The 576,716-nt window shown below is 47.8% G+C and overlaps 3 protein-coding genes across 5 annotated transcripts; all 3 read left to right on the top strand.

The window, feature by feature from the left end:
* Positions 1-69,683: 69,683 nt before the first annotated feature.
* Positions 69,684-154,225, top strand: CERS3 (ceramide synthase 3). Its single transcript, XM_060260098.1, has 11 exons — positions 69,684-69,742; positions 95,355-95,537; positions 98,584-98,701; positions 106,569-106,687; positions 107,794-107,851; positions 110,826-110,876; positions 119,553-119,645; positions 120,241-120,369; positions 124,663-124,769; positions 125,927-126,083; positions 154,071-154,225. The coding sequence occupies exons 2-11, from the start codon at positions 95,356-95,358 to the stop codon at positions 154,200-154,202; spliced, it is 1,146 nt and encodes a 381-aa protein (XP_060116081.1). The 5' UTR covers positions 69,684-69,742; position 95,355; the 3' UTR covers positions 154,203-154,225.
* Positions 154,226-191,691: 37,466 nt separating this feature from the next.
* ADAMTS17 (ADAM metallopeptidase with thrombospondin type 1 motif 17) lies at positions 191,692-515,652 on the top strand. The gene is made up of 24 exons (XM_060260248.1): positions 191,692-191,940; positions 196,745-197,118; positions 217,858-218,011; positions 252,964-253,133; positions 272,183-272,266; positions 273,745-273,902; positions 282,997-283,040; positions 336,491-336,596; positions 370,628-370,768; positions 372,766-372,916; positions 387,320-387,421; positions 392,562-392,707; positions 396,523-396,689; positions 400,633-400,760; positions 417,705-417,825; positions 423,548-423,622; positions 435,235-435,315; positions 449,889-450,046; positions 467,332-467,491; positions 468,563-468,698; positions 483,805-484,009; positions 490,399-490,551; positions 512,194-512,371; positions 515,481-515,652. Exons 1-24 carry the CDS (start codon positions 191,859-191,861, stop codon positions 515,630-515,632), a joined length of 3,426 nt encoding a protein of 1,141 aa, XP_060116231.1. The 5' UTR covers positions 191,692-191,858; the 3' UTR covers positions 515,633-515,652.
* Positions 515,653-538,817: 23,165 nt separating this feature from the next.
* Positions 538,818-570,289, top strand: LYSMD4 (LysM domain containing 4). Of its 3 annotated transcripts, XM_060259883.1 has the most exons (4): positions 538,818-539,077; positions 549,535-549,576; positions 562,583-562,870; positions 569,281-570,289. In XM_060259883.1, the coding sequence occupies exons 3-4, from the start codon at positions 562,598-562,600 to the stop codon at positions 569,866-569,868; spliced, it is 861 nt and encodes a 286-aa protein (XP_060115866.1). In that variant the 5' UTR covers positions 538,818-539,077; positions 549,535-549,576; positions 562,583-562,597; the 3' UTR covers positions 569,869-570,289. The 3 variants fall into 3 exon arrangements, with proteins under 3 accessions (XP_060115866.1, XP_060115867.1, XP_060115865.1); XM_060259884.1 differs by lacking the exon at positions 538,818-539,077 and having other exon boundaries at positions 549,535-549,587; XM_060259882.1 differs by lacking the exons at positions 538,818-539,077; positions 549,535-549,576 and adding an exon at positions 554,238-554,340.
* Positions 570,290-576,716: the final 6,427 nt, after the last annotated feature.

Here is a 576,716-nt window from a genome sequence, read left to right as displayed (position 1 = left end):
GTGTGGAAAACCTCAGCTTGAGACCCTGGAGAGCCGCTGCCAGTCTGAGAAGACAATACTGACTTGATGGACCAAGGGTCTGATTCAGTATAAGGCAGCTTCATATATGTTCATATGTTCACTATGGAGTCAAAGGGACCTCTTACTTAGATTTCCACCTTTCCCCACATGTTCCCCAGAGAGCACTTGGGTCTGGAGCACAAAATCTACTTACAATCCCTGCCCCTAAGGAGGCCAGGTCTCTAGGGTTGCCAAGTTCAATTCAAGAAATATCTGGGGACTTTGGGGGTGGAGCCAGGAGACTTTGGGGGTGGAGCCAGGAGACATTAGGGCAGAGCCAAGAACAAGGGTGTGACAAGCATAATTGAACTTCAAGGGAGTTCTGGCCATCACATTTAAAGGGACTGCACATCTTTTTAAATTCCTTCCTTCTATAGGAAATAATGAAGGATGGGGGCACCTTCTTTTGGGACTCATAAAATTGGACCCCCTGGTCCAATCTTTTTGAAACTTGGGAGGTAATTTGGGGAGAGGCACTAGATGCTATACTGAAGATTTGGTGCCCTTATCTCAAAAAACAGCCCCCCCCCCAGAGCCCCTGATACCCGCAGATCAATTCCCCATCATTCCCTATGGGAATCGTTCATGGAGGTGCATGATGGCTATGGGGGTGGAGCTTCCCCCACCAGCCAGCTGGCTGGGGGAGGGGGGAAGCCTGTAAAACCAGGGGATCCCCCTCTGGGACCTGGGGATTGGGAAGCGTACAGGTCTCTCTTGTACAAACTGACTGCAGAGCCCAGAGGCTTCTCAGGGCCTTGGGTAGAGACATGTAGCAGCAGGTATCACACAGCAGATGACTAGTTTCAGTGAGCTGTTTCCAGAGAATAGGGAACAATCCAGTTAGGTAGCACCCAGAAAGACTCCCTGGGGGAGGTGAGTGTCCATTTAAAGTGTCTGAACTCAGCCGAGAGTCCTAATGCTGAAACAGCATGTCTACAGAGAGCCAGCTTGGTGTAGTGGTTAAGTGTGTGGAACTGTGTGTGGACTCTTATCTGGGAGAACCGGGTTTGATTCCCCATTCCTCCACTTGCAGCTGCTGGAATGGGCTGGGGTCAGCCATAGCTCTCACAGAGTTGTCCTTGAAGAGGCAGCTTCTGGGAGAGGTCTCTCAGCCCCACCTACCTCACCGGGCGGTCTGCTGTGGGCAGGCCTCGGATTCAGCAGGAGCTCACAGGAGCACAGCTCCTGAACCTTTCTGACAGTTCCACCTCCTCCTTTCCACCATGTCCATTGAATAGTAGGTGCAGCTGCATAACAATCCCTGGATGAGCTCCACCACCTATTTTTCTACAAAACAACTCCTGGTTGTGGGGAAAGGAGATAAAGAAGATTGTAAGCCTCCAGAACTGTCTACTCAGACTGGCAGCGGCTCTCCAGGGTCTCAAGCTGAGGATTTTCACGCCTACTTGCCTGGACCCTTTTTGGAGATGTCACTACACTTTTTGGAGATGTCACTACACAATGTCACTAAGTACCTCACTATAATCACAAGAAACTATCCTAAAGTCCATTCCAGATGCAAATTTTCAGAGAGTCCTAAAATAGAGTATGCAGCATATGTAAAGTCTCCCAATTATCTGTATTACAAAATTTCACTCTGTCTGGATTCTTCTTCAACAAAGCATGTAGTCCTATCCAGGGCTTTTGGGGTAGAAAATCCCAACAGGAACTAATTTGCATATTTGGCCACACCCCCTGACATCACCATTTTTCACACGGCTTTTTGGTAGCTTGCAAGGCTCTTTTTTGTAAGCTCTTGGAGGATTGGCTACATCAGGGGTGCGTAGCCTAATATGCAAAGGAGCTCCTTCTAGAATCCTGGTTAGGAGAAAAAAAGAAAAACCCACCAGTGTCCTCCATGTCGGTCCTTCACTCCCGTGGACAGCCATGCCATTTTACCACAGATAGATCCAGGTGGGCAGCTGTATTGGTCTGAAGCAGTAGAACAAAGCACCTTTAAGTAGCACCTTTAAGACCAACAAGTAGCACCTTTAAGACCAACAAACTGTAATTCAGAATGTAAGCTTTCATGCGCATGCACACGAATAATGAATAAAATGATGAAAATGAATAAAAGTTTGTTGGTCTTAAAGGGGCCATTCGACTCCTGCTTCATTTTGCCATAGAGTTTCTGACAGTTCGTATAGCTACTCTGTGTCATTTCCAGGTTGTACCCAGAAGTGATGTCAATGTCATCACATGCCCCCCTGTGTCCCCCCCCCCCATCTCTCCTGATGGTTCTCAGGTTTACCCCAAAATAGGCCGGCAACTCCTGCTTGTGAACCACTGTAAATTTCTCTCAACCACTGATCCAATATAGATTAGCAAACCCTTCCCTCTGCTGTGACCCTGCAAAAAAAGCGGTGCTTCTCACATGAGTTTTGAGCGGGGGTTATTTGGTAGAAAAATTATGCAACTCATTTGCACAACTCATTTGCATATGCCACCCACCCCTGGCAGCACTGGAAGGTGTACTAAATTACATCAGCTCAGCATCTACCTTGAAATGCTGCTTGAATTACACTCTTATTATTATGAACATAAAACTGGTTTCACGTTGGGAAATCCCAGTTCCTTCATTGGTTGGGACTGGGTGGGATCTTTGGCCTGTCAGATTATCAATCAAGAGTACTGGCATGCCTGTGGTTTAGCCTGCTCCTCTCTCCCACCCGAGTGGCTGTTGCTAGCCAGCAAAGCTGTTTCTCTCAGTGAAATGCAACCAACCTTAGTTCTGGCAGTGATTGGCTCTCCCTGCTCTCCCATTGGCTAAGCCGCCCGTTGTTCTGCATAAGAACGTAAGAGAAGTCATGCTGGATCAGGCCAATGGCCCATCCAGTCCAGTGGCCAAAAAACCCCCAAAACCCAAGTGCCATCAGGAGGTTCACAAGTGGGGCTAGAAGCTCTTCCACCTTCCCCCTCCCCCACCCCAAGCACCAAGAATACAGAGCATCACTGCCCCAGACAGAGAGTCCCAACAATACGCTGTGGCTAATAGCCACTGATGGATCTCTGCTCCATATGCTTATCCATTCCCCTCTGGAAGCTGGCTATGCTTGTAGCTGCCACCACCTCCTGTGGCAGTGAATTCCATGAGTTAATCACCCTTTGGGTGAAAAAAGACTTCCTTTTATCCGTTCTAACCCGACTGCTCAGCAATTTCATTGAATGCCCATGAGTTCTTGTATTGTGAGAAAGGGAGAAAAGTACTTCTTTCTCTACTTTCTCCATCCCATGCATAATCTTGTAAACCTCGATCATGTCACCTCGCAGTCGACATTTCTCCAAGCTAAAGAGCCCCAAGCATTCTGATTCACAGAGCAGAGAAAGAAACCCTAACCTAGAACGACTGAGGGAGGTAGAAGGAGGGAGACAAGCCAGAGAAAGGCTTCCTTTGATTGGCTGAGAACTCCTTTGGAAAGGGGGAAAAATGGCATCCTGGGCCAACGGACCAAATGCAGAGAGAGAGAGATTGAAGCCCTGTGCTTAAGGCCAATAACATTGTCAGAGAGAGACTGTTGGTCTGAAAGGTCTCACTACAGGCCTCTAAGGCAGAGCTCATTGGGGCTGGCCGGGCCTGACTATGGCTGCCAGTTCCAGGTTCTGTGGTGGAGTCTGAGGAGGGCAGAGGAGTCAGGGCTTCAGAGTAGGGCCTGCAAATGAATTCCTGCTGAGCTTTTTTGTAGGAAAAGCCCTGTGTGAAACAATGGTGACATCAGAGGGTGTGGTATAATATGCAAATGAGTTCCTCCTGGGCTTTTTCTATAAAAAAGCCCCTGTCTGAAACAATGTTGATGCTGGGGGTGTGGCCTAATATGCAAAGGAGTTCCTGATGGGCTTTTTCTACAAAAAAGCCCTGGTGTGGCCTAGTATGCAGATAAGTTCCTGCTAGGCTTTTTCTACCAGAAAGCCTGGGGGCCTGCCAGACCCAGGTTCTTGCTGTGGGAGCTGACTGGGTGATTTTGGACCAGTCACAGACTTCCAGTCTGACCTACCTCATGGGTTTGTGAGAGGAGAATGATGTAAGCTTCCTTGATCCCTCCCCCCGCCCTTTGGAGAAAGACAGCCTATGTAGAGGCTGCAGAGGGAGAAAGCTATGGAAAGCTGAAGTCAGAGGGGCAGATAAAGGGACGGCGATAAGGTTGCCAACTCCAGGTTAGGAAATTCCTGAATTTTAAGGGTTGCGGCCTGGAGAAGGTGGGACTTTAGACAGATACAATCTCATTTCTCCCGGGAGAATCACTGTTGCCAGTCTCCATGTGATGACTGGAGATCACTCAGAATTACAACTGCTCTCCAGTTGGCAGAGATCCCTTGAGTTGGTGGGGGGAGGGGAGCGAATGCCTTCAATTGGGTGGGTGGGAAGATGGCAAGGGTGGAGGGTGAGTGAATACCAAGAGTTGGGGTTGAGTGGGTAGACAGCAAGGGTGTGGGCGAGTGAATGTCATGGGTAAGGGGGTAGTGGCATGCTAAAAGTGCACGGAAAAGGAAGAAGTGGTTTGGGTGGGTGGTATTAGGGTAGGCTTGCCAACCCCAGGTCCCAGTGGAGGTTCTCCCGCTTTCCCAGCCTCCTTCCCGCTCCCAGTCAGCTGGCCGGCAGGGGGAATCCCCACCCCCACAGCCATCATGTGCCTTTCCACCTCCAGAGACTTGAAAAGGCTTCATCTTGGAATGGTGTGTCTGTGTCTTTAAGGCTGAATAGGGGCGGGGGGAGCAGGGGGAGAACAACATGGCTGCTCCCAGTGGGTGTGAAAACAGCCTCCCAAACCCTCCGTTTTCAGAGGTCGTTTGCATAGGAAAGGTAAACCTTAGGTTGCTCTGTGTTACTTTGAAGAAGTTGGAAGTTCAGCAACTCATGAATAGAGATGCCAGTCCCTTGCTTCAGAGTCATCAGAAACGGGGGGCCGGGGAGGAAGTGTCTGCTGGTCACTTCATTATTCCCTATGGAGACTGATTCTCACAGGGCAAGGGTGGGGAACCTTTTTTCTGACAAGGGCCATATGGATATTTATAACATCATTCGCAGGCCATAAAAAATTATCAACTTAAAAAACAGTGCTCCGCCAAGAGAGAACGATTCAGGCCAGCAAAATTAATGCAAATAATTGTTTTTGTATTTGAAGTCATGTGGGGAGAGCCTAATCTGGCACTCAACACACACACACACCCCTGGCCCTCTGCCCTAGGCAAGTGCATAGGTCCAGGGCTTTTTTGTAGAAAAAGCCCAGCAGGAACTCAGGAGCATATTAGACCACATCCCCTAATATTAGCATATTAGGTCACACACTCATTAGCGTATTAGGCCACACCATCTGGGATAATCAAATGCAAACTGAACTGTGGCAGTAACTTTTCCAAACCCTGCAGCAATTCTGGCCAGGCACCCAGGCCCCAGAGAGGCTGCTACATGGCTCGGTTCGGCCCAGCAATCCCCGAGGGCCACACCAAGTGACCCCGAGGGCTGCATACGTCCCTCGGGACAGAGGTTCCCCACCCCTGTCATAGGGTATAATGGAGAATTGATCTGGGGGGTATCTGGGGCTCTGGAGGGGCTGTTTTTTGAGGTAGAGGTACCAAATTTTCAGCATAGCAATCTCCAAATTTCAAAAAGATTGGACCAGGGAGTCCAATTCTATGAGCCCCAAAAGAAGGTGCCCCTATCCTTCAATATTTCTAATGTAGGGAAGGCATTTAAAAGGTGTGTGGGTCCTTTAAATGTGATGGCCAGAACTCTCTTTGGAGTTCAGTTGTGCTTGTCACAACTTTGCTTATGGCTCCACCCCCAAAGTCTCCTGGCTCCACCCCCAGAGTCTACAGATATTTTTTGAATTGGACTTGGCAACCCTATATTAGGATGCGGGGGGTGGGTGGGAAGACACCAAAGGTGAGGGTGGGGGGAAGTGAATGGGAAGATGGGTGGATGGGAAGACAGCAACATAAGAACATAAGAGAAGCCATGTTGGATCAGGCCAATGGCCCATCCAGTCCAACAATCTGTGTCACACAGTGGCCAATATATGTGTGTGTGTGTGTGTGTATACACATACATACATTTATACACACAAACACACACATATATATACTGTGGCTAATAGCCACTGATGGACCTCTGCTCCATATTTTTTATCCCATAATTCCCTCTTAAAGCTGGATTTGCTTGTAGCCACCACCACCTCCTGCGGCAGTGAATTCTGCATGTTAATCACCCTTTGGGTGAAGAAGTACTTCCTTTTATCTGTTTTAACCTGACTGCTCAGCAATTTCATTGAATGCCCACGAGTTCTTGTATTGTGAGAAAGGGAGAAAAGTACTTCTTTCTCTACTTTCTCCATCCCATGCATAATCTTGTAAACCTCGATCATGTCACCCCTCAGTAGATGTTTCTCCAAGCTAAAGAGCCCCAAGCGTTTTAACCTTTCTTCATAGGGAAAGTGTTCCAAACCTTTAATCATTCTAGTTGCCCTTTTCTGCACTTTTTCCAATGCTATAATATCCTCTTTGAGGTGCGGTGACCAGAATTGTACACAGTATTCCAAATGAGACCACACCATCGATTTATACAGGGGCATTATGATATATGGCGTTGGCCTTTTTTATTGCAATCGCACACTGACTTGACATTTTCATTGTTATCTACCACGACCTCAAGATCTCTCTCTTGGTCAGTCTCTGCCAGTTCACAACCCATCAACTCGTATTTGTAGCTGGGATTCTTGGCCCCAATGTGCATTACTTTGCACTTGGCCACATTGAACCTCATCTGCCACATTGACGTCCACTCACCCAGCCTCAACAGATCCCTTTGGAGTGCCTCACAATCCTTTCTGCTTCTCACCACCCTGAACAATTTAGTGTCATCTGCAAACTTGGCCACTTCACTGCTTACTCCCAACTCCAAATCATTTATGAACAAGTTAAAGAGCATGGGACCCAATACTGAGCCCTGCGGTACCCCACTGCTTACCGTCCTCCGCTGTGAAGACTGTCCATTTATACTCACTCTCTGCTTCCTATTAATTAGCCAGTTTTTGATCCATAAGAGGACCTGTCCTTTTACTCCATGACTCTCGAGCTTTCTAAGGAGCCTTTGATGAGGAACTTTATCAAAAGCTTTCTGGAAGTCAAGGTAAACAACATCTATCGGGTCTCCTTTGTCCACATGTTTGTTCACCCCCTCAAAGAACTGTAGCAGGTTAGTGAGGCAGGATCTTCCCTTACAGAACCCATGCTGAGTCTTCCTCAGTAACTTGTGTTCATCGATGTGCCTACCCATTCTGTCCTTGATAATGCTTTCTACCAACTTTCCTGGTATTGAAGTCAGACAAGGGGGGGGGCACTCTCCCAGAGCCTCTTTCGAGAGGAGGCCATATTTGCAAACCAAGCAGCACCAGTGCAATTTGCCCAGTAGATCCAGGGCCAATCTGGCAGTGCAAACCCAGCACTTCTGCTGCTCCCAGAGGCTATCATTCCACCCCTGGAACACTTCTGCTACTCCAGTAGACTGGCGTTCTCTACTTGAGAGGGCTGTCATTCCAGTCCCAGAGCACTAATTCTATAGCCGCCCTGAGCCCGCTTCGGTGGGGGTAGGGCGGGATGTAAATCGAATGCAATAAAAATAAAATATTTCTGGGGCCTTCTTTCCACTCTGGGGCTTGTTATTCCAGCCCTAGACCAGTTTGTCTGGATCCAGAAACATTAATTTACAGTTGACTTTGTGTTTTCATTTAAACTATTTTGTGCTGCGCTGTATTTAAATTGAGCCCATGCATGTCAGTTGGCACTCCTGGCTCCCCATTATCTCCAAAAGGCTTTCAGGCCTCTCCCATTGTTTCCAATGGGCAATCCTGTCATTCCTTTTAGTACATTCCCTCAGCAGAACCCATGGCAACAGGCTACAATATTTTGTCCCTTGTAGAAATGACTTCTAGTATATTGCCATATGCTAAAGTCACACAGAAACATCCAATTAGTGCGTTTCCAGCTCAACTGGAAGCAACAAACTCTTCCCCCACCACCACCACCGCCCACTTTTAAATGTATCTTTGAATTTGGAGAGAATGTCAGAGGCTGACTGGGCAGCAAAGTGGTATGTTGTCACGCATACAGAGTAATCCTTTCCACCACCGCCCCCCCCACAACTTGGGCAGAGTGGCGCCAGTCAGACAGCTGGTTCCCACAAGGGCTACCCGCAAAGAGGATGGGTGCCAATGTGGCAAGCGATCGGGTGTCTCCGATCGGAGCAGGTGTAGAAATTTGCCCTAGGTGGAGATGAATACCATGAGAGATTTCTTGATTTCTTATGCACCTGTGGTACAAATCTTGTCAGTCAGATTTAAACATACGAAGTTGCCTTATGCTGAATCAGACCCTCGTTCCATCAAAGTCAGTATTGACTACTCAGACTGGCGGTGGTTCTCCAGGGTCTCAAGCTAAGGTTTTTCATGCCTATTTGCTTGGACCCTTTTTAGTTGGAGATGCCAGGGATTGAACCTGGGGCCTTCTGCTTACCAAGCAGATGCTCTACCACTGAGCCACCAGCCCTCCCCAAAATAATACAAGTTTCTAAGAAAATAATACAAGTTTCTAAGAACTTGTATTATTTTCCTCACAGCAGTTTTTTTTCAAAACGCATCCTGTTCGGTATTTACCAGGATGCCTGTCTCAGTTTTGGCTGTGAGATAGGCATTTACTTTCCCTTGGCCTCTGACCTCAGGCTCAAATGGTTTCTGTTGAGGAGAAGGGACTCTCTCTCTCTTTAAAAGAAGCATCTTTTCCAAGAACGTGTTCAACAAGTGCAGTAATCTTTGCTTGTAGTTTTCTATATGGTAAAGTATGGCCCACATGGCTACATTTTTGCCTTGGGTGAACTCAGTTTGCATTTACATGACAACTGCCACTTTCCCAGTCAACAAAGGCCCTTTAGCAGAGCAAAGAAACCCGTTTGGGTTTTCCTCAGAAGGTTACTTTCACGGTTTGGGGGTAGGGTTAGGAAACTTCTAGAGATTTGGGGGTGGAGCCACAGTAGGACAGGGACCTCAGTGGGGCGCATACAATGCCACAGAGTCCAAACCATCCATTTCCCCCAGGGAAACTGATCCCTGTAGTCTGGAGATGAGCTGTAATTGCAGGGGACCACCCAGGTCCCCCACGGAGGCTGGCATCCCTATTTGGGAGTGAGGTGATAATGATGACCACCTTCAGACGGCTTTGGGGCATCTCAGTCAGCAGCTCGAGTTTTGTCTCCTCTGCAGTCCTTTGCTTCTCGCTTTCCCCATGTCGATTATTTAGAGCCAGGGCCGGCTGTGCCATTAGGCAAATTAGGCAATTGCCTAGGGTGCCAGCCTTCTGGAAGCACCAAATTGGGTGCCCCCCCCATGTGACTCGGTGATGTTACCAGTGCAGGGGGGCACCAGAAGTTAGCCTTGCCTAGGGTGCCAGACAGCCTAGAGCTCATTGGCCAGACAGTTTAGAGCAGAGCTCACTGGGTCAGGGCCACATCCAGTATCTCAACGAACGGTATGTAGTCTCCTCAAGAAGGTGGTGGAGTTATTGAAAGGGGGCATAAGGGATGGGGGGAATGGGGGGCAATAATTTGGAAAGCAATCTGGCTGGGCAGGGTTGTCTCAGAAGAGTCCAGAACTCATTCCCATGGGTTAGCTTTAAGACACAGGTTACCATTTTCTCACACGATGCTTTTGGCCTATCCATAAGTTCACCAACTCTGGCATGGGGAATTCTTGGAAATCTGGGCAAAGTAGAAGAGAAGAGTTGGTTTTTATACCCCACTTTTCTCTACCTCATGGAGTCTCAAAGCAGCTTACCATCCCCTTCCCTTCCCGCTCCCCACTGCAAGCACCTCGTGAGGGAGGTGGGGCTGAGAGAATTCTGAGAGAACCGGCCCAAGGTCACCCACCTGGCTTCATGTGGAGAAGCAAGGAATCAAACCTGGTTCTGCAGATTAGAGTCCACCACTCTTAACCACTACACCATGCTGGCAGGGCTGAATTAACAATTAGGCCAAGTAGGCACTGGCCTATGGGCCCCCACGCCTTTAGGGGCCTCGGGCCGACTCCCCCCCCCCTCAGTTTCCCCCCTGCTTGCAGCCCTTCCAGCCTGCATGTGCAGCCAGCAACCGAGCTGCTCTTTGCCCAACTTGCCTGGTGCGGCCGCTGCTGGCGTTGTCACCAAGTTTACCTCTCTCTGCTTCTCCCCTGCAGCTTTGTCAGAGGGGCTTTTGAGAAGGTGCCTGCAGGCTGCTGAGGGGGCCATGGGCTGTGGGACGGGTGCTCAGACTCTGAGATAATTTGCAAGGGGCCTCCTGAGATTCCAGCTGCCTCGGGGCCTCTACAGGGATTAATCCGGCACTGCATGCTGGCTATACTAGTTCCCAGAAGGGGAGGGCAGAGTTTGGAGAGGAGTTCAACAATGACGTGATATCACTCTAGGACTTCAGTTTCTCCCAGATCCTACGGTATACCACAGAGTCCACCCTCCAAAGCTGCAGTTTCCTTCAAGGGAACCGATTTCTGTGGTTTGGAGATTTGTTACAATCCTTGTCCATCTGTGAACAACTGGACTGGACCTCCGAGATCCTTTGTAATGGTGTAAATCTGATTACTATTATTTTGTTCAATTTATAACTTGCTCTACCTGAAACTAGCTCAGAGCTGGTGACAACAGTTTTTAAAAAAAAACAAACCATATACTTGAAAGTTAAGGTTACCAACCTACAGGTGGCACCCGGAGATCTCCCTTATTGCAGTTTATCTCCAGGCGGCCAAGATCAATTTCTCTGAAGAAAATGGCTGCTTTGGAGGGTAGACTCTGCGTATTGAAAAGGAGGATTCGGTGGGGGTGCTGCAGATTCTATAGGGGGCAGTTCCCCCAGTGCCCCCTGCTGTCAACAGCCCTAAGTGGCAGAACTGTGTGATGAAGACCCAAGCCTTCATTGAGGAAAGGTACACTCACCTGGAGCCAGGATCCCAGGACCCATCCAGGGTGCAAGTCCATTGCCACCATTCAGTCTATTTCTTTTATTTCAGAAATAAAATAATGTTTGCGGGTTATTGGGGAGGAGGGATATTAGAACGAGTGTCAGTTAGAGTGCCAGATTAGACTCTAGAAAGCCCTGTGTTCAGATTCCCATTCTGCCACGGAAGTGTGCCAGGTGACCTCGGACCAGTCACAGACTCTGAGCCCGACCTACCCCGCAGGGTTGTCGTGAGGATAAAACGGAGGAGAAGGTCACGATGTCAGCTGCTTTGGGTTCCCCCATTACGGAAAAGGGCAGGAGAGGAAGGAAGGGTGCGAAGAAAGGAAAGGCAAACAGAATTCATGCCGGCATAAATTGTGATGAGTCAGAACCTGCTGTGTCAGATACAGCAAGTGTTATAGTAAAAGCTGCTAATAACAGAAAGGTGTGTGTATCTGTGTGTGTGTGTGTGTGTGGCAGGGAGGGTAGATTTGTCAGGCTTCCCGCCCTGAGTACTCAACAAACAGTCCGTTCTATTTCGAAAAGGTTCCATTTATTAAGAAGTTCAGGTAAAGTGTGCCTCAGACCAGTGTCTGAGTCAGATCTGCCATCCATCAATAGGCCAAGCAATAATATAGGTACAGCAATAGGCACAGCTAGCAAGGATAAGCCCCCCCCCCCCCCCTTAACTTTTTCCAAGCGATTCATGGCACTCTGGTTTCCCTTCTCAGCAGGACCAAGGTTGCGGTTTTGATACATGCGTTTCTAAGCAGTGGCCTTCAGACACAATAGCCAGGCAAAGCAAACAGGTGCAAGGCATGAGAAGCAGTAGGTAGCAATTACAGAACTTACAGAGAAAAGACAAGTACAGACATTCAGTAACCCTCTCATGGAGAGCCCTTGACAAAAGCCCTTGGCCAAAAAAAGAGGCCAGTTTAAAACCAAATCTAAGCAAAAGTGTGACCCCCCCGAAGGCCTCTCCCAAGCTCAGCTCAGCAAAGAAAGGTTTAACAGTAAAGTAGATCTAATCTAGGAAGGTGTACGGTGAAACGTGGTAAGCAGATCCAATTAGAAAAGTACAGAGGTTTAATTGAACTAATTAATTAATTAACATCTGCAGGGGATGGGATAGGCTTCAATATTAACACCTGCAGTAAGGGAGAAATACAAAACCTTATTCAGATGGTGGTGATGGTGTATGTTTATGTCATTGAACTTCTCGATTAATCCTGATTCAGCAAGTTCACATTCCCTTTGAGTGTCAAGCTCGACTAATTCTGACCAAAGACTGATGGGTTCTTGGCCTGTCACATGCAGGCCTGGGTAAAATCATGATGAACCAAATGCTGCTAGTTTATTGCCCTTTGTTGGCCCCTTTCTCCTTTATGACTGGTAACTGTTGAGAACTATGTAATCGGCACCTTCCCAGAGAGCCTTATGAGGGAGGAAGAGTCTCTAGAGAATACAAGGCCAAAAGGCTTGATAAACACCCTGGGAATATCTTTGTAGTTATGTGTGAATGCTCCCCTGCTTCCCCTCCCCGTAGGAATCCTTTTGAAGTGTATCTTAAAACTCCCGTATCAATGTATTGGTTTCATTCTTCTCAAGCTAAGGGCTTGATCCAAAGTAACGGTCTATCAATAAACGTAGTCTTTGTAGCAACTCTGACTCGTCACTGAATCCGTCTACTTGACATTGAGGAGAGAAGTGACTTTAAAATCAGCAATAGGGACAAAAATCATTGGAAGCAAGAGCATGGCTTTTTGCCTTCAAACGGAGGTTAAAACAGCTCTTTGCAGAAGATGGTTTGTTAGCTGCTTTAAATTGGGATACTCAATCTGGATGAAAGCCCCAACGAGAAAATGATGGAAGTTAGAATGCCAGTTGATGATATTTTTGAGATGGGCAAAACGAAAGCATTTTAAGAACATCTTAAGAGAAGCCATGTTGGATCAGGCCAATAGGCCACCCAGTCCAACACTCTGTGTCACACAGCGGCCAAAAAAACCAAGTGCCATCAGGAGGTCCACCAGTGGGACCAGGACACTAGAAGCCCTCCCACTGTCCCGCCGCACCCCCCCAGCACTGATCAAAAAGTGAGCCCTGTAAATTGACCATGGTGGTTTGAACCTGAGAGGCCACAGAGTATGTTCATCCTTATTTTTTAGTCTTTCTTACCCAAAATCTCCCCCCCCCCCTGGGCATATGTACTATTTTACCATCCTGCATTATTGCAGAGCTTTCTTGTTTGCAAGGCTGAACATTATACCTACAGTGCTTTTGTAAGGGGGATTTTTGAAAAGGGCCTGACACTGATGGGATCTGCCCTTGTGGCCTTAACAGGATTGATACATCCTTTCATGCTCTGCTGCAATGCAGATTTTTTTTAGATAATGGGGGATTACTATATTAAGTTTTTATTCAACGAACCGTCCCCACCCCACGCCCCGTACTCTGGACACCCTGGCTCTTTTGCTCAGTGATAAGGATCCTAAGAACACTCTAGCAATTGCAAAATTTGTCTTAGTCCTTTTAGCCCTTGTATTAAAAAAATAAGAAATAAGTGTCTTCTGCAGCTCAAGGAAATCAGGGATAGAATGGTTTGCTTTCTGAGTACTGCAATTATCAGTCTCAAATTTTTGTCCCTGTATTCTTTTTTTGTGAATGGGCCAGTTGGTCTAATGCAGATAACGAAAGGCCCTTGTTGACGAAGAGAAGAGAAGAGAAGAGAAGAGAAGAGAAGAGAAGAGAAGAGAAGAGAAGAGAAGAGAAGAGAAGAGAAGAGAAGAGAAGAGAAGAGAATGGATTGGATTCATACCCTCCCCTTCACTTGGAGTCTCAGAGTGGTTTACAATCTCCTTCCTTTCCTTTCCCTACAACAGACATCCTGTGAGGTAGGTGGGGCTGAAAGAGCTCTTTTGAGCACTGCTTTTAAGAGAACAGCTCTGCTGAGAACTGTGACTGACCAAAGGTTGTACCAGTAGCTGCACGAGGAACACCATTCTGGCAACGTGTGTGATCTGGGCCTCAATTGTCAAGGAGGCTTCCTGAATCACACTCAAATTCTTGACAGCTGATGCTAGTATCAAGGGCACACTGCCAAGAGACCAAGCCCTCTGAGGAAAGGCTGAGGGACTTGGGAATGTTCAGTCTGGAGAAGAGGAGATGGAGGGGGGACAGGATTGCTCTCTTTAAGGGTTTAAAGGGCTGTCACTCAGAGGAGGGCAGGGAGCTGTTCCTCTTGGCAGCAGAGGACAGGTCTTGCAGTAATGGGTTTAAATTAAAGGCCAGAAGGTACCAACTGCATATTAGGGAAAACTTTATTACAGTAAGAGTTGTACAACAGTGGAATCAGCTCCTGAGCGGGGTGGTGAGCTCCCCCTCACTGGCAGTCTTTAAGCAGCAGCTGGACAAACACTTGTCAGGGATGCTCTAGGCCAGGGGTGTCAAACATGCAGCCCACGGGCCGAATCAGGCCCCCAGCAACTGGCTGTCATCTGCTTCCTCCCTCCCTCTCTCTTGCTTCCTTCTGCATCACATCTTGCTTTGCCAGGCTTGCTTAGTCACACAGGAGCTACAGAGCAAAGGCTCTATTTTCTCTATTGGCTGAGGCCCCTCCCTTGGGGAGGAAGGGGGGGAGGAATAACTTGCTTTGCCAGGCTCTCTCAATCACACAGCAGAGCTACTGACCCAAGGCTCTCTTCCTTCTATTGGCTGAGGCTCCTCCCACTCCTAGTCTCCTGGGGAACGAAGGAAAGAGCCAGAGCTTCCTTTGCCCAGTTCCCTGAATAGCATGGGAGATATATAAAGAAAGCAGCTTTAAGACCAATGAGTGCTAATGTTTTAAACATGTTTTACTGTAACCTTTAAAAAAACCCTTTGTTTTTGTCTGTGCCCTTTACAAAGTTTATATCTCTGCTACCTGGCATTACATTTTATGACACACATGGCCTGGCCCGACAAGGTCTCATCTATGTCAGATCCGGTCCTCATAACAAATGAGTTTGACACCCCTGTTTTGCAGGGTAATCCTAGACAGCTTTATTCACAAGTAAGTCTCATTGAACTCAATAATGCTAGGACTTCAGCCTTAATTTCTGACAAATGGAAGCACAGAAATGGCTGCCGTTTACTAGCTGATGCTTGCCTTGTAAATCAATGGATAATAGTTACTAAAGTTTTATAGAAAGTATTACATTGGTGCTATCTACCGAGCTTGCAACTCTCCCTGGTTTTTTTTTTTCCTTTTTAAACTTTTATTGAAAAATACTTCAAATCATACACTTTATACAACTACATCATGTACAAAATTAAAATTAGATTAAACAAGAATAAACAGGGTTTAGCAGCTTAGTCAGGTAAGTAATGACAGGGAACCAAGGCACAGCCACCTTTTTCTCATAAGTTTGAGGAGAAGACTGTTGAGAAGAGTGAGACAGTTTTGTTAAAATAAAATAAAATTTTTATTTACAACAACAAGCTTTTATTGGTATAAAAAAGATTTAGCAGTACAAATAACAATGTAAGTAATATAAAATCCTGGAAAACAGAGTACGCAGGGGAGCTAATGTACATAAAATGAGTAAAATATATGTCATTTCAAGTTTAACAAAATTAAATGAATAAAATAAATAAGATATGGTCATTCCAGAGCCAGTCTCTGTCGGATTTCCATGGCCTGTTGAAGAAATTTGGCAACTGTTAAAAGTTAACTCAGAGCAGGTGTCATTTAAAAGTCTGTAGACGTTGCCTGAATAAGCACAGCTCAACATATCTGCTAAAATATCTTCAAATATATACGATGGATATCATCATAAAGGGGACATGAGGCCATTTTCCCAGTACTAAGAGAGATCTCAAAACTCAGTGGGGAACAAGTTTTCTTAGCCAGACTGCATAGGTCTTGGCGTTCAATTTCTAGCAACCTGTTTTTAATTTGTTGGACTGCGGTGGTGAAGGACAGCATGGACAATAGTTCTAGGGATAAACCCATTGCTTTGATTTTTCTCTCAATTTGTGCTGACCAATTTGACAAATTAAATTCAGAGAGCATTTGAGAGATATAGCTCCCCGGTTCAGAGTTGTAGTGCAAGCGAAGCCAGAATTTGAAGGTCATGAGCCATGCACTAGTAACCATTCAAGACATGCCAGTTTCTAAGCAGATAACTGCATATGGGACACATTTTGGCACGCCCAGAATTTTACACAAGAATTTGGATTGGACACATTCGATAGAACCTTCATAAGATCCAATCCAGATTGGGATGCCATACAGAAGTTGTGAAATCACTTTGGCTTTGAATATTTTTATGGCAGCTGGCATAAATTGCTTACCTCTGCCATAAAAAAGCAAGCTATGGCAGATGCACTGATGTTAGCTACGATATCTTCACTGCATACTTGCGATGGGTAGACCAAGTCACGTTATATTGAAAATAAACACCTAAGTATTTAAAATACCTGCCTTGCTCTATCTCTTTACCATCAATAACCCATTTGTAAAGTCTCCACTTTTTTGAGAAAACTAAGATTTTGGACTTCTCATAATTGAGCTGGAGCTTATTACTAGTAAAACACAGAACACAACGGGACAACAGACGTCTTAAGCCCACTCTAGAGCAGGACAACAGCACCGTATCGTCAGCATAAAGTAACAAGGGTACATGTAATGCACCAAGTTTTGGACGATGGCAGTCAGGACCAGACAACAATAGCCAGGTCATTAAGGAAGAGATTGAATAAAAAGGGAGCCAAAATGCAACCCTGTTTGACACCCTTATTGGCAGCAATTTTCTATGTTAAGTTGCAAGCTAATGAGCATTTGATCTGGCAGGTGGTAGAAGTGTGTAATCTCTTAATAAGCATTAGGAGTCTTTTATCCATGTTTAGTTTATCTAGCTTAATCCAAAGGAGGTCCCTGTCAACTGAATCAAATGCGCCTTTTAAATCTAAAAAAGCAACAAATAATTTCTGGTTATTATGCACAGTGTACTTGTTGACTAGATGGGATAGGGTAATGCGGTGGTCTAAAATGGTCTCCCCTCTGCAGAAGCCCGACTGTTCAGGGCCTAGAATTTTTTCCTGCAACATCCAGAGATTGAGCTTGACTAATAGATGTTTGGAGTAAAGCTTGCCAATGATGGAGAGTAGACTAATCGGCCTGTAATTGGCAGGGTTAGTGTGATCACCTTTTTTGTATAGTGGGACTACTATTGCATTCAACCATGCCAAGGGAATTATGCCAGTTCGATCTACAATTGTAAACACAGATGCAAGGGGAGAAGCCCACCAGTCTGGGTCTAATTTTAAGATTTCGGAGGAAATGGCATCTGGGCCAGGAGCCTTTCTTAATTTCAGTTGTGTAATTAATTCTTTTATTTCCTCTGGAGGGACTGGAGGCCAGTCAGGTAAATCAGCTAGAGGAAAATCAGATGGTTCAGCACAAGTTAGATCTTGATGGAACAGAACTGAGAAGTGCTGAAACCAAACATAAGAGGAAATGGCAGACATAGATGGGTCATCGGCCCAGAACGTACCCGAGACTATGGCCCAGAACATATTAGAATTTTTTAAGGTAGTAGCATGGTATAGCTCTTCCCATTGAGTTTTAATATAATTGTGCCTCTTTTTTGTAATAAGGTGGTGCAACTGAGTCTTAAGCACAAAGTATTGTGATGGCAAGGTCAGGGCCTTTGAATTGCGGTATTGGTTGTAAACTTTACGCAGAAGAATGTTTGTTTCTTTATATTCTCTGTCAAACCATCGATGTGTAGAATTTACTAGAATAGTTGCACCTCTGCTTGGGCACCCTGAACTGACACTCAGTGATTCAGAGATATAAGATGTTAAAGAATTGTAAGTTGATGCAGATACATTAGGGTCAGATGCACCTATTAAAGAGGATCTGTATTCTACAGCGGGACCAGATCTGAAGAGCTGTTGGGTTTTCCAAACGGTGCGATCGTTCCATGGAATTCTGGGCAATAAGTCAGTCTTGTAAGGTTGCAAGGACAAGTTACAGAAGGGATAAATGTGAGGACCAATTTGAAGAGTCAAAATGAGGGGAAAATGGTCACTAATAATAAAATCCCCTAATGTAAAATCTTTGACATAAGGTTTCAATAAAGAAGAGATTAAAATGTAATCAATTACACTACAGCCCCTCGGGGAGACAAAAGTGAATTCTCCTGAATTTGGGTAGCCGTTCAAACTGTTTAACCAAATTCTGTTGTATTGCAAATTCAAAAAACTTCCTCAGGAGTATTCCTTCCTATTTCTTTCAGGGCTATCAGCCTCGTTGCAATTCAGTGTTAATGCTCTCTGCAACAGAATGGTTTTGCATCTGGTTAGAGAAGTTCAGGACTGGCTTAAGCTCCTAATATAAATATATACACTCAGGGCTTTTTTGGTAGAAAAAGCCCAACAGGAACTCATTTGCATATTATGCCACACACACACCCGGATGCCACCACTGGTTCACACAGCAGGGACTCATTTGCATATTAGGCCACACCCCTGATGCCACCACTGGTTCACACAGCAGGAACTCATTTGCATATTAGGCCTTACCCCTTGATGCCAAGCCAGCCAGAAATGTATTCCTGTGTGTTCCTGCTCAAAAAAAGCCTTGTATACATTTAAGTGGTACTGAGAGGTAAGATCTTAACAACAAATAACAATATATTAAAAATTAGTCATTTAAACATTTAAGAATTATCCACCTCCCTTCAGCTTTGTGTTGTATCTTGTTGTAATTACCATGGTTTATTCCAGGATGAGAAATCTTGAAGAAAATAAAGATGTTACAGAGAGCATTAACATTGAATTGTAACAAGAAGTTGATAGTCCTGAAGGAAATATAGGAAGGAATACTCCTGAGGAACTTTTTTTACTAAATGAGCCTATATCCAGATGCTCATTGAATAAACCTTTCTTGTAATATTGTAATGTAAAAAAAAAAAGATTATATGATTCTTAAAAAGGTTTTACTAAACATTGTTAGCCACTACATCTCAGTGCTTGTTTCTTGTATTGCCTAAACTGTGACCCCAGGTCGTTGGTTTTTCCTATTCTTTTCAGCTGTCCTGTTTGACACTCAATAGGTCGGATTTTTCTGTTGGGTAAATCCAATTCCCATAAGCGAATAGTTCCACTGCAGCCAAACAGCATATTTCAAAATCAGTTTCAACAAGATCAATGTCAAATAAATCTTTTCAATAGCACAGTATTTCATTTTGTTGTTGTTGTTGCTCCACACGGTGCCTTTTAATAACGGAAGAAAGGCATAATTGTTAGTTTGTTCCTTTCTTTTGTTACGATCATTGAAAGAAAGCTTTAATTATTAATAATAGGGATAAAAAGAACACAGCGTGGAGCAAATTTACAGTGCCCTGCCTTCTGTAGACCTTTGGATAAAAAGAACAATAATCTTAATCTTGAGTATCACAGACAACAAAAATGCTATCAAGGGATGACAAGGTCAGAAGTAACAGGATCACAAGTTGCTGACGAAACCCACAGAACGCAGGGCAATGGAGCAGTGAGCACAAAAACCCAGTGCTTCCCCTCTAAACACCTCCCTCAGCAGCTGTGTACGCTAGTCGCTATAGAAACTGTGGGCCTGAGCCAGCAACTCATGCTTAGGAACTGGAGAGGGAGTGGGCGTGCCTTGGCTCTGAGTGTTAGTCCATGGCAGGGCGCTTGGATTTTGTTTTGCAGGGAGAGGCAAACGCAGAGCGTTCCTGGGCTACAGCACAGAGGGAATTAGCTTTGATTTATTTATTGTATCAGATTTATATCCCGCCCTCCCCAAACAGGCTCAGGGCGGCTAACAACAGTTAAAAACCCATAGAATGCTAAAAAACAATATACAATAAAATCAATTCTACACATCTTAACCATAAAATCCAAGCTGCACTTTGGTGTTTCTCAATATCTATATTTGTCCAGCGGGTCTGTCAGTGCTGTGGGACGCTTGCTACCTCCCCTTAACTATTGAAGGCAAGCTTAAATAGTTCGGTCTTACAGGCCCGGCAAAACTGTGGCGGGTCCCGCAGGGCCCTGGTGTTTGATGTGGAAGGCTTGTCTACAATTGCTGGCGCAGGTGAGGTGATACGGGGCTTTAAAGAGCGGCGCGGCATCACAGCCCACAGAAGCGGCGTTTCATGTTTCACTGGAGGGAAGCTTGCTAAGTGACTGCTCTTCTCAAAAGCTGTAACTTAGGTTATCCAGAGAAAGCAAGTTTTCCCCTCTCTATAGCTGAAGGATTCCTGGGCATAAATGCAATGTGATGCTTAGTATTTATAATTTAAATTTATAGACCGCCCCGCCCTGGGTACACAACACGTAGGGCGGTGAACAACAATTATTTTTATTTAAAAAATTGATGATAGTAAAAAAAACAACAACCCATAATTAAAACATTCCCAGAAGGCATTAAAACTTCAAAATGCCAAATTGTGTCACTGCCAGGTGGGAGAGGTAGAGAAAAAGCACGAGGGGGAGGGGGAGGCATTGTGTCACTGTCCTCAGCCAAAAGCCTGGTGGAATATCTCTGCCTTGCAAGCCCTGTGGAATTGCATTAAATCCCTCAGAGTGTGGCTGTTATTTGGCAGAGAGTTCCATAGAGTTGCCAAGTCCAATTCAAGAAATATCTGGGGACCTTGGGGGTGGAGCCAGGAGATGTTGGGGGTGGAGCCAGGAGCAAGGGCGTGACAAGCATAATTGAACTCCAAGGGAGTTCTGGCTATCACATTTAAAGGGACAGCGCATCTTTTTTAATGTGTTCCTTCCACAGAAATAATGAAGGATAGGGGCACCTTCTTTTGGGGCTCATAGAATTTTTAAAACTTGGGGGTATTTTGGGGAGAGGCACTAGATGCAGGAGGAACCCACCCCCCACAACAGCCAGGATATGCCTTTAGATCTGGTACATAGAAGGAGCTTGCAAACACTTTGTTTTAGAATATGTGTGTGTGCCGTTAAATCTCAGCAGGGAGCAAAGCTGCATGGGGGGAGGAGGTTAGCAGGCACAATCACATGGCTCTTCTCAGGTGTGTGTGAGGGAAGAAATGACAGTCCTATTTTGCATTCATTTCAGAAGTTGTTTAGTAAAATGGATAGTAAAGAGTTATCTAGAATCTGATTATGGGAAAACTCCACCCTAGACCTCTCTCTTCCTTACTTTTGTTTTCCTGTGTTAGTCTGAAGAAGTTGGTTGAAATACAGCAGATTGTTACATTCAGCAACTCCTGTGTGTAAAGTAATTTACACTATTGCCCCAGTGAGATCACAAAAGTGTGGACTTGCAGACTGTTTATTTTGGCTGCTTTGTGTGTTCACTTCTATTTAGTGGATGTGCAGCTGCTAGGGAACCCTTTGAAGAAAAAAAGAGGATGAGGAAATGAAGAATATTCAGGGGAACTGTACTACTGTATTTTTATTTAGTTTATGGAATGGGAAAGTCTCCATGCTTCACCACCAATGTCTCCAGGCTCTACCTCCAAAGTCCCAGATATTTCCTGAGCTGGATTTGGCAACCCTATTTATGTTAACTAAAAGACAGGGTGGCCTGATTGACTGAATCTGCTTCAGATAGGGTTGCCAAGTCCAATTCAAGAAATATCTGGGGACTTTGGGGGTGGAGCCAGGAGACTTTGGGGGTGGAGCCAGGAGACATTGGGGGTGGAGCCAGGAACAAGGGTGTGACAAGCATAATTGAACTCCAAGGGAGTTCTGGCCATCACATTTAAAGGGACAGCACACCTTTTTAAATGCCTTTCTTCCATAGGAAATAATGAAGGATAGGGGCACCATCTTTTGGGGCTCATAGAATTAGACCCCCTGGTCCAATCGTTTTGAAACTTGGGGGTATTTTGGGGAGAGGCACTAGATGCTATACTAAAATTTTGGTGCCTCTCCCTCAAAACATAGCCCCCCCCAGAGCCCCCAATACCCGTGGATCAATTCCCCATTATTCCCTATGGGAATCATTCTCCATAGGGAATAATAGAGTGCCCAGAAGACATTTCCCTCCCCCCCACACTTTCTAAAGTGGGGGGAGGGCCTCCAAACCCCTCCCTCTCTCTCACACACAAATACTTACTGGGTCTTGTTCCTGCGGAACTTTACTTGATCTGAAAACGAAAGCAAAACAAAGGGAGGGGCCGTTCTCCGAAGCCCTTCCTGTTTCCTGCTTCCTGCTCAGCCTTAAAGGCACATATTTTAAAAACGGACCTGCAGGAGCTCTAAAACTACATGGTGATTGTGGGGGGCGGGGAGAAGCCTGACCTGGGAATCCTAGTTTCAGAAGACATGGATTATTGAGAGTCAGTCAAAAGGAAGGAGATGGGTTAGCTTGCTCTAATCCCTGTCACTTTACAGAATCCTGGCTAGGTAGGGAGATGTGTTTTTAAGCTCTCTTCTTTCCTGTTGAAATTGTATTTATGTTTATGGATTTCAATGGCTTCCCTGTGTAATCTGACATGGTTATTGGATGCGTTGTCCAGCATTACAGTGTCCTGTTTGAGTTACACTGTGTTCAGCCACTGCTGATTTTTCAGGTTGGCCAAGTCTGCAGTGTCTTCCCTGTTTTTTTATACTTGTCTGGATGCTATGTTGTGTGGTCCCAATGAAAAAGACATAAAAGACCCCCTCAGTTCTGCTGGAGTATACTGCATACCCTGCAGTTGTGGACAGATTTACATCGGTGTCAGGCTTCCCCCCTGAGTATTCAATAAGTAGCCCTTGTAGGTTCAATAGGTTCCATTTATTAAGAATTTCAGGTAACCTCAGACAGGGTCTGAGTCAGATCTGCTATACATGGATCAAACCAGCAGTAATTTAGGTTCAGCAAAAGGCATAGCAGCAATAAGTGTCCCCCCGCCCCTCCCTTTTACTTTCCCAAGCATGTCTTTGGAAGTTTGGTTTTGTTTCCCATCCGCCCAAGGTTGCAATCTTACTACAATGTGTTACTAAGTCATGGGTCCTTAGACATAACATCCTGGCCCGTTAGCACGTGTGCATAAGCAGAAACATGGGAAGGGGAAGATATATGCAGAATAGCACAAGATAACAGCTGTGAGGAACCCCGTCAGAGGCCCGTCGGGAGGGCGACCACTGTAAATTTCTCCCCAGTCGCCTTCCCTCAGTCCCTCAGTAAGACTCCCAGAAATCCTGTCAGAACTATTAATAATTGGCACCAGACGGTTTTAACGTTAACAACCACAAAATATTTATTAGGTAACAAAAGACAAGGAGGGGGATGAAATAATGTTGATTTTAACTGTTCAATGTTAAAAAGGTAAATCAGTTGTCAGCTGGTTGGCAGAATAATTCAATAACAGAGTAGAGATTTTTCAGGCTGAGGTAAAAAATATCCTTAAAATAAACAATAAACCAGGCAAGTTTATTCAGAGTCCTGGAAAGAGGACTGGACGATGAAGTCGAGGTGAGGACCCCCCCGTGGCACATCTTAGATGCACAGAGAGCCGCGGGGCGCGGGTCCCTTCTGCACATACAACAACTCCTGGTCACCCCCCATAAGTAGGAACCACGAACTTCGACCACCTTAATGGTAGAAACACCAGCCCGGAGGGACGCCATCCTGACAAGGCACTCCTGTAGGGTGAGAGTGATGATCGGAGACGAAGGTCCGGGAGGAGCGCGAGAGTATGCCCCAGCAGTGGAAGGTGAGGAACGGGAAGAACCCCGACCGGATGAAGAAGATGGAGGGGGGGAACCCGAACAACCTGGCCCAGACGAAGAGAAAAATAGAGCAGTTCTAGAGGGGCCTGAATGCAAGTGTGTTAGATCGGGCTTTGCAGCAAGCTCGCCCCACTACACTGGTGGGGTGGGTGCAACTAGCTGGCGAAGTAGAGACTAACGTGAAGAGAGTGGCCCTGCAGCGACAACAGCAGCAAGGGGGCAAGGGGGGACGTGAGTCTCGGTCAGGGGTGAAAACCGAGGGGAAAAAAGCCCCTCAGGCTGGAGGAGCCACCAAACCGCAGACCCCACGCAGATGTTTCCGATGTGGGGACCCAAATCATTTGGCGGCTAACTGCCCAGAAAGACCTCGAGGCCCCCCCCTTACTCCGAAGCCCAGCGCATCAGCACCCAAGAAGACTTCAACGCGTCCCAAAGAGTCGGCAAAAGGGAGCACCATGACCCCAACTATCACAGAGGAGGAAACCATCATCATCGATGAGCTGAGCGAACTGTCTTGGGAAGAGGAGCCGGTGGGAAGCTAGAACGACCTGCACTGAGAGGTGCCGAGCATCAAGTCGTGGATTTAACGGCACCATTGAGGGTGAGGATAACTGGATCTTTATTCTTTGTCCCATTGACTTTATTGAATTCGCGACTAAAGAGATTCATACATGTACAGGCTCTGATTGACTCCGGGTGCACTAGAGAAATAATCACCCCCAAGCTAGTAGACGCATTAGGTCTCTCTAGAGTCCCCTTGCCCCACCCCATACAGTTCGAGCAAATGGATGGGACAGTAATGAAAGGGGAGCCATGTGTGGAGCAAACTCAAGCCGTGCCAGTAGGCATAGAAAATCATTGGGATGTTGAACTTTTTGTGATTGTTCTCTCCGCTTCTTTCAATGTGGTTTTGGGAGTGGGCTGGCTAGCCAAGCACGAACCAGACATTAGGTGGGGGGACCAAAGCATAGGCTTTACAGACAGTAAATGCAAACGCCATCAATGGGACAAGGAGTGGGGAAGGGAACCCCCTCTAGAAATGAGAGACTATGCTTAACCGTAGAAGAAGTCCGCTCCATCCCTAAAGAATACAAAGACTTAAAAAAGGCGTTTAGCGAGGAAGAATCGAACGAGCTCCCTCCCCATCGGAGCACAGATTGTGCGATAGAACTCATTTCCAGGCAAGAGCTACCCAAAGCTAAATTATATTCCATGGGGTAGGCAGAGAAAGCTGAGCTAAGGAAATTCCTAGATAAGAATCTGAAAAGAGGATTTATCCGACCGGCAATGGCCCCACACGCTGCTTCAGTACTATTTAGAAAGAAGAAAGATGGAGGGCTTAGCCTCTGCATAGACTTTAGAGGGATCAATGGGATTTCAACGTCAAATGCTTACCCCATCCCTTTAATTAAGGACCTGCTAAGCACCGTATCAGAGGGGAAAATTTTCACGAAATTGGATTTAAGAGATGCTTATTTTAGAGTGTGAATAAGGGAAGGTGATGAGTGGAAAACCACCTTTAACACCCCCATGGGTCAATTCAAATACTTGGTCATGCCATTTGGATTTCAAGGGGCACCGGGAGTATTCATGAACTTTATTAATGAAGTGTTAAGGGAGTACCTATACAAGGGGATCGTGGTGTACCTGGATGATATAATTATTTATTCAAAAGACTTGGACTTCCATGTAAAATTAGTGGGAAGACTACTCACTACCTTATACAAACACAAACTGTATGCTAAACTTTCTAAATGTGAGTTCCACAAAACAGAGTTGGATTATTTGGGCTGTTGAGTATCTGGGAAGGGGCTGGCTATGGACCCAGCCAAAATACAAGCAGTACTAGACTGAGAACCCCCGAGGACATGTAGACAGCTTCAATCATTCCTCGGATTTGCAAATTTTTACCGTAATTTCATTTAGGGCTTTGCACACACCTTGTTGCCACTAACAGACCTGCTAAAAACAAAAGGGAAAGGTCCGGAAGTGAAAAGGCTGGGGACAAAATTAGCATGGACCCCCAAATGTCAAGAGGCGTTTAACAAATTGAAAAGGCTGTTCACTAGTGAACCCATTCTCAGCCACCCAGATGAACTGCGACCTTTCGTGGTCCAGTGCGATGCCTCCGATGTGGCCGTAGGAGCAATATTAATGCAGGCCGATGATGAAGGGAGATTGCGTCCCTGTGCCTACATCTCCAAAAAATTCTCTCAAGAACAGCGGAATTGGTCTGTGTGGGACAAAGAGGCATTTGCTGTAACTTTCGCCTTAAAGACCTGGAGGTCCTGGCTAGAGCCAGAGTTCCATTTGAGATTTGGACAGATCACAAAAACTTAGAGGCCCTTACAGGGCGTAGGAAGTTGACTGAAAAACAAATTTGGTGGGCGGGCTTTTTCGCTAAATTCGACTTCACCCTGAAGCATATCCCATGGTCAAACAATTTCTTGGCCAACGCCTTATCCAGACTCCCCCAGCACAATAGTCAGAAAGAAGAAGTGATAGACTCGATCATATCACCCGATCACTTAGTCGGGATGGTCAGGCAAGCTGCCACGTTTTGCTTTTTCTAAGGTAGGACAGGCAGCCAGTTATGCTATTTTTGGCAAGGTAATCGGAAAAAATCCCAAAGGAAAAAAACCCACGGACATAAATGCTCACAGGAAAAATGCCCCCATGGAAAAATACCCACATGGAAAGAAGCCCACACGAAAAAAGCCCATACTGAAAGAAGCCCACATAGAAAAAAGCTCACATGGAAAAAAGCCCCCAAGGGAAAAAAATATGTAAAGCACCATAGATGTTTATAATTGTGGATAACCATTAATAATATTGTGTTGTTATTTTAGGATTAAAATAAGTCATATTCACATGCAACAAAAAGTGACCATTTTGTTATTTTATATTGTTATTTTAGGATTAAAATGTGCCATATTAACATGCAACGAGAAATTACCATTGTGTTACCAATGAACTTTATTAAGAAGGAAAAACAATAACAGAAATTAAACTCTACATAGAAATATATTTAAATAAAATTAAATACTTTATTAATTTACAGTTTGTCAGACTTTTTAATGTTAATACATTGTGGTACACCCAGTGACCACAACAAAAGACTATCTAACCCTAGTAGTAAAAGCAAAAATTATTTAACAACAACAGTAACTCAGATATAATTCTTCATTGCAAATTAGCCAATCTCTTTAAGCAACTAAGTTTATCTTCCACCTGCTCATATTGGTGCACAGAAGCGGCAACCAAGTCATGCAGTGCCTCATATTTCCTCTTTCTCACTTTTAGGCAACCTGCCTGTGCATTAGCCAAGATCTGGAATCTAGCTTCATTATTTCAACCCTTCTATCATAGGTGTCCATGTTCTTTTTTTGAAGTAAAATGTAAATACATGGTGGATATGAATTACCCACCTTGGCAAGCCATGTGTACAGCTGGTAGAACGTATTTGGCACTTTATCAAAGGTGCCATCTCCATAGATGGTATCTTTGTTTAATTCAAGCATAAGATCTCTATCATCTAAATCCAGAATTCTGTCTGGATTTTTCCACACCAGAATCGTGAAGCATCAGTTGCCTATACTTTTCAGGAATGTCAAAATGTATGGTTTTTGGATTAGGCAAATCACTGGCTGCTCTGTGATAGCTTCTCTTTCTTAAATAGCAGAAGTGGTTAAGGCCTCATAGATCTAAGAAGCTAAGCAGGACTGACTCTGGCAAGTGTCTGGAAGGAAAAAAAAATCAATAAACAGTTGGAATTAATTAAAAAAATGGTATAATGGAAATTGATCCATAGGTATCTGGGGCTCTGGGGGGGGCTGTTTTTGAGGTAGATGCGCCAAATTTGCAGCATAGCATCCAGCGCCTCTCCCCAAAATACCCTCCAAGTTTCAAAAGGATTGGACCAGGGGGTCCAATTCTGTGAGTCCCACCCAAAAGGTGCCCCTATCCTTCATTATTTCCTATGGAGGGAAAGCATTTAAAAGGAGTGTGGTCCCTTTAGATGTGATGGCCAGAACTCTATTTGCAGTTCAATTATGCTTGTCACAACTTTGCTCCTGGCCCCACCTCCAAAGTCTCCTGGCTCCACCCCTAAAATTCTTAGATATTTCTTGAATTGGACAGCTCTATTCCATGTGGGCTTCTTTCAGTATGGGCTTTTTTCCGTGTGGGATTCTAAGGCTTATTAATGGATTGGTGTGTTAACCTAATGCCTGAAAGAACTGGGCAAGACTCCATTTCTCTGCTTCTGCTTTCATATATGTGAGACACGAACAATGAACTTTACCGTAGGTGATATGGTTTTGAAATGCAATGCAAATACCCAGAGCAGGATAGAAGGATTATCAGTTTTGTCCATATTTTGTTTATCAGAGTTGACAAATCGTATAAAAATAAGCAGCAGTAGCTAGCAGTAGCAGAAGATAGAGGAAAACTTGATTTGTATTTGATGTGGGGTGCTGTGTACTTGCTATCCCTTATTAAGAGGTTATTTTTCAATGCAGTCCTAAGAACAGTTACACCCTTCTAAGTTCACAAAAGTAAATATAGAATTGTAGTAAGAAAGAAGGCACGATAAAATTTAGAGGCTCTGGAGCTGTGCTCCTGTGAGCTCCTGCCCAAAATGAGGCCTTCATTTTACCCTAACAGGATGTCCACTAGACCAGTTGCTATGGTGCCCAGCAGAAATCATCTGCATATTAGGCCACGCCCCCTCACATCACCAGTGTTTCACACAGGGCTTTTTTTTTGTAGCAAAAGCTCAGCAGGAATCATCTGAATATTAGGCCATGCCCCCTGACATCACCATTGTTTCACACAGGGCTTTTTTGTAGCAAAAGCCCAGCAGGAATCATTTGCACATTAGGCCACGCCCCCTGACCTCACCATTGTTTCACACAGGGCATTTTTGGAAGCAAAAGCACAGCAGGAATCATTTGCATATTAGGCCACACCCCCTGATGCCTAGCCAGGTAGAACTGTGTTCCTGTGCATTCTTGCTAAAAAAAAAAACAACCCCCCCCCCCCGACTTTGAGGAAGTAAAATATTCACGAACCTGTTACCGCAGCAACTCCTTGACAACAACTCCTGAAGAACCACACAATACTGGGCAATGAATTGACGGATCTGCAATGTTAAAGTCCATATAGGGCCAGAGGCAGTTTGGTGGGATTAGTTCATGCTGATGTATGGCCTGGTTGGTTTGGAGTAAATCACTATGGGCTCTGTTTATAAGGATTTAATTGTATTTTATGGTTGTCAATGTAGACTTTTGTGTCAAATACACATGGGGATTGGCAACACTACACCATGCAGGAAATTCAAGCAGCTTCCCCTAGCTGAGCCACAAGCACAGATGTCTTTAAAAGGGGATTAGCTACATCTATGGAGGAGGAGAGGTCCATCAGTGGCGACTAGCCCTGGTGACATGTTCACAGGCAGGGAACCTCTGAATTCCGGTACTTGGATGCAGCATCAGGTGGAGGCCTCTATGCCTTGTGTGGTTGGACCTCCCACCTCACAAAAGATATTATAGCATTCGGAAAAGTCCAGAAAAGGGCAACTAGAATGATTAAAGGGCTGGAACACTTTCCCTATGAAGAAAAGTTAGGGCACTTGGGGTTCTTTAGCTTGGAGAAACGTCGACTGAGGGGTGACATGATAGAGGTTTACAAGATTATGCATGGAATAGAGAAGGTAGAGAAAGAAGTCATTTTCTCCCTTTCTCACAATATGAGAATTCGTGGGCATTGCTGAGCAGTCGGGTTAAAACGGATAGAAGGAAGTCCTTCTTCACCCAAAGGGTGATTAACACGTGGAATTCACTGCCACAGGAGGTGGTGGCAGCTGCAAGCATAGCCAGCTTCAAGAGGAGATTGGATAAGCATCTGGAGCGGAGGTCCACCAGTGGCTCTTAACCACAGCGTATTGTTGGAAGTCTGTGTGGGGCAGTGATGCTCTGTGTTCTTGGTGCTTGGGGGGGCAACAGGGTGAAGGCTTCTAGTGTCCTGGTCCCACTGGTGGACCTCCTGATGGCACCTGGGTTTTTGGCCACTGTGTGACATGGCTTCTCTTATGTTCTTATGAGTCTCTTCATAAGCACCAGATTCAAAAATTAGGAACACTTCACTTATATACTTTGAGCAGGGCTTTTTTTTTTGGTAGCAAAAGCCCAACAGGAGCTCATTTGCATATTAGGCCACACCCCTGATGCCAAGCCAGCTGGAACAGCATTCCTGTGCATTCTTGCTTTTTTTTTTTTTAAAAGCCCTGACTTTGAGGAATTAAAATATTTATGAACCAGTTACCACAGCAACTCCTTGATGACTACTGAAGAACCACACAAATTGTGAGAAGCCCTGCTGGATGGGGCCAGTGGCCCTTCCAGTCCAACAGTCTGTGTCACACAGTGTCCAGAAACCAGGTGCCATCAGGAGCTCCACCAGCAGGGTCAGAACTCCAGAAACCCTCCCACTGTTGCCCCCCAAGCACCAAGAAGACAGCTCCTTCAACCTTTCCTCATAGGACTTGGTCTCCAGACCCCTCACCATCTTTGTTGCCCTCCTCTGGACCTATTCCAGCTTGTCTATATCCTTCTTAAAATCCAGGGCCCCAAACTTAACACAATACTCCAGGTGAGGACTAAGCAGAGCAAAGTGCTACCGTCACTTCACATACTCTGGACACTATACTACTGTTGATTTAGCCCAAGTTTCATCGGTCTTTTTAGCCACTACATCACACTGCTGACACATGCTCGGAGTACGGTCCGCTAAGCCCCCTGGATCCTTTTCACACATTCTACTGCCAAGATAGGTCTCCTCCATCCTATAATGATGCATTCCATTTTTCCTATCTAAACGCGGAACTTTATATATATCCCTGTTAAAATGTATTTTATTTGTCATCCTGTATCCTGACTTTGTCTTCTACTGTATTTGCAACCCCTCCCAATTTAGTATCACCTGCAAATTTAATAAGCATTCCTTCTATTCCTTTACCCAAATCACTTATGAAGATGTTGAACAAGACAGGCCCTTGCTGTGTCCTCACTTCAAACCAACCCTCATAGAAATTAAGGGCTAAACTGTGTGTCACTCCTTTGTGTGACATGGGCCAAAAGAAACGAAAAGAGGAAAAGATGCCCACTCTGAAAATTGCTCTTAAAGTACCATGCACACAGATCTGCACTCTCACACTCATACGCACAACAGAGATTTTCTCTTGGGAGTTTCCCTGTGTCTGCCTTCTAAGACATGAATGTGCACCCGTCTCTCTCAGAAGTGCAGGGTGATGCCCATGGGACCCACCATGAACATATGAAGCTGCCTTATACTGAATCAGACCCCCCTCGGTCCATCAAAGTCAGTATTGTCTCCTCAGACTGGCAGCGGCTCTCCAGGGTCTCAAGCTGAGGTTTTTCACACCTATTTGCCTGGACCCTTTTTTGGAGATGCCGGGGATTGAACCTGGGACCTTCTGCTTCCCAAGCAGATGCTCTACCACTGAGCCACTGTCCCTCCCATTTATCTGTTAATCCATTAATCTGTTAAGCAAAATGGTCTAGACCAGGGGTGGTCAAACTGCAGCTCCGGAACCACATGTGGCTCTTTCACCCATATTGTGTGGCCCTTGAAGCCCCCATCGCCCTGTCAGCTGGCTTGGAAAAGGCTGGCAAGCCAGCTGGCAACTTGGAGAGTGCTTTTAAAGTTAAAGTTGCTTTCTTTCTACCTCTCTCTTTCCCATCTATTTATCTTCCTTCCTTCCTTCCTTCCTTCCTTCCTTCCTTCCTTCCTTCCTTCCTTCCTTCCTTCCTTCCTTCCTTCCTTCCTTCCTTCCTTCCTTCCTTCCTCCCTCCCTCCCTCTTGTGGCTCTCTGACATCTGCTGTTCATGTCTTGTGGCTCTCAAACATCTGATGTTTATTCTATGAGGCTCTTATATTAAGCAGCTTTGGCCACCCCTGGTCGAGACATTCATTCTTTGATTGGGGAGTTTAGCTAAGCAAGAGGGGATAATGTGAAACCTTTTTCACCAAATCAGGCTGATATACAAGTAATAGGCTTTTTTAAAAAAAATTGGAAAATACTAAAAAGGCAAATATGGACTCAGAAAGATCCCAGTGGGCAGCCCTGTTGGTCTGAAGCAGTAGAATAAAGTAGGAGTCCAGTAGCACCTTTAAGGCCAACAAAGTTTTATTCAGAATGTAAGCTTCGGTATGCATGCAGACTCCTACAGATGAAGGGATGGGGTACAGTGAGCTGAAATACATATAGCTGGTGCTTTAAGAGTGTAAACCAGGGGTCCTCAAACTTTTTAAATAGGGGGCCAGTTCACTGTCCCTCAGACTGTTGGAGGGCCGGACTGCTGTTACTGTACAAGGCCGCGGGCCGTCAGTTCTCCGTCTTCTGCATCTCTCTCCCTTCCCCACACCACACACCCCGGCCTGGGAACTCACCTCACCTCGGTATCCCCTCACACTCTGTCTCCGCCGCCTCAGCCCAGTGCCGGAAGTGTGCGTTGCTAACGCGAGTTTAGGTCGAACGTCACTTCCGGTCTGATTTTGCCATAACCCGGCAGGCCGCATAAAAGTCCTCAGCGGGCCGCATCTGGCCCGCGGGCCGTAGTTTGAGGACCCCTGGTGTAAACTGATACGAAGTTAGGGTCAAATGGCAAAGCAGTGTAATAAATTGGAAGCCTATATGTGAGTAGGGTTATTCAGTATAACAGAGAGAGAGAGAGAGAGAGAGAGAGAGAGAGAGATGGAAGGGCAAGCCAGACAAGGAGTAAGAAAGCAAAGCCAGTCAGTGCCCTCCCCCGTACAAGAAAACAAAACAGAGTTGCCAACCTCCAGGTGGGGCCTATTGATTGCCTGCTTTTACAACTGATCTCCAGCTAGCAGAGATCAGTTCCTCTGGAGAAAATGGCTGCTTGGAAGGGTCGACTCTGTGACATTCTCCCTTGCTAAGGCCCCTCCCCTCCCCTGCCCAAACCCCACCCTCTTCCAGATCCACCCCCAAAGTCTCCAGGTATTTCTCAACACCAACCTGGCATCCCTAAAGCAAAAGCACTAAAGATGTGAGCTTGCATTTGTAGGAAAAAATTAAGTCTAAGAACAAACAGCTTGGTTGTGTTCCCAGTAACTGATACAAGTGTTTCAAAGTATTCTGGAGAGAACCCATTGTTGTTCCTTTTAGAAGAAGAGAAGAAGAAGATAGATATTCTTTACCATTATTTTGTCTTATAGAATGGAGACACCTATCGCTGTCCTGAAGAGGACAACAATTATCTTCAGAGAGCAGATCATCCAAGTAAGTAGTCATGTTGGTCTGAAGCAAGAGAAGAAAGAGTCCAGTGTGCTTTAATGGCTAGACTGGGCCATGCTAGACTGGGCCAATTCCTATCTGGTAGCCATGTCTGCTTGGTTCCTTTCCCCATAAAGTTGGCATCTCTCTCCAGCCTGGCCTGGTCTGTCAGTACACCCTGCGCTAGAAAAATTGTTGGCATCTTGTAGTTTCAGTCGTGGAGTCATAATATCTATGGCTTGCCTTTGACACAGAGAGCACCACTAATAAGATGCAGATTGTTAACAGAAGAAGAAGAATTACAGATTTATACCCCGCTCTTTTTGATTCAGAGACTCAGAGCAGCTTACAATCTCCTATATCTTCTCCCCCCCACAACAGACACCTTGTGAGGTGGGTGGGGCCGAGAGGGCTCTCACAGCAGCTGCCCTTTCAAGGACAACCTCTGTCAGAGCTCTGGCTGACCCAAGGCCACGCCAGCAGCTGCAAGTGGAGGAGTGGGGAGTCAAATCCGGTTCTCTCAGATAAGAGTCCGCACACTTAACCACTACACCAAACTGGCTTTTTTTGAACTTGAAGAGTGTCACGTTTCCAGATTTCCTTCAATAAAGATGACTCTCCATGTTTTGGACTTCTAAGGCAGGCAACATTGACACTGACACACAGGTACTGGGTAGCAGAGGCTTGGGTTATATATTCCCTTGCAAGGGTTGTTAAAAGCGTTCCTTATTTTAGGGCGCAAAGACAGTTCAAATCTAGCAGCTACAAAACACACACATTACCATCAGAAGCTGGGTTCAGGTAACCGGTTCAAGGTTGACTCAGCCTTCCACCCTTCCGACGACAGTAAAATGAGCACCCAGCTTGCTGGGGGGAAAGTGTAGATGACTGGGGAAGGCAGTGGCAAACCACCTCTTTAAAAGTCTGCCATGAAAACATTATGATGCGACATCACCCCAGTGCTGGAAACGACTGGTGCTTGCACAGGGGACGACCTTGACCTTTGTACAACCGCATTTGCTCCAATACACATAGAGATTCTTTTCTTTTTTTGCCTTTTAATATTTTTATTAGTTTTGAAGTAAGTAAATAAAGAAGTATAAATATAAATATGAGTATACAGTTACTAATTCTTATGGAAACAAGTTAATACAGTCACAAATACTTACATACATATAATAAACATCCCAGAAGGACATGAAGTTATATAGATGCAACAAGACACAACGACTGATTTAAAGTAATGTATCTTTCCAAGATCTATGCAAAGTTAAACTGCATAGATCCAAGGTCAAGATCTATGCAAAGTTAAACTGAAAGCAATAATTCTTATATCAAGATGCAACCAATCAAGATAAACATATATTGCCCTAAAAGAAGAAAAGATTAATATAGATATCAATATAGATATTGATGTTTAACTAACTAACTATAGTCTACACAGATTATTGCAAAGTTACTATTAGGTGTAACACAGAGATTCTCACCTGAGAGTTCTACGGGAAGAGGACTCATTCTGGAAGTGGAAACTTTGGATTATTTTTAACATGTGTCATGGTTTTTCTTTTAAGATATCTGCATCTGCAGTGGCAGATCCACGAATCTCACTGGAGGAGCTGTGGCAGAAGGCGGCCATAGCCAATGAAATAAAGATATTTCCCAATGCACTTGCTGGGGGTTTTTTTAGGTCATAATCATTATGGGAAGTTCCTCTGCTCCGGAAATAGGGTTGCCAATCCCCAGGTAGGGGCAGGGGATCCCCTGGTTTGGAGGCCCTCCTCCCACTTCAGGGTCACCAGAAAGCGGCGGGGAGGGCGGGATATAAATAAAACGTTATTATAAGACAGAGGTCCAGATGGTAGAGGGTGAGCCCAGCCAACATTAAGAGGCCCGGGCCCCTCCACAACACGCTCAGGAGGCAATCAAAGGCCTTCAGAAGCCCTTTCTTCCTTCCTTCCTCCCTGAATTCTTCCCTCCTTCCTTCCTTCCTTCCTTCCTTCCTTCCTTCCTTCCTTCCTTCCTTCCTTCCTTCCTTCCTTCCTTCCTTCCTTCCTTCCTTCCTTCCCCCCTCCCTCCCTTCCTCCCTCCCTTCCTTCCTTCCTTCCCTCCCCCCCTCCCTCCCTCCCTCCCTCCCTCCCTTCCTTCCTTCCTTCCTTCCTTCCTTCCTTCCTCCCTCATTTTTCTTTCTCTCTCTCTCTCTCTCCCTTCCCTCCTCCCTCCCTTCCTTCCATGGGGGGACGTCCCCCTACTTCTTTTGACTGGCTGGCTGACTGGAAGAAGCAGGAGGACCTCCCCCCCCCCCATTGGCATACTACCTGGTTAGGCTGAGCCGGATGGGGGAGGGAGGCGGAGCTGACACGCCAGGTCTCCCATGCTCTGGTGTCAACTTTAGAGAGCCTGCTGTCCCTGTGTGGAGAGGTCTCCCCACCCGCTCAGCTGTGTTTCTGAGGGTGGGCAACCTGAAGTGCCTTTTTGGGATTGTCTCCCTAAGTTGCCCCCCAGCCCCGGGGCTCCTGGGGAAGGAAAGGCCTGGAGCAAAGGCAGTTCAAGCTGCTATCCCTTGACTGACCCAGTTTCCCCAGGGGTCCTACAGCTTCTGGGAAATCCCCAAGCTCTGTTGGGTCCACTTGGGAAGTAAGTAAGTGGAGGAGACACAACGCAGGGGAAGAGGTCGACTTCTGAAGGCCTTTGATTGCTTCCTGAGCTCCACTGTGGGGGACCTGCTGGACTCGAGCCCCTTCAGACCACCAATAACACCTGGTGGACAAGCCTCTGTTACCACCCAAGAGGCCATGCTGGATTCGAGCCCCTTCAGACCACTAATAACACCTGCTGAACTGGAGCCTTTGCTACCACCCAATGACACCTGAAGGAGTGGCACCTCTTCTGCCATCCAAGAACATCTGCTGGAGCCTCTTCTGCTCCCAGAACATCTGCTGGATGGAACCTCCTCTGCCCCCAATGACACCTGAAGGAGTGGCACCTCTTCTGCCATCCAAGAACATCTGCTGGAGCCTCTTCTGCTCCCAGAACATCTGCTGGATGGAACCTCCTCTGCCCCCCAAGAACACCTGAAGGAGTGGCACCTCTTCTCCCATCCAAGAACATCTGCTGGAGCCTCTTCTAAAGCAGTGGCACCTCTTCTTCTGCCGAGCAGCGAGTCCTGGATGTTAAAGCCAGGGAACTGAAAGGTAAGATGGAAGAAGGATGTTGTGACCTTTGCCTGGAGTCATCTGTAGGTACCCAGGCTATGCAGCAAATTTTGCAGCTGAGCAAGGTTTTGAATCCGGTCCCCACTGCCCAGCCCAGATGACCCCCTGTGTGGCTGAAGTTGGCAGCACAAGCCCTGTTGCACCACCCGGTCCTTTCCCCACTCCTTGGGGTGGAGTGAGAAGTGGCAGGCTGTGAGTAGCAGCTGGAAGAGGGCAAGCCCAGGGGTCGTTTTGTAGAAAAATAGGTGGTGGAGCTCATTAGCATAACTCATTAGCATATGCCCCCCCCTCAGTCAAAAGCAACTCAATGCATGAAGAGAGCCCCAGGTAAGCAGGCCTTGCTCTCCTGGGGCTCTCCTGGGCTGCCCTGTCAGTCAAACGGCCTGCAAACCACCTGCCACCCAAAATCACATAAGAAGTGGAGAAAGGATGATGTGGGCTTCTCCAGGGGCTAATGAGGGCTGCTGGGGGCGTGGCAGAGCTCCTGATGGCTGGCTGCCCACTCTCCTAATCCAGGGATTGTTATGCAGCTGCACCTACTATTCAGTGGACAAGGTAGGGGGGGGAGGAAGAGGGGGAACCCTCAGAAAGGTTCAGGAACAGCGCTCCTGTGAGCTCCTGCTGAATCTGAGGCCCAGGCAGGCCTATGGTGGAAAGAAGCCGTGGGATAGGCCGCTTCCATGTTGCCGAGGGCATCCAGCATGACTGCAGCTACTTTGGAGCTAATGGCTCCTGCGTAGCCAGTGTAAACAGGATCAGGGGCTTTGGAATTGTAGCCCAGTCCTTGGAAGGAGATTCTGCTTTTGCAGTATGTTGTTGCATAAAGGATCTCTGCTCTTGCTTTCTGAGGTGAGCATGGAGCCCCCTGATGAGCAAGCTGCAGTTGAGGCATTCCTTACTTAGACTTTGCCTCTGCTTGTTCATGCAGTGCCACAATTAAATATTTAAGAAGGCAGGTTCCCATCTTTGCCTGTCTTTTTTTCTTTTGAAGGGCTGCTATAACAATGTCAGAAGCCCAGTTTCTGTTACTGAAGCCTTGCAGGGTCAAGATGAATTAATTCCCTCTTTCCTTTCCCTTGTTCTCCTGGCCCCAATCCAAAGCCTCTTGTGGCTATAATTCATTTCTTAAAAGTCCCCGGGCAGAGACCCAGCTGCAGGTTTTTCTGTTTCTTTTTCTACCTCAGACTCTTAGCCCCTCCAGCTCTCCCTGGGAGGGTTTTTCCTTGGGGTTTCTTTTTTCTTCCCCCCCCCCCAACAGAATCACAGAGTTGGAAGGGACCTCCAGGGTCATCTAGTCCAACCCCCTGCACAATGCAGGAAACTCACAAATACCTCCCCCTAAGTTCACAGGATCTTCATTGCTGTCAGATGGCCATCTACCTCTGTTTACAAACCTCCAAGGAAGGAGAGCCTGGCTCAGTAAACAACTAATTGATAAAAACATTTAAATGTTTATGAAATATTTCAATTTACCTTGTTTTATAACTAGAAATTGAAACTGAAATCTTTATGTATAATATTTTATATTGTACCCAGCTTAATTGTATACCTTGTTTTTTTTTCTGTCACTTGTTATTTATTTTCTTCCTTTCTGGATGGGTCTCTGACCGTATTAAACTTGACTTGACTGTGGCATGGATGGCCTTGGCTAGATCAGGGCATGATAAGAAAAGGGCCAATTGCTGAGCCTGGCACAGATGAAGAAATGAGGCATCCAAGATAATGTCCGAACTCTTGACAGACTGTGCCGGTATCAACAGTGCTATGTCAAGAGCAGGAACTGTCCGTTCGAACCCTGAAGTCCCCCTTCCCAGCCACAGAACCTCTGATTCCATTTCAGCCTTCTCTTTTTCTAGCCACTCAACATGGCCTCTGTTGTTGTTGTTCCGTCGCACAGCCGATTCCAACTCTTTGCGACCCCGTGGACCAAGTCACACCAGGCCCCTCCTGTCTTCCACCATCCTCCATAGTCTGCTCAAATTTGTGTTAGTTACATCAGTAACGCTGTCCAGCCATCTCATCTTTTGCTGTACCCTTCTTCTTTTGCCTTCTGTCTTTCCCAGCATCAGGGTCTTCTCCAGTGAGTGCTCTCTTCAACATGGCCTCTACCTGCAGCTAAATTATGTAAGGCAGTAGTCAGGTGGCCTTCCAATAACAGATACGCCTGGGTGTTATCAGCGTACTGACACCCAGGGCTTTTTTTGAGCTGAGCACACTAGAGCGCCACTCCAGCTGGCTCGGCCAGGGCTCCAGCTCAAAAAAAAAAGGAAAGCAGAGCTGGGAAGGCAGCGGCCTGGATGACACCAAAGCCTGAAACTCCATGCCAGTGAAGGCATTAACTTCCCACCCACCCAAGTGTAGACATTAACTTCCCCCCACTTCAAGGGAAGCTTATCTCTGCTATCTAGAGAGCAGATGTAAATCTGAGTGATCTCCAGTGGTTCTCAAGGAGGAAATGGCATTGTACCTGTCTGAGGTTCAATCCCTCCTCAAACCCCACACACACACCTCAAGGGGAGCTGATCTCTGGCATCGGGAGAGCAGTTGTAGTTCTGAGTGATCTCCAGCCCTCACCTGGAAATTGGCAACAGTGGTTCCTATGAGGAAATTGTTGGTTTGGAGTCTATGGCATTGTACCTCTCTGAGGTCCCATACCTCCTCAAACCCTGCCCTCTCCAGGCCCAGCCCTTTAAATCTCCAGGAATTTCCTAACCTGGAGTTGGCAAGCCTATCTTCTTCCCTTTATCTGCCCCTCTGACTTCAGCTTTCCATCACCTGTGCCCTTCCTGCAGCCCCTATATAGGAAAATTAGTCTGTCTTCATGGGGACCGAAGCAGTTTACATCATTCTCTCCCCCTCTCTCCCCCTCTGAGGCAGGTTAGGCTGGAAGTCTGTGACTGGTCTGAAATCAGTCAGTTAGCTTCCACAGCAAGGACCTGGGTCTGGCAGACCCCACTCTGAAGCCCTAACTCCTATGCCCTCCTCAAAGACTACCACAGAATCTCCAGGAATTTCTCACCAACCTGGAACTGGCAGCCGTAGTCAGCACTGGGCCAAGTGAGTTCTGCCTCAGAGGCCTGTAGTGAGACCTTTCAGACCAACAGACTATCCCTGACAAACTGTATAATAGGGAGGAGTCGTCAGCCATTACATCAGCTGACAGCATTCCCCTCTCCTCTCCCCCCTTTTATCTGAACAACAACCCCGTGAGGCAGTTTAGGCTGGTTTGAAATCACCCAGTCAGCTTCTACAGCCCTCACCTGGAGATTGGCAACAGTGGTTCTCCAGGAAGGAAAGGCCTCTCCCTCAGAGTCCATTCTGTCGTATGAGCCCACTGCAGCCTAATTGGAATAGAAAGAGTGAAGAGTATTGGCAGTTGGAAGGGGCCCCTCCCTGCTGTGAATGAACATTCTTTTTGCCTCGGTTGAAGAGAAGGATCCCAACTGTTTCCTCGTGAACACAGGCCCGTAGCTAAGGGAGGGGGTGGGGCTGGGGGGCCAGGCACCACAAATATTTCCCGTTTTACACCCTCGCACCTCCTTGCCTGCTCTCAGACATATTGGACATATGGAGCTGCCTTATACTGAATCAGACCCTTGGTCCATCAAAGTCAGTATTGTCTACTCAGACTGGCAGCGGCTCTCCAGGGTCTCAAGCTGAGGTTTTTCACACCTGTTTGCCTGGACCCTTTTTTGGAGATGCCAGGGATTGAACCCGCGACCTTCTGCTTCCCAAGCAGATGCTCTACCACTGAACCACCGTCAGACTGTCCTGGACTTCCTATAACAGGCTTGAGGAGAAGCAGTCCTGCTCAGTAAGCTCCCTGTCAGGAGAGAACCGTCTCCATCGAAGGTCAGTGGCCTTCTGCTGGGGTTCTTGCCTGATGGGGCTGGCGGTGGGCGGGGGAGAGCAGACTCAGCCAATGGCACGGCAGAGACAGTGTGAGCTGATCCTGTGCAAGCCACATCCATCCAATAAAAATCCTGAGAATTGCCACCACGCTTGGGCTTTTATTATTTACCTCATAAAGGAAAGAACCAAACACAATTTCAGATTTTTTTTTTAAAAAACAACAACCTTAAAACATGCTTAAAACATTAGCACTTGTTGGCCTTAAAGGCGCTGTCTTTGTATTTCTCCCATGGGATCCAGGGAACTGGGCAAAGGAAGCTTTGGGTCTTTCCTCCCTTCCCCAGGGGCTGAGGAGGGGGAGGAGCCTCAGCCAATAGAAGGAAGAGAGTCTTGGCTCAGTAGCTCTGCTGTGCAATTGAGAGAGCCTGGCAAAGAAAGCTATCCCTCCCCGCCTTCCTCCCCAAGGGAGGTGCCTCAGACAATGGAGAAAATAGAGGCTTTGCTCTGTAGCTCCTGTGCAGTTGAGCAAGCCTTGCAAAGCAAGCTGTGATGCAGAAAGAAGCAAGAGAGAGGAAGAAGGAAGCAGATGACATCCAGTTGCTCGGGGGCCTGATTCAGCCCCCAGGCTGCAAGATTGACCCCCCCTGTGTTAAGGTGCTCCTAGAGGACACTCTCTCTCCTAGCACCACCCTGGTGAAACCACGCAGGGTGGAAGAATTAAAATCCTATCCACCCCTTTCATAGATCTAATATGGATCAGAGATCTTGTGGTTACAATGTACTTTTAAGAAACACCAGGGCTTTTTTTGAGCAGGGACACAGTTCTAGCTGGCTTGGTGTCAAGGAGTGAGTTCCTGCTGGACTTTTTCTTTAAAAAAAAGAATAAAGCCCTGAGAAACACTGGAAAATCCACACAAATTTCCCAGGGTCTTATCTGGTTTGGTCCAAAGCAGCAACATTTCAACAACTTGTCTGTGTCCTATCTGATGACATCGTTTGATACTGTTCCTCCTCATAATCTGTGGCAAATTATTTATCTTTTTTGCCTGCTTGGATTTTGCTTTCTGAAAAATGACTCTGTCTCAAGTGAAGAAGAAGAAGAAGATATTGGATTTATATCCCGCCCTCCACTCCGAGGAGTCTCAGAGCGGCTCACAATCTCCTTTACCTTCCTCCCCCACAACAGACACCCTGTGAGGTGGGTGGGGCTGGAGAGGGCTCTCACAGCAGCTGCCCTTTCAAGGACAACCTCTGCCAGAGCTATGGCTGACCCAAGGCCATGCTAGCAGGTGCAAGTGGAGGAGTGGGGAATCAAACCCGGTTCTCCCAGATAAGAGTCTGCACACTTAACCACTACACCAAACTGGCTCTAAGTGGGTTAACTGATGTTTGCAGTAATTATGGGGAAAGAGGCATTATCATATTACTTGCTCGGTAGTTGTAAAGAAGCGTCAGAAATAGTAGTGAACTGAGAAAGATACAGCTAAGGTGAGTCACTCTTCATTAGAGAGCGGCCAGCAAGAAAGATGTATGTGCAGGGCAAAGGACATGAGGAGTTGTACCAGCGTTCCTAGACCTTTCCCAAAATGTTCTTTGCTCTAATGTTCATTTTGCATTTGAGTGCACGTTAGGCAAAATAAGGACTGAAGGATAGAAGGCAGAGACCCTGGAGAAACTTTTTGTGGCTGTCTGTGGCCTGCTATTTACAGCAGAACAGCAACGATGGGAGAAAGCTTTGGAAATCTCACTGGCATTCTTCCCACTGTAACTGTCTTCCTTACTGAGCCTTTGGCACGTAGTACAAGGTTCGGCTAGATCTGCCAGTTGGAACAATGGAAGGGGCTGCCACTCATTCTGCTAGGGGCCTACCCACCCCTCTGCCCAGCCTGCTCGCTGGCTTTGCCCACAGAGGTGGAGTGAGAGCTTGAACGCATGAGCTACCATGTGCAAGGGCTGAGCAGATGCACTTAGCGACCAGCAGGACGACTCATCAAGAATCACAAACGGAGATGAAGAATGCAGTCCAGATGCTGCAACCAGCCAATTCTCACCAGTTACATTCAGCAGAGGAGGATTCAAGGTCACCTGTTTTTCTAGGACCTCTTCAGTCTGTAGATCATGCTGTCCCCAGATCTCGTAGCTGTGTGGTGCTGAATTGTGGCGGTTGGTGCATAGGGTTGCCAAGTCCAATTCAAGAAATATCTGGGGACTTTGGGGGTGGAGCCAGAAGACATTAGGGGCGGAGCCAAGATCAAGGCTGTGACAAGCATAATTGAACTCCAAAGGGAGTTCTGGCCATCACATTTAAAGGGATGGCACACCTTTTCAATGCCTTCCTTCCATAGGAAATAATGAAGGATAGGGGCACCTTCTTTTGGGGCTCACAGAATTGGACCCCCGGTCCAATCTTTTTTAAACTTGGGGAGTATTTTGGGGAGAGGCACTAGATGCTATACTGAAAAATTGGTGCCTCTATCTTAAAAAAATAGCCCCCCCCCCAGAGCCCCAGATAACCGTGGATCAATTCTCCATTATTTTCTATGGGAATAAATCTCCCTAGGGAATAATAGGGAATAATTCCCAGCAGACATTTCCCTCCCCTCCCCCCACTTTCTGACAACCTTGAAACAGGGGGAGGGCCTCCAAACCGGGGGATCCCCTGCCCCCACCTGGGGACTGGCAACCCTATTGGTGCAATATGTTTGGATTTAATTTATAACCAATTGATTTTTCCCCGTAATAAAAATCCAAACATATTGTGACCTATAACTAGGGTTGCCAGATCTGTGTTGGAAAATACCTGGAGACTTGGGGGGTGGATCTGGAAGAGGCTGGGGTTTGGGGAGGGGAGGGGCCAAACCGGGTGGGAGGGAGGGATGGTGAGAGGCGAGTCCATTTCAAGGTTTCCGTGCTGGGATTTTAAATTGCAAGGAGGTCTCCCCTGTGAAAGGATAACTGCACCAAGGAGCAGAGAACAGACTGGCACCTCTCACGCTCATTTGCTCCCTTTTGGAGAAGCTCATTCCAAAAAGAAAAGGGGGAGGGGGGGCTGGGGGGCTGGGGGATGACTGCCTCTGAAAACAGTCACACAAACGCCATGCTTCTGGCACTGTGGACTCTCTTTCACACGCTGTTGTGGACAAAGCAGCTTTCATTTTCGACAAACCAGCATTACCTACGGGACTGGTGCGCCCTCACACTGAGCTGCGTCTCTCTCCCCTCCCCCACTCTCTTTGGGGAGAGCCACAAATAGTCCCCAAAATTCTCAAAGAAGAATCTGGCACGGAATTATAATGAGCTCAGGGTCTTCACTCTTTTAAAACAAAGACTCACCTCTCGCTTTTCAGCAAAAGCTACTAAGGCAGCCTGCAGTCGAAAGTGTTTGAAAGCATCATTAAAGGAGAAAATAGAAAAGACAACAGTAAGAAGAAGAAAAGTTGGTTTTAAAGCCCGCTGTCCATTGCCTGAAGGAGTCTCAGAGCAGCTTGCAATCTCTTTCCCTTCTCCCCACAACAGGCATCCCACAAGATAAGTGTTTTTTACAATAGTTCAGCAGTGGAATCATCTGCCTGGGGAGGTGGTGAGACCCCCTCACTGGCTGTCTTTAAGCAGCGGCTGAACAAGCACTTGCCAGGGATGCTCTAGGCTGATCCTGCACTGAGCAGGGGGTTGGACTAGATGGCCTCTACAGCCCCTTCCAAAGAGGTAGCTGAATAAAGCCTGCCCCTGCCTCCCGACTGCTGGTATTCCAAGGAGGTCTCCCATTTGAGTATTTGCCAGGGTTGGCCCTGCCTAGTTTTTGAGATCTGACCAGATCAGGCTTGCCTGGATTACTCAGATTAGGGCCTGCCTCACAGGTACCTTGTGGGGATTAAATGGAGGAAAGGAGAATGCTGTAAACTGCTTTGGTATCTATTGGGGTACAAATGGATTCAATCGGGTGGAATTCTAGCAGGAGCTCCTTTGCATATTAGGCCACACCCCTCTGATGTAGCCAATCCTCCAAGAGCTTACCAAAAAGAGCCTTGCAAGCTCTTGGAGGATTGGCTAAATCAGAGGGGTGTGGCCTAATATGCAAAGGAGCTCCTGCTAGAATTCCACTTCTGGATTCAATAAATAAATAAGGGTGGCACTTGGCACCCAGAAAGAATGATATAAGGATGGGGGCAACTAGTGGCATTCCCAGGGCTAAGCGGGGTTGCAAAGACACTTAAGAACTCAATGCTGAGAGAGTTTGACTGAAAAGGGGGGGGGGGTTGCTGTTGAAACAATCGAGACAGACCAAGGGCACAAGAGACACCTTGGGCCAGGGACTATTTCTGAAAGCCCACAGGTTAACGCATTCCTTTTTACTGCTTAATCTGGCGGCAGCGTTGTTCATCTACTCTTTGTACTGCAGAAGGCCACCGCATTGTCACCAGTGCCCGTCTTTTTGTACCAAGTGTACAAACACTGTGGGCGAATGAGGAAGTACACAAACACATCTTGAGTTATCCACGTAGCTAAACCTGCTGGCAGGCAACCCCATTGTTCCATCCGCCAATCAGTATTCAGGCTGTTTCCACGGGAAGGCCTAAAAATGCATCCCTGCCGGAGAGCTGCATGCAAGTGGTGTGGGGGGTGCATGGAAAACTGTCCACATGTGCCATCCCTCCCCTTCTTGCTGCTGCTGTGGCCCATGCCCCCCTCCCTGTGAGTCTGCACAAAAGCACAGTTGCGGCCACGCCCGGTCACTCCAGGCTTTCTGTAGCCATCCCCAACCAGAGGCAACAGTTTAATGCCAGCCAGATGTGACCCAGCAGTGCAAGATCCAGCCAAGAGAGACTCTTCTTCTGTCTTCGTGACAGAGAGGAAGATGCTGCAAAGCTGAGAGTTCTTGCCTCCCCACAGGGGGAGATAAAACTTTCCCCCCCTCACAGGAGCAGAGGGGGCACTTGCCCTGGGCGCACCAGAGGAGGGTGCCAAATTGGGTATGGAGTCCATTCTACTCTATGGGCCCATAAGATAGAATGGCCCATAAGGGGGCGTCATTTTTTCATTTTGCCCCTCCTTGAAAAATCATGTAGATCTGGTCCTGCCCCCTCATTCCCTTCCCTCCCAAGAAGAGCCAGTTTGGTGCAGTGGTTAAGTGTGCAGACTCTTATCTGGGAGAACCGGGTTTGATTCCCCACTCATCCACTTGCACCTGCTGGAATGGCCTCAGGTCAGCCATAGCTCTGGCGGAGTTGTCCTCGAAAGGGCAGTTTCTGGGAGAGCTCTTTCATCCCCACCTACATCACAGGGCGTCTGTTGTTGGGGTGGGGAGGTAAAGGAGATTTTGACTGCTCTGGGACTCTGAGATTCAGAGTACAGGGCAGGATATAAATCCAATATCTTCTTCTCTTCTAATTCCACCCCAAGTATGAGGGGCCTGCTTTGCTCTCCCATTCTTCTGTATTCTGAAACAAAAGCATCAGTACCAGCCAGACTTGGGTAGACTTAAACTTAACATTTATTTTTTTTTTTAAGAGGGGAGGAAAAGTGGACTTTACAAGAGGTTCCTCCTGATGGTTGACTTACTGTTGACTTATGTTCAGCGTATGGTCCACTAAGACCCCTAGATCCTTTTCGCGCAGACTACTGCTAAGACAAGTCTCCTAAGCCACAAAGTCTGCTAAGACATGTTCCTGTGCTAGGCTAGTTCTCCAGCCATTTCAACGATTCTTTGTCAAGAATTGTACTCTGTAAGTGAGTAATTGCTAGCCGTGTGTTATGATCCACTATCCTCAGTTGAACCACTTCTTAGAATAATAAATATTCTGCTGATTTAGATTTGGTTCTTTGAATAATAAATATTCCAGCTGCATAATCTGCCGTCAGGCCTGAGTTACTTCTCTTACAGTCGGAACTTTCAAGTCCCGCTGGGCAATCACTGCTACGTTGTTTTAGGAATTCACAACCTTGCAGGTATACAACCGGAGTATTTATTATTCTAAGGGCTGATTCAACCAAGGATAGTGGATTGCAACACACAACTCAACAACTACATACTTATAGGCTGCAGTCACACTCACCATGATATCCATTCCTAACGTGTCGCTATTATACTCCGCAGCTTTTTTACAACGAATTTCCTGATCAGACATCCCTCCATCCTCAGTTCTAAGCCGTGTCGGTCCCATCGTTGGTTGATGAGCGGTCTCAACCGGACCTCGTTTTTTGAGATAGCATTCTGCACTCACTCACGCAAGCACAGTACCTTGGGATATCATGCTTGACTTAAAAAAAAAAAGTGCCAGCAAAGGTGGGTGATCTGCCCCCGTCCCCCATTTAAACACCTGGCCAGGGAGGGAAAGCCTGGGAGCTCTCTTTGCTGTCTCTCTGCCTGGCGGGGAGACAGCAAAGGCGGATGATCTTCCTCCCCCACCCCATTTAAACACCCCACCGTGCTGTTTAAATGGGGGGAGCATGGCAACTCTCTTTGCTGTCTCTCCGCCTGGTCGGGAGACGGCAAATGTGGGTCATCTCCCTCCCCCCCACCCTCACCCATTTAAATGGGACAGGGTAAAAGCTGGAAGAGGCCGGAATGGGCATCAAACAACGTAAACTGTCACAAAAAACACTGGGATGCATCACAGACACTCGAGAACTATATTCAAGAACAGAAAAAGCGGAACTCACACGTTTTTATTACCCCATTCCGGGCCAAAAGGCCTCCGGAACAGGCATCAAACAACGTAGACCCGTTCTGGAACATGTGAGTTTCACTTTTTCCATTCTAGAATATTGTTCTCGAGTGTCTGTGATGCATCCCAGTGTTTTTTGTGACAGTCTACGTTGTTTGATGCCCGTTCCGGCCTGTTCCGTGGTGTTTCAGAGGCCTTTTGGCCTGGAACGTGGTAATCAGGACGTGCGAGTTCCACTTTTTCTGTTCTAGAATATTGTTCTTGAGTGTCTGTGATGCATCCCAGTGTTTTTTTGTGGCAGCCCAGGTTGTTCGATGCCCGTTCCGGCCAGTTCTGGAGGCCTTTTGGCCCGGAATGGGGTAATCAGGATGTGTGAGGTCCACTTTTTCTGTTCTAGAATGTTGTTCTCAAGTGTCTGTGATGCATCCCAGTGTTTTTTGTAGCAGCCCAGGTTGGTTGATACCCGTTCCGGCCTGTTCCGGAGGCCTTTTGGCCCAGCACGGGGTGATCAGGATGTGTGAGTTCCGCTTTTTCTGTTCTAGAATATTGTACTTGTTGCCTGTAATGCATCCCAGTGTTTTTTTGTGACAGTTTACGTTGTTTGATACCCATTCTGGCCCATTCAAGCTTTTACCCTGTCCCCATTTAAACACCCTGCCAGGGTGTTTAAATGGGGGGGGGGGGGGAGCACAGGAACTCTCTTTGCCGTCTCTCCACCTGGCAGGGAGACCACCTCACTGGGGTGTTTAAATGGGGGGGGGGAGCTCTCTTTGCCGTCTCTCTGCCTGGCGGGGAGAAGGCAAAGGTGGGCAATCTGCCTTTTCCCCACATTTAAACACCCCACCTGACTGTTTAAATGGGGGGGGGTGGGTGAGAAGCCTGGGAACTGCCTTTGCCATCTCCCCGCCTGGCAGGGAGATGGCAAAGGCAGGTGATCTGCCTCCCCACCCCCATTTAGGAAAGGAAAAGTCCCCTGTGCAAGCACCAGTCGTTTTTGACTCTGGGGTGACACTGCTTTCACAACGTATTCACGGCAGACCTTTTATGGGCTGGTTTGCCATTGCCTTCCCCGGTCATTACAGTTTCCCCCCCAGCAAGCTGGGTGCTCATTTGACTGACCTCAGAAGGGTGGAATGCTGAGTCAACAATTGCTGGCGCAATGATATCATTTGGAGTGGTATCTTGCAGCGAAGTGGATGTGCACTTGCGACCAGTTGGCTATGATGGAGCGTTCAAACGTAGAAAGTACGTGCGGGAGTTGTCGGAAGCATTCTTGGTCCAGATTTAATGCACTATCAAAAAAGTCCGCATCCCAGTCGTGGCAGTGTGGGACACGAACGAGCCAATGACCATTGCCAGATGCTGATGTTTGGACAACCGCATAAAATCCGACATGCATCCAGCTTTCATCCATGCCCATCTCATCAGCTTATGTGCGTCTGACCTTGGCCATAGCGTATGATTCTTGTGGAACAGTCTGCCTGAAGAGGTCAGGAAAACATTCACTTCTCTGGCTTTCTGCAAACTGTGCAAGACTGAATTATTGCTTCTCTAAGCAAGCAATAGGCTAGCGCTGTTGCAAAAGGCTTCACAAAGTTACTTGGATAAAGTATTAGGGATTGAGGCCAGTACTACTATGTATAGTTTGCTGCGGGCTGGTTCCCCTTGTGTAAATTTGCATCATATAATTGTCTGTGGCCAAAGGCTGTTACAATCTGAACTCAGTGAGCGCTTCATATAGCATGCTGTGTATTTCTGCTTGGCTTCAGTTCTATTTACAAGACTTCTAGTTGGATCCATAACCCAAATCCCATTTCATTGTTTATTGAATGCCCCCTCCTTTTGATTGCATTGACTCACCCTCTGTAATCCAACTCAAGTCTCATCAAGGAATGTGGACTATAAATACATTGAAGTTACATAGTCCTTTTAGGGCTGCCAATCTCCAGGTGAGGGCAGGGGATCCCCCTGTTTGGAGGCCCTTCCCCTGCCTCAGGGTTATCAGAAAGCAGGGAGGGGGAGGGAAAGGTCTTCTGGGAACTCCATTATTCCCTATGGAGACAAATTCCCATAGGGTATAATGAAGAATTGATCCACGGGTATCTGGGGCTCTGAGGGGGGCTGTTTTTTGAAGTAGATGCACAAAATCTGCAGCATAGCATCTGATGCCTCACCTTAAAAGAGCCTCCATGTTTGAAAAAGATTGGACCAGGGGGTCCAATTCTATGAGCCCCCAAAGAAGGTGCCCCTATCCATTATTTCCAATGGAGAGAAGGCATTTAAAAGGTGTGTCGTCCCTTTAAATGTGATGGCCAGAACTCCCTTTGGAGTTCAACGTTGCTTGTAGCAACCTAGCTTCTGGCTCCACCCCAGGTGTTTCTTGAACTGGACTTGATAACCCTACGTTCTTTGCTAGTAGGACTAACTCCTAGTTTCTTCTGATTTTAAAAAAAAATTTCCTATTTGACGGCCGGTGAACTTGCTGCTGTTCTTCCCTTTGTGGGCATTCCTCTTTTTAATTTAACTCGTCTTTGTCTTTCACTTATCAGATGTCCCATCATCTCGACCGTACTGATTTATACCCCAATGGGGTACTCATGGGTGTCGTGGTGCCCCCTAGGATTGCCAGGTCTGTGCTGGAAAAAATGGAGACTTTGGGGGTGGAGCTGGGAGAGGGCGGGGTTTGGAGATGGGAGGGGCCTCTGCAGGGTACCAGGGCCAGCTCTGCCACTAGGCAAACTAGGCAATGGCCTAGGGCACCAGCCTTCCGGGGACACTGAATTGGGCCAGAATTCCAAAGCTGCTCACAGGCTCATGAAGGTAGGGGATCCCTGATTCACACTATGTAATTAACCTTTTTCCCTTTCCAGAATATCACCCAGTTTATTCTCACATTTCTAATCTCATTCTTCACTGAGGCTCTGAGTGAAGAGCAGGGTGTAAATCCAATTACCGGTACTCCTCCTCCTCCTTCCAGATTTCCCTCCCATTTCCTTAATTTCCCTCCCACATGTTCCCCAGAGAACACTTTGATTAAGTTCCCAAAATCTTCTGGTTGTCCCTTGGCTAAAAGAGGCTAGGCTAAATTCCACCAGAGCCAGAGCCTTCTCGGTGGCAGCCCCAATAATCTGGAACACCCTCCCAGAAGCCATCAGGGCCCTGCGAGACTTATTGCAGTTCTATAGGGCTTGTAAGACTGAATTGTTCTGGATGGCATATGACATCTGAATGGAAGAGGGCTGCCACCCCACCTGGACTTGTCCTGTGTATTAATATCTACTGCCTAGGATTCAACGGTTTTGGAGAGAGGAAAATGTTATATGAGCCTGCCTATAACTGATGTAATAGCGCTATTGTGATTTTATTTGATTGTTTTATTGTTTTAATAGCCTCTGTTTATTTTATGCTGTTAGCCGCCCTGAGTCTTTTGCAGAATGGGCAGGATATAAATGTAATGTAATAAATAAATAATTCTTTGGTTAGTTTTCCAAAGAAGGAAATCTTTGGTCAAGTAAAACTATAATATAGTGGGTTCTATACATTAATGCGGCAAGGTGGCAGTGAACATAGCTCTTTTATTGAATGCAGCATGGTATAGCGCTGCCTACGAAGACTGAAAACTAGTGCCGCAGGGCCCCCTATATATACACACCCAAAGTTCCCACACTGCCTGTGACTGGACCATTCAAACCAGTCGGGGGCTCTTGATTGGAGCCTGCTGCCTCTTGTTCCCGAGTCCCCAAGTTCTGTCCTTCAGGCCTCAGCGAGCCAGGCAAGAACTCCAGCTTATAGATACAATTCTAAGCACATATACAACATCCCTCCCCACTTAGTTCGCAAGCCTAGCTGACGTAGTCATTGAGGTAAGCTGGCTTGCGATGCTCTCTGGTGGACTGCCTGAGCCACCGAGGAGGTGGGGGAACAGATGCAGTTGCAGTTGTAGCGGCGGTGAGTGGAGGGGCTGCCGCTGTATCGCTCTCAGCTGGTTCCTGGGCCTTCGCGACCGCCGGCTCCGCCTGAAAGGCGGGGCTCTGGGCCCCTGCCTCCGCTGCGATGGTCGGGGAAGGAGTGGAGGTGGTGGTTTGGTTGTCAGGGCTGTAATCCTCAACTTCTACCTCAGGGCTCTCGCGGGACCTCAGCTGGTCGATGTGCCCCCTTATGGTAGACCCCCCTGTCAAGCACCTCGTTTCTTTCTTGGTATAGCTGTACTGTTAACTGTTATTCTAATGTATTGCGCATCAAAGCCATGTAACCTCTTCCTTAGTTCTCACTAGTAGCAAATGCAGGAATGCCCGCTTTGAAGATAAGGCCTCCTGGGATACTTTCCCAGGCTCAAACCTTGACCCAGGAATAGATAAAGTAGCTAGCATGTTAATTCCACACGCCTGTGTAAGAATTTCTAAGATACCTTTGATGTGCCCCTTAAAGATAGTATTCTGTAGTTACACTGTATCACTTCCAATCCGGTGCCTACCCGAGCACAATGGATTATCAATAAACCAAGACTTTGTTTCAAAATCATTGACTGGTTATTTTGAGATCTGATGCTTGACATTTTGGAAGTGATCCTTTAAATGTTCAACTGACCTGGTAACTTTCAAGCCGAATGGCTGAAGGAGCACCGGCTAACAGTGAACCGATCAACCCGCTGGAGAGGACAACCCGCTGGAGAGGACAGAGGTGCGGACCCCCCCATGGCACATCATCGATGCGAGACAAGCTGCGGGGCGCGGGTCCCCTCTACACGTGCAGCAGCTGTTCATCACCCCACAAAAGTGGGAACTGCGAACCTCCACTACCCTCATGGACGAAGCTCCCGCTCGCCAGGAGGCCATACTAATGAGGCCGTCCCGAGGAGGATAGGGTGGCGGAGCACCAGGGGGAGACCAGGAGGGTTGACCTCCAGAGGACGGAGATGGACGTAAAGAATCCCGACTCGATGACGGCGGCGGAGCACCGTCGGGTTCCGACTCCGAGAGGGAGGATGGAGGCAAGGGTCCGGGAGAACCAGACATCCTGGAAATGGTGAGAGGTGAGATGATAACCATGACGAGAGGGCTGAGGGACGAGATCCAAGCCAACGCCGCGTTCATGGCCCAAGAGATGCGGAGGCAGATCAATCGCCTACTGAGACCCGACCCGAGAGGGATACCGAGGATTCCAGGAGGAGCACCACTGGTGGCACCACCCACCCCACCAGTGGCACCGCTGGCTCCACCCGTGGGGCAGCCCCAAGCTCCAAGGGCTCCAGCACCCCTGGTCCTGGCACCCCAGCCAGTAATACCAGGTCCTTGCGAATATGTGAGGGGGAGGGACCTGGATGCTACCTTCGATGGCGACCCTGAAGAAGTGGAGTACTTCTCGATCTAAGCCAATAGCTATATGCACTATTGGGGGAACATGTTCCCAGACGAGTTCAGCCGTGTGGACTACTTAGGGTCCAAGCTGAAAGGGACGGCCAGAAGGTGATACATGAGCCTGTACGAGACCAGGGGCCCTGAGCTGGACACCGAGGCCAGGTTCCTCCAAGCATTACTCACCCAATATGAAGACCCCCTGCAAGAAACCAGGGCTCTCACTGCGCTGCGGGAAATGCACCAGGGGTCAAAGTCGGTGTGTGAGTATGTGGCCGACTTTAAAGCCAACTCAGCTATGGTGCAGAGTTGGAATGAGCTGATGAAGATAGAGCAGTTCCAGAGGCCTGAATGCAAGCGTGCTGGATTGAGCCCTGCAGCAGGCGCGCCCTACCACACTGGTAGGGTGGATACAGCTGGCAGGGGAAGTAGAAACCAATATGAAAAGAGTGGCCCTACAATGCCAACTGGAGCAAGGGAGCAAGGGGGGGGGTGAGTCTCAGTCAGGGGCGAAACCAGGGGGGAAGAAGGGGGGAGCCACCAAAACCCCACCTGTTCACAAGTGCTATCAATGTGGTAACCCAAACCACTTGGGGGCAGACTGCCCAGAGAAACCTCGAGGGCCCCCCCTTACTCCGAAGCCTCCAGCAGCGATGCCTAAAAGGACATCGACTCGCTCCAAGGAATCAGCGAGGGGAAGCACCGCCGCCTCTGCCATTCCTGAGGAGGAGACCATCATCCTGGATGAGCTGAGCGAGGTGTCTTGGGAAATAGAGTCGGTGGGAAACGAGGATGACCTGCACTGAAAGGTGCCAAACAGCAGGTTGTGGATCTAACGGCACCGCTGAGGGTGAGAATAACTGGGTCTTTATTTTTCGTCCCATTGACTTTACTAAATCCAAAGCTCAAGAGGTTCATACACGCGCGAGCCCTAATTGACTCGGGGTGTATGAGGGAAATAATTACCCCCAAATTGGTGGATGCCCTTGGACTCACACGAACCCCACTGCCCCACCCCATCCAATTTGAACAGATGGATGGAACCCCCAACGATTTTCAATCGTTCTTTGTCACAATCCATTGTTCCCACTTGTTTGAAGGCTTCCCTTATTGTCCCAATACCAAAGAGGACGCCAGCAAAGGTTTTAAATGACTATAGGCCAGTGGCCTTGACTTCTGTGATAATGAAGTGTTTTGAACAATTAGTTCGAAAATATATTATTTCCTGCCTTCCTGTTATTTTTGATGAATATCAGTTTGCTTACAGGAAAAATAGATCTACTGAGGATGCTGTTAATACTGTTCTTTATACTGCTTTATCGCATTTGGATAAAAAGGGGACGTATGTTAGAATGTTGTTTGCAGATTTTAGTTCTGCTTTTAATACAATATCACCCCATAGATTGTTGTCTAAGCTTAAAGATTTGAAGCTGTCGGACTCTATATGTGAGTGGATTTTGAATTTTTTGTCAGGTCGTTCACAAAGGGTTAAAATGGATGGATATATTTCCTCCGTGAAGATCTTAAATACTGGCACCCCTCAGGGATGTGTCTTGAGTCCACTTCTTTTCACTATTTACACGTCTGATTGTGTTTCCAGCAGTCTGAGTAACAAAATCATTAAGTATGCAGATGATACAACGTTGGTAGGGCTCATCTCTGAGGATGATGAGTCTGCGTACAGGAGGGAAGTTCAACAGCTGTCCCTTTGGTGTAAAGTAAATAATCTTATTTTAAATATAAATAAGACGAAGGAAATTATAGTGGATTACAGGAAGAGTAGTTTGGACACCCAGCCGTTGTTTATTGATGGTGTTATGGTAGAACAGGTGACAGAATGGAAGTTTCTGGGAATTACCATGAAACAGGATCTAACATGGGGGGCAAATACTTTAGCTCTAGAGAAAAAGGCCCAGCAACGACTATACTACTTAAGACTCTTAAGATCACTACAACTGTCAGGGAGTCTGCTGGTTGCCTTTTATCGTAGTTCCATTGAGAGCATTTTATCTTATTGCCTCTGCGCGTGGTTTGGGAGCTGCACGGAAGCAGAGAGAAGGGTGCTCCAAAGAGTGACGAGAAGAGCACAAAAGATTTGTGGATGTTCTCTCCCCTCATTGGTGGATCTGTATAATATGGCATGTAAAAGGAAGATACAAATGATCCTAAGGGACCATACACATCTGGGCCATTTGCTTTTTGAGATCTTACCGTCAGGTAGACGATATAGAGTGTTGAAGGCTAGGACAAACAGATTTAAGGACAGTTTCTATCCAAGTGCTGTGGTTAGGTTAAATGCAGGGTTATGAAGGATTATCTGTTTTAGATGTATTTAATGGTTTAAATGGTTTTAATGGTTTTATGAATGTTTAATGGTTTTATGAATGTTTAATGGTTTTATGAATGTTTATTTAATGGTTTTAATGGTTTTATGAATGTTTATCCGTTTTAGATGTATTTAAATGGTTTTAATGGTTTAAATGGTTTAATGGTTTCAGATGTATTTAAATGGTTTATGAATATGTGTGTTTGATGTGTTGGTATGTTTGTGGAAGAGCACCTCATTTCGTTGCTCTCTTTTTGTTGAGAACAATGACAATAAATTCATCTATCTATCATCTATCTATGATGAGGGGAGAACCGTGTGTGGAGCAAACCCAGATGGTACCTGTGGGTATAGAGGACCACTGGGATACGGAACTGTTTGTAATTGCCCCGTCTGCCTCATTCGATGTAGTCTTAGGCGTGGGATGGTTAGCCAATCACGAGCTGGACATTAAGTGGGGAGATCAGACTATAGACTTCACAGAGAGTAAGTGCAGGCACCACCAGTGGGCCAAAGTGTGGGGACCAACCCCCCCCCCCCCCGAAATGAGAAAATGTGTGTAGCTGTGGAGGAAGTCCAGGCCATACCCAGGGAATACAGAGACTTGAAAAAAGTATTCAGTGAGGAGGAAGCTAACGAACTCCCCCCTCACAGTAGCAAGGATTGTGCGATTGAACTCATCCCAGGGCAAGAGCTGCCCAAGGCAAAACTATACTCCATGGGGTGAGCGGAAAAGGCAGAGCTCAGAAAGTTTATAGAAAAAAACCTCAAAAGGGGCTTCATCCGCCCAGCAACAGCACCACACGCCGCGCCAGTACTTTTCCGGAAAAAGAAGGATGGAAGCCTTAGACTTTGCACAGATTTTCGAGGGATAAATGGGATTTCAACCTCCAATGCCTATCCCATCCCCCTCACCCGAGACTTATTAAGTACGGTCTCAGAAGGGAAAATATTTACCAAGCTTGATTTGAGAGACGCGTACTTTAGGGTACGCATTAAAGAGGGGGATGAGTGGAAAACAGCCTTTAACACACCAATGGGCCGATTTGAGTACTTGGTGATGTCATTTGGATTATGAGCACCTGGGGTGTTTATGAACTTCATCAATGAAGTCTTGAGAGAGTACTTATATCAAGGAGTAGTGGTGTACCTGGATGACATAATTATTTATTCAAATGATATGGAATCGCACGTGAACCTGGTGAGAAAAGTACTCTCCACTTTGTACAAACATAAACTGTATGCCAAGCTGTCCAAGTGTGAGTTCCACAAAACAGAGTTGGACTATTTGGGGTTCAGAGTGTCCGGGAAGGGGCTAGCCATGGACCCAGCTAAGATCCAGGCAGTACTGGATTGGGAACCCCCGAGGACACGTAGACAGTTACAATCATTTATTGGATTCACAATTTTTTGTCGGTCCTTCATTCAGGGGTTCGCCCAAGTCCTGCTACCCCTGACCAAGGGGAAGGGTCCAGAGGCGAAAAAACTGGGAGCCAAATTAAAATGGACGCCCGCGTGTCAGCAAGCGTTCGATAAGCTGAAAAGACTATTTACCAGTGAACCTGTGTTGAGTCACCCAATGAGCTCCGGCCCTTCATGGTGCAATGTGACATTTCTGACGTGGCCATAGGAGCAATACTTATGCAGGTGGACGAGGAGGGGAGACTGTGCCCCTGCGCCTACATTTCTAAAAGATTTTCCCAAGAACAGCGCAATTGGTCCGTGTGGGACAAAGAGGCATTTGCAGTGACTTTTGCTTTAAAAACATGGCGGTCATGGCTAGAGGGAGCGAGAGTGCCGTTTGAGATTTGGACTGATCACAAAAACTTGGAGGCGCTAACAGGGCGCCAAAAGCTAACCGATAAACAAATTTGGTGGGCAGGATTTTTTGCCAAATTCGACTTCACCCTCAAACACATTCCGGGTTCGAAAAACTTTTTAGCAGATGCTCTGTCCAGGTTGTCCCAACACGACAGCCAGAGAGAGGAGGTGATAGACTCTACAATACACCCCAGCCACATAACCAGAGTGGTCACCACACGTTCTGGAAAGAAAAAAGAATTGGTAGAGCCTTGTGGGGCGGGGCATCGACTAATAGAGGCGGTTGAATTAGAAGGGGCAGAAAGACCGGAGGGAATAAAAAAGGACAGGGTGGATTCTGGTACCATGAGGGGAAACTCTATGTGCCTAAAAGCCTCAGGAGAGAGGTGCTGCAATATTGCCATAATACCAAGCTTTCAGGCCACTTTGGATATGTGAAAACCCTGCACTTAGTTAATAGGCAGTTAGAACATAAGAACATAAGAGAAGCCATGTTGGATCAGGCCAACGGCCCATCCAGTCCAACCCTCTGTGTCACACAGTGACAAAATTTTTTATATATATACACACACACTGTGGCTAATAGCCACTGATGGACCTGTGCTCCATATTTTTATCTAAACCCCTCTTGAATGTGGCTATACTTGTGGCCGCCACCACCTCCTGTGGCAGTGAATTCCACATGTTAATCACCCTTTGGGTGAAGAAGTACTTCCTTTTATCCGTTTTAACCTGTCTGCTCAGCAATTTAATCGAATGCCCACAAGTTCTTGTATTGTGAGAAAGGGAGAAAAGTACTTCTTTCTCTACTTTCTCCATCCCATGCATTATCTTGTAAACCTCTATCATGTCACCCTGCAGTCGACGTTTCTCCAAGCTAAAGAGTCCCAAGCGTTTCAACCTTTCTTCATAGGGAAAGTGTTCCAGCCCTTTAATCATTCTAGTTGCCCTTTTCTGGACTTTCTCCAATGCTATAATATCCTTTTTGAGGTGCGGCGACCTGCTGGAGTGGCCTTGGGTCAGCCATAGCTATCGCAGGAGTTGTCCTTGAAAGGGCAGCTGCTGTGAGAGCCCTCTCAGCCCCACCCACCTCACAGGGCGTCTGTTGTGGGGGGAGAAGATATAGGAGATTGTAAGCCGCTCCGAGTCTCTGATTCAGAGAGAAAGGCAGGGTATAAATCTGCAATTCTTCTTCTTCTTTAAGTCTCTACTTCTGCTCTTACTAATAACCATTTCAGGGCTAGTGCTAGGGTTTTTGGTGCCCTAGGTAAGCTGCCTACTAGCCCCCCTAACCCCCCCCCGCAACACAGCTGGAGAGACAGAGCCATGTGCGGCAAAGCGGGCAGCGGCAGGCCCAGCTTCTCCCAGGAGGGGGCGCTGATGGGCAGTTCTAGGTCTCTCACTCACTTTGCAAACCCATTGGAAGCTGGAGGCAGCAGAGAAGACGGGGCACACAGCTGGGGAGCCTAGTGCCTTCCTTCTGCCAGAGACCTTTTTTTGAGCCGGAGCCCTGGCCAAGCCAACCAGAACTGCGTTCCTGTGCGTTCCTGCTCAAAAAAAAAGCCTTGCTGCAGAGGATTGTTCTGTAAGAAGCTATAAACCAGGGTTCCCCACACGGATGTCCATGGGGGCCATGACACTTGACGGTACTTCCTGAGCTTTTCAGAAAATGGGATGGCCTATTGTAAGGCAGGGCTTATTCTTGCTCAAATTGAAGGGTTTTCCATTGGAGGACAAAGAGGACCGGAACGCATCTGGGCTTTCTTGTTGGGGAAAAACATAAAGTTGCTGGGAAACCTGGAGCCCTTTAATCAGCATGTGGTACTATTTCTTCTTTTTTTATTGTTGTTCAGTCACACAGTCGAGTCCGACTCTTTGCGACCCCATGGACAAAGTCTGAAGTCTGCTCGAATTTGTGTTAGTTACATCAGTAACACTGTCCAGCCATCTCATCTTTTGCCTTCCCTTTCTTCTTTTGCCTTCTGTCATTCCCGGTATCAGGATCTTCTCCAGGGAGTGCTCCCTTCTCATTTGGTGGCCAAAGTATTTGAGCTTCAGCTTCAGCATCTGACCTTCCAGGGAACAGTCAGGGTTGATTTCCCTTAGGACTGACTGATTGGATCTTCCTTCTTTAAGATCTCCTTATTCCCACTTCTAAGGCAGTCAATTTAGATCTGGCTCCACTTCCTGTGACAGTCATTTTGGGGTGGTGCTCCTCACCCCTCTCACAATTCCAAAGGTGCCCACGTGCTCAAGAAGTTTGGCGACCCCGCTAGAAACTCCTCCTCCCATAAAATGCGTATGAATAACGACGTACGCAAGACTTATTGAAACTAAACTTGTGGGAAAAAGGCAGCACTTGACGAATTTTGCACTGCTTCAGGCTTACTGTATTTAAAAGAATTCCTTCCCTCGTATCACAGCCTCCAAAGCGTCGATCTGTTGCATCCTAAGATGCCTAGGAAGCTTTAATCCCCGCCTCCCCATTCATTTGAACTTGTCTGACAGACGAAAGCAGAAGCGAACAGGGCAATGAAGCAAGATAGCAGGAGTGGGTGTTCCCCTGTCGATCATGTTCTGCGTGATCGTGTCTCATCTAAAACATGACGAGACTTGCTTGAACTTTCTTGCAGTTGGGAAACAACACCAGGGTAGTTCAATAAACAACACTTAGTCACAGCTCCTGTGGGAAAGAGCTAGAGGTGTTCCGTGCAGGCAAAAGATAAAGAGGGGGGGGGAACACCTTATGATTGCCTTTTCTCTATTCTAAATTCTGCTTTTAGGCAAAATGTTGCTGCATTTGCAGGATGTTACCTTCCAACTGAATGCTAATCCAACTTTAATTAGCAAGGATTTCTGCCAAGGGAAGATTCCTGTACTGAAATGTAGGTATCTGTCCTACCAAAGATGCCCAATTCTGCTTCTTACTGCTGCTTTGTTATCTCCCGGTAAAATATTTGACCAAGAGGACACTTCAAATATCCGAGTTTGCCAAATTCAAAGCCATTGAACTGGAACTGGAACCCAGTTGCATAATTTTTCCTTGAAGATGAAATGACAGAAACAAGTTTTTTTATTGCAACTACGAATCTGCAACAAGGCCCTCTGACTCCCCTTTTGAAACGTTAACGTTGATTCAAGAGGTCTTGCAGGGTTCGGGTGGGCAGCAAAAGCAACCCATGCGTCTGCTACAAAACACTAAAATTGTGCCATCTGGCTCCAGTTTAAACTTTATCCCCCAAAGCCAGCTCAAGTAGACTGGCCTGGCAACGTTTCAAAAGAAGTTCAGTCTTTGACTTCTGCATATCTACGACGAGAGCTGTTTTGTAGAAAAAGCCCAGCAGGAACACATTTGCATATTAAGCTATACCCCCTGATGCTAACTGCATTCCTGTGAGCCAGTTTGGTGTAGAGAGCCAGTTTGGTGTAGTGGTTAAGTGTGCGGACTCTTATCTGGGAGAACCGGGTTTGATTCCCCACTCCTCTACTTGCACCTGCTGGCATGGCCTTGGGTCAGCCATAGCTCTGGCAGAGGTTGTCCTTGAAAGAACAGCTGCTGTGAGAGCCCTCAGCCCCACCCACCTCACAGGGTGTTTGTTGTGGGGGAGGAAGGTAAAGGAGATTGTGAGCCGCTCTGAGACTCTTTAGAGTGGAGGGCGGGATATAAATCCAATATCTTCTTCTTCTGTGTGCTCCTGCTCAAAAAAAGCCCTGTCTGTGACCGGTGAGGGGGTGGGGACTAACCAGGCCGGTAGCCAGAATTTTTCATTGAGGGGGGCACAGCCAGGATTTTCATTTAGGGTTGCACATTTTCATTTAAATATATTTTTGTTGTTGTTCAGTTGCACAGTCGAGTCCAACTCTGAGACTCCATGGACCAAGTCACGCCAGGCCCTCCTGTCTTCTACCATCCTCCAAAGGCTGCTCAAATTCGTGTTTGTTACATCAGTAACGCTGTCCAGCCATCTCATCTTTTGCCGTTCCCTTCTTCTTTTGCCTTCTGTCTTTCCTAGCATCAGGGTCTTCTCCAGTGAGTGCTCTCTTCTCATTTGGTGGCCAAGTATTTCAGCTTCAGCTTCAGCATCTGACCTTCCAGGGAACAGTCTGGGTTGATTTCCCTTAGGACTGACTGATTTGATCTTCTTGCAGTCCAAGGGACTCTCAAGAGTCTTCTCCAGCATCACATCTCAAAAGCGTCTATTCTTCTGCATTCAGCCTTCCTTATGGTCCAGCTCTCACAGCCATACATTACTCCTGGGAATAGCATCGCTTTGACTATACGGACTTTTGTTGGCAGGGTGATCTCTACTTTTTATTATACTGCCCAGGTTCACCATAGCTGTCCTCCCAAGGAGCAAATGTCTTTTAATTTCATGGCTACAGTCACCATATGCAGCAATCTTGGATCCCAGAAATGTGAAGTCTGTCATTACTTCTGTGTCTTCCCCTTCTATTTGCCAAGGTGTGATGGGGCCAGATGCCATGATCTTAGTTTTTTTGATGTTGAGTTTCAAGCCTACTTTTGTGCTCTCCTCTTTCACCCTCAACAAGAGGTTCTTTAGGTCCTCCTCACTTTCTGCCATTTCTGCCATTAGAGTAGTGTCATCTGCATATCTGAGGTTGTTGATGTTTTTCCCGGCAATCTTAATTCTGGCTTCTGCTTCATCCAGGCCAACATTCTGCACAATGTACTTTGCATATAAATTAAATAAGCAGGGTGACAATATACATCCTTGTCGAACTCTTTTTCCTATTCTAAACCAATCAGTTGTTCCATATCCCGTTCTGACAGTTGCTTCTTGACCCTTATACAGGTTTCTCAGGAGACATGTGAGGTGGTCTGGTACTCCTATCTCTTTAAGGACATGCCACAGTTTGTTGTGATCCACACAATCAAAGGCTTTAGTATAGTCAATGAAGCAGATATAGACATTTTTCTGATGCTTTCTCCATAATCCATCAAATGTTGGCAATTTAATCTCTAGTTCCTCTACCTCTCCGAAACCCAGCTTGAACTTCTGGTAGTTCCTGAGCTACATACTTCTGAAGCCTGGCTTGTGGGATCTTAACATGACCTTAAATATATTATACCTAAATTAATGAATCAACAATGCAGACAAGTCATTTATCACTCAAAAAATGTTTGAAGTTTATTTTAAAAATGCTAACTATCCTGAATACTACTATTAATGTTTCTGCTGTATCACTAAGACGCTAACTATTACATATATAATGAAGACAAGTAAATATGTTTGATCTGTATTATGTTCCTCCAGTTGGCTGGCGACTGACACTGTAGGTTTTTTGCAGGCAGTTGAAATGTTCTTGGTGAATTCATGGAATGCTTGCATCCCTCTTCTTTCCCAGCCTCCCTCTTATCTGATTCCCTCCTTTCTCTTCCTCCCTTTTTCACACTGATGGTGCGGGCACTGAAAGGCGGGGGGCGTAATAGTTTCAAAGAGATTTGATTGGTAGGGCCAGTAATCCTCAGGCCCATCCGTCACTACAGGCCTGGGACTAACCAGCTGCAAAAGGGGTCCTAGGCCTTGTTGCTGACAACAGAGCCATGTCACTTCTAGTGCATATCAGAAGTGATGTCATCATGTCGCTGGTGACACTGGGACACTTTGGTATTTAGGCAAAAACTCTATGGCAGAAGTCATTTTTATAGGGTTACCAAGTCCCCCACAGCCTCTGGCAGGGGCCTATTTTCGTGCATGCTTAGTGATGGCGTCACTCAGAAGGGATGTCATTGCGTTAGCAATGTCGCGCACTGGTCTCTCTAGGAGCATCCGAGAAAACTCTGTGGTTTTCCCGGACGCTCTCCGAAGCCGCCTTGAGTCTGTACAGAACGGGCGGGATATAAATATAACGTAAATAAAATAAAACAAAACATTGCTAAATGACATCACTTCCGAGTGACATCATTGTGCCAGCGATGTTGCGGGGGATCCCCCTGGCAGTCCAATGTGGGCCAGGGGGTCGGGAACCTCCAGGGCGGGAGAGACCCCCGCCTGGCCCAGGAAATTGGCAGCCCTACATTTTTAACACACTGCCTTGGTAAAATGCTGAGAGGTTTTACGAATGGAGCTTGGGGAGAGTGGAGTCTTTCTCTGTGTGCGATGTGACTTCCTGGTGACATTCTAGGAAGTTTGATTAATCTCCATGGTAGAAACCTTACATGCATAGTGTAATTCCCAGAACATTGCTGTGGAGACCATTTTCTGATCATTTTCTTCTGGGAGATCGGGGCTGAGGCCAAGCAAATGGCAAGCCTGTGTATATAGAATATTTTAAACAGGGCTTTTTTGTAGCAGGAGCTCCTTTACATATTAGGACACACACGCCTGATGCAGCCAATTCTCCAAGAGCTTATAGGGCTTTTAGTACAGGGCCTACTGTAAACTCTTGGAGGATTGGCTATATTAGAGGTATGTGGACTAATACGCAAAGGAGTCCCTGCTACACAAAAAGCCCTGACTTTAAAATATAAACCTACTCAAATCATGCTAGGGTTGCCAGCTGCAAGTTGGGAAATACCTGGCGATTGGGGGAAGGGGGACCCTGAGGAGGGTGGGGTTTGGGAAGGCGGTACATGGGGGCAGGGCAGTTTGTATAAAAAGCCCAGTAGGAACTCATTATCATATTAGGCCACACCCCCTGACATCACCATTGTTTCGCACAGGGCTTTTCTGTGGGAAAAGCCCAGCAGGAACTCATTTGCATATTAGGTCACACCTACTGTCACCAAAGAAGAGCCCCTTGGCGTAGAGTAGTAAAGCTGCAATACTGCCGTCCTAAACTCTGCTCACAACTTGAGTTCGATCTCGGCAGAAGCTGGGTTCAGGTAGCCGGCTTGAGGTTGACTCAGCCTTCCATCCTTCCGAGGTCAGTAAAATGAGGACCCAGCTTGCTGGGGAGGGAAGTGTAGATGACTGGGGAAGGCAGTGGCAAACCACCCTGTTAAAAGTCTGCTGGGAAAATGTTGTGAAAGCAACGTCACCCCAGAGTTGGAAACGACTGGTGCTTGTGCAGGGGACTACCTTGACCTTTTTTATTGACACTAAGCCATCCAAAACTGCGTTCCTGTGTGTTGCTGCTTAAAAAAAGCCCTGCGTGGGGGCACAATGCCATACTGTCCATCTCCCAAAGTGGCCATTTTTTCCAAATGAACTGATCTCTGTTGCCTGGAGACTGGTTGTAATCGGTGTTCCCTCTAAGCTGAATTAGCGTGAGCTAGCTCACAGGTTGTTCGCCTCCAGCTCACACATTTTTGTCTTAGCTCAGGACGGATGACCCCAGAGCACAATAATTGATGCAGTAGCTCACAACTTTAATGCCAGCAGCTCACAAAGTGGAATTTTTGCTCACAAGACTGCAGTTTAGAGGGAACATTGGTCGTAATCCCAGGAGATCTCCAGATACCTCCTGGTGGTTGGCAACCATAAGATTCATGTCTTAAAATTGTTCAGATTCAAACATGACAAATGCACTGGGCAGATTCAGCTAAAAATTTGCTGCTGTCGAAGAGTTGTGCTCCTGTTAAAGAAGACAGTCGTTGACTTGAGTCCATCTTGCCTCCGGGGCAATTATTCCATTGTGTTGGTGTGATTATAGAAAATACTCCCAGATGAGCCCAGCAACGATCCTATCTCTGCGTGAGATGAAGACATGTGAAAGAACTGTTGGGAGCAACATAATGGTCATACGGGTGTAGTCCAAGATTCTTGGCCCTCTAAAGAAACACGCCTAACGCTGAGAAGGGCCTCGCCGTTTTAAAACACCACCGTCAATTAAGACCCAGAAACATGCACAGAAATGGTCTAAGTCAGCGGCATTTTGCAAAGAATGAAATGTCCCCGTCAATAAGCACAAGTGCTGCGTCCTGAACAAACAGAATTTTTCTGGATCGTTTAGTGTGAACCCACAGAAAGCCCTTTGGAGTCTTCCAGCCTAGAAAGCATTGCTGTGGAGTGGATCAGTGTGGCCTGATTAGCTGATTGGCATCGGGGTGTGGACTTGAACAAGCTAAAGGGGTAATTAAACATAGAACTGAGGACATAGAGGGACAGTCTGATATCTCTAGTGCATCCAAACTTGAGGTGTTGTTAAATATCGAAAGCACTATTGAGCCGGCATCATTCATTGGAAGGAAGAAATTTTAGAAGGGCATTTGCTCTAGCTAGATGTTCTGCCCTTCCATCTGCAATTATGCAAGGCAGGTACAATAAAATCCCCTATTCTGAAAGGCTATGCTCATGCCCTCTAAGTGAGGATGAATCTGTAGAGAATATGTTTTTCAGTTGCCCATATTATAGGGAGGCTCGTTTTAGAATTATTACTCCATTAGTCGATAGGACACCAGTTTATATTAATGTAAACAAAGCAAGACTTAATTGGTTCCTCTCAGATAAGAATTCAGAGATTAAGCATTCAGTTGCTGAGTTTTGTGCATTAATTCTTAGACTGCGGGGATTGCATTTTAAAAGTTCTTAAATTTTTATCTCTTTTTTAGTATGCTTTGTTTTTATTTTATCATATTATGTTTTTACTGTATTCTGGTCTTGAGACCGTAATAAACTATGATGATGATGGCATTGGGGTGTGGCCTAATATGCAAATGAGTCCCTGCTGGGCCTTTTCTACAAAAAAAGCCCTGTGTGAAACAATGGTGATGGCAGGGGGTGTGGTCTAATATGCAAATGAGTCCCTGCTGGGCTTTTCCCACAAAAAAAGTCCTGTTCGAAACAATGGTGATGTCAAGGCCTAATGTGCAAATGAGTCCCTACTGGGCTTTTTCTACAAAAAAAGCCCTAGCTAACCCCCTAAGAGGAGATATCCTACAAGCTAGCTGTAGAGAGCAAAATGGGCTCTCGTCAATGTTGCTGTTGATCTAACAAGAAAGCCAGATCTAAGAGGACAATCCCAAATCCTTACTAAAAATTAAAGCCCCTCTCCCATCTAACATTGGGGACAAGACCCTTTCCAAGGCATTAGTTCATCCAAGCACCAACACCAATTCGGGCTGCCGGGTCCAACTAAGGATATATCTGGGGATGTTGGGGGTGGAGCAAGGAGACTCTGGAGGTGCAGCAGGAGCAAGGGTGTGACAAGCATGACTGAACTCTAAAGGGAGTTCTGGACATCACATTTAAAGGGATTGCGCTCCTTTTAAATGCTTTCCTTCAATTGGAAATTATGAAGAATGGGGGCATCTTCTTTTGGGGCTCATAGAATCGGACCCCGTGGTCCAATCTTTTTTAAAGTTGGCAGGTTTCTCGAGGAGAGGCACCAGATGCTATGCTGGAAAATTGGTGCCTCTACCTCAAAAAACAGCCCCCCACCCTGAGGTCCAGATACCCACAGATTAATTCTCCAGTTTCCATTGGGTATAATCGACTGCTCACCAGACATTCCCCCCCCCCCGCACTTTCTGATAATCCTGCAGTGGGGAGAGGGCCTTCAAACCAGGAGATCCCCTGCACCCAACCGGGGATTGGCAACCCTACCCAGTGCCAATAGGGTGGTTATCCTCCATACGGAGCCTGGCTAACTCCTGGAATGACAACTAATTTCCAGACTACAGAGAAGACCTCCTGGAGAAAATGCCTGTTTGGAAGGGTGGCATCTATGGTATTATGTCCCACTGAGGTCCTTTCCCAGGGTCCATCTCTAAAAACTCCAGGAATTTCCCAGCCTGGAGTTGCCAACCCTTTAAGGAGCGCAGCGGTCCAGAATACTATTTACATTATGGCTTTAGCATTTTGCAAGCCAGTGTTGTGCAGGCTTTTTTTGTTGAAAAAGCCAAGCAGGAATTTATTTGCATATTAGGCCACACCCCTGATGTCACCATTGTTTCACCATCAGAGCTTTTCCCCCGCAGAAAAAGCCCAGCAGGAACTCATTTGCATATTAGGTCACACCTACTGATACCAAAGAAGAGCCCCTTGGCGTAGAGTAGTAAAGCTGCAATACTGCCGTCCTAAGCTCTGCTCACAACTTGAGTTCGATCTCGGCAGAAGCTGGGTTCAGGTAGCCGGCTTGAGGTTGACTCAGCCTTCCATCCTTCCGAGGTCAGTAAAATGAGTACCCAGCTTGCTGGGGGGGGGGGGGGGAATGTAGATGACTGGGGAAGGCAGTGGCAAACCACCCTGTTAAAAGTCTGCTGGGAAAATGTTGTGAAAGCAACGTCACCCCAGAGTCGGAAACGACTGGTGCTTATGCAGGGGACTACCTTGACCTTTTTTATTGACACTAAGCCATCCGAAACTACGTTCCTGTGTGTTGCTGCTAAAAAAAAGCCCTGCGTGGGGGCAAAATGCCATACTGTCCACCTCCCAAAGTGGCCATCTTCTCCAAATGAACTGATCTCCATTGCCTGGAGACTGGTTGTGATCGGTGTTCCCTCTAAGCTGAATTAGCGTGAGCTAGCTCACAGGTTTTTCTCCTCCAGCTCACACATTTTTGTCTTAACTCAGGACGGATGACCCCAGAGCACAATAATTGATGCAGTAGCTCACAGCTTTAATGCCAGCAGCTCACAAAGTGGAATTTTTGCTCACAAGACTGCAGTTTAGAGGGAACATTGGTCGTAATCCCAGGAGATCTCCAGATACCTCCTGGTGGTTGGCAACCATAAGATTCATGTCTTAAAATTGTTCAGATTCAAACATGACAAATGCACTGGGCAGATTCAGCTAAAAATTTGCTGCTGTCGAAGAGTTGTGCTCCTGTTAAAGAAGACAGTCGTTGACTTGAGTCCATCTTGCCTCCGGGGCAATTATTCCATTGTGTTGGTGTGATTACAGAAAATACTCCCAGATGAGCCCAGCAACGATCCTATCTCTGCGTGAGATGAAGACATGTGAAAGAACTGTTGGGAGCAACATAATGGTCATACGGGTGCAGTCCAAGATTCTTGGCCCTCCAAAGAAACACGCTCAATGCTGAGAAGGGCCTCGCCGTTTTAAAACACCACCGTCAATTAAGCCCCAGAAACATGCACACAAATGGTCTAAGTCAGCGGCATTTTGCAAAGAATGAAATGTCCCCGTCAATAAGCACAAGTGCTGCGTCCTGAACAAACAGAATTTTTCTGGATCGTTTAGTGTGAACCCACAGAAAGCCCTTTGGAGTCTTCCAGCCTAGAAAGCATTGCTGTGGAGTGGATCAGTGTGGCCTAATTAGCTGATTGGCATCGGGGTGTGGACTTGAACAAGCTAAAGGGCTAATTAAACATAGAACTGAGGACATAGAGGGACAGTCTGATATCTCTAGTGCATCCAAACTTGAGGTGTTGTTAAATATCAAAAGCACTATTGAGCCGGCATCATTCATTGGAAGGAAGAAATTTTAGAAGGGCATTTGCTCTAGCTAGATGTTCTGCCCTTCCATCTGCAATTATGCAAGGCAGGTACAATAAAATCCCCTATTCTGAATCTGTAGAGAATATGTTTTTCAGTTGCCCACAGTTGTGCTCCTGTTAATGAAGGCAGCCGTTGACTTGAGTCCATCTTGCCTCCGGGGCAATTATTCCATTGTGTCGGTGTGATTACAGAAAATCCTTCCAGTTGAGCCCAGCAACGATTCTATCTCTGCGTGAGATGAAGACATGTGAAAGAACTGTCGGGAGCAACATAATGGTCATATGGGTGCAGTCCAAGATTCTTGGCCCTCCAAAGAAACACGCCCAACGCTGAGAAGGGCCTCGCCGTTTTAAAACACCACTGTCAATTAAGACCCAGAAACATGCACACAAATGGTCTAAGTCAGCGGCATTTTGCAAAGAATGAAATGTTCCCGTCAATAAGCACAAGAGCTGCGTCCTGAACAAACAGAATTTTTCAGGATCGTTTAGTGTGAACCCACAGAAAGCCCTTTGGAGTCCTCCAGCCTAGAAAGCATTGCTGTGGAGTGGATCAGTGTGGCCTGATTAGCTTAATCCAGGGCATTTTTTTTAGCCGGAACGCACAGGAACACAGTTCCGGCTGGCTTGGCATCGGGGTGTGGACTTGAACAAGCTAAAGGGCTAATTAAACATAGAATTGAGGACATAGAGGGACAGTCTGATATCTCTGGTGCATCCAAACTTGAGGTGTTGTTAAATATCAAAAGCACTATTGAGCCGGCATCATTCATTGGAAGGAAGAAATTTTAGAAGGGCATTTGCTCTAGCTAGATGTTCTGCCCTTCCATCTGCAATTATGCAAGGCAGGTACAATAAAATCCCCTATTCTGAAAGGCTATGCTCATGCCCTCTAAGTGAGGTTGAATCTGTAGAGCATATGTTTTTCAGCTGCCCATATTATAGGGAGGCTCGTTTTAGAATTATTACTCCGTTAGTCGACAGGACACCAGCTTATTTTCCATATGGAGCCTCGCTAACTCCTGGAATGACAACTGATTTCCAGCCTACAGAGAAGACCTCCTGGAGAAAATGCCTGTTTGGAAGGGTGGCATCTATGGTATTATGTCCCACTGAGGTCCTTCCCCAGGGTCCATCTCTAAAAACTCCAGGAATGTCCCAGCCTGGAGTTGCCAACCCTTTAAGGAGCGCAGCGGTCCAGAATACTATTTACATTATGGCTTTAGCATTTTGCAAGCCAGTGTTGTGCAGGCTTTTTTTGTTGAAAAAGCCAAGCAGGAATTTATTTGCATATTAGGCCACACCCCTGATGTCACCATTGTTTCACCATCAGAGCTTTTTTTGCAGAAAAAGCACAGCAGGAACTCATTTGCATATTAGGCCACACACCTGACGTCACCATTTCTCACACAGCTTTTTGTCAGAAATCCCAGCAGGAACTCATTTGCATATTAGGCCGCACCTCCTGATGTCACCATTGTTCAGAGTGGGGCTGTTTTGCAGGAGAAAGCCCAGCAGAAACTTATTTGCATATTAGGCCACACCCCATGACATCACCACTGTTTCACACAGGGCTTTTTTGTAGAAAAGGCCCAGCAGGAATTCATTTGCTTATTAGGCCACACCCTCTGGCACCAAAACAGCCGGAACTGCGTTGCTGTGCGTTCCTGCTCAGGAAAAGCTCTATGTATTTGCTAGAATGATACCTGCTCTCCTTTTCTTTTCCTCTTGCTTACATCAGAGATACGGCTCCTTGACACACCTGGACAGCCACTTTATCCCACTCCAAAGGATTTCCTCCCTGGGCTCCTGTGCTTTACCCTTCTGATGAAACATTCCACACAGCCCAGAACTCTTCCTCCCTTCCAGTGTTGAAACAAGTGGCAGAGAAGACTAGTCAGCGTTGCTCCACAAGTCTTGCATCCCATGGGCAATGCCTGTCAGTCAGAAATCCTGAATTGCAACTTTCCAGGGTGGATCCCTGAAGAATTTGGAAGCATGAACAGGTGAGGCGTCTACCTCTGAGAAAGTAGCCGGTGTGCACACTTTGCTTCTCTGGCAGTTGTCACCTTGTCTTCAGAGAGGAGCACCCAGGTAGGACTTTGATTTTCAGGTTCCTTTTTTTTTTTTTTTTGGTAGAGGTCATCGTTGAACATGAGCTTGGCGGGCTTTGAAAACCAAAACCTAACAGTTCTAGTGTGTGAATCAACACTCAGGAGACAGATTAATGAGTTGTTTTCTTTTCCATTCAGATGACAGGTGTACTCATCAAGCCAAAACGCTTGAATAACTTTAACTTCCTTTGTAGCCTTATTATTATATCCATTAGATGGCTGCTGAAATATTGTAATGCTGCTGAAATATTGTAATTGTTAAACAACTTTATAAAGGCAACGTTTTGTTTTTAATTGCAAACTGATTCATGTCCTTGGGAACTGTTTGAGGACGCATGATGAGAATGCCAGTAAATTGTTTACATGTGCCAAGCTATAAGGACATGCTGTGTCTGTCCTTAAGTTGCCGTTTTACATCTCGAACCCGCACAGACCTAGTTGTTCACTGAGGTTTTCCACTTGGGTCTGAACTTTATTTCTTCATCCCAGGGGAATCACATGCTCGGGCGCTCCTTCATTCATTTTGTTGAAGGCTCAGTTTTTAAATCCACTCCTCCAGAAGACTTAGGCTCCAAGGGAAGATTACACTTGAAACCTTCTCTCAGATATCCATCTGGTTTTCTGTGTGGGGAAGGAATATCCATCGTGGGGTGAAGCGTTCGCATGTATGAAAGTAGTGTGGTATGGTTTGGCAGCTACAGGGCTGGCCTAGGAGACACAAGTGTGAGTCCTGCTCTCTCTGGGAAGCAGCTGGGTGATCTTGGGCCAGTTGCAGGCTCTCAGCCTAACCTCCCTCACAAGACTGTTGCGTGGATGAAATTGAGGAAAGGAGAACCTCGTAAACCATTTTGGATCCTGCCTCACAGGGTTGTGGTGTGGATGAAATGGAGGAGAGGAGAACAAAGTAAAGTGCTTTGTATCTTCATGGGGGGATAAGATGTGTATAAAAGAAGTCCATAAGTGTTAGACTCCCAGTTTTGAAGCGGTGGAGCCCAGAGAGGTTTCCCATCTTAGTGCATACTGAACTGTGGAAGGAAGAGGATCCTGGTTGTAGACAGGGCCGGCTGTGCCAGTAAGCTAACTAGGCAATTGCCTAGGGCGCCTGCCTTCTGGGGGCACCGAATTGGGAGCCTCCCGTGTGACTCGGTGACATTATCAGTGCAGAAGGGGAGGCGCCAGAAGGTAGCCTCGGCTAGGGTGCTGGTTGTAGAACTGGCACAGAGAATGCTAAAGATCCGGATAATGCATTGCGTTTCCATTGAGGATGCGATCATCCCCCCTTCCCCATGCTGTAATGTTTCAAATGCCTTATCACGCGTAAAGTCAGGGGTCGTCCTGTAGAAAAATAAGTGGTGGAGTTCATTAGCATATGCCCCCCCGCCCCCCTCCCCAGGCCAGACAAAAGCAACCAGACGCAAGAAAGGAGAACCCCATGTAAGCAAGACCTGCTCGGGCTGGCTAGAGATCCAGCCAACCCAAGCAGGCCTCACTCGCGTGGGGCTCTCCTGCCCCCCGCAACAGTCAAAAGGCCAACAAGCCATCTGCAGCTGAAAATCACATAAGAAGTGGAGAAAGGGTGGCGTGGGCTTCTCCAGGGGTTGATGAGGGCTGCTGGGGGCGTGGCAAAGCCCCTGGTGGCTGGCTGGCTGCCTGCTCTCCCAATCCAGGGGTTGTTATGCAGCTGCACCTCCTATTCAATGGACAAGGTAGGTGAGGAGGAAGAGGGGGAACCCTCGGAAAAGTTCAGGAGCTGCGCTTCTGTGCGCTCCTGCTGAATCTGAGGCCTGCATGAAATGATCCTCTTTATATGGACACTCTCTGTCCCCATCAGTAGACTGCAGCTGTTGCGCAGAGCCGGGGGTCCCTGAGAGGGCAGGAAGCCCTTCTCTCATAACAGTCAAAGGTAGCATGGGCAGCTCATAGAGGAGATGCCACGTTCCAAGGCAACTCTGCAGAGCATGTAAGATTAACTGTACTGAGTGGGTGTGTAAGACAGAGAGAGAGAGACAGAGAGAGAGAGAGAGAGAGAGAGAGAGAGAGAGAGAGAGAGAGAACCAGGTGATGAAGACGCCGTTGCAGTCTGGCGTCTCGTTCCACTGGATCTACCCCCTGTCAAACAGCTTTTGTTTTTTAAAAATTTTTTTTTACAAATGAGAGAGATTGTTTTTAATTTTACAAATGAGAAAAATGTACATTACAGCCATTCGGCCAGAATAGGGCTACCGGCCACTCCTCCCTTCTCCATTTACAAAAGTGAATAATCTTTCCATATACTATACAGTTAAATTCCTCTGATGCAAATTTGGTTAATGAATAGTTTTACTCACTTTGTGCCAGCTCGCTCCTTATTACTATAGGAATAGTAAACTATTGTTAATTCTATATGTTACCGAAGGCTTTCATGGCCGGAGTTCATTAGTTGTAGATTTTCCCGGCTGTATGGCCATGGTCTTGGCATTGTAGAACTTGACGTTTCTTCAGCAGCTGTGACTGGCATCCTCAGAGGTATAACACAGAAGGCTAGAGTTCTCTCTGTGTCAAAGTGAGAAGAATATGGTAGGCACTAGGCAGGTAATTTATATTCTTTTTCTCGTTTCATCACAGAGAGAACTCTAGCCTTCTGTGTTGTACCTCTGAGAGCAGTCACAGCTGCTGGAGAAACGTCAGGTTCTACATTGCCAAGACCAGGTGCATACAGTCTAGAAAATCTACAACTATTGTTAATTCTGTTTCTTTTAGCTATATATATATTTTTATTTTTAATGCTTATCCTGTATCATAACCTTCTAATAGATATTTTAGGAATTTTACTTTATATCCTGATTGCTTTGCTCTCTTTGTTTTGTTTTGTTTTGTTTTCCCGTGATGTTTAACTATGGCTTTGAGCTTAGGCAATAAAACATATATGACTGTATAGTATCTCTGCATATGCTTCTTGGGGCTATGCGCTGGCTTCACACCCCACCTCGCTTCCGTTCCATTCATCTACTAACATTTTTTTTTTTTAAATTAGGTTTTGTCACTGACTAGCCAGGGACCTCTAACATTGTGGGTGCTGAAAGCTCTTGGTTAGAGGTAACTGGGCTTCCTCACAAAATTCTTTGAGGATAAGGAATATTCAGTGTGCGTTTTAAGTTATGGTTGCCAGGCTCCAGGTGGTGGGTGGCTAGAAATCTCCAGGGTAGGGTTGCCAATCCCCAGGTGGGGGCAGGGGGTCCCCTGGTTTGGAGGCCCTCCCCCCACTTCAGGGTCGTCAGAAAGCGGGGGGGGGGGGAGGGGAGGGAAATCTCTGCTGGGAACACTATTATCCCCTATGGAGATTTATTCCCATAGAAAATCATGGAGAATTGATCCACGGGTATCTGGAGCTCTGGGGAAGCTGTTTTTTGGGGTAGAGGCACCAAATTTTCAGTATAGCATCTCGTGCCTCTCCCCAAAATACCCCCCCAAGTTTCAAAAAGATTGGACCAGGGGGTCCAATTCTATGATCCCCCCAAAAAGGTGCCCCTATTCATTATTTCCTATGGGAGGAAGGCATTGAAAAGGTGTGCTGTCCCTTTAAATGTGATGGCCAGAACTCCCTTTGGAGTTCAATTATGCTTGTCACAGCCTTGATCTTGGCTCCACCCCTAATGTCTCCTGGCTCCACCCCCAAAGTCTCCTGCCTCCACCCCCAAAGTCCCCAGATATTTCTTGAATTGGACTTGGTAATAGGGTTGCCAAGTCCAATTAAAGAAAAATCTGGGGACTTTGGGGGCGGAGCCAGGAGACTTTGGGGGTGGAGCCAGGAGACACTGGGGGTGGAGCCAGGAACAAGGGTGTGACAAGCATAATTGAACTCCAAGGGAGTTCTGGCCATCACATTTAAAGGGACAGCTCACCTTTTTAAATGCTTTTCTTCCATAGGAAATAATTAAGGATAGGGGCACCATCTTTTGGGGCTCATAGAATTGGACCCTCTGGTCCAATCGTTTTGAAACTTGGGGGGTATTTTGGGGAGAGGCACTAGATGCTATACTAAAAATCTGGTGCCTCTACCTCAAAAAATAGCCCCCCCAGAGCCCCCAATACCCACGGATCAATTCCCTATTATTCCCTATGGGAATCATTCTCCATAGGGAATAATAGAGTGCCCAGTAGACATTTCCCTCCCCCCCCCACGCTTTCTAAAGGGGGGGAGGGCCTCCATACGAGGGAATCCCCCTCCCTGCCCCCTCCCTCTCTCTCACACACACACACACACAAATACTTACTTGGTCTTCTTCCGGAGAACTGTGCCTGCTGTGAAAACGAAAGCAAAGAAGGGAGGGGCCGTTCTCCGAAGCCCTTCCTGTTTCCTCCTTCCTGCCCAGCCTTAAAGGGACAGGGATTTTACAAACTGCTCAGGAGCTCTATAGGTATGTTCTCCCCCCCTCCACCCCCCACCCCCCCGGTTCTCAATTTTTGAAGACCGGGAGATTAAGCTGGGAACCCAGAAGTCTCCCGCTAAAGCGGGGGGATTGGGACCCCTACTTGGCAACCCTACTCCAGGGATTACAATGAGGCCTCATTTTGGGCAGGATCTCGCAGGAGCTCTGGAACCTCTAAATTTTATTGTGCTCTTTCTTTCTTAATGCCCCCCCCCCCAAAAGCCCTTGCTTCTGGGCTCCATTGTTCAAACACCCTGTGAGAATTTTGCCGAACTCTTAAGATTTGACAGACTTTCTAATATTCCCCCCCCCCAAAAAAAAATGGGAAAATAACCAAAACATATAAAGCAGACAGATGGAAATCTTCACCGTGCCACTGTGGCCGCACAGGAGAAAGTAATTTAAAAAGTATGATGGGAGTAAGGTTTTATTGTGACAATTACAATCCAAGAAGCATTTAAGGTAGATGCTGAGCTGGTATAATTTAGTAGTCAAGTCAATTTTAATTGTATTAGCCATTGGCCATAACAAGACTGCAAAACTTTCAAGTACTACAAAAATATTACAGTAAAATACCATAAATACCAAATTTTATCGCATCAATAAAATGATATATATGGACGTATGAAGCTGCCTTATACTGAATCGGACCCTTGGTCCATCAAAGTCAGTATTGTCTACTCAGACTGGCAGCGGCTCTCCAGGGTCTCAAGCTGAGGTTTTTCACACCTATTTGCCTGGACCCTTTTTTGGAGATGCCAGGGATTGAACCTGGGACCTTCTGCTTCCCAAGCAGATGCTCTACCACTGAGCCACCATCCCTCCCCAAAAAATTAAAATTAGACAATAAGATAGGAATAGGATAAACTGGTCTACAGGTTAACCCTTATGAGAATGCCCTGTTGCATGGTACTGCTCTTGATATATCTGGCGGAACATTTACCTATGTGGTGACATGTAGGACTAGTCATGTAATAGATTACATAGCCACAGGGCTTTTTTTGTAGCAGGAACTCCTTTGCATAGGGTTGCCAATCCCCAGGTGAGGGCAGGGGATCCCCTGGTTTGGAGACCCTCCCCCCGCTTCAGGTTCGTCAGAAAGCAAGGGGAGGGGAGGGAAATATCTGCTGGGTACTCTATTGTTCCCTATAGAGATTTATTCCCATAGAAAATAATGGAGAATTGATCTGCGGGTATCTGGGGCTCTGGGGGGGCTGTTTTTTGAGGTAGAGGCATCAAATTTTCAGTACAGCATCTAGTGCCTCTTCTCAAAATATCCCCCATGTTTCAAAAGGGGGTCCAATTCTATGAGCCCCAAAAGAAGGTGCCCCTATCCTTCATTATTTCCTATGGAAGGAAAGCATTGAAAAGGTGTGCCGTCCCTTGAAATGTGATGGCCAGAACTCCCTTTGGAGTTCAATTATGCTTGTCACAGCCTTGATCTTGGCTCCACCCCAATGTCTCCTGGCTCCACCCCCAAAGTCTCCTGGCTCCACCCCCAAAGTCCCCAGATATTTCTTAAATTGGACTTGGCAACCCTACCTTTGCATATTAGGCCACACACCCCTGATGTAGCCAATCCTCTAAGAGCTTACAGTAGGCCCTGTACTAAGAGTCCTGTAAGCTCCTGGAGGATTGGCTACATCAGGGGTGTGTGGCCGAATATGCAAAGGAGTTCCTGCTACAAAAAAAAGCCCTGCATAGCCATACCTCCCCTTCTTTTGAATTTTGTTACAAAGTTCGAAGTTTTGGATCATACGCTGAGCGATCATTGCCCTCAGCGATTGTTTTTGTCTATTAATGCAAACGCAATAACAAAACCAGTTTGGGAATTCACAGAAGAGATCTCTCCCAACTACAAGAGGCTTAAATGGTCTGGAAAACTTATTATTTCTTTATTTCTGTTAATTTGTAGTCCTCCCTTTCCCATGGTGGGCTCAGGGCGGATTCCAACATAGTAACCCATTAAAACTAACAATAAGCAAACTAAGAGATAAAAAGTAAAACAATCAAAGAGTTAAAACGGATTAAGAGATTAAAATAAAACAATTAAGCCGCAGCTCAGAGTTAGTCCAAGGCAGCAGGGATGGCAATTCAGCCATGGAAGGTGTGGACATCTCACGTCTTAAGGCATCCTTGTCCCAGCCTAGGTGTCCAAAAGTGTCCACTGTATCAGCCCGATTTGAGGCAATCAGTGCAAGGAGACTAGTTTAGGTGGAATAATAGGATTGCATAGCATTATTGCACATACTTTAACAAGTATGGGATTAGACTAGGGTTGCCAATCTCCAGGTGGGGTCAGGGGATCCCCCGGTTTGGAAGCCCTCCCCCCGCTTCAGGGTCATCAGAAAGCGGGTGGGGGGGGAGGGAAATGTCTGCTGGGCACTCATTATTCCCTATGGAGACTGATTCCCATAGGGAATAACAGAGAATTGATCCGCAGGTATCTGGGGCTCTAGGGGGCTGTTTTTTTAGGTAGAGGCACCAAATTTGCAGCATAGCATCCAATGCCTCTCCTCAAAATACCGTCCAAGTTTCAAAAAGATTGGACCATGGCGTCCAGTTCTATGAGCCTCTGTCCTCCGTTATTTCCAATGGAGGGAAGGCATATAAAAGGTGTGTAGTCCCTTTAAATGTGATGGCCAAAGCTCCCTTTGGAGTTCAACGATGCTTGTCACACCCTTGCTCCTGGCTCCACCCCCAAAGTCCCCAGATATTTCTTGGATTGGATTTGGCAACCCTAGATTAGACAGATTGAGAACATCCCTTTTGCAACATACCTCTGATCCTATAGAACACTTTATTGGGATTAAGAATTTACTCAAACCCATGCTCACGAGCAACAGGCCTATAAGGCAGACATTCCATGCTCATAATAGTTGGTACGATCATGAATGCAGAGAGTTGAAAGAAGCGCTTCGTTACACGATGAGACAGATCAGGCGAGGTAGGAAAGGGACACAAATGAGCACCTATTTAAAACTCAGATCCCAGTACGAAGCTATGATAAAACAAAAGGATTTGACAAACTTCCGTGGAAAGAGCTAGAGCAAGCGGTAATTAAAAAACCCCCCGATCCTCGCTTCTGGGAACTTGTCTCTAACAAAAGATGTAGACCTTTTCTCCAGGCAGATGCACAGATTCCAGGACATATAATTGAGTCCACCTTCCAGTGATGTCACAGGGGTGCGTGGCATATGCAAATGAGTTGTGCTAATGAGATCCGGCACCTCTTTTTCTACGGAATGCCCCCTGATTACAACTGAACTTCAGGCAACAGAGATCAGTTCAACCTGGAGGAAATTATGACTTTGGAGGGTGGACTCTGGAGTATTATGCCCCACTGAAACCTCCCCTCCCCTCCCCCCAGCCTCCTTAAGGGTCACACACAAAATTCCCAGGCATTTCCCAGAGTGGAGCTGGAAACCCTATTTGAAGTCTGTGTGCTGGGACTATCCGTCAGACTGCCCATTGCCTGTGGGAACTGCTCTTTCCTGGACCTGTTGTTTTAAGATTCCAGCTGAACGTTGTAGGCCTGTTATCTTCCAATTCTGGTCCTGAATTCTGGTTCTATTGAGGACATTTTGGCTCTGAATAATTGAACACGTCGTTTTCTTTCTGAATTGGGAGATACACAACAGTAACATCTTTTACTACCTGTCCATATGCACTGGATCAGGGGAGGAATTCTAGCAGGAGCTCCTTTGCATATTAGGCCACACACCCCTGACGTAGCCAATCCTCTAAGGCAGGGGTGGCCAACGGTAGCTCTCCAGATGTTTTTTTGCCTACAACTTCCATCAGCCCCAGCCAGCATGGTCAATGGCTGGGGCTGATGGGAGTTGTAGGCAAAAAAGCATCTGGAGAGCTACCGTTGCCCTCCCCCCCCGCTCTAAGAGCTTACAAGGCTGTTTTTTTGTAAGCTCCTGAAGGATTGGCTACATCAGGGAGGTGTGGCCTAATATGCAAAGGAGCTCCTGCTAGAATTCCACCCCTGCACTGGACACATTACTTATTCCTAAAAAGCCCCATAAACATTCCTGTCTTGTGTCTATTAATTTTGCTTTAGGACATTCCTTTTGTGGTCCAGTGCCTACGTGTTCATTGGGACCTTAAATGTTTTTTTAAAAAAATTCTCAAAATAGAAACATGTATTGTTACTTATAACCAGAGGTCATTTTGTAGAAAAAGAAGTGCCAGAGCTCAATAGCGGAGTTCTGGAACTTCTAAATTTTATTGTGCTCTTTCTTTCTCCCCTCCCCCAAATAATTGCTTCTGGGCTCCATTGTTCAACCCCCCTGTGAGAATTTTGCTGGACTCTTAAGATTTGACAAACTTTCTAATATTTCCCCCCACAAAAAATGGGAAAAATAACCCAAACATATAAAGCAGACTGATGGAAATCATCCTGCCACTGGGGCCACATAGGAGAAAATAATTTTAAAAGTATGATGGGAGTAAGGTCTTAATATGACATTTATAATGCAAGAAGCACTTTAAGGTAAATGCTGAGCTGATATAATTTAGTACACCTTCCGGCGATATCAGGGGCGTGTGGCATATGCAAATGAATTGTGCTAATGAGCTCTGGCACCTCTTTCTACAAAATGACCCCTGGTTTCATGTACAACTAAAGATGCTGCTTTTGACCTAGGAAGCCTTTAACACCACATATGCCATTGAAGTTGCTCCCTTTCTTGGTACCAGGGGTGGAATCCTAGCAGGAGCTCCTTTGACTATTAGGCCACACACCCCTGATGTAGCCAATCCTCTTGGAGCTTACAAGGCTCTTTTTTGTAAGCTCTTGGAGGATTGGCTACATCCGAGGTGTGTGGCCTAATATGCAAAGGAGCTCCTGCCAGAATTCCACCCCCGCTTGGTGCCATAAGCTGAGAGGCCCTTCTTGAGTTGTACCCTCCCTGTATCAAGTTCAAACAGCAAGAACACATAGAGAAGCATTTGAAGTGGTTGTCCCAGAATTCTAATGTCTGCAAATGGGAAACAGTCCTCTGGAAAACCAAGACACCCTCAAAAGGAAGGACCCAAATAAAAGCTGTGGCTAAGGGGTAGAGCATTGGCTTGGCAGGCAGAAGGTCCCTAGTTCAAACCCGGGCGGCATCTCCACTTAAAAGAGCCAGGCTGTAGGTGATGTGAAAGATCTCAGCCTGAGTCCTGGAGAGCTGCTTGCCAGTCTGGGTGGACAAGACTGACTTAGATGGACGAATCCAATCCAATACTATACAATACAATATTTTGTGGGCACTCAATGAAATTGCTGAGGAGTCGGGTTAGAACTGATAAAGGGAAGTCCTTCTTCACCCAAAGGGTGATTAATGCATGGAATTCACTGCCATAGGAGGTGATGGCGGCTACAAGCATAGACAGCTTCAAGGGATTGGATAAGCATATGTGGATCCTAGTGGATTGTGACTGTGCAATTCAAAGGCTCTAGGTAAGCAGGTGAAAGGGTGAACATCAAGGGTCTTTGGGAGAGATTGTTGTCTAGAGCTAGCTCTGGATAACTGGAATAGTTTTAGATGGATGATGGAGGCAACAGATAGTTTACTCTTGGAAGCCTATCCTGCCGAAGTCTGTCTTCAGGCCCCAGTCTGGTCTTGATCTTCTGTTGGTTTGTTTATTGCCCACTTCATTGAGTGGACATTGCTGTTTTAAAAATACCTGCTGTAAATTTTTTCTAGGGGAGCCTGTGCAAGAGAAACTGGTGAAAATGTAGCTTTATTTTAGTTTCAAAAGCTCTGTGCTGCCTTTCTTTGCTGTTCAATGTGGCTTATATACAAAGTGGTCTGTCTATCTATCTATCTATCTATCTATCTATCTATCTATCTATCTATCTATCTATCTATCTATCTATCTATCTATCTGTCTGTCTGTCTGTCTGTCTGTCTGTCTGTCTGTCTGTCTGTCTGTCTGTCTGTCTGTCTGTCTGTCTGTCTGTCTGTCTGTCTGTCTGTCTGTCTGTCTGTTCCCTCTTCTTTGCTATCAGTGAATCAAAGAGTCATGAATGCAGAAACAAGTAGAAGTAGATTTGCCAACCCCAGTAAATGCTTGAAGTAGATTTGCCAACCCTTGGCCAGTAAATTCTTGGAGATTTGGGGGTGGAGAGTGGAGGAGGACCTCAGTGCCATAGAGTCCAGTTTCCAAAGCAGCCATTTGTTCAAGGGGGATTGGTCTCTGTAGTCTGAAGATGAGGTGTAATTCTGAGGGCAATTCCAGACCCAGCTGGAGGTTGGCATTGTAGGGTTGCCAAGTCCCCCATGGCTGCTGGCAGGGGACTTTTTCGCACATGCGCAGCATGTGCGGTGTGATGACATCACCTGGATGTATCATACCTGGCATGCCATGCGGGAATGCTCTAGGAATTGATGGAAAACTCTATGGTTTTGTGTGGGGACACTAGCAATTTGGGGGGGAAACTCTATGAGTTTTCCCCAAAATTGCTAGAGTGTCCCCATATGAAACTATAGCATTTTCAGTGAATTCCTAGAGTATCTCTGTGCTACATGCCAGGTGTGATATGTTACTTCTGGGCGCTGCACGCTCTGTGTTTCGACAAGACTCTTGTGGGGGAGGGGCTACGACCCCCCTGGTGGCCTCCTCCCTGCCGGTGGGTTGGGGCCCTAGCTGACAGTCCTAGCTTGCAGCCCAAGCCAACACACCACTCCACTTCAGGCTCTGTGTCTGCAGCTTGAAGATAGAATTTGCTTTGTTTTCTTTGTATCTGGAGATCTCTGAACAAAGATCCTGCAAATCTTTCATCCCAGCTCAACCATCAAACATTTTCTCCCCTTTGGGATTTGTTCAGACTGTCATTTCTTTCCCTTTCTATCCTGAGACTCTGGAGCAGGCTAACCATTTTAGCACATATACACAACGGGTGCATTCACACTACACAAAATAATACATTTTGCAACTGGGTTTTTGCTGTTCTTACACAGTAAAAATCCAGTTGCAAAACTCATTATTTAGTGAAGTGTGAACACACCCAATGAGAAATCTTTTCTAAATCAGGCCTGTAGTTACAAGAGGGCTCCCACCAGGCAACATCCCCTTCCCAATTTATCGAGCATGGAGACTGAGGGGAAAAAAACCCTTTTGTAGGTAAAAGCTGTTTTCATTTCCCTGCTAGCTGATAACTTGCATCTGAAAGGGTTAAAAACTGACAATTGCCAGAGAAGTCATTTGCATTTGTAAAGTCTTGTTGGGCAGGGTGATAATTGACTAGCGGAAGGTGTGAACTGACCATGTCATGGTCTCTGGCCAGGAATCTCATTAGCATTTCTAAAGGGTTAGACTTGACCTGGAAAAGCGTTGGCTGCTCAGTCAAAACAAAACAAGAGCAGTTTCTCCATCCCATCCCACAGCCCGGTCTGCTTAGCAAGTTTCCTCGGATGTAAGCTCCACTGTGCTAATTCCTGACTACGATGGTGTTCCAAATGAAAGGGGGCAAAATAACCTGGCAATTCCACTGCCTTTAACAGCTTTGGCTCAGTGTGCCAAACCTTCATTTCCAAAAAAGATGCAGGTGCTTTGGGAGATCTCCCAGAGTCCTCATGGGCTGGGGGCCAGGCATTGCCCTTGCATGAACTTGTATGATTATTGCAGCCAAGCGATCTTGGAGTGCTAGAGGCTGATCCGCTGTTCTTTTTAAGGGTTTCATAGAATCATAGAGTTAGAAGGGACCTCCAGGGTCATCTAGTCCAACCCCCTGCACAATGCAGGAAACTCACAAATACCTCCCCCTAAATTCACAGGATTTTCATTGCAAGGAAGGAGAACCCACCACCTCCCGAGGAAGCCTGTTCCACTGAGGAACTGCTCTAACGGTCAGGAAGTTCTTCCTAATGTTGAACCAGAAAATCTTTTGATTTAATTTCAACCCATTGGTTCTGGTCCTACCTTCTGGGGCCCCATCCTCTATATGACAGCCCTTCAAGTACTTGAAGATGGTGATCATATCACTTCTCAGCTGCCTCCTCTCCAGGCTAAACATGCCCAGCTCCTACAACCTTTCTTCATAGGAGTTGGTCTCCAGACCCCTCACCATCCTCTGGATCCATTCCAGTTTGTCTATATCCTTCTTAAAATGTGGTGCCCAAAACTGGACACAATACTCCAGGTGAGGTCTTACCAGAGCAGAGTAAAGTGATACCCTCACTTCACATTTGCTTTACTGGGTTTGCTTCTGATTTGTTGTGTCTGTAGGGGAGGCGGGACAAATTCCACTCAAAAAGCCCAGCTGTCTGAGCAGGGGTCCCAGATTCAGCTGGTGCTTCAACTAGAGTTGCCAGGTCTGTGCTGGAAAATACCTGGAGACTTTGGGGATGGAGCTGGGAGGGGGTGGGGTTTGGGGAGGGGAGGGGCCTCAGCTTGGTCCACCATCAGTGGGGTCACATCACTCCCAACCCAGCCATGTTTACGTCCATGCCTCACATCCACAGACAGCTTCAAGAGGGGATTGGATAATCATATGGAGCAGAGGCTATTAGCTACAGCGTATTGTTGGAACTCTCTCTCTGGGGCAGTGATGCTCTGTATTCTTGGTGCTTGGGAGGGGGGGGGAACAGTGCGAGGGCTTCTAGTCCTGGCCCCACTGATGGACCTCCTGACGGCGCCTGGGTTTTTGGGCCACTGTGTGACACACAGTGGATGGGCCATTGGCCTGGTCCAACATGGCTTATTTTATGTTCTTAGCGTAAATAGGACTGGATGTCATTTCTCCACTGTTATCAGCACTAAATTACTTTCTTTCTTTCTTTCTTTCTTTCTTTCTTTCTTTCTTTCTTTCTTTCTTTCTTTCTTTCTTTCTTTCTTTCTTTCTTTCTTTCTTTCTTTCTTTCTTTCTTTCTTTCTTTCTTTCTTTCTTTCTTTCTTTCTTTCTTTCTTTCAATTTATATCCCGCCCTCTCCGCAAGCGGACTCAGGGCGGCTTACAACATCATAAAATACAATCAATCCAATAAAACATATAAAACCATAATTTACTTACTGTATATCATGAACATATATGAACATATGAAGCTGCCTTCTACTGAATCAGACCCTTGGTCCATCAAAGTCAGTATTGTCTGCTCAGACTGGCAGCGGCTCTCCAGGGTCTCAAGCTGAGGTTTTTCACACCTATTTGCCTGGACCCTTTTTTGGAGATGCCGGGGATTGAACTTGGGACCTTCTGCTTACCAAGCAGATGCTCTGCCACTGAGCCACCATCCCTCAATTTTAAAACCATTCTATAGCGCTGTTTCAGTACAGTATAGGCGGTATTGAATTCTCGACTGTGATGGCCAGCATTCTGTAAGATGTCCGGCGGCAGCCCCTTTTCAGTCAAACAGCAAAGGCCTGTGTAAACAGTTCGGTCTTACAGGCCCTGCTCATGTGGACAGCCATGTTGGTCTGGAGCAGTAGAACAAATTCCTTCAGTGGCACCTTTAAGTGACTGGTTTCCTACTCACCTTACGCCGCTCTCACGTTCCTCTTCTCAGCTTCCTTCTGATTTCACACTATCTGCCCTGGGTCTGTAACTGGCATCGGCTTTTTCGCGCAGCAAACAGAAACCGCTAAAAAACAGTTTCTGTTTGCTGCGTGGAAACGCCATCGCTAGCTGCAGCCCCTGGGCAGATCTTGTGAAATCGGAAGGAAGCCCCGCTGAGAAGAGGAACGTGAGTGGCGAGTGGGAAATCAGTCAATGTGTTTGCACACGAAATCTCACACCTTGAATAAAGCCATGTTGGTCTAAAACAGAGGTTCCCAAACTTATTTGGCCTAACGCCCCCTTTTCAGAAAAAAAAAATTACTCAGCGCCCCCCTGGAAATCTGCCTTCAAGAAGTGGACTAAAAGATGCAGTGACATATTTGCACACAGAGTAAACAAAGGTGTTGTAAAGAAGACACTTTAAAGCGTGAAATTCTAAAATTGTTTTATAAGATCAACTATAGTAACATTCGGGCTGCCAATCCCCAGGTGGGCGCAGGGGATCCCCTGGCATGGAGGCCCTCCCCCCGCTTCAGGGTCATCAGAAAGTAGGGGGAGGGGAGGGAAATGTTTGCTGGGAACTCTATTATTCCCTATGGAGATTGATTCCCATAAAATAATGGAGAATTGATCCGTGGGTATCTGGGGCTCTGGGGGGGCTGTGTTTTGAGGTAGAGGCACCAAATTTTCAGCATAGCATCCAGTGCCTCTCCCCAAAATACCACCACCCCCAAGTTTCTAAAATATTGGACCAGGAGGTCCCTGTCTTTAGGCTCCCCAAATGGCCCATTGCCACCAATGCTGGGGAAGCCCAATTAGCCACTTCCTCCACTATAATTGCTGTGGGGAAAGTGGCTCTGGCCAGAGGGGAGTTTGAGGGAGAGGCCCCAAAACTGCAGGGCAGCTTCAGGGGACTCCCCAGCATGAAACCCCCCTGGCCCAAAAAGACTGCACCCATCTGTGGGCACCCCAAAAGGAACCCTGTTCCCAATGGTGAGAAAAAAAACAATTAGAGCCACTTCCTCCACTGTAATTATCGTGGGAAAAGTGGCTCTGGGGAGCAGGGGGTTTTGAGGAGAGCCCCCCAAACTGCTGTGCAGCTTCAGGACACTGTCCCACACAAAACCCACAAGGCCAAAAAAAAAAAATTGGACCAGGGGGTCCAATTCCTGGGGCACCAAAGCCAAACCTAACTTCACACCAGAGAATCTCTATAGGACTCAAATGCACTACATCCATCTATCTACTCTATGAACCCTGCTGGCCTGGAACCAATATAAACCCAGTTGCCAATGTCAGTGCCACACAAAACACAATCTGCTCAAGATTGGCTGCAGCAAACCCAGATGCCAGCTCTCCAGCCCTGCCCCAAACAACGCAGGGAGAGCTGGCCAAGCACAACAAGTATGCTGGTTCTGGGTCTCTCACCCAGATGCCAGCTTCCCTGCCACAGAACGAGCAATCTACAGATGCCAGCTCTCCAGCCCTGCCCCAAACAACGCAGGGAGAGTGGGCCAAGCACAACAAGCATGCTGGTTCTGGGTCTCTCATCCAGATGCCAGCTTCCCTGCCACAGAACACGCAAACTACAGATGCCAGCTCTCCAGCCCTGCCCCAAACAACACAACTCTCAAACAAGAGAAGCGGTGGACCACACCTAGCTCCACATCATTCTGTATCTGACACAAAGCAAGAAGCATTTAGACTTACCTTGAGTGATGGATGGTTGGCTGGTCCAGGCTCTTTTGCATTACCCAGGGTGTACCACAAGGAGGCAAGCCAGAATTGCACCCCAAATGAGGAAGATCACTGGGAGGGCCTCAGATTGTGTGAGAGGAAGGGAACCATTCCTTCTCTCTCAGCTCAGCAGCAACACACCAGCTATCACTGTCCCATTAGAGAGACCTCAGCATTGGTATGGCTGCTGGCTGCCTGTCATCATCACTGGCACCTCCCTCTTTCTTCCTTCTGCCCCTGAAAAAAAACACTGGGTTATTCTGGCTGGGCCTGTGGGTGCTGTCGGTTACAGTTGGGGGCTGCAATGGCCCTTTCAGTATTATTAGGCATGTATGGATGGGGACTGGGGAAATTTGGATTGCTTTGGAGATTTTAAATCAGCATTCACTTTTGGTTTTGGAATGGATGAGGGGCTGGGGGATGCACTGCCAATCAATTTGTGAGTGAGTTTTTGGGCTGTCTTTGGACTCTAGTCTATGTTTAGTGGGAGAGCGTTTTACAACCACCTTCCAAGCGCGGACCAAGAGAGGATGCAGGCACAAGTAGGTGCTCACTTCATTCACTCTCAAAGTCTACATTCAGGAAACCGAACAGAGGCAAGTTGACCTTCAGGAAGACCAACTCTTCAACTGTCCAGGGTTGCAGGCAATTGCGATGTGGGCAGACAATGTCGCCCATATGCAAAAAGACACGCTCGCTCTGCACGCTCGTTGGTGGGCATGAGAGGAATGCCTTGGCCACGGAGGAGAGGGCCGGCCAGACCCCCTCCTTTGCGACCCAGTAGTCCAAAGGAGACGTTTCCTGTGAAGTTGGTACTCATGGGTCGCGGCAAGATACCGACGATCCTGGCTTTTCGTCTGGTTCAATGCGTCCTTAACCACAAGGTGGAGAAGGTGGGCCATGCAAGGAAGGCGTTTTAGGCCCTGACGCTGGACAGCCGCCTTGATGTCGGAGCCACGGTCAGTCACCACGAAGCCCGTGGCGATGTCCCTTCTGCCTACCCAGCCCTCTAACTGCCATGAGAGGATGGTTCCGTGAGTGTCCACCACGTGCGGCACGTCGACTGCTTCAGCGTGCAGCAAGGCCTAGCGATAGCCAGCCTGGTGGCCCTGACCCTGCCTGCCGCTATTGCCACCCCCACCCTGCAGCTCACTGGGTTGCCACCAATGCGCAGTCAGAGAGAGACACCCCTCGAACGCATGTTGGGAGCTCCAGATATCTGAGGTGAAATGAACAGTCCCCCCGACAGCATGGGACAAATGCTCCTTCACTACAGATCTGGTCGCCCTGAAAAAGATGGCACAATGGTCCTGCTAAGGGTGGTTCTAGAAGGAACTTTGTACCAGGGTGCCAGGTACTCCAGCAACCCTAGCACCCCAGGATTCTTGACCACTGAAAATGGAAGCCCATGGACAACCGACCTGGCAAGGTTCCAGGCGATCATCCTCCTGCCATACCTGATTCCCCCTCTTGGCACACAGGTGCCACCCCCAACAAACGTCTCAGGCAGAGATGGCTGGCGTCCCTGCCCTGTCACGGAACTCTCCTGGAGAGCTCTTAAGGTAGTTGCACTGGGACGGACCTCCTGGCTGGGTGGTGTTGGCCGCTTGGGCACCTCAGCACTAGCCTGCTTCTCCCTCTTAAGAAGCACCGCCTGGTGGTGCTTCCGCAGGTGGTTCCGCATCCCCCCTGGAGTTGGGTGGGCAGGGTCCAGCCCACGACTGATCCGGGCCCTGCACAGCTGGCACTGTGCATAGCGTGGATCCTCCATAAGCTGGAAATGCTTCCAGACTTCGGAGGTGTACGGATGCCCAAGCTGACCGGCAGCTTGGGTGTCCAGAGCCACTTCCTGTGAGGAGCTCGGGGCAGACACATCATGTCTCGGGGTGGTAGGAGGGGCTGGGGAAGTGGGCGGAGATAGAGGCATCTCGTGTGTCTCCATTTCTTCTTCCTCCACCCCATGCAGCCGCCCCTCCCCCATGTGGCCATCCCCTGAAGGACTGCTGGTGCCCGAAGGAACCGAAGAAGGGGGCTGGTCCTCCTCAACCAGCTTCTCCTCCAGCTCCTGCACGACACTCTGCACCCTCCTTGGGTGATTGTTTTGGACAGAAAACAGTCCCCATAGCTCATCTCCAAGCCCATCTTCGGCTCTGGCTCAAGCAGCAAACCCCTGCTCAGTGCCAGCACCTAATGGCACCTCAGCTGGGGGCACCCCAGCAGCAGCCTCGATGAAGGGCCCGAGGCGGGACTTCTTCATCACACTCCAGCCAGAGATCGGAGTGCTGGAAGGCGGCTGTGGAGTGGCCCTACACACAGGTGAGAGGAAAAACTAGATCCTCCTCCTCCCCTCCACCCCTCTAGTCTTCTCCTTGTCCTTGCCCCCAGAATCCCTCTTCTGCTGCCTGTCACTCATGTCACCCTTGGCCAGTCTCACACAACCTGAACTGAGAGTGGGTTTTTTTTATAAACCCAACTCACTACCCTGTACCCTGAACCAACAGATGCCCTGACTTCTTTTTAAAAACCCTCCCACCAAAGTTTGTTTGTTTTTTTGGTCCCTAACCTGTCCTTCTTTGGGTTGGGGTAGTAGTAGTCTGGTAAAGTTTAGGAGACTAAGTGATCCTGCCTCTACCTGGCTACAGTTTTTAAAAGGCTACCTTGAGATGAAGGCAATCCTTGTATATCCTCCTAGTTAAACTTCTCCTAACAAGATCCTGGGACAAACCGGATTTCCTTGCCAACTAGAAATCAGGTGTCCCCTATAACTAGAGAGAAGCTGTGGTTTACCCTATGGAAATCTAAGGATGCACCAGCTTTCAGTGGCTGAAAGCAAGATGCACTGCAACCCTAGTCTCTTTAAAAGGAAGCCTGATGTGGCCTAGTAGTCACGCTGCCTTTTATGAGAAACCTACAATCTTTTTAAATTGCCCCTATCTGGCCTAGTTGAATTTTGAAAGAAAATAAAGCCCTAAACTGGATTAATTTTTTTTTTAAATTTCAAAAAACACAACCCCGAAAAACACCCTTATTAGTGGGGCAGCGTATTTAGCGGCCCTAGCCAAACTGAACGCACCCTCAGACTCCAAAAATAACTATAAAAACATGAAAGTGACCCACCCCACACAGCCCACACACCAACCCCCTCACACCAACCAGAAGTAATTTGAAAAAACCAAAACATGACAGAAAGAAACTTAACTTTTAACGCACCCCCCCCCCAAAAAAAAAAACCAGAATCAGGAAAAAGGAAAACAGGACAGGATGCAATACCAACAACAACAGTTCCAAACAAATCACTGAGAAAAGGCCAAGAAACTCAACTGTTAAAAAACTGATGTTTTAACAATAAAAAACCTCAGGCCAAATCAGTCAACAACACCCCCCCCCCCCAAAAAAAAAACCAGAACCAGGAAAAGGGACAACAGGACAGGATGCAAAACCAACAACAGATCTAAACAAATCACTGAGAAAAGGCCAAGAAACTCAACTGTTAAAAAACTGATGTTTTAACAATGAAAATTAGGCCAAACAGAACCAGAAGAGAAAAGGAACAACAGCAGCACAACACAGCAGCAACAAATCAAACACAGAATCTTTTTAAAACAGTCAAAAAAAACTTGGCTTTTAACAATACAGGAACTTTACCAACCCCTCCTCTCCAAAAAACCTTCACCCTAACCCCAAGAAATCCAAGCCACCCAAATCAGGAAAAGTAAAAGGACACTGCACTTTTAAAAGTCCTATCACTAAAGTAAGATATAGGCAAATTGGCAACCCCCCCACCCCAGGCCCCCACCCCCAGCAAAACCCCCTAACCCCAAATAAGCTACCCAGTACCCACCCACCCAAATCTGGATAAGTAAAGGGACTCTGAGTCTTAAAAAGTCCTTTTACTTTTATCCTAACTAAAATAAAAACAAGAACCCCAAGGCTGTCTTACCTTAGATGTCTTCTCTTCTCTAGGCAGGTCAAGCAAGGCTGAGAGAGAGCAGCAGCAGCTGAGGCCAAGGGCCAGCGCAGCACAATCTCTCTCACACACCAACACCAACACAGCAGCAATGGGATGGAGTCCAGCCAGGCAGACTCCTTAAAAAGGTTCTCTGGCCCTACACAGAGCAGTTTCAAAAAACACCGCTGCTCTGTGATTGGCCAGAGAACACTGTTTACTTGGATACCCATGTAAACAAAAGAACAACAATGTTGCTGATGGCTGGGGGGATTAGCCCAGCCATCAGCTACACAACAGCCCTGCAAAGCATGCATTTGCAATGCATTTTGCAAATGCATGCTTTGGATTGGCTGCTGGGGTTCCTCTCCCTCTCACCCCCTGATCCCAGGGAGGCTATGGGTGAGGCGAGAAAAGGCTTCCAAAGACGGGAAAGGAGGCAAGCAGCTCCCTGAGGCTGCAGAAGCTCCTTTCCCGCCTTTTCTATGGACTTCCGTATACTTCTGAATATTGATTGAGCCGTATACAGCTCCCGTATTATGCCTTCCAATTGGATTCGGAAGTATACGACGCCGTATACTTCTGAATCAGGGGGTATTCAGAGGTTTATTCGGTTTGGCCGAACCAAATGCACACTGCTAGTGTGAGGTTCCTTTAAATGTGATGGCCAGAACTCCCTTTGGAGTTGAATTATGCTTGTTACACCTTTGCTCTGGCTCCACCCCCAATGTCTCCTGACTTCACCCCTAAAGTCTCCTAGCTCCACCCCCAAAGTCCCCAGATATTTCTTGATTTAGACTTGGCAGCCCTAAGTAACATTCGCATTCACAGAGAATTTTTGAAATTACAATTCCAACTGACAGGGACAGGAGGCCATCTAGTTTGACAGGTATTTGACAGGAGAAAATCTAGATGGGCCCAGCTAAATTGGTTGTTTTATACCAATGATTGGTTGCACAAGTCTAGCACTTTGACAGCCAATCAGGGATATAAGTGGATTAGTAAAATATCATAACTCAAGAAGAGGAACAGAAGACCAGAGCTGGCTCTAGGGGTTCTACCGCCCTAGGCAGAACTCCACGCACCCCCCATGTGCTCCTAAGGGGGATTTTCTTCACATGCTGGTGATGATGTCATCACGGCAGCCAGCAGGCAAGCCCAGAGCCCCGGGTGTTGCACACAACTGCTTCCGCAATGCCGCTTTTCTGCACAGGGCAAAGATTGTCTGTGCTTGTCAGAGCCTTCAAACGAAGCCTGCAAAGAGCGCCCCATTTTACTGCTGCCTGCTGCCTGCTGCTTTCAGATTGAAAGCAGCTGGGTGGGCGGCACCTTCCCATTGCGCTTGTCAGCTCCAACTAGTGCAATGGGAAGGTGCCGCCACCCAGCCACTTTTAACCCGAAAGCAGCAGGCAGCAGTAAAATGGGGTGCTCTTCGGAGGCTTCTTGGAAGCCTTTGACAAGCACAGGCAACATTTGCCCTGCAAAGAAAACCGCCCAGGGCTCTCAGCTTGCCTGCTGGTTGGCACGATCATGCCACATGGGAAGGGGGTGCCCAGCAGTGCCCCCTGGCAGGGTGGCATCCTAGGTGGTTGCCTACCCTGCGTACTCCCATGCACTGGCCCTGCAGAAGACACTGTGTCTGGAGCACTGCAGTTGGCTGAAATCAACAGAACAATCAACTGGTAACCAGAAGACTGTAAGAAGTTTGACGCTCTGCAGAAAACTTTGTGAGGAGAAAGTCACAGGTTGGAACTCTTCAGAGAGGTTTGTGCAATTGCCTCGGTGCTTCCACTGTCCTGATTTAAACTGTATCGCTGAGAGAGAAACTGCAAGCAACCTTGAGAAGCTGCTAGCTGTAACAAGTATTGGCTAGGATAGACTAGTAAGGTTTTTTGTTTCTGTGTTTCTTGTTTGTCTGTACACCTCTATTTTTTATTGTCTTGTAAATAAACTGCATCTTTCTTATATTTTTATTGGATGGAGTTCTGGTCCTCATTACTAGTCTAATTGGGTGAATTCGCAGTAAGTAGCAGACAAAAAGGAACCATCTATTTTTGTTAATTGGAATTTTTCTCTAAATTAGAAATTCTGGACCCAGAAACGTGATGTTTTGACACCTCGCACCCTCTTCTCTTCTCTTCTCTTCTCTTCTCTTCTCTTCTCTTCTCTTCTCTTCTCTTCTCTTCTCTTCTCTTCTCTTCTCTTCTCTTCTCTTCTCTTCTCTTCTCTTCTCTTCTCCCTTTATGCTTCTATTGCCTCCTTATTTTTATTCACTGCCCCCCAATTGCATGCAAGGCTACTATATTTGACCAGTATAAAACCGCCCTGAGCCTGCCTTGGCGGGGGAGGGTGGGATATAAAAATAAATTTATTATTATTATTACTACCGCCCCCCTGGATTGTTCCAGTGCCCCCCAGGGGGCAATATTGCCCACTTTGGGGAACACTGGTCTAAAAGATGCCATTGGACTCAGATTTTGTTTCAGTACTAAATAATGTTTTTACTGGTCAAATATTCACTGTGGACATCTCATACTATTATGAGGTCAACAGGGCTTGACTCTGCAACCTTGGTCATGACTCTGACATGTGTTTGTTTTTGGGGGCAGAGTTTCCTCTTGGTTTTGGGACCCCCTACCCACTGGCATGGAGCTAGCCAAAGGGCAGATCCCCATTCCCAAAGAGCTCTGTCAACACCTGACATGCCAGCATAGTGACATCATCTGGAAGTGACATCATTGCAACAGGCATATCACGTGGGGGATGCTCTAGCATTTTGGTAAAAACTTTATGGCACCAGAGAGCTTTTTTTACCCAAATGCTAGAGAGTTCTCCACACAACATGCCGACATGATGATATCACTTCCAGGTGATGTCATTGTGCCACACTTGCTTTTCTTCCCCCACCCAGCGTCAGGTAAGACCTGGCAACCCTAAGTCATCTTCCCAAGGCACCTGAGCAGTGCTTCTGTCCTCCTGGAGAACCCTGAAATCGATATCCTGCAGGATCGATTTCAGGGTTCTCCAGGAGGAGAGAAGCACTGCTCAGGTGCCTTGCAAGTGGGACCAATTGGTTCCTACACGAGGCTGTTCAGATTCCTAAGGACAACAGCTTCAAGGCATATTGACAGGTCTTTATTTACGTGCTTGGATTGCTAGGCAAGTAGGCATCTTTTTGCAAATCCAGGTAGATATCTGAGGAAGGGCCTGGAAGGCTCACATTTAACCTGGTCAACACCCTAGGCATCTCCTCAAATCTCTCTGGTGGAAACTGTAGATAATGGGGGTGGTTGTGCACGTTGACAAATGTTGTGTTGTGTGTGTTCCTGCCTGGCTCATTGGAGCCTTTAGGCCTGAGCTTGGGGACTCAGGAACAATGGGCAGGAGGATCCAAATCCCTGCTGCTCTGCTCCAATCACGGGCCCCCTGCTGGTTTGATTGATCCAATAAGGTGCTTGCACAGGAACTTTGAAGTGTATATAGTTGAACCTGTTGGCCCAGTTAACCAGTCTTGAGTTCAGCTGTTTGTGCATTGAACCCACTATATTATAGGGGTATTCCTAAAGCATAACCTGGAAATGATGTCACTTCAGGATCAGACACCCCCCTCCCTTTGACCCCTGGTCAAATCTAGTGAGGTCTTTTTTTTTTTTTTTGCCTATCCGCATGGTTCAGAGAGCCAATTTGGTGTAGTGGTTAAGTATGCGGACTCTTATCTGGGAGAACCGGGTTTGATTCCCCACTCCTCCACTTGCACCTGCTGGAATGGCCTTGGGTCAGCCAGAGCTCTGGCAGAGGTTGTCCTTGAAAGGGCAGCTGCTGGGAGAGCCCTCTCAGCCCCACCCACCTCACAGGGTGCCTGTTGTGGGGGAGGAAGGTAAAGGAGATTGTGAGCCGCTCTGAGACTCTTCGGAGTGGAGGGCAGGATATAAATCCAATATCTTCATCTACCTCACAGGGTGTCTGTTGTGGGGGAGGAAGGGAAAGGAGATTGTGAGCCACTCTGAGACTCTTCGGAGTGGAGGGCAGGATAAAAATCCAATATCTTCATCTACCTCACAGGGTGTCTGTTGTGGGGGAAGAAGGTAAAGGAGATTGTGAGCCGCTCTGAGACTCTTCGGAGTGGAGGGCGGGATATAAATCCAATATCTTCATCTACCTCACAGGGTGTCTGTTGTGGGGGAGGAAGGGAAAGGAGATTGTGAGCCGCTCTGAGACTCTTCGGAGTGGAGGGTGGGATATAAATCCAATATCTTCATCTACCTCACAGGGAGTCTGTTGTGGGGCAGGAAGGGAAAGGAGATTGTGAGCCGCTCTGAGACTCTGATTCAGAGAGAAGGGCGGGGTATAAATCTGCAGTCGTCTTCTTCTGCTGCTGCTCGTGATCCCAAAAGCTGCAGATCTTACAGTTAGGGTTGCCAGCTTCCAGGGGAGCTGCACATTATCTGCCCCATGGCTGCAACTAGTGTCGGCTTTTTTGCGCAGCAAACAGAAACTGGTTTTTAGAGCTTTCTGTTTGCTGTGAGAAAAAGCCAATGCTAGTTACAGCCCTAGGGCACATGTGTGAAATCGGAGGGAAGCTCTGCTGAGAAGAGGAGCGTCAGAGCAGCGTGAGGCAAGTGGGAAATCGGTCACAAGGTTTATAAAGGACACAGAGGTGCTTTCTTTTCTTCTTTTGAAAAAAAGGTGCTTTCTTTGTATCTCTCTTATGGGATCCAGGGAACTGGGCAAAGAAAGCTCTGGCCCTTTCTTCCTTCCCTATGGGACCAGGAGGGGGGGAGCCTCAGCCAATAGAAGGAAGAGAGGCTTGGCTCAGTAGCTCTGCTGTGCAATTGAGAGAGCCTGGCAAAGCAAGCTCTCCATCACTCCCTTCCCCCTCCCCAAGGGAGGAGTCTTGGCCAATGGAGAAAATAGAGGTTTTTCTCTGTAGCTCCTGTGCGCCTGAGTAAGCCTGGCAAAGCAAGCTGTAATGCAGAAGGAAGCGAGAGAGAGGGAGAAGGAAGCAGACTTGCTCAAGGGCCTGATAGGACGTCTCTGAGTGCCTAATTCGGCCCCTGGGCCACATGTTTGTCATCCCTGCTTTAGCATATGACATGAAGGATTTCTACCTAAATCCCTGGAGACCCACTTCTAGTCTAACAACGGAACAACAGTCTGATTCAGTAGGCGGAACAACAGTCTGATTCAGTATCAAGCGGCGTCACATCTCCTTGTGACGTACAGGTGAAAGTGATAGCCTCACAGAAGCAGGCCTCAGATTCAGCAGAAACTCACAGGAGCGCAGCTTCTGGACCTTTCTGAGGGTTCCCCCTCTTCCTCCCCACCTACCTTGTCCATTGAAGTAGGTGCAGCTGCATAACAAACCCTGGATTAGGAGAGCGGGCAGCCAGCCAGCCACCAAGGGCTTTGCCACGCCCCCAGCAGCCCTCATTAACCCCTGGAGAAGCCTGCACCACCCTTTCTCCACTTCTTATGTGATTTTGGGCAGCGAGTGGCTTGCTGGCCTTTTGACTGGGGTGGGGGGGAGGGCAGCCCAGAAGAGCCCCAGGCGAGTGAGGCCTGCTTGGGCTGGATCTCTAGCCAGCCCAAGCAGGCCTCACTCGCCCAGGGCTCTCCTTTTTTGCATCAGGTTGCTTTTGGCTGGGGGAGGGGGGGATGTGCTAATGAGTCAAGCTAATGAGCTCCGCCACCTATTTTTCTACAAAATGACCCCTGCACAGAAATTTCAGAAAGCGTGATTCAGGGTTTGAGAGAAGGAAGGTTAATTCACAGTCTGAAGGACAAGGGCAAGGAATTGTTCGTATAACTATCACGCAGAAATGCAGTTGGGCAGATGACTCTTAGCTCTGCGGATATTGCGATGGCTGAAAATCTTTGCCTCTTCATGTGGAAATTTTACAAACAGGAGCCAGTCCAGAGTGCATTTGTTGTTTATGAGCAAACAAGTTTCTCCAGAGCTCATTTGATATCTTTCTCTCTCTCTTTTTTTCTCCTTGCCCTCCCCACTTCAGAATGACGCACATACTGAAAACCTTGAACAGCTGGTTTTGGTGGGAGAACATCTGGATGCCCATCAACTGTACGTGGGCAAACTTTGAAGACCACGATGGACTGGTCTTCCCCAAACCGCAGCACTTGTATGCCACCATCCCCTTAGCTTTTGTGATGCTGCTGCTTAGGTTCTTTGTTGAAAGGTAAGAATGCGGGAATGATTTGCTTTCTGAGTTCTGAGAATACAGGACAGGTGGGAAGACGCTAGATATCTGGGGACTTTGAGGGTGGAGCCAGGAGACTTTTTGGAAGCTAGGGTAAGTCTAGCCTCTATTAACTTTTGGTTCAAACTAGTACACAACCCAAAGGGTTTGACAGCTTTAGTCCTGCAAGATAATTTTCAATGCTCTTGGGAGAGGGCCGTCTACTCTAAACTATGGAATATGGACTTCTCTTTAGAATTTGTTTTACAAAGGGGTTATGATCAAGCAAGATCAATGATCAAACAAAGATGCTTGATATAGAGCGCCAAAGGGATAGCAATAATACTCCAAATTTCCTATCTCCAGAGAAGCTAAAATAGGTGGTTGCCCCAGCACCCTACCTCTCCATTTTGGAGGTACCTAGTCAACGGAGGGCTTTCAGCCGTGGCAAGATGGCGAGTAGGGTTGCCAAGTCCAATTCAAGAAATATCAGGAGACTTTGGGGGTGGAGCCAGGAGACATTGGAGGTGGAGCCAGGAACAAGGGTGTGACAAGCATCATTGAACTCCAAGGGAGTTCTGGCCATCACATTTAAAGGGACAGCACACCTTTTTAAATGCCTTTCTTCCAGAGGAAAGGGGCACCATCTTTTGGGGCTCATAGAATTGGACCCCCTGGTCGTTTTGAAACTTGGGGGGGGGTATTTTGGGGAGAGGCACTAGATGCTATACTGAAAATTTGGTGCCTCTACCTCAAAAAATAGCCCCCCAGAGCCCCTAATACCCGCGGATCAATTCCCCATTATTCCCTATGGGAATCGTTCTCCATAGGGAATAATAGAGTGCCCAGTAGACATTTCTCTCCCCCCCATGCTTTCTAAAGCGGGGGGAGGGCCTCCAAACCAGGGAATCCCCTGCCCCCTCCCTCTCTCACACACACAAATACTTACTGGGTCTTGTTCCTGCAGAACTTTACTTGCTCTGAAAACGAAAGCAAAACAAAGGGAGGGGCCGTTCTCCAACGAAACTGTTACTGACCCTTTCCCATGAAGCCCTCCCTGTTTCCTGCTTCCAGCTCAGCCTTAAAGGCACACATTTTAAAAACGGACCTGTTTGCAGTTTGCTAAACCTGCAGGAGCTCTAAAACTACATGGCGACTGTGGGGGCGGGGCTTCCCCCGCCGGCCAGCTGGTTGGGGGTGGGGGGAAGCCTGTAAAAATGGGGGATCCCCCGCTGGGACCTGGGGATTGGGAAGCCTAATGGCGAGCCCTCCCATCTGCAGTTGTAGATGGGAGATTTAAAAAAACTCCCATGAAGGAGAGAACCTGTCCATGTGGCACTGATAAGGTGGAATCTATAGAACATGTACTGTTTTGTTGTCGTTTCTATCAGGAAGTTCGATCTAATATAATTTCCCCTCTGCTTAATAATTACTTAGGTTGTTCCGATGCAGATATTTTAAGGGAGCTTTTGATGGGTGTGAATCCACAGATCACTATTAGCTGTGCTAAATTTTTCTCAGCAGCTTGTAGAATTCGGCGTGAAATTTTAGGTATAGATTCTAAATTTTAGAGCTATATTATAGGTTCTTATGTATGGATTTTAAATTTTAGAGATATTCCTGTTATATTTAGATCAATTTTAAATGTTAACTTAGAGATATTCCTGTTATATTTAGATCAATTTTATTCTTAAATGTTTTATTGAATAGTTTTTGCTTTTGATTTGTACTGGTCATTGGTCGAATAAATTGACTGACTGACTGACTGACTTTTGGGTGGAGCTAGAAGACATTGGGGGTGGAGCCAGGAGCAAGGTTGTGACAAGCATAAATTGAACTCCAAGGGAGCGCTGGCCATCACATTTAAAAGGACCGCACACCATTTAAATGCCTTCCTTCCATTGGAAATAATGAAGGATAGGGGCACCTTCTTTGGGGGCTCATCGGATTGGACCCCGTGGGTCACTCTTTTTGAAACATGGAGGGTGTTTTGAGGAGAGGCATTGGATGTTGTGCTGCAGATTTAGTGCCTCAAACTCAAAAAACAGCCCCCCTAGAGCCATACATACCCATGGATCAATTCTCCATTATACCCTATGGGAATTGATCTCCAAACCAGGGGGTCCCCTGCCACCACCTGGGGATTGGCAACCCTAGAAGATGCTCCCAGCTTGCTCGCAGTTATTTTCCTAAGCAGCACAATGAGACGATGATAGCAGCAGCACCAATATCTTGAGCCATTTCTCAAAAAGAGCTTCTTCTTGCTGGCCCAAAAGGTCTTTAGGAATCCTCGAGTAGCTAACTAATTTCCAGTGTACCTCTTAGGGCCAAACTTAACCTGATGCCTGCATCCAGCTGAGTTGGGGCTCCCCAGACAGCTGCGGAGAGGGTGAGGCTCAGTGACGGAGCATTTGCTCGGCAGGCAGGTTCAGCCCCACCATTTCTGGTTTAAACAGATCTGGTAGCGGGTGATGTGAAAAACCTCCCCAGACCAGAGACCCTGGAGAGCTGCTGCCAGCTTGTGTAGACCAGGGGTGGCCAAACTTGCTTAACCGAAGAGCCACATAGAATAAATATCAGATGTCTGAGAGCCACAAGGCACGAACGTCAGATGTTGGAGGGAAGGAAGGAAGGAAGGAAGGAAGGAAGGAAGGAAGGAAGGAAGGAAGGAAGGAAGGAAGGAAGGAAGGAAGGAAGGAAGGAAGGAAGGAAACAGGCTGCAAGGCCACACATTGGTGAGCAGGGCAAAACCCAACTTCTGGTCCAGATATTGGGATCATCTGAGGCTCAGAACTGGTTTTATCCCCCCAGTTTCCCATTGTGTCTCCAAGCCCTACTCCATTCTCTCCCTCCCTCCATGTAAGAGAATGGGCAACACTCACTCACATCATTGGAAAAAAATTAAGTGCTGTTGATGGAGACAGTGCATCAGCAAGTGCAAAACCAGTCCTGGTTAATTCAGCATCTGAGAATCCTCAGTTCCTGCTTCTAGAAGTGTTTGCATCTTCCCCCAACAGATTTTCCTCCTTTCTGTTTTTTTCCCCAGATTTATTGCTGTACCTCTGGCAGATGCTTTGGGCATCAAGCAAGTGAAACGGGTCAAGCCCCAGCCCAACCCCACGCTTGAGGAATATTTCAAGGAGTGCACAAAAAAGCCATCCCAGGTATACAGTCTGGGGGGAGGCATGGATCGGGGTAGACAGGGCTTTTTTTTGTAGCAGGAGCTCCTTTGCATATTAGGCCACACACCCCTGATGTAGCCAATCCTCTTGGAGCTTACAGTAGGCTCTGTACTAAGAGTCCTGTAAGCTCTGTAACACTCTATTTAGCTTTTGACAAAACATATCCATTGGTTGAACATCTGAATTGCATGCAGAAGGTCCCAGGGTCACTCTCCAACAGGGGTGGCCAAACTTCCTCAACATAAGAGCCACATAGAATAAACATAAAATGTTTAAGAGCTGCAAGGCATGAACGTCAGATGTTTGACAGCGGGCAGAGGCAAATAGATGGGGAGGGAGGGAGAGGTAGAAAGAAAGAAACTTTAACTTTAAATGCATTCTCCAAGCCGCTGGCTGGCTTGGCTAGGAGAAATGATCTAAAGAGACACATGGCTTCTCCAAGCCAGCCAGCAGGGTGGTGGGCGTTTTTGTTGGGGTTTAGAGATACTTTAGCAGAGTTGTGTGGAGAGAACCACAAATAAACAAGCCAGGCACATGTTTTAGCTTAAGAATAAAGTAGTTTACTTTTACTATGAGGAAAGGGTAGACTGGGATTACTAGAAAACAAAAGAAGGATTCATTATCCTACCTAGTCTCTAGACTACATCTCGACTCTCTGGAGTCCAAACTCTAACTGCATGGAGATCTGAGGGCTTTACACAAAGGGTAATAAAAACTGACCAAATGGTTTCCCCCAGACCACCTCCCAAATATATGGGTTAGCCTATTAGGGCTTTGCTTCAATGGTGACTATACATATTGACACCCAGCCTTGGCGGGAAGTACGTGCACACATCCTCATTGGCTATACCTCTCACTGGCTAAACGTCAGCATGCATATACATTCATTTAATTCACTCATGACAACAGGAAGTGAAATTGCAATAGAAACCCAACAGTTTTGAGTGCCACACAATATGTGTGGAGGAGCCACATGTGGCTCCCGAGCAGCAGTTTGGCCACCCCTGATCTCCAGCATCAAGGACCAAGCAGTATGTGATATAACTCAAGAAAAGGCAGCTTCATGCGTGTTCACCATTAGGGGAGGAACAGTGGCCCAGCGGAGAAGCATCTCTAGTTGCCTCAAGCCCTGGAATTTCCTGTTAGAGCATCTGGCCATAGGTGAGAAGCAATAAATCCTGACCGATGCTTTCGGGCTGTGGCGTTGGAGAAGACTCTTGAGAGTCCCTTGGACTGCAAGAAGATCAAATCAGTCAGTCCTAAGGGAAATCAACCCAGACTGTTCCCTGGAAGGTCAGATGCTGAAGCTGAAGCTCAAATACTTTGGCCACCAAATGAGAAGGGAGCACTCCCTGGAGAAGATCCCGATGCTGGGAAAGACAGAAGGCAAAAGAAGAAGGGGACGGCAAAAGATGAGATGGCTGGACAGCGTTACTGATGTAACTAACATGAATTTGAGTGGACTTCGGAGGATGGTGGAAGACAGGAGGGCCTGGCGTGACTTGGTCCATGGGGTCACAAAGTGTCGGACTCGACCGTGCGACTGAACAACAACAAACCTTCCTGAAATAACCAAGGATGCTGTGAAGTTACAGTACTGAGTCTTCTATGCATGTTTCTACATAAACTTCTTATAAATCTGTTGGGGAGATTCATGGGAACAACCCCGCCCCCCCCAGCAATTCCAACAACTAAGGAAAAGTTAACTATGGCACTGGACAGTGCAGATATGAATAAATTAAGTAACAGGTTTTGCAGAAGAAATGAATTTAATTTGGAGAAAGTTCAAGTTGGAGAAAGACGGACTGCATTTAATTTAAACTAAGGAAGCAAAGTGACGCTCCCCTAAGCCCCCTGATTTCCAAGCAAAAGATCTTCCAGGAAACTCAAAGGCATTTATATACTCAGCAGGGGTTAGCCAATCATCTTCTTTCAGGGTGGAGCCAAGTAATACGGAACCGGTAGGAGGCTTCCAGATTCAAGGTCTCTGCTTAAAGTCCAGGTAGCCCATACCAAAGACTAGAAGGTATCTGAGCATGCTCAGAAAATGATTGCTTAAATAGGGACAGTAAAGAAAAGTGCTTCTAGAGCTATATTGTTCTTAGTCATCATGGCAAAAGAAAATAATTAATTACCACCTTCTGTAACACGTTAGTTAATTGTGAAAATGTATTGTCATGCATGTAAAAAGTCTAGTGCTGGAAACTGGAATATGAGGCAAGATCCTTTCCTTCTAAAATGATAAATGCAATGAGAATTAGATGGCACAGAATGGTAAGCTGCAGTACTTCAGTACTCTGCTCACGACCTGAGTTCGATCCCAGCGGAAGCTGGGTTCAGGTAGCCAGCTCAAGGTCGACTCAGCCTTCCATCCTTCCGAGGTCGGTCAAAGGAGTACCCAGCTTGCTGGGAGGAAAGTGTAGATGACTGGGGAAGGCAATGGCAAACCACCCTGTAAAAAGTCTGCCATGAAAACATTGTGATGCGATGTCACCCTAGAGTCGGAAACGACTGGTGCTTGCACAGGGGACTACCTTTCCTTTTTTATGTTAGATTAGGAAGCCAGCTCAAGGTCGACTCAGGGTGTTTTCGCACTTACGTTTTACTGGCGCGACGACCCTCCTCACGCCGGCGGATCTGCAGTGATTTCGCACTAGAAGCGCCAGCGCAGCCCAAAGAGCCGGCTACTTCCGTCGCTAAGCCAGCGCAAACGTTTTCCAGCTTCTTGCCGGTTTCCGTTTGCGCTGGCTTAGCGACGGAAGTAGCCGGCGCAATGGGCTGCGCCGGCGCTTCTAGTGCGAAATCACTGCAGATCCGCCGGCGTGAGGAGGATGGTCGCGCCAGTAAAAGGTAAGTGCGAAAACACCCTCAGCCTTCCATCCTTCCGAGGTCGGTCAAAGGAGTACCTTTGATGCTGTGCAATGGAACAGAATAATAATAATAATAATAACAACAGTTTTGCGGTTACATATTAAGTTAACAAGGTGCATTTTGAATAATTAATCGCTATTACAAAATTTGTGAGTATGCTGAAGGGCATTATTAAAAAGAAACATGACACGTCACATGATGTAGCTTTGTGGCTTCTCACCTTTGACACGCAACGTCGCACCTTTCTAAGATGAATCAGTCCACAGTCAAGAGTCACTCCCCCATCCCTTACTTAACATCACACCTTTTAGTCACCAGCTTAAGAAATATTTATCACTAGCTGATTCCAAATTCATGCCAGGTGAGAGACCAGAATTCTCACTCCTCAAGTATGTGGCAACGCATTTGCGGGAATTTCACCTTGTCATATGCTGAGTCGCAAGGGTAACTATCAGTGCCGGATTAAACCCTGTGGAGGCCCCTAGGCAGTAGAAATCTTGGTGGCCCCCTCACAAATTATCTCAGAGTCTGAGCACCCACCAAACTGCCTACGGCCCCCACTGCAGGCACCTTCTCAAAAGCCCCTCTGACAAAGCTGCAGGGGAGAGGCAGAGAGAGGCAAACTTGGCGACCATGCCAGCAGCAGCCACACCAGGCAAGTCAGGCAAAAAGCAGCTCAGTTGCTGGCTGCGTGTGCAGGCTGGAAGGGCTGCAAGCAGGAGGGAAACCGGGGGAGGGGGGAGCTGGCCTGGAACCCCTAAAGACATGGGGGCCCATAGGCCACTGCCTACCTTGCCTAATTGTTAATCCGGCTCTGGTAACTATGAAGCAATCTTGGCTATTGGTCCCTGGTCCTAAGGCTGAGAACGAGCACTCGTTCCGCCCGGACATGGCATAGAAAAAGTGGGGAAAAAAGAGGCAGAAGTGAGCGTTGGGAGTAAACCATTTGTTTGAGTGACATTCAGAGCAAGAGTTAACCAAGTTAACACCCTTCTAACCCCATTGACTTTCTTGGGCTTAGCAGGGTGTAACCATGTTCTAAAAGATGAGGTGATGGCTCTAAAGGCTCCATTCTCCCTCACTGCAGCCTTCTATTGAGAAGCCAAGTTAGATCAATGGGGGGAAGGTGCTCTTATTTATTTAGAATCATAGAGTTGGAAAATGTGCGAAAAGTATGTGTGAAAAGGATCTAGGGGTCTTAGTGGATCATATGCTGAACATGAGCCAACAGTGTGATGGGGTGGTTAAAAAGGCAAATGCAGTTTTGGGCTGCATCAACAGAAGTCTAGTGTCCACATCACGTGATGTGATGGTATCGCTTTACTCTGCTCTGGTAAGACCTCACCTGGAGTATTGTGTTCAGTTTTGGGCACCACATTTTAAGAAGGATATAGACAAGCTGGAACGGGTCCAGAGGAGGGTGATGAAGAAGGTGAGGGGTCTGGAGACCAACTCCTATGGGAAAGGCTGAAGGAGCTGGGGATGTTTAACCTGGAGAGGAAGCAGCTGAGAGGTGATATGATCACCATCTTCAAGTACTTGAAGGGCTGTCATATAGAGGATAGGGTAATATTGTTTTCTATGGCCCCAGAAGGTAGGACCAGAACCAGTGGGTTGAAATTAAATCAAAAGAGTTTCTGGATCAACATTAGGAAGAACTTTCTGACAGTTAGAGTGATTCCTCAGTGGAACAGGCTTCCTTGGGAGGTGGTGGACTCTCCTTCCTTGGAGGTTTTTAAACAGAGGCTAGATGGCCATCTGACAGCAATGAAGATCCTGTGAATTTAGGGGGAGGTGTTTGTGAGTTTCCTGCATTGTGCAGGGGGTTGGACTAGATGACCCTGGAGGTCCCTTCCAACTCGATGATTCTATGACTCATAGGGTCATCTAGTCCTACCCTCTGCACAATGCAGGAAACTCACAAACACCTCCCCCTAAATGCAAAAGATCAGCATTGCTGTCAGATGGCCATATAGCATCTGTTTAAAAACCTTTAAGGAAGGAGAGCCCACCTCCTTCCTTTCTCCCCAGAGCAGCTTACATTGCTCTGCTGCCCTCCATTTTATCCTCACAACAACCCCATGAGGGAGGCTAGGCTGAGAGCATGTGACCAGCCCAAGGTCACCCAGAAAACTTCCGTGGCAGGGTGGGGATTTGAACCTGGATCTCCCACCTGCTAGTCCAATGCTCTAAGTCGCTAGACTGCACCTGCTCTTCACTGCACCTTTCCATTTGGTGTCGTGGTTGAGAGAGGTGGAATCTAATCTGGAGAACGGGGTTTGATTCCCCACTTCTCCACATGCGGCCACCTGGGTGACCTTGAGCCAGTCACAAGTTCTCTCAGAGCTCTCTCAGGCCCACCTATCTCACAGGGCATCTGTTGTTGGGAGAGGAAGGGAAGGAGATTGCAAGCTGCTCCTTGTATAAGAACATAAGAGAAAGCATGTTGGATCAGGCCAATGGCCCATCCAGTCTGATCCAGTGTCACATAGTGGCAAATCAAAAGTGCCATCAGGAGGTCCATCAGAGGGGCCAGGACACTAGAAGCCCTACCACAGTTGCCCCTCCCAAGCAAAAATGTAGGAAAAGGGAATGTGGGAAGGAGTTTTGAGGAAGAATCAGCGTGACCTAGCGGTAATAGTCACAGTTTTTAGGGTTGCCAGGTCTGGGTTGGAAAATACCTGGAGACTTTGGGGGTGGAGCTGGGAGAGGGCGGGGTTTGGAGAGGGGAGGGGCCTCAGCAGGGTCCAATGCCATAGAGTCCACTCTCCAAAGCGGCCATTTTCTCCAGGGGAGCTATTCTCTGCCAGCTGGAGATCGGTTGTAAAAGCAGGAGATCTCCAGGCCTCACCTGGAGTCTTGTGTAACCAAAATAGAGAATCTCGGCAAGAAAAGCAGGGGAAAACAGAGCAAAGGGCTACCGTGATATTCAACCTCCAAAAAATTCAAACTTGTCCTATTGTCCCTGTTTCGTGTTAGCTTCTTCAAACTTCTCATAAATAATTTCACATACTGGGTAAAAACGCCACCAATTTCCGACAAAGAGTAACATTTCAATTGAAATATTGGGGCCTGCATATTTTTGGGACCGCCTCTCCGTATATGAGCCCCCACCCCTGGGCTTTGAGATCATCTACGCAACATCTTCTTATGATCCCTGGTCCTAAGGATGCCCGGTAACAGCAAATTAGAGCATGCGTGGATCCATGTTGTAAAGAGTAGAGCTGTGGCTCCGTGTAACGTCAGGAGAAAGAGGCTGAGGAAGAAATATTGAAACCGTGAGGATTCCTTTTAAAAGCGGTTCCTTATTCTCTCTGCACCATCACGAGTGGAACACTAAGAATTTAAAGGCTTGGCATCAACGAGAGCCAGGGCCTTTTCAATCCGGGCCCCTATCTGGTGGAATGAGCTTCTGTTGGAGATCCAGGCCCTGCGGGACTTACCTGAGTTCCACAAGGCCTGTAAGACAGAGCTCTTCCACCAGGCTTTTAATTTACCAGGCGTCCTCTGCTCTGAAACCTTCCCCCAGCACTTTACTGTCCTCGTGCTTGAGTTGGTCAGGGTCTGAGTGGTATCAATGACCTGAAGCTGCTCTAAGTGGTGTTAACCAGCTGAAGTCGTACCAACCGCCAAACTGTGGCTTCTGGCTGTATTACCATTGGAGTTATGATCCTCTGTTTTATGTATTACGTTTATGAAATTTTAAATCTGTTGTGTTTTCAATTGGATATGTTTTATTTATTGTTATTGCAATGTTTTAATGTTGCAAGCCGCTCTGAGCCCGCCTAGCAAGGGTATAAGTCGCAAATTAAATGATGATGATGATATTGGATTTATATCCCGCCCTCCACTCCGAAGAGTTTCAGAGCGGCTCACAATCTCCTTTACCTTCCCCCCCCACAACAGACACCCTGTGAGGTAGATGAAGATATTGGATTTATATCCCGCCCTCCACTCCAGAGAGTCTCAGAGCGGCTCACAATCTCCTTTCCCTTCCTCCCACACCCCCACAACAGAAACCCTGTGAGGTAGATGAAGATATTGGATTTATATCCCGCCCTCCACTCCAAAGAGTCTCAGAGTGGCTCACAATCTCCTTTACCTTCCTCCCCCACAACAGACACCCTGTGAGGTAGATGAAGATATTGGATTTATATCCCGCCCTCCACTCCGAAGAGTCTCAGAGTGGCTCACAATCTCCTTTACCTCCCCGCCCCCACAACAGGCACCCTGTGAGGTGGGTGGGGCTGAGAGGGCTCTCACAGCAGCTGCCTTTTCAAGGACAACCTCTGCCAGAGCTATGGCTGACCCAAGGCCATTCCAGTAGGTGCAAGTGGAGGAGTGGGGAATCGAACCCGGTTCTCCCAGATAAGAGAGCTCTGGCTGACCCAAGGCCATTCCAGCAGCTGCAAGTGGAGGAGTGGGGAATCAAACCTGGTTCTCCCAGATAAGAGAGCTCTGGCTGACCCAAGGCCATTCCAGCAGCTGCAAGTGGAGGAGTGGGGAATCGAACCCAGTTCTCCCAGATAAGAGTCCGCACACTTAACCACTGCACCAAACTGGCTCTCACGAGGACAGCTCTGCCAGAGCTATGGCTGACCCAAGGCCATTCCAGCAGGTGCAAGTGGAGGAGTGGGGAATCGAACCCGGTTCTCCCAGATAAGAGTCCACACACTTAACCACTACACCAAACTGAAAAAAACAAACGTTCCTTGGATGACTTAAAAGACTGATTGATTTCACTGTTTTGAAAAACAAATATATTTTAAGATGTTTGTATAATTTTGCATTGTTCGTTTGAATTTTGTGGAGGTTGAATATCACGGTAGCCTTTTGCTCTGTTTCCCCCTGCCCGCCTGGAGGCTAGCCGCCCTAACTTTGAATGGAATTGGGTGTTTTTCAGTTTGTCTCACTTGATCAGCATCCTGGGTCACTGATTCTCTCCCCACCCTCTTCCCCGCCCCCCCCCTCCCCACAGGCAGAGATGCGTAGATTAGCCAAAAAGTGCAATTGGACTGTGCACCTGGTGGAAAAATGGTTTCGACGACGGCGAAATATGGAGATCCCCACCGTGCTTAAGAAGCTGCAAGAAGCCTGGTAAGAGTGAGCGGCAGCTCATGGGCAGAGCATCTTCCTTGCCCGCTGAAGGTCGCAGGTTCTATCCCTGGTGCCTCTGGCAGAAAGGATCCGGTACGGAGTGATGTGAAAGCCCTCCCCCTGAGACAACTGCTCCTCAGCAAAGTAAACAACACTGCCAGTAGGGTCGCCAAGTCCAATTCAAGAAATATCTGGGGACTTTGGGGTTGGAGCCAGGAGGCTTTGGGGGTGGAGCCAGGAGCAAGGGTGTGACAAGCGTGATTGAACTCCAAGGGGAGTTCTAGCCATCACGTTGAAAGGGACGGCACACCTTTTCAATACCTTTCCTTCGCCAGAAATAATGAAGGATAGGGGCACCTTCAATGGGGCTCATAGAATTGGGCCCCCTGGTCCAATCCTTGTGAAACTTGGACGGTGTTTTGAAGAGAGGCACTGGATGCTATGCTGAATATTTGGTGCCTCTTCCTCAGAAAACAGCTACCCGCCAAGCCCCAGATATCCATGGATCAATTCTCCATTATACCCTTTGGGAATTGGTCTCCACAGGGTATAACGGAGTGCCCAGCAGACATTTCCCTCCCCCGCTACTTTCTAATAACCCAGCAACAGGTGGAGGGCCTCCAAACCGAGGGATCCCCTGTCCCCAACTGGAGACTGGCAACCTTGTATTGAACTGTGGTTAGGTTTGCAAACTGTGCTAAGCTTACTGTGGATCACAAAAGTGCTGGTTATCATTGAACTATGGTTATGCTTTGAAAATGAAAGTGGGGGGTGAATTCATGGTTGTGGGGAAAAGTGAAGGAAAGAGGAAGAGACTGGATGGACCCACTGGGTCTCCTAACCATGGTTAGGGTATTATCTGTATTGCACTTCTGTGTCATGTGTGCAGGGGTGGAATTCTAGCAGGAGCTCCTTTGCATATTAGGCCACACCCCCTGATGTAGCCAATCCTCCAAGAGCTTAAAAGGCTCTTTTTTTGTAAGCTCTTGGAGGACTGGCTACATCAGAGGTGTGTGACCTAATATGCAAAGGAGCTCCTGCTAGAATTCCACCCCTGCATGTGAGTTAATGATTTCTTTGTCCTCCCTCCCTTTTTCTTTCTGCAGCTGGCGATTTGTGTTCTATTTCTTATCGACTATTGGTGGATTTATAGTACTCTATGATGTAAGTGAAACGGAGGAGAGGGGGACCAACAAGCTTTTTGTCCTGCTGTAAAAGAAAGCTTAATCTCTCAGTGGCCTGGCTGTTTGTTGGGCTGTGTAGTTTATGCATTTTCTTCATGTGAGACCCAAAGCAGCTTACTCTGTCCTCCCGTCTTCTGTTTTATTCTCGCATCGACCCTGCGAGGTGGGTGAGGTTGAGCGTGTATGACTGGGCCCAAGTTCACCTGGTGGGCTTCTGTGGCAGAGCGGGGATTTGAACCTGGGTCTCCCTGATTCTAGTCCAACCCTCTAAACTAGGGGTGGGCATACTTGCTTAGCACAAGAGCCACATAAAATAAATGTCAGATGTTTGAGAGCCACAAGATACGAACATCAAATGTTTGAGAGCTGCAAGATGGAGGGAGGGAGATAGATAGATAGATGATAGATGGATGGATAGATGGAAGATGATAGATGGATAGATGGATAGATGGAAGATGATAGATGGATAGATGATAGATGGATGGATGGATAGATAGATAGATAGATAGATAGATAGATAGATAGATAGATAGATAGATAGATAGATAGATAGATAGATAGATAGATAGATGGATGGATGGATGGATGGATGAGAAGTGGAAAGAAAGCAACTTTAAATGCATTCTCCAAGCTGCCAGCTGACTTGGAGAAGTGATTTAAGGAGACAAATGCCTTCTCCAAGCTGGCCAACAGGGCAGTGGGGGCTTCAAGAGCCACACAATATGTGTGAAAGAGCCAGCTTGGTCACCCCTGCTGTAAACCATGACACCACACTGGCTCTCAATTATCACTGCCATTATTACTCTGAATAGAGATATCTTTGTGGGAGGAGATTTATAAGGATTTTGAATGAAAAGGAGGTCCAGGCCTGGAAAACTCTGACTGTGCAACAAGTCAAAATTTGCACCTCTTTTCCTACCGATGGAAGAACTTGGTACACTTCCCGAATGGATTGGCTAATACCTGCTTATCTCCTTAGAGTAGTTAGCATCTTTGATACTGCTTTAGGGTGTTTAATGTGTTTTGCTCGCAGTCATCTCAATAACTGCTCAAGGGAGGCCATTGTGACTCTGCCCAGCGGGGCCAAGAGAGAATGGCTGTGTACAGACGGCCAGCTTGGAGCAGCAGCCTCCCATCCCAGAAGTTTCTCTGTTTTAAAGTTTTATTAAGTTTCATACAAACAGAAATAAGGGGCAAAGAGAAAAGATGGGTATAGAAAACAAACAATATCTAGATAATCAGAAAAATAGTCCATTCTGCACGACAATGTATCATTCATCATACAAAAGGCCATAACATATTTTCAACATAAAAATCTCAATGTTCATTGTTATATAGGAATCATTTATGTTTGCTTAAACTTTCCTAATTTGGATCATGGTATCAAAATACATATATAGCCCCTTGGCGCAGAGTAGTAAAGCTGCAGTACTGCAGTGGAGCCCTCTGCTCACGACCTGAGTTTGATCCCAACGGAAGCTGGTTCAGGTAGCTGGCTCCAGGTTGACTCAGCCTTCCATCCTTCTGAGGTCGGTAAAATGAGTATCCAGCTTGCTGGGGGGAAAGTGCAGATGACTGGAGAAGGCAATGGCAAACCACCCCATAAAAAGTCTGCCGTGAAAACGTGAAAGCAACGTCACCCCAGAGTCGAAAACGACTGGTGCTTGCACAGGGGACTACCTTTACCTTTTCATCAAAATACAAGCAATGATGAATAGTAAAGATGGGTTAAAAAATAGCTAGATTTCACATCAGCCACTCTTAGTCAGAAAGTTAGCTAAGAGTGTCAAACCAAACATATAATGGCTCCTCCCATCCCAGAAGTAAGCTGGTGGAAAGAGAAGCACCCCAGGACAGGTAGACAATGTGCAACTCGGCACTGGAATGGGGACAGGTTGCACATCATGTGCTTGACCGCTGCTTACTCCATGCTCCCTGGCCATTCAGACAGCCAGGAAAGGCGCCCCGGAAGCACCTGACTGATTTGCCACCAGTTGTCAACGCTAAGACTGTCTTCAATAATAGGCACTCTCCATTCTTCTAGGATAAGTGTTTATTTGAATAACAGGACTGTAGACACTCACAGGTGGGTGTCTGAGCTAAAATACAGCTGAGGGGTGCACAGATTATATACATTTGTTGTGACCGTTAGGGCCACTCCTGAATTTAAGCAAAAAAAGCCCTCAAGTGAAATAATTAGTTCAATCAAAAAGTTAAGACAGTTACAGACACCGTGAGGTAACAGGAACCTTGAAGGTCAGTCAGAGCTGGGAATGCTGACCGTTAGGGTCACTCCAGAATTCAACCAAAAAAAACCCTCACTTAGTGAAACAATTAGTTCACACAAAACATTGAGACAGTTACAGACACCATGAGGTAACAGGAACCTTGAAAGTCAGTCAGAGCTGGGAATGCTGACTGTTAGGGTCACTCCAGAATTCAACCCAAAAAACCTCCTCGCTTAGTGAAACAATTAGTTCACACAAAACATTGAGGCAGTTACGGACACCGTGAGGTAACAGGAACTTTGAAGATTAGTCAGAGCTGGGAATGCTGACCTCCTTGGGGCGCATCTTTCAGTTTTGTTTCTCTCAGACAGAGCAAACAAGCATGTAAATACCAGATGGCAAGGGATCTTGACACCAGTTTGCTACCACTTCATATGTGGCAGCTTTTTGAGGTGGCAGAACGATGGGTAAGAATGGGGTGAGAGCGGGAGTCGGGCAGGATCCAGATGTGCACACTTGAACACACTTTTTGGGTCCAGTCATCCCTGAGGAGGCTTATGCTGGCCGCCTGGACCCAGCCAATGTCTTGCTGAAGACGCCAAGCATGAAATGAGATTTGAACTGGCTTAGAATGAACTTCCCAATGCATGGCTTAGCTGTTTAACCATAGTACTAGCACTGCATGGTGTAGCCATCCACTTGACCCAGTTCTGTGTTCTTTCTCAGAAACCCTGGTTTCATGACATTTGGTTGGTTTGGGTCGGCTACCCATTTCAGGTAAGCACTGCTCCAATTTATGATCTTTTTTTTGGTGGTGGCGGTGATGTTACTCCTTGTGAAATGATCCCAGGTCAGTTGCTAGGTCCTGTCAAGCAGAGGTGTGCCCTAGGTGTTCCCAAATTGAAACTTTAGGTGTTTAGGCCTGGAGTAGAACTGATCCGGTGTGGAACCACAGGACCCAGGGAGAGGAGATGGAAGTCTCCCCCACCATGTCATTTTTCTGAGCTGAAACAGCCCCAGATAAGAGCATAAGAGAAGCCATGTTGGATCAGGCCAATGGCCCATCCAGTCCAACACTCTGTCACACAGTGGCCAAAAAAAATCCCAAATGCCATCAGGAAGTCCACCAGTGGGGCCAGGACACTAGAAGCCCTCCCACTGTGCCCACCCAAGCACCAAGAATATAGAGCATCACTGCCCCAATGAGTTCCAATGATAAGCTGTGGCTAATAGCCACTGATGGACCTCTGCTCCATATGCTCCCTCTTGAAGCTGCCTATGCTTGTAGCCACCGCCACCTCCTGTGGCAGTGAATTTCATGTGTTAATCACCCTTTGGGTGAAGAAGTACTTCTTTTTATCAGTTCTAACCCGACTGCTCAGCAATTTCATTGAGTGCCCATGAGTTCTTGTAGTGTGAGAAAGCGAGGAAAGTACTTCTTTCTCTACCTTCTCCATCCCATCTTGTAAACCTCTATCATGTCACCCCTCAGCTGACGTTTGCCCCCCCAGTCGAAAGAAGAGACAGACACATGTGTTGGGTTATAACCGGGCCGCTTTATTAAATCAATTACCTGTAAACTCGGCAGGGATAATGCCTGACAGAACAAGCCCTGGGGTCACCCCTTGACCCCGCCTTGTCCTAAGGGCGAGCACCCCTGCCCCCAGCACAAACCCGCCGTAAATCGGGTTGTAACTGAGCGGCCAGGCCCCCAGCCATTCTTCACCTGGGCCAGCATCGATCCCCATGGAAAGATCCACCCAGGTGAGGCTACCCGTGGTCTGCATTCCCCGCACTGAGCCGTTTAGCCCATCTGCGGTTCATACAGACCACCAGCACCACTGGTGCTAGGCCATAGGGTCTCCCCTGCAAAATCCTGTGGCCAAAACATCCCCCAGCCAGCGACCTAAAACTGCATAAAAAACTCCGGGACCTAACACTATAAGGCAGTACAAGGTAGGCGAAAAACAACTCCACATGGGCCAATTGTGTGAAGAAGAAAAAATTCCTACCTGGCCCCCCAAAGGGGCGACCGGTCGAAACCTGTACTGCCTAGGGCGGGTGGGCGGGCAGAGAGCCAGCGAAGAAGACGGACACTCTGGGCGGAGCCAGGGCTTATAAAGCCCTGACCACGCCCACCCCCTATAGGACAGCTCAAGAAGCCAAGCTGTTCCTCGCTTCTTCCGCGGGGGCAAAGACGGCCCCCAGCTTAATCGCGGGCGAAGCCGGCGCAGCTGGGAAGGTGCCGAGCCTTGCCCCCCCAGTCGAAAGAAGAGACAGACACATGTGTTGGGTTATAACCGGGCCGCTTTATTAAATCAATTACCTGTAAACTCGGCAGGGATAATGCCTGACAGAACAAGCCCTGGGGTCACCCCTTGACCCCGCCTTGTCCTAAGGGCGAGCACCCCTGCCCCCAGCACAAACCCGCCGTAAATCGGGTTGTAACTGAGCGGCCAGGCCCCCAGCCATTCTTCACCTGGGCCAGCATCGATCCCCATGGAAAGATCCACCCAGGTGAGGCTACCCGTGGTCTGCATTCCCCGCACTGAGCCGTTTAGCCCATCTGCGGTTCATACAGACCACCAGCACCACTGGTGCTAGGCCATAGGGTCTCCCCTGCAAAATCCTGTGGCCAAAACATCCCCCAGCCACCGCCAATGCCAAGCCTCTGCTTAGGCATTAGCGCCCCACCGGACGGCCCAGAGCCGACCGCAAACCCTGCCGAATTTCCTCCAAAAAGGCCCGGTTGCCCAACTCCGACAGGTGGACGCCATCCGGCCTATACAGGTCAGCTTGATCTACCCGTATGGCCGGATGAGGTAAAAACAAACCCAAACCGCCCTCCATGGCTACCTGAAGAGCCCTATTAACCTTGCGCCTCGCGCGCTCAACCCCCCCAGGTGAAAGGGCATACCTCCACACCCTGCGTGGCAGAATAGCTGACCACACTAAAAGCACCCCCGGCCATCTCCGTCTAATCTCGTGGAGATCAGCCAGGGCCTGCTGCGAGAGAGCCTTCCCTCTCAACAGCCCCAGGTCGTTCCCGCCCAAATGAACGACAAGTATGTGTGGAGGCCTGCCAGCCCTTTCCCTGAACAATAGGGGCATAATTCCGGGCCAACGTAGGCCCCGCCGTCCCAGCCACTCCACGACGGCCCAAGCACTGAGCCCAAGCTGGGTACCAACTGAAGACCGCCGAGCTTGATGGGCAGCCCAGAACACCATGCTGTGCCCACAGATGAGAACACGCCGTCTCTCACCCCGAGCCACAGCACCTGAAAAGACAGAATAGCGTTAAACGAATGAATCAAAACCCGTAGCGCCCAAAATCAATGACCACCAACTAGGCCACCCCTGGGCGCCCTTCAGGCCAACAACGGGCGCACATACGTCTTAAATGCCGCCGACCGCCATCTCCCAATCCTCCGAATGGTGGTTGGCGCGTAACCCATTGAAGCAGCTGTGGAGGCTGCTCCAATGCGGAACGAATGTGTACCAAATTTGACCCCCTTCAAGCCGATGGCACTCAACGCTCGACTCGTCACCGCCCAAAACTGAAACTTGGTGAGAGGGGACCCATCCTCGTGCCGGAAAAAGGGGCCCTCCACACAGCCCCGTAGCTGAATGTAGTGTGTAACTGCCTGCACCAGACATAACTCCGGTACCTCACACTTACCAATTGTTATGATGGACCCCCGTTGCTTCTGGTCAGTCTTGGACCGCCGAAGCGTCAAAATGATCTGCCCCTGAACCAATTTGACATCCCCGGCTTGCAGCGCCCTGCGTGACGTATCGGTCTTGGCTTGCAAAACTAACTCACTAATGCGCAACGCGCCAAAAAACGCCAACAATGATGCCGCGTGAAACAACGCAGCCTCAAAAGGAGAAGAACAAATAACAGGCCAGCACCCAAACAACCCCTTCAAAACAGCAGGGGAAATGGGCTGCCGATCGTCAGAACGTGGGCCACGCTCCCTGGCCCACCCCTCTAACATCTTCCTAATACGAAAATCTGACGTATTGTCCACAAACCCCTGGGCTTTACTCAAAAAGGCCAAAGCAGCCAGTTGGCCCCTAATAGTCCTAAGCCCCAAACCCCTTTCCTTCTGGGAAACGCTGAATTGCATAATGTGGGCCGTGGGAATCGGCCAGCAATCCGGCAATTCAGCGGCCCTCCTGAACTCCCAGAATTGGCAAGCCGCTCTATTATATGCCCTTCTGGTGCTAGGCGCTAATGCCAACTGAATGGCCCTACCGGCTTCGGCTTCCCAAGCTGCCATAGGTCCCATGGCATCCGTGCCGGCCGCGGGTCCGCTTCTGGGGCGAGCTGCCGAAAACGCTCCATCTGTTGGCGAGATAGAGCGTCCGCCACCCCATTGCAGACACCGGGTACATGCCTTGCCGTGAACAAAGTGTTCAACTGCAGGCAACGTAGCGTAAAGGCCCTCACCAGATTCATCACCACTTTGGATTTCGAGGTCAAGGAGTTGATAACATGTACAACTGCCATGTTATCACACCAGAAGAGCACAGAATGGTTGGCGAGCTGCTCACCCCATAGCCGAACTGCGACAAGGATAGGGAAAAACTCCAAAAATGTCAAGTCCCTAATGAGCTCGCTATCCAACCATTCCGCCGGCCACTGCTCTGCACACCAGTGCCCTCTGAAATAGACTCCAAACCCAGTGGACCCTGAGGCGTCGGAGGAGATCTGAAGCTCGGCTTCAATCTTCAAATCCTCCCTCCAAAAAGAAACGCCATTGAATTCATCCAGAAACCTGACCCATACCTCCAGATCCGCCCGCATGCCGGCAGAAATGCGAACCCTATGGTGAGGGGAGCGCAACTGGCACATAGCGTCACAAAGACGCCTCAAGAAGGCCCTGCCTGGTGCCACAACTTTGCAAGCAAAGTTGAGGTGACCAACCAACTGTTGCAGCTCCAACAACGAAACCTTGCGCCTAGCCATCAGTGTAGCCAACCTGGCCTTGAGGTCGGTTACCTTCGCCTCTGGCAGTCGAGAAGACTGGTTGAGCGTATCCAGCTCGATACCCAGAAAGGTAAGCACCTCACAGGGCCCTTCCGTCTTCTCGTGTGCCAGGGGCACCCCCAGCTCGTCGGCCAGCCCCTGGAAGGCACATAGCAACCTGCCACACTGCCCAGTACCCGGAGGACCCACGAAAAGGTAGTCATCAAGGTAATGCGCAGTGGCCGAACACCCAGTCCTGTCCCGCAGTGCCCACTCCAAGAAGGAACTAAATCGCTCAAAGGCAGCGCATGATATAGAGCACCCCATGGGAAGGGCACGATCCATATAGAATCTGCCCTCAAAACAAAATCCCAGGAGCTCAAAATCATCGGGGTGGACTGGCAAGAGGCGAAATGCCGACTTAATGTCGCATTTCGCCATCTCCGCCCCCACCCCACAACCGCGCACAACCTTGACCGCCTGGTCAAAGGAAGTGTACCTAACCGAACATAGCTCCTCTGGAATAGCGTCGTTAACCGACGCCCCTTTGGGGTAGGACAAATGGTGTATGAGCCGGTACTCCCCGGGTGCTTTCTTTGGCACCACTCCCAAAGGGGAAACCCTCAACGCCGGGACAGGAGGAGTGTCGAAAGGGCCAAGGACTCTGCCCTCTTCGCACTCCTTGCCGATCTTAGCTCGAACAATATGCTCGAGACCAATTACAGACCTGAGGTTGGACGCCAAATAAGGGGCCCTAGGCCCCTGAAATGGGATCCTAAAACCAAATGCAAACCCGTCGCTCAAATACTGCCCGTCGGCCTTACGTGGGTACCTCCTCAAAAGCTTAGTGAGTACCCTCAGCCGAATGGGGCTGGGACCCTTTACCAGGAGGCTGCTGCCCTGCACTGCCACCGCCGGGACGCTTGCCCCCTCCCCTGGGCTTTGCTCTGCTGCATGCAGACATAGCATGAGGCCCGCTGCAGAGCGGGCACTCATGTTTGAACCTACAAGGCTTCCTAGGGCACGCTCCTTTCGAAGCGAACTCCCAACAAAGCATCCGGGTTTGAACCGGCTGGCCCGCCGCTGGGCGGGCCCCTGTAGTCTGCAGCTGCTTGTGAACCAAATGTCCGCTGTCGGACCTGTCTCCCGTATTCGGCTTAGCCGGCGACATCAGCTGCAACCAGAGCTGTTGGCTGACTTGATCCCAAGGCAACCCTGGATTAACTGCCGCCCTCATTCGGAAAGCTTTGTCATATTGCAGCCAAGCTGCACCTACGAAGTCCGAATAAGCCCTATACACTATATCCATGTATTGAAACAGGGCGGCGGCCCTTGCTGGCTGAGCCCGGGCGATGACACCCGCATAAATTAGAAACCCCGGCAACCAATTTGCCCAGGTTCTATCCACCTTCCTGCGCTTCATTTTTTCTTTCTCCTTTTCGTCGAGCTCATCCTTGTTTTTCTTTTCGAGCTCACGATACAGGAGGCTAAACACATCAACGAACTCGCCACGCAAAATTTTGTCACGCGTGGCGCTCGTTAGGTGATCACCCAATGGCAGCGAAGTGTCGCCAAAGGGGAGCGCGTGGCATGGTATATTAGCGTAAGGAACGGGGGGGTAAAACCACCCACCGCCAGGCCCCCTGGGCCACATCCCTTGCCACTGAGCATAATGCTGCCCACCCCACGGCAAAACCCCTGGCGTGGGTGCCACCGTCGCCACCGCAGAGGTGGACGGGACAGCCTGCTGGGCCGGTGTCTGCAGAACAGGGCTACTCAAGCCAGCCGCCCCTGAACCATGCCCCTGAACAGCAGGACTCTGCAGGGCCCAAGCCCAAGGGGACCCCGAATCCCAAGAAACAGCGGATGCCCCATGTTGCCCACCGCCCCAAACCCCTCCCCCCATCACTGGGGGGAGGGGTGGCGTCTGCACCGGTCCCCATGGCCAATGTGGTGTCTGTTGCCCAAAAGACTTACCCCCATCCAAAGAAGATCCTGCACCATCCGGAGTCCTAGGCACCCCGTCCCCTGAGCCGCCACCAGTGGACTGCGCCCCCGACGGGCCCTCACCAGGATCTTCATCGTCATCCAACTGCTGTGGAGGATCAGGTACAGCTCCGCCACCCTGCAACGCAGACAAACGGGCCAGCATCTCCGCTTCAAACATGGGCCGCTTTGACCGCTCGGAAGCGCGGTGGCGACCCTGCCAAATAGGGGCCCCTGCAGCTACCCTCTGCTGCTCCAATGCCTCCAGCTGCTGGATGATGGCCAACCTAACCTGCTCCCCCGAAATCTGCCCAGCATCAGGCCCAGGTTGCCCTCCACGGGCCCTGGGCGGGCGAGCAGGCTGTTTGCCCTTAGCCTTCCCCAAACCCTTTCTAGGCGTCATGCTGACCAACTATTATGGCTACCACCCCGGCCTCAAAGAATCTGGGAAAAACTCAAAAGGCAGCTCCCCAAAATTGATAATGCTGAACTCCCAGGCAATGCACCTTCAGCGCTGCCCCAAAAATGCCAGGTGAGGAAACCCAAAACTGCTTGCCACCCCCACCTAGCGTAACCAGCCTAACCACCGTCACGCCAAGATGGCAACCCCCCAAAGTGTTCAGCCTATGAGCCCCAAAATGGCCGCCCGAAGAACTCAGCCGGGCCCTAAAATGGCCGCCCAGCAACAGGCAATCCTCCTAGAGCACGCGGCTCGACCAAGATGGCCGCCGCGCGCGCCTAGTGGAGCACGAAGCTCAACCCGATGCCTAAGGCCTCCCTGGAATCAGCCGCCGCTCGCGCTGTAGGGCCCCGCCGAAAATTAAGGAATTAGCCGCCGCTTGCGCTGTAGGCCGCACCCCGGGAGGTAACCCACTAATTAGAAGCTAAAAAAGGGGGGGGGGCGAGCCCCGCCAAAGAGATGCCCAGCCGCGCTTGACGCTTGCCCTAAAATGGCCGCCGCGCGCGACTCGTGCAGCGCACGAGGCTCACCAGAGGCCCAAAAGCCGCCCCGACCAAACAGCCGCCGCTCGCGCCCCGGGCCTGCCAAAAGTGGCCCTCGCACGCGCCGTGGCCAGAAGAACGATCACCTCCGACCCAGCAGCCCCCGTTACCCCGAAGCAGACTCAGTGCAGGCTAACCACCTCCCCCCGTCACCAAACCACAAAGACCGGCTCCTCAAAGCAAGCGCGATCAACAGCCGACAAAGCCGTCCCGTCTCCGTGCCGCTCCACCGATCCAACGACGTCTCCTCGCTCAAAGGCCTCCGCTCCCACCGAGCAACGACCCAGGCTCTCCCTCAGAGAGCCAGCGAAGAAGACGGACACTCTGGGCGGAGCCAGGGCTTATAAAGCCCTGACCACGCCCACCCCCTATAGGACAGCTCAAGAAGCCAAGCTGTTCCTCGCTTCTTCCGCGGGGGCAAAGACGGCCCCCAGCTTAATCGCGGGCGAAGCCGGCGCAGCTGGGAAGGTGCCGAGCCTTCTCCAAGCTAAAGAGCCTCAAGCATTTTAACCCTTCTTCATAGGGAAAGTGTTCCAACCTTTTAATCATTCTAGTTGCCCTTTTCTGCACTGTAAGCTCTTGGAGGATTGGCTACATTAGGGGGGTTTGGCCTGATATGCAAAGGATTCCTGCTACAAAAGAAGCCCTGCCAGCACCAATGTCTAGTGGTCCCTGCACGTGATGCCCATGAGCAGTACAGCACCCCTCCTTGACACCTTTTCTGGTCCCTGTCAAGTATTTTCAGAAAGTGGGTGGAGCCAGGCAGGGCTTTTGCCCAGCAAGGTTTCTGATTGGCCATGAGAGAATGAATCAGCTCTGTAGATAGCTGCTGCCACAGCACAAGGATCTTCACTGGGCAACTGAAGGTTAGCTATGGCAGCTGTGTTGTGGCTGGTTGTGACCTCCTGTGGTGGCATTTTGGGGCTGTGCCTGTCGTGCTACGTCAGAACTGCAAAGGTGCCGCAGGTGCAGAAATGTTGGGGGTATGGGTGCCAGACCCCCCTCCACCGTGGGCGCAGGGGTCTCCTGCTTTCAACCCCCACCTCTCCACCACCAGCCAGCTGGGTAGTGGTGGGGAATTACTCCCCCAAAAGGAAGGAACACTGGGAATTAACACAATATGCCTACATGACCCGGAAGTGATGTAGGCATGTTGAGGATGTTGGGGGGTTACAATCTGGTTTTGGGGCAAAACTCTATGGTAGAAGCTAATTCTACCATAGGGTTTTGCCACAAAATCAGAGCTTGGCCCCCATGTGCCTATGTCACTTCTGGGTCACATAGGTGGATCACGTTAAATTCTGGTGTTCCTCCCCATTTCTGAAAGTGTACTCCCTATCCCCCACCGGCTGCTTTGAGTGACTGGGCAACTCTAACTGGGGACTCCCAGGCTACATTCTCCTCCCCCTCTAAAAGTGCTGTCTTCTTGACCCAATAAGTAACAAATATGGGGATTTTTCCTCTCCCTTTCTCTCACCTCTCCCTGCTTGCAGACCTTGCTTCCATCCCAGTACTGGTACTATATGGCTGAGATGAGTTTCTATTGGTCGTTGTTGTTTACCCTCGGAATGGACACTAAAAGGAAGGCAAGTGGATTCTCGCTGCTATATCCCAGGAGCGTTTCCTGATTTGCTGTCTTTTTCTTTAGTAATTAAGCGCTTCAGAATAATGGGAATGTCAGATGCCTCCTTTACACAGACTCCTTCCCTCACTGATAAGAACATAACAGAAGCCATGTTGGATCACACCAGTGGCCCATACAGTCCAACACTCTGCGTCACGCAGTGGCCAAAAAAAACCCATCAGGAGGTCCATCATTGGGCCAGGACACTAGAAGCCCTTCCACTGTGCCCACCCCTCCCCAAACACCAAGAATACAGAGCATCACTGCCCCAGACGGAGAGTCCCAACAATACACTGTGGCTAATAGCCACTGATGGACCTCTGCTCCATATGCTTATCCAATCCCCTCTTGAAGCTGTCTATGCTTGTAGCTGCCACCACCTCCTGTGGTGGTGAATTCCATGTGTTAATCACCCTTTGGGTGAAGAAGGACTTCCTTTAATCAGTTCTAACCCGACTGTTCAGCAATCCTGCAGGTTCTCCCAAGTTTAAGTCCGCTCATCTATTTTTATTAAATCAGTTTTAAGGAGGGAGGGAAATGACCTCTTTTTCCTGTAGGATTACAAAGCACATGTCGTACACCACTTGGCGGCCCTCGGCTTGATGTTTTGCTCCTACAGTGCCAATTACGTCCGCCTGGGAACTCTAGTGATGATCATCCATGACTGCGCAGACTTCTGGCTCGAGGTAAAAGCGGCTGCTTGTTATTAAGGCTGGTGCTCTTTGATGTGATTATTTGGTGGCTTTTTTAATGGTTCAAGTTACTGGCGTGGACCCAGGAGTCTTACACAAAACGCTGGGCTGCGTTTGTAGGAGATTTCTGCATGCGTTCATGTCGATCTCAGCGGTAATTCGCGTGGAAGGTCATAGGTCCATAGAATCACAGAGTTGGAAGGGGCCATAAAGGCCATCTAGTCCAACCCCCTGCTCAAGGCAGGATCAGCCTAGCCTGTATGACTGTATTTTTATTTCTTCCACATTAGATTTGAATGGAGAAGACCAAATCTCCCATTCTTCCATTCTTCAAGATTGTATATCTATTAACTCAATGCAAACCAAATCTGATCTAGCCATGTGACATAGGCACATGGGGGCCGAGCTCTGGTTTTGTGGCAAAACCCTATGGTAGAATTAGCTTCTACCATAGAGTTTTGTCCCCAAACCAGATTGTAACCCCCCCAACAGGATCTGCCTGGACAAGCGTTTGTCCTGCCACTGCTTAAAGACTGCCAGTGAGGAGGAGTTCACCACCTCCTTTGGTAGCTGATTCCACTGTTGAACAACTCTTATGGTAAAAAGTTTTTTTTTCTGATATTCAGCTGGTACCTTCCTGCCCTTAATTTAGACCCATTCTTGTGAGTCCTCTCCTCTGCTGCCAACAGGAACAGTTCCCTGCCCTCCTCTGAGTGACAGCCCTTCAGATCCTTCAAGAGAGCAGTCATGTCCTCCCTCAACCTCCTCTTCTCCTGACTGAACATTCCCAAGTCCCTCAGCTTTTCCTCATAGTTCTTGGTCTCCAGGCCCCTGATCATCCTCCTCACTCTCCTCTGCACCCGCTCCCTTCTGTCCACATCCTTCTTGAAGTGAGGCCTCCAGAACTTCACACAACACTCCAGGTGCAGCCTGACCAATGCAGTTAGGGTTGCCAATCCCCAGGTGGGGGCAGGGGATCCCCTGGTTTGGGGGCCTTCCCCCCGCTTCAGGGTTGCCAGAAAGCCGGGGGAGGAGAGGGAAATGTCTGCTGGGAACTCTGTTATTCCCTAGGGAGATTTATTCCCATAGAAAATCATGGAGAATTGATCTGCGGGTATCTGGGGCTCGGGGGGGGGGGCTGTTCCTTGGGGTAGAGGCATCGAATTTTCAGTATAGCATCTAGTGCCTCTTCCCAAAATACCCCCCAAGTTTCAAAATGATTGGACCATGGAGTCCAATTCTATGAGCCCCAAAAGAAGGTGCCCCTATTCTTCATTATTTCCTATGGAAGGAAGGCATTGAAAAGGTGTGCTGTCCCTTTAAATGTGATGGCCAGAACTCCCTTTGGAGTTCAATGATGCTTGTCACAGCCTTGATCTTAGTTAGTTAGTTAGTTAGTTAGTTAGTTAGTTAGTTAGTTAGTTTTTATTCTTATATCCCGCCCTCCCCCGCCAAAGGCGGGCTCAGGGCGGCTCACAGACATGGCGTGCCATGATTTAGTTAAAACAAATAAACAATGATTTAAATACGGTTCAATTACATAAATTAGTTAAAATAAATAAAACAGGTGCTATATCTACTGTCAATCACAGTTATGCATACTGTCATACAGTCAGTTTCAGTTGTGCATGAGATGGTTAAGGTTACAACAGTTTAATCAATTTGGTCCGGTCCTGATTTAAATGCGAGCTGGAAGAGAAAGGTTTTGCAAGCCCTGCGGAACTGATTCAAGTCCCGCAGGGCTCGCACCATCTCTGGGAGTTGGTTCCACCAACGAGGGGCCATTGCTGAAAAGGCTTGCTCCCGAGTTGTCTTCAGTCTAGCCTCTCTTGACCCAGGGATTTGTAAGAGGTTTTGGGAGCTAGATCTTAGTGCTCTCCGGGGAATATATAGGGAGAGGCGGTCCCTGAGGTAGGCAGGTCCTCGACCATATAGGGCTTTAAAGGTAATAACCAGCACCTTATAGCGAACACGGTAGACGACCGGCAGCCAATGCAGATCCCGCAGCACAGGCCGCACGTGTTCCCATCGAGGTAGTCCCACTAACAGCCTGGCCGCCGCATTCTTGGCTCCACCCCTAATATCTCCTGGCTCCACCCCCAAAGTCCCCAGATATTTTTTGAGTCGGACTTGGCAACCCTAAATGCAGTGTACAGCGGGACTATGACCTCTTGCAATTTAGATGTTATGTCTCTGTTGATAGACCCCCCAAGATAGCATTAGGTCTTGTAAAATAGTGGATTCAGATTTCAGCATAGCATAGAGCCAGTTTGGTGTAGTCGTTAAGTGCATGGACTCTTGTTATTATTATTATGGGACCGAAACAGAGCACATCTACTTCCACCATTCTCCAAATTTCAAACATGTATAAACCAATTCTGGTTCCCTCCAGCCTTTCATACAAACGAATTTGACTCACGGAAAAAAAGCAGGAATAATCATTCTTCAAGATTGTATATCTACTAACTCAATGCTAACCAAATCTGATCTTGAAAAGAAATTTAATATATCAGCTCCACGGTGGCAATACCTTCAAATTAGTGGTATGTGTGCACAGCTTAAGTTCGCAACCATAGTTCAACAGCCTTTCACAGATTTTGAATATATTATCAAACAGGCCCATTCATCTAAAAAACATCTGATCTCTTCGACCTACTTGGCTCTTAATGCAAGGCACAGATCAAACTTGCTCACTTCTCATTCTTCCTGGGCTAAACTCTGTAGTCATGAAATCAGCATGGAACAATGGGAGATTTGGTCTTCTCCATTCAAATCTAATGTGGAAGAAATTAAAATTACAGTCATCCAAAATACTTTCACTATGGTACCTGACGCCAAAGAAGCTAACACGTTTAATACTATCAGTGAAACCTCTGTTGGAAGAAATGTGGTCAGCAAGGTGATTACTTACATTGCTGGGCTTTTTGCCCCAAGGGACGTGGCTTCTGGGAATAAAACTTAGAGCGCATTCAACAAATCACTGATCTATCTATTGCATTTACTCCTGACCACCTATTTTTGAATGGAGGCCTTGATCCAGATTGTCCACCTCATAAAAAAGAAACTGTCGCTCTTCGTCTCTCAGTGGCTAGAACAGCAGTCGCTACATGCTGGGAATCAGATAAACCACCTGATTTAAACCTCTGGCTTAAACAGTTATGGAGTATTAGGGTTTGTAGAATCTTTCGGGATCAAGTGCCGTGTTCTACTGGAGAAAGTTTTCCTTCCAGACGTCTGGAAGGAAAACTTTCTCCAGTCGAACACGGCACTTGATCCCGAAAGATTCTACAAACCCTAATGATGTTACCAGCCGTGAAAACCTGAAATCTTTGATAGTTATGGAGTACTTACATAATGGCTAAGATCTCTGATAGCATCAATCAACTTGAACGTCCTCTCTTATCTTCTACTTTCTGTGCTATCGGGTTTCCTATTTTAGAACACCTCACTTCACAAGAATCTATTCCTAACATAATTAATTCTTTCTTTATGGTAGATTTTTATCTCATCTCTGCTGTTAGCATTTACAATATGACTTCCTTTTGTTCACAGCGAATAAGTTTAAATATATGATATACGTACATTTTCATATGAAGGTTAAAGCTATAGTCAATTTTAATGAGTAAACCATAGCTTACTATGTTATATGTTTGATGCATGATCATACTCCATAATACATATGATCTTTGTATCCGATGATTTAAATGCAATAAAATATATTTGAAAGAAAAATATTTTTAAAAATAGCTCAAACACATCTGTCGCTGGTATGGATAGCTGTTTTATTATACCTACATATACATATGCGTGTGTGTGTGTGTAAACATATAAACATACTTTATTATATACAATTAGATTTTATTATGTATTTTATTATATTTATTAACATTTTATTATAGTATCAAAGATTTCAGGTTTTCACGGCTGGTAACATCATTAGGGTTTGTAGAATCTTTCGGGATCAAGTGCCGTGTTCTACTGGAGAAAGTTTTCCTTCCAGACGTTTCGTTCTCAGCTGCGGAGAACAGCCTCAGTGGCGTTGCAGCCGGAGCAGGCGCTCTGACCTTCTTTATTATAGTGTTGCACAGTTGGAATTTCTTCATTGTATTTTTTTTTTTGGGGGGGGGGAGTGAGACTCTTTACAATTGTGGATTCTTTGTTTTGTGTACCGACTCGCGATAAGGCAGATCCATGTTCATGTATGTGTGCTGCAAGTGCCAGAAGACACCTTTTTAAAGTGGCTGTTCCCTTTGCCTCCTGTCCTAATACGATTTGTTTGAGTTTCAGGCGGCAAAGATCTTCAACTACGCTCACTGGGAGAATACCTGCAGCGTCCTCTTTGTCATCTTCTCCATCGTGTTCTTCATCACAAGACTCGTTCTCTTCCCCTTCTGGTGAGTGCGGCCTCTACTATTAGGGTTGCCAAGTCCAATTCAAGAAATATCGGGGAACTTTGGGGGTGGAGCCAGGAGACATTGGGGGCGGAGCCAGGAGACATTGGGGGCGGAGCCAGGAGCAAGGGTGTGACAAGCATCATTGAACTCCAAGGGAGTTCTGGCCATCACATTTAAAGGGACAGCACACCTTTTAGAATGCCTTCCTTCCATAGAAAATAACGAAGGATAGGGGCACCTTCTTTTGGGGCTCATAGAATTGGACCCCATGGTCCAATCTTTTTGAAACTTGGGAGGTATTTTGGGGAGAGGCACTAGATGCTATACTGAAAATTTGGGGCCTCTACCTCAAAAAACAGCCCCCCCAGAGCCCCTGACACCCGTGGATCAATTCCCCATCATTCCCTATGGGAATCGTTCCCGGAGGTGCATAATGGCTATGGGGGTGGAGCTTCCCCCGCCGGCCAGCTGGCTGGGGGAGGGGGGAACCCTGTAAAACCAGGGGATCCCCCGCTGGGACCTGGGGATTGGGAAGCTTATCTACTATACAGTCCTTTTGCCTTGTACATTGTTAGAAATAGCATTGTTGTCATTATTTCTGGTGTTGCTGAAATAACAACTCCCTTCAGGCCTCAGATTCAGCAGGAGCACAGCTCCTGAACCTTTCTGAGGGTTCCCCTTCTTCCTTCCCACCTACCTTGTCCATTGAATAGTAGGCGCAGCTGCATAAGAATCCCTGGATTAGAACAGCCAGCCAGCCACCAGAGATTTTGCCACACCCCCAGCAGCCCTCATTAACCCCTGGAGAAGCCCACGCCACCCTTTCTCCACTTATGTGATTTTGGGCAGCGGGTGGCTTGCTGGCCTTTTGACCCACACATGGATCTCTAGCCAGCCCAAGCAGGCCTCGCTCGCCCAGGGCTCTCATTTCTTGCATCAGGTTGCTTTTGGCGGGGGGGGGGGGCAGCATATGCTAATGAGTTATGCTAATGAGCTATGCCACCTATTTTTCTACAAAACGACCCCTGACTCCCCTATAACACTTATGGTTACCCAAATGATTTCACAGTTTATATTGCCTGCCTTTTAGGAATCCAGAAGGGATTGTATTATGATTTTCAGTTGTACACTCTGTGACAACAGTCTTTGTGTTTCAGGATTATTCGTGCCACAGCGTATTATCCTACTTATTATTCAATGACCTTCGTCATAGCGTATTTCTTTTTCAATGGGATGCTGTTGGTTCTACAGTGCCTGCATATCTACTGGGGCTACTTGGTGTTCAAGATTCTGAGGAAATTCATTTTCATACAGGTAAGAAACCTTACTGGGCTTCAGGTAAAGCACCTGCGATGGCATGGAGACAAAACAACTGGCTTAATGATCAGTGGGGACCTAACCAACAGAGGCTTTTATTTGCTACTTTTATGCAATAACATGAGAAAAATAGCTAAGCCCTTGCCCCAGGGATATTCAAAATTTCAGGGGCAAAGCAAAGATGAGAAAGGGCGGGTCTGGAAGGGGAGAAGAAAGGGAGAAGTATGAACATTTATTTATGTAGGCAAGATATGCACAGCACCCACATGCCTGCTGTTAAGGTGATCTCATTGGGGAGGCAAAGTCTCTGGAAATTGGTGGCACATGACGCTCTAGGAATGTGCCAGATCTCTAGCTGTTAGCATAGAGATTTGGGAAATGCCTAGAGTTTCATGCAGTGCCATGATGGGCTTTTTTTGTAGCGTCTTAGTAGGGCTTTTTTGGTAGCAGGAACTCCTTTGCATATTAGGCCACACACCCCTGATGTAGCCAATCCTCCTGGAGCTTACAGGGCTCTTAGTACAGGGCCTACTGTAAGCTCCAGGAGGATTGGCTACATCAGGGGTGTGTGGCCTAATATGCAAAGGAGTTCCTGCTGCAAAGAAAGCCCTGCTTCTTGGTATGCAAGCAGAAGCAATGTCATGATACTACATGACACTGTCTCCAATTTTTGCTCCCACTTCTTCATGAACTAGGGTCTGGAACATGGGAGGAGAAAGCTGCTTGTTGTAGTGAGCAAACCGGCACTCCCATGGGTGGGATATGAATGCTGAGAGAGTTGATGTAGTGGTTAAGTGTTGAGAGCCAGTTCGGTGTAGTGGTTAAGTGTGCGGACTCTTATCCGGGAGAACCGGGTTTGATTCCCCACTCCTCCACTTGCACCTGCTAGCATGGCCTTGGGTTAGCCATAACTCTGGCAGAGGTTGTCCTTGAAAGGGCAGCTGATGTGAGAGCCCTCTCAGCCCCACCCACCTCACAGGGTGTCTGTTGTGGCGGGGAGAAGATAAAGGAGATGGTAAGCCGCTCTGAGTCTCTGATTCAGAGAGAAGGGTGGGGTATAAATCTACAATTCTTCTTCTGGTATATTGCATGGATTGTCCCGTGGCTGTAGCATGTCTCTGTGCATTTCTGAATTAAATTATGTGGTGCACAGAGTTGCTTTGCACAGTGAATTCTGTCAATGAGTGTTGGGCCACTGGGTTACAATGGTGGAGGACAGTTTTTCCCTCATTATAATTGTGCCTCTAATGACCAGTTTTTAGTTTTGCTCCATGAGAGTAAATGGCAACCATTCAGTTATACTTATTATTTTTTAAAAAACAGTCCATGCGCTCTGTCATATATGCTCAAGGTGGCTTATGGAGAGAAAAGATGTACCTGGAGATCCACTGAGTGTATGACCCAAAGTTGGTTCCTGTCATAAGAACATAAGAGAAGCCGTGTTGGATCAGGCCAATGGCTCATCCAGTCCAACACTCTGTCACACAGTGGCCAAAAAACCCAGGTGCTGTCAAGAAGTCCACCAGTGGGGCCAGGACACTGGAAGCCCTCCCACTGTGCCCCCCTCCCAAGCGCCAAGAATACAGAGCATCACTTGCCCCAGACAGAGAGTTCCATCTATACCTTGTGACCTCTGCTCCATATGTTTATCCAGTCCTTTCTTGAAGCCATCTATGCTTGTAGCCACCGTCACCTCCCGTGGTAGTGAATTCCACGTGTTGATCACCCTTTGGGTGAAGCAGCACTTCCTTTTATCCGTTCTAACCCGACTGCTCAGCAATTTCATGGAGTTCTTGTATTGTATTGTGAGAAAGGGAGAAAAGTACTTCTTTTTCTGTTTTCTCTATCCCACGCATAATCTTGTAAACTTCTATCATGTCAACCCTCAGTCAACGATTCTCCAAGCTAAAGAGCCCCAAGCGTTTTAACCTTTCTTCATATGGAAGGTGTTTCAACCTTTTATTATGGTTTATTACGAAAAGCAATTCATTCTGAGACGGCGTGGTGCTGTTTCAGCATCCTTGGTGGATTCCTAGGCCAGAGGTGGTTTCCCTCTCTGTTAATATCACTAGGAGCCAGTTTGGTGTAGTGGTTAAGTGTGCGGACTCTTACCTGGGAGAACCGGGTTTGATTCCCCACTCCTCCACTTGCACCTGCTGGAATGGCCTTGGGTTAGCTATAGCTATCTCAGGAGTTGTCCTTGAAAGGGCAGCTGCTGTGAGAACCCTCTTAGCCCCACCCACCTCACAGGGTGTCTGTTGTTGGGGGAGAAGATAAAGGAGTTTGTAAGCCGCTCTGAGTCTCTGATTCAGAGAGAAGGGCGGGGTATAAATCTGCAGTTCTTCTTCTTCTTCTAGGACAGGTAACGATCTGATGCTCCTAACATTATGAGAACTTTGCAATAAAATAAAATAAAATCTGACGTTGCAGAGGTTAAAGTCCTCCAGGGTGAAAATGCATCTCCGTGCAGGCAGTTTTTGGCTTACCCGAGCCTGCAATTTGCGTTTTGTTCACAGACAAAGATGAATGGTCTTTGTTTCCTCCGTGGGAGCATTTCCCTTTGGTTTCTGACTCTGGAGCTTTGGAATCAGGCTTCAGTTTCCATCTTTGTAACGGAACTTCAGATTCTGAGGTGTCTGTCTTGATTTGCATAAACAGTGTTGGAGCAGGTACGGCCAAGCTCCTCTGATCGCGCCGGGGGCACTGCGGAAGGAAACGAGGGGGCCGGCGGTGGTGGCGGGGTCAACAAGGGAGAGAGGCAGCCCTCATTAACCCCTGGAGAATCCCACACCACCCTTTTCCCACTTCTTATGTGATTTTGGGCAGCGAGTGGCTTGCTGGCCTTTTGACTGTGCAGGGGAGATGACAGCCCAGGAGACCCCCAGGTGAGCGAGGCCTGCTTGAACTGGCTGCTGTCACGTTCTCAGGGTGCAGGCAGGCAGGAGTCCAAAGCCAGTCCAAGGTCAAAGTCCAGGAAGTCAAACAGGAGCCAAGCCACCAATGCAGAATCACAAACCGGAATCAGAAGTCAATGTCCAAAAGCCAAAAGGTCAGGGTGCCAAGGAAATCAAGCAGGTCAGGATCAGGAGGGAGCGTGGATTCAAGCCAGAGAATAGACTTGTTGCTTCCACAAGGTTACCAGGTCCTGGGTGGGAGCTATATGGGAGCCTCAATCAGTCTGTTCCCTGGGTGGCAGTGACTCTGCTAGAACTCAGGGCTGAGAGATCTGAAGCATTGGCGTGCCTCATGTCTTCGCTCTGAAAGTTCTTTCCGGAGCCTGCTTTGAACTCTTGAGATGGGAGGAGGAGAGCTTGGAGGAGATTGATCATCAACAGCTGACTCTGGTGCCTGGAGAGTGATTGATGGGCCAACTGCTGTTTGTTCAGCTGAGGAACTGGCTGGCAACTCTTCCAGGTCTGCTAACCCTTCCAGCTTCCCCTCATCAGGGCTCATGACAGCTGCATCTCTAGCTAGCCCAAGCAGACCTCACTCACCCAGGGCTCTTCTTTATTGCGGCGGGTTGCTTTTGGCTGGGGGGGGCGGTATATGCTAATTAGTTATGCTAATGAGCTCCACCACCTATTTTTCTACAAAATGACCCTTGGCTGTAGCGATTATTGGTTCCTCTTCCCGTATTTCTGTTTCTGAACCCATCCAGGAAAAAGAATTTTTCTAAAAAGCTCCAGAATTTGGTGCCTGTGCTGGATTGGTTGTTAGAGCCACCAGGAGATTTCCTGGTGGGCTTATGAACTCCCCCCCCCCCTCAACTTTTGGGAGAGCCAGTTTGGTGTAGTGGTTAAGTGTGCAAACTCTAATCTGGGAGAACTGCGTTTGATTCCCCACACCTCCGCTTGCACCTGCTGCTACGACCTTGAATCAGTCACAAGTTCTCACAGAGCTGTTCCTCTCGAGAGCAGTTCTCAGTCAGAGCTCTCTCAACCCCACCTACCTCACTGGGTGTCTGTTGTGGGGAAGGGAAGGGAAAATAGATTGTAAGCCGCTCTGAGGCTCCAAGTGAAGGGTGGGGGTATAAATCTAATCTCCTCCCACCCCCCCTTTCCTTCTTCTTCCTGGACTGGGGAAGACAGCATTGAGCTGGCGTAAGCCTTGCTCAGCCCACAGAAGGCGGCTCTTGGCAAGGGGGAGTCACACCTTGCCTGGGGAAAGCTGTGCCCGGCTGCCGCAGATCGGGTGCAGAATGCAGATGCCTTAAGCCCTGCACTGCTATGGGGCTGTTGCTTTCCCCCCTGGCCACCTTGGATTGTGCTGTAGGCAGCATATTAAAGCGCTGCTCTCTAAACAGTCCGTTTGCACCCTCAGAACCTGCCTCATAATAGAGCAGTTCTCGGTTCTTCCTTCCTTCCCCAGACATTCATCTCTTGCGGCTCTCAAACATCGGATGTTTATTCTGTGTGGCTGTTACATTAAGGAAGTTTGGCCACCCCTGCTCTATGATACACCACAGAGATTAGGAGAACTGGAAGTCCTAGAGCAATAACATTATTCCCACTGAGCTCTCTCCCCTACCTAGATAACACTCCCCAGATCTCTGGGAGTTTCCCAAGCCAAAGTTGGCAACCCTAGAAGCTGCTGCTGAAAAGGGGGGGCGGGGGGCGGAATGCCTCCAGATTTTGCTGGGAAAGAATACAAGCTACCACCGCCATGTTGGCTGTTGATCATTCTATAGCTGGTTACCCTTTCCAGGTGCTCAGGACTCCTATCCCAGCTTGGGCTAGAACAGGCAATGATGAGGTAAGCGGCTTTAGTCTCTGCATGCTCCCCGCAGCAAAAGGGTGTCAGGCTTTGTCTCAGGATCCCATGGAATCTACCTGTACCTCTACAGCAAGCCAAGCTATTTTACAAAATCAAACTCTCAATCCATCTCTCTCACATTACGACTTGTTCCACAAACGGGACGTTTTGCCGATTCTCTCGAGATCTGTACAAATCACGTCTCCTTGAATTGCCCTTTCTTTCCTGGGCCCCATGCATGGAAATTCCCCCGTCTTCCTCATGAAAGATGTAATCGGGATTGGTATTTTGACTTAAAGGGAAATGGATCACTCCGGCGATGAGGGGATTTTACACTCTGGCTACAAATTGATTGATTGTTTCCTACTCTACTTTTCTCTCTTACTGATTTGGTCAATGAGATTCCTCAATTCACTTCTGCTGGGTCGGTCTAGCTGATCATCTGCTTTTGGCTAAATTTCTCATTAAAACAGCACAGATGAAGGGCCGTTTCCTTAAGATCCCCTTCAGACCAGCACTTCTGTGACTGCATTTTGGCAGAACTCAGTTCATTAACCCACACCTTCTTTTCCTGCCCAAACTACATAGCGGCTCAAAGAGATTTCTCAGAAAATGGATAACGAAATATTTAACCATTCCTGATACCTGACGAATTCGATCAATCCTGAGCAGCTTCCATGAAAATTGTATTGTTGATGGGACAAATTTCTGCTCTGTTGTGATTCTTAGCTCTTTTAACTAGTGTATTGCCTATAGGGCTGTTAAACTGAATAAACCTGAACTTCTCATAAACCCCAGAACAGCATTCTAAGGTCAGATACATATTCCATTTAGATCTCACCAAGCTAGATCTCAACTTACAGGCCATTAGGGTTGCCTCCGGCAAGTGACATCATAACACGGCAATGGTACTATAGAGTTTTTCTCCCAAATTGCTAGAGAGTCCGGGGAAACCATAGAATTTCCCCTGGAATCTCCTAGAGTGGCCGGCGTGCTATGTCACCAGAGCGATGACACCACTTGCAAGTGATGTCATTGCACTGCTGATGTCAGGAGGGGATCCCCCCACTGGCCCACCATGGGCCGGTGGATTGGGGACCTCCAAGCCAGCCTTACAGGCCATCTTGTCTTCCACAGCGACCAGATCTGGATAGATACCTCAGGGGCTCTCTTCAGTAGTACACATGGATAACAGAATTCCCCACTTACTGTTGTTCAAGTTTCCACAATTCTGGGAGTTCAACTGAACCCAAAGCTGCTCATGAAAATCCATCTTAACCAGCAGCCATTGAGTCTAGTCAGACAGCAGTACTTCCTAGGCTAGGACAATGAGTTATTCAGAAGGCTCGTGTGCTCCTCTCTCTGCTCCATTTGTTTCAACACCGCTGTATTTCAACTTCATTAACTGGCCAAGCTTCATTTTTTCGAAATGATCAATTAATTCACATACTCATGTCTAGTCTATCCTCAGAGGCCTCCCCCTTCCGGACTAAAGTGTCATAGTTTTTTCAACTCTCTTTCCAATATGAGCGCCATCTGCCTCATCTTGTTCTTTGCTTGACTATTTCCACACACCCTGCCCCAGAGTTGGACCATCTACGATCGTACCATCGTTCAAACCAAATGTTAAAAGTTTCCTTGGATAGAGAGAATGTGCGTTTCATTTTGTAAAGGACGCTTGGACATTTTGCTTTCCAGCATTGTGCAGTGGTTATGGGTCAGTGGTGGAGCATCAGGTGAGAAGAAGGTCCCAGGTTCAAACTCCAATTTCTCCAGTTAAATGATTTGGCAGTGGGTAATGGGAAAGGCCTCTCCCTGAGACCCTGGAAAGCCGCTGCCAGTCTCAGTAGAGAATACTGACTTCAAAGGACCAAGGGTCTGATTCTCACATTCATGTGTTCGACACGGTTGCGTGCTTGCCTGCCTTCTGAGTTTTCCCTTGCTTAGATTCAGTCTTTCCCAAACTTGTTTAGGTACATTCTTTCCAGAAAGATCATAGTCAGTCAGGAGTCATTTAACAGAAAAAGAGGTGCTAGAGCTCATTTGCACAGCTTATTTGCATAACTCATTTGCATTTGCCATACACCCCTGACATCACCAGAAAGTGTACCAAATTATCAGCTTAGCATCTACTTTAAAACGTTTCTTGGATTATAATCGTTGTAATAAAACCTTACTCCCATCATGCTTTTTAAATTATTTTTTTCCTGTGCGGCCACAGTGGCACAATGAAGAGTTCCACCTGTCTGATTTATATGTTTGGGTTATTTTCCCATTTTTTAATGGGAGGAAAATATGAGAAAGTTTGTCAGTTCAGCAATATTCTCACAGGGGCTTTGAACAAAGGAGCCCAGAAGCAATTTTTTTTGGGGGGGGGGGTAAGAAAGAAAGAGCACAATAAAATTTAGATGTTCCGAAACTCCACTCCTGTGAACTCCTGCCCAAAATGAGGTCCGGTCAGAGCTGTTTAACATAGGCAGACAAGTGTGCATTTGCTGACCTTCCTGCCCACATCAGCACAATTTTTCTTGGGATTCTTCTCATGTTCAGCATCTCCCCCCTCCCTGCACTGGGCCTTTTGCTTGCTTAAAAATTAGAGTTGCTATAGCATCATAATGCTATAGCAGTATAGCTGCTATTCCCCCCCCCCCAAAAAAATGTTGGCAGAAAGCCCTCTGACAGTGCAGATACTTGGGGAGTCTTTTGGGGAGATAACAAGGAAAGGACCGAGAATACCCTAGTGCGGATGCTTTGTTGCTGCTACAAATGCCTCTGCACTCACAACGAGAGTGAGTGCACAACAGCAGATTGGCACTGTGCATTTAACATAATGCTGGTGTCAGCAACATAACTGAGGCTGTTTTCAGCAACAATAAAATCAAGCAACCTCCACCAAGAAAAATAAAAGCAAGGCTAAAGATTATGATTGAAAGCAAGACATGGGGTTAGAATACTGACAGAAGCCAGGGAGTGTAACAGAGGGCAAAGCATTGCAAAGGCAGGGGTGGCATAATAACAGGACATGGATTAACACTGCCCTCCGGCAAGTCAGCCCTGCCCTTGGTATCCTCATCGGATCGCAGTGCCAACAAGTGGAGGAAGTTGGTCATGAAGAAGCTAACCAAGATAATGGGATGATGTTTGAACAGGGCCGGGTTATCCATTAGGCACAGTTCTTACGGCCCATGAGACTTTGAGGGGCCCACAAAAATGCTTTAATTTCTTTTAAAATTGGAAGGAAAAAAATGAACTTTTACTGTCAAGGAAAACATTTTAATTTGTTTTCTCGCGTCAGAAAAGAATGAAACTTTAGGGCCCATGAAAATCTATTAAACTTAAGTACTTTGAGTTATATCAAAAACAATTTTTGATATTGGTATTATTATGGTGAGAGGGGTCCACAAAGGCAAATGTTCCAAAGCCCACAAAAGTCATAATGTCACCCAGTGTTCGAATGTTCCCACATGTGTGTGTGTGGGGGGGAACCCTAATCACAAGTAGTTAATATCAGGTCACAGAGAAGGCTAAGCTGAGCAGGGCTTTTTTTGAGCAGGAGTGCAGTTCCGGCTGGCTTGGCACAAGGGGGGCCCCCCCTAATATGCAAATGAGTTCCTGCTGGGCTTTTTTAAAAAAGGCCCTGACTGCCATTATTACGCTAAATTGATAATCAGCAGCAGTTAGTGAGAAGCAGAAGTTAGAAGCCCAACAGACCACAGGGAGCTGCTACTGTTGTCTGTTTCTGTCCTCTTTTCATCGGGTCTAAAAGGCTTCACAATCCGCTGTATACTGTTGTTACGTTTTAGACATTCATTAGCAGGACCAATGAAGGTTCCAAGCCCTTTTAGATGTTTAGCGGAAGTAGCCAGAGAGTTTTCAGCATGGCAGCCACCTACACTGATTAAAGTTTGCCCAAGATCTGCCGATTATCGACTATACAAATTGTTATTGAAGACCTATGTTAGTTTTTCTAATTCTGTGAGAGAAATATATTGTGCGGAGTTGATATTTGTTTAAGATTGTGTGAAACAATGGTGACGGCAGGGGTGTGTGGCCTAATATGCAAATGAATTCCTGCTGGGCTGTTGAAACAAAAAGCCCTGCGTGAAACGAAGGTGATGTCAGGGGTGTGGCCTAATATGCAAATGAATTCCTGGTGGTGGCATCAGGGGGCGTGGCCTGATATACAAATTAGTTCCTGCTGGGCTTTTTCTACAAAAAAAAGAAGAAATCCCAGCAGCTGTTAGGAGGGCAGCTGAGGATGAGCCAGTATCAGCCCCTGCTCCACCTAACCGACAGGTGTCTCAAGTCGCCAGGGGAATAGCCGGCAGCCAAAGTCAGCCCAAAAGGTAGCGATGCCTCCTTTCTAATTTCGCACATCTTCCTTTATTAGAATAATCTGCCTCTGTCATCTCTGCTGATGGTTAAGTGAATGGATGCTTTCCAGATAGATAGCTGCCAAACATTTTATCACAGGTAACATATTGTGGAGCTGAGACATGTTGGCCTCGCTGTGGTGGGAACCGGCTGATGTTTTGGTTTGCATATTTGTTAGGTACCAAAGGAAAAAGGCGTGTTCTGACAGCTTGGAACAAATTAGGGCATGAGTGTGGGACACCTTCTGCCCCATTAAATTGGGTGCCCCGTTAAGGCGCCATAAAATTTCACCAGTGATCCACAGAGGTTCTTCAGGTCATGGCCAAAGACGTCTGCGTGCCCTCTGGGACTTCTGATTTGTCATTAATTGCTGCTAAAACTTGCCAGCTTGACATCACAGGGAGCTACGGCTTTACCCTGTTTCTCCCCAGGCACACCTCGTTGAAAAACACCTAGGCAGAAATCTGTTTGCTGTTGGTAATTGGTTTGAGCTGTCTGTTAGATTGCCAAGCAGGTGCAAGGGGGAACCGGTGTGTAATAATTGCTTGTTGGCTGTTGGGCGAGGGAGGGGAAGGTGAAAGAACCTCAGAGGCAGATTAAAATCAGGTTGAATTCTGGTTCCCGGCCCCCCCACCCCCAACTGTGATATTCCAGAAAGTGCAGGAGGCAAGATCTTATCTCTGAAATTTAAAAATGCTCAGGGAAGACAAAATTTAAAATGATACCTCAGAAAGACAGTTCAGCACCCAGGCAGTCCCAGGTACAATACCTGGCGTCTCCATTTAAAAGAATCAGGTAGCAGGTGATATTCCTGAATCTGGATGGCCTTCACTTGCCCAGTCTTGTCAGATCTCAGCACCTAAGCAAGGTCGGCCCTGCTTTGTACTTGGATGGAAGCAGGGCTTTTTTTTGTAGCAGGACCTCCTTTGCATATTAGGCCACACATCCCTGATGTAGCCAATCCTCTGAGAGTTTACAGTAGGCCCTGTAAGAAGAGCCCTGTAAGCTCTCGGAGGATTGGCTACATTCAGGGGTGCGTGGCCCGATATGCAAAAGAGTTCCTGCTACAAAAAAAGCCCTGGATGGGAGACCACTAAGGGAGTCCAGGGTCACAGAAGGATGCATTTCCAAACTGCCTTTGAACATCTTAGAATTCAGGGGTGTCGAACTCATTTGTTATGAGGGCCGGATCTGACCTAAATGAGACCTTGTTGGACCAGGCTGGGCCATGTGCGTACCTATTTAAGATTAGGTAGCAGAGATATAAACTTTTTAAAGGACACAGACAAACATGACTAAAGATTTTTTTAAAAAATGTAAAATAAAACATGCTTAAAACATTAGAACTCATTGATCTTAAAGGTCATTTCTTTGTATTTCTCCCATGGGATCCAGAGAACTGGGCAAAGGAAGCTCTGGCTCTTTCCCTCCCTCAATCAATGGAGAAAATCAAGGTTTTTCTCTGTAACTCTGCTGTGCGATTAAGCAAGCCTTGCAAAGCAAGCTGAGATGCAGAAGGAAGCAAGAGAGAGGTAGAAGGAAGCAAACAAGAGCCAGTTGCTCAGGAGCCTGATAGGAGCCCTCCGGGGGCCTGATTCGGCCCCCGGGCTGCATGTTTGACACTCCTGTCTTAGATACTGAAACCAACTTAGGCAGATCATGAGAGGGAGGGCAGGAAGGGTTGCAGCAATGCTTAGTTCTTTTGGCCCTTTCTTACATGCCAAGGGAAATTCCGATCGCCACTTTGGAGTCAGGAAGCAATTTTTCTCCAGGCCAGTTTGGCCAGAGATCCTGGAGGGTTTTTGCCATCTTCTGGGTAGGGATCCCTGGAGGCATGTGTATGGGGGGAAGTGTTTGTGAATTCCCTGCATTGTGCAGGGGACTGGACTAGATGACCGTAGAGGTCCCTTCCAACTCTATGATTCTGTCTCTTTCCCTGGCTTACATAGCCTAGACTAGCCTGATATCATCAGCTCTTGAAAGCTAAGTAGTGTCGTGACTCGAGCCTGGGGTAGGAAACAGCGGCTGCTGGCGTCCCGGCAGTCGGCCAGAACTTTTGCAGCCGGCTGAGGTTTTCAAGTAGCAGCACAGAAGTTATCTCAAACAGTCCAATTAGTCAAAACCATAAATCAGTCCGAGCCGAGGGATAAAGCAGGAAGCGTAGACACAGGAATGCTGAGGGTCTGGTAACCGGAGAGAATAGATACGAACGAAGCCGAAATACCAAAACAAGTCCACAGAGCAGAGTCACAGTCCAGAGTTCCGAAGTCCAAGGTCTAAGCCGGGTCAGAAATACGCGGGTTCTCACAGAAGTCACGAGGGTGCAGAGCGCGGTCACGTTCCAGGAGGATCGTTCGTTGCCAGCACAGTTTGCCAAAAGGCCAGGGTTGCAGATATACTGTGCTGGCTTGTTAACCCATTAGTATGCCGGGCTTAGATATCTCCTCCCCTTCATGCGTGCTTCGCTTCTCCTGTTTCTTATCTCCTGCCGTCTCCTTTCACGGAGCCAGCTAACAGGTGGTGGAGATTCAGGAGGGGATGAGCTGGGGCCCGGCGCGGCCTGATCAATTCCAGGTGGCTCCTGCTGCCGACTTGCCTCCTCAGGACTTACGTCCAGAGCTGTTAAAGGCGCCTGCTCTGAGCTAGCAGGGGCTGGGTCAGGAGCGGGCATGACACTATCCCCCCCCCTCAGGCCCCCCCTCATCTAAACCGCCTGGCTTATCAGGGTAGGCCTCGTGGAATTGCCGGAGTAGGTCAGGGGCATGCAGGTGGGTAGCCGGTTCCCAGGAACGATCTTCGGGGGAGTAGCCCTCTCAGTCCACTAGATACTGGAGACGACCTCGGTGCAGCCGGGAGTCCAGGATCTGATGGACCTCGTATTCCTCCTCGTTATCCACCAAAACTGGTGGTGGTGGAACATCTCGGTTAGGGTCCGGCGCAGCTGCTGGTTGGAGGAGGGAGCGATGAAAAACCGGGTGAACCCGGAGGTGGACTGGAAGGCGTAGGCGGAATGTCACAGGGTTGATTTGAGCCTCGATTGGGAACGGGCCGATGAAGCGAGCAGTTAATTTGGAGGACCGGCCAGGGGTCCGGAGATACCGGGTAGAGAGCCAGACTGAGTCCCCGACCTTGAGGGATGCTCCTTCCTGGCGGTGCCAATCTGCGGCCAGTTTATACACGTCTTTGGCGCGCTGAAGCTGGACGCGCAGGAGGTCATGGAGCGCATGAAGTTCATCCATCCGGTTGTCTGCTGCGGGGACACCGGAGGAGGGGCCGAGCGGAGGGAAAAATCGGGGGTGCTGTCCGTAGTTGGCCGCAAACGGTGTGGTCTGTGTGGAGCTATGTACGGCATTGTTATAGGCGAACTCCGCCAGTGGTAGCAGTGAGGCCCAGTTATCTTGCTGGTAACTGGTGTAACAGCGTAGGTACTGTTCCAGGGTTGCGTTGGTGCGTTCAGTCTGGCGGTCTGGGGATGGTAGGCAGAAGATAAATGGAGCTCCGTCCCTAGACCTTGCTGGAAAGCTTGCCAAAAGCAGGAGGTAAATTGCGGGCCCCGATCTGAAACAATCTGTTTGGGTAACCCGTGCAGGCGAAAAACATGGGTCAGATATAGCTGAGCGGTTTCTGGTCCCGACGGCACTTTGGCGCAGGGGACAAAATGGGCCATCTTGGTGAATAGATCCACCACGACAAAGATGCACGAGTGTCCCTGGGATCGGGGCAGATCCACGATGCAGTCCATGGACACAATGTCCCAGGGACCGGAGGGAGTAGGAAGGGGCTGCAGGAGACCGGAGGGTTTGGCAGGTATGTTTTTAGCTCGGCGGCAGACCTCACATGAAGTCACGTACCGATTGATGTCCGCTCGAACACGAGGCCACCAAAAGTCTCTGGTCAGTAGATGGGCTGTTTTGTGTTGCTCAAAGTGGCCGGCCGGGGGTGCATCACGGGTGAGGCGGAGGATGCGGGATCGAAGAGGCCCTGGAGGGACGTACAACTGCTCCCGATGGTAGAGCAGCCCATCCCGGGTGGTCAGTTTTCCTGCAGTATCTTGCTGTGGTTCCTGCAGGTGCTTTTGGGCCCAGGGGTCTGTAGCCTGACTGGCCTGTATCTCTGCCACTAAGGCTGGTACAGTCAGGGTGGCGGCAAAGACCGTGGGTGGCAGGATGCTAGCCTTGGGGGCTTCTGTAGCGCTTGGGGTGCCATAATCTGGTCGGCGGGACAGAGCGTCTGCTTTCTGGTTTTGGGTGTGCGGGATGTATGAGATGGTGAAGTTGAACCGGGAGAAGAACAGGGACCACCGAATCTGTCGCTGGTTCAGTCGGCGGGTGGTCTGCAGGTGTTCTAGGTTCCGGTGGTCCGTGAATACTTGGACCGGGTGTCTTGCCCCTTCAAGGTGGTGACACCAAACCTCGAAAGCCACCTTGATGGCCAAGAGTTCTCTTTCCCATATAGTATAGTTGCGTTCGGCGGTGGAAAGCTGCCGGGAGTGGTAAGCACAGGGCTGCCATGGCTGACTGGGGTCGTCCTGCTGGGAGAGCACGGCCCCGATGGCCACATTGGAGGCGTCTGCTTCCACCATGAAGGGTAGGCGGGGATCAGGGTATCGAAGGAGGGGTTTGGAGGAGAAACAGCGCTTGAGGGTGCGGAAAGCCTGGTCAGCTTCCAGGGTCCATTGGAAGGGTTCCTTGGGACGGAGGAGCCGAGTCAGGGGCTTGGTTAGGTTGGCGTACCCAGCGATGAACTGCCGGTAGTAGTTGGCGAAGCCTAGGAGGCGCTGGACGTCCTTCCGATTCTGGGGGGCTTGCCACTGAAGAATGGCGTCAACCTTCTTTGGATCCATCTGAGTCCCTTGTGGGGAGATGATGTGACCCAAGAACTCGACCGACGGGAGATGGAAGGCGCATTTTTCCAGCTTAGCGTACAGGCTGTGAGCTCTGAGCCGATGTAGCACCAGTCGCACGTGTTGGACGTGTTCCTGCACGGAGGTGGAGTAAATCAAGATGTCGTCCAAGTAAATAATCAGGAACCGGTCCAGGAGGTCGCGGAACACGTCGTTCATGAACCGTTGGAACACGGCAGGAGCATTCGTGAGCCCAAACGGCATGACCAGGTGTTCGTACTGGCCATACCTGGTACCAAAAGCGGTCTTCCACTCATCTCCTGCTTTAATATGGACCAAGTTGTAGGCCCCTCGAAGATCGAGCTTGGTGTAAATGGTAGCCCCTTTTAAACGGTCGAGGAGCTCCGGAATCAGTGGAAGCGGGTAACGGTTCCGGATGGTGATTTTGTTGAGTGCCCGGTAGTCATTGCAGAGCCGCAAGTCCCCTGTTTTCTTTTTCACGAATAGGACGGGCGAGGACAATGGTGAGGTGGATGGTCGAATGAACCCTCGGGCCAAGTTCTTCTCCAAGTACTCCCGTAGGGCAGCCAGCTCCGGGTCCGCCATGGGATATAGGCGGCCTGCTGGTAACGGAGCGCCGGGCATCAGGTCAATGGCACAATCGTAGGGCCGATGTGGGGGAAGCTGGTCTGCCTCCTTTTCGTCAAAGACATCTGCGAACTCCTGGTAGGGAGCGGGTAGTGTGGTGGCGGCCCCCAGGAGAATGGTGGTGAGTGAGGAGCTGGATAGACTATCGGGAGGCACAGGAATCGGATCCGGATGTAGAGTGGATCGCGACGCAGGGGCACTTGGAAATTGCAGGTATCGTTGTACCCAGTCCACATGAGGGTTGTGGGCCTGAAGCCAGGACAGGCCTAGGATGACAGGAAATCGTGGCATGCGGGCAAGGTCAAAGGTTTGTTTCTCTTGGTGTTGCTGGACCCATAGGACGAGTGGTTGAGTCTCGTGGATGACGGGTCCAGAGCGCAGCAGACGTCCGTCTACGGCCTCGACCAGGGTAGGGATCTTCTTTTCCCGGATGGGGATGCCATGCTCCTTGGCGAAGAGGTTGTCCATATAGCAGCAGGCAGCCCCTGAGTCCAACATGACATGTACAAAAAGCCACCGACCGTCGGGGAGTTGAAGACGAACCGGAATCAGGAACGGGGTGTGTGGTGGATAGACAGAGCTGGAGGACCTCAAGAAGTGCCCCAGGCCGGGAGCCCCAACTAGACCTGGGGCTGGCCTTTTACCGGGGCAGCAGAGCTTGTGGGACGCTTTAACTTGGCCGGACAGGTACCTGCAAAATGTCCGGCTTCGCCACAATAGAGGCACAAGTTGTAGTTGCGCCGCCGGATCTTCTCCTCAGGAGTCAGGCGAGGGCGGGCGACGCCCAGCTGCATGGGTTCCGCAGCTGGAGGAAGGGCTAGGGTACCTGGAGAGGGAGCAGCTGTGGGGACCCTTGCTGGAGCGTTGCTCCCTTTCTGTTTCTGGCGGCGACTCTGCATCCGCCCATCAATACGCAGGCACAAAAGGATCAAGTCTTGTAGTGTGGCTGGTCGGTCACTGCGGGTCAGTTCATCAAGGATGGCATCAGAGAGCCCCTCTGTATATTGGTCCATCAGGACGGCTTCATTCCAGGCCAGGTCTTGCGCCACCAACTGGAATTCGGTGGTGTAGTGAGAGACAGAGTGTTGGCCTTGTTGCAAAGTCCGTATTTTGCGGTTTGCTGTCTCAGCTCGCACTGGGTTGGCATATGTAGCCACAAAATGAGCCTTGAAACGTGGGTAGTCTGACAGCAGCGGCGATGGTTCCAACAGCAGTGGAGTGGCCCATTTGGCGGCTTGCCCTTTTAGAAGGCTCAAAATGAAACAGACCTTGGTCTTGTCTGTGGGAAAATCAATTTGCCTTATCTCCATATACAGCTCACATTGAGCAAGGAAGGCAGGGAATTCTTCCAGACTCCCTCCAAACTTGTCAGGGACACTCACCGGGCAGCGGGAACGCGGAACTGCAGCCATGGCCACAGCAGTAGCGTTGGAAGCTGTTTGTTGCTGTAGTGTGATTACAGCCTGCGTCAGCTGCTGCACCTGGTCTAGTAGACCTACCAGCCCCTCCTGCTGCTTGGTCGGTCATGGTGGAGTCTGGTGAGTTATGGGGTGCTGGCAAACTGTCGTGACTCGAGCCTGGGGTAGGAAACGGTGGCTGCTGGCGTCCCGGCAGTCGGCCAGAACTTTTGCAGCCGGCTGAGGTTTTCAAGTAGCAGCACAGAAGTTATCTCAAACAGTCCAATTAGTCAAAACCATAAATCAGTCCGAGCCGAGGGATAAAGCAGGAAGCGTAGACACAGGAATGCTGAGGGTCTGGTAACCGGAGAGAATAGATACGAACGAAGCCGAAATACCAAAACAAGTCCACAGAGCAGAGTCACAGTCCAGAGTTCCGAAGTCCAAGGTCTAAGCCGGGTCAGAAATACGCGGGTTCTCACAGAAGTCACTAGGGTGCAGAGCGCAGTCACGTTCCAGGAGGATCGTTCGTTGCCAGCACAGTTTGCCAAAAGGCCAGGGTTGCAGATATACTGTGCTGGCTTGTTAACCCATTAGTATGCCGGGCTTAGATATCTCCTCCCCTTCATGCGTGCTTCGCTTCTCCTGTTTCTTATCTCCTGCCGTCTCCTTTCACGGAGCCAGCTAACAGGTGGTGGAGATTCAGGAGGGGATGAGCTGGGGCCCGGCGCGGCCTGATCAATTCCAGGTGGCTCCTGCTGCCGACTTGCCTCCTCAGGACTTACGTCCAGAGCTGTTAAAGGCGCCTGCTCTGAGCTAGCAGGGGCTGGGTCAGGAGCGGGCATGACAAGTAGGGTCGGCCCTCATTGCTTCTTGGACGGGAGATCGCCAGGGTTGTTGGGTAGAGACAGGCAAGGGCAAACCACCTCTGTTTGCTCTTGCCTTGACAATCCTATGGGGTCGCCACAGGTCAGCTGTGACCAGTGTTCCCTCTAAGCTGTGTTATCGTGCGCTGCCTTGCAGATTTTTAGCCTCCAGCTCACACATTTTTGTCTTAGCTCAAGAAGGATGACCCCAGAGCAAACTATGAGCGTTTTCGCACTGACCTTTTACTGGCGCGACCACCCTCTTCACACCGGAGGATCTGCGCGGATTTCGCACAAGAAGCGCCGGCGCACCCAAAAGAGCTGGCAACTTCCGTCGCGAAACCCGCTCAAACGGAAACCGCCAAGAAGCAGGAAAACATTTGAGCGGCTTTTGCGACGGAAGTCGCCGGCTCTTTTGGGTGCGCCGGCGCTTCTTGTGCGAAATCCGCGCAGATCCTCCGGTGTGAAGAGGGTGGTCGCGCCAGTAAAAGGTCAGTGCGAAAACGCTCTAAGTTATGCAGGAGCTCTCAACTTTAACACCAGGAGCTCACAAAGTAGAAGTTTTGCTCACAAGACTTAGAGGGAACACTGGCTGTGACTTGATGCCACTTTCCATTATCCATCCAGCAGATTAAGTGAAAGGCTCTACTGGAGACTCAGAGAAGATAACACTGACCAGGACTTTTTTTGTAACAGGAGCTCCTTTGCATATTAGGCCACCCACCTCTGATGTAGACAGTCCTACAATAGGCCCCGTACTAAGAACCCTGTGGGCTCTTAGAGGATTGGCTATATCAGGGGGTGTGGCCTAATATGCAAAAGAGTTCCTGCTAAAAAAAACCCCCTAACACTGACCTTGATAAATAGGGTTACCTTTCCCCAGGTGGGGATGGCAGATCCCCGCTTTTGTGGTCTCCTACCTGCTGGTGGCCAATTGACGACTGGGAGGAAATTCCCCCACCTCCCAAAACAGTGATGTCACGCACCATGTGCTGACATCACTCAGAAGTGACATAGGCGCATTGTTGATGGTGAGAGAGGTGACGCTCTAGGTTTTGGGCAAAACTTTATTTGAGGGTGATTTTACTATAGAGTTTTGCCCCAAAACCAGAGCGTCAACCCTGACATCACCGACATGCAGGACTGTCTAAAGAGAGCGAGGGAAATGGTCAAGGGCTGTACTGGGAAGACACTGCAATGTTGGAGCGCTGCAATGCCAACTGTGACTTACAGGAGGTCTCCCTGGAGAAGTAGCTGAACTGCAAGAGGAAAAGATGAAGGTTAAGTGACGCTTGTACATTGCACAGCATCCCTGCCCACTCCTGAACCACCCCCCAATCCCCCTGTCGGCATGATGATCAGATCTGGCAAGTTGGGGCAACCCTATTGATAAAACAGCGATCTGGCTCAATATACAGCAGTTTCACAGGTTGATATGATCTCGATATGACCTACTTGGCTTAGAAAAGTTCCCAGGGTCAATTTTTAGCTTTAAAAGGGATCAGGTAGTAGGTGATGGGAAAGACCTCTCTACCTGAGACCCTGGAGAGCTGCTACCAGCCCCAGCAGATAACTGAACTTGATAGCCCCGAGGTTTGACAGTATAAGGCAGCCAGCATTGTGCATTTGGGAAGCTGCGTTTGACCGTTGAAAACTTAGACCCTGAAAATCTCATTGGTCTTCTGGATTAAAGTCTTGTTCTGGATTAAAATCTTGTTCTTCTACGGCGGCCCACCTGGAACTATTTTCATGCGCTCATGTGATTTTTGTTTTGTCTGTGTCTGCACCTGGAAGTCATGGCAACTTCTGGTGACTGACCACTGCTGGGGGCCTGGAGGATATTCAGGGAGGTGGCTGAATAAAGCCTACCCCTGCCCCCCCAACTGCTGGTATTCCAAGGAGGTCTCCCATCCAAGCACTTGCCAGAGTTGACCCTGCTTAGCTTCCAAGATCTGATGAGATCAGGCTTGCCTGGGCTATGCAGTCCAGGGGGCATGCGTTCATGTGATCTTGAGAGGTAGAAGAAGATATTGGATTTATACCCTCCCCTTCACTCTGAATCTCAGAGTCTCAGAATGGCCCGCAATATCCTTGTCCTTGAAACGGCAGCTACTGTGAGAGCCCTCTCAGCCCCACCCGCCTCACAGGGTGTCTGTTGTGGGGGAAGAAGGCATAGGAGATTGTAAGCCGTTCTGAGTCTCTGACACAGGGAGAAGGGCGGGGTATAAATCTGCAATTCTTCTTCTTCATCTTCCTCCCCCACAACAGACATCCTGTGAAGCAGGTGGGGCTGAGAGAGCTCTCACAGAAGCATTCAAGGACAACCTCTGCGAGAGCCATGGCTGTCCCAAGGCCATTCCAGCAGCTGCAAGCGGAGGAGAGGGGAATCAAGCCTGGTTCTCCCAGATAAGAGTCCGTGCACTTAATCACTACACCAGACTGGCTCCCAGCTCTGCACACTGCTCTGCTTGCAGGAAGGCCCAGGTTAAATCCCACTATCTCTAGTTTAAAAAGAATCTCGCAGCAAGCGAGCCTACACTAAAGCCTACCCGCCCAGGCTCTACACTCAGACCTTCGGGTATTTTTGAACCTGGAGTTGTCAACCCGATCTGTGCAAAGCAGGCCTCTCTATAGGCCCCTCTGAAGCACCGACCCAACCAGGCCACTTCAAGCGCCCCAGACAACCTGCAATTAGAGCGCTCGGTAAAAGACAACAACCCCGATAATCTGTTTTTCAGCTAAGCAAGCATTCATAATGCGAAATAAAAGTCTCATAACAAGGAACCCTTTAGCTCAACTCTTAAGCTTTCTGTTAGGGTTAATAAAGACATTTCAAAAGCATCAGAAAGCTTATGATATTGTCCTTTGTGTCGCTGCCAACAGTGGATTTATAATTGGACTCCGAGTCGGAAACCGGTGGGACGCTTAATAACTCACGCAGTACTGCATGGCCTTTGGCCATTCTCCCAAAGCTGCAAACTCAAAAGTAGCTAGCAAATTTCAAAAAAATAGTTGACACAGGGCTTTTTTTTTGTAGCAGGAACTCCTTTGTATATTAGGCCACACCCCCAGGAGTCATTTCATAGCAGGAGCTCCTTTTCATATTAGGCCACGCACCCCTGATGTAGACATTCCTCCAGGAGCTTATAGGGCTCTTTTTGGTAAGCTCCAGGAGGATTGGCTACATCAGGGGTGTGTGGCCTAATATGCAAAGGAGTTCCTGCAACAAAAAAAGGCCCTGAGTTGACAGGCAGGTAAGATGTAACTTTTGGTGGCCTCCAATGTGGAAGCTTGCAAAGACTCCGCTGTTCAGGCAGAATAAGAAGCTAGAGTTATTTGCAAGAATTCAAAATGGGACTGTTGAATAGATCCCACTTCCTCCCCTCCCTCAGAAGCTGTTTTCCCCCCAAGATTTTTCTCCCCCCAATTGACTTCTTCTTAGGGTTGCCAAGTCCCCCGCAGCCTCCGGAAGTGACATCATTGTGTCAGTGATGCTGCACATCGGCCACTCTAGGCGTTTCCGGGAAAACTCCATAGTTTTCCCGGACGCTCTAAAGATTTGGGAGGGAAAAACTCTATGGTACCTATTGTAGCCAAGCCAGCCAGCAGCTTGGAGAATGCATTTAAAGTTAAAATTATTTTCTTTCCACCTCTCTTTCCATCAATTTGCCTTCCTTCCTTCCTGTCTTGTGGCTGTCAAACATCTAATGTTCATGTCTTGTGGCTCTCAAACAGCTGCCATTTATTCTATATGGCCCTTACGTTTAGCAAGCTGGGCCACCCCTGGTCAATACACTAATACTTCAGTTTATTGATACATCTGTATTTCTATTTAAGCTGAGTAATCAGTGCATCCGCGATGGGACCGACCTTCCACATTTAGCAGCAGGACAACTAATGAGATTGGTTCTGCAGGGATCTGTCCGGTGTCAACGTCTGTATTGCCGAAAGAGCCTGCCAAACAAAAACATTTCCTTTTTTCAGCTAAGATAACTCACAAATCTACTTCCCGCTTCCTGCAACTTCAGAGAAATTGCCTTCAATCCAAGTGGGCTAGAAGTGGTGACTATAGTTATTACTGGACAGGTTTCTCAGTTGAAACATGTATCTATGCCAGCATGCAGCACTGCTGTCAACAAAAGGATGGATATAAACGTACACTAATGTACGTACACCTTGTACACTAATTGTCAAATATTACTGACAAATCAAAAGTTTGGGAAAGTTCACAAAATATTTAAGAATTGGAGAATGATGTCCAAACACTCTAATATTAAGTAATATCTTTCACACCATAAATCACAAAACTCAATAAACATACTGGACTAATCTTCAATATTTGTGTCTTGTCCTTGAGAAACAATGGCAATAAAAAAAAATCTCTGAGCTGAAACAACAAAGTGCTCTAGACAAGTCAGAATTCTTCTTACCTTGAGCATGAAAGATAATGACCTTTGAAAGAGATATTTTTCTAATCGGCATCATTTCACTTTTGGATTGTCAATAATATTCGACAATTAGTGTAAATGATAAATACAAATGTGTTTGCATTTATTTTCATTGTTACTCCACAGTGGTCCCTAGTTGGGGGCATTTTTGTCAATAAAAGGATAGCAGAGAATCCTTATAACATTCATGAATGGGTTAACAGGTCAATTGTTCCTCCTAAAAAGTGTGTATGTGCTGTTATTGTGTGTTTGTGTGTTTTTTTAACATATTGAACAAAGCTTGAGTCCAGTGACACCTTTAAGGCCAACTATGAATAAAACTTTGTTGGTCTTAAAGGTGCCCCTGTACTCAAACTTCATTTTGCGGCTTCAGACCAACACGGCTGCCCATCTGAGTCAATTGAACATACTGAACTCCACTCAAATTTACTTTGGGCCAGTGGGGGGATCCTCCCCCAATGTCACTGGTGTGATGGCATCACTCAGAAGTGATGTCATCGTGCCGGTGATGTCACGCGCCAGCCACTCTAGGAACGTCTGGGAAAACTCTATGGTTTTCCCAGACACTCTAGCAATTTGGGAGGGAAAACTCTATGGTACCGCCAGAGGCCATGGGGGGACTTGGCAACCCTAGTGGACTCTTATCTGGGAGAACCAGATTTGATTCTCCACTCTTCCACCTGCAATGGCTCAAATAGCCTTGGGTTAATCATAGCTCTCGCAAGAGTTGTCCTTAAAAGGGCAGCTTCTGTCAGAGCTCTCTCAGCTCCACCCACCTCACAGGGTGTCTGTTGTGGGGGAAGAAGATAAAGGAGATTGTAAGCCATTCTGAGACTCTGATTCAGATAGAAGGGCGGGGTTACGGGGTATAAATCTACGATCTTCTTCTCCTTCTCCCATCCATGTACGAATCGCATTTGACTCTAATTAACATCCAACTTCAGACAAAATCAGGTTAGGCTAGGCTTCAATGGTGGTGGAAAGTGCCATTAGGTTGCTAGCAGACTTATGGCAACCCAGTGGGGTTCTGAAGGCAGGAGACAACTTGGGGTGGTTAGTTAGTTGCAAGGCTTTTTTGTAGCAGAAACTCCTTTGCCTATTAGGCCACACACCCCTGATGCAGCCAATCCTCTTGGAGCTTACAGTAGGCCCTGTACGAAGAGCCCTGTATGCTCTAAGAGGATTGGCTATATCAGGGGGTGTGGCCTAATAGGCAAAGGAATTCCTGTTACAAAAAATGCCCTGGTTAGTTGTCTGTTGGGCTGCTCTAGGCTTCTTTGGTGGTCTGCTATCCAAGAACTAGCTTTGAGTTCCAACTAGTTCGGGCTGTCCAGGTCGGTGTGTAGATACGTATATACAAAAGCTACTGAGGAATTCTTGCTTCTCTTCTTCAGTGTACCCACCACAAAAGCAGAGGCTACGTAGGTTTAATGGAGGAAGTAACATTAAAGTTCAAAGGCCCAGGAAGCATCTAATCATTAGCGCATCCTCAAATTCTTGGCTTATTCAACCTCAAGCGCTATCCCAAGAGCTGAAAGAAAGCCAAGTTTCCATCAGTCCCTCGATAATTCAGCCTGTGTACACTCTTTTTGGCTTGTGAAGGATTTCGCTTCCTCCATCCCACACACCCCTGGTGGCCCTTATCCTTGGAACCCTCAAAATGTTGCTTCCTTTGACCAAAAAAATAAAAAAACATGCATACTGGAATCCTACTTCGGAAGTGCCGGTGGGCAATTTGAATGAAATGATACCTCATCAATTGTCTGCGAGGGAAAAGTTCTTTCCTTCCTTCCATCTGAAGCTGTGCCAAGTTTATCCTACAATATTTACAGTCAGCTTGGTTTGTTTGGATACCCTTTCTGCACATTGCCATGAAAAAGACAAAAGAAAGAACCCCAGGAAGTTTATGTCATCTGGTCAGGTGGGGGACAATTCATGTTTTCATGTTGCTTTCTTTCCGCTCCATTTTTTTTTTGCTGTTGAAACTTAGGATACAAGTTGGGGAACACAAAATTTGCAGCCAGACCATCTATTTTATTTTATAGGCTTTATTCATATATATATATATATATGGAATTAGCACCAATGTAGATGACAGGCCTGACAACTGAACACAGGATCCCCATAATTGTCCTTACCAGGCCTCAGATTCAGTGGGAGCTCACAGGAGCACAGCTCCTGAACCTTTCTGAGAGTTCCACCTCCTCCTTCTGAGAGTTCCACCTCCTTGTCCATTGAATAGTAGGTGCAGCTGCATAACAATCCCTGGATGAGCTCCACCACCTATTTTTCTACATAAACGACCCCTGGTCCTTACTATTGTGTTTATCGGTACTCCTTCACTTCTGCCCTTAAGTGAAGCATCAGTCTCGCCTTAATCAAAGAGCGCATCCATTTTGTGTCTTCATAGAACATCCATTTGGAAACAGTTACCTATGTCGGAAGAGGATGCTTGGCTCAGAAACACCCAGCGTTTTGTGATTCATCCTCTCCCCTCTAAGATTGCTACACCAGTTTTGTGGTGGTTCTCACAAACTTCTCAAAAGCGCCAATGAGCTTAACTAGGGTTGCCAATCCCCAGTTGGGGGCAAGGGATCCCTTTGCTTGGAGGCCCTCCCCCTGCTTCAAGGTTAGCAGAAAGCTGAGGGGGGGGGGATGTCTGCTGGGCACTCCATTATATCCTGTGGAGACCAGTCTCCATAGGATATAATGGAGAATTGGTCTGTGAGAATCTGGGGCTCTGAGGGGCTGTTTTTTGAGCTGGAGGCACCTCATTTTCCACATAGCATTTTGTGCCTCTCCTTAACCCCCACCCCAAGTTTTGAAAGGATTGGACCAGGGGGTCCAATTCTGTGAGCCCCCAAAGAAGGTGCCCCTATCCTCCATTATTCCCAATGACAGGGAGACATTTAAAAGGAACATGGTCCCTTTAAATGCGATGGCCAGAACTCCCTTTGGAGTTCAATCGTGCTTGTCACTGGCTCCACCCCCAAAGTCCCCAGATATTTCCTGAGTTAGACCTGGCAACCCAGGGGGGCTGATTTCTGTTGGCTGGAGATCAATTGTAATACCAGGAGCTCTCCATGAAGCGTTTGATGGAGACTCAGGAATACTTCTTTGTTCCTCCAGGCAGTTGGAATTAGGTCTGATTCTAAGTACGGTACTTTTAAAAAATATTGGGGGGGGGGTTTCTGTTTTAACGGGATTTGTTTTATGCTTGCATTTTAAAATTTTTAATAAGTGATCTTGTGTGAACATTAATATTGAAAGACAGTCTAGGAGAAAACAGGAAATGAACAAAATAACCAAGCGTAAAGTAGCAGAACAAGACGTGTCCCCAGAGGCATGACATCTCTGCTGTTAGATGGGATCAGAATTGCCAGCCAGCAGTGGGAGTCTGGGGAGGGTGGGAACATGGAGGGCGTGTGTGTGCTGTTGGCTGATGGTACGGTGTCATTTCTGCAGAAAATCCAGAAGTGACGTCGATCCATTCTAGGAATTTAGGGTTCCCATTCCCCTGCCCCTGGCAAGGTTACCCCCATTTTCAGGGTCCCCAACCCACCGACATGGAGATGACTCCTGTAGAGCTCCATCATCGCCCAATGTGCCTGGCGCGATGATGTCACCTGGAAGTGATGTCATCATGCCGGGCACTGGCATTTGGGTAAAAAACTCTATGGTGATGTTACTTCAGGATTAAATCAAAAAAGTCCCCCACTGGCAGCCAGGTAAGACCTGGCAAGCCTATAATAATTGCCGGAAAATCTATGTTAAAACCATCAAGTTTCTGGCAATTCCTAGCGCAGACTGATGGCATTGGAAGTGATGTAATGGTTGGAAGTTATGTAATGGCTCCAGCAGCTGCCCATTTAAAAAAGCTTCTTTTCTCCCACCAGCCAACAGAGCAGCAGTAGGAAAAAGGAACTGGAGGCAAAGGAGGATACCTAATCTCTAGAGGGAACCTGGCAGTCCTGCATGGGAGGGAGGGATCAATAACAAAAGGCCAAGAATAGTTTCTACTGCAGGAGCGAGATAGCTTCACAGAGTACAACAATACATTCATACAACCAGGGCTTTTTTTTCCTAGCAGGAACTCCTTTGTATTTTAGGCCACCCCCCCCCCCCCAATGTATCAGTCCTCCTGGGTTACAGTGGGTCCTGTACTAAGAACCCTGTAAACTCTTGGAGGATTGGCTACATCAGGGGTGTATGCAATAATAATAATATGTAATATGCAAAGGAGTTCTTGCTATAAAAAGGCACGTACAACCATTCTTATAACTTAAGGGTCTCTCTGCTCCCCCATCATATCTGAATCTGTTTGGAACTGGATTGTGTCAAAGCTCCAATATGAATGGAGGTTATTACTCTGCTGCACCAATTGCCCGGCATAGTTGCTGCCATACTCAGTACTACGTATTAAATCTCAGATATTGATTCTACGGTTTCTTGTAATGTAGAAGAAGAAGAAGAAGATATTGGATTTATATCCCGCCCTCCACTCCGAAGAGTCTCAGAGCGGCTCACAATCTCCTTTATCTTCCTCCCCCACAACAGACACCCTGTGAGGTGGGTGGGGCTGGAGAGGGCTCTCCCAGCAGCTGCCCTTTCAAGGACAACCTCTGCCAGAGCTCTGGCTGACCCAAGGCCATGCCAGCAGGTGCAAGTGGAGGAGTGGGGAATCAAACCCGGTTCTTCCAGATAAGAGTCCAGACACTTAACCACTACACCAAACTGGCTCTTTTTGCTTTGGCTGCTAGTAAAATCAGGGCAAAGGCAGTAAAATGATGCTGTTAACTGGACTATTAGAGCCTGATTATGGAATCATGGGGTTGTTGTATGTAGCTAAGATTTTGAATAATCTAATATGTTAATCTTAGAGTCCTTGACTGCTTTTAACTTCTAAGTTGCTGTAATTGCAATGGCCAATGGTTTTACGCGATCAGTTTTTACTGTACTGTACGTGTTAAATCCTTGATTCGGTCTTCTCTTCTTGCCATAACTGAGTAGCAGGGGTGTTCAATCTATCCTGAAGTCCAGACGTACAAACACCACATGGGGTGGGCAGTGAGAAACCCTTCTCTTGAAAGAAAACCAGTCACAAGAATCCATTCACGTTACTGCCACCTGCTGACTCCCAAAAGCCATTTGGTTCCTTTCATGATGCCTGGTTTGAGTTGTAAGTCATACGGATTATTCTATTGGACTATTCTCAGGGCTTTTTTTGAGCAGAAAAGTGCAGGAACACAGTTCCGGCTGGCTTGGCCAGGGCTCCGGCTCAAAAAAAGGCCTCTGGCAGAAGGAAGGCACTGGGCAGCCACACATTTCCAGACCACACACTCTGTCATCTCTGCCACCTCCAGCCTCCAATAGGCTTGCAAAGTGAGTGAGAGACATAGAGTTGCCCACCAGCACCCCCTCCCTGGAGAAGCTGGACCTGCCATTGCCCCCTTAGCTCTCTCTGTCTCCGACCGTGTTAGGGTCAGGGGACAAGGAAAGTAACCCACAATATATGGAAAGTAACCTACTGAGCAGGTCATAACTTGCCCGAGGACCTGCCTACCTTAGGGACCGTTTCTCCCCATATGAACCCCAGAGAGCACTGAGGTCAGCTGGGAAAAACCTGCTGACTATTCCTGGGCCGAAAGAGGTGAAGCTACAAAGCACCCGCGACCGGGCTTTCTCTACTATGGCTCCACGCCTATGGAACCAACTTCCAGAGGAAATGCGGGCCCTGCGGGATCTTGAACAGTTCCGCAGGGCCTGCAAGACTGCCCTCTTTCGATTGGCCTTCACTGACCAAGAGGGAAACTGCTAAGGACTTCGCCTTTGTAAAATAGCACCAGCATATTTTTTATCAATTTTAGAATTTTAATAGATTTTAATTAAATTGTTAATGTAGTCTTTGTTTAGATATTTTATATAACTAATGCATGGAATTGTGTTGTTAGCCGCCCTGAGCCTGCTTCGGCCGGGGGGGGGGGGGCGGGATATAAACAGAAATTGTTGTTGTTGTTGATGATGATGATAACTTCCTGTGATGTATGCAAATGAGTTCCTGTTGGGCTTTTTCTACCAAAAAAGAAAAGAAAAGAACCCTAACTATTCTTATCGTTGGAGCAACATGCCTTCAACAAGCCTTTGCTTTGCCTACATTTTTGGTACAATCAGGGCTTTTTTTGTAGCAGGAATTCCTTTGCATATTAGGCCATACCCCACTGATGTAGCCAATCCTCCAAGAGCTTACAGGGCTCTTCTTACAGGGCTCTTCTGTAAGCTCCAGGAGGATTGGCTACAACAGGGAGATGTGGCCTAATATGCAAATGAGTTCCAGCTACAAAAAAAGCTCTGGGTACAATGTACCCTAGTTAATATGTTACACTTTGTATTCCTGTGAGGATTATTTAGCATAGGGTTGGCTAGATGACTGTCGGATCTATTTGAACATCTGATTCTATCCTAAAGACTTAGCCTACCCCCCCCCCCCACTTCAGTGGTTCTCTCAGTAACCACACTAACTACCTCATTTACATTCCTTTTGGACCAGATTCTTTTCCCCCAGCTGCTGTCCCTTTGGCTGCCAAAACCACACAGCCTCTAGAAATTATACTTACTGGCATCTATTAACAACAAACCAATACTCTTTTCTTTCCCAGAAAGTGAAAGATGACAGGAGCGACGAGGAAGAGGAAGATTCCGTCAGTGAGGCAGAAGAGGAGTCCCTCAAGAAAGGAAGCAAGAACGGCTGCGAGGCCAGCCATCCTCTCCTGAACAACAACAATTACTAGCGTGTTGTTGGCTGCATGGCACTGCTTGCCCCATAACCCATCCTCTAGCAGAGGACCAATTGTCAACACCTTCACTGGAGTCCAAGACTGATTTTATTGCTGGTTGTTGGAACTGGAAGAGAGCCCAGGTCTTTTTACTTTTTTTTAAAGAGCAAAAATAATTTGCTTAACATGCCTCAGGGTCCACTTTCTAACGCACTGCACGTTGGCGTGTGTGGCAAATATCACCTGTTCCTCTCTCCAGGTGCCCTAGGACCTCTGAACAGTCTTAGAACATCCTAGTTTCGAGCTATGTTTTAAAAACTGCTCACAATTCAAGAATTCAACTCCTGGTAGCTTTTTGACATGATTTGAGAAATATAGTTAGTGTATATTCAATGGAAGAGCCATATTATTTTTACTTGAGGGAAGCCCGTGCCACTGAAATTCTTTAAATGAACATCATGCCTATCAGGATGCAAACTTTCAGATACATCTGAATTTGATTGACAGAGGCATAAGAACATAAGAGAAGCCCTGTTGGATCAGGCCAATGGCCCATCCAGTCCAACACTCTGTGTCACATGAGAACGTAAGAGAAGCCATGTTGGATCAGGCCAATGGCCCATCCAGTCCAACACTCTGTGTCACACAGTGGCCAAAAATCACAAGTGCCATCAGAAGGTCCACCAGTGGGGCTAGGAAGTATACCATAAGGCAACCATAAGGGGGAAAAAGCAAAGTCGACCACGGTCTGTCAAGGTTCTTCATACCAATTTCTTCCACCCAACTTTCCAGCCTGTGTTGTAGCACAAGGCCTAGAGCATCGTAGCCAGTGGGCCTTCTGGACTCATTGTTCAACCAGGGGAGGTGAAGGGGCACTGTCTTTAGGAGACACTGTAAGGCTGTTTTATTTGTGAGGGCTTTTAAGAGGGCTTAAGCTTGTAGGAATTTTCTTGAGGGAGGATTACTGGGACTGTGGAGAAACGCCATTTTAGTCAATGTTGGTGCTTCATTGGGAGGGAAAACATGAAACTCCTAAGCAGGCTTTGGCCTAGCCTCCCTCCAACCCCCCCTCCCTTCCAGGGCCAAACCAACAACTCTAGGGGGAAAGTCTCCTAGAGCGGCAGGAAGCTTTTTTATTTTTGGCATGTGTTAGGCAGGAAGAGAAGTCAGTTCTCAGCCACCACCTGCTCAGTCTAGGGGTTCAGATTGAGAGGAACAGGACTCCCAATCCCCCTCTCCAACTATGAGGCCAGGCCTCAAGGTCCTCTGCCACCCTGTACTTGGGTATCACAGAGACCTCAGCACTTCTTTGGGGAACCCCTGGAGGACTGGCACCTTATCCAACTGCATGCCTTCCCCCTTCCCCGGGGCCCCCTTCTTAAAACAGCGTGGTCTAAGCGGTTTGGGGATCTATGTGGTACAGAGATGGACTGCCAGCATTTAAAACAGTAAAAATATTTAATTAAAAGAGAAAAAGAAAAGAACAGAAGAACAAAACAAAAACAGTTGCTTGTAAAAGGTTACACAGCACAACACCCGCACAGCAAACAGCATGACAAAGGAAATGTGGTTATAAACGCATCCTACTGTCCCTGATCTAAACACGCCCTGCCTTTTGGATGACTTACTTTGTCTGGCTGCCTGGGGGCCTCATTTTGCGTAAATAGGCCTCTTCCCCAGGCAGGAGCTCCCAGGCTCACATCCTTCTCCGTTGAGTGCTAGCTGAGAACTGACTTCTCTTCCTGCCTAACACATGCCAAAAACAAAAAAGCTTCCTGCCGCTCTAGGAGACTTTCCCCCTAGAGTTGTTGGTTTGGCCCTGGAAGGGAGGGGGGGTTGGAGGGAGGCTAGGCCAAAGCCTGCTTAGGAGTTTCATGTTTTCCCTCCCAATGAAGCACCAACATTGACTAAAATGGCGTTTCTCCACAGGGACGTTATTGTATTTTGTATGTTTGTTAATATTGGAATTGTACTTAATTGCCTGGAGCCCCGAGGGAAAGGCAAGGTATAAATGTTTTAATAAGAATAATTAAATTAATTAAAAACAAAAAATACTAAAAGCTGCAAGCTCCAGCGCTATCAGTCAGTTTTTGGGGGGGCTTTTTTAAAGTCATTGCCAATTCTGCAGCTGTTTAGTTTAACTGGGAAAAACAACAAAATACTCTCTCCGTTTACAATACTATTCCTCAGCGTCATATATATGGTCTTCATCAATTCATAACAGTGTTACAGTACAAAAATGCAGTCAGAAAACCATCCAGTGCACAACATGGCTACTGTCCATCAATCATAATTCTTTCAAAATCCAGTCCGACGATAAAAAGAACCGGTCCAATTTTGTTTCAGATATGAATTATCCTTCTTCTAGGGACCATCTTCCATATTCATAGGTTCAGTAGACGAAGTGACACAATAATTCTATAGTGTCATAAAATACATACAATATTGCAAAAAAATCTTTCGTACAGGCTGGGATAATCCACATTTCATCTGATGAACTTTTACGTAGGGAAACTAATATAAAATAAGTAAAATATATATGATTTCAAGTTTAGCAAAATTAAACAATTAAAACAAATAAAATATGGTCATTCCAGAACCATTCTCTGCCGGATTTCCATGGCCTGTTGAAGAAATCTAGCAACCGTTAAAGTTAACTTAGAGCAAGTGTCATTTAAAAGTTTGTGGACTTTGCCTGAATCAGCACAGCCCAACATATATACGACGAATATCATCATAAAGGGGACAGTTCAATAATACATGGGAAATAGTTTCAATACACTTCGGATTACATAGACAATGTCTATTAGAGTACTCAATCCTGTTAAATCTACCAAATAAGATAGCAGATGGTAATGCATTACATCTCGTTAACGAGAACACACGCCGTTGCTGTGGAGCTTGCAGAGAGGAGAAATATGGAACACCACTGCCAATTTCTCTCTGTCAGTATAAAGATTGCGTCCATTTTATCCTTAGTGAAGCCAAGAATAAAAGCCTAAAGTGCAAATAGTGCTCACCTGTAAGCCTGAGCCAGACCATCATTTTAAAGGTACAGTCAAATTTATATATTTACATTGAAGAAGAAGAAGAATTGCAGATTTATACCCTGCCCTTCTCTCTGAATCAGAGATTCAGGGCGGCTTACAATCTCCTTTATCTTCTCCCCCCACAACAGACACCTTGTGAGGTAGATGGGGCTGAGAGAGCTCTCACAGCATTACTGGGACGGGGGGGGGGGGGGCTTTTTTAAAGTCCCTTTCAAGGACAACCTCTGCCAGAGCTATGGCTGACCCAAGGCCATTCCAGCAGGTGCAAATGGAGGAGTGGGGACTCAAACCCGGTTCTCCCAGATAAGAGTCCACACACTTAACCGCTACACCAAACGTTGCTCTATAAAATTAATTTTGTTTAAAGTAACGGACGGCTATGGGCAAGCACGACCGCTGAATTGTTTGTGGAGGCAGTGGAACTTTTCAGTGTTCTCTAGGGCTCTGGGGAAAGAAGAGCATCTTTTCCTTGTAGCCTCTGGCACAGCAAAAATGGAATCACTCCAGTTAGAGCACAGCACTGATTCTTTTAACTGAATGCCTAGGTTTCCCTTGTGAACAGGGGAAGGCAAGTAAAAGAATGGAACGGTTTAGCTTCTTTTTCTGCTTGCTTCCTTCTAAACTGCCTTGTAAATACCCCCTTCCCCCTAGCTGGAAAGCCGTCTTCTGAGGATTTCATAAAATTTGCAATCAGAATGTTAGAATGTGTACACAATAGAATTCTGCATGGGGTATTCATCTGTAGCCCTGTAGGAAGGTGTAGTGGTTAAGTGTGCGGACTCTTCTGGGAGAACCTGATTTGATTCCCCACTCCTCCACTTGCTGGAATGGCCTTGGGTTAGCCATAGCTCTAGCAGAGGTTGTCCTTGAAAGGGCAGCTGCTGTGAGAGCCCTCTCAGCCTCACTCACCTCACAGGGTGTCTGTTGTGGGAGGAGAAGATATAGGAGATTGTAAGCTGCTCTGAGTCTCTGATTCAGAGAGAAGGGTGGGATATAAATCTGCAGTCTTCATCTTCTTCGCTGGTTCTGGCCTGTGGGTAGGCTTGCCAATCCCCAGGGCCCAGCGAGGGTTCTCTCTCTTTCCCAGGCTCCTTCCTGCCCTCAGTCAGCTGGCTGGTGGGGGAAAGCCCCGCCCCCACAGCCACCATGTGACTTTCCACCTCCAGAGGCCCTTCCCTCACTTCAGGGTCATCAGAAAGCAGGGAGGGGGGAGAGAAATGTCTGCTGGGCACTCCATCATTCCCTATGGAGACTGCTTCCCATATGGTATAATAAAGAATTGATCTGCAGGTATCTGGGGCTCTGGGGGGGCTATTTTTTGAGGCAGAGGCACCAAGTTTACAGCATAGCACCTAGTGTCTTTCCTCAAAACACCTCCCAAGTTTCAAAAAGATTGGACCAGGGGGTCCAATTCTATGAGCTGCAAAAGAAGGTGCCCCTATCCATTATTTCCAAAGGAGGGAAGGCATTTAAAAGGTGCGTGGTCCCTTTAAATATGATGGCCAGCACTCCCTTCAGAGTTCAGTTATGCTTGTCACAACCTTACTCCTGGCTCCACCCCCAAAGTCCCCAGATATTTCTTGAACTGGACTTGGCAACCCTACCCGTGGGCCAGATGTTTGACGCCCCTGCTCTATGGCACATCCCAAGCCCCTCCCCTCCCCAAACCCCACCCTCCCAAGCTTCCCCTCCAGAAATCTCTATGTAGTTTCCCACCCAAAACTGGCCACCCTACATGTTAACTATTTCTAAAGAGTTGTTCAGTTCAGTTCAGTTTATTATTACAGTCATCGGCCAGAACATTTTAGCCATCTAGAACAACCTTAAAAGTACCTTATAAAAAATCCCACGAAAAATCTGCATGTTAAAATTTGATGACTTGAGGGTTATAACAGGAAAAAAAAGAAAAAAAGAATTTTAAAGAGTTGAGTCCAGGTTTCCCAGACCCAACTGGTGTTCCCCACAGCCTTTTAAAAATATATACAAATTATTTTATTGAATAAATTACTTCACTTACAATCAACATTAGAAATATATATCAAATTGTGATATACAGGATTTTGAGGTAAAATATTATTATTCACAAGGTAAGTCACAACCGGTAACCAAGATATCACAACTTTTTTCTCAAAAGACTGAGGAGAACACTGTGAAGAAGAATAAGCTAGTTTCGTTAAAATAATCCCATATTTTGTCCTTCCATTTCTTCAAAGATGGAGGATATTTATCTTTTAGTTTTAAAAAAGAGACTCCAATGGGCTTAGAATGGCACTGTGAGGAGAAGCAAAGTTCCTGCCCCCCCCCCAGCTACAGTTTCATGCAAAAACTGCCCTATGCAGGGGGGGGGGAAGGAGTTATTTCCCCAGTTTTGGAAATCTCCAGCTGGCAGAGATCAGCTCCCCTGGAGAAGAAGGCTGCTTTGGAGGGTGGACTCTATGGTATTGTACCATGCTGAGGCCTTTCTCCTCCCCAAACTCCACCCTCTCCTGGCTCCTCCCCCAAAGTCTCCAGGTATTTTCCAACACAGAATTTTACCTAGGGTTGCTAAGTCCCCTGTGGCCTCCGGTGGGGGACTTATTTCTCATGCACAACACACATGCGGCGTGATGACATCACTCGGAAGTGATGCTATCTCGCTGGTGACATCATGCACCGGCTGCTCTGGGCGTTTCTGGGAAACCTGTAAAAACTCTATGGTTTTCTTGGATGCTGTAGCAATTTGGAAGGAAAACTCCATGGTACCACAGAGTTTTCCTCCCAAATTGCTACAGCATCCAAGAAAACCATAGAGTTTTCCTGGAAATGCCCAGAGCGGCTAGCATGCAATGTCACCGGCTCAATGATGTCACTAGCCGGTCTTGAATTTAGGGAGGTCAGGTGGGGGTTCAGCCAGCACCTTACCACTTAGTGGTGACCAAAGAAGAGAACTGTCTACAGTGCGACTATTCAAGAGAGGATCAGGTAGAACTCGACGGCTTCCTCATGGGGATGGAATTTTGTGGTTTCCCCATTGCTGGTGCAGCTGCAAACAAAGCACAATGGCTGGCAAAGTGGCTTCCACATGGGAGGTTTCACCACAGTTTCCTTGGCCTTAGGCCTCCAGAAGTGGCCACCCCCTCTCCCACACTGGGCAGCCAGGGCTCTTGCAATTTTCTTTTTAAAAAAAACAGCACTAGAATATTATTATATCAACATACCATTGTAGAGATAGGCATGTAGGCTCTCTGAATCCCTAGTTTTCATTTTAAAAAAAAGTAAGTCTCTATCCCTCTCCCTGGTGAAGATGTGCCTTTTCCCTTTACATCTCTGGCACTGAAGCAGTTAGAAGCTTACTTTTTTAAAAAAGAAAAGAAAACTGAGCATTCAGAGATCCTGTTGCACCTCTTGTATATTGATATAATGATATTCCAGTGCTCATTTTTTTTTTAAAAAAATAAAAGCCCTCCCATGTCCCCTAAGGCTTTATTGCACAGGGAGGCATATTGGACAAATCGGCTACAAATGCAAAGCCCAGTAGGTGTAAGTCAGACATTAGAATAATTGAATCATAGAGTTGGAAGGGACCCCCAGGGTCATCTAGTCCAACCCTTTGCACAGTGCAGGAAATTCACAAATACCTCCCCCTAAGTTCACTGGGGAAGGCAATGGCAAACCACCCCATAAAAAGTCTGCCATGAAAACATTGTGAAAGCAACGTCACCCCAGAGAGGGAAACAACTGGTGCTTGCACAGTTGTTTACCTTTTTAAGTTCACAGGATCTTCATGGCTGTCAGATGGCCATCTAGCCTTTGTTTAGAAACTCCAAGGAAGGAGAGCCCACCACCTCTTGAGGAAGCCTGTTCCACTGAGGAACTGCTCTAATTGTCAGGAAGTTCTTCTTAACATTTAGGCAGAAAATCTTCTGATTTAATTTCAACCCATTGGTTCTGGTCCTACCTTCTGGGGCCACAGAAAACAATTTCACACTCAATATGACATCCCTTCAGGTACTTGAAGATGGTGATCATATCGCCTCTCAGCCGCCTTCTCTCCAGGCTAAATGTACCCAGCTCCTTCAACCTTTCTTCATAGGACTTGGTCTTTAGACCTTTCCTGTTTTTTATGAACACTCTTTATGAATATATGGGCTCCATTTTAGGACTTTGGTATTGTATTTTTCCTGTTTCCTGGTTTAAACTGCAGCAGGGCAAATCGCGGGTTTGCCCCACGCAAAATGCTGGCGCAGAGCAACTAGGGCGAAATCGCCAGTTTGCTCCGCCCAGAAACAGAAGCCTGCCCCGGAGAAAGGTGAGTGCAGAATCAGCCTGTGGCTGCTCTGAGACTCTGCGATTCAGAGTATAGGGCAGGATGTAAATCCAATTTCTTCTTCTTTTTCTTCTTTGCTGTAGAAACTTTTTATTGTATTATTGTATTGCAAATACATTGGTAGATGATTATTGTCAAAATGAAGATAATAAACTCCGGGGTCTTTGGACTACAAAGATGCATGGGAACCTTTGTAACACCAGCAGGTGTTTAAAGAGTGGTGGTGGGGGGGAGTCAGATTGCCTGCCTTTGCTGCCTCTCCACAAGGCAGGGGTGGCAAAGGTAGCCCTGCCGCTCCTCCTTCCCATTTTTTTGAGTGGAGGCTAGGCTTCCCAACCCCCCTGCCCTGGCAGGGGACCTCCGAATTTGCAGCCTTTGCCCCCGCTCTCCAAAAATTCGGAAGCGGGAGGTGGGAGGAGAGAACATGCCTGTAGGCATCATGTAGTTGTAGAGCTCCTAATCCGTTTCTAAAATGTGTGCCTTTAAGGCTGCGCAGAAAACAGGAAGGGCTTCATTGGAAAGGGTCAGTAATAGTTTCCATGGAGAACGGCCCCACCCTTTCTTTTGCTTTCGTTTTCACAGCAAGTAGAGTTCTGCAGGAAGAAGATCTAGTAAGTATTTGTGTGTGTGTGAGAGAGGGAGGGGGCAGGGGATTTCCTGGTTTGGAGGCCCTCCCCCCCCTTTTAGAAAGCGTGGGGGGGGAGGGAAATGTCTACTGGGCACTCTATTATTCCCTATGGAGAACGATTCCCATAGGGAATTGATCCGTGGGTATTGGGGGCTCTGGGGGGGGCTATTTTTTGAGGTAGAGGTACCAAATTTTTAGTATAGCATCTAGTGCCTCTCCCCAAAATACCCCCCAAGTTTCAAAATGATTGGACCAGAGGGTCCAATTCTATGAGCCCCAAAAGTTGGTGCCCCTATCCTTAATTATTTCCTATGGAAGAAAGGCATTTAAAAAGGTGTGCTGTCCCTTTAAATGTGATGGCCAGAACTCCCTTGGAGTTCAATTATGCTTGTCACACCCTTGTTCCTGGCTCCACCCCCAATGTCTCCTGGCTCCACCCCCAAAGTCTCCTGGCTCCACCCCCAAAGTCCCCAGATTTTTCTGTAATTGGACTTGGCAACCCTAGTGGAGGCACCATTTTTTTGGTTTTGCCCCCAGTCAAAAAATATGTAGGTCTGGCCCTGCACTTCCCGTAATGGCTACAAGCATGGATTGCTTTAAAAGGGGTTAGCCCAGGGGTGGCCAAACCGGCTTGGGAGCCACATGTGGCTCTTTCACACATATTGGGTGGCTCTTGAAGCCCCCGCTGCCCTGTTGGCCGGCCTGGAGAAGGCATTTGTCTCTTTAAATCACTCCTTCAAGCCAAGCCAGTCAGCAGCTTGGAGAATGCATTTAAAGTTAAAGTTGCTTTCTTTCCACCTCTCCCTCCTCCCCATCTATTTTCCTTCTTTCCAACATCTGACGTTCATGTCTTGAGGCTTTCAAACATCTGACTTTTAGTCTATGTGGCTCTTGTGTTAAGCAAATTTGGCCACCTCTGGATTATCCAGAGGAGGAGAGGTACATCAATAGCAATGGTTGACTAAAGGGAACTAGTTCATACCCAAGCGTACCTACGCTAGGAGGCAGCATCAGCTGAAAGCTTTGGTTTCTGTGTCTTGTCTGTTGGTCCTGCAGGACAATTGGTTGGCTGCTGTGTCAGACAGGGTGCTGGAATAGATAGGAAACTGGCTGGATGCAGCAGGGCTCTTCTGCAGGTCTTATGTCCCCTGCATGAGCCAGGAAACAGTTCGGGGTCAGCCAGCAAGAACAGGGCCCAGATGAAGACAGCTTATAGACAGCTAAAGAGAATGAGCCAGTATTGCCTGTTCCTTTAGCCCAGGGGTCCTCAAACTTTTTAAATATGGGGCCAGTTCACTGTCGCTCAGACTGTTGGAGGGCCGGACTGCTGTTACTGAACAAGGCCGCGGGCCGTCAGTTCTCCGTCTTCTGCATCTCTCTCCCTTCCCCACACCACACACCCCGGCCTGGGAACTCACCTCACCTCAGTATCACCTCACACTCTGTCTCCGCCGCCTCAGCCCAGTGTGCGTTGCTAACGCAAGTTTAGGTCGAACATCACTTCCTGTCTGATTTTGCCATAACCCGGCGGGCCGCATAAACGTCCTCAGCGGGCCGCATCTGGCCCGTGGGCCGTAGTTTGAGGACCCCTGCTTTAGCCCTTGCTCCATTGTAGCTGCTGACCACACGGATGGTTGCCAAGCTCCCATTGGTGGAAGGGGATCCCCTGGTTTGGAGGCCCTCCCTCCACTTCTGGGTTATCAGAAAGCAGCGGCAAATGTTCACTGAGCACTCCATTATACCCGATGGAGACCAGTCCCCATAGGATATAATGGAGAATTGATCCGTCCAATTCTATGAGCCCCAAAAGAAGGTGCCGCCGTCCCCCAGAAGTTCCAATTGAGAGAAGGCATTTAAAAGGAATGTGATTCCTTTAAATGTGATGGCCAGAACTCCCTTCGGAGTTCAATCATGCTTGTCACAACCTTGCTCCTGGCTCCACCCCCAAAATCTCCTGGCTCCACCCCCAAAGTCCCCAGATGTATCCTGAGTTGGCAACCCTAGAGCATGGCTTTAAGATGCACCCCCTTTTAGGGTAACGTACAAGATGGCCTTCTTAATGCACCTAAGTATGGGTTGCAGAAGTATAACCCGGACCTATGACTTGGCTTGCAATGGGTAACTGGCCAGAAATCTAAGACACCTGCAAGGAAATTGTGAATGGGGGGTGTTGGGGGGGGCTTTCTGCTTTCTACCCAGTTACTTAACTCAGTCTAGATCTTAAGCAGTGGAGAGGAAGTAAAGAACTTGACATTAATCCCCTGTCAAAGAACGGGATTCCCAATCAAAGTGATGGGAGAGATCAAAGGCACCTAATCTGCCCTCTCCCTGACCATAGAGGGCTCCACATTTGGTTCTGAGGGTTTATCGAGCTGAAGGTTCCCCTCGGTAGGATTACTGGCGGTTGCCCCTTATTAGCAAGCAAGGCCAAACGAACCCACCTGAGCTTCAAAACCAGACGTTTCCCCCTTCTCAGAATCCTGACATTTCTACTTAAGGGGTAACATCGTAGTTGACAGTCACCCGTTCCTAACTTTTGGGAAAACATTTAGCTGAAAGCTCCTACGTTCTCCCTTCGTTTGTTGACTGGTCAGTTGTTTGAAGGTATGTCTTTTCTTCCTCGCTCGTTTTGTTTCAAACTCAAAAGGGCATTTGGTGGAATAAGAGGCATCAAACTGAGTGAGTTCGGCTTTGAAGTCCAAGAAGCCTGTTCTGTTGCCAGTCTGAGGAAGAGGGCAAAGTTGGAGTCCGGTGGGACCTTTTAAGGTCAACAAAGTTTAATTCTGGGCAGGGGTCAATTCCAGGCCTCAGATTCAGGAGGAGCTCACAGGAGTACAGCTCCTGAACCTTTCTGACAGTTTCCTCTCCTTCTCCCCACCTACCTTGTCCATTGAATAGTAGGTGCAGCTGCATAATAATCCCTGGATTAGGAGAGCAGGCAGCCCGCCAGCCACCAAAGGCTTTGCCATGCCCCCTGCAGCCCTCATAACCCCCAGTTAGGAGAGCCAGTTTGGTGTAGTGGTTAAGTGTGCGGACTCTTATCTGGGAGAACCGGGTTTGATTCCCCACTCCTCCACTTGCACCTGCTGGAATGGCCTTGGGTCAGCCATAGCTCTGGCAGAGGTTGTCCTCGAAAGGGCAGCTGCTCGGAGAGCCCTCTCCAGCCCCACCCACCTCACAGGGTGTTTGTTGTGGGGGAGGAAGGTAAAGGAGATTGTGAGCCGCTCTGAGACTCTTTGGAGTGGAGGGCGGGATATAAATCCAATATCTTCATCTACCTCACAGGGTGTCTGTTGTGGGGGAGGAAGGGAAAGGAGATTGTGAGCCGCTCTGAAACTCTTCGGAGTGGAGGGCGGGATATAAATCCAATATCTTCATCTACCTCACAGGGTGTCTGTTGTGGGGGGGGGGAAGGGAAAGGAGATTGTGAGCCGCTCTGAGACTCTTCGGAGTGGAGGGCGGGATATAAATCCAATATCTTCTTCTTCTTCTTCTTCTTCTTCTTCTTCTTCTTCTTCTTCTTCTTCTTCTTCTTCTTCCCCTGGAGAAGCCCACGCCACCCTTTCTCCACTTCATATGGAATTTTGGGCAGTGGGTGGCTTGCTGGCCTTTCGGCTGGGGGGGTGCAGCCAAGGAGAGCTCCAGGCAAGCAAGGCCTGCGTGAGCTGGCTGGATCTCTAGCCATCCCAAGCAAGCCTCACTTGCCTGGAGCTCTCCTTTCTTGCATTGGGTTGCTTTTGACTGGGGGCGGGGAGGAGTGGCATATGCTAATGAGTTATGCTAATGAGCTTCACCACCTATTTTTCTACAAAACGACCCCTGGTCATTTTGTAGAAAAAGAAGTGCTGGAGCTCATTAGCACAACTCATTTGCATAACTCGTTTGCATATGCCGCACACCCCTGACATCACCCAAAGGTGTACTAAATTAGATCTGCTCAGCATCTACCTTCAAATGCTTCTTGAATTATAATTGTCATAATAAAACTTTCATCCAATTATACTTTTCCAATGACTTTCTCCTATGTGGCCACAGTGGCTTGATGAAGATTTCCACCTGTCTGCTTGAGACATTTTGGTTATTTCCCCTTTTTTTATGTTGGAAAAAATATTAGAAAGCTTGTCAACTCTTAGAGTTGATACAAACAAACACAGGAAACTATGATCTAGATTAGACAAAGACTGGAATACCGCAGTCATGTACTTTATATAGGTAAGAATTACTCAATACACTCTCTTTATGACTCTCTTTTCTTGCTTATAGTAAATACATTACTGTTACAATTTCAAATCCAAAACACAAATGCAAAACAACTTGAAAAAACGGGAAAAAAAGTCTCTCTCATCCGAGTACTCTGCTTTACTTTCTGGCAGTGGTCCCTCTAAGCTGAGTTAGCATGAGCTAGCTCACAGTTTTTTTTAGCTTCCAGCGCTGGAAGGATGACCCCGGGACACACTAATTTATGCCGTGGCTCAGAACTTTCATGCCAACAGCTTCACAAAGTAGAATTTTTGCTTACAAGACTCTGCAGCTTGGAGGGAACATTGTTCTCCTGTACAATGCTGAAAGAACGCTGGGTCCAAGACGCATTCACCGGCGTGGCTCAGACGATGGAAGTGTCAGTTCCAGAAGCCGATGACGATACTGGATATTGATGAAGGACAACGACTTGATATCATGCCTGGCTGGACAAAGTGGGCTGGCAACTTGCTTTCCGGGGTAAATGCATGTTTTGATGGAGAATACGTCTTCTTCTGATCCCCCAATTTATCACAGAACCTGTGCTCACCATTCTTTACGAACTATAGTAATAACTCAAGAGACTCCAACAGACACCAGGCGTCAGTCTCCAAGGGAATAATGGAGTGCTCAGCAGACATTCCACCCCCCCCCCTGCTTTTTGATGACCCTGAAGTGGAGGGAGGGCCTCCAAACCGGGGGATCCCCTGCCTCTACCTGGGGAATAAAAACATACAAAAGAACTGGTGGGAAATAACGCAAAACTCTAATATATTCACTATTCAACTTCTTGAAGCTATACAGCTGTAAACTGTGTATTCCTGAACAATTCTTATATATTACTAATATTACAATGTTAAACTATAAGAACTACATCAGTTACAGTACAAAGACATCAAAATACACAGTCCAGGTCTCAAGGCATTCAAGTCCAAATTTAGGAATATACGGAGTTTACAGCTGTATAGCTTTAAGAAGTTGAATAGTCTGTTGACTATTGTGTTCTTATATAGAGTTTTGTGTTCTTTTTCCACAGTTCTTTTGTACGTTTTTAATCCCCAGGTGGGACTCTAGGATTGTTCTTTCCACCTGGGGATTGGCAACCCTATAAAATCAAGGTGTCCCCCCCCCCCACCGAGTACAACTTTTCTCAAGCAATACCTTCCGTCTGTTGTGCAGTCTGAAGTTTTTCCTTCCGGTGCTTTCAAACGGCATTCTAAGCAAACTTAGCCCCTTCTGAGTGCATGGAAGTTAATAATAATAATAATTCTATTCTTATATCCCGCCCTCCCCCGCCAAAGCGGGCTCAGGGCGGCTTACATGACATGGTTTACACCATGATTACACTAAAATCCAGTCATTACAATAAAAGACAATTAAAATAGTTAAATGCATTCAATTAAATTAAATAAACAATTAAGATTATTAACAGCTACAAAATAAAGTGCCACAGTTCAATATACGTATAAGATGGCTAGGTGTCATTTCCGGGTTCCATCTTAAACGCGAGTTGATAGAGGATGGTTTTGCAAGCCCCGCGGAACTGATTTAGGTCTCGCAGGGCTCACACCTCCTCTGGTAGTTGATTCCACCATTGGGGAGCCATTGCGGAGAAGGCCTGCTCCCTTGTTATTTTCAGTCTGGCCTCCCTTGGTCCAGGGATTCGTAGTAGGTTTTGGGAACTGGATCTCAGTGCTCTCTGGGGAGCATATGGAGAGAGGCGGTCCCTAAGGTAGGCAGGTCCTCGGCCATATAGGTAAGTTAATGCCTTGAGAATGGTGTCACTCTACACAGAACGTTGTGCACCCTGCCCCGCCCCAATCTCTTTTCAGCCCTCAAGCCAACACATATATTAAGGTCTATGGGAAGTTTTAGTACCAGCCGTACCAACAGCACCATTAGGTAAGTTATACAGAAAGAGATGGCTGTACAGAAAAGTGATATTGTAACAAAAGGGGGGGGGGACTGTATAAAAGTAACAACTGTTGATACAAGTCTTTGCTTGCTGCTCTGTATTTTGAAACAAACAATTTATGATCAATATTTTAATCTTAGCACAGAGACACTTTTATTCTGACCAAGGGCAACCCCTAATGGAAGACTGTGGATCTCTGAGGCTACAACTGCAACTGTCTATACAACAATTGTAAAAGCTGGAGGGTGTCTAATTATAAATTTGAAGGCAATACTGGGCATTCCGTTATCGGATTCAAGGCTTTACCTAGTGTACTGCAGCCTGAAGAAGGCAAATGAAACGGATAGTTACCCAGGCCATCCACTGCTGCTGCTGTTGCTGTGACATCAACCCTCTATTACAATTTTGCCAATGTTGCTAAAATCTGACATCTTGTGTGCAGTGTTTTTTGTCAATAATATCGATAATAAATTGTTTCAAAATATAGAGTAAGCAAGCCAAGACTTGTATCAACAGTTGTTACTTTTATAGTTTTTCCCTATTGTTACAATACCAACAATACCAGGCAGGAAAGTTCTCTCTCTCTCTCTCTCTCTCTCTCGGCTTGGCTTCGCGAACGAAGATTTAAGAAGGGTGCAATAGTCCACGTTTGCTGCAGGCTCGCTGGTGGCTGACAAGACCAATGTGGGACAGGCAGGTCCGGCCACAGCGGCTGCAGGGAAAAGTCTGATTTAGGGTTGGTCCTGTAGCAGTGCGATTCTTCCTCAATCTCCTTTTGTCCTCAAGACCAGCTATGCGTGCGTTCTCAAAGGAAGAGACAGCCTGGTGGATGGTGTGCCTCGTTCTAGAGCAGGGGTATCAAACATGCGACGCGAGGGCTGAATCAGGCCCCCGAGCAACTGGCTGTCATCTGCTTCCTTCTCCCTCTCTCTTGCTTCCTTCTGCATAACAGCTTGCTTTGCAAGGCTTGCTCAATCTCACAGGAGCTCCAGAGCAAAGCCTCTATTTTCTCCATTGGCTGAGGCTCCTCCTTTGGGGAGGAAGGGGGAGAAGACAGACCTTTTTTTTCCAGGCTTTCAGCAGAGCTACTGAACCAAGCCTCTCTTCCTTCTATTGGCTGAGGCTCATTCCCCTTCTGGTCCCCTGGGGAAGGAAGAAAAGAGCCAGAGCTTCGTTTGCCCAGTTCCCTGGATTCCGTGGGAGAGATACAAAGAAAGCACCTTTAAGACCAATGAGTACTAATGTTTTAAGCATGTTTTATTTTAAGAGTTTTTTAAAAACCCTTTTATTGTGCTTGTCTGTGTCCTTATAAAACACACGGCCTGGCCTGGCCTGGCCCGACAAAGCCTCATTTATGTCAGATCCATCCCTCATAACAAATGAGTTCGACAACCCTGGTCTAGAGTTTTGGAGTTGGAGTCAGGAGAAGGTGGGATTTGGGAAGAAGAAGAAGACTGCAGATTTATACCCCGCCCTTCTCTCTGAATCAGAGACTCAGAGTGGCTTACAATCTCCTATATCTTCTCCTCCTACAACAGACACTCTGTGAGGTAGGTGGGGCTGAGGGAGCTCTTACAGCAGCTGCCCTTTCAAGGACAACTCTTGCAAGAGCTATGACAGACCCAAGGCCATTCCAGCAGCTGCAAGTGGAGGAGTGGGGAATCAAGCCTGGTTCTCCCAGATAAGAGTCCGCACACTTAACCACTACACCAAACTGGAAGGAGAGGGGCTTCAGCAGGGAGTAATGCCCTACAGTCTACCTTGTCAAGTTCTGCGCAGTGGTCATCCAGTCCACCTCTTTGATGTAAATTAAATCAGGCTTTCATTGAAATGATGGACATCATCACAGCAAAGACGGACTTTGCCGAAACTGATTAGCCCTGGTCTAGACACACCTTTATAGCTGGACAGAAAGTCATTAATTACTCAGTGCAAATGGGCGCCGCAAATTATGGCGGGCAGTCATTCAAAAGCAGACACCTTACCCATCCTTCCCCCCCACAATACATAGAGTACAGGAGGTGACGGCAGCTACAAGCATAGCCAGCTTCGAGAGGGGATTGGGTAAGCATATGGAGCAGAGGTCCATCAGTGGCTACTAGCCACAGAGTATTGTTGGAACTCTCAGTCTGGGGCAGTGATGCTCTGTATTCTTGGTCCTTAGGGGGACACAGTGGGAGGGCTCCTAGCCCCACTGTTAGACCGCCTGATGGCACTTGAGGTTTTTTTGGCCACTGTGTGACACAGAGTGTTGGGCTGGATGGGCCATTAGCCTGATCCAACAGGGCTTCTCTTATGTTCTTATGTGACACAGAGTGTTGGACTGGATGGGCCATTCGCCTGATCCAACATGGCTTCTCTTATGTTCTTATGTGACACAGAGTGTTGGACTGGATGGGCCATTTGCCTGATCCAACATGGCTTCTCTTATGTTCTTATGTGACACAGAGTGTTGGTCTGGATAGGCCATTCGCCTGATCCAACATGGCTTCTCTTATGTGACACAGAGTGTTGGACTGGATGGGCCATTCGCCTGATCCAACATGGCTTCTCTTATGTTCTTATGTGACACAGAGTGTTGGACTGGATGGGCCATTCGCCTGATCCAACATGGCTTCTCTTATGTTCTTATGTGACACAGAGTGTTGGTCTGGATGGGCCATTCGCCTGATCCAACATGGCTTCTCTTATGTGACACAGAGTGTTGGACTGGATGGGCCATTCGCCTGATCCAACATGGCTTCTCTTATGTGACACAGAGTGTTGGACTGGATGGGCCATTGGCCTGATCCAACATGGCTTCACTTTTGTTCTTATGAAACTTTTTCAAAAGCGAAAGTGTTCTTCAGACAGCAGATAACTGGTGACCTTGATCCCCCCCAGAAATATACAGTTGAGGCGGAGCGGTTTCTTGGGAACTGTTTACAGGACAGATAAGAAACCAGTAAAGCATCTGCAAGTATTCAGCATGAGAACCAGAGGAGGCCAAGAGAACTGCATTAACGTTGTCAACAGTACGGCAAGAGACAGTTCTTGACCAGGGTCGCCAGGTCCAATTCAAGAAATCTCTGGGGACTTTGGGGGTGGAGCCAGGAGCAAGGTTGTGACAAGCATAGTTGAACTCCGAAGGGAATTCCGGCCATCACATTTAAAGGGACCGCACACCTTTTAAATGCCTTCCCTCCACTGGAAATAATTCAGAATAGGGGCGCCTTCTTTAGGGGCTCACGGAATTGGACCCCCTGGTCCAATCCTTTTCAAACTTGGAGGGTATTTTGAGGAGAAGCATCAGATGCTATGCTGCAAATCTGTTACCCCTATCTCAAAAAACATCCCCCCAAAGTCCCAGATACATACAGATCAATTCTCCATTATACCCCAGGGCAGGGGTGGCCAATGGTAGCTCCTCAGATGTTTTTTGCCGACAACTCCCATCAGCCCCAGCCATGCTTTCTGATGATACTGAAGAGGGCCTCCAAACCGGGGGGTCTTCTGCCCCACCTGGGTATTGGCAACCCAATTCTTGACATAGCCTCTCCAAGCAACCATTTCCTCCAGGAACTGATCTCTGCCATCTGGAGATCGGTTGTAATTCTGGGAGAACTCCAGGTCCCACCTGGAAGTTGGCAGCCCAGGTTAAAAGGTAAAGGTAGTCCCCTGTGCATGCACCAGTCGTTTCCGACTCTGGGATGAGGTCGTTTTTACTGTCAGCTTTATTTGTCCATTAACACTGTGACGTTTGCAAACATTCTGTGCTTCCGTAGTGACTTGCCTAATCAGAGGCTTCACTGTCAAAAGTGGATTGTTTTTTTGAGTAAGAGGATTTTAGATGTGCTCAAAAATCCCACCGTTAACTCCACATGAATTTAAGCGCCCTTCTTAATCATTCATCTAATAAATAGATTGTTTCATGTTGATCCACCTAAATTCTTGCTATTGCGCAACTAGATCAGCAGGTGGCAGTACAGTTACACGTCTCTGCCTAGGGCTAATTCAGGGCTACCTTGCAAACTAGATTCAGCTGGGCAGCTGTGTGGGTCTGAAGCAATGGGACAAAGGTAGAGTCCAATAGCACCTTTAAGACCAACAAAGTTTTATTTAGGCTGTGAGCTATCGTGGAATCAGACTTGCCTAACCAGAGAGAGAGAAAGAGAGCGAGTGAGCGAGCGAGAGAGGTAAAGGTAGTCCCCTGTGCAAGCACCAGTCGATTCCAACTCTGGAGTGATGTCGCATCCCAACGTTTTCACAGCAGACTTTTTACGGGGTGGTTTGCCCTTGCCTTCCCCAGACATCTACACTTTCCCCCCAGCAAGCTGGGGACTCATTTGGCAAGACTGTTCCTAAATAAGACCATTGGCAAGCCCATTCCTAAATAATCTCACAGGCTGTGGTTTTGCAAAGATGGACTGAGAATTCTGCCGAACTCCCTCTATTTCTTGCTGATTGGCCAAAATTTGGGACACTCTTATTATGGAGAAAATTAAAAGTAAAACAATAAAGGTAGTCCCCTGTGCAAGCACCCAGTCGTTACTGATGCATGGGGTGACGTCACATCCCGACGTTTTCACAGCAGACTTTTTACGGGGTGGTTTGCCCTTGCCTTCCCTAGTCATCTACACTTCCCCCCAGCAAGCTGGGTACTCATTTTACCGAACTCAGAAGGATGGAAGGCTGAGTCCACCTGAGCCAGCTACCTGAACCCAGCTTCCTCTGGGATTGAAATCAGGTTGTGAGCAGAGCTTGGACTGCAGTACTGCAGCTTTACCACTCAGCACTACGGGGCTCCTCAGACAGACAGATACAGAGATATATATAGATATAGCTAAATATGGTAGAGGCTGAACAGCAAATTAGCATACGAGCCTACAATATAATGAAATGTTTTAACAGATGCAAACAGAAATAAAAAGCTAGCTCTACTATATGGACAGGCAAGACTGAATTTGCCCTGTTTGACACAGTGTGCATGCACATGAAAGCTCACAGCCTGAATAAAACTTCCTTGGTCTTAAAGGTCCTATTGGACCTTAACTTTATCATCTTGCAAACTAGTGATGGGAAATGCAGTCCAGCTGCAGCCAATTTATGGTGACCCCCATTGGATTTTCAGGGCAAGAGAAGAACGGAAGTAGTTTGCCGTTGCCTGTCTCTGGGTAGCAGCCCGGGACTACCGTGGTGGTTTCCCATTCAAGGTCTAACCCTGTTTAGGTTCTGAGATCTGAAGCGGTCAGATCCAGGTCAAACTACTTACAAGAAATCCTCTCTCCCTATCCGATAACTGGAGGAAGGGGATTTGTTACGCTGCTCCCTAATTCTCTGATGTCCATCATTTCCTAAAAAACTGGGTAAACAAAAACAAGTGTGTAAACTGTACTGTATGCCATGCGATCGCTACTCTTCCTTGGCCTCTCGTGCACCTGGCACGTTGTAATCCGGATTAAAGGAGGGACTCTGTTTTCCCAGCATGAACCTGAGCAAATCTTGCAAGCGGATCAAATAGATGCAGTTTCCTTAATTTGCAAGCCCTTTATTGATTCACAGGGCATATTTTGAACTCAGCAATTTGAAAAATTGCAGAGTTATGATTGTGTGTGTGCAAGAGATAGATAGATAGATAGATAGATAGATAGATAGATAGATAGATAGATAGATAGATAGATAGATAGATAGATAGATAGATAGATGATGGAGGGAGGGAGAGAGAGAGAGAGGGAGAGAGAGAGAGAGGGAGGGAGAGAGAGAGAGAGAGAGAGAGAGAAGCATAATTTTGGTAAGGAAAGTGAGTTAATGAGCAGCATTTGAAAGGTACTGACAGGGAAACTAGGTGATGTGGAATCCAAAAATTGTCATTTTTGCTTGCACCGAAACTCCTCATTCACCGGGGCCTATTACAAACACTTCCTGTGAAACTACCCATATAACGAGGTCTAGAAATGTCTTCAATGAAATAATTTTAAAACAAGATGCCTAAATCTTCAGCATTTGTACCAGACCCCAAAATCTGTTTTGGATTTTTACAAATGAAGACGATGAGCAACTCTGATTATGCTTCATTCTTCTTATTAGAACCAACTCTTGTTTCAACCTTTCCAGAGATAATAATAAGAACTTGATTTAAAGTTTGGTTCAACGGTGGACAGTCATTTCACATTCTTTGAATTTGCGATTCTCCCTTAAAAGGATGCCCATACTATGAATTTAAGGCCTGTGCAGGGATCTTGTGCAGGGATCTTGGCAGAATTCTCAAGTAATTAACTTTTTGTTGAATTTTTTTTTTCAATATAAAGAAACAGTTGTGCAATTAATAGTGCAGTAAAGAATAATAACCAAGCAATAAACAGTAGTAAACAAGAGATAAACTTTGATTGAGAAAAACATAATGACCAAACTAAATATGAAGGATTATATAATGAACGAGCAGCATTAATCAAGTAATGTGAATGTCGAAATATACGGTAAGTGACAATTGTGCATTTATGGAAACAAAAGAACAGCATTCATAGCAGAAGAAGGAATTTGCGCACAGTCGGATATGATCCGTGACAGAGTTCCCTATGAAAGGTGCAGACCACAACTGGCACCAAAAAAGAGGGAAATAAGATATATCAAGCAAAGAAAGTTTAGAGATAGAGTAATCTGAGATATTCTGAGTTATATGGCTGGAGTTCGTGAGTTGCAACATGTTCCACAAATAAGAACTATTTTTCAGTGAAGAGTGTATTTCTGAGGCAATTTTCAGATTATTGAACATGGTCAGTAATTTTTTTCTCTTAGGAGCCCCGTGGCGCAGAGTGGTAAGCTGCAGTACTGCAGTCCAAACTCTGCTCACGACCTGAGTTCAATCCCGGCGGAAGCTGCGTTCAGGTAGCCGGCTCAAGGTTGACTCCGCCTTCCATCCTTCCAAGGTCGCTCAAATGAGTACCCAGCTTGCTGGGGGGAAAGTGGAGATGACTGGGGAAGGCAATGGCAAACCACCCCGTAAAAAGTCTGCTGTGAAAACGTCGGGATGCGATGTCACCCCATGCATCAGTAACGACTGGGTGCTTGCACAGGGGACTACCTTTATCGTTTTGCTTTTAATTTTCTCCATAATAAGAGTGTCCCAAATTTTGGCCAATCAGCAAGAAACAGAGGGAGTTCGGCAGGATTCTCAGTCCATCTTCGCAAAACCGCAGCCTGTGAGATTATTTCGGAATGGTCTTGCCAAGCCTCCAGGTGGAGCCTGGAGACTCTCCCAGAATTACAACTGACCTTCAGATGACAGAGATAAGTTCCCCTGAATGCAGCTTTGGAGGGTGCACTCTCTGGCATTATCCCCTGCTGACGTCCCTCCCTCTCCAATTCTGCCTTCCTCTGGCTCCACTCCCAAATCTCCAGGAATTTCCCAACCTGGAATTGGCAGTCCTAAAAGGGGGAAATCCAGTTTCATACTAGTTTAAAAAAATTGTAGTTACAAATGCGCTCCTGCAATGCAGTGATTTTGAGGGTAACTCTCTACAGAAGAGCTCCAAGCAGGCATTTGTTTGATAGCAGAACACTTTATTTAAAATAGTCGGAAGATTCTACATGTGATAATACAGAAGGACCATCTAGACCAGGGGTGGCCAAACTGTGGTTCGGGAGCCACATGTGGCTCTTTCAGACATATTGTGTGGCTCTCGGAGCCCCCACCACCCCATCGACCAACTTTAAATCACTTCTCCAAGCCAGGCCAGCCAGCAGCTTGGAGAATACATTTAAAGTTTTCTTTCCACCTCTCCCTCCCCCATCTCTTTGCCTTCCTTCCTCCCCTGCCTTCCCTCCTCCCTCCCTCCCTCCCTTCCTCCCTTCCTTCCTTCCCTCCCTCCTTCCTCCCTTCCCTCCCTCCTTCCTTCCTGCAGCTCTCAAACATTTATGTCTTGTGGCTTTCAAACATCTGATGTTCCCTCCTTCCTTCCTTCCCTCCCTCCTTCCTTCCTGCCTTCCTTTCTTCCCTCCCTCCTTCCTTCCTTCCTTCCTGCAGCTCTCAAACATCTGACATTTATGTCTTGTGGCTTTCAAACATCTGATGTTCCCGCCTTCCTTCCTGCCTTCCTTTCTTCCCTCCCTCCTTCCTTCCTTTCTTCCCTCCCTCCTTCCTTCCTGCCTTCCTTTCTTCCCTTCCTCCTTCCTTCCTTCCTGCAGCTCTCAAACATCTGACATTTATGTCTTGTGGCTTTCAAACATCTGATGTTTATTCTATGTGGCTCTTATATTAAGCAAGTCTGGCCACCCCTGATCTAGACAGTACCTTTCTGACTGGGTACTGGAAAAATGGGAAGATTGGACAATCTCTGATGAAACCCTCAGACATGCCAAAAAAAGTATCAAAAGCAAAATCCTTCATTGTCTGAACTTTGGCTGAACATTTGCTCCTTGCATTGAGCAAATTTAACTGCAGGCACCAACCTGACCTTGTCGGGAGGCGGCCGGAAAAAGGGGAATCCATGACTATATGCTGACTTCTTTAATCCCAAACCAAATAATCACTGTAAATCCCACAGCTGAGCTATAACTATGACAGTTAGGAGCTCATTGGCTTTGATGTCTAAGGATGAGAAACTTCCTTGTTTACATATAGATGCAGACGAAAGATCCCTTATTACTCCGCAGACCACAAACTGGCTTTGGAGTATCAAGCTAGGCCCTTCTACACTTGTGGGTTTGTTTGTTTGTTTGTTTGCAATATGGAGATTTTCTTTTATTTAGGGAAGGGGAGGGTGGAGCCATGGGTCTGTATTATTCAAAGCAATGGAGTGTTTTCTGCCCCAGTTACATGGATCAAAACCTGAATCTATTGACTTAAATCCAAGTGGGCAGTCGTGTTGATCTGAAGCAGTAGAACAAAACAGGAGTCAAGTGGCACCTTTAAGACCAACCAATTTTTATTCAGAACGTAAGCTTCCGTGCGCTCTCTTAAGCACACTTCATCAGACGAGGGGATCCGGTATTGTGAGCTGAAATACAAACAGTCTGGCAAACTAACTGGTCACGTGGTCACATAAAACACGGTGGCTAGGCCATTTGGTCTGGATAGCCATAAAAGGTAATAAAATTCTCTGCCAAATGGTGTTCCTGCAAATCAAGGAGAATCAGAAAAGGACATGGATATCCAACTTGTAGTCCACCCAATCAACTTATCAACATCAGTCTATACATACATGTGACCATGTGACCAGTTAGTTTGCCAGACTGTTTGTATTTCAGCTCACAATGCCTGATCCCCTCGTCTGATGAAATGTGCTTAAGAGAGCGCACGAAAGCTTACGTTCTGAATAAAAATTAGTTGGTCTTAAAGGTGCGCCTTGATTCTTGCTTTGTTCTATTGACTTAAAGTTTGAACATATGAAGCTGCCTACTGAATCAGACCCTCAGTCCATCAAAGTTTAATGTTTATGTATATAATGTAAGCCAAAATGCCCTCAAAACGAGGTTGGGGAATTAGTTAGGTGGGCACCTGGCTCATTAGGAATCTTTTTACCAATATATACCAGGCTCAACCATCCAGAGGGTAAATGCTCAATAAAAAGGACTCTAATTTAATAAAAACCAATTGTAATTTATTTAGAATAATAGTTCTTTCACACAAGATAAAAATGCAAAACAATCACACATTCACACAGGTCTAAGAAACACAGATAGATTGATAGGGGAACATATAAGGGTAAACAGACAGGGTAATATTTACCATCGTAGTCTTCGAGGAAGGTTCCAATGGCGACATCAGAGGACAGGGGAAATGGACCCAAAACTGTGGCCAGAATTGGGGATGGATCTATGCAGCGGAATGTGGGTTGCTGATAGAAGCACACATGAGTGGAGTTGGGTCAGAGGTTAAATAGGCTCCCTTAGACCCCTTAGGGGATGGGAGGTGATGGGGAGGAGAGATGGGAGGCTCTGTGATGACCATGAAGGCTGGACATTAGCAGAGCCAATGGTGAGTCCTTTGGTGACATCCAATTGGGTGTCAGCTTTAACCAATGAACTTCACCTTAGTCCTGTGAACCTGGAAATTTCCAAGTTGCAATAAGGCCTGGGGCGGCTCCAAGGGTGTCAGTATGGAAATGGCTAGGTACTTGGGATTAAGTGGGCTTATCTGGGAAGGTGACAATAGGGAATCAAATATTGACCTAGGTATCACCCGGGTGAGACAAAAGACTTGGTTGATGGAGGAGAAGTTCTTCCTCTTTTCTCATCGTCTTCTGGGCAAGAGTTATTGTTTAGGGTATTGCTAGGCAATCAGGACTAACAGTTGAGCTATTAATCCATTCATGGAGCAAATGGGTTGCTTGCGGGCTAAGGGTGACTCAGGGTGTGTACGTGAGCTTCTCACTATGAAGGAATGAAGTCCAGCCTGGCAGGAAGATGGCTACAAGTGGTGTTAGCGAGACACAGTGGATTCCATGCTCAGCGCTTCAACACCGGTCGCCTGGAAAGCTCCGTGGCGGCGCAGCTTCTTCCCCACCATGGCGGACCCACGCAGTGACGGGGAAACGTCCGTGCACGTTGGCAAGCACTCTATACCGGTTTAGAATGCCTACACACTTAGGCTGTTTACACACATGAGTCCCTTTTAGTCCCTGGTTCATGGAAAACAGGCTAGAAACTGCTTGCCTGTACAGTTCATGGTGGTGTGGCTTCTGCCACTGCAGTGGCCAAGACTGGGCACACAAGGAGTAGCTGGCAGCTCATTTGTAGAATGCTGCTGCAAAGCTGAGGCTTATAGTATCCACATAAGCCTTAGAAACTGTAAGCAAAGTCCACTTCTTAGAGCAGATGTGTGAGAGTCATAACTCCAGGCACCCTGGAAACCATATTGGTGATCACGATGTCCATATGTATGAGAAGTAGGGGGCTTTTTCCTCACAATTACTGTGATAAATGTCTAGATTTTAACTACGTAAATTATGAAATATTAACTTTTTATGTTTAATTTTATATTCTATGCTAGTTTTATATGTTAGTTTTTTACATGTTGTAAGCCGCCCTGAGCCACCTGGTGGGAAGGGTGGGATATAAATTCCAAATAAATAAATAAATAAATAAATAAAAGTCAGTATTGTCTACTCAGACTGGCAGCAGCTCTCCAGGGTCTCAAGCTGAGGTTCTTCACACCTATTTGCCTGGATGCTTTTTAGTTGGAGATGCCGGAGATTGATGCTGGGACCTGTGCTCCACCACCGAGCACCGTCTCTCCCCAAAGTTTGTTTTTGTAATTTTGTGGGTGCAGATGAAGAATTCATGCATCCGCTCACCTTTTAAAATGCCTTCCTTCCATAGAAAATAATGAAGGATAGGGGCACCTTCTTTTGGGGCTCATAGAATTGGATCCCCTGGTGCAATCCTTTTGAAACTTGGGAAGTATTTTGGGGAGAGGCACTAGATGCTATACTGAAAATTTGGCACCTCTACCTCAAAAAACAGCCCCCCCAGAGCCCCCAATACCCGTGGATCAATTTCCCATCATTCCCTATGGGAATCGTTCACGGAGGTGCATGATGGCTGTGTGGGCGGGGCTTCCCCCGCCGACCAGCTGGCTGGGGGAGGGGGGGGAGCCTGTAAAACCAGGGGATCCCCTGCTGGGACCTGGGGCTTGGGAAGCCTAGTGACAGCTGATCTCCAGCTGGCAGAGATCCACTCCCCTGGAGGAAATGGCTGCTTTGAGAGGGGGACTCTATGGCATCGTCCCCCACTGAGGCCCCTCCCCTCACCAAACCCTGCCCTCTCAATAGGGTTGCCAATCCCCAGGTGGGGGCAGGGGATCCCCAGGTTTGGAGGCCCTCCCCCCATTTCAGGGTCATGGGGGGGATGTCTGCTGGGCACTCATTATTCCCTATGGAAACCGATTCCCATAGGGAATAATGGAGAATTGATCTGTGGGTATCTGGGGCTCTAGGGGGCTGTTTTTGAGGTAGAAGCACCAAATTTCCTGCATAGCATCCGGTACCTCCCTTCAAAAGACCCTCCAAGTTTCAAAAAGATTAGACCACAGGGTCAAATTCTATGAGCCCCAAAAGAAGGTGCCCCTATCTTTCATCCTTTCCAATGGAGGGAAGGCATTTAAAAGGCGTGCAGTCCCAGAACTGGAGTTCATTATGCTTGTCACAACCTTCCTCGTGGCTCCACCCCCAGTGTCTCCTGGCTCCACTCCCAAAGTCTCCTGACTCCACCTCCAAAGTCCCCAGATATTTCTTAACCCTACCTCTCCTGGCTCCACCCCCAAAGTCTCCAGGGATTTCCCAACACAGACCTGGCAACCCTACCCCATGGGGGCTTCGGGCCAGAGACACTCAGAGGTGGCTTGCCATTGCCTACCTCTGCATCACAATCCTGGTATTCCTTGGATGTTTCCCATACAAATACTGACCAGGGCTGACCCTGCCTAGCTTCTGAGAACTGAGGAGATCAAGCTAGCTTGGGCCACCCACGTGAGGGCCAGCTCTATTTCAGCCAGGCTTTATTGTGTGTGCAGGGTTGCCAAGTCCAATTCAAGAAATATCTGGGGACGTTGGGGGTGGAGCCAGGAGCCAGGTTGTGGCCCTGACATCACCAGAACTCAATTGTACTCAATTATATCCGCTCAGCATCTACCTTAAAATGCTTCTGGAATTAGAATTGTCATAAGAAAACCTTACTCTCTTCATACTGTTTAAAGTAAAAGGTCAAGGTCGTCCCTGTGCAAGCACCAGTCGTTTCCGACTCTGGGGTGACGTCGCATCCCGACGTTTTCATGGCAGGCTTTTTTTACGGGGTGGTTTGCCATTGCCTTCCCCAGTCAGCTACACTTTCCCCCTAGCAAGCTGGGGACTCATTTGACCGACCTCATAAGTATGGAAGGCTGAGTCAACTTGGAGCCGGCTACCTGAACCCAGCTTCTGTTGGGATCGAACTCAGGTCGTGAGCAGAGAGTTCAGACTGCAGTACTGCAGCTTTACCACTCCTATTTGACCACAATTTCATGATGATGATGAAGAAGAAGATATTGGATTTATGTCCCGCCCTCCACTCCAAAGAGTCTCAGAGTGGCTCACAATCTCCTTTCCCTTCCTCCCCCACAACAGACACCCTGTGAGGTGGGTGGGGCTGGAGAGGGCTCTCACAGCAGCTGCCCTTTCAAGGGCAATTTCTGCCAGAGCTCTGGCTGACCCAAAGCCATTCCAGCAGGTGCAAGTGGAGGAGTGGGGAATCAAACCCGGTTCTCCCAGATAAGAGTCCGCACACTTAACCACTACACCAAACTGGCTCTCCACCTGTCTGCTTTATATGTTTTGGTTATTTCTCCATTTTGGGGGGTGGGGGGGGGGGTGGGGTGGGAAATATTAGAAAGTTTGTCAAATCTTAGAGTTCAGCAAAATTCTCAGAGGGGGTTTGAACAATGGAGCCCAGAAGCCATTATTAGGAGCGGGGAGTGTAAGAAAGAAAGAGCACAACAAAATTTAGAGGTTCTGGAGCTCCTGTGAGCTCCTGCCCAAAATGAGGCTTGCCTGATCTTATCAAGTATGCGGATATTATCACCTTTTTGATTTATGGTGCCCCCGCAGGGTTTTCAAGGCAAGAGACATTCAGAGGTGGTTTCCCGCCATTCCTTGAAAGGCCTCCCATTAGGGTTGCCAAGTCCCCTATGGGGTCTGGCAGGGGATTATTGTACCATAGAGTTTTCCCTCCCAAATCGCTAGAGCGTCCAGGAAAACCATAGAGTTTCCCTGGAAATGTCTAGAGCAGATGGCAAGCAACATCCCCAGCCTGATGTCTGTCCTGTTCTCAGGGTGCAGGCAGGCAGGAGTCCAAAGCCAGTCCAGGAAGTCAAGCAGGAGCCGAGTCACCAATGCAGAATCATAAACCGGACTCAGAAGTCAATGTCCAAAAACCAAAAAGTCAGGGTGCCAAGGAAATCAAGCAGGTCAGGATCAGGAAGGAGCGCGGATGCAAGCCAGAGAATAGACTTGTTGCTTCCACAAGGTTACCAGGTCCTGGGTGGGAGCTATATGAGAGTCTCAATCAGCCTGCTCCCTGGGTGGCAGTGACTCTGCTAGAACTCAGGGCTGAGAGAGCTGAAGCATCGGGGTGCCTCATGGCTTCGCTCTGAAAGTTCTTTCTGGAGCCTGCTTCGAACCCTTGAGATGGGAGGAGGAGAGCTTGGAGGAGATTGATCATCAACAGCTGACTCTGGTGCCTGGAGAGTGATTGATGGGCTAGCTGCTGTTTGTTCAGCTGAGGAACTGGCTGGCAACTCTTCCAGGTCTGTTAACCCTTCCAGCTCCCCCTCATCAGGGCTCATGACAATGACATCACTTCCGGGTGATGTCATTGCGCCGGTGACGTTGGGGGAGACTCCCCCTGCTGACCCAATGTGGGCTGGCGGGTTGGGAACCTCCAGGGCGGGAGAACCCCCACCAAGCTCGGGGGCTCGGCAGCCCTGCCTCCCATCCAAATACTGCCAGGGCTGACCCTGCTTAACTGTCTGCTGTGTCACCCTGGAGCTGGCATGGCTGGAGCCCACTAATAACCTGGCACAACCTCTTTCCTGAAGAGAAATGCTGGGTCATTGTTCCATTCTCAGTGGGAGATTCCCATTCTACTGGGGCCACCTCAAGAAGACTCTGCTGAATTTACAACGGCAACTTCCCATTTGCCAATGAAATTGTGGGGTGATTGCCAGGGTGGCAATCTCTTATTTCCTCTTAGGATGAGTACCAAACTCTTTTGGCCTCTTGTTAATCCAAATGGCCAATGGGGAAACTAAAAACAATTGTGGGCGATGGAGGTGGAGCAGGAGGATTGGGAAATTCCTGAAGATTTGGGGGGTGGAGGCGGATGAGGGAGGGGTTTGAAACAAACCAACAGCCAGTTTGGTGTAGTGGTTAGGAGTGGCAGACTCTGATCTGGAGAACTGGGTTTGATTCCCCACTCCTCCACATGCAGCCAGGTGGGTGACCTTGGGCCAGTCATGATTCTCTCAGAGCTGTTCACAGAAATCACTTGAACAGACACCAGGGGTTTTTTTTTTGGGGGGGGGGGGATTTAAACTTTTTTTTTTTTTTTTGCAATTAACATTTTATCGGAGTTTTCAATACAAAAAACAAACAAGAATGCAAAGGAACAAGGATGTAAATAATTACTGTCACACTTGTTTTTAGTTTAGGGGAGGGATGGTGGCTCAGTGGCAGAGCATCTGCTTGGGAAGCAGAAGGTCCCAGGTTCAGTCCCCGGCATCTCCAACTAAAAAGGGTCCAGGGGTGAAAAACCTCAGCTTGAGACCTTGGAGAGCTGCTGCCAGTCTGAGTAGACAATACTGACTTTGATGGACTGAGGGTCTGATTCAGTAGAAGGCAGCTTCATATGTTCATAAATAACATTGCAGTGCGTTAAATAATATTGACTGTAGCTAAGTAAGTAAGAAGTATGTGTAAGAAGTATGTGTAATGCAAGTAAGTATGTATAAACAAGCTGTAAACCGTGTTGGAGAAGAACATAACATGTAAGATGCCCTAATCAACCAATCACAGAATTTAAAGAATATCAGCATAAAGAGTAATGTATGCTATTACCATTATAAAGTGTACCTTCTGCAACAGCAGGCACACAACAGTAGAAGCAAAATGTAGACCACGACTAGCACAAACAGAGGAGGAAATGATATATTTTAAAGGGGAAAAAATGAGAGAGAGAGTAAGCTGAGATATTCTGAGTCGTATGGTTGGAGATCATGAGTTGCTCAAACTATATATTTTTTATCAAAGAATTCAGGTTTTCACGGCTGGTAACATCATTAGGGTTTGTAGAGTCTTTCGGGATCAAGTGCCGTGTTCTACTGGAGAAAGTTTTCCTTCCAGACGTTTCGTTCTCAGCTGCGGAGAACATCCTCAGTGGCGTTGCAGCCGGAGCAGGCGCTCAGACCTTCTTGGCCCCTGTGCATTGAGAGCATATATATTTTTTTGTTGTATTGCCAGGATGATTAATGTCATGCAAATCTCTCAACAGTGTTAGATAAAACAGAGGTTCGCTGGGTGAATCCCCAAGGTTTTTTAGGTACAGAGAATGGCTTTGTTCACGGTTTCGCCTATTAATAATGACATCTTTAGAGAATGTTCTTACGCAGATATGGGTTAGGCTGGAAGAACACCTTCTCGAAACGTTGCTCGGGTTGACGCCACTGAAATCAAAACAGATAAAAGTTTCTGCAGTGACCTGATTCTTGTACAATGTCACATACAGTAAGTACATTGAGGAATGCTGTAATTGATGGGCAATAACCCAGGTCAATTTTGCAGCCTTCTTGCTATTGGGAAATGGGGAACTTGCAGCAGTTAAAACACTATAAAACATATGTGTTTGGTATCCCGTGCACTGAAAAGTGGAGACCCGCAGTCAAAGAACTGGCTGGTAAGTTCAAATCATTATTTAGAATTGAGCCCTCATCTTTTATTTGCCATTTTTTCACTCAGTTCTTTAGCCCTCAAGTCTTTTTCATCTTCACTTTCTGGGGTTTCTGTTTCTTAGCAGGTTGCATACTTTACAGCAGGGGTGGCCAAACTTGCTTAAAGTAAGAGGCACATAGAATAAGTGTCAGATGCTTGAGAGCCTCGAGACATGGACACCAGATGTTTGAGAGCAGGAAGGAAGGAAGGAAGGAAGGAAGGAGGCAAATGGGGGAGGTGGAGGTGGAAAGGAATCAACTTTAACTTTAAATGCATTATCCAAGCCACCAGGCTGACTTGGCTTGGAGAACTGATTTCAAGAGACAAATGCCTTCTCCAAGCTGTCCGATGGGGCAGTGGGGGCTTTGAGAGCCACAAAATCTGTGTGAAAGAGCCACATGTGGCTCCCGAGCCACAGGTTGGCCACCCCTGCTTTACAGACTTCATTCACCTATCTTGTCTTGTCTCTACTTCCTAAGATTTGTTTTTGCAAGTTTGTAGTCCTTACCAGAGCTTGCTTTCTTTCTTTCTTTCTTTCTTTCTTTCTTTCTTTCTTTCTTTCTTTCTTTCTTTCTTTCTTTCTTTCTTTCTTTCTTTCTTTCTTTCTTTCTTTCTTGCAGAAACACACAGGAACACAGTTCTGGCTGGCTTGGTGTCAGGTGGTGTGGCCTATTACGCAAATAAGTCCCTCCTGAGTCCCTCCCTGGTCCTTATTATTGTGTCCTGGGTCCATGAGAGGTTTGAATCTCAGTCAGACCAGCAGCTTCCTTTCCCTCACAGAAATTGGACTGCGAACATTTCAGCGCTCTGTCCCTTGACTGCAGGGAATGTTTATCAACACTCCATGCTCAGCAGCTCAGTCAAATCGGTTATCAGGAGCTTCTCTACCTCAAGGAGAACACAAAACAGAGACAAGAGGCTATCTGGAGGAGGCGAGAGGATGTAGATGGGGAAAGTACTTGGATCAGCATCCAAATTAACCCCTGGTGTCCAGGCCGCGAGCCAAAGGGACGCTTGCAAACGGCGTTGTTAACATACATCTGATGTCTCAGAAGGGTTATTAATTTTGCAAGCGAGGATGCAAAATCTGGCTTCCTTCACTATTTAAAAGAGCAATAAACGACAAACAAAAACCTCTCTGAAATAAAAAGTGGGATAAGGACAGGATGAAGAACTTTTCGGCCCCTAGACAATTCCTAGCAGGAAAGTAGCAGAAACCTGCTCAGATGAGGGAACAAAGAGGGGGTATTGTGTGCTCACTTATGGCAACACTATGAATTAATAACTGCCAAAATGTCCTTTTCTTAACAGCCTTGCTCAGGTCTTGCAAACGGGGGACCCTTGTGGCTTCCTTTTTGAGTCAACCCATCCCACACTGGATCTTCCTTTTTTCCCTTCTGCCTTCGCCTTTTCCTAACAGTCTTGTCTTTTCCAGGGAGTCTTGTCTCCTGACTACAAGGCTTTAAGGCTGGTAGAGAAAGAGTATCAAGAAGACCTGAGCATTGTTTGGGTTGTTGTTTTTATGTCTCTGTATGTATTCTCTGTAGAGAAGACTCTTGAGAGTCCCTTGCACTGCAAGAAGATCCAATCAGTCAGTCCTAAGGGAAATCAACCCAGACTGTTCCCTGGAAGGTCAGATGCTGAAGCCGAAGCTGAAATACTTTGGCCACCCAATGAGAAGGGAGCACTCCCTGGAGAAGACGCTGATGCTGGGAAAAACAGAAGGCAAAAGAAGAAGGGGACGGCAAAAGATGAGATGGCTGGACAGCATTACTGATGTAACTAACATGAATTTGAGCAGACTTTGGAAGATGGTGGAAGACAGGAGGGCCTGGCGTGACTTAGTCCATGGGGTCACAAAGAGTCCGACTCGACTGTGCGCCTGAACAACAACATGTATTTTAGCTCTGGTTTTAATAGTTTTATTTATTTATTACTTTAAATTTCTATCCCGCCCTCTCCGCAAGCGGACTCAGGGCGGCTAACAACATATATTTTTACAATTTAACCAATAAAAAACTACAATTTAAAATTATTTAAAACACTTAAACATTTGAAACATTCCATTGCATTTTTGGTGCTGTATCACTAAAATATAATTTAACGTAGATATAAATGTAAACGGTGATCATGGTACTCTGTAACGGTGTAGAGTGGCAGCTCTCTCCCAAATTAGGTTAGGTCTCAAAGGCCTGTCGAAACAGTTCGGTCTTACAGGCCCTGGGGAAAGTAGAAAGATCCCGCAGGGCCCTTATGGCCTCTGGGAGAGTATTCCACAATTCTGGCGCTGCCACCGAGCGTGATGTGTTGTTGTGTTGGTTGTTTTTAACTGTGTTAAAATATGATTCTATTGTTTCTTCTAATTTCTTAGCTACTTTGGTGGCCCTTGGGAGGGCAGAAATGTGGGATTTGCATAGAAGAAGAGGATGAGGAGGAGATGGGAGTTACAGTATATCCCACTCTTCACTTGGAGTCTCAGAGTGACTTACAATACAATCTCCTTCGCTTCCTCTCCCTGCAGCAGACACCCTGGGAGGTAGGTGGGGCTGAGAGAGCTCTGACAGAAACTGCTCTTGAGAGAACAACTCTGTGAGAACTGTGACTGGCCCAAGGTCACCCAGCCGCTGCATGTGGAGGAGTGGGGAATCAAAGCTGGTTCTCCCAGATTAGAGCCTGCACTGTTAACGACTGCACCAAACTGGCTCTCACAAATTGACAAGGGTAAGAGGCGAGATGTGGCCAATAGGGATTTAGCTAAGGGCTGTATTTGGAAAGCCTTTTGCACAGGAGCTAAAAGGAGGAAGAGCAGATCAGCACAGACCGAGAAGGAACAGAAGAATCCCAAGGTTGAAGGCCAGACGTTGCTGGCTGAAGGGCCAGTCTGAACATTCAGCACTGATGGGAACAGAGCGTCCTGTTCAGTCCCGAGGCTGCACTGATAGCCAACGTGGACTGCAATCTAATGCATGCTTATTCCGAAGTAAGCTCAGTTCAGTCAAATCCTAATATCTCATATGCAGTGCCAGGTTATGAACCCTGGTATTAACCAAGAAAGGGATCTTGGGGTCATAGTAGACAGAGCAATATCGACTGAGCAGGCAGCAATGATGAACAAAGGAAACCCCAGGGACTTTTTTTGTATCAGGAACTCCTTTGCATATGTGGTCACACACCCCTGATGTAGCCAATCATACAAGAGCTTACAGGGCTCTTAGTACAGGGCCTACTGTAAGCTCCAGGAGGATTGGCTACATCAGGGGGTGTGGCCTAATATGCAAAGGAGGTCCTGCTAGAATTCCTTACAGGGCTCTTAGTACAGGGCCTACTGGAAGCTCCAGGAGGATTGGCTACATCAGGGGGTGTGGCCTAATAGACAAAGGAGGTCCTGCTAGAATTCCTTACAGGGCTCTTTGTACAGGACCTACTGGAAGCTCCAGGAGGATTGGCTACATCAGGGGGTGTGGCCTAATATGCAAAGGAGTTCCTGCTGCAAAAAAAGCCCTGGGAAACCCTGTGTCAGGGATGATTAGGAAAGGGACTATAAACAAAGCTGCTGCTATCATGACACCAGACCTCGGATTCAGTGGGAGCTCACAGAAGAGCAGCTCCTGAACCTTTCTGAGAGTTCCACCTCCTCCTTCCCACCTTGACCATTGAATAGGAGGTGCAGCTGCATAACAACCCCTGGATGAGCTCCAGCACCTATTTTTCTACAAAACAACCCCTGGATGACACCCAGAGCTTTTTTCTGAGCAGGAATGCACAGGAACATAGTTCCAGCTGGCTTGGTGTTAGGGGGTGTGGTCTAATATGCAAATGAGTTTCTGCTGGGCTTTTCTACGAAAAAAAAAGCCCTGGTGACACCTTTGTCTAGATTTGTGGTGTGGGCACACTTGGAATACTGTGTACATTTCTGCGAAACGGGCAGACAAGGCCGTTGAGAGGAAAGGCCAAGACGTTGGAGGTTTCCGCTGCTCGGTCCTTGTAACTGCTGGGGATTGAACCTGGGACCTTCTGCATGCCAGGCGGATGCACTACCACTGCGCGACAGTCCCTCTCGAAGCGAATCTGAGTCAGATTAGTAGTCTGTTATGGTCTGTACGGTACGTTGTGTGGCTCTCAACTTGCGACAGCTCTCCAGGATGTCACATTACCTACCTGATTCTTCTTAATATGAGATGCTGGGGATTGAACCTGGGGCCTTCTGCATGCCAAGCGGATGCTCTACCACTGAGCCCTGCCCCTCTGTTTCTTGAGCTTTGAAAGGCATACTTCTGCTGCATTTCCGTTAGGGTTGCCAGCAGGGGGTGGGGGTAGGACAGCCAGCTGCAGGTTGGGAAACTCCTGGAGATTTGGGGATGGGGAGAACAGAGACCTCAGTGGGGTATAATGCCACACAGTCCACCCTCCAAAGCACCCATTTCCTCCAGGGGACCTGATCTCTGCAATCTGGAGATGAGCTATAATCAGGCCTCAGATTCAGCAGGAGCTCCCAGGAGTGCAGCTCCTGAACCTTTCTGAGGTTTCCCCCTCTTCCTCCCCACCTACCTTGTCCGTTGAATAGGAGGTGCATATTGTATAGTGAGTTCTATGCATCGATGAGTCGTGGTATGAGTGATAACAATCTCTTTATTTGTTACAGCATAGTATAGGCTGCATAACCAAGACTGAGAACTAGGCCAATGGGGCCAAATTTATAGAAATTCCTGGGTTTCCGTGCGAACACGTTATTGGGTCATTCAAACTGGCGGGGCTTGTGATTGGTCCAGGGCTGCAGAGATTTGTATCTTGCAGCCCATTGTTCCCAAGTCCCTAAGCTCAGTCCATATGGCTCTAATGAACCAGGGAGGAACACCCAAAGTCTTCCCTTGAGTCCACACGCATAACAGTGCAGCTGCATAACAATCCCTGGATTAGGAGAGCGGGCAGCCAGCCAGCCACCAGGGGCTTTGCTACACCCCCAGCAGCCCTCATTAACCCCTGGAGAAGCCCACACCACCCTTTCTCCACTTCTGATGTGATTGTGGGTGGTGGGTGGCTTGCTAGCCTTTTGACTGTGGGGGGTGGGGTGGTCAAGGAGAGTCCCAGGCGAGCGAGGCCTGCTTGGGCTGGCTGGATCTGGGCTCTGTTTTCTTGAATCAGGTTGCTTTTGGCTGGGGGGGGAGTGGCACATGCTAATGAGCTCCACCGTCTATTTTTCTACAAAATGACCCCTGGCTATAATTCCGAGAGATCCTGGATGCTGCCATTCTTCATTTCTGTATACTGGACCAATCCTGCAGTTGCCTCGTTTTCCAGGCATTTTCCAGTTGCCATGTCGGAGTTCAGCACATAAAGCTTTTGTTGGCATTTGTGTGTGTGTTGTTGTTGTTGGGGCTGCCAACTCACCTTTTTCTGGACCTGCGCTCAAGCCATCCGCCTCACCAGCCTGCAAGGCAGAAGTTCAACGGGTGAAGCTTCCCCCACCCCCATAAGCTCCACGCTGGGAAAAGCTTTGCCAGCATCACCACCAGGCCGATTAAGCTGTCATTTTAAAGAGGCTTCAAGGCCCAGGAACCTGGCCAGAGGTGAGAATTCAACTTTGCCGACAATCTTTGGGAATCTAAGTTTATTAAAAAACCGGATAGAGAGCTAATGTTATTAACCGCAGCTAAAGCGGTTATTGCACTCAAATGGAAAGATGAGCATTCTCCCTCTCGAAGGAAAGATGAGCATTCTGCCTCTTGAAGGGTACATCAAGGTCTGGGATTATTTCATATTAGACAAGATCACGGATGAGATAAACCAATATGTTGTCGCACAGCTCTGTAATGGATAAGTGGCCTTCAGTGAGCAGGGCTTTTTTTGAGCAGGAACGCACAGGAACACAGTTCTGGCTGGTTTGGCATCAGGGGTGTGGCCTAATATGCAAATGAATTCCTGTTGAGCTTCTGCTACAAAAAGCCCTGCTTGAAACAATGGTGACATCAAGGGGTGTGGCCTAATATACAAATGAATTCCTGCTGAGCTTTTGCTACAAAAAGCCCTGCGTAAAACAATGGCGACACCAGGGGTGTGACCTAATATGCAAATGAATTCCTGCTGAGCTTTTGCTACAAAAAAGCCCTGCGTGAAACAATGGCGACACCGGGGGTGTGGCCTAATATGCAAATGAATTCCTGCTGAGCTTTTGCTACAAAAAAGCCCTGCGTGAAACAATGGTGACATCAGGGGGTGTAGCCTAATATGCAAATGAATCCCTGTTGAGCTTCTGCTACAAAAAGCCCTGTGTGAAACAATGGTGACATCAGGGGGTGTGGCCTAATATGCAAATGAATTCCTGCTGAGCTTTTGCTACAAAAAAGCCCTGCGTGAAACAATGGTGACACCAGGGAATGTGGCCTAATATGCAAAGGTGTTCCTGCTGGGCTTTTTCTACAAAAAAGTCCTTTCGGTGACTATTCATCTTTCTCACAAGTTGTTTGAACTGCACTTTTGCATGTATTATCGTATATGTGTGGATTGTATTTCCTACCATACCATTTTAATGCGTCACTGTTTTCTGTTTACATTGTCAATTATTATTTTTTTTTAAAAAAAACCGCTGCCGGTCTTCGAGTGGCCCCCGGGGCTCAAGTTTTGCCCCGCTGCTTCAAGCCCAAGGCGGCCGCCCACCTGGACGCACCTGGAACGCGGCAGGTGAGCGAAGCTGAAGCCGCCCGTCTCCCGAGCGCCCCCTGGCGCCCGGCCTCGCCCCTCGCCCGCGACCCACGTGTACCGCTTCTCCTTTTACAACCCCACGCTATTTACCCGAGCGTGTTCATCCAGACGACCAATCGGCGGCCAGGAGGGTGTAGCCCCGGGAGGCTCCGCTCCAATCAGCACCTGCGCCCGAGAAGGGAGGGAGGGGAGGCGCTCGCGCTCCCCACCCCTCCCCTTTCCCCCCATTCTGTAAACCACGTTGAGTTTGTCTGCTGCGGCGCTAATTAATTTTCCAAAGGCTGGGAGGGCTTCGCTGCAGCGCGGGCTGGCCAGCTGTTGCCATCCCCGGCCCGTCGCTTCCCTCCTCCTCCCTGCATTGCACAGCCCAGCTGCCGGGGCCCCTGGACTGCAATAAAATGTATGCGAGCTTTTGCCTCCCGCTTGCCTTGCCCATTATGCTGCTGCTGCTGCTGCTTTGGGGACCGAGCATCAGCACAGGTAAGGGGGGGGGGGGTCTCCTTTCTGCCTTTCCCCAACCTTCCAGGACCTGAGTGGGTTGGGCACCTTGGAGGAGGAGGAGGAGGGGAGGAGAAGGTGGAAGGGTTTACTGGTTGCAAAGTACGTGCATGTAGCAGAAGTTGGGACGCGAGGACTGGGGGAGCCAAATGCACGCCTGCCTCTCTCTCTCTCTCTCTCTCTTTCCTACGAGCAAAAACTTTTGCCAATCCAAATTGTATCTTGCTTCTCCCCCCCCCCCCCTTTCACTTTCGTGGCTGGCCTCCCAGTCTTTTCTTATCCGCAAGGATGTTTGTTTCCAGCCTTGTATATTCTTCATTCCTGGCATCTCCCGAGGCTGTTCTTGTTGCAAGGATTTTGGTTTATTTCTTTCTTTTGCTCCCCTTGCCCCCCTCCCCCCCCCCCCCCCCCCCCCCGCTGCTGCTCTGCCTTTTTGCTTCAGGCACCGTTGGGCCAGTTCCTCACTAGACCTTTAATCTTGGTTCAACCCTGTCCGCAAACTGATATTCTACACTAGAATCAGAGAATCGGAGAAACCAACTCTGTGACTCCTTGATTCTCTGATTGTAGTGTAGAATGTTAGCTTGGGGACAGGGCTGAACCAGGATTAAAGGTCTAGGGCGAAACTGTTTTTTTCCTAATGGATTTGGCCTGAGAGAGGATGCGCCGGGCTGCACTCCGTGCGGAGATCTCTGTGTTTTTCTATCAACATCAACTGGTTTTGACTGAACAGTGCAAAAGAAAAAAAAAGTTCCAGTGTTTGCTTTGGATCTTCCTCTCTTCCTCTCCTCTTTGCTTCTGGCTTTGCAGAGGGAGAAAAATAGTTATAAAGAGGGAAGAGAGGTGAAGTTTTCTTTCACTGTAGGCGGGGTGGGGGGGGTGGGCAGCTAGATCAGGAAGAGATGGGTATCTGTCTCCCAGGGCTTCTCTCTGGAACATTTTCAACCTGTTAATTTGGCAGTACTTTGGAGGTAAGTGTAGGATTTGACAAGTTCATGAAAAAGACGGGTCTGTAGGACTTTGGGGGCTAAAATAGAGCTTCCATGTTCTACAGGAGTATACCTCTGAGAACCGAGAGGCGGACAAAACACAGGGTTCGTGTCTTGCCTGCAAGTGACCACCAGAGGCATTTGTCTGGCTGCTCTTGCAAAAGGAACGCGGGCTGCAAGGTGGTTGGTTCAGTGTGAACAAGAAAGGGTTTAGTTCAGGGGTGGTCAAACTGGCTTGGGAGCCACATGCGGCTCTTCCACACGTGTTGTGTGGCTCACAAAGCCCCCACCACCCCGTTGGGCAGCTTGGAGAAGACATTTCTCTTTTTAAAATCACTTTGCCAAGCCTGCCAGTGGCTTGGAGAATGCATTTAAAGTTTCCTTCCGCCCTCCTTCCCTTCCCTCAGACATCTGACGTTTATTCTGTGTGGCTCTTGCATTAAGCAAGTTTGGCCACCCCTGGTTTAGTTAATGCAGAGAAGGAAGTGGAGGGTGGCTCTCTTGATAGCCTTCTTAAAAACAATTCTGCGCTTGGGTAGCGCTTTCGGAGTAGCGTATAGTTCGCCGGTATTTAATAGGTTGGATGGCAGAGCACAACGGTTGACTGAAGAAGGAACTGGGATTCCAGGTCTGGTGCTCTGGGTTCAAGAAACTGGCAAGGGCTGCTCTGGACCAGGTCATGGATGGTGCAGCCTCTAACCCAGTTTCTTGTTTCCAGCAGTGAGCATCCAAACAGCTCCCTCCCCCTGTTTCCGACTAGGATTTAGAGGTATAGACGCAAATATCCTCAAGGAGCTTGCTGCCTGGGGTCTGGGCAAGCTGTGTTTGGGTCCGTGGACGAGTGATCTTTATAGCTAGAAGTGATCTTTGAAATATGTTCTGTAATAAAATTTAAGCCATGTTGGTCGGAAGGCAGAGGACAAAGTTTGAGGGCAGTGGCACCTTTACGACCGACAAAAGTCTAATTCTGGATAGAAGCTTTCTTGTGAATGCTACTGGACTCAAACTGTGTTATAACATGAGCTTATTATGCACTCAGACTTTATTCTAGCATAGATTTATACCCGCCTGCATCAGCCTGCATGTTAAAATGTACAATGTATAATGTATGCATAATGTACAAAGGAGAGCCAGTTTGGTGTAGTGGTTAAGTGTGCGGCCTCTTATCTGGGAGAACCGGGTTTGATTCCCCACTCCTCCGCTTGCACCTGCTGGAATGGCCTTGGGTCAGCCGTAGCTCTGGCAGAGGTTGTCCTTGAAAGGGCAGCTGCTGGGAGAGCCCTCTCCAGCCCCACCCACCTCACAGGGTGTCTGTTGTGTGGGGAGAAGATATAGGAGACTGAGCCGCTCTGAGTCTCTCATTCAGAGAGAAAGGCAGGGTATAAATCTGCAGTCGTCTTCTTCTACATAGCAGCCTCCCCCTATGCTGATTGTATCTGTTTGAAAGGGTGGGTGCATGGGGGGGGGGTAAATTCTGCCTCTACTTCCCATCAGGCTGTACCAATGCCAAGGCCTAGGTTTGTACATCTCGTGTCTGTCTTTATTTACTTCACTTACATCCCTGTTTTCTTCCCGGGAAGGGGGGCTAACGAGACATACATTTCCCCCTCCTCCATTTTATCCTCACAATCACCCCGTGAGATAGGCTAGGCTAAGAATGTGTTACTGGCCCAAGGTCACTCAGCAAGCTTTCATGGCAGAGTGGGGATTTGAACCCAGGTCTTCAGTCACTACACCACACTGGTTTTCTCTGCATGAGAAGGGAAGGAAAGCTGGGGGTTTGATCCTGAGTCTTGGGAGCAGATTCTGGGGACATGCAGTGTTTTTGCAGGGGTGTTGGTTGGAGTAAGGAGCCCCATGGCGCAGAGTGGTAAAGCTGCAGTCCAAGCTCTCTGCTCACAACCTGAGTTTGATCCCAGCAGAAGCTGGGTTCAGGTAGCCAGCTCAAGTTTGACTCAGCCTTCTATCCATTGCCTTCCCCAGTCATCTACACTTTCCCCCCAGCAAGCTGGGTACTCATTTGACCGACTTCGGAAGGATGGAAGGCTGAGTCAGTCTCGAGCCAGCTACCTAAACCCAGCTTCCTCCGGGATCGAACTCAGGTCGTGAGCAGAGCTTGGACTGCAGTACTGCAGCTTTACCACTCTGCGCCACGGGGCAAAGAACTAAGCCGTATCTAATAAGAGGCCAGTATTTATAAGGGCTATATTGGGAGCAATACTTGCATTCTAAGAGCTCTACCATTTCGTAGAAATCATAGAATTGAAGGGACCTCCAGTGCCATCTAGTCCAACCTCTTGCATAATACAGGAAATTCACAAATATGTCCTCCCTCCCACACTCAGCAGCCCCTGCTTCTTGCTCAGGAGATGGCACAAAACCTCCAGGATCCCTGGCCAAACTGGCCTGGAGAGAAATTGCTGCCTGACCCCAGAGTGGCTGCCAGCATTGAAGAAGAAGATGATATTGGATTTATATCCCGCCCTCCACTCCGAGTCTCAGAGCGGCTCCAAATCTCCTTTACCTTCCTCCCCCACAACAGACACCCTGTGAGGTAGATGAAGATATTGGATTTATATCCCGCCCTCCACTCCGAAGAGTCTCAGAGCGGCTCACAATCTCCTTTACCTTCCTCCCCCACAACAGACACCCTGTGAGGTGGGTGGGGCTGGAGAGGGCTCTCACAGCAGCTGCCCTTTCAAGGACAACCTCTGCCAGAGCTATGGCTGACCCAAGGCCATTCCAGCAGCTGCAAGCGGAGGAGTGGGGAATCAAACCCGGTTCTCCCAGATAAGAGGCCGCACACTTAACCACCACACCAAACTGGGTGTGTAAAGAAAGGGCCCTGAGAACTAAGCAGACGTGCCGCCATGGGCTGTGCTTATGTAGCTGGGAGGCAAATGCATTCACATGTTCAGAGGCATCCTTTTCTTGCACACTGGCTTTGAGAACTTGTTCTGGTCAGCCAAGGAGAGGCATGGCTCAAAATAAGCCCTGCTTGTTAAGTAGGGGGAGCAGGTGAGTTTGTGGGCAAGTCCGCGAATAGCAACACAGGGAGTGTTATGGCGAGCCCAGTTTGGTGTAGTGGTTAAGTGTGTGGACTCTTATCTGGGAGAACCTGGTTTGATTCCCCACTCCTCCACCTGCAGCTGCTGGAATGGCCTTGGGTCAGCCATAGCTCTGGCAGAGGTTGTCCTTGAAAGGGCAGCTGCTGTGAGAGCCCTCTCAGCCCCACCCACCTCACAGGGTGTCTGTTGTGGGGGAGGAAGGTAAAGGAGATTGTGAGCCGCTATGAGTCTCTGATTCTGAGAGAAGGGTGGGGTATAAATCTGCAGTCTTCTTCTGGAGTGTTGGATTTGGATCTGGGAGATCTGGGTTCGAATCCCCACTTTGCTGTGAAAGGCTATAGGGTGACTTTGGGGCTGTCGCACATTCTCAGCCCGGCTTACCTCACAGGGCCGTTGGCAGTATAAAACGGTGAAGAGGAGAGTGATGTCAGCCACTTCAGTGCCCTGTTGAGGAGAAAGAAGAGGTATAAACGAAGCAGGGCTTTTTTGTAGCAGGAACTCATTTGCATATTAGGCCACACCTCCCTGGTGTAGCCAGTCCTCGAGCTTACAGTGGGCCCTGTGCCGAGAGCCCTGTAAGCTCTTGGAGGATTGGCTACATCAGGGAGGTGTGGCCTAATAAGCAAATGAGTTCCTGCTACAAAGAAAGCCCTGAAATAAAACAAAAATGAATATGTGGGTGGTGTCTTCGTTGGTTGCTGACGCTTTCTTCTCTCTCCCCCTTCGCAGCCAGTGCTGAGCTGACAGTGGTGGTCCCCGAACACGTCCCTCTGGACAGGGTCCGTTTGCTGCGCTCCAAAAACAGCATCCCGGAGGAGTCCCGGAGACGCCGCTCTGTGTCTTCCCAGCTGGAGGAAGAAGAGCAGAAAGCGTCGGCCCTGCTGATCCGCCTCCCTTCCGGGCTCGGTCCCGATCCGGGCTCTGACCTCTACTTGAACCTTCACCAGAACACGCAGTTTTTGGCCCCTGGTTTCTCGGTAGAAGAGATCGGGGGGGACCTGAGCCGCCGGCGAGAGGATGTCAACCGTTCCTGCTTCTACACTGGGCACGTGCTGAACCGCACTTCCGACTCCTTCGCCTCCCTCAGCGCCTGCGCAGGGCTGGTACTTGTTTGCGCTAATCCACCCAGAGTGGGGTAGTCTTGGGGAGGGGGAACGGCATGTTTGGGAACGGAGGCTTGTTTTCGGTGAAGGCGATGAATGGTGTGTCAGATGGGGCGTGGGTTTAAAAGAGCTGTGGCATCTGCAGACCTCTCTGCCTTAAGAGCCAGTTTGGTGTAGTGGCTAAGTGCGTGGACTCCTGTCTGGGAGAACCGGGTTTGATTCCCCACTCCTTCACTTGCAGCTGCTGGAATGGCCTTGGGTCAGCCAGAGCTCTTGCAGAGCGGTCTTTGAAAGGGCAACTTCTGGGAGAACTCTCTCAGGCCCACCTACTTCACAGGGTGTCTGTTGCGGGAGAGGAAGGTAAAGGAGATTGTAAGCATCTCTGAGACTTAGGGTGAAGGGTGGGGTATAAATTGAACTTCTCCTCCTCTTCCTCCTCGTCCTCGTCCTCCCCTTCCTCCTTGTCCTGGATGGGCAATGGCAAACCACGCCATAAAAAGTCTGCCAAGAAAACATTGTGATGTGACAACACCCCATGGGTCGGTAATAACTCGGTGCTTGCCCAGGGGACTACCTTTACCTTTTTAGCAGCCACATAAACCAAGAGCGCACCCTAAAATGCTTCGCAGAATCCTCTGGGGCAGCTGCACCCATAGAAGAAGAAGAAGATATTGGATTTATATCCCGCCCTCCACTCCGAAGAGTCTCAGAGTGGCTCACAGTCTCCTTTCCCTTCCTCCCCCACAACAGACACCCTGTGAGGTGGGTGGGGCTGGAGAGGGCTCTCACAGCAGCTGTCCTTTCAAGGACAGAGTCTCAGAGCGGCTCACAATCTCCTTTCCCTTCCTCCCCCACAACAGACACCCTGTGAGGTAGATGAAGATATTGGATTTATATCCCGCCCTCCACTCCGAAGAGTCTCAGAGCGGCTCACAATCTCCTTTACCTTCCTCCCCCACAACAGACACCCTGTGAGGTGGGTGGGGCTGGAGAGGGCTCTCACAGCAGCTGTCCTTTCAAGGACAGAGTCTCAGAGCGGCTCACAATCTCCTTTACCTTCCTTCCTCACAACAGACACCCTGTGAGGTGGGTGGGGCTGGAGAGGGCTTTCACAGCAGCCGCCCTTTCAAGGACAACCTCTGCCAGAGCTATGGCTGACCCAAGGCCATTCCAACAGGTGCAAGTGGAGGAGTGGGGAATCAAACCCGGTTCTACCAGATAAGAGTCCGCACACTTAACCACTACGCCAAACTGGCTCATAGGGAAGGAGACCCCTGAAGCTAGGAAGCTTGGTAGCCAACACCCCTGGAGTCTCTGTCAGCAAGCCCTGTGCCTCACACCGACACTATTTAACATTTCCTCAGGGAGCTGGGGAACAACGGGGAACAGAGAGGGCATTCAGGAGCCTCACAGTCTTCAGGGAGGAAAATGGGGACTGCTATTTATTGACATGGGATGGGGGTGGAAAGTGCTGTTTCATCGCAGGCGAATTAGCGCAATCCTGTGGAGTTTTCAAGGGAGGAGTTGGACAGCGTTGGTTTGCCGATGCCTGCCTCTTCATAGCACCTCTGGACTACCTTAGTGGTCTCCCATCCAAATACTAGTCAGGGCAGACTCAGCTTCACTTCTGACATTGCCTTCCCCAGTCATCTACACTTTCCCTCCAGCAATCTGGGTCCTCATTTGACCGACCTCGGAAGGATGGAAGGCTGAGTCTACCTTGAGCTGGCTACTTGAACCCAGCTTCCGCTGGGATCGAACTCAGGTCTTGAGCAGAGCTTGGACTGCAGGACTGCAGCTTATCACTCTGCACCACAGGGCTCCTTTACGCGGCTGCTAGTCTGGTCCTTGCCCTCTCTGCCCCTTCGCTTGACCACACACAGGTGACTTTTTGCCTTGCAAGCAACTTGTCTGCTGTAACCAGTCCTCTCATTTGAGGCACCTCCTGTTAACCTCCTGCGGACAGAGCAGTCTCAGAAACTGCATTGCGGCCTTAAAACGTTAACCGTCCCGGAGCTTTTGCCTCGGTTCCTCTAATTCCATGGTGAGAAACCAGACTCGTCTGTGTTTCTCACCCTTCCATCTCGGTCTGGTCAGGACGTGGGGTTCATCAGTTTGTCGTGGTTTTGTGACTGCGCAGGAAAGTCAATGGAGCCGGAACCCCTGAAACCTGCCCACCCCAGTTTGGTGTAGTGGTTAAGTGTGCAAACTCTTACTTGAGAGAACCGGGTTTGATTCCCCACTCCTCCACTTGCAGCTGCTGGAATGGCCTTGGGTCAGCCATGGCTCTCGCAGGGGTTGTCCTTGAAAGGGCAGCTGCTGTGAGAGCCCTCTCCAGCCCCACCCACCTCACAGGGTGTCTGTTGTGGGGGAGGAAGGGAAGGGAGATTGTGAGCCGCTCTGAGACTCTTCGGAGTGGAGGGCGGGATATAAATCCAATATCTTCATCTACCTCACAGGGTGTCTGTTGTGGGGGAGGAAGAGAAAGGAGATTGTGAGCCGCTCTGAGACTCTTTGGAGTGGAGGGCGGGATATAAATCCAATATCTTCATCTACCTCACAGGGTGTCTGTTGTGGGAGAGGAAGGGAAAGGAGATTGTAGGCCGCTCTGAGCCTCTGTCTTTGAAAGGGCAGCTGCTGTGAGAACCCTCTCAGCCCCACCCACCTCACAGGGTGTCTGTTGTGGTGGAAGAAGATAAAGGAGATTGTAAGCCGCTCTGAGTCAGAGAGAAGGGCGGGGTATAAATCTGCAGTCTTCTTTTTCTTCTTCTGTCTCTGTCACTTGACTCCGTGCCCTACGGGCAGACACAGGAGGCTTACGCTTGGGAAGCCGTCGCCCGGTGGTCCTGGGGGAGGGGGGTGGTCTGCGTGCATGAGCTGTGCCTCAGGTGAGCACCTGTGTGACCGTCATGGAATCCCACTCCCCCCCCCTTTGTGACGAATGGGCGAAGCCAAGCCAAGCGCCACCGCGGCCTCCTTACAGCTTCAAACCGATACAGCCGCTTCCACTTCTGAAATGCTGACGGGGTTTGGTGTGTGTTTTTTTCATCCCTCCCCCTCTTGGCTGTGAAGTATGCTTTGTTGATTTCATTCATGAATCGCTGAGCTCTTAAACCTGCTCTTTCTTCTGGGCCAGCTGAAAAACGAACAAGCAGACCGCGAAAGGAACTTGCGAAGGGGGCGGGGGGGGGGGGGTTGAGAGAAAAATTAGAGGAATTCATTTGTAGTGACAACATGTATTGCTCCGAGACACTGCGGTGGTGGAGGCTGAATTAGTAACACTCTACTGGCAATACTCCCGGCAGAAAATGCTGAATGGGCCGAGCTGGGTTCTCTCCCCCTTTCCCCCATTGACTTTGCAAAGGCGAGATTCCGCTGTATGAATTCTGGATGTAGCCATGAAAGGAATCGGAGGGATCAAAAGCATTGGTGTGGTCGGCTTGCTTGGAGTGCGAGCTGCAGGAACCCTAATTTGAGCATCAGCGCACCAGGGTGTGTGCGCACGCCTAGAGACAGCCATTCAGCTTAGGGTTTCCACCCTCCAGGTTGGGCCTGGGGATCTGGAATGACAACTCTTCTCCAGGCAGTTTCCGCGGGGGAAAAGAACTGCTTCGTACGGTAGACTCTGTGGCATTCTGCCCCACTGAGGTCTGGCCTCTCCAGGGTTGCCAAGTCCCCTGTGGCTGCCAGTGGGGGGCTTTTTTGTGCGTGTGGCACGATGATGTCACCCAGAAGTGTTGCGTCATGTGGGGACACTCTAGGAATTCGTGGGAAAACGCTAAAGTTTTGCACGGGCGCACTCTAGCAATTTGGGGGAAGACGTTTCCACCAAACTGCTAGAGCGCCCCTGCACAAAACCGTAGTGTTTCCTGTGAATTCCTAGAGCGCCCCTGCACAACGTGCCCAGCGCAGTATGTCACTTTCATGCCGTGTGGCAATGGGGCTCTTTGGGGAGCAGAGATTCCCCTGGTGGCCTCCTCCCTGCTGGTGGATTGGGGCCCGCCCCCGGTGGGAACTTGGCAGCCCTGGGCCTCTTCCCCACACCTGGCCCTTCCCTGCCCTCACCCCCAAATCTCGAGGGATTTCCGAGCCCAGAGTTAGCAACCCTCATGTAGAAATAGCCCATCAGGAACCATTTGCTGACATCCACACCCCCTGACAGCACTCTTGCTTCCCACAGGGCTTTCTTTGTAGAACAAGCCTAGCAGGAACTCATTTGCATATTAGGCCACATCCCTGGTGGCACCGCTGGGATAGAAAAGGCCCAGCAGGAACTCATTTGCATATTATTTATTTAAGATTTATATCCCGCCCTTCCCACGAGTGGCTCAGGGTGGCTCCCAACAACTAGTCAAACATAAGATTAGACAATATTTAAATAACAGTTAAACATTTAAAACAGTTAAAACCTTAAAACCAGTAAACATTCCAAAAATATATATATAAAACAGGAGTCTGGCAAGCTACATTGAGTTTCTCATCTTAGCTAGGTGTAAGCTAGCCGGAAGAGGGTCGTCTTACAGGCCCTGCGGAACTGAGCAAGGTCCCACAGGGCCCTCACCTCCTCCGGCAGCTGATTCCACCATGTAGGGGCCATAACAGAGAAAGCCCTATCTCTGGTGGATTTTAAGCGGGCTTCTTTTGGCCCAGGGATAGTGAGAAGATTTTGAGTTCCCGACCTCAGTACTCTCTGGGGAACATGTGGGGAGAGACGGTCCTTCAGGTAGGCAGGTCCCAGGCCATATTAGGCCATTCCCCCTGGTGCTAGGCAGGCAGGAACCGCGTTCCTATGTCTATTATGTATCCCAACCTCTGAACTCTTCTGCCGGTACAGAGCAGGCTTGAAGTGATGTATGGGAAATCTGAGGTTATCAACACACACCTGGGAGATTTAGGGGCAAGCCCTGTGGAGGCAGGTGTTTGAGGCAGGATTTCACCTACAACCTATGGGACGTCATACAGTTCGCCCTCTGCAGCTGCTGTTTCCTCCAAGGGAGCTGATATCTGTAGTCCAAAGACCAGATGTGATTCCAGGAGACCTCCAGGCCCCACCTTGAGGGTTGGCAACCCTAGAGGTCGTTTGTCCTTTAGGGGAAAAATGCTAGATGAATGCTTCTGATTATGATTGGCATTGAGGGAGGCCAGTTTCTTGTGTGAAGCGTTAATATAGAGCAGTTCCTCTTGCACAGAGAAGAGATGGGCTTGTGGCTACTCAACCTTTTGGCCCTTGTAGCTGAGTATTTAATCTTATCAAAGCTTTCAGGTTTTCACGGCTGATAACATCATTAGGGTTTGTAGAATCTTTCGGGCTCAAGTGCCGTGTTCCTACTGGAGAAAGTTTTCCTTCCAGACGTTTCGTTCTCAGCTGCGGAGAACATCCTCAGTGGCGTCGCAGCCGGAGCAGGCGCTCTGACCTTCTTGGCTGCTGTGCATTGAGTGGGGCCAGGGCTGCTGGAGAGCTGCTATTTCTAGGCTGGAGGGGGTGTGGTGAAAGGGCAGAAAGGAAGAAGGCATTTTCATCCACCCATCTTGGTACTCAGCTCTGCAAAACACCCTAGCAGAAAGTCACAGAACAACCAGCAAATTCCACAGAACAATCAGCACAGTCAACAACCATCTTCCTTATCTTCACACCCCTTCCAACCCTCCCAGCAATTAACACAGAACCATGGTCACATTCAACAGCCAGTTTCCTCATCACTACCTTTCCAGGAAGCCCCACCAAACAATGGGCACATCCACAAACCAATTGCCCTTTCACCACACCCCCTCCAGCCTAGAAATAGCAGCTCTCCAGCAGCCCTGGCCCCACTCAATGCACAGCAGCCAAGAAGGTCAGAGCGCCTGCTCCGGCTGCGACGCCACTGAGGATGTTCTCCGCAGCTGAGAACGAAACGTCTGGAAGGAAAACTTTCTCCAGTAGAACACGGCACTTGAGCCCAAAAGATTCTACAAATCCTAATATTTAATCTAACTTTATGGAAATTATAGGCCACCTCTGTGGAACTTGCTTGAGATGCTGTACAGCAAAACCAGTAAAACAATAAAAAGGTAAAGGTGGTCCCCTGTGCAAGCACCAGTCGTTTTCGACTCTGGGGTGACGTTGCTTTCACGACGTTTTCATGGCAGACTTTTTACAGGGTGGTTTGGTGCTTGCACAGGGGACTACCTTTACCTTTTTTTTTTGCCATTGCCTTCCCCCAGCAAGTTGGGTACTCATTTTACTGACCTTGGAAGGATGGAAGGCTGAGTCAACCTTGAGCCAGCTACCTGAACCAGCTTCCGCTGGGATCGAACTCAGGTTGTGAGCAGAGGGCTGTGACTGCAGTACTGCAGCTTTACCACTCTGCGCCACGGGGCTCCACTAAAACAATACCTAGAAATATATTTTGGAAAACCAGGGCAACAAAAGCAGGTCAGTGGAAAAAAATCCCAGCGTATAAAGCAGGGCTGGCCAAACTTGCTTAACGTAAGAGCCACGTAGAATAAATGTCAGACGTTTGAGGCCCAAAAGACATGAATGTCAGATGTTTGAGAACAGGAAGGCAGGCAGGCAAATGGGTGGCGGGAGGGAGAGGTAAAAAGAAAGCAACTTTAACATTAAATGCATTCGCCAAGCTGCCAACCAGCTTGCCTTGGAGAATTGATTTAAAGTGACAAGTGTCTTCTCCAAGCCAGCCGATGGGGCAGTAGGGGCTTTGGGAGCCACACAATGTATGTGAAAGAGCTCTTGAGCCACAGTTTGGCCATCCCTGGTATAAAGCAGCATAAGGCATATATAGCGATGCTAAAAATGAAATGGATAAAATAGTCACAGGCCATAAATTCCAAAGGTGAGGTGCCCCCACTGAGAAATCCCTGTCTCTGGTCGCCACCTGCCTCACCTCTGCAAGTGGGGCAGTAGAGGGCAGGGCTTGAGAAAAGGATCCAGCTGGTGGGGTGGTCAATATGGGAAGAGGTGGTCCGTCGTGTCCTGCAGCCCCCAGCTGTTTCAGGCAGTGGCACTCAGTCCGTGGCCTGCAGAGAGCCACGTTCACAAATGTGTTCAGAGAGGAGATTGGGTTACAAGAAACAGCCCAGAACACTGTGTGAAAACCCGGCAGTGGTGACGAGGAGCAGATGGGAAGGAAAAAACTTTCCTTGCTTGCTTGCTTCCCCAACTCTGCTTTGCCATGGCAAATAGGGCCAGCCCTGCAAGTAGGCAAACTAGGTGACTGTTTAGGGTGCTGGCCTTCTTGGCGCCCCCCCCCATGGGACGTGGCGACTATCAGTGCAGAGGGGGCCCCCGGAAGTTTGCCTTGCTTAGGGTGCCAGGCAGTCTAGCGATGCCAAAGAGAGTGGAGAGGTGGGGAGAAAGAAGGTTGGCAGCGGAGTTTTTAAATCCATCCCCCCCAAATCCAAAAGATTTCAGATTTTTTGGCACACTGGGGACTTCTTTAGGTTGGCAGAGAATCTCTTTGTCTGTCTCTTAACTCCACTTTATAGATCTTCTAATCCACATCCTGCTTTGGAATAGATATGATTATGAAAACGAAAGGTTTGATGGCAAAGGCGGGAAGTGTCTTCTGGGGCCATCTAGAATGGTGGATGCACTTCCTGGCTGAGAGAAGCTGGGCTTTAAAAAAAACAACAGGAGTACACAGGTAGGCAGTTCTGGCTAGCTTGGTCAGGGGTGTGACCTAACATGCAAATGCATTCCTGCTGGGCTTTTTCTACCAAAAAAAGCCCTGTGTGAAACAATGGTGATGTCAGGGGTGTTGCCTAATATGCAAAGAAGTTCCTGCTGGGCTTTTTATACCAAACAATGATGATGTTGGGGGGGGGGTCTGATATGCAAAGGAGTTCCTACCGGGCTTTTCTACCAAAAAAACCCCTGCGTAAAACAATGGTGGTGTCGAGGGTGTGGCCTAATATGCAAAGGAGTTCCTGCTGGGCTTTTTCTACCAAAAAAAAGCCCTGCGTAAAACAATGGTGCTGTCGAGGGTGTGGCCTAATATGCAAAGGAGTTCCTGCTGGGCTTTTTCTACCAAAAAAAAGCCCTGCGTAAAACAATGGTGCTGTCGAGGGTGTGGCCTAATATGCAAAGAAGTTCCTGCTGGGCTTTTCTACAAAAAAGGCCTGCACGAAACAATGGTGATGATGGGGGTGTGGCCTAATATGCAAAGGAGTTCCTGTCGGGCTTTTTATACCCAAAAAAACCCTGTGTGAAACAATGGTGACATCGGGCATGTGGCCTAATATGCAAAGGAGTTCCTGCTGGGCTTTTCTACCAAAAAAGCCCTGCGTGAAACAATGGTGATGATGGGGGTGTGGCCTAATATGCAAAAGAGTTCCTGTCAGGCTTTTTCTACCAAAAAAAGCCCTGCGTGAAACAATGGTGATGTTGGGGGTGTGGCCTAATATGCAAAAGAGTTCCTGTCAGGCTTTTTCTACCAAAAAAAGCCCTGCGTGAAACAATGGTGATGTTGGGGGTGTGGCCTAATATGCAAAGGAGTTCCCATTGGGCTTTTTATACCCCAACAAACCCTGCGTGGAACAATGGTGATATCGGGCATGTGGCCTAATATGCAAAGGAGTTCCTGCTGGGCTTTTTCAACAACAACAAAAAAGCCCTGGAGAGGAGTGTTTCCTGGTACTGTGAACTGGCTTCTGTTTTTGTGGTTGCTTGAACTGGAATGACCAGATTGAACTGAGGGCCTACTGCATGCAAAGCGTGGGCTTGACCGCTGAGTTGTGCCTCCTGCTTCTGTACTTTCCATCTGGAAAGTTGGATCGAGACGAGGTGGGGCGCAAGGGCATTGCTGCGCGCTCGATCTGAAGTTTTTAAGCCTCTCCCTCTGGGAGGAGTGGGTTGCTCGGAAGCCCTGTGAGCTCCTGAAAGCCAATGCAATTAAAATGGGAATACCATCTGTGGGAGAGCGTCCACCAAGGATTGTTCGCAAACAACAATCGTGTCCATGACATCTGCCTACCACACATCCGTGATGCAGTACGGGCTCGGCAAGAAACTAACCGCAACAGATAGGAGCACAGGCCATCTCCTCTCCTTCGTCTCCTTCCAGCCTTACTAACGGCATCATTGTTGGCAAAGGACAGCTTGTGGGAAAAGAACGACATATCCTGAAACGCGCAACCAGACACATGGGCAGGAGGTCTTCTAACTATGCCCAGCTGCTAAGGAAGCCCAGCCAGATGTTCAGATGGGTGCACTTGCCACCAGAATCTTGGTGACAGCGGAAGTTACTAGAAGGTGGACAGCACAGTTTGCTTGAGACTGAGGACCGGGGCGGCGGGGAGGGGAGGGGTGGAGTGGAGGGTTGAACAGAAACTCTCAGGAACGCAGTTCTGGCTGACTTGGCATCAGGGGGTGTGGCCTAATATGCAAATGAGTTCCTGATGGGCTTTTTCTACAAAAAAGCCATGTGTGAAACAATGGTGACACCAAGGAAAGGAAAGGAAAGGTCCCCTGTGCAAGCACCAGTCATTTCCGACTCTAGGGTGATGTTGCTTTCACAGTGTTTTCACAGCAGACTTTTTACGGGGTGGTTTGCCATTGCTTTCCCCAGTCTTTTACACTCCCCGCCCCCAGCAAGCTGGGTACTCATTTTACCGACCTTGGAAGGATGGAAGGCTGAGTCAACCTTTGGCCGGCTACCTGAATTCATCTTCCACCGGAATCGAACTCAGGTCGTGAGCAGAGAGTTCAGACCACAGTACTGCAGTATTGCTGCTTTACCACTCTGCACCACGGGGCCGCTTGGTGACACCAAGGGGGGTGGCCTAATATGCAAATGATTTCCTGCCTGTCAGGGATGCTTTAGACTGATCCTGCATCGACCACGGGGTTGGACTAGATGGCCTCTAGGACTCCTTCCAACTCTAGGATTCTGTGGTCATGGACTTCTTCACTCAAGGGGTAATTAACACATGGAATTCACTGCCACTGCCACAGGAGGTGGCGACGGCTATAAGCGTAGACAGCTTCAAGGGGATTGGATAAGCATATGGAGCAGAGGTTCATCAGTGGCTATTAGCCACAGGGTATTGTTGGAACTCTCTGTCAGGGGCCGTAATGCTCTGGTGCATGGGAGGGCTTCTAGCCCCACTGGTGGACCTCCTGATGGCACTTGGTTTTTTTGGCCACTGTGTGACACAGAGTGTTGGACTGGATGGGCCATTGGCCTGATCCAACATGGCTTCTCTTATGTTCTTACGAGTCACACACTTTCAGCCTAACCAACCTCACAGGGTCAGTTTACCACACTTAATCACAGGAGGAGAGGAGAATAACGTGAACTGTTTTGAGAGCCAGTTTGGTGTAGTGGTTAAGTGCGTGGACTCTTATCTGGGAGAATCGGGTTTGATTCTCCACTCTTCCACTTGCAGCTTCTGGAATGTCCTTGGGTCAGTCATAGCTCTTGCAGAGCTGTCCTTGAAAGGGGGGCAGCTTCTGGGAGAGCTCTCTCAGCCTCACCTACCTCACAGGGTGTCTGTTGTGGGGGAGGAGAGTGAAGGAGATTGTGAGCCGCTCTGTGAGACTGTGATTCAGAGTAAAGTCATCATCTTCTTCCACCTCCACCGAGAAAGGGAGAATATAAATAACGCAAATAAACACTGTTCAGATCAGCAGTTAAACAACAGCTAAACTGCATATAAACAATTAAAACTTGTATTAGCTTACTTTGAGCTACTCTTGGACTTATGTGAAGGCAATCTGAGATGTTATGTTATATTTGTGTGTCAGTTCACTGAGGGTTGGAACCAGCCAGCCCTTTTCACTGAATCTTGCCCAATTCTGCACCATACTACAACTTGACATGCCAGTCCCATGAACCTCAGCATAGCCTTTCTGGGCGGTCAAAGGAGAGCCAGTTTGGTGTAGTGGTTAAGTGTGCGGACTCTTATCTGGGAGAACCGGGTTTGATTCCCCACTCCTCCACTTGCACCTGCTGGAATGGCCTTGGGTCAGCCATAGCTCTGGCAGAGGTTTCCTTGAAAGGGCAGCTGCTGGGAGAGCCCTCTCTAGCCCCACCCACCTCACAGGGTGTCTGTTGTGGGGGAGGAAGGTAAAGGAGACTGTGAGCAGCTCTGAGACTCTTCGGAGTGGAGGGCAGGATATAAATCCAATATCTTCATCTACCTCACAGGGTGTCTGTTGTGGGGGAGGAAGGGAAAGGAGACTGTGAGCCGCTCTGAGACTCTTCGGAGTGGAGGGCGGGATATAAATCCAATATCTTCATCTACCTCACAGAGTGTCTGTTGTGGGGGAGGAAGGGAAAGGAGATTGTGAGCCGCTCTGAGACTCTTCGGAGTGGAGGGTGAGATATAAATCCAATATCTTCATCTACCTCACAGGGTGTCTGTTGTGGGGGAGGAAGGTAAAGGAGATTGTGAGCCGCTCTGAGACTCTTCGGAGTGGAGGGCGGGATATAAATCCAATATCTCCATCTACCTCACAGGGTGTCTGTTGTGGGGGAGGAAGGTAAAGGAGATTGTGAGCCGCTCTGAGACTCTTCGGAATGGAGGGTGGGATATAAATCCAATAACTTCTTCATCTTCTTCCTTTCTTTTCCACTAGTAGAAAAACTGGGTTTGATCCAAACCCATGTGCAGGGGGGTCCTTTTGTAGAAAAAGAGATGCCGGAGCTCATTAGTACGACTCGTTTGCATTTGCCACACACCCCCTGACATCACCCGAAGGTGTACTCATTTATATCAACTCAGCATCTCCCTTCAATTGCTTCTTGAATTAGAATTGTCGTAAGAAAACCTTACTCCTTTCATACCTTTTAAATTACTTTCTCTTATTTGGCCACAGTTTCATGAGGAAGATTTTCATCGGTCTGCTTGATATGTTGGGGTTATTCCCCCTCCTTTTTTGTGGGGAGAAATATGAGAAATTTTGTTAAATCAGAGAGTTCAGCAGAATTCTTCCAGGGGGTTTGAACAATGGAGCCCAGAAGCAAGGAGGGGTTTTTTGGGGTGGGGCTGGGGGGAAGAAAGAAAAAGCATAATAGAATGTAGACGTTCCGGAGCCCCACTTCTGTGAGCTCCTGCGCCACATGAGGCCTGCTTGTGTGCTTCCTGGTTGGCTGTTCTTGCCTAAATGACTAAAACTGGTAATTAGATGCAGAACAAATGGCAGCAAATGTGAGTTTTAAAAAGGCGGAAGTTCTCTCACAATGAAAGGGGTGGTGTTGGAAAATATCTCTTATCCTATTTTTTTTTTAAAAGACAACAACAACACCCAAATGACCCAGAAGAACATTCCGTAAAGTTGTGCTTGTTTGTGGTGTGTCATGAATAATGTGTGGATTAATTTTGCGGGTCTATAGGAGAATAATTGAGCAGAGTTTTTTGAACAAGGGGAGCAGCCAAGCTAGATCCGTGGCTCTCCTTGCCGATGGTTGATTTCTGCCTGTCTTACAATAAAGCAGAATTTGGCCTCTGAGCCAAAGAGTTCATTCCTCTTGAGTTGCTGCTAATATAAAACTCTGTCAGATTTTTTTTTTTTTTAAATCTTCCACTCATCTTGACAGTTCAGTTGCAGGTCTCCGATTTGGTGTAGAGCCAGTTTGGTGTAGAGATTAAGTGTGCAGAGTCTAATCTGGGAGAACCAGGTTTGATTCCCGCCTCCTCCACATGCAGCTGCTGGGTGACCATGGGTCAGACACAGTTCTCTCAGGGCTGTTCTCTCAAGATCAGTTTCTGTCAGAGCTCTCTCAGCTCCACCTACCTCACAAGGTGTCTGTTGTGAGGAGGGAGAGGGAAAGGAGATGGTAGAGCTTTTCCAGGAGAAACAGCCCAGCAGGAACTCATTTGCATATTAGGCCTCACCCTCTGATGTCACCATTGTTTCACACAGGGCTTTTTTGCAGAAACAGCCCAGCAGGATCTCATTTTGCATATTAGGCCACACCTCCTTGAGACCAAGCCAACCGGAACTGCGCTCCTGCTCAAAAAAAGCCCTGGGAGATTGTAAGCCGCTCTGAGACTCCAAGTGAAGGGTGGGTTATAAATCCAATTTCTTCTTCTTCCTTGAGATTCAGGTAAATTTTCAGGGCTTCCTGTTATCTGGAATGAGTTGTTCTGTTGGCTTGCAGCATCCAGTCCTATTACTCACAAAATTAAAGCTAGATTGAATAACATCTGGGGCAAATGTGTGGATTTTTGGACTTCAGAACACTGCAAGTGTTCTCAGTCAAGACGGTATTCTGCCTCACGGAGAAGTCTTTCCTACCATGGGTTCGAAATATTCATGGCCTACCCCCAAAGTTCTGTTGTCTCACGCGGGATCGTTGCTCTTATATAATCCGAGCCTGAAAACCGGTGAAGATTGTGTTTTCAAAGTCAATTTAGATCTTGTGAAACCGTACTTCCAATTTAATCAGCGTGGGGATCTTGGCCTCCGGTTCTGCTGTAAGGGACCTCGGGGGTCTTGGCAGTTTTTCCCCACCACGAAATTCAACTTGGCAAATCCACAGTATGTATTTTAATTGTGATTGGAGTGGATTAAGAAAGTTCTGCAGCAGAAAGGCTTGCGAATGCTAGCTTCAGTTACTGCCAAGTGACGTCTTGGCTTTTCAGGTCAGGAGTTGTGTGTTGGAGTCAGCCTCTGTATGTAACAGTGCCCTGCATTTAGAAAGCTAGCATTTTCAGGGACATGAGATCTGCTTGTGATGCTAGCCTAGGAATTTTTTTTTTTCATACTGTGTGAGCCGGGCCAGCATTCTGCAGTAGTGCAGATTACCCCTCTGCGATCTAAACCAGAACCTGTATTGCTTTCTGGATAGTGGTTGAGCAAAGTGTGTGTGATTAACGTGGACATACCTGGCTAGCAGTGTTCCCTCTAAGCTGAGTTAGCGTGAGCTAGCTCACAGATTTTTAGCCTCCCGCTCACACATTTTTGTCTGCGCTCAGGAAGGATGACCCCAGAGCACAATAATTTATGCAGTAGCTCACAACTTCCATGCCGGCAGCTCACAAAGTAGAATTTTTACTCACAAGACTCTGCAGCTTAGATGGGACATTGCTGGCTAGTTATATTCCCTTTTCCTCCTCTTTTTTGTTGTCGTCAAGCCACAGCTAATTTAAGGTGACACTGTAGGGGTTTCAAAGCAGGAAACGAGAGGTGGTTTGCGATTGCCCGTCTCTGCGTAGCCACCCTGGACTTCCTTGGTGGTCTCCCATCCAAATACTGACCAAAGCCAACTTTGCCTAGCTTCCAAGAACTGATGAGAGTAGGGCTAGCCTGGTCTACCCATAAGAACATAAGAGAAGCCATGTTGGATCAGGCCAATGGCCCATCCAGTCCAACACTCTGTGTCAATCAGTGGCCAAAAATTTTATATATACACACACACTGTGGCTAATAGCCACTGATGGACCTGTGCTCCATATTTTTATCTAAACCCCTCTTGAAGGTGGCTATACTTGTGGCCGCCGCCACCTCCTGTGGCAGTGAATTCCACACGTTAATCACCCTTTGGGTGAAGAAGTACTTCCTTTTATCCGTTTTAACCTGTCTGCTCAGCAATTTCATCGAATGCCCACGAGTTCTTGTATTGTGAGAAAGGGAGAAAAGGACTTCTTTCTCCACTTTCTCCATCCCATGCGTTATCTTGTAAACCTCTATCATGTCACCCCACAGTCGACGTTTCTCCAAGCTAAAGAGCCCCAAGCGTTTCATGCCAAGGCAAGAGACATTCGGGGGTGGTTTGTCATTGCCTGCCTCTACATAGCAACCCTAGACTTCCTTGGAGTCTCCCATCCATATACTGACCAGCGCCAACCTTCTTGGCTTCCAAGACCTGATGAGAGTGGGGCTAGCCTGGTCTACCCATGTCAAGGCAAGAGATGAACAGAGGTGTTATGCTATTACATGCCTTTTTGTAGCAGCGCTGGACTTTCTTGGGGGGTCTCCCATCCAAGTGCTAACCAGGAGTGACCCCGTGTAGCTTCTGCGATATGACGAATTTAGGCTATCCTAGACCATCTAAGTGAGGGCTTTCCCTCCTTACAAGTCTGAAAAAGGACAGACTGTAGTGCACAGACTCTTATCGGGGAGAATCAAGTTTGATTCCCCAACTCCTCCGTGAGCACTTGCTGATGTGACCTTGGGTCAGCCACAAGTTTGCTCAAGGGCAGTTCTGAGAGAGCTCTCTCAGCCCCACCTGCCCCACAGGGCGTCTGTTGTGGGGAGGGGAAGGGAAAGGAGATTTGTAAGCCGATCTGAGACTCCTTTGGCTAATGAAGGGCAGGGTATAAATCCAAACTCATCCTCCTTCTCCTTCCTCCTCCTCCTCTTATTCCTCTTCCTCCTGCTGGAATGTCCCCAGGCACTTCTTGAAGGCAAACAGTAGCACCACCAGTTTGCAGCTGAAACGAGTGCTTAGTGCCCTGTACGGCTCCAGTGGTTCAGAGCAAAAATAGAGGCAACTGCAGCAGCTTGTGCATTCTCCAACATGACCATAGCCGTCCAGGGCTGTATGCTCGCCAGGCGTCTGCCTGATGATGCTCATATTTTTGCATTCCCCAGCTGTGCTCGGCTTCAGCGGCTTCAGATTTAGTAGTGCAGCTATTCCAAGTACCCGGCAGAGTGTCTGGCACTCCTGCTAGCCAAGAGGCCTCATTCAACCCTGTCTCTCCCAAGACCATTTGCTTCCTCTGCGCACGGCCTCTCCCCTCAAGAGGGACCCCCGGTGGCTGGCATGGGTCTCTGCTCCTTCATTTCATCCTCACAACAACCCTGTGAGGGCAGCTTGGCGGAGAGGGTGTGCTTGGCCTAGGGTTGCCAGGTCTGACTCAAGAAATAGCTGGGGACTTTGGGGGGTGGAGCCAGGAGACATTGGGGGTGGAGCCAGGAGCAAGGCTGTGACGAGCATAATTGAATGCCAGAGGGAGTTCTGGCCATCACATTTAAAGGGACTGCACACCTTTTAAATGCCTTTCCTCCAACTGGAAATAAAGAAGGTCGGGGCTGCCTTCTTTTGGGGCTCATAGAATTGGACCCCCTGGGCCAATCTTTTTGAAACTTGGGGGGTGTTTTGAGGAGAAGCGCTGGATGCTATACTGAAAATTTGGTACCTCTATCTCAAAACACAGCCCCCCCCCAAAGCCCCAGATACCCATGGATCAATTCTCCATTATACCCTATAGGAATCAGACTCCATAGTCAGACTCCAGTGTCAGCAGACATTTCCCTCCCTCTCCTCACCTCGCTTTCTGATGACCCTGAAGTGGGAGGGGGCACCAAACCAGGGGATCCCCTGCCTCCAGCTGGGGATTAGTAAAGGGAGAGAGGTCACGTAGGATAAAGACAGCACAACTGAAGTTATAGTGACTAATTAACTAAGAATGTATTGAAACGAAATCATACAAATATGTTCAATAGAAGACGAACTAGCAAGTCTCACAGCTCCATCAAAGGAGCCTTTTGGAGTGTAGTGCCATTTTGAAATCTTACTGGAGACTTCCTGTCCCAGTTGTCCATTGGGAGTTCGATGCGCAGTCTTTGGATGCACTGAAAAAGAGTCTTGTGGGTTTTGCAGCTTTTTGCAGCTTACTGTTGCATCAGAAACCCCTTGATGTTGTTTCCTGAGCTTTTGCCTTCGGTTGAGAGATGTGGTTGGAGCACCCGATGCTAGAAGAGGATTCGAAGCAGAAATAAGCAAGTCGACCTGTTCGTTGGGACTCCTTGGATGGAGCTGTGAAGCTTTTGGGGAATTGTTATTGCTATTTAGTCTTCTATTGAACATATTTGTATGATTTTGTTTCGATACATCCTTAGCTAACTGGTCACTATAACTTCGGTTGTGCTGTCTTTACCCAACTGGTAATTGGCAACCCTAGTTTGGCCCGAGGTCGCTCAGCAAAGTTTCCATGGCAGAGCGGGGATTTCGACCTGGGTCTCCAGCATTCCAACCACTCCAGCGCACCGCGTACTAATTGCACGGGCTAAAAAGCGGCTCAGTCTTGCAGCCAATGTAAAACCATCCGCCTTTCCAGTGGTTCTTTAAGTCATTTTCTCCAACTGGTGCCAGTTTGGCTTTCGAGCTGGGGGAATGGTTAAGCAGATTCTTCTCTTCTCCCCCCCCCCCCTCCACCTCCAGCCACACCCAGTAACATGTATTTGGCTCTAAAGAAAAGGGCTGGCACTTCTTCAGTGGTCTTTTAAAGACCAGATTTACAGTGCTTCTGCTGAATGTTTAAAACCTACATTAAACTGGCGAGGAGGGAAGGAACACCTGGTCAGCTGGAACAAATAAAAGGCCTTTCGACTGGATGTAGAAATAGCCTGGAAAATGCTGTCACTGTTGGAAGCCTGAAGGGTGTGCAGAGATGTACGGGCAGTAGTGTTGGCAGTGTGGGGTTCAAACGGAGACCCCTCTGAGTTGGGCCTGGGGTTCTTACTGGACTGCTGGCATACATAGGAGGAGGTGGACATGTTAGAGCAGAAGCTAGTGAAAAACTCAAGTGGAATGTGACACACCTACTCGAGCGCAGTGGCCAGTTCTTGAGCTTTCTCAAGCTTAGCAGTGCAAACCAGTAGCTTACAGTAGTTGCAGTGAATGCATGTACAATCCAAATCCAGCGTGCACTTGTTTTTTTCTTATATGTGCAATGAGCAGTTCTCATGTTAATATTCAACTCATGTATAGCTGAAGGCAGGATTTAAAACCCATGTTTTCCCAGGCACGGGTTCCCAGTTTCATTTGAGAGCCAGTTTGGTGTAGTGGTGAAGTGTGCGGACTCTGATCTGGGAGAACCGGGTTTGATTCCCCGCTCCTCCACTTGCAGGTGCTGGAATGGCCTTGGGTCAGCCATAGCTCGTGTAGGAGTTGTCCTTGAAAGGGTAGCTGCTGTGAGAGCTCTCTCAGCCCCACCCACCTCACAGGGTGTCTGTTGTGGAGGAGGAAGGTAAAGGAGATTGTGAGCCACTCTGAGATATAAATCCAGTATCTTCTTTTCTTTCTTAAAGTGAATGCATTCCTTTCCTACAAGCTGGTTACACATGTATATCAGGCTTGCCAGGACCCTGTTTGGGGGCAGGGGAGCCTTGGGACCCTCCCCTCTTCTGATCAGCAGGTCGGGGAGTGGGGGCTTACTGGCAGCAAAAGAAGGCCTAAGCCGGTGAGGTGATGAAGTCATTTCTGGGGTGCACCTAGGGTTGCCAGGTCCCCTCATTGGTCTGGCGGAGGGATTGGGGGAGGGCATTCTGTGGGTGGGTGGGGACATGGCATGATGTCCCCAACTGATGACATCACCCAGAAGGTATGTCATTGTGTTGGGGATGTTGTTCAGGGGATGCTCTGGTTTGGGGGCAAATTCTTCTCTTTTTTTTCAAATTAAAAGTTTTATTGAATTTCAGATATAGGAAAAGGGGGAAGGGAAGAATCATAGAGGGAGATATATTTTTTTATTTTTTATTTTATCTGGTCGATTTATATTCTGCCCTTTCTCATACAGGGTGAATTGTAATAAAACAATTAAAATACAGTAATGACTCAATAATATACCAATAAAACAAAGTGACAAAGAATATACATAGGCGGGCAGGCACATATTTCAGATAAAGCAAATATTCTGGCTCATTGTAATTTTATAGCCTAGGGTTGCCAAGTCCAATTTAAGAAATATCTGGGGACTTCGGGGGTGGAGCCATGAGACATTAGGGGTGGAGCCAAGGTCAAGTTCTGGCCATCACATTTAAAAGGACCGCACACCTTTTCAATGCCTTTCTTCCATAGGAAATAATGAAGGATAGGAGAACCTTCTTTTGGGGCTCATAGAATTGGACCACCTGGTCTAATCTTTTTGAAACTTGGGGGATATTTTGAGGAGAGGCACTAGATGCTATACTGAAAATTTGGTGCCTCTATCTCAAAAAACAGTCTCCCCCAGAACCCTTGATACTCGTGGATCAATTCTCCATTATTTTCTATGGGAATAAATCTCCCTAGGGAATCATGGAGTTCCCAGCAGACATTTCCCTCCCCTCCCCCCGCTTTCTGACGACCCTGAAACAGGGGGAGGGCCTGAAAACTGGGGGATCCCCTGCCCCCACCTGGGGATTGGCAACCCTGTTATAGCCCATTGTGGGGGAGGGTAGTAGATGGTATAAGCAGTAGAATGAAGAGACGTCTGTCTGCCTCAACCGAAGGCCTGGCGAAACAGCTCCGTCTTGCAGGCCCTCAGAAACGCAAGTAAATCCAGTAGGGCCTGGATCTCCACAGGGAGCTCATTCCACCAGGCCAGGGCCGAAAAAGCTCTGGCTCTGGTCGAGGCAAGCTGGACGTCCCTCAGGCCGGGGATGGCCAGAAGGTTGGTCGATCGCAGCAGTCTTCGGGGCTCTTATGGGAGAGGCGGTCCCGCAAGTATGTTGGTCCCAGGCCGCGTAAGGCTTTAAAGGTCAATACTAAAACCTTGAAGCGGATTCGATACTCGATTGGTAACCAGTGCAATGTGCACAGCATCAGCCGACTGCCTGCCCATAAAGGCAGTCCAGTTACTAGCCGTGCAGTCGCATTTTGCACCGGTTGGAGTTTCTGGATCAGCCTCAGGGGCAAGCCTGCGTAAAGCGAGTTAACAGTAGTCCAATCTGGAAGTGACCGTTGCATGGATCGCTGTAGTTAAGTCATGGGGGGGGGAGGGGTCAGATAGGACGCCAGCTGTTTGAGCTGCTGAAGATGAAGAAATGCAGATCGCGCAACTGCTGTGACCTGGGCCTCCATAGAAAGGGAGACATCCAGTGTCAAGCCCAGACTCCTCACCTTCTGGGATGGCACAAGAGGAGCACCATCCAGGGTGGGGGGACGGATGTCTGATCTTAGCCCCCCTCGGCTCAGGTACAGGACCTCCGTCTGAGCCGCATTAAGCTTCAGCCGGCTTAACTGCAGCCATCCAGCCACAGCTTCTAGCGCCCTGGTCAAATGTTCCGGGGCGGCGTCTGCATGGCCGTCAATCAAGATAGAGCTGGGTGCCATCTGCATACTGGTGACAACCCAGCTCAGATATGGGAAAATCAGGGTTGGAGGGGGAGAACAAATGTATCTAATTTTATGTTGTTTTAATTGTCGTTAAGCGCCAGGGGAGGGCGGGATAAAAATAAAATAAACCAACAAATAAACGCTTTCTTTGGCTTACAAATACACGTTTCTTATAATTGCACCAAAAATTCTATTGTTAAATCAGGCTTAAAAAATAGAGATTAGCCCAAAACCAGAGCAGTCCCTACACGACGATGTCACTTCCGGGTGATGTCATCTTGTCAGGGACGTTGCACGGTGACATCCTTGGTAGGGGAGGGGTTTCCCTCAATGGCCAGCTGGCCTACTGCAAAGAGAAGCCTCCCAAATTAGGGGATCCCTTTCCGGGACCTGGGGGCTAGCAGCTGTACCAGAAGTGATGTCATTGTGTTGACAACAACGCAGGACTCTGGTATTTGGACAAAACCTCTGTGATAAAAATGGCTTCTGCCATAGAGTTTTTGACCGAATACCAGAGTGTCCCCACATCGCTGGTGATATGATGTCACTTCCATTGCGTGCTGGAAGTGCATTGCATCCCGGGCTGCCTGTTTGACACCCCTGTTGTAATGGTTAGAGTGTTTAGTCTTGGTTATGAGGCCTTGTGCAACAGGAACATTTGTGCATGCTTGCCCAAGGGGGGCACTCTGGATTCAAGGTCATCCAAAAGGATTTAAAGGTCATAGGAATGTTTTTGTTCTTGATTGGACAGGTGGGCTACATCCAGCTCGGGTCCGAGCTGGTGCAAATACAGCCAGTGAACGCCTCGGAGTCTTCGTTCAGCGGGAAGGAGCACTTCATCAGACGCAAGCGTTCCCCTGCGGCCGAGACAGAGATCCCAAACGAGCACTGCAAAGCGGTGGCAGGTGAGTGTGGGAAGGGTGGTCATGTGATCTGCTTCCTTGGGCCAGTATTAATCATGGCAGTTGGAATCTGCCCTGAGTATGAGACTGAGTGGCATTGTATTTAGAGACAACCCCACCCCCCCGCCCCGGAATTCTTTGGTTCTGTCTCCTCTTCCTCAGCTACCCTTTAGTCAGTATCCACAAGGCTCGTTGTGTCATGAATGCTTATTGGTTGACCTTGGGCCAATCACATGCTTGCAGCCTCATCTGCCTCCTAGGGAGAATGGCAGGGGTGGAATTCTAGCAGGAGCTCCTTTGCATATTAGGCCACCCTCCCCTGATGTAGCCAATCCTCTAACAGCTTACAAGGCTCTTTTTTGTATTGGAGGATTGGTTACATCAGGGGTGTATGGCCTAATAGGCAAAGGAGCTCCTGCTAGAATTTCACCCCTGGAGAACGGTATATGCCACTTTGGGTTCTTGCTTAATGGAGGAGCGATATAGCATACTGAATTTTGCTCACAGTCAAATTTTGAGGCAAATTGAGATGCTCCAGCTTCGTGCGAACCACCGAATAGCCAGTTTGGTGTAGTGGTTAAGTGCGTGGACTCTTATCTGGGAGAACCGGGTTTGATTCCCCACCCCTCCACTTGCACCTACTGGAATGGCCTTGGGTCAGCCATAGCTCGTGTAGAAGTTGTCCTTGAAAAGACACAGCTGCTGTGAGAGCCCTCTCAGCCCCACCTACCTCATAGGGTGTCTGTTGTGGGGGTGGGAAGGAAAAAGGAGATTGTGACCGCTCTGAGATTCAGTGCATAGGGCAGAATATAAGTCCAATATCATCATCTTCTTTTGAAGTAATTGCTAGGGAAGCACAAAGGTTAAGGCTGCGGCTTTTTTTGAGCAGGAATGCACAGGAACGCAGTTTTGGCTAGCTTGGCATCAGGGGGTGTGGCCTAATATGCAAATGTGTTCCTCTAGGCTTTTTCTACAAACTAAGCCCTGGTTTAAGGCTCATGAAATTTCTCCCCCGCAATGTGTAAGGAATGATTCACACAAGTGTAAAAAGAAATTTGATGTGTGTAATAGTTACATGGATTGGCTCAATACATGAGATGGGTTGGCTCAGTAAAGGAAGGCACGGCCCTCCATTTGCAAGGCCTGATAAGGGTCAGCATAAATTGGAAATGACTTGATGGCACATCAAGGTTGGCTCAGAAAAGGAAGGCATGGCCCTCCGTTTGCAAGACCCGATAAGACTCGGCATAAGTTGGAAATGACTTGATGGCACATCAGGGTTGGCTCAGAAAAGGAAGGCATGGCCCTCCGTTTGCAAGACCCGATAAGACTCGGCATAAGTTGGAAATGACTTGATGGCACATCAAGGTTGGCTCAGAAAAGGAAGGCATGGCCCTCCATTTGCAAGACCTGATAAGACTCGGCATAAGTTGGAAATGACTTGATGGCACATCAAGGTTGGCTCAGAAAAGGAAGGCATGGCCCTCCGTTTGCAAGACCTGATAAGATTCTGCATAAGTTGGAAATGACTTGATGGCACATCAAGGTTGGCTCAGAAAAGGAAGGCACGGCCCTCCGTTTGCAAGACCTGATAAGACTCGGCATAAATTGGAAGTGACTTGATGGCACATATAACATACAGCGTTTACGGTTGCATCTTCATAAGCACCTACTGGCTGCCATGTGCGCCTCAGGATAAAGCCTTTAGGCCCTTTCCTAACTTGTATAAGCAGTCTGTATATCTATGATTGCTTCGCCTCCTGATTTCAAGACAGATATGAAATTCTTGCTAAGAGGCTTAGGGTGTTAATGACCTAATTGATTTCTGTCTTCTTTGGATTAAGTTTTTTCCCTCTCTGCACAAGGGATTTAGAAATAAGAGCGTAGTGGATGAGGAAACGTTAATCCGCCATGACACCCACGAGGTTCAATTCCTTATGACTTGGAGAAGACCAGGTGATCTTGCAGCACTTTTTCAGAGGTTCTCATGAGCATCAAAGGCCTCATTATGGTGGCACCCATCAGTGCAGACAGAGGGAAGGAGTCGGCTAGGTTTTCCTAAGAGGCTTGTGGTCTTCAGCTTTGTATTTAGGTTGTCAGGTTTCATCCAGGCACAAATCCAGTGAATGAGGGTGTTGGCTGGAAGGGGAAAAGAAAACACCATAAAGAATGCAGAACATCACTTCCCCAAGCATTTCACCATTATGGTGTTTTGTTATGCTGCTAGCCATCAGTCGCATGCTGTTTACTGCCTTTGTCTATAAGATGGTTTACTGTGCTGCTCCAGTTCTGTAATGTCAGTTTTTATGGTATTGTTTTAACTCTGTTGTTTTATTGTTGTGAGCCGTCCTGAGCCGGCTTGCGGGATAGGGCGGGGTATAAATGTAAAAATTAAATTAAATTAAACAAAGTTAGTGTCTGGTAGCACCCTTAAGCAGGGCTTCTTTGGTAGAAAAAACCCAGCAGGAACTCATTTGCATATTGGACCAAACCCCCTGATGTTATCATTGTTTAACATAGGACTTTTTGTAGAAAAAGCCCAGCAGGAATTTATTTACATGTTAGGCCACACCCCTGACGCTAAACCAGCCGGAACTGCGTTCCTGCTAAAAAAAAAAAAGTCCTTCCTTTACGACTAGGAAAGTTTTATTCAAGGTATAAGTTTTCATGTTCATGCACACTTCTTCAGATACTTCTTTAGATACCATAAGAATACATTTTCTGCGCTATGAAAATGCGCATTGTAGATTTGGGGAAATGCTTGAATTATAAGGAAGCAAAAAAGCGTTTTTGAAGGGTAGTGGAATTTCTTCGTGGGTTCAGTATAGCCTCAAGCAGCTGCCACATTTTGCCTAAGTGGCAAGCAGAACTTGGAGAGCAAGTGAGTCTGAAGAAAGTTTGCTACCTTTTTAGGCACGCATTTCCTTTGATGTACCTCTGAGAACCTTACCCAGCAGATGCTTCCAGGTGGGCAGCCGTGTTGGTCTGAGCACATGAAAGCTTACATTCTGAATAAAACTTTGTTATAATGTATTTCTCTTTTAGAATAGCGTATCAGAATGTTCTTTATATTGACATACTCCGATAGGGATACTGGCTGTTTATCTCATTACATATACTAACCCATCTTCCACTCTATTTTAATGTATTCTTTTTTCTAATGGCAAACTAGAATTACGTTTATATGTGTGTTACATGTTTAAATCAAACCTCTGAGAAACCTGTGCCCACATTTTAACTCGGACTGAACAACAGAAACATTTCAACAGACTCACTTATTGCACTTTACACGCTGGATGACTAATGGGTTTAGTACATGGACATCAATCGGCTTTATATTACCTTTCGTGTTGTAACACTAACCAACACCAGACCCCAATTTGCGATTCTTTTAATCTGCTAAAAACATTTCCATCACTCTGCATATTAACTCGCTGCCCACGTCCTCCATATTTAGGTCTGCTTGCCATTCCATACTATTGCCTGATGAAGTGTGCTTAGAGCACACGAAAGCTTGCATTCTGAATAAAGCTCTGTTGGTCTTAAAGATGCAACCAAACAGATACCAGTGAGTCAATGTGGCTTAGTGGTTATATTGAGATGACATCTTTTCAGATATATATAGTTACAGGCTAGTGATCGGTATAGACCAGGGGTCCTCAAACTTTTTAAATAGGGGGCCAGTTCACTGTCCCTCAGACTGTTGGAGGGCCAGACTGCCGTTACTGTACAAGGCCGCGGGCCGTCAGTTCTCCATCTTCTGCATCTCTCTCCCTTCCCCACACCACACACCCCGGCCTGGGAACTCACCTCACCTCAGTATCACCTCACACTCTGTCTCCGCCGCCTCAGCCCAGTGCCGGAAGTGTGCGTTGCTAACGCGAGTTTAGGTCGAACGTCACTTCTGGTCTGATTTTGCCATAACCCGGCGGGCCGCATAAACGTCCTCAGCGGGCCGCATCTGGCCCGTGGGCCGTAGTTTGAGGACCCCTGGTATAGACCATTGATCAATTTACAGCGACAGAGTTATGATTTATATATATATATATATATATATATATATATGAGAATTTGCAATACAGTCCATGTTTGTGGGTTGTGTGTGCATGGGGGGAACACTTGGGATTTGATCACATATTGAACACACGTGAAGCTGCCTTCTACTGAATCAGAACTCTGGTCCATCAAGGTCAGTTTTGTCTACTCAGACTGGCAGCTGTTCTCCGGGGCCTCAGGCAGAGGTCTTTCACATCACCTACTGCCTTCGGGACTGCCTCACCCCATATGTGCCCCAGAGAACACTTCGTTCAGGGTCGCAACATCTCCTCAAGATCCCCGGACCGAAAGACGCTCGACTGTCTACCGCCAGAGCGTCCTCAGTAATAGCCCCGGCTCTGTGGAATGCCTTACCTGAAAACATCAGGCCCTGCGGGACCTGCCACAGTTCTACAGGGCCTGTAAAACTAAATTATTTAAACTTGCCTTTAGAGACTGGGAAGAGCCCCGTGGCGCAGAGTGTTAAATCTGCAGTACTGCAGTCCTAAGCTCTGCTCACGACCTGAGTTCGATCCCCGGCAGAAGCTGGGTTTTCAGGTAGCCGGCTCGAGGTTGACTCAGCCTTCCATCCCTCTGAGGTCGGTAAAATGAGTCCCCAGCTTGCTGGGGGGAAAGTGGAGATGACTGGGGAAGGCAATGGCAAACCACCCCATAACAAAAGTCTGCCGTGAAAATGTTGTGAGAGCAACGTCACCCCAGAGTCGGAAATGACTGGTGCTTGCACAGAGGACCTTTCCTTTCCTTAGAGGCTGAAGGGAGGTAGCTCTTACCCCCACAGCACCGATAATCCCACTGAACCACCATAAGTGAAGCTTGTGAAGATCATTCATAGCAATTGGAAACGCACATCTTGGTCTTAAATGATTGAAAAATGTGTTGGTTGATTTTATTGTGTAATCTGTTTTTAATGTTTTATATGGTTAATTTGCTGTTATTAACTGCCCTGAGCCCGGCAGAAATCAATGTTCTCTATATTGTCTGTATATTAATGTTATCTTCAGGGCTTTTTTTGGTAGAAATAGCCCAGCAGGAACTCATTTGCATATTAGGCCACACCCCCTGATGTCACCATTGTTCTACTAGCAGAGCTAGGACTTAGGAGAGCCGGTTTGGTGTAGTGGTTAAGTGTGCGGACTCTTATCTGGGAGAACCGGGTTTGATTCCCCACTCCTCCACTTGCACCTGCTGGAATGGCCTTGGGTCAGCCATAGCTCTGGCAGAGGTGGTCCTTGAAAGGGCAGCTGCTGTGAGAACCCTCTCCAGCCCCACCCACCTCACAGGGTGTCTGTTGTGGGGGAGGAAGGGAAAGGAGATTGTGAGCCGCTCTGAGACTCTTCGGAGTGGAGGGTGGGATATAAATCCAATATCTTCATCTACCTCACAGGGTGTCTGTTGTGGGGGAGGAAGGGAAAGGAGATTGTGAGCCGCTCTGAGACTCTTCGGAGTGGAGGGCGGGATATAAATCCAATATCTTCATCTACCTCACAGGGTGTCTGTTGTGGGGGAGGAAGGTAAAGGAGATTGTGAGCCGCTCTGAGACTCTTCGGAGTGGAGGGTGGGATATAAATCCAATATCTTCATCTTCTTCACTCAGGGCTTTTTTGGTAGAAAAAGCCCAGCAGGAACTCATTGTCAAATTAGGCCACATCCCCTGATACCAAGCCAGCTGCAACTGCATTCCTATGCGTCCCTGCTCCAAAAATGCCTTTTGTAAGCTTACAACCTGTTGGTCTTCAAGCATTGATAAATGACTGAGATCACCTGCTGCCTGGTTCTTTTAACTGGAGACGCCAAGGATTGAACCTGGGACTTTCTGAAGGCCACATAGATGCTCTTCCACTGAGCCGCAGCCCCTCTCTCTATTCTCTCTACAGATGTGAGCCTAAAGCTGCAGTTTTACAAGTGGATTACATTGCCTTGCAGAAAGATCCAGTTGGGAGTCTTTAAACAGCAATAATTAACTGGATTACAAAGCTGGAGAAAGCAAAAGATAACTGTGTAATACATCCCACAAACCATGAGTCAAGGCAGGATTACAAACATTGGCACGCAGTATAAACTTAGCAGTGTAGCGCATACAGTGTGGAAGTGTAAAAACAGGATTACAGATGCTATAAAAACAGTGTCATGCGTGTAGTAAAACTGGAATACAAAACTCAAGAGTTTTGTTCAAAAAAGTGAGGGAAAATGCACTGGAAAACAGTGTACCATGCAATGGAAATCACCTGAAGTTTTTCCTAAATGTTAATACAAACGAAGCTAAAGAATAGCCGACATTTTCACGGTTGGGGCCAAGGGTGCAGTTCTTACATTTCAAAAGTCAAGATCTAATCAAGTCACATTGTGAAAAGTGAAGCATATCTGTACAAATGAGCTAAAAATATGCTGTTTTTTCTGGACAACATGAAGTCTCTTAATTGCTTTTCCAATGGTCACGGGTGGTGATTTAAACTCGTTACATGGAAGGGCCATGATATAAAATACAGCTTGGGAGCCGCAGAACAAGGCAGGTCATCTTCTAAGAAAAGATTAGTATTTAATGCTTATGACACAAAGCCCATAAATTACTCTGGTGTGAAAAATTCATGATGTTCCTTAAGTTCAGCTCAGCTGAGCCACAGTCTTCGTTTTGATGCCTGCAGTCATACACTCCACAGAGAGACAGGAAGCAGTTCTTTTAAAGACAGGTTCTGCTTATTTTTAACACAAATCATGTTCTTCCTCTCCACCACACAAAAACAAAAATACTAACACTGTCAATTAGGATTACCAGGCAGTATCTGGCAACCAGTGGGAGAGTTGTAGGCAGGGATGTGAGGAGGCTGCAACACCATAAATTGTCTGATAAAAATGGGAAATGACATAGGGTACCTCTAGGAATTTCCAGAAACGCTATTGTAAAACCATAGAGTTCCCAGTGTTTCCTAGAGCTACCCTATCGCATTTCTGGTTTCTTAGCAGAAATGACATATTGTTGCATGTGCCACTGGGACCACTACTGTCTATGCTTCTGTCAGTCAGTTGTTTTCAAACAACATAGTGGGAATCATTGGATTTATTCCAAAGTGCATCATGGGCTCTTTTGTGAGATAACTGGTAATGGTGAATGGACTTTTTTGAATGACTGCCCCTTTGTTAATAATCTTTCCGGCAATACTCAGGCCTTGTATACATAACTTTGCCATATATTGACTGAACTGAAGAGGGAAAGAGAGGCCATGACTCAGTGGTAGAGTGTCTGTTTGCATGGCGAAAGTCACAGGTTCAATCCCTTACGCCTCCAGCTTAAAGGATGCGGTAACAGGTGAAGTGAAAGATCTTTGCCAGAGGGCCTGGTGACTTGCTGCCAGTCTTGGAATATCTGAAGTGGGCGTCTTGTGAGGCTGAACATATTTCTTGTCCTTTATCCCCCTATTGGAAAATTATGGCCTTATTGCTGATTTTTATTATGAACTGTTATGATTTGGGGGGAAATGGAAAGATGGTGAAATAATTGTATACACTGATATTATCTGTTTATATTCTGCCCCATTCCCCATAGGGACTCAGAGCAGAGCACAACATGAATAATAAAATCACAATAAAATCAACATAACAATAAAACAGCATAACAGCAAAACCAATTACGTAAAACAGTAAAACCAATATATGACTAAACCCATGAATGACTGTTATATATTTTTGCGTTTGTCTATGGAATATGTGTATGATGGAAATTTGAGAATTGTTCGTATGATACAACAGCACTACAGATAAAATTAGAATTTCAATAGCCAATCCATATACAAAAGAACCCCCTCAGGGAAGCTTCTCCATTAGCATATCACAGCCCAGGAAGCTCCCACAAGATAATGACTCAGCCCTACCCCACCTGCCTGAGTTGACAGAAACTACCTGCCTACCAACTTCTCAGTTTGACCCAGAGGGAACTCCAGTTTTCTGGGTTACAGCTCTGAGAATGCCAGTCACAGTCGCTGGCGAAACGTGGTCTCATAGTGCCAAGACCACGGCCACACAGCCTGGAAAAGCTACAACAACCAATAAACTCTGACCGTGAAAGCCTTTGACAACATATTGTTTGTATGATATTTTGGAAATTAGTGGTTTTACCATTGCTTATATCAAGTGCTAAGACCCTTTTGGTGTGTGGCCAGTCTGAGTAGATAAGACTGATCTTGATGGACCAAGTCTGGTACACTACAAGGCAGCTACATGTGACCATGCAAGAAGTCACGAATTTGCTAGCCCCGTCTCCTGCCTCCGCATGATTACTGGCACGGGGGTTTTGTAGCAGGAACTCCTTTGCATATTAGACCATACACCCTGATATAGCCAATCCTCCTGGAGTTTACAGTAGGCCCTGTACTAAGAAGAAGAAGACTGCAGATTTATACCCCGCCCTTCTCTCTGAATCAGAGACTCAGAGTGGCTTACAATCTCCTATATCTTCTTCCCCCACAACAGACACCCTGTGAGGTGGGTGAGGCTGAGAGGGCTCTCAAAGCAGCTGCCCTTTGAAGGACAACTCCTACAAGAGCTATGGCTGACCCAAGGCCATTCCAGCAGCTGTAAGTGGAGGAGTGGGGAATCAAACCCAATTCTCCCAGATAAGAGTCTGATCACTTAATCACTACACCAAACTGGCTCTCATAAGAGCCCTGTAAGCTCTTGGAGGATTGGCTACATCAGTGTGGCTTGAAGGGTTTGTGCTGTGTGAAGGTATAAGCTTGTCACCGTAATTCTATTGCAAGACCTTTTTTAAAAAAATCCTGAAAATAGCATTTAAAACCCCTCAGAGGATTTCATTTTTCTGAGTGCTAGGTATACATGTTGCCTTTTTCACTTGGGGCCATTTCCCTTCAAGAAGTACAGATTCTAATTTATGCTAGGCCACCCTCAACATCCGCCCCCTCCGGCTCAAGTCTGTAATGGCCGTCTCTCCACAATGCAGGTCTTCCTCCACCCCCCATAGGTTTAGCTTGGCTGGGAGAACTCATTGTCGTGGCCAAAGACCATGCACACTAAAAATAGCCATCGAGCAACGTCCTGAAACCTCTGTGATCCCATATTAGGAAAAATCAGTTGAAAATCTTAACAAGCGCATTTTTAAGATAATAGTTCATGCCAGATGTGTTGTGAAATTTCAGAAGTTGGTAGAGGGCTGGGTCATTTGCGGTGCCCACTTGAGAAGCACTTCGCCTGTGCTAATTCATTGCAAACAAAATAGGCTGCACGTTTAACACTAAACAGTCAAAACCTGCTTCATCTCTTAAAATTTGACATTATGCAGCCTGGTTTGGGATGTCCACCTTCTGTCTTCTCTGATGGTTCCTTCTATTCCTCAGATAGTTGTCCAGGGCTCTGTAGTGTGTATAACTTAGGGTTGCCAAGTCCAATTCAAGAAATATCTGGGGACTTTGGGGGTGGAGTCAGGAGACATCGGGGCGGAGCCAAGAACAAGGATGTGACAAGCATAATTGAACTCCAAGGGAGTTCTGGCCATCACATTTAAAGGAACCGCACACCTTTTGCCCCCCCAGTCGGAATGAAGAGGCAGACACAAGTGTTGGGTTTTAAACCGGGCCGCTTTATTGATAATTAACAACTGTAACTGGCAGGGGGGGTGAAACCAACCAGACAAGCCCTGGGGTCAACACCTGGACCCCGCCTTGTCCAAAGGGCGAGCCACCCTGCCCCCAGCACAAACCCGCGCATTCGGGTTGTAACTGAGCGGCCAGGCCTCCAGCCATCACCACCGGGCTGGCATCAATCCCCATGGAGAGATCCACCCAGGTGAGGCTCCCTGTGATCTGCATTCCCCGCACTGAGCCGTTTAGCCCATCTACGGTTCCTGCAGACCACCGCACCAACGGTGCTAGGCCATAGGTGCTCCCCTGGGAAACCCCGTGGCCAAACCTATCCAGCCACCGCCAATGCCAAGCCTCTGCTTAGGCATTAGCGCCCCAACGGGTGGCCCAGAGCCAACCGCACCCCCTGCCGAATTTCATCTAAAAAGGCCCGGTTACCCGAATTGGATAAATGAACACCATCCGGCCGATACAGGTCAATTAGATTGACCCGTATGGCCGGATGGGGGAGGAAAATTCCTAGTCCCTCCTCCATGGCCTTCTGGATAGCCCTATTGGCCTTACGTCTGGCCCGTTCAATTCCACCCGGCAAAATGGCGTACCTACACACCCTGCGCGGCAAAATTGCCGACCACACCAATATGACCCCAGGCCACCTGCGATGAATTTCGCGGAGGTCAGCCAACGCCTGCTGGGAAAGAGCCTTCCCACGCAGCCACCCCAGGTCATTCCCTCCCAAGTGAATGACCAGAATGTGTGGAGGCAACGCCCTTCGCTCCCTGAACAACAGTGGCATGATCCCGGGCCAGCGCAGCCCCCGACGACCCAGCCATTCCACGGTAGCCCATGCACTGAGACCGAGCTGGGTGCCTACAGGAGACCGTCTGGCGAAATGGGCAGCCCAAAAAACCATGCTGTGCCCACAGATGAGAACCCGCCTTCTCTCACCCCAAGCCACAGCACCTGAAAAACAAACCACAGTCAGCAACATGCACAAAATTTAACCAACCACCCACCTACCTGCTAGGTGACCAGGGGGGGGGGGGGCGCACATAAGCTTATAAGCCGCCGACGGCCATCGGCAGATATGCTGGATGGCAGAGGGCGCTTGGCCCATAGAGTAAAATCATCCTGTAAATCGCTAGCATCAGCCCAGCACGGGTATATGTCCAATCACTTACTGAGAGCCGGCAGGCGGATGGGGCTGGGCCCCTTTTCCAGGTGGCTGCGAACCGCCGCCGCCGCCTCCGGGGCGCTTACCGCCCGCTCCCGGCTTTGCTCTACTGCAGGCCGACAGTGCGTGGGGCCCACTGCACAGCGGACATTCGTGACTAAATTTACAGGAGTCCCTGGGACAGACCCCCTTGGAAGCGAACTCCCAGCACAACAACCGGGAGTGATCCGTCTGGCCCGCGGAAACGCGGGCACCTGGGGTAGTCTGCTGTTGCTGTGATCTCTGTACCAAATGGCCGCTATCGGACCTGTCCCCGGAATTCGGTTTTGCCGGGGCCATCAGCTGCAGCCACAGCTGCTGATTTATTTGGTCCCACGGCATTCCCGGATTGACGGCGGCCCGCATTCGGAAGGCTTCGTCGTATTGCAGCCATGCTGCCCCGGCGAAGTCCGAATAGGCCCTATAGACTATGTCTATATATTGAAAGAGGGAAGCCGCCCTAGCCGGTTGTGCCCTTGCAATGACCCCGGCATAAATCAGGAAGCCGGGCAACCAATTTGCCCAGGCCCTGTCAACCTTCCTGCGCTTTATCTTTTCCTTGTCCCTGTCGTCGAGCTCATCCTTACTTTTCTTCTCGAGCTCCCTAAACAGGAGACCAAAAACATCGACGTACTCCCCACGGAGGATTTTGTCGCGCGTGGCCGCCGTCAGATGCTCCCCCAAAGGCAAAGAAGTGTCGCCATAAGGGAGAGCGTGAAAGGGGATACTTGCATAGGGGTTTGGTTGATAGAACCACCCACCCGCTCGAGCTGCCGGCCATGCCCCCTGGAATTGTGCCCCCTGTTGACCACCCCATGGCAAAATGCCCGGTGTGGGCAATGAGGGAGGGGCTGCGAGGGGCGCCCCAGCGCCCACCTGCTGACCAATAGGGGTAGGAACTGCACTGGACAGCAAACCGGGTGCATGCAAACCCCAAGCCCACGGCTGAGCGGGGCCCAACTGTTCACCGGCGCCTAACCACCCAGGCCCCCATCCCACCCCGCTCGCCCCCAGCAGATGGGGGGTTGGCTGGGCGGGACCCCAAGGCCAACCTTGAACAGGCAGAGTAAGGGGCTTACCACCGTCACTCGGAAAGACGCCCGAACCTCCAGGGGGCTGCGGCCCCCCGCTTCCAGACGCCCCGTCACCCGATGGCGTGCCCGAAGGGCCTTCGCCCGGATCCTCCTCTTGATCAGGTTCCAACGGCGCTTCGGGCTCCGGCTGCCCACCCTGTAAAGCAGACAGCCGTGCAAGCAATTCTGATTCGAAAGACAGTCGCGCCGACCGGCCGGTGGCACGGCGACGCCCCTCCCAAATGGGGGCACCCCTAGCAACACGGTCCTGTTCAAGGGCTTCCAGGTGACTCATGATAGCGAGTCTGACCCGCTCACTTTGCCCCTGTTCTTCAGCTGGGGCTCCCTGCTGTCCCCGCCCCCGGGGTGGACGGGCAGGCTGCTTGCCTTTTGATTTACCTTGCCCTTTTTTTGGTGCCATCCTGCCAAGTTAAGCAGAAGAGCGACAGAGGCTGCAACCACCAGCACCCAACTACCCTTCTCAGCTCCACCCACCTCCACTGGTATGAAGAGAGGGAAGTCCGGTAAGTGCTGCCGGTCAGGACAAAGATCACAGCACCACCCCCAACCAGCCGCCCCAAAATCACCAACTCCTCACCTCCTAGGTACACAGAAAGAGAGACGGGGCGTGGGGGGGGGGGGAGAGGGGGGGTGACCTGGGGAAGAGCCTCAGCACCAGGCAGCCCCTAACCTCTAAATAGGTGTTCAGCTATCCAGACGAACGCAACCCGGGGGAGGGGAGGGGGAGACTCACCCCACAACCCAAAGACAGAAGCCCAATTCCTCCTCCCAATGGGGGAGGTAAGCATAAAACCGTAGCCCAGAAGGTGGGAGAAAAAGCTCGCCTCCGCCAGCCAGAAAAAGGAAACTACCTATAATGGCCAGCCGCCCGCGCTCCCCTAGCTAGAGGACGCTGCGCGCTGCCCTGATCCAGGACCTCCCAATGAGCCGCGCGAGAAAAAAGCAGCCAGGCCAGCCCCGTCGGACCCAGCCTCCCAACCAAACCGTCAGCGGTAATAAGCCTCGCAGCGCTCACGGCCGCCGCACGCGCCTCGCCGCGCACAACAAAGCCGCGCCGATCAGCTGTTCGGTGCCGAAGTCCCTCGCCGCCGACGCAGCACGACGCACGTGGCTCTCTCCCCAGAGAGCCGAATAAAAACTGCGTGGAAGGAGGCGGGAGCCGGGGCTTATATAGCCCCAGCTCCGCGCCTGAACGAGCACCCGGATGTTGGGTGATTCTGCTGCCCCTCCCTCCTTCCGACGCGGCAAAGACGGCCCCCAGCCTAATAGCCTGCAAGCTGGCTCGGCTGGGAAGGGGCCGGACCTTAAAATGTCTTCCTTCTATAGGAAATAATGAAGGATAGGGGCACCTTCTTTTGGGGCTCATAGAATGGGACCCCCTGGTCCAATCGTTTTGAAACTTGGGAGATACTTTGGGGAGAGTCACTAGATACTATACTGAAAATTTGGTGCCTCTACCTCAAAAAACAGCTCTCCCAGAGCCCCCGAAAACTCCAGATCAATTCCCCATTATATCCTATGAGAATCAATCTCCACATAATAATAATAATTATTATTTTATTTTTATATCCCGCCCTCCCCCGCCAAAGGCGGGCTCAGGGTGGCTCACAGACGTGAGAATAATGCTCAGCAGACGTGAGAGGATGCAAGGACTACAAGTCCCAGCATGCACCTCGCGAAGGGAGGCCAGACTGGAGCGAATAGCAGGCCGGCGGTGGGCGGGTCTTTGTAACTCGGAGGAAGGGAGAAGCCTGAAGCCAGGCAGGGAAAGAGACACGACGCCGTTCCACCCCACCCCCACCCCCGCTATCAGATTTTTAGGGAGCGGGGGATTAGGCTGCTAATTCAGGGATCCCCCGGCAGGGCGGGGGGGGGAGGGTTGGGAAGCCTAGTATAACTGCTGGGTATCTCAGAATTGTAGGGTCAGAAGGGACCTCTGGGATCATCTAGTCCAACCCCCTACACAAGGCAGGAACTTCACAAATACCTCCCCTCCACATGCCCCCTTCCTTCCCTCCTTCTCATGATCTGCCTAATTCGCAGAATCAGCATTGCTGTCAGATGGCCCTCTAGCCTCTGTTTGAAAACCTCCACGGAAGGAGAGTCCACCACCTCCTGAGGAAGCCTCTTCCACTGAGGAACCGCTCTAACAGCCAGGAAGTGGAACATCTCATACCTATATTTGAAGTGCAGGCTCTTCTTTCATTGTGCATGGGGTTAACCAGGTGGCTCTCAATCTAATTAGGTTTATGAGGAAATTTAGAATTCTGAAAATGGAGAGCAGGTGCAGACATGAAATGGCTGCCTCAGAGAGTGGGGAGATCTCAAAATGGCTGCCTCAGAGGACTGGGACCAATCACAAAATATTGGGAAGCTATAAGCCAAACTCCCCCTCCTAGGGTAGGACTATGGTCATCTAGTCCAACCCCCTGCACAATGCAGGAACTTCACAAATGCCTCCCCCTCCCACACACACACACATCCCCAGTGACCCCTGCTCCACACCCAGAGGATGGCAAAAATCTTCAGGATCAAAGTTCTTCATATGTATGACAGTTCTGTAGCGTATTATGTATAACAGAGGAGGCCTTGGGTTCAGAGACTACTGAGCTCATGGGTGAGGTTTGAACCCCTACTCTGCCATGGAAACTTGCTGGTCAACCAGGGGCCATTCTCTCTGCCTAATCTGTCTCACAGGGTTGTTGTGAGGATGAAATGAAGGGTGATGAGGAGGATGTAAGCCTCTTTAAGTCTTCCATTGATAGGGTTACCAGCTCTCAGGTCCTGGTGGGGGTTCCTTCACTTTTAGGGGCTTTAGTGCAGTGCTGGCCAGCGGGAGAAGCCCCACCCCCAAACAGTGACGTCATTGTGCTGGGGACACTCTGGTTTTGGGGCAAACTCTATGGTTTCGAAGCCAAAAAAACTCAAGAGTTTTGTTCAAAAATCTGAGCATCGCCTCTAACGTCACTAATGCGATGATGTCACTTCCAGGTGATGTCATCATGTTGGGGATGCTGCATGTGATGTCCCACTCCCCCCCCCCCCCCAATGATGAAGAGGGGACCTGGCAAACCTACCCCTTGGGGAGAAAAGTTGAGCACAACCAGCCATCAGTGCAGCCTCCCTGCCACATCCTGGCCTACTCGAGAGTAGCGCTTGACTGTGCCTATTTTATTCACTATTCCTGTCTAAGCCAGGGGTTAGGTTTGTTTGTGAAATGGTCGCCTTCTGAATTCTGAATTTTGTCTTGATTAGTGAATTTTAATTACTAACTTGGTTGGTTTGGTTTTATGCTTAGTTGTTTTTAAAAGGTAAAGCTAGTCCCCTGTGCAAGCACCAGTCGCTTCCGGCTCTGGGGTGACGTGGCATCGTGACGTTTTCACAGCAGACTTTTTACAGGGTGTTTTGAAGAGCCCCGTGGCGCAGAGTGGTAAAACTGCAGTACTGGAGTCGGAGCCCTCTCCTCTCGACCTGAGTTCGATTCCAGCGGAAGCTGGTTCAGGTAGCCAGCTCGAGGTTGACTCAGCCTTCCATCCTTCCGAGGTTGGTAAAATGAGTATCCAGCTTGCTGGGGGGAAAGTGTAATGACCGGGGAAGGCAGTGGTAAACCATCCCGTAAAAAGGTCTGCCGTGAAAACATTGTGAAAGCAGCGTCACCCCAGAGTTGGAAATGACTTGTGCTTGCACAGGGGACCTTTTCTTTCCTTGCCTTGCCATTGCCTTCTCCAGTCATCTTTGCTTTCCCCCCCAGCAAGCTGGGTACTCATTTTACCGACCTCAGAAGGATGGAAGGCTGAGTCAACCTCGAGCCGGCTACCTGAACCCAGCTTCTGCCAGGATCAAACTCAGGTCACGGGCAGAGGGTTTGGATTGCAGTACTGCAGCTTTCTCACTCTGCGCCACGGGGCAATTGTTTTTAGAAATAATTGTTTTAGAAATATGTAATTTGTTTTATTTGATGTGACCTGCCCTGAGCCCATTTGGGGAGGGCGGGATGGAAATGCGAAGCAATTAATAAATAAATAAAATGAAGTAGATAAGTAAATCAATTTGAACTGGGGATTTTCTGCTCACTATTAGCCACTATGCCCCACCTACCAAATCATTGACCCTAAAAACCAAGTGTCGATTGCCCCAAGCTATTTGGAGCCCGCCAACTTCACGCTGCAGCTGCCGTAGGGTGGATGGTGACCACATACATCCTGTGCTCTCCTTTTCCTTCCCCGCTTGTAAAAGTTATGACTCAAAGAAAGTAACAAGCGATGATTTCAGTAAAACTCTCACGGTTGTGCAAGGACGTTTTAAAAGCACTCGCTTTGATCTTGGATCCTCTAAACCTTTCCTCAGCAAGACGTTTTGCTTACTGGTCACTTGGGAGAAGATGATAGAGAGGAAAAAACCAGGGGGCCGTGGTGATGGACTGTGGTGCGGTCTCTTGCCTCTGAAACTGGCAACTGGAATCAGCAATCAGGTGCCAATCCCTACTGTTATCCTGATTTTTAAGAGGCTGAGAAGCTGTGTCTGAATATCTTATCTCCAGAGAATATACCTCTTTGCAAGAGAGGAATGCTGAATGTGCAAGGGATGGCGGGTGCTTAAACCTATGGCTTGCTTGACTGGACTAGATCTTTAATCTATTGTCTTTTGTAAAGTGTTTGCCAACTTGAGTAGGATTGTGCCAGAGCAGGGGTGCCAAACTCATTTGTTACGAGGGCTGGATCTGATATAAATGGGACTTTGTGGGCCAGCATGTCATGAAATGTAATGCCAAGTAGTAGAGATATAAACTTTATAAAGGACAGATACAAACACAATTAAATATTTTTTAAAATCCTTAAAATAAAACATGCTTAAAAATTAGCACTTCTGCAATATTTTGTTTATTTAACGGTCTGTGACGACAACTCTTGTTCTGAGGAGCCTCAGCCAATAGAAGGAAGAGAGGTTTGGCTCAGTAGCTCTGCTGTGCAATTGAGAGAGCCTGGCAAAGCAAGCTCTCCCTCCCCCCTTCCTCTCCAAGGAAGGAGCCTCAGCCAATGGAGAAGATAGAGGCTTTGCTCTCTAGCTCCTGTGTGATTGAGCAAACCTGGCAAAGTAAGCTGTGATGCAGAAGGAAACAAGAGAGAGGGAGAAGGTAGCATATGACAGCCAGTTGCTCGGGAGCCTGATAGCAGTCCTCTGTGGGCCTGATGGGGCCCTCGGGCCGCATGTTTGACGCACCTGTTCTAGAGGGGTTAAGCCTGCTCATCTCCAGGAACTGTAGCTGGGTTTTGCATTGCACTGCACTGTCCATAGAATCATAGAACTGGAAGGGACCTCCAGGGCCATCTAGTCCAATTGCCTGCACAATGCAGGGAATTCACAAATACCTTCCCCTAAGTTCACAGGATCAGCATTGCTGTCAGATGGCCATCTAGCCTCTGTTTAAAAACTTCCAAGGAAGGAGAGCCCACCACCTTCCACGGCTGACTTAGGGTGACCTCGCAGGGATTTCAGTGCAAGAGATGCACAGAGGTGGTTTGCCATTGCTTGCCTCTGCTGAGCAACCCTGGACTTCCCTTCTGACCAGAGCTTGGCCCTGCTTCGTTTCCAAGATCTGACAAGATCCGGCTAGATTTCAAAGACTGAGATCACTTCTATGTTCAGAAACAGCACCCCCCTCAAGCCCGGTCCAGCTGACCCACTGAACTGGTGGTGGAAGCAGGAGAGGGCTGCTGGGCAGGGGTCGCGCCATGCGCCATCGCAATGATGTCACTTCCGGGGAGCAGCAGTGCAGAGTTCTGCCGTGGGCGGCAGCAACCCTAGCGCCGGGATTGTCCCCACTTAAAAGATTTCCTGTTCAAGGACCCTTCTCTGCCCAAGTCCCTGGAAAGCTGTCGACAGTCGAAGTAGATGGTTCTGACCGAATGTCTGACTTGGTACATTTAACATTCTAAGATCCATCATGTTTGCTTTGTGCATTTGACTGGAACTGAAATAAACCGAAGCTGTCTCGGTATAAGGCGGTTTTGTGCATTCCTATAACGAACCCTTGTAGCTCTCCACTCGCCGTCTTTTGCAGCATTGCCCTTGTTGGTTATCAGCCCTTTTCCCTGGCGTGAACTCCTCTGAAAGCTATGGTTTACATTACATTGTCGCCCTCCCTGAGGTCTTTAACATCTACAGTGCACAGCATGAAACATCCGTTGTTCAGCGGGAGACTGGGCCTTTCACGTAATCCTTGCTTTTAATGGCGTTGTTTGTTTTAGTTGGGAGTTTCATTGACTCGCGGAGGGTATACTCTTCCAAGGTTCATAAATCACATACAGGCAGGGGAAAGGGAGAATGAATGGCTGTGGTCTGCTGGGATGTTTTCTGAACTCTGTCCTTAGCCCGGTGTCTTCGAGTCCTGCACTAAGGAGAGTCTGGAGCCAAGGAAAGCCTTGTTCCAGTTTAGGGCAAGCTGGAATAGCCATAGTTTATGACCTTTTATTTTTTCTTGGGACATCTAAAGTTCCTCCAAGTTCACCGTGAGTGAAGTCAGGGATGGGGGAATGCTTGTGTCCTTACCAGGGGTCATTTAGTAGAAGAAGAGGTGCCGGAGCTCATTAGCACAACTCATTTGCATATGCCACACACCCCTGACATCACCAGAAGGTGGACTCCATTATATCACCCCAGCATCTACCTTAAAACCCTTCTTGAATTGTAATTGTAATCATTAAACCTCGCCTCCCATCATACTTTTAAAATTACTTTTCCCCATGTGGACACAGCGGCACAATGAAGATTTCCGTCTGTCTGCTTTAAAGGTTTGGGTTGTTTCCCCATTTTTTGTGGGGAAAAATATTAGGAAGTTTGTCAAATCTTAGAGTTCAGCAAAATTTTCACAGGGGGCTCTGCCTGTCTGTGTCTGTTTCCTTCCTTCCTTCCTTCCTTCCTTCCTTCCTTCCTTCCTTCCTTCCTTCCTTCCTTCCTTCCTTCCTTCCTTCCTTCCTTCCTTCCTTCCTTCCTTCCTTCCTTCCTTCCTTCCTTCCTTCTCTCAAACATCTGACATTTATTCTATGTGGCTCTTCTATTAAGCAAGTCTGGCCATCCCTCCTCTATACCTTTCCCTCCTATCCTTTAGCTCAGTTTTGCTTTTCGATGTAATAAAAGAAGAGGCATGACTTTTCCTGCTTCAGTTTTTCTCTTGCTCTGGCATTTTTCACATCTCACTCATTGCCAGGAACTGATTTCTTTTCTTAAAAAAAAAATTGTGTCCAGTTCCAGCCTTACGTAAGAGCAGTTGCTTTCTGGGTTATGAGGAACGACCATCTCCGTTTCTATTTAAAGAAAGGAAAGGGAAGGATGAAGGTTCTGCCTTTGAGAACAGGCCTGGGGTGGGGAGGGATGTTGGGGAAGAGCGCTTGAAGGGACGTTTTGAAAAATTCCACACAGCTCTCCTCACACTTGCATCATCTGGTGAGGAACAAGCAGGCATTGGCTGCGAAGGCTCTCCCAATACCTGCCGTCGTGGCTCTGTTCTAGTCCACTTCAAGTTTGCCTCAGGTGATTGCCAAGCAGAAAACCGTCTCTGGCCTCACTGTAATGAAAATCTTTTGACTGCCGGAAACATGGAAAGCTTTGTGTTTTCTCTCAGGCCGGCTGCTACCAAAAAAAAAGAGGGGGGGGGAATCTCTGCCTCCTGAGGCAAGAAGCTGTTATGCAGGTTGGTAAGAGCGACAAGAGACACCGTGAGGACCAGGCATTTTGACTCTTCGCAGTTTGGTGTAGTGGTTAAGTGTGCAGACTCTTATCTGGAAGAACCGGGTCTTATTCCCCACTCCTCCGCTTGCAGCAGGTCAGCCATAGCTCTAGTAGGAGGAGTCCTTAAAAGGGCAGCTTGTGGGAGAGTTCTCTCAGCCCCACCCACCTAACAGAGTGTGTGTTGTGGGGAGGGGAAAGTAAAGGAGATTGTGACCGCTCTGAGACTCAGAGTATAGAGTGGGATATAAATCCAGTCATCTCCTTCTCTTCCTCCTCCTCCTCCTTCCTTCTTCTTCTTCTGGTGGAAGTCCCATCTTATCTCCATTATGCACCGCTTCATCTTTAGGGCGGTCACAACCCAGTGAACACCGATACGGTGTAGAGGCTAGCATGTCTGGCTAAGACCTGGATGACCCATGTTGAGATCTTCACTCTGCCATGAAAGCTTGCTGGATTACCAAGCCCTATGAGGAAAGGCTGAGGGACTTGGGAGTGTTCAGTCAGGAGAAGAGGAGGTTGAGGGGGGACATGATTGCTCTCTTGAAGTATGTGAAGGGCTGTCACTTAGAGGGGGGCAGGGAGCTGTTCCTCTTGGCAGCAGAGGAGAGGACTAGCAAGAATGGGTTTAAATTAAGGCCAAGAAGATAACAGCTGGATCTTAGGAAAAACCTCTTTACAGCAGGCATTGTTCAGTAGTGGAATCAGCTACCAAGGGAGGGGTGAGCTCCCCCTCTTTGGCAGACTTTAAGCAGCTGCTAGACAAATGCTTGTCAGGGATGCTCTAGGCTGATCCTGTATGAGCAGGGGGTTGGGCTAGATGACCTGTATGGCCCCTGTGATTCTGTGTGATTCTATGATTACCTTGTGCATATCACACACACGGAACTTCCCTGAATGCCAATTTATTCAGATTGCACTAATCTGTCAAGCCAGACACTCAAGTGATGTTGGGGGTGTTGGGGAATTTTCTCTATATAATTCATAAACGTTTTCTCTTACCACAGTTCCCCAAACAACCTGATGCTCTCAGGATCTAATACAGAGGTGTCAAACATCTGGCCCCGGGGGCTGAATCAGGCCCCTGGAGGGCTCCTATCAGGCCCCCGAGCAACTGGCTGTCATCTGCTTCCTTCTCCTTCTCTCTTGCTTCCTTCTGTGTAACAACTTGCTTTTACGCAATCATACAGGAGCTACAGAGCAAAACCTCTATTTTCTCCATTTGCTGAGGCTCCTCCCTTGGGGGGAAGATGGGGAAGGAAGAGCTTGCATTGCCAAGCTATCACAATTGCACAGAAGAGCTATGGACCCAAGCCTCTCTTCCTTCTATTGGCTGAGGTTCCTCCCCCTCCTGGCCCCCTGGGGAAGGAAGGAAAGAGCCAGAGCTTCCTTTGCCCAGTTCCCTGGATCCCATGGGAGAGATACAAAGAAAACACCTTTAAGACCAATGAATGCTAATGTTGTTGTTTTTTTTAAAAAAAACCCAAATCTTTAATTGTGTTTGTCCGTGTCCTTTATAAAGTTTGTATCTCTGTTATCTAATCTTAAATAGGTACACACATGACCTGGCCTGACATGGCCCAGCCCGACAAGGTCTCATTTATATCAGATCCGGCCCTCATAACAAATGAGTTCGACACCCCTGATCTAATATATGAGACCCAGAAACTTTTCAAAACTCTGTCCAATGAGAACTTTCTCTCTTATCTGATTCTTCCCATCTCCATTTAACAAACATCTTCCCATCCAATGCTTTTTTCCCCTAAAATTCTCCTGAAATAAACTCTCTGACCTAGATTCTATCCTAAATCTACAAGTTTATAGACATCAAGTAATTTTCAAGAGCTTCAAATAGTGTAAAATGACTTAAATCTCCCATGGGTTGTTTTCATAAAGGGACCAGTCAGAATTTTTTCCCCAACAGGGGGCAACACTGTTTTTGGACAAAACTCTATGGTAAAATCAGCCTCAAAACAGAATTTTGCCCCCAAACCAGAGCCTCATCACATCACTGATGTGTGCACATCACTTCCAGGTGATGCAGGCATGTCACATTTATTTCCGGTGATGTCACTGTTGAGGGAGGGAGGAGACCAGAGTAAGTTGAATGGAGTAGCTCTTCCTCCTAGTCCAGGTTTGCACACCTTGTAGCCTCACCTGCAGCCAAGCTGCCACATATTGTACCGGCTTAGGTTATGGCGTCTCCAAAAGTAAAGCAGCTCATTGATATTTTAAAGCCAGGGAAAGCCCCAGGCATTGACCTAATTCCACCAGAGCTATTTAAAATGAATGCAGAATTGTGGGCCTCAGTTTTGGCAGCTTTGTTTGCATAAATTGATCCATCAGGGAAAATTCCCAAGGGGTGGGGAGCAGCTATCATCATCCCCATATATAAAAAGGCAAGTTGAATGGAGCAGCTTTTCCTCCTGGTCCAGGGTTGCACACCTTGTAGCCTCACCTGCAGCCAAACTGCCACATATTGTACCTGCTTAGGTTTTGGCATCTCCACTTATTTTTGCTTTGTATCCAACCCAGGCACACAGCCGAAGCATGAGTTATTTCTCAAGTCCCCAGTGGTCCATTCCTGGTCAAGCTCGCTTTGAAACGGCTGAGACGTCACTGTTGTCTCCCCCTCCCCTCCCCAAGCTTCTGTCTGGTTACGGTGTCCAGACAGGTAGCTTCCAGGTGTAAATGATCCAGGCCTGCACAGTGTGAAACTTGACTCTCCTGCTTTGTTGAGATTCCTGCTTGGGGCATGTTTTCAGTTACAGAGATGAGGCTGTCAAAGCCCCTTTGCTGTAGACCCACAGCCTGAGGGGAAAGCAGTGCAGGACACAAAGAGAGAGGCACTGTCTCACATTGCAGGCAAATACAAGTCCCCTCATAAGGATTAGCGCAGGGGTGGCTAAATTGCGGCTTGGGAGCCACATGTGGCTCTTTCACACATATTGTGTGGCTCTTGCAGCCCTCACAACCCCATTGGCCAGCTTGGAGAAGGCATTTGTCTCTTTAAATGCACTCTCCATGCCAAGCCAACCAGTGGCTCAGGTAATGCATTTAAAGTTGCTTTCTTTCCATCTCTCCCTCCGACCATCTATTTGCCTGCTTGCCTTCCATCTTGTGGCTCTCAAACATCTGACATTTATTCTATGTGGTTCTTACATTAAGCAAGTTTGGCCACCCCTGGATTAGCAGAAGGCTGTCAAACTCATGAGGGCCAGATCTGGCATGTGTGTCATAAAATGTAATGCCAGGTAGCAGAGATATAAACTTTATATAGGACACAGACAAGTACAATTAAAGATTAAAAAAAAAACTTAAAACATTAGCACTCGTTTGTCTTAAAGGTGCTTTCTTTGTATCTCTCCCATGGGATCCGGCAAACTGGGTAAACGAAGCTCTGGCTCTTTCCTTCCTTCCCCAGGGAACCAGGAGGGAGAGGAGCCTCAGCCAATAGAAGGAAGAGAGACTTGGCTCTGTAGCTCTGCAGTTCGATTGAGAGAACCTGGCAAAACAAGCTATCCCTTCTCCCCTTCCTCTCCAAGGGAGGATCTTCAGCAAATGGAGAAAACAGAGGCTTTGTTCTAATGTTGCTGAGCGATTGAGCAAGCCTTGCAAAGCAAGCTATTTTGCATAAGGAAGCAAGAGAGAGGGAGAAGGAAGCAGATGAACAGCCAGTTGCTTGGGGCCTGAGTTGGCCCCCGGGCCGCATATTTGACACTCCTGGATAAACATATATATCTAACTTTCTTATGATACTTATAGGACTCTCTTTCTTTTGAAAACTTGGTGTGACTTGTGTAGACTTCTTGTTGAGGTGGTGCTCATCAAGTCTGTTCCTGGGATGGTGATACAGTCGGCCTCTTCCCTGTAGCTTTTCAGGGATGCTTCTAAGAGCTACATTTTATGATGGACTGGATTTGTAGTTTTGCTCCTTCAAATCACATGTTGTGTCCTTGAGCTGTGATTGGGGACTGATGCTTATCATTTGGTTCTGTAACAATTATTTTTAGGAATGTTTGAGGTAAAGTCCCCAGACAAGGGATCCCTTGTTCCCCCCCTCAAATAAATAATGTCTGTTGGGCCGATGGCATGACTTCACTTCCAAGAGGACCCAGAAGTGATGTCACACCTCTCTAGGAATCACTGAAAACTCTGTGGTTCTACCATCGTGTCTCCAGTGATTCCTAGAGAGGCATGATGCCACTTTCAGGTTTTCCCTGGAAGTGATGCTATGCCATTGCTGACAGCTGTTGTTCCATGTCCCGGCTCCACCCCCGAGCCCATTTTCCTGCTGGTTTGCAGGCTCACCCTGGGAACTCGAATTCAAGAAAAGGGGTCAGGAAGCAATTTTTCTCCAAGCCAGTTTGGCCAGGGATCCTGGAGGTTTTCTTTGCCATCTTCTGGGTATGGAAGTCATTCTGTGTGTGTGTTTGTGTGTGCAGGAAGTATTTGTGAATTTCCTGAATTGTGTTGGGGGTTGGACTAGATCACCCTGGAGTTCCCTTCCAACTCTTTGATTCTACGAAAAGGAAGCGAGGCACCATTTGGAGTTAATGTCAGGTTTTAAGAAGAAGAAGATATTGGATTTATATCCCGCCCTCCACTCCAAAGAGTCTCAGAGCGGCTCACAATCTCCTTTACCTTCCTCCCCCACAACAAACACCCTGTGAGGTGGGTGGGGCTGAGAGGGCTCTCACAGCAGCTGCCCTTTCAAGGACAACCTCTGCCAGAGCTATGGCTGACCCAAGGCCATGCTAGCAGGTGCAAGTGGAGGAGTGGGGGATCAAACCCAGTTCTCCCAGATAAGAGTTCGCACACTTAACCACTACACCAAACTGGCTCTCCAAGGTCTGGTCTGTGTATGGAAGCTACTTTAACCTGTGGCCTTTGGGTTGGTTTTATATCAATTTCCATCGTGGAGCTTCTTGGAAGCAAAAGATGGTCTATGAATGAAATAGATCTGTGTAGGTACAGTGCATTACGATTGCAGTCCTGAATAGCGGGCAGAGATGATCGTAGCAGCTCCCATCCATCTTAGGTTAATTAAGTGTTAATTAGATTGCATTAAGCGGGGCTATATGGATTCTTTGTGCTTCCAAAGGCGTTTTGTTGAGAGCCAGTTTGCACATAACGAAGCCTTTGTGTCTCCATGCGTCTGTCACAGATCCTGGCGAGCCGCTGTTCTCTGGGAATTCTGTGCTCGACGTTTTATTCCCAGGCATGTAGTTGTGGTGGAAATCGCCATCAAGTTGCAACTGACTTATGGCGATCCTGTAGAGCGAGTCGAAATGAATAGGTAAATATTCGGCAGGGTGCAACCGTGTGTATGTGATTACAGAAACGAACCCAGCAAGTGAGCAGGGCCGTGAATACAAGGCAGTGTGCAACAGTAATACGATGCGGTCATGAATAAAGGTAAAGGTAGTCCCCTTTGCAAGCACCAGTCGTTTCCGACTCTGGAGTGACGTTGCATCACGTTTTCATGGCAGACTTTTTACAGGGTGCTGACCAATAAAACAAGGTGTCACGGAATCTGACATTAGACAAACGTTCCAGAGGGGGGAAAGGTAGAGATCACATGGGGGAGGGGGAGGTTGCCAAAACAATCATTGCTCCCGGAAGTGAAGGGAAAGTGGAAGTGTGCAAAATGGCACTACTTCAGAGATGGATCCCTACTTCAGAGAGGGATTGCTGCCTGAAACACTCATCCCTGACAACCCACACGGACAATTGCCTCCCGCTAACGATTATGCCCTGATGTCCCACTAACGGTTGCCTTCCAGTTTAGAAGGGTAAGTTTGAAAAGGGCCAATGTCTGTCAACGTGACACATGGAGGGAAGACATGAGGATTTTGCAATGTGTGAATTGCCCTTGGAAATATGGGCTGCATAAAATAGGAATGGCCACCAATGTTCCCTCTAAGCTGCAGTCTTGTGAGCAAAAATTCTACTTTTTGAGTTAGTAGCATTAAAGTTGTGAGCTGCTGGCATTAAAGCTGTGAGCTGCCGCATAAATTAGTATGCTCTGGAGTCATCCTTCCTGAGCGAAGACAAAATGTGTGAGCTGGAGGCTAAAATCTGTGAGTTGGCTCACGCTAACTCAACTTAGAGGGAACACTGATGACCACCAATATTGAAGAAATTAACTGAAACAACTGGATACATGAAGCTGCCTTATACTGAATTGGTTCTTCAGGGTCAGTATTAGACTGACCGTGAGACTCTGCTTGGGTCTCCAGCCGAGATCTTTCACATCGTCTGCTACTCAGTCCTTTTAACAAATGATGCCGGGGATTGAGCCTGGGACCTTCCGCATGCCAAGCAAATGCGCTACCACTGAGCCGCGGCCCCTCCCCAGGCGTGTGGACTGTTTAGAATAGCTCAACAGATGGTTTGCATCCCAAGAAACTCCTTAGACTGAAGAGATGCTTCGGATTTGGCTGAACGGGCTGCTAGATATAAGCCTTCGTTTTAGAAAAGGGCAACAAAAAACATCAGACGCAGTACGACAAACCAATTCCAAAAGTTATCATCATACAAAGATAAGTCGCTAATTTAAAGCCCATTGGGACAAAAGCTAAGCCAGGTATTGAGAAAGCGGTTCAGCCGTCTAGGAATCCGGTTCTTCCCAGCAGAAGAATGGATCAAAATGGATTGTTCCTTTTCAAGATGATGTTTCATAAGCCAGGCTCTGAACGTTTTAAAAAGTGGTTCTGTTTAGGTTCATGTTCATTTTAAAATTCGGAAGAGCTCTTTAGGCGCGCGCAAAAGAAATGTCTGGCAGCCTTTCTGCTTATTTATTCTACTTGGCAACTATTGGCACAGGCAGGAGGGGAAAAAACCCATTTTGGGAAATCATCCAGTTCCTTGTAATATATCCTTAATCTGTAATCAAAACCCGAGGTTGCTTCCTGTGTATTGGTTTGACTGGATCGTCTTTTATACGATGCCAGCACAGTCCTTAAAAACTGGGAATTGCATCGTGTGCTTTGCCTGTGTGTGACGTATTGATGGCCCTTTTCTAAAAATGAGGCATCTAATCTGTACTTCAGTGGACTGTTTTAAAAGGGTTGAATGTGTTTCATTTTGATTCGTGTCCTGAGCAAAGACAGATAGGGGCGTGCGCGTTAAAAAAAAATCATTGCCTGATTTCCCAGCCTTCTCAGCGGAGCTTCCGTCCAATTTCACATTATCTGCCCCGGGGCTGCAACTCGCTTTGGCTTTTTTGCACGGCAAACAGAAACATCTAAAAACCAGTTTCTGTTTGCTGCATGAAAAAGGCCGAGCTAGTTGCAGCCCTGGGGCAGGTAGTGTGAAATCAGATGGAAGCCCCGCTGAGACGAGGAGCGTGAGAGCGGTGTAAGGTGCGTGGGAAATTGGTCAGTATTTTTCAGATCCGGGTATATTGTACCCTGAAATTATTGGTATTCCCAAATTCCAATACCAATATGGTGTTTGGATTCAGGATTTTTCAGGAATCCTGAATCTTTTTGGCTCCGTTATACCCAATGGAGGAAGAAAAATAGCAAAAGCAGCAAGTGCAGTAGAAGCCCAGCAGAACGGAATAAAAGTCCCAGAGAATCCCTGCAGCAAAAACTAAAGGGGGGCATTTTTGCAGGCCCAGCAGAACCAGTGCAATGTGCCCAGCAGAATCAGTGCCACTGTGGCACTGCAAACCCAACAGGACTAAGATCAAACCAGCGAATCTCTTTAGTAGAAACTGAAGGTGGGGGGATGGTGAGGGGATTTTGAAGGCTCTGTGCAAGAAAATGGGAAGGGAACACAAAGGCATGCTGGCAAAGGAGGAAGAAAACCTTTTGAAACTGACAAGACTCTTGTGGAACTGACAAAAGCAATGGGGAAGCACATAGAAACCCCAGAAAATGAAAAGATAAGCAAAAACAGTCTCCAGGAGTCTCCCGGTTTTCCCAGAAGATCTTGAATATATTTGGGATTTTTTGAAGGATTTTTTCACTTTTCTGAGAGAAAAAAAGCCACGGATATATTTTGGGATAACAAATATACCCCCAAGCAAAGTACTGATAAGGTATTTATTTTACTGCTAAATCTGTTTTATGCCAATAAAGGCTTGCTATTTGCTATTTGCTTGATAAGGTATTTTGGGGGTATATTTTTGACTCAGGTGTATCTGAATGCACACCCCTAAAGACAGGTTTACCTTTGTTACTTGAAGTGTTCCTTTCCATTGTTGGCTAGTTATGGACCATGTGCGTCTCATTCCCACCTTGTGAATTTGATCCCAGATCATGTTTTGGGAGTGATGTCTTAATAGAGTCCTTTGGCAGTCCAGATATTCCATGACTCCTAAGGAGCAAAGGGTTGTAGGGGGCAGGCTTCATCTATTTAACAGGAAGTTCTGATTGTAATGTTCCTGGGAATTACTAGAGTTATCCATACATGACAACGGTAGCATTAGGAATTACCAGGGACTCTGGTCATTCAGGAGCCCTGTGGCACAGAGTGGTAAGCTGCAGTTGCAGTCCAAGCTCTGCGCATGACCTGAGTTCGATCCTGGTGGAAGCTGGATTCAGGTAGCTGGCTCAAGGTTAATTTAATTTAATTTTTCAATTTATACCCCGCCCTATCCCACAAGCCAGCTCTGGGCGGCTTACAACATTAAAAATCTTACAGAGACGTTAAAGAAACCACATTCAGACTAGACAATATCATAATTTACAAAATCTGTAAAATTACAGAATCACAGAATTAGCAAAATAGTATCCAACAGAACTTAAGCACCTGGATGGTAAGGTGCTGATAAGGTGCTGGGGGTGGCAGTGACTTCAGGGGACACCTGCTGGATCAATTAAAAGCCTGGCAAAAGAGCTCCGTCTTACAGGCCCTGCGAAATTTGAATAAGTCCTGCAGGGCCCGGATCTCTAGCAGAAGCTCATTTTACCAGGTCGGGGCCTGGACCAAAAAGGCCCTGGACCTTGTTGAAGCCAGTCGGGTGTCCTTAGGACCAGGGATCACAAGAATATGTTGTGCAGCTGACCTCAGGGCCCGGGGGGGGGGGTGCCCATATGGGGAGAGGTGGTTAACTCAACCTTCCATCCTTCCGAGGTCAGTAAAATGATTACCCAGTTTTCTGGGAGGAAAGTGTAGATGACTGGGGAAGGCAGGGCTTTTTTAAATGAAAAAGTCCAACAGGAACTCATTTGCACATTAGGCCATACCCCCTGACATCACTTTTTAAAAAAAAGCCCAACAGGAACTTATTTGCATATTAGGCCACATCCCTGACGCCAAGCATTCCTGTGCGCTGCTGCTCAAAAAAGCCCTGGGGGAAGGCAATGGCAAACCACCCCGTAACAAAAAGTCGGTCAAGAAAACATCGTGATGTGATGTCACCCCTTGAGTTGGTAATGCCTGGGTGCTTGCACAGGGGACTACCTTTACCTGAAGTCAGAACTTCCTATTAGTAGACAAGGCTTTATTTTTTTCTCTGCAGGATGATTGCCCCGCCCACAGATGAGCATTGGCAGTCCAGGGCCCCAGTTACCTGGAGGTCTCCCACTATAAGCAGGAAAAACAGGGCCGGCCCTAGACTACACGGCACGCTAGGCAAGGCTAACTTCTGGTGGCCCCCCCTGCACTGATAACATCATAGAGTAACGTGGGGAGCACCCAATTTGGTGCCACAGAAGGGCAGCGCCCTGGGCAATTGCCTAGTTTGCCTAGTGACAGGGCCGGCCTTGGCCCTTGTTAAACACGCACTGAAGCTTTGTTGTATACGTTGAGTCAGAGTGGATCAAAGGATGCTCTGTAACTCCTGCAAGCTTTCTGATCAGTCTTCCCTTTTACTCTAAAGCAGGAGTTTCAAACATGCAGCATGAGGGCTGGGTCAGGCCCCCAGAAGGCTCCTATCAGACCCTCAAGCAACTCACTGCTTCCTTCTCCCTCTCTTGTGTGCCACAGCTTGCTTTGCCATTCTTGCTCAATCACACAGGAGCTACAGACCAAAGCCTCTATTGTTTTCCATTGGCTGACCAGCACATGAAGCGACTTCTGTACAAAAACTCCCAATGCCCAGCCATTTCACGTTTTCCTTTGCATCTTAGGCTCAGAGCATTGACCGTGAGATTTCTGTAATGGATGTCAGTAATTCAGAAGTGGGTTTGCAACTTACAGGCGCACACCCGAACAGCATGCTCAAGATTGCTACAGTGCAGACATTGTCTCCAGATTTTGATTCAGTAATTCAGAGCAAGAGATGTCAGTTATCAGAGACTGTTACATAAACAAAATATTGCAAGAATGCTAATGTTTTAAGTATGTTTTAAGCTTTTTTTAAAAAAAGTTGTGTTTGTCTGTGTCCTCGATAAAGTTTATATCTCTGTTACCTGGCATTATGTTTGATGACACACACGGCCTGACCTGACAAGGCCTCATTTATGTCTGATCCGGCCCTCATAACAAATGAGTTTGACACCCCTGCTCTAAACAGCTCGGAGGGCTTGTCTTGTGGAATGTCAGCCCACCTTGTTAAGTAGATGAAGCCTCACCGCACAGGAAGCGCCAGGGATTCCCGTGGGGTGCTTTGCCAGTTATCCTGCTTATAGGCTCTGATTGAATTAAATCGCAAGCTCTATCTAGATGGAGACCTTCCAGCTTTGTGGGACGTTGTTGATACCTACCCTAAGCCTGGGAGGGATAAGGTGGGCGTTACATCCGGTGTAATTCGTATCTTATTTCTGAACACACACGCAGATGGCAGCTTGCCCAAAGAAGCCTAGCGAGATGTTTGCCACCCGCGTGTAAATTGCTCTTATTCCTGACAAGTCTCAGAATGAAGCCTCTTCTCTTCTTTTTCTCCCCTCTGCACGTGTGGCTGATCTTTATCTCCAGAGGGTCTCTCCTCCCCCTCCTTTTCTGTATCTATTTCTTGAGGGAGGACATAGGGAAGACTCCAATTTCTTGTTGTTTCGGTTGAACAGGGGCGGATGGGGAAGGAACAATGCTGAGTGGAGATAGCCAGTGCCTTGGGCTGAAAAGCAATATAGCAGAACGGCTGCCAGATGGCTTGACAAGAGAGGAGAGGCGTCTGCGGGCTGACGAGATGGGAGAGGGGTAGGAATGGGCAGGCAGATCGGTATCAGTTTCAGGTGTCCACCCAGGGGCTTGCTACTGCTGTTGGAAGACGTGACCGCCTTATAATTTTTAAAAAGAGACTCGTTCAAGTGAAGCACAGGCTGGCAAGTTTCCAATCCGTGAATACTTTGCTGCTGTTTTTTAGGAAAGAGCAACTCAGACTGGGTTATAAAAGAGAGGGAATGAGCAGCCAAACTGGAACCATGACGTTATGAACCTGCAAATCTCGCTTCGTGGGCTGCAGAAGATTCGTTTCCAAAATTACATTCTGTGGCCTGGTCTACCCCACGGCACAGGCTATTTTTTCCCCTCTCTGAGTTCAGAGACTTAAAACCTCTAGAAAGATGAATGCAATTCTTTTGGACAGTTGCTGGTCTTAATTTAATCTAGGGGAAAGCCCCCAAGTCTCTCTTTAATGCTAGGGTTATGTTCTGTAAAGTGCAATGGCGTGCATTTTTGTTGACGTGTTTCTATCTATGGGAGGACAGCTGAGCAGCTCTTGTGGTCGGCTTTTAAAAGAAAATTTACTCCATTGCTGGGAGCGAGATATGCCGTAGGCTTGTTTGCCTGCGTTACAGTCATGTCTGTAACTGCCTTCTCACTCGAGCGGCAAGACTGCCCTTGGACCGTACCACTTCCGATTGCAGAATGTGTGCGCATTAAGTGCCATCGAGTGGTTTCCGATTTATGGTGACCCTGTGAATAAATGACTTCCAAAATGTCCTATTGTTAACAGTCTTGCTCAGATGGTTTCCTTTACAGGGTCAAATCAGTCTCTTGTTGAGACTAACTCTTCTGCTGCCTTCAGCATTTCTTTTTCTTCTTTTTTTTAAGTAAACTTTTAAAAATGATATACAAGTGCAGTCAAATATTCACAAAGCACTTAACCCTTTAAATCCCCCTCCCATCCAGGCAAAAATCTATAACAACTCATGTATACCATTATCCTGTCTTCAACTTTTCTTGGCTTTCTTGTCTTTTCAATAAAGAGTCTTCTCATATTTACATAATAAAGGGCTCAAATAATTGCCTCTCTCTCTCCCCCTCCTCCCTCTCTCAATTTCTCTCTATCTCTCTATCGGTGTTTCTTGGTCTCTCTTTCTCTCTCTCTCTCTTGGTCTCTCTCTCTTGGTCTCTCTCTCTCTCTCTCTGTCTGTCTCTTGGTCTTGATCTCTCTCTCTCTCTTGGTCTTTCTCTCTCTCTCTCTTGGTCTTTCTCTCTCTCTCTCAACAGAGGCTAGATGGCCATCTGACAGCAATGTTGATTCTGTGAATTTAGGCAGATCATGAGGAGGGCAGAAGGGTTGCATCAGTGCCTAGTTCTCGTGGTCCTTCCTTACACATCCAGGGAGATGCTGATTGCCACTTTGAGGTCCGGTAGCAACATTTATCCAGGCCAGTTTGACTAGGGGTCCTGGAGAGGTTTCCCTCCCCTTTTGTTTTTTTGCCATCTTCTGGGCTTGAAGCAGGGGTCACTGGGATGTGGGGGAAGGTACTTGTAGATTTCCTGCATTGTGCAGGGGGTTGGACTGGATGACCCTGGAGGCACCTTCTGACTCTGTGATTCTCTATTTTAAAAATCTCTCCACAAACAAAACTGACATATCAAGGAGAGAGGTTCTAGCTTTTGAGTTTTCTATATGAACCACCACCACCCCCCCACAATGGAAAAATGTATAATGTAAGCCCTGACCCAAAGTGATGCAGGAAGAATGATCAGTGTGACCTTCGTTTGTGAAATAAAGGGATATTCATTTTTTATGCAACTGTTATATAGAATTAGAAAGATTTTTACACGCTCAAATACATCAAACAATGGAATGCAATGTAAATCAGCACCTTAAGGTAGACAAAGTAAAGCCGCTGCCAGCATGAAAGAAAAACATGGTAAACATGCAAAACAGGTAATGTAATTCGTAATAATACAGACTTAGTAGCATATACAACAACTCCGGCTTGATGTGATCATAGATACATCCCCGGGTACATGAAGTAGTACAGCTGTTCCTCAGTGGAACAGGCTTCCTCAGGAGGTGGTGGGCTCTCCTTCCTTGGAGGTTTTCAAAAAGAGGCTAGATGGCCATTTGACAGCAATAAGGATCCTTTGAATTTAGGGGGAGGCATTTCTGAGTTTCCTGCATTGCACAAGGGGTTGGACTAGATGTCCGTGGGGTTACCTCTATCAGCTCTATGATTCTAAGTATGTTGCTGAGTTCAAACAAGGTGATCCACCTCCAAAGAAATATTCAAAGTCCCAGCTGGAAGTTTTCAAAGTTCTGGCTAATGAGCAGCCAACTTACAGCTCGTTTCAAGGATGGCTTTTTCAAAGTTGGAACAGCTTGCCAAACGTGATGGCGAACATCTTATGCTGGAACTACCATAAAATGCAACAAAGAATCTGCCCACAGAGTGCTCCCGCTGCAGGAAACCATATAATGAGCTCCATTTTGCTTTGTCCTCTGTATTTACATAATTACACACCCACTGTTCACTTCAAAAGAGCTCCACTCCTTAATGGAACGGGTATGCCTTCAGAGGTTCATTGTATGACTGGGCCAGGTTTTATCTTTGACTCTTCCATGCTTTCTGTTCCTGAGGGAGATTCAGGGGGTGCTGGAGGGGCCACTTGGAATTTCTGGCTCCACCCGGCTCTTGAATGGAGGTCTGCTGTGGTGGAGAAGGCAGGGAATGGTCCCCTGGAGGTTGGAGACCTCAGGCTTACCATATACCTGGTTAAGTGTGTGGACTCTTATCTGGGAGAACCGGGTTTGATTCCCCACTCCTCCACTTGCACCTGCTAGCATGGCCTTGGGTCAGCCATAGCTCTGGCAGAGGTTGTCCTTGAAAGGACAGCTGCTGTGAGAGCTCTATCCAGCCCCACCCACCTCACAGGGTGTCTGTTGTGGGGGAGGAAGGTAAAGGAGATTGTGAGCGCTCTGAGACTCTTCGGAGTGGAGGGCGGGATATAAATCCAATATCTTCTTCTTCTTCTTCTTCTTCTTCTTGCAGCAGGCAGTCTCCCAGATAGTGTACCATGCAGTTCGGCTCACCAATGAATATACAGTGGAAACACTGGTGGTGGCAGATGCTGATATGGTCCAGTATCATAGGGCTGATACTGCCCTCAGTAATTTGAACAGGAAAGATTGGGGTGGGGGAATTACATAGATGGTGATGCTCTGGGAATTTTCCTCAGTCTCAATGATAAAGATCATATTGATTTTTTTTGGGGGGGGGGAATTCCTAGAGTGTCATCTAGGCATAACATCACACTCATCACCTCTCCACCTGAAAGCAATGTCATATTCTCCATGCCGTTCTAGGAATTTCCTAAGTCTATGGTAAGGACCATAGAGATTGCTAAAAAAAAATCCTAGAGCATCACACAGAAGTAATATCACATTGCCCTGAAACTCTGCTCTTCCCAGGCACTGCCCCCACCAAATCTCCCAACATTTGTCAGCACAGGTTGGACAACCCTATGTCAGACTTGGAACTTCAAAGTATGACAGACCATTCTTTGTTACAAAATTAATCCATTTATTTGAGAACTAGTGGTCTGATAGAGATGCAAGTTGAGTTTGATACATTCCAAGGCCATGCATACTATTTTGTAGGGTACATCAAAGTTAAACAATAAAGCCATTCTCACACCCTGAGAGACAGTCGCCTGTTCCCATACCTCCTTATCTCTTTCCCAGGGAAGGAACCCTGCTGGTTACCTTGAGGCATACCATCTTCAAAGGCCCACTACATTTGTTAGTACTAAGTAAGGAATTTCTCACTTGTGGTTAGTAACAGTTACCATAGTGTTTGAAATGCAGATCTTCACTCTCAGGGTTAGTAAAAGCATACAAAATGGAGTCAGTTAAGGCAAGGAACAAAACTGGTTCAGAATACATTTCAGTGTAAGATACAAGGTCTGACACCCTAGGTATAGTAGGGACCTCGAGGGTGGGTCCTCACTACTCCCTTGAGGAGTCTTCTTCCCAAGTTAAAGGTGGCCAGGGTAGGTTCTGATAGGCAGTGTCCATGTGATATGCAAGGAGCATGGACATGCGGAGTTGCTCGAATTCCCAGAAAGGAGTCCCCAGCTGCTTTAGCCAGAGTGTTGTCATTTTTCTGGAATACAAAACTTTTGTTAAAGTTATGCCTTTCTTTCTAGAAAAGAAGAAGCAGAAGAAGAAGAAGCCTAATGACTGGAGGCCACGGAGGAATGCAATTCGACTCACCAATGAGTACACAGTGGAGACGCTGGTGGTGGCAGATGCTGACATGGTCCAGTATCATGGGGCTGATACTGCCCAAAGATTCATCCTCACTGTCATGAACATGGTAAGTCCCATCTTCGTTCCTGAATCCAGACGTTTTAGATTGAGAAGCTGCTCATGACAGTGTTTGCCTTTGAAGCCTATGTTTCATTTTATTTGTGCATTTATGTATACACAGTTTGGTGTAGTGGTTAAGTGTGCGGACTCTTGTCTGGGAGAAGCGGGTTTGATTCCCCACTCCTCCACTTGCACCCGCTGGAATGGCCTTGGGTCAGCCATAGCTCTGGCAGAGGTTGTCCTTGAAAGGGCAGCTGCTGTGAGAGTCCTCTCAGCCCCCACCCACCTCACGGGCTGTCTGTTGTGGAGGAGGAAGATAAAGGAGATTGTGAGCCTCTCTGAGACTCTTCGGAGTGGAGGGCGGGATATAGATCCAATATCTTCATCTACCTCACAGGGTATCTGTTGTGGGGGAGGAAGGTAAAGGAGATTGTGAGCCTCTCTGAGACTCTTCGGAGTGGAGGGCGGGATATAAATCCAATATCTTCATCTACCTCACAGGTGTCTGTTGTGGGGGAGGAAGGGAAAGGAGATGGTGAGCCGCTCTGAGACTCTTCGGAGTGGAGGGCGGGATATAGATCCAATATCATCGTCATTATATCCCGCCTTCCCCTATCAAGCTCATTTTTTTGGTGTGGAAGCATTTTTAAAAAATCTTCCCCCCCCCCCCTCTCTAGCTGCGTGGCCAGCTCATGTAAGCCATGGAGTCATTTCTTTTTCTTTTTTAAAGTAAATTTTATTAGTTTAAAATGAGATACAAAAAAAGGAGGGGAGAAAACGCGGAATAACCTCCACTCTACAAATGAGATGGAAGCAAACATAGAAAAGAACCTTCTAAATTACCAACATAAAGGACAAGTGGACAAGAAAAATGCATAGGATACAAAGAAATATTGTTGAATCAAAGTATTGACAGAGGGCTTAATAGTCAGCATGTTTTGGAAATTTATTTTACAGTTATAGCTGAGAGAGAGAGAGAGAAATGATGGTCTCAAGGTTTGTTATTTTCCTATGAATTATTCTATATGTACTTCATACTTAATTCCACCCCCCCACCCCCCAGTAATTTGAGAAAGTGCATGGATAAGTGTTGACTGCCTCCTTGATTTGTCTGTAGAATAAAATCTTGCCACGTTTCAAAAAAGTTTGACATTTTGGCTTTACCGTTGATTACTCTTAAGTTGATACATCAGTTTTTAATAACATAAGAACAAAAGAGAAGCCATGTTGGATCAGGCCAGTGGCCTATCCAGTCCAACACTCTGTGTCACTTAAGAACATAAGAGAAGCCATGTTGGATCAGGCCAGTGCCCCATCCAGTCCAACGCTCTGTGTCACATAAGAGAAGCCGTGTTGGATCAGGCCAGTGGCCCATCCAGTCCAACGCTCTGCGTCACATAACATAAGAGAAGCCATGTTGGATCAGGCCAATGGCCCATCCAGTCCAACACTTTGTGTCACATAAGAACATAAGAGAAGCCATGTTGGATCAGGCCAATGGCCCATCCAGTCCAACGCTCTGTGTCTCATAAGAACATATGAGAAGCCATGTTGGATCAGGCCAGTGGCCCATCCAGTCCAACGCTCTGTGTCACATAACATAAGAGAAGCCATGTTGGGTCAGGCCAATGGCCCATCCAGTCCAACGCTCTGTGTCACATGAGAACATAAGAGAAGCCATTTTGGATCAGGCCAATGGCCCATCCAGTCCAATGCTCTGTGTTACATAAGAACATAAGAGAAGCCATGTTGGATCAGGCCAGTGGTCCATCCAGTCCAACACTCTGTGTCACACAGTGGCCACAAAAAAACAACAACCCAAGTGCCTTCAGGAGGTCCACAAGTGGGGCTAGAAGCTCTTCCACTGTGCCCCCCCCAGCAAATTTGGTGCCTCTACCTCAATAAACAGCCACCCCCCCAGAGCTCCAGATAGTCGCAGTTCAATTCTCCATTTACCTTATGGGAATTGGTCTCCATTGGGAATAATGGAGTGCCCAGCAGACATTCCCCCTCTGATGACCCTGAAGTGGGGGGGAGGGCTTCCAAACCGGAGGATTCCCCGCCCCCGCCTAAGGATTGGCAACCCTACAGCCACTGCCCGTCACAACTTCAGCCAACTGGCTTGCGTTTTGTTTATTTTTTAAAAATTGAAATGACCAACGGTCAACGAGTGATTCATTTCCATCCCTTCCAATACAGGAATGCTCTAGGCCTCGTATAAATGCAGACAACCTGTAGGTTTTGGCCTGGCGATGTCGAGGTTCTTCCTCTTTCCGCGAGTGCAGCAGGATGAAAGGGTGCCTCTCAAGAAACCAGAATGTTAATTTTGGCACCTCTGCCAGGATTTAAGCAAACGGAGCGTTAGTTGGATGGGGGAGGGATGGATTTATTAATTTGGCTCTTTGCTGCATGGCATTACATTTACTGTCAAACCGCAGAGTAAGACTTAAAATGGCTTATTAGTGCACACATTAAATTTATGGTTGTTTTAAAATAGGGAACTGCTTAAAGCAATTGAAGATCTGCTGGATGAAAGAGAAAAAGAGCCAGTGTTACAAAATACAGCTTTATTTTTGCAGCTGGTAAATGAGGATATGAGGTTTAAAAAGAAGAAGAAGAAGAAGATGTGACCCAAAATAAAATAGAATAAAATCTTTTTCAACAGACACATATAAGATGATGATGACCCTGGAGCTAAATCTTCACTCTTAATACCTTTTTTTAAAAAATGGCTTTTATCTTGCACCCAAAAATGAGTTTTAAATTATGACAAGATAAATGATGAGGGTTTAAAATTCTTAAATGATGTTCCAGGAGAAACTTTTTAATACAGAATCCTAGGTTTTGTGTGAGACTTGGGGTGGGGAGCATGAGTTAGTGGTGGTGAGTTTTCTATGGAAGAACTGGTTGTTGGAATGAATGTGGTCTCTTTTTGGGAAACTGGAAAAAATCATCTTCATGGCATTGTACTACTGGAGAATGCAGGTGAAGAATCTTGTAACACATTTCTCTGTTATGTCAAAGACCATTGGATGCTACCATGACGGAGAGAAGGGCTCAAGCTGAGACTGAAAGTGAACCTGAAGAGAGTTTATAACATAGGATGCTTGAAATACTAGAACCTGTGGACACTCAATGAAATTGCTGAGCAGTCGGGTTAGAATGGATAAAAGGAAATACTTCTTCACCCAAAGGGTGATTAACACATGGAATTCGTTGCCACAGGAGGTGGTGGCAGCTACAAGCTTCGTCAACTTCAAGAGGGGATTGGATAAACAGAGCAGAGGTCCATCAGTGACTATTAGCCACAGTTTATCATTGGAACTCTCTGGGGCAGTGATGCTCTGTATTCTGGGTGCTTGGGAGGGACAACAGTGTGAGGACTTCTAGTGTCCTGGCCCCACTGATGGACCTCCTGATGACATCTGGGGTTTTTGGCCACTGTGTGACACATAGTGTTGGACTGGATAGGCCATTGACCTGATCCAACATGGCTTCTCTTATGTTTGGTGTAGTGGTTAAGCCAGTTTGGTGTAGTGGTTAAGTGTGCCGACTCTAATCTGGGAGAACCGGGTTTGATTCCCCACTTCTCCACTTGCACCTACTGGAATGGCCTTGGGTCAACCATAGCTCTGGCAGCGGTTGTCCTTCAAAGGGCAGCTGCTGTGAGAGTCCTCTCAGTCTCACCTACCTCACAGGGTGTCTGTTGTGGGGGAGGAAGATAAAGGCAATTGTGAGCCGTTCTGAGATTCGGAGTGAAGGGCAGAATATAAATCCCATATCATCATCATCTTCTTATGAAATTCCCCACCTACATTCTGAAGTGGTATAATCCTGGAAGGTCTTCCTCTGTTGGTTGTACAGTCTTTCTGACTGCATGCCTTAACTTGAAGTGTCTCTTCTTTCTCTACCTTTTCTATCGAATTTATAATCTTGAAAACCTCTATCATGTCAAGTGTTCTAAACTAGGTTTTGAGTAGAGGGAACTGCCTTATACAGATTCAGACCTCTGGTTGTCCATCAGGGTCAGTGTTGTCTACTCAGACTGGCAGAAGTTCTCCAGGGTCTCAGGCAGAGGTCCTTCACATCTCCTACTGCCTGGTCCTTTGAGTTGGAGATGCCAAGGACTGAACCTGGGACCCTCTGCATGTCAACCAGATGGTCCACCACTGAGCCATAGCACCCCCCCCCCTTGTTTCAAGGGCTGTCATATAGAGGATGGTCCAGAATTGTTTTTTGTTATCCCAATAGGTCAGATTGAAATTAAATCAACGGGTTGAAACTAAATCAGAAGAGTTTCTGGCTCAGCATTAGGAAGAACTTCCTGACTGTTAGAGCGGTTCCTCAGTGGAACAGGCTTCCTCAGGAGATGGTGGGCTCTCCTTCCTTGGGGGTTTTTAAACCAAGGCTAGATGGCCATCGGACAGCCATGTTGATTCTGTGAGCTTAGGCAAATCATGAGAAGGAAGGCCGGAAGGGTTGGATTAGTGCTTTTTTCTTGTGGCCCTTTCTTACGCACCCAGGGAAATGCTGTTCACCACTTTGAGGTCAAGCAGCAACTTTTCTTCGGACCAGTTTGGCCAGGGATTTTGGAGGTTTTTGCCATCTTCTGGGCATGGAGCAGAGGCCACTGGGGATGTGTGTGCATGGAGGAGGTATTTCTGAATTTCCTGCAGTGTGCAGGGGGTTGGACTAGATGACCCTGGAGGTCTCTTCCAGCTCTATGATTCTAATGAACACACATGAAGTTGCCTTATATTAAGTTATATCACATACTGCTTGGTCCTTGCTGATAGAGATACTGGGGATTGAACTTGGAACCTTCTTCAGGCCAACGAGGTGCTTGCCATTCAACCATGGCTCATCCTTGGCACAGGGTTCTGTCCTCTTTTGCTTTAGCACACCTTGTATATTTGATGTATGACTAGTAATCTCTTTGTAATATTCTTTTGCCTGACCAGAATGGCCCAGGCTAGCCCAGTCTCTTCAGATCTTGGAGGTCAAGCAGGATTAGCTCTAGTTAGTAATTGGATAGGAGACCACCAAGAGAGTGTGAGGTTGCTATGCAGAGGCAGGCTGTGGCAAACCACCTCTGTTCATCTCTTGCCTTGAAAACCCTATGGCGGGGAAGCAAAAATGTGGCTTGGGAGCTACATGTGGTTCTTTCACACATTGGGCATGGTTCTCAAAGCCCCCATCACCGTGTCGGTCGACTTGGAGAAGGCATTTGTCTCTTTAAATCACTTCTCCAAGCCAAGCCATCCAGCAGCTTGGAGAATGCATTTAAAGTTAAAGTTCCTTCCTTCCTTCCTTCCTTCCTTCCTTCCTTCCTTCCTTCCTTCCTTCCTTCCTTCCTTCCTTCCTTCCTTCCTTCCTTCCTTCCTTCCTTCCTACCTACCTACCTACCTACCTCTGACATTCATGTATTTCAGTTCTCAGACATCTGATGTTTATTCTGTGCTGCTCTTACATTAAGCAAGTTTAGCCACCCCTGCCCTTTGGGGTCACCATAAGTCAGGTGATGGCAGTTTCCACCACCAGTATTCTTTTGGCCCTCCAGGGCAAAAGGACTGAGTCACAGTGGGCAATGCGACTGTTTGAACCCTTTCCTCACCTGCCCACCCAGATGTGCAAACTTGAAGTGTGAGAGAACAGAATCCTTAACAGAGCTGCATCCTTCTGAGTTTGTTGACTTCAAAAGTCTTAGGTGGGTGCAACTCTGTTTAGGATTACGCTGTGAGCCTCGCTTCTAATGCTGCCCTAAGGAACAGGAACACTTTTCTCAAATGAGAGAAGAAATTAGCTTTGAATGTTAAAAAAACCCTGTTCAGAAAAGACCACACTAGGCTAAGTAATTGCAAGTGGATAGTCTGAGTTCCTCCAGCAGGCTGCTGTGGGGGAAACCAGCATTACGTGTATTTCCCCAGAAGACCAAGCAGTATACACTTCTTCCTTTTAATTTCATGTTACTGCTTGCCGTTTTGGGAGACTCTTCACGTAATTGCATGGTTTCACAGCAGCTGCGGGCAGGACTAAGAATATACATTTGCAATTACTTAGCCAGCCTGTGGTCTTTTCTGAAACAGGGGGCAAGTTCATTTCACAACCAAAAAAAGAAAGTATATGTCTGTTTTTTTAAAAAAGTCAACCAAACAGCAAATTAGAGAGGGGAAATTCCTGGGAAGTTACTCTCCTGTGGTCTTGGAAGCCTGGACTTTCTCTTTCTTCAAAGTGGGAAAAAAGTGGAGGAGTTAGAAAACCACTCGCAGTTGAAACTTACGTTTTAGATCTTGGGAAGCATATGTGGTCTTACTGAACATTTAACGATAGGGTTGCCAATCTCCAGGTGGGGGCAGGGGATCCCCTGTTTGGAGGCCTTCCCCCCCCCTTCAGGGTTATCAGAAAGTGGGGGGGGGAGGAGTGTCTGCTGGGCATTCCAATATTCCCTATGAAGACTGATTCCCCTAGGGTATAATGCAAAATTGGTCCGTGGGTATCTGAGGCTCTGGGGAGCTGTTTTTTGAGGTAGAGGCACCACATTTTCAGCATAGCATCTGGCGCCTCTTCTAAAAAAACCCTCCAAGTTTCAAAAATATTGGACCAGAGGGTCCAATTCTATGAGCCCCCAAAGAAAGTACCCCTTCTTGCATTATTCCAAATGGAGGGAAGGCATTTAAAAGGAGTGTGGTTCTTTTAAATGTGATGGCCAGAACTCCCTTTGGAGTTCAATTGTGCTTGTCACACCCTTGCTCCCGGCTCCACCCCCAATGTCCCCTGGCTCCACCCCCAAAGTCCCCAGGTATTTCCTGAGTCAGACTTGGCAACCCCATTTAAAGAAGACTGGAGCTTGGAATAATTGGTTAGTATCACTGGGCTGTAAATTCACAAGGTGATTAGGTGCTATTTAGGGAAGACGAGGTGATCACCTTTAGGGGAAGATCTGTGGCTCAGTGAAAGAGAGTTTGCTTTATATGCAGAAGGTCCCAGGTGAGAGGTGATAGAGGTTGCATTTCTGCAAATAAAGAAGGAGTCCAGGCTGAAAATTCTTTCAAGACGTAGAACCTTTACTTAACCTTTAGACACACAGATCAGGTAACGACACAGGTATTGTGAAGTCCCCTCTCCTAGCCTGTGGTAGATCTAGCCAGCACCAAAGGAAGGAAAAAGCAAACCAGGAGCTAGAAGAAGAAACATCTCGGCCCCAATTAGTTACTAGGCAACATCAGCCCCCACCTCCGTTGATGTGCTGGATAACTTTGCAAATACATTAACCCTCTAAATACCACTCCACTCCACTTCTGTAGTGTGTGAAGCATTGCTATTGCTATCCTAACACCGGATTCAGTCCTCGGTGTCTCCAGTTTAAAAGGGACCAGGCAACAGAAGAAGAAGACTTCAGATTTATACCCCACCCTTCTCTCTGAATCAGAGACTCAGAGCAGTTTACAATCTCATATCTTCTCCTCCCACAACAGACACCCTGTGAGGTAGGTGTGGCTGAGAGGGCTTTTAAGCAGCTGCCCTTTCAGGGACAACTCCTGCAAGAACTATGGCTAACCCAAGGCCATTCCAGCAGGTGCAAGTGGAAGAGTGGGGAATCAAACCCAATTCTCCCAGATGCGAGTCCACACACTTAACCACTACACCAAACTGCCTCAGGTAATGTGAAAGACCTCCGCTTGAGACCCTGGAAAGCCACTTCCAATCTGAGTAGGCAGTGCTGATATTGAGGGACCAAGGGTCTGATTCAATATAAGAATGCCAATCGATGATATTTTTGAAATGGGCAAAAGCAAAGCATTTTCTCTAGGCAAAAAGCAAGTCCTCGAAATCAACCACGGTCGTTTGAACCTGAGAGCCCGCAGAGCAGCTCACCCCTATTTAGTAGTCTTTCTTGCCCAAAACCTGTACCCTCCCCTATATGTACTATTTTGCCATTCCATGTTATTGCAGAGCTTTTTTGTTTGCAAGACTGAACATTATACCTACAGTGGTTGCGCAAGGAAGATTGTTGAATAGGCTCCACACTGATAGAATCTGCCCTTGTGGTCTTAACAAGATTGATACATCCTTGCATGCTCTGCTGGAATGCAGATTTGTTTGAGATTAGGAGGGATTACTATATTAAGCCTTTATTCAACCAGTTGCCTCCCCCCTCCCCATACTCTGGAAACCCTGGCTCTTTTGCTTGTGTAGGGTTGCCAATCCCCAGGTGGGGGCAGGGGATCCCCTGGCTTGGAGGCCCTCCTCTCACTTCGGGGTTAGCAGAAAGTGTGTGTGTGGGGGGAAAATGTCTTGTGGATACTCCATTAAACCCTATGGAGATCAATCCCCATAGGGTATAATGGTGAATTGAACTGTGGGCATCTGGAGCTCTGAGGGCTCCCTGTTTTTTGAGGTAGAGGCACCAAATTTTCAGCATAGCATCTGGTGCCTCTTGTCAGAATGCTCCCCCAAGTTTCAAACAGTTTGGACCAGAGGGACGAATTCTATGAGCCCCCAAAGAAGGTGCCCCTATCCTTCATTATTCCAAATGGAGGGAAGGCGTTTAAAAGGTGTGCTCTCTCTTTAAATGTGATGGCCAGAACTCCCTTTGGAGTTCAATCATGCTTGTCACACCCTTGCTCTTGACTCCACCCCCAAAGTCTCCTGGCTCCACCCCCAAAGTCCCCAGATATTTCTTGAGTCAGACCTGGCAACCTTATCGCTCATTGATAAGGATTCTAAGAACACTCTAGCAATTGCAAAATTTGTCTCAGCTCTTTTAGCCCTTGCATTAAAAAAAAAGAAAAGAAATAAGTGTCTTCTGCAGCTCAGCATTTGTGAATCAATAATCTTCTAAAGGTACAAAAGAAAAGGATTCCATATAAGGAAGCTCCACATGGTTCTCTATTTAGATACGAGCAGGGGTGGAATTCTAGCAGGAGCTCCTTTGCATATGAGACCACACACCCCTGATGTAGCCAATCCTCCAAGAACTTACAAGGCTCTTTTTTGTAAGCTCTTGGAGGATTGGCTACATCAGGGGATTATGGCCTAATATGCAAAGGAGCTCCTGCTAGAATTCCACCCCTGGATATGAGCAAACCATGGGGGGGGGGGGGGCAGGAATCCCAAGACCTGAGTCTTGTGACAGTGTCTACGCTTCAGTTTAAAAAACTCTGGATCTCTGTGTAGCGCCAGTGTAAATAGCGGGGGTAGGTTTCAAAGGGTGGAACTTGCAGGAGCTGGGTGATGGAACCGGCGCGGCATCTGGGAGGGTGAAGCTCCAATCCAGCTGATGATGGGTGGCACCCTATCGAATCTAGATTTTATTGATTTTATGGAATGGGCCAGTAAAAACAAAACAAGAAAACAGGTTGGGTGGACAAGCCCCATGTGGAGTGTATTGAAAGGCGGGAGGACTTCTTTACTGCTTCTAGGCCACCCAGATAGAGGTTTCATAGAATTTTCAAGATGTTGGTTGTCCCTGCATATTTACAACCAGGGTGGGGCAGGGTTATCTCATAGGAATTTCAAAGACATTTATGAGCATGGGGGCCAGGCAGTGGCTGCTGTTAAAAGGAAGGGGAGGGAACCGCTTCCTTCTGTATGTGCAAGCGTGCTTTAGTGAACATCAAATAGTTCCTTGGACTCTGACCAGCTTGTTAATCTTGACAGATAGTGCCAAGAAATCCATTCCATATTGTCGTGAATCCTTCCCAAAAGTATCTTGGTTGGCTCATGGGGGGAAATGATAAACTGGAGTATTTATGTGTGTGAGGTCACACACAGCGTTTTGGAAGTTACATATGAAATAGGGCAGTTGGTCCATCACAGTCATATTGTCTACTTGGACTGGCAGTGGTTCTCCAGAATCTAGAGTTGCTAGCCCTTAGGTGGGAGTGGGGATCCCCTGATTTGCTGGGCTACATCAGCTGCTGGCCAGCGGAGGGAAGCCCCACGCCCTGCACCTGGCGCATTGCCCCTAGTGTGCTTATCAGGGCTTTTTTTGTAGCAGGAAATTTATTGCAAATTAGGCTTTTGGGCAATCCTATTAGGCCTGATGTAGTCAATCCTCCTGGAGCTTACAGTAGGCCCTGTGCTAAGAGCTTTTAGAGGATTGGCTACATCGGGGGTGTGGCCTAATATGCGAATGAGTTCCTGCTACAAATTGTACCATCTGTTGTATCATAGAGTTTTCCCTCCCAAATGGCTAGAGCGTCTGGGAGAACCATATTGTTTCCCCGGAAACACCTAGAGCGGACGCCACATGCTGGCAAGGGCGTGATGAAGTCACTTCCGGGTGACATCATTGCACTGATGATGTTGGGGGAGGTTCCCTCCGCTGGCCCAATGTGGGCTGGTGGTTTGGGAACCTCCCGGGCAGGGGAACCCCTGCCCAGACTGGAGGCTTAGCAGCCTTATTAACAAAATATGGAGAAGATACCAGAGGTGAGGGAGATAACTATGTATAAATCGTAGAAATTCTCAATTTGCCTAATAGTCCCGTGTCGGCTTGAATACACAGAGTAAGAGTACTAGTCCTTAAAGATGATGCTGAAGAAGGCATTGGATGGAGAGCCAGTTTGGTGTAGTGGTTAAGTGTGCAGACTCTTATCTGGGAGAACCGGGTTTGGTTCCCCACTCCTCCGCTTGCAGCTGCTGGAATGGCCTTGGGTCAGCCATAGCTATCGCAGAGGTTGTCCTTGAAAGGGCAGCTGCTGTGAGAGTTCTCTCAGCCCCACCAACCTCACAGGGTGTCTGTTGTGAGGGAGGATGATTAAAGGAGATTGTGAGCCACTCTGAGATTCGGAGTAGAGGGCAGGATATAAATTCAATAAAATCTTCTTCGTGGTCTCTGTGCAGTCACACATATGGGTAATCCGCAGGATCTGCCCTGACCTCGGAGAATTTCAAAGCAATCTTTTAGCGTAGCTCTGGCGCGCCTCCCTCTCGTCCTGGGGAGGAGGCATCGCCTGCGCATGCCTGGACGAGGGGGGGGGTGCTTAGCCACTCAGTTTCTTCTTTACCGCCGACCGGATCACACCTACCTCGTTGATTCTCCCGATTCTTCACTGCAATCTATCTCCAAACGCATCCTTTCTTCGATCTTCACCTTCTCCTTCACCTTCTGGTATCGTATTAAAAAAAAAAGGGGACTTTCTTACTATTTTTTGGGCTTTTTCCCCCTTTCCCTCCCCCCCCCGGGCGGATGGAAGGAAGAGACAAAATAACTTTCAAACGCTGCATCTGCTGCGCTTCCAAGATCCCATCATCGGACGGCCATTCCCTGTGCCTTTTCTGTCTTGGGGAGGCCCATCGCACGGATACCTGCGTGCATTGCAGCCAGTTTGGAAACCAGGCTCGCAAAAACCGCGCCGCGAGGCTCAGGAGCCATCTTATGGAATCCTCCCTACGACCAACCATGCCCCACGTGGCACAGCAGCCATCTTCCCCACCTCCCTCGGGGATGGCGCAGCCGGCAGCTTCCGTGGCTCAAGGTCCCTGTAAGCTTAAGTCCGGGAAGCACACCAAAAAGTCCGACGACGCCAAAAAGCGCCGCCGCTCCGACTCTGCTCACGACAAGACCCCGAAGAAGTCTAAAACGGGGCACAAGCCGTCCGACCCGCCTGCAAAGACCCCGGGTTCGAACCCGACCACGAGCTCGAGCACAGCAAAGCTGATGCCGTCGATCCCGATCACGAGTTCCAGCACCTCGATCCCGAGAACACCGGCCTCGAAATCGACATCGACTCCAGCTATTACGCCAATAGAGATCGCCCGCATCTCCTCCAAATCCCCATCAATAACCAACTCTCCTCCACACCAGATACTCGATGTCGACTCACCCGCCTCCACTAGAAGCCAACGACGTGATACGATCGATCCACACGCCTTCCAAGACGTCCGTACCCAACCACTGGAAGCTCACTCTCTGACCAGAGACCCTTCGACCCCGAGAGATGTACCACCTCGTCTTCGCACACCACGATCTCGCAGTCGCCAGCGATCTCGCAGCCGCCGGAGAGAGAGATACCATTACTACTCTCCCTCGAGGTCCAGATCGCCGTCCCTTTCGGGACCGAAGATGACACCGAAGATCCCCTTCCTTCGACACCTACCACCACTCGGACTCGAGAGCCCGCTCCTACCGCAGCCATCACGACTCTCCTCGCTACCGGGACCGTGTCGACACAGCTGATCAGACGCGATACCGAGACCCGACTCCGAGCAGGCACTATCCCCACTACGAGGAACTCCTTCGGTACCGTCGAGAGCAGCCCCAACTTAACTTCGAGCCGAAGCCGATCTCACCGACCAGGTCAACATCGGCCGCTTCCGCCAAACAGCCCCCGACCATGGAACCTCCGACTGAAATGCCTCACGAATCCGATGACGACTCCGATGCGGGACTCTCGGACTCTGCTCACTCTTCTGCTTCAGATCTACACTCCCCGGCCTCTGATATAGCCAAACCAGCGGACCTATCACCATCAGAAGGCCCCAAGTCGTACCTTGACCTCCTATCAAACATGGCAAATTCCCTGAACATCAAACTTAACACCGACGCACCCAGAGTCTCGGATGTCGTGTATGACTTGGTCCATGCGGACCTTCCTTCAAGCTCTTCCTTCCCAATGCTCCCCGTCCACCTTGAAACCCTCAAGGAGGCATGGGATAAGCCGGCATCAGTGCCTCCAACTTCTAAAAGGATGGAAGCCCTATACAAAGTACATGCACCCGAATCGAAGTTCTTATTCAGCCACCCACCCCCGAACTCGATGATTGTACATTCTTCATCGAAGTCGAAACAAACAAGACATCCAGTACCCCCAGAGAGGGAAGGCAAGAAGCTCGACACTATTGGCAGGAAGATATATTCACTAACCACGGCCACAACCAAAATACATAATTACATGGCATATTTCTCGGCCTACGCATACAACCTAACAAACTACCTCAATACCTTGGTTCCCTCCTTACCTGAGGCATCCCAGAAACCAGCCGCCAATGCTCTTCAAGAACTAGCCAGAGTGAGTAAGCAGCAGATCAGTACAGCACGCCACGCTGCACAGTGCTCTTCCAGAACCCTCGCTTTGGCCATAGCCCTACGCAGACATGCGTGGCTCAGATCCTCATCCCTCCAACCTGACATTAAGTACAAAATTGAGGACCTACCTTTCGATGGCCTGGGCTTGTTCAACGCGACTACGGACGACATTCTTACGTCCGTAGACGATAGCAGGAAAAGAGCCAAGAGACTAGGGGTCTCACAACACCAACCCCACCTCGGCAGGCAGAGGAACTGGAGACCAAGCTATTACAAGACTTCTAGGTCCCCAAGACAACAGGAAACATGGAGACGCAAGCCTACACAACCGAAACAGGCTTTTCAGCACAGGCCACGACCTCAAACATCTAAAAAGGCCCCAGCTACCTCCAAATCTTCTCTTTGACCATCCTGCCTCAAGACGTCCAGACCCCCCCCCCCGCCAAACCTCCACCCACACACACGACTACAGCCATTCTTCCCCGCATGGGAGGCCATAACATCGGACTCATGGGTCCTGGCCATCATACAAAGGGGATACATAATAGAATTCACATCCACCCCGAAACACCACAGATTTCTCACCACACCACCATCCGCGCCCTTACAAACAGAAATCACATCCTTGCTGGACAAGGGCATGATAGAACCGGTGCCACCGCAGTACCATCGTACCGGATTCTACTCCCGTTACTTTCTGGTACCAAAAAAGGATGGGGGACTCCGCCCCATCCTCGACCTCCGCAAACTCAACCTCCATATCACTTACAAGAAATTCCGCATGGTTACCCTTCAGTCAATCTTGCCACTCATTCCGGAACAATCCTGGATGGCATCCATAGACCTACAGGATGCCTATTTCCACATTACCATCAATCACCATCACAGAAGATTCCTCAGGTTCGCCATCGGGGAACAGCACTTCCAATTCCGCTCCCTCCCCTTCGGCCTATCGACAGCACCAAGAGTCTTCACAAAATGCATGGCTGTGGTGGCAGCAGCACTACGTCAGCAAAACATATCAATCTATCCTTACATAGACGACTGGCTGATCGTCGCCCACTCAAGAGAACAACTCCAACTGGATGTCTCCACTACCCTCTCCCTCCTGGCCACACTCGGCCTTCAAGTCAACCTGTCAAAGTCCAAACTAACTCCTACTCAGACAATCCAATTCATAGGAGCAGACATCTCTACGGTTTCTCAAACAGCTTCCTTACCACAGGACAGAGTACGCAGCATCCAGTCGCTGGCCAGCGCAATTATTGCTCACCGCTCTCAACCAGCCCTCACATACCAGAGGATGCTGGGCCTAATGGCAGCCACTACGGCAGTCCTGTGCTTTGCAAAACTTCACATGCGACCTCTACAGCTATGGTTCATCAGGACTTTTCACCCTCACAGACAGCACCAGTCCACGCTGCTGACCCTCCCACCACACATCATAACGTCCTTAAGATGGTGGACGATAGAAAGACACCTCCGTACGGGAATGCCATTCAAGCAGGCACCCCCCTCCGTCATCGTCACCACAGATGCCTCCAAGTGGGGATGGGGAGCCCACTTGGGGCACCTCACAGTTCAAGGCCAATGGACGGACTATGAAAGCTCCCTCCACATCAACTGCCTAGAACTACTTGCAGTCCACAAAGCTCTGAAGTCCTTCCTACCGTCACTTCAGAACAGCCATGTGCAGGTCACCTCCGACAACATCGCCACGGTCTTCTATATCAACAGACAGGGCGGCACAGCCTCCACCAGACTCTGCAAGAGAGCCCTAGCACTATGGCACTGGAGCATCAGCCAAGGCATTTTTCTCACTGCCGTCCATCTACCAGGAATCGAGAACGTACAGGCAGATGCCCTGAGCCGCCACTCTACCAACAACCACGAGTGGACCGTCAACACCAAGTACATTCGTCGGATCTTCAAGATCTTCGGTACCCCGGAAATAGATGTGTTTGCATCCCCATCAAATGCCCAATGCACCCATTTCTACATGAGAGGGCCCCCATCCAAACTCTCCCGAGGGGATGCATTCCTCCAGTCTTGGAAGGGAACTCTTCACTACCTCTTCCCTCCAATTCCACTCATCACCAGAGTCCTACAGAAGATACAGCTGGATCGCACCAACTGTATCCTGATAACTCCCTGGTGGCCACGTCAACCCTGGTTTACCACCCTGCTGCTCCTGTCCAGCAACACGTTTCTACCACTTCCACAAGCACAGGACCTACTCTCACAACAACACGGCAAAGTCCTGCATCACAACCCAGCGTCACTCAAGCTGACGGCCTGGAGAATCAGTTTCTAGACTTCCCCCCTGAAGTCCGCCACGTCCTAGTGAATTCCAGGAAGCCATCCACCAGAAAGTCCTATATACTCAAGTGGAAACGCTTCACTCACTATGCCTTACAACATAACTTTGACCCCAACCGCGCTAGCATCTCTCAGGTCCTATCCTACACTCTAGCGCTCTCTGAGACAGGACTTTCCTACTCCTCCCTGAAGGTCCACCTGGCAGCCATTTCTGCCTTCCACCCTCGCATCGAGGGTGTGACAGTTTTCTCTCACCATGCCACCAAGGCCTTCCTCAAGGGCATCATTCGCCTACACCCCCCAATCCGACAAATTCTACCAACTTGGAGCCTCTCTCTCGTGCTAAGTCAACTCATGAAGCCACCCTTTGAGCCCATGGCTTCTATCCCGCTTCACCTGCTATCCTGGAAGACAGCACTACTCACGGCACTCACCACGGGCAAGAGAGCTAGCGACATCTGTGCTCTCAGAGCAGACCCACCGTACATGATCTTCCATAACGACAGAGTGGTTCTCCGCCCCGACCCTGCCTTTCTACCTAAGGTCGTCTCACCTTTCCACCTAGGAAAGCCTTCAATTCTACCAGCTTTCTTTCAGCACCCTACGGATACAGGCCAGAGAGCCCTTCACAACCTAGATGCCCGCAGGGCCCTGGCTTTCTACATAGACAGGACTCGACAATTCCGAAAGGATTCGAGACTTTTTGTCACATACGCAACTCACAACATGGGCAACAGAATATCTGCCCAAAGACTCTCCAAGTGGCTCGTGGCCGCCATTAAGTTGTGCTACCAACTGGCGAAGCAGCCACTCCCGGAGCACATACGAGCACACTCTACCAGAGCTGTCGCTACCTCGTCAGCATTCCTAAGGGGCATCCCAATAGAGGACATCTGTGCCGCTGCAGTTTGGTCCTCTCCGTCCACCTTCGCCTCGCACTACGCTCTTGACGTTCGTGCTCGACGCGACTCGTCCTTCGGACAAGCAGTACTGCGTTCCATCTTCGACTGACTGGCCGTGAGTACCACTCTCGTTAATCTTTCTCACCTAACCTCACATCTTCTTACAGGTCCAGCACCCTCCTCCCGAGGGAATAGCTTGCTAATCACCCATATGTGTGACTGCACAGAGACCACGAAGAAGATGGACAGGTTTCTTACCTGTAACTGATGATCTTCGAGTGGTCATCTGTGCAGTCACACAAACCCACCCAGCCTTCCCCGCTGCTGGACACTCATCGTAGACATCTCCACCTGTTCGGCGGCGGGAAGAAACTGAGTGGCTAAGCACCTCCCCCTCATCCAGGCATGCGCAGACGATGCCTCCTCCCCAGGACGAGAGGGAGGCGCGCCAGAGCTACGCTAAAAGATTGCTTTGAAATTCTCCGAGGTCAGGGCAGATCCTGCGGATTACCCATATGTGTGACTGCACAGATGACCACTCGAAGATCATCAGTTACAGGTAAGAAACCTGTCCTTCTTCTATCTACTAGTCCTTGAAGCACTCATGCTTCTTTCCATATGGCAGCAAACTGTAAACTTCAGTTCTCCTTTTTTTTTTTGCCACCAAGTTACAGTCGATTTATGGCAACCCTGGAGGGTTTTCATGGCAAGAGACGTTCAGAGGTGGTTTACTGTTGTCTGTGTCTGTATAGCAACCCTGGACTTCCTTGGTGGTCTCCCTTCCAAGTAATAGCCAGGCCTGACCCCGCTTAGCTTGTGACACCTGATGAGACTGGGCTAGCCTGAGCAGTCCGGATCAAGGTGTCAAGTCGGCAGATTCAATAACGAGTCGTTGTTGATACAAAGAAACTAGTTTATTGATACTGTTACTTGGGGCTAAGCCAGCATTGAAAGACTAAAGAATAACCTGTAGATGCATTGCATATATGGGACACTTCAAAGGGATTCCTAAGGGGGGAGGATTACGCAGGACCCATTCACACATTGATGTTACCAATTCGTTCTCAGGCTCAGTGGCCTTGATCGTAGCAGGCTCTTGACTCCCTTCGAAGAGCCAGGCCTGAGAAGGCACAGATAAGACTTTTCACATCTTTCCATTTCAAAGCAAGGACACTTACTACAGGAAGGGAGGGGTAGGGAAGATACGAGCTAGCAGCAAGTGAATATACTTTGGTTCTACCCAGAATGCTCTCTGACTGAGCCAGAGTTACAGACAGACTTGACACAAGATTCCAGTCTCCTAGCTGACTACATTACAGGTAAATTGTTTGAAACCGTTCTGCAAAAATAAAGCTGGGCCATCTTCTTTAAAAGAAACTACTGTCTCACCAACCCTTTGACAGACTTAACAAACGTTATCTGTGTGGACTTCTCCAAAAAATGTGTCAGCAGAATCCCTCCCCAAAGGCTCCTGAGTAGCAGTCATGGAATAAAAACACGGGTCCTTTTGTGTGCCGTGTGTGTTCTGTGTCAAGTTGCTTCCAGCTTCCCTATACGTAGAACAAAATAGGAGTCGATTGCACCTTTAAGACCAACCTAAGTTTTATTCAGAACGTAAGCTTTTGTGTGCACGCACACTTCTTCATACGAGGAATGAGGTACAGTAAGCAGAGCCACATAGAGCTGGTGCGGTTTGGAATGCAAAGTGGCACAAAGTTAAAATCCAATAGCAGAATAGTAAAATTAACACATTCAGAAAACCTTTGATCTGGGCTGCATCAGCCTGGGAAACCATAGAACAGTAACATATAACAGTAACATGTCAGAATGTGAGAATGCCTGTTAATTATTTTGTTGCTAATAAACCTGGGTCAAAATGAGGGCATTTCTTTCCCAGAAGTCTGAAGAAGTGTGCATGCACATGAAAGCTTACGTTCTGAATAAAACTAAGTTGGTCTTAAAGGTGCAATCGACTCCTGTTTTGTTCTACTACTTCAGACCAACACGGCTGCCTACTTGGATCTCCCCTATATGGGTTCATGACCTCCTATCATTGACGGCCTTGCTCAAGTCTTGTGAACTGATCATTTGTTGAGTCAGTCCATCTCATGCTAGTCCAATCTGGGAGAACCGGGTTTGATTCCTCATTCTTTCATATGCAGCTGCTGGATGATCTTGGGTCAATCACAGTTCTCGCAGAGCTGTTCTCTCAAGAGCAGTTTATGTCAGAGCTCTCTCAGCTCCACCTACCTCACAGGGTGTCTGTTGTGCGGAGGGGAAGGGAAAGAGATTGTAAACTGCTCTGAGTCTCTGGGGAAGGGTGGAGTATAAATCCAATCTCCCCCTCCCCTCACCCCCTCCATACTCCTTAAGATTTCTTCTAGTCTTTAACCATCTAGGTCAGAGAGGGGAGATGAGGAGATTGGATTTATACCCTTCACCAGAGTCTCAAAGCAGTTTACAATCTCCTTTTCCTTCCTCTCCCCACAACAGACACCCTGTGAGATAGGAGGGGCTGTGAGAGCTCTGACGGAAACTGCTCTTGAGAAAGCAGCTCTTTCAAGAACTGTGACTGACAGGACCATCCAGGTCAGGGCATTATTAGCAAGACATTTGTCATATTTTGGGTGAACAGTTCAGTGCATTAAGCCAGGGGTTATGCTGTATTCAGAAGAACACGCAAAGAGACCGAGAAGCTCTGCTTTTAAAAAATAATAACAAGGTGTTTCTTTTAGTGGACTTAATAAACACTGTATTCTGACTCCGAGCTTGATGGTGCGTTGTTTCCTTCCCCACACCCAGGTATACAACATGTTTCAACATCAGAGCCTCGGCGTTAAAGTCAACATTCGAGTGACCAAGCTGGTCCTTCTTCGAAGCCGTCCTGTAAGTTTTGACAAGGTTTTACTTAGCTTTATAGGGTTTTGTGTGTGCTAGAAAATCAACTGATTAAAAATAGTGACATGGATAACAGTTAAATCAAGGCTTCCCAACCTTTTTGAGCCTGAGGGCATCTTTGGAATTCTAACACAGTGTGGGGGAGCAGCTACAAAATGGCTGCCACAGCTTACCTTCAGTCACACAGAGAAAATCTTTTTTAAAAAAGCAACTTTTTAAAAAATCTACATAGCCAATCAGGTGCCTTGCTGAGCAAAAGCCTCACCAAGTTTCTAAACACATTTGATGGGTATCAGAAAAGGTGTCAGCAGACATTATGGTGCTCACAGGCTCATTCTTGGGGATGCTTGTGGAAATGATTGATGGATGCAGGATGAGAGAGGCTGCAGAGATCCCAAGTAGCAACAATAATCAACGGGGCCAGTGCTGTGGATTCGTCACTGGCTGCCATCTTCATGGAGTGATTTTCCAGAGGGGGAAGGAAGCAGTGATGGTCTGTGTAGAATTCCACCCTGCCCACTTGTAGGCCTCGATCAGTGCCTGTCTCAATTTCAGAAGCCCACGTCCTTCTACCGTGACCCCATGTCTGGACCAACGTGCCTGACTCATCTACTAGATTTGCCCTCTTGCTGCAAGAATACAGTTGCTAACTTTTTGATTCCAAATTCAGAACCCCGCTTCCTGTTCCTAATCCTGGTTAGAACCTGCAGGATTATGCAGGTTATGGCTGGAACTCGAAGGAATCTGTCAGGTCAAGGTGACATCAGGGCAAGATCTGACAATCAGAGAGGGCTGAACTGGACCATGGGAAGAGCCTTTCCCAGCCTGTGTTGTGGCTTTTCAGATTGCAGTGCTGGTTTCTTGAGAGACTGTACCTTTATTAGTCAGATGAGTAAAATACAGCCTGTGTCATTACTCCTGTGTATGGTTGAAAGGAAGACACATTCTCACTATAGGGCTGAAATTCCCAACCTTTTTGAGCCTCTGGAATTCTGACACCGTGTGGTGGGTGCTGCCACAAAATGGCTCCCTCAAGATGGCTGCCATGCAAGGCAGAATCAGCCATAAAGTGGAGCTCGCAGCTTACCTGCAGTTACAGAGGTCTTTGTACTGTGGCAGCAGCTGCTGCCAAAGCAATGTGTTTAAAAATCTGCACAGCCATCAAATCTTCAATGGCCTGTCAGAAGCCTTGGCCCTGTGCCCACTTTCTAAAGGCACTTGGAGGGTACCAAGTTGGAGGACCCTGCTATAGGGGGAAGAAATCTTGTTGCCCCAGTGAAGTGCTGCTCTAGTCTGCTGTGTAAGGTCATCCTACTAATTCAAGAGGATAAGGCATATTGATTTGATGCAAATACCTTTAATTAATATTCTGTCAATGACCCAAGGTGTTTGGCTGGTAGTCTGCTGATTTGCTAACCTGGGTTGACTCTGTTTTTCTCTCTCCAATCCCCATTTCTTTTTTGAAGGCCAAGCTATCCATTGGACACCATGGGGAAAGGTCCCTGGAGAGTTTTTGCCACTGGCAAAATGAAGAGTTTGGGGGTGCAAAGTATCTTGGAAATAACCAGGTTCCTGGAGCACGCGACGACACCCTTCCAGTGGATGCTGCTGTCTTTGTTACCAGGTAGGCACTTCCTTCAGGAGGGTTTTTTTTTAATTGCTCCTCTCCCAAGCACGTTTTGCTGTTTCTTGGTAACAGGGCCAAGTCTAGTTTTAGGGAGTTGGTTAATTTTATCTACTTCACTTACATATTCACATCTTCCCAGTGGGAACCTCGAGTAGCTTATCATGTTCTCCTCTCCTTCATTTTATCCTCACAACAACCCTGTGAGGTAGGTTTGGCTGAAAGTGTGTGACTGGCCTGAGGGCAACCAGCAAGTTCCACAGCAGTGCGGGGATTTAAACTTGGTGTCTTGTATCCTAGTCTGACACCCTAGCCACTATACCACTCTAGCAAGGGGCCTTAGGATCTCTACACTTTCCATCACAGAGTGTCTACAATGTGGCTCACGAACCAATTAATGTTACCAGCATTCCAGCCTTACAAGCAGACTTTTAGCACAGCACCAAACTGAACAAAGAATCCAAAGAAATGGGATAAAATGCAAATCCTTGGTCCCTCCCTCTGTATACACACCCTATCAGATGTTAAAATAGGACAGGCTCCTTTAGCTTGGGAAGTTACAAATCCCTACAGAGCTACTATCTTAAAGTTTCATTCAGCTCTCCAGGTGAGCCCAAGATGGCTGCTTCCTCCGGAGAAGAAATCTGTGTGCTCTCCTGGCCACAGCACCTGAAGAAAAAACCTCACCTTCCTCTTGCAAGGAGATTTTATAATTTCTCTTATTTTATCTTTATTTTATCATTATCCTATTTATAATATATTTTACTCCACTCACTGTCCTGGTCAAAGAAAGTTCTAACCATTTTGTTGTAGAAATCTGCAAATCTGAATGTCCTTGGCCAATAAAAGACAGACAGCCGAAGTCTGGGTGAAGGTGGAAGAAGAAAGATTTATTGCAATGAACTGAGAGCAGAGCTAAGCCAAAGCCTACGATACCAAGCTGCTCTGCCTTCTTTCAAGATGGTCACAATCTTATATACCCTTAATGACACATGTTAGCATACACACATACTGATTGGCTACAACATCCAGCATAATTTAATCACAAGAGTCAGCTACACACCACTGACACAGTTTGCCAGGTTGGCAGCAACTCACTGGACAGGAAAGAAATTCTACTTCGCGTGCGCCTTGACCAGATAAATCCAGTTTGGGCTCTAAGAACCCTTTACTTCTGTTGTCGCTTAGAAACAGTAGAAATGCAGTAAGGCATAGTGAAGGAGCGGCCAAACTGTGGCTTGGGAGCCACATGTGCCTCTTTCACACATATTTTGTGGCTCTCGAAGCCGCCACCACCCCTGTCAGCTGGCTTGGAGAAGGCACTTAAAGTTAACCTTGCTTTGTTTCCACCTCTCCCTCCCCCATCTATTTTCCTTCCTTCCTTCCTTCCTTCCTTCCTTCCTTCCTTCCTTCCTTCCTTCCTTCCTTCCTTCCTTCCTTCCTTCCTTCCTTCCTTCCTTCCTTCCTTCCTTCCTTCCTTCCTCCCTCCCTCCCTCCCTCCCTCCCTCCCTCCCTCCCTCCCTTGAGGCTCTCAAAAGTCTGACATTTATTCTACGCGGCTCTTCTGTTAAGCAAGTTTCGCCACTCTTGGCACAGTGCATGTTATGTTTCTGTTATAGATAAGACTGGAATGTTAGTAACTCTTCTATTTTTTCTTCTCAGTCAGGTCTAGCTATGCATTAACCCCTAAGGAGCGAAAAATTGCAAGGGGTTGGACTAGATGACCCTGGGGGTCCCTTCCAACTCCATGTTTCTAAGGATGTTACTTAAGCATGCTTGTGACCTTCCCAACTAAGGTTGTGTCCTGCAATTTCCTTCTTGGTGCTCCTCTAGCATTTCTTTCCTCCAGAAATCTCTGTTCCCTGTTCGGAGGGGAGAGAAGGGGCGAGGGATTTGGACCCACCCATTATCTCTCCTCCTAGATCTATTAGCATTTCAATGAAGGTGAGCAGAAGTATGTCTAGAAGCAATTGCACCGACTCTCCTTTTTGCCCAGAGGCAAAAAACCCTGCTAAAATGCTAAGTGGAGGCTTTTGCTCCATGCCAACCTCCCAGGAGAAAGAAGATGTATTTCTTCCCAGTGCTCTTAAGCCACAACTGCCTCACGGAGATCTTAGGGAGTTTTAAAAGCAAGAAATGAGAGGAGGTGGTTTGCTATTGCCTGCCTCTGCTTAACAACCCCGGATTTCTTTGGTGGTCTCCTGTCCAGGCACTAATCATGGTCAACTCTGCTTAGCTTCGAAGCTCGGACAAGATCGAGTTAATCTGGGCTGTTAGGGCTGCTACCAGTAGGCTAGAAATCCCACCTCCCCGATAAGTATGGGATTAAGTGTTTCTTTAGGTAGCTTCGATGATTTACACCTTGCAATGAATTGCTATCTGTGAATCAAATCCTGCTGGGATTTTGAAAGGCAACCATATTCTCAATTGCCTTTGTAGAAGAATGCAGATTGTATTTCCTTCTCCACCGCCGCATATTAGGCCACACCCCCGGATGTCACCATTGTTTCACACTGGGCTTTTTTGTAGGAAACGCCAGCAAGATCTGATTTGCATATTAGGCCACACCCCCTGCCACCAAGCCAGCCGGAACTCTGTTCCTGTGTGTTCCTGCTCAAAAAAACGCCCTGGTGGCCAGTCATTTGCTAAGGGAGGGGGAGTGGAGCCCGGTTAGGATCCTCTCTGAATCCATTGGATTGGGGAGGTTTGTACTTTAAAAAGAATAATCACTCAGGAGCTCCGTCTGCCGCTGCTTTGGTTAGAGGATGGGATGATTCTCTGGTTTTGTAAGAGAATTGGGCATCGAACCAGCGCTGGGTTTCAGCAAAACCACATTTCCCCAGCAAAATAAGTCTGCTGTGTGTTGTTGCAGCCCTTCCCTTCCTGTATATTTCCTTTTTTTCCTCTGCTGTTTGAACTTTCCCCTGCACGGAGGAAAGGACAGTGCGTTGGTTGGAAGACCTCTCGGCTTGGCTGGTTTGGTTCCCGTGGCGCAGAGCTCAGCCTGACTGTGTGGAGTCTCTGTGTGTGAGAGATCCATTCTAAATGCTGGCTTTCAAGGTGTGTGCGTCCCTGGATGCTCCCCAGACTGTACAGACAGGCCCAGTGGCAGAGGCTGTGGAAGTGACGGGGTGTCCAGCTGAAATGGCTGTGCCAGGAAAAAGCAACCGCTGGGTTTCCAACAGCTGGAGTCGGAGTTTCTTTCTCTCTCTTTTGCATTCAGGACCATTTAAAAAAAAAAAAAAAGGGTCAGCCTCTGAAACAGAACGTTAAAAGCAGTGTCTCTGTGAATGGCTTTGCACAGAGATCTCTGCTCACTGCTGCCCACTTTACTGCCTGCCTTGGGGCCAGAGGTGTTGCTCCAGTCATTCCCTGAGATGCATCATTTTCCAGGAAGGCTTGCATCAGTGCTTAGTTCTCATGGTCCTTTCTTACATGTCCAGGGATATGCTGATGGCCATTTTGGGATCAGGCAGCAATTTTTCTCCAGGCTAGTTTGGCCAGGGAACCCGGGGAGGTCTTTTGGGGCAAGGAGCAGGGGTCACTGGGTGGGTGTGTGAGGGGTAGAGGCGGCGCTGCAGATTTTGCCACCCCAGGCAGCCGTTCCACTTACGCCCCCATCCCTGCCCTTTAAAAGAGGGGGAAGAAGGTGGAGCTGCTTCTGTCGCTTCTTCCCCAGGCAGAAATAGCCAATCTGCCTCCCCCTTCCAATTTAAAGACTCTTGTCGATCAGCTGATCGACGGGGGTCTTTAAATGGTGAGGAGGGGGTAGCGTGGTGCGGTTAGAAACAGGTAAGCAGGCGGGGGAAAGAACTTGTACAGGGCCTCATCCTTGCTCTCAGACTGCCTTCCCTGCAGAGGAGGCAGCCCAGGAGTGGGGCGGAGCTTCCTCTTTCCTCCGCCCGAGTCTCGGGCAGGGGGAGGAGCTGACATGAGGCCTCGTCCTCACTCTCGGGCTGTCTTCCCTGCAGGGGAGGCAGCCCAGAAGTGAGGCCGAGCTGTCTTTTTCCTCTACCCGAGTCTCAGGTGGGGGAAAGAGCTGCACCAGCTGGAATGTGGGGAGGGAGCGTCTACTGGCGCTCTGTGGGCCATGCGGCGCCCTAGGCAGCCGTCTACATGGCCTACTCCCATGCGCTGGGCCTGGTGAGGGAGAAGGCATTTGTGCTGGGGATTGGATTAGATGACCCTGGAGGTTCCTTCCCCACTCTATGATTCTGTGATTACTGCATTGTGCAGGGAGTTGGACTAGATGACCCTGGAGGATCCCTTCCCACTTTGCGATTCTGTGATTCCTTAAGATGAGATCAACCATGTCTGAGGGCCAAACAAGAAGATACTGCTTCCCCATGGCAGGGAAGTGGTATCATTTAGTTTAACAATAAAGCTGGCTTAATGGAAGCTTTTTGGTCATAGAAGAGATATGCTGCACTCCTCTGAAAAAGTTTGCTAGTGCTATCAAAACCCTTTTTTGCTTCCCTGGAACTTCCACGGGTGTTTTTCTTCTGCAGGAATCATTCTCGTCCTCAGCTTTGGTTGCTTTGCTTCCCTGTGTAGGGTTTCCTCCCCAAGCCTGGATTCCCCACCAGGATACCCAGCACAGGGGAGAGTGGTGACTGATCTCTGCAGTCCAGTTTGATGGACAACTTGCATTAATAAGGAGCACCATCCCCTCCCTGGGAAACTTTGCTGGCTCTTTTGCATGCATCTCCTGCATCCTCAGAATTCTTGAGATAAGAACATAAGAGAAGCCATATTGGATCAGGCCAATGGCCCATCCAGTCCAAGACTCTGTCACACAGTGGCCAAAAAAACCAGGTGCCATCAGAAGGCCCACCAGTGGGGCCAGGACACTAGAAGCCCTCCCACTGTGCCCCCCCCCACAAGCAACAAGAAGACAGAGCATCACTGCCCCAGACAGAGACTTCCATCCATACCTTGTGGCTAATAGCCACTGATGGACCTCTGCTCCAGATGTTTCTCCCATCCCCTCTTGAAGCTGGCCACGTTTGTAGCTGCCACCACCTCCTCTGGCAGTGAATGCCATGTGTTAATCACCCTCTGGGTGAAGAAGGTCTTCTGGGCCACCCAGGTCGGGACATAAAACATGGGAGGGAAGGGAGAGCATTCAAAACGGAATCTGAAGTTTGAGTGGGCAGAGTCCTCTTAGTGATCTAATTTATTTATATGCGTTTATCTTGTAAGGTTTACGCTGTGCTTTCTCCCCAGTGGGATCCCAAAGTGTGTGTGTGTGTGTGACTGGCCCGAGCCCACCCAGTGGGCGTCCAAGGCAGGGTAAGGAACATTCTGCCATGGCACTTTGGTTCAGTCACTCTCTTTTTGTCCCTGCCTGACCTATCTCACATGGCTGTAGTTGCTCTGAGGATAAAATGGTGGCAAGGAGAACAGTATCATAAATTTCTTGGGATCCACGTTGGGGACCAGGTGGGGTACAGTTCTTAGTAAATACTGCCTGTGCCATTTCAGACTATCATAGTTTTTTAAAATGTTATCAAAGATTTCAGGTTTCCACGGCTGGTAACATCGTTAGGGTTTGTAGAGTCTTTCGGGATCAAGTGCCGTGTTCTACTGGAGAAAGTTTTCCTTCCAGACGTTTCATTCTCAGCTGCGGAGAACATCCTCAGTGACGTTGCAGCCGGAGTAGGCACTCAGACCTTCTTGGCTGCTGTGCACTGAGTGGGGCCAGGGCTGCTCACTACCCTTCCAGGAAGCCCCACCAAACAAACATCCACAAACCAATTGCCCTTTCATCACACCCCCTCCAGCCTAGAAATAGCAGCTCTCCAGCAGCCCTGGCCCCACTCAATGCACAGCAGCCAAGAAGGTCAGAGCGCCTACTCTGGCTGCAACGCCACTGAGGATGTTCTCCGCAGCTGAGAACAAAACGTCTGGAAGGAAAACTTTCTCCAGTAGAACATGGCACTTGATCCCGAAAGATTCTACAAACCCTATTTTTTTAAAATGCTTCCCAAATAAAAGAGTGTGTGTAAAAGTTTGCTGGCGCTTTAATTTGCTGGCGCTTTTCTTCTGCATGGAGGTATCTGTTGTAGTGGGATAGAACCCAAAATTTGACCTCCTTGTTCTCTGTAATGGTTCTCATCTACCAGTGCATGCTGGATATATTTTCCCCAAAACCACCTTTCGGAGCCCTCAGATGGAGATGTGGAGCTGAAGGTGTGCAGTCGCTCCCCACTCCCTGCAGTGCGACACAGAGGAGTTAATTTGTATTCCATTACACGCTTATCTGGGAGAACCCAGATTCCCTACTCCTCCACTTGCAGCTGCTGGGATGGCCTTGGGTCAGCCGTAGCTCTTGCAGGAGTTGTCCTTGAAAGGGAAGCTTATGGGAGAGCTCTCTCAGCCCCACCCATCTCACAGGGTGTCTGTTGTGGGGGGGGGGGGGAAGATAAAGGAGATTGTGAGCCACTCTGAGATTCAGGGTGGAGGGTGGGATATAAATCCAATGTCTTCTTATTGACCGCATGCAGGAGGGATTGTTTGAAGCTGCACTCCTCCCCCCCGCCCCGCCATCTTCAGGGTCTCTCTGGAGCAGTGCAAGAGGCAGAAACGTGCTTTTGTTTGCGGTGCTCGTGAGCCCCTTAGGGGAGAGCGTCCCCCCCCCGCCCCCCCATGGACCAGTGCCGCCTGCCACCTACTCCAAAGTTCACAATAAAAAGCATCTGGAGGATTTACCGGTTTATATAACATAATAAATCCTTAAATAAACTTCTGTCGAGCTGGCACTGGGAAGTCCTGCGAGGAGGCTCCCGCCAGCTGGAACGAAAGCGAGATGTCATCGGCTGCCTCGTGAGAAGGCTTGTCTTTCAAGCAATCAGATGTGATAGAGAGGCCTGGGGTTCTTTGGGTTTGTCCATTCTTGCTTCTGTCTGGATGAGATCGGGTTTTTCAGAGGGCCGTCACAGTGGAGGGAAGGCAGCGATGACGGAGGTCCTCAAAGGAGAAAGAGATGAAAGAGAAGAAGTGATTGGGCGGGGCGGGGGGTGTATCAAACATTGTTTAAATTCTCATGCATTTCATCGCGGAGGGCAAAGGGGTAACTGTTGGAAGTGCAGTCTTGGAAATGTTCTCACTGCATACAGCCCCCAAAGTTCCTTTCCTTTTTCCATGATCTTTTTTTCAAGTGTGTGTGTGCAAGTATTGTGCTACAAACTTACAACAAAATAGCTAGCTGTGAACAGCACTGATTGGCTAATACCGGTAATGTTATAAATTCACCCCCATCTCCAAATAGGTCTGCTAGCCTGAGCCTGACAGCCAGCGGGAGGGTGGGGGTTGGGGAACATGGGGCATCTCCAGTATAACTGTGCCACTTCTGTGTCACCCTATCTCCTGACAACCCTATTTCCAAATCCTCAGAGTTATATTTTTTTAGGTAGGAGAAGAATGGTTAAAAGAATTAAGATTGTCCATGCAATCTTAAAATCAAAAAGTGAGAAGCTCATCTAAGCATGGGGAAGGGACGAAGTTGAATGTTAGCACCATGTTTGTCTTGGTAGAATGCTTACCTGTTGTGCAGGTAAGTTGAGCTTATTCCATGACAGAAGAATTGTGCTACACCGATTAGCTAATACCGGTAATGTTATAAATTCACCCCCAGGATGTTGTAAATTCGCCTGCCATGGTTTCTTTTTTAATCTTAATGTCTGTCTTTAGACAAACGGAAGCAAATAGTTGCCTTTGTGTGTGTGTGTGTGTGTGTGTGTGTGTTCCAAATGGTGTTGAATTTTGCACTGGAATTTTGCCAGATTTGTTTGACTTTTGGCAAATTGATGGGATTTATTTCCCACCCATTCTCCAGGGTTCAGGATGGGCTACTCACGTTTAGAACTTACCAGTGGAAAAATGATATGGTCATGAGGCTTATCTTCTCACACCCACTCACCTTTCGATACTTCGGTTATTGCTGTTGGTATTCATCGTGCTTGCATCCTGATTTTCCTCAGGGAGGTCATAACAGCAAACATAGAAAGGTTTATCCTTGCAACAATCCTGTAAGGCCGGCTAGGCTGAGAGAGTGTGACTGGCTCATTGTTACCCCTAGTGAAGTCTGAGGATGTGTGGTGATTTGAGCCTTGGTCTCTGTGGCTCAAACTTGCATACTTGGGGTGTCAAACATATAGCCCGCAGACCAGAACCGCCCCTGCAGGGCTCCTATATGGTCTGTGGGCAGCTGACTGTTGTCGGCTTCCTAGGGTTGCCAAGTCCAATTCAAGAAATATCGGGGGACTTTGGGGGTGGAGCCAGGAGACATTAGGGGTGGAGCCAAGAGCAAGGCTGTGACAAGCATAATTGAACTCCAAAGGGAGTTCTGACCATCACATTTAAAGGGACGGCACACCTTTTCAATGCCTTCCTTCCATAGGAAATAATGAAGGATAGGGGCACCTTCTTTTGGGGCTCACAGAATTGGACCCCCTGGTTCAATCATTTTGAAACTTAGGGGTTATTTTGGGGAGATGCACTAGATGCTATGCTGAAAATTTGGTGCCTCTACCCCAAAAAACAGCCTTCCCAGAGCCCAGATACCTGTGGATGAATTCTCCATGATTTTCTATGGGAATAAATCTCCATAGGGAATAACAGAGTTCCTAGTAGACATTTCCCTCCCCTCCCCCCGCTTTCTGACGACCCTGAAGCGGGGGGAGGGCCTCCAAACCGGGGGATCCCCTGCCCCCACCTGGGGATTGGCAACTCTACTGCTTCCTGCATCCCCAGCTCTCTCCTACTGATGTCAGTGGATGTAGACGGGTGTTTAGGATTGTGCTGAAAATCTCTCTTGCTCTCATACCCATGGAATGCTGCCTCCTGCTCAGCTGCACCCACATAATATGACATAGCTAAAAAGAGAAGCGCCCTCTGTTTCCATAATTGCAGGCCTGCAGTTGATACATAAAATTAAATGTACAAGTGTGTATATAAATTTCCGTGCTCTGATGTTTTTGGATTCAACAGAGATGTGGCAGAAATGTTGAAATAATGTACAGAAAGCACTCGGCATGTTCTAAGACTGCATTCCCAAATGAGTATAATTAAGGTTATTTTTTATTATTTTTAGGACAGATTTTTGTGTCCACAAAGATGAGCCCTGTGAGACCGTGGGTAAGTAACGGATGTAACTTGCAACCCTTCTGCGCTGCTCTAGTATAAAATTAATCTTTCCAAACTCAAGACGTTGTTTCCTCTGCTGTCTGTTCCATGGGAATGATTGTTTTAACCTCTGTTAAACTGCTGACTAGATCAGGCAACTACGTATTTTTTGCACCATAAAATGCACTTCCCCCCCCCCAAAAAATGTGGGGGGAAAGTGTGTGTGTCTTATGGAGCGAAGGTACCGGTACCTACCTTCCGGGGGGGGGGGGTGTGATCCACTGCCTCCGCCTCTGATCCCGGTGCTTCCCCCGCGCCTGCCTGCCTGGCTCCAGCTCTGACGCTTACAGCAAGCGCCAGGATCGCTCCCTCTGCCCTCCGATCCCGGCGCTTGCTGTAAGCATCAGAGCTGAAGCCAGGCAGAAAGGCACGGAGGAAGCACCCGCCCCCTCCGCAAACCCAGCGCTTTGGAAGCGCCGGCTGTGGAGAGGGCAGCGTGCTTCCTCCCTGACTGCCTGCCTGGCTTCAGCTCTGACGCTTACAGCAAGCGCCAGGATCGCTCCCTCTGCCCTCCGATCCTGGCGCTTGCTGTAAGCGTCAGAGTTGAAGCCAGGCAGAAAGGCACGGAGGAAGCATGCTGCCCCCTCCACAGCCGACGCTCGCAAAGTGCTGGGTTTGCGGAGGGGGCGGGTGCTTCCTCCATGCCTGCCTGCCTGGCTTCGGCTCTGATGCTTACAGCAAGCGCTGGAATCGGAGGGCAGAGGGAGCGATCCTGGCGCTTGCTGTAAGCATCAGAGCTGGAGCCAGGCAGGCAGGCACGGAGGAAGCGCCGGGATCGGAGGCAGCGGATCGCCCCCCAGGAGGAAGGTGCATCCTATCGTCTGGAGCGCCTTATGGTGCGAAAAATACGGTAATTCACATTCGGTTTGGTTGACGTTGTGAGTCTTTTCAGCAGTTGCTTCACATCGTTAAGGTCATTTTGCACGCTTGATACCTGTTGCTGCCTTGAGATCTTGCTTATTTGTTAGTAAGTATAAGTATGGAATGTCCTGGGACTGAAGAGTACTGGAAACGAAACCGAATACATAGTAATTGGCTGGCTGTAAGGAGCAAGAAGTTTTACTGCTAATCACTAGTTCTAGATCCGAACCCCAACAGTAGTTTCTATCTCACAGCAGTCCTTAAACAGCTTGTGACCCAATATCAATGGAATATTTTATCTCCTGATTTTGCTTGTTGCAAATACATCTGGCAGACCTCAATGTATGGCCAACACGTTGGTGAGTCGCAGATTGTGCAGAACCACCATGGATGGTGCTTGAGGTCAAAAAACAGTGCTACGGAGCTAAACATAACCTCTGAATCCACTCTTCTTTTATTGTCCCCCTGACCATTATGTGCCAAAGCATCATGCCCCACTGTTGGCCCTTCGGAGTAACTGGGTGGCCATTGTGTGAGACAGCTGATGGACTAGTTAAGCCACCCGTCTGATGCAGCAGGGCTGTGGTGGGCTTATAGGAGTCAGTTTGGTGTAGTGCTTAAGTGTGCGAACTCTTATCTGGTTTGATTCCCCTCTCCTCCATTTGCACCTGCTGGAATGGCCTCGGGCCAGCCATAGCTCTCACGAGAGTTGTCCTTGAAAGGGCAGGTGCTGTGAGAGCCCTCTCAGCCCCACCCACCTCACAGGGTATCTGTTGTGGGGGGAGATGATTGTAAGCCACTCTTGAGTCTCTGATTCAGAGAGAAGGGAGGGGGGGTATACATTTGCAGTCTTCAGTCTTCTTCTATAACCACTAACAAAATTCTAATCTCCACTCCACTTGAAAGGGCAGGTGCTGTGAGAGCCCTCTCAGCCCCACCCACTTCACAGGGTATCTGTTGTGGGGGGGGGGGAGATTGTAAGCCACTCTTGAATCTCTGATTCAGAGAGAAGGGAGGGGTATACATTTGCAGTCTTCAGTCTTCTTCTATAACCACTAACAAAATTCTAATCTCCACTCCACTTGAAAGGGCAGGTGCTGTGAGAGCCCTCTCAGCCCCACCCACTTCACAGGGTATCTGTTGTGGGGGGGGGGAGGAGATTGTAAGCCACTCTTGAGTCTCTGATTCAGAGAGAAGGGAGGGGGTATACATTTGCAGTCTTCAGTCTTCTTCTATAACCAACTAACAAAATTCTAATCGCCACTCACTCCAGTACAACATTCAAGAGCCTTGGAAGGAAACTGTGATTTCTAAACTGGTTGAGAGACTGGACTGAGATTGGATTAAAGCAGTTGGTAAGACCTGTGAATAGCAGCCAGTTAGCATACAGATCATAAAAAGAGTTTACAAGCAGATGCAAGAATCCAATCTGAGCTATACTTATCACTCAAGTATTTATACATCTTGACTCTAGCTAGCGCTTCCTGGCAGTTAACCTCCCCCTCCACCTGTAACAGTTGGCAAAGTCTGTTTCAATGCGTCTGAGGATGTGTGTGCACACATGAAAGCTTATACCCAGAATCAAACTTTGTTAGTCTTAAAGGTGCCAGTGGACTCTTAACTTTATTCTGTTGCTTCAGCTCAACACGGCCCCCCACTTGGATCTATTATAGAGCATATGTTAGTTTTAGAACTCCTGTATTTGTCTAGAAATCTAGATTTGAGGCCAGTAGCGCTGGAGAGTCCAACAAGATTTTGGAGGGTCTAAGCTTTTGAAAGCTTTTGATTCTCAAAAGCGTATACGTTGAAAGTACTGTTGGTCTGATCTTTAAAATGATACTGGACTCAAATCTAGCTGTTCTACTACAGACCAGCATGGCCAGTTTGGTGCAGTGGTTGTGCGCGGACTCTTATCTGAGAGAACCCGGTTTGATTCCCCACTCCTCCACAAGCACCTTGGGTCAGCCACAAGTTCTCTCAAGACTGTTCCGCTCAAGAGCAGTTTCTGTCAGAGCTCTCTCAGCCCCACCTACCTCACAGGGTGTCTGTTGTGGGGAGGGGAAGGGAAAGAAGATTGTAAACCACTCTTGAGATTCTTTCGAGTAGTAAAGGGCGGGGTATAAATCCAGTCTCCTCCTCTGCATTGGTCTAGAAATCTCTTGTTTTTGCAAAATAAGCTGTTTTGATGTTCCAAGGGGATTCTGAGCGTCTGCGAATGAGAAACAAAGCCTGAATTGGGAGCGATAATCTAGAGCAGTGACATGGAAGGGCCCATTCCAATCTATCCACCCTATCCATCCATTGCCAAATGATATCACCTTTCAGCTCTCCTTAAGTATATTGCATTGTAAACACTTAGTCCGGGGTGTCAAACTCATTTGTTAGGAGGGCCGGATCTGATATAAATGGGACTTTGTGGGGCCGAGCCATGCATGTCCTAAAATGTAATCCCAGAGAGAGAAGATGTACACTTTATAAAGGACACAGGCAAACACAATTAAAGGTGTTATTTTTTTTTAACTTAATATACAAACGTGTTTAAAACTCTAGCAAAATTTTGTTTAAAATGGAAAGGTAGGGGAATAGTGGGATTTTGCAATGCAGTTTTAAAAATAGAACGTCAAGGAAAAGCAGAAGGATCACACAGCAGAAAACTAAAAATAAAATAAAATGCTCTCAGCCTGGGAAAACATGAAATGGCTAGGCAAGGCAATGCAAGCTTCCCCCACCCCTGGTCTACTCAGATTAGCAATGGCTCTCCAGTGGAATAGCCCCCTTTGGCTGTGGGTTTTCGAGTTAGAATATTCACTAGGTTCTGACTCCATTTGAGAAGAGACAAAGCTGACTCAAAGCATCCACGCTTGATTTGCAACGACACAACTCCAGGAAGCTTCAGCCGGCCATAGGAACGCTGGGAAGTTAAACCTCTCCATTGAAACAAAGTTACGAGGAAAACGTGGAGTGGATTTCCCATGCCAGTCTGCTCTGCCTATAGGCCTGAGTGGGAAATCCATTCCACGTGGATTTCTGTGCTGTCTGTTGTGGGGAGATGAAGTGTGCTTGCGCACAAAAGCTCATGCCTTCTCGAATCACTTTGTTGGTCTCAAAAGTGCCACTGCCTTAAGTATAGTGCATTGTAGTCAGGGGTGTCAAACTCATTTGTTAGGAGGGCCGGATCTGATATAAATGGAAGTTTGTGGGGCCGAGCCATGCACGTCCTAACTTTATTCTGTCGCTTCAGACCAACATGGGTTGCCATCTGGATCTGTTGTGGGAAGAGGAAGGGAAAAGAGATTGTAAGTCGCTCTGAGACGCCGAGGGAAGGACAGGGTATAAACCCAACTTTCCTCCTCCTCACTGGGTATGAGACCCTGTCTTCTTTAAGCTCATGTCAGAATTGGATTTTGGGAAACACAGATATTCAAATCCCTACTCTGCTGTGGATGCTCACTAGCTGACCTCGGGCCAGTGACACACTCTTACGGGATTGTCGTGAGAATAAATTGTGCACATGTGGAACTGCCTTATCAGTTTCAGTCATCGGTGTCAGTATTGTCTACTCAGACTGGCAGCAGCTCTCCAGGGTCTCAGGCAGAGGTCTTATATCTCACCTCCTTTTAACTAGAGATGCCAGGGATGGAACCTGGGACCTTGTGCAAATGGAGCAGAGGCTCCTCCACTGAGCCACAGTCCCTCTGCCCCACAAGGGTGAACTGTTTTGGCTCCTTTATGAGGAGAAAGGTGGAACAAATGAATGAATAAATAAAATAAGTCACCTATGGAGGGATTTTTTTTTTTAAAGTTTTTGGCGTAGTAGAAGAATAACCAGTGTTGGAAGGGCCTAGATTTCCACTTTCCTTCCAGAATCTGGAGTTAAACATAACATCTCGTGAGTCATGGAAGAAAAATGTCTTTTATTTCTGAATGGCATAAATTGACTCTATCAGGGAACAGGACTGTAGATGAAGATGATATTGGATTTATATCCCGCCCTCTACTCTGAATCTCAGAGTGGCTCACCATCGCCTTTATCTTACCCCCCCCCAAACAACAGACACCCTGTGAGGTGGGTGGGGCTGAGAGAGCTCTCCCAGAAACTGCCCTTTCAAGGACAACTCTGCAAGAGCTATGGCAGCAAGTGGAGGAGTGGGGAATCAAACCCAGTTCTCCCAGATAAGCCTGCTTCGGCAGGGAGGGCAGGATATAAATCAAATCAAATAAAAAATAAAATAAATTAAGTGTCCGCACACTTAACCATTACACCAGACTGGCTCTTTAGTATCCTATATGGGTCACTCCTGGACCTCCAGGTTCTTGTAAGGTCTGCTTATTCCCCTCACCCCATGATAGGCCCCCTCCCTTGATTCTTGCTGTTTTGGGCAGCGGTCCCCAACTCCTGGTCCGCGGGTCGGTCCAGGTCCATGGCCTGCTAGCAACTGGGCCATGGTGCAAGGCAGGGGCTCTGCATCACCCCTTTTACTCCACTGCCTCTTCCGCCCACCCAGGACCCAGGTGGACAAAAGAGGCAGTGAAACCTCACTCAGAAGCACAACCTCTTTCCTCTGCCTGGGTCCCAGGTGAGCAGAAGGGGCAGCATGGCAGCGACCTTCACCTACCCCTCATTTAAAGACCTCAGTGGGGGAGCAGGGACGGGGGTGGGGCAGCCTGGGGAGGTAAAAACCCCAGCACCTCCCCTCCACTGGTCCGTGGAAAAATTGTCTTCCATAAAACTGGGCCCTGGTGCCAAAAAGGTTGGGAGCCACTGGTTTTGGGAGTTTGAAGGAAGTAGAGGTTGAGGATATAGATATGATTGTGGCAGAAGGAAACCATCTCTGTTTTCAGCATTCATCAGATTGCCACTGAATCTCTCCATTTTAAAAATGAGGGTTTTTGTGGTTCACAACACCCTCATTGTCTTCTAACCCAATGGAAACCATATTTCCATGGAGGAAGTATTTAAGCTGTGTACCTGAGTCCAGATGTGGCTACAGAACTGCACATGGCTAGGGCAGTCTGTGTGCTAAAATAAACCTGATGGAAGACACATGCTCCCACTTAGGAACCGGCGTCTCTCTCCATAACATTTTTGTTTGGTTTTTTTGCATAGCTTGCAACATGTTTACTGGCTTTGTCATTCTGTGCGCAGTCAGATTGTAAAAGCAAGGGTGGCAGGAAGGGCTAGGGGTCCTTGTTTGGTTGACACAACTGGGAAACTCCACATGAGAACTTGGTGAAATTTGTGCCCTGCCGCTTCTTCGGTTCCTGTTATTTGTTAACACCGCATTCGTTCAGCGTCAAATTGGTGCTTAAGGGGGAAATGTAAAGCAGGCCAGTCTTTCTATTAGGAGAGAAAGGAGGTCAAAGAAAGGCTTTGCAGTATAGCTGACAACACATAAGTGTGAGGTTTTGCCAAGTAACACTCAGATAGACTTCCACTATGAATGCCTAGGAAAGCTTTATTGATTTTTTACAGGTGCAGACCAGTGTTCCCTCTAAGCTGAGTTAGTGCGAGCTAGCTGACAGATTTTTAGCCTCCAGCTCATACATTTTTGCCTTAGCTCAGGAAGAATTGCCCCAGAGCACACCAAGTTAAGCAGTAGCCCACAACATTAATGCCAGTAGCTCACAGCTTTAATGCCAGTAGCTCACAAAGTAGAATTTTTCTTCACAAGACTCTGCAGCTTAGAAGGAACATTGGTGCAGACCTCTCCCTTAGGAGGGCTTGCCAGAAGGGAAAGTGAAAAGCAGACATTGTTAAGTAATTCCAAAAAGTGCGGGCTTTCTTCCCACCTCCCAGACCTTCAAAGGCCTAACTCTTCATGACACAGTTCACAGAGGACTCATCCTCTTATCCAGGGGTGTTGAACTCATTTGTTATGGGGGCCAGATCTGACATAAACAGGGCTTTTTTTAACAACAGGAACTCTTTTGCATATTAGGCCACACCCTCCTGATGCAGCCAATCCTCCTGGTGTCAAGTCTGCTTTAACTCTGGTCAAGCCTGCATTCAATCTTTGGTTCAGGAGAGATGTATCCTGGGTAAAGCCACACTGTATGCCAATGCTGCTAGCCTGAACCCTCCTCACCCTTTCCTTTCCTTTGTTATGTAGTGTTGCTTTGAAATGGGAATATGGGAAAGAGATTATGGTGCCTTCTCAGGCAGGGCGTCGGGGGAGGTTTGGAGTCGGGAAGACGCTCAAGGCCAAGCCAGTCCTGAGAACGAAATGGTAACATCAATGTGTGAATGAGCCCTGCATAGAGTGCCCCTCCCTCAAGAATCCTTTTGATGTGTACCTTATATGATTGCTTTTACTGTATGATCTTCAGTCTTTCAATCTCCTTGTAGTCGAGAACAATGATATCAATAAACTAGCCACTTTGTATCAACAAGGCCTCATTATTGAATCAGCTGACTTGACACCTGGAGCTTACAGGAGGCCCTGTAAGCTCTTGGAGGATTGGCTACATCAGGGGTGTGCCATCTAATATCCAAAGGAGTTCCTGCTACAAACCCCCCCCCTGGACATAAATAACACCTTATCAGACTGGGCCATGTGTGTCATAAAATGTAATGCCAAGTAGCAGAGATATAAGCTTTATAAAGGACCCAGACAAACACAAAGACTTTTTTAAAAGGTTAAAATAAAACATGCTTAAAACATTAGCAGTCTTTGGTCTTAAAGGTGCTTTCTTTGCATCTCTCCCATGTGATCCAGGAAACTGGGCAAAGGAAGCTCTGGTTCTTTCCCTCCTTCCCCAGGGGAAGAGGATGGGGAGGAACATCAGCCAGTAGAAGGAAGAGAGGCTTGGATCAGTAGCTCTGCTACACAGCTGAGAGAGCCTGGCAAAGCAAGCTTTTCCTCACCCCTTCCTCCCCAAGGGAGGAGTCTCAGCAAATGGAGAAAACAGAGGCTTTGCTCTGTAACTCTTGTGTGATTCAGCAAGCCTGGCAAAGCAAGCTGTGATGCAGAAGGAGGCGTGAGAGAGGGAGAAGGAAGCAGATGACAGCCAGTTGCTCAGGGTCTTGACAGGAGCCCTTCGAGGACCTGTTTCAGCCCCTGGGACACATTTGACACCCCTGCTCTTATCTCTTGAGAAACAAAAGTTACTCTCATCCTCCATGTCCAGCCAGTACAAGGGAGGTCCCTACATTCCATTTTTATGGGAAGGGCGGGATACAAATCATAGAATGAATGAATGAATGAATGAATGAATGAATGAATGAATGAATGAATGAATGAATGAATGAATGAATTCCCAGGCAGTCAGTAACATCTCCACTGGGAGAGAGCGAATAACCTTCACAAAACCAGTATGTGGGCATTACATTCTGCATAGCAAGATAATGATACAAAGGAGGGCATGACAGGAGACAGAACATGGATCCGGACAATAAGTCCTTCTCCCTTCTACTGTAGAACTCCGCTGTTGAAGAAGTTATGGGGGCAGAGAAGGAGCTCTGAGTCTGGAAAGCTCCATTCCTTGCTCTCTGCGGAAGGAGGAATAAAAAGGCTCTTGAAATGCAGGTCTGGAAACTGAAACCCTGGAGAGCCACCTGCTCGCTGCAGCCAGGTAGCCAGTACTTGGCCAGATGGATCGTTGGTCGTCTCTGTTTAGGAGGACTTTGTGTGGCTTCAGTCAATTGCGGAATGATGTCCTTTGAGCAAACTGAGTTTTTGACACCAAACGCACTGAAATCTTATTTTACGTTCACCCTCTGCAAGTCAGTGGCTGAAAGGAATGCAAGCTCCCAGATATTCCTGCTGCTTTTGATCCGGCTCTTTCAAGTAAAGGGTACTTTTATCAAAGATTTCAGGTTTTCACGGCTGGTAACATCATTGGGGTTTGTAGAATCTTTCGGGCTCAAGTGCCGTGTTCTACTGGAGAAAGTTTTCCTTCCAGATGTTTCATTCTCGGCTGCGGAGAACATCCTCAGTGGCGTTGCAACTGGAGCAGGCGCTCTGACCTTCTCGGCTGCTGTGCATTGAGTGAGGCCGGGGCTGCTGGAGAGCTGCTATTTCTAGGCTGGAAGGGGTGTGGTGAAAGGGCAATAGGTTTGTGGATGTGCCCATTGTTTGGTGGGGCTTCCTGGAAGGGTAGTGAAAAGGAAACTGGCTGTTGAATGTGACCATTGTTCTGTGTTAATTGCTGGGAGGGTTGGAAGGGGTGTGAAGAAAAGGAAGATGGTTGTTGATTGTGCTGATTGTTCTGTGGAATGTGCTGGTTGTTCTGTGAATTTCTGCAATTTATAGTCTGTAGGGTTTTTTTGCAGAGCTGGATACCAAGATTGGTGGATGGAAATGCCTTCTTCCTTTCTGTTAAAATTGTGCTGGCATATTCCGAAAGATTCTACAAACCCCAAAGGGTACTTTCTCCCCCAAGAACCTCTTCAATGTTGTAAAACATTTCGATGAGGGCGGGGTGGGTGGGGGGAACTTACAGGAATCTTTCTGTGCCAGAAACAATGCAGGGCCTAGATTTGCATTGGGCACAGAACGATATGCTCAATAGGCACCTGTGGAATTATGCTTTAGCCAGGGCTGGCCCTCCCACTAGGCAAATTAGGCATTGGCCTAGGGCGCTGGGCTAGGGAGGGCACCAAATTGGACCCTCCCGGCCCAGGGCTATAGGAAAATGCCCAAATTTTGCCCTGCGAGGGTTCCTGGTCAGCGCACATCCTCTGTATCACTCCCTGAGCGTCCTCAGATGCTCAGAGAGTGATACAGAGATTGCACGCTGGCCAGAAGCCCTCCCAGCCCCTCTCTGATGATTCCGATCGTCAGAGTGGAGCGGGGAGGGCTTCTGGCTGGTGCGCAGTCTCTGTATTGCTCCCTGAGCGTCCTCCATGGGGTGGGGGGGGGTGATGGTGGCAGGGGCCAGAGCGCAAGAGAGGAGAGGGCAGCCTGGGGGGAAGTGCCATGGAGGGGGCGGCGGCAGGCTGATCTGCCTGGGGTGTCCTGGCCTTAGTTGCCCCCTGTTGCACTGGCCCGTTTAGTAGAGCCAGGCCTGAGCGTCCCAGGATCTTTATACTCCTCCGGGCTGCAAGAAACAGATGGAAATCTTGCAGTCCTGTTTTTATGTCTGTTTTATATAAAGCGTGCAAACAGTGTTTTCTGTGTAAGTGCATAGCTGCATATGGTTCAACCCAATAACGAAGTTGTGATCTACTAGAGTCTTTAAAGCAAGCACAGCGATTTAGTATTGGGAGAGAAGGCGGCATGCTGTAGCCCAGTCTCATTCAGATATCAGAAGCTAAGCGGGGTTGGTAATCCAGGGTTTCAGGTGAAGGTCTTTCACATCATCTACTACCTGACCTCACTTTATGTTCCGCCCATTCCCTGTAGGGCTCAGGATGGAGTACGACATATAATAAAACAATAAAATACAATGAAAACATTTTAAAAGACAACTCAACAGCACTCAGATGACCATGACATCACATATTGCCCGGCCTAGCCATCTCACATCACGATATCTCATAGGGATGGCCGTATTTCTTCCAGTTCCTAGCACAGATGATAGTGCTGGCCGGGGAGGCCAACCAGATCAGCAATAGACGCCTGCAGCTTCAGGAACTGCATGGATAAATGTTAACTTTTATGCGAAGCTGCCTTTTACTGGTAGACTCTTGGGGTGCAGCCGGACGTACCATTAGTGGCGACACAGCTCCGTCTCGCTGACGGATTAAATGTGTTCGTTCAGACATCCACATCTGGCAATCGAGCCCTATATGGTCGAGGACCTGTCTACTTTAGGGACCATCTCTCCCCATATGAACCCCAGAGAGCACTGAGGTCAGCCGGGAAAAACTTGTTGACTATTCCCGGACCGAGAGAGGTGAAGCTGCAAAGCACCCGTAACCGGGCCTTCTCCTCTGTAGCCCCGAGCCTATGGAACCAACTTCCAGAGGAAATGCGGGCCCTGCAGAACCTTGAACAGTTCCGCAGGGCCTGCAAGACCTTCCTCTTCCGACTGGCTTTCGCTGATGAAAATGGAAATTGCTAAGGAAACCGCCACCGTAAACATAAACAGCAAACATAGCATTAGCACTTTTACTAATTTTAATTTAATTAATTTTTAAAACTTAAGCAGAATTTTTAATTAAAATGTTTATAATGTTTAAACGTAATTTTATCCATTTCTGTATAACTAAACCTGAATTATGTTGTTAGCCGCCCTGAGCCTGCTCCGGCGGGGAGGGCGGGATACAAATAAAATTTTGTTGTTGTTGTTGTTGAGCGTATTCCAGTGTCATCCCGGCTTGCTACGCATCTATGGCGCATTAATTTGACAGCACATAAAATCCGGTCCTTTTTCAAAAAGGCTGCACAAGATCGTCTTTTTCCTGTTTGGACAGCTCACGCGCGATACTGCCTCTCGCCTTTTTAAAAAAAAAAAAAAAAAGCCCCAGCAGACATGCGCATTGCCAGATCATCCGGGAATCTGAGGTGACGCTTCTGCTTCTCCAATCAACACAGGATTGGAGGGGGGGGGGACGTTATCCCACTATTTAGAACAGGAAAAAATCTCTTTTTTTCAATGTGGAGGATTTCTGGAAACTCCCCCCCCCCGAAGTAACGTTTGATTTCCCACCTCCAAACAGTTGGGCGCATGTTCAATGCCACCCCCCCTCCCAGAAATCACCACCTGACCACGCATGCTCCAAGAAAAGAGCGTGATAGTATTGGATGTCTGAACGCTCAACAACAAAATGAGTCGCATTCTTGGATGCTCGTCTGAACGGCCCTGCATCGAATCAATATTCAGCTGTTCAAATTTGAGCGCTACACACACGCTTTTAATGTGAGGTGTGACCGCACCCTTGGTCTGTCAAGGTGAGTATTGTCTGTTCCGACTGGCAGCAGCTATCCAGGGTCTTTTGCAACACCTACTATTAGTTTCTCTTAAATGGAGATGCCAGGGATTGAGGCTGGAATCTTCTGCATGCCAAGTCAAATTTCGGATTTCAAATTCATTAATGTGACAGCCCGTAGCCAATATAAATACATTCAAAGAAGCACAATTGGTATGTAATACAGATAGTTACATAAAATATTATACTAATTTAAAAAAGAACTAATGCCAGTTATCTGTAGTGGTTAAGTGCGCAAACTCTTATCTGGGAGAGCCGGGTTTGATTCCCCACTCCATTTGCAACTGCTGGAATGGCCTTGGGTCAGCCAGAGCTGCTGCTGCTGCTGCTTCTTCTTCCCCCCAAAACCCCATAAATGAACATCAGTTTGTAGCATCAGTCACATTCCCTGACATGGGCTCTCCGCACAAAATCCCTTGGATGGAGAAGTCACCTTCTCCTGCATTGCACAATGATTGCTTCTTGCCTGTGCAAATGTGCAGAATTCTCAGCTTGTCCACGACTGCCCGTTCCCCCGTGTTCCTTAGAGGCTACGCGTCTTGGATGGAGAATGTACACAGTTCCCTCTTTGTGACTTCAGCATTCTCCATGGTAGCTTGGTGTTTATGCATATTCTCCATTCACCTCATGTTAACCCAGATGTCCCTGAAGATTCAGGTTCTGTAGAAATTGAAATAACTTACTAGGAAACAACAACAAGGGGGGGGGATTGCTTGCTGGAGCAAAACCGGCACCAGGCGGCTTGCATTTGTCTTTTGGCTGAGCGTCCTTGCTGGAATGGACGGCCTGGGGGGGGGGGAATGGAATTCAACTGCCAAGGTAGCTCCGGAGGTTACATAATGGCTGAGTCGAGCTCAAAAAATGGGGGGAAAATATGTAAGTATGTATTTTGTGGGATAAGAACTTTGCCGGCCTCTCCAAGAGGCAGAACAACCACATTGGAGCTGGAAAAAGAGTTTGCTGGCGTTCAGTGTATCCTGGCTCAATTTGGGTTGCCCAGCCCCAAAGGATAGCAAGAACCCCCTCCCCCCAAAATGGGAGTATTTGAAGGGAAAGATAAGTCAGTGTGCATATTTCCTACAACAGACGTGACTGCTTTTCTCCAGTGTCATCATCCCAGCCCACACCACCCCCCTCGCCCCAGAAGCTAGTTAAACGGTCTGCAGTCTGCACCCGGCAGCCCTGGGCCGTATCTCTAGTGTTGTGACTTGAATCAGGTCTCCGTTTTCCTGCTGGAAGCTCCGTTCCAGCCACGCTGCCTCCCTCGGAGCCTGCCAAGCAGGGAGAGTTCAGCCTCCCGCTCTTCATATCCTGTTGAAGGAGACGGGATGAGCCGCTGCATGGGATGGTGGAACCTGAGCTCCCTTTTAGAAGGGCTGGTTTGCATGTGTGACCCTTTGCCAGTTTTAAGGGTGAGAGGCATGGCCTCGTTTCCTGTTGGAGGCAGGAGAATAGAACTCTTCCCTCTTTCCGGGGCCTTTTTTTTGCACAAACTGCTGGGATGCTTCTCTGGGAAAGGGATTGTAAATGGAGTCTGTAGTAGGCTGGCCAACCTCCAGGTGGGGCCTGGAGATCTCCCAGAATTATATTGATCTGCAGGGGTGTGGGGCAAGCAGACACAGCCATGTGGCTCTCAGTCCCTCTGTTTGTTTGGAGGAAAACTCCTCCCCCTAGGCTGTTCTTTCATTTTCCTATTAGTCTGAAGAAGTTGGCTGAAATACAGCAGATGGTTACATTCAGCAACGTGAGTAAATTGCCTCAGTGATATCACAAAAGTGTGTGCTCGCTAACTGTGTTTATTTTGGCTACTTTGTGAGAGTACGTTTGTTCACATTCATTTAGTGGAAGTGTAGCTGCTGGGGGATGAGAAAATGAAGGTTGTATTCAGGGGAACTGCACTTCTGTATTTTTATTTACTTATTTTAGGGAATCAAAATGTCTCCCAGCTCCACCTCCAAAGTCCCCAGATATTTTCTGAGTTGTACCTGGCAACCCTAAGAAAATGGCTTCTTTGAGTGGTGGAGTCTATGACACTATACCCCACCAAGATCATTCCCTAAACTCCTCCCTTCCCAGCCTCCATCCCCAAATCCGAAAGGTGGGCAATTCTGTGACAGAGTTGTACAGAAGCCCAGGAAATATCTGCAGTTTGGAGGGAAATGTGGGGCATGAGCTTCACGTAGAAGTAACCAAGGAGTGTAACACTGGGAACTGTGGCTAATTCAGAAGAAATAATTGCACAGGTGACACGAGGTGCTCATTTTGACCTTTTAACATCCTGAAGAGTCCAAGACCATGGTTCATTGAAGGCCACCTTTCCCCATATCAATTTCTCCACACTTAATTCATGCGCAGGTGCCATGCTTCGTGCCCCTCTTCTTAGAGGGCATTTATGCAGGATAGAACACCTCAGGGTTTTTTTGAGCAGGAATGCAGCTCTGACTGGTTTGGCATCACAGGGTGTGGCCTGTTATTCAAATGAGTTCCTGCTGGGCTTTTTCTACAAAAAAGACCTTGCGCGAAACAATGGTGATGTCAGGGGTGTGTCCTAATATGCAAATGAGTTCCTGCTGGGCTTTTTCTACAAAAAAGGCCTTGTGTGAAACAATGGTGATGTCAGGGGTGTGTACTAATATGCAAATGAGTTCCTGCTGGGCTTTTTCTACAAAAAAGGCCTTGTGTGAAACAATGGTGATGTCAGGGGTGTGTCCTAAAATGCAAATGAGTTCCTTCTGGGCTTTTTCTACCCCCAAAAAAAGCCCTGGGGCATCTTGATAGCAAACTGAGATTGTGGAACTTTCTGCCAAGGGGGCCTCCTCCACACTGTCCTGTCCTTTAGGCTCATGGCTGGAGTGGTTCTTTCTTAGTGGACCTTTGAAGCCAGTGGAGTTTTAACTGCTGTTGAGTGGCTGGATTCTTCAGAGTGTTTTCCTTCACTGCGCTTGTCAGTTTGATGCGGCTTGTTGAGGATGGAGTGTTGGCTATGTTCCCTATCTTTGAAAACTCTGTTGAGGTCATTGACTTATTTATTTATTTTATTTTATTTATATCCCCCCTCCCCGCCAGAGCAGGCTCAGGGCAGCTTACACATCCATGGAACATAAAACCACATTTAAAATACAAAAGATACAGAAGACATAAAAACATAAAACCGTTTCAGGTGCTATAATGATCTTTAAATTTTCTAGTTGTTATTCCAGCTGGATGTTCTATAGGAAGATTGATCTTAGGTTCACGTTCAAGGTGGCCCGGTTGTTTTGGGGTCTGTTGCAGACTGTGATCTTAATTTGCAAATGCCTGGTGGAAGAACTCCATCTTACAGGCCCTGTGGAACTGTGTGAGCTCTCACAGGGCCTGACCTCCTCAGGGAGCTCGTTCCACCAGCTTGGGGCTGCAACAGAAAAGGCCGTGACTCTAGTTTTCATAAGCCTGGCCTCTTTTAGGCCAGGGATTGAGAGTAGATTTTGTGACCCTGACCAAAGTGCTCTCCAGGGAAGATGTGGGGAAAGGCATGCAGGTCCCCGGTCATATAGGACTTTAAAGGCAAGAACCAGCACCTTGAAACGAACTTGCGATAGGTAACCAGTGCAGCACTTTTAGCACAGGCTGAATGTGCTCCGGCAAGGGAAGAACATAAGAACATAAGAGAAGCCATGTTAGATCAGGCCAATGGCCCATCCAGTCCAACACTCTGTGTCACACAGTGGCAATATATATATATATATATATATATATACACATACACACACACACACACACACACACACACACTGTGGCTGATGGACTTCTGCTCCATATTTTTATCTAAACCCCTCTTGAAGGTGGCTATGCTTGTGGCTGCCACCACCTCCTGTGGCAGTGAATTCCACATGTTAATCACCCTTTGGGTGAAGAAGTACTTCCTTTTATCCGTTTTCACCTGTCTGCTCAGCAATTTCATCGAACGCCCATGAGTTCTTGTATTGTGAGAAAGGGAGAAAAGTACTTCTTTCTCTACTTTCTCCATCCCATGCATTATCTTGTAAACTTCTATCATGTCACCCCGCAGTCGACGTTTCTCCAAGCTAAAGAGTCCCAAGCGTTTCAACCTTTCTTCATAGGGAAAGTGCTCCAGCCCTTTAATCATTCTAGTTGCCCTTTTCTGGATTTTCTCCAATGCTATAATATCCTTTTTGAGGTGCGGCGACTAGAACTGCAAACAGTACTCCAAATGAAACCGCACCATCGATTTATACAGGGGCATTATGATACTGGCTGATTTGTTTTCAATTCCCTTCCTAATAATTCCCAGCATGGCGTTGGCCTTTTTTATTGCAAATGCACACTGTCTTGACATTTTCAGTGAGTTCTCTACCACGACCGCAAGATCTCTCTCTTGGTTAGTCTCTGCCAGTTCACACCCCATCAACTTGTATTTGTAGCTGGGATTCTTGGCCCCAATGTGCATTACTTTGCACTTGGCCACATTGAACCGCACCTGCCACGTTGACGCCCACTCACCCAGCCTCAACAGATCCCTTTGAGTTCCTCACAATCCTCTCTGGTTCTCACCACCCTGAACAATTTAGTGTCATCCGCAAACTTGGCCACTTCACTGCTCACTCCCAACTCTAAATCACTTATGAACAAGTTAAAGAGCATGGGACCCAGTACCGAGCCCTGTGGCACCCCATTGCTTACCGTCCTCCACTGCGAAGACTGCCCATTTATTCTGCTTCCTATTACTCAGCCAGTTTTTGATCCACAAGAAGACCTGTCCTTTTACTCCATGACTCTCAAGCTTTCTAAAGAGCCTTTGATGAGGAACTTTATCAAAAGCTTTCTGGAAGTCAAGGTAAACAACATATATCGGGTCACCTTTGTCCACATGTTTGTTCACCCCCTCAAAGAAATGTAACAGGTTAGTAAGGCAAGATCTTCCCTTACAGAACCCATGCTGAGTCTTCCTCAATAACCCGTGTCCATCAATGTGCCTACTCATTCTGTCCTTGATAATGCTTTCTACCAACTTTCCCGGTATTGAAGTCAGACTGACTGGCCTGTAATTTCCCGGATCTCCTCTGGAACCCTTTTTAAAGATGGGGGTGACATTTGCCACCTTCCAGTCCTCAGGAACGGAGGCAGATTTCAATGAAAGATTACAGATTTTTGTTAGAAGATCCACAAGTTCAACTTTGAGTTCTTTCAGAACTCTCGGATGTATGCCATCCGGACCCGGTGACTTATTAGATTTTAATTCGTCTATCATTTGTAGGACCTCCTCTTTTGTCACCTCATTCTGACTCAGGACTTTCAACACCCCTTTCAAAATTAGTGGTTCTGGGGCGGGCAAAAAGTTCTCATCTTCCACAGTGAAGACGGAGGCAAAAAATTCATTCAGCTTCTCAGCCATTTCCCTATCCTCCTTCGGTAATCCTTTTACCCCATGGTCATCCAAGGGCCTCACTGCCTCCCTGGCTGGTTTCCTACTTCTAATATATTTGAAGAAATTTTTATTGTTGGTCTTTATTTTTTTTGCAATATGCTCCTCATAGTCCCTTTTTGCCTGCCTGATCACAGTCTTGCATTTGATTTGCCACAGCCTGTGTTCTCTTTTACTGATCTCACTTGGACTGGTTTTCCACCGCTTAAAGGAGTCCTTCTTACCTTTTACAGCTTCCATTACTTTGTTTGTTAACCATGCAGGCCTCTTCTTATGCCTGTTTGTGCCTTTCCTAACTTGTGGTATGTATTTTATCTGAGCTTCTAGGATTATAGTTTTAAATAGTCTCCAAGCTTCCCCAAGGGTTTTGACCGTATTTACCTTTCCTTTCAGTTTCCTCCTCACATGCCTCCTCATCTCAGTGAATTTACCCCTTTTAAAGTTAAACGTGGTTGTAGCTGTCTTTTTGGGCGACTCCCTATTTATACAAACGGTGAAATCAATAACATTATGGTCACTGCTCCCAAGCGGCGCAATCACTTTTACATCTCTCACCAAGTCTTGGGCATTACTTAAGACCAAATCCAGGATCGCCCCACCCCTGGTAGGTTCTGAGACCATCTGCTCCATTGCACAGTCATTGAGAGTATCAAGAAACTCAATTTCTTTCTCTTGACCAGAACACATATTGACCCAATCAATCCGCGGGTAGTTAAAATCACCTATTACGACACAGTTTTTACGTTTAGCCGCTATCTTTAAGCCTTCCATCATATTATAATCATCCTCTCTCTTTTGATTTGGAGGGCGATAACAAACTCCCATAGTTAAATTTCCTTTTGGGCCCTCTATTTCAACCCAAAGCATTTCTATAAGGGAGTCTAATTCTCTGACCTCAGTCTTACTGGACCGTATATCCTCTCTGACATACAGAGCCACCCCACCTCCAACCCTTCCCTCCCTATCCTTCCAAAGGCCCATTAACAGCCTGGCTGCAACATTCTGCACTAGTTGAAGCTTCCGGGTTTGAGACAAGGGCAGCCCCATGTGGAGGGCATTACAGTAATTCAGACTTGAGGTGACAGTGGCATGAATCACTGTCGCCAAGTTGTTGCGTTCGAGGTAGGGGACCAACTGTCTTATCAGCTGACGATGATAAAAAGCTGACTTGGCAGTGGCTGCCACCTGGGCCTCCATTGTTAAAGAGGAGTTCTGGAGCATTCCTAAGCTTTTAACCTTAGGCGCCAATATAAGTGGTGCTCCATCAAAGGTCGGTAGTTGTTAGGTTGTTCTTGTGTGTTTGTCGTGGGCTACTTTAGCACTTTGCTTTAGCTACTTTAGCCCCATGGTGCAGAGTGGTAAAGCTGCAGTACTGCAGTCGGAGCCCTCTGCTTAAGACCTGAGTTCAATCCCAGCGGAAGCTGGTTCAGGTAGCTGGCTCCAGATTGACTCAGCCTTCCATCCTTCCGAGGTCGGTCAAGTGAGTACCCAGCTTGCTGGGGGGAAAGTGTAGGTGACTGGGGAAGGCAATGGCAAACCACCCCCTAAAAAGGTCTGCTGCGAAAACGTTGTGAAAGCAGCATCACCCGAGAGTCGGAAACGACTGGTGCTTGCACAGGGGACTACCTTGACCTTTTTACTTTAGCAGTGGTGCATATTGGAAGGAGCGCTGGGAGTGTTTCCTCCTGGTGTGTGAGGCAGAAAGGATGAAATAGGGCTTGGCAGCATTGCCTCAGCAAAGGCTGGGCATTTTTGAGGGTGCTGGCTGGGGAGGGTGAAGTTTGGGAAGGATGTGACATCTTTTCTGATGAATCCGAGGCCTGGGAAGTAGTGACATTCCTCTTACACGCCGTCTGCGCTGTTTTAAACTAGATTCAGTATTAATTGTGTTTTTAACTGTATTTTATATCACTGGTTTCGATTGTTTTACCTTGATGTATAAGCCACCCTGAGCCCCGCGTGCAGGGAAGAAGGGCAGCCTAGAAATCCAAAGAACAAATAAAGAAATAAAAATTTTACGCACTGTTGCAAAGAGCATCAACAAAGCATTGCCTAAGCAGCCAGACAGCTGAATTCCTTTTCATGGTTATTTTTTTTTTTTTTTGGGGGGGGGGGGTTCTAATATAGCTTATTAAAGAATTTGAATCTCTTACATAACTCAAACAAATACTTAGCATATATTTGTTGTTGTTCAGTTGCACAGTTGAGTTCGACTCTTTGCAACCCCATGGACAAAGTCACGCCAGGCCCTCCTGTCTTCCACCATCCTCCGAAGTCTGCTTAAATTCATGTTTGTTACATCAGTAACACTGTCCAGCCATCTCATCTTTTGCCGTCCCCTTCTTCTTTTGCCTTCTGTCTTTCCCAGCATCAGGGTCTTTCCAGGGAGTGCTCCCTTAGCATTTATAACATACATCAATACATCAAATGCTTCTTTCCCCCCTTTTTCTATTTCACTTCCCCCCTCAAAATGACCAGTAATAATATCTTATTTTATTAACCATAAGCACACCTTTTGGAGTTTAACCAGTATCATTATTGTGCCCCCCCCCCCTTTACCCTTTTATGCTTGGAGAAACATCGACTGTGGGGTGACATGATAGAGGTTTACAAGATTATGCATGGGATGGAGAAAGTAGAGAAAGAAGTACTTTTCTCCCTTTCTCACAATACAAGAACTCATGGGCATTCAATGAAATTGCTGAGCAGTCGGGTTAGAACGGATAAAAGGAAGTACTTCTTCACCCAAAGGGTGATGAACGTGTGGAATTCACTGCCACAGGAGGTGGTGGCAGCTACAAGCATAGCCAGCTTTAAGAGGGGATTGGATAAAAATATGGAGCAGAGGTCCATCAGTGGCTATTAGCCACAGTATACACACACACACACACATATATGTGTATGTATGTATATGTGTGTATGTATATACACACACACGTATATTGGCCACTGTGTGACACAGAGTGTTGGACTCGATGGGCCATTGGCCTGATCCAACATGGCTTCTCTTATATTCTTATGTTCATCTTATATACTCAAACCACCCCTTTTTAATTTCCACAATCTTATCCTCGCCTAGCTTTTCCTGTTTTAATATCGTTAATATGTCCAACTGGATCCATTTATATAAATATCCATTCCTCCTGTCTATAGTCCATTTTGTAGCATCTTTCCATCCAAATGCTATAACTGCATGGACAGCTAAAACCATAGGTTTAAATGGATCTGGATAGGATTTATCTATTTTATAGTTCCCCAAAATTTCCAGAAATAACACTTTCCCCAATAACTCCACTTCAACTTTTCATGGTTTACTGTTCAGCCACACTCAGGGCTTTTTTTGAGCAGGAACGCATTTCTAGAAGGCTTGGTGTCAGGGGTGTGACCTAGTATGCAAATGAGTTCCTGCTGGGCTTTTTTCTACAGAGAAAGCCCCAGCCAGACCCTTCGCCTATCTCAGCTAGTAGGCAGGCCTCTATGAAGTTGGACAGGGCTGAAGGCACAAGCCTAGCGGATGTCCAGCAGAGAACTCGGAGCCAAACAAATGTCAACAGGGACATCTGGAACCCTTTCCCGCTACTGGGCGTGCGAGGCATGGAGTCTGTCTGAAGGCAGATGTGGACAGAACAGCTTAGGCCAGCTAGATCTGGAGGCGGGATGTCCCGTGGAGAGATTTGCAACTCTTGGAGTATATCTCTTTCGGATGTTGCCAGAGCTTTTAAAAAGAGGTCCAGCGAGGACTGAAATCTAGCAGAAATAAGAAGTTTCTTGTGTAGGTTGATAAGCAATTATTCGTTACCTTTGGGGCTGGAGAAACCTTTAAAGGGCTAATAGTCTCTTCCAAATTAATTTCAGAGCTGTATTTCTTTGTGAGTCAAGCCCGCAGAATACAGTAGGACTTGGACTGTGAAGGGCTGTCCTATAGAGGATGGTGTGGAGTTTTCTGTTGCCCTAGAAGGTCAGACCACAACCAGTGGGTTGAAATTAAATCAGCTGAACGTTAAGAAGGATCTCCTGACAGAGCAGTTCCTTAGTGGAACAGGCTTCCTTGGGAGGTGGTGGGCTCTCTTTCTTTGGAAGTTTTTAAGCAGAGGCTCGATGGCCCATCTGACAACAATGCTGATTGTGGGAACTTAGGCAGACCATGAGAGGGCAGGCAGGAAGGGTTGCCTCAGTGCTTAGTTCTCATGACCCTTTCTTACATGCCCAGGGATGTGCTGATGGCCATTTTGGGATCAGGCAGCAATTTTTTTCCAGGTCACTTTGGCTAGGGATCATGGAGAGGTTTTTTTTTGGGGGGGGGGGGTTAGCCATCTTCTGGGCATGGAGCAGGGGCCACAGGGGTCATGCGAAGGAGGAGGCAGTTGTGAGTTTCCTGCATTGTGCAGAGTGTTGGACTAGATGACCCCGGAGGTCCCTTAAGAGCATAAGAGAAGCCATGTTGGATCAAGAAGAATAAGAACAAGAAGAATTGCAGATGTATGCCCCACCCATCTCTCTGAATCAGACACTCAGAGCGGCTTACAATCTCCTATATCTTCTCCTCCCACAACAGACACCCTGTGAGGTGGGTGGGGCTGAGAGGGCTCTCACAGCAGCTGCCCTTTCAAGGACAACCTCTGCCAGAGCTATGGCTGACCCAAGGCCATTCCAGCAGGTGCAAGTGGAGGAGTGGGGAATCAAACCTGGTTCTCCCAGATAAGAGTCCGTACACTTAACCACTACACCAAACTGGCTCTCTACACCAATGGCTCATCCAGTCCAACATTCTGTGTCACACAGTGGCCAAAAAAACCCCCAAGTGCCATCAGGAGGTTCACAAGTGGGGCTAGAAGCCCTTCCACTTTGCCCCCCCACAACGCACCAAGAATACAAAGCATTACTGCCCCAGACAGTTCCAACAATACCCTGTGGCTAATAGCCACTGATGGACCTCTGCTTCATATTTTTATCCAATCCCCTCTTGAAGCTGTCTATGCTTGTAGCCGCCGCCACCTCCACCACCTCCTGTTGATCCTTCCAACTCTATGATTCTGTGTCTTCTGAGGAAGGCAGCGCCCAACTAAGCTTGCAAAGAGGCCAAACGTTTAAAAGCAGCACATTGCAAAAATACATTGCAAACTCAGAAACAAGACTATAAAGTTGCCCTCTGCATGGGACAGAGGATAAAGGTGAGTGCCCAAGCACAGTAACAAGCTATGCTTGTGCAGGTCCCTGTATAATGCCCTTGTGTAAATCGATGGTGCGGCCTCATTTGGAGTACTGCATACAATTCTGATCACCGCACCTCAGAAAAGGATATTATAGCATTGGAAAAAGTCCATAAAAGGGCAACTAGAATGATTAAAGGGTTGGAACACTTTCCCTATGTAGAAAGGTTAAAACGCTTGGGGCTCTTTAGCTTGGAGAAACGTCGACTGAGGGGTGACATGATCGAGGTTTACAAGATTATGCATGGGATGGAGAAGGTAGAGAAATAAGTACTTTTCTCACAATACGCAGGCACTCAATAAGTTGCTGAGTAGTCGGGTAAGAACGGATAAACTTCTTCACCCAAAGGGTGATTAACACATGGAATTTGCTACCACAGGAGGTGGCAGCGGCTACAAGCATAGCCAGCTTCAAGAGGGGATTGGATAAAAATATGGAGCAGAGGTCCATCAGTGGCTATTAGCCACAGCGTATTGTTGGAACTCTCTGTCTGGGGCAGTGATGCTCTGTATTCTTGGTGCTTGGGGTGGGGGGGCACAGTGGGAGGGCTTCTAGTGTCCTGGCCCCATTGATGGACCTCCTGATGGCACTTGGTTTCTTTGACCACTGTGTGACACAGAGTGTTGGACCGGATGGACCATTAGCCTGATCCCGATGTGGCTTCTCTTATGTTCAGTGAATGCAGCTGGTTTTTTTTGGGGAAGAACATGCTGTCAAGTCTCAACCAACTCATGACAGGCATTCCAGGCAAGGGACTTTCAGAGGTGGTTTCCCATTGCCTGCCTCTGCATAGCAACTCCAGTCGTCCTCGGCGGCCACCCATCCTAGCACTAACCAGGGCTGACTCCACTTCTGAGCTCTGGTGAGATCAAGCTAGGCTGGACTTGAATAGTGGTGGAAAGTGCCGTCAAGTCACAGCCAACATGGCAACCCTGTGTGGTTTTCAAGGCAACAGATGAGCAGAGGTGGTTTTCCATGGCCTGCCTCTGCATAGCAACTCCAGTCTTGGAGAGCCAGTTTGGTGTAGTGGTTAAGTGTGCAGACTCTTATCTGGGAGAACTGGGTTTGATTCCCCACTCCTCCACTTGCAGCTGCTGGAATGGCCTTGGGTCAGCCATAGCTTTCACAGAGCTGTCCTTGAAAGGGCAGCTTCTGGGAGAGTTCTCTCAGCCCCACCCACCTCACAGGGTGTCTGTTGGGGAGGGGAAGGTAAAGGAGATTGTGAGCCGCTCTGAGACTCTGAGATTCAGAGTGGAAGGGGGGGGGGTTTATAAATCCAGTATCATCACACTCTTCTTCTTGGTGGTGGTCTCCCATTCTAGTGCTAACCAGGACTGAGTCTACTTCTGAGGTCCCATGAGATCAAGCTAGGCTGGACTTGAATGGTGGTGGAAAGTGTTACTCTGTATTTCCCCCACCCCCTTTTCCCCCCCCTTGTCTCCTGATTTAGTTTAGGAAACTTCCCTTCCTAAATATGTTAGCCTGAAGAAGGGCTTTTGTTCCTGAAACGTGGATTTATCTGGAAATCACATAGAAAGCCTGCTTTATATTCATTTCTTATGGAAGCATTTCAATAATTCTTTTGAGACGAATCAAACTTCGACGGACTCTATACCTTTAAGGGTTCTTTCTTATGCTCCCACGGACTGAATTTCGACAATTATTGCTTCAGGAATCGTCTAGTTTGTTAAGCTGCCTTAACATTTGGGACTGTAATAATTTTTTTTTTTGTGATCTTTACTTGTGAGATTAATAGTTTTCATTGTATTTATTTATTATTATTTATTTATTACTTTGGATTTCTATCCCACCCTCTCTGCAGGTGGACTCAGGGTGGCTAACAGTCAATTTAAAAACAATTTTAAGGTTATGCAGGCCTTATGCGGGCTGACCTACCAGAATACCAGAAGGTGCTATTTATTAAGTCCTGTGTCAGAGGTACCCTTTTTGGCCGATAGTCTGCAGTTTTCTGATGCTGTTAAATAAAACAGGACTCCAGTGTTAACTTTAAAAACTCAACAGCTTCACTGTTGGGGGAAATACAAATGCTACTTAATCTCAAAACAGAGATAAATCTGAACGCTGGGGGTTTTTTTGGCCTTTTGCCGGTTTCTCGTCATACCTTCAAGAGCCTATCCAGACATATTAATTAGTCAAATGTGGATGGTCATGCAATTTTGCACTTTGGCATACAGTCACTGTTTTACAACGGTGCTCTGGAGGGCAGCATGCCTTGTTAACAAACCATTTACACTGTGTGAATCATCAGCTGAGAGCCAGTTTGGCGTAGTGGTTAAGTGTGCAGATTGTTAATTGGGAGAACCAGGTTTGATTCCCTATTCCTCCTCTTACAGCTGCTGGAATGGCCTTGAGTTAGCCATAGCTCTCACAGGAGTTGTCCTTGAAAGGGCAGCTGCTGTGAGAGCTCTCTCAGCCCCACCCACCTCACAGGGTGTCTGTTGTGGGGGAGGAAGGTAAAGGAGATTGTGAGCCACTCTGAGATTCAGAGTGAAGGGTGGGGTATAAATCCAATTTCTTCTCCTCCTCCTCCTCCTCCTCCTCCTTCTGTTACCTTTCCATGCCATTTCAGCATTTGGTGACTCTTTCTCTCCCTCCCCACCCCCTTCCCCAGTTTTGCATTTGTTTAGTTTGGAATTAGGCAGAGTGTTTGTACTTTTATTCCTTAGTCAGCAAACTGAAAGTGTTGGCTTTTGTGCTGCTCTCTTGCTGGCGTCACCGAGCTTTGAATAGGCTGATTTGTCTGGTTTGGAACGCGCCCCCCCCCCCCTCCAATCCTGGTGCCCCTAACAAGAGTTTAGGAAATTGGAGGACATGTGGTTCATTGGCTTAAATAACCACTGGCCAATTTTAGAAAGTCAGTGCATGCCACACAGTTCTGTGTTCCAGCTAGCTACAAGAAGAAGATATTGGATATATATCCCGCCCTCCACTCGGAAATTCAGAGTCTCAGAGCGGCTCACAATCTCCTTTATCTTCCTCCCCCACAACAGACACCCTGTGAGGTGGGTGGCGCTTGAGAGAGCTCTCGCAGCAGCTGCCCTTTCAAGGACAGCTCTGCGAGAGCCATGGCTGACCCAAGGCCATTCCAGCAGGTGCAAGTGGAGGAGTGGGGAATCAAACCTGGTTCTTCGGGATAAGAGTCCGCACACTTAACCACTACACCAAACTCCAGAATACAACCAATCACTGTATTTATTTCACAGCCCAGCAATGGAGCTCCAAGCCACTGAAGGCTCTTGTGGGGTCCGTTATGCTTTTTTCCTGGAGCTCCTGGCTTCAGTCGGCCGATGGTGGGGGGGCTTTGGTTAGGCGAGGGCAGATTCTTTCTCAGCAGAGCTGAGAATTCAGGGGCACGGCTGCTTCTTTTTGAGGCTACTTGTGTGATGTTGTGTTTGTTGGAACCCGGAATGCAGATCAGGGCGGGGGCGGGGAGGCCCGGACAGGTGCAGAGCAGTTGCGGCGACTGGTTCTGTCTGATCGGGTACCGTCTGCGTTCAGCATAATTTCGTGTGTGTGCCCAGGAGCTGTTTACATTGCCTTTAATCCCGGAGATTTGTTGGGAAATGTTCGGCACTCGGTCACACCACATTCCAAGCTCCGCCTTCGGTAGCGGGGCGCTGCTAAGCAAACTCCGCGCTGAATTCTTGCTGCTCGAACGAGGGTGGCAGCAAACACATCCCCATCTCCCTTGTTTAGTCAGAAGTACCTGCTTTGACTCCCATTTCATAGATTGACCAAGCAATACCTTGCCAAACACTTGCTTGGTTTCATTGTTGTCCGTCACCTGTTGTGTTCTCCTGGCTCAAAGGTCCCCAACGTGGACACCATGATGTCCCCCAACATCTTTCCTGGTGTCCGTCAAGTGGACAGGGCCAGGTTGACCTTTTTGCCCAACAAGGCTTCTAATTCAACAAGGTTGAAGGAACGGGGCATGTTTAGCCTGGAGAGGGAGGAGGTGGTCGAGAGGTGATACGATCACCAACTTCAAATACTTGAAGGGCTGTTATATTGAGGGTGGTGCAGAATTATTTTCTGTTGCCCCAAAAGGTCAGGCCAGAACCAACGGGTTGAAATTAAATTAAAAGAGTTTCCGGCTCAACATTAGGAAGAACTTCCTGACCGTTAGAGCAGTTCCTCAGTGGAACAGGCTCCCTTGGGAGGTGGTGGGCTCTCCTTCCTTGGAGGTTTTGAAACAGAGGCTAGATGGCCATCTGACAGCAATGAAGATCCTGTGAATTTAGGGCAGGGGTCCCCAACCCCTGGGCCATGGACCGGTATCAGCCGTGGCCTGTTAGCAACTGGGCCGTGAGTTGTATAATTATTTCATTATCTATAACAACACCAACAACATTGGACTTATATCCTGCCCTCCATTCCGAAACTCAGAGCGGCTCACAATCTCCTTTATCTTCCTCCACCACAACAGACACCTTGTAAGGTAGGTGGGGCTGAGAGAGCGCTCTCAAAAGTTGCCCTTTCAAGGACAACCTTGAGAGAGCTATGGCTGACCCAAGGCCATTCCAGCAGCTGCAAGTGGGGGAGTGGAAAATCAAACCCGGTTCACACACTTAACCACCACACCAAAATAAAGTGCGCAACTGTATCATCCCGAGACCATCCCCTGCCCCCAGTCCATGGAAAAATTGTCTTCCAGAAAACCGGTTCCTGGTGCCAAAAAGGTTGGTTTAGGGGGAGGTATTTATGAATTTCCTGCATTACGCAGGGGGTTGGATTAGATGACCCTGGAGGTTCCTTCCAACATTATGATTCTATGGGGGATTCCCTACCACAACCAGGGGCTTGGTAGACCTAGTCAGTTGCCCTGATTCACCCTTCTTACCCATGCCCCTTAAGACTGTGGTTCTTTTCACTCCCCTAGATTGTGTGGCTTTTGGACTGATCAAGCAAGGCGATTCTTAGATCTTAATATTTGCAAAGAGCAGGAAAGTTAAGTTCAAAATCGCTGCACATCTTCTATTCCTGGCACCATTAACTAGACTCTATATAACCATAACCTCTTGGCCCATTCGACGCAACATGTTAAAACTCCCTTCTGGGGGGACATGGATCAAACGGGCTGCGTTGCCAGCAGAAGACAAGTTGGGTTGGGACGGAGTGCAATTTATTTGTCTCCAAAGCCTATTAAGATTGCGGAGTTGCAGATTCTCCAGATAAGCTGTTTTAGTGTTGTTCCCCTACTCCTTCCGTGGGCCTTGGCGCTGGAGCCAAAATGTAATTTAGAACCTTCACTGACACAGTTGTTACAGTACAGGCCGGGGTTTCCTCCCCCCCCTCAAAGCCTTCAAATTATTTACCGACTCACAGTAGAAGCTTTTTGCCGCGTTCAAAGGGGGGGCGGCAGCCTTCCTGGGGTCGAGGCTTTCGCCAGCCGTTTCTTTCCAGATCTGATAGGACTGCAGAGAGATTTCAGCACTTGGTGTAAAACCAAAACAAAATCCCCCCTGCGTGCAATGGAAGACCCCCCCCCCCCAAGAGCCGATGAACCGGGATTATTGGTGTGGAGCACTTTCGGTGGATCCACTCGAAGAAGCAAAGCTGGATGAATAGCTGGCCGTGTGAGTGCAGATTCATGGCATAAGCGTCGGGAAACCTCACCAACCCACGTGTCGTAGCATCGGTTCAGAGTTCAGGCCTCCTGAATCGTTCCACTGAGACGGGCCAACTTGGCTCCGTCCCGAGTAGGACAGAAACTAGTCATGTTTTGCCAGCGCAGCGGCTCGGTGCATGCAACTCTAAAAATAAAACGCTGCTTCTGAGAGGAACTCGGCTCCTCCATTTTGCTCGCGCTGTTGGGGCTCTGGGAGTCCGAGGGGAAACTGTTACGTGTTGTTAAGGTGTTCTCCAGCTGCTTCATAAGCTGTTGGGGGTATGTTCCCATTTGGGGTACAAATTGGTGCGATGATCCTTCCCGGTTCCCAGGAAGCGCTGGGATTGTGGCTTGTGAAGGAGAACTTTGGATCATAAAAAGGATAAAGGTAGTCCTCTGTGCAAGCACCAGCTGTTTCCGACTCTGGGGTGATGTTGCTTTCACGTTTTCATGGCAGACTTTTTAGGGGGTGGTTTGCCATTGCCTTCCCCAGTCCTCTGAAGCAGCCTGTCGGTCACTTCTGGGTTCCTGTCCTGCATCTCGACCTGTGTTATTAGTGACAGGCTGCTTCGGCGTGCCGCTGCGCTGGCCCCCTGGGTCCCACAACGATGGGACCGATGCCACAGGGGCGGGCTCGAAACACTCTATAACCCCTCAAAAGAACAGCAGTCTAGCTCGCTTCCCCCGAGCCCTGCCGCCATAAGCCTCAAGGGGGCTCATTTTGCGGCATCTCCCGGCGGGAGGGTGGCACCCGCACGGGACACATATCAAATGAAAGAGGGGGCGCAGGGCTATCAGAAACAGCTGGCGGAGGGAGTCAGGAGACCACCCCACTGGGGGATCCACACCCCGAAAGTGATGAAGGTGGCGCAGATAGAGCCAACAGAGCAAACAGGACAAAATAAATAGGCTGCATTATGCAGCACAGTCTCACTGGAATCTCACTGGAATCTGACTGGCTTCTCAGCATGGAACCCGTTCTCTCTAGTCTTCTCACTTTGAAAAAAGTAAAAAAAGAGTTTCATTTAACTTTACTTCCCCCTTTCCCTCTCTATAAATAATCTTGGTGTTTCCGGCGGTGATATTTGGGGGATTTTTGGGGACGTCACAGGAAGTGCTGTGAAGTCACTTCCTGTTTCTGGCAGTGGCATTTGGGGGAAATGATGCCATTTGGGGGAAATGATGTCACAGGAAGTGATGTCACAGGAAGTGATGTCACTTCCTGCTTCCGGCAGGTGGCGCGGGGGAAATGATGCCACAGGAAGTGATGTCACTTCTTGTTTCCGGCAGGTGGCGTGGGGGAAATGATGTCACAGGAAGTGATGTCACTTCCTGTTTCTGGCAGGTGGCGTGGGGGAAATGATGTCACAGGAAGTGATGTCACTTCCTGTTTCCGGCGGCTGCACGACGTCACCGGAAGTGACATCACTTCCTGTTTCCGGCGGCGCGCGCGCTTTGCGCGTGCACACCCCTACCTTCCCCCCCCAAAAGGTGTCCCTGGCTGACCTTCAGACATTATGGCCACCCTACTGCATGGAAACATTTCATCTTCATGAGAACTGTGTGAGCAGTGTTCCCTGTATACTGAGCCAGTGTGAGCTAGCTCACAGATTTTTATCCTCCAGCTCACACATTTTTGTCTTAGCTCTGGAAGGATGAGCCCAGAGCACAATAATTGATGCAGGAGCTCACAACTTTAATGCCAGTAGCTCACAAAGTAGAATTTTTGCTCACAAGACGCTGCAGTTTAGAGGGAACGTTGCTTGTGAGTTAGGGTAGACTGAGAGATGGCATAAGGATGCCCCCCTTTCCTTGAGCCCTAGTGAGTGGACATTTGAACCTGGGTATTTCGGAGCTGCCTATCTATATTCTGCACCACTCTGGCTCAGAGATGTTGGCTTTCCCCTATCCCACCTCACAATCTCTTAATGATTTGAACAAAGTTGGAGTCAAGTAGCACCTTTAAAATCAGCAAAGCTTTATTCAGAATGTAAGCTTTCGTGTGCATGCACACTTCTTCAGACGAGGAATGAGGTACAGTGAGCAGAGCTACGTATAGCTGGTAGGCAGTGGCTTAGAATGCAAATTTAAAATCCATTTTGCATTCTAAACCATTGCCTACCAGCTATATGTAGCTCTGCTCACTGTACCTGATTCCTCATCTGAAGAAGTCTGCATGCACACGAAAGCTTCCATTCTGAATAAAACTTCGTTGGTCTTAAAGTTGATACTTGACTCCTACTTTGTTCTACTGCTTCAGACCAACATGGCTGCCCAGCTGGATCTATTTAAGGATTTGGTTCTTCGACACTTACTGCTGCACACCAGACTTCTGTCTTTGAGCACTGTGAAGTTTTGAAGCACCCTTGGTCCCTTGCCGATGATTAATTCCATGATGGTTGTTTTGGTGGTAGTTCAGAGGCCCTCTTCATTCTCCCTCCTTACCCGTTCCACCTCCTTGCCTCCATCCAAAATACTTTATTGATACAGATGGCTTGGGCAAATTAACTGGGAAAGCTGACAACATGGAAAAGAAGTCTATGAGCTCATCTTAAGGAGCTGAACAAAAAAACCCTGACTTTGGAACCCTAAGCAGCGACTCTTGTAAGTTTAGCTTGAGGGTAGAGTTTCAAAGTCTTGGGTGCCATGGCTTCTCCATTCCAAGGTAGTTCCTTGTGTTGACTTTCTGATGCAGAGGCGAGACGACCTGGCAGGTCAACCGTGGGAAACCTAAATGTCACAAATAGATCCTTGCAACGGTTTATCCCCAAACCACCATTTGTTGTTGAAGAGCTCAGAGCCTGAAAGTGTGAGAATCCTTATAGTTTATATCTGAAGAACTGCCGTGCCAAAGGGGACAAAGTTCATAAATCCAACGAGGGGGAGATGTTGTCAAGTTCTGCATGGTTATCACCAATAATCATTCCAGCATTTGAGTAAAGGTGGTTTAATCAGTGATTAAGCAGGTACAGCATACAGGATACTTCTTTCTGAAACTTAGGCTTCAGGCCTCAGTTCCTTTAGTTATAGGTTCGGGCAGGGGTGGCCAAACTGTGGCTTGGGAGCCACATGCCGCTTTTTCACACATATTGTGTGGCTCTTGAAGCCCCCAGCGCTCTGTTGGCCGGCTTGGAGAAGGCATTTCTCCCTTTAAATCACTTCTCCCGGCCAAGCAAGCCAGCAACTGGGAGAAGGTATTTAACTTAAGGTTGCTTTCTTTCTACCTCTCCCTCCCCCATATATTTGGCTTCCTTCCTTCCTTCCCTCCCTCCCCCCTGCTCTCAGACATCTGATGTTTTATTTTATTTTATTTATTTACTTTAGATATGTATGCCGCCCACTCCGTGAGCAGACTTTGGGCAGCTAACAGTCATGACAAAAAAACCCAGTTCAAATTACAATTATAAAAGAATAAAAACATACATAAACAATTTAAAAACTACATTATTAGGTGCTATAAGATGTCATAGCAAAGGCGGTTTCTCCATATCTCAGGTCTCTGTTCCGTTGTTACTCTATTAGTGGTCTTACAGATCATGTCTTGCGACTCTCAAACATCTGATGTTATTTCTATGTGGCTCTTACATTAAGCAAGTTTGGCCACCCCTGGGTTCGGGTCTGTCTGTTATACATTCAAATGCAAAGCGTCAAAATCAACCAATTACTTTCCCTTCCACCCCTCCTCCCCACTAGCATTCCAAGCCCCTTTGCATGAGAGAAACAAGAGCATACATTAGGGTTTGTAGAATCTTTCGGGCTCAAGTGCCGTGTTCTACTGGAGAAAGTTTTTCTTCTTTTCTTTCGTTCTCAGCTGCGGAGAACATCCTCAGTGGCGTTGCAGCCGGAGCAGGCGTTCTGACCTTCTTGGCTGCTGTGCATTGTTCTCCGCAGCTGAGAATGAAACGTCTGGAAAAAAAACTTTCTCCAGTAGAACACGGCACTTGAGCCCAAAAGATTCTACAAACCCTAATGATGATGCCAGCTGTGAAAACCTGAAATCTTTAATAAGAGCATACATTCTTCAGGAGTCAGACAACATAAGCTGTCCTGGGTGCCATTGGGTTCCCTGCTCTTCCCAGAGTAGAAATGGTTACATAGTAGGATGCAGACAAAACTGGCAGAGCAGGCTGGTAAGTGCTCTGCAGGAACCGGAGAGGTTACATAAAGTCATTTATACTGTTGAAATTTCAATCATGGCAAGAGGCAATCTTGACAGATGTGAGGTAAGAAACTCTGACTGATTTCCCATTAGCCTTATGCCGTTCTCACTCTCCTTTTCTCCAAGGGGCTTCCTTCGGATTTCACACTCTCTGCCCCGGGGCTGCAACTTGCTCCGCCTCTTTCGCGCAGCAAACAGGATCCTCTAAAAACCAATTTCTGTTTGTCGCACAAAAAAGGCAACGCTAGCTGCAGCCCTGGGGCAGATAGTGCGGAAATCCAACGGAAGCCCCGTGGAGAAGAGGAGCGTGAGAGCGGCTTAAGGCTAGTAGGAAATTGGTCATTGTCTGTGCTGCTGATCTGAATGCTCCACCAAAACAGCTTTGCTCGTCTTCTACACAGGCCAGCCTGCAAATGGGCAAAATCAACATCTGCCCGTTCACATGCCTTGCCTGTTGTGGCCTCCACCTTCAGTGCGGCCTGCATAAGCAGGACATGAAGTTTCCTGCTCTCCTGATTTTCTGCAAACGGTTCAAAACTGAATCATTCAAGAGGGCTTTTCTACACAGGCGATAGAGCTGCCCTATACTGAATGATTCATGAAGTTACTTGGGGTAAATTATTATTACCTGGATAAAATTATGTAGTTAATAAATAAATTATTTGGGGTGGCTCAGTGGTGCCTCCGCTTGGTGAGCAGAAGGTCCCAGGCTCAATCCAGACAAGTACGCATGAAAAACCTCAGCTTGAGACCCTGGAGAGCCGCTGCCAGTCGTGAGTAGACAAGACTGACTTTGATGGACTGAGGGTCTGATTCAGTAGAAGGCAGCTTCATATGTTCATATGACTGTAGTCTATATAGTTTGCTGAACGCAGTATAGAATAAAGGAAAGGAAATAAAGTTTGCTGAAACTAGGATTCTACTGTGTAAGTTTTGCATCATGTTAATGTGCCATGTTAATATGTACGGTGCATTCACACTACACTAAATAATGTGTTTTACATCCGGATTTTTGCTATGCTTTCACAGTAAAAATCCAGATTTAAAACACATTATTTGACATGTACTTGAGGTGTACAATATTTTCCATTGATGAAGGATCAAAACAAAATGAGAAGTAACACTGGAACCTCATTTGGATTTATTGGATTTTGGGATCCTGTTGGACCTTGTTGAAAATTGGTACATGTAGAGTCATTATTGTAGACTCCATTATTGTAGTTGGCAACTACAATATATGCAATGCATATATTAATCCTTTGTGGACTTTTGTCCTATTGTCAGTTGGAATGAATATGACAGTGTTCTGGATATTTTGTATAGATTATGGGGATGAATGTGTGAGGGTTTGTAAAATTATAATAAGCATTGATGATTATATAGCGTGATGCACAGTTTTTGAGCCATAGGGTTTTTTCTTCATACTGTGATTCTGGATGCTGTGAGCCTTTGTGGTTGTTGTATCGATCAAATGCTTCGGAGATGTCCTAGGCCAGAGGTGGCCAAACTTGCCTAATGTAAAAGCCACATGAAATACTCGTCAGATGTTTTGAGAACCGCAACATATGAATTTCAGATGTTAGAGAGCTGCAAGATATGAACATCAGATGTTGGAGAGCTGCAAGACAGGAAGGCAGGCAGGCAAATAAATGGGGGAGAGGGAGAGGTGCAAAGAAAGCAACTTTAACTTTAAATGCCTTCTCCAAGCCACCAACTGGCTTGACTTGGATAAGTTTTTTAAAGAGAGAAATCCCTTCTCCAAGCAGGCCAACAGGACAGTGGGGGGGTTCAAGAGCCACACCATATATGTCAACGAGACACATTTGGCTCCCGAACCACAGTTTGGCCATTCCTTTCCTAGGCTGCTCCTGCATTGAGCAGGAGGTTGGACTAGATGGCCTGGATGGCCCCTTTCAACTCTGTGATTCTGTAAGTTGCATGGAGTTTGAGCTGTGGAGAAAAGCAGAGTATAAGTAAATAATAATAATAATAATTTTTAATTTATATCCCGCCCTCCCCGCCAAATCAGGCTCAGGGCGGCTCACATAGCATAAAATGCAATATACAATAGTACAATAATAAAACAAAATAAAATAAAATAGCCGAACTTGACAGAGCCTTGGCTCACCAGATCTTTGAAATGCAGCAACAGAAATAACTCTGACTTTAGGCAGGGAACTGTTTTTCATTCCCACCGCAAGGGTGGTAAGTCTCAGAAGCAGCAGTCGGCAGATCCTATCCTCTCTGGGGGCACGAGAAGGGTGGGCTTGTTTTGGAATGTGGGCTTCAGCACATCAAAGCTGAGTAAACGTCATGACGATGCTCCACTTCCTGAGCTTTGGCTAATCCCATAATTGAAGGGCCACTGTGTCATGCCAGATTCCCCAGGGTTTATTAGCCTGCAGTTGGGTCTGCAGAAGGGAATAGGGCGGGATTGGTTTAATGGGATAATGAACGTCCCGCTGTACAAAAAGGGCCGACTGAAAAAACGAGCAAGGCGTTTCCTGCTTATCTTTATTGTTACTTCATGGTGTGACCCACCATGTCCTGTAAGCCGCCCTGAGCCTGCTTCGGCGGGGAGGGCGGGGTATAAATAAAAAATTATTATTATTATTATTATTATTATTATTATTATTATTATTATTATTATTATTATTATTATTATTATTATTATTATTATTATTATTATTATTATTATTATTATCTTCCTTGAGCATTGCTCAGGATCCTGCATTTTGTCCTCTGGAGGCTGGTTTGCTGAGGCCAAGCACGTAACACCCCCCCCCCCCCATACAGCCTTGCTCCTTAAAATATGAATGAAAGGGTGAACCTCTCCACACCACTTGTTTTTGACAGTTTGGCAGCAACATCCAACCACACTGATTCACTGCCACAGGAGGTGGTGGCAGCAGCTACAAGCACAGACAGCTTCAAGACGGGATTGGATAAACATATGGAGCAGAGGTCCATCAGTGGCTATTAGTCACACCGTATAGTTGGAACTCTCTGTCTGGGGTAGTGATGCTCTAATTCTAATTCTTGGTGCTTGGGAGGGGTAACAGTGGGAGGGCTTCTAGTGTCCAGCTTGGTGTAGTGGCTTAGTGTGTGCACTCTTATCTGGGAGAACCGGGTTTGATTCCCCACTTCTCCACTTGCACCTGTAGGAATGGCCTTGGGTCAGCCATAGCTTTCGTAAGAGTTGTCCTTGAAAGGGCAGCTGCTATAAGAGCTCTCTCAGCCCCACCTACCTCACAGGGTGTCTGTTCGGAGGCGGGTGGGGGGGAGGAAGGTAAAGGAGATTGTGATAGCTCTGAGATTCAGAGTATAGGGCGGGATATAAATCCAATATCTTCTCCCTGGCCCCACTGATGGACCTCCTGATGGCATCTGGTTCTTTTGGCCACTGTGTGACACAGAGTGTTGGACAGGATGGGCCATTGGCCTGATCCTACATGGCTTCTCTGATGTTCTTATAAATTTAAGAGCTGCTGTCCTAGATCAGACCAGTGCCCATCTAGTCGTAGCTCAATGGGAGAGCACCTGCTCGGCATGCAGAAGGTTGCAGGTTCAGTCCCTGCCATTTCCAGTGAAAAGGGCCAGATGGGAGGTGGTGTCAAACGACCTTTGATTGAAGAAGAAGATGATGATATTGGATTTATATCCCGCCCTCCACTCAGAGTCTCAGAGCGGCTCACAATCTCCTTTACCTTCCCTCCCCCAACAGACACCCTGTGAGGTGGGTGGGGCTGAGAGAACTCTCCCAGAAGCTGCCCTTTCAAGGTCAGCTCTGTGAGAGCTATGGCTGACCCAAGGCCATTCCAGCAGCTGCAAGAGGAGGAGTTGGCAATCAAACCCAGTTCTCCCAGACAAGAGTCTGCACACTTAACCACTACACCAAACTGGCTCTCCAAGACTGGAGTTGCTATGCAGAGGCAGGCCATGGAAAACCACCTCTGCTCATCTGTTGCCTTGAAAACCACACAGGGTTGCCATGTTGGCTGTGACTTGACGGCACTTTCCACCACTATTCAAGTCCAGCCTAGCTTGATCTGAAGTGGCTTGGCAAAAACAGGTTTCCCTTCGAATGCCTGTGAGAAAGGGGTATCCTTGTCTAGAATAGGTCATTAATGATGCTTTGAACTGGTTTTCACTTGAGAGCTGGAGCTTTTAGAAAGAAAGAAAGAAAGAAAGAAAGAAAGAAAGAAAGAAAGAAAGAAAGAAAGAAAGAAAGAAAGAAAGAAAGAAAGAAAGAAAGAAAGCATCAGGAACATATTTGCATATTAGGCCACACCCCCTGACAGCACCATTGTCACACCCAGCAGGATCTCATTTGCATATTAGGCCACACCCCCTGATGCCAAGCCAGCCAGAACTGCGTTCCTTGCTCAAAAAAAGCCCTGCGCTTATTGTTCAAATGAAGTTTTATTTTGTTTTATATTAACCTGGAGTCCTATAATTTTAAAATATAAGAGTCTCATCCTCAGGGCCACATAGTCCAACGAAGAAGCTTTAGAGCTTGGGCACAAATCCGTGGGGAACGTTAAATGAAGTGTTTGGAATTAAATTCCTGGTGGCAGCATCGTATGCATTAATAGGGAAGTTGTGACAGGAAGCAATAGAAATTGACAGCCAAAGTATTCTGTCACCTCCCTTGGCTAGGCATTCTGCAAGTGCCCTCAGTGCCTTGTTCGTGTGGTTTGTGTGGTGTGGTGTGTAGCTAATGTTTTCATTGCAAAGGCTGTTCTGGTTTTAGAACCCGGACTGCTGATTCAAAACAGTTGTCCCAGTGCATCTGCCTGCCACACTGGCAAACCAGCTCTGCTTCTCACTTGCCTTGAAAGCCCCCTTCCTAGGGTATGCCATCAGCTGGTTGTGACTTGGCAGCACGTACATGTCTGCCTGTCACACCTGATGGGTTGTTCTTTCTAGGTACGTCCTTTGTCACATTGGCGGCGGAGGAACTGTCACAGAACTAGGCGTACCCCATCCTGTGCGTTTCCTTGCTGCAAAATTGGTTTTAAGATTAGGATGTTGGATACTTTTGGCTCCTTATGAATGCCCCATAATAAACAAGCTACGTTACTAAAGAATCCTCTACTCCCTTTTCAGACTGTGTATTGGGAGTCTGCTTGTGTACGTCGTTCAGAATTTGTAATGGGTTTATTTGTTTCCTTGCATGGTTTCAATTAGCGGCAGTGACAAAGACAGTTGTTGCTAGGGTCCCTGGTTTCCTTGCATGGGTATGAAGTCATAATTCAAACCAGAAATTGGCTTCTTAATGAGTAACCAAAGTCAGGCCAAACTAATCTGCATTTGCAGATGTTACCCTTCTCATGTTTGCTTATGGGTCTGAGGAACATTTCTGTTCTCTGAAGTCTCAGCCTTGAGGAAAGGCCGTTGGAAGGAGATGGAGAGCTTGCCGCTATGGGGTCCAAAGTCTCCAGGCCAATGGAGGAGCTATAGAAGGGGTGGTCAAACTGTGGCTCTGGAGCCACATGTGGCTCTTTCACACATATTGTGTGGCTCTTTAAGCCCCCACCACTCCATTGGCTGGCTTAGAGAAGGCATTTAAAGTTGCTTTCTTTCCACTTCTCCCTCTCTCCTCCCCATCCATCCATCCATCTGTCTGTCTGTCTGTCTATCTGTTTCCTTCCTTCCTTCCTTCCTTCCTTCCTTCCTTCCTTCCTTCCTTCCTTCCTTCCTTCCTTCCTTCCTTCCTTCCTTCCTTCCTCCCTTCCTCCCTTCCTCCCTCCCTCCCTCCCTCCCTCCCTCCCTCCCTTCCTCCCTCCCTCCCTCCCTTCCTCCCTTCCTTCCTTCCTTCCTTCCTTCCTTCCTTCCTTCCTTCCTTCCTTCCTTCCTTCCTTCCTTCCTTCCTTCCTCAAACATCTGATGTTCATGTCTTGTGGCTCTCACACATCTGATGTTTATTCTGTGTGCCTCTTATGTTAAGCGGGTTTGGCCACCCTGACTATACATTCCCACTGCTTCTACGGCCACCTTTCAATCACACTTTTCCAGCTTCTCTCCACCCACTTAGTTGCTCACCCTTCTGAAGTGTGCATCTGCTGCTTTTAGCGGTGAGAAGGAACAAGGAAGTCACAGGAAAAGGGAGGTTATGGTGATTTCCTTCTTCCTTTGCTACTGCAAGAAGCCAGGCACTGCCAGAGAGGGAACGGCAATAGCAGCAGCACGGAGAGGGCAGAAATGGAACCTTTCATGGGTGGCTTTAGTGGCTGTGAGAATTGATGGCTGTTAGAGTCACCCAGTCCCTTGGACTGCAAGAAGATCCAGTCAGTCAGTCCTAAGGGAAATCAACCCTGACTGTTCCCTGGAAGGTCAGATGCTGAAGCAGAAGCTTAAATACTTTGGCCACCAAATGAGAAGGGAGCACTCCCTGGAGAAGATCCTGATGCTGGGAAAGACAGAAGGCAAAAGAAGAAGGGGACGGCAAAAGATGAGATAGCTGGACAGCGTTACTGATGTAACAAACACGGATTTGAGCAGACTTCGGCGGATGGTGGAAGACAGGAGGGCCTGGCGTGACTTTGTCCAGGGGGTCGCAAAGAGTTGGGCTCGACTGTGCGACTGAACAACAACAACAAAGAGTGACAAAGGAACTTGTTCACACACTTGTGTATCCACTGGCCTGTGGAGTCTTAAGGTGGGACCCCTGTCAATTAAAACTTGGAAAAAATGCACAAATTCAGTCAACATATGTTGGTTCAGTGCCCTGACCTGGGTAACCCAGGCAAGCCTGATCTCGTCAGATCTCAGAAGCTAAGCAGGGCCGACTGGCAAGCACTTGGATGGGAGACCTCCTTGGAATACCAGAGTTGGAGGGAAGAGCAGGCTTTATTCAGCCACCTCTGAATATCTTCCATGCTCTCAGTAGGAGTCAGTCACCAGAAGTCACCATGACTTCCAGGTACAGACAGACAGACATCCACACACACATAACATACAAAAATACCAACCCCCAACACAAATGAACTATTTATTTGGTCCAGTTAAAAGGCATGTGGTGGCTGTGAAAAGCAGTGGCTGCTACAGTCACTTTAGTGGCTCGTTCACAGGTTCCTGCACACACTAGTCTGTCGGAGTCTTAGGCTGGACACTTTCTCAGTTAAAACTTGAGACGATGCTCAGACATCAGATGTTGGTCCATGGATTTCTTACTCGATTTGTATAATTCCCTCGTGTTTGGGTTTTTTTAGAAAAAGCTCAGCAGGAAATCATTTGCATATTAGGTCACACCCCCGACACCACCATTGTTTCACACAGGGCTTTTTTGTAGAAAAAAGCCCCACAGGCACTCATTTGCATATTAGGCCACACCCCTGACGCTAAGCCAGCTGGAACTGCATTCCTGCTCAAAAAAAGCCCTGAATTCCAAAAGAATAGCCAGATTAGTCCGTGGCAGCAAAACTGAATAGCAGTCTTGAACATCTTAAAGACAACAAAATTTTATTCCAGCATGAGCTCTTGTGAACTAAAGACATATTCTAGGACATTTTATGTTCCTAATTAATGCCTGTAATGGGTGGGGAGTCTTTGAACATATGAACATATGAAGGTGCCTTATACTGAATCAGGCCCTCGGTCCATCAAAGTCAGTATTGTCTACTCAGATTGGCAGCGGCTCTCCAGGGCTTCAAGCTGAGGTTTTTCACGCTTATTGTCCTGGATCCTTTTTAGTTGGAGTTGCCGGGGATTGAACCTGGGACCTTCTGCTTACCAAACAGATGCTCAACCACTGAGCCACCATCCCTCCCCGTCTTATTATCTTGCTAAGATAGTTTATAATGTAAGCCACCCCGAGCCCATTTTTTGGGTAGGGTGGTGTATAAATTGAATAAAAGAAATGGAAATGAATAGTTAATTCAAACAGAAACAGTTTAATGGCCTCTATATATTTCTTGATTAGGTTTTAATCTTACATGAGATTTCTTCCTGGGCTTCCTGCATTTCATGGCCAGCTTGACCCTGCCGAACTCCCCCATCCCCAGATCTCCTACATAAATTGTCTGCATAATGGAAATCCTCTCAGTGCATCTGAAGAAAGGCAGTCTAGTCCACAATCTTGGGTTCCCAACCTCCTGAAGATCTCCCAGAATTAACAACCCAACTCTAGAGGAAAGATATCTGGAGAAAATGGCTGCTTGGCAGGATGTCGGGCGTCACATCCTGCTGAGGTCCCACCCCTTCTCAAACCCTGCCCTCCTCAGCCTTCGCTCCCAAATCTCCAGGAATTTTCCAAGCTGGAGTTGGCAACCTCACCACAAATACATATGCCAGTTAAGCCTTCAAAGTATAGAGGACAGAGAACATATATAGAGCAGGGGTGGCCAACGATAGGCCTTCAGATGTTTTTTGCCTACAACTCCCATCCGCCCCAGCCATTGGCCATGCTGGCTGGGGCTGATGGGAGTTGTAGGCAAAAAACATCTGGAGAGCTACCATTGGCCACCCCTGATATAGAGGATGTTTAGCCTGGAGAGGAGACGTCTGAGAGGTGATATGATCACCATCTTCAAGTCCTTGAAGGGCTGTCATCTGGAGGATGGTGTGGAATTGTTTTCTGTGGCCCCGGAAGGTAGGGCCAGAACCAGTGGGTTGAAATTAAATCAAAAGAGTTTCCAGCTCAACATTAAGAAGAACTTCCTGACCATTAGACCGGTTCCTCAGTGGAACAGGCTTCCTCAGGAGGTGGTGGGCTCTCCTTCCTTGGAGGTTTTTAAACAGAGGCTAGATGGCCATCTGACAGCAATGAAGATCCTGTGAATTTAGGGGGAGATGTTTGTGAGTTTCCTGCATTGTGCAGGGGGTTGATGACCCTGGAGGTCCCTTCCAACTCTATGATTCTATGAAAGTACACCAAGACCCCCCTATTTTTACTGGGTTTTTCCTCCCAAACCCCTCAGACTAATGAGAATCTATCTCGCCAAATTCTAAACAGCAGCGGTTTGTGATTCATTCATTAATTTGCTGACAGAACAGATGACACATTTCTTAGCTGCCAACTGGTGCTCCTGCTGCTATCATTAGAGAATTAATTGAGGGGAAACGACATCAGAGTGTATATCCTTCAGGGTTGCTTGGGTTTTTTTTTTTGATAGATCACCTCCTCAATTAATGGGTTGACTGAGCTGCTTTGCAGAAACACACCTCCCCACCCCAAAAAAGAACCTGTAATAGCTTCTTCTGGAGATGTTGCTAGCAGAGCTCTCATTAACTGGCGGCTGAGTTGGCGACTGCAAACTGTTTACATGTGACAGCTGGGGAGAAACCCAGATTTTACAGTTGCGTGCGGTTTTTGCTGTTCAAGTCTAGATAGCATCATCCGTCCAAACCCAGGCTCAGAATTTACATGCTGCAATTACGCCATTCCCCAGGGGGAATAATTTTTGAAAGGAAACCGGACAGCGCTTTAGAAAAATACTGCTGATGTTGCTTCGGTGGGGTATCTGACGGTCTTGTCGAGAAGCTCTTTTTAACATTAAATCATGTTGGAAATATAGAGGATGAGCAGATTGGCGTTGTCTGTCTGCAAGACAGTGACTCAGTTCAAACAAGAGTATTTTTCACTAATACTGTAAAATGTTTTGAGGCTTTGACGCCCAATAGATCTTGTAAAGGTCAAGGTAGTCCCCTGTGCAAGCACCAGTCATTTCCGACTCTGGGGTGACGTTGCTTTCGCAACATTTTCACGACAGACTTTTTATGGGGTGATTTTATGGGGCAATGGCCTTCCCCAGTCATCTACACTTTCCCCCTAGCAAGCTGGGTACTCATTTTATTGACCTTGGAAGGATGGAAGACTGAGTCAACCTTAAGCCACGTTCCTGAACCCAGCTTCCACCGGGATCGAACTTAGGTTGTGAGCAGAGCTTAGGACTGCAGTACTGCAGCTTTACCACTCTGTGCCACAGGGCCCTTATTAAATCTTGTACAACCAACTAATTTTTAATGGTAGATTCAGGTGGATGGACGTGTTTATCTGAAGCAACAGAACAAAGTTTGAGTCCAGCGGTACCTTTAAGACCAGCAAAGTTTGATTCTGGGTATAAACTTTCACGTGCATGCACATGAAAGGTTATAACCAGAATCAAACTTTGCTGGTCTTAAAGGTGCCACTGGACTCAAACTTTGTTCTAGGGTTGCCATGCCCCTGCGTTGCACTGGCAGGGAGATTCCGGGGTGGGTTGGGAGGAAGTTCTGGGGCCATCTTTGCACAAAACATTCCCTTGATTTCTCCAATTTTCTTGTCCTTCCCATTCTATTATTTTCCTCTATTGCTTTGCATTGTTCCTTCAGGAAGGCCTCCTTATTTCTCCTTGCTGTTCTCTGGAAATCTGGATTCAGGTGGGTGAATTTTTCCTTTTCACCTTTGCCTTTCGCTTTCCTTCTTTCCTCAGCTATTTGTAAAGCCTCATCAGACAGCCACTTTGCTTTCTTGCATTTTGTTTTTCTTTGGGATGGTGCTGATTGCTGCCTTCTATACAATGTCACGAACCTCCATCCATAGTTCTTCAGGCACATCCCTTATGAATATACAGTGGAAGTGAAGAATAAGTTTAAGGAACTAGAGTTGATATAGTTCCTTAAACTTATTCTTCACTTCCACTGTATATTCATAAGGGATGTGATCAAGGTCAAACCTGAATGGCCTAATGGCTTCCCCAGTTTTCTTCAGTTTAAGACTGAGTTTTGCAATGAGTAGCTCATGATCTGAGCCGCAGTCAGCTCCAGGTCTTGTTTTTGCTGACTGTAAGGAGCTTCTCCATCTTTGACTGCAGAGTATATAATTAATCTGATTTCTGTGTTGCCCATCAGGTGATGTCCATGTGTAGAGTTGCCGTTTAGGTTGTTGGAAGAGGGTGTTCGCTATGACCAGCTTGTTCTCTTGACAAAACTCTATTAGTCTTTGCCCGGCTTCATTTTGTTCTCCAAGGCCAAACTTGTCAGTTGTTCCAGTTACCTTTTGACTTCCTACTTTGGCATTCCAGTCCCCTATGATGAGGAGCACAGCTTTTATTGGTGTTAATTCTAGAAGGTGTTGTAGACCTTCACAGAACTGGTCCACTTCAGCCTCTTCTGCATCCGTGGTTGGGGCATAGACTTGGATTACTGTGATATTGAATGGTTTGCCTTGGATACGAACCGAGATCATTCTGTCATTTTTGAGATTGTATCCCATTACTGCCTTCCTCACTCTCTTGTTAACTATAAAGGCCAAACCATTTCTTCTACGGGATTCTTGTCCACAATAATAGAGGTAGTGATCCTCTGAGTTAAATTCACCCATTCCTGTCATTTTAGTTCACTGATTCCCAAGATGTCGATGTTCAGTCTTGCCATCTCTTGTTTGACTACATCTAGCTTACCTCGATTCATAGATCTTACATTCCGTGTTCCGATACAGTATTGTTTTTTGCAGCATCTGACTGTTCTTTCACCATGAGACACATCCACAGCTGAGCGTCCTTTCGGCTTTGGCCCAGCCACTTTGCTCTTTCTGTGGTTACTTGGACTTGCCCTCCGCTCTTCTTCCCCAGTAGCATATTAGGCTCCTTCTGACCTGAGGGGCTCTTCTTCCAGTACCATATCTTTTAGCCTTTTGTTTCTGTCCATGGGGTTTTCTTGGCAAGGATACTGGAGTGGGTTGCCATTTCCTCCTCCAGTGGATCACATTTTGTCTGGGTTCTCAGCTGTGGCCTGTCCATCTTGGGTGGCCCTGCACGGCATAGCCCACAGCCTCATTGAACCACGCAAGCCCTCTTGCCACGTCAAGGCAGCAATCCATGAGAGGGCCTGTTTCAGTAGAAGATGTGAAAAAGAGTGTTTCTTTGGTTTCTTCTTTGAGCGGATTGACTAGAGCTGACTCCCCCCCCCCTCCCCACAACCCACGTTTACCCCCACGCTGTCTTTAGGGTTGACAGGTCTGACTGAGGAAATATCAGGGGAATTTGGGGGTGGAGCCAGGAGCAAGGTTGTGACAAGCACGATTAAACTTCAAAGAGAATTCCGGCCATCACATTTAAAGGGACTGCACTCCTTTTAAATGTCTTCCCTTCATTGGAAATAATGAAGGATGGGGTTCACCTTTCCTTGAAGAGGCATTACCCACTCATCACTTCAAAAATGGATCATTCCTACAGCACTACACATAGAGGAAGGGTGAACCGGAAACGGTAACAAATGCTGGCGTTACTGTCAGAGACTTTCTTTGCACCCACTTTTATGAATTCCAACTTGTTGATGTTCTGAAGCTGTTATAACTGCTGTTTGGAAATAGGAAAGAACTGATATAAAATCATAAGGACCTTTTCTTCAACGGAATCAGCACAAGCACGAGCACTTTAACCCACCCCGCAGGAGTGGGGGGGGGGGCAAAGTTACCGAAGTCTGAAATAAGCTACTGAAGTCTGAAACTGACATGCTTACATGGGACTGAATGGACTGGAACTTTGGTTGTTATAATTTATGTTTGACTGTTTATCATTTACTGTGATAATAATGAAATACATATATCATTGAGATATAAAAATTATTCTTCAGGCTGTTTCACCTTCAAGATAGTTTTGGAACTAGGTTTAACAGGAGCAACTTCTAGCATTTGGGACTTTGTTAATCTTCCACAGTTTTTTCGGTTTGTCCTTGCTTCTTCCTGTGGTTCTCTAGGGTGACCCAACTGGTGATTGGCAAGACTAAATGATGTGTCGGAACTACATTTCACAAGTGGTGGGGCACTTGGCCGGGGTTTGTTCTTGACTGTAGCGTTGCCAACTGCAGCCTGGGAAATGTGTGGCGCTGTGAAGGTGGAGACTGGGAAAGGTGGGGTTTGGCAAGGGTGTGGCGTAAGGTTGCCAGACAGTGCCAAGCAACTGGTGGGAGCAGCACCCCAGGAGAAAAATTAAAAAGGTCTCGCCTGCTTAGAGGCAGTCCCGACCATAGGATTCCTGGTGAATCCTAAAGCTACCCAGAGGTGACAGGGGAAGCTCTAAGAATTGCCATAAACTCTATGGTAACTTGACCATTTCTTACCATAGAGTTTCTGTTAATTCCTAGAGCTACCCTTCTCACTTCAGTGTAGCGAGAAGGGTAGTTTTGCCCAAAGTCTAGCACATCCTCGACATGACAGCATCACTACCGGGTGATGTCATCACATTGGGGACATCACATGGATATGTCAGTGTTTAGGGGAGGGGTTTCCCCCACCAGCCAGCTGTTCCAAATCAGGGAGAAGCCCCCGAAACCGCCTAGTGGCTCATAGCCCTACCCAGGGCTCATTTTGTAGCAAGAGCTCCTTTGCATATTAGACCACACCCCCATCATGTAGCCAGTCCTCCCAAGACTTTACAGTAGGCCCTGTACGAACAGCCCTGTAAGCTCTTGGAGGACTGGCTACATCAGGGGTGTGTGGCCTAATATGCAATGGAGTTCCTCAGGCAGATGAAGATGAGAGCAATATATTTCCCTCCCCTTGGCACTCCTTTTGGTCTAAAAGTTTAAATAAGAGAATGTTTGATGAAACTTTTGGGGTAATGAATATTCCTTGAACTAGCCACAGTTGAGGTGATTTCCCCAGTAATAAACATGTTAATGCAGGGGTGTCAAACATGCGGCTCAGGGGCCGAATCAGGCCTCCAGAGGGCTCTTATCAGGCCCCCGAGCAACTGGCTGTCATCTGCTTCCTTCTCCCTCTCTCTTGCTTCCTTCTGCATATCAGCTCGCATTGCTCAATTACACAGGAGCTACAGAGCAATGCCTCGATTTTCTCCATTGGCTGAGGCTGCTCTGTTGGGGAGGAAGGAATAGTTTGCTTTGCCAGGCTCTCTCAATCGCACAGCAGAGCTCCTGAGCCAAGCCTCTCTTCCTTCTATTGGCTGAGGCCCCTCCCCCTCCTGGTCCCTTGGGGAAGAAAGGAAAGAGCCAGAGCTTCCTTTGCCCAATTCCCTAGATCCCACAGAAGAGATACAAAGAAAGCACCTTTGTGACAAACAAGACAGCTTCAAGAGGGGATTGGATAAAAATATGAAGCAGAGGTCCATCAGTGGCTATTAGCCACAGGGTATTGTTGGAACTGTCTGGCGCAGTAATGCTTTGTATTCTTGGTGCGTTGGGGGGGGGGCAAAGTGGAAGGGCTTCTAGTCCCACTTGTGAACCTCCTGATGGCACTTGGGGGGGTTTTTTGGCCACTGTGTGACACAGAATGTTGGACTGGATGGGCCACTGGTGTAGAGAGCCAGTTTGGTGTAGTGGATAAGTGTGCGGACTCTTATCTGGGAGAACCGGGTTTGATTCCCCACTCCTCCACTTGCACCTGCTGGAATGGCCTTGGGTCAGCCATAGCTCTGGCAGAAGTTGTCCTTGAAAGGGCAGCTGCTGTGAGAGTCCTCTCCAGCCCCACCCACCTCACAGGGTGTCTGTTGTGGGGGAGGAAAGTAAAGAAGATTGTGAGCCGCTCTGAGACTCTTCGGAGTGGAGGGCGGGATATAAATCCAATATCTTCTTCTTCTTCAAACAAGCACTAATATTTTAAGCATGTTTTATTTTAAGCTTTTAAAAATGTTTGTGTTTGTCTGCGTCCTTTATAAAGTTTGTATCTCTGCTACCTAATCTTAAATAGGTACACACATGGCCCGGCCCAACATGGTGCGGCCCGACAAGGTCTCATTTATGTCAGATCCGGCCCTCATAACAAATGAGTTTGACACCCCTGTGTTAATGCAAACAGTTGCCTTCCATGTGAGGAAGCTCTGCCATACAGATGCGGCCCTATAGCACGGTGATCAAAATTTACCAGATCTACCCATACGAGTTTGTGCTTCTGATGGAAGTTTGTATTTCAGACATCTGTCTACAGCAGCCCCTTAATCACTGGCAGGTTGCTCATTTTCCTTTAGCGCACAGCAGTGCGAGGGCCAAAGATTTCCCCGCTGTGGATTGGAAACTGCAAAACAACCTTCCAAGATTGCAGAAAGCCGCCACACGGAGAGGCCTCTGCATTGTGCTTAGCTTGTTAATTAAGTTTTAGCTTCTTGCCAGAACGCTAGCGGATTTTGTACCCAACTGCATCTTCCAAAAAATATCTGCCCTGGATTCTAGCAAGCCAATTAAGGGGGGTTTTTTTTGGGGGGGGGAGCAGTTTCAAGATTGGCGACTTATTATGAAGGTGTCCAAAGACTGTTGATGCCTGATTCATGTTCAGACAAAGGGCTCAGCTATGCTGGGTGATGCACGACCTTTCTGGTGCGGTACGGCTCTCATTACATCCCGGAGAGGTCAGATTCTGTACCTGTTGTGCTGTGTCAGGCAAGTTGTGGAATTGTGTATTTTGTCTTTTAAGGAGAGTAAGGCGTATTAAGTGGTGAGAACGCCTCTTGATCAAAGTAGAACAAATTACAACTTTTATTTCTTTCCAAATTGAACCCAAGTTTCTGCCCTGAATGTCCTGGTAAACAAAGATGTTTTCTGCTTTGAAGGTTTTAGGGTGGGGGGTGGGAGGAAAAGAACAGCCCTTGTATAGTACAGCTGGGTCTGTTGTCCCGCTCGAATTATTACAAGCATAGCTGAACCCCAGGCCACCTCTGTGTGGGAGCGACTTTTTCTTGCAAGTAAATAGGTCCCTTGTCTTTAAGCTTTGGAAATATTCTAAGCTTGAATTAATTAAATAGCTCTTATTTGGAGGGTCTCTGGGCTCGCAATCCGCACCCCCCCCCCCAGTCTGAAATAAATAAGGTTCTAATTAAAAATAGAAATTCAGCCTCAAGGCTGGCACACATCGTGCGGGTAGTCTGTGCACTTTTGAAATGCGTACCTGGTGTGTCATAGCTGCCCTTTCTGCAGGGAATCGCCTAGGAAACTTCTTTTAAAGCAAGAACAGAGGAAAATGACAGACAGAAGGGATACCCCCTGCTCTAAAGTTGGAACAGGAGAGACTGTTTTCGGCATTCTGTTATGTTTTGCCCAAGTTCAATCACGAGGCTCCTGAAGTTGGTTCAAAAGAAGCTTTTCACGAGGTTGGAAGCAAGCAATAATGGCATGCGTAGCAAGATCAAGTTTTGCCAGACTGAAATGAATTGGCAGACCCTTGACACAGGTCACAATATAACGGCTCCCCTTTTCCTGCAGCTGCAAAAAGCCTTTGAATGAATATAAAGTTCTTTCCCATGTCTCAGTGTTGCTTCCAGCCAAGGTCACATTCCACCGGATCTTCCCATCCCGGTTGGTTCCTATCAGCGTTACTAGGGAGACCAGATTAGCATCGTCTCCCCTTGCTCCTCTTCCACCCGTAGGCCAGAAGCATCCCACCACACATGCAATACTAATCGGCAAAAACACAACTGGGTTAGTGTCCATAGATACAATTGCTATATAGAGTTAGTAAAGGGGCGGCCAAACTTGCTTAACATAAGAGCCACATAGAATAAACGTCAGATGTTTGAGAGCCACGAGGAAGGAAAGCATTCGTGCATGCGTTCGTTCATTAATTAATTACCATATTTTTCGGTCCATAGGACGCACTGGACCATAAGACGCACCCCCTTCCATTTTGTGTCACTGCCTCATTTTGGCTCGTTTTGCTGCCTCTGCCTCCGCCGCCTCATCTTCCCACCCCCCGAAGAGGCAGAGGCCGGGTGAGGGCACTGAGGTGGCGCTAGAAGCCACGGAGCCGGCGCTTCCTCCGTCTCCTGGCTTCTCCTTTCTTCCCCCTCGCTGCCAAGGGGGAAGAGCCTTTGCGGCATGGCCTCCGAAGAGGCTCGTTTTGCTCCCTCAGCCTCCGCCGGCTCGTCTTCCCGCCCCCCGAAGAGGCGGAGGCCGGGCGAGGGCGCTGAGGTGGCGCTAGAAGCCACGGAGCCGGCGCTTCCTCCATATCCTGGCTTCTCCTTTCTTCCCCCTCGCTGCCAAGGGGGAAGAGCCTTTGCGACATGGCCTCCGAAGAGGCTCGTTCTGCTGCCTCTACCTCCACCGGCTCTTCTTCCCGCTCCCCGAAGAGGCGGAGGCCGGGCGAGGGTGCTGAGGTGGCGCTAGAAGCCACGGAGCCGGCGCTTCGTCCGTCTCCTGGCTTCTCCTCCCTGCCTCGCCGCCTTCGCAATGATAGAGGAGGACGAGGGGGCAGCGGCAGACCAGCCGGCGGCCGACCAGCAGCGGGAGCAGGCGAGGCGAGAGCGAGACCAGCGGGGCCCGGCCGTTGCCTGCCAAGGTGAACTCATAAGACGCACACACTTTCCCCTTCACTTTTTTGGGGTGAAAAAGTGCGTCTTATGGTGCGAAAAATACGGTAATTAATTCTGTTTAATATGATCAGAGACCCATCAAGTAGCATAAAATGGCATACAGCGGTGGCCAACGGTAGCTCTCCAGATGTTTTTTACCTACAACTCCCATCAGCTCCAACCATTGGCCGTGCTGACTGGGGCTGATGGGAGTTGTAGGCAAAAAACATCTGGAGAGCCACCGTTGGCCACCCCTGGTAGCATAACAAAATATGCAATATAACCAAAGAACAGAATATACAATTCAAGGCAGACGCAATTTAAAACCTAGACCAGGGGTGGCTAAACTTGCTTCACTTAAGAGCCACATAGAAGAAATTTTAGATGATTGAGAGCCACAAGACAAGAATGTCAGATGTCTGAGAGCTGCCAGACAGAAAAGGCGGGCGGGCAGGCAAATAGATGGGGGAGAGAGACAGAGGTGGAGAGAAAGCAACTTTAAATGCATTCTCTAAGCTGCCAGCTGGTTTGGCTTGGAGAAGTGATTTAAAGAGAGAAATGCCTTCTGCAAGCTGGCTGCCAGGGTGGTGGGGGCTTCAAGAGCCACACAATATGTGTGAAAGAGCCACAGTTTGGCCAACCCTGACTCAGACATACAAATTCCAATATTCCAATTCTAAAATTTTAGACTTAAAATTGGTAAAATAAGTGTTTTTGCCTAACAACTTTTCCCAGTGTTTTGTAGTTTGAATAGTAAATGTCACCACCTTTAAGGTAATTTCCTGGTCCCAGTCAGCTAAAAGCTTAACTAAGGAAGGCAAATAGATGGGGAGGAGAGGTGGAAAAAAGCAACTTTAACTTTAAATGCATTCTCCATACTATCTTGGCTTGGAGAAGTGATTTAAAGAGACAAATGCCTTCTCCTAGCCAGTGATGGGGGCTTTGAGAGTCAAATGATATGTGTAAAAGAGCCACATGTGACTCCCGAGCCGCAGTTTGGCCACCCTTGGTTAGTACATCATATAAGTACAATAACCAGCAAAACAAACAGCACTGTCATCTCAAACCATAACTGTCAGGGACATTCACTTAAAGTCGCCCTGAAACGCTCCTCCAAATCCCCTCACCAGAGCAACGAGGGGACCCAGCAACCCTACTGTGAAGAAATGCATTTATTTTTTTTTTCCTCTTGGAGGCTTGGAATGAGCAGAACCTCCACTCCAGAATTTAAGTAAAAAACCCCTATCTCTGGTCAGAGAACAGGCGGGAAGATGGAAAGACAGCCCAATTGCTTTCCAGCTTTCCCTCAGACAAATGCTCATAGATTAAGATAACTGGATGGTAAAGCTCCCCACCCCCTTCAAGCAGGGAACAGAGAGCTGGAGGAATTAAAATACTAGAGAGGCTGAAGGAAGGAGATGTCTGGAATCCTCACGAAAAGCTTCCTTGACCTGGCCTGACTGGGTCAGTGGGTGGGGAAAAGAGAGCTGCTAAAAACTCCTTGCAGCAGGAAGAAGATATTGATATTGGATTTATATCCCGCCCGATACTCTGAATCTCAGAGTTTCAGAGCAGTCACAATCTCCTTTACCTTCCCCCCTCCCCCACAACAGATGCCCTGTGAGGTAGGCGGGGCTGAGAGAACTTTCACAGCAGCTGTCCTTTCAAGGACAACTGCTACGAGAGCTATGGCTGACCCATGGCCATTCCAGCAGCTGCAAGTGGAGGAGTGGGAAATCAAACCCGGTTCTCCCAGATAAGAGTCAGCACCCTTAGCCACTACACCAAACTGGCGTAGGTCTCTTTGGCTGTTATGGAGTCCATGAGTGCAGACAGAACTCTTAACAGAGGAAGCAGCCATTTTGACCTTGTGCTCGCCTGAAGAGCTGGGAGAAGGCTTCAAGATAATGGTAACTCTGTAGAGATTTTTAACTCCTAAGCTAAATAGCCTATCCTATCTTGTAGAGTTGCCAATGTCTTAGTCAATTAAGATTACAAATTATTAAATATATTATATAGATTCATGTATTAGTCCTAGCGTGATGCTCTTCAGAGCCAAATTGGCTGTACAAGCAGTATCACTGAGGTAATGTATATTGTTGTTTTATTAAATTGTTTTGTTTTTAAGATGTATTGTTGATTTTAAAATGCTGTTAGCCACCCTGAGCCTGTAAGGGGAGGGCAGGATACAAATAAATAAACAAAATAATGGAAGTTCCATTTCTGCCATGTATCATAGCTGTTGATAGACATATAGTTCATTAATTTACATCTTTTAAAGCCCATTAACCTAGTAGCCTTTGCCATGTCTTGCAGCAGTGAATTCCATAGTTTAATTATACATTGTGCCAAGAAGATACTTTTAGCCATCTTTTGTTGCTAATTTTTGGCCCATTCCCATGCTTATCACATGGTTTTTGTCAGGCTTTTTTTTTGTAGAAGGAACTCCTTTGCATATTAGGTCACACCTCTCTGATGCAGCCAATCCTCTAAGACAGGGGTGGACAAACTTGCTTAATGTAAGAGCCACATACAATTAATGTCAGTTGTATGAGAGCCACAAGACCTGAACATCAGATGTTTAACAGCCACAAGACAGGGAGGGAGGGAAGAAAGGTAGAAAGAAATAAAATAGATGGGGGAGAGAGAGGTGGAAAGAAAGCAACTTTAAATGCATTCTCTAAGCTGCCAGCTGGCTTGACTTGGAGAAGTGATCTACCTTTTCCAAACCAGCCAATGGGGAGCTGGGGGCTTTGAGAGCCACACAATATGTCTGAAAGAGCCACAGTTTGGCCATCCCTGCTCTAAGAGCTTAAAGGGCTATTTGTACAGGGCCTACTGTAAGCTCCAGGAGGATTGGCTACATCAGAGAGGTTTGGCCTAATATGCAAAGGAGATTCTGTTTTTGTTCACACAATTCCCATGATCCACAGTTTGGTGGCCAAAGGGGATTTCCTGCTCCCTTTTCCTCAGTGAAAATAGCTGGCCAGATTGACCCTTTGTCCATCCAGAACCTGTTTCCAATCATTTTCATGGCGTGATCCCCCTCCTGAGTTTTTGCCTTCTGAAAGTGATTTCTTTATTCTTTTGACATGCTTTTATAAACCTCTTTTCATGTCCCTCTTTGCGTGGAACTGCCTCATACGAATTCAGAACTTTGGCCCATCTACTTCAATATTACTAGAAGATTTTGTTTCTTCTGTAAAGTTGCTTTGATGTATTTGGAAGATCTGAGCTGCTAGTATTTTTTTCCCCTTTAAATGAAGTTTATTTATGATTGAAAGCATTTGCAAAGCAATTAAAATCATTAAAATAACAAAAAATACAGGTGGAACGTAAGTATAGTATATCTGTGCATAATAGTAACCAGTTGATCTAAACCAAGGGTAGCCAAACTGTGGCTCGGGAGCCACATTGTGACTCTTTCACACATATAGTGTGGCTATCAAAGCCCTCACTGCCCCATTGGCTGGCAGCTTGGAGAATGCATTTAAAGTTCAAGTTGCTTTCTTTCCGCCTTTGACTTCCTTCCTTCCTTCCTTCCTTCCTTCCTTCCTTCCTTCCTTCCTTCCTTCCTTCCTTCCTTCCTTCCTTCCTCCCCTCCCCTCCTTCCCTCCCTCCCTCCCTCCCTCCCTCCCTTCCTTCCTTCCTTCCTTCCTTCCTTCCTTCCTTCCTTCCTTCCTTCCTTCCTTCCTTCCTTCCTTCCTTCCTTCCCCTCCCTCCCTCCCTCCCTCCCTTCCTTCCTTCCTTCCTTCCTTCCTTCCTTCCTTCCTTCCTTCCTTCCTTCCTTCCTTCCTTCCTTCCTTCTCTCAAACATCTGACATTAATCTCTTGGGACTCTCAGACATCTGATGTTCATTCTTTGTGGCTCTTACATTAAGCAAGTTTGGCCACCTCTGATCCGCTATGCAAATACAATTTCCTGTGAAGAATTGTCATGTAAGGAAAGTGTTGTGATTTTAAGAATTCTTGCCGTTATTCAAAACCTACAGATGAGCTGATGAAAGCCTTCTTCCTTATTTTGGCAGGAATTGCCTACCTTGGAGGAATCTGCAGTGCGAAAAGGAAATGCGTCCTTGCCGAAGACAACGGGCTGAATCTCGCGTTCACCATTGCACACGAACTGGGACACAAGTAAGGGTTCACAGTTTGTTTACTGACACACATGTGAAACGACCTTATAGTGAGTTGGACGCTTGGTCCATCAAGGTCAGCAGGGGTGGGATTCTAGCAGGAGCTCCTTTGCATATTAGGCCACACACCCCTGATGTAGCCAATCCTCCAAGAGCTTACAAAAAAGAGCCCTGTAAGCTCTTGGAGGATTGGCTACATCAGGGGTGTGTGGCCTAATATGCAAAGGAGCTCCTGCTGGAATCCCACCCCTGAAGGTCAAAATTGCCTGCACAGACTGGCAGCGGTTCTCCAGGGTCTCAGTAAGGGGTCTTTCCCATCACCGACTGTCTAGCCCTTTTGAACTGGAGACACTGTGGATTGAACCTGGGACAGAATCCACTGTGGATTGAACCAGAGCCCCCTCTTCACCTTTCTCTCCAGTGACAACCCAAAGCAGCTTGCGTCATTCCGCTCGCCTCCATTTTATCCTGTGAGGTGGGTGAGGCTGAGAGTTTGTGACTGGCTCAAGGTCACCTAGCAAGTTTCATGGCAGGGTGGGGATTCGAACCTGGGTCTCTCAGATCCTAGTCCATGACACAACACTGGCTCTGTATCCGTATCTCTTTAAGATCGTTTCAGTTTGTTCATATTTGAGGAGTTCCTGTCAAAACATTGTCTAGACTCTAGAGTGAAGTAAGTGAAACCCCTGGAGGATTTTGAGAGAAACCATGAGAGTTTAGGTAGGATCAGCAACATTTCTCAGTGAAATTCTACCCATACAGATGAACACACAGGAAGTTGCCTTAGTCCAGGGGTGGCCAAACGTGCTTATGTAAGCGGCACATAGAATAAAGATATTGGATGAAGATATTGGATTTATATCCCGCCCTATACTCTGAATCTCAGAGCGGTAACAATCTCCTTTTACCTGCCCCCCTAACAGACACCCTGTGAGGTGGGTGGGGCTGAGAGACATCTCAAAGAAGCTGCCCTTTCAAGGACAACAACTACAAGAGCTATGGCTGACCCAAGGCCATTCCAGCAGCTGCAAGTGGAGGAGTGGGGAATCAAACCCGGTTCTCTCAGATAAGAGTCCGTACACTTAACCACTACACCAAACTGGCTCACTCAACCACTACACCAAAATGCCAAATGTTTGAGAGCTGGAGGGAGGGAGGGAAGGAAGGAAGGAAGGAAGGAAGGAAGGAAGGAAGGAAGGAAGGAAGGAAGGAAGGAAGGAAGGAAGGAAGGTTGGTTGATGGGGTAGGGAGAGGTGGAAAGAAAGCAACTTTAAATGCATTATCCAAGCCACTGGCTTCGAGAAGTGATTTAAAGAGAGAAATGTCTTCTCCAAGCTCAATGCTGAGGCAGTGAGGGCTTTGAGAGCCACATGTGGCTTCTGAGCCACAGTTCACCCGCCCTCCCGCCCCCGACCGCCTGAGACTGTATCAGACCTCAAGCAGGGGGTGATGTGAATGTAAAAGACCTTTCAGTGATCCCCTGGAGAGATGCTGCCAGTCAGTGTAGAAAATACTGACCTTGATGGACAAACAGTCTGAATCTGTGGAGGGCAACTTATAAACAGGGGGCCGTGGCTGAGTGGTAGAGCATCTGCTTTGCGTGCAGAAAGTCCCAGGTTCAATCCCCAGCATCTCCAATTTAAAAAAAGATTAGCTAGCAGATTATGTAAAAGGCCTTGACCTGACCCTGTCAAGCAGGGGTCCTTTTTGAACCTATGGGCACCTTTGGAATTCTGACACAGTGTGGTGGGTGCTGCCACACAATGGCTGCCACAAAATGGCTTCTGCAGGAGGCAGAGCTGGCCACAAAAGGATTGCCACAGCTCATGCTGTGGGGGCAGCTGCTGCCCAAGCAAGGGTTTTAAACAATCCACAAAACCAATCATAAAGCTCACCGGGCAAAAGTCCCGCCTGGCCCCACCCACTTTCTAAAAATACTTGAAGGGTGCCAGAAAAGCTGTCATTGGTCCCTGCCTTACAGAGTCATTGTAAGTCAAACCAGACCTTAACAGACCAGAGGTCTAATTTTGGTGTAAGGCGGCTCATTATGTTCAGACATATAAGCAACACAGACAGGGTACTGTTGGGAGAAGCGAGGTTATATACCAGGTGTGGCCAAACTGTGGCTCGGAAGCCACAGGTCACTCTTTCACACATATTGTGTGGCTCCTGAAGCTCCCACTGCCCTGGCTTAGAGAAGGCATTGGTTTCTTTAAATTATTTCTCCAAGCCAGACAGCAGCTTGGAGAATCCATTTAAAGTTAAAGTTGTTTTCTTTCCACCTCTCACTGCCTCCATCTATTTTCCTTCCTTCCTTCCTGGAGAGCCAGTTTGGTGTAGTGGTTAAGTGTGCGGATTCTTATCTGGGAAAACCAGATTTGATTCCTGACTCCTCCACTTGCAGCTGCTGGAATGGCCTTGGGTCAGCCATAGCTCTCACAGAGTTGTCCTTGAAAGGGCAGCTTCTGGGAGAGCTCTCTCAGCCCCCCCCCCCCACCTCACAGGGTGTCTGTTGTGGAGGAAGAAGATAAAGGAGATTGTGAGCCACTCTGAGACTCTGATTCAGAGAGAATCTGCAGTCTTCTCCCTTCCTTCCTTCCTTCCCTCCCTCAAACGTCTGATGTTCATGTCTTGCGACTCTCAAACATCTGACATTTATTCTATGTGGCTCTCGTGTTTAGCACGTTTGGCCACCCCTGTTATATACAACCTCAGGATTTATTTTGACTGCAGATCAGAAATAGTTAAATTGAAGTCCTCAAGGAGGGAGTAGGTTTCAAAGGCGTGGGGTGAGGTGTTCTCCCACCTTCCTATCGAGCTTGTCAGCAGTTTTCTCCTTCAGCCAAATCTCTCCATCTTTCTTTGGAAGCTCAGTGCCTGCTCTGAGTAGTCTTTAAAGGTCACCAAAAGAGGCCGTGACACGAGATGGTATCTCAAACTCATGTGCTTGCAATAAGTTGTGCTTCAAAAAGGGGAAACAAAAGCATCTTGATCAAATCACATCTTTAAAAAAAAACACCGTTTCTTTGCAGAGGAATTCTTGGCCACGAATGTGCATAGCTCCTTACTGTTTGCGTGGCCATTATAATACATTACCTTTAATAACAAATATTTGCTTGCTAAAGGGAATCCAATAAACCGCTGTCAAGATCTTGAGTCCGGTCCTGCCCCTCGGCCTTCGGTAATCGTGCAAGAGACATACGTGGCTTCTCTTGAACGCTGGAGGACAGGCGCAGAAAATAATTTCAGCTCCGGCCCAAACGTGCCAAGTTGAAAATGAATGTCCCGCTCTCCCTCCCCCCACCCCCCCACTTCCTTTGACACCAAAAGGCGGATGAGCCAAACTGCGAACAGTTTCGGCAGCACTGAATGATGGGAGGCCTTTGTTTTTATTCAAACCAGATGCCAGGCTGTTAAATCTATTCTCAACCTTAACAAGGCATTAATCTGTAGATTGCCGTGTGAGGAAATCATTGTTACATGTTGAAAAGATGTTGAAAATGCAAGCACAGGGGTTCCTGGCTTCCGAGGCCCCAGTTTGTACGAACAGCAGACCGATTTCATACCAGTTGAACTATCATGGCTCTCTTTCCTCCACTGTGTCCAACAGTTCTGAAAAATGAAATGCGATGAGAGCCCTCCCTCTCTTAGACTCCCAGCTCCCTAGGGAGACAGGATGGCTGGTTCCAGCTTTGAGAGGCCCTTGGAGAATATCAGGGCTTTTTTGTTACAGCAACTCCTTTGCATATTAGGCCACACACCCCTGATGTAGCCAGTCCTCCTGGAGCTTACAATAGACCCTGCACTAAGAGCCCTGTAAGAAGATATTGAAGAAGTTATTGGAATTATATCCTGCCCTATACTCTGAATCTCAGAGCGGTCACAATCTCCTTTACCTTCCCCCTTCACAAGAAGAAGAAGAAGAAGAAGAAGAAGAAGAAGAAGAAGAAGAAGAAGAAGAAGAAGAAGAAGAAGAAGAAGAAGAAGAAGAAGAAGAAGAAGAAGATATTGGATTTATATCCCTCCCTCTACTCCGAAGAGTCTCAGAGCGGCTCACAATCTCCTTTACCTTCCTCCCCCACAACAGACACCCTGTGAGGTGGGTGGGGCTGGAGAGGGCTCTCCCAGCAGCTGCCCTTTCAAGGACAACCTCTGCCAGAGCTATGGCTGACCCAAGGCGATGCTAGCAGGTGCAAGTGGAGGAGTGGGGAATCAAACCCGGTTCTCCCAGATAAGAGTCCACACACTTAACGCACACTTAACCATTACACCAAACCCGGCTCTCCACACCTACCCTGTGAGGTAGGTGGGGCTGAGAGGGCTCTCACAGCAGCTGCCCTTTCAAGGACAACTTCTACAAGAGCTCTGGCTGACCCAAGGCCATTCCAGCAGCTGCAAGTGGAGGAGTGGGGAATCAAACCTGGTTCTCCAAGATAAGAGTCCACACACTTAACCACTACACCAAACTGGCTGTAAGCTCTTGGAGGATTGGCTACATCAGGGGGTGTGGCCTAATATGCAAAGGAGTTCCTGCTATGAAAAAAGCCCTGGGGAATTCTACCTAGGAAGACCCCTCCACTACTGATGTGTGTGTGTTTGTAGGCAGGCAGGCAGGCAAAAAGAACATCTCATGGTACCTGGTGCTTCAGAGGGAACTCTTGGCCACAGTCACTTAATGGAAACACGCAGGCTGGAGGCAGTGACTGGTGTCTCTTGTATGGCCAGCTCTACTGCAGTAAATGCTGAGGGATTTGGCAGGTGGTGCCTGGAGATGGTAAAGTTGGGTGGTGACATCACTTCCTCCGTGCCACTCTAGGAATTCTCCCGGCCTCTGTTGTCTCTGGGGAAGGTTCTACAGCAACATGGAGATATGGAGTCTATGGCTGCCAGCCTCCAGGTGATGTGTGGCAAAGGAAAACCCCAAAGGGTTCCGAACACCCATCCTTTCTGGAAAAGAAGGACATAAATAAATATATGAGCAGTCCAATCCTGGAAATATACAAGAAAAGTCCTTCCACTTCAAAGGAATTCTCTTTCTGGGTTGCACAACCTCCAGGTGATGGCTAGAGACCGTCTGTATAAATCGATGGTGCGGTCTCATTTGGAGTACTGTGTGCAATCCTGGTCACCGCACCTTGAAAAGGATATTACAGAATTGGGAAAAGTCCAGAAAAGGGCAACCAGAATGATAAAAGGGTTGGAACACTTTCCCTATGAAGAACGGTTAAAACGCTTGGGGCTCTTTAGCTTGGAAAAACATCGACTGCGGGGTGACATGATAGAGGTTTACAAGATGATACATGGGATGGAGAAAGTAGAGAAAGAAGTCCTTTTCCCCCTTTCTCACAGTACAAGAACTCGTGGGCGTTCAATGAAATTGCTGAGCAGTAAGGTTAGATCGGATAAAAGGAAGTCCTTCTTCACCCAAAGGGTGATTGACCTGTGGAATTCACTGCCACAGGAGGTGGTGGCAGCTACAAGCATAGCCAGCTTCAAGAGGGGATTGGATAAAAATATGGAGCAGAGGTCCATCAGTGGCTATTAGCCACTGTGTGTGTGTGCGTGTGTGTCTGCGTATATATTTTGGCCACTGCATGATACAGAGTGTTGGACTGGATGGGCTATTGGCATGATCCAACAGGGCTTCTCTTATGCTCTTATAATTGACCTCCAGGCGACAGAGATCAGTCGATCAGGAAATGGCCACATTGGAAGGTGGACTTCGTGGCATTTTACCCCATTTAAGTTTCTCCTCTCCCCAAAACCCGCTTTCCTCAGGCTCCACCCCCCAAATTTCCAGGTACTTCTCAACCCGGAGCTGGCAACCCTAGTGGGGTTACTTCCGTGTGGGAGGTTGCTGGCCATGATGTCAATTCCAGATGACACTCTAGGAATTCCCCAGTCTCTGTGGTCTTTTCTATAGAAATTTAGGTAATGCTTAGAGTGTCACCATGAATGCTGTCACCCCACCTCCTTTTCCCTCCAGCTGCTAAAACTAGCAAGGGTGGGAAACTGAGGACAAGAGGTTGCCCACTGCCACTGGGCATAGGGCAAGCCTAGGTGTCTCTGATATGGCTGGGCAAGAAATAGCCAAAATGGTGGTTCCATGTTTCAGTTCATGGTTCCTTTACTAGGTCTAGGCCTCAGCATTGCCTCATGCAACTAGCCACTGGTACCAGGCATGGAAGAGGGAATTATTATTAACTTTGTGCATAGGCCAATTCAAGAAATATCTGGGGACTTTAGGGGTGTAACCAGGAGACATTGGGGGTGGAGCCAGGAGACACTGGGGGTGGAGTCAGGAACAAGGGTGTGACAAGCATAACTGAACTCCAAAGGGAGTTCTGGCTATCACATTTAAAGGACACCCCCCCCCCTTTTAAATGCCTTCCCACCATTGGAAATAATGAAGCATGGGGCACCTTCTTTTGGGGTGGTAGAATTGGGCCCCCTGGTCCAATCTTTTTGAAACTTGGAGGGTGTTTTAAAGAGAGGCACTGGATACTATGCTGAAAATATGGTGCCTCTATCTCAAAAAACAACCCCCTCAGAACCCCAGATACCCACAAATCAGTTCACCATTATACATGGGAATTGGTCTCCATAGGGAATAACCGAGTTATTCCCATTTCTCCCCCCTCCCACTCTCTGATGACCCTGAAGTGGGGGGAGGGCCTCCAAACCAGGGGATCCCCTGCCCCCATATGGGGATTGGCAGTCCTATTTGCGCACATTTGTAGTGCGTTTATGCCCTGCAGCTCCAGTGGAAAAATACATAGCAGGATCCATATTGTGTCAGGTGACCAGAGGGCATCCTCTCTCACTCAGGCCCAGCTTCCAAATTATTTGTCAAATGGACAACCTACCAAGGCAAGCATTCTGCTGAAATCTTCTGGTAGTCTCCTGGTTTGGATTGAGAAGAAGATGATATAGGATTTATACCCCGCCCTCCACTCTGAATCTCAGAGTCTCAAAGCAGCTTACCATCTCCTTTACCATCCTCCCCCACAACAGACACCCTGTGAGGAAGGTGGGGCCGAGAGAGTTGACAGAAGCTGCCCTTTCAAGGAAAGCTCTGCGAGAGCTATGGCTGACCCAAGGCCATTCCAGCAGCTGCAAGTGGAGGAGTGAGGAATCAAACCCGGTTCTCCCAGATAAGAGTCTGCACACTTAACCACTACACCAAACTAGTAAACCACAGTTGCTTCTCAAGAGAAGGAAAAAACAGATGAAGTCTGTTCAGATTGAGATGTTTGGCGGTCTCCTCTTATGGGATGGAAAAAGTGAATGAACTTCCTAACCGATACGTTGGATTTCTAAATCTTCCATTCGTGTTGCTTGGATTTACTGCAAAAACAGTTTTTCAGACAGCTGTTTTATTAAGAAAACAAATTCAGGCACATTTAATTCTAATGAAAGATTCCATTCGCGAGTCAGTCAATATGGTCATGAAATGTCTTCTTGTGCAGTGCAATCAAAGGCTCTCATAGAGCTTCTTAAAGATATCTCTGTATATATCCTAATCTTTTAATTTGCTTCTTAATTTGCTTCTTGAAAAGGGTCCTTGGTCAGAAGATGCTTTATACCAGGGATGTCGAACTCATTTGTTATGACGGCCAAATCTGACATAAATGAGACCTTGCCGGGCCATGTGTGTACCTATTTACAGTTAGGTAGCAGAGATATAAACTTTATAAAGGACACAGACAAACACAATTACAGATTTAAAAAAACAACAATGTAAAACATGCTTAAAACATTAGTACAGGGGTGTCGAACTCATTTGTTAAGAGGGCCAGTCCGGACATAAATGTGATCTTGTTCGGCTGGACCATGTGAGTGATAAAATGTGATGCCAGGTAGCGAAGGAATAAACTTTATAAGGGACACAGACAAACACAGTTAAATATTTTTTTTAAAAAAAATTAAAATATGCTTAAAACGTAAGCATGTGTTGGCCTTAAAGTTGCTTTCTTTGTATCTCTCCCATGGGATCCAGGGAACTGGGCAAGGGAAGCTCTGGCTCTTGCCTTCCTTCCCCAGGGGACCAGGAGGGGGAGGAGGAATCTCAGCCAATAGAAGGAAAAGAGGCTTGACGCAGTAGCTCTGCTGTGCGATTGAGAGAGCCTAGCAAAACCTCCCCCTCTTCCTCTCCAAGGGAGGAGCCTCAGCCAATGGAGAAAATAGAGGCTTTGCTCTGTACTTCCTGTGTGATTGAGCAAGCCTGGCAAAGCAAGCTGTTATGCAGAAGGAAGCAAGAGAGAGGGAGCGGGAAGCAAACAGCCAGTTGCCCAGGGGCCTGATAGGAGCCCTTGGGGGCCTGATTCAGCCCCCAGGCTGCATGTTCAATGCCCCTGCATTAGCACTTGTTGGCCTTAAAGGTGTTTTTTTTTGTATTTCTCCCATGGTATCCAGGGAACTGGGCAAAGGAAGCTCCGGCTCTTTCCTTCCTTCCTCGGGATGAGGAGGGGGAGGAGCCTCAGCCAATAGAAGGAAGAGAGGCTTGGCTCAGTAGCTCTCCTGTGCGATTGAGAGAGCCTGGCAAAGAAAACTATTCCTTCCTCCCCAACAGAGTCCCTACCCACCTTCTCCCCAAGGGAGGAGCCTCAACAAATTGAGAAAATAGAGCTTTGCTCTTTAGCTCCTGTGCAGTTGAGCAAGCCGTACAAAGCTTCAATGCTGCCATTTTTTTTAAGAAAATGACAGCCCTAGTCTGAAAACTGAATTGACAAAGCTTGCTATAAATGTTAGGAGCCTGGCCTTCAGTCCTTACCTAGTCAGAATCTGTACTCTGCTATGCCCCACTGGAGACTACAGCTCCAGGGCCTGTGATTTAAGAACCATATTCTTCCTGCTGTTGGCACAAATGCCATTTAAACATACTGGCCATTTAGCAGCTCTCTTCCTTCTCCTGTGTAATTGTAGGGTCACCAAATCCCTCTGCAGCTGTGGCAGGGGAATCTTCTCTCTCTCGCAGTGCAATGTCACTCAGAAGTGATGTCATTGCACAGGGCACATTGTGCCAGGGATGTTCTAGGCGTTGCAGTAAAACTCTATGGTGCCATAGAGTTGTAATCGCAAATCCTAGAGTGGAGTGGCCAAACTTTCTTAATGTAAGAGCCACATAGAATAAGCATCAGATGTTTGAGAGTTGCAAAACATGAATGGAGGGAGGAAGGAAAATAGATTGGGGAGGGAGAGATGAAAAGAAAACAACTTTAACTTCCAACTATGTTCTCCAAGCTGGCCAGTGGGGCAGTGTGGGCTTCGAGATCCACATGTGGCTCCCGAGCCACAGCTTGGCTACCCCTTTTCTAGAGTGTCCCCGGTGTGACATACTCTGCACAATGACGTCACTTTGGGGCGATGTCATCGCACAGGGCTCTTTGGGGGTGGGTATTCCCCCCAGCAGCCTGCTCCATGCCAGCAGATTGGGGGCCCCCAAACTGGGAGATCCCCTGCCCTATGGCAGCCCTATGTGCTGCGCCCCTTTTCTTCAGCCTGCCAGTTAGTGGCCCAGCCTCTTTTTTGCAGGCAGCTCTAATTGGAGTTTAGGGGAGCTTCTGTCCGGGAACGGACTGTCTTGCAGGAATCTGTGGGGGGCAGGTAGAGAGTACCACTGCAAGCTTGAGAGATTCTTGTCTCTGGCATTGTAAGGCCCCCGCCAGATTATCTCCTACGGCATAACCTGTATGCGCAGGAAGCGGCGGGACACGGGCAAGCAAGTTTTCTCAATTCTCAGAGCAGGAAGTTGAAAAAGCAATTATCCAGATGTGTGAAATACGGAGATTTGCCTGCAATACACATTAAAAATGGGAATCTTTCACAAGGGACCCCTGTAATAAATGGGAGGGAAATTCCGGTATCCTGGCTGCAACAAACAACAATCTGGCTGGCTTCCATTTCTTTTCCGTAGTTTTCTTGGTCACTGGCTTTGCTCAGAGCTGCAGAGGCCATGGAGCAGACCCCCAGCCAAATAACGAAGTGGGCCAGAGAGAGGATTTCTGGAATGTCATAATGACAGTTTAGAAATATTTGTTAAAAATCTGTGTGTTTCCCCCAGAGGTCTGATTCAGATTGAGTTTGCACTTCCAGGTGGCCTTTCTTGTATTAAAAACAAAAATATCCTCACTCTTATTAATTCAGTGCAGTGAAGCCAGTTTGGTGTAGTCGTAAAGTGTGCGGACTCTTATCTGAGAGAACTGGGTTTGATTCCCCACTCTTCCACTTGCAGCTGCTGGAATGGCCCTGGGGCAGCCATAGCTCTCGCAGAGCTGTCCTTGAAAGGGCAACTTCTGTCAGAGCTCTCTCAGCCCCACCCACCTCGTGGGGTGCCTGTTGTGGGGGAGGAAGATAAGGGAGACTGTGCGCCACTCTGAGATTCGGACTGGAGGGCCGGATATAAATCCAATATCATCATCATCTTCTCCTCCTCTGACTGAATGAGCCATGCTTTTGTGGGGGGGGGCAGGATTCTGTATACAGTGAGAGACCCCATGTCCTGGGCCCTGTTCTCTGGTGCCGCTTAAGAAAGCAGTGAGGGGAACAACGGGGTGAATCGGTAATCTACCAGTGCACAGTGTCGCTCCTGGTACAAAATGGAAGTGACCTCATTACATCAGCATGACGCCATAGAGTTTGGGTGAATCTTAGAATGTCACCTCAACATGATGACAGCACTTCTGGTTTCTCCTTGGAAGTGAGGTTGCACGTTGGCACAACGCCAGATAGCTTGTCCCTTCCACCCCAAGTTCTTCCACTGGGGTGACAGCTAAGGATGTCGATCCTGGTGTTTTATGGCCAATGCTCTGGTGTGTGTGTAAAGTACTATCAAGTGCAACTGACTTTTTGCAGCCCTGTTGGGTTTTCAAGTCAAGAGATAAGCAGAGAATTATAGAGTTGGAAGGTACCCCCCAGGGTCATCTAGTCCAACCCCCTGAACAACGCAGGAAATTCACAAGGACTTCCCCCTAAGTTCATAGGATCAGCATTGCTGTCAGATGGGCATCTAGCCTCTGTTTAAAAACCTCCAAGGAAGGAGAGCCCACCACCTCCCGAGGAAGCCTGTTCTACTCTGTCAGGAAATTCTTCCTAATGTTTATCTGGAAACGCTTTTGATTTAATTTCGCCCATTGGTTCTGGTACGACCTTCTGGGCAACAGAAAACAATTCTGCATATGACAGCCCTTCAAAAACTTGAAGATGGTGATCATATCATCTCTCAGCCGCCTCCTCTGCCGGCTAAACATGCCCAGCTCCTTCAACCTTTCTTCATAGAACTTGGTCTCCAGACCCCTCACCATCTTCGTCGCCCTCCTCTGGACCCGTTCCATCTTGTCTATGTTCTTCTTAAAATGCGTGGCCAAAACTGAACACAATACTCCAGGTGAGGTCTTACCAGAGTAGTGTAAAACGATACCATTACTTCATGTGATCTGAACACTATACTTCTGTTGATGCAGCCCAAAATTGCATTTGCTTTTTTAGCCACCGCATCACATTGTGAAAGGAAGGAAGGCAAAAAGATGAGGAGGAAGGAGGGGAAGAGGGAAAGAAAACAACTTTCACTATAAATGCATTTTCCAAGCCACTGGCTGGTTTGGCTTGGAGAAGTGATTTAAAGAAAGAAATGCCTTCTCTGAGCTGGTCAATGGGTTTGGTGGGGGCTTCTTGAAAGATCCACAGTTTGGCCACCCCTACATCAAGGTATATCTGATTTAGAAAAAAAAATGTCCTCTTTAGATGTAGTGATAGTTTTTGTTCTTTTTCTCTGGAAGACCCTCCTTTTCAGGGAATCCTAAAGGTACTAAGTTTGGGAAGCAGAAACAGGCTGCGAATGGGATTTTTGCCACTCCTTTAGGGCAACAGCAAGAAATTTACTTTCTCCTCCTTCTCCTCCTCCTCCTTCTTCTTTCTCCTCCTCCTCCTTCTTCTTCTTTCTCCTCTTCCTCCTCCTCCTTTCTTCTTCCTTCTCCTTTTTTCTTCTTCCTTCTCCTCCTCCTCCTTTCTCCTCCTCCTCCTTCTTTCTCCTCCTCCTCCTTCTTTCTCCTCCTCCTCCTCCTTCTTCTTTCTCCTCCTTCTCCTTTCTTCTTCCTTCTCCTCCTTCTTTCTTCTTCCTTCTCCTCCTCCTTCTTTCTCCTCCTCTTCCTTCTTCTTTCTTCTTTTTTCTCCTCCTTCTCCTCCTCCTTTTTCTTCTTCTTCTATGATAAGTAGATAGGGCTGCTTAAAGTCTGTTCACTGCCCTTAATGGTCAACTCTAATGGTTTCCCCTACCCTGCCCCCATCCTCCTGCTGCTTTGATTGTCTGGTAAGTTCTGTTGTACATCTAGGGTGGAATGGTTTTTTTTGTTGTTCTTTTAATTATTCATTTTTCTACCCAGGGATAATTGAGATCACATTTTCCGAGCTCATTTGTGTTCTTTTGCTCAGCTTGACAACAGTCACAATGAAAACATTTGGGTGTGCGTTTTAAACACAGACTTGCACATCAGAGATGTTTCATCAAAGCCCATAATATTCAGCACGTTGGTGATTCGGAAAGGGCTGGCTCACAGAGAGGCTGCCACCTGGAAGGTTTTGGCCATTTGGGGAGTAATGTTCCCTCTAAGCCGTGCAGTCCTGTGAGCAAAAATTCTACCTTGTGAGCTACTGGCGTTAATGTTGTGAGCTATTACATACATTAAGAATATAAGAGAAGCCATGCTGGATCAGGCCAATGGACCATCCAGTCCAACACTCTGTGTCACACAGTGGCCAAAACCCCAGGTGCCACCAGGAGGTCCATCAGTGGGGCTAAAAGCCCTCCCACTGTGCCCCATCAAGCACCAAGAATACAGAGCATCACTGCCCCCGACAAAGAATTCCAGCAATATGCTGTGGCTAATAGCCACTGATGGACCTCTGCTCCAGATGTTTTCCCAATCCCCTCTTGAAGCAGTTTAAGCTTGCAGCCGCCGCCACCTCCTGTGGCAGTGAATTCCATGTGTTAATCACCCTTTGGGTGAAGAGGTACTTCCTTTTATCCGTTCTAACCCGACTGCTCAGCAATTTAATTGAATGCCCATAAGTTCTTGTATTGTGAGAAAGGGAGAAAAGGACTTCTTTCTCTGCATTCCCTTTCCCATTCATAATCTTGTGAACCTCTGTTGTGTCACCTCTCAGTCGATGTTTCTCCAAGCTAAAGAGCCCCAAGCTGCTCTGCTCCAAGACTGGCCCGAGAACTGAGTATTTCTTTCTCCTTGCCTCATTGGCATGACTGGCTTTCTCCAAACGTCTCAAGGCTGTTAGCATTTGCCGTGCAGTTCCAGCGTGCAGAAGTAAAACTCCGCACAGTGCTGATAAATGACGTCGTTCTTCCGGTGCCAGATCAGGTTATCATTTCTCAGGGAATGTTTGAGAAATGCTTAAGGAAACATACTTGGCATACTTGGGGAAGGACCACAGGTAATGGGGTTAGCAGCCGCTTTGCATGCAGAGGGTCCCAGGTTGAATCCCTGGCATCTCCAGCCAAGGCATCAGGTAGTGGGTGGTGTGAAAGATCCCTTCCTAAGACGCTGGGAAGTTGATGCTTCTCAGAGTAGATTATATTGACTTTAACATACTGTCGAGATCTCTTGCCATCATGGGCCAATGCTCTGCTTCTCTTACTGCCAGTGTTTTGGTTTTGTTTCATCTGGGAACTGGAGGGGAGGAACAGCTAGCCAGCATGCTTGCAGCAACCGTTTGGGTAGTCATGAGAGAGGTCTTGAACGGGAGGAATGTCATCCCTCCCTGTTATCAAAGATTCTCACACCTGGACAAAGACTGTGGGAACATACTGGGCAGTGGGAACAGGGGTGTGGGGCACGCGTTTGCTTTTGCACACTTTTGTATGCCATAAAGAAGAAGAACTGCATATTTATACCCCACCCTTCTCTCTAAATCAGAGACTCAGAACAATCTCCTTTACCTTCCTCCCCCACAACAGACACCCTGTGAGGTGGGCGGGGCTGAGAGGGCTCTCACAGCAGCTGCCCTTTCAAGGACAACCTCTGCGAGAACTATGGCCGACCCATGGCCATTGCAGCAGGTGCAAGTGGAGGAGTGGGGAAGTGGTTCTCCCAGAAAAGAGTCCACCACTACACCAAACTAGCTCTCTAACGAGTTTATAGTTCCTCTGCTGGGGGCAGATCTGACTCAAACCCCCAGCTGAGTCTATACGTTACCTGAATGTCTTAATAAACGCAACCGTTTTGAAACCAAGTGGACTGTTTATTGAAGAACCAGGGATTGGACTGACACACACCAAGGATCTATGAGGGAGCCGCATGTGTTCTTTGGTGTGGATTCTAGGCAAACAGACTTTGCCTGTTTTAGCACTGGAGGTCTACGTGTAGAAGTCTGCCCTTGCTAAGACTGAAAATAGTTTGGTTCAAAGTTATTTGTCCACCTCCTTGAGGACATAAATGCTGGAAAGGCAAAGTATAAATCTTTCAAGTAAATAAGTTGGCCTGATCTTGCAACATTGTCATCTTTCGTCATAGACCTTTTTGAAACATCAGTCTGTACCTGACTGGAACAGAGAGAGAGAAAGAGTTTAAATGAAACATGGGGAGGACCCTCAGCCAATAGAAGGAAGAGAGGCTTGGCTGAGTAGCTCTACTGTGCGATTGAGAGAGCCTGGCAAAACAAGCTCTGCCTTCCCCCTTCCTCCCCAAGGGAAGAGCCTCAGCCAATGGAGAAAATAGAGGTTTTGCTCTGTAGCTCTTGTGTGATTGAGCAAGCCTTGCAAAGCAAGCTGTTATGCAGAAGGAAGCAAATGACAGTCAGTTGTTTGGAGTCCTGATAGGAGCCCTACAAGGACCTGATCCAGCCCCTCAGCCACGTGTTTGACACCTCTGATCTAGAACAAAGAGAGCCTTTCCATGAAGGAGAACCTTGTGAAAGTATACTGAGAGAAGAAGACCTTAGTGGACTACAATCTTGCCCTGAGCTTCATCTGGAGGACCTGGAACAAGGAGAACTTTCCTGTTTTTTGAGAATTCTGTGAAAGTATATTCGGTGAAGATCTTAGTGCTTTGTGCAGCCAGTTTGGTGTAGTGGTTAAGTGTGCGGACTCTGATCTGGGAGAACCGGGTTTGATTCCCCACTCCTCCACTTGCACCTGCTGGAATGGCCTTGGATCAGCCATAGCTCTGGCAGAGGTTGTCCTTCAAAGGGCAGCGGCTGTGAGAGCCCTCTCAGCCCCACCCACCTCACAAGGTGTCTGTTGTGGGGGGAGAAGATATGGGAGATTGTAAGCCGCTCTGTGTCTCTGATTCAGGGAGAAGGGTGGGGTATAAATCTGCAATTCTTCTTCTTACTACCTCATCCTGCTCTTAGCTGTGGGACCTGGAAAAAGGAGAAACTTCAGAGCCACTGGAAACATAGCGCTGTTACTTAGCATAAAAAACAAATAGATCCATGAGATGTGTTGTCCTTATCAAACAAAGTGTTTCTTTACCCAAACTAAACATGCAAATCCAATGCATCCTTTATCAGTAACATAACTCTGCAGAAATATTGCACAGCAAGTATTTTTAACACTCTTCGGCTTTGCGTCATTGGGTAGAGGCAGTTGCTGCCAACAAATGCTATGATGGATTGAACCAGAACCACCCTGGCACAAAACTGCTGCGAGATTGCCAGCTCATTAGAGACTGGCTATTGAACGTGTCCTTGGCTGACTCAGCAGAAAAAGCCCAAGCGGGGGCAGGGAACCAAGCTACAACGCTGTTGATTAATCTCGAGTTATTTTGGCTGCCTTTCTCCAAATGTCTCAGCGCGGGCGATTGTTTTTCTGTGCCATTTCCAGTGCATCAAAGTCAATCTCGGCAAGATGCTTATAAACGAGGACGTTCTTCTGGCACCGGATCACTTTAGCATTTTGTTGGGGTTGTTGAAGAAATGCTTAAGGAGCCAATGGCAAGGAGGGAATCGGTGAAAGTCATACCCTGTAGAATCTACAAGACTGCTCATTTTGTGGCAGGAGCTCCTTTGCATATTAGGCCACACACCCCTGATGTAGCCAATACTCTGAGAGTTTACAGTAGGCCCTGTAAGAAGAGCCCTGTAAGCTCTTGGAGGATTGGCTAAATCAGGGGTGTGTGGCCTAATATGCAGAGGAGCGCCTGCTACAAAATGAGCACTGCTGAACATTGTGATGTGACGTCACCCCAGAGTCGGAACCTTTACTTTTAGGAAGATATTATCTTTTCTGCCTGCACCTTGGAAATGTTTTGGATAGCAGGAATACAGAAGGAAAATAGATACTTAAGCGATAACGTAAGCTATGGGTGTACTGTTCAGCTGTGCTTCCTCTGTTGTCCAGGGATTGCATCCTAGGAACATATCTGTTCTCTTTCAAATCCATTCTCTGGATATACTCTTCATTGCTTCCACCTATGGAAAGTGGCTTCTAATTTTGGGGAAGGAGTTGGGACTCAGTGGCAAAGCAGTTAAGGGGATCAGGTGGCCGGTGAGGTGAAAGGTCTCCTTCTGGAGAGTAAGCAAGACTGACCTTGAGAGACTCGTGGGTCTGACTCAGTATAAGGCAGCTTCATGTGTTCAAGCAGGCGGCCCCAAAACCGATGTTCCCGGGACTTCTGCACCAGGGACAGGCTTAAGGTGACGGTGCATCGCTGAGTGTTGGTGGGCAGGAAAACAGGACATGAACCCAATGGTTAAGATCCAAAGAACTTTGCAACTAGTTCTGCATGGCCCAAACTGTTTCTATAAACAACAGTCCCTCATGCCATGTGAAAACTGCTTCAGAAGCTATGGGGAAATCCCAGAAGCGGTTTGTGATAACAGCACCAAGATCTTCTGTTTAAAAGGTTACAGTCAGTGTTCCTTCTAAGCTGAGTTAGCGTGATCACAGATTTTTAGCCTCCTGCTCACGCATTTTTGTCTTAGCTCAGGGAAAATGGCCCCAGAGCACAATAATTTATGCAGTAGCTCACAACTTTAATATTAGTAGCTCACAAAGTAGAATTTTTGCTCACAAGACTGCAGCTTAGAGGGAGCATTAGTTGCAGTCAAAAATGTTCCGAACTTTTGGGTATGATACCTCAAGTAGCCCTTTTGATCCAAGCTAGCGTTTGTGTAGCTTTCTTTCTTGTTTTCTTTCTTATTTCCTTCCTTTCTTTCTTATTTCCTTCCTTGTTTTCTTTCTTTCTTTCTTTCTTTCTTTCTTTCTTTCTTTCTTTCTTTCTTTCTTTCTTTCTTTCTTTCTTTCTTTCTCTCTCTCTCTCTCTCTCTCTCTCTCTCTCCCCCCCCCCCCCCCGCTGGAATGTGTCTAAAGATAAGACTCTTCTTCCCCACCCCTTCCATTTCCCCCCACTGTGATTTTTCTTGTAATAAGATTTTCAGCCAAATAGTTTTCAAACAAAGCTATTTTCAAATGGCTTGTTTCATTTAAAAATAGATAATAACTTAATAACTTGGATTCATTAGCTTTGGAGTTAGCAGGAATACAAGCCCTTACTCTCCCCCCCCCCACCCCCCACTCCCACCCCTGGGCTGAAAATTCCATTTTAGAATTAGTTTGTCCACATAATTTTTGGGTTGCTTTGGTACCCAGCCCATCATCTGCAATTTCTGTCTGTCATCTTCTCCTTGCAGAGAAAGCAGAGGAGACTATGCAGTGTACGTCCCAAATAGTTTCTGGAACAGCCAAGCCAAATGGCTCCAGGATTATGAATGATCTTTCACAGCTGCTCCGATATGAGCAGTAATGGAGAGTTGGGAAGTAAAAAGGGCTGTCAGCAGGAATCTGGTTTCTTTATTATTTATTTCCCCCCCCCTTCAGGTCAAAGTTGAAATACCATTAATGGTCAGACAAAGTTTTTGGGACTCAAACAACAACTGAAATTTCACACCTTCTAGTCCTAGACCAAGATTCTGATCTGCCTGGTCAAGCTAGCCTGATCTCACCAGATCTTGGAAGCTAAGCAGGTCTGTCCTGGTTAGTTCTCCTTGGATTCTAGTTCCACCAAGGAAGCCCAGGGTTGCTACATGGAGGCAGGCAATAGCAAGCCACCTCTGAATGTCTCGTACCTTGAAGAACCTTATTGGGGTCACCATAATTTGACTCCAACTTGATGGCATTTTCCACCACCAGCACTATAGAGGGAGTAGGGTTGCCAAGTCCAATTCAAGAAATATCTGGGGACTTTGGGGGTGGAGCCAGGAGACATTAGGGGTGGAGCCAAGAGCAAGGCTGTGACAAGAACTCCAAAGGGAGTTCTGGCCATCACATTTAAAGGGACGGCACACCTTTCCAATGCCTTCCTTCCATAGGAAATAACGAAGGATAGGGGTACCTTCTTTTAGGGCTCATAGAATTGGACCCCCTGGTCCAATCTTTTTGAAACTTGGGGAGTATTTTGGGGAGAGGCACTAGATGCTATACTGAAATTTTGGTATCTCTACCCCAAAAAACAGCCCCCCCCGAGCCCCAGATACCCGCGGATCAATTCTCCATGATTTTCTATGGGAATAAATCTCCCTAGGGAATAATAGAGTTCCCAGCAGACATTTCCCTCCCCTCCCCCCGCTTTCGGATAACCCTGAAGCAGGGGAAGGGTCTCCAAACCGGGGGATCCCCTGCCCCCATCTGGGGATTGGCAGCCCTAAGAGGGAGCCAGGTCCTACCTTCATGTCAGCAGCGGAATTTGGGTAGGGGTGTGTTCCTGGAGGCGGAAGGGATGTCATGCAATGACACTCTTTTTTTAAAAAAGCAAAACTCTATGGTAAAATTGCTCTCAAACAATAGAGTTTTGCCCCAAAAGCAGAGCGTTGTTGTACAATGTCTCTGACATGATGACATCACTTCTGCATGATGTCATTGCACCAGGGACACTGCTGTGCAACGCTGTGGTTTGGGGCCAGAGTTTCCCCTGGCGGCAAGCAGAAGCCCCCAAAAGCAGGGGATCTCCCACCCTGGCCTGAGGAATGGGAACCATAACCAACACCATCATTTTTAGAAAAAGAAGATGACCGTAGATTTATACCCCATTCTTCTCTCTGAATCAGAGTCTCAGAGTGGCTCACAATCTCCTTTACCTTTCCCCCCACAACAGACACCGTGTGAGGTAGGTGGGGCTGAGAGAGCTCTCACAGAAGCTGCTCCCCTTTTGAGGACAACTCTTGCAAGAGCTATGGCTGACCCAAGGCCCTCCCAGCAGCTGCAAGTGGAGGAGTGGGGAATCAAACCTGGTTCTCCCAGATAAGAGTCCGCGCACTTCACCACTACACCAAACTGGCTTTTGGAAGCAGAGAATTTTGCTGATGGTGAATGGGTTTGCGGTACGCTTGTTGGATTACACCAGAGTAAGGGTGGCATTTGCCAGAGAAGCACCTTGCCACTGAATACATTGTCTATTCTTCATAGGGTTGTAGGTCCCCCCTGGCCACTGGTGAGAGACCGGGGTGGGGTAGGGTTGCCACATCCAGTTTCAGAAACTCTTGGAGATTTGGGAATGGAGCCTGGGGACTACAGGGACCTCAGTGAGATACACTGCCCTAGAGTTAGGCCTGCCGAGCTTCCGCTGGGGGCAGGGGATGCCCTGCCCGGCAGGGCCCCAACCTGCTGGCATGGAGCAGGCCGCCGGGAAGTCCCCGCCCTCGAAGAGCCCAGTCGGCACACAATGGGAACACTCTAGGGCTCACGCTAAAAACTATGGTACCATAGAGTTTTACCATGAATCCTAGAGTGTTTCCAGTGTGACTATAGCAGCGCCCGCCTCACGGCCTCACTGGACCTCTTTATTTCAGTCTCTTCGGGGTATTTTACTTGTTTATTTGATGGGACCACAGCAGCTTTGTTTGTTCTTCCCACAAAATATAGGCTCTTGAGAACTTTAACTTAAACCACAGATTTATTGTAACACAAAGTTCTTAACTTGGGGATATGGGAGATATTTACACAGGTTAATACGTTGCTCAGTTGTTTCAGGCTTTACAATCACTTTGTCTTTTCTTGAGTCTCTCACAGTTCACAGTTCACAATTTCCCTTTAACTCACTCTCCACCTCTAGCCAAGGTCTGGCCTCTTGGGATTGATGTGTCAAGTCTCATCCCTCGACTGGAGTCTCTCCTCTCAGCCCTCTTGGTGTCTCAGACCCACATCCACTCCCTCAACCACCTGACTAGATCTTCAGAGTGGTCTCTAGGTGTTTGTGACCGTTCAGGTCTTAACTGACTCACACACACACAGCCCTCTTGGCTGGTTTTGTCGAGCTTGTAGTCTCTGGAAGACTTCCCCGTCTCCGCCTCAAGCTCCTTCACAGGATCAGCTGTCCTCTCAGCCTCTCTGGCAGGCTCGAACTGACCCTCTCAGTCTCTATCAGGTCCCCACTGACAGACTTCTGACAGGCCCCAACTCTGTCAGACACCAACTTGACTGACTGCCTCAGCAGTTTCTCTTTCTCCACTACTTTCCCTCCCTGAGAGCTCTGAGCACTTTGCCCCCACCCTCAGGTCACCTGACGCAGGCCCTGTGCGTCTTCAGTTTATGATTAACCCATTGCTTTCCGTCACAGTGACACTCTAGGAATTGCAGTAAAGTACTATGGTATCATAGAGTTTTATTGTGAGTCCTAGAGCGTCCCTGGTGCAATGACGTCACTTTCGGGTGATGTTATCACGCCGCATGTGCAAAACAAGTCCCCCGCCACAACAATGGAGGTATTTGGCAATCCTACCTAGAGTCCACTCTCCAAAGCATCCATTTTGTCCAGGGGAACTGAGCTCTGTAGTCTGGAGATGAGTTGTAATTCCAGGAGATCCCCAGGTCCCACGGGGAGGATGGCATCCCTAGTTCTGCATAATTTGGGAGTTAAATGACACCTCAGCCCATAGTTATGCTCAGGTTCAGGCTCCAAGATTACACTAAAACCACCTTCTCAGATAAGTAAAAGATGGCAGAACAAGTTTTGCCAGCTAGCTTCCTTTTTGTCACCATGTAGCGTTTGTGTTTGTGTTTCAGTAGCTCACGACTTTAACGCCAGGAGCTTACGGAGCAGAACATTTGCTCGCGAGGCTCCACAACTTAGAAGGACTATCGGTCCCAATCTGATCCCACGAAGCTGTGACCTCAGGCCCAGGTTCCTTCAGCTAGCTCTCGCCTCCGTCGCTTGTTCGGTCTGACTTCAGTGCCTGAAGATTTGGCAGGGGTTGGTGTTTCAGAGCCAGAACGCTTTAACATATTGAATCAGTTCAGGCCCTGGCATCCCGCCAGCGATGCAGTTTTGAGTATGAAACACCAATAAAAATTCCTAAAATTCGTCTACACAAGGGATCGGAGAAAGCGTGGGAGGGGGGAGTGGAAGTGTGATAAGGTTATGTAGGGCTCTCTGCCTTAAAAAGGCAGGTTCAGATTTGCCTCATACTTGGCAGCTCCCTTGACCTCAGGAGGTCTCCTAGGTGGAGCTTGAGGGTTCTTTGTCTCCCTCTTGTTCTACAGGAAGCTATTTTAAGGTAAAAACCTTCAGACTTGCTTGGCACGGTGCTGAAAAAGTGGATGTTTCAACACTCCTCGCCATAAAATTTTTATTGGGGTGGGACAAATGCCTTGCGGTGTTGGATGAAAAACAGTGGTGCCCAGGGAGGGGGGGGGAGTATGATTTTAATCTGACACAAGAAAAAGGAGTTATGTTATGGTTTCTGAATGTTGTCAGGGAAGGCTGATTTAAATTGTTCATTGGCCAGCTGCTAGAGTGGGCGCCGCAAGCGTGGTGTTGCTTTAAAGAGATAAAGGTAGTCCCCTGTGCAAGCACCAGTCTTCCGAGTCTGGGGTGACGTCGCATCGTGATGTTTGCACGGCAGACTTTTTATGGAGTGGTTTGCCATTGCCTTCCCCAGTCATCTACACTTCCCCCTCCCCCAGCAAGCTGGGTACTCATTTTACCGACCTCGGAAGGATAGAAGGCTGAGTCAACCTTGAGCCGGCTACCTGAACCCAGCTTCTGCCGGGATCGAACTCAGGTTGTGAGCAGAGCTTAGGACTGCAGTACTGAAGCTTTACCACTCTGCGCCACGGGGCTGTTGCTTTAACCAGCTCCAAATTCCCTGCTGGGGGAAAAAACCCTCTTAAAATCTGTGGCTGGATAAATATATGTACTTTCTCCCCGATGGGAAACCAAAGCCATTGTCATCGCCTCCCTTGTATCCTCACAACAACCCTGTGAGGTAGGTTTGGCATAGAGTGTGTGACCGACCCAAGGTCATAAATCAGTTACATAAATTCAGTAAATCTGCACATTATTGCATATGCTTCTGTTAGAAGGGAGCCTGTGTGTTAGAGGGGTCATGGCTCAGTAGAGCACCTGCTTGGGATGCAGAAGGCCCCGGTTCAATCCGTAAGAACATAAGAGAAGCCATGTTGGATCAGGCCAACGGCCCACCCAGTCCAACACTCTGTGTCACACAGTGGCCAAAGAAACCAGGCGCCATCAGGAGGTCGATCAGTGGGGCCAAGACACTAGAAGGCCTCCCACTGTTGCCCCCCTAATCACCAAGAATACAGAGCATCACTGCCCCAGACATAGTTCCATCTATATACCCTGTGGCTAATAGCCATTGATGGACCTCTGCTCCATTTGCTTATGCAATCCCCTCTTGAAGCTGGCCATGCTTGCAGCTGCCGCCACCTCCTGTGGCAGCGAATTCCATGAGTTAATCACCCTTTGGGTGAAGAAGGACTTCCTTCTATCCGTTCTAACCCTGACTGCTCAGCAATTTCATTGAACGTCCATGAATTCTCATATTGTGAGAAAGGGAGAAAAATACTTCTCTCTCTACCTTCTCTGTCCCATTCATAATCTTGTAAACCTTGATCCCAATGGCTCCAGCATCGAGAACCAGTAAGTATGTGGTGCAACTCAATACAAGTCAGCTCTAGATGTGTTCATCACTAGGGGAGAGGCTCTGGCTCAGCGATAGAGCACCTACTTGGCTTGCAGAGATTCTGGGAGATCTCTAGGCACCCCCTGAAGGTTTGCAGCCTATCTCCGGTTGATGTTCAGACATCATCTGAGACCCCAGATTGCTGCTGCCAGTCAGATAAGGTCCAGCCTTCAGGTCTCACCTTTGGAGAGCCAGTTTGGTGTAGTGGTTAAGTGTGCGGACTCTTATCTGGGAGAACCCAGTTTGATTCCCCACTCCTCTACTTGCACCTGCTAGCATGGCCTTGGGTCAGCCATAGCTCTCTCTTCAAGGAGTTGTCCTTGAAAGGGCAGCTGCTGGGAGAGCCCTCTCCAGCCCCACCCACCTCACAGGGTGTCTGTTGTGGGGGAGGAAGGTAAAGGAGATTGTGAGCCGCTCTGAGACTCTTCAGAGTGGGGGACGGGATATAAATCCAATATCTTCATCTACCTCACAGGGTGTCTGTTGTGTGGGAGGAAGGTAAAGGAGATTGTGAGCCGCTCTTGAGACTCTTTGGAGTGGAGGGCGGGATATAAATCCAATATCTTCATCTACCTCACAGGGTGTCTGTTGTGGGGGAGGAAGGTAAAGGAGATTGTGAGCCGCTCTGAGACTCTTCGGAGTGGAGGGCGGGATATAAATCCAATATCATCATCTACCTCACAGGGTGTCTGTTGTGGGGGAGGAAGGTAAAGGAGATTGTGAGCCGCTCTGAGACTCTTCGGAGTGGAGGGCGGGATATAAATCCAATATCATCATCTTCTTCTATCTTCTATCAGTCTTAGGAGGTACTACTACACAGCTTAGCTTGTACAGTTTTGCCATGAAGAGGACGAGGTAGGGCAGGGGTGTCAAACTCATTTGTTATGAAGGCTGGATCTGACATAAATGAGACCTTGTTGGGCCAAGTCTTGTTGGGCCGGGCTGTATGTGTACCTATAAACTTTATTAAGGACACAGACAAACACAGTTAAAAAAAAACTTAAATCATTAGCACTCGGTCTTAAAGGTGCATTCTTTGTATCTCTACCATGGGATCCAGGGAGCTGGGCAAAGGAAGCTGTAGCTCTTTCCTTCCTTCCCCAGGGGGCCAGGAGGGGGAGGAGCCTCAGCCAATAGAAGGGAGGCTTGGCTCAGTAGCTCTGCTGTGCAATTGAGAGAGCCTGGCAAAGCACTCTCTGCCTCCCCCTCCTTCCCCAAGAGAGGAGCCTCAGCCAATGGAGAAAATAGAGACTTTGCTCTGTAGCTCCTGTGCAATTGAGCAAGCCTTGCAAAGCAAGCTGTTATGCAGAAGGAAGCAAGAGAGAGGGAGAAGGAAGCAGATGACAGTCATTTGCTTGGGGGCCTGATAGGAGCTCTCTGGGGGCCTGATTCGACCCCCGGGCCTCATGTTTGACATCCCTGAGGTAGGGTATTTGAGCTGGATGGCCCAGGCTAGCCTGATCTTGTCAGATCTTGGAAGCTTAGCAGAGTCGACCCTTGTTAGCTTTGGTTGGGAGACTTCCAAGAAAGTCCAGGGTTGCTATACAGAGGCAGGCAATGGCCAGACAACTCCGTTCATCTCTTGCCTTGAAGTTCTGATGGGGTCTCCATAAGTAGACTGCAGCCTGATGGCATTTTCCATCATGTTGAAGATCGGTGCTTTGTCTCCTCAACAGAGGATTTCACAGGAATGTAGCACGCTGGTTTCCCGCACAGCCTTAAGAGCTAGAAACTTGCTCAGTTTTATTTTTTAAAAGCTCAGTCTCTGGAGTTTCTTCATGTAGTATGTCATTCACACATGCAGGCAGGGGTGGAATTCTAGCAGGAGCTCCTTTGCATTTAGGCCACACCCACCTGATTTAGCCAATCCTCCAAGAGCTTACAAAAAAGAGCCTTGTAAGCTCTTGGAGGATTGTCTACATCAGGGGTGTGTGGCCTAATATGCAAAGGAGCTCCTGCAAGAATTCCACCCTTGCATGCAAGTCACCACTCCATCAAGTGACAAACTAGTCTGTACATGTCAGCCCATGTGTCATATAAAGGTTCTTTCTTTGAATGTTAGGTAAAGGTAAAGGTAAAGGTAGTCCCCTGTGCAAGCACCAGTCGTTTCCGACTCTGGGGTGATGTCGCATCATGACGTTTTCTTGGCAGACTTTTTATGGATTGGTTTGCCATTGCCTTCCCCAGTCATCTGTGCTTTTCCCCCAGCAAATTGGGTACTCATTTTACCAACCTCAGAAAGATGGAAGGCTGAGTCAACCTTGAGCCGGCTACCTGAACCCAGCTTCCACCGGGATCAAATTCAGGTCGTGAGCAGAGCTTGAACTGCAGTACTGCAGCTTCCCACTCTGCGCCATGGGGCTCTTACCCTTCTTTGAACATTACAGGTGTGTTTTTGTTTTCCAGCACCTGCCTAGTCTGTGTTTGCTGGGATGAACATCTGATTTTAAGGCTGAAGAAAGGTTGGGTCCAGTGGCACCTTTAGGACCCACAAAGTTTTATTATTATTTATTTATTTTTATTTTATTCAATTTATATCCCGCCCTACCCCACCGAGGTGGGCTCAGGGCGGCTTACAACACAAAAAGCTAACAAAGTCAATTTAAAATACATTAATAATACATTAATAATTATAGTTATGCAATAAAATACATATAAAATACATAAAAACACGCTTCAGTATGTACTATGCTACCTTCCTTAAATCAATTCTTCAATATTCCAGTATTGAATAATCTGATGTTCGAGATTTGAATGTTCAGGCATTGCGATAACAATTAATTATATGCCAACCGGAAGAGGGCTGTTTTGCAGGCCCTGCGGAACTGTTCAAGGTTCCGCAGGGCCCTCACCTCCTCCGGGAGCTGATTCCACCAACAGGGAGCTGCAATCGAGAAGGCCCTGTCTCTGGTCACTTTCAGATGGTTATAAGCTTTAAAAAGATAAAGGTAGTCCTTCGTGCAAGCACCAGTCGTTTCCGACTCTGGGGTGACGTCGCATCACGACATTTTCACGACAAGTCTTTTTTATGGGGTGGCTTGCCATTGCCTTCCCCAGTCATCTACACTCTCCCCCCAGCAAGCTGGGTACTCATTTGACTGACCTCGGAAGGATGGAAGGCTGAGACAACCTTGAGCCGGCTACCTGAACCCAGCTTCCACCGGGATAAAACTCAGGTCGTGAGCAGAGAGCTGTGATTGCAGTTCTGCAGCTTTACCACTCTGTGCCATGGACCACTTACCCTTAGTTGAACATTACAGATGTTGTTTTGTTTTCCAGCATCAGCCATTTGACTATCCAATCTGTATTCGCTGGGATCTTAAAGCTGAACAAAGTTTGGGTTCTTTAAGATCAAACCTGTTTTATTCTGGTTGTAAGCTTTAGTGGCCACAAAAACCTATACCCAGAATAAGACTTTGTTGGTCTTAAAGGTACCACTGGACTCAAAACTTTGTTGTGATGCTTCAGACCCATTCGGCTAGCCACCCAAGTCTGTCTGATCTGAAGGCTGTTTCTGTACAGCTTTTGTACCCTGGAGTAAAAGCCCCAGAAAAGTGCAACACCACCTTTCACTCTTGTGTGTGAATTCTGCACTCTGTAGCTCGCAGCTGCTGTGGGTCTAACGTTCCAGCTCTTCGGCTACCCCTGGTGTCCAGATCAGCTGAGGAGCGGTTAGTGCAAAAAAGATGAATGGCTGGCAGCAGGAAGCAAGAGTTCGTCAGGATTTTCTGGCCCGAGGCGTTTGCTTAACCATCCCATCCCAACCCCGAGCCATATGGTCTATTTTAAGGAATCTCAGTGGGGCTATCAAAGACATTACCGTTCAGCTTAGCTTTTCCAAAATTGTTGAGGGGAGGGATGGGCATACACTGGACAAGAAAAGGTCAGAACTGGGATCTCTGGAAAGCTATTTATTCATGCGGCTTTGGGAAACGTTCCAAGGAGAGATGAGTGGGAAACTTTCTATATTTATGGTGGCATCCTTGTAGAATCATAGAGGCGTCGAGTTGAAAGGGGACCCCAGGGTCATCTAGTCCAACCCCCTGCACAAGGCAGGAAATCCACAAATACCTCCCGCGCACACCCCTAGTGGCCCCTGCAGGCTCCATGCCCAGAAGATGACAGAAAACCTCCAGGATCCCTGGCCCAACTGGCGTGGATAAAAATTGCTGCCTGACCCCAAAGTGGTGAACAGCATAGAATCATAGAGTTGGAAGGGGCCATTACAGACCATCTAGTCCAAACCCCCATCCCCCCGCTGCTGCCTAAAGCGTCTCCGACAAATAATCATCCAGCTGTATTTTGAAGACTGTCAATGAAGGGGAGCTCACCACCTTCCTAGGCAGCTGGTTCCGCCATTGCCCTGGGCATGTCAGGAAGGGCCACAAGAACTAAGTACTGAGGCAACCCTTCCTGCCCTCTTTTTCAGGATCTGCCCAAGTTCACAAAACCAGCAGTGCTGTCAGATGGCCATCTAGCTTCTGTTTCAAAACCTCCAAAGAAGGAGAGCCCACTACCTCCCGAGGAAGCCTGTTCCACTGAGGAATCACTCTGTCAAGAAGTTCTTCCTAATGTCTAGCTGAAAACTCTCTTGATTTATTTTCAACCCATTGGTTCTGATCCAACCTTGTATACCGTTGCCCAGAGACCTAGAGTGGGGAAAGAGAGCTCAAGAGCCAAGGGAGCCACCGGAAGGAGGGACAGAATTAAAGAGGGTGGTGCAGGATTCCTGCTTAGTTTCATAGCTCCTGTAGGAGCTGTATTTACTAACCTTGGTGTCAAGGCAAAGAGAGATGCGTAAGGATGCAAACAGTGGTCAGTGATTTATATGGTGCATGTGTATATTTCCTTCTCCCACTGGTGCCAAAAATAATTCCCTAACCTTTCCCTGTGCTGGCCTTATGGGGACTGTTATTCCCAGATTTTCTTTTTAAAAAGTCTCCTACCATGGTTGTATTGTAAAGTGCTTACATATGTATTCTATCTTTCTGTGCACAGAAAGTATTAAGATGTGTGTGTGGTATTTGTTCACGTCTTGTGGCTCTCAAAAACCTGACATTTTATTCTTGTGGCTCTTACGTTAAGCAAGTTTAGCCAACCCTGCTTTAAGTTCTGTTGGGCTCACTATACATGGCTGTCAAGCTAGGCGAAGGGTTGTCACAAGTTGGGGCAGGCGGGCCCTCATCCTAGCTGTCCTATAGATACGCATGTAACATAATAGGAGCGATGAAGACCAGTGCCGAGCTGCCTGGAGCCTCAGAGATTTGCAGGTGCGAAGGACAAGTGACGTCCTCTGCTCTGTCTGGTGAGGAGATGAGTCTGGTCTGTCTTGCTATTTAATTAGCGCTGTCGATTTCCACATTTGCAGTGGCCTTGCGGCTGGGAAGGTGTAATTTGGGTTGGCCTGGAGATTTTCTAATATTACCGCTGTTCAGAGAGGGGTTCCCTGGAGGAAATCTCTAGATTGGATGGTGGTCTCTTTGGCATTATACCCTGCTGTGCTCCCTCCATTCTGCAAGTCCTCCCCACTCCAGGCTGTAAAAAATGGTAAAGGTAGTCCCCTGTGCAAGCACCAGTCATTTCCGACTCTGGGGTGACGTCACATCACAACGTTTTCACGGCAGACTATTTACGGGATGGTTTGCCATTGCCTTCCCCAGTCATCTTCGCTTTCCCCCCAGTGAGCTGGATACTCATTTTACCAAACTTGGAAGGACAGAAGGCTGAGTCAACCTTGAGCCGGCTACCTGAACCCAGCTTCTGCCAGGATCAAACTCAGGTCGTGAGCAGAGAGCTCAGACTGCAGTACTGCAGCTTTACCACTCTGTGCCACGGGGCTGCTCTAAAGGTAAAGGGTTCGAATCCCCTGTGCAAGCACCAGTTGTTTCTGACTCTGGGGTGATGCCGCATCACGACGTTTTCACAATAGACATTTTACGGGGTTGTTTTTGCCACTGCCTTCCCCAGTCATCTACACTTTCCCCCCAGCAAGCTGGGTACTCATTTTACCGACCTCGGAAGGATGGGCCCCCCCCAAACACAAAAATATCCAGACGTTTCTCAACCCAGAGATGGCAACTCTCCATGTAATCATTTTTATTTTTCTACCTCCTGATAGTGGAGGCAGGATTGAACAGTCTTTAGACTGAATCCAGCACTCCCATGAGAACAGAGCTTGGCATTGTCTGCTGGTCTTTCTAGAAAGGCGCTGTTTGAGGCAGTGGGCTTCCGAGCTCTCTGTCCCTTTTGTGCCTTGTGATTGCCAGCTATTAGTTGTGTACCTCCGGGTCAAGTTACTTACCTGGCTGAAGCTGAAAAGGCTCCTTTCCATTAAGCCAGAAATGACGGACAGCAGCCTTCGGCTCACCAGTTTGGGTGACGTAACGGATGCTTTGTGTGCATGGAGTGCTAAAAAAACCAACAACAAAAATGGTGTTTTTGATAAAGCAGAGCGCATGCAGCATTATCTTTGATCACTTCTGGCCAAAGCATAAAAGGGTAAAGGTGGTCCCCTGTGCAAGCACCAGTCGTTTCCGACTCTGGGGTGACGTCGCATCAGGACGTTTTCATGGCAGACTTTTTACGGGGTGGTTTGCCATTGCCTTCCCCAGTCAGCTACACCAGGGGTCCCCAACCCCCGGACCATGGATCGGTACCAGTCCATGACCTGTTAGCAACCGGGCCATGAGTTGTATAATTATTTCATTATATAGTACAATGTAGTAGTAGTAAGAAGAAGACGACGACATTGGATTTATATCCTGCCCTCCACTCCGAATTTCAGAGTCTCACAGTGGCTCACAATCTCCTTTACCTTCCTCCCCCACAACTGTGAGGTGGGTGGGGCTGAGAGAGCTCTCACAGAAGCTGCCCTTCAAGAACAACTGTGAGAAGCTATGGCTGACCCACAACTGTGAGGTGGGTGGGGCTGAGAGAGCTCTCACAGAAGCTGCCCTTCAAGAACATCTGTGAGAAGCTATGGCTGACCCGAGGCCATTCCAGCAGCAAGTGGGGAATCAAACCTGGTTCTCCCAGATAAGAGTCCACACGCTTAACACCAAACATTTTAGAAACAAAGTGCACAGTTGTATCATCCCAAAACTATCGCCCCCCCACCCCCCGGTCCATGGAAAAATTGTCTTCCACAAAAACGGTCCCTGATGCCAAAAAAGGTTCGGGGCCGCTGATGTACACTTTCCCCCCAGCAAGCTGGGTGCTCATTTGACCGACCTCGGAAGGATGGAAGGCTGAGTCAACCTCGAGCCGGCTACCTGAACCAGCTTCCACTGGGATCAAACTCAGGTCGTGTCTTCTGTAGCCTTGAGTGGTACTTCTTAAAGGTCCCTGCCATGCAAATCATTCCAGGGGTCCCTGATATTGCTTCAGTTTGGTCCTTCCAACTCAAAGAGATAATCAGAACGAGAGTCTTGCTGAGTCTATCCAGAAGTCCATCTATATCCAGGTGGGCATCCGTGTTGGTCTGAAGCAGTAGAACAAAGTTGGAGTCAAGTGGCACCTTTAAGACCATCAGAGTTTTATTGAAAATGTAAATTTTTGGGTACTAAAAGCAGACTTCATCAGGCAATAGGGTGGGATGGAATTAGCAGTCCTATTTGGAACAGACACCTCCCTGGGACTGAACAGGGATATTGGTTTCTTATTCATTACATATGCTCAGGGCTTTTTTTTTTTTTTTTGTAGCATGAACTCCTTTGCATATTAGGCTACACCCCTCTGAGGGACGGTGGTTCAGTGGTAGAGCATCTGCTTGGGAAGCAGAAGGCCGCGGGTTCAATCCCTGGCATCTCCAAAAAAGGGTCCAGGCAAATAGGTGTGAAAAACCTCAGCTTGAGATCCTGGAGAGCCACTGCCCGTCTGAGAAGACAATACTGACTTTGATGGACCAAGGGTCCGATTCAGTATAAGGCAGCTTCATATGTTCAGATATGTTCATATGATGTCGCCAATCCTCCTGGAGCATACAGTAGGCCTTGTACTGAGAGAGCCCTTTAAGCTCTTGGGAGGATTGGCGACATCAGGGGTGTGTGGCCTAATATGCAAAGGAGTTCCTGCTGCCAAAAAAAAGTGCCCTGCATATGCTAAACCCATTCTCACCAAGTAGAGCTATACATCCACTGTGTTCCCCTGTATTTCTCGTCTAGAATAGTGTATAAGAGTGATGTCTGTGATGTGCAATATAACAGAGTAGAAATCTCTCTGACTAAATTACTCTTAGAAAAGGGTGTTGTTAGTTGAACCCATACTTGAGAGGTGTACATCCACTGTAGTCTAATGTATTTTTGTATTTGAACAGAGTAGACTCCAGCTTCGTTCTACAGAGAAATGTTGTTTTTTTATCCCGTGCTTTAGAGGAGATCAAACGGAACATTACAGCACTCTAATTTATTACTCTTCGCAATTAAGAGGCTTAAGGACATTGACAGCAGTCTCCAGTTCTGAAGTTGGTTGCCCTTGCTGTTTTTCTGCCCAGTCGACCCAAACCGACGATAACTGGGACCCCAACTTGTCATTCTTTTAATCTGCTAAAATACATTTTTCGCTATTTTGTGTATTAATTCACTGCCAACTCCCCATCTAGTTCACCATCTTATGTCTCATAGTGGCTGTATCTTCAGGAGGGCAACGCATGGGGCATTCAAGGCAACAGGCCCCCCTGCTGCTTCCCTCTCCCCCAGCCACTGGGGTTCAGAAGTAGGGCTTTTTTTTGTAGCAGGAACACTTGCATCTTAGGCCACACACCCCTGATGTAGCCAATCCTCCCAAGAGCTTACAGCGCTCTTAGTACAGGGCCTACTGTAAGCTCCAGGAGGATTGGCTCCACCAGGGGGTGTGGCCTAATATGCAAAGGAGTTCCTGCTACAAAAAAAGCCCTGCAAAGTATTGTCAAGAATCAATATTTCTCAATCAGTCTTTTGTTATTGAATCAAAAGTTGCTTTATTGTAGAAACTCCATAGCTTTGCCAAGGACAGAATCCTTGGAGGTAATGACGTATACAGGCTTACATAGTTACTTTATAGGATAGCTTCAAAGAATACCATACAGATGCAGCTTGAGTCACGGGTTCAAAGGTTACTACATAGTATCTCTTTTATTACTAAGGAACGTAGACTATTAAAAATATCTCCCTTTCTCACACTTTCTCTGAGAGCAGGTAAGACCTGCCTGTGTGAATTTGGGGGAGAGGCGCATCACACTGTTACCAGCCAGGCTAACCTAAACATCCTTGGGCCAGATGGATTTATTACTTGCCCTTAGGTTGTAAAAGAGGGGGGAGCAGGAGAGGTTGGTGTTCTGCTCTTTGTCTTAGGGACCATCATGGCACACAGAAATATGCATGCTCGACAGGTATAATGCCTCTGAGCGTGGAGGTTTTATTTAACCATCATGGTTAATAGCCATTGATAGACCTTTTAGCTGACCCAATATTTTATATTTTTATATATGCCAATAAAGGCTGCCGTGTGTGTGTGATAGCCCTTGGGGGGGCTGTCAAGTCGCAGTTGACTTCTGGCAACCCCTCACGGAGCCTTTCCAGGGAAAAGATGATGGTTCACCATTGCTGGCCTCCATGTGATGATTCTGGATTTCCTTGGTGGTCTCCCATCCAAGTTTTGATGAAGGGCAGCCTTGCTTAGCCTCTGAGATCTGATGAAATTGAGGTAGTCTGGGTTATCCAGAACGGGGCATTGGCACACCTATCCTTTACTTCATCCCAAACGGAAATCATCTCAGCCAGTGGCCCCCAACCTTTTTGGCACCAAGGACCGATTTCATGGAAACCGGTTTTTCCACTGACTGGTGGGAGGCAATGCTGGGGGTTTGGCTGCCTCATGCTGCCCCCTGCCCGTGCCTGTCCCTGCCCCCATGGGGTGGGTGTCTAGAGGGCCAGTTTGGTGTAGTGGTTAAGTGTGCAGACTCTTCTTTGAGAGAACCGGGTTTGATTCCCCACTCCTCCACTTGCACCTGCTGGAATGGCCTTGGGTCAGCCATAGCTCTGGCAGAGGTTGTCCTTGAAAGGGCAGCTGCTGTGAGAGCCCTCTCAGCCCCACCCACCTCACAGGGTGTCTGTTGTGGGGGAGGAAGGGAAAGGAGATTGTGAGCCGCTCTGAGACTCTTCGGAGTGGAGGGCAGGATATAAATCCAATATCATCATCATCATCATCATCTTCTTCACACAGTGGCCAAAAAAACCAAGTGCCACCAGTGGGGCTAGAAGCCCTTCCACTGCCCCCCCTCAAGGACAGGAATACAGAGCATCACTTGCCCCAGACATAAAAGAAGCCATGTTGGATCAGGCCAATGACCCATCCAGTCCAACACTCTGTGTCACAGTGGCAAAAAAACCCAGGTGCCATCAGGAGGTCCAGTAGTGGGGCCAGGACACTAGAAGCCCTCCTACTGTGCCCCTCCCCAAGCACCAAGAATACAGAGCATCACTTCCCCAGACAGAGTTCCATCAATACGTTGTGGCTAATAGCCACTGATGGACCTCTGCTCCATATGTTTATCCGGTCCCCTCTTGAAGCTGTCTATGCTTGTAGCCTCCGCCACCTCCCGTGGCAGTGAATTCCATGAATTAAGCACCCTTTGGGTGAAGAAGTACTTCCTTTTATCCATTTTAACTCAACTGCTCAGCAATTTCATTGAATGTCCACAAGTTCCCGTATTGTGAGAAAGGGAGAAAAGGACTTCTTTCTCTTCCTTCTCTTCCTCATTCATAATCTTGTAATCTTCTCCTCCTCCTCCTCCTAGTGTGTGAGAATGTGTGTGTTTGCATCTGGAAGTCATGGTGACCTGCAGTGACTGACCCCTAGTGGGGGCAAGGAAGATATTGAGAGAGGTGGCTGAATTCAGCCTGCCCCTGCCCCCCTCCCCATCTGCTGGTATTCCAGGGAGGTCTCTTGTCCAAATACTTGCCAGAGTCAGCCCTGCTTAGCTTCTGAGATCTGATGAGACTGGGCTTGCCTGGGCTACCCAGGTCAAGGCCAGCGTTTTGCGGGTTGTTTAAAAGAGTGGGGAAAGCTGTGACGGTACATGGAAATTCTGTTCTTTGAAACGCTTTTTGTGTCTTTCGCCTCTGACAGCATGGGGATGAGCCATGACGACGACCATGCGTCCTGCACCGGCAGATCTCACATCATGTCCGGAGAGTGGGTGAAGGGCCGGAACCCCAGTGACCTCTCTTGGTCTTCCTGCAGCCGTGACGACCTTGAGAAGTTCTTCAAGTAAGAGCTTGGAGGGTTTTCCTCCTAGGCAAGACAGTGAAGGTTTTTGAAAGATAGCAACCGTCTCCTTTGGCATCTGGGGCTTTGGGTGGGTGGGTGGGGGGCGGGAACCCACTGGCAAGAGAACAGAAGCTCCGTGATACCCCAATTTCAGCACCTTGATAGCTTCTTGAAAAGGATCCCAGTTCGCCTCTGTTTTTCAAAGCAAACTCTGTCAGCGGTTTGTGACAATAGAAGAGATGTCTGGATGCTTTTCAATAGCGCTTTCTGTTTGAAGGAAATGTTTCGTTCCCCGCCGTTGGGAATGTCTGATTAACACAGAGAAACTTGAATTTCACCGGAGGTCTCTCTTTATCTTCTGGCCGGTGCTGATATAAGAGGAGTCTCCCTTCTCTTCAGTAAAGTCTTGAGGAGCTTCCCTCTCCTGTGGACAGACATTACCCGACCCTTATCATAAGGAGTCACTTGGTAACCCCAACCACAACCGGAAGGGCACTCAGTTGATCCATCTTTTGCAGTGGGACTAAATTCACATAAAAATACACATAGAAGAAGAAGAAGACTTCAGATTTATACCCCACCCTTCTCTCTGAATCAGAGACTCAGAGCGGTTCACAATCTCCTTTATTTTCCTCCCCCACAACAGACACCCTGTGAGGTGGGTGAGGCTGAGAGGGCTCTCACAGCAGCTGCCCTTTCAAGGACAACCTCTGCCAGAGCTATGGCTAATACAAGGCCATTCCAGCCGCTGCAAGTGGAGGAGTGGGGAATCAAACCCGGTTCTCCCAGATAAGAGTCCACACACTTAACCACTACACCAAACTGGTTCTCATATAGAACTGGCTTTCATATAGACACATTAACTATTGCCTTTACTGGCTGAAAGAGAAGAGAAAGAGAACTTTTGCCTTCACTGGCTGAAAGAGCAATAGGACTCATATGGATTAAGTGGAGGTCTATCTGGGGAACTAGCAAGCCGCTTCTCCAAATTCCAGCCAGTAGCCATCCACTCGGGTTCACCCACAACTCCTTAGCCGTATAGCTGAAAGGACTAAGTCAGCTATTGTGGGGTGACACGAGATGTTGCTAAGAACACCTCCAGCTCAGAAAATAGCAGAGCAGGCCTCATGGAAAGTGCCACTGCTTCATAAAACTCCTCTGAATTTCATCACAGAAATAAAAGATTTGACTGTGGGTTTTATCCGTCGCTTGGTGATGGAATTGGCCAAAATGGCTTCAGGCATAATTCTGTGGTCGGATGACGTTGGGAGAAGACAAGACTCATTGGGGAAAAAAGCAATGCTAGAGGGAAAGCTGAAAGCTGCAGGGAAAAAGGGAGGCCCAACATGATTAAATCAATCAAAGAAGCCACAGCCTTCAGCTTGCAAGATGCAAGCAAGGCTGTTGATGATAGAACAATTTGGAGGTCATTCATTCAGAGGGTCAACTGCACATCACACAGAGAGAGAGAGAGAGAGAGAATGTATACGACAGGTCAAGGTTGGGTGTGTCATAGCAAGACTTTTAGCTCATGCATATGTATATCCAGCCTCTCCCACACCCTCGTGCCATTCTCCCACTTCAGATAGCCTCGTGCAATTTTCCCAACAGAAATGGCAGCTCCCTGAGACCAGTTGGGCAAACTACTTTGGAAAAGGCTTAAAATGGCATCGTTAGGAGGAAGGGGAATGTTTTTCCAAAGCCCAGTTTTTAGATATAGCTATTGATTTCTCTTAGTCTTTTTTCCCTTTCCAAAGAGGGAAAAGAGAATTTCTCTTAAAGCTGACTGGCTTGGCTTGGAGGAGAAGTGACTTAAAGAGAGAAATGCCATCTGCAGGCCGGCCAACAGGGCAGTCGGGGCTTCAAGAGCCACGCGCCTCCCAAGCCACGGTTTGGCCACCCCGATTCAGAACATGCATCTTTAATGGCACACAGGGTAAAGAGCTGATTCGTAAATTTAGAGCTTCCCTCTCTTAAAGGTGTGTTTAACTCGGCAGGTCCAAGATCAGCAGCTGTTTGCTGGTAACAGACCCGCGTAGCCGATACGCCGTACGACTTCCTTACAAACTTCCTGGGATGCATTACAGTGCAGACGAGCAGTGCCAGATCCTCTTTGGGACAAACGCCACCTTCTGCAAGAATATGGAGGTAACTGACCCTCGGAAACAAAAGGACAAGGAGAGGGAACAGACGCTTTGGTGGTTTTGTGGCCTTCTTTAGACTGGGGGTGGCCAGATTTGGTCTCCAGGGAAGTAATTTTGGCCCTGGCAGCTCTCCCATGCCCTGACCTGGATAGCCCAACAAGCCCAGTCTCTTCAGTTCTTGGATGTTAAGTAGAGGCAGCCGTGGTTAGTGCTTGGCTGGTAGACCATAAAGAATCATAGAATTATAGAGTTGGAAGAGACCTCCAGGGTCATCTAGTCCAACCCCCCTGCACTTCACAAATACCTCTCCCCAACACCCCCCCAGTGATCCCTGTTTCATGCCTAGAAGATGGCAAAACACTTCCAGAATCCCTGGCCAAATTCTCCTGGAGAAAAAATGCTTCTTGACCCTAAAGCATTTCCCTGGGTGTGTAAGAAAGGGCCACGAGAACGAAGCACTGATACAACCCTTCCTGCTCTCCCTCTCATGATCTGCCTAAGTTCACAGGATCATCATTGCTGCCAGATGGCCATCTAGCCTTTGTTTGAAATCCTCCAAAGGAGAGCCCACCACCTTCCAAGGAAGCCTCTTCCACTGAGAAACTGCTCTAATGGTCAGGAAGTTCTTCCTAATATTTAGTTGAAAACTCTTTTTGATTTAATTTCAACCCATTGGTTTTGGTCCGACCTTCTGGGGCAACAGAAAACAAATCCACATCATCCTCTCTATGACACCCCGTCAAGTATGTAAAGATGGTGATCATATCCGGAGTTGCTATGCAAAGCATAACCTGGTTGTCTCTTGCCTTGAAAACCCTATCAGGGATCCCATAAGTTGGGCTGCAACTTAACAGCACTTCCCAGCAAGATTTTTGCCCTGATCTAGATGTCACAGGTTAGTATAGTCCAGGGGTAGGGAACATTGGCTCTCCAGATGTTTTTTGCCTACAACTCCTATCAGCCCCAGCCATTGGCCATGCTGGCTGGGGTTGATGGGAGTTGTAGGCAAAAAACATCTGGAGAGCCAATGTTCCCTACCCCTGGTAGTCTCATCAGGGCTTTTTTTGTAGCAGGAACTCTTTTGCATATTAGGCCACACAACCCTGATGTAGCCAGTCCTCCAAGAGGTTACAGTAGGCCCTGTACCAACAGCCTTGTAAGCTCTTGGAGGATTGGCTATATTGTGGGGTTGTGGCCTAATATGCAAAGGAGTTCCTGCTACAAAAATAGCCCTGAGTCCCATCAAAGGCTAAGTGGAGTCAGCCCCAGCTGGTACTTGGACAGGAGACCACCAAGGAAGCCTCAGGTTTCTACGCAGAGGCAGACAGTGGCAAGACACCTGTGTTCATTTCTTGCCTTCCAAACTCCATGGGGTTACTGTAAATCAGGTGCAAGTTGACAGCACTTTCCACCACCAGCTCTCCCATATTTTAATAAAGGAGTGGCAAAAGGGCAGGGGCGTGGCTTCACATGGAAGGAAAAGACAGATGTTTGGGGAGGAGCAGTGGCTCAGTGGTAGAGCATCTGCTTGGGAAACAGCAGGTCCCAGGTTCAATCCTCGGCATCTCCAACTAAAAAGGGTCCAGGCAAATAGGTGTGAAAAACCTCAGCTTGAGACCCTGGAGAGCTGCTGCCAGTCTGAGTAGACAGTACTGACTTTGATGGACCGGGGGTCTGATTCAGTAGAAGGCAGCTTCATATTTTCATACATGTTCAAATCTAAGAAATAGGAAAGTCCCGTACTTCAATATTGACACTTCTTTTTTCTTAATTTCATACCTAGTGTCAAGCATCGATATTTCTCAATAATCAGTCTTTTGTTGTTAAATCAAAAGTTGCTTTATTGTAGAAACTCTGAAGCTTTACCAAGGACAGAATCCTTGGAAGTAATGACATATACATGATTTCACTGTTACTATATAGGATTACTTCATAAGAACATAAGAGAAGCCATGTTGGATCAGGCCAGTGGCCCATCCAGTCCAACACTCTGTGTCACACAGTGGCCCAAAATTTTTTATATATATATACACACACTGTGGCTAATAGCCACTGATGGACCTCTGCTCCATATTTTTATCCAATCCCCTCTTGAAGCTGGCTATGCTTGTAGCCGCTACCACCTTCTGTGGCAGTGAATTCCACATATTAATCACCCTTTGGGTGAAGAAGTACTTCCTTTTATCCATTTTAACCTGACTGCTCAGCAATTTCATCGAATGCCCACGAGTTCTTGTATTGTGAGAAAGGGAGAAAAGGACTTCTTTCTCTGCTTTCTCCATCCCTTGCATTATCGTGTAAACCTCTATCATGTCACCCCGCAGTCGATGTTTCTCCAAGCTAAAGAGCCCCAAGCGTTTCAACCTTTCTTCATAGGGAAAGTGTTCCAACCCTTTAATCATTCTAGTTGCTCTTTTCTGGACTTTCTCCAATGCTATAATATCCTTTTTGAGGTGCGGCAACCAGAACTGCACACAGTACTCCAAATGAGACCGCACCATCAATTTATACAGGGGCATTATGATACTGGCTGATTTGTTATCAATTCCCTTCCTAATAATTCCCAGCATGGCGTTGGCCTTTTTTATTGCAATTGCACACTGTCTTGACATTTTCAGTGAGTTATCTACCACGACCCCAAGATCTCTCTCTTGGTCAGTCTGCCAGTTCACACCCCATCAACTTGTATTTGTAGCTGGGATTCTTGGCCCCAATGTGCATTACTTTGCACTTGGCCACATTGAACCTCATCTGCCACTTTGACGCCCACTCACCCAGCCTCAACAGATCCCTTTGGAGTTCCTCACAATCCTCTCTGGTTCTCACCACCCTGAACAATTTAGTGTCATCTGCAAACTTAGCCACTTCACTGCTCACTCCCAACTCCAAATCATTTATGAACAAGTTAAAGAGCATGGGACCCAGTACTGAGCCCTGTGGCACCCCACTGCTTACTGTCCTCCACTGCAGAGACTGCCCATTTATACTCACTCTCTGCTTCAAAAGATAACATACAGATGCAGTTTGAGTCACGGGTTCAAATGTTAGTACATATTATCTATTTTACTACTAAGGAATTTTGGTTATTAAAAACATCTCTCTTTCGCACACTTCTTCCAGACCTGATAAGAACTGTCTGTGTGAATGTGGAGGAGAGGCACCTCACAGCCAGGCTGCAGCGTAAACATCCTTGGCTAGATGGATTTACCGTTGAAAAAAGGGAGGGAGGCGGTGGATACTAGCGGCCTTCTTTCTATCTAAGAACCCACCATTGTATTTAGAAATATGCATGCTTGACACCTAGTGTATTAGCAATATGTGAATATAATTTTTGTATCCTCCTGACCTGAATAGCCCAGGTTAACCCCGATTTGTCAGATCCCAGAAGCTAAGCAGGGTCAGCCCAGGTTGGTATTTGGATGGGAGACCACCCAGGAGGTCCAGAGCTCCTCAGCAGAGGCAAACCACCTCCGAATGTCTCTTGCCTTGAAAACCCTGCAGGGGGTCCCCATAAATCAGTTACTCGCAGGCATGGGTAGAATTCTAATGGGAGCTCCTTTGCATATTAGGCCACACACCCCTGATGTAGCCGATCCTCCAAGAGCTTACTAGGCTCTTTTTTGTAAGCTCTTGGAGGATTGGCTACATCAGGGGTGTTTGGCTTAATTTGCAAAGGAGCTCCTGCTAGAATTCCACCCCTGCTCACAGGCACTTTACGCATAAACACACACACACACTTTGTATCGAATGTTTTGCTGAGCTCCATAATATTGTTTTCTTGATTTATACCCCATCTTTCTCCCCAGTGGGGACTCAAAGTAGCTTCTCCAGTCCTCTATTTTATCCTTACAACCAGGGATGGAATTCTAGCAAAAGCTCCTTTGCATATTAGGCCACACAACCCTGAGGTAGCCAATCCTCCAAGAGCTTACAAGGCTCCTTTTTGTAAGCTCTTGGAGGATTGGCTACATCAGCGGTTCGTGGTCTAATATGCAAAGGAACTCCTGCTGGAATTCCACCCCTGCTTACAACCAACCCACAAGACTGGTTCTGCTGAGAGTATGTGACTGTCCCAAGGTCACCCAAGTGAGCTTCCATGGCAGAGTAGGGATTCAAACCTGGGTTTCCCAGATCCTCATCTGACACTCTAGCAACAACATCACGCTGTCCCTCAACAAGTGCAAAGCTTTTCCTGCAGGTTCTGTTCTGGAGCTGAGCAGGCTTTTTTGGTAGCAGAAACTCCTTTGCATATTAGGCCGCACACTCCTGATGTAGCCAATCCTCCAAGAGCTTAGCAGGGGTGTCAAACATGCAGCTCAGGGGCCAAATCAGACCCTCAGAGGGCTCCTATCAGGCCCCTGAGCAACTGGCTGTCGTCTGCTTTGTTCTCTCTCTTGCTTTCTTCTTCATCTCCGCTTGCTTTACAAGGCTTGCTCAGTCGCACAGGAGCTACAGAGCAAAACCTCATTTTCCTCCATTGGTTGAGGCTCCTCCCCCTCCTGGTCCCCTGGGGAGGGAGGGAATGAGCCAGAGCTTCCTTTGTCCAGTTCCCTAGATCCCCTGGGAGAGATACAAAGAAAGCACCTTTAAGACCAACAAGTGCTAATGTTTTAAGCATGTTTTATTTTAAGGTGTGTTTTTTTTAGTCGTGTTTGTGACTTTTAAAAAGTTTATATCTCTGCTACCTAATCCTAAATAGGTACACACACAGCCCGGCCTGACAAGATCTCATTTATATCAGATCCAACCCTCATAACAAATGAGTTCGACACCCCTGGCTTATAGGGCTCTTCTTACAGGGCCTACTGTAAGCTCTTGGGGGATTGGCTACATCAGGGAGGTGTGGCCTAATATGCAAAGGAGTTCCTGCTACAAAAAAAGCCCTGGAGCTGAGGCATTGCTATGGTGATTTGTCGGGCCCCATAGAGTTCTGGCCTGCAGGCCACGGAGTGCAGCGGGCCCCGAATATGCAGAAGCCGCTCTGCAGGATGCGAGTTGCACTTTAAAACATGGGGAAACAATTCCGATTTTGCTCTTTTTATTACCTTAAGTAATTGTTTTTGGTCAATCTCCCCACCTCCATTCCCCCCACCCCCTTTCCCCTTAATAAAAATTTCAGGAACTTAAAAATCCGTTATAAAACACCAAATAAGACCCATTTATGTTTTTCACTGCTGCATAAACGAGATGTGCCAAATTAATAAAACTTTTGACTGTGGATCGCAGCCGAAGGCAGGAGCTTCAAGATTTTAACCGTTCTTGAGATTTTTTTTTTTTCTTCATCTGGAAGGGCAACGGGGAAAACAATGAGCAAAAAAAAAATTATCTTAAAAATGTCTAGTTAACGAGCGCTTTTAGGGAATGCGGACCACCAAGCTTGCTGTTATTGAAATAAGCTCTCGATGTGTACGTCTTTAAATACCAGCCGAAGAAGAGCTGTTAAAATTAAGGATATTCTCGGTTGCTTTGCTTTTTTAGAAACTGGCTGGCTTCCTTGGGCTTTGGGCCTTCATAATTTTTTTACTATTTGGCTGTGCTTTTCAAACTTTCAGGAAACTCCGCTGAGGAGAAACCACGAAACCCCTGAGCGTTAGAGAGGGTTATAAGGAGGGGGCCTAGGAGACAAAACAGGTAGGGTTGCCAAACTCCAGCAGAGGCCTGGGCATCTCATGAAATCATAACTCATCTCGAGACAAGAGAGATCACTTTCTCTGGGGGAAATGCCTGCTTTGGGGGGGAAGACTCGATGGCATTATGCCTTTCCCAAGCTCCACCTCTTAATGGGAATTACCCAACCTGGAGTTGGCAACCATAACAGCATGGGATGCTGAGAGATTCACAATCCAGAAGAAGAAGAAGATGATGATATTGGATTTATAAAAAAAAGTAAAGGTAGTCCCCTGTGCAAGCACCAGTCGTTTCCGACTCTGGGGTGACATTGCTTTCACAACGTTTTCACGGCAGACTTTTTACGGGGTGGCTTGCCATTGCCTTCCCCAGTCCTCTACACTTTCCCCCCAGCAAGCTGGGTACCCTGGCATTTATACCCTGCCCTATACTCTGAATCTCAGAGCGGTCACAGTCTCCTTTACCTCCCCCTCCACACACACAAAAGACACCCTGTGAGGTAGGTGGGGTTGAGAGAGCTCTCACAGAAGCTGCCCTTTCAAGGACAACTCCTACGAGAGCTATGGCTGACCCAAGGCCATTCCAGCAGCTGCAAGTGGAGGAGTGGGGAATCAAACCCGGTTCTCCCAGATAAGAGTCTGCACACATCATCACTACACCAAACTGGCTCTTTGCTGGGGGAAGGACCTGATTCAGAGCTACAGCGCAGGGGAAGAAAGTTTAACTTTTCCATTCCGTTTTTGTAATTGAAACCCCCAAACACGCGCACAGCTCAAACCTCTGCACCGTCTGCCATGGAAAAGAAATCTTCTCTTTACCTGTCTCTCCACCCACCCCCAAATCCAATGGCTAACAATAGAGCCCTGTGAAGATTCCGTCAGAATTCCGTCTATTGCTGTTAAGGGACTGTGATTCCTCTGCAGAATTACTTGGAAATAAGATTGGTTGGATGCCATCTTACTTTCAGATAGATGCACTTAGTTAAAGGGTCGTAATCTCCAAATGAGTTACAAGCCGGGGGGGAGCAGAGAACTGGAATTGAGTAATTGACTTGCATAAAGCATTTAGTACGTCTTGTGGTTTGGCTCTTTTTTGTTGTTGTTTGATTGTTTAAAGCCAGATGGCATGCTGTGTTTTTAGACAATAAAACAATATATTGAAAATACAGAACATAAATGCAATAAACATTTGACAACGTACGTTTAGGACGAAATGGAAATAGCTGTGATTCAGTCAGCCTCGTTGGCGAAATGTTGTTGTGACTTGACGTTGCATAAGAAGCTAACAGGATCATATTATTGCAGAACAAAATAAACACCATCCACGGTTGTTGAGATGATTTCAGATGAAATCATATATATCTTAGAACTGAGCACTGTCTGTATGGTTTGGCTGGGAGCCGGAAGAGAGCTTGGAATGTACACGTCCCCAGGTTCCGTTTTTGTCATCTCCAGTTCAAAGGGTGTTTCATGGCTCTCAAAAGCCTCAGGCACACAAAGTTCTCTCCCCATTCCTGTCTGTCAAAGCAAACGAACCGCACAGACCGACCGAGAGTGCCGCTGTATGCAAAGGAGCTTCACGTGCATTTAAGTTTTCATCTGGGCAACCGATCCAGCAAATTGTGCTGGATTTGAAAAGAGCTTATTGGGAAATGGTACTGTCGGTGGTATCCAAAACAGGCTGGGCTCTTTTTCTAGCAGGAGTTCCTCTGCATATTAGGCCATGCTCCCCCTGATGTAGCCAATCCTCCTGGAGCTTACAGTAGGCCTTGTGCTAAGAGTAAGCTCTTGGAGAACTGGCTACATTAGGGGGCGTGGCCTAATATGCAGAGTTGCTCCTGCTAGAAAAAGAGCCTGAGACTGATGCCTTTCTAAGTCCATTGACCCTGATTTGGAAAATAGGCAAACCAAAAAGCTCAGTCAATAAGCCTTACTGCGCTTTTTTGCCGGCTATAGAATTGTGGATAGATGTATAGAACTTGGAAACTTAATAGAATTGAGCACCAGATTAATTTTTGGGTTCTCAGTAAATCTCAAGCCTGAAGAAATGAATGTATGAAACAGGAATTACAGATTAACAATCCTGTCACAATCTACAATTTTGGGAATTTGAAGATATATTTGTCCTACTGTGAACCGTACCTGTGTGAGACATTTCTATGAGACATCTGGTTTATTAAAGACTTTGATATACAATGCGGACATTAAAGGTAAAGGTAGTCTCCTGTGCAAGCACCAGTCGTTTCCGACTCTGGGGTGACGTTGCTTTCACAACATTTTCTTGGCCGACTTTTTACGGGGTGGTTTGCCATTGCCTTCCCCAGTCATCTACACTTCCCCCCCACAAACTGGGTACTCATTTGACCGACCTCGGAAGGATGGAAGGCTGAGTCAACCTCAAGTCGGCTACCTGAACCCAGCTTCCGCTGGGATCGAACTCAGGTTGTGAACAGAGTTTAGGACTGCAGTACTGCAGCTTTACCACTCTGTGCCATGTGGCTCTTAATATGGAAATTACAGCCTAGTAATTTGCGAAAGGCAAAGGTGAAAAGGAAAGAATCACTCAACTGGATGCAGATTTCCAGAGAACAGCAAGGAAAGATAAGGAGGTCTTCCAGAAGGAGCAATGCAAAGCAATAGAGGAAAATAATAGAATGGAAAGGACAAGAGATCTCTTCAAGAAAATTGGAGAAATCAAGGGAACGTTTCGTGCAAAGATGGCCATGATAAAGGACAAAAATGGTAGGGACCTAGCTGAAGCAGAAGAGATCAGGAAGAGTTGGCAAGAATACACAGAAGAATTATACAAGAAGAATCTCAATGTCCTGGACAACCATGACAGTGAAATTGCTGACCATGAGCCAGACATCCTGAAATGTGAAGTCAAATGGGCTTTAGAAAGCATTACTAACAACAAAGCGAGCGGAGATGACGGTATCCCAGTTGAGCTGTTCAAAGTCCTAAAATATGATGCTGTTAAAGTGATGCACACATTATGTCAACAAATTTGGAAAACACAACAGTGGCCACAGGATTGGAAAAGAACAGTTTATATTCCAATCCCAAAGAAGGGTAATGCCAAGGAATGTTCAAACTAATGCACCATTGCACTCATTTCACATGCCAGCAAGGTCATGTTAAAAATCCAACAAGCTAGGCTTCAGCAGTATGTTGATCGGAAACTACCAGAAGTTCAAGCTGGGTTTCAAGCTGGGTTTTGGAGAGGTAGAGGAACTAGAGATCAAATTGCCAACATTCGCTGGATTATGGAGAAAGCACGGAAGTATCAGAAAAACGTCTATTTCTGCTTCATTGACTATGCTAAAGCCTTTGATTGTGTGGATCACAGCAAATTGTGGCAAGTCCTTAAAGAGATGGGAGTACCAGACCATCTCACGTGTCTCCTTAGAAACCTGTATAAGGGTCAAGAAGCAACTGTCAGAACGGGATATGGAACAACTGATTGGTTAGAATAGGAAAAGGAGTTTGACAAGGATGTATATTGTCACCCTGCTTATTTAATTTATATGCAGAGTACATCATGCAGAATCCTGGCCTGGAAGAAGCACAAGCCGGAATTAAGATTGCTGGTAGAAACATCAACAACCTCAGATATGCAGATGACACTACTTAATAGCAGAAAGTGAGGAGGACCTAAAGAACCTCTTGTTGAGGATGAAAGATGAGAGCACAAAAGTAGGCTTGAAACTCAACATCAAAAACGCTAAGATCATGGCATCCGGCCCCATCACACTTTGGCAAATAGAAGGGGAAGACATGGAAGTAGTGACAGACTTCACATTTCTGGGATCCAAAATCACTGCAGATGGTGACTGTAGCCATGAAATTAAAAGACATTTGTTCCTTGGGAGGACAGCTATGGTGAACCTGGACAGTATAATAAAAAGCAGAGACATCAGCCTGCCAACAAAAGTCCATATAGTCAAAGCGATGGTATTCCCCGTAATAATGTAAGACTGTGAGAGCTGGACGATAAGGAAGGCCAAGCGCAGAAGAATAGATGCTTTTGAGATGTACTGAGAAGACAGATCAGGATGGGTAGCCATATCAGTCTGTCTGTACGAGCCCTGTGGTGCAGAGTGGTAAAGCTGCAGTAATGCAGTCCAAGCTCTCTGCTCACGACCTGAGTTTGATCCCAGCAGAAGCTGGGTTCAGGTAGCCGGCTCAAGGTTGACTCAGCTTTCCATCCTTCCGAGGTCAGTAAAATGATTACCCAGCTTGCTGGGGGGAAAGTGCAGATGACTGGGGAAGGCAATGGCAAACCACCCCGTAAAAAAGTCTGCCGTGAAAACGTCGTGATGCGGCATCACCCCAGAGTCGGAAACGACTAGTGCTTGCACAGGGGACTACCTTGACCTTTTTAGCAGTAGAAGAGAACAAGAATCTAGGAGCACCTTAAAGAATAACAAAATTTGTGGCGGGGGAGGCTCTTTCCTGAGTCACTTGCCCTCGTTTTCAGTGATTTTGGTATCTGAAGAAGCAAACAGTGACTCAGGAAAGCTCCCCCCTGCCACAACGTTTGTTAGTCTTTAAGGTGCTACTGGGACTCTTGCTCTTTTCTACTAGTATTGAGTAGTAATGTATGTCTGTGAGAGTTGGACTATAAGGAAGGCCGAGCGCAGAAGAATAGATGCTTTCGAGCTGTGGTGCTGGAGAAGACTCTTGAGAGTCCCTTGGATCCACTACAAGAAGATCCAGTCAGTCTAAGGGAAATCAACCCTGACTGTTCCCTGGAAGGTCAGATGCTGAAGCTGAAATACTTTGGCCACCCAATGAGAAGGGAGCACTCCCTGGAGAAGACACTGATGCTAGGAAAGACAGAAGGCAAAAGAAGAAGGCAAAACCGCCTCTGAGCATCTCTTGCGTTGAAAACCCTATAGGGTCACCTCAGTTAACTGTGACTTGACGGCATTTCCCACTGCTTTGAATTGCACCTTAAGTTTGGATACCACCTCTGGTCCTGTGCTGCTGGCCTGACCCTTCTCAAGAGCTCATGTCCCCTGGTCACCGTAACTGTGGTTAAAGGGCTACGCTAGCAGTTGTATTAAACATGGATAAAGCTAGCCGGGCTTTATATGTAACTGTGGCTGAATTCAGACTGCCAATTTGAGTTGACATAGGCACGGCCCCTGGGCAGATTTAAAAAGCAAGATCAGACAGGCACAGCTGCCGCCCGTCCTGCTCTTGCACTCACCCCATCCTCTGACATCACTGAGATGCAAGGCTGGATTAACAAATAGGGTTAATGGGTCCCCACACCTTTAGGGGCCCCGGATTGGCTCTTTCCTCTGGTTTCCCCTGGTTGTTAATGTTTGTTTTGTGCAATAAAATTGGTTTATTAAAACTGTTGCTTGGAAAAATTAAAAACTTATTAGGAGATCATTTGCGAGGGGGTCCCCGAGATTTCGACTGCCTAGGGGCCTCCATAGGGTTTAATCCAGCACTGCTGAGATGAATTAAATACCGCTTTCCAAGCGGTAGCAAATTCTTCTGCCGCACTCCATCCCTTTCCGCGCATCTGAAAGCAGGAGCGTGCAAGCGAAGTGGATTGGAGCTATGAATTTTCTCCAGGCCAGAGAGAACCTGGGAAAATGACAAGAGTTCAGATGTGGATCAGTTCTGATCTCTTCACGATGATTAAGAGCAGGGATGAAATTCTAGCAGGAGCGCCTTTGGATATTAGGCCACACTCCCCTGATGTAGCCAGTCCTCCAGCAGCTTACAGGACTCTTCTTACAGGGCCTACTGTAAGCTCCAGGAGGACTTGCTACATCAGGGGTGTGTGGCTACCCCTGACCTAAAAGGAGTCCATGCCCTGTGTCCTTGATGAGAAAACAATGAGCCATAGATCTCATGCATGCCCCCCAAATTACTTCCCAGTATTCTGCATCCAGTGCAAGCGAAATTATTTCAGCAGAATGTTTTATTATCTGTGTAGAGCAGGGGGGGAAAGGGGATTTGCTACATTTCTTTTTCTCGTGTTCGTATTTCAGTCTAATGGCAAAAAGATGAGCCGCTTGATCCCAGCTGGGTTTCCACCCCGCCCCCGCCCCGAGATTTACAGCATCTCATTAAACAGGCTGATTGAATGTGCTCCGTCCTTGTTTTCCTTCCAAAAGTGTAACTTAAGTGGCGTGTTCGTGCGGGTACACCATTATTGGGATGCCGATAACTGTCAAAGGCCACTGGAGCAATGCTCATAAAGGCAAGGCGGCAAGTTCTAGTTAGAAGGTTTTCATAGTATGTTCTGGGAAGCCCAGGAGTTCTTCGGAAGTTTATCAGGGGTACCCTCCACTGAGAAAATCAGTAATGGCAGCAACCCTGGCTCTAGGGACCTTAGGGACCGTCTCTCACCCGTATGAACCCCAGAGAGCACTGAGGTCAGCAGGGAAGAACCTGCTGACTATCCCCAGGCCAAAAGAGGTAAAACTCCAGAGTGCCCGTACCCGGGCTTTCTCTGTTACGGCTCCACAGCTGTGGAATCAGCTCCCAGAAGAAATGCGGGCCCTGCGGGACTTTGAACAGTTCCGCAGGGCCTGCACGACCATGTTGTTCCGAATGGCCTTCCCCAGCTGAGACTGCCAAACTGCTAAGCAAACTTGCCAGCGATCATAGTACCAAATACACTAATGTTCTTTTTTAGAATGTTTTTTTTAGAATTTTAACAGATTTTAATCAATTGTAGTTAAATGTTATTTATTGTATAATGTATTCATTAAGTTCTTGTTGTTAGCCGCCCTGAGCCGCTTTGGCGGGGAGGGCAGGATATAAATAAAACGTGACTGACTGACTGACTGACTGACTGACTGACTGACTAGAATTTCTGCCACTCAAGGCAGAACTGTGCACTGTGCCCCCCCCCCCGCCCCTGCTCAGCTCCCTCTGAAGTGGGAGAGTGCTGCTGGGTAGGGGGCGCAGCGTTTGGCCAGTTTGGTGTAGTGGTTAAGTGGTGGACTCTTACCTGGGAGAACCGGGTTTGATTCCCCACTCCTCCACTTGCAGCCGCTGGAATGACCTTGGGTCAGCCAGAGCTCTCGCAGGAGTTGTCCTTGAAAGGGCAGCTGCTGTGAGAGCCCTCTCAGTCCCATCCACCCACCTCTGCTGACTTTGCACTGTTATCCCTGGGTGAACTTCCTGGACAGTCCCTCTAAAGGGGTGTCAAACTCATTTGTTACGAGGGCTGGATCCAACATAAATGAGACCTTGTAGGGGCAAGCCATGTGGGTCATAAAATGGAGTGCCGGGTAGTGATGATATAAAGAAGAAGACTGCAGATTTATACCCCTCTCTTCTCTCTGAATTAGAGACTCAGAATGGCCTATATCTTCTCCTCCCACAACAGATACCCTGTGAGGTGGGTGGAGCTGAGAGGGCTCTCACAGCAACTGCCCTTTCAAGGACAACTCCTGTGAGAGCTATGGCTGACCCAAGGCCATTCCAGCGGCTGCAGGTGGAGGAGTGCGGAATCAAACCCGGTTCTCCCGGATAAGACTCCGCGCACTTAACCACTACACCAAACTGGCAATGCATCTGTATATCTAGTGGCAAGTGCTTTGGTGCGGTTGTTGTGCACCAACCCTTTAGCGCAGTTTTTGTTTCTTTTTTCCCCTTACATTTTTAGTGGCCATGTGCTGACCCAAGGCCATTCCAAACACAATTTTAAAAATTTAAAAACTTAAAAAATGCTTAAAAGATTAGCACTACTGCAGTATTTTGTTTATTTATCAGTTCCTGCTAAGTAGCACCTCTTGCTCTGAATTACTGCATCAAAATCTGGAGACAACGTCTGTACTTTAGCAGTCAAGTAAGCTGTTCAGGCGTGTGGCTATAAGTTGCAAACCTACTTTTGATTTATTGACATTCATTATAGAAATCTCATGGTCAGTGCTTTCAGCCTAAGACCTAGGGGAAAACGTGAAATGGCTGGGCGTTGGGAGCTTTTGTACATAAGTTGCTTTATGTGCTGGTGAGCCAATGGAGAAAATAGAGGCTTTGCTCTGTAGCTCCTGTGAGATTGAGCAAGCCTGGCAAAGCAAGCTGTGATGTAGAAGGAAGCAAGAGAGAGAGAAGGAATCAATGACAGTGAGTTGCTTGCGGGCCTGATAGGAGCCCTTCAGGAGCCTGATCCGGCCCTTGGGGTTGTTTGACACCCCTGGTCTACTCAGACTGGCAGCAGCTTTCCAGGATTCCAGGTGGAGATCTTTCACATTCATGGAGTGAACCTGGGACCAAGCAGATGCTCTACCACTGAGCCATGGCAAAGAGACCGTGCGAAGAAGAGGACAGCATAGAAGGCAGATGGCTATGGTGCTTAGGATAGGCTTAAGAAAGGAGGATTGCAAAGGAGAGAGATGAGAAAGGAGAGAGAGGGGGGGAGGGAACAGGCCAAGAAGAGAGAGATGTGTGGGTAGGAGAGGCAGATTTAACCAACCCCTTTGTTGATCCTGATCTAACCGATTTCTGTCATGAAAGGAATGGAGATTAAAGTAAAGTGAAATTGTTATAAATAAAACATCCCTTCTTTTCAGTCAGGAGGTAAGCATTGATCTTCTGTTTGTGTGTTTCCAGTTCAGTCATTTAATGCCAATTCCTCCTCAGGAAACGTGAACAGGGTAGGATAAAAAGAGAAAGCGGCCCGATGTCGCTGGACTCAGATGAGAGAGGGCTGCCTACGCCTTTGCTGCCACTCCTAGTGACAACAACAACTGATGTCTTCAGAAGCAACAAAGCCAATTCTTTTTCCCTTTATGTGTCTGTAGCATTTGATGTGCGCTGGGCTCTGGTGCCTTGTGGAAGGGGATATGTCTTGCAAAACGAAACTGGACCCTCCTCTGGATGGCACGGAATGCGGAGCCGATAAGGTAATCCCAGATGCTGAGCTATCAAGCTCCGGACATTGGCCCAAACAATTGTGTTATCCAGGGCTCTTTTTCATGTATTTTTGTATTGTATTGTATTAATATCCCGCCCTCCCCTATCGGGCTCAGGGCGGCTAACAACAGTTAAAAGTACATAATGTTTAAATAGCATACAGTAAAATCGTTAAAAATCATTGTACACATTATAGAAATCTCATGGTCAGTGCTTTGAGCCTAAGACTAGGGGAAAACGTGAAATGGCTGGGCATTGCGAGCTTTTGTACATAAGTTGCTTTATGTGCTGGTGAGCCAATTGAGAAAATAGAGGCTTTGCTCTGTAACATTCACAGTTTCACTTCTGAAATCCAAAATGGCATCAGTATTATTAGTTCGTATCTAGCGCTGCTCACAGTGATGTTGTCAAATATTGTTTGGCGCTCTGTATTTGTTCTGGGATGGGTTTAGGTATCCATGCTGTGGAATAGTGGCCACTTCCCCGTTAGTTATTAAAAGCTAATTTAAACCATTTTGTTTTGGGGAGGAACTGTGGCTCAGTGGTTGAGCATCTGCTTGGGAAGCAGAAGGTCCCAGGTTCAATCCCTGGCATCTCCAAAAAAGGGTCCAGGCAAATAGGTGTGAAAATCCTCAGCTTGAGACCCTGGAGAGCCGCTGCCAGTCTGAGAAGACAATACTGACTTTGATGGACCAAGGGTCTGATTCAGTATAAGGCAGCTTCATATGTTCATATGTACAGGCCCTGCGGAATTGTGGCAAGTCCCGCAGGGCCCTGATATTTTTGGGGAGGGCATTCCACAGGGGTGCGGCCGCTGCCACAAAGGCTCTAGCCCTGGTGGTAGCCAGCTGAGCATCTTTTGGCATGGGAATCACAAGAAGATTTTGAGAACTTGATCTTAGTACTCTCTGGGGCTCATATGGGGAAAGGCGGTCCCGGAGGTAAGTAGGTCCCTGGCCAAATAGGGCTTTAAAGGTTTTGTAGCAGGAACTCCTTTGCATATTAGGCCACACGCCCCTGATGTAACCAGTTCTCCATGAGCTTACAGGGCTCTTCTTACAGGATCTACTGTAAGCTCTTGGAGGATTGGCTACATCAGGGGTGTGTGGCCTAATATGGAAAGGAGTTCCTGCTACAACAAAAAACACCCAGGTGTTATCTACTCCAGTCTTGAGCTTGGGAAGAACGTTATGTTTTTGGATAATCTCTCAGTGGCTTGGCTGTTTGTTAGGCTGTGTTGTTTATGTGTTTACTCCGTTTATATCTACCATTTATACCATTTCTCCCCAATGAGAAAGCAAAGTGGCATATGTCATTCTCCTCATCTGTATGTTATAACACAGGCATATCTTACTCTCTGGAGGGTCCTTATCCACTGTCACACAGCAGGGGCCTAAGGAAAGCCTCCTACTGGCTGCCACCACTCTGGCAAGGGTAGGCTTCCCAACCCCCCCGCCCTGCCGGGGGACCCCTGAATTAGCAGCCTCCTCCCCCGCTCTCCAAAAATCCAGAAGCAGGGTGGGAAACAGTGCCGTGTCTCTTTCCCTGCCTGCCTCCCTCGCAGGCTTCAGGCTTCTCCCTTCCTCCGGGTCACAAAGACCCACCCACCGCCAGCCTGCTATTCACTCCAGTCCAGCCTCCCTTTGCGAGGTGCATGCTGGGACTCGTAGTCCTTGCATCCTCTCTGGCCGGGTGGCGTCTCCTCGGGGAGTCTGGCCGGCAGAGGGGGGGGGGAGCTCCGCCCCCAGAGGACCATGTGCGTTTCTACCTCCGGAGGCTTCAGTCGCTGATTGAAAGGCTTCCTCTTGGGATGGGGTGTCTGTGTTACTTTGAAGAAGTTGGCAGCAACTTGTGAGTAGAGAGGCCAATCACCCTTCAGAGTTGCCAGAAATGGGGGGGGGGGAGTCTGCTGAGCACTTCATTATTCCCTATGTGGAGATCGAGTCTCATAGGGTACAATGGGGAATTGATCTGGAGGTTTCGGGGGCTCTGGGGGTGCTGTTTTTTGAGGTAGAGGCACCAAATTTTCAGTATAGTATCTAGTGACTCTCCCCAAAGTATACCCCAAGTTTCAAAATGATTGGACCATGGGGTCCAATTCTATGAGCCCCAAAAGAAGGTGTCCCTATCCTTCATTATTTCCTATGGAAGGAAGACATTTAAAAAGGTGTGCGGTCCCTTTAAATGTGATGGCCAGAACTCCCTTGGAGTTCAATTATGCTTGTCACACCCTTATTCCTGGCTCCGCCCTGATGTCTCCTGGCTCCACCCCCAAAGTCACCTGGCTCTACCCCCAAAGTCCCCAGATATTTCTTGAATTGGACTTGGCAACCCTAGGCGAGGGCCCAGAACACCCAACCACCTGTGTCGTCCTTATTAGTAAATACCTCTTAACCATGAGCAAGGAATCGTGAGAACCCAACCAGTATAACAAGAAAAGAAATTTATTATTAGTGCTCTAAAACAATAAGTGAGGTGATAAATATTTAGTGCAGTAGAGAACATGGAAGCAGTAAAGGTTGGTGCAGATAAATATAAGCTCTGAAGCATTTAGCTAGACGTTCCCTTCCTCTAATACCAAACTCACCCCTAGGGTAAGGGATCATTCCTACTGTCTTCTCCAGCTCAGCCTTCCGGAGAGAGAACACGCCCTGTCTGTGCTCAGCCCTTTTATGCTTTCCTCCCAGGTCCCACCCCTCTCTGGTCTCTTGCCACCCAATCAGAGGGACAGAGGGGATCCTGGGAAATGTAGGCCCTCTGCAGCTACTCCTAAGCAGGCTTTTCTGGAGCCTGTAGGCTTCACTAGGTCATGACATCTACTTTACTTATTAGGGTTGCCAAGTCCAATTCCACAAATATCTGGGGACTTTTGGGGTGGAGCCAGGAGACTTTGGGGGTGGAGCAGGAGACACTGGGGTGGAGCTAGGAGCAAGGGTGTGACAAGCACAACTGAACTCCTTCCCTCCACCCTCCCCTTCTCCGATTCCACCCCAGAGGCGGAGCGGAGCAGGCAACGCCGCCGCGCTCCTGCCGCCTCTTCCCCGCCCCACCGCAGCCGCTGCTCCAAGATGGGCCCAGCCTGAGCCCATCTCGGAGGAGCAGCCACGGAGCAGCCGAGGCGAAACAAGAGAAGGGGAGGGGAGGGTGGAGGCAGGCCAGGAGCACGGCGAGCTGCGAGTCCGGGTCCTAGAAGGACCCAGACTTGCGGCCTGCCACTCTCCTGGCCCGCCCCCGACTCCACCTCAGAGGCAGAGCAGAGCGGGCGATGCTGCCGCGCCGCCCCCTCCCTGCCCCATCCCAGCTGCTCCTCCGAGATGGGCCAGCCTGAGCCCATCTCGGAGGAGCAGCCACGGTGAAGCAGAGAAGAGGCGGCAGCAGCACAGCGGCATCCCCTGCTCCGAGATGGGGCGGCTCACCACGCTCCTTGGCGCCGTTTCCCCCCTCGCCCCGCTTCCGTTTTTTGGGGGAGCGGGGGAAGAGGCTGGAAATCCTGGGGTCCCCCGCCAGGGCGGGAGAGTTGGGAAGCCTATTACTTATTGTTGGAAAAATTTGGGATTGCAGTTAAACTGGAGTCTCCCATTCCACTTCCACCCTGCACTGGATGGCCCTGAGTAGCCTAATCTCAAAAGCTAAGCAGGATCAGTCTGTTTAGTACTTGGATGGGAGACCACCAAGAAGGTCCAGAGTCCCTATGCAGAGGCAGGCAATGGCAAAGCCACCTCTGAACATCTCTTGCTTTGACCTGGATAGCCCAGGCTAGCTCGATCTCAACAGATCTCAGAAGCTAAGCAGGGTCAGCTCTGGTTAGTAGGCCATCAAGGAAGTCCAGGGCAGAGGCAGGCAATGGCAAACCCCACTATGATTGCCTCTCGCCTTGAAAACCCTATGGGGATGCCATAAGTTGGCTGTGACCAGTGTTCCCTCTAAGCTGTGGAGTCTTGTGAGCAAAAATTCTACTTCATGAGCTCCTGGCATTAAAGTTGTGAGCCACTGCATAAATTACTTTGCTCTGGTGCCGTTTTTCCTGAGCTAAGACAAAAATGTGTGAGCAAGAGGCTAAAAAACTGTGAGCTAGCTCACACTAGCTCAGCTTAGAGAGAACGCTGGCTGTGACTCAGTGTACCAACACTTCCCATCTCCACAGCCTGGCATGAAATGTTGTTGAAATGCCCTGTGCAAACAAACATAAGTCCATTAGCTGGCAGATTAGCTGCAAGCGTTAGGAAGTGAGCAGAACTAGGTTGCCTGAAGGCATGTGGGAATGAATGGGTTCCACAGATGGACGAGAATTTTTCTGCCTTTCTTAAATCTCCACCAGTGGAAAAAATGAGCAAGTTGTTTTATTTATCTATGCCCTGCCTCTCTCCCAAATGGGGACCTGAAGTGATCTACGTTGTTCTCCTCTCCTCCGGGTTATCTTCACAACAACCCTGTGAGGTAGGTTAGGCTGAGGCTGTGGGAGTGGCCCAAGATCACTTGGCAAGCTTCCACGGCCAGGGCCAGATCTAGGGTGGGGGCAGAGGGGGGTGCTTATCCTGGGCACCGATGAAGGGGGGGCACCAAATTGGGTACGGAGTCCATTGTATTCTCGGGACCATAAGATAGAATGGCCCATAAGGGGACATCATTTTTTTAATTTTGCCCCTCCCCCTCAAAAAACATGTAGATTCATTCCTGTCCATGGCAGAGCGGGGATTCGAACCTTGGTCTCCGGGATATGCAGAGGCTACTTGTGTTTCAGCTGTCAGTAGGAAGATCTTACTGGTCTAAGCAGCAAAACCTTAAATGTTTACTTGCAAGCAGTAAGCAATAATTACAAGAATAACCAGCTGGGCTTTGGTGGTTGCAACATTCCCCTCCCCCCCACACACACAATTATTTTGATGTACGTGTCCTGGGCCCTAAACTGGGTTATTCATATTTTTTGGAATCTTTTGCATAGTCATTTACTCTTCTGTGGTTTGTAAATATTTTGTATTTTGAAAATCATCTTGTTATGGTTGACGGCTAAAGCAATCCCCAACTTTGAAAGCTCTTCCAGTTGCGTATGAGTGAATCCTTGTCTCATTACCCTTTCTGGAGACCTGGCAGCCGCGAGATCTTTTGTCTTCTAACTTCCTTGTATTCCAGTGGTGCCGAACGGGTGAGTGCGTCAGCAAAACTCCCATTCCCGAACATGTTGATGGAGACTGGAGCGTCTGGAGCCAGTGGAGTATGTGCAGCAGAACGTGTGGGACCGGCGCCAGATTCAGACAACGCAAATGCGACAATCCACCGTAAGTCTCTACGGAGACCTTAAAGCAGGGGTGTCAAACTCATTCGTTACATGGGCCGGATCTGACATAAATGAGACCTTGTCAGGCTGGGCCATGTGTGTTATAATAATACCAGGTACTAGAGATATAAACTTGGCATGTGTTGGTCTTAAAGGTGCTTTCTTTGTATCTCTCCTGTGTGATCCAGGGAACTGGGCAAAGGAAGCTCTGGCTCTTTCCTTCCTTCCCCAGGGGACCACCAGGAAGGCGAGGAGCCTCAGCCAATAGAAAGGAGAGAGGCTTGGCTCAGTAATTCTGCTGTGCAACTATCCCTCCGCCCTTCTTCCCAAGGGAGGAGCCTTAGCCAATGGAGAAAATGGAGGCTTTGCTCTGTAGCTCCTGTGCAATTGAGCAAACCTGGCAAAGCAAGCTGTGATGCAGAAGGAAGCAAGAGAGAGGGAGAAGGAAGCAGATGGCAGCCAGTTCCTTTGGCAGGACATAGAGGCCTGTTGCCTCCTGGTGCTGGTATTCAGAGGTTTACTGTTACGAACTGGAGGTTTCTTTCAGTCACCATGGCTAGTAGCCACTGATAGACCTATCCCCCATGAACCGATCTCATCTCCTTTTAAAGCCGCCTGTGCCTGCAGCCATCGCTGCCTCTGTTGGCTGTGAATTCTACAATTTAATTGCCCCTTAAGTGAAAATTGCCGTCTCTCTGTGCTGTAGCTATTGCCCGTCGGCTTCACGGGTACTCCTGATTATTATAGGCAGTGCTCCCTGTAAGCCATGGAGTCTTGTGAGCAGACTTTGTGAGCTACTGGTATAAAATTCGTGAGTGAGCGATTTGGCTACTGTAATAATTAGATTGCTCTAGGGCAGGGGTGTCGATCTCATTTGTTATGAGGGCCAGATCGGATGCAAATGAGACCTTGTTGGATAGAACCATGTGTGTCATAAAACGTAATGCCAGGTTTCAGAGATATAAATTTTGTAAAGAACACTGACAAAAACAATTAAAGTTTAAAAAAAACAACCCTTAAAACATGCTTAAAACATTAGCACTTGTTGGTCTTAATGTTGCTTTCTTTGTCTCTCTTCCATGGGATCCAGGGAACTGGGCAAAGGAAGCCCTGGCTCTTTCCTTCCTTCCCCAGGGGACCAGGGGGGGAGGAGCCTCAGCCAATAGAAGGAAGAGAGGCTTAGCTCAGTAGCTCTGCTGTGCAATTGAGAGAGCCTGGCAAAGCAAACTATTCCTCCCCCTATTCCTCCTCAAGGGAGGAACCTCAGCCAATGGAGAAAATAGAGGCTTTGCTCTGTAGCTCCTTTGTGATTAAGCAAGCCTGGCAAAGCAAGCTGTGATGCAGAAGAAAGCAAGAGAGGGAGAAGGAAGCAGATGACCTGGTAGGAGCCCTCCAGGGGCCTGATTTGGCCCCCGGGCCACATGTTTGACACCCCTGCTCTTGGTCCTTCCTTCCTTCCTTCCTTCCTTCCTTCCTTCCTTCCTTCCTTCCTTCCTTCCTTCCTTCCTTCCTTCCTTCCTTCCTTCCTTCCTTCCTTCCTTCCTTCCTTCCTTCCTTCCTTCCTTCCTTCCTTCCTTCCTTCCTGAGCAAAGACAAAGGCATGTGAGCTGGAGGTTAAACAACTGTGAGCTAGGTCACACCAACTCAGCTTAGAAGGAACACTGGGAGAGGAAGAAAAAGTGCTCCCTGTCCACTTTTCTCCCCTCCTCCTTGTGTAATTTTATAAACTTCCATCATGTCTCCTTGGCTGTCCTTTTGCTAAACGAAGAAGTCTCAGCCTTTTCAGACTTTCCTCATAAGAAAGGGGCTGTAAGCACTTGGTCACGAAGCACATGAAGGACGTGGAACCAGAAGCACACTTTGTGAATCAGCCCCCAAATGCTGGATCTGTCTCAGACCATTCTTCTTTCGCTCACATGGCTTTTGCGCTGATTTTTCACATTCCTTTGCTCATGTAAATTCTTGGCTCGGAACTGGCACATGATTCTGTTTCACTCCCTTCGTTTTATATTCCTTTCTGCAACTTTCGTTCTCCTGCAGCTGGTTTATCCCCTGGCCAAAAATATTGTTTAGGGGATTTTTAAAATATATATATACACATATATTTTGTTTGGGGAGCACTTTATTATTAGTAGTAGAATTAGAATTTGTGTTCCGTGCCAGGTTGACACTTGAGCCTGTGAGTCTATCTCCGTATTTTTCAACCCTCTTGCTTTCCTCACTTGGGTTCGCTTTTTCCACACTATTATTTGCGTGACTGTCCGTATGAATTACCTAAGACTTGATTGCAAGGTAGGGTGTTGTGAAAACAGTCAGGCCTGTTCTTATTTTAGAGCTCCACTCACTCACATTCTTGCATAAAACTTTAAGACCTCTTTATTTATTGACGGGCGAGCGGAGTCAGCTGAGTACAGAAGTGCCTGCAAGATTTGGGTTAGAAGCAGGCGTGGAATTCTGGCAGGAGCTCCTTTGCATATTAGGCCACACACACCCTGATGTAGCCAGTCCTCCAAGAGCTTACAAAAAAAAGAGCCTTGTAAGCTCTTGGAGGATTGGCTACATCAGGGGTGTGTGGCCTAATATGCAAATTAGCTCCCGCTGGTTAGAAGAAGCAGGAGAATCCTAAACAAAAGGGAGTTGGGGGCATTGTTTGGGGGGGATGGAATGTTGTAGGGTTTTTGGTGCCCTAGGCGAGCTGCCGACTAGTACCCCCCCCCCCCCAAATTTAAAAAAAACCAGAATTGTAAGAGAAATGAAGAAACTTGAAACTGTTTACAATTTTAATTTACACTTTTTTATTTTACATTTTTTTTTTAAAAAAATTGTGAGATAAAGCAATAAAAATTGTGAGAATACTACTTGATCCTTTTAGTTGAAGGTCCCAGGGACAAGACCTTGTGTATGTGAGAAAGATGCTTTACCACTGAGCTATGCCTGCCACCCCATGTCAAGAGTCACTCCATCTTTGTTCCTCTTGCCATATGTATCTAAACAGTTAACAAGTATACAATACTAACGCTTGAGCTTTGTGCTTTGCTATGCTGGCTTTGAAGCATCCCCGCTGCTTAACGAGAGGGATGGTGGCATGTCTGGGAACTGGCTAGTTACTAGGCAACCAAGGTCAGGAGAGCTGGAGGAGACGTAACCAAAGGGTGATAACGAGCACCTGGGGTGATGACTGAATAGTAGTGACTCCGTGCAAAATTCCCGCTTTTGCTTGGCTTGAATAATAACGGTCAGGGCAAGGGGTTATAAGAGCAAGGAACTGGCGGGAGAGCCAGTTCTGACAGTGCCTATATCTGCCTATGATGCTGGAATAAAGATCTTGAACTCTACTTGTCTTTTCCTTGCCTCTGGGTCTGACACCCCATGGCTCTGTTAAAGTAGAGCAGGAAGGATGAGTAGCAGCATACAACTTAAACAGGAGCCAATTTAGAACCTGTAATTGGCTTTTCTTCACCTTTTATAATTGGTTTATTTATCCCTGCTGGGCTCTGAGGAGCACGCGGTGCAGGCACTGTCCGCTTTCACGTTTCCCCGGTCTGTAACAGACTTGGGGAATGCAAAACCAGCCGGGCAGCATCTGTGCTCCATGGATCCTGCTTTCCATTGGGGAAGGCAGGCTCCAAGGAGCACACATGCTGCATGTGGGGAGAGGTGGCGCCTGGCAGTTTCCCTAGGCCAGGTAGTGCCCTAGGCAGCTGCCTACGTGGCCTAATCCCACGCACCAGCCATGGTTGTAGTTGGGGGGAAGAAGCCTCCTTTGGATTTATGTTTCTCCTGCTAACAACTGCCTACTTTTCCCTCCCTTCTCAGTCCCGGACCCGGCGGCAAAAATTGCCGTGGAGCGAACGTGGAGCACACCGTTTGTGAAAACTTGCCGTGTCCTAAAGGGGTGCCCACCTTCCGAGACCAGCAGTGCCAGTCCCATGACCGATACAGCAGCAAGAAGAAAAACCTTTGGACTGCGGTCATCATGGATGGTCAGTTCCCCCTTCTGCTTCTTGATCAATCCCACTTCACTTGTGCACGGTGGCAAATGTCATTTAGCACCAGCAATGCAGAGGGCAAGGAGCCTTCGCTAGGGATCAACCCAGTGCTTGTCCCTTGAGGAGACACACAGACATTGATTTGCAACACAGACACCTAAGAACATTAGAGAGAAGCCATGTTGGATCAGGCCAATGGCCCATCCAGTGCAACACTCTGAGTCACATAAGAACAGAAGAGAAGCCATGTTGGATCAGGCCAGTGGCCCATCCAGTGCAACACTCTGAGTCACATAAGAACATAAGAGAAGCCATGTTGGGTCAGGCCAATGGCCCATCCAGTCCAACACTCGGTGTCACATAAGAACATAAGAGAAGCCATGTTGGATCAGGCCAGTGGCCCATCCAGTGCAACACTCTGAGTCACATAAGAACATAAGAGAAGCCATGTTGGATCAGGCCAGTGGCCCATCCAGTGCAACACTCTGAGTCACATAAGAACATAAGAGAAGCCATGTTGGGTCAGGCCAATGGCCCATCCAGTCCAACACTCTGAGTCACATAAGAACATAAGAGAAGCCCTGTTGGATCAGGCCAATGGCCCATCCAGTCCAACACTCTGTGTCACATAAGAACATAAGAGAAGCCCTGTTGGATCAGGCCAATGGCCCATCCAGTCCAACACTCTGTGTCACATAAGAACATAACAGAAGCCCTGTTGGATCAGGCCAATGGCCCATCCAGTCCAACACTCTGTGTCACATAAGAACATAAGAGAAGCCATGTTGGATCAGGCCAGTGGCCCATCCAGTCCAACACTCTGTGTCACATAAGAACATAAGAGAAGCCATGTTGGATCAGGCCAGTGGCCCATCCAGTGCAACACTCTGAGTCACATAAGAACATAAGAGAAGCCCTGTTGGATCAGGCCAGTGGCCCATCCAGTCCAACACTCTGTGTCACATAAGAACATAACAGAAGCCCTGTTGGATCAGGCCAATGGCCCATCCAGTCCAACACTCTGTGTCACATAAGAACATAAGAGAAGCCATGTTGGATCAGGCCAGTGGCCCATCCAGTGCAACACTCTGAGTCACATAAGAACATAAGAGAAGCCATGTTGGATCAGGCCAGTGGCCCATCCAGTGCAACACTCTGAGTCACATAAGAACATAAGAGAAGCCATGTTGGATCAGGCCAGTGGCCCATCCAGTCCAACACTCTGTGTCACATAAGAACATAAGAAAAGCAATGTTGGATCAGGCCAATGGCCCATCCAGTGCAACACTCTGTCACACAGTAGCCAAAAAACCAGGTGCCATCAGGAGGTCCACCAATGGGGCCAGGACACTAGAAGGAGGAGAACTGGATTTATACCCTGTCCTTCACTACCTGAAGGACCCTTAGGGGGGCGCTAGTCTCCTTTCCGTCCCCATAACAGACACCCTGTGAGGCAGGTGGGGCTGAGAGAGCTCTGAGAGAACTGCTCTTGAGAGGAACAGCTCTGAAAGAGTTATGACTGACCCAAGGTCACTCCAGTAGTTGTGTGTGGAGGGAATCAAACCTGGATCGCCTGTATAAGAGTGCACACACTTAACCACCACACCAAACTGTTTGTATGTCCTGGTGGCACCTCGAATGCTGTCCTTTCCAGGGACATCTATCCAGACACTCAGCTGCAGGTCTCTACACCGAAATATCAAGTAATGAACATGTCGATGTTGTATACTGGGCTAGTGGATGCAGGAATGCTTCCTGCCTTGGCTTTTGGATCACCGAACGGGACAGCAATGCTGTTTGGTTAGGAGCCTTTACACAATGCAGTTTGCAGCAGGAGCACCTGAGTTAGCAGAACATAGCCAGAATGGTGCAGCAGAGACAAGAGACTGTAGGGCATTATACCTTGGGATGTCTGGAATGGTTGCTGGGAGCCCAGGGCTCAATCGGTGGTGGAAAGCACCACCAAGTCACGGCAGACTTAGGGCAACCCTGTACGGTTGTCTAGGTGAACCATTGTCCTCTCTCTGCATTGCGACCCTGGACTTCCTTGGTGGTCTCCCATCCAAATGTTCACCAGGGCCAAACTTGCTTAGTGATCCAGTAATCAAATAATGTGTGTGTAGGGGTGGCCAAACTTGCTTAATGTAAGACCCACAAAGAATAAATGTCAGATGTTTGAGAGCCACAGGATGGGAGGAAGGGAAGAAAGGAAGGGAGGGGGAGGGGAGGGGAGGGGAAGAAGAAGAAGATATTGGATTTATATCCCGCCCTCCACTCCGAAGAGTCTCAGAGCGGCTCACAATCTCCTTTACCTTCCTCTCCCACAACAGACACCCTGTGAGGTGGGTGGGGCTGGAGAGGGCTCCCACAGCAGCTGGCCTTTCAAGGACAACCTCTGCCAGAGCTATGGCTGACCCAAGGCCATCTCAGCAGGTGCAAGTGGAGGAGTGGGGAGAAGAAGAAGAGGGAGGGGAGAAGAAGAAGATATTGGATTTATATCCCACCCTCCACTCCAAATCTCAGAGTCTCAGAGCGGCTCACAATCTCCTTTATCTTCCTCCCCCACAACAAACACCCTGTGAGGTGGGAAGAAGAAGATATTGGATTTATATCCCACCCACCACTCCGAATCTCAGAGTCTCAGAGCAGCTCACAATCTCCTTTACCTTCCTCCCCCACAACAGACACCCTGTGAGGTGGCTGGGGCTGAGAGGGCTCTCACAGCAGCTGCCCTTTCAAGGACAACCTCTGCCAGAGCTGTGGCTGACCCAAGGCCATTCCAGCAGCTGCAAGTGGAGGAGTGGGGAATCAAATCCGGTTTTCCCAGAAAAGAGTCCGCACACTTAACCACAACACCAAACTGGGAGGAAGGGAGGGAGGAATAGGTGGAAAGAAAGCAACTTTAAATGCATTCTCCAAGCTGCCACTTAGTACGGCTTGGAGAAGTGATTTAAAGAAAGAAATGCTGACAGGGCAGTGGGGGCTTCAGGAGCCACAGAGTATGTGTGAAAGAGCTGCATGTGGCTCCCAAGCCGCAGTTCAGCCACCTTTGGTGTAGATGTTGTGTACTGGGCTGGTGGAAGTGGAAATGCTTCCTGCCTTGGCTTTTAGATCACCAGATTGGATGAGATGGTGCTAGCTTGATCCCTTCTGATCATGGTAAGAAGTTACTTCCCCTGGCACCTGGGCAGCAAATGTGTTCGGGGACTTCCTTATCTCCTAGTTGTGCAGGGACCCAATTCAAAAGGGGGTGGTCACTAGTGGGGAGAGGGGGCTTAGACCTTCCACCTCCCCCATCGTTTCCCCAAACTGAAATGGCTCCAGGGAGGGCCATTATTTGTCCCATTCAAGGCTATCTGTATGCTGCTATGGCTACTTGTCAGTTTCCCTAATGGGGCAGATAAGCATAGGGGGAGGCCTGAGCCCCCTTCCCCCACTTGCCTTGATCCCAAAGTATATGGGAAATACAGGATACTAGGTATGTGTCTGTTACGCAACCTGGAGCTATACCCTGGAAAATCCGCAGGGCTCTTTTTCTAACAGGAGCTCCTCTCCATATTTAGGCCACGCCCCCCTGATGTAGCCAATCCTCCTGGAGCTTACAGTAGGCCCTGAACTGAGAGCCCTCTAAGCTCTTGGAGGATTGGCTACATCGGGGGGGGCGTGGCCTAATATGCAGAGGAGCTCCTGCTAGAAAAAAGAGCCCTAGAAAAATGCAATGCGTGGCAAAAATGTGCGAAGTCATTGCCTCTGATTTGCAAAACAAGAGAGGGAAGGTGGGCTGAAGGTGGTTAGTCTCTGTATCTGCGTCCATGAAGATGTGTAGATTTTCATTTTTCAGTTTGTATTCCATATGTGTTCCTGATGCGCTGGGTGCAAGCAGCTGTTGGGCACTCTGTTGTGCTTAACAGAAATCGCTTGTGAAACTGTTTTCCAGATAAGCCCTGTGAACTCTACTGTTCCCCCGTCGGGAAGGACTCCCCCGTGCTGGTGTCGGACCGGGTGGTCGACGGAACTCCCTGCGGCCCCTACGAGACTGAACTCTGCGTTCACGGCAAGTGCCAGGTGAAGTAACTTCTTGTTATCTTCTCTTCCGCTGTCTCGTTTGCAGGTATTCCGTAAACCCTGCTGGATATATAAGCGCATAAATTTTGAGTCCAATTCAAGGGGCTGGTTTTAACCTTTTAAAGACGACGACGACATTGGATTTGTATCCCGCCCTCCACTCTGAATCTCAGAGCCTCAGAGCGGCTCACAATCTCCTTTACTTTCCCGCCCCCAAACAGACACCCTGTGAGGTAGGTGAGGCTGAGAGAGCTCTCCAAGAAGGTGCCCTTTCAAGGACAGCTCTGCGAGAGCTATTTATTTATTTATTACATTTGTATCCCACCCTTCCCTGACGGACTCGGGGCGGCTAGCAACAGTTAAAACAACACAGCACAAAATAAAATCACAATAAAATCATTCAAGCAATTCATACAATGTCATACATTTCAGGGACGTTTCATTCAGTTTTGGTTTCATTCCCTAGAATCCAGATGGCATGGTTATTGGGATGAGTTCAATTTCCAATGCTGCGGGATGGCGGAACGGTGGTCATCTCCCCGTTAGATGTTAAATGCCAGCCTAAACAATTCTGTCTTGCAGGCCCTGTGGAATTGTGGCAAGTCCCGTAGAGCCCTGATGTTTTCGGGGAGAGCGTTCCACAAGACGGGGGCTACCACCGAAAAGGCTCTAGCTCTGGTGGTGGTGAGCCAGGCTTCTTTTGGCTCAGGGATCCTGAGAAGATTTTGGGAACTTGATCTTAGTGCTCTCTGGGGCTCACATGGGGAAAGGCGGTCCCAGAGGTAGACAGGTCCCTGACCATATAGGGCTTTAAAGATCATAACCTGCACCTTGAAGCGAACTCGGAACGCCACAGGCAACCAGTGCAACGATTTCAGGGCAGGTTGAATGTGTTCCTGTAAAGGCAGCTCCATTAGCAACCTGTCTGCTGCGTTTTGCACCAGTTGCAGCTTCCGAATTTGCATCAAAGGCAGCCCCATGTAGAGGGCATTACAGTAGTCTGTTCTTGAGGTGACTGCCGCACTGATCACTATTGCCAGGTCGCCATGTTCTAGGTATGGGACCAACTGCCCTATCCTCCTAAGATGATAAAATGCGGATTTGGCAGTGGCCCCCACCTGGGCCTCCGTAGTTAATGAAGCCTCCAGGAGCACCCCTAGACTCTTGACCCTCGAAGCTGGCACTAAAGGCGCCCCATCAAAGGTTGGTAAAAGGATCTCTCTTCCTAGACTGCCACGGCTTAGGCACAGAACCTCCAGCTTTGCTGGATTCAATTTCAGTCGACTCCGCCTGAGCAATTTCACTACGGCTTGCAATGCCAGGTCCAGGTTTTCCAGGGCGCAGCCGGACCAGCTTCCCATCAGTAGATAAAGCTGGGTGTCATCCGCATACTGATGGCTGACCCAAGGCCATTCCAACAGGTGCAAGTGGAGGAGTGGGGGAATCAAATCCGTTTTTCCCAGATAAGAGTCTACTACACCAAACTGGCTCTCGGTAGACTCAGTCCATATGAACATATGAAGCTGCCTTCTACTGAATCAGACCCTCGGTCCATCAAAGTCAGTATTGTCTTCTCAGACTGGCAGCGGCTCTCGAGGGTCTCAAGCTGAGGTTTTTCGCACCTATTTGCCTGGACTCTATTTTGGAGATGCCAGGGATTGAACCTGGGTCCAAACCGTATGGCAAGCTATCTATGAAATCGGGACCCTTCTCCCCTCACCTCCAGTGTTCAGCCACCTCCTGCTTCAATTCCAAAAGCCACCTCTGTTTTTTACTAACAGAGGGTCTGACCCAGTTGGAATTTCTCTCCCGTCTCCACTTTCCTTTTAATAGGATTTTTCCCCCCGGCCCATGTGTTTCCGCTGCCGATCATTCTTCCCAACTTTATATAATAATTCTCTCTTTGTAACATCCCAGCTGGTTGCTGAGCTCAAGAACAGTGTCTTTAAAAAAATAAGAAAAAAAATCTAAACTTAGTGTGTGAGTCTTGGAAGGCATCCAGAGAAGATCATAATTGGGGAATCAGGCTAGAATAACTGAACACTGTTTAATAAGAACACCTCTTGACTAAGGAGTTGGCTCCCTCTCCTTCAGGTTTTTGGAAAGTTGCCCTTGTAGGACTTTTTTTTAAAAAAAAAACCTTACAAAATGTGATCTGAGTTTTGAACATCAGGTATCTAGCAGCAGCAGCGTGTTTATAATAGTTACAGGTGTATTTATTATCTTATGCAAAAGTCACACTGATAACTGATAACTGAAACCTTTATTTAGGCAATTTTGGGCTGTATCAACAGAAGTCTAGTGTCCAGATCATGTGAAGTGATGGTATCACTTTACTCTGCTCTGGTAAGACCTCGTCTAGGGTATTGTGTTCAGTTTTGGGCACCACATTTTAAGGATATAGACAAGCTGGAACGGGTCCAGAGGAGGGCGACGAAGATGGTGAGGGGTCTGGAGACCAAGTCCTATGAAGAAAGGTTGAAGGAGTTGGGCATGTTTAACCTGGAGAGGAGGCAGCTGAGAGGTGATAGGATCACCATCTTCCAAGTCCTTGAAGGGCTGTCATATAGAGTGGAATAGTGTGGAGTTGTTTCCTGTGGCCCCAGAAGGTAGGACCAGAACAGGTGGGTTGAAATTAAATCAAAAGAGTTTCTGGCTCAACATTAGGAAGAATTTCCTGACCGTTAGAGCGGTTCCTCAGTGGAACAGGCTTCCTCGGGAGGTGGTGGGCTCTCCTTCCTTGGAGGTTTTTAAACAGAGGCTAGATGGCCATCTGACAGCAATGAAGATCCTGTGAATTTAGGGGGAGGTATTTGTGAAGTTCCTTCATTGTGCAGGGGATTGGACTAGATGGCCCTGGAGGTCCTTTCCAACTCTATGATTTGTTCATAAGAATCCAGATAATAGGAAGTAGGAGGCAATACAATTATATTATAAAAGAAAATGCCATTTAAAACTATAAACATCTAAATTTAGTATGAAATCAAGGATAGACTAAAAAAAAGATCCTATAAATAATTCTTTGGTTCTTCCCTAAGCCGATAAACCCATCCTACTTAGTCTAAGTATTGCCCATCTGCGAAAACAGACAAGGAAATATTAATATTTGTTGAAACATGCATACAAGTAGAGTAAAGACATATTTGTTTAAAGTTTAAACAGAACAGATCTTACTTTCCAACTTTGCTGAGAATTCTCAGCTTCGGTTAGTACCAATCCTCGGGGAGGGGGAAATAAACTGGGTGGGGTGGGAGTGAAACTGGAGAGGAAGGAACAGGTAAGGCAAAAGAAAAAAAACAAAGAATATCTGAGTTTTGAAGATCAGGTATTTAGCAACAGCAGCAGCAATGTGTTTATAATAGTTACAGATGTATTTATTACTTTATGCCAAAGTCACCCATGATTCAGTCTTGAAGCAGAGAGCCGGTTTGGTGTAGTGGTTAAGTGTATGGACTCTTAACTGGGAGAACCGGGTTTGATTCCCCACTCCTCCAGTTACAGCTGCTGGAATGGCCTTGAGTCAGCCATAGCTTTTGTAGGAGTTGTCCTTGAAAGGGCAGCTGCTGTGAGAGCCCTCTCAGCCCCACCCACCTCACAGGGTGTCTGTTGTGGGGGAGGAAGGGAAAGGAGATTGTGAGCCTCTCTGAGTCTCTGATTCAGAGAGAAGGGCAGGGTATAAATCTGCAGACTTCTTCTTCTTCCTTCTAAACCCATGGACGTGAATGGCACAACTCTGATCTGCCCAGCATTAGAAGCCAATCTGGCTGATATAATTCATTCTTTGATGTGATCCTTCTGGGTGGCAGGCAGGGCTTTTTTTGTAGCAGGAGCTCCTTTGCATATTAGGCCACACACCCCTGATGTAGCCAATCCTCCTGGAGCTTACAGTAGGCCCTGGAATAAGAGCCCTGTAAGCTCTTGGAGGATTGGCTACATCAGGGAGTGTGGCTTCATATGCAAAGGAGTTCCTGCTACAAAAAAAGCCCTGGGACAGGGAAATTAAGGTTGCAATACAGGCCTTCCCACGCATTACACAGGAACGTACCCAGGTTTATTACAGTGAATACTCAAGGAAAGGGAAGGGAAAGGTCCCCCGTGCAAGCACCAGTCGTTTCCAATTCTGTGGTGACGTTGCTTTCACAACTTTTTCACGGCAGACTTTTTATGGGGTGGTTTGCCATTGCCTTCCCCAGTCTTTTATACTCCCCCCCCCCCCAGCAAGCTGGGTACGCATTTTACCGACCTCAGAAGGATGGAAGGCTGAGTCAGCCTCGAGCAGGCTACCTGAAAACCCAGCTACCGGTGGGGATCGAACTCAGGTCGTAAGCAGAGCTTAGGAGTTACAGTCAAATGCATTGCTCTGATCGCTATAGCAACCTCCTATATTCAGACACCATAGTAAACGTCTGAATTCCAGTCCTGGGAGGCCACATTAGGGGAAGGCCTCAGCCTCCATGCCCTGTTGTCTCTCCAGGGGAACTGGTTGGACGCTGTGTGTGACAGGGTGCTGTACCACGAGGGCCTCTGGTGTCAAGTTCCAATGTATTATCTGTGTTTCTTTGATGTAGTTTCTGGAATGTGTGAGTAGGATGCTTAGTCTCTAGTGGAATCGAAAGTTAACCTCCTTGGCCTCCTAGGAGCTGGGAAACTTCTTGCTATCAAGGCCGTTACTCCCTCCCTTGGATGCTTAGGTGAAAGCTTTGTAGTGAATGTGCGTGTGTGACCTGTTGCCACTAAATTTGAACTGTCTTCGGGCCCTGGGGCCAGGCGTGTTTTTAACAACTATTGCAAGGGTATATAATCTGAACCTGTAGTGTTGTGCGTCACTTTCGACACTGCTTGGCAACAAATCAGTGTCAGTGTATCCGGCCTTACAATAAACACTTATCCAATTCCATGGAGAGTTATCTTTATTGAAGGAACAGTGGGACTTGACAACTGGTCTGACCCATCACCGCTCTTCTTAGATTCTTATGACACTGTGGTAAACCAAGGTCTGCAAACAGTGGTTTGATCAAGCTCCAGCTGGTTGTGACCTCTGAACTCCAACGATCCAACAATACTTTTAGATCAGCCCGAAAATTTCATGGAAGGTGTCAGATCTTTCCTGCATTCCTCTTCCCTTAAGCTATGTTTTGTCCCAAAACATATCAGGAGAGGCTGGAAGAATTGTGCAAGCAGAATGTACCACAGGGTGGGGGGGAATCAAGTATAATCGTTTCTTTCCCCTCCTCTTCTGTTCATGGCTTGCATCAGCAGAAGAAATAAGCCCTCTCCCTCTGAGTGGCAGTGGGGATTGGACCCAGACTGGAATTACTCCTCTTTATCCCCTAGAGAAAGAGGTTATGTCAAGCAAGTGACAGCTACCCCCCCCCCCTCTACACACACACACACATGCACTGCTAGGAATCTCACTCCTCTTCATGCACCTGCTGGTATAACATTGAATCACTCACAAGTTCTCGTTGTAAAAAGTCGTAATAAAATATTAATAAATCTAAGCTGAATCTGGGATGAAATAAACTTCATTACTTCTCTTTATTGATGCCTGTAATACATAGAAAAGATTTTTGCCCAACTTCTCAGAAATTTAATTGAGTGCCCAGAGTTCTTGCATTGTGAGAAAGGGAGAAAAGGACTTCTTTCTCTGCCTTCTCTATCCCATGCATAATCTTGTAAACCTCTGTCATGTCACCCTGCAGTAGATGTTTCTCAAAGCTAAAGAGGCCCAAACGCTTTAACCTTTCTTCTTAGGGAAAGTGTTCCAACCTTTTAATCATTCTAGTACCTAAAGTACTATGGGACAAGGAATTTTTAAACCATGGACAGATGCTGTGTTGGAAAGATTCATTAATTTCTTAGAACTTAAACTAAAATCACGGGAACACATTCAACAGAGTCATCTAGTCCAACCCCTTGCACAATGCAGGAGTTTCACAAATGCCTCCCCCTAAATTCACAGGATCAGCATTGCTGTCAGGTGGCCATCCAGCTTCTGTTTAAAAACCTCTAAGGAAGGAGAACCCACCACCTCCCGAGGAAGCCTGTTCCACTGAGGAACCGCTCTAATTGTCAGAAAGTTCTTCCTAAGGTTGAGCCAGAAACTCTTCTGATTTAATTTCAACCCGTTGGTTCTGGTCCAACCTTCTGAGGTAACAGAAAACAATTCTGCACCATCTTCTACATGACAGCCCTTCAAGTACTTGAAAATGGTGATCATATCACCTCAGTCGTCTCCTCCCCAGGCTAAACATACCCTTCAGGTGGTCTCCCATCCAGGGGTGGAATTCTAGCAGGAGCTCCTTTGCATATTAGAATCATAGAGTTGGAAGGGACTTCCAGGGTCATCTAGTCCAACCCCCTACACAATGCAGGAAACTCACAAATGCCTCCCCCTAAATTCACAGGATCTTCCTCCAAGGAAGGAGAGCCCACCACCTCCCGAGGAAGCCTGTTCGATTGAAGAATTGCTCTAACAGTCAGGAAGTTCTTCCTAATGTTGAGCCGGAGACTCTTCTGATCTAATTTCAATCCATTGGTTCTGGTCCTACCTTCTGGGGCCACAGAAAACAATTCCACCCCATCCTCTAGATGACAGCCCTTCAAGTACTTGAAGATGGTGATCAGATGACCTCTCAGCTGCCTCCTCTCCCGGCTAAACATCCCCAGCTCCTTCAACCTTTCTTCATAGGACTTGGTCTCCAGACCCCTCACCATCTTTGTCACCCTCCTCTGGACCCATTCCAGCTTGTCTATATCCTTCTTAAAATGCGGTGCCCAAAACTGAACACAACACCCCCTAATGTAGCCAATCCTCCAAGAGCTTACAGGGCTCTTAGTACAGGGCCTAACAATGCAAAGGAGTTCCTGCTACAAAAAAAGCCCTGCTGGTATTCCTTGATGGTTTGCCATACAAGTACTTCCAGGGCTGACCCCATTTAGCTTCTGGGAATTGACAAGTTGGGGCTAACCTGGACAATCCAAATCAAGGGGTAAGAAGGGTAGGTCTGATTTTTTTTTTAAAACTTATTTCCTCTTTTCTACCCAACCAAGTGTCATAAGCAAATTTTTGGAATAGACCCCTCTCCCCGGGATCTGATCCTGTTGCAAGACCGATTAGAAACTATTCCTCATCAATTGTAGACTATAAATCAGGCCCTCTGCAACGGGGCATGTTTCCACCGTCCAACAAACAGTAACCTGCTCTCCCTGCCAAGTGAGATTCTTTACAAGCCCCCCCCCCCCCAAGCTCAGGAGGTACCTTGTGAAAAGCACGTTGGGCTTTAAACTGGGGAGCAGCCTTCATAAACTATGTAGCCAGGTGACAGAAAATGGGGTTCGCATCTGAGACAGGGAAAATAAGGGAGTAGCCTAGCCGGTTCAGAGCAAGACGGTTTTAAGAGGCTTAGGAACAAGCTCGTAATGGACATTCCATACATTGCCCCAGCCACAGTATGATGTGCTATGTAAGAATGTATTCAAATGTATTTCACCTAGCTTGTCTACAGGCAGAAAAAAGGAGGGTTTTTTCCCCCAGAGGCAGTTTTTAAAAAGGGATTCCTGCTCCCATTAATGTTTTGGTTTGGGGGGGGGGGGCGGGTGGGTTTCTTGTGGTTTTTTATTCTTTTTTTGTTTGTGTGTTTACTGGATTGGACAAGGGTATGTATGCTTGGACTGGCACCCCAATTACTCAAGCCAAGTTGGCAGTTGTCCTTGGTCAAATATTGTCTAATGTTCCCCCAAAGCCAAGAATGATGCTTCGTAGCTGGCAACTTCTCAGGTTGTTGTTTTTTTTTATCCATTTAAATATTTAAAAATTTCAGTGTGGTGTAATCATTAAAGGGCCAGACTAGGATATGGGAGACTGAATCCTCACCCTGCCACAGAAGCTTGGGCCAGTCAGACATTCCCAGCCTAACCTACCTTTCAGGGTTGTTATGAAGATACAGTGGAGGAGAGGAGACCAATGCAAGCTACTTTGAGGAGAAAGCTGGGGAGTGAATAAATACCGTAAATAGTGAGGGACAGGGGTGGAATTCCAGCAGGAGCTCCTTTGCATATTAGGCCACATCCCCTGGTGTAGCCAATCCTCCAAGATCTTACAAGGCTCTTTTTTGTATGCTCTTGGACGATTGGCTACATCAGGGGTGTGTGGCCTAATATGCAAAGGAGCTCCTGCTAGAATTCCACCCCTGGTGAGGGCTGATTGTCTGGGAGCCTCTCAAGCAGTGGAGGGCAAAATGAGAAATGTAGCAAAACTTCTCCTATTGGCTGGCTGTTGTAGGTGCGGGTGTTCCCAAATGGGGAGAATTGGCCTGCTACACACAACTGAATTGAAAACCGGACCCTGAATTGGCTCGAGAGTTCCCTTTAGCTGAAGTCTAGTAAAGGTGAGCATTAATAGAGATGAGCACGAACCAAACAACAAAGCAAAATTCGTGAGGAATGTTGCCCAGTTCGTGGTTCACAAACAAAAGTTCGTGATGAGTTTATTGCTGCGAACTTCCATGAACTTTGAGAGCTGTTGTGCAGTTTGTGGTGGTTCATGGATGGAGCAGAAAGCAGGGGTTTAAAGGGACTCTGAGTTATTTAAAAATTATTTAAAGTTATTTAAGAATACTCTGAGTCCCTTTAAACCCCTGATTTCTGTTCCCTGCAAAAGCTGCAAAAACAGCTGAGTGGCAAGAGGCACTCCCCACTATTCAGCTGTTTTGGGGTGTTGCAGAAAACACAAAATGAGCTGCAGTGGGGAGCGCCACCCCACCACTCCGCTGTTTTTTACACTGTTTCACAATTGGTGCTCCCCTACTCAGCCGTTTTCTGGATTTTCTGCAAACCTTGTTTAAAGGAACTGTGGTCCCTTTCAACGGGGTTTGCAGGCAGTATTTCCTCTAAGCTGAGTTAGCGTGAGCAAGCTCACAGTTGTTTAGCCTCTGGCTCACACATTTTTGTTCTAGCTCAGAAAGGATGACCCCAGAGCAAGCTAATTTATGCAGCAGCTCACAACTTTAATGCCAGTAGCTCACAAAGTAGAATTTTTGCTCACAAGACTCCACAACTTGGAGTATTGTTTGCAGGCCCACAAACCACATGAACCAGTTCGCTTCTTGAATGAGCCTCCTGGATTAGTTCATGGTGCAACTACAAACCATGAACTGCATTTTCCCTGTTCATGCTCATCCCTAAACATTACATGCTACTGAAACTCATACTCCATATACAGGGAGTTTCAGTGATATGTTGAAGAAGAAGAAGAAGAAGAAGAAGAAGAAGAAGAAGAAGAAGAAGAAGAAGAAGAAGAAGAAGAAGAAGAAGAAGAAGAAGAAGAAGAAGATGATGATGATGATGATGATGATGATGATGATGATGATGATGATGGATTTATATCCCGCCCTATACTCTGAATCTCAGAGCAGTCAAAATCTCCTTTACCATAAGACCCACTCATAAGCAGGAGTTCCTAAGCAGCTGGCTGCACTTCCTCACACCTGATGCTGGGGATTCATCTTAGTCTCCCATGCCACCTTCGTATCCTAGCAACAGCTTATCCCTCTCCCTTGGGGATGTCACTGGGCCCAGTGTGATCCCTCAAACCAGCAGAGAGAGGAGGAGGAAGAGATTGGATTTATACCCCGCCCTTCACTCAGAGCAGTTTACAATCTCCTTTCCCTCCCCCCCACCACAACAGACACCCTGTGAGGTAGGTGGGGCTGAGAGAGCTCTCATAGAAGCTGCTCTTTCAAGGACAGCTCTGCGAGAGCTGTTACTCACTCAAGGCCATTCCAGCAGCTGCAAGTGGAGGAGTGAAGAATGAAACCTGGTTCTCCCAGATAAGAATCTGCACATTTAACCACTACACCAGACTGGCTCTCTTAAGATTTGATATGTGTTTAAAATTCATCTTGATGCAAATCAGAACAGTGAATTTTTTTAAAAAAAAATTTGGCGGGGATTTTTGCAGTTCCACAGAGCTGTCATGTGAACGAGAGTGGCTGTAGCTGCTGGGTCGTTGTGTATTGGCCTTTCCAGGACTACTGGTTATTTTGGGCAAGTGTTGGCAATGCAGAGGGATTTGCTCTCCTGGCACGACATCCCCATGATTAATTTGCAGAATGACACATGACGACGTCAATATTTACATGCTGTTAGCAGCGGTTTTTGGCTCGGCTTCGCATATGGGAAGCATTATACCATTCTCTGAGCTGTGCTGTCATTTCTCGTGTGAGGCAAGCGTGCAGAACGGCAAACAGCATTGTCCCAGCACGAGCAACACCCAAGCCATATGTGCTCCATGTCAACTGGTGTCCTGTGGAGATTTCCAAAAACCACATCTTAAAAATACCAAATCAGTATAAAATTTAGATTATATGCCAATAGAGAAGTGGCATGGCTTTTTTGGAAGGAAGGAAGGAAGGAAGGAAGGAAGGAAGGAAGGAAGGAAGGAAGGAAGGAAGGAAGGAAGGAAGGAAGGAAGGCATCCCACTCAATGAGTATTTTCATAATATGGGCTGTTAAGAATAATAAGATAGATTGTTTAGCATGAGAGGCATCTGTGCTGTTTAGAAGATGATGATATTGGATTTATATCCCATATTTGAATTTCAGAGTCTCAGAGCAGCTCACAATCTCCTTTACCTTCCTTCCCCACAACAGACACCCTATGAGGTGGGTGGGCTGAGAGGGCTCTCACAGAAAGCTGCCCTTTCAAGGATAGCCAGAGCTCTGGCTGACCCAAGGCCATTCCAGCAGCTGCAAGTGGAGGAGTGAGGAATCAGACCTGGTTCTCCCAGATAAGAGTCCGCACACTTACCCACTACACCAAACTGGCTTTAGCAAAACAAAGCTGTTGCAGGGTTCATTATAGAACATGGTGACACATCGAGGTGCTTGAAAGAGCTGCTCTCTCAAGAACAATTCTCGAAAGAGCCCTCTGAGCCCCACTCACTCCACAGGGTGTCTGTGGTGGGGAGAGGAAGGGAAATTATATTGTAAGCTGCTCTGAGTAAAGGGCGGGGTATAAATTTAATCTCCTCCTCCTCGTCCTCCCTCTGCTGGCTTGAGAGATCACGCTGGGCCCAGTGACATCCCCAAAGGAGAGGGATAAGCTGTTGCTAAGATACAAGTGGCTTGGGAGACTAAGATGAGTCCCCAGCATCAGGTGTGAGGAAGTGCTGCCACCTGCTTAGGAACCCCTGCTTGTGAGCAGGTCTTCTTTTACCTCAGAGACACTTCCTTGCTCTTCCACAGCCTCTTTCCATGTCATTTCTCCCTTTTTATGACAGAACCTTCATTGCAATGCTGAAGTTTCCATGCGGCTCAGCAGCTCAGAAGCAAAGACTGACATGGTCCTCTTTCCCCCGAAGAGTGGTATACCTCATGTCGCCTCCCCTCTCCCCTCTCACTCCCCTCTCACTTTCATTCCATATCTGACCTCTGGGGTTGAAGGGTGGCCTTGCCATATCCAACCGCTGGGGTCAAAAGATGGCCTTTCCTCTCAAGCATAAGAACATAAGAACATAAGAGAAGCCATGTTAGATCAGGCCAATGGCCCATCCAGTCCAACATTCTGTGTCACACAGCGGCCAAATATATATATATATATATATACACACACACACACTGTGGCTAATAGCCACTGATGGACCTCTGCTCCATATTTTTATCTAACCCCTTCTTACCCCTTCCTTCATTCCAATATTACTGCTTCACAAACCTTGAGGTCCATTTTCTGCAGTCCAGAAAACTGTAGAAACTACATTTCAGGGCAGGGGGATTGCAAGATGCCTCAAGATGAAAATTTGAATGCTGCCTGGAGGAGTCTTAAGATAGCTTTAACAAAAGGAAGTAGACATTTTAAAGGGGGATAAGTTTATCAACAACCGCGAGCCACAGACCGATTTCGCACTCACCCTACGCTGCTCTGACGTTTCTCTTTTCAGCGCGGCATCCTTCCGATTTCCCACTATCTATCCCGGGATTTCAGCTTGCGTCGGCATTTTTGGGCGGCAAAAAAAACCCGCTAAAAATCAGTTTCTCTTTGCTGCACAAAAATGCCGATCTTTGCCGAAGCCCCCGGGGCAGATAGTGGGAAATCGGAAGGACACTGCGCTGAAAAGAGGAACGTCAGAGCGGTGTAGGGTGAGTGGGAAATTGGTCACAGTGTCTAGAAGGGCTCAGAGTCAATTGCCTGTATCCAGCTGTGTTCAGAAGACTTAGGTAGTGTTAAAGAAGGTGATTTCCGGCAGTTCTCACCTCCAGCTGTGGACCCCGTCTCCCCCCCCACACCCCCGCTGTTTCTGACAATCCTTCCCCTCCCTGGGAACAAAATTTCAGGGGTTTAACTGAAAGAAAAAGCAGGAAAGTCCCGCTCCACAACATCTTATCCGCAGGTAACTCTCATGAGAACCTCAGGAACCAGTGCCCCTTGAGCACCATGCTACGGTGAAGTGGCTACAGGGGTGAACTTTAATGTCCTGTTTTGTTTGCTCACGACCTGAGTTTGATTCTGGCAGAAGCTGCATTCAGGTAGCCGGCCCAAGGTTGACTCAGCCTTCCATCCTTCCGAGGTCGGTAAAATGAGTACCCAGCTTGCTGGGGGGGAAGTGTAAAAGACTGGAGAAGACAATGGCAAACCACCCCGTTTAAAGTCTGCTGTGAAAACGTTGTGAAAGCAACGTCACCCCAGAGTTGGAAACGACTGGTGCTTGCACAGGGGACCTTTCCTTTCCTTTTCCTTTGTCTTGTTTCATTGCTGTGGGAAATAGGATGCTGACCTCTATGGTCTGATCTAGCAGGACTTTTCAGGTGGCTCACCAAGCCCCTGGAAGGAGGAAATAAAACAAGAATGCAAGATGATTTTGTTGAAGGAACACCACAGATCCCCTTGAATAAGCCTGTTGAGGAAACACGTAGGGAATTTCTGGCTGAGTAATAATGGTTCAGTGGGCTACAAGTTGGCTGCTTACAGTCCAGCACCTTGGGCTGACTCAAAGACAGCTTAGAAATAGACCAGAGAAATCCTTCCACACGCAAACATCTGCCGCCCATCCATGTCCCGTACTCGCTCCATCCTCCGCAGTGTGGCTCGAAAAACTACCACTTCCGAAATGGTAGCAAATATTTGAGCTGAACGCCTCCTCACCGTCTGGAAGTGGAAGGGCTCAAGGGGGGGCACCCCGATGTGCGAAAGCGCCAAGCCACCCCAAGCCGCCTCCAGCTTTTTTCCCCCTTAAAAACTGCCAGGAACACTTGAGCGCTTAACTTGGGGGGGAGCAGTCCAGCTTCTAAGGTGCCTCCCCATCTGAATGCGCAGTCGGGATGGGGCCGCCTCCCCGGAGGGCATGTGGAGGCTTCGTGACAGCTCTTTTTGGGCCGGCCTCAATAAGAACACCTCCATGCTGGCCCAAAATGCCCATCTGTAATCAGCCGTTGTGTAGCTTTATGGTACCAAATGCCTCATGTGAGTGTTTGTGGCCTGAAAACCATATTTATGATCTTTCTTCTGTGGCCGTTGGATTCCCAAAAGAGCAGTTTTGTGTCTTCCTGGCACACCCTGTGGTAGCCAAGGAGAGCATTCTGTTTTGAAAAGGGCAGGAAATACCCTTGCCTCTCCCTGCTCATAAAGGGAGACTTGCTAATATTTCTAAGCATATGCTTTTAGAACGTTTTCTTTGTTGGCTTTGCAGGATTGCAGTGTGGGCACAGAGGAAAAACTTCACATGAAGATAGAGAATCAGTTGCATGAATTATTATTATTATTATTACTTATGAATCGCCTCATTCCGGCCAATGCTGGGCTCTAGGCGATGTTCAACGAAAGGTACACATAAAATCAATAAAACCAGTAATTTAAAACAGTTGCAACCCAATGAACATACTTCACAGTGTGCTGTAATTCTGCTTTCCAGACATTGGAAGCAGTTCTTTCCTTAAGTAGAGGGGGGTGCCAGCCCAGCAGCCACTGCTGTCCTCAAACAAAAGCCTGGTGGAACAACTCTGCTTTGCAGGCCCTGCAGAATTGTAAAAGATCCCACAGGGCCCTGGTGTCTTCCAGCAGAGAGTTCCACCAGGTCAGGGCCAGGACTGAAAAAGTCCTGGCTTTCATTGAGGACAGCCGCACCTCTTTAGTGCCGGGGATCACCAGTAGATTTCGACCAGTTGAGCATAACGCCCTTGTAGGGACATAGTGGAGGAGACGGTCCCATTGTTGCTTTTCCCCCCTATAAAGCACTCCGGGAAAGGGGGAGGGGATCAAATCCAGAACCAAGAGACCATTTTATGCTTTTTAGATTCCTATTTTCCAGGATTTCCTAGGCAACTTGTGACCCAACAAGTTGAAACCATGCACAGTGGCCCACTAAATCTCTTGGTGTGTTTTTTTTTTTTACCTTGGGGAGGCAGAGAGCAAGTTACCAAGCTCTTGGCCCATAGCCAGTATATAGCTGGCGGGTTGTGTTCAGCTTGATGATGGATCCGGTGTTGTTTTGGCTGGCTGCCTTGCAAACACTTGCTTTCTAATCCAGAGCTGTATGAGTTTCACGTGCCACTTTAAAGTTTGTACTGCGTACTTTTGTATTGCAAAGGTATTAAAATCAGAAAATTTGTGAATGGAGGTGTGAGATCCTTGTCTTTGCTACAAGACCAGTTGTGCGTGTTCAGTGGCCGGGTGAAGTCACTCAGTTCCAGGGGAAGAAGAAGATGATATTGGATTTATATCCCTCCCTACATTCAGAGTCTCAGAGTGGTCACAATCTCCTTTACCTTCCCCCACACACAACAGACACTCTGTGAGGTAGGTGGGGCTGGGAGAGCTTTTACAGCAGCTGCCCTTTCAAAGACAACTCCTATGAGAGCTATGGCTGACCCAAGGCCATTCCAGCAGGTGCAAGTGAAGGAGTGGGGAATCAAACCTGATTCTCCCAGATAAGAGTCTGTGCACTTAACCACTACACCAAACTGGCTCTCCAGGAAGACATTTACTCAGCCATTTAGTGGTTAACCAGGTTGTCCTAATCAAAAACAGTATGCCTTGGTTCTTTATTAGTGGCAGAAAGCACCATCACAGTTGACTTAGGGGGACTGTAGGTTTTTCAAGGCAAGAGGAGGTTTGCCATTTCCTTCGTATTCTCTCTTTATCCTCCGTTAAGTAGCTTGACACTCTCTACTGACTCTCTTTATCCTCCTTAAGTAGCTAATCTTGATTGGCTGTGGCTGGCTGTGACATCATGGCATTCACTATGAGATCTTTGATGGATCGGGATCACACATGCTGCTCATCCAGAAAGTAGAAGGATGCTGCAAAGGGGGAGAAATACCATCAAAGCAGCAGCTACAGGACGTATTGGTCCTAAATAATCTCAGATTATCAAAGATTTCAGGTTTTCACGGCTGGTAACATCATTAGGGTTTGTAGAATCTTTCGGGATCAAGTGCCGTGTTCTACTGGAGAAAGTTTTCCTTCCAGACGTTTCGTTCTCAGCTGCGGAGAACATCCTCAGTGGCGTTGCAGCCGGAGCAGGCGCTCAGACCTTCTTGGCTGCTGTGCATTGAGTGGGGCCAGGGCTGCTGGAGAGCTGCTATTTGTAGGCTGGAGGGGGTGTGATGAAAGGGCAATTGGTTTGTGGATGTGCCCATTGTTTGGTGGGGCTTCCTGGAAGGGTAGTGATAAGGAAACTGGCTGTTGAATGTGACCATTGTTCTGTGTTAATTGCTGGGAAGGTTGGAAGGGGTTTGAAGATAAGGAAGATGGTTGTTGACTGTGCTGATTGTTCTGTGGAATTTGCTGGTTGTTCTGAGACTTTCTGCAATTTATAGTCTGTAGATTATAGCTAATCTCAGATTAGCTTTTTCTCAGGTGTGATTTAAAGTTCTCCCTTTGGAATTGTTAAACAGGAGATATATATTTAAAAATGTATTTTGAATAGAATTACTTCTGCCAAGTAGTCAGGAAGTGGAAACAGTAGGACACATTCTTCTATATTATCCTCTTTATAAAGATCTTCAAGATGAGCTGCCTTTCCCTCTTCTATGAAAATTCCAAGGAAGAACAGAAAATTCTTATCTTGCTGACTTAGCAGAAAGATACCATCAGATTCCAGAATAGATTGCTAAAGTTTGCTCAGCAGCAAAATCTAGCCATGCTTTGTTTGAGAAGTAGTTATCTTGTATTTTGTTAAACTATGTTAATTTTATATGTAGGGTTTTTAAGAAAATGTATTTGCATCTTTTTTCTTTTTTTGTTTTATTGATTTTTTGTGGGATCTTAATAGATTGTATTATGGAAACATTGTTAATCGTTTATTGTTTACTCTGGTCACTGACCATAGCAATAAATAAAATGCTACTTTTAAAATTTTGCCAAATAGGAAACTTCGTGGTAACCAGCACAGCCCTAATCAGGGGTGGAATTCTAGCAGGAGCTCCTTTGCATATTAGGCCACACACACCCCTGATGTAGCCAATCCTCCAAGAGCTTACAAAAAAGAGCCTTGTAAGCTCTTGGAGGATTGGCTACATCAGGGGTGTGTGGCCTAATATGCAAAGGAGCTCCTGCTAGAATTCCAAGCCTGGCCCTGATTCTTTTGCTATAGCTGACTCCGAATATGCTTCATTCGTTCTGGATATGCTTTCTTTCCTCCTGTTAGCAAGATTCTTGTTAGCATTTAGCAGATCAATATTTCAGGGCCTCCTTCTGATGACAATTAATTTAATGTTTGAGCCCATGGCACCGTTAAGACCAACAAAGTTTGATTCTGGGTATAAGCTTTCATGTGCATGCAGACGACTTCATACAGCTACCCACCTGAAATCGTTTTAATGTAATAGTTGTTCCTTTGTACTGCCCGATGCTACTCCTAACTTCTGGCATTCTCTCGGTGTTGCGGGTTGCATTCTTGGCTCGCTTCCTTTCCATCAAAGTAACGAAGAACCTCTTATTATTATTAGAAAATTGGATGTGATGGAATCATTGGTTCAGCTGCCAAAGAAGACCGCTGCGGAGTCTGCAACGGAGATGGCAAAACCTGCAAAGTGGTGAAAGGAGATTTCAACCATACCAAAGGGATGGGTAAGTAGCCCATTCCACCGTCTTAGTTGCTTGGTATGCAGTTTAATGAAAGGCAAAACATCTGTATTTCCAAGAAGGTAAAGCATGTGGATATTTGAAGGCAAAGTTAAGAAGTTCAAGCGAATAACCATTCAGTGCTTGATCCGATACAGGCGTGGAGTGATGTCACATAATTTAATTCTCGGTTCAGATGCTGCAGTTTCAGAACATAAATTTAAGTTTATCCTTAATTAAACACAATTACTCATGCTGTGACTGCCTGCGCTCTGTTTGGAGGTCCTTAATTTGTTTCTTTTTTCCCTTGTCTGGAGGAACTCCTCCCTCTGGTTGGTTGCGTAGTTTCAGAACATGCCAACATTTCTGTCCCAACGATCTTGCTTGCCTGTTCAGATCTCTTCTTTTTTTGGGGGGGTGGGGAGTGTCTCAAAGCCTTCAGGCATTTCGACTGGGGATGGTCTCGGATTTTTCAGCCATTATTGTTCTCTTCCTATCACTCCCTAGATTTATAGTGTTCAAGCACACACTCCAATGTGTGTACATGCTAAAATCAGAGATGGTTGAAGTTCCGTGAGCTGCCGTTCTGATTAATATGTAGAACTCCCACGTAGAACTTATGGCATTTATTCAAAATTCATGGACTCCAGGGCTTTTTTTGTAGCAGGAATGCCTTTGCATATTAGGCCACACCTCTGTTATGTAGCCAGTCCTCCAAGAGCTCACAGTAGGCCTTGTAATAACAGCCCTGTAAGCTCTTGAAGGATTGGCTACATAAGAGGAGTGTCGCCAGGCTTTGGATTCAGCAGGAGCTCACAGGAGCACAGCTCCTGAACCTTTCTGAGGGTTCCCCCTCCTTTCCCCATCTTGTCCATTGAATAGTAGGTGCAGCTGCATAACAATCCCTGGGTGAGCTCCACCACCTGTTTTTCTACAAAGCGACTGCTGCGTGTTGCCTAATATGCAAAGGAGTTCCTTCTACAAAAAAAGCCCTGAGTGGGCTCGATCAGTTAACAGTTATTACTGTACATCTTGGTGAGGAATTTCAGGATGTCCAAGGTCTGCTGGATGAGGGAGTTCTCATTCATTTCAAGAAAGAGCTCCTGCAGGGTTAAAACTTATATTTCGCAAAATGCTGCCTTGAGTTAACATGAGCCACCTGTCCTGACCTCTGGCAAGTCTTTGAGCTGGGCCACTGAAGGATTATGAAGTCACTTGTTTGGCTTTGGAGTGGCAGAGCTTCTAACGCTGCAGCTGGTTCCAATGCGGCGTGAAGCAAAATCCGAAATAATTAAAAGAAAATTAGTGAGTACATGCAGGACGTCAGAATTAAATATTGCTGATTTATGTTTTGTGAAGTGTAATCATACTTCTTTTTTAATCATGATCCAGGTTGTTAAAGATGAAAGTGTAGCAGAAATAGGAACATTACCTTTCTGGTGCTCCGATTGTTTTATTTTCACTGTGAAACATGGAAAGAGCGATAGAACCGTTAGAACAGATTTACTTCAGTTCAGGAACACTAGGATTGCCAGGTCCAACTTAGGAAATATCTGGGGACTTGGGGGGGTCGAGCCAAGAGCCAGGGTGTGAAAAGCACAATTGAATTCTGAAGGGAGTTCTGGCCATCACATTTAAAGGGACCACGCTCCTTTTAAATGCCTTCCCTTCATTGGAAATAATGGAGGGTTGGGGTACCTTCTTTTGGGGCTCATAGAATTGGAACCCCCGGTCCAATCTTTCTGAAACTTAGCGTTTGGGAGGGAGAGGCACCAGATGCTATGCTGAAAATTTGGTGCTTCTGTCTCAAAAAACATCACCCTCAGAGCCCCAGATACCCATGGATCAATTCCCTGTTATACCCCAGTCTCCATAGAATATAATGCCCAGCAGTTGTTCCCCCACTTTCTGATAACCCTGAAGTGGGTAGAGGGCCTCCAAACTGGGGAATCCCTGTCCCCAACTGGGGATTGGCAACCCTAAACACCTTAGAGAGCAACAAGATTTTGGGGGGTTTAAGTTTCAAGAGTCTCCCTGGGACCCCCCAAATTTTGTTGTTCTCTTAAAGCAACTGGAGAGCCAGTTTGGTGTAGTGGTTAAGGGTGTGGACTCTTATCTGGGAGAACCGGGTTTGATTTCCCACTCCTCCTCTCCGACCTTGGGTTAGTCATAGCTATCTCAGGAGTTGTCCTTGAAAGGGCAGCTGCTGTGAGAGCTCTCTCAGCCCCACCCACCTCACAGGGTGTCTGTTGTGGTGCAGGAAGATAAAGGAGATTGTGAGCCGCTCTGAGACTCTGAGATTCGGAGGACAGAATATAAATCCAATATCATCATCATCATCACCACCACCATCATCATCATCTCTCTTGACTTGGTCCTCTCACTCTTTCCTGTGGATATAATGCCCTCGGTCTTGGGTCAGCCATAGCTCTGGCAGAGGTTGTCCTTGAAAGGGCAGCTGCTGTGAGAGCCCCACCCACATCACAGGGTGTCTATTGTGGGGGAGGAAGGTAAAGGAGATTGTGAGCCGCTCTGAGACTCTTCGGAGTGGAGGGTGGGATATAAATCCAATATCTTCTTCTTCTTCTACTGGACTTGAATTTTACTTAGGTTTCCCCAGTCTCCTGCCGGGGGCGGGATTTTCCGCAGTCTTGGGGCCCCCAACCTGCTGGCATGGAGCTGGCTTGCAGGGGGATCCCGCCCCCAGCAGGAGACTAGGAACCCTAAGTAAAACAGTTAGATTCAAGTCCAGTAGTGCTTTAAGAGAACAACAAGATTTTGGGGGTCCCAGGGAATCGTTGACTCTTGAAACTTATACCCCCAAAATCTTGTTGCTCTTTAAAGAGCTCTTCCCTGCCCGACGTGCCCAGCACCTGGAACTGACGTCATCACATGGGGGACGCTCTAGCAATTTGGGTAAAAACTCTATGGTACCATATAGTATTTCACTGAAATTACTAGAGCATCCCCATGCAACATGCCTGGAGCAATGACATCACTTCCAGGTGACATCAGCACACCACACCATGCATGCAAAGTGCGCATAAGAAACATCCCTTGCTGGGAGCCAGACAAGACCTGTCAATCCTAGTTTTACCACAGACCAACATGACTATTCTCTGAATCGATCAGGTCTGCTAGGTTCAGCAGTAAACTCCTGGACTTGCAAGTACAAATTGTAGGATTGGGCCTTGCCTTAACTGGCCTTATAAGGGAAATTTCTTTGCTATCCATCCTAAGTTCATGACAGTGGACTTTTTAAATGGGCATTCGTGAAAATAATTCTAAACAGCAACCAGCCTGTTTTGCTTCCCGTACTCAGTGGTGGCAACCAGTCATGAACGCCCAGAATTCAAGACTGAGACTTCAGTCTCAGTTGTTTTGCTAGCAGAAAATACCCAGCTGGTTCCAAATGCTCATGAAGATCTTGCTTTCGTCTTGAACGATTATTTTCTTGACTCGGGGCCCCTGGCTGCCGCTGCTGCAGCTGGAGGGCCACCGTGGTCCTTTCCCAGCCTGCTGAGGCCTTCGCCACTCTCCTTCCTCACGATTGAAATCATGGGGGAAGGGTGGTGGAGCGGCCTCCATCCCATGCAAATAGAACAGGGCGCCGGTGACTGCTCCACTGCCCTTCCTGCGTGATATCAATCGCTGGGGAAGGGGAGCAGAGGGGAGAGCGGCCTCTTGAGAGCTGTGGCCACCGCTGCTGCTGCCTCCTCCCCACTTCCACTGCCCCCCCCCCCGAATTTTCTACTCCTGGCTACAGCCCTGGCAAGGTCCATCATCCCTGTTCCACGCTTTCAGCAGCGGTACAGAAATATTCCAGCAGGGTCCTAGAAAATATGCGGGGGAGGGGGAGTAAGTTGGATGCAGATTTTCTGAAAACTAGTTTTGAAGAATGTTCCGGAAATGTTCAGTTATCAGATTACCTTAGTATCCTTAAGGGAGGGTCATTGAGAAACTGTTGGAACTGGTATTACTGAAGGCTGCCAGAATGGTACTGGGCCCAGCACTGGGGAAGTTTGGGGAAGGAAGTTAGCAGATATTGACAAAATGGTGACACAGAACCCTGAAGTATTGCTTCATAGATCTCCCAGTGTGGTTTCATTGGCCAAGGTGACCTATTTTTCTTCAGCCACAGAAGGAGAGTCAAGGAGATGACAAATCTGCTAGCTCACAGTGTATTTTTATTATGTATTTTTATTATGTACTAGCACCCGTCTAGAGAGAGAGAGAGAGAGTTATGACAGTGATATATATGTGGACACATTGTTTGTGTGCCACAAGGTTTTGTGGGAGGAATGTATGAGGTGGTATTCCTCCTTTCTGCCAGTTTCCTGTGAAGGAAAATGGAAGACACCATGACAAGGCCACAGAGGAGATCTTTCCTTCACTGCGACAGTGTCCCCAGCTCAGTTTTTCCCCATAGGAGTGGATATCTGCTGTTCACTTGCATGAAGAAAAAAATGGTAATACTTTGACGCCACCAGGCGCAGTCCAAACTGTCTCCCTCCCACAGTGATCCCTAGCTATTGGGAGTTGTGCTAGTTTCTGTCTTCAGTAGCTCTGTCCTCCTCAGTACGTGAGGCATTTTTTTAACAAATTGGGTCCAGGGCTGTTTTAGCTCAGTAAAATGCTACAGGGAAGAAAGCAGGCTCCCCTCTTCCCCTAACACCAAGGTGCTGAGCCAAATCAGGTCTTCGCAGGCTTTAAAAATGAAATCAAGCTGTGTCCTCATTAAAAGCATCTTGTATCATTTGGCCTGAAGAACCTTAAGTGCAGGTTTCTCTTATCGGTCACACTAGAGCAGGGATGACCAAACTTGCTTAACATAAGAGCCACGTAGAATAAACATCAGATGTTTGAGAGCCACAAGACATGAACGTCAGATGTCTGAGAGCTGCAAGACATGAACATCAGATGCTTGAGAGCTACAAGGAAGAAAGGAAGGAAAGACAGACAGATAGATGATGATGATGATGATATGGATGGATAGACAGACACACAGACAATGATAGATAGATAGATAGACACAGACAGACAGACCGATCGATCGATAGATAGATAGATAGTTCGATAGACAGACAGACAGACAGACAGACAGATAGATAGATAGATAGATAGATAGATAGATAGATAGATAGATAGATAGATAGATAGATAGATAGATAGATAGATAGATAGATAGATAGAAGAGAGGGAGAAGTGGGAGGAAAGCAACTTTAAATGCATTCTCCAAGCTGCCAGCTGGAGACAAATGCCTTCTGCAAGCCAGCCAACAGGGCAGTGGAGGCTTTGAGAGCCACACAATATGTGTAAAAGAGCTGCGGTTTGGCTACCACTGCACTACGGTGTGACCAGCTTGTTGGGAACTGGCTTTCACAGAGAGACTGGGATGGGGGTTGCTTTGTTTGGAGATAAACTGGATTTTACAATCCTGAACCGAATCCTAAGTTCTTTGAAAATGCCTAATAAACCTGAAGAGACCCGGTGACATCTGTGTTGAGTCGCTTGCAGTCTCCTATTGGAAGCAGACCGCTCTGGGAAGAAAGGACCTTGAATGAGTTCCCACAGTCAGTTGTCATGAAGCTGTATTTATCTTTGAAAAGGGGTGAGCGAGAAACTACTCAAGCCCGGCTCCAGAACTTTCTTGCAGTTTTCTGACCTGCGCGAACAAGTTTTGTCGATGGAACTAAACCTGCTGCCGATTCCTTTTTCTGTTTCCCAGTGTCCAATAGTCACTGTAAGAAGGTTTCCACGTGTGTGATGTCCAAAGCCAAAGCAGCTCCCAAGTGTTTCTCGTGTAAGAAGCCCCGTTGCTCTCTGCTCTGGGGGTAGATCACGGTTTGGTGTTGGGTCTTTCTCTGTCTCTCTGCTGGCTGATTCAAATAAAAAAAGCCGCATCACAGGGGGTGGAGGGGAGTTGTTTTAAAGAAGCCATGGATAAATTTGAAAGCCTTTTGACTGTGCCACAGGACTCTGGGTTTGCAAAAGAGTATATACAAGGCCTTTCCTTATTAGGACTTTGTTCTTATTGTTAGGCGTTCACCAAGGATACCCGCATCTTGGTGTGCTGTTCTTTTTCACAACTGGTCCTTCTGAATGCAGTTGTGCCTTTCAAGATATTTTAGCCAGGATTGCGAGCGCTGGGTTAGGGGCCGGGAGATTGGGGGGGGGGGGTGGAGCCCAGGAAGGGCAGAGTTTGAGGAAGGGAGGGTGCAGTTCCATGGAGTCCACCCTCCAAAGCAGCCATTTTCTCCAGGGGAACTGATCTAGGGTTGCCAGGTCCAATTCAGGAAATATCTGGGGACTCTGGGGGTGGAGCCAGGAGACTTTGGGGTGGAGCCAGGAGCAAGGTTGTGACAAGCACGATTGAACTCCAAAGGGAGTTCCAGCCAACACATTTAAAGGGACCCCACACCTTTTGAATGCCTTCCCTCCATTGGAAATAATGAAGGATAGGGGAACCTTCTTAGGGAGCTCATCGAATTGGACCCCCTGGTCCAATCTTTTCAAAACTTGGGGGGTGTTTTGAGGAGAGGCATCAGATCCTATGCTGCAAATGTGGTGCCTCTATCTCAAAACACAGCCCCCTCTCCCGAGCCCCAGATACCTGCAGATCAATTCTCCATTATACCCTATGGGAATTGGCAAACATATCCCTCCCCCCACACACACTTTCTAATGACTTGAAGTGAGGGGAGGGCCTCCAAACCGGGGGATCCCCTGCTCCCACCTGGGGATTGGCAACCCTAAACTGCTCTTTGTTTTCGGGAGATGAGTTGTAATACTCAGAGATCTCCAGTCCCCTCTTGGAGGCTGGTAGCTCTAGTTTTATCCCATGGATCCCCCAACATGCTGCCCATTGGGCTCTCTTCTCTGATGCCCAAAGCCTTTCTTCTACCCAGGGCTCTCTTTTTTGTAGAGAAAAAAACCATCAGAAACTCATTTGCATATCAGGCCATGCCCCCTGGTGTCACCATTGTTTCACATCAGGCTCTTTTGTAGAAAAAGCCCAGCAGGGACTCATTTGCGTATTAGGCCACACCTCCTGATGCCAAGCCAGCCGGAACTGTGTTCCCGCTCAAAAAAAGCCCTACTTCTACCTCAGCTAAGCGTGAGCTGCCTCAGAAAAGTCCAGGAGTCGACCACTTTTATTTGTCTTCCTTCTTTTATCACCATGGCTTTCTCCTCAGTGAGCACCCAAAGGGGCTCGCATGGTTCTTCTTTCCTCCATTTTATACTCACAACAGCCCTAGGAGGAGCATGTGTGACTAGCCGAAGGTCACCCAGCAAGCTTCCATAGTAGGCAGTTTCGTTGGCACTAGAAGAAGTTATTGGATTCAGTGGGAGCTCATAGGAGTGCAGCTCCTGAACCTTTCTGAGAGTTCCACCTCCTCCTGAGAGTTCCTCCTCCTCCTGAGAGTTCCTCCTCCTCCTGAGAGTTCCACCTCCTTGTCCATTGAATAATAGGTGCAGCTGCATAACAATCCCTGGATGAGCTCCACCACCTATTTTTCCACAAAACGACCTCTGATTGGACTTATAAACTCCATGCTTCACTTGAGAGGTAGGTGGGGCTGAGAGAGCTCTGAGAGAACTGCGGCTGGCTCAAGGTCACCCAGCAGCTGCACGTGGATGAGTGGGGAATTAAACCCAGTTCTCCAGATTAGAGTCCACTGCTCTTAACCGCTATGCAAACTGACTCTACACCAAAGGTTCCAAAGAGACCATCCGGAAATGGGGGGGATGGCTTTGAAATTTCTCCACGGCTTCGTGATGCGTGCGTTTCTGTCTCAGACCAGCAATCCCATGGCTAGAAGTGAATCGAAGATTAGGTGGTTGCTGAGTTGTGAGAACAGGGACGAATGAATCTTCTTCCTCTTCCGAAGAAGAAAGGGCTGGCTATTAGTTCGATCCTGAGCAGAGTTACACCCTTCTGAGTCCGTTGAAAGTCAATGAGTGTAGAGGAACATAACTTTGCTTGGGATTGCAATCTGCAAAAGCCTTAAAAAAAAGAAGAAGAAGAAAGAAAGAAAGACATCATAGATGACAATGCTAATGACATCTCCTTAGCAAACTTGGACAAAGGGAAATTGCAGAGCTGAGAAGAACACCAGTGGGATATGTAGACTTCTGCCTGGAGATTTCATTCATTGAAATTTAACCCCATCAGGTAGACAGTGAACACTGTTCCATTTCTGGCTGGGCGTTTTGTTCAACTGTTCAGTTAGATTTCCACAGTGGGTCATTCCCTCACCCCCATTTGGCACCGATTGTAGTCTCTGGCAGAGAAGTCAAAAGCTGGAGTGGCCATGGAGAAGCTAGCTTTGTCCTCAAGATAAAGTGAGTTTCTAGTTCTCATCGTTGCAGAAAGTGTCCTGAATGGTGCCCAGTGCAGCTGCAGGATAAGCTGTCTACAGTGTGGGGTGGGGGGGGGGGGGGGTTGAGTTCATGATTAGGTTCAGGAAAACTATGTGCATAAAAGCATCATAATGGAGTTCATTTACACTCTTGCCTGGACTACCTTGAAAACTATGTTATCTGCAGAAAACATCATCTGGAGTTCCATCGGGCACCAACTATGCCCTGAGCTGCATGGCCAAGGCTAGCCCGATGTCATCAGATCTTGGAAGTTAAGCAGGGTCACTCCTAATTTGGATGGGAGACCACCAAGGAAGTCCACTGTTGCTATGCAGAGGCAGACGATGGCAAATCGCCTCAGCTGTTTCTTGCCTTGAAACATATGAAGCTGCCTTATACTGAATCAGACTCTCAGTCCATCAAAGTCAGTATTGTCTACTCAGACTGGCAGTGGCTCTCCAAGGTCTCAAGCTGAGGTTTTTAAAAACCTATTTGCCTGGACCCTTTTTAGTTGGAGATGCCGGGGATTGAACCTGGGACCTTCTGCTTACCAAGCAGATGCACTACAACTGAGCCATAAGCTGGCTGCAACCTGATGGCCCATTTACATACATACACAGAATCATAGAATTGGAAGGGACCTCCAGGATCATCTAGTCCAACTCCTGCACAATGCAGGAAATTCACAAATGCCTCCCCCTAAATTCACAGGTTCCACATTGCTGTCAGATGGCCATCTAGCCTCTGTTTAAAAACCTCCAAGGAAGGAGAGCCCACCACCTCCCGAGGAAGCCTGTTCCGCTGAGGAACCGCTCTAACGGTCAGGAAGTTCTTCCAGATGTTGAACCAGAAACTCTTTTACTTTAATTTCAACCTGTTGGTTCTGGTCCTACCTTCTGGGGCCATAGAAAACAATTCCACACCATCCTCTATATGACAGCCCTTCAAGTATTCGAAGACGATGATCGTATCACCTCTCATCCGCCTGCCAGCTATGAGGTTGGTGGTTGCAGAACTCCAGCCTCCATGGTTTTGGCTAGGCTGCCTTCAGGTTCCCAGTTTCACCACCCCCCCCACACACGGAACCTGCAGAGGGCAGGGTCAGCAGGGTTGTGGTGCCATAGAGTCTACTAGGGGTGCCAGCCCCCAGGGCTGAGTGTGGGATCTCCTACTTTGGGTGGCTTTTTCCTGCCAGCTGGCCGGTGGGAGAAACCACACCCCCAAACAGCTATGACCCCGACACAATGAATTCACACAGAAGTGATGTCATCATGCTGGGGATGTCATGCAAGGACACTCTGTTTTGAGGGCAAAACTCTACGGCTTGAGGGCTGTTTACCATAGAGTTTTGCCCTCAAACCAGAGTGTCCCTGTGCGACGCTCCCAACGGGATGATGTTACTTCCACTTGACGTCATCGTATTGGCTTTGTCACTGTTTGGAGGCGGAGCCCCTCCCCTCTCCCAGAAGGCTCCCTCTCTCCCCCCACCGGCGAGAGGTAAGGACCTGGGAACCCTAGAGTCTACCCTCTGAAGCTGCTATTTTCTCCAGGAGAATTACAATTCTGAGAGAGCAGCAGCTCCCATCAGGCAGCTGACCGCCCTTAGCTGGAGCCATGGGCAGCCCCTCATATACAAAGCATCCCTAATGGATTTGCTTTACTGCAATTTTCTTCATGTTGCTCTAGGCCCTCAAATCCTACATCAACAAGCAGGGGTGGAATTCTAGCAGGAGCTCCTTTGCCTATTAGGCCACACCCAGAGCCAGTTTGGTGTAGTGGTGAAGTGCACGGACTCTTATCCGAGAGAACCGGGTTTGATTCCCCTGAGAGAACCGGGTTTGACTCCTGCACTTGCACTTGCTGGAATGGCCTTGGGTCAGCCATAGCTATTACAGGAGTTGTCCTTGAAAGGGCAGCTGCTGTGGGAGCCCTCTCAGCCCCACCCAACTCACAGGGTGTTTGTTGTAGGGGAGGAAGATAAAGGAGATTGTGAGCTGCTCTGGGTGGAGGGCAAAATATAAATCCAATGTCGTCTTCTGATGTAGCCAATCCTCCAAGAGCTTACAAGGCTCTTTTTTGTAAGTTCTTGGAGAATTGGCAACATCAGGGGTGTGTGGCCTAATATGCAAAGGAGCTCCTGCTAGAATTCCACCCCTGACCACGAGACTAACTTCTCCATGGCTTTCCATTTTGAGTTTGTCATTTCTTTTATTCCACTCAGCTTAGCAACCTGCTTCTCAAAGGAAGGACATTTTAAAGGGTTTTTTTTTAAAACCCAAGTTAATGCTTATAGCCATGGTATAACATCTACTTCACTCAAGAGATCACCTTCCAATAGGATCCATACCAACTCTTTAGTAGTCCGGCCTTCACACTGAAAATCACACTAACATCTGTTTTCACTGTCTGGGGAACATAACTTTGCCTCGTAATAGAAACCCACAAAAGGCTTGCTGTATTATTTCCCCCCCACCCCCCTTCAACTGGTTCTTTCTGGTCTTCTTGGAGATACAGTAGCCGTCTTCCATATATTAATCTTCATAGCAGCAAAAGCTTTTCTTCCTTCCATTTATCTCCCTCTTTGTCCAGGTGTCTCCTCTAACTCGGGTTCTACCCTGTAATTTTGTATGTGGGATTCACTTCACCGTTTTGCATTCCTGAGACGTTGATGTAACCCAGACAATCCAGAAAGATTGTTGCATGCCAGAAAGAGAGAGCTGTTCCTAGAGCCGCTTTGGCAAAAGGCTCTCCGAACTGCCAAATAATGAAGTCTCGCTGCGAGGAGTTTTGAAGTGTCCTCTTTTAGAGCGAGAAAAATCCGTCTAGATAATGGGATTTCCATTAGTCAGAATAATTGATACTTGTTGCTCTTTCTGGTGGGGAAGCTTGGTTACAAATGGTTACGGGGATTGTGGCTTGCATGTAACGGAGAAGGTTATTACGAGCTACCTTTTCTCCAGATGCTTGGCAAGCTCCTTTCCAATAATTTATTAATCCCTCAGGAAGCAGTGACAAATGAATTCTGAAGCCCAGGAAAGCAGCCCTGGAAATATGATCGTACACTTGTTTGTGAGCATGCATGTACCTGTAGGACATTTCTGGAATTGGTTGACGGGATTGAGTTTCCGTAACCTGCCGTTTGCTGGAAAGCTAGCTTAAAGCTTCCAGACGCTTTCTCTTTCAAAGGAACATGCCCAAGAATTGTACTGTGTGCTCTCCCAAAAGCAAGATTTGCAGATCCTGGAATTAGAGCTGTGGAACGCCATTGCCGCCCTGAGTCCGCTTGCGGAGAGGGCGGGGTATAAATTAAAGGTAATAATAATAATATTCATTGTGCAAATCAAGCCCTAACATGCCCTGCTTTCTAAAACTGTATATACATTTATTCAATTAATCAGATAATGGTTCCTGTTTGTCCTTTTAAAAGTTGGATCAGTTTTTAAGAAGCTGGGGGAATCTGTGTTGGAGCTGAGAGATTGGTGCAGGATTCGGTCTCAAGTTCTAGCTAATCAGCCCAGTGCTCCATATGGATCCCAGTGGTAGGAGACCACATTGGGGAAAGGCCTTGGCCTATCTCTCCTGTTTTCTGGCCCTCCGGGGCACACCTGATCGGCTGCGGTGTGCAACCGGTTGTTGGATAAGATGGTCAGATCCAGCAAGCTCCCTCTTGCAGAGAGCTGGTTTCCCCTGACCCTGTGGAGAAGTTGTCCATTGGATACAAACACAGCAAATACACCTCTAGAGCTGCCGCGCCCCTCAAATCTTCTCCATTCCGACACATCTTTTATCCTGACTTGGATGACCCGGGCTAGCCTGATCTTATGAGATTAGAAGCTAAGCAGCCAGGGGCAGCACTGGGGTTTTTGCTACCCATGCCCCCCGTCCCTGCCCCCCCTTGGGGGTCTTTAAATGGGGTGGAGGTGGGGATGCTTCTGCTGCCTCCCCACTAGGCGGAGAAGCAGCGGAAGCCAGGTGATCTGCCTCCTCCTCCCATTTAAAGACCCCAGCTGATCAGCGGGGGTAGTTAAATGGTGGGGAGGGGCTGCCGCGGCACCGTCTCTTCCACCCGCCTGATCCCAGGCAGCACAGCTCCTCTGCCTCCCTCTGAGGGTGCCTTTCCTCCCAGGGGAGGCAGCCTGGGAGCGAGACTGAGCCACCTCTTTCATTCACCTGAATCTTGGGTGGGCAAAAGAGGCGGCGCGGCACATCTGCCTCTCTCTGAGGCTGCCTTGCTTCACAAGGAGGGGAAACTCAGAGCAAAGCCAAGCTGCCTATTCCGTCGGCCTGAGTGTCGGGCAGGCAGAAAGGGCAGAGAGCGAGGCAGAAGGGGCGGAGGTGTGGGGAGGGGTCACCTAGCGGCGCCCTGTAGGCCATGCGGCACCCTAGGCAGCCACCTACATGGCCTACTCCCACACACCTGCCGTGTAAGCAGCAGGGCTTTTTTAATAGCAGGAACTCCTTTGCATATTAGGCCACACACCCCTGATGTAGCCAGTCCTCCTGGAGCTTACAGTAGACCCTATACTAAGAGCCCTGTAAGCTCTTGGAGGATTGGCTACATCAGGGGGTGTGGGCTAATATGCAAAGGAGTTGCTGCTACAAAAAAAAAGTCCTGCTAAGCAGAGTTAATCCTGGATAGCATTTGGATAGGAGACCACCAAGGAAATACCAGGCTCCCTGCGCAGAGGCAGGCAATGCAAACCACCTCTGAACGCCTCTTGCCCTGAAAACCCAATAGGGTGGTGGTCGTAGGTCGGCTGTGACTTGGTGGCACTTTCCTTCACCACCACCATCCTGCATCTTTATATTTAATATCCTGGGAAAGGTGAGCTTTTTGTGCTGTGAAAGCCAAGAAGGGCCCTGGTATGACACGACTGGAATGAATTGCATGTTTGTCTTTCTAAAAATATGATAAATTAATACGACACACAGTAGGTTTGGGGCATGTTCCAAGGTGACTTCCTAACAATGGTGACCGGGTGTGATTGCAAGGTGCTTGTGTTCCCCCCCCCCCCCCCTCTTGTCATTAATCACTTCTTTCCTGTCTGGTGGTTGCCGGTTGGGTCTGTGTGTCAGCGCCCAAGTTTCGCTGGAAGGCTTTTGCCCTGTTAGAATCTGCCAATCAGAACGTAATTCGGGATCTTGAGTTGGACGTCTGGGAAGGGGGGGAAGAAAAAAAAACCCAACGCCAAATGACATGTCAGACTTCTGTTTGCTTTAATGCTTCTGAATTCCATTACTAAAGGTACAACTCGGCTGCAACACACTTTCTAATCAGCCAAATGGCAAATCTGTCAGGCCGGCCCCAACAAGAGGCCTTGACTCGCATTCCTGTTGCAGCTCTCTTCCCTCCGGGGGACGTGGAGTTGTTTCTTTGGTAACCTGAGGAGCGGAGAAGAAAAATGAAAGGGGTTGATATGCAGTCAAGTGGGGCCCGATCTGGTGATACGGAAGCGCAAGATGGGGGTGAAGAGAGCAGAGGGAGAACAAAAGGGGATGTAATAATGCTCATCAAAAGCATTGCCCTTGGGGTCCGATCTTCTTCCGACAGGTTGCCTCTTGCAGAACCCCGGATGAACAGGAGCTGCGAAAGGTTGGAAGCAAGAAGGATTTCCAAGCCGTCGTTCAGTGGCATGACCACACATAGAATCATAGAGTTGGAAGGGACCTCCAGGGTCATCTAGTCCAACCCCCTGCACAATGCAGGAAATTCACAAACGCTTCCTCCCTAAATTCACAGGATCTTCATTGCTGTCAGATGGCCCTCTAGCCTCTGTTTAAAAACCTCCAAGGAAGGAGAGCCCACCACCTTCCGAGGAAGCCTGTTCCACAGAGGAACCGCTCTAAACTCACAAATACCTCCCCCTAAATTCACAGGATCTTCATTGCTGTCAGATGGCCATCCAGCCTCTGTTTAAAAAACCTCCAAGAAAGGAGAGCCCACCACTTCCCGAGGGAGCCTGTTCCACTGAGGAACTGCTCTAACGGTCAGGAAGTTCTTCCTGATGTCGAGCCGGAAACTCTTTTGATTAAATTTCAACTCGTTGGTTCTGGTCCTACCTTCTGGGGCCACAGAAAACAATTCCGCACCCTTCATTCCATTGCGGGGGGTGTTGTGTTTTTAAACCTCTGACGGGTGGCGATGACACTCCGCAGACCAGAGTTAGGGGTACCTGAACAGAAAGAGCTGAGTCCAGTAATACCTTAAAAGACAGCACAGAAGATCGAGGGAGCTATGACTCTTGAAAAAATTATACCCTGGAAACCTTTAATGGTCTTTAGGGTGCTATTGGGCTGGCATCTAGCTGTTCTACTGCAAACCAGCATGGCTATCCAGGGCTCTTTTTGTAGCAGGAACTCCTTTGCATATTAAGCCGCACACCCCTGATGTAGCCAATCCTCCAAGAGCTTATTGGGCTCTTATTACAGAGCCTACTGTAAGCTCTAGGACAGGGGTGGCCAAACATGCTTGATGCAAGAGCCACGCAGAATAAACGTCAGATGTTTGAGAGCCGCAAGACACAAACGTCAGATTTTGAGAGCCATAAGACAGGAAGGAGGGACATCAGATGTTTGAGAGCCATAAAGCAGGAACGAAGGCAGGCAAGCCGGAAGACAGATAGATGGGGGAAGGAGGAGGGAGAGAGGTGAAAGGAAGCAACTTTAACTTTAAATGTACTCTCCAAGTCAGCCGACAGGGCGGTGGGGGCTTGGAGAGCCACAGGATACGTGTGAAAGAGCCACATGTGGCTCTCGAGCCACAGTTTGGCCACCCTTGCTCTAGGAGGATTGGCCATATCGGGGTTGTGGCCTAATATGAAAAGGAGTTCCTGCTATTTAAAAAGCCCTGGGCAAAACTGTGTGGTTTGTAGCCCATTTTGCCATAGAGTTTTGCCTATGCTATTTCAGTAACGTGTTGATGTCACTTCCGGGTGTCATCCTCATGTCGCCTTTCAGGCCAGTTGGGGAGGGGTTCCCCCTGTCAGCCAACTGGCCGTTAGCAGGGAAGCCCCCCCCCAAAAAAAGTGGGTGTTCCCCCATCCCCAGTGGAGTCTGACAACCCTCGGTGCTTCCAAAGGGTCCAGGAAGACATCACTGCGCCTCTTTTCCGACTACAGGCATCTGCTAAGATGCTTGGATAGGAGTTTGGTGCTTAGCTCCTGTACCTCATGAAGAAGATGAAGAAGAAGATATTGGATTTATATCCCGCCCTCCACTCCAAAGAGTCTCAGAGCGGCTCACAATCACCTTTACCTTCCTCCCCCACAACAGACACCCTGCGAGGTAGATGAAGATATTGGATATATATCCCGCCCTCCACTCCGAAGAGTCTCAGAGCAGCTCACAATCTCCTTTCCCTTCCTCCCCCACAACAGACACCCAGTGAGGTAGATGAAGATATTGGATTTATATCCCGCCCTCCACTCTGAAGAGTCTCAGAGCGGCTCACAATCTCCTTTCCCTTCCTCCCGCACAACAGACACCCTGTGAGGTAGATGAAGATATTGGATTTATATCCCGCCCTCCACTCCAAAGAGTCTCAGAGCGGCTCACAAGCTCCTTTCCCTTCCTCCCCCACAACAGACACCCTGTGAGGTAGATGAAGATATTGGATTTATATCCCGCCCTCCACTCCAAAGAGTCTCAGAGCGGCTCACAAGCTCCTTTCCCTTCCTCCCCCACAACAGACGCCCTGTGAGGTAGATGAAGATATTGGATTTCTATCCCGCCCTCCACTCCGGAGAGTCTCAGAGCGGCTCACAAGCTCCTTTCCCTTCCTCCCCCACAACAGACACCCTGTGAGGTAGATGAAGATATTGGATTTATATCCCGCCCTCCACTCTGAAGAGTCTCAGAGCGGCTCACAATCTCCTTTCCCTTCCTCCCCCACAACAGACACCCTGTGAGGTAGATGAAGATATTGGATTTCTATCCCGCCCTCCACTCCGGAGAGTCTCAGAGCGGCTCACAATCTCCTTTACCTTCCTCCCCCACAACAGACACCCTGTGAGGTGGGTGGGGCTGAGAGGGCTCTCACAGCAGCTGCCCTTTCAAGGACAACCTCTGCCAGAGCTATGGCTGACCCAAGGCCATGCCAGCAGGTGCAAGTGGAGGAGTGGGGAATCAAACCCGGTTCTCCTAGATAAGAGTCCGCACATTTAACCACTACACCAAACTGGCTCTCATGGCCACCATTTTTATGGTGGTGCCTCCTCACCCCATATTTTCAAAATTCAAAAAGTGCCCCACCCTCACAAGCTGAGCTAGATTTGGGGATCCTGCCTTAAAGAGCTGTTGCTGAGTCAAAGGCAGTGGACCGCGGGCCTAACTCTGCTTATCCAGTTTGGTGTAGTGATTAAGTGCGCGAACTCTTATCTGGGAGAACCGGGTTTGATTCCCCCACTCCTCCTCATGCACCTGCTGGAATGGCCTTGGGTTACCCCATAGCTCTCGGAGGAGTTATCCTTGAAAGGGCAGCTACTGTGAGAGCCCTCTCAGCCCCACCTACTTCACAGGGTGTCTGTTGTCTGTAAGATGTAGAAGATTGTAAGCCGCTCTGATTCAGAGAGAAGGGTGGGGTATAAAGTTGCAGTCTTTTTCTTCTTCTTAAGGCAGCTGTTTGTATCTGTGTAAAGGTGGGTGAAATGGAACCTCATGTAACCCCAAAGGGATGCTGAATTATCACAGCAAGGATGTGTAGATGAAACAAGCCAGGTTTCCTTGCCTGTAGTAAAGAGGTGTTGAATCAGGGGGAGTCATCTGCTCCATGCTAGGAACAGCCAGGAACACACAAACATAATTTGTCACTACAATTTTTTTTTAAAATATATATACACTCAGAGAGACAGATTTCCTTCTTCGCTCTTCAGGATCAAAGCGCTTGGAAATGGCACATCATTTCCTATCGATAATCTCAATTGGAGTTGGGAGGTTTTTTCCCTTTTTTAATGATGCCGTCCGCTTGATAAATTGCTGAGGGCCGCTATCTATTCTCTACATCTTTTTGATTACCATTACTGCGTCATTCACATGTTTGCTTTGTTTGGCCAGGTTACATCGAAGCCACCGTGATCCCAGCCGGAGCTCGACGAATCCGTGTGATGGAAGACAAACCTGCTCACAGTTTTCTGGGTAAAAATCAGAAGGGAGACGGAGGCAGAAATACTGTTTTTAACAATGTATTACTGTTTTCACAACCAAAGTCATAAACAGTCAGAGATAGAAATACTTGATTTTTACCCCTCATTGGGATTTCATGTTGCTATAGTGTAAAATATTGGGGGGAAAATGATACTGGACAGGGCTTTATTTGTAGAAAAAGCCATTTTCTACTCATTTGGGAACTCATTTTCATATTAGGCCACACCCCCTGATGTCACCATTGCTTCACACAGGGCTTTTTAGTAGAACAGGTACAGCAGGAACTCATTTGCATATTAGGCCACACCCACTGCCGCCGGGCCAGCTGGAACTGCGTTCCTGTGCGTTCCTGCTCAAAACAAACAAACCCTGATACTGGATATTTGGAATACTCATTCTTCCAAGGGCCTGTTTTTTTCTTTAAGAGTTACTCTTCTATTAATGTATGGGGTGCGAGCCAGTTTGGTGTAGTGGTTAAGTGCGCGGACTCTTATCTGGTAGAACCGGGTTTGATTCCCCACTCCTCCACTTGCACCTGCTGGAGTGGCCTTGGGTCAGCCATAGCTCTGGCAGAGGTTGTCCTTGAAAGGGCAGCTGCTGTGAGAGCCCTCTCCAGCCCCACCCACCTCACAGGGTGTCTGTTGTGGGGGAGGAAGGTAAAGGAGATTGTGAGCCGCTCTGAGACTCCTCGGAGTGGAGGGCGGGATATAAATCCAATATCTTCTTCTTCTTCTTTTAAACAAAAAGATATCAAATTGACATAGCTGCAGCTACGAAGGTCTAAACTGGCCTGGGATCATCTAATTGTCTCACAAAGGGTACAGGTTAAAGGGGAAAGGGGGGTTGATTAGTACCTGAGAAGAGCAGGGTAGAAGTCCAGATAAGTTGGGGTTTAGAGTGATGTCATAAACAGAGTTGGATCCTTTCAAGTCCATGGAAGTCAGTGGACTTAAAAGGATATAGCCAGGGCTTTTTTGTGACAGGAACTCCTTTGCATATTAGGCCACATCCCTCTTATGTAGCTAATCCTCCAAGAGCTTACGGGACTCTTCGTACAGGGCCTACTGTAAACTCTCAGAGGATTGGCTACATCAGGGGTGTGTGGCCTAATATGCAAAGGAGTTCCTGCTACAAAAAAAAGCCCTAGGTATAACTCTGCTAAGGATTTCACAGTCAGGTGGGGGGGGGGTTGTCGGTTTATTTGGTGAGGCCGCTGTTTTATATGGTGCTTTCACAGGGCGCAAGATGGCCGCCCCCTGCCCTAGGGGAGCCAGTCACACAGTCTGTGCCTAACTTGCCTCACAGGGTTGTTGCAAGGATAAAACGAAGGCGAGAAGAGCAACATAAGCTGCTTTGGATCCGCAAGGGCGGAAAGGCAGGGTATAAATGAAGCAAATAACTCACACGCTGCGGTTTACCACAAGGGAGGTGGAGAGAGACAGGGGTCAACAGGGAAGAGGAGATGAACTTCGAGAGGGGGAAAAAGCTATTGCATAGCCCAAAGAGTTTGATTTTAAGTTAGATTCAGCTTTGCAGGTTCCTATTTGCTATAGAAGATCCTACTGTTGTGGCTAATGAAGAGTTCTCAAAACAGTTGGGCGCACTTAATATTACTTCCTTTATCCTTCCTTCAGTTTCCATTTGATAGGGAATAGACTGAGGGTAATAATAATAATTGTGTGCTGTTAAGTTGCAATAGATCCATGGTGGCAGGGGTGGAATTCTAGCATATTAGGCCACGCATCCCCGATGTAGCCAGTCCTCCAAGAGCTTACAAAAAAAAAAGAGCATTGTAAGCTCTTGGAGGATTGGCTACATCAGGGGTGCGTGGCCTAATAGGCAAAGGAGCCCCTTACAAAAAAAAAGCCCTGTTACTTGAAGGGCACGGTGTAATTAGTCAGCTGATCAAAGCCACCAAGTGTTACGCCGTCCTTCAGTTTGCAAAAATATATCATAAGGATTGTGTACAATGCATAATAGACAATACAATAATGATAGAGACCAGCAGTGCTAGGGCCTTTTAAAGCAATAGAAAACCCCAAGGAACGTAGCTTCAACGCAGCCGCTTTCTTGAAAAGACGTCTCTCTAGATTTTGATGACGTTTCAGAGCTTTCTTCAGTTTGACAGCTTAATTATTTAGGAACCCTGTTCTACATTCTCTAATCACAGCGTTAAGCTTCTCATTTCAGTGTGAACACCTAGCTTTTTCATCTGCTGTCAAGTTGCAACAGATCCATAGTGGCAGGGGTAGAATTCTAGCAGGAGCTCTTTTGCCTGTTAGGCCACACACCCCTGATATAGCCAATCCTCCGAGAGCTTACAAAAAAGGAGCCTTGTAAGCTCGTGAGGGATTGGCTACATCAGAAGGGTGTGTGGCCTAATAGGCAAAGGAGCTCCTGCTACAAAAAAAGTCCTGGCTAGAAGGCATGCTGGTCTGGGATGAGCCAAATGGTTTACTGGACAGTTGACTGGTCAGCAGCAACGTGACATTTCCCGATTTAAAGGTGTTTTTCTATTTCACGAGTCCCGCCTCAGTTCTTCAGATGTGTGGAAACCCTGCTTACAAGAAAGATTATGGAGCGAGGAGGCGGATTTAAGCCAAAGTTGGGTTGCCAGGTCCGGGTTGGGAAATTCATGGAGGTTTTGGGGAGGCTGAACGTAAGAACATGAGAGAAGCCATGTTGGATCAGGCCAATAGCCAATCCAGTCCAACACTCTGTGTCACACAGTGGCCAAAAACCCAAGTGCCATCAGGAGGTCCACCAGTGGGGCCAGGACACTAAAAGCCCTCCCACTGTGCCCCCCCAGCACCAATAATACAGAGCATCACTGCCCCAGAGAGTTCCAACAATACACTGTGGCTAATAGCCACTGTTGGACCTCTGCTCCATATGCTTATCCAATCCCCTCTTGAAGCTGTCTATGCTTGTAGCCACCACCACCTCCTGTGGCAGTGAATTCCAGTAAACCTGAGGAGGGCAGTGTTTGAGTGAAGGGACTTCAGTGGGGCGTATTGCCATAAGAACATAAGAGAAGCCATGTTGGATCAGGCCAACACTCTGTGTCACACAGTGGCAAAAAATTTTATATATACACACACACTGTGGCTAATAGCCACTGATGGACCTGTGCTCCATATTTTTATCTAAACCCCTCTTGAAGGTGGCTATACTTGTGGCCGCCACCACCTCCTGTGGCAGTGAATTCCACATGTTAATCACCCTTTGGGTGAAGAAGAACTTCCTTTTATCCGTTTTAACCTGTCTGCTCAGCAATTTCATCAAATGCCCACGAGTTCTTGTATTGTGAGAAAGGGAGAAAAGTACTTCTTTCTCTACTTTCTCCATCCCATGCATTATCCCATGCCATAGGGTCCACCTTCCACAGCGGCCATTTTCTCAAGGTGAACTGATCTTTATAGCCTGGAGATGGAGTTACCAGCTGTGCTTTGGGACATACCTGGAGGTTTTGGGGGTGGAGCCTAAAGAGGGCAGGGTTTGGGGAGGGGAGGAGGGACTTCAGCAGGGTATAATGTCAAAGAGTCCACCTTCTAGAGCAGCCATTTTCTGCAGGTGACTGATCAAAGCCACCAAGTAATACACTGTCTTTCAGTTTGCGAAAATATACTACAAGGATTGTGTACAACACATAATAAACACTACAATAATGATCAAGGCCGGCGGTGCTTGGACCTTTTAAAGTAACAGAAACCCCAAAGGGGCCAAAAAAAACCCATCCCCAAATGAATAGATATAAGTCCAAACTTGGAAATAGTCCAGCTGAAATTCATAAGGTGGGTGCTCCTGAGGAACGTAGCTTCAACGCACAGCCGCTTTCTTATAAAGACGTCTCTCTAGATTTTGATGACATTTCAATTCCTTCTTCAGTTTAACGGCTCAGTTATTTAGGAACCCCGTTCTCCATTCTCCAATCACAGCGTTAAGCTTCTCATTTCAGTGTGAACATCGGGCTCCTTCATCCCGACGAAAGAGGGTTCATTTACTGCAGGTGAACTGATCTCTGTCGCCAGTTGTAATCCCAGCCACCCACTGAGGGTTGACAGCCCAAGCCATCACGGCTTCTTGCCCCCACCCTTTCAGGCCTGTCTCCACATCTATACAGGATAGGAACCTGATGGCTTTTTAAAAACAAAATCTCAGATGTTCAGGAAGTTGTATTGGGTGCCTCGGGCAACATTTTTGCAGATTCTGTCCCTCCCAAAGGCCGAAAAGCATCCAGGATCTTTTGATCTCTTGCCTGCGTCTGCTTTCTTTTCAATTGGCAGGGCTGCCAGGACTTTTGCTGTTTTGTTTTTTTGGTGCCTCTGTGTGTGGGGGGGGGGGGGGGACTAAAGTTAACGCCTACACAGAAGACTTTGACATAGCAGTGCTCCGAGAGAACAAAGAGTGCCAGTGTGCTTTGGAGCACTGCAGGCCCTCTCTGCTTTTTCGGAGCCAGTGGCTGTGTTTGCCTTGGTCAGGGCCAGGTGCTCGCTTGCCAGCCGAGATTTGTCAGACGTCAGTTAGGGTGAAGACAGACGTGATATAGAAAGAGAGCTCCCCTCGCTTCTCTCTCCGAACCAGGCTTCCTCTCGGGCTTGAAATGACAGGAACGGCATTCCCCGGGAAGCAGCTGCTGACTCAGCACTCAGTCTTGCCCCCTGATCTCGTGGTTTACACGGGCTATGACCCCCTTAAATATATAAGTATGGGAAGACTATGAGTGCATTCATCCGTGAATTCACTACCTTATTAACCGTTTTTTATAGGCTACTTTAAAAAAAAAAAAGCTGCTTTGGGGATTGGAGGGGTTCTCGGTGACATCACAGGACACCTGCCAATGAGTGCGGCCTGCACGGCTGGCTTCCATTTCAAGCCAGCGGGGAATTTTTTTTTTTTTTTTGTTACAGAGCTGAACTGTGGAGAGGAAAAGGAATTTCGACTGAACGCAGGGAGGGGAATTCCACAGCAGCTGCACTGCTTTCAGAAAGTTGCACCTGTCTTTTACCTTGAGCGTGAAGAAGCTTAGATGCTGGCTACACCTTACGTTCTTTCCCCCGCAGCCCTTGCGATCAGACATAGATTGTGAGGCTGTGCTGGGAACTCAACTCCCAGGTGATCTGGGGCCCTCTTCAGACCAGGAATGCAGTGTGGAAGGAGAAGGGGCTTTAACCTGACCCTTCCCATGTTGTTTTCTCAACCTGAAATGACCAGATGGGCACTGTTTGCTTCATGAGGGGCTCCGTGTGTCCTGCTGGGGTACATATAGGTTTCCTCAATAGAACATGATGATGATGATGATATTGGATTGATATCCCTCCCTCCACTCCAAATCTCAGAGTCTCAGTGGCTCACAATCTCCTTTATCTTCCTCCCCCACAACAGACACCCTGTGAGGTGGGTGGGGCTGAGAGAGCTCTCCCAGAAGCTGCCCTTTCAAGGACAACTCTATGGCTGACCCAGGGCCATTCCAGCAGCTGCAAGTGAAGGAGTGAGGAATCAAACCCGGTTCTCCCAGATAAGAGTCAGCGCACTTAACCATTACACCAGATTGGCTCTCATCTACCCCTCCCCCAAACATTTTAGGTAGAAAAACTGCATTGAATGGGTGGAGGAGAATGGACCAAAGCCTCTTCTCTTTGAGTACCATGGTCCCAAATTGAACCGTGACTGGAAATTAGGTTTGTCATTGGTTACAGTCTCTTTCCCTTCCTCTCCCTGACAGCCTGTGAGGTAGGTAGGTGAGACTGAGAGAGCTTTTTTGACAACTGCTTTTAAGAGAGCAGCTCTGAGAGAACTTGTGACTGACCCAAGGTCACACCAGCAGCTGCATGTGGAGGAGGAGTGGGGAATCAGATAAGAGTCTGCGCTCCTAGCCACTACGCTAAACTGGCTCTCTCTACACCAAGGCTGACTCTCTGGACCCCTCAGTCTGTAATGCTGGTCCTAAATATCTTGATACTTTGAATAACTGCACACTTCATCAGACAATAGTATGGGATGGAATTAGCAGTCCTACGTATATAGAGAGCAGGCTGTGACTTAGTATGCAAAATAGTGAAAATGTATTTTAGCAGGTTAAAAGAATGACAAGTTGGGGTCTGGTAGTTGTCAGTTTGGGTTGACTGGGCAGAAAAAACAGCAAAGGCAACAAACATCAGAATCGAAGATTGATGTCAATATCATATGTAATGATAAGAAACCAATATCCCTGTTCAGCCCTGGGGAGGAGTGTTTGTTCCAAGTTTCATAACAATTTATAAACCACCAATTTCCCTTTCCATTCTGTTCTTGAAGTTCCTTTGTGGTAAAACAGCTCCATTTTTGTCTAATAGTGGAACACCTGTCTGTACAGTGTGTGGTGACATAGCCGCTCCTCTAAGGAAATGGGGCTAGCTTTTGCCCACTGTGTTTTGTACCACATGTGACTTCTCTTCAGGCAATTTCTAGCTAGTTCAGCCAAGTTAAATGTTAACTGTAGCACTATGATTTATGTTTGTGTAAGGTTTTTTTTTTTTGACCAGTGGAGGAAAAAGCAGGGAGGGGTATACAATCTGCAGTAGAAAGTTAGAATTTAAATGTCCCTCTTTCCTCCCCCCCCCCCCAGTGGCTGCATATTAATGCCTTGCCCCCCACTCCAAGAATCTATGAGCAGCATGTTCCATTTAGATCTGCTGTCTCAGATTCTGCAAAGTGCATGACTGTTATGGATGGTTAAATATGGACATATGAAGCTGCCGTCTACTGAATCAGACCCTCGGTCCATCAAAGTCTACTCAGACTGGCAGCGGCTCTCCAGGGTCTCAAGCTGAGGTTTTTCACGCCTACTTTTTAGTTGGAGATGCCGGGGATTGAACCTGGGACCTTCTGCTTACCAAGCAGATGCTCTACCACTGAGCCACCATCCCTCCCCAAATAGGCCTAGGTCGTGGTGGGAAGGGGTCTCAAGCTGCAGCCGACACATGGCAACTCGCTGTGGAGTTTTCAAGGCAAGAGATTAACAAAATGGCTTGCCATTGCCTTTTTCTGCATAGCAACCCCGATCTTCCCTTGGACCTGGGCTCCCATCCAAGCATTAACGAGTGCTAAGCCTGCTTAGCTTTTGAGATCAGACTAGCTTGGGCCATCCCAGTCAGGGTACGCCTAAGTACTAGGCTTCCCAAACCTCCCGCCCTGGCGGGGAACCCCAGGATTTCCACCCTCTTCCCCCGCTCCCCCAAAAAATGGAAGCGGGGGGGAGAGGGGGGAAACGGCGCCGGGGAGCATGGCGAGTCGCCCGGAGGCCGCCACACCGCTGCCGCCCCCTCCCCGCCCACCGCAGCTGCTCCTCCAAGATGAGCCCAGGCTGAGCCCATCTCGGAGGAGCAGCCAAGAGACGGCAGCAGCGCAGGGGAGGGCGAGGCAGGCCAGGAGCATGGCGAGCCGCAAATCCGGGCCCTTCTAGGACCCGGACTTGCAGCTCACCACGCCCCAGCCCGCCTCCACCCCCCCTCCGCTTTCACCCCAGAGGCGGAGCGGGCGAGGCCGCCGCGCCGGTGCCGCCTCTTCTCCGCTCGCCGTGGTGGCTGCTCCTCCAAGATGGGCTCAGGCGAGCGGAGAAGAGGCGGCAGCTGCGGGGTGGCTCACCGCGCCGCTGCTGCCCCCTCACCCCTCACCCCGCTGCCTCAACCGAGGCAGCGGTTGCCACGGCAACCCCCAAGCTGGCACAGAGGAGCGCGCCAGAAGTAAGGCCCGGCTGCCGATGGAAATGACGCACGAGGAGCGGCGCTGCAGGCTTCTGAGCAGAGGTCTCTTGGCTGCAGGCGGGAGGGGGGCGCTCCTTGCTCGCCCCGCCTTCTCCGGAAGGGGCAACAATAGTAAGAATAAGGATCATTGATGATAATTAAGGCATTTGCAGCATATGGGGCTGCTCTGTGCAGGGATCCCTAGGGTTGCCAATCCCCAGGTGGGGGCAGGGGATCCCACGGTTTGGAGGTCCTCCCCCCGCTTCCGGGTCGTCAGAAAGAGGGGGGAGGGAAGGGAAATGGAAGGAAGGAATTGAAAAGGTCCCTTCAAATGTGATGGCCAGAACTCCCTTTGGAGTTCAATGATGCTTATCACAGCCTTGATCTTGGCTCCACCCCTAATGTCTCCTGGCTCCACCCCCAAAGTCTCCTGGCTCCACCCCCAAAGTCCCCAGATATTTCTTGAATTGGACTTGGCAACTCTACTAAGTACTAAGTGTAAACTATCAGGGGAGTTTGGTTTGCCTGGTTTGTAGTTCATGGATGAGTGAGACTTTCCTACTTTGGTGTAGTGAGAGCCAGTTTGGTGTTGTGGTTAAGTGTGCGGACTCTTATCTCTTATTTGGGAGAAGCTGCAAGTGGAGGAGTTTGACTCCCCACTCCTCCACTTGCAGCTTCTGTAATGGCCTTGAGTCAGCCATAGCTCTTGCCAGAGTTGTCCTTGAAAGGGCAGCTTCTGTGAGAGCTCTCTCAGCTCCACCCGCCTCACAGGGTGTTTGTTGTGGGGGAAGAAGATAAAGGCGATTGTAAGCCGCTCTGAGACTCTGATTCAGAGAAAAGGGCGGGGTATAAATTTATGGTCTTCTTCTTCCTCTTCTTCTTCTTCTTTCCCCCCCCCAAAATCCTCACGCATCATACAGCCTGGCCCAGGGCTTTGGTTTTTGTAGCAGGAACTCCTTTGCATATTAGGCATACTGGAGCTTACAGTAGGAGGATTGGCTACATCAGGGGTGTGTGGCCTGATATGCAAAGGAGTTCCTGCTACAAAAAAAGGCTCTGCAGCCTGCCGCTGCCCTGTGCGAAGTCAGCTTTGTTATCCAGAGCCTAGAAGCAAAACATGGGCAACAATCCAAGAGGGTAAGCAGGATAATTGGGAAATCAAAGAGCTACAGTTTCCTGCCACTGTAACTTTAATCAGTCCTGAGGTCTAGGCAAACATCGCAGTGTTTAACCTCGGAGGGACAGCTGGAGCTCTATAGGCCAGTGTGGGTCCGCTGTGAGCCGGTTAAGGCACTTTGGAAGCGAGCCAGCTTCACAAGAAATGGACCTTTCTTTCTCTGTGAGCTGTTCCCCTCCACCTTTAGTCATTCCCACACTGCCTAGTTTGAATGCAAACGTACCTGGAACAGAAAAATGGCTATATCCATAAGCTTGGAAGTGAACTGGGGACAAACAATGCTTTAAAAACAAAACAGAACACTGGCTTGAGGCATGTTTAGAGGGGTGAATGGGTTTCCTTCCATAGAACAGAGAGAGCATCGCACATAACTTCAGTTGGCCACTTCGCTTACTCTGCAGAACATATAGTAAAAGGTCAAAGTAGTCCCCTGTGCAAGCACCAGTCGTTTCCGACCCTGGGGTGCCATTGCTTTCACGTCGTTTTCACGGCAGACTTTTTACGGGGTGGTTTGCCATTGCCTTCCCCAGTCATCTACACTTTCTCCCCAGCAAGCTGGGTACTCATTTTACCGACCTTGGAAGGATGAATCAACCTGTAGCCGGCTGCCTGAACCCAGCTTCCGCCAGGATCGAACTCAGGTCGTGAGCAGAGGGCTCCGACTGCTGTACTGCATCTTTTACCACTGCCATGGGGCCCTTAACAGAACATATACACTCCCTTTTATGGCAAAGGTTTTGGTTATGTCCTTTAAGACCTTGAGCGGTCTGGGATGAGCGTATCTACGGGACTGCCTCCTCTACTGTGTCCTTGGAAGAGCACTACACTCTACTGGTTGAAACCTGGACCTAAAGCAGACCGGCTGACCTCACCAAGGGCCAGCGCTTTTTCAGTCCTGGCCCCGACTTGGTGGAATGCTCTGCCAGAAGACATCAGGGCCCTGCGGGATCTTTTACACTTTCACTGAGGCAGAGATGTTCCGCCAAACCTTTGTATAAGGACAGCGACAGTTGCCATGCTGGTACCTTTTTCTCCCTACCCCTGCTGGGAGAACCTCCCCCCGCCCTCAATGTAATGACTGGGAACTGAACAATAGCACTTTAAATGAGACGCCATTGGGGTTTATAACTTCTTTTTAATGAAATTGGTTTTATTAAACATGTATTTCATTCTTGTGTTGTACATCGCCCAGAGCCTGGCACTGGCCAGGATGGGGCTGTTGATTAAATTAAATTAAATTAAATTAAACAAACAAACAAACAAACAAACAAATAATATCAAATGATGCAATATTTGTTTAAAAAAAATCAGAAAAATTGGATTTGAGGAGACCTCAGTTCCATTCCTGGGGTGTTTTTCAGGTTTTGCTGTCTTTTGCTTTACTTCAGAATTCTTAAAAAGCTGATTTTCAGTCCTGTAGCACCTTAGAGACCAAAATTTTCAGGGAGTAAGCTTTCCAGACTCCTTTCATCAGGTACTAAAAGCAGCCCTTTGCACTGCAGTATTGAAAGGAAATAGATAAAAACCAGATACCTTTGCCTTGGGTCAGCCATAGCTCTGGCAGAGGTTGTCCTTGAAAGGGCAGCTGCTGTGAGAGCCCTCTCAGACCCACCCACCTCACAGGGTGTCTGTTGTGGGGGGAGAAGATATAGGAGACTGTAAGCCGCTCTGAGTCTCAGAGTGAAGGGCAGGGTATAAATCTGCAATTCTTCTTCTCAATTTTTGTTGTTGTTCAGTCGCACAGTTGAGTCTGACTCTTTGCGACCCCATGGACCAAGTCAAGCCAGGCCCTCCTGTCTTCCACCATCCTCTAAAGTCTGCTCAAATTCGTATTAGTTACATCAGTAATAGTCCAGCCATCTCATCTTTTGCCATCCCCTTCTTCTTTTGCCTTCTGTCTTTCCCAGCATCAGGGTCTTCTCCAGGGAGTGCTCCCTTCTCATTTGGTGGCCAAAGTATTTGAGCTTCAGCTTCAGCATCTGACCTTCCAGGGAACAGTCAGGGTTGATTTCCCTTAGGACTGACTGATTGGATCTTCTTGCAGTCCAAGGGACTCTCAAGAGTCTTCTCCAGCACCACAGCTCGAAAGCATCTATTCTTCTGCGCTCGGCCTTCCTTATAGTCCAACTCTCACAGCCATTACATTACTACTCAATACTAGTAGAAAAGAGCAAGAGTCCCAGTAGCACCTTAAAGACTAACAAACGTTGTGGCAGGGGGGAGCTTTCCAGAGTCACTGTTTGCTTCTTCAGATACCAAAATCACTGAAAACGAGGGCAAGTGACTCAGGAAAGCTCCTCCCACACCACAAATTTTGTTATTCTTTAAGGTGCTCCTAGATTCTTGTTCTCTTCTACTGCTAAAAAGGTCAAGGTAGTCCCCTGTGCAAGCACTAGTCGTTTCCGACTCTGGGGTGACGCCGCATCACGACGTTTTCACGGCAGACTTTTTTATGGGGTGGTTTGCCATTGCCTTCCCCAGTCATCTGCATTCCCCCCCCCCCCCCATCAAGCTGGGTCCTCATTTTACCGACCTCGTTAGGATGGAAAGCTGAGTCAACCATGAGCCGGCTGCTTGAACCCAGCTTCTGCCAGGATCAAACTCAGGTCGTGAGCAGAGAGCTTGGACTGCAGTACTGCAGCTTCACCACTCTGCACCACGGGGCTCTTACAGACAGACTGATTATATGGCTTACCCATCCTGATCTGTCTTCTCAGTACTAATCTGAAAGAGCTGCTTTTCTGTGCTTTCTTGCTTTTAACATTTTCCTCCTTTCATGACGTTGCCTTTTCTTACTAGCTGCGGTTCCCGTATTACTGCTTTCACATAGTCTGGTCCAGTAACTCCTTAGAGGCTAAAAAGAGTTCCGCAGCACAAGCTTTTGAGAGTCAAAGAGACAAGTATCTTCATGAAAGATACAAGTAAAGTAGGGAGATTTGACTCAAACGTTTGTAGCTGGAGACTCTCGTTGGTGCTACTCAGTGCCGGATTACACCCTGTGGAGGCTGTGACGGAACCGGCCCGATTCTGCCTTCAGACCCGGTCCCGTCAGCTCCCTATTGAGTCGCCAACTCCTGGAGGGAGCTATTTCTCCTCCTGCCCCTTGGGCGCGCTGCCACCACCTGCTCAGTCCCGGGGTTCAGATTGAGAGGAACAGGACTCCCAATCCCCCTTTCCAGCTATGAGGCTAAGCCTCCAGGTCCTCTGCCACCCTGCACTTGGGTTTCACAGAGACCTCAGCGCTTCTTTGGGGCACCCCTGGAGGATTGGCACCTTATCCAACTGCATGCCTTCCCCCCTTCACCTGGGGCCCCCTTCTTAACACGGCGTGGTCTAAAGCGGTCTGGGGATCTATGTGGTACAGAGTTTGACTGCCAGCATTTAAACAGTAAAAATATATTTATTTAAAAGGAGAAAAAGGTAGGAAAAGAAAAACAAAACAAAAACAGTTGCATTTACAAAGTTAGCACAGCACCGCACAACACAGCAAACAGCATAACAAAGAAAAGTTGATTATAAACGCATCCGGTTGGCCCTGCTCTAGACATGCCCTGCCCTTTTTGAATGACTTACTTTGTCTTACTGCCTGGAGGCCTCATTTTCCTGAGCAGGCCTCCCCCACAGGCAGGAGCTCACCGGCAAGCAACCTCTCTTCCAGAGCGCCAGCTCCCAACTGACTCTCTTCCTGCCTAACACATGGCAAGAACAAAAGCACTTCCTGCCCCTCTAGGAGATTTTCCCCCTAGCGTTGTTGGTTTGGTTCTGGAAGGGAGGGGGGGGAAGTGAGAGGAAGGCTACAACGCCTGCTGAGGGATTTACTGATCCCTGCCACTGAAGCACCAACACTCTAAGATGGTGTTTCTCCACAGAGGCCCTTAGGCAGTCGAAATCTTGTGAACCCCCTTGCAAATTATCTCAGAGTCTGAGCGTCCACCCTGCCACCCATGGCCCCTGCTGCAGCCTTCAGGCACCTTCTTAAAAGCCCCTTTTACTAAGCTGCGGGGGAGAGACAGAGAGAGGTAAACTTGGCGACAACGCCAGCAACAGCCGCACCAGGCAAGTTGGGCAAAGAGCAGCTCGGTTGCTGGCTGCACGTGCAGGCTGGGAGGGCTGCAAGCAGGGGGGAAACCGGGGTGGAGGGGGGAGGAAAGCTGGCCTGGGCTCCCTAAATGTGGGGGGGACCACAGGCCAGTGCCTGCTTGGCCTAATTGTTAATCCGGCCCTGGTGCTAATCGCTAACTGAGGACTCTAACTGTTCTACTGCCAACCAACTGTTGAATGTTATTACAAACGATGTATTCTGTGTCTGTGGCCTTAGTGGAACGATCCATAAATTGTTTTGAGCCTCAAATGGTAAAGGTGGGCTATAAACTTTTCCGTAGATAAGTTCTAAAAATCCGTAGGTGCGCCTGAGAGCCGCTCCACGCAGTATTGAGAATGAAGCAATTGACTTCTTGACCAGTTCAGAATGCAGTTGGGGTGGCGATCATACTTCTGAATGTTACCTGATGGTGCAAAACAAAATATCCTTGCCTGTTCTAAATCAGCCCATCAACGAGAAAGCTTTCCTGTGCTGAAAGATTTACCGCGCTTAGCTGAAATCTACCCTTTATCACTATGCAGAGGCAGGCAGCTGCAAACCACCTCTGAATGTCCCTTGCTTTGAAAACCCTACAGAGTTGTCATAAGTTGGCTGCAGCTTTCTGGCACTTGACACACAGATCCAAGATACGGCTTAGAAGGGATAACTGGGATTGTTAATGGGTACGGTAGATGGATTAGGATAGAGTTAGACCAGTTTTGCAGTAGACCTTTAATCCTGGTTTAGCCCTGTCCCCAAACTGACATTCTACACTAGAATCATAGAATCACAGCAACCAACTCTGTGATTCTGTGATTTTAGTGTAGAATGTCAACTTTGGGACAGGGCTAACCCAGGATTAAAGGTTTAGTGCAAAACTGATTATTACTGTAGTTTGGTGTAGTGGTTAAGTGTGCGGACTCTTATCTGGGAGAACTGGGTTTGATTCCCCACTCCTCCACTTGCAGCTGCTGGAATGGCCTTGGGTCAGCCACAGCGATTGCAGGAAGTTTTCCTTGAAAGGGCAGCTGCTGTGAGAGCCCTCTCAGTCCCACCCACCTCACAGAGTGTCTATTGTGGAGGGAGAAGATATAGGAGATTGTAAGCCGCTCTGAGTCTCTGATTCAGAGAGAAGTCTTCTTCTCTAGCAGCTTCGGAACTGGGAGATGATTCTAAATTATAACAGAGAAGAGAATAATGTAAGATACTTTGAGTCCCCATTGGGAAGAATGGGGGGGGGGGGTATAAAGCCAGGACTTTTTTTGTAGCAGGAACTCCTTTGCATATTAGGTCACACATCCCTGATGTAGCCAGTCCTCTTACAGCTTACAGTGGGCCCTGTAAGCTCCAGGAGGATTGGCTACATCAAGGGTGTGTGGCCTAATATGCAAAGAAGTTCCTGCTACAAAAAAGTCCTGGATAAAGCTAATAACGAAAATGGTGGAGGAAGGCCAGGAGACCTCAGAATGTGGAGTCTGCTTCCAAAAAAGGACATTTGGCAACCTTGGTGGGGCTAAAGCACAGTAATCAGTCTTGAGTGATAGATCTGCTTCCCATGCCATGTTGATTTCTTGTTTTCCAGCTTTGAAAGATTCCAGTAAGAAATCCATTAACAGTGACTGGAAAATTGAACTTCCTGGGGAGTTCCAGATCGCGGGAACGACCGTCCGGTATGTGCGAAGAGGTCTGTGGGAGAAAATCTCAGCCAAAGGACCTACTAAAATACCACTCCATTTGATGGTAATTTTGAAATATTTCGATTGTCTTTCTTCAATGGGTTTTTTTTTTTTAATTTCCAAAGTAACAGTGGGCTTTCTTATCTGGTTCCTGGTTGGACTGGTTTTGAGGCCCCAAGAGAGCATAAGCACTGAAAATGAGAGCAGTGCCGTGAACTCAGTGTTGACTTTGGTCTAAGAACACTTGATTTTTTCATATCCCCTGATTGGTCCTGAAACTGTCTACATCAGGGGTCCCCAACCAGTGTTAGTTAGTTAGTTAGTTAGTTAGTTCTTTATTCACAGTCATCCGACCAGCTTAAAAATACAAACAAAACAGAAACAAACCCATCACCTCTTACACAAAGTTTTAAACTCCTGCTGTTGTTAAAACTCATAACCAAGATTTCCACTCTCAATTTCCCTCCTTTCCAACAGAGCAGCATAACAGAATCGAGCAATCTTAGAAGAAACGTCAGAATGGGCATCAGACAGGAGGAAGGCAATTTGCTCATCCTCCTGCCAGCCCGCCAAGGGTCCGAGAATCAGAGAGATTAGTCTTGCCCTCAAGTCCTTATAGTTTGGACACTGCAAAGCCATGTGGGAAGTTGTTTCAACCTCGTTACAATTGCAGGGACACAATCTTTCCAGATATGGGCGCCCGGCGTAACGACCCAAAAGCACCGATGAAAAAAGTGCATTGAGCCGTGCTTTTTGGACCAGTACCGGTCTGTGGCCTGTTAGCAACCAGGCCGTGAGCTGTATAATTATTTAATTATATATTACAATGTAGTGATAATAAGAAGACCTCACTGGATTTATATCCTGCCCTCCACGCCAAATCTCAGAGTGCCTCACAATCTCCTTTATCTTCTTCCCCCATGACAGACACCCTGTGAGGCGGGTGGGGCTGAGAGAGCCCTCCCCAGAAGCTGCCCTTTCAAGGACAGCTCTGTGAGAGCTATGGCTGACCCAAGGTCATTTTGTAATAGTAAAAGCTGCAAGTGGAGGAGTGGGAAATCAAACCTGGTTCTCCCAGATAAGAGTCCGCACACTTAACCACCACACCAAAATAAAGTGCACAATTGTATCATCCTCAAACCATTGTTTCCCCCCACCCCTGATCCACAGAAAAATTGTCTCCCACAAAACCGGTCCCTGGTGCCAAAAAGGTTGGGTCCACTGGTCTACATGACCTTACTCTCATAGCCCAACCTGTCTGTCATGATAAAATGCCATAAACTCTTCTTTGGTTATGTGGATCTGAAACTGAACCATAAATATCCATTATTGGACTCACTGCCTTCTAAATTATGGTGGAACACAGCCGTTTTTGTACTGTCTGCCTTTAAGAGGATCTTTTTCCAAACTGATTTGCTTGCCAAGGAGTCCCTGAAATCCAGAGGACTGCACAGAATTGAAGGCCTTGTTCTAGAACTCTGGACCAACTGGTGGAACCAGGTATAACCCAACTGAGTCACATGAAGATACTACCAACCCATCATTATTTTATCTACGAAGAAAGAAAGAAAGAAAGAAAGAAAGAAAGAAAGAAAGAAAGAAAGAAAGAAAGAAAGAAAGAAAGAAAGAAAGAAAGACCAAGGAACGAAGTTAACATAACAGGGAAGAAAAATTAAAAATGGGTCTCAAAAGTCAGAGCTAAATGTGGGCCCCGGATCTGAAAATTTTGATTTCTACTTTGGAAAGTACTTTCCATTCAGGCAGGGCCCTGATCTCACCACCATCCTGCAAGGGTGTACTTTAGCCACTCTAAACCAGGGGTGTCGAACTAATTTGTTATGCGGGCTGGATCTGACATAAATGGGGCTTTGTGGGGCCACGCCATGCATATCATAAAATGTAATGCCAGGTAGCGGCTGTATAAACTAGATACAGGCAAACACAATTTTATATATATATATATATATATATATATATATATATATATATATATAAATATACAAAGATGCTTAAATAGGCTTGCGAATCCCCAGGTCCCAGCAGGGGTTCTTCTGCTTTCCCAGACTCCTTCCCACCCCCAGTCAGCTGGCTGGTGGGGAGAAGCCCCACCCCCAAAGCCACCATGTGACCAGGGGGGTCCAATTCTATGAGCCCCAAAAGAAGGTGCCCCTATCCTTCATTATTTCCTATGGAAGGAAGACATTTTAAAAAGTGTGCTGTCCCTTTAAATGTGATGGCCAGTGCTCCCTTGGAGTTCAATTATGCTTGTCACACCCTTGTTTCTGGCTCCACCCCTAAAGTCTCCTGGCTCCACCCCCAAATTCCCCAGATATTTCTTGAATTGGACTTCGCAACCCTATGCTTAAAACTCTTACAATATTTGTTTGAAATGCAAAGGTGGGGGAATAGTGGGATTTGGCAATGCAATTTTTAAAATAAAGCATTTTTAAAAGCACAGGGATCACAGCAGAAACTAAAACTATAAACTAGAAGTATGAAATGCTCTGAGCCTAGGAAAACATGAAAAGGCTGGACATTGCAAGCTTCTCCCCCCCCCCCCGCCCCGAGTGTCAGTGGATCTCCAGTGTAATGTCCCCCTTTCTCTGTTGGTTCCCAGGTCAGAGTACTCACTCAGGCAACAGTTCCCAGGTCCATTCAGCAGAGACAAACTGGCTCAAAACATCAACTATTTATTTTCAAGAAGTCATCTTCAGCTAGCCTGCAAACACTGGGGAGTGAAACTACTTGAGCTCTACTCCATGGAAATACATTGCAGCACAGAAAGAGTTGCAAGGAAAATGCAAAATGGATTTTTCGTTAAGGTATCTGGCCTTAGATAGACAGGGACTGGAATGACAGCCCCCAGAGTGAAATGACAGTCCCTGGAAATAGCTGAAGTGTTCTGAGATTAGAATGAAGGCCCCCAAAGTGGAATCCAGTCCCAGAGTGGAATTCCAGTCCCAGAATGCTGCTGCTATTCCCAGGGACCGTCATTCCACTCTGTACCTTGTCATTCCAGTCCCAGAACACAGGTACTATTGCTAGGGACCATCATCCTATTCTGGCACTGTTATTCCAGTCCCAGAGTACTTTTGCTGTTGCTAGAAACAGTCCCAGAATAGTCTGTCTGGGCCAGAGACCTTAATGCAAAATCTATTCTGCATTTACTTTGCAAGCCCTGAAGAGCTTTCTGCCAAAGCAGGCAAAGGCAAGGATGAGGGAGCTTAGAACTTTAGAATCCTGGAGCTTCAAAGGGTGACGACAGGCAGGGGAGGGGGAGGAGGGGGGGAGAAAAGAGCAGTGGGCCAGATGAAAGCCATGGGTGGGCTGGTTCTGGCCCATGGGGCATAAATTTGACTCCTCTCCTCTAAATAGCTTCCAGCAGCTACTTGTTGCGGGGGAAATATTCCTAGAGCACTAAAATAACCTGGCTTTCTTGGAGAGCTCGCCCACCCTTTCTCCCCTTCTAATAGAGGAATCTCTGATAAATTTCCAAAGATTCCCCAGGATCTCTCAGAGTTCAGTATTAAAACTCCCTGGCCTAAACTATGGCAGGACCGGATCTACATGTTTTTTGAGGAGGGGGGGGGCAAAATTTAAAAAATGACGCTATCTTATGGTCCCATAGAATACAATGGACTCCATACCCAATTTGGTGCCCCCTCCGTTGGCGGCCAGGGCAAGCACCCCCCTCTGCCCGCCCCCCTAGATCCAGCCCTGAACTACAGTGGGGCACAGCCTGACAAAATGCATACCCACCAATGTTCCCTCAAAGCTGCAGAGTCTTGTGAGCAACAGTTCTACTTTGTGAGCTACTGGCATGAAAGCTGTGAGCTCCTGCATCAATTAGTGCGCTCTGGGGTCATCTTTCCTGAGCCGAGACAAAAATGTGTGAGCTGGAGGCTAAAAATCTGTGAGCTAGCTCACGCTCACTCAGCTTAGAGGGAACACTGATACCCACCTGGGTAAAAGCACCACGACCTCCATTTGAAACCCATTAAATGCACACGTACTCACATCCATATATACATCTAATAGGTGGCTATACCGTTGCTCAAAATTGATTTCATACGGGTGCTTCGATTTCGCCTGCCTTATTCCCAGATTGAGATAATAAGGATTGCTCTCTCGTACTCTCTCTTTTTTTCTTTTTTAACAAAAGGAGTTTGGCCTTTAAAAAAGAAAAGAAAAAGAAAGACCTAGGGCCTTTCTCCAAATGCGTTACTGTAAGTATGTTCCTTGGACAAATGAGTGTTTGTGTAGCTAAGGTCTGTTTCAGGCCTCCACTTGGCAACCAGAGACAATCGCAGCCCCCGAGATGCTTCCCAAAAAGACCGCCTGCCTCCGAGCGGAGCGGAGCAGCAAAGTCGTTAGCATCTCGTTTGCTTAAGTAAGGGCAGGGCGGGGCTTTCGCTTCTCGCTCTTGGCGAGCGCCGAGCGTTTTGGATCCCGCAGAAAGCCTTTTTAAAAAAAAAACAAAAAACCTAGAGCTGATTGTCTCGTCTGTCTTCGCTCTGGCCTCCAACTCAGACTCATAAAGCTCCCTCTGTAGCTACAGATGTGTCTTTTACTTCCCCCCGTCTTGCAAAAGATATTTGTCTGTTTTCATACCAACTTGGGGGTGAGGGGAGGACTCTGCCTGCTTTCAGAGAATTAAAGGACTTGAAGGGCCTCAAGGGTTATCTGGCCCAATATTCCCATGTAGCCTGGGTCTACCCAAGGTGTCAGCAATCCACTGCAAAAGCTTGCTGGACGTAGCTCAAAACTCAGGGGAGGGACGGTGGCTCAGTGGTAGAGCATCTGCTTGGGAAGCAGAAGGTCCCAGGTTCAATCCCTGGCATCTCCAAAAAAGGGTCCAGGCAAATAGGTGTGAAAAACCTCAGCTTGAGACCCTGGAGAGCCGCTGCCAGTCTGAGAAGACAATACTGACTTTGATGGACCAAGGGTCTGATTCAGTATAAGGCAGCTTCATATGCTCATATGTTCATATATGCCATTTTCACTTAAACCCAGCCTTTAAATAAGAGTGACTAAGCCAGGGATGGCCAAATTTGCTTAACATAAGAGCTACATGGAATAAATGTCAGATGTTTGAGAGCTACAGGGAGGGAGGGAGGGAGGAAAGCAACTTTAAATGCATTCTCCAAGCTGCTGGCTGCCTTGGAGAAGTGATTTAAAGAGACAAATGCCTTCTCCATGCTGGCTTATGGGGCGCTGGAGAAGAGAGGGGCTTTGAGAGCCACACAATATGCATGAAAGAGCCACATGTGGCTCCTGAGCCACAGTATGGCCACCCCTGGACTAAGCTATAGGGATAAGAGCTGCACAGCATAAAGATTAACATAAACATGGTGTCCCTGAGTGTCACAATGCCCGCCAGTACCTTTCGTGGTATTCATTAAGAAGAAGAAGATTTATATGCCACCCTTCTCTCTGAATCAGCGTCTCAGAGCGGTTTACAATCTCCTTTATCTTCTTTTCTCTCAACAGACACCCTGTGAGGTGGGTGGGGCTGAGAGAGCTCTGACAGAAGCTTTCCTTTCAAGGACAATTGTGGGAGAACTATGGCTGACCCAAGGCCAGGAAACAGATTTAGGACTCTCTTTGGGTCACTGAGACTTGGACACTAAACTTTGCGACCATTTCTGTCGCATGAAATTATTGTACATATGTGACCCTATAAGGGTCTATTACAGGTGTGGCCAAACTGTGGCTCGGGAGCCACATGTGGCTCTTTCGCACATATTGTGTGGCTCTTGAAGCCCCCACTGCCCTGTCAGCTGACTTGGAAAAGGCATTTGTCTCTTTAAATCACTTCTTCAAGCCAAGGTAGCTGCTTGGAGAATGCATTTAAAGTTGCTTTCTTTCTGCCTCTCCTCCCTCTCCCTTCTATTTCCTTCCTTCCTTCCTTCCCTCCTTCCTTCCCTCCTTCCCTCCCTCCTTCCCTCCTTCCTTCCTTCCTTCCCTCCTTCCCTCCTTCCTTCCTTCCTTCCTTCCTTCCTTCCTTCCTTCCTTCCTTCCTTCCTTCCTTCCTTCCTTCCTTCCTTCCTTCCTTCCTTCCTTCCTTCCTGTCTTGTGGCTCTCAAACCTCAGACTTTTATTCTGTGTGGCTCTTCCATTAAGCAAGTTCGGCCACTCCTGGTCTATTATAACTGTTGGTCATGAGCTAGATGGTGCTATTGAAAATCATACATTTGAAGTGTGCATGACCTCTTCAGATTGTATACGCTGTAGAGATATTAATATTACAGATTTATTATTTGTGCACATAATCACTGTGACATGCAGATCTGGGAAAAATATATTTTATTAGAACTCAGTCCAAGGGAGAGCTTAATTCACGATAATCTGTGGTAGCCATCTTGTGCTGACTCCACCTCCTGGAGCAGCCATTTTGTGGCTGCACTCACCACACTGTGTCAGAATTCCAAAGATGCCTGCAGGCAGGGCCAGCCCTGCCACTTAGCGAACTAGGTGATTGCCTAGGGCGCTGGCCTGCTGAGGGTGCCGAATTGGGCACCTCCGTGTGATTCGGTGATGTTATCGGTGCAGGGGTGGGGGGCTAGAAGTTAACCTTGCCTAGGGTGCCCAACAGTCTGGGGCCAGCCCTGCATGCAGGCTCACAAAGGCTTGGGCCACTTGCTGTATTGACTTGCAGAAGTCAACATTGGTTGCCTTTCTGTGTCTCAAAACAAGACTCTGAGAGCTGAGCAGTCTTAGCCAGGCAACTCCCTAGACCAGGGGTGTCAGGACTGACCTTGCCTTGGTGCAGTAATGTAACCAAGCTGTACCTGGATTAGGTAACTCAGTAAACTCCCTAAGTAATAAAAGCAAGAGAAAAAAAGGCTTTGTTGAAGAAATTCAAGGAAAAGTATAAAAGCATTGCATATAGGTCAGTGCGAGTAAAATGCACAAAAAATAAGAAAGCCGATCAGCTACCATTACTGGAGTCCACTCCTAACACAGTGCAGCTGGTTCTTGAAGCAAAGAGAACCAGAGCATAATACAAGTATCTTCCTAGCAACCAAGAGGAGTAGAGAGGAAAGGGTAAAAAGGAAGGAAGTTCTTCACACTCACTAAATAATGCACTTTGTAACTGGATTTTACTGTGTGAGATGACAAAATCCAGTTGCAAATGGTTGCTAAAGTGGATTGAAACTGAGTTATTTAGCATGTGTGAAAGCGACTTTATGAAAACTTCTGGATATAACCTCCTGACCTCGTCAGCCAATCACTGGGCAGTATCCATGGGACTTTCCAGGGTGAGAGTGAGTTCTCCCTCCCATACCAAATTCACAGCTGAAGTGGGCGAGCTAATTAGCAGGCTGCACAGAGAAAACAGTAAAATTAACTCAAATTGACTGGAAAATTCCTTTAAGATGTCTTCCTTTCTCACAAGGGATCCCCACCCAGAGTTGCCAAGTCCCCACTGGCTGCCCACAGGGGACTTTTTTCGTGTGACATCACCCAGAAGTGACATCATCATGCCGGGCATGTCACATGGGGACACTCTAGCATTTTGGGGGGGAACTCTTATGGCACCATAGAGTCCTCCCCCCAAATTGTTAGACCATCCCCTAACGAAACCATAGAGTTTCCCCCAAAATTGCTAGAGCATCCCCATGTGATGTGCTCAGCGTGACAACATCATTTCATTGCACCACACATACCACACACGTTCGAGCTCTTTGGGCACAGGGATCCCCCCCAGCAGCCTGCTTTGTGCCAGCAGGTTGGGGACCCTGAAACCAGTGGGAGCTTGGGAAGCCTATCCCTAACCAATTTGAGTCTGTTGGCATCTTTAGACCCAGAGTGGTGGGCATATCCACAAAATGGCTGCCACAAGGTAGTGGGCACAGTAGGGATGCTATTCCCCAGATGGGGCGGGTGATCCTCTGGGTTTTTGGGCTCCTGCCTGCTGCCAGCCAACTGGTCAACAGGGGGACAATCTCACTCCCCAACGTGACATGCTGGCATCATGCAGCAGTGCTCTGTTTTTGGGGCAAAACTCTATGGGTTCGAGGGCAATTTTATCATAAAGTTTTGCACATCATGGTGCTCTGCCCCCACTCCCAGGATTTCCCTCCACCTCCCAATCCAGCATGATCATCAGGCCTGGCACCCCTAGGGCACAACCGCAAAGTTTCAGGGAGCACAGTTATGCATAACTCTAAGAATAACTCCTCAAAATTTGGGGCAGAAGCTCTGCCTAATATGATGTTTTTCAATCTTGACAACCAGTCAGATTTCCAGCGTCCAGTCAGAAGCGCCGCTGGGCAAAAGCCCCTCTTTGCCCACCCACTTTCTCAAAACCCTTGGCAGGCACCAGGCAAGATATTGGTGGGCACCATGGTGGGCACAGTCACCAAGTTAGGGACCCCCAGCCTTGGTGATGTTACCAGTTCAAGCCCTTGTACCAGCCCCTTTCACCATGCAGTGCACACCTTTTCAACAGGCCCTAATATTCTGTGGACTCCTTCATGACTGTGCAAGTTGGGGGTTGGCAGGGCAAAAGCAACAGTCGTGGTTTGATCTGCTAGCGTGTTGGCAGAGAGTGGATCTTTGGTTTTGGTTTGGATTTACATATCGGAAGTTTGAGGCCTCTCCTTTAGCAAAGCTGCTAACACTGCAAGGTATACCTGGGATTCCTTGCAAATTATTCAGTCTATTTGGTAAAGTATTTATTCCCACAAATGCACATGGTTGCTTTGCAAAGTGCAAGAAATCCCCAAAGAGTTTGGCATCTACAATTTAAAAAAAGTCCATGAAGGAGGGGTGAGACAAACAGGATGAATGGGCATTCATTTCAGGTGCATGCGCTAGGTTTCAGCAGGGATATGCCAGAGATTCTCTGGGGAAAGTATATTTTGAAAAAATTGAAGGAAGCAGAGTGATCAAGCTTAGCCTTGATCTTGTGAGAGCTAGGAAGCTAAACAGAGTTGACCCTTGTTAGTACTTGGATGGGAGACTACCAAGTGTTGTGGGTCAGTCAGGAGAGAAGGATTCCTCAGGAGAAGAGGAGTTGTGCTCTGAATCAGAGGAAGTCAGCAAGAAGATGAGCTGCAGGCTTGTCAGAGTTCACAGACAACAGCAGATGCAGAGCCACCAGCACCTTCCAACGGATGAAACCCAGGTGGCTGTTACCACCCTCCAGTTTCACCCATATCCTTAGAGCATCAGAGCTGAAGGTTTAGAATGGAACTCCAGGAGAGAAGACAAAGCACATATCACCTGGCCAGATGCCAGCTCCTTGCTGATGATGAGTAGCTGCAGGGTTACACCCAAGCAGTTGGCAGCAAGAAAGACCTTCCAGCAGAGGCCTATAAAAGCCAATCAAGGGAGACTATGGGATGTGGAAGCTATAAGTCACCACCTGATAAAATCTTTAACCACAGTGCCTGATTCTGCTTTGCTTCAGTGAGCTTCAAGAAGAAGAAGAAGAAGGCTGCAAATATATACCCTGCCCTTCTCTCTGAATCAGAGCGGCTTACAATATTCTGTATCTTCTCCCCCCACAACACACCCTGTGAGGTGGGTGGGGCTGAGAGGGCTCTCACAGCAGCTGCCCTTTCAAGGACAACTCCTGCCATAGCTATGGCTAACCCAAGACCATTCCAGCAGCTGTAAGTGGAGGAGTGGGGAATCAAACCCGGTTCTCCCAGATAAGAGTCCGCGCACTTAATCACTATACCGTGTGGATTTTGGACCTACTTGCTTTTGTGTATGATTCTGGACTGATAAACTTTGCCTCACACCTGACTTCTGGAACCCTGACTTTGGACTGACTTTAAGGCTGACTCTGGATTCTGACTGTACCTAGCACTCAACACCAAGGAAGGACCAAGGTTGCTATGAATAAGGCAATGAACGAAAAAATACAACTGAAAATATTACTAACAAGTGAATATACATATCATCATTTCAAATGGAGATAGCAATTACACATTATTTGTAAACAATCCAATTCCCAAACATGAATCCATTGGTTACAATCTTCAGTCCAATGGATACTGTGCCGTAGCATTCCTTAATTCGAAATATAGTTCCTTCTAGACAATTTCTGATGTGCAATAAGAATCCGATCATATGGTTTTCATAAAAAATTCATAATCCCGTAGTGATTGTTACAAGGGCGTTGCCTGAGCTCTTGTTTCAATAGATTTTCGTCAGGCAAGGGATTAATCAAGAAGAAGAAGAAGAAGACTGCAGATTTATACCCCACCCTTCTCTCTGAATCAGTCTCAGAGCAGTTTACAATCTCCTATATCTTCTCTTCTCACAGCAGCTGCCCCTTCAAGGACAACTCCTATGGCTGACCCAAGGCCAGTCCGGCAGCTGTAAGTGGGAGAGTGGGGAATCAAACCCAGTTCTCCCAGATAAGAGTCCGCACATTTAACCACTACACCAAACTGACTCTCAAGCAATCAATGTGCTATGCATGTTTTCTTCAATGGGATCAGAGACCTCTGGGCAGACTCTTCAAAAGGCAAATCACTCAACGTCTCAAGAAGTGAATGGGCATCATGGCCCTGTTCTCAGGGGCAGTTCCCTTGCAGGATGAACGTTGGGCCCTGGCTGTTCCAGCGTCTCCGTATTGCTCCCCAGTAACCCCTGAGTGGTGGTTGCCTGTCTCTGTTCCTTCCCATGCCTGACAAGGTTCTTGCACGTCCTAGCAGGATGCCAGAGGATAATAGCTCCTAGCACTTCCACCGGGGTCATTCTGTAATGTCTTCTGTAATGTTCCTCACTAGCGTAGGTGAGATTTGAAAAATTCGCAAAAGCTGGGTTGAAAGTTTAAGGGCTGGTTTTTCAGTGCAAAAGGTATTGGCTTCAGGAAGCAAAGTTCCCACTGAAAGACACTCTGCTTGCTCACGAAAAACTGCATTTCGGGAGAAGGGTGCTGCCATTCCCCCCCCCCCCCCCGATACACACTGTGTAAGAGGGGGAGGGATTCCACTGTGCGTTGCACTAAAATAAAAAAGTGGTTGCCCTTTTTATGTATTTATTTGCTTCATTTAAAACCTAACTTACTTCCCAGTGGGGACCCAAAGCCACTTACATTGTTCTGTCCTCCATTTTGTCCTTACCGCAACCCTGTGACGTAGATTAGGCCAAGTGTGGAGTGCTCTGTTCTCTGGTCTCATCCAGCAAAATAGTTCTTACGTGCTTAACTGCAAGAGACTCCGATTTGGTTGAGCAAGGCACGCGCAAGACTCAGCATCAGGGCTTTTTTTATAGCAGGAACTCCTTTGCATATTAAGCCACACTCCCTGGTGTAGCCTACAGTAGGCTGTGTAAGAAGAGCCCTGTAAGCTCTTGGAGGATTGGCTACATCAGGGGTGTGTGGCCTAATATGCAAAGGAGTTCCTGCTATTAAAAGAAAGCCCTGCCCAGTGTGGTATCATGCGTAGATCATTGCGGGAGGGCCAAGAGATCAGTGTTCAGATGCTCACTTGAGGCTGAAGCTCATTGGCCTACCTCTTGACCTAGCCCCAAGCCTTGCCTAGCCTACCTCAGTTAATTGTAATGGTTAAATGGGGCATACCATGCGTGCCTCACTGATCTCCTTGAAGGAAGAGTGGGATAAAAATGTAAGAGGAAGAGAAATGTAGTTCTGTCACACCGCCTGCTGGCAGTTTTCCCCTCAGTTAACTTGCTCCAAGAACCTGATTCCCTCAGTTAACTTACTCTAAGACTCTGATTCCCTCAGTTAACTTGCTCCAAGACTCTGATTCCCTCAGTTAACTTGCTCCAAGATCCTGATTCCCTCAGTTAACTTGCTCCAAGACCCTGATTCCCTCAGTTAACTTCCTCTAAGACTCTGATTCCCTCAGTTAACTTGCTCCAAGACCCTGATTCCCTCAGTTAACTTACTCTAAGACTCTGATTCCCTCAGTTAACTTGCTCTAAGACTCTGATTCCCTCAGTTAACTTGCTCTAGGACTCTGATTCAGAGAGCCAGCTTGGTGTAGTGGTTAAGTGTGCCAACTCTTATCTGGGAGAACTGGGTTTGATTCCCCATTCCTCCACTTGCAGCTGCTGGAATGACCTCGGGTCAGCCTTGAAAGGGCAGCTTCTGGGAGAGCTCTCTCAGCCCCACCCACCTCACAGGGTGTCTGTTGTGGGGGAGGAAGATAAAGGAGATTGTGAGCCACTCTGAGATTCGGGGGGGAGGGCAGAATATAAATCCAAAGTCTTCTTGCTCCGCAAAACAGCTTAGGCTGATCCGAAATAAACAAGAAGTCTGAGCCGAATTCTGATTCCACTGGCAGACTTCGGGAGGAGAGGAGTTGCTGCCTTTTCTCTTCCATCTTCAGTCTTGTCTGGGTTCGTAGATTGGCGGTGAGGAGGGGAGAGGTTGTATCTATTTCATCACGTTCTGTGAGGCTGAAGCACAGTGATGCCTGAAGCTATCCGAGGGTCAGATCATTTCTTGTTGGCTCCGTTCCCTACCGCACACCAGACAACACATTACAGTGTTTGTTGATGGTTCGATGTGTTCAGTGGGCCTCTTAGCACCTCCAGCTAATTCAGTAAGCTCACGTACCATTTTTTGCTGCAATGAGATACAGTATCACCTGCTCCTTCCACACCCCACCGCCCAGTCCCTATCCCAGCGTCTGCCAAATACACCTTCCAGCACACCTGAATTCCCCCGGACAAATTTAGACATGTACGATAAACGGCATCTAATTCAACAAATCTAAGAACGTTAATGAATTGCTGGAAGAGAAAGGGTGGTTGATTTCACATTTCTGGCAGCCTTAATTACTTTGGGGTGAGTAGCCAGAAGCAGACGGATGGGTGAGTGAAAATCTAAAACCCAAAGTTTCGTACTGAACGAACATTCTTTAATCTTTAAAAGGAATTTTGGTGCTATGTTTCTCAGTTAGGGTAATAATAATAATTGTGTGCCGTCAAGTTGGAACTGACTCATGGCGACCCATGACCATAACCATGCGCTGGATTTTTTAGGTAGAAAAAAATCCATTGCGTGGTTATAGGATGGGGGAGACTTGTCTTAGCAGTAGTATGTGAGAAAAGGATCCGGGGTCTTAGTGGACATGAGTCAACAGTGTGATGTGGTGGCTAAAAAGGCAAGTGCAATTTTGGGCTGTATCAACAGAAGTCTAGTGTCCAGATCACGTGAAGTGATGGTATTGCTTTACTCTGCTCTGGTAAGACCTCACCTGGAGTATTGTGTTCAGTTTTGGGCACCACATTTTAAGAAGGATATAGACAAGCTGGAACGGGTCCAGAGGAAGGCGATGAAGATGGTGAGGGGTCTGGAGACCAAGTCCTATGAAGAAAGGTTGAAGGAACTGGGCATGTTTAGCCTGGAGAGGAAGCGGCTGAGAGGTGATATGATCACCATCTTCAAGTCCTCGAAGGGCTGTCATATAGAGGATGGTGTGGAATTGTTTTCTGTGGCCCCGGAAGGTAGGACCAGAACCAATGGGTTGAAATTAAATCAAAAGAGTTGATTCCGGCTCAACATTAGGAAGAACGTCCTGACAGAGCAGTTCCTCAATGGAACAGGCTTCCTCGAGAGGTGGTGGGCTCTCCCTCCTTGGAGGTTTTTAAACAAAGGCTGGATGGCCATCTGACAGCAATGAGGATCCTGTGAATTGGGGGGGGGGTGGATTTGTGAGTTTCCTGAATTGTGCAGGGGGTTGGACTAATGACCCTGGAGGTCCCTTCCAACTCTATGATTCTCTGACTCAAGGGCCACAGGCTTTTCAAATGAGAGATGAGCAGAGGTGGTGCCCTCGCCTGCCTATCCAAAGCAACCCCAGTCTTCCTCGGTGGTCTCCCATGCAAGTACTAACCCTGGCTGGCCCTGGCTGATCCTGCATAGCTTCCGAGCACTGAAGATATTGAGCTATTCAGGTTGCTTTCTGGATTATAGAACCACTAAAAGGACAACTCCTGCGAGAGCTATGGCTGACCCAAGGCCATTCCAGCAGGTGCAAGTGGAGGAGTGGGGAATCAAACCCGGTTCTCCCAGATAAGAGTCCGCACACTTAACCACTACACCACACTGGCTCCTGATGGGCTTTTTTTACAAAAAAAAAAAAAAGCACTGTTCACAACCATCACCCTGTGAGGAAAGTTAGGCTGAGAGTGTGTGACTTGCCCAAGGTCACCCAGAACCCTTCCACAGCAGAATGGGGATTCGAACCTGTGTCTCCCAGATCCTCGTCAAGCACTCTAACCCAGGGGTGTCATGTGGCCTGAGGACCAAATCAGGCCCTCAGAGGGCTCCTATCAGGCCCCCAAGAAACTGGCTGTCATCTGCTTCCTTCTCCCTCTCTCTTGCTTCCTTCTGCATTAACAGCTTGCTTTGCAAGACTTGCTCAATATCACAGGAGCTACAGAGCAAAGTCTGTTTTCTCCACTGGCTGAGGCTCCACTGGGGAGGGAGGGAGAGCTTGCTTTGCTGGGCTCTCTCAGTTGAACAGCAGAACTACTGAGCCAAGCCTCTCTTCCTTCTGTTGGCTGAGGATCCTCCCTTTCCTGGCCACCTGGGAAAGGAAGGAAAGAGCCAGAGCTTCCTTTGTCCAGTTCCCTGGATTACATGAGAGAGATACAAAGAAAGCACCTTTAAGACCAATGTGTGCTAATGTTTTAAGCGTGTTTTATTTTAAGTTTTTTTTTAAATCTTTAATTGTGTTTGTCTGTGTCTGTTATAACATTTAGGTAGCAAAGCTATAATCTTAAATAGGTACACACATGGCCTGGCCCAACATGGCTCAGCCCAACAAAATTTCATTTATGTCAGATCTGGCCCTCATAACAAATTGAGTTTGACACCCCTGCTCTAACCCCTATGCCACTGGCTGCAGGCAAGTCTCAAGAGGGAGCATGCAGCACAAGTGGGGTCCCACCCCCGAGAAAGCCCTGTCCGAGGACCTCAATGATAGAGAGGCTGCCGAACTGAGCATCCCTTGCTCATTGAAGGAGGCAGGAAGGAGTGTCAAAAGAAAGTGCTCTCTTGAAGGCCTTGTAAATCTCTGCTGTTCTGTGAACCTCACTGGGTGCTGCAGTGACCTGACACACTTAAAGGAGGGAAGCTGTACAATCTTCACTGAGTTTCACGGAGGGAGGACTGAGTAAGAAAAGTAGGCAATTAAAAAAAATCAGTAGCAAATAAGACTCCATGGACCAAGAATAACATGCCAGTGGCTTACATATTCTTCTTCTCCTCCCTTTTATCCTCACAACAACCCTATCAGGTAGGTTAGGAGTGTGTGACTGGCCAGGAGGGGGAGGAGCCTCAGCCAATAGAAGGAAAAGAGGCTTGGCTCAGTAGCTCTGCTGTGCAATTGAGAGAGCCAAGCACTTGTCAGGGATACTGAAGACTGGTCCTGCATTGAGCAGAGGGTTGGACTAGATGGCCTGTATGGCCCCTCCCAATTCTATGACTCTATGAATACCTCAGAAACAGACCACCTATTCCGTGGCAGAAGGGAATTAAAACTTGGTCTCACGTGTTCTAAGTCTGACACTAACCACAGCACAAGGCTGCCTCTCAGATATCAGGAAAGAGCTCTTGCAGTCACACTGTGAGGATGAGAATATGACATGCATACTGAATGGGGGATCCACTTCTGAGGAGCAGTATGTATGAACAAGATCTAGGGGTACGGGTGGACCATAAGTTGAACAGCCAATGCGATGCAGCAACAAAAAAAGGCTAACGCCATCTTAGGATGTATCCGCAGAGGCATAACATCCAAATCACAAGATGTCATAGTTCTTCTATGGAGAGCTAGTTTGGTGTAGTGGTTAAGTGTGCGGACTCTTATCTGGGAGAACCGGGTTTGATTCCCCACTCCTCCACTTGCACCTGCTGGAATGGCCTTGGGTCAGCCATAGTGGTTAAGTGTGCGGACTCTTATCTGGGAGAACCGGGTTTGATTCCCCACTCCTCCACCTGCAGCTGCTGGAATGGCCTTGGGTCAGCCATAGCTCTGGCAGAGGTTGTCCTTGAAAGGGCAGCTGCTGTGAGAGCCCTTTCCAGCCCCACCCACCTCACAGGGTGTCTGTTGTGGAGGAGGAAGGTAAAGGAGATTGTGAGCCGCTCTGAGACTCTTCGGAGTGGAGGGCGGGATATAAATCCAATATCTTCTTCTTGTCACGGGCTGGGGCCAGGCCAGGCGAAGTCCAGGGGCAGTCCAAGGTCTGTAGCTGGGTAGCAAGGAGAGTCCAAAGCGCCAAAACCAAATCACAGTCCAGGTATCGTAGGTCAGAGGTTCAGAAGCCAAAGTCAGGGGGTCCAGAAGTCAATGCCAGAGTCAGGGGGTCCAGAAGCCGAAGTCAGAAGCCGAAGTGGATGCTAGAACGTCAGGTAAGTGACTAGTTGCTTCCACAAAGCCTTCTCTCAAAGCCCACAGCTATATAGCCCTCTGCTGTCTGTTGCCCATTTGAGCTAATTGCTGACTCAGAGGGCAGCCAGGATCCTGCTGAGACTCAAGCACCCTCACTCCTAGAAGGGCCAGAATCCTTTCAAAACTCAGGGCTCAGGGAGCGTCTTGCTCGTGAGCGTGCCGCCCTCCTCCTGACGAAGGAGGTCACGCACATGAGCCACCCGAGAGGGCGAGGCAGGAGGGCTTGGATCTTCTCCAGCAGGAGGCAGGGGCACTGGTGCAGGTGGCAGGGGCACAGTTTCTTCTTCAGGCTTGGCTTCTTCTGCAGGGCCTCCAGCACCCATGACACTTCTTATCTTCTTCTTCTATACATCACATTGGTCAGGCCACACCTGGAGTATTCGGTGCAGTTCCGGAGGCCTCGCTTCAAGAAGGATGTGGACAGAATGCAGCAGGTGTGAGGACGATCAGGGGCCCGGAGACCAAGCTCTATGAGGAAAGACTTGAGGGACACGGGGACTGTTCAGTCTGGAGAAGAGGAGGTGGAGGGAGGGCATGGTTGCTCTCTTGAAGTATTTTAAGGGCTGTCACTTACAGGAGGGCAGAGAGCTGTCCCTGTTGGCAGCAGATAATAACGAGTTTAATAACGAGTTTAAACGAAGGGCGGGAAGGTACCCGCTGGATATTAGGAAGAATTTTTTTGGCAGGAAGAGTTGTTCAATGGTGGAATCAGCTACTTAGGGAGATGGTGAGCTCCCTCTTTGAGCAGCGGCTGGACAAGCACTTGTCCGAGCTGCTGAAGCCTGGTCCTGCATTGAGCAGAGGCCTGTATGGTCCCTTCCAACTCTATGATTACCTCAGAAGCAGATTTCAGTTGGATTACCTCTCTGTAAAACATTGTGCTGTTTTTCCCATGACTGATATTTCTGCCCCTCGCCACCCCCACAGTAATGGGCCTGTCTCTCATTCTCTCTCCCAGGTGCTGTTGTTCCATGACCAAAACTATGGGATTCACTATGAATATACCATACCTGTGAACTACTCTGCTGAAAACAGGAGTGAGCCAGACACCCTGCAGGACTCCTTATACATTTGGACACACAGCGGGTGGGAAGGATGTAGCGTCCAGTGTGGAGGAGGTGAGCTGTGAAATCAGGTGGCTGGCAAGGTTTAAGAGAAGATAATGCAGTGAGTGGTAACCAATAAGGGTGTGTGTTCAGATAAATCTGTGCCCCCCCAAAATCTGGAAAATACCTTATCAGTAAGATATGTTTCAGCTAGATACAGATTTCAGTTATTGTTCAGCTAACCAAAATAGATACAAGCTTTTTAAAAGACACAAACAAGCACAATTAAAGATTATTTTTAAACTTAAAACATGTTTAATACATTAGCAGTTGTTAGTCATAAAGGTGCTTTCTTTGTATTTTTCTCATGGGATCCAGGGAACTGGGCAAAGGAAGCTCTGGCTCTTTCCTTCCTTCCCCAGGGGACCAGGAGGGGGAGGAGCATCAACCAATGGAGGAAATTGAGTTTTCTCTCTGTAGCTCCTGAGTGATTGAGCAAGCCTTGCAAAGCAAGTTGAGATGCAGAAGGAAGCAAGAGAGAGGGAGAAGGAAGCAGATGTCAGCCAGTTGCTTGGGGGCCTGATAGGAGTCTTCTGGGGGCCTGATTTGGCCCCCGGGCCGCATGTCTGATACCCCTGCTTTAACCCATTTTGATAACAAGCAGGGCTGGCCAAACTGTAGCTCTTTCATACATGTTATATGGCTCTCTAAGCCCCCACCACTCTGTCAGTCGGCTTGGAGAAGGCATTTCTCTATTTAAATCATGTCTCCAAGCCATGCCAGTTGGCAGCTTGGAGAATGCATTTAAAGTTAAAGTTGCTTTCTTTCTACATCTCCCTAATATATCTTCCTTCCTTCCTTCCTTCCTTCCTTCCTTCCTTCCTTCCTTCCTTCCTTCCTTCCTTCCTTCCTTCCTTCCTTCCTTCCTTCCTTCCTTCCTTCCTTCCTTCCTTCCTTCCTCTGACATTCATGTCCTGTGGCTCTCAGACATCTGACATTTATTCTATATGGATCTTATGTTTATCAAGTTTGGCCACCCCCGATAAAGAGTGTCATAATATTCCCCCCCCACATAAATAATGCCATAATATTTTAACTGACAAGCACAAGAATGATTCCCTCCTCTCTTCATTTTGCTTCCAGGAGAACGCAGGACCATTGTGTCCTGTACCCGGATCGTCAACAAGACCATGATGTTGGTCAACGATAGCGCCTGTCAGCGGGTTACCCGTCCGGATCCTCAGGTTAGAAGATGTAACATCCATCCCTGCCAATCAAGGTACAGGCCTAGTTGCGACCATTCATAAATCTTTCTTTCCAAGATCCTTTTTGTAATCTTGAATTAGCCTTGATTCTGTCGTGCGGTATTTATGGGAATATCTGGCCATAGTATGGAACAGAAAAAGAGGGGAGGCATTTGCAGGGCCTTTTTTGTAGCAGGAACTTATTTGCATATTAGGCCACACCCCCTGATGTAACCAATCCTCCTGGAGACTTACAGTAAGTCTTGTACTAAGAGCCCTGTAAGTTCTTGGAGGATTGGCTACATTGGGGGCGAGGCCTAATATGCAAAGGAGTTCCTGCTACAAAAAAAGCCCTGGGCATTTGTTATGTAAATGAGCAGTCTGGCTAATGCATGTTTTATTGCTCATGTTACAAACAAGTAACTGGGGAAGGCAACGGCAAACCATCCCATAACAAAAAGTCTGCCAAGAAAATGTCATGATGTGACATCACCCCATGAGTCGATAACAACTCGGTGCTTGCACAGGGAACTACTTTGACCTTTACTACAAACAAGTGGAAGTCAAAACATCGTTGTTATGCCTCATGTGGCACCTCCCTTGGAGAAGCCTCCTGAATAAACACCATGCCAAGCATGATTGCAAGCATGCGGAGACACTTGGCATCGTTCTTACGGAAGAAGATGGAGGGTAACATTTCCATGCCAGTCTTGTATGAATTAATGCAACTCCTTTTTAAAAAAATAAAATCAAATAAAATCCCTGCATTTTGAAAACAAATGCACGAAGGTTAAGCTCCACCACTTTTTCCTTAGATGCCAATTTTTGTATATGGAAGTTTTCTTAGAGCAGAAGTATTCACCCAGGGTAACTCCTATGTGAATTTTCGTTTTCTTTTTTTAATCTATGTGAATTTTCTGAAGTACTACGCCGCAGTGTAGGGATGCCACTCTGTGTGTGTGTGTGTGTGTGTGTGAACTGGAAAGTTCTTCTTTGAGGCTGCCCCTCCCCCAATTATGTAACCACCCCACCAAAAAAAAAAAATCTCCTAGAGGCTCAATAAAGTCCAGATTTTTTCCAAATCCTTCTGAGGCTCAATTTAACGGGCTGGCTTGGCTGGTGCTAGAGTTATCAGGTCCCCACGACGCACCGGTGAGGGGTGGGAGGGAGCCTTCCGAAAGTGGGGCAGGGTTCCATGACACGGTGATTTCATGCGGAAGTGACATCACATTGGCGATGTTGTGTGGCGATGCTCCGGTTTTGGGCGGGGGGGGGGAACTCTTTGGTAAAATTGCCCTCAAACCATAGAGTTTTGCCTAAAAACCAGAGCATCGCCACATTACATCCCTGATGTGATGATGTCAACTTCCACCAGGGCTCTTTTTCTAGCAGGAGCTCCTCTGCATATTAGGCCGCGCCCCCCTGATGTAGCAATCCTCCAAGAGCTTACAGTAGGCCCTGTACTAAGAGCCCTCTAAGCTCTTGGGGGACTGGCTACATCAGAGGCGTGCGACCTAATATGCAGAGGAGCTCTTGCTAGAAAAAGAGCCCTGACTTCCACATAACATCATTGTGTCGGGGACATCACATGGTGCTGTCACTCGGGGTGGGGTTTCCCCTGCCGGCCAGCTGGCCAATGGCACGCAGAAGCCAAAAAAACTGGGAGATCACCCACTGGGACCTGGGGAATGGCAGTTGTGTTTTGGCTGGCACTGCTTCAGTCTTGCTGTTTGTTTGTGTTAAATAGCAGGTTCGATACATGAAGAGGCTGCGTTGCTGTTGATCAAAGCTCTTTATTCGGGTTACGGCATGGTAATAGTCGGGGGTGGAATTCTAGCAGGAGCTCCTTTGCATATTAGGCCACACACCCGTGATGTAGCCAATCCTCCAAGAGCTTACAAGGTTCTTTTTTGTAAGCTGTTGGAGGACTGGCTACAGCAGAGGGGTATGGCCCAATATGCTAAGGAGCTCCTGCTAGAATTCCACCCCTGGTAATGGTTAAACTAAGACTACTGAACGGGGCCAATTACATACACTCCAAAGTTCCCACACTAGAACATCATTGGTCATTTGAACCAGCAGGTTGCTGGCGATTGGTCCGGGGAATCAGAGATTTGGATCCTGTTACTCATTGTTTCCCATGTCCCTAAGCTCAATCCTAAAGGCTCCAATGTGCCAGGCAGGAACGAACACTCAACATTCAACGCAGAGTCCACATATGCAACAGTTGTGTATGTGTTTGCTTGGGAAAGTGTGCATGCTGCCCTTCTAGAGAACCGGTTTGAGGTGGCTTACAAAAAGATAAAATAATAAATTGTGAAAAGCATTAAAAACCCAGCCATAGTATAAGAAAGCATGAAACAACATTGCTGTGTTTTTATTTTAGTTGCTTGGTTGGTGGGGAAGGGTTGCTTGCGTTCTTTCCCCCCACCTGTCTTCCTCCAGGCATTTCACCAGTCTGTTATGGCTAGGGCTTTCAGTACGGTCTAGGCCAGGGGTGGCCAAAATTGCTTAACGTAAGAGCTACATAGAATAAACAAAGAATAGATGTTTGACAGTCACAAGACGTGAATGTCAGATGTTTGAGGGCGGGAAGGAAGGAAGGAAGGAAGGAAGGAAGGAAGGAGGGAAATAGAGGAACAGGTTTAAAGAAAGCAACTTTAATTTAATTTTACTTGCATTTTCCAAACCACTGACTGGCTTGACTTGGAGAAGTGATTTAAGCGGACAAATGCCTTCTCCAAGCCAGCTGTCAGGGCAGTGGGGGCTCTGAGAGCCACACAATATGTGTGAAAGAGCCACATGAGGCTCCCAAACCACAGTTTGGCCACCCCGGCCTAGGCAAATGCTGTGAGGTTTTTGAGGGGTGCTTGAGGAGAGTGGAGTTTGAGGGGATGTGATGTCACTTCTGGGTAACATTCTATGAATTTCCCCTCATCTCTGTGGTAAAGCCTATAAAGATGAGGGAACTTTTGTAGAGCCTTACCGTGGAGGCTGTTTTTCCTCCTGCTCCTAAATTGTTCAAGGGCAGGAGATTGGAGCTGGGCAACAGGGAAGCCTAATTGTGGCAGTGTGATGCACAAATTAAAATAAATATATTTCCAAAAGGGTTCTCTGGCAGAGGATAAGAAAGCTTGGTGTTTCAGAAGGAGTTCCAAAAGAGAAGGTTGACTTCAAAAAGAGTTGTTGTTTCCTCAAAACATGTTTGGACCATTTTCTGAAAATAAGCTTAGTTGTTTTGGGGGTTTTTTTAATAGCATACCTTTTGTTTTTCTGAGAGATTGTTTCTTGGCTGCGTGGATGCACGGCTGCTTGTAACTATGATATTTCGATACCTTGGGAAAGTGCCCATCTGGTTTCTCCACTCACATACCCAGCTCCCCCCCTCCCTTGCTTTGAACTTTGACATGGAACGCAAGCGGCTGGAGGACTAAAGCTGAGGGGTGGTTCTGACCCAACCCGGTTTCGTTGAGCAGGGGGAAACTCAATTGCCTAGCTGCATGTCCTGATGTCTTTTCCCTTCCTGCGGTTTCAGTACTGCTGCTTCTTGGTGTGGAATTACCAAGCAAACGTTACAGTCACAATAAAGGGCCATTATCCTCCATTGGACAAGCGGAGAGCGGCGTGCTCATTGGTTCGTTCTGCCCCCCGCTCCATGGCAACAAGCAGCCACACAGTGCTTTGCTTCCAAGACGGCCACGCCTCCCTCTCTCCGACACATTCCCTCGCTCTCTCCGGGTCGACCACACATTCACACTTCAGACGTTGCCAACTGGAAACGTTTTCCGAAGCACATTCTCTGCGTCTCTGTAGAATTTAAATTTCCACTTCTGTTTGCCCACCCAGATATTAGAAATGCATGCTTGGCATCGTCTCTGGCTGAGAACATCTTAAAGAGCCCATTCTCTTTCACCGTGACTATGGTTTATTTTTTTTAAAAAAAACAAGCTCCGGGCTTGCCTTTTAGAACTCAAGTAGAATTTTTGTAGCGTTCATTAGAGTAACGTCTCCCATTTTTCCACATCAATCTCAGCCTCTGGTTATATGAGATTTTGAGAGACTAGAATGGCAGCTACCCTTTTAAACTTCCTGTCAATTTCCCCTTTCTGTCTGTTGGCTCAAGGCTAGACTATCCTCAGACAGAACGGGGGGGGAAGAAGTTGATAATGATGACGATGATATTGGATTTATATCCCGCCTTCCACTCCGAATCTCAGAGCAGCTCACAATCTCCTTTATTTCCCTCCCCCACAACGGACACCCTGTGAGGTGGGTGGGGGTGAGAGGCCTCTCACGGCAGCTGCCCTTCCAAGGACAACCTCTGCCAGAGCTATGGCTGACCCAAGGCCATTCCAGCAGCTGCAAGTGGAGAAGTGGGGAATCAAACCCGGTTCTCCCAGATAAGAGTCCGCACATTTATCCATTACCGACTATTGGCAGGACTCTTGGAGTATGCTGAGGGCTGTTTTTATTTTATTTTATTTATTTATTTTATTCTGTTTTTAGCCCGTCCTTCCCATGGGACAGGCTCAGAGCGAGTTACAACATAAAACCAATCAACAATTTAAAAAAACAATAAAAGACCAATTTAAAATATATAAAACCTAAAACCACAGAGGGACAAGAGAGACTAAAATGGCAGGTTCTGCCTCACAGACATGGCTTATTGTCCAGGTTCAGCAGATCTTATAGCATAGGGATGGAATGAAGGGGGGAGGCCAGTAACAAGTGACATCCACTGTCTCAGCTGAAAGCTCAGCTGAAAGAGCTCTGTTTTACAGGCCCTGCAGAATTGGAGCACATCCTGCAGGGCCCAGATCTCCAGCGGGAGCTCATTCCACCAGGCAGGGGCCAGATGGACGTCTCTGGGGCCAGATATTACCAAAAGCTGTTGGGTCGCTGATCATAAAGACCTACGGGACTCATACGGTGAGAGGTGGTCCCTGTATTGATATGCACCCCTTCTTACCCTTCCATATTATTTTCATCAGCTGATACCCCAAATATCAGGGAGTTTTCCTTTTGGCCAGGCTAAGTGCTTTCCCTTCTGCTGTTCCGGTGGATATATTCCAAGGAGTACCAGGTTATGTGCATTAGGGTTTGGGGTGACTGAAACCATATCCTATATTTCTTTTATTGCATGTTCATTGCCCCTTTGAGAGATCTGCGGATGCAGCCTGTGATCGTTTCCAAGGTTTCCCTCGTTTCTGTGTATTCCCTGCTAGTTGATAGTGATCCTGGTATCATTTCGGTTGTGGTTATATTCCTGGCAGCTGGGACTTTTATGCGAGGGTTTTGTCCAAAACTGCTGGGTCATTGGATTGTTTACTAAAGAAAGAACTTCTGTTTAAAAGTCTGCTGGTAGACAATTGGGGAAGAGCCCCGTGATGCAGTCCTAAACTCTGCGCACGACCTGAGTTTGATCCTGGCGGAAGCTGGGTTCAGGTAGCCGGCTCGAGGTTGACTCAGCCTTCCATCCTTCCGAGGTCAGTCAAATGAGTACCCAGCTTGCTGAGGGGAAAGTGTAGATGACTGGGGAAGGCAATGGCAAACCACCCCATAAAAAGTCTGCTGTGAAAACGTTGTGAAAGCAACGTCACCCCAGAGTCAGAAATGACTGGTGCTTGCACCTTTACCTTTTTTTTTAATTTAGACAATGTGGTGCTTTTGTACACTAAATCAGGGCCTTGTTTGAACAGGAATGCAGTTCTGGATGACTTGACATCAGGGGTGTGGCCTAATATGCAAATGAGTTCCTGCTGGGCTTTTTCTGCCAATAAAGTCCTGTGCAAACAATGGTGACATCGGGGTGTGACCTGACATGCAAATGAGTTCCTGCTGGGCTTTTTCCACCCCAAAAGCCCTGTGCAAACAATGGTGACATCAGGGGTGTGGGCTAATATGCAAATGAGTTCCTGCTGGGCTTTTTCTATGGAAAAAAAAGCCCTGCTCTAAATAATGCCGTTTCGGTGCACATTGCAACTGGGTTTTACTGTGTGAACTGGCACAATCCATTTGCAAGTGATCACTGAAGCAGATTGAAACTGCATTATTTAGCGGGTATGAAAGTGGCCAGTGTTGCCCACCAAAATGACAAGTGACTTGGATTGCAGAATGCAGAGAGATGTATGGCATCCATCAGTGAAAAAGCGATAACCAAGGCTTCAGGGGATTTAGGATCAGTTCCCTTGTGGACCGGTTCTTTCTGTGTATGTAAAATGTCAATGGTTGGCCCATCTTGCATTATGGAGACCTTGCTTTACTTTAATGATACTGCTTGCACAGCCAATTCGGCTCTGAACAGCGTCACACTAAGAGTAAACGTAAAAGAAAATTTATTAACACATGAACCTATAGAATATAGAGATTTAATAGTTTTAATAGACTAAGGAAAGAACTTGGCAATTGCCAATGTAATATTAAAATCTACCCCTGCTAAAAGAAGCCTCAAATTATCCAATCCACACCTAGAGTCCTGGATATAAGGTTTTATCCAAGTATCTCTTTCCACATTCGGCAGATTGCAGTCGAATAGACAATGCTGAAGGGTGTCTGTTTTGCCAGAGCTGCATTGAGGCACTTGCTCAGAGCAGGGGTGGAATTCTAGTAGGAGCTGCTTTGCATTTTAGACCACACACCCCTGTTGTAGCCAATCCTCCAAGAGCTTACAAGGCTCTTCTTTGTAAGCTCTTGGAGGATTGGCTACATCAGAGCGGTGTGACCTAATATGCAAAGGAGCTCCTGCTAGAATTCTACCCCTGGCTCCGAGTAAGGTACCTTGTTTAAGCATCCCATTAGCTCCCCTGATGGGATGGCATTTCATCTAGCCAGCATAAATAATCATAAGAACATAAGAGAAGCCATGTTGGATCAGGCCAATGGCCCATCCAGTCCAACACTCTGTGTCACACAGTGGCAAAAAAAAAATTATACACACACACACACACATACTGTGGCTAATAGCCACTGATGGACCTCTGCTCCATATTTTTATCCAATCCCTTCTTGAAGCTGGCTATGCTTGTAGCCACCACCACCTCCTGTGGCAGTGAATTCCACATGCTAATCATCCTTTGGGTGAAGAAGTACTTCCTTTTATCCGTTTTAACCTGACTGCTCAGCAATTTCATCGAATGCCCATGAGTTCTTGTATTGTGAGAAAGGGAGAAAAGGACTTCTTTCTCTACTTTCTCCATCCCATGCATTATCTTGTAAACCTCTATCATGTCACCCCGCAGGCGACATTTCTCCAAGCTGAAGAGCCCCAAGCGTTTCAACCTTTCTTCATAGGGAAAGTGTTCCAGCCCTTTAATCATTCTAGTTGCCCTTTTCTGGACTTTCTCCAATGCTAGAATATCCTTTTTGAGGTGCGGCAACCAGAACTGCACACAGTACTCCAAATAATCATCTGTAGTGTGGGACTGTCAGGAAATCAGAATAGGCTGGAAGAGATGATGGCAGCATTAAACATAGGGATAAAGGTCAGTGCACTCTGCGAGTTCTTATCACAGTACCTCGTATCCAGTTTTTCCAGACATTTTAGGATTGTGGAGAACTGAAGAAGGGGAAAATCTGCCTAGGCCAGAATGTAGATCAGGTAGTACATGGAACTGGGAAGTATACCTACTTTCGTAATGGACAGAAACCTCTGCACCTTTTCACACGGTGTGCCCCCAGGTTTCTGACAGTCAGCAGTCTGACAGAATTTGATGCAGGCAGGAGGGGAGCCGTGTGAACTGATACAGGTGCCCACCCTGTCTGCTTCAGTGGGAGCTGATTGTTTCTTGTAACAAAAATATCTGCTGAGCTCTACAGGTGAATGTCGTATCGTGGTGCCCTCTCTTAGGGCCAGACTGCACTAGAGATTTTTGGTGAGTCAGGTCTGGGTTCTCCATGCTGCAGGACCAAAGTTATGTTAACTCCTCCCTGCTGGGGCCATTTCAGCATGGGAAAATGGCATGCAAGACAGGATCCCTTCCAGTTTGGAGCAGAGCCATTTGATTGTTGTTGGAACTCTCTGTCTGGGGCAAGTGAAGCTCTGAATTCTTGGTGCTTGGGGGGGGGGCACAGTGGGAGGGCTTCTAGTGTCCTGGCCCCACCAATGGACCTCCTGATGGCACCTGTTTTTTTTTGGGGGGGGGAGTTGTTTTTTGGCCACTGTGTGACACAGAGTGTTGGACTGGATGGGCCATTTGTCAGATCCAACGTGGCTTCTATTACGTTCTTTTGTTAGAGTTGCCATCTCTGGGTTTGGAAATCCCTGGAGTCTAGGGTTGCCAAGTCCCAATTTAAGAAATATCTGGGGACTTTGGGGGTGGAGCCAGGAGACATTAGGGGTGGAGCCAAGATCAAGGCTGTGACAAGCATAATTGAACTCCAAAGGGAGTTCTGGCCATCACATTGAAAGGGACGGCACACCTTTTCAATGCCTTCCTTCCATAGGAAATAATGAAGGATGGGGCACCTTCTTTTGGGGCTTATAGAATTGGACCCCCTGGTTCAATCGTTTTGAAACTTGGGGGACATTTTGGGGAGAGACACTAGATGCTGTACTAAAAATGTGGTGCCTCTACCTCAAAAAACAGCCCCCCCCCCAGAGCCCCAGATACCCGTGGATCAATTCTCCATGATTTTCTATGGGAATAAATCTCCCTAGAGAATAACAGAGTTCCCAGCAGACATTTCTCTCCCCTCCCCCTGCTTTCTGATGACCCTGAAGCGGGGGGAGGGCCTCCAAACCAGGGGATCCCCTGCCCCCACCTGGGGATTGGCAACCCTACTGGAGTCTGGGGAGGGAAGAGACCTCAACAGGATACAGTGAGAGGGGTGTCACTTCTTCAGACTGGGGTATAAGGACTCAAGGATCTCCATTCCTACATGTATCTGATGAGGGGGACTTTGACTCTCGAAAGCTTCTGCCCTGAAAATTGTACAGTCTTTAAAGGTGCTACAGGGCTTGAATCTTGCTTGGCTACCGCAGATCAGCACAATCACCCAGCTGAAAATAGCTTCTTGTTGCAACCGGATGACTTCTTTCGCTTATGTTTCTCTACCCCTTCCCCTTTTCAAAATCAGGTTTATAAAACCATTTTAATCGGTAGCCAGTGCACACATTCCGCAAACCAAACATTGCTTGAGAAACTTCTGCTCTGACATCCAAGAGACTGCTATAAATTTGGCCAGAACTCAAGTTAGCATCCCCCACGCACAGTTGTTAGCATTCTCCCCCCCCCCAGCAGATGCTGGCATTTTGCCTCAAGAGCATGAAAAGACTCCTATCCTGTGGGTGGATCAGAGTGGGGGTCCGGAGTACCCATTCAGCCAACCCCTGTCTATCATTCAAAATTCCTGGCTCTTTGCCGCCTTTCCTTACCGACCAGTGATCCAGAAAAGAAAGCGGGAGGCTGACTCCTTTCCACCGCCTTACGAGCTCCCCCGTTCACGAAGGGTAGGGTCTTAGACAGGGACTAGGGGTGACGTCTCTTTCCCTTTCAACTGAGGTCACGACCTCACTTTTCTCAGGGAGAGGATGCTGTGGGGTCTGAACCAGCGATTCCTGAAGGGAAACAATCAGGGTGGCTTCCCCTGAGATTTCCACTCCTTTCATCTGCACTGTTCTCCGTTTTCCCCTCTCTGTCCTTTTCTCTCCTTTCACTGCCAAAACTATAGATCATGGCGCGATTACAATACCGTTGCTAGATTTAATTCAGCAGTTCCTGGATGGAGGCCTGTTCTCATTTCTGAGGCTCTGACAGTAAATTGGTAACGCAGAACCCTTCATCACCTCCCGTCCGATCTAAACCCCGAGTAAAAAATAACAGGGATTGTATGTCATTGTTGTTCCCGTTTAACAACAACAAGGATCATTCTTTTTTTGTTGTAGTGGGGTTTTTTTATTATTATTATTAAATGGGCTTTTAGAAAGGCCTTCCTGCCAGTAGCTGTCTTGTGTCTTTCATCTGTTTTAGCTCCTGCCCTGCTTGGTTTCCTCAGCATCAAGTTGCAGAGCCAACGGCTTGTTTGGTTTGGGAGGCTAATCAAGTTGACAAGCCTAAAATGACAGAGTGGAATTCCAGCTTCCTGAAAGGCCAAGTCAATTGCAGCCTCTCCTTGAGTGCTTTGCCCGTGCTCACACAGGGCTATTGTTCCAAGGGCTGCACTCGGACCAGGAATTCCTCTAATTATAGAGGGGATCTTCCTCCGTGACAGCTCACAGGAAGTACTTTGGAGAGACGGCCTATCAACATTTTTCAAAAACATTCCTCATTTCACCTTATTTCATCCCACAGTTGTCAGCCAAGGGCTGCTCTCAAAATATGCCACTTCTGCTGCTTAGTTCTCGCCCAAAGAGCAAATAAGTCATCAAAGATTTCAGGTTTTCACGGCTGGCAACATCATTAGGGTTTGTAGAATCTTTCGGGCTCAAGTGCCGTGTTCTACTGGAGAAAGTTTTTCTTCCAGACGTTTCGTTCTCAGCTGCGGAGAACATCCTCCGTGGCGTTGCACTGAGGATGGCGTTGCTCCGGCTGCAACGCCACTGAGGATATTCTCCGCAGCTGAGAACGAAACGTTTGGAAGAAAAACTTTCTCCAGTAGAACACGGCACTTGAGCCCGAAAGATTCTACAAACCCTAAGCAAATAAGTCATTTGTGTGTTTGGAGACTTGCACCCTGTTCTTTCTCCTCAGCAGGGACTGGAAACAGCTTATAGTGTTATCTAAATGGGTTTTTTTTCAGATGCAATGGTATCTGAGGAAGTGTGCATGCACACAGAAGCTTAGCTTACAATCAGGAGTGGAATTCTAGCAGGAGCTCCTTTTCATATTAGGCCACACACCCCTGCTGTAGCCAATCCTCCAAGAGCTTACAAAAAAGAGCCTTGTAAGCTCTTGGAGGGTTGGATACATCACGGGTGTGTGGCCTAATATGCAAAGGAGCTCCTGCTAGAATCCCACCCCTGCTTACAATGCTTCTTCTTTGGACACATCCACAAACCTATTGCCCTTTCACCACACACCCTCCAGCCTACAAATAGCAGCTCTCCAGCAGCCCTGGCCCCACTCAATGCACAGCAGCCAAGAAGGTCTGAGCGCCTGCTCCGGCTGCAACGCCACTGAGGATGTTCTCCGCAGCTGAGAACAAAACGTCTGGAAGGAAAACTTTCTCCAGTAGAACACGTCACTTGATCCTGAAAGATTCTACAAACCCTAATAATGCTTCTTCTGTTTTACCCTCACAACAAACTCATAAGGTCGGCTAGGCTGACTGGCCCTGCAAGCTTCCATGACACCGAGGGGATTTGAACCTGGCTCTCCCAAATCCTAGTCTGATGCTATAGCCCTTAAGCAATGCTGTATAGTCCAGATCCAGAAGCTATTGAGGTTAACTGGTGCAGTTAGTCCAGTTCCCACTAGTTAGCAGAGTGGTTAGATAAAGCTACAAATGCATCCGTGTCCCTTTGCCAAGTTACTCAGCTTACAAGAGCTACACAGAGCCACGTGGCGAGTTTAAAAGAGAAATATTTCCCTCTGTATTTGCAAAGTGCACTTTTGAATAGGAAAGATGAGAGATAGGACAGAGTAATAACTTTTACTAGCTAAGGATGGAAGCAGATGGCAAGAGGGCCATCTGAATATCTGTCACAATGGGACTTTGCAGGCAGAGGCCTCTCAACTCCCAAGGCCCCCATTGGTTTAGCTACTCTGATGTCACAGAACAGAGAGACTTAACAGCCTAGGGTTTCAAAGCTGCGTGTGTGCAAGGGATGCGAGAGACATATACTTAGATTAAACTAGATACTTGTTAAGTTCTAGGGAATTTCTTATCCTGCTTTTCTATTAGACTAAAAGGTTCCAATCCAAATCCCTTTATTGGCATAGAAATAAAAAGTACAGCATAGCAAATTTACATGGAGTTTCAGCTATAAAAACCAGTCAAACGTCAAGAAGGGGAGCTAGTCTTTTGCTCCCTGATTGGCAGCCAAAAGGTACTTTGCAACCAGGCTTGTGAAATGGGAACATTGGTCAGATGGTAGGAAAAAAAACTAACTTCGCTTCAGGTAATCCATAAAAATTAGACAGAATAGGTTTGATTATGCAGTCCCGCACTTCCCCATAAAAATCACAATAAAGTAAGACATGGGGGACCGTTTCAAGGTGCCTTCCATTACATGGGCAGATAAGGGCTGTTGGCAAACCTCCCAGACAATACCGCTGAGGGTAGAACATTGAGCCTTGCTAACGTAACTGGGGTGAAGTAATCTGGGAAAGGTAGGCAGCAGGCAGCCCATGATGCTAAAGGGGAACAAGTTTTATGTCCAGAAGAACAAAGGGACAGTTTCTCAATATCTAAGATCCTCTGTTTCAGGATTCTGATTGCCTGCGTTTCACTTAGCATACAGAGGTTGTCCAGGGGTACGCCTATGGAATGTATTTTCTTCTGGATCTGACTATACCAAGTGGAAACGAAGGAATCCGCTAGCATCGTATGGATATAACTAGCAGGGTCTGCCCTAAAGTGTAGCCGTAGCCAAAACTTCATAGTTAGTAGTCATGCCCTGGTCTCCATCAAATGGGTTCCAGTCTCTAGGCACATTGCAGCATAGACTAATAAATTAATGACGAGACTGAAATGAATAAAACAGTAAAAAAAAAATGGGTTATTAAAAGTAATAGCAGCAGTGAATTTCTTAAGATAATCCAAGCCCTTCCCAGAGAAACAGACTTGATACCTGGGAGGTCAGCAGTTGTCTGTGTGCCACAGGATTGCAGATTACTCTTGTCAGTATAAATTGGGTGATTCTGACGTTGTTTGGTTGTTGTTTCTTTAATGCAACCCAATAGATGGTGTATTTATGTATTTATAAATTACACGTTTATACTGCCCTCCCCTATATATACGAGGCTCAGAGCAGTGAACAACAATAAAACACATTCATAAGTTAATGAAACAGTTGAAAACAATAATATAGTACACAGTTAAAATTTCCAGATGGCACTAAAAATTTCAGATTGTACCAATGTCTCACGGGGGGAGACGGGAAAAGGAGAGTGCCGGGTAAAGTGGAACCCGTTGCTGTCCTCAACCGAAAGCCTGGCGGAACGTCTCTGCCTTGCAGGGCCTGTGGAAGTGCATTAGGTCTTGCAGGGCATGGATGTCATTCAGCAGAGAGTTCCACCAGGTTGGAGCCAGGACTGAGAAGGCCCTGTCTCTCGAGAACAGCTGGACGTCTCTCAGGCCAGGGATCACCAGTAAGTTCTTCTCTGCAGAGCGTGTTCTTCAGGGGGTATGCTAGGAGAGGCAGTCCCAATGGTTTCCCATGGCCTGCCTCTGCGTAACAACCCTGGACTTCCTTGGTGGTCCCTCATCCAAGTGTCAAGTCCCCAACAGTTCAGTGATCAACACCCGGCCATTCAGAGAATAGTCTTTTATTGACTTACTGATAGGTTTGGATCAAGATGGTTCTTGCGAAAACTAGCTTTGGCAGGCAAATGCCCTCTACTTATACCTTATGCTAAAACCATTATACATTCAAACCCAAGGCGCAAAGCAAGCAGTCCCTCCCCCATTGTTCTTTCCCAGGCCCTTTGCAGGTGCGCACATATCAGGCCGAGTCAGCCTTGGCCATCCCTGAAATCAGGCAGAAAGAATGCTTCAGTTGTTACATAGAGAAAGGAGCTGGCTAAGCAAGAAGTGAAAGTGACATCCTAGCTAAGTGGAAAGAGGCACTCTTGACATACTGCACCCTCAAAGGCTCCTAATCCCCCCCCTCATTTGTCGGTGAAACACTTTATAGAGTTTTTGGGCTTGCAGGTCTGAGGCTTTCACCCACTAAGCCTCACTGATGAGTCCACTTGACAAGATAATACAGTTTGCCCCTCTTCCGTTTACAGTCTAGGATGTCCTGGATCTCATGATGAATCTGACCCTGAACCAAGATGGGTGAGGGAGCCGACATCCATGGGTGCCAGGGCAAGGGTCCAGGGTCGCGTTTCAGGAGGCTGGAGTGGAAATGGGTGCACATGTTTTAGAGCTTTAGGCAAATCCGGTTCAACAGTTACCTTATTGATGACTATCTTGATGGTAAAAGGACCCAGATACTTGAGGCCTAGCTTCTTGAAGGACTGAGAGTTAGGGAGCTTTTTGGTAGAAATATACACTCTGCCTCACTTTTTAAAGTCTCAAAGCTTCCCATGGAGAACAAAGCAGGAGTCAAGGAGCACCTTTAAGACCAACAAAGTTTTATTCAGAATGTAAGGTTTCGTGTGCTCTAAGCACACTTCATCAGACAATAGTAAGGAATGGCAAGCAGTCCTAAATATAGAGAAAGTGGGCTGTGGGTTAGTATGAAGAGTCATGGAAATGTTTTTTTAGCAGATTAAAAGAATCATGACTTGGGGTCTGGATCTGTCTTCCCATGGAGAGGCGCTCTTGACACCGAGTGCTAATCAGGCTGACTCCGCTTAGCTTCCAATATCTGACGCTATCCGCGCAAAAGCTACGCAGATGCTTTCTTAAAATCCAAACCAATCCAGATTCTGTGCCGTGAGCAAACATATTATGCCCCTGTATAATATATTTAGACTTTCCAACAATTAGGTGGGTACAGGGGGATGGCAGAAGGTGACTTGTGTTCACACGCGCATTCACACCAGCAATTCGTGTCAGGCTTGTGTACATGTCCCAGTGATAATTTTTAGACAATTATCAGCATGAATCAAAGGAACAAAACTATACACTGACAATAGAACCCATAAAGATTTCCCAGAAAATTTATGCATTACGTTTCTTCTGTATATCTATTGCTGAATATGTTGTTAAGACACAGAGACCTTTGCGTTGATGAATTTCTTGTTAAAGAAATATTGTTGAATTCATTGTTTAAAAGACACACTGTTTTTCAGGGAAATCTTTATTGGTTCTGTTGTTGGGGTATAGAGTTTTGCAGGGGGGGTGTAGAAAAGGCCCAGCAGGGACTCATTTGCATATTAGGCCACACCCCCTGACATCAAGCCAGCCAGAACTGCGTTCCTATGCATTCCTGTTCAAAAAAAGACCTGGAGGTTTGTCGATTCATGAACATGCCCTGCACACTCTAGGATTGTGTCGGGAAATGAAGCTGGTTGCATCTTCTCTTAACAGGTGGGTGGCAGGCCACTGGAGCCCTTGTTCTTCCACCTGTGCCAAAGGCATCCAGATCCGAGAAGTGACTTGCGTCTATCAGCTGCAGAATGGCACCTACGTGGGCACAAGAGACCTCTACTGCCTCGGTCCCAAACCAGCACCTCTCCAGAGCTGTGAAGGCCGCGATTGCCTTTCCATCTGGGAAGCGTCAGAATGGTCAAAGGTAGGCTGGCTCAGGGAGAGGAAAAGAGGAGTCTGTATCGGGTGGCCAAACTGCAGCTCAGAAGCCACATGTAGCTCTTTCACACATATTGTGTGGCTCTTAAAGCCCCTCACCCCTCCCTGTCGGCTGGCTTGGAGAATGCATTTCAAGTTGCTTTATTTCCACCTCTCCTCCTTTCCATCCCCATCTATTTGCCTGCCTGCCTGCTCTCAGACATCTGACGTTTAGTCTGTGTGGATTCTCTCTCAGTAGCCTTCAGAATATCATTCTTGCTCCCTATAAAATGCTCGTTACCTGAAGTGGGGAGGGGGCGGAGAGAGATGCAATCAGCCACAGTCTGTTAAGTGGAAGTCTTCCTGGATATTTATTCTCATTCATATTCTCTCTCTTCCCCCCCCCCCAACATGTGAATATTAGGCCATGCCCTGATGTCACCATTGGGTCACACGGGGTTTCTTTGTAGAAAGAGCACAGCAGGAACTCATTTGCAACACACCCCGATGCCAAGCCAGCCGGAACTATATTCCTGCTCAAAAAAACCCCATCTATCATCTATCTATTTATCTATCTTCTGTCTGTCTGTCTGTCTGTCTGTCTGTCTGTCTATCTATCTATCTATCTACTATCTGTCTGTCTATCTATCTATTTATCTATCTATCTTCTATCTGTCTGTCTGTCTATCTATCTGTCATCTATCTAACTATCTATCTGTGAGAGAGAGAGAGAGAGAGAGAGAGAGAGAAAGGGAAGAGGAAGAGAAGCTGCTTTGGAGTTGCTGCAAAGTATTTCAAGGCCCATTTGCTCGCCAGCTCATAAACACTTGTCATTCATGTCCTTAACAGGGTCACTGCCGGGATTGTAGTATTTTTTTTCTTTTTGGAATGACAGTTAGACAGGCATGCTGAGATCTGCCCATTTGTTGTAACTCACATCCAGCCCAGACTTGTTTCCATTCTCCCCCCGCCACAAATAGACAGGCTTCTTTGGAGCATTTTAAAAAGTTTTCACAGAGTATCTCATATCTCCAACTTATTTATTTAGCTTCCCGTCAGCTGCCTTCTCTGCACTGATCTCTTGATGGGTGGAGAACTTGGAAGGCCCCAGGATGGGGGTTTTACTATCTGATGGAGGGCAGTTCCCCTGACCTGGAGGGGGGGGGCCAGGCTGGCCTGATCTTGTCCAATCTTGGAAGCGAAGCGGTCAACCCTGCTTAATACTTGGATGCGAGACCACCAAGGAAGTCTGGAGTTGCTGTGCAGAGAAAGGCACTGAGAAACCACCTCTGTTCGTGTACTTCTTTTTTTTTTTTAAGTTAACTTTTATTAACTTTTATTTTTAATTCCATACGAAAAACCAAATGCATACATTTAAAAAATTGTTTCAGTCACTACTTTGCAATACCTTGAGTCAGTCACGAGTTCTCGCAGAGCTGTTCCTCTTAACAGCAGTTTCTGTCAGAGCTCTCTCAGCTCCATCTCCCTCACAGGGTGTCTGTTGTGGGGAGGGGGAGGGAAAGGAGATTGCGAGTCACTCTGAGACTCCTTCGGGTAGTGAAGGGCGGGTATAAATCCAGTCTCTTCTCTCTCTTCTCTCTAATAATCATTTCTATTAGTTTTAAAGCAAAAAAATCACAAATAAAGGGGAAAAAAACCTCTTTCCTTGTTATTCACTGTTATTCAATAAAAAGCAAAGTCTAAATATTTTTGATAAGGCATTGTTATCATCTTCATTAGAATTTACATACTAAAATAATAAAAAAAACAGTTTCTCAGCAAATTCCGAGCCCTTCAATACATCGCCTGCCAACAGGATTGGAGAAGCTATTTCTCGCCCACTATAATCTCTGCGTAAACTGTGACTTGGTGGCACGTAATTACCACCTTGACCTGGGTGGCCCAAGGTAGCCTGATCTCATCAGATCTAAGACGCTAAGGTTGGCCCTGTTCGGTACTTGGATGGGAGCAGGGGTGGAATTCCAGGAGCTCCTTTGCATGTTAGGCCACACCCCCCTTGAGGTAGCCAACCTTCCAAGGGCTTACAAAAAAGAGCCTCGTAAGCTCTTGGAGGATTGGCTACATCAGAGGGGTGTGGCCTAATATGCAAAGGAACTCCTGCTAGAATTCCACCCCAGGGTCACTCTGCAGAGACGGGCCGTGCCAAACCACCTCCATTCGTCTCTTGCCTGGAAAACCCTATGGGGTCACCATAAGTCATCTGTGACTTGACCCCACTTTCCACCCTCAGGGGGGCGGGTTCATGAACACTTGGGTCTCTGTCTATAGATACTTCAGAGCTGGTGCCAGGGTTTTTGGTGCCCAAGGCGACCTGCCCACTAGTGCCCCCTCCCCCCAAATTTTGAAAACAAAGAATTGTAGGAGAAATGAAGTTTTCCTTGAAACTATTCGCATTTTTAATTTAGTTTTTTATTTTAAATTTTAATTCTTTTTTTTTTTAAATTGTGAGATTAAGCAATAAAAATTGTGAGAATCCTACTTGATCCTTTTAGTGGGAGGTGCCAGGGACAAGACCTTGCGCATGCGAGAAAGGTGCTCTACCACTGAGCTACGGCTCCCACCCCACGGCTCTGTTAAAGTGGAGTAGGAAGGAGAAGTGGCAGCAGACAACTTCAACAGGAGCCAGTTTTTAGAAACTATAATTGGCTCTTCTTCAGCTTTTACAATTGGTTAATTTTTCCCTGCCAGGCTCCAAGGAGCGCACAGCGCAGGTGTCATCCGCTTTCGCATTTCAGACCCGGGGAATGCAAAACTGGCTGGGCAACGTCTGCACTAAATGGAGCCTGCTTTCCATTGGGGAAGGCAGGATTCAAGGAGCATCCACGCTGCGTGTGGGGAGAGGGGCCAGGTGGCTCCCTAGACAGCCGCCTACTTGGCCTACTCCCACGCACCGGCCATGCTTCTCCTTACCAAATTGGGGCGGGGAGGGGGGGGGTGAGCGTTATTTCTGGAAAAACAGCTCAAAGTGCTCTCCTGATCATTGGCCTGCGTAGCCCAGCCCCAGCGACCTCGACAGGATCCCGATTGGCAACTGCCCGAGTGACCGCTCTGGAAAATATTATGCCCTTGCTCGAAACGATCTTCATGTGCCCTGGGAGGTCAACACAACCAAATTTGATTGGTTGTATAGTGTCAGGTTGCCACAACTTCCACAGTGTGATTTCTGACTGGCTGGTATCAATCGATGAAGGAATAGGATGAAGAGACAGAGACTGGGGTTGTCATTTTGCTCACCACCCTATGCCCCTGGTTGCTGTAGGGAGATTTGGTTTTGGCGACGTCCAGAGAAAGAGGTACTGAGGATCAGCTGATGAGATAAGAACATCAGAGAAGCCATGTTGGATCAGGCCAATGGCCTATCCAATTCAACACTCTGTGTCGCACAGTGGCCAGAAACTCAGACGCCATCAGGAGGTCCATCAGTGGAGCCAGGACACTAGAAGCCCTCCTGCTGTTGCCCCCCAAACTCGAAGAATGCAGAGAATCACTACCCTAGACATAAGAACATAAAAGAAGCTGTGTTGGGATAGGCCAATGGCCCATCCAGTCCAACACTCTGTGTCACACAGCGGCCAAAAAGAACCAGGTGCCATCAAGAGGTCCATCAGTGGGGCCAAGACACTAGAAGCTTAGCACCTTTGTCACTAGAACTTGGTTATGTGAAAAATCACATTTAGTTTAGAAAAGCATACTCTTATCTGATATTATACATGGAGCCTCTGAGATTCAGAAGAAGAGAAGATTGGATTTATACCCAATCCTTCAATCAGAGTCTCAGAGCAGTTTACAATCTCCTTCCCTTCCTCTCCCCACAACAGACACCCTGTGAGGTACGCAGAGCTCTCTGAGAGAACGTGTGACCTGCCCGAGTTCACACCAGCAGCTGCATGTGGAGGAGTGGAGAATCAAACCTGGTTTTCTACACTAGAGTCTGCCTCTCTTAACCGCTGCACCAAACGGGCTCTCTTCAGCAAACGTTATTAGTATTAAAAGTTTATATTAAAAGTTAAAAGTATTACAAGGTTATAACTCTTTGTATTAATTCCCATGTATAATTGATTGCTAAAAAAGAAAGGTTGTCCCCTGTGCAAACACCAGTCATTTCTGACACTGGGGTGATGGTGCATCACAGTGTTTTCACGGCAGATTTTTTTATGGGGTGGTTTGCCATTGCCTTCCTCAGTCATCTACGCTTTCCCCCCAGCAAGCTGGGTACTCATTATACCGATCTTGGAAAGGTGAAAGGCTGAGTCAATCTGGAGATGACTACCTGAACCCAGCTTCCGCCGGGATTGAACTCAGGTCGTGAACAGAGAGCTCGGACTGCAGTACTGCAGCTTTACCACTATGTGTCACGGGGCTCCTTAACTGATTACTACAATGACTTGAATTAACTTAAAGTAACCCATCACATTTTATGTGAATCTCAGCTATGCTTAATCTTAATTCTCCATCTGGAGTAAAATTTAATAATTCTGTGATTTAGGATCAGTGGTCCTGAAGTGAAGGCAGCTGTCTTCCTGGTTGGTGGAACACAGTGATTCAATGACCGTATCAGAGGAGATCCACCCCTACTTCACCCATTCTCCCAACTGGATCCTATCAATCAATCCAATGTGGTGTAGTGGATTAGTTGCATACTAGGATCTGGGAGACCCAGGTTTGAATCCCTACTCTGCCATGGAAGCTCGCTGGGTGACCCTTCGGCCAGACGCACACTCTCAGCCTAACCTACCTCACAGGGGTATTGTGAGGGAGGAGAACGATGTAAGCCATGTTGATTCCCTGTTGGGAAGAAAGCTGGGGTATAAATGAAGTAAATAAATACTATACTACTCTATTTCTCAACCGTTTTTTAAAATCAGCAGTATCATCAGGGCTTCATTTATAGCAGGAGCTCCTTTGCATATTAGGCCACACACCTCTGATGTAGCCAATTCTCCAAGAGCTTACAGTAGGCCCTGTACTAAGAGCCCTGTAAGCTCTTGGAGGATTGGCTACATCAGGAGGGTGTGGCCTAATATGCAAAGGCGTTCCTGCTACAAAATGAACCTTGAATAACGCTAATGAATCCAGTTAATATCACACACCACTGCACTTAACTATGCCTGATCTTAGCCGAAAGGCTGAAAAGTGATAACAGGTTGATCGTTTTCTCATAAATCTGAGGGAAAGTTTTCTAAGATAAAAAAGTAGAACCATTTAAGAGGGCGCTTGCTTATGCAAGCAGGTGGTCCCAGGTGTTCTGTGTCTCTTGTTAAAACATCTCCTGCCGTAAGGTTTGGGAGAGAACGGGCTCCGTGCCTGTGATGCTACACAGCAGCTGGTGTAGTAGATGGTATTATTCTAGGGCTTATCTTCTGGCCTGGCAAAAGGCAGTTTCGTGTGTTTCGGAAAGTGCTTCAGAAACTTTAGAACGGGGGTGTCAAACATGCAGTTCCAGGGCCAAATCAGCCCCTGGAGGGCTCCTATCAGAAGAAGAAGAATTGCAGATTTATACCCCGCCCTTCTCTCTGAATCAGAGACTCAGAACAGCTTACAGTCTCCTATATCTTCTCCCCCCACAACAGACCCCCTGTGAGGTGGGTGGGGCTGAGAGGCCTCTCACAGCGGCTGCCCTTTCAAGGACAACTCCTGTGATAGCTATGGCTGACCCAAGGCCATTCCAGCAGCTGCAAGTGGAGGAGTGGGGAATCAAACCCGGTTCTCCCAGATAAGAGTCCGCACACTTAACCATTACACCACACTGGCCCCCAAGCAACTGGCTGTCATCTGCTTCTTTCTCCCTATATCTTGCTTCCTTCTGAATAACAGCTTGCTTTGGAAGGCTTGCTCAATCCCACAGGAACTACAGAGTAAAACCTCTATTTTCTCCATTGGCTGAGGTTCCTCCCTTTGGGGAGGAAGGAGCTTACTTTGCCAGGCTCTCTCAATTGCGCAGCAGAGCTATTGAGCCAAGCCTCTCTTCCTTCTATTGGCTGAGGCTCTCCCCCCCCCCAGTCCCCTGGGGAAGGAAGGAAAGAGCCAGAGCTTCCTTTGCCCCGTTCTCTGTATCCCACGGGAGAAATTCAAAGAAAGCATCCTTAAGACCAAAGAGTGCTAACATTTTAGGCATGTTTTAAGTTTAAAAATATGTATATTTGTGCTTGTGTTCTTTATAAAAAATTATATCTCTGCTACCTAATCTTAAATAGGTACACACATGGCCCAGCCCGACATGGCCCAGCCCAACATGGTCTCATTTATGTCAGATCCGGCCCTCATAACAAATGAGTTTGACACCCCTGCCTTAGATGCTGGCAGAGGTAGATGCTTTTGCTCCGTTTTCCTCTCTGCTGCCGTCGACACCCACTGATCTTGCCTGTCGCTTGACAGTGTTCGTCGGACTGCGGACGCGGGATACAGAAGAGAACGGTCACGTGCACCAATTCGCAGGGGAAGTGTGACGCAGCCACCAGGCCGAGGGATGAGGAGGATTGCGAGGATCACACGGGCTGTTACGAGTGGAAGACGGGGGACTGGTCCAAGGTATGGCAAGGCGGGGCTTAGTAGAAGCATAGAGTTGGAAGGGACCTCCAGGGTCGTCTAGTCTAACCCCCTTGCACAGCGCAGGGAACTGACAAATATCCCTCCCCCTAAGTTCACGGGATCAGCATTGTTGTCAGATGTCCATTTAGCCTCTGTTTAAAAACCTCCAAAGAAGGAGAGCCCACCACCTCCCGAGGAAGCCTATTCCACTCTGTCAGGGAGTTCTTCCTAATGTTCAGCCAGAAATTCTTTTGAGTTAATTTCAACCTGTTGGTTCTGGTCCACCCTTCAGGAGCAAGAGAAGACAACTTCGTGCTAATCTCTAGATGACAACCCTTCAAGTACCTGAAGATGGTGATCATATCACCTCTCAGTTGTCTCCTCTCCAGGCTGAACATACCCAGCTCCTTCAACCTTTCCTCATAAGCCTCCAGATGCCTCACCATCAGTATTAAGCAGGCTTTTCAGTGGTTCTTTTGGTGCATAAAACATCTCTGGACATTGCTAGCTCCTGTATTTACATCATGAATGATGTACACCAGGGGTGTTAAACATGCGGCCCGGAGGCCGAATCAGGCCCCGGAGGGCTCCTATCAGACCCCCAAGCAACTTCTCCATCACAGCTTGCTTTGCCAGGCTTCCACGGGAGCTTCAGAGGAGGGGTGGGGAGGCAGAGCTTGCTTTGTCAGGCTCTCTCCATCACACCACAGACCTACTGAGCCAAGCCTCTCTTCCTTCTATTGGCTGAGGCTCCTCCCCATCCTTGTCCCCTGGGGAAGGAAGGAAAGAGCCAGAGCTTCCTTTGCCCAATTCCCTGGATCCCATGGGAGAAATACAAAGAAAGCACCTTTAAGACACATGAGTGCTAATGTTTTAAGCGTGTTTTTAGTTTTTTTTAAAAAAATCTTTCATTGTGTTTGGGTCCTTTATAAAGTTTATATCTCTGCTACTTAATCTTAAATAGGTACACACATGGCCCGGCCTGGCCCGACAAGGTCTCATTTATGTAGATCCAGCCCTCATAACAAATGAATTTGACACCCCTGATTTGTACACAGTAATAGCCATGAAGGACCCAGAGTTTTTGCTTTGTTAGGCATGCAGCTTTAAACCAGAAGAACACTGTTCCTGTTTCGCGATATTAAGGGAAATCCATGGTAAACCACAGAGACGTGCTTATGAAAGCTGAGTTTTAGAAGCAAAGCTGCAAGGGAAAGTGGAATGTTCGACTGGTGACAAGATATGAGAATTATGGATGAAGTGTTTTGATGGAAACAGGGTGATACCTCCACGGTACCTTCTTGATGCTTCTGGAGTCTTGATTTTTCTACAGTTCCTACCTGTCCCCCACTACCTAGCTAAGGAGAGGGTAAGGTGAACGTGATGAAAAAGAAGACTGCAGATTTCTACCCCGCCTTCTCTCTGAATCAGAGACTCAGAGGGGCTTACAATCTCCTATTTCTTCTCCCGCCACAACAGACACCCTGTGGAGTGGGTGGGGCTGAGAGAACTCTCACAGCAGCTGCCCTTTCAAGGACAACCTCTGACAGAGCTATGGCTGACCCAAGGCCATGCTAGCAGGTGCAAGTGGAGGAGTGGGGAATCAAACCCAGTTCTCCCAGATAAGAGTCCGCACACTTAACCACTACACCAAACCGGCTCTCAATGATGTCAAGGCACAGCCAACTCATGGCACCCGCATCCATGGGGAATTCCAGGAAAGAGACAAATAGAGGTGGTTTGCTGTCACCTTCCCCCACATAACAACCACAGTCTTCCTGGGTGGTCTCCCATCCAACTACTGGCTGTGGCTGACCTTACTGCACTCCCAAACTCTGACAAACCTAGGCTAAGCTGGACTATCTGCGCTGATAAGTGGATGTCAAGCATAGATTTCAAAATAACCAGTCCTTGGATTTTGAAACAAAAGTTTGGTTTATTGATAATCCATGTGGCTCAGCCTAGCAAGGGATTGGAACTGATACCTTGTAACCTTAGAATACAGGCTTTAAGATGGCACATCAAAGGTTCTCTAAACAATTCTACATTCTCCAAACAATTCTACATTCACGTGTGAAACTTCACACTATAACTTCCTTATCTCTATTGCGGTTGGCGCATCCTGGGTCCAGGCCTGGCCAGCCTGGGAATTAGTCCCAGGAGGTTTTATCTTCAAAGAGAACATTCCTGCATTTGTTAGTAAAAGCGAAAGAAGCAAGGAGGGGGTGTGCCTAAGTTTAATTCACGGTTAGTAACATTTCTATGATCTGGCGACTACAATCAGAGATGAATAAACAATGCTTGACAGTGGGAGATGTTGTTCCTCAAATTTGTCTTGAATAAAGAAAGACTTGGGAAGAGGATAAGAAACACAGATCTGATTCCCTTTTCTTGAACTAGAACAGGAGTGGCCAAACTGTGGCTCGGGAGCCGCATGTGGCTCTTTCACACATATTGTGTGACTCTTGAAGCTCCCGCTGCCCTGTTGGCCTGCTTGGAGAAGACATTTCTCTCTTTCAATCACTTCTCCAAACCAAGCCAGCTGGCAGCTTGGAGAATGCATTTAAAGTTAAAGTTGCTTTCTTTCCACCTGTCTCCCATTTCCTCCCTCCCTCCCTCCTCTGATGTTGCTGTCTTGAGGCTCTCAAAATCTGATGTTTATTCTATGTGGCTCTTACGTTAAGCAAGTTTGGCCACCCCAAACTAGAACTTGAGTCTGCCCCAGTAAAGCAGGAATTCCCAGATGTCATGCTTAGACTCAAACTGGGCCCAGAGAATCACACTCATGAACAAGTTAATGAATACCTGCCAGGCTCGTTATTTTTTTTCTTAAAAAAAAAAGATCAGCCGAGTTATTTATTTTATTTATTTGATTTGATTTATATCCCGCCCTACCCCAACGGAGTTCAAAGAAATTAGCAGATGCAAATGAGCCATTTCAGTGATAAAAATGTTGGTTCCCTTTGTGCATCGTTGCATCTTTAGGGGTCAGAACAGGATGTCTAGCAGTGTAAGATGAACAGGGCCAGCCTCGCCACTAGACAAACTATTTTTAATTTATTTCTGCACATTTATATCCCGTTCCTCTTGAAGCAGCTCGGAGTGACTAGGCGACTGCCGGGCTTCTGGGGGCAGCAAATTGGGCACACACCCCCATGTGACTCAGTGCTCTCTCTAAACTGTGGAGTCTAGTGAGCAAAAATTCTACTTTGTGAGCTCCTGCATAAATTAGTTCTGGGACCATTTTTGCTGAGCTAAGACAAGAATGTGTGAGCTGGAGGCTAAAAAACTGTGAGCCAGCTCACACTAACTCAGAGGGAGCACTGGTTATCAGTGCGGGGAGGGGCACCAGGAATTAGCCTTGCCTAGAGTGCTAGACAGTCTAGGGCTGGCCCTAAAGATGAACAGCTCTTTCCTAGAGAGCCAGTTTGGTGTAGTGGTTAAGTGTGCGGACTCTTATCTGGGAGAACCGGGTTTGATTCCCCACTCCTCCACTTGCACCTGCTAGCATGGTCTTGGGTCAGCCATAGCTCTGGCAGAGGTTGTCCTTGAAAGGGCAGCTGCTGTGAGAGCCCTCTCCAGCCCCACCCACCTCACAGGGTGTCTGTTGTGGGGGAGGAAGGTCAAGGAGATTGTGAGCTGCTCTGAGACTCTTCGGAGTGGAGGGCGGGATATAAATCCAATATCTTCTTCTTCTTCCTGCAGTGCCTGTGCCCACCAGTGCAAGATGAGGTTGCACACTTGGGAGGTTATGGCTGGGCAACCCAGCTGCATTCTGTGTGTTTTGGCTTCCACAGAGCCAGTTTGGTGTAGTGGTTAAGTGTGCAGACTCTTATCTGGAAGAACCAGGTTTGATTCCCCACTCCTCCACTTACAGCTGCTGGAATGGCCTTGGGTCAGCCATAGCTCTGGCAGAGGTTGACCTTGAAAGGGCGGCTGCTGTGAGAGTCCTCTCAGCCCCACCCATCTCACAGGGTGTCTGTTGTGGGGGAGGAAGATAAAGGAAATTGTGAGTTGCTCTGAGACTCTGAGATTTGGAGTGGAGGGGGGGATATAAATCCAAGATCATCATCATCCTCAGAGTTGCCACACTGTGTTACTTGCAGAGCAAGCACGTCCCTAGTTCGTCACACAGTTGTGCAGAACACTTACGTCGCTTCAGGCCTGGCCAGAGTATAACCAGAAGAAACTACAGCATAAGGCAGGGGTGGCCAACTGTAGCTCTCCAGATGTTTTTTTTGCCAACAACTCCCATCAGCCCTAGCCTTTGGCCATGCTGACTGGGGCTGATGGGAGTTGTAGGCAAAAAGCATCTGGAGAGCTACCATTGGCCACCCCTGGCATAAGGGACCATGTAGAAACTGAATGAATAAAAATGCTACAGATTTGTATCAGTTCTGTATGTTAGTGAGATACTGAGGTTTCACAGAGGTCTCTAGTTGCTCCCTACACACATACACACACACACAGAGCGAGAGAGAGAGAGAGAGAGAGAGAGAGAGAGAGGGAGGGAGGGAGGGAGGGAGGGAGGGAGAGCATAGTTCACAGTGTTCTGGCTAAAGTCAGTGGTGCAGACAGGCCTATTGACTGATTGCTTCTTAAGTCCCTTAACTGTTGCTTGCTTCCCTGTTTGCAAAGAGAAATGATACTTCCCAGGAATATTATGTTTCAGATTGGTTTTATCATCTTTCATAAATACAGCAGTCTTTAAGCAGAGCAACTTCTTTCTTCTTAGGAATGCATAGAATGTGAACAGTTCGGGGGGGTTTTTTTCCTCTGGTTTAAACCCTCTGGAGCTGAGTCCTTGTTCCTGTTCTTGGAAAACTGAGGCTCAATATCAGGGGCAGATTTCTGAATGTGCCCAAACAACACATCAAAAAAGTGTCTGCAAGTGTGTTCTTTTAAGTAGCCGATATATGCATTGCTTAAGTTAGGGAGGGACCCTCTTTTTTTTTGCTTTCTGTCCTAGAAAATAAGCCAGTCTTTCAGTCACGCCAAGAATTTCTTTCATCAAATGTTTGGAATATTGAACATTATATTATTCATAATCTGGAACATGGAAAACAGAGGACCAAGCCAATGTAAACAGCCTCTGTGTATTAACAGGTGAAATAACATCTTTAAAACTATGTCTCTTTCTGCCCTTCATAGTATGAACTGACCGTAGGCACTATTTCTTCAAGTAGGCAGATATGAAACAGTTGCATTTCCCCCCCCCCCCCCCCCAGTGTTATCCCTTCAAACTGGGGTTGCCAGTTCTTGGTTAGAAAATAACTGGAGATTTTAGGGGTGGAATTTGTGAGGGGTGGGGAGGGACTTCAATGGGTTGGCAACCCTACCTCAAATCATCGTAAAGAACAATCTGGAAGTTGTGCCTGTTGATATCGATGGGGTTTTATTTGATTGAGAGCCAGTTTGGTGTAGCGGTTAAGTGTGCCGACTTTTATCTGGGAGAATCGGATTTGATTCCCCGCTCCTCCACTTGCACCTGCTGGAATGGCCTTGGGTCAGCCATAGCTCTGGCAGAGGTTGTCCTTGAAAGGGCAGCTGCTGTGAGAGCCCTCTCCAGCCCCACCCACCTCACAGGGTGTCTGTTGTGGGGGAGGAAGGTAAAGGAGATTGTGAGCCACTCTGAGATTTGGAGGGCAGAATATAAATCCAATATCATCATCATCATCATCTCTCTTGACTTAGTGTCAGAACTTAAGAACTTCAAACGGATCCCATACTTGGTTACAAAGCTAGGATTTTATTAGAAAGAAGTAAGCACTGGAAGAGGCAAGATAACAGTGATGGCGAGAGCCAGCACCAACTCAATTTTATACACGCAAAGCAAACATCTCACAAAGCCACAATTCACACCGTTACAGGCACATCTGTCTTCTCACCATCGCTATCAGTAGAGAGGATGCCTCCCTACTCCGAAGGCCATGCTGTTCGGCTTCAAAGGGTCCCAGTGTGAGAATGTGCAGAGACATAACATAACTCATTCTACAGCCCCAAATATTTTGGATACCAGTGGGGCAAGGTTAATTACTATTCAAGCACCATGGGTTAAACAAGGGTTACAACATGGAGTCGGTTTGGTTCAGTAACAAAGCCGTTCTGAATCACAGTGAGAGTACAATACAGCATTGGTTGCATTATAAGAAAGCAGCAGTAAAGATACAAGTTCTGACACTTAGTCCTCTCACACTCTTCACATGGTCCTCCATGGGAACATACGTCTCTGCAGGTCTTTCCTGTGGATATAATGCCCTCGGCCTTGGGTCAGCCAGAGCTCTGGCAGAGGTTGTCCTTGAAAGGGCAGCTGCTGTGAGAGCCGTCTCCAGCCCCACCCACCTCACAGGGTGTCTGTTGTGGGGGAGGAAGGGAAAGGAGATTGTGAGCCGCTCTGAGACTCTTCGGAGTGGAGGGTGGGATATAAATCCAATATCTTCATCTACCTCACAGGGTGTCTGTTGTGAGGAAGGAAGGTAAAGGAGATTGTGAGCCGCTCTGAGACTCTGTCCTTGAAAGGGCAGCTGCTGTGAGAGCCCACTCCAGCCCCACCCACCTCACAGGGTGTCTGTTGTGGGAGAGGAAGATAAAGGAGATTGTGAGCCACTCTGAGTCTTATTATTATTTTTATTATTTAAAATAATATAGGCCTGCCTTTATCCTGTGCACATAATGTTCCAAGGCAGCTAACAGCAACGTAAAAACAATTGCATAAAACAACAGATAATTTATGCTTATGGTTGCCAACTCTGGGGTGGGAAATTCCTGGAGATTTGAGCCTGGGAGCCTGGACAAGGCAGGGTTTGGGATGGGAAGAGACCTCAGGAGGGTAGGGAGTCATAGAGCCTGCCCTCCAAAGCAGCCATTTTCTCCAGGAGAACTGATCTCTGTCACGTGGAGAGTGGTCATAATGTCAGATGGTCTCCAGGCCCCACCAGGAGGTTGGCAACCCTACTTATGTTTCCTGGTTTAGCAGGAAATGAGCAGCACAGTGCTGGTTCTGGAAAACTGCCTTCTGAAGAAGTCCTGAGCTAGGAAGCAGAAACACTGGTGCAATCAGTGTGGGGATGTAAATTTATATATATTTATGGAGGGGGGGACTTCAGTGGGTTGGCAACCCTACCTCAAACCATTGTAAAGAACAATCTGGAAGTTGTTTATTTTATTTATTTATTTGATTTGATTTATATCCCGCCCTACCCCACCGAAGCGGGCTCAGGACGGCTCACAGCAGCTTGTGACTATTGATCTCAGTGGGATTGTATTTGATTTATTTAAAATAATATAGGCCTGCCTTTCTCCTGTGCGCGTAATGTTCCAAGGTAGTCTGCCATGAAAATGTCATGATGCAACGTCACCCCAGAGTCAGAAACGACTGGTGCTTGCACAGGGGACTACCACTACTAAAGGTTGTCCCCTGTGCAAGCGCCAGCCATTTCCGACTCTGGGGTTTTCACAGCAGACTTTTTACGGGGTAGTTTGCCATAGCCTTCCCCAGGCATCTACACTTCCTACCCCCCCACCGCAGCAAGCTGGGTACTCCTTTCACCAACCTCAGAAGGATGGAAGGCTGTCGAGCACCTGATTGGCAGTGCCTCTTGATGGGGCTCCTTGGGGTCCCATCGCTGCCTGGAACAAATCTGGAAGCATCAGCAAGAACTTGGCAAGCGATATCATCTTGCATGCCGAATGTTTTTGCTGATGCTGCCGCCAAGGCTTGTTGTTGATGATGAAGCACACTTGAAAACCTGCCGCTGAACACCTGTCCCCCCCACCCCATGTAGAGCTGCCAATTAGGGGTGTGCATTTGGTAAAGATAAAATGTGAAAAAAAACAAAAAATGTCCTTAGGGTTTGTAGAGTCTTTCGGGATCAAGTGCCGTGTTCTACTGGAGAAAGTTTTCCTTCCAGACGTTTCGTTCTCAGCTGCGGAGAACATCCTCAGTGGCGTTGCAGCCGGAGCAGGCGCTCTGACCTTCTTGGCTGCTGTGCATTGAATGAGGCCAGGGCTGCTGGAGAGCTGCTATTTCTAGGCCTCACTCCAGCAGCCCTGGCCTCACTCAATGCACAGCAGCCAAGAAGGTCAGAACGCCTGCTCCGGCTGCAGCGCTACTGAGGATGTTCTCCGCAGCTGAGAACGAAATGTCTGGAAGAAAAACTTTCTCCAGTAGAACACGGCACTTGAGCCCGAAAGACTCTACAAACCCTAATGATGTTACCAGCTGTGAAAACCTGCAATCTTTGATAAAAAATGTCCTTTTTGGTAATTTTAGGGTTTCCTAAAGTAGAGTCAGATTCTCTGATCTGACCTGGAAGCCGAATGAAGCATACCAGAGAAAAAGCCAAAAAAAAAATCGGCTTTTTTTCCTTCGGGAATCAGGACAATGGCGGGAGAAGGGGAGAAGAATGCTCCTTCCTTGCATTCTTCAGGGGAATCTTTCATCTTCTTTTGTCTCTACAATTAGAACCATTAAGAGGTGAAGATTCTTCTCCATGTGTTCCTCAATCACTCAGCCATCAAGCTAACAACTGTTTTATCAGTGTGAACTCAATCAGGGCAATGGGGGGGGGGGAGTGGAGGGATTTGTTGCAGCAAGTTATTTTACTGCAAATAAGAATAAATTCTCTAGAATGGTTAATATTTATAATTTCACACATACTCGGGAATGGATTAGCAAAGGAATGGACTTCTGAAATAAACCAATAGCTAAAAACAAGGCTAGTATGTAATTTATCTAATTTATCATGCCTTTCTTGTCTCCTTTAATTATAACAGTATAGTTAAATTGCTTTCCTTTGTAAGGCCTAGCAGCCAGCAGGAGGGGAGGTGGGGAGGGAGAGGTGGACAATCTGACCAGTTAGGGCCAAAGAAGTGCATGCCAGTCACAGGGGATTTTTCACATTTTGAAAATCTTCTGTGCATGGCCAGAGAGCATTGCCCTGCTGCTGAATCCCTTGGACATTTCTGAAGGAATCCCCCTGACTCCTGCCCTGTCCCCGGCTGCAGGAAGAAGACATCTCCTGGTTTGCCTGGCAATGCTCAGAAATATTTTCCTGTTAGGTCTTTTTAAAATTGCCTAGTGGGTTAAAGGGAGGGCTGTGAAGGGGGGGGCTACTTTGGGTTGGGGGGAAGGTTACCCCCATTTATATGGGGGTATTTATAGCACCTATTTTATCTATTTTATTTAATTATTTATGTAACTGATTATATTTAAATTGTTGTGTATATTGTTTTATTTGAATCATGGAATGCCATGTCTGTAAGCCGCCCTGAGCCCGCCTTTGGCGGGGGAGGGCGGGATATAAAAATAAATTTATTATTATTATTATTATTATTACCCTTGCCTAGGGTTTTTTTTTTAAGTTTCATTGCTTTGTTGGGGGGGCATAGTTTTGACTTCCATAAAGTTGTTTTTCAGGGGCAAGCTGGTTGGCCTGAGAGTTGTTCAGTGGGTGCTTCTGAGTTTTTACAACTTAGTTAGGGCTATTAGTAGGCTTTTAAAAAGAATTAGGGTCTGAGACAGGAAATTCTTTGAGTGACGTTGGGATAGAGCTTTAGCACTTCCCCTGTAAGTAGGCCAGATAAGATCTTAAAAGCAGGAGATCTCCAGGCCCCACCTGGAGGCTGGCAACCCTAATTTAAGTAGCTGTTTTCTCCAGGGGAGCTGATCTCTGCCATCTGGAGAGCACACCAGCCCTAGCCTGGAGATTGGCAACAATGGTTCCCCAGGAAATCACCAATTTCCCCAGGAGATTTGATCTTTGTCCTGTTGGGGTTTTTTTTTGGGGGGGGGGGGGTGTTTGGCAATGCCATAGTATCATTGCCTCTGCTGGGCACATGCACTGGTTCTGCTGCTGACTGAAAAAACAGGGTTTTTTGGTAAGAGATTCTCTTATTTGACCTTAATCATTTTTCCCCCCACAATTGAAACCAATATAGTTTTTGCAGCCATTCATTTCAATTGGGATAGGGGCACCCTCTTTGGGTGCCCATAGGATTGGACTCCCTGGTCCAATCTTTTTGAAACTTGGCAGTTCTTCTGGAGAGAGGCTCCAGCAGGCACCCAGCAATTTTGGTACTTCTCGCTCAAACCCCCACCCCCACCCCACCCCCCCCCCCAGCCCATGGAATGTACTCTGAGGGATTTTGCCATTGACTAAAATGGCCCATGGAGCCGAAAAAAAATTGGGAATACGGATTTTTTTTTTTCAGCTTTTTCCTCTTTAGCTCATATGAGATTCAGCTTTCCGAGGGAATAACTTTTTTTTTTTGGTTAATCAACCGAAAACCGATTTTTAACAAAAAAAAATTTCATGCACACCCCTACTGCCCAGTTGCCTCCACGTCTGTGTCTCTATCTACAAAATCTTGGCAGCAGGTATTCAGCCTCATGGGATGTGTTTGCCTTGGTTGGGTGGAATCTTGTTTCCTGTTAGAATAACCCCGCTTTTGTGTGCCGTCCCCCCAAAATGTGTCTTAAAAGTGGAATCGGCAGCCAGCCATCAGGCCTTAATTGCAACTGGGGCTTTTTTGTGTGTGTATGTAGCAGGAACTCCTTTGGTGCCAGTTTGGTGTAGTGTTGGATCCCGGGCTCTAAACTGAGTGTAACCTTCACCTCTGGCCATAATGGTTTATTACCCTGTTTGGTGTAGTGGTTAAGCGTGCAGACTCTTATCTGGGAGAACTGGGTTTGATTCCCCACTCCTCCGCTTGCACCTGCTGGAAAGGCCTTGGGTTAGCCATAGCTCTTGCAAGAGTTGTCCTTGAAAGGGCAGCTGAGAGGGAGAGCCCTCTCAGCCCCACCCACCTCACAGGGTGTCTGTTGTGGGGGAGGAAGCTAAAGAAGATTGTGTGACGCTCTGAGACTCTTAAGATTCAGAATATAGGGAAGGATATAGATCCATTGTCGTCATCTTCTCCTCGCCTCTGCAACAAAGGAACTAATACTACTGACCTTCTTTGGAGGTAGAGGTGAAGCTCAGAGGAAAGTATCGGACAGGGGAGGGTCTGTTAAACTTTACTTAAGATATTTATTTTGCTTTGGTCTATTCTTTGTACTCTTGTTTGGTTATAGATTGTTCATGTTTACTTCATTGTGTGTAGTGTGCTCTCTGACTTTTGTTGTTGTTTTTTAATATACCCATATTCGTAGCACCAAGATATTTCAACATTGCATCCAATGTTCTCTCTAAGCTATGGAATCTTGTGAGCAAAAGTCCTACTTTGCGAGCTACTGGCATTAAAGTTGTGAGCTACTGCACAAGTTAGTTTGCTCTGGGGCCATTTTTCCTGAGCTAAGACAAAAATGTGTGAGCTGGGGACTAAAAAACTGTGAGCTAGCTCACACTAACTCAGCTTAGAGGGAATGCTGATTGCATCTGGCATATTAGATCATCGTTAGCCTTGTATTTATGTGACTCAAGCGGTAGCTATTTGTTTGTTTTCTTTGTTTACCGTATTTTTTGGACGATTAGACGCACCGGAGGATAAGACGCACCTTCCTCCTGGGGGGGGCGATCCGATGCTTTTTCCTCCGATCCGGTGCTTCCCCGACGCCTGCTTGCCTGGCTCCATCTTCTTCAGGCAAGCGTGGGATCGCTCCACATGGCCCCAGCGCTTCGCAAGCGCCGGCCGCGGAGGGGGCAGCGTGCTTCCTACTTCCCTGTGTGCCTGCCTTCAGCTGTGACATTTAAAGCAAGCGCTGGGATCGCTCCCTCCCCCCTCCAATCCCAGCGCTTGCTTTAAACGTCACAGCTGAAGGCAGGCACACAGGGAAGTAGGAAGCACGCTGCCCTCTCCACAGCCGGCGCTCACAAAGCGCTGCGTTTGCGGAGGGAGCGGGTGCTTCCTACTTGCCTGTGTTCCTGCCTTCAGCTGTGATGTTTAAAGCAAGCGCTGGGATCAGAGGGGGGAGGGAGTGATTCCAGCGCTTGCTTTAAACATCACAGCTGAAGGCAGGCACACAGGGAAGTAGGAAGCACCCGCCCCCTCCGCAAACGCAGCGCTTTGCGAGCGCCGGCTGTGGAGAGGGCAGCGTGCTTCCTACTTCCCTGTGTTCCTGCCTTCAGCTGTGACGTTTAAAGCAAGCGCTGGGATCGCTCCCTCCCCCCTCCGATCCCAGCGCTTGCTTTAAACGTCACAGCTGAAGGCAGGAACACAGGGAAGTAGGAAGCACGCTGCCCCCTCCGCGGCCCACGCTTGCGAAGCGCTGGGGCCACGTGGAGCGATCCCACACTTGCCTGAAGAAGATGGAGCCAGGCAAGCAGGCGCCGGGGAAGCGCCGGATCGGAGGAAGAGGCAGCAGATCGCCCCCTCGCCCCCCCGAAGGTACGTACCTTCGGACCATAAGACGCACACACTTTCCCCCCCCACTTTTTTTTGGGGGGGAAGTGCGTCTTATGGTCCGAAAAATACGGTAATTCTTATAATACCATTTACTGATGTACTTTAAAAAAAAATGAAGGAAGGAGAGCACAGGTTATTTAGGTACCATGTTTATATCCACCGTTCTCCCCAATCAAGGCCTCCACGGCGGCTGCCAATTAAAACAGCATCATAAAAACCATCACACATCCTAAAACAAATGGGAAGAGGTGTAAAATACATGCAATGATTTAAAACACATGGCAGGAAAGAGGGATCAATGAGGGAACACAGGTAGAAACCTGGAGAGGGACAGTGGCTCAGTGGTAGAGCATCAGCTTGGTAAACAGAAGGTCCCAGGTTCAATCCCCAGCATCTCCAACTATAAAAAGGCAAGTAGGCATGAGAAACCTCAGCTTGAGACCCTGGAGAGCCGCTGCCAGTCTGAGTAGACAAGACTGACTTTGATGGACCGAGACTCTGATTCAGTAGAAGGTGGCTTCATATGTTCATATATGTACTGGGACCTGCCAAGTCGTTTTTTTTTTTTTTTAGGAGTTGGATTTATACCCCACCTTTCACTACCCAAAGGAGTCTCAGAGCGGCTTACAATCTCCTTTCCCTTCCCCTCCCCACAACAGACATCCTGTGAGGTAGGTGGGGCTAAGAGCTCTGACCGAAACAGCCTCTGAGAGAGATGACTGACCCAAGGTCACTCCAGCAGTTGCATGTGAAGGAGTGGAGGAATCAAATCCGGTTCTCCCAGATAAGAGTCCGTGCACTTCACCACTACACCAAACTGGTGTAAAAACAGGCAGGGGTCAGGTGGGACTTTTCCTCAGCAAGGCTTCTGATTGGCCATTGAAGATCTGATCCCTCTGTGGATTTCTAAAAACACTGCTTTGGCAGCAGCTGCCACCACAGCACAAGGCTCTTCACCGTATGACTATAAAGGCAAGCTGAAGCAACCGTTTTGTGGCTGGCTCTGCCTCCTGCAGGAGATATTTTCTGGCAGCTGCGCTAGTGCTCCAAAAGGGCCTGCAGGCTCAAAAAGGTTGGGGATCCCTAAGCTGAACATTCTGCTGCCAGCCTCCCATTAAATTTTAACAATGTTAAGAGCCAGTTTGGTGTCGTGATTAAATGGGCGGAGTCTTATCTGGGAGAAACGGGTTTGATTCCCCCACTCCTCCATGCAGCTGCTGGAATGGCCTTGGGTCAGCCATAGCTCTCGTAGGAGTTGTCCTTGAAAGGGCAGCTGCTGTGAAAACTCGGCCCCACCCACCTCACAGGGTGTCTGTTATGGGGGTGGGGGGAGGAAAAGGAGATTGTGAGCTGCTCTGAGACTCTGATTCAGAGTGTAGGGCGGTATATAAATCCAATATCATCTTCTTCTGTTGGAGGGAACTAAAGAGCTCACATCTAGTTTTGAACCATTGTTAGGCAAAATATTTCTCCTGCTGCTGTATCAATAGAACACAGGCGATCGTGTTGCTCAGAATCCTTCCCCATCATCTTTTTTGACATAGGGCTTGGGTTTTTGGACAAGCTTTAAAGCTCTTTTCCCCCCCTTCAAATAATTTGGGGAGGATTTCAGTACTGGACGCGGTGCCAACCAGACGTTTAGAACACGCGATTTCTCAAGCTCGTGCCAGAGGGATTGTCCAGATGGAATCCTCATGGACTTACAGTCTTTGTACTGCTCCATGCACAGATGTTGCACATACAGATGTCCCCTGCAGAAACATCTGGTGATGCAACATTTGAGTTCACATTCTTTCCTGCAGCACTTTTCAGGATTTATGATCTCCCAGATTTAAGGTAAGAAGGTTGTCAGAGTACCTTAAGGGAGTGGTGGGCGTGGGTGTGTTAGATGAGATCACACATTTGCCAATGCTAGAATTTATATTTTGTGTCACTTTCATAGGGTTGCCTATGAAACTGGAGATCTTCTGGGATTACAAGTGATCTCCAGGTGAGCAGAGATCAGTTCACCTGGAGAAGCCACTTTGGAAGGTGCACTCTGTTCCTTTATACCTCATAGTCTGTGGAGGACCAGGTTACAACCACTGCCAGATCTGCCTTTTTCCATCTGAGGTGGAGTAGGCAGTTGGTCCCGTACCTCAACGCCGCCCCTCCCCGTGACCCAGCCACAGTGACCCATGCCATGGTCACTTCCAGGCTGGATTATTGTAACTCTGTGTGGGGCTGCCCTTGGCCCTGCTCTGGAAACTCCAGCTGGTGCAGAACATGGCTGCACAGATGTTGACTTTGTTGCCTGTACGGACACGGATCCGTCCCGTGCTATGCAAATTGCATTGGCTGCCTACTGAGTACAGATCCAGTTCAAGGTGCTGGAGAAATTGGCTGCTTTGGAGGGCGGGCTCTGTGGCCTTGTACCCCATTGAGGTCCCTGTTCTCCCCAGGCTCCGCCCCCAAATCTCCAGGAGTTTCCCAACCTGGAGGTGGCAAGCAACCCAAAAAAACCCCATCTCCCTGGCCACCAGCAGCAACCCTCCCTATCCGTGAATTTGTAAAAGCTGCCCTTCTTTCTAAAATGTGCATTTTCAGACCCTTGGCACTTAAATTTCCAAACAGGGCATTGTTAGTAAGGCATAAAGCTTCAAGTTGGTAAAATAAAAGAAAAAGCTGTTTATCAATACTTGCTCATGACCACTGAATCTCTCCTTCCTCTCCTTTCTCTTCCAATTTTGGCTTGGTGATATTTCCTGGAAGTTCTTCCATTTTATATGCTTCTCGTCTTGAACTCTGCGCTCTCTGAAAATGAAGTCATTTTTAATTACACACAGAAATAACACCCGGAATTTTTGCCCCATCTTGTTCCCTGTACCGTCCAGCCTTGAAGTGTAGCTTGAAGGCAGTTCAGAAAGCTCGGTTAGGTGCCCCTCTGCAAGCATTCGGGGATGCTCTTACATCACACACACACACCATCATTTATTACTCCTTCTAACATTGAGTCAGACCCTTGAAATCAGAAGGCTTTTAATTTTTTTTTTTTAAATTTGCTTAATTGGAATTAAATCATCCACTTGACACACTGACTTTGCATGAACGATGATTTCTTAACAAGACTCGATATGCCCTGATTGTAGCTTTGGTGAGCTACCCCCCCCTCCCCACCCCGGCCGCTGCTTTCTTTACATTTTCAAGCTGTGAAAAATGATTTAAAATGTGCTTTGGGCTACTTTGATCTTATCGCTGTGAGGCCAAAACTCTTCTCAGTAATTCTTTGTTAATGATGCTAAAAGTGGCCATTGACCTGAAGTTTTTTTTTAAAAAAAGATTTGTTGCATGCCAGTTAATTAAGAAAACCAGAACCTGAGAAAACTGACTGGCAGTGCTTCAGTTCACAGAATCAAACACGATATTTTAAGTAACACAAAGATAAATACATGCAATCCATGGAAACTTGTGTGTGTGTGTGTAAAAGGTGTCATCAAGTGGCAGCCAAGTTATGCCAACCCTTCATGGAGTTTTCAAGGCAAGAGATGCTCAGAGGTGGTTTGCCGTTGCCTACCTCTGCATCGCAAGCCTGGTATTCCTTGTTTGTCAAATCTTAAGACTTCAGCAAAATTCTCACAGGGAGTTTGAAGCCCAGAAGCAATTTTTTTTGGGGGGGGGGAGTGGAAGGAGAGAAAGAAAAAGCCCAATAAAATTTAGAGGCTCCTGCCCAAAATGAGGCCTGATGGAAAGTGCCGTATTTTTCGCTCCATAAGACACACCTGACCATAAGACGCACCTAGTTTTTAGAGGCGTTTGTGTGAATTTAGAGGCGTTTGTGTGAATTTTTTGCAGTATTCGCTCCTTGAGACGCACACACTTTTCCCCCCACTTTTTTGGGGGGGGGAAGTGCATCTTATGGAACAAAAAATACAGTATGTGCTCCTCTTCTTACAGTGGGCAAGTGGGTAATGAGCTTCAACTGCAGTGTGAAGTGGTCCAACCCAGGGTCAATTTCATGCTGCAAAGAGAAGTTGGAAATTCTCTTTCATTTGCAACCAGCAAGGCCTCGATTCTCAGCAAATGAGTTCAGGATTGAATATGATCCAAGGCATTCCCCCCAACCAGAGGTCGTTTTGTAGGGGGAAAAGGTGCAGGAGCTCAGTAGCATCTCTCATTTGCATATGATTTAGATTTAGATTTATTGGCTTTATACCCCACCCTCCCCGCCGAAGCAGGCTCGGGGCAGCTCCCAACGGTAAATGGTAAAAACAATTCAATTCAATAAGTACTGAGTAAACACAAACAATTCATAAAATCAACAAGTTAAGCAATTAAAACAGTTAACAATTAAAAACAGCTTGGTGCTAATATCACTTCATTCACTCGGTGCTATTTAGGTATCCTGCTGTTTCTATATCAGCGGTTCAAATTAAAAGCTTGCCGGAATAATGTTGTCTTACAGGCCCTGCGGATCTCTGTGCAGCACTGCATGCAGACCCAGGCTGGAGGTTCAGGAGCTGCACTCCTGTGAGCAAAGCACTCAAGTTAAGGAATGATCTATATGCCCCAGGATCCCTGGCTGGAGGTTCAGAAGCGGCACTCCTGTGAGCTCCTGCTGAATTCAAGCCCTGCCCCCAACCTTTGCGTCCCTCTGCTCCTTATGACAATTCTGGATCTGCCGCAGTCCTGCTTTTGTACACTTTTCTGTAACTGTCCTCCTCTGCCAGAGAGCTGAACCGCTTTCTCTCTAAAAGAAGCCAGATTTCCTTTGAGCTGCCAAACCAAGACAGTTCGAGATAGATGTTGAAGTCTGTCTTCCTGGCACTGAAAAGACCGATTGCATAGCCTAGGCGATGCTCTTGGTTTCCCAGGAGAAGCAACCAAAGTGCACTCAAAGCTGAGCAAGGGGCGAAAGGGCCTACTTGGTGATTCTTTATGCGTTCAGAAGGAGAGTTGGCAGGGTGCTGGCGGTGGGGAGGGGGACTTGGTGTTTTCCATGTATATGGGTTAAGAGATGCAGAGATCAGGCATGCACAGAGGTGGTGGAAAGTAGAGAGTCTCTGCCATTTTATGGTGACCCCCAAAGGGTTTTCAAGGCAAGAGTGGTTTGCCCGCCGCCTCTCACAGTAGTGGATCCTAGAGTGACTCCGTTTGGGTGATACATCTGAAGAGATACCTGTACATTCTGCACAAATGTGTTAACAGTAAAGTCAATAACTGAGTCATTATTGACCCATGGGGTGATGTAGGGTTGCCAAGTCCAATTAAAGAAAAATCTGGGGACTTTGGGGGCGGAGCCAGGAGACTTTGGGGGTGGAGCCAGGAACAAGGATGCGACAAGCATAATTGAACTCCAAGGGAGTTCTGGCCATCACATTTAAAGGGACAGCACGCCTTTTTAAATGCCTTTCTTCCATAGGAAATAATTAAGGATAGGAGCACCATCTTTTGGGGCTCATAGAATTGGACCCTCTGGTCCAATATTTTTGAAACTTGGAGGGTGTTTTGGGGAGAGGCACTAGCTGCTATACTAAAAATCTGGTGCCTCTACCTCAAAAAATAGCCCCCCCAGAGCCCTCAATACCCATGGATCAATTCCCTATTATTCTCTATGGGAATCATTCTCCATAGGGAATAATGGAGTGCCTAGTAGACATTTCCCTCCCCCCCCCTGCTTTCTAAAGGGGGGGGAGGGCCTCCATACCAGGGAATCCCCCCTCCCTGCCCCCTCCCTCTCTCTCTCACACACACACAAATACTTACCGTACTTGGTCTTCTTCCAGCAGAATTTGCTCGCTGTGAAAACGAAAGTAAGGCTGCACAGGAAAAGAAAGGGAGGGGCCGTTCCTGTTTCCTGTGCAGCCTTAAAGGGACACATTTTAAAAATGGATCCCAAGATGTAAAACAACATGATGCCTACAGGTATGTTCTCTCCCCCCCCGCCCCCAGATTTTTTAAGAGCGGGGGAGGAGGCTGAAAATTCAGGGGTCCCCCGCCAGGGTGGGAGGGTTGGGAAGCCTAGGGTAACGTCACATCACAACATTTTCTTGGCAGTCTTTTTACAGGGTGGTTTGCCATTGCCCTCCCCAGTCATCTACACCAGGGGTGTCGAACATGCAGTTCAGGGGCCAAATCAGGCCCCCAGAGGGCTCCTATCAGGCCCCCGTGCAGTTGGCTGTCATCTGCTTCCTTCTTCCTCTCTTGCTTCCTTCTGCATCACAACTTGCTTTGCAAGGCTTGCTCAATTGCACAGGACCTACAGAGCAAAACCTCTATTTTCTCCATTGACTGAGGCTCCTCCCTTGGGAAGGAAGGGGGGAGGAATAGCTTGCTTTGCCAGGCTGTCTCAATTACACAGCAGAGCTGCTGAGCCAAGCCTCTCTTCCTTCTGCTGGCTGAGGTTCCTCTCCCCCCACTCAGTCCCCTCGGGAAGGAAGGAAGGAGCCAGAGCTTCCTTTGCCCAGTTCCCTGGATCCCTTGGGAGAAATACAAAGAAAGCATCTTTAAAACCAATAAGTGCCAAAGTTTTAAGTTTTTTAAACTATATACTTGGGTTTGTCTGTGTTCTTTATAAAATGTATATTTCTGCTAGCTAATCTTCAATAGATACACACATGGCCTGACATGACCTGGCCCAACTCAACATGGCCCAGCCCTACAAGGTCTCCTTTATGTCAGAGTTCAACACCACTGGTCTCCACTTTACTCCTAGCAAGCTGGGTAATTTTACTGACCTCGGAAGGATGGAAGACTGAGTCAACCTGGAGCCAGCTACCTGAACCCAGCTTCTGCCAGGATTGAACTCAGGTTGTGAGCAGAGCTTGGACTCCAGTACTGCAGCTTACCATTCTGCACCCTGGGGGCAGAGTGTTGGGCAAGCCCCCCCCCCCCCAAAAAAAAAAGAACAAGCTGACCAGAGCTCCTAGCTCTGATTTCTTGTGTATTTTCTCTACAAGCTATGCCCTCAGAAGGGACTGTGGGTCAGTGAAAAAGCCCTTGCGTGCAGAAGGTCCCAAGTTAATGTAGCCAGTTTGGTGTAGTGGTTAAGTGTGCAGGCTCTTATCTAAGACCAATTCCGCACTAAACCTTTAATCCTGGTTTATCTCTGTCTTCAAAATGACATTCTACACTAAAATCATAGTTGGTTTATCTGATTCTGTGATTCTAGTGCAGAACACCAGTTTGGGGACGGGGCTAAACCAGGATTAAAGGTCTAGTGCAAAATTGGTCTGGGAGAACCGGGTTTGATTCCCCACTCTTCCAGTTACAGCTGCTGGAATGGCCTTGGGACAGCCATAGTTTATGACTGGTTGATTAAACCTTTAGCATCTCCAGTTAATAGGACCATGCAGTCAGTGAAATGAAAACCTCCACCAGAGATCCTGAAGAGCTGGGGCCAGTCTAAGTAGACAAAATTGACTTTGATGGACCAATGGTCTCATTCAATATAAGGCAATTTCCTGTGTTTTTTGTTTGTTACTTCAAACACTCTGTGAGCTGCCACAGTAACTTCTGCTCCTGGTCTTGAGTAGACCTCTTTCTTCACCTCAGACATGCGCTCTGGGCAATGAAAATCCCCATGAGAGTAACACCCAGCAGTGCCCACTCATCCTTTCAACCCTCCTTATAAAAAAAACAAAAAAAACCTGATCAAAATAGTCGGTTTGGTCAGGAATTATGCTTGTCCACTGGGAGTTATCTGAGAGGAAAAGAAGAATCAGTATAAATGAAGACTCTTCTCACAATCTTTGTTTTGTGTGTGTGGCATGAATCTCTGGCCGTCATCTCAGAAATCCTTCATTTGAAAATACAGGGCTGTTTGATTGACTTCAGGTGGGAACAGTTCGGTCAAAGTTCTGTGTTTGCCTTCTTGAAAGTGGCAAGTGTGTAAGTTGACTTCCTGTAGATCAGGCACAAGAGATAAGAGGGGCATCTGGGGTTTTTTTTTATAGCAACAATGGTTCTTGGACCTTCCTTCCAAATGTGAGCAAAGTTAACTGAAGAAATTTGCCGTTGTGTGGCTTAAGTTTTTGGGTGGGATGAGACCAATATTTTTGGGTTTTCACATTGACAGATTCTTCTTGACAGTGACTTGCCAAGATATGTGCATCCTGTATCGAAAATGGACAGAAAAGTCTTTCCTCAGAGCTGCTTCAACATGCAAGGCTAGCAGGTCACATCCCAATCTCTGAGGCAGTCTCTCCATCCCATCCCAATTTCTCTTCTCCCAATCTTTAGTTAGAGTCCAAAATAAGGACCGGACTGACTCCAGTTCTTCTTCCATGTGAGCTACATTTTCCTACGAAGTGAAGAGGCAGCTTCAGAAAATGGACAGAGAAGTCTTTCCTCAGAACTGGACAGAAAAGTCTTTCCTCAGAACTGCTTCAGCAGGCAAGGGCTAACTGGTCCCATCCCAATCTCTGAGGCAGTCTCTCCCGTTTATTTATTTATTTTGTGAATTTATAGTCCGCCTTTTCCCAAGATGTGCTCAGGGCGGATTACAGCACAATAGTTAGAGCCCAAAATGAGGACCAGAGTGACTCCAAAACGAGATTAGATTCAAGGATTTGGTTATGACCTTTTAAGGTCTTGAGCGGTCTGGGATCTACGGGACCTTCTCCTCCACTATGTTCCTACAAGGGAGTTACGCTCAACTGGTTGAAATCTGCTGGTGATCCCTGATCCGAAAGAGGTCCAGCTGTCCTCAACAAGGACCAGGGCTTTTTCAGTCTTGGCCCCGACTTGGTGGAATGCTCTGCCAGAAGACATCAGGGCCCTGCGGGATCTTTTACAGTTTCACAGGGCCTGTAAGTCAGAGATGTCCCGCCAAACCTTTGTATAAGGACAGTGACGGCTGCCGTGCTGGCACCTTTTTCTCTCTACCTGCTCTTGGGGGGGGATCCCCCCACCCCTGATGTGATGTAAGGACTGAATAAGAGCGCTTTAAAGACGCCATCAAGGTTTGTAATTTTTTTAATGTAACTGAATATATATATGTATATATGTAACTGAATATATATATGTATGTATGTATTTTTTAATGTACATCGCCCTGAGCTTGGCGCTAGCCGGGATAGGGCGAGTCATCAAATGTAATAGATAATAATAATTCTTTTTCTATGCAAGCTACATTTTCCTACAAAGTGAAGAGGCAGCTTTTCCCACACAACAGAATTGGGTCTGTGGCAAAATGGCTACCCATATGAGCTCTTTTCCTCTGAGTCTTAAGGGAACTACTTTCACTGGTTTTATGATTTAACCCTCCTCATGCACTTCTTTATCCCAGACCGTTGATGAAAAACGTCTTCTCTTCCACAGTGCTCCTCAACTTGTGGAAAAGGCCTTCAGTCGCGAGTGGTGCAGTGCATGCACAAGGTCACAGGTCGCCACGGCAACGAGTGCCCTGTCCTCTCCAAGCCTGCGGCCTACCGACAGTGTCACCAGGAGGCCTGCAACGAGAAGATAAACGTCAATACTATTACCTCTCCAAGGCTTGGTAAGCGTGGATTTGCTGGACTTTGATTCTTGAGGGCACCTTCTTTTCCCCTCACTCACTCATTCATGTATGGACACAATCTGAAGAAACAAATACTGCCACTAGTGGCTGTGATCTGGTGGCTCCAGATGCTTGCCTTAAATCACTTTTTCTTCTGTGAGAGGGAGACACTTAGTTTTCCCAGGGGGCAATCCCCCGTTTTGCTTTTGCTGCTCATGCAAATGTTTTAGCTCCACATGGGGCTTCCTGCACTTTCACCTCACGCCCGCCATTCCCCATCAACACTGCTGGCAGTCCTTTTGCTGTTTTTATGCATTTATCTTTTTTGTCATAGTGACTGATTTTTTAAAAAAAAACTGCAAAAAACACTAACAGTCAGGGCTTTTTATGTAGCAGGAACTCCTTTGCATATTAGGCCGCACACTCCTGATGTAGCCAATCCTCCTGGAGCTTATGGTAGGCGTGTAAGCTCTTGGAGAATTGGCTACATCAGGGGTGTGTGGCCTAATATGCAAAGGAGTTTCTGCTACAAAATATGCCCTGCTAACAGTGATGTGGGGCAATGGCAACCTGGGGAGCAGGAAATAGGGTTGCAACTAGCAGGATGGCTGGGGGGGGGGGGGTGAAGCATCACAGTAGAATTTTTTTTTTTTAATGTAGCCTTTTGTGTACTTACTGGAAGTTCTTACAGGAAGTGGTAAAGGATAGCTCTAGGAATTGCCGGAAACTCTATGGTAAAGCTATTTCTATATATAGTAAAACCATAGAGTTTCCGGCAATTCCTAGAGCTGCCCTTTGTCACTTCCTGTAAGTACACAAGACTGCATTTAAAAAAAAAATCTCTGGAACCTGGGGCAGGGAATCTCCTGGCCCACTCTGGTAGGAAATGGCACCAGATGTGGGTTGGGAAGTGTGGAAATCCACACCTGCCCAACCATATGTATCCAAAACCTCCTCTGAGCACCATATTCTTGGAAAAGATCATACCAAAGCAATTTTTGGAAGTCATGCAGTGAGAAGGTGGGTGACTGGTCAGGTGGAAACTCAGGGAGAAAAAACCCTGCACTCTGGGGGAGAAACTCAGATCAAGAACAGGTGGAAGCAACCATACACCCAATTTAAATGGTACTTTGGTGGGTAGGTGTAAGAATGTCTATGGTATGCCCAAAGACCATCACAACTTGAGCAGATAAGAACATACAAGTAAAACACGAACAAAGAACAGCAAAGAAAGAACAAAGAAGCTATAATATTAAAAAGATGTAAACGTTCAAAAAAACAGATTAGCGCCTTCTTTAAGCACAGCTCGAGCCCAAATTTTTTTAACTGCCATGGCAAAGTGTGCAACTCTATAAGAAGCACACGCATCCCCATCAAAAAGAAGGAGAGAGAGTTTTTCCACCATGAGGTGGGGGGACTAGGCCTTTTAAAATATCTCCAGTGCATTTGTTTCTGCGCTCTGTATACAAAGGGTAGAACAGAATGTAACATGGAAAGTCTTCAGGGAATATGGCTCCACAAATACAAAAAGAGGCAGCGGTTGGTATCTGTGTATAGGGGCCGTCTAGAATGGCTGAAGGCGTGGTTTGAACCCTCAAAGAAGTTAAAGCCATTCTAGGACTTGGGAAGGTAGTTTTGGTCAAATCAGATGCTCCGCAGTTGTCCTTCTCGAACAACTTGACCCAAGGAGAAAAGTCAGAGCAGAGAATTGCACACCTGTCCAGCGCAACATCATCCATAAAGCTTCAGTCTCATATTTTGAGACCAGGCAAGGGGACGTGTTGGTGGGCAAGACCTTTCCTGTGGAGTTGGCATGCACCCAACCTAGCATTTAAATTCCACGTGCAACATCTGCACACTAGAGCTAGACTGATTTCACACTAGGACTTGTTCCAGGTTGATAGCTCTTTTCACCCCTGGCGCGTCTCTTTGTTTTTGCATAAGTTGCCAAGTGGTTTCTGCTTGCCATGAAAAAGCGCCGTGCCGACTTGCAGCTCCACAGCAACTTGTGCAAAAATGGAGAACAGCACCAGGGGCAAAAGGGCTCTCCACCCAGAACAAGTCCTAGTGTGAAATCAGTCCTAATATCCATCTACCTGCAGCTCTCTGGCAGGCTAACTCTTACAAGCCAGTAGACCAAGGTGGGTAGCCATGTTAGTCTCCCTGTAGAAGCAAGAAAGAGCAGGAGTCCAGTAACACCTGAAAGTCTAACAAAATTTGTAGCAGGGGAGGAAGAAGAAGATATTGGATTTATACCCTGCCCTATACTCTGAATCTCAGAGTCTCAGAGCAGCTTACAATCTCCTTTATCTTCTCCCCCCCCCACAACAGACACCCTATGAGGCAGGTGGGGCAGAGAGAGCTCTTACAGCAGCTGCCCTTTCAAGGACAGCTCTGCGAGAGCTATGGCTAACCCAAGACCGCCTGACCAAAAGCTGCAAGCGGAGGAGTGGGGAATCAAACCTGGTTCTCCCAGATAAGAGTCCGCGCACTTAACCACTACACCAAACTGGAGCTTCTGAAGAAGTGCGCAGTGACTCACAAAATCCTGCCACAGATTTTGCTAGTCTTTCAGGTGCTACTGGACTCGTAGTAGCTGAGGATCCTGTTTTAATGGCTTGAGAGGCAGGCGCTGGATAGTATGGGAGGAGGCCATCCCTGGAAATCCCTTCTGGCAGAGGTTGTCCTTGAAAGGGCAGCTGCTGTGAGAAACCTCTCCAGCCCCACCCACCTCACAGGGTGTCTGTTGTGGGGGAGGAAGGGAAAGGAGATTGTGGGCCGCTCTGAGACTCTTCGGAGTGGAGGGCGGGATATAAATCCAATATCTACCTCACAGGGTGTCTGTTGTGGGGGAGGAAGGGAAAGGAGATTGTGGGCCGCTCTGAGACTCTTCGGAGTGGAGGGCGGGATATAAATCCAATATCTTCATCTACCTCACAGGGTGTCTGTTGTGGGGGAGGAAGGGAAAGGAGATTGTGAGCCGCTCTGAGACTCTTCAGAGTGGAGGGCGGGATATAAATCCAATATCTTCTTCTTCTTCTCTAATCTCTCTCATAATATGCCATCTTTCCTTCTTTTTTTAAAAAAAATCTTAAATGCTTTCTAAAAGCCGCTCTGACATATAAGTGCGCAGGGGATCAGTGGACGGTTTACTGCCGAGTGATCCGGGAGAAGAACCTCTGCCAGGACATGCGGTGGTACCAGCGCTGTTGCCAGACCTGCAGAGACTTCTATGCAAACAAGATGCAACGGAAGAGTTAATGAAGAGCCGGGGCTTTGCTCCTGCGGAGGACCTTGCAGCTCATGCATATTTCTTCACACAAAAAAAAAAGAGAGAGAGAGAAAAGAAACCCACCTAATTAACTTATGGAACTCACCGCCACTAGCTTGTGGCAATTTTTTTTTAAAGGAAAAGAACAAAAAGGGTTATCTTGGGGGAGGGGGATAGGCCTATTTGTGACTTTTAGCTATGATAGATGAACAAAACTGCCACGTTCAGAGGAAGTAGAAGTCTACATCTCAGATGTCAGCAGCTAAGGGTGGCCGTCAACACTGGTCACGCTGGTCGGCCACCGTTTAAAAACAAAAACAAGCAGAACACTTGGTTAGATGGAGCCAGGCCTCATCCAGCGAAGCAATTCCTAGGCTGTGGATAAGCCGCAAACTCCAGGCTCTGTCACACTTCAACTGGTCACCTGAAACCTGGTGGATTCCAGCGCTTTACCGTTATGAGACTTGGAACTGCGTGCCCAGCGTGGATGTACCAAAGCGATCCACCTTCAGAGGCCAAAAAAATAATAACACCTTGAAGCCAATCGTATAATCAGGGGTGGAATTCTAGCAGGAGCTCCTTTGCATATTAGGCCACACCTCCCTGATGTAGCCAGTCCTCCAAGAGCTTACAAAAAAAGAGCCTTGTAAGCTCTTGGAGGATTGGCTACATCAGGGAGGTGTGGCCTAATATGCAAAGGAGCACCTGCTAGAATTCCACCCCTGCGTATAAGGTTTTGACATGGCTACATTTCTTTTGGTAATATATAGATTGTTTGCAGCTGTTGGATGGCTTACTACCATTTATCTTTTTCTTTTTTTAAGGAAAAGATTAGGGGAAAAAGCAATTAAAATTGACTAAAAATTACCCTCAACGGGGTAAGCCTCTGGCAAAGAACTCGGTATCGACAGAGACGTTCCTTAATCCTAGAGCCTTGGCTTCTGCAATCCTTTTCTCAGCCCTAACTGTGTGTGGGGAAATAATTGATTGAAAGGGGGAGTCATTAATGAAACACTTAATTTAAAAGGGGGGGGGCTTTGATAGAGAAGCTAACGCAAGCCAACAGCGGTAGAGAGCCGTGTGTGAAATCTCTGCGAGAAAGACTTGGACAGCTGCAGCCAACGTTCTACTGATCTAACTCTCCTTTTCCTCTCTGGCAATAGATGGTCATTTTGTGTTGTTGTTGTTGTTGTTTTAAAAAGTTGCCTATCCAACCCTGAGCTGGATGGTCCAGGCTACCTAGTGCAGGAGAGGGACAGTGGCTCAGTGGTAGAGCATCTGCTTGGCAAGCAGAAGGTCCCAGGTTCAATCCCCGGCATCTCCAACTAAAAAGGGTCCAGGCAAACAGGCGTGAAAAACCTCAGCTTGAGACCCTGGAGAGCTGCTGCCAGTCTGAGTAGACAATACTGACTGTGATGGACCGAGGGTCTGATTCAGTAGAAGGCAGCTTCATATATTCATATATACCTTGATCTCATCAGATGAGAGAAACTAAGCAGGGTCAGCCCCGGTTACTACTTGGATGGGAGACCACCAAGGAAGTCCAGGTTCCAGGTAAAGAGCACACCACCTCTCTTGCCTTGGAAACTTCTGGAGGGCTTGCCAGAAGTCATCGGCAGCTGCTTTCTACCTCCAATTTTATCCAAGATTGCACAACACACACACACACCCCAAATTAGATTCAGGTGGGTAACCGTGTCGATACGAAGCAACAGAACAGAATTTGAGTCCAATGTGTCAAGTTCTGCACAGTTCTCAGCGATAATCACAGTTCATAGTCACAATCACAGAACTTTTATTGGCATAACAACAGTATCAAATCAAGGAAGCAGGAAAAAAATGGTGGTTAATTTGACATTCTAAACAGACTTCTCCTCTTATAAGCACAGTAAAGGAAGTTTGCCACCACTTCGATGGTTTCAGCCTTATTTGAGGCTAGTAAGCTTACTATCTTGCTTTAATCAGATTTACCCTCCAGGGATTGCAATATAGGATCCAGATAAGATGCACGTAAATCACAGTAGAATCTACAGAATAAAAGTACATGGTCTGTTCCTTCAGTTCCCTTCAGCCTACAGGGACAGAGCCTATCTAAGAATGGTATTCTTTTAAACCTCCTGTATAACACAACAGAAGGAAGCACATTAAAAAAAATTAGATGCAGGTGGGTAACCGTGTTGATATGAAGCAACAGAACAGAGTTTGAGTCCAATGTGTCACGTTCTGTGCAGTCCTCAGCAATAATCACTCCTCCATGTGTGACTAGAGTAGCTTTTTGTATGATTATGATCAAGTACAACAAGCAAGACTTCTCTTGCTGAAACTGAGGCCCAGGGCCTCAGTACCTCAGATATAGGGTCAGGTCCATCTGTAATACATTCAAAATGCTAAGCGTCAAAATCTACCAATAGCAAGCCCCGCACTCCCCCCCCCCCCCCCCCAGTATCATCTCAAGCATTCACTGTGAGAAAGAAATGGAAATACATTCTCTGAGAGTCAGATAACACCACGTGACCTTGGTACTACTGTGCATACTCCCAGGGCAGAAGAAATTACTTGGTAAAGTAAAGACATAACAGACAGGCAGTTATAAGCAGAATAATAAGGCAAAGCATGGACCCATTAAGTGTCTAACAACCATGGCAAGAAGCACTCTTGACACAGTGTGCCCTCTAAGCTGTGTTGGCGTGAGCTAGCTCACAGATTTTTAGCCTCCGGCTCACACATTTTTGTCTTAGCTCAGGAAGGATGACCCCAGAGCACACTAATTTAAGCAGTAGCTCAAAACTTTAATGCCAGGAGCTCACAACTTTAATATCAGTAGCTCGCAAGGTAGATTTTTGCTCCCAAGACTCTGCAGCTTAGAGAGAACATTGCTCTTGACACAGTGGCATTTTTAAAACTAACAAAGTTTTAATTCTGGGTGTAAGTTTTCATGTGCACACAAAAGCTTATACCCAGAATGAAACTTCGTAGGTCTTAAAGGTGCCACCGGACTCCGACTTTGTTCTACACACAGGGCTTTTCTTGCAGACAAATCCCAGCTGGGACTCATTTGCATATTAGGCCACACCCCCTGATGCCAAGCCAGCCGGAACTTCGTCCCTGCTCAAAAAAAGAGCCCTGTCTACGTATCGATTTAATGATCAAGGAAGCTAATATTGAAAACGGCTTTGATTAGAATGCGGGCTGTATTTGTACATTGACAGTTAGAGTAAATACAGGACTGACGCCCCCATCCAAGTACTGAGCCTGCTTCGCTTCCACACTCCGATGAGATTGGCCAAGGCTGAGTTGTCAGACGACTAATAACAACGGTGTGCTGGGGCGTTCAAGGCGAGAGACGCAGAGGTGGTTAGCTGTTGCCTACCTCTGCATAGCAACCCCAGTCTTCCTTAGTGACTTCCCATCCAAGTACGAACCGCGGCTGACCCTGGTTAGCTTATATTTGGGATTTGCAAAAGGTATCAATGGCTACACTTTCAGAAATGCATGTTGTTACCAAAAGCAAACGCATGACATCACTGTTTTATAGTACAATGAGCCGTATGATAAAACGGAGGTGTTTTGAAAAGAGCCGGACGTCGTATTTTCCCCTGGCGACGGAGGCAGTATCTTACGGACTGTTCCATGACGGGGACATGCTAATGGTGCTCAAGAACCGAGGGGCGAGATTTTAGCCTTTCTCGGCAATGGGAACGTTTGCAATGAATATCACTGGAGCAAGGGAAAGAGTGCTTTATTCCCTGCGTTCCGCCGGTGCTAACTCTCTCCTGGGTGATCAGGCTGGTTTTGTTTTGTTTTTAATGATAGTCTGTGAGCCTCTCTGTAAACTGCAAAGCATTCTGTCTGTACTGGAAGGGCTGCAACAATGACTCAGCAGCCATATTCAATCGTGAGGTCCCAGTGGTATTTCTTAGAGAACTCATTTTGTTTCATAGTGCCATGTAAATTGCCACTCACAGGAACATCCTGGAAGAGACGGGGGAGGGGGTGCTTGTATTTGAAACCAGTGAAGCTTTGAGTATTTAACTGGCAGTTCCACTGATACGGAAGATAATGATACTGGATTTATACCCCGCCCTGTACTCTGAATCTCTGAGTCTCAGAGCAGTCACAATCTTCTTTACTTCTCCCCCACCCCCGCCCCCACAACAGACACCCTGTGAGGTGGATGGGGCTGAGAGGGCTCTCCCAGAAAGCTGCCCTTTCAAGGATAACTCCTATGAGAGCTCTGGCTGACCCAAGGCCATTCCAGCAGGTGCAAGTGGAGAAGTGGGGAATCAAACCCAGTCCTCCCAGATAAGAGTCTGCGTGCTTAACCACTACACCAAACAGGGTAACAAACCATTATGGCCAGAGGAGAAGGTTACACTCAATTTAGAGCCCAGGATCCAAGCCTTAGGTGCAAACCTCTTCCAAGTATCTTGATCTCGGGGTGACTCCATGCACCCAGCTTCTGGGAATATGAGTCAGCAGCCACCTCGCTTTCTCTGGGTCATGCCTGATCCCTGGGCTGCATTGTACCCTGTCTGTCTCTCATATCACTTGAGTTCCCCTCCTAAGTTATTTACCGTGGCCCTTATTTCCCCTTCTCAAAAGTGGTCATGGAGGGACACGGAGAGGCCACCTGCATTTCTGGCCCACAAATACATTCTGCCATCTGCGCTGAGATACTGTAGTGGGTCCAACCAATGGACAGCGGAAACCCCCTTTCTGCGCAGTCGTGGCCTCGCCACCTGGGACTCCTGCGGCCGTCTGCTCCGTGGAAGCGGAATCCAGTGGCTGTCCATGATTTCGTGCCAATGTTACCTCCCAGTCGCTATACAACTATGAGAGAGACAGGGCGGAGAACAGACGGGGCAAGAAATGGACACCTGTGCAGAATGCAGGCTCAGGGTATAAGGACAAGATTTTTTTTTTCTTAAGGAGTCGGGTTGCAGTTTCCCCAGACCTGTTTCACTTTCCCTGCATGCCCACAACAGCTGCAGGGAACCCCAGTTTAAAAGCTTGCAGGGACCCCATTCAGCTCAGGATCGTGGCAAAGAGAAAAGGGCTCCTGCCTTCCATGTGCAGTTCCAAAGTCACACAAATCGCTGCCCACTGGAACCATTTTGGGCTAGGGTTGCCAAGCCCCTCTACCTCTGGTATAGGGGTCTTTTGCCTCATGCATGCATGGCATGATGATGTCACCCAGAAGTGATATCATCACACTGGGGACGTCGCACCAGGGATGCTCTAGGACTCATGAGAAAACTCTGTGGTACCATATGCTTTTATCAACAACTTGAACAGTGTTGTTCAGTGTGGAAATGGATGACCTTTTGGTCTCATTAGATTCTGAACCCTTGTATACTAATATTCTACAGCTGAAGGCTTTTGGCCATCATACAAATCTGTATCTTTGACAAGAGACAAGAAGAGCCTTTCGACACCTGTTTGGGGGGTGGGAAGGGGGCTGCTGGCAGAGATCGTTCTGGAGTATGATTATTTCTTGTTTGACAAATTAGATTGATACATCAAGAGTTATTTTGCATGCCAGAATTGGCTGATTTGTAGATGGGTGAATTTGAAAAAGGAACTGATTTCACTCTCCAAGGCTGGTACCATAGAGTTTTTAGCACGAGTCCTAGAGCTTCCCCAGCGTGACATCCCTGGTGCTATGACATCACTTCCAGGTGATGCTATCGCACCGGAGATGGAGCACGCTAACGGGTCTCCTTGGGGGCAGCGATCCCCCCAGTAGCCTGCTTCCTGCCAGCGGGTTGAGGCCCTCTAGGGTGAGGGATCCCCCACCCTTGCCGGGAGTTTGGGAACCCTATTTGGGGCTCAGGAAAGCAGCAGGAGGGCTTGTTTAAAAAATTAAAGAGTAGTTGTGCCTTAGCTTTTAGTTCTCCTCCTATCTCGTAGCACCTGCACCCAGGAACCTCACCAGTAACACTTGAAGCCAATAGCACAACATCTGGTATGGTTTCTGACACATGTTGAGATCATCTTTAGGATATTCTATAAAGACAGAGGACATTCAGAAAAACGTGGGCAAAAGCCTCCGATTAATGAAATTATTACACTTAAGACATTTTAATTAATGTTAACTGAATGTTAACTGAATCTTAATGTTAAGAATAATATGCCTACATGCAAACCTGGGTCCTGAACATGATTAATTAAAACAGCAAGAAGATATGTAGATATAACGGTTACTATCAAATAGAAATGTCTCTCGCCACAGACTGCAAGGTGAAGGGCGGGTGGGGACGGGCACCACAGAAAAATTGCTATGGGAACAAACTCTTAAAAGATGAGTGTATTATTGGGGAATAACTTGGATCTCAGGGACACCCGTTTCGGAAAAATCCCAATCCTATGTATTGGCTAAAGGCCATTAAAAATCTGCTGCCCCCCCCCCCCCGACTGATTGTTATCTGGTAGAGATTGCGTTGTAAAACTCTTTTCAAAATACACTGGCATTCTTCCCAGACGACTCACTCAGCTTGCATGTGCAATTTTACTGCTTTTATCAACAACTTGAACAGTGTGTTCAATGTGGAAATGGATGACCTTTTGGTCTCATTAGATTCTAAACCCTTGTATACTAATATTCTACAGCTGGAGGCTTTTGGCCATCATACAAATCTATATCTTTGACGAGAGACAAGAAGAGCCTTGCAACACTTGTTTGGGGGGGGGGGAAGGGGGATGCTGCTGGCAGAGATCGTTCTGGAGCATGATTAATTCTCGTTTGACAAATTAGATTGGCAGATCAAGAGTTATTTCGCTTGCCAGAATTGGCTGATTTGTAGATGGGTGAATTTGAAAAAGGAACTGATTTCACTCTCCCAAGGCTGTTCATTTTCCAAGAACACTATCAAGCAGTGGGGTTACATTGCTCACATGCTTTGACTTGGAGGCAGGGAAGAGATGACATCGGGAAAGAACTTTAGAGATGATCATATCAAATTTACTCTCCTTTTTTGATAGCGGCCAAATAATTTTCAGGGATTATGGTTCAAAAAGAAAGATGGGGAAGCGATCGATTACAACCCTGTATCCAAAGAAAAAGTCAACCAATCAAGATATTTTTGGTATGTAATCAGGGCAGAGTTTGGTGGCAATTTTAGAGAAAGGATTCAAAACCGACTGAGCTTTAAAAGGTGTAATTCGATGTCAGACAACCCTGTACACTTTGAAGAATTCTTCTTAAAACCAATGAACTTGGATTTAGAAGGATGCATCTCTGGTACATTATCTCATATATAGAAGAAGATGATGACATTGGATTTGTAACCTGCTCTCCACTCTGAATCTCAGAGTGGCTCACAATCTCCTTTACCTTCCTCCCCCACAACAAACACCCGGTGAGGTAGGTGGGGCTGAGAGAGTTCTCAAGGACACCTCTGGGAGAGCTATGGCTGACCCAAGGCCATTCCAGCAGCTGTAAGTGGAGGAGTGGGGAATCAAACCCAGTTCTCCCAGATAAGAGTCCACACACTTAACCAGTACACCAAACTGGCTCTAGGATGTAGATGTTCCTGCAGTCGCAGTGTCGACAAGCACAACCTTTTTTAAAAATACGGTCATTTCAGTTTATGCTGGGAGTTGTTTGCTCCTTTAAAAAAATGCATTGTAGTGTAACGTCTTGTTTTTGAGGCTTTCTCTGTGCCCCCCCCCCAAGGTTCACCAAAAGTTATAAATCTGCATAGTTCCCCCTGAGGATTTCGAATGCATCTGGAATGATACCCACTGTTTTCAATCAGACCTTTCCAGCTCTGCGGGGGCCTTACTGTCCATCCTGTATAACAAACATCTGTTCAAACTGGACCAGAGTTAACAAAACTGTGGGTGCTTTCATGTGGTGACCATTTGCGAGTGGATTTTGCTATCCTTACATCGTAAAACTCCAGTTGCAAAGCACATTCTTTGGCGTGTGTGAATACGCCCTGTTAGTGGGTTTACTGTTCAAATAAACAAAAGCAAAAATCCCTCTTACTGGGCAAGTGTCTTCAATTCAGCATAGTTGCAGCACCATCCTAACTCGAATTATACCCTTCCAGAGGCCAAATAGTCCAGTGGGTCAGCAGTCTGCAGCACGTGGTGCCCCCACAGAAGAGCACAGGTCCTTGCAGCTTTTTCAGCTGGAGAAAATGGCAGGGGAGGGAAGGCTGAGCACCCTGGTGCTGTTCTCTCTTCTGTGTCAAATGGAGCCCTGGAGATCTTGGGAACTTTCGTTCCCCGATGTTAACTGTGACTGCTGCAAGTTGTGTCAGGGGCCTCCCACCCGACTGGTGTCACACACTTTGTCTAGTTTGGCTGTAAGTCAGTTGGCTTAGACGGGGATGACTTGACTTAGAATTGCACTGTCAACATAGCTCTTTGTATTCAGTTTTCTGCAGAAATCCCTCGGTTGGAAGTCTGTTTCTTCTGCCAGTCCCTTTCCAGAAACCTCCCCCAAATCCTTCTCAATACACCCATTTTGTATCAGCTTCCGCACTCCACTCCTATGACCAAGTGGGTATCAAGCCTTCAGGGGACACATTGCATCTCAGCATCTGGGGGGGTGGAGAGACCATGGTCACTTACCTGTAACTGTTCTTCAAGTGGGTCATGGGTGCACACAACCCCAATGAACTTGACAACCTTCCCTTGTAGGCACCCACTCTGTTCATTGGGGAGGGGGCTCATCGGCGGGCCTCATTGTGGTTTTGCAACAACAGAGTGCAACTTTAGACCATACCCTATACCCTGGAGCACTGGATCATTCGAGAAGCATAAATTGTCTTTCTGGGAAACCCGGAAGGGCCATTAGCGGCCTTCTCAGTGCGGGGACCATGGATAATTTCCCAAGCAACTTGATCCTGGGGTTTCCCAGAGCAGAGTTTAAAACTATACTGTATCAACAAATGGTGCTTATTGTCTGTGACCGTGTCTTTGGCTTGTTCCCTGAGAGACAGGCAGATTGCAACGGCTGCATTTCCATTGTGTAAACTCACATGCTGTGTACTGTTTTCTAGAAGTACTGTACAATTGTAATTGCACAATGTTTTGTATGCAGGGTGTCGATTTCCACTATCATATGGTGCTATCTTCCCCCCTCCCCCTTCCCCTTCTCATAGGTGGTAAAACTAAAAATACCGAACTGCCATTGAATAGCCATGTTTTATTCTAATACAGGGCAATATTACAGTGTATGTTTGCAATGCAGATTGAAACGTGTACATATTTCTCCCCCATTGTTAATTTACATATGAATTGTAGCCATGGTAATATTTCTGTTGTTTTTTTCCTTTTTGGTGCTGGCTAAAATATGTCAAAGATATCCAGTCAACAGCATAATGGAACCAGTTGTAAATTAAAAAAAAAAAGATCATTCCGTTTTGGAAATTTAAAAGGTTCAATATGTTTATTAATATTAATAATAATAATAAATGTATTTTTCCATAACGATTTTAATAAGACTGGCCTTTAGCTCTACCATGGGGCTTAAGCATCTTGTGGGGAAAGTTTCTGTTCTCTCCTTGTGCCATAGGGTTGCCAACATCCAGGTGGTGACGAAGAAGAAGATATTGGATTTATATCCCGCCCTCCACTCTGAAGAGTCTCAGAGCGGCTCACAATCTCCTTTACCTTCCTCCCCCACAACAGACGCCCTGTGAGGTAGATGAAGATATTGGATTTATATCCCACCCTCCACTCCAAAGAGTCTCAGAGCGGCTCACAATCTCCTTTACCTTCCTCCCCCACAACAGACACCCTGTGAGGTGGGTGGGGCTGGAGAGGGCTCTCACAGAAGCTGCCCTTTCAAGGACAACCTCTGCCAGAGCTATGGCTGACCCAAAGCCATGCTAGCAGGTGCAAGTGGAGGAGTGGGGAATCAAACCCGGTTCTCCCAGATAAGAGTCCACACACTTAACCACTACACCAAACTGGCACCTAAAAGGCATTTAAAAGGGTGTGCGATCCTTTTAAATGTGATGGCCAGAACTCCCTTCAATGATGCTTATCACCACCTTGCTCCCAGCTCCACCCCCAATGTCTCCTGGCTCCACCCCTTTAGTCCTCAGATATTTCTTGAATCGGACTTAGCAGCCCTATGTCTCATGCACACACTGGACATTTGCCAGCCTCCAGGGGGCATCCAAAGCCAAAGCTACTGTGAAGTCCAGCCTCTATCAAAATAATGCAAAGTAGTCCAGAATAAAGAAATAATTCATATATTAAATTTTGACAAGTATAAGACTTTGTGCAATATAAGGAATGGTCACACCAGAACACCAGTCCTTCTCTATCTCACAACGAAAAGTTGTAGCTCCCTTGGGAATGTTCCGGTGAAATTTATTAGTGTTCAGCCCATTCAATATCTTCAAACCCGTGCAGCCCGCAATTCGTTAGGCTGTGCAGCCAATCAGTCCGTAGTGCAACAGGTTTGTACTAATCTCCCTGTTTCGCTTTTAGCTTCTTCAAGCTGCATGAAATGAACCTCAATAAGTAGACAATAATTTCTAGAGCAAATTAATGAACAAAGTGTATACTGCCATATTGGAAGGGACATACCAAGGGCAGCTGGGGATCTCCTGGGATTACAGTTGATCCCCAGGCGATAGAGATCAGTTCACCTGGAGAAAATGGCCACTTTGCAAGGCAGACTGTATGGTAATTGACACCGCACTGAAGTCCCTCCCCCTTCCAAGCCCCACCCTCCCTAGGTTCCACCCCCAAAATCTCCAGGTATTTCCCAACCCGGAGCTTGCAGTTGCAACTCTAGACATAGTTCTAGCTTCCTACGAACTGTGGCAAGGACTCAGCCGTGTACATGCCCTCCTTCCTGAGATACCCCCTCCTCCTCCTCGTTTTCCATTTCCTGTCCCTCACCACAAACCAGGTTCTTGTCCACCACCACTGTGGCTTGCAAGCCCGTTTCAAAGCCGGAGTCCGCTCTCAAGCCAAAGGAGTGGGTTTGTGTGGAGCGCAAAGCGGTGAGAGGAGGAAAGTCACGCCGGCGGGGGAAAGGAGACCCCGCCATTCGCATGGCCAAGTGCAGAAGGGTTGTCCCACATGGGCCCAAAACACCCCATAGGGCAGGACTGGATCTCCATGTTTTTTGAGGGGTTCAAAATGAAAAAATGACGCCCCCTTATGGGCCATTTCTGTCTTATGGGCCCATAGAATACGATGGACTCCATACCCAATTTGGCGGGGGCCCCCTCTGCCCCCCTAGATCCGGCCCTGCCATGGGGCCTAGAGGGCCCAGAGTCCTTGTGGGTTTTCCAGGGCCCCTCCCCAAGCTTTGGCTCCTTCCTCCCCTTGAGGCTCCCTCCCCCCCCCCGATTGCCTCAGCACATGAAGCCGGTAGTGACATCTGCAAGCGCTCCCCTGAAGCTCTCTGAGCAGAGTTGGGGGGGGGGGGCAGATCCCGAAAGTTGGGGGGGGTAGGTGGGCAGCCAGCCCCACCCCCTGCTCCTGTCAGCCCTCGGTCTGGCCCTGAAGAGCTGGCGGCTCCTTGCACTGCCTTGTTTCCCACCATCATGAGCCTGAACTGTTAGTTCTTGGAGGGAGGAAGGCGAGGCCCCTCGACTGCCCAGGCTGCAAGGGCAGCTAGAGTCCTTTCGGGGTGGGGAGGGAGGGGAGTGGCCAGGACATGTCTCCCCCAACCAGCGTGTGCAAGCCGTGCATCTTCCCTGCTGTTCCTGGTTGGGGAAGGGCACAGGAAAGCAGGGAAATGGGGAGGGAGCGCAGAGTTACAAATCAGCCTTCTTTGGAACTTCAGAACTGGAAGTTGATCACTGCAGGCTGAGCTCCAGGAGAGGTAAAAGGGGAATCAGAGCTTACATGCAATTTAAATCACACTGGAGTAGGCTTCCCAATCCCCAGGTCCCAGCAGGAGATCCTCCGGTTTTACAGGCTTCCCCCCTCCCCCAGCCAGCTGGCCGGAGGGGGAAGCCCCACCCCCACAGCCATTATGCACCTCCATGAACAATTCTCATAGGGAATGATGGGGAATTGATCTGCGGGTATCGGGGGCTCTGGGGGGGGCTGTTTTTTTAGGTAGAGGTGCCAAATTTTCAGTATAGCATGTAGTGCCTCTCCCCAAAATAACCCCCAAGTTTCAAAAGGATTGGACCAGGGGGTCCAATTCTACAAGCCCCCCAAAAAGGTGCCCCTATCTTTCATTATTTTCTATGGAAGGAAGGCATTTTAAAAAGGTGTGCTGTCCCTTTAAATGTGATGGGCAGAACTCCCTTGGAGTTCAATTCTGCTTGTCACACCCTTGTTCCTGGCTCCGCCCCAATGTCTACTGGCTCCACCCCCAAAGTCCCCAGATATTTCTTGAATTGCATTTGGCAACCCTACACTGGAGGGAGGGAAGGGAGAGGGGTGACCCCCCAGCCTCTCCAGCTTCTTGCTCTCACCCCCATGGCCCCCCTCTTGCGGCCGCCTTATGGCCCTCTCCATCTGTGACTCTTAGCGATGAGGCTGGTCCCACTCCCACATAAGCCGATGGAGCAAGTCAGGCATCCAAAATCCTTGGTTGCTACACGCAGATCATGAGAGGGAGGGCAGGAAGGGCTGCTTCAGTGCTGAGTTCTCGTGGCCCTTTCTTACACGCCCAGGGAAATGCTGATTGCCACTTTGGGGTCAGGAAGCAATTTCTCTCCAGGCCAGTTTGGCCAGAGATCCTGGAGGGCTGCCATATTCTGAGCATGCAGCAGGGTCACTGGGGACATGGAGGTTTTTAAACAGAGGCTCGATGGCCATTTGACTGCAATGAGGATCCTGTGAATTTGGGGGGGGGCGCTTGTGACTGTCCTGCATCGTGCAGGGGGTTGGACTAGATGACCCTGGAGACCCCTTCCAACTTTATGATTCTACGCAGATGCTGCAGCTGCAACGGAAAAAGGTTTGGGCTTTTTACAGCTTTTGTCTAGAGCAGGACGTCAGGACAAGAAGGCTGCTTCCTCTGTAAAAATAAGAAAAGCGCTATTGTTCAGATACAAAACTGGATTATAGGTTGGGGGAAGAGATCAGCAACTCTAGGACCAGTGGGAGTCAACGGGGATCAAAGCTCATGCTTCTTGTAAGACCTCACCTGGAATATCGTGTTCAGTTTTGGGCCCCACATTTTAAGAAGGATCTAGACAAGCTGGAACGGGTCCAGAGGAGGGCAACGAAGATGGTGAGGGGTCTGGAGACCAAGTCCTATGAGGAAAAGGTTGAAGGAGCTGGCGATGTTTAGCCTGGAGAGGAGGTGGCTGAGAGGTGATACGATCACCATCTTCAAGTACTTGAAGGGCTGTCCTAGAGAGGAGGGTGTGGAATTGTTTTCTGTGGCCCCGGAAGGTAGGACCAGAACCAATGGGTTGAAATTAAATCCAAAGAGTTTCCGGCTCAACATGAGGAAGAACTTTCTGACCGTTAGAGCTATTCCTCAGTGGAACAGGCTCCCTCGGGAGGTGGTGGGCTCTCCTTCCTTGGAGGATTTTAAACAGAGGCTAGATGGCCATCGGACAGCAATGAAGAGCCTGTGAATTTAGGGGGAGGGGTTTGTGAGTTTCCTGCATTGTGCAGGGGGGTTGGACTAGATGACCCTGGAGGTCCCTTCCAACTCTATGATTCTATGATTCTTGCACTTGTCCAGGGCTGCAACTGCAGTCTTCTGAACTTAACCACATGAGCACACACACACACCCCTGCAGTCCCCAAGCTTAAAACTCCAAATGCCAAGGCCGACAGTTCAAGCAGATCCCAACTGAAAAAAAAGATGCCAGCTGAGTTGACGTGTCCACTCTGCTTCTCCTCCAGGCAAACTTCTGTGTTCCCCCCACCATGAGGCTTCTGGTTGTCACAGGTAGCCGAGGTGGTAACCCAGGCAGCCTCCCAACGAGACTCTAAAGCGGCAGGAAAACGTGGTGGACGGCGGCCAAAGGTCTCTTTCTATTACATCTTCGGGCTTGGCCAGAGGAGACTGTAATGGCGGAGCTACTTGCTCAACAGAAGGCCTGCGGTGGGGGGGTTCCCTGAGGAAGCCGAGAGGCACAGCATGAGGCCGAAGGGCAAGCATTAATGGGGTAATAGGTTTGGCTGGACAGGCCTGAGCCTTCTGCCAATAATTCCCACCTAGACGGTTGGCTGAATCCTGCACGGGGGAGGCCGCTAGACAGCTGGTGCAAAGGAAGAAGATATTGGTGTCAGGTGATGGAATCTCAAGGCAGTATTCATTGAAACAATGTATACTTCATTGGGAACTCATAGCTGGATACAAAAGTTGAGACTAATACCTGGGAATGGGTGTCTCTTAGTCTTAAAGAATCTACATCAAAGCAGTACCTAAACAAAGCCACTATTCTCAAAACAAAGGGGAGTGAAGGTGCAAACTTTCACACGAGAGCTTCCGCTTATCTCTTTGCCTCTGGGAAGATGCTGGCCGACCGCGGTATCTACTAACGGTCGCATTCCTTCGCTCCTTTTACAACCTAAACAAAGTTTACACATCAAACGTCCCCCTCTGTGATATGCATGCTAGCTACAATATAACAAAAAGCTTTGGGTTAGTATGAAGAGTTCATTTGATTAGTATTTTGCATTTTTAATATGATAGAATTACAGAGCCTGACAATTGGATTTATATCCCGCCCTCCACTCCGAATCTCAGAGCGGCTCACAATCTCCTTTCCCTCCCTCCCCAACAACAGACACCCTGTGAGGTGGGTGGGGCTGAGAGAGCTCTCAGAGAAGCTGCCCTTTCAAGGACAACTCTGCCAGAGCTATGTAGGGTTGCCAATCCCCAGGTGTGCAAACCGGAAACTGCAGTGTACTGATTAGCAAGCACTATAAATAAACCATTTGTGCAAGCTGCAAAGTAACATTGTATTGTAATGTGTGAGCAATTGCCTTTAGCGTGGGTTCAAAAGCTAAAGAAAAGCAGCCAGTGGAAGGTGAACAAAACACAGAACTGAACCTAGGACCTGTGTAGCCGCCGCACTTGTCAGACTTGGGTCTGCTACCCATAGGAGGAATCATATATAAGCGTGGTTCTGTCTACGTCTTTCAAGCAAGAACTGAGACAGTGGACTGTAAAGTACTACCTAACAAGAGTGATGTGAGATAACAGTCTGATTTTGAGAGTACTACCTGACAAGAGTGGTGTGAAATAACTTTTTGATTTTTCTATGGACATTTAATGAATTTTGGTTTGTGATGATGGTACTATAATTGCATCATTACAAAAGAAATTGCTTAAGCATTTATTTCCCACATTAAAACGCAGTGGTTTAATTCTAGTGTTTGCTAATCCCCAGGTGGGGGCAGGGGATCCCCTGCTTTGGAGGGGCCCCACACACTTCAGGGTCATCAGAAAGCGAGGGGGGGGGAGGGAAATGTCTGCTGGGAACTATTATTCCCTAGGGAGACTTATCCCCATAGGAAATAATGGAGAATTGATCCTCAGGCATCTGGGGCTCTGGGGGGCTGTTTTTTGAGGCAGAGGCACCACATTTTCAGTATAGCATCCAGTGCCTCTCCCCAAAATACCCCCCAAGTTTCAAAATGATTGGACCAGGGGAGCCAATTCTATGAGCCCTAAAAGAAGTGCCCCTATCCTTCATTATTTCCTATAGAAGGGAGACATTTAAAAAGGTGTGCGATCCCTTTAAATGTGATGGCCAGAACTCCCTTTGGAGTTCAGTTGTGCTTGTCACAACCTTGCTCCTGGCTGCATCCCCAAAGTCTCCTGGCTGCTTCCCCAAAGTCTCCTGGCTGCTTCCCCAAAGTCCCCAGATATTTCTTGAATTGGACTTTGCAACCCTAAAGCTCTGGCTAACCCAAGGCCATTCCAGCAGGTGCAAGTGGAGGAGTGGGGAATCAAACCCGGTTCTCCCAGATAAGAGTCCGCACACTTCACCACTACACCAAACTGGCTCTCCAGTTCGGACTGGGGGATTCTAAAGGGGTAGGAACCCTCTTGCAACCACCATCCCCCCCCCCCAGAAGTTTTCCACTGAACTCCCCAGAGAGTGACCAAGCCTGCCCACAGCCCGGCCTCAAAAAATGGCGTCAGAGTGCTACAGAATCCCTCACGGGCGTGCAAAACACAGCAAGCCCTCTCCGGTCTGGTCTTTGAGAGTCCACCTGTTTCCTCCGTTAGTCTAAAGCCCTTCAGATATGCTGATGATTTTATCTGTCTCCTGAGGGGTTTCCAGCAAGCTGACCCGGCTTGCCTTACATTCCGGTTTCTATGGAAGGGAAGGGCATCCCCAGCACGTTCCATAATGGAACACCTTCTCTTTTTACTCTCCCAGAAGCCCAGCTGTTATCCAGCCTCTGCGGGGGGTGGGGGGGCGGGAATCCTAACCAAGCCCATTGTAGATTTCTCTGTAAATTTAAACCTGTGGTCTTCAGAACTCAAACTCCAGGGATGCTACAAGCTGTGGGGGGGAGGAGAGGAGGGATTAATTGCTATTACTATTTCTACTTTCACGTTAGCATTTGCCGCGCCAGTAAATCAGCAAGACTCAAATGAAATCAAGTGGCAGGGGAAATGCAAGACCTTTGCCGGAGACCTTGGAGAGCAGTTGCCAGTCCGAAAAGCGAGGGGTGACCGGTGTTCCCGCTAAGCTGAGTGAGTGTGAGCTAGCTCACAGTGTTTTAGCCTCCGGCTCACACATTTTTGTCTTCGCTCAAGAATGATCAAACTAATTTATGCCGGTGCTCACAACTTTAATGCCAGTAGCTCACAAAGCAAAATTTTTGCTCACAAGACTTATGAGGGCCAAATCTGACATAAATGGGACCTTGTGGGGCTGGGTCATGTGAGTCATAAAATGTAATGTCCGGTGGCAGAGATATACATTTTATAAAGGACACAGACAAACACAAAGGTTTTTTTTTAAAAAAACGTGATTACAACATTAGGACTTGTCAGTCTTAAAAGTGCTTTCTTTGTATCTCTCCCATGGGATCCAAGGAGAGATCCTTCCTTCCCCAGAGGACCAGGAGGGGAAGGAGCCTCAGCCAACAGAAGAAAGAGAGGCTTGGCTCAGTAGCTCTGCTGTGTGATTGAGAGAGCCTGGCAAAGCAAGCTCTCCCTTCCTCCAAGGGAGGAGCCTCAGCCAATGGAGAAAATGGAGGCTTTGTTCTGTATCTCCTATGCAATTGAGCAAGACTGGCAAAGCAAGCCGTGGTGCAGAAAGAAGCAAGAGAGAGGGAGAAGGAAGCAGATGACAGCCAGTTGCTCGGGGGCCTGATAGGAGCCCTCTGGGGGCTAATTCGGCCCCCAAATTGCATGTTTGACACCCCTGGCTTAGAAGGAGTATTGGTTGGGACCCCGATTGACAATATACAGCAGTATAATTCAGCATTGTGTGTTTATATGCTCTTTATTTACGTAGGCAATGAAACCATCATTTAGGCCTCCAAGTGGGGCCTGGAGATCTCCTAAAATTACAATTGATTTCCAGCCTCGAGTTCCATTTCCTTCAATCTGGGAGAGTGGACTCTGGGACATTGCACCCTGTGAGGTTCCTTCCATCCCCAAGCCCCGCTTTCTCCAGGCTTCACCCCCCAAAGCTCCAGGAATTTCCAAACTTGGGGTTGGCAACTCTCCTAATGCTCCAACAGAGAGCAGCAGATTTTTCTCCGTGGCCCAAGAAACACATTTCTTCTTTGCAAACACATCTGCCAAGATTAGTTTATTTCCCAGGAATAATTACAGTCCTGAATTGCTCTGGCAGTAATGGCTTTACTTCTATCATAAGCACTATAGGCTGATCTTAACTAAGCCGCCTTTCCCCGAGCCAGAGCCCGGCTCCCTCAAATCCAGGGCGGCCTCCTGTGACTGGCAGGGAAAGCTCCTTCCTCACTGTGGAAAAGGGCCAGCGGATTAACGAACTGCAGTTAATTAGTGCTTCACGCAGCAGATTGAATTTTCTCCTCCCGGTTAATCAGAGGGTCTCGCGTCCAGCCAAAGGCAATTTGGCTTTTGGGGCTGCTGAAAGCGAGCCAAGGGAGAATTTATATTGCCTGCGCTGTGAACAAGTTACACAATTTCTTGAGCACAAAAAGGACAACCGAGGAGGAGACCAACAGAAAGCAAGTTTTTTGGGAGTTCCAATTGCCACCACTGTGTCTGCACAATAGGCCAGCAAGGTAAGTCCGGATCTCTTCACTGATGATACCAGATGTTAAATAGTGAGTTCAATGCAGTGGAGTTCAACCAGGAACATACTTTATTAAAGACTACACACAAAGGCAACATGGCAGGGCCGAGAACCCGCTTGGAAACATGCAAACGAAACATGCCCCCCCTGGAGTCCCATACCAAATCATGGCAGTCAAGTTCCGCACCAAGACCACTCATGGGCTTACGTGCCAATTTAAAATCTATCAAGTGCTTTAGACGTTCCCGCGGTTGCCTGGATGTGTGCGAAAGCTGCCGCAAAACATTAAATTCAGTACAAAACACCAGAACCCCCTTCTCTGTCTTCTCCTTCTTTGCCCCAGGCCCGGGGTGGCCAAACCACAGCTCAAGAGCCACATGTGACCCTTTCACACATATTGTGTGGCTCTTGAAGCCTCCACCGCCTGACTTCAGCTGACTTCCTCTCGTTAAATCACTTCAAGGCAAGCCAGCCGGAATCCTGGAGAATGCATTTACAGTTACAGTTGCTTTCTTTCCACCTCTCCCTCCCCCACCTCTATTTGCCTGCCTGCTTGCTTTTTTTGCGGCTCTCAAGCATCTGATGTTCATATCTTGTGGCTCTCAAACATCTGACATTCATTCTAGGTGGCTCTTACATTAAGCAAGTGTGGCCACTCCCGTCCCAGACTAACACAGCAACAATACTTCAAACAGACTTCTCCAAAATGACATTTAAGTCACGGCGTTCCTGAAGTCTTATTCTGAAAGTGCTTGCTAGAACCTCTAAGGTTATGGGTCAGGTAGGGTCGCCAGCTCTGGACTGGGAAATACCTGAAGATTTGGGGGGGGGGTGGAGCCTGGAGGGGAGGGGGAGGGGTCTCAGGATAATATAGTGCCAGAGTTTCCACCCTCCAAAACAGCGATTTTCTCCAGGCAAACCGATCTGGAGGCTGGCAAACCCTAATTTGAAGTATTGTTGCCATGTTGTAATTTTGGAGCATGGCAAAACTAGTTATGGTGCCATAAAAGAACAGATTGGATTTATACCCAGCCCTTCACTCGGCGTCTCAGAGTGGCTTACAATCTCCTTCCCTTCCTCTCTCCACAACAGACACCCTGTGAGGTCGGTGGGGTTGAGAGAGCTCTGAGAGAACTGGGACCCATCCAGGTGGCATTTATGTGACAGAGTGGGGTATTAAACCCAGCTCTCCAGGTTTGAGTCCACACTTCTAACCACAACCCCATACTGGCTCTTATTTACCTATATCACTGAAGAAGATGATATTGGATTTATATCCCACCCCCCACTCCAAATCTCAGCGTCTAAGAGCAGTTCACAATCTCTTATCTTCCTCCCCCACAACAGACACCCTGTGAGGTGGGTGGGGCTGAGAGGGCTCTCACTGCAGCTGCCCTTTCAAGGATAACATCTGTCAGAGCTATGGCTGACCCAAGGCCATTCCAGCAGGTGCAAGTGGAGGAGTGGGGAATCAAACCTGGTTCTCCCAGATAAGAGTCTGCACACTTAACCACTGCACCAAACTGGCTCTGAAAATAAATTAGATTATCTGGTCCTCTTATACCCACAGAATGTTAAGGTTTTCTATTCACCACAGAATTTCCTTGCATCTTTCATTAACATGACATCAGTCTGGGACCCCAAAAGAAAAGGAAACGCCTTCCCTTTTGATAGCTGCTGCTCTTAATTCCATTTCTTGTTTGCCTCATAATGAGGTTTAACACAGATTATAAATTAATAAATCCACACCAACAGCACTGAAATTAATTTTTTTTATCTTGGTGTTCCTGGAAGGAGCTCAGGGGGAAATATATGTTTCTTCCGTCTTCCAGTTTACTCTCAAAACAAAAATTTATTTATAGAAGAGGAAGAGGAGATGGGATTTATACCCCCACCCTCCACTCAGAGTCTCAGAGCGGGCTACAAACTCCTTCCCCTCTCAACAGACATCTTGCGAGGTATGTGGGGCTGAGAGAGCTCTGAGAAAACTGCTCTTGAGAGAACAGCTGAGAGAAATTCGTGACTGACCCAAGGTCACTCCAGCAGTTGCATGTGCAGGAGTGGGGAATCAAGCCTGGTTCTTCCAGATAAGAGTCCGCACACTTAACCACTACCCTAAAGTGGCTCAGCTATTTGTACCCTGTTTTCTCCCCACAGGGACCAAAAGCAGTTTGCAATCTTGTGCTCCTTTCTTCCATTTTAACCCCACAACCACCCTGCAGGGTAGGAGGAGTGGCCCAAGGTCACCAAGCAAGCTTCTACGGCAGAGCAAGGATTCGAACCTAAGTGCGTGTTCACAGCTTGTCACAGCACCACACGAACCGGAGCCAGTGCTTAGTTTACCCCTTCACAAGACCGACACAGAATACAGCAAAAATACAGTAATTTATGCTGAGTTTTAAACTCCTCCTCTGTGCAGTCAGGATGTATCCAAATGCCATAAAGCAGCGACCTGCAGCATTCAGAACTGACACCATTTTGCCCCCTTTCAACAGGGCCCACATAACTTGTGAATCAGCGAAGAAAGAGAGAAAATAAAACGGGGTTTATTACTTGAGAAACCTGTGAAGGGTGAGAAGAACTTGATTGCACATGGTAATGCTGCCACCTGCTGGCCAGTATTTAAAATGGCACCTGTTCTGGTTTTTTCTTTCTGGAAATACGGGACCCTGAACTGGATGACCCCTCGTGTTCTCAAACCTCAGAAGTTAAGCAGGGTCAGCCCAAGGAAGTCCAGGGTCACTATGCAGAGGCAGGCAATGGCAAACCGACTCTGAACATCTGTCGCAGGGGGTGCCAGGTCTGTCTTGGAAAATACCAGGAGACTTTGGGGGAGAATCCAGGAGAGGGTGGGGTTTGGGGGAGGGGGAGGGGGCCTCAGCATGGGGCAATACCATCGAGTCCACCCTTCAAAGCAGCCATTTTCTCCAGGGGAGCTGATATCTCTGCCAGCTGGAGATCAGTTGGAAAAGAGGGAGATCTCCAGGCCCCACCTGGAGACTGGCAACCCTAGTTGCCCTGGGAAACTTACAGTGCTGCCCCATGTCAACTGTCAGTAGCCAGCACTTCCAATCAGACTGTATTCGGTGTCTACAATAAAATTGTCAAAGCCTTGTTACTCTGCTCACGGGTTCAGCTTCGGGGGCGGGGGGGGGGGGACAGAATCCTGGTACCCCAGTCAGAAAGATGGGCCAGGCTAGCTCGATCTCATCAGATCTTGGAAGCTAGGTAGGGTCAGCTGACTCGGTCCTCATTAGTAATTGGATGGAAGACCTCTGAGACACTGTAAGTGGGGTTCCCAATCCTCGGGTGGGGGGCAGGGGATCCTCAGTTTGGAGGCCCTCCCCCTGCTTCAAGGTGGGGGGAGGAAATGTCTGCTGGGCGCTCCATTATTCCCTATGGAAAGCGATTCCCATGGTGTATAATGGATAATTGATCCATGGGTATCTGGGGCTTTGGAGGGGCTGTATTTTGAGGTAGAGACGCCAAATTTTCAGCATAGCATCCAGTGCCTCTCCCCAAAATACCCTCCACGTTTCAAAAGGATTGGACCATGGGGTCCAATTCTAGGAGCCCTCAAAGAAGGTGCCCCATCCTTCATTGTTTCCAATGGAGAGAAGGCCTTTAAAGGTGTACAGTCCCTTTAAATGTGATGGGCAGAACTCCCTTTGGAGTTCAGTTGTGCTTGTCACAACTTTGCTCCCAGCTCCACCCCAATGTCTCTTGGCTCCACCCCCCAAAGTCCCTAGATATTTCTCGAACTGGACTTGGCAACCCTAACCATAAGACCGTTGCAACTTGATGGCACATTCCACCACCAAGATGCTGGTCCTGTTGAAGGAGACCCTTTAAAATAAATCCCATCTGTTGATCTGCAGGCGTTGTGGCTATGGAAACACCATGCAGATTTTCCACCATTTGGCCAAACCCTCAGCTTGAACTATTGCTAAGTTTAAGGCCAATAGGACTTGCTAAAGGGACTCTTCGTCAGCCCACAGGCTCACAGTTGGGCACATCGTGAAAAATGTCTCTGGTGGGAGCAGAAAGTTTTTGGAGACCCTGTAGGGTTCCAAGGCCAGAGATGAACAGATGTGATTGGCCATTGCCTGCTTCTGCACAGCAACCCTGCACTTCCTTGGTGGTCTCCCATCTAAGGACTAATGAGGTTGACCCTGCTTAGTTTCTGACAGGGCTTTCTTTTTTTTTTTTGTAGCAGAAACTCCTTTGCATATTAGGCCACACACCCCTGATGTAGCCAATCCTCCAAGAGCTTACGGGGCTCTTAGTACAGGGCCTATTGGAAGCTCCAGGAGGACTGGCTACATCAGGGAGCTGTGGCCTAATATGCAAAGTGACAGAGTGTGCTGGAATACATCCCGTAGGGCACTCTGGTCAGCCCAGCTTCAGCTAGAATTCTAATAAACACAGACTGCCAGTTCAACAGTTATATTAAGGTTCAGGCAATAAGCAAAGTTAAGTACAGTCCAATAGTCAGATCACTCACAGTCAGTCAGTCCAGCCAGTTCAGAGGTACAATAATCACAGTCCAGAAGAATAGTCAGTTAACAGTCCATCAATCCAAGTCATCCAACAGTATGACACACCACTCTCCTCCAATCCTCTCCAATATTCTCCACAGTAGGTAGTAGTGTGGTTACTGCTGTTATACCCCCACCAGCCAATCCCATTGCCCATTTGGCTAATGAGTTGCACATGTTACTCACACCTTCTACTTACACCTGTATAGCAGGAGTTACATAATCAAATAACCAGTATCAAGAAGCCTTAAAGCGACGTATACTGTCACAAAGGAGTTCCTGCTACAAAAAATGCCCTGGTTTCTGAGATCTGACAAGATGGGGCTAACTAGGGGTGGCCAGTTCAGGGCCCCGTGTTACCACAAAACGGGTTGGGGGTGGACAAATAGAAGAAGCCATTTTAAACACTGGCCAGCAGGTGGTAGTATTATCATTTGCTATCAAATTCAGGCCCTTAACAGTTCCTTAGGTAAATCCCCACCCCCTTTTTTTTCTTTGCTGGTTCACAAGGCGGGCGGGGGAATGACAGGATTGCCATTTGGAAACAACAGGACAGCTTGAAAGCCCTTTTAGAAATAACGGGAGCCAGGAATGCTAATTGACTTGCACGGGCTCCATTGAAATCCATTACAGCACTAAAAAAAAGTTGCAATGAAGATGTGGAATGGATTTCCAATGAAGGTCTCCGGTGTGAAACCTTGATAAGTCCTGCAGGGCCCGGATCTCCAGTGGGAGCTCATTCCACCAGGTAGGGGCCTGGACCGAAAAGGCCCTGACCCCTGTTGAAGCCAGCTGGGCATCCTTAGGGTCAGGGACTATGAGAAGATGTTGAGCAGCAGACCTCAGAGCCGGGGTGGGGTGGGGTGGTTCATATGGGGAGAGGTGGTCCCAAAGATATGTGGCTGTTCTTTATCAGCAGTCAGCTCGTTAAGGCATGTTTTTGTTTATTGGCTGAAAGGTACTGAGGCCAGAGAGAAATTGTTTTGAAATGATTATCAAAATGTTCAATTACTGTGGACAGTCATAAGCTAAGGTTACTTCTGAGTGGCCACAACAAAACTTGTACTGTTGTTGCGACTAATTTTTGCTTTGTTGCTATTCTTAATTCTAAAATGATGGTGTATGGCCTATGGACGACCTGAATAAAAGTAATTCATCTTGTGGGTCAGCAAAAAAGAGAGAGAGAAAAGAAAATGGGGTTTAGTTACTTGAGTGACCTGCGAGAGGGTCAAAACTTGATAGCACATGGTAATACCGCCACCTGCTGGCCAGTGTTTAAAATGGCACCCATCTGTTTTTGTGGGGGGTTTTTCCTTTGTGTAATATGAGGCCCTGAACTGGATGTAGGGTGACCATAATGTCTGAAGGCCAGCCAGGGACACCTTGGGGGGGGGGGTGGAAGGTAGGGGTGTGCACGCGCCGCCGGAAACAGGAAGTGACGTCACTTCCGGTGACGTCATGCCACCGCCGGAAACGGGAAGTGACATCACTTCCTGTGACATCACTTCCTGTGACATCACTTCCCCCAAATGACATCATTTTCCCCAAATGCCACTGCCGGAAACAGGAAGTGACTTCACAGCACTTCCTGTGACGTCCCCAAAAAATCCCCCAAATATCACCGCCGGAAACAATTTTGTTCTCAAATCCTGTATATACTTCATCAGTATATGGATAAGGCACTTTCTCAACTGTGCTGCATAATGCAGCCTATTTATTTTGTCCTGTTGGCTCTGTTGGCTCTATCTGCGCCACCTTCATCACTTTCGGGGTGTGGATCCCCAGTGGGGTGGTCTCCCGACTCCCTCCGCCGGCTGTTTCTGATAGCCCTGCGCCCCCTCTTTCATTTGATATGTGTCCCGTGCGGGTGCCACCCTCCCGCTGGGAGATGCCGCAAAATGAGCCCCCTTGAGGCTTATGGCGGCAGGGCTCGGGGGAAGCGAGCTAGACTGCTGTTCTTTTGAGGGGTTATAGAGTGTTTCGAGCCCGTCCCTGTGGCATCGGTCCCATTGTTGTGGGACCCAGGGGGCCGGCGCAGCAGCACGCCGAAGCAGCCTGTCACAGGTCGAGATGCAGGACAGGAACCCGGAAGTGACCAATAGGCTGCTTCGGCGTGCCGCTGCGCCGGCCTCCTGGGTCCCACAACGATGGGACCGATGCCACAGGGACGGGCTCGAAACACTCTATGACCCCTCAAAAGAACAGCAGTCTAGCTTGCTTCCCCCGAGCCCTGCCGCCATAAGCCTCAAGGGGGCTCATTTTGCGGCATCTCCCGGCGGGAGGGTGGCATCCGCACGGGACACATATCAAATGAAAGAGGGGGCGCAGGGCTATCAGAAACAGCTGGCGGAGGGAGTCGCGGAGAACACCCCACTGGGGGATCCACACCCCGAAAGTGATGAAGGTGGCGCAGATAGAGCCAACAGAGCAAACAGGACAAAATAAATAGGCTGCATTATGCAGCACAGTTGAGAAAGTGCCTTATCCCATATACTGATGAAGTAAATACAGGATCTGAGAACAAAATTGCACCAGAAGAAACAAACACAAAGCTCCCTTACACTGAATCAGTGCTTGGGTCCACCAAAGTCAGTATTGTCTACTCCAGTCACAAACACAAAGCTCCCTTACACTGAATCAGTGCTTGGGTCCACCAAAGTCAGTATTGTCCACTCCAGTCACAAACACAAAGCTCCCTTACACTGAATCAGTGCTTGGGTCCACCAAAGTCAGTATTGTCCACTCCAGTCACAAACACAAAGCTCCCTTACACTGAATCAGTGCTTGGGTCCACCAAAGTCAGTATTGTCACATAAGAACATAAGAGAAGCCCTGTTGGATCAGGCCAGTGGCCCATCCAGTCCAACACACTGTGTCACATAAGAACATAAGAGAAGCCCTGTTGGATCAGGCCAGTGGCCCATTCAGTCAGGAAGGGAGGAGGGAGGGAGGGAGGGAAGGAAGGAAGGAAGGAAGGAAGGAAGGAAGGAAGGAAGGAAGGAAGGAAGGAAGGAAGGAAGGAAGGAAGGAAGGAAGGGAGGGAGGGAGGGAGGAGGGAGGGAGGGAAGGGAGGGAAGGAAGGAAGGAAGGGGGGAGGGAGGGAAGGAAGGAAGGGAGGGAGGGAGGGAAGGAAGGAAGGAAGGAAGGAAGGAAGGAAGGAAGGAAGGAAGGAAGGAAGGAAGGAAGGAAGGAAGGGAGGGAGGAGGGAGGGAGGGAGGGAGGGAGGGAAGGAAGGGAGGAGGGAGGGAAGGAGGGAAGGAAGAAAGGAAGGAAGGGAGGAGGGAGGGAGGGAAGGAAGGAAGGAAGGAAGAATGGAAGGAGGGAGGGAGGGAGGAGGGAGGGAGGGAAGGAAGGAAAGAAGGAAGGCCAGCCGCCCCCCCCCCCCGCTTTTGGCTTACCTGGATCCAGGGCGGTGGCGGCCTCTCCTCCGGGCTGCTGGCGGGGCTGGCGGCGGTTGCGGAGGCCGGAGAGGCCGGCGCTGGCCTCTGGAGGCCTCCAGGGACCAGCGCTGGCCTCTCCACGCTGCCTCCGCTGGTCTCTGGAGGCCTCCAGGGACCAGCGCAGGCCTCTCCACGATGCCTCCGCTGGCCTCTGGAGGCCTCCAGGGACCAGCGCAGGCCTCTCCACGAAGCCTCCGCTGGCCTCTGGAGGCCTCCAGGGACCAGCGCAGGCCTCTCCACGAAGCCTCCGCTGGCCTCTGGAGGCCTCCAGGGAGCAGCGCCGGCCTCTCCACGAAGCCTCCGCTGGCCTCTGGAGGCCTCCAGGGACCAACGCCGGCCTCTCCACGATGCCTCCGCTGGCCTCTGGAGGCCTCCAGGGACCAGCGCCGGCCTCTCCGGACCCCGCGCGCGGGTGGGGAGTGAGGCAGCCAGCGTCCCTGCGCATGCGCACACCGCTGTGCGCACGCGCAGGGATGCTGGCTGCCTCACTCCCCGCCTTCCCGGCCCACGCGCGTGGCCCGCCGGCTCCCCGCTGGCTATACCGGGACTTTGTAATGGTCCCGGTATAGGCAGCCCGGGAGCCGGGAATTGGTGGCCAGAACCGGGAAAGTCCCGGGAGACCGGGACGGTCTGGCCACCCTAACTGGATGTGTCTAGCTAGCCCCATCTTGCCAGAACTCAGAAACTAAGCAGGGACAGCCCTGGTTGTCCTTGAAAGGGCAGCTACTGGAAGAGCCCTCTCAGTCCCACCCACCTCACAGGGTGTCTGTTGTGGGGGAGGAAGGGAAAGGAGATTGTGAGCCGCTCTGAGACTCTTCGGAGTGGAGGGCGGGATATAAATCCAATATCTTCATCTACCTCACAGGGTGTCTGTTGTGGGGGAGGAAGGTAAAGGAGATTGTGAGCCGCTCTGAGACTCTTCAGAGTGGAGGGCGGGATATAAATCCAATATCTTCATCTACCTCACAGGGTGTCTGTTGTGGGGGAGGAAGGTAAAGGAGATTGTGAGCTGATCTGAGACTCTTGAGTGGAGGGTGGGATATAAATCCAATATCTTCATCTACCTCACAGGGTGTCTGTTGTGGGGGAGGAAGGGAAAGGAGATTGTGAGCCACTCTGAGACTCTTCGGAGTGGAGGGCGGGATATAAATCCAATATCTTCATCTACCTCACAGAGTGTCTGTTGTGGGGGAGGAAGGGAAAGGAGATTGTGAGCCACTCTGAGACTCTTCGGAGTGGAGGGCGAGATATAAATCCAATATCTTCATCTACCTCACAGGGTGTCTGTTGTGGGGGAGGAAGGGAAAGGAGATTGTGAGCCGCTCTGAGACTCTTCGGAGTGGAGGGCGGGATAGAAATCCAATATCTTCATCTACCTCACAGGGTGTCTGTTGTGGGGGAGGAAGGGAAAGGAGATTGTGAGCCGCTCTGAGACTCTTCGGAGTGGAGGGCGGGATATAAATCCAATATCTTCATCTACCTCACAGGGTGTCTGTTGTGGGGGAGGAAGGTAAAGGAGATTGTGAGCCGCTCTGAGACTCTTTGGAGTGGAGGGCGGGATAGAAATCCAATATCTTCATCTACCTCACAGGGTGTCTGTTGTGGGGGAGGAAGGGAAAGGAGATTGTGAGCCGCTCTGAGACTCTTCGGAGTGGAGGGCGGGATATAAATCCAATATCTTCATCTACCTCACAGAGTGTCTGTTGTGGGGGAGGAAGGGAAAGGAGATTGTGAGCCACTCTGAGACTCTTCGGAGTGGAGGGCGAGATATAAATCCAATATCTTCATCTACCTCACAGGGTGTCTGTTGTGGGGGAGGAAGGGAAAGGAGATTGTGAGCCGCTCTGAGACTCTTCGGAGTGGAGGGCAGGATAAAAATCCAATATCTTCATCTACCTCACAGGGTGTCTGTTGTGGGGGAGGAAGGGAAAGGAGATTGTGAGCCGCTCTGAGACTCTTCAGAGTGGAGGGCAGGATATGAATCCAATATCTTCATCTACCTCACAGGGTGTCTGTTGTGGGGGAGGGGACGTAAAGGAGATTGTGAGCCGCTCTGAGACTCTTCGGAGTGGAGGGCGAGATATAAATCCAATATCTTCATCTACCTCACAGGGTGTCTGTTGTGGGGGAGGAAGGTAAAGGAGATTGTGAGCCGCTCTGAGACTCTTTGGAGTGGAGGGCGGGATATAAATCCAATATCTTCATCTACCTCACAGGGTGTCTGTTGTGGGGGAGGGGACGTAAAGGAGATTGTGAGCCGCTCTGAGACTCTTCGGAGTGGAGGGCGAGATATAAATCCAATATCTTCATCTACCTCACAGGGTGTCTGTTGTGGGGGAGGGGACGTAAAGGAGATTGTGAGCCGCTCTGAGACTCTTCGGAGTGGAGGGCGGGATATAAATCCAATATCTTCATCTACCTCACAGGGTGTCTGTTGTGGGGGAGGGGACGTAAAGGAGATTGTGAGCCGCTCTGAGACTCTTCGGAGTGGAGGGCGAGATATAAATCCAATATCTTCATCTACCTCACAGGGTGTCTGTTGTGGGGGAGGGGACGTAAAGGAGATTGTGAGCCGCTCTGAGACTCTTCGGAGTGGAGGGCGAGATATAAATCCAATATCTTCATCTACCTCACAGGGTGTCTGTTGTGGGGGAGGAAGGTAAAGGAGATTGTGAGCCGCTCTGAGACTCTTCGGAGTGGAGGGCGGGATAAAAATCCAATATCTTCATCTACCTCACAGGGTGTCTGTTGTGGGGGAGGAAGGGAAAGGAGATTGTGAGCTGCTCTGAGACTCTTCGGAGTGGAGGGCAGGATATAAATCCAATATCTTTTTCGTCTTCATTAGTTCGTGGATGGGAGTCCAGGGTTGTTGGGCAGAGACAGGCAATGGCAAACCACCTCTGTTTGTCACTTGTCTTGAATATCCTACACAGTCTCCATACGTTGGCTGCTCCTTTGCAATATTTAGTTGCTGCCCTGACTTGGATGGCCTAGCTAGACCAGTCTTATTAGAGTTTGGAAGCCAAGCAGGGCCAGCCCGGTCAATCCGGGATGGGAGACCACAAGGAAGTCCAGGGTTGCTATGCAGAGCTAGGCAATGGCAAACTAACGCTGAACATCTCTTGGCTTGGAAACCTATGGCAGGGGTGGCCAGACTGTGGCTCGAGAGACACATGTGGTTCTTTCACACCAATTGCGTGGCTCCTGAAGCCCCCTCTGTCCTGTCGGCTGGCTTGGAGAAGGCATTTGTCTCTTTAAATCTTTTCGTCAAGCCAGCTGGCAGATTGGAGAATGCATTTAAAGTTGCTTTATTTCCACCTCTTCCTACGTCCCCCCATCTATTTTCCTTCCTTCCTTCCTTCCTTCCTTCCTTCCTTCCTTCCTTCCTTCCTTCCTTCCTTCCTTCCTTCCTTCCTTCCTTCCTTCCTTCCTTCCTTCCTTCCTTCCTTCCTTCCTTCCTTCCCTTTCCCTCTTTCCCTCTTTCCCTCTTTCCCTCTTTCCCTCTTTCCCTCCTTCCCTCCTTCCCTCCTCCTGCCTTGCAGCTCATAAACATCTGACATTTATTCTTTGTGGCTCTTATATTAAGCAAATCTGGCCACCCTGACCGATGGTATTGCCACAACTAGGCTGGAACTTGCCAGCACTTCCAGTTAGACTGTATTCAGTGCCTCGGATAAAATCCTCAAACTGTGCAGCACAGCCTAGTTACTCTGCTCACAGGTTCAGCTTGAGGGGGAGGGGGTTGATCCTCATTTCCAAGCCAGTAAGGTGGGCCAGGCTAGCGTGATCTCATCAGATCTTGGAAGCTGAGCAGGGTCAGCCCCAATTAGTCCTTGGGTGGGAGACCACTGGGATACCATGTTGGCCGTGATTTGATGGCACTTTCCACCACCAACATTCTGGCCGTGTTGAGAGAGACCCTTTAAAATAAAAGCCATTTGTTTGTTTGCTCGTTTGATACCAGAGGTGGCCAAACTTGCTTAACATAAGAGCCACGTAGAATAAACATCAGATGTGTGAGAGCCACAAGACATGAGCGTCAGATGTTTGAGAGCCACGAGATGGATGGAAGGGAGGGAGGGAGGGAGAAATGGAAAGCAAGCAACTTTAAATGCCTTCTCCAAGCCAGCCAATGGGGTGGTGGAAGCTTTGAGAGCTGCACAGTATGTGTGAAAGAGCCACATGTGACTCCTGAGCCACAGTTCGGGCACCCCGTTTTATACCCTGCCCTATCCCACAAGTGGGCTCAGGGTGGCTTACAATATAAAACCCCAGCAGGAATTCATTAGCATAATAGGTAAGGTTGCCGATCCCCAGGTGGGGGCAGGGGATCCCCCGGTTTGGAGGCCCTCCCCCCGCTTCAGGGTCGTCAGAAAGCGGGGGGGAGGGGAGGGAAATGTCTGCTGGGAACTCTGTTATTCCCTATGGAGATTTATTCCCATAGAAAATCATAGAGAATTGATCCACGGGTATCTGGGGCTCGGGGGGGTCTGTTTTTTGGGGGTAGAGGCACCAAATTTTCAGTATAGCATCTAGCGCCTTTCCCCAAAATACCCCCCAAGTTTCAAAAAGATTGGACCAGGGGGTCCAATTCTATGAGCCCCAAAAGAAGGTGCCCCTATCCATTATTTCCTCTGGAAGGAAGGAATTGAAAAGGTGTGCCGTCCCTTTAAATGTGATGGCCAGAACTCCCTTGGAGTTCATTTATGCTTGTCACACCCTTGCTCCTGGCTCCGCCCCTAATGTCTCCTGGCTCCACCCCCAAAGTCTCCTGGCTTCACCCCCAAGTCCCCAGATATTTCTTGAATTGGACTTGGCAACCCTAAGAATAGGCCACTGTTCTGGTTGAGGGAAAAACTCGAGGCCCCTGCTCCAAATCCAGCCCAGCAGCAAAAGTGTTGCTGGCTTTTATGCACCCTCTGACTTCAGCCTTGCCAGGCAGGCCTAGTAGAAGTATCCTGCAGGTGGGGGGAGGACGGACAGCCATTTATCTCCCTCCCTTAAGCTTTTCACCTTTGGCTTTTCCACCCAAATTTCAGTGGGTGATCAACAGCAGCAAAACTTCACCAAGAGCTGGCTTCTCCCTAACAACTGCAGCAAAACTGATGGGTGAGTAGAATATTCAAAGAGAGTCCCCATAAATCACTTGTCCGTTTTCATACAGTGCTAATTATTTGCTAATGACACAAACCCAGTGTATTAATTGCTACATCAGCTACTAGTTACCTTGGCGTCTGTTCCCAGCAGCTACCACAAAAAAACTGGGCAAGGGTTAGCAGTTGCCACCAGGTAGCATTTCTGGAATCAATACAAAGCCCTGACCATAAGGCAACACCAGTCAAGGGTGCCTCTTGCCGTGATTTTACTTGCTCATAACTTCTGAACTAGGGTTGCCAAGTCCAATTCAAGAAATCTCTGGGGACTTCGAGGGTGGAGCCAGGAGACTTTGGGGTGGAGCCAGGAGACACTGGGGTGGAGCTAGGAGCAAGGGTGTGACAAGCATCACTGAACCCCAACGGGAATTTTGGCCATCGCATTTCAAGGGACGGCACACCTTTTAAAATGTCTTCCTTCCCTCCACCCTCCCCTTCTCTGATTTCACCTCAGAGGCGGAGCGGGCGATGCCGCTGCGCTGCCGCCGCCTCTTCTCCGGTTCACCTTAGCTGCTCCTCCGAGATGGGGCGGCTCGCCAAGCTCCTTGGCGCCGTTTCCCCCCTCCCCCCCGCTTCCGTTTTTTTTGAGAGCGGGGGAAGAGGCTGTAAATTCTGGGGTCCCCCGCCAGGGCGGGAGGGTTGGGAAGCCTATTCTGAACATATGTAACCTTTTGGGTTCCGCTTGCTTCGTTAGCAGTATACTTCAGCTCGCTTGCTCTGTTATGTCTGCAACCTATTAAGTATCCATTTCAGCTCTGGGAACAGGGCACACACTGGCTCCAAGGTCACTGGGGATAGTCAAAAAAGTGACTTTGGAGGTTGGGGAGCTTCCCTCTGGAGGTGTCACTGTTGTTGGGGAGGTGGTGGTTTAGATCTCTGCCTTCCTCAGCACTGTGGCTGTTGAAGCTGGGTAGAGTAGGAGAGTTGCATCGGATACTGATCCTGGTATGCGGAACGGTTGTTGATCTATGGCCTATAATGGTAGGATGAATAGGCAGAATGGTATATGGGAAGCATGGCTTGAATGGAAGTTGTTGAGCATTGGATATGCCGCAGGATCTTGCTGTCTGCTTGGTTTTTTGCTTTTCATGTTGGAATTCATTAGTGGACTCCGAGATGAGAGAGCTAGCTTCTCAGGAAAGGTCTTCAATTCTATTACGGGTAGGGCTGCCAAACCCCTGGTCTGGCCCGGTTCCCCTGCTCACATTGGGCCATCGGGGGGAACCGCCCCCGACGTCGCCAGCATGATGATGTCACCCAGAAGTGACGTCGTTGTGATGTCACATGGCAGCCGCTCTAGGCATTTCTTGGAAAACGCTATGGTTTTCCCGGAGGCTCTAGCCATTTGGGAGGGGAAACTCTATATGGTATGTTTGGGAAGGGAAACTCTATGGGGGCTTCAAGGTACTTGGCAACCCTAATTACAGGTGTCCTGCGGCGGTGCTGTGGACCTCATCCAGGCATGACTTCTGATGATGATTGAGAAGACTAAGCCCCGCACTGAGGAGTCTCCACAGCATGTTTGCTTATATTAAGCTGCTGCTTGGAGATTTTCAGGGCTTCCGCTCATATCACCTTAGCTGCTGCCCGATCCTGCTCTGGGAGGTTGTCTAGCAATGGCTGCAGCTTTTCTTGTAAGAAAAGAACAAATGCTGCCATAATGGCTTGATAATTAACTATCTTGAGATTAAAGGCAGCTGTTGCATAAGATTTGCGTGCTATAAGGTCCACCTTCATCCCTTCTTTGTCCGATGGAGTGGACTGTGTGCCAGAGCGATATCTCCAGGGCCTTTTTTTAAGCAGGAACGCACAGGAACGCAGTTCCGGCTGGCCCAGCATCTGGGGGTGTGGCCTAATATGCAAATGAGTTCCTGCTGAGCTTTTCTACGGGGGAAAAAAAGCCCTGGATATCTCCTCTGCATTTCCTCAGCGATAAGGGACAAGGGGATGGGATGTTGAAAGAGGAAGGCACAATTATCAGGGTGGATGTGATATTGATTTTTCCACCCGGCAGGATGTTGCTGGTAAAGAGGAGGGTTTTTTCCACAAGTCTTGGGACATTTCAAGGATTTCCTCGATTAAGGGGACGGTGGAGTCTCTGAATAACTGTGGAGTCTCTGAATAAAGGCATCTTGCTGTTTTGGGTCTAGTGGGACGATTGCCAAAGCCAGGGCTTGTACCATACTTGTCATTTGGTTTAGTGCAGATCCTGGTTCTTGGTTGCCTAATGTCAGATCCGCAAGTATGGTCCGGGGCGACTTGAGGAGGGACTGTGTACCAGCTGCAGATTCGGGAGACATGCGAGGAGGAACCCAGTCACGTTGTGGGTATGGTTCTGAATAAAACATTGGGCCAGAGAGCCAGGAGGCGTTATATCTGAAGGAAAGCCTGCTCTCTTCCTCCCAATCCCAAGTCCCTGTGCATTGCAATGGTCATGAGGAATTCATGGGGACGGCGTTTGAGAGATAAAGATTGGTGAGGGAATGCAGTCCAGAGATACAGGACGTGAAAACTCCTCTCTGGGCTGAGGGAGGTCGAGACTCTGTTCCCGGTCTTTAGCTCTATGAGCTGATTCAGAGCGTTATGTTTGGTTTTGTCCTTATGTTTCTTAGATGGCAGTTCTGAGGAGGAACGGACAGCACCAGGACCAGACGGTAAGGCCAAGGTAATTTGACCAGAGGCCAGTATGGAGCTTTTGGAGCATACTGATGGCAGACAGGAAGAATGAGGTAGCTCCTCAAAGATAGATGACGACATTTTGGCCAGAGCTGAGGATGTCGAAGGGGCCAGGTTAGCGGTTTGTCAATGCCTCGTCCCACAGTGCCACCCTCAGGCAAGCCCAGCGCTCTGAGTCTTGTTTGTGAACTTTTGACAAATGTGACGATTTGCCTCATTATGTGTCTCTCCTAGGCATAATACACATAAGACATAGTCATCAGCTTTGGGAGACATCAGCTGGTTTGAACTGTTCTCGGAGGCAGTGAAAACAGAACTGAGGGAGTGTGCAGAGCACCTTGGTATATAATGAGCCATTTTGGCGGGAAATGATCTGATTGGTTGTAGACTGAGGGGCCCCTCCCACTGGGCTCTTAGATAGTAAGAAAAATTCCTCTGGAGGCAGGTCTGCGCTTTTGCAGAACCCGTGTGGGGCTGCGCAAGGGCAATGTCAATGAACCGGTTGCTTTCCTCCTCTTCCGTCCTGCTCTTGTCACCACCGAGGGCAGGGCAAGGCAGCTGCTGTGTGCGTGCAACACATGCTGTCCTGGGCTGGCCCACGCATGCCCAGTCTCTCTGCAGCGCTCAGAACACACTGCAGAGGGCACCCTCCCTGTCCTCCTCCAGACACAGAAGACTGCGGTAGGCCAGGTGGGTGGATTTGTTTTCCAAGAGCCTTGTCGCCCCACCTGTGCCCCATCTGGAGATTCAGGTAAGTGGGGGTGGGGAGGTAAATCACCTTCCACTGTTTAGGAAGGACGCACCCATTGACTCCTGCCCCCTCCCCAAAAGTCAAACGCAAAAAGCCAACGAGGCTGTCACAATCACTATTCACTAAAACATGAATCTCATCAGAAGGTATACAACAAAGTCTCCGTGTGTCACCTTATACAATCTTATAACTAACATATATAACTATTGCAACCATGAATGCTCTTATATAACCGGAGTATATGCTGCTGTATGTGCCATATACGGATTGAAGACCTCTATAATGATGTTTAAAGTCCAAAGTCTTCGTTTAATAATAATCCAATGGAACCAGGCAAGGATGTTCTGTAGTCACTGCCAACAAATTTGTCAACCTGTAGTGGGTTTCCCTATCAAGTCCCCAAGTCCTTCAATAAAAGAGGCTCTTTGTAGTTTCAAATAAGCATTTTAATGGAAGGTAACATGGTATACTTCAGCCACTAGGTCAGTGAAGAAACTAACCTAGTTCAAAAATGACACAGGTTATATAGGCCGTTAATAGCGCGTGTAAATCCGAGCGTGCAAGCATTTCAAGCTACAGGGGTTAAGAGAGCCAGTTTGGTGTAGTGGTTAAGTGTGCGGACTCTTATCTGGGAGAACCGGGTTTGATTCCCCACTCCTCCACTTGCAGCTGTTTGAATGGCCTTGGGTCAGTCATAGCTCTGGCAGAGGTTGTCCTTGAAAGGGCAGCTGCTGTGAGAGCCCTCTCCAGCCCTACCCACCTCACAGGGTGTCTGTTGTGGGGAGGAAGATAAAGGAGATTGTGAGCCGCTCTGAGATTCAGAGTGGAGGGCAGGATATAAATCCAATATCATCATCATCATCTTCTAAACAGTTGCATCAACAATCCTAGCGAGGTACAAAAAGAGATAATGGTATTCTAAGGTGGGAGTCGCTGTCCTTGAAGTGGGTACAGCTTTAGGTTTCGTTTCTCACAGTTACATTCTAAGTACACATTCCAATAGAGACACATAACAGACTACAGCAATAAATAAGGGACTTGACATTCCTCAATGCTTTTTCTAGATGGGACTTGTTACCCTAAAGTTACAAAAATACCTTTTACAGTCTTTTTAAGGCATGATGCTAATATACCCCAATAGTGTCCATTTGTAGTAGCCCAAGCTCCGACTTTAAAATCACAGAACTCTCAAAAGACGAAATCTCAACGATGAACTGATTATAACTCCATACAGATGTGAAGAAGCGTGACAACACGCGTTTGCATGTTTCGAAAGAACATCTTCGTCTGATCGCCTCCGTTTGCTTGGAACTGTAAAAAAAATACACACACCCTTCTCGGAATATTTCTTGTACGTGCAACCACACAGGCATACAGACAATGTTTTATCCAAGTCCTGTTCCTGTATTGGGCGTGTAATGCGATCTGTATGGTTAAAATTTGGTACATTATTACAACAACAATGTTTCCAAGATTTATGTGGTTATTTAGTAACTCTGCAGGATTCTCACTGTGAGAACTTTACTGCCAAGATTATTGCTTTGACCAGAGCTTGAATGTTAGAGCTGTGGGGAAGCAATCTATAGTTCCTTCTTAACATACTTTCAAGAATACTACTACCTTATCTGTGGCACGCTGCAAGTGCAACATTGAACTGCTGGCTGCTATCGTTTAAGAAAACAGGATCTGCGTTAAAGTGTTAGATTAGGTTAGTTTGCCTTAGCAATGTTCCCTCTAAGCTGCAGAGTCTTGTGAGTGAAAATCCTACTTTGTGAGCTACTGGCATTCAAGTTGTGAGTTGCTGGCATTAACGTTGTGAGCTCCTGCATAAATTATTGTGCTCTGGGGTCATCCTTCCTGAGCGAAGACAAAAATGTGTGAGCTGGAGGCTAAAAATCTGTGAGCTAGCTCACGCTAACTCAGCTTAGAGGGAATACTGGAGGTGAGTAATGCCGGCTTTGGGAGACTCCAACTAAAAACATAACAGTTCTGGATCGTGACTGGGTCAAACGATCCCCTCAGTTCTTTACTTAGCCTTCTCTAACACGGCTACACTGCGGCTCATTCACATGTCACTCCCCCTTTCCCCCCTTCACCATTCATTCCCCTTCCTCTCAAGTAAAACAGAATAGTTTCAGGAGAGCATTTTGCCACAAGATAGATTCAGGTGTTGAGCTGAAGCAGCAGGACAAAGTTTGAGCCTCAGTGGCACCTTGAAGACCAACAAAGTTTTATTCGTCATATGAGCTTTGGTGCGCATGCACACGGATGCAGGAAAGCTTACACCCAGAATAAAACTCTGTTTGTCTTAAAGGAGCCAGCGGACTCCAGCTTCATTTTGCCTCAAGGTGTGAGATAGCAGTTCCTGTCTGTAAAATTTAGGCCAAGCTCACCTCATAGTTGATCATCCACAGGACTTTTTTTTTTTTAGCAGGAACGCACAGGAACACAGTTCTGGCTGGCTTGGTGCCAGGGGTGTGGCCTAATATGCAAATGAGTTCCTTCTGGGGTTTTTTTGACAAAAAAGACCTGTGGGAAACAATGATGTCAGGGTGTGTGCAAATGAGTTCCTGCTGGGCTTTTTCTATTAAAAAAGCCCTGGGTATCCATATTACTGCTTTTTTGCATTTCTCTGCAATCCTGCTTTCCTGTACGTATCCCAGTCTCCCAAGTGCATTCTTCTAACTTTATAATTCTGTCCTTAATTGCCCTGGTGGTTGTATATACTGTACTGTTTCTTATTGTATTGCTGTATGTGATTTTTGTTTTATTTTATTCATCGCTGAGACTGAAGGCGGATGATAAAATAATGACAGCCATTGTGGCTCTCAAGCGTCTGACCTTTATTTTGCGTGGCTCTTACATTAAACAAGTTTGGCCACCCCGGACTAGATGGCCATCTAGATAGATCCAAGCGGGCAGCCGTGTTGGTCCGAAGCAGAACAAAGCAGGAGTCAAGTTTCACCTTTAAGGCCAACAAAGTTTTATTCAGAATGTAAGCTTTCGTGTGCATGCAGACTTCTTCAGACCAGGGGATAGGGCACCCTCTGACAGCAAGGCTGATTCTGTGAATTAGGCAGATCATGAGAGGGTGGGAAGGAAGGGTTGCATCGGCGCTTAGTTCTCATGGTCCTTTCTTCCATGCCTGGGGTAACACTGATCACCACTTTGGGGCCAGGAAACTATTTTTCTCCAGGCCAGATTGGCAAGAGATCCTGGAGTTTTTTCAGCCATCTTCTGGGCATGGAACAGGGGATATATGTGGGGGGCGGGGGAAGTATTTGTGAATTCCCTGCATTGTGCAGGGGGTTGGACTAGATGACCCTGGAGATCCCTTCCAACCCTTATGATTCTATGAATGCAGAAGGTAGGGTTGCCAACCTACAGATGGTTCCTGGATACCTACAGTTACACCTGATCTCCAGATGACATAAATTAGTTCTCCTGGAGAAAACAGTTGGTCTGGAGTGTGGGCTGGCTGAGATTGCACCCACTGGGAGTCCCTCCATTGCCCCAAACCCTGCTCCCCTTGCAAATCTCCAGGAATTTCCCAACCTGGAGTTGGCAACGCACGGGCTGTAAATGAAATGAATGGCTGGCCTGTGGATCATAGAACGCGGGGTGGGGGGGAGACAAAGAGAAAGACGTTCCCCAAATTCCCTTCTATATTTGGGGAAAGGATGAAAAAGAAAACCGGGCCCTCTGGCCCTTTAAATACACCCCGCACCCTTTGCCCCCGCCTCCTCCACGTTCCAGCGCTGACCGCTCTGCCGAACCTGACTCCAGACCCGGGTCTCCCCCTCTCCCCGCACACCCCCTTCGCCCCGGCCCCCTTTTTGCCGGTGATTGGTCGGAATGCTTCCCTGACCCGCCTTTCCTGTGGCTCTCGGCCAATCGGGAGGAGGAGGAGCGAGCAGCAGGCGCGGTTGCGCCCAGAGAGGAGAGAGAGAGCGCGAGAGGCTGCTGGAAAGAGAGAGAGCTGGGAATCCAGGTTAGCAAAGGGGGAAGGGGGATTGGGGGGGGGGGGGCGGAAGCAGAGTAAAGCCCCATCCCGGGGTTATTCAAAGGGGGTCGTTGCAATGCTAGTTCTTGCGCCAGGCTTTGGATCTGGCGAGGGGGTTGCTGCTGGGGCCGAGATCCTGCCTCCCTCCTTCCCTCCTTGCTGGAATTGGGGGCTCTGGAGGGGATCCCAGGAGGCGGAGAGGGGCTGGGGGGGGGGCAGTAGCTGCCCAAACCGGCGCTTGGCTCTCGGAGCCTTGGACTTCGCCCCGGAAAAGAGGCGTCCCCGCTGGGGCAGGACTGGGATCCTGCAGCGCAGGGAGAGACCGGGGGGGGGGCATGTTTTAGACTCCCCCAGGGAAGGGCCTCCGGGCTCGGGGAAGGGCGCTTGGCCTGCAGAAGGGGTCTCCCCCCCCCCGTGGGATCCCTGGCTGGGAACCGGTGCTGAGAGAGACCTTTCTCTTGGGGGGGGGGGCGGGTGGAGCAGCGGTAGCGCCTGCCAGCCTGAGCAGGCAACGCTTGGCTGGATAGACCCGGCGGCGGCGCGTGGGCTGAGGCGTCAAGGCAGTCTGGGGTGATTGCAAATCGTCGCGGGAGACGGGGATTCCGAGCAGGGCCGTGGCTCAAGCGTGGGAATGTTTCCAGCAGAAGGTCCCAGGTTCAGTCCCCGGCATCTCCTGTTAGAAATGGGATCTGGCAGGAGGTGATGGGGAAGGCCTTGGCCTGAGAGCCTGGAGAGCAGCTGCCAGTCTGAGTAGGCGATATGCTGATCATAGAGTTGGAAGGGACCTCCAGGGTCATCTAGTCCGACCGCCTGCACAAGGCAGGAAACTCACAAATCCCTCCCCCTAAATACCTTGATGGGCAGATTTAGAATGAGGCATGTTTATGAACTCTATCGGAAAGGGGCTGAGGCTCAGAACACCTGTTTGGCATGCAGAAGAGGACAACGACATTGGATTTATGCCCCGCCCTTCACTCCCCAAAGGAGTCTCAGAAAGGCCTACAGTCTCCTTTCCCTTCCGCTCCCCACAACAGACACCCTGTGAGGTAGGTGGGGCTGAGAGAGCTCTGACAGAAACTGCTCTTGAGAGAACAACATTTAGAGAACTATCAGAGATTTCAGGTTTTCACAGCTGGTAACATCATTAGGGTTTGTAGAATCTTTCGGGCTCAAGTGCCGTGTTCTACTGGAGAAAGAAAAACTTTCTCCAGTAGAACACGGCACTTGAGCCCGAAAGATTCTACAAACCCTAACTTAGAGATCTGTCACTGATCGTATGTCTCCTAGCAGCTGCATGTGGAGGAGGAGTGGGGAAATCAAACCCGGTTCTCCAGATTAGAGTCTACCACTCTTAAACCACAAACTAGCTGCCAGTGTGAGTTGACAATACTGACACTGGGATGGGCCAGTGGTCCAATTCAGCAGAAGGGAGCTTTCATGTGTTCAGTGCTCCACTAACACGACCAAAAGGTGGTTTTGCTTTTAACAGTCTCTCCTGGCTCTGAATCTAACCATTTCCGACAGCTGCGACTGTACGCAGGCCCAGGTTTCATGTTAAACGAGGTCTCCCTGACGCATAGACAGTTCACATTAAGGTTGCGGTAGATCTTAGGCTTGGAAGGCTGCAAAGCAATCCCATAACCAACCTTTGATCCCCTGGAGCCCTGCAAAAGCAACCTTTAATCCACACCTTCATTGTGTGTCTTCTTACAATACTCTGGTTCAAGATAAACTTCAAGAGGAAATATACAGAGCTCCACGGTATGTCAGGTAGCAACTGAAGGAGAAAACCGTGGCAAACAATTGTATAAAAATTATACCAGAATGGGAAACCTATTGGAAATCTCTGCAGAAGTGAAGTTGAATATTTGAAGACTTGCTGTTCTGTTTTAAAATTGATGCATCTATTCACTATTATGTGAATAAGGTTAAAAAAAAGGTAAAGGTAGTCCCCCTGTGCAAGCACCAGTCGTTTCCGACTCTGGGGTGACGTTGCTTTCACAACATTTTCATGGCAGACTTTTTACGGGATTGCTTTTGCCATTGCCTTCCCCAGTCATCTATGCTTTCCCCCCAGCAAGCTGGGTACTCATTTTACCAACCTCGGAAGGTTGGAAGACTAAGTAAATCTGAGCTGGCTACCTGAAACCAGCTTTCGCTGGGATCGAACTCAGGTCGTGAGCAGAGAGTTCAGACCGTAGTACTGCAGCTTTACCACTCCGTGCCACGGGTACCAGGTTCTTAAGAAAGGGAACTACACTCCAAAATGATAATTGGCCTTGAACACTTTTCTCCACACTTGTCTACACCAGAGGAGTCTGCTAGGAGTGATTCTGAGTCATTTCTTTAGAGACTCTTCACCCTATTCAGGATAACTGCTTTGCTGACATTATTGCTGCTGATGGATTTGGACTTTACTTGTTGAACTACCTACCTGTACTTATGTGATAGTAAAATCCTGGTATAATTTTTATAATTGCTTTCCATGATTTTTTTCCTTTAGTTGGTACTCAACATAAACTTCAGCTGCTGACAAATCAATGCATGAGGCTCTTAACCTTTCATTAGTATTCCTTTTGGTACTGGCATAGCGTGTTTTGTAGGGTGATTGCAAGGATCTCCAGCCTTTCAGAGCCTGTATGCACCCTTGGAATTCTGGTGCAGGGTGGTAGGTGTAACCACAAAATGACTGCTACCGAAGGCGGAGCCAGCCACAGGAGGCAGAGCCGTACACACAGACAAAGCCCAACTGCGGGGGAGAACCAGTCTAATCTTTAAAAAATGCATTGAGAAAGAGGAGTGAGGGAGAATAAACCCAATGCTGTAGTGGCAGCTGCCACTGAAACAACTTTATTTTAATCTGCACAGCAAATTGAATCTCCAGTGGCCAATCGGAAGCCCAAGTGGGTAAGGCACCCACCTGGCTCCACCCACTTTCTAAAAGTACTTGGGGGGGACCACGGCACTCAGGGATGCCACATCGGGGACCCCTGTGCTATCAGGTTCATGTTGATAAAAGGCTGTGTTTGGAACGGCAGTTGTAGGGCCCCAAAATCCCTTAACTCAAACTTGCTGCTGCGATATCTAAGGATTGTTTCCCAACGTTTGCCTGTTGCTGAACAGTGTTATAAAATGATGAATGCGAGGATGGAAGGAAGGAGTAAGTTAAGGTGTATTCTGTATCGAGGCACTGCTGCTGAAGACGCAGCTGCGCTGGGCAGGGCATATTTCTAGGATGGAAAACCACCGCCTTCTCAAGATTGCCCTGTATGGCGAACTCTCCACCGGCCATCGAAATAGAGGGGCACCAAAGAAGAGGTACAAGGACTCCTTGAAGAAATCCCTTGGCACCTGTCGCATCAACCATCACCAGTGGTCTGACCTAGCCTCAGATCGCAAAGCATGGAGACACACCATCCACCAGGCTGTCTCTTCCTTTGAGAACGCACGCATAGCTGGTCTTGAGGACAAAAGGAGATTGAGGAAGAATCGCACTGCTACAGCACCAATCCTAAATCAGACTTTTCCCTGCAGCCACTGTGGCCGGACCTGCCTATCCCGCATTGGTCTTGTCAGCCACCAGCGAGCCTGCAGCAGACGTGGACTATTGCACCCTTCTTAAATCTTCGTTCGCGAAGCCAAGCCGAGAGAGGTTCTGTTCTGTTCTCTTCTACACTGTGTGTCAAGCATGCATATTTCTAAGTTCCATGATGGTTTCTTAGACAGAAAGCAGGCCGCTAGTATCCACCCCCCCCCTCCCTTTTACAATGTTTGGGCAAGCAGTAGATCCATCTAGCCTAAGGATGTTTACACCGCAGCCTGGCTGTGAGGTGCCTCTCCTCCACATTCACACAGACAGCTCTTATCAGGTCTGGAAGAGGTGTGAGAAATGGAGATGTTTTTAATAGCCTGAATTCCTTAGTAATAAAAGAGATACTATGTAGTAACCTTTGAACCCGTGACTCAAATTGCATCTGTGTACTACCCTTTGAAGTAGCCCTATATAGTAACTGTGTACCCATGTATACATCATTACTGTCAAGTATCGGTATTTCGAATAATCAAGCTATTGGTTAAATCAAAGACTAATTTTATTGATAATCCAATACTTGCCCAAGGAATGATACCTTGGAAGTGATACAGAATGTTACATAGCATGGCATCTTAAAGGCTACTTTAAAGGCACAGTTCAGATAGCTTCAAAACATAACATACAGATGTGAATTGCATAGAAGGTTCAAAGCATAATATCAGCTAACTATTTGGATACTATAACATCTCTCGGTTTCCACACATTCCTGACTTGCTGATATGTATGGGAACACGGGGGAGGTGCTTCTACTTTACAATAGGAAGATTACTTGCATATCCTGCATCCTTGAGAGTCCACAGGTGGGGGAGCTTTGAAGAGAAATCTTTATTCAGAGAAGAGGGTTAGAAGGGAGGAGGAGGGGGGAAGTATGAACACCAAAGGCATACTAAATTAATACTCAGAAATATCATGTTTGACAATTACTTCCAAGGATTCTGTCCTTTGTAAAGCTTCAGGGTTTCTACAATAAAGCAACTTTTGATTCAACCACAAAAGACTGATTATTGAGAAATGTCGATGCTTGACACCGTGCTTGAGTGAACCTGGGGGGCCAAGAGCTTTCAGGCTTTCTTCTCAAGTTAATATGAGCCTGGTTAAAATAACTGCACTACACGCCAGGAACCAGTTTAGCTGAAGTTTTCACAAGCATGTGATTTCTGCATCCTTACTGTGCTGCAGGTTTTCAGGATCCTGAGGGAAAGGTCTCTTGTTAAACCAGTCAGAAGGCTCTAAGACAGGGGTGTCAAACATTCAGTCCAGGGGCCGAATCAGGCCCCCAGAGGGTTCGTATCAGGCCCCCAAGCAACAGCTGTCTTCTGCTTCCTTCTCCCCCTCTTGCTCCCTTCTGCTTCACAGCTTGCTTTGCCAGGCTTGTTCAATTGCACAGGAGCTACCGAGCAAAACCTCTATTTTCTCCATTGGCTGAGGCTCCTCCCTTGAGGAGGAAGTGGGGGAGGGAGAGCTTGCTTTGCCAGGCCCTCAATTGCACAGCAGAGCTACTAAGCCAAGCCTTTCTTCCTTCTATTGGCTGAGGCTTCTCCCTCTCCTGGTCCCCTGGGGAAGGAAGGAAAGAGATAGGACTTCCTTTGCTCAGTTTGCTGGAGGCTATGGGAAAAATACAAAGAAAGCATCTTTAAGAGCAACGAGTACTAATGTTTTAAGCATGTTTTAAAGGTTTTTTTAAATATTTAATTCTGTTTGTCTGTGTGCTTTAGTCAGTTTGGTGTAGTGGTTAAGTGTGCGGACTCTCATCTGGGAGAACTGGGTTTGATTCCCCACTCCTCCACTTGCAGCTGCTGGAATGGCCTTGGGTCAGCCAGAGCTCTCTTATCTGGGAGAACCGGGTTTGATTCCCCACTCCTCCACTTGCAGCTGCTGGCATGGCCTTGGGTCAGCCAGAGCTCTCTTATCTGGGAGAACCGGGTTTGATTCCCCACTCCTCCACCTGCACCTGCTGAAATGGCCTTGGGTTAGCCATAGCTATCGCAGGAAGTTGTCATTGAAAGGGCAGCTTCTGGGAGAGCCCTCTCAGCTCCACCCGCCTAATCTTAAATAGGTACATACATGGCCCAGCCTGACATGGCCCTGCCGACAAGGTCTCATTTATGTCAGATCTGGCCCTTATAACAAATGAGTTTGACACCCCTGATCTAAGAGATGTGTGTTTCAGGCAAACTATGAAATCTGACGTTTCTTCACAATGACCCCAACTGCAAAGTAGATCCAGGTGGGCAGCGATGTTGGTCTGAAGCAACAGAACAAAGTTGGAGTCCAGTGGCACCTTTAAGACCAACAAAATTTAATTCTGAGTAAATGCATGCACATAAACATCTGGAGCAGAGGTCCATCAGTGGCTATTAGCCACAGTGTATTGTTGGAACTCTCTATCTGGGGCAGTGATGCTCTGTATTCTTGGTGCTTGTGGGGGGCACAGTGGGAGATCTTCTAGTGTCCTGGCCCCACTGATGCACCTCTTGATGGTACCTGGGTTTTTTGGTCACTGTGTGACACAGAGTGTTGGACTGGAGGGGCCATTGGCCTGATCCAACATGGCTTCTCGTATGTTCTTCTGTGACACAGAGTGTTGGACTGGAGGGGCCATTGGCCTGATCCAACATGGCTTCTCTTATGTTCTTCTGTGACACAGAGTGTTGGACTGGAGGGGCCATTGGCCTGATCCAACATGGCTTCTCTTATGTTCTTAGGAGAGCTTATGCCCAGAATTAAGCTTGGTTGGTCTTCATGGACTCCAGCTGAAAAGTAGTGGCTTTAAAAAGGGATTGGGCAGATTTGTGGACGCCTGTCAATGGTTCTCTAAAGGGGACCTCCAGTTGGAGTCAACCTGTTCCTGAATTCCAGTGCTATGAGGCAAGATTGTTTGTCGGCCGCAGGTGGAACAGGATGCTGGATTAGGTGGACCACTGATCTGGCTAATTATTATTATATTTCATTTCTACCCCGCCCTTCCCGTAAGCAGACTCAGGGCGGGTTACAACATAAAATTAACCAGACTTCTCCTTACTACAAAACAAAAACTCACAGCATGTGAAGGCTGTCAAGGAACGGGTATTACCCTTGTAACGGTATCTGAGGAAGTGTGCTGGCACTCAGAAGTTCGTGTCTTGAATAAAACTTTGTTAGTCTTAAATGTGCCGCTGGACTCTAACTTTGTTCTGCTGCCTCAGACCAACCTGGCCGCCCACCTGAATCTACCATTATAACAGCAAGGCTAAACTGCTTTTTATGAAAGTACTTTGCCTAAAGGCCATTTCACACATGTTGGTGAGAAACGATTTCAGACAGAGTAAAGGGGGAAGGGAAAGCCAGTGGGGTAGATTGACCCTGCTGGTCAGTTCCATCTGTTTCCCATGATGCTTTTTTATTTTGCTGTCAAGTAACAGCTGACGTAGCAGCCCTGTGGCATAGAGTAGTAAAGCTGCAGTACTGCAGTCCGAACTCTCTGCTCATGACCTGAGTTCGATCCCGGCGGAAGCTGGTTCAGGTAGACAGCTCAAGGTTGACTCAGCCTTCTATCCTTCCGAGGTGGGTAAAATGAGTACCCAGCTTGCTGGGGGGAAAGTGTAGAGAACTGGGGAAGGCAGTGGCAAACCACCCTGTAAAAAGTCTGCCGTGAAAACGTCGTGATGTGACGTCACCCCAAAGTCGGAAATGACTGGTGCTTGCACAGGGGACTACCTTGACCCTTTTTCTAAACAGCTGACTTCTGGCAACAGTTTTTCAAGACAAGAGGTGTTCACAGGTGGTTTGCATGCCATTGCATGCCTCTGCATTGTAACCTTGGTCTTCCTTGGTGGTCTCCTATCCAAGTACTAACCAGGGCCGACCCAGCTTAGCTTCTGAAATCGGCGTTACAATGCGTTAGGTTAAGTCAAATAAAATACCAGTAGGAAAAATGGCTTTTTTTGTACACCAAATGTTAAGAATGATGAATGGAGGAAAGAAAGATCATGGCCTGAGCTACTGACAAATGTACTGGATGGGGAGTGAGCAGTGTTCCCTCTAAGCTGAGTGAGTGTGAGCTAGCTCACAGTTTTTTAGCCTCCAGCTCACACATTTTTAGCTCAGGGAAAATGGCCCCAGAGTAAAATGATTCATGCAGTAGTTTAAATGCCAGTAGCCCACAACTTTAATGCCAGTAGCTCATTAAGAAGAATTTTTGTTCACAAGACTCCACAGCTTAGAGGGAGTATGGGAAGTGAGCAATATTCCCTTTAAGCTGCCGAGTCTTGTGAACAAAAATTCTACTTTGTGAACTACGGGTATTAAGGTTGTGAGCCACTGGCGTTAAAGTTGTGAGCTACTGCATAAATTATTGTGCTCTGGGGTCATCCTTCCTGAGCGAAGACAAAGATGTGTGAGCTGGAGGCTAAAAATCTGTGAACTAGCTCACACTAACTCAGCCTAGAGGGAACACAAGTAGTGAGGTATTTTCGCTAGCACAGTAAACCAGTCCTTCTAGCCAGGACGGGTGAGCTGAGTCTGATTTGACTATTCTTGCAGTTTTTACTTATGCTTGATAAAATTTCGAATTAAAAAATAAACACTATTCTTGCAGTCTCCAGTTACCGCTAAGTTTTTATGAGCAATATTTTTTTAAAAGCCCATTTTCTCTTGCAGAGGCTGGCCTAAACGATGAGGCTAAACGAGCGGCTGACGAGACCCTTCCAAGCCCCCGCCTCCATCCAAAGATACCCCGGTAGCCAAGTTGCCTTGTTCAGAAATGGGCAATCTGATCTGGAGGACTCTTCAGAGGAGGAACTGGATGTCATGGAGTTGCGAGCCAGAGGGAGAGAACAACAGAGGAGCAACGCTGGCCGGACTAAAGCCGGGGATGTGATGCTGCTGGAAAGAGAAGTGGCCGAAGACGACAGTCTGAATAAGTTGGCTCTCCAGTACGGTTGCAAAGTAAGAAGCAGCTTCAGCTGGAAGAAGCAGTCGCCTTCTGTTTTCAGCTGCAGACTAATAGATCTAAACGCTCAGGGCGTTACAAACCCAGAAGATACTCTGGTTTGTCCAGTTCACCGGGAGCAAGAAGGCGTTCGGTCGCAGGGCTGGGACGCCATAGAAAAAGCCACTCCCAGATGCTGTGACCTAAATCTCTGTGCAGTTGAGGTGTTACCCGTCCTTTAGATGACTTGCCACTCTAAAAATTAACAAACAAAGGGCTGTAGGGGAAGGGAGGCACAAAAAAAAGGGAAAGGAACAAAAACAAACTATGAAATTTAGAGAGAACAGGGGGTTTTTTTCAGCAAGAATGCAATTCCAGCTGGCTTGGTGTCAGGGGGTATGGCCTAATATGCAAATGAACTCCTGCTGGGCTTTTTCTACCCAAAAAGCCCTGTGTGAAACAATGGTGACGTCAGGGGGTGTGGCCTAAAATGCAAATGAGTTCTTGCTGGGCTTTTTCTATAAAAAAAAAAAAGCCCTGGAGAACAATATGACAATTAATCAGAACAAGAGATGTAAAGTGTCTGGAAACTTTAAAGCTAAGGGTTTTGGATTTTTTTTAAAGTGCAAGTTTGGAGGGCAAACTGAATTATAGGCAATACATCTTACTGCCTTATCAAGCCTAGTTTCACTGCTTTAACAACGTAAGTGCATCATAATTTAGTCCACATGTAAAATTCTCCTATTTGGAATATTCATTAAGTCAGGCCTTGAATTCAGCAGGAGCTCACAGGCACGCAGCTCCTAAATTTTTCTGATGGTTCCCCCTCTTCCTCCCCACCTACCTTGTCCATTGACTAGTAGGTGCAGCTGCATAACAATCCCTGGATTAGGAGAGCGGACAGCCAGCCAGCCAGCCACTGGGGGCCTTGCCGCACCACCAGCAGCCCTCTTTAACCCCTGGAGAAGCTCACATCACCCTTTCTCCACTTCTTATGTGATTCTGAGTGACGAGTGGCTTGCTGACCATTTGACTGGGGGGGGGGGTGGTCAAGGAGAGCCCCAGGCGAGCGAGGCCTGCTTGGGCTGGCTGGATCTCTAGCCAGCCCAAGCAGGCCTTGCTCATCCGGGGCTCTCCTTTCTTGTGTCAGGTTCCTTTCAGTGGCAGGGGATATGCTAATGAGTTATGCTAATAAGCTCTGCCATCTATTTTTCTACAAAATGACCCCTGCATTGTGCAGAAGTAGAAATTTCTTTGTATTCTACAAGATGAACTGTGAATGTGCCATCAAGTCCAAACCCACTTATGGGGACCCCAGCAAAAGGCTTTCAAGGCAAGTGTGAAGCAGAGGTGGTTGGCCATTGCCTTCCTCCACAGATCCTTCCTTGGTGGTCTCCCATCAAGTACTGACCCTGCTTAGCTTCCAAAATCAGCCTATCCCAGGCTGCCTTTTCTTCAGCCGTGAATATACTCATTGCTAAAGAGAGATTCAGGAGGGTAGCTCTACTTTATCTGAAGCGACAGAACAAAATTTGAATCCAGTGACACCTTTAAGACCATCAAAGTTTAATTCTGGGTATGTTAATACCCAGAATTAAACTTGGTTGGTTTTAAAGGTGCCCCTGGACTCACATTTTGTTCTGTTACTAAAGATGGAGAGAGAGAACTCCACCCTGCTGCATTTGGGGGGAAAAGCCCTGGAATTAGCCCAGTGGAATTCATGTTCAGGGGCAGAATTTAAATTCTGGGGGGTGAAGGGTCAGGTAACTCAGAAGCATTTTGTTGGGCTTCTGTTGGAAACAGATAGCTAGACTAGATGGACACTGGGTCTCAGGGCTTTTTTTGTAGCAGGAACTCCTTTGCATATTAGGCCACACCCCCTGGTGTAGCCAATCCTACTGGAGCTTACAGCAGCAGCAGAAAAAGAAGATGAAGATATTGGATTTATATCCCGCCCTCCGCTCCGAAGAGTCTCAGAGCGGCTCACAATCTCCTTTACCTTCCTCCCCCACAACAGACACCCTGTGAGGCAGATGAAGACATTGGATTTATATCCCGCCCTCCACTCCGAAGAGTCTCAGAGCGGCTCACAATCTCCTTTCCCTTCCTCCCCCACAACAGACACCCTGTGAGGTAAATGAAGATATTGGATTTATATCCCGCCCTCCACTCCGAAGAGTCTCAGAGCGGCTCACAATCTCCTTTACCTTCCTCCCCCACAACAGACACCCTGTGAGGTAAATGAAGATATTGGATTTATATCCCGCCCTCCACTCCGAAGAGTCTCAGAGCGGCTCACAATCTCCTTTCCCTTCCTCCCCCACAACAGACACCCTGTGAGGCAGATGAAGACATTGGATTTATATCCCGCCCTCCACTCCGAAGAGTCTCAGAGCGGCTCACAATCTCCTTTCCCTTCCTCCCCCTCAACAGACACCCTGTGTGGTAGATGAAGATATTGGATTTATATCCCGCCCTCCGCTCCGAAGAGTCTCAGAGCGGCTCACAATCTCCTTTCCCTTCCTCCCCCTCAACAGACACCCTGTAAGGTAGATGAAGATATTGGATTTATATCCCGCCCTCCACTCCAAAGAGTCTCAGAGCGGCTCACAATCTCCTTTACCTTCCTCCCCCTCAACAGACACCCTGTAAGGTAGATGAAGATATTGGATTTATATCCCGCCCTCCACTCCGAAGAGTCTCAGAGCGGCTCACAATCTCCTTTACCTTCCTCCCCCACAACAGACACCCTGTGAGGTAGATGAAGATATTGGATTTATATCCCGCCCTCCGCTCCGAAGAGTCTCAGAGCGGCTCACAATCTCCTTTACCTTCCTCCCCCACAACAGACACCCTGTGAGGTAGATGAAGATATTGGATTTATATCCCGCCCTCCACTCCGAAGAGTCTCAGAGCGGCTCACAATCTCCTTTCCCTTCCTCCCCCACAACAGACACCCTGTGAGGTAGATGAAGATATTGGATTTATATCCTGCCCTCCACTCGAAGAGTCTCAGAGAGGCTCACAATCTCCTTTCCCTCCCCCCCCCTCAACAGACACCCTGTAAGGTAGATGAAGATATTGGATTTATATCCCGCCCTCCACTCCGCAGAGTCTCAGAGCGGCTCACAATCTCCTTTCCCTTCCTCCCCCACAACAGACACCCTGTGAGGTAGGTGAAAATATTGGATTTATATCCCGCCCTCCACTCTGAAGAGTCTCAGAGCGGCTCACAATCTCCTTTCCCTTCCTCCCCCACAACAGACACCCTGTGAGGTAGGTGAAGATATTGGATTTATATCCCGCCCTCCACTCTGAAGAGTCTCAGAGTGGCTCACAATCTCCTTTACCTTTCTCCCCCACAACAGACACCCTGTGAGGTAGATGAAGATATTGGATTTACCGTATATCCCACCCTCCACTCCGAATCTCAGAGCGGCTCACAATCCCCTTTCCCTTCCTCCCCCACAACAGACACCCTGTGAGGTGGGTGGGGCTGGAGAGAGCTGTCACAGCAGCTGCCCTTTCAAGGACAACCTCTGCCAGAGCTATAGCTGACCCAAGGCCATTCTAGCAGGTGCAAGTGGAGGAGTGGGGAATCAAGCCCAGTTCTCCCAGATAAGAGTCTGCACACTTAACCACTACACCAAACTAGCCCTGTACTAAAAGCCCTGTAAGCTCTTGGAGGATTGGCTACATCAGGGATGTGTGGCCTAATATGCATAGGAGTTGCTGCTACAAAAAAAGCCCTGCTTGGATCTAATGCAGAAAGCCAACTGTAGAACTTCCGCCATGCTTGGTTTGGCAGGGAGCTGCTGTCTCAGCCTAGAGGTCCAAAACAGCAATCCCCAATGAGCACCGTGGCAGAGGCCACCTAGACAGTAGAGATCTCACCGAGAAGACGTTGCCAACTCTATCTCAGTTTGTGATGGAGCTTCTGTTTCTTCTGTCCCCTTTTGCTCATTTCTCGCTCAACACCACGGTCACTGAACTGCGTCTACTGTTACTAGTTTTGTCAGAAAGCTTTTCGGTGCCAAAAACAATGAAAAACCCACAAAGTGACTGGCTTAGGACTAGTTATACTGAAGTGCGGTCGACGTTAGTAGGACCAATTCCAGGAGTGGTGTTGGATCACCTTCTGAAAGATGACTGAGCAAGCCTTACTCTTGATGTTCACTGACAACCAGACTGCTACGTCAGCTGGGAGATAAAATGTCCTAAACATCATTCATTTGCTTTTGGAAGACTGGGTGTGTGTGGCTGAGACGGAAGAGCTTCTGCTTCCCATGCAGAAGGTCCCAGGTTCAGTCCCCTGGCATCTCCAGTTGAAAAACCTGTCAGTTGGTGAGGTGAAAAATCTCAGCCTGAGGCCCTGGAGAGCCATTGCCAGTCTTAACAGACAACACTGATGGTCCGGTGATCTGATTCATTTGAAGGCCGCTTCATCTATTTGTCTGATGAATTAAAAGTGGACCCCTCAAATTTTTGGAGAATTGAATATCCTATAGTCAAAACCCTGTCCCAACCAGTGAGTTAGATCCTAAGGGACACAAGCAAAACCTTCTTGGCTCCCCAATTTGTGTAGTGGTGCCCTGGATGTTGGAGGGGATTCAGGATCTGTGTGTGATATGCCCCCCCACAACTAGGGGGGGGCGGAAGTCTGTGGGAAAATCAGGGCATCTCTCCCCACATCTCTTTTATGAGCAATTTTATTTTTTGCTCATGCGAGAACATATTTAAATTTGAGCTGTTTTTTTGTTTTTGCAAGGCAGGGAATAATGTAGTTTCCCCAAATTTGGAGGGATCTTATGCCCCCATTTTTTTAAAAAAAGCCATTAAGTCATCTCTGTGTATTTAAATTAAAATTTAAATAAAATATATTGAAGAATAGCATTCCAGAGGAGAAATAAAAATCAAACGTCTTCAGAGTTAGAAGGTGGTAGGGTTTCATATTCTTCCTAAAGGAGATTATTAGAATTTAGCAGGCATTTAGCTAGAAAATTATTATTATTTATTTATTATGTTAGATTTATACCCCGCCCATTCTACAAAGACTCAGGGTGGCTAACAACATAAAATAAACAGAGGCAACGTTGGTGACGCGGTAAGTAAAACATTGGAAATGCGGTAAGCAAAAGTAAAGACAACTCTCTAAAAATGCTGCGAGCTCTAAGCAATATTACAGTTTCTATTGGTCAACTTTTATTATAGTAATTTTGTACACAAATGCAAAATGTCCCCCAAATCAGTGCACAATAAGATTCTGAAGGTAAACTTCAGGCCACAGTTAAGAACTCCACAAGAATTTCACAATTGTTGCATGTATTATGTGGTCAATATTAAATTATCTCTGCAGAGGCATAATGGCCCAGGGAATGCTTGTGTAGGATTGTAAACCAGTGATTGAACCTGAATAAAACTTCAGCCCTTTAACTTTCCTTTCTTCTGATTTAAGCTCTTTGACTGAAGTCTTGAGCCGTCAAAAACCCATCCGTTAAGTAATATTGTCTGGATACAAAACTAAACCAACGGGGAAATCTTGCAACAGATTTGGGACGGTGGCTCAGTGGTACAGCATCTGCTTGGGAAGCAGAAGGTCCCAGGTTCAGTCCCCGGCATCTCCAAAAAAGGGTCCAGGCAAACAGGTGTGAAAAACCTCAGCTTGAGACCCTGGAGAGCCGCTGCCAGTCTGAGAAGACAATACTGACTTTGATGGACCAAAGGTCTGATTTGGTATAAGGCAGCTTCATATGTTCAACAGTGAGAGCTGCCCTTTTAGCACCAAGTGTCTGTCAGTAACCCTGGGACTTTTGCCATCATTTGCCATACTAGATGGCGAGAACATGATTGCTACTTGCTGAGCATTTGGGTAGAATAATGTCCAGTTTTTTAAAAAAATATATCTTCTTGACTAAGAGGACTCAGGTGCTGATTTTATACTAAAGGTTGAAAGAATCCTGGAATACCCTTAGAGAGCGCCAGGTTTCTGCACAGCTACAGACTCTGTACCGGGGTGGCCAAACTGCGGTTCAGGAGCCACATGTGGCTCTTTTACACATATTGTGTGGCTCTCAAAGACCCCACCACCCGCTGCAGCACGCTGTCAGTCATTTGGAAGAAGGCATCTGTCTCTTTAAATCACTTCTCCAAGCTAAGCCAGCTGGCAGCTTGGAGAATGCATTTAAAGTTAAAGTTGCTTTTTTCCCATCTCTCCCTATCAATTTGCCTTCCTTCCTGCCTTCCAGCTCTCAAACATCTGATGTTTGTTCTATGCGGCTCTTTCATTAAGCAAGTTTGGCCACCCCTGCCCTGTACATTGTCCTATCATGCCAGGGGTGGGGGGAGGTGCCATTTCCGTACAATGGGGGGGTGGGGAGAGAAAGCACTTGCTCTGATAATGGATTTCCCCCTTTTCTGGATTCTCCAGGTTGCAGATATCAAGCGGATCAACAACTTCATCCGGGAGCAGGACTTGTACGCTCTAAAATCAATCAAGATCCCCATTAAGGTCAATGGCATTTTAACTGAGACCAGCGAAACGTCTTTGGCTCCGCAGAGCTCTGGTTTGTCGCCCACCGAACTGCCTGGCTCTCCAGGCACAGGGAGCCTCTCCGCGGACGGCAAGCAAATTGATCGGTATTTCAGAGGGATTGACCAGAACATTGAGCAAGCGGCGCAGGTCGAGGCCTCCTTCAGCTCAGACTATTGCGTTGAAACGCCAGACTGGTCGCCCCCAAAGCCAAAGAAGCCCAGCAGCGGGGCAGACTGCGGGATCCAGTGGTGGAACGCCGTCATTGTGATGCTTTTGGTAGGAATTGTTTTGCCCGTGTTTTATATCGTTTATTTCAAAACGCAAGCGTCAGGGGTGGCTGCCCACGCCACCAACACAACCGTCCCTGTCAGCAACTCCTCGCGTGGATCGGTGGCAGGAGTCTTGGTATCCGTTTCGGGGGCTGGCCACCCACCCACGCCGCATGCCCCTAAAACGAAAGCGGCCATCTTGTCCGGTGAATGACTTCTCACACCAGGAAGGAAAAGAGTTGTAAAGAGGCTTGTAAGAGGGTGGGACAACTCAGAAAGGACACTGCGGAGAAATCGGACTCCCGAGGCCCAGAGAGATGGACAGCACCACTGCCGTGTATTTAAACACCGTTCTGTCCCAGTTAGGTAGAAAAGGAGGAGTGTTTGCCACCCTTCTGACAGAAAAAGAGTGTCTAACAACTGACCTGCATCTCAAGCGCACAGTTCATTTTGGTTGTTAAAATGGGATACTTCCCTGCCACGTCTCTCCTCCTTTGACATCAGGCCAAACCGCTGTCTCAACAATCAGATTTGCCACTGCTGTATCTGGTTTTGTTTCTCGTGGCCTCTTTTCGGGCATTTCCGGCTGAGGATGCGGCTCACCGTGCTTTGAACAATTAAAACCAATTGTTTAAGAGGTGGTTTATTAATGTCGCCGTAACAGCTGCCGCCTATCAAGTCTGTGTTTACATCCATTGAAGCCACCTTCCTGTGTGTGTGTGTGTTTAATAGAACATGCTTGTCATGCATATGGAAGGAATCTTGAGATTTCCTTTTGCCAGCATATAGAAGTATCATTCCACAGCAGGGAAGGGGGGCTTTTCCCCTATGGGAGTGGGAGAAGGAGCAAGAGAAGAGGCTACAGTTTGAGTGTAGTCGTTAAGAGCCAGTTTGGTGTAGTGGGCTCTGATCTGGAGAACCGGGTTTGATTCCCCACTCCTCCGCATGCAGCCAGCTGGGTGGCCTTGGGTCAATCACAGTTCTTGAAAGAACGGCTTTTTCAGGAGCGAGACCGATTTCCCACTCACCTCACGCCGCTCTCACGCTCCTCTTCTCAGCGGGGCTTCCGTCTGATTTCACTTTATCTGCCCCGGGGCTGCAACTCACCCCGCCTTTTTCGCGCAGCAAATAGAAAGCTCTCAAAACCAGTTTCTGTTTGTCATGCGAAAAAGGCGAAGCGAGTGAAATCGGACGGAAGCCCCGCTGAGAAGAGGAGCGTGAGAACGGCGTAAGGCGAGTGGGAAATCAGTACAGTTTTCTCAGAGCTCCCTCAGGCCCACCTACCTCACGGGGTGTCTGTTGTGGGGAGAGGAAGGGAAAGGAGATTGTAAGCTGCTCTGAAACTCCCGAGTGAAGGGCGGGATATAAATCCAATCTCTCCTCCTCCTCTGGGTTTCTGTCTGAGCAGCTTTCCTGCACCAGCTAAGCAGGCCAAAGCAGCAGCTGCTGGAATGGACAGGGGATTAGTGCAGGGGTGTGGAAGTCATTTGTTATGGGGGCTGGATCTGACATAAATGAGACCTTGTCGGGCTGGGCCATGTTGGGTCAGGCCATGTGTGTTTCTAGTTCAGATTAGATAGCAGCGATATAAACTTTATAAAGGACACAAACACAATTAAAGATTTAAACACCTTAAAATAAAAAATGCTTAAAACATTAGCACTTGTTGGCCTTAAAGGTCCTTTCTATTTCTCCCGTGGGACTGAGGGAACTGGGCAAAGGCAGCTCTGGCTCATTAGGGTTTGTAGAAACTTTCGGGATCAAGTGCCGTGTTCTACTGGAGAAAGTTTTCCTTCCAGACGTTTCATTCTCAGCTGCGGAGAACATCCTCAGTGGCGTTGCAGCCGGCTGCAACGCCACTGAGGATGTTCTCCGCAGCTGAGAACGAAACGTCTGGAAGGAAAACTTTCTCCAGTAGAACACGGCACTTGAGCCCAAAAGATTCTGCAAACCCTAATGATGTTAACAGCCGTGAAAACCTGAAATCTTTGAGAAGCTCTGGCTCTCTCCTTTCCCTAGGGGATCAGGAGGGGGAGGAACCTCAGCCAATAGAAGGAACAGGCTTCGCTCAGTGGCTCTGCTGTGGGATTAAGAGAGCCTGGCAAGGCAAGCTCTCCCTCTCCCCCCCCTCTTCCCCAAGGGAGAAGCCTCAGCCAATGGAGAAAATAGAGGTTTTGCTCTACAGCTCCCATGCAAATGAGCAAGCATGGCAAAGAAGGAAGCGAGAGAGAGGGAGAAGGAAGCAGATGGCAGCCAGTTGCTCGGGGGCCTGATAGGAGCCCTCTGGCTGCATGTTTGACACCCCTGGATTAGTGTTTTCCAGAAGACCCAGTGCAGCTTCTGAAAGGCCAGGGGAAGGTGAGGCAGCTCCTTCAGCCCCGGCACCCCAAGCACAGGCCAAAAGATTAGGAGGGCCAGCTGAAACCTCTCCTGAGCCTTGGTTGGCCATTTAACTTATATGGGAAAATCTTGATGAGGCACCAGCAGCTAGGAGCAAGCAGAGCCAAGCCCCGGAAGATCTGTAGGGGGGTGCCGACGGATCGCCTGAGCAGCAGGTGAGCAGCCCCCCATTGCTGACACCACCAGCCTGGTCGGGGCTGCAAGGCCTCTGACTTGCAACACCCCCGGGACACATCAGCCCAGCTTGTCCCTGAGCCATTTTAGCGGCAGTGGCTCAGTGGTAGCATTAGCATCCAGACCCCTTCCTATGGAAGATGGAACAAGCATAAATAAGAACATAAGAGAAGCCATGTTGGATCAGGTCAATAGCCCATCCAGTCCAGCAGTGTGTGCCAGAGTGGCCAAAAAAACAAAACCCAAGTGCCATCTAGAGGTCCTCCAGTGGGGCCAGAAGCCCTTCCACTGTGCCCCTCCCAAGCACCAGAATACAGAGCATCACTGCCCCAGACAGAGTTCCAAAGATAAGCTGTGGCTAATAGCCACTGATGGACCTCTGCTCCAGATGCTTATTCATTCCCCTCTTGAAGCAGGCTAGGCTTGTAGCTGCCGCCACCTCTTGCGGCAGTGAATTCCACGTATTAATCATCCAGCAAAAGGGACGCTGGTCAGAGACAAGCCTGGGAAACTTTTTGGGAAGGCTACTCAGGGTCATGTTAAAAAAAAAGGCCAGCAGGAACTCATTTGCATATTAGGCCACACCCCAATGCCAAGCCAGTTGGAGCTGCGTTCCTGTTCAAAAAAAGCCCCGCTAATAGCATCCCTCCCCACTCAAAAGAGATATCTGATCTCGTCAATGGGCTTCTCGGGAAACAATACCCTTCCCCGGCATGACCTCATCACACCTGGTCAAGCGTCCCCTGATTTATGCATTTAACTCTGTTGCTGGCCCCTGAATACAGAATGGGAGAGGCTGAGAAGCACACTTTTAGTTTACATTTAGCAATCACATCGGGAGAACATTCATGCTTTCAGTTCACACTGGACGAACTTATCAATGCCATTAGCAGCTCTCATGCAAGCTGTCATGAGTTTCCATGGGGAAGCCATCAAGCCTCCCCAAACACATAGTTTTAGTCCTGACAAACCAATCATGGTATTGTTTGGTGGGCACACACGCCAGCCTTGCCTTGGGCTAGTTTTCCTACAAAAATGGCACTCTGCCCAGTGCAGTGTGTGGATGTTCTCAGCAGTAAACATCACACCCGGCCACTCACATGTGGGCTACCTCTTCCTCATTTTCTCTGGGAAACGCTGGCCAGTTCCTTCTTGATTTCCACGAATCTTGACCTCCAAGATCTGGTAATCATCGCCCTTCTCAAATTGCTCTGCCTATTACTTGCTTTTATTCTCCTCTCCTAGATAGTCTGTGTGCTTTCCCTGTGTGGTTCGTATGTACGTTCGCTCTTTATTATTAATAATAAAATACCCTTTTCTGATTATCCAGCCTGGTTTATTTGAGAGTTTTCCAGTGATCCCGAGTGGGGCAGTCTGACCTCTGGGAAAAACCGCTCCCTATTTGGTCCCAAGGCATCCCTGCATTAAGAATCAAACTCAATGTGCGGCACCTTCATATGTACATTTTTAACTTCCTAATCCACTTTCTCTGAATCCATCGTTTGCTTATTCCACTAAGAGGATAAGGACTCTTCATTCATACCTTAGGCTCTGTACGCAAGTCTAAACCTTAGAGCTGGTCTAAATCATGACAGAACACACTCCTAATTTAGGGCATTAAACGGCATCAGTTCTCCGTTGGGGGAGGGACTGTGGCTCAGTGGTAGAGCACCTGCTTGGGAAGCAGAAGGTCCCAGGTTCAATCCCTGGCATCTCCAAAAAAGGGTCCAGGCAAATAGGTGTGAAAAACCTCCGCTTGAGACCCTGGAGAGCTGCTGCCAGTCTGAGAAGACAATACTGACTTTGATGGACCAAATGTCTGATTCAGTATAAGGCAGCTTCATATGTTCACTCCCCACACAGGAGAGCCAGGCTGGTTACTTGCTTGTCCATGCCGCTGATGTTGGTGCTTTAGCTGCTCTGTACCATTAAACTTTTCTCACTCTCTTGTCTTCCATAAAAATATCAGTGCTTGGCATGGAGGAAGGAGGCAGACGCACGTACTTTATAAACAGCTACTCCAAAAATTTAGCTTAATGCCCATGGAAACAGGTGAAAGTCGGGTGACGGAAAACTGCTTTAAAAAGCGGTAAATCTTGAGGCCAAAATAAACACACCCTTTGATAGATGCCAGAGCACTAAGCATTAATTTCCATTTCATGGTTCTTGCAATACACTTTTGTGGAGAAATCTGGCTGGGAGAAAGGAAATGGTTCCCTTAATTAAAAAAAAAAAGGGGCAAATGCAGCTTTTCTGCAGTATGGAAAAGCTTCCAACGAAGACAGGGAATCTCAGGGAAGGGAATGGCTGCATGAGATTTTTCTCTGGATCTGCTATAAATATGTCGAGACATGCCCAAGCCACAAATACAAGACAAGCAATTCAGGGGCAAGGCAGGGCAGATTAGCATTCCCAGTAGGAAAAGGACGGGTCCTAATCAATATTCCCTCTAAGCTGTGGAGTCTTGTGAGCTGCTGGCATTAAAGTTGCGAGCTACTGCATGAATTCGTTTGCTGTGGAGCCATTTTCCCTGAGCTACGACAAAAATGTGTGAACCGGAAGCTAAAAGACTGAGCTAGCTCACCCTAACTAGGGGTCTTCTGGCTGCATAACCAGCCCGAGAAAGTTTGTTTATTGCTCACTTCCTTTCTTTTACAACCCTTTATTAGTATTTGCTATGAGAATGGGAGACTGGAGGAATTCATCTCTTTCCACCATTAGGCATCTGTAAGAACAGTAAGAAGGTAAAGGTAGTCCCCTGTGCAAACACCAGTCGTTTCTGACTGTGGGGTGATGTCGCATCATGACTTTTTCATGGCAGACTTTTTATGGGGTGGTTTGCCATAGCCTTCCCCAGTCATCCCCACTTTCCCCCCAGCAAGCTGGGTGCTCATTTTACCGACCTCGGAAGGATGGAAGGCTGAGTCAACCTTGAGCCAGCTACCTGAACCCAGCTTCCGACGGGATCGAACTCAGGTCATGAGCACAGAGCTCAGACTGCAGTACTGCAGCTTTACCACTCTGCACCACGGGGCTGCCTGTACTGTATTCAGCATGAGTTTCCCACCTGATGTGACAGGTCACAGTGAGCAAATACCTGTTGATTACTTTGGGAGCTTCAATAAATCTATTTACAAGTTCTGAATGATGTGTTGGCCACCATCCGAGAAGAGTGCTCTGGCCGATCGCTAGTCCTAAGTGCCTTGCCCTGGCTAGCCCAATCTCAGAAGCTAAGCAAGGTCAGGCCTGGTGGTTGGCTGGGAGATCACCCAGGAATTTCAAAGGGCAAATTGCCTCTGCTTATCTCTCGCCTAGAAAACTCCACGAAGAATCACCACAAGTCAGATGCGACTTGACGGCACTTTCTACTGCACAAAATGCGGAAACTAACTCCCTGAGAACCTTGACTTTCATCTACGTTTCTAGTCCATGGCGGTTTTGGGTCCTGACAAACCTTTGGGGTGTGTAGAAAGTTGTCCAGTAAAGTCTCTGATGTTTTTAAAAAAAACAAATGGTTCCAGGGCTTTCGTGTCTTGCACAGCCAGCTTCAGAGTGCTCTTCTCTGGCAGGAGAACTGTAAAGAAAAGGTCCCCTGTGCAAGCACCAGTCGTTTCCAGCTCTGGGGATGACATTGCTTTCACATTTTCACGGCAGACCTTTTTACGGGGTGGTTTGTCATTGCCTTCCCCAGTCATCTACACTTTCCCCCCAGCAAGCTGGGTACTCATTTTACTGACCTCGGAAGGATGGAGGGCTGAGTCAACCTCGAGCCGGCTACCTGAGCCCAGCTTCTGCCAGGATCAAACTCAGGTCATGAGCAGAGCTTAGAACTGCAGTACTGCAGCTTTACCACCCTGTTCCAGAATTCAGAATTCAGCTTTCCTCAGCACAGATTTTTTTTTAAACAGCGTTCACAGGCACATTTAATATAGTTTTTCTAAGAGATGCAAAGGAAACGTTTCAGATGTGTCCGCAATGGTGCCTTGTTCACAAGGTTTATTGGTGTGTTGCGGAGAAACCTTTTGCATGTATCTGAGACATTCCAGTTTCTCAACTTGACTCCATCTCAACGATGGTTTCCAAGCACTAGAGCCCGCTGCTCCGTTACCTAGATTTTGTTCCATGAACTCCCACATTGCTAAACCACACAGGGGAAAAGTGAAAATCAGTGTATGGCTTGTAATCTTAATGCTCTTGAGGAATTGCTTTAAGTCTTCACTGGTTGCAGAAAGATTGGTTGGGGAGATGGTAAGGGCAGTTTTTTTTGGGGGGGGGACAGATGGACTTGCTGAACACCGTCATTTCCCCATGCCTTCTTTTCTTCCTTTTGCAAATCCGCTAAAATTTTAAACCATGCCAAAAAAAAAATTCCATTTCTTTCAAGGATACGAAAGCTACAGCCAAGTCAGTGGAAACTGATGTTATGCCCATTTTAGTCCCACAGCATTTCTTTGAAAAAGAATTTATGCCCATTTTAGTCCCAGCATT

Source organism: Heteronotia binoei, chromosome 19, assembly GCF_032191835.1.
Source record: "Heteronotia binoei isolate CCM8104 ecotype False Entrance Well chromosome 19, APGP_CSIRO_Hbin_v1, whole genome shotgun sequence".
In the NCBI taxonomy this organism is placed as follows: domain Eukaryota; kingdom Metazoa; phylum Chordata; class Lepidosauria; order Squamata; family Gekkonidae; genus Heteronotia; species Heteronotia binoei.
This window is presented reverse-complemented; position numbering and strand designations above follow the sequence as displayed.

Bases quoted from the DNA above. Each gene is read 5' to 3' on its own strand.
- CERS3 (XM_060260098.1), top strand. From the start codon at position 95,356: ATGACGCACATACTGAAAACCTTGAACAGCTGGTTTTGGTGGGAGAAC. The intron at 106,688-107,793 runs GTAAGAGTGAGC...TTCTTTCTGCAG, and splicing joins AAGAAGCTGCAAGAAGCCTG to CTGGCGATTTGTGTTCTATT. The intron at 119,646-120,240 runs GCAAGTGGATTC...TTTTTCCTGTAG, and splicing joins GAATGGACACTAAAAGGAAG to GATTACAAAGCACATGTCGT.
- LYSMD4 (XM_060259883.1), top strand. From the start codon at position 562,598: ATGAGGCTAAACGAGCGGCTGACGAGACCCTTCCAAGCCCCCGCCTCC. The intron at 562,871-569,280 runs GTAAGAAGCAGC...TGGATTCTCCAG, and splicing joins CTCTCCAGTACGGTTGCAAA to GTTGCAGATATCAAGCGGAT.
- ADAMTS17 (XM_060260248.1), top strand. From the start codon at position 191,859: ATGTATGCGAGCTTTTGCCTCCCGCTTGCCTTGCCCATTATGCTGCTG. The intron at 417,826-423,547 runs GTAAGTAGCCCA...TCTGTTTCCCAG, and splicing joins CAACCATACCAAAGGGATGG to TGTCCAATAGTCACTGTAAG. The intron at 484,010-490,398 runs GTAGGCTGGCTC...GTCGCTTGACAG, and splicing joins AAGCGTCAGAATGGTCAAAG to TGTTCGTCGGACTGCGGACG.